Source organism: Grus americana, chromosome 8 (genome assembly GCF_028858705.1).
Source record: "Grus americana isolate bGruAme1 chromosome 8, bGruAme1.mat, whole genome shotgun sequence".
NCBI lineage: Eukaryota > Metazoa > Chordata > Aves > Gruiformes > Gruidae > Grus > Grus americana.
In genome coordinates, this window is record NC_072859.1 from 19,671,805 (window position 1) to 20,200,250 (window position 528,446).

The 528,446-nt window shown below is 41.7% G+C and overlaps 12 protein-coding genes and 1 long non-coding RNA gene across 33 annotated transcripts; 11 read left to right on the plus strand and 2 right to left on the minus strand.

Moving 5' to 3' along the window:
* The first annotated feature begins 11,284 nt into the window (after window positions 1–11,284).
* COL24A1 (collagen type XXIV alpha 1 chain) lies at window positions 11,285–159,499 on the plus strand. The gene is made up of 60 exons (XM_054833635.1): window positions 11,285–11,439; window positions 17,994–18,055; window positions 24,610–25,910; window positions 33,791–33,844; window positions 37,223–37,276; window positions 40,856–40,909; window positions 43,037–43,090; window positions 50,044–50,088; window positions 52,317–52,370; window positions 53,575–53,619; window positions 55,720–55,773; window positions 56,459–56,503; window positions 61,949–62,002; window positions 64,440–64,484; window positions 69,349–69,402; window positions 69,494–69,538; window positions 69,929–69,982; window positions 70,594–70,647; window positions 71,255–71,308; window positions 81,081–81,134; window positions 85,544–85,597; window positions 86,986–87,030; window positions 92,455–92,508; window positions 93,575–93,619; window positions 104,454–104,507; window positions 106,357–106,410; window positions 107,428–107,481; window positions 108,231–108,284; window positions 116,164–116,217; window positions 116,518–116,562; window positions 116,679–116,723; window positions 117,985–118,038; window positions 121,293–121,346; window positions 122,321–122,374; window positions 122,569–122,622; window positions 123,951–124,004; window positions 124,601–124,708; window positions 128,729–128,782; window positions 129,253–129,360; window positions 130,405–130,458; window positions 131,203–131,256; window positions 132,516–132,572; window positions 134,300–134,353; window positions 135,386–135,439; window positions 135,546–135,599; window positions 137,706–137,759; window positions 139,337–139,444; window positions 141,960–142,067; window positions 143,559–143,666; window positions 143,754–143,807; window positions 144,096–144,158; window positions 145,371–145,424; window positions 147,020–147,055; window positions 152,595–152,630; window positions 152,724–152,750; window positions 153,815–153,880; window positions 154,646–154,814; window positions 156,011–156,120; window positions 157,218–157,433; window positions 159,074–159,499. The coding sequence occupies exons 1-60, from the start codon at window positions 11,384–11,386 to the stop codon at window positions 159,218–159,220; spliced, it is 5,073 nt and encodes a 1,690-aa protein (XP_054689610.1). The 5' UTR covers window positions 11,285–11,383; the 3' UTR covers window positions 159,221–159,499.
* Window positions 159,500–161,725: 2,226 nt separating this feature from the next.
* Window positions 161,726–204,527, plus strand: ZNHIT6 (zinc finger HIT-type containing 6). Its single transcript, XM_054832919.1, has 10 exons — window positions 161,726–161,867; window positions 163,429–163,494; window positions 163,585–163,691; window positions 163,780–163,865; window positions 165,195–165,298; window positions 174,174–174,242; window positions 175,045–175,125; window positions 175,548–175,628; window positions 192,054–192,178; window positions 196,500–204,527. Exons 1-10 carry the CDS (start codon window positions 161,800–161,802, stop codon window positions 196,583–196,585), a joined length of 873 nt encoding a protein of 290 aa, XP_054688894.1. The 5' UTR covers window positions 161,726–161,799; the 3' UTR covers window positions 196,586–204,527.
* A 1,007-nt stretch (window positions 204,528–205,534) lies between these two features.
* On the minus strand, window positions 205,535–208,188 carry CCN1 (cellular communication network factor 1). Its single transcript, XM_054832918.1, is given in 6 exon segments — window positions 205,535–206,483; window positions 206,590–206,792; window positions 206,929–207,276; window positions 207,621–207,837; window positions 207,933–208,043; window positions 208,045–208,188. Coding segments are annotated over 6 exon segments (1,308 nt in total). The 5' UTR covers window positions 208,174–208,188; the 3' UTR covers window positions 205,535–206,183.
* A 447-nt stretch (window positions 208,189–208,635) lies between these two features.
* LOC129209102 (uncharacterized) lies at window positions 208,636–244,998 on the plus strand. Of its 4 annotated transcripts, none has more exons than XR_008577982.1 (4): window positions 208,636–208,969; window positions 209,594–209,784; window positions 212,012–212,189; window positions 236,611–236,807. It is a non-coding gene; the product is annotated as an uncharacterized LOC129209102 (long non-coding RNA). The 4 variants fall into 4 exon arrangements; XR_008577983.1 differs by lacking the exon at window positions 236,611–236,807 and adding exons at window positions 212,806–219,470; window positions 221,472–222,466 and having other exon boundaries at window positions 208,636–209,784; XR_008577981.1 differs by lacking the exon at window positions 236,611–236,807 and adding an exon at window positions 241,147–244,998 and having other exon boundaries at window positions 208,636–209,784.
* A 2,192-nt stretch (window positions 244,999–247,190) lies between these two features.
* Window positions 247,191–312,486, plus strand: DDAH1 (dimethylarginine dimethylaminohydrolase 1). Its single transcript, XM_054833148.1, has 6 exons — window positions 247,191–247,586; window positions 292,050–292,149; window positions 293,319–293,392; window positions 293,991–294,110; window positions 307,374–307,517; window positions 307,952–312,486. Exons 1-6 carry the CDS (start codon window positions 247,281–247,283, stop codon window positions 308,066–308,068), a joined length of 861 nt encoding a protein of 286 aa, XP_054689123.1. The 5' UTR covers window positions 247,191–247,280; the 3' UTR covers window positions 308,069–312,486.
* Window positions 312,487–313,629: 1,143 nt separating this feature from the next.
* Window positions 313,630–324,596, plus strand: BCL10 (BCL10 immune signaling adaptor). Of its 2 annotated transcripts, none has more exons than XM_054833149.1 (3): window positions 313,630–316,779; window positions 320,786–321,074; window positions 322,167–324,596. In XM_054833149.1, exons 1-3 carry the CDS (start codon window positions 316,690–316,692, stop codon window positions 322,535–322,537), a joined length of 750 nt encoding a protein of 249 aa, XP_054689124.1. In that variant the 5' UTR covers window positions 313,630–316,689; the 3' UTR covers window positions 322,538–324,596. The 2 variants fall into 2 exon arrangements, with proteins under 2 accessions (XP_054689124.1, XP_054689125.1); XM_054833150.1 differs by lacking the exon at window positions 313,630–316,779 and adding an exon at window positions 316,858–317,276.
* Window positions 324,597–325,484: 888 nt separating this feature from the next.
* On the plus strand, window positions 325,485–328,776 carry C8H1orf52 (chromosome 8 C1orf52 homolog). Its single transcript, XM_054833152.1, has 3 exons — window positions 325,485–326,147; window positions 326,270–326,477; window positions 327,718–328,776. The coding sequence occupies exons 1-3, from the start codon at window positions 325,887–325,889 to the stop codon at window positions 327,798–327,800; spliced, it is 552 nt and encodes a 183-aa protein (XP_054689127.1). The 5' UTR covers window positions 325,485–325,886; the 3' UTR covers window positions 327,801–328,776.
* Window positions 328,777–347,237: 18,461 nt separating this feature from the next.
* SYDE2 (synapse defective Rho GTPase homolog 2) lies at window positions 347,238–375,248 on the plus strand. 2 transcript variants are annotated; one of them, XM_054833628.1, is made up of 8 exons: window positions 347,238–347,515; window positions 351,323–352,054; window positions 360,051–361,150; window positions 363,075–363,201; window positions 367,263–367,444; window positions 368,340–368,571; window positions 372,091–372,149; window positions 372,750–372,882. In XM_054833628.1, exons 1-7 carry the CDS (start codon window positions 347,407–347,409, stop codon window positions 372,099–372,101), a joined length of 2,493 nt encoding a protein of 830 aa, XP_054689603.1. In that variant the 5' UTR covers window positions 347,238–347,406; the 3' UTR covers window positions 372,102–372,149; window positions 372,750–372,882. The 2 variants fall into 2 exon arrangements, with proteins under 2 accessions (XP_054689603.1, XP_054689602.1); XM_054833627.1 differs by lacking the exon at window positions 372,091–372,149 and having other exon boundaries at window positions 372,750–375,248.
* A 5,082-nt stretch (window positions 375,249–380,330) lies between these two features.
* DNAI3 (dynein axonemal intermediate chain 3) lies at window positions 380,331–408,587 on the minus strand. Its single transcript, XM_054833497.1, has 23 exons — window positions 408,547–408,587; window positions 402,716–402,847; window positions 401,340–401,378; window positions 397,956–398,137; window positions 397,484–397,588; window positions 396,444–396,602; window positions 394,747–394,946; window positions 394,506–394,622; window positions 393,652–393,842; window positions 392,603–392,727; window positions 392,410–392,499; window positions 391,889–391,978; window positions 391,018–391,146; window positions 388,967–389,040; window positions 387,438–387,585; window positions 386,580–386,667; window positions 385,474–385,604; window positions 384,661–384,724; window positions 384,073–384,203; window positions 383,193–383,397; window positions 382,713–382,804; window positions 381,179–381,312; window positions 380,331–380,595 (listed from the first exon to the last, which is right to left on the minus strand). Exons 2-23 carry the CDS (start codon window positions 402,831–402,833, stop codon window positions 380,589–380,591), a joined length of 2,619 nt encoding a protein of 872 aa, XP_054689472.1. The 5' UTR covers window positions 402,834–402,847; window positions 408,547–408,587; the 3' UTR covers window positions 380,331–380,588.
* On the plus strand, window positions 396,546–424,617 carry MCOLN3 (mucolipin TRP cation channel 3). Of its 4 annotated transcripts, none has more exons than XM_054833500.1 (16): window positions 396,546–396,656; window positions 403,248–403,622; window positions 403,865–403,931; window positions 411,564–411,793; window positions 413,646–413,813; window positions 414,346–414,499; window positions 414,984–415,068; window positions 415,149–415,245; window positions 415,833–415,932; window positions 417,677–417,789; window positions 417,870–418,019; window positions 419,974–420,075; window positions 420,187–420,309; window positions 421,033–421,239; window positions 421,609–421,738; window positions 423,413–424,617. In XM_054833500.1, exons 4-16 carry the CDS (start codon window positions 411,566–411,568, stop codon window positions 423,430–423,432), a joined length of 1,677 nt encoding a protein of 558 aa, XP_054689475.1. In that variant the 5' UTR covers window positions 396,546–396,656; window positions 403,248–403,622; window positions 403,865–403,931; window positions 411,564–411,565; the 3' UTR covers window positions 423,433–424,617. The 4 variants fall into 4 exon arrangements, with proteins under 4 accessions (XP_054689475.1, XP_054689476.1, XP_054689474.1 ...); XM_054833501.1 differs by having other exon boundaries at window positions 403,248–403,521; XM_054833499.1 differs by having other exon boundaries at window positions 403,248–403,931.
* Window positions 424,618–427,536: 2,919 nt separating this feature from the next.
* On the plus strand, window positions 427,537–461,375 carry MCOLN2 (mucolipin TRP cation channel 2). Of its 8 annotated transcripts, none has more exons than XM_054833413.1 (15): window positions 427,537–428,011; window positions 431,463–431,622; window positions 434,687–434,860; window positions 438,393–438,537; window positions 439,081–439,168; window positions 439,315–439,411; window positions 439,762–439,861; window positions 440,447–440,562; window positions 441,903–442,052; window positions 443,433–443,534; window positions 443,647–443,769; window positions 446,344–446,550; window positions 447,905–448,020; window positions 451,550–451,639; window positions 460,133–460,362. In XM_054833413.1, exons 1-15 carry the CDS (start codon window positions 427,962–427,964, stop codon window positions 460,245–460,247), a joined length of 1,833 nt encoding a protein of 610 aa, XP_054689388.1. In that variant the 5' UTR covers window positions 427,537–427,961; the 3' UTR covers window positions 460,248–460,362. The 8 variants fall into 8 exon arrangements, with proteins under 8 accessions (XP_054689388.1, XP_054689389.1, XP_054689390.1 ...); XM_054833414.1 differs by lacking the exon at window positions 460,133–460,362 and adding an exon at window positions 453,749–454,461; XM_054833415.1 differs by having other exon boundaries at window positions 427,538–428,011; window positions 456,624–460,362.
* Window positions 460,474–473,228, plus strand: LPAR3 (lysophosphatidic acid receptor 3). The gene is made up of 3 exons (XM_054833422.1): window positions 460,474–460,606; window positions 463,305–464,062; window positions 470,889–473,228. The coding sequence occupies exons 2-3, from the start codon at window positions 463,327–463,329 to the stop codon at window positions 471,236–471,238; spliced, it is 1,086 nt and encodes a 361-aa protein (XP_054689397.1). The 5' UTR covers window positions 460,474–460,606; window positions 463,305–463,326; the 3' UTR covers window positions 471,239–473,228.
* Window positions 473,229–501,585: 28,357 nt separating this feature from the next.
* Window positions 501,586–526,862, plus strand: SSX2IP (SSX family member 2 interacting protein). Of its 6 annotated transcripts, none has more exons than XM_054834400.1 (17): window positions 501,586–501,698; window positions 502,046–502,182; window positions 508,100–508,140; window positions 509,178–509,213; window positions 509,789–509,922; window positions 510,691–510,857; window positions 511,107–511,307; window positions 513,052–513,162; window positions 514,406–514,541; window positions 516,150–516,225; window positions 516,303–516,474; window positions 518,976–519,126; window positions 520,635–520,771; window positions 521,135–521,308; window positions 523,567–523,678; window positions 525,655–525,775; window positions 525,982–526,862. In XM_054834400.1, the coding sequence occupies exons 5-17, from the start codon at window positions 509,880–509,882 to the stop codon at window positions 526,061–526,063; spliced, it is 1,683 nt and encodes a 560-aa protein (XP_054690375.1). In that variant the 5' UTR covers window positions 501,586–501,698; window positions 502,046–502,182; window positions 508,100–508,140; window positions 509,178–509,213; window positions 509,789–509,879; the 3' UTR covers window positions 526,064–526,862. The 6 variants fall into 6 exon arrangements, with proteins under 6 accessions (XP_054690375.1, XP_054690380.1, XP_054690378.1 ...); XM_054834405.1 differs by having other exon boundaries at window positions 523,567–523,618; XM_054834403.1 differs by having other exon boundaries at window positions 502,046–502,166.
* The last annotated feature ends 1,584 nt before the right edge of the window (window positions 526,863–528,446 follow it).

The following is a 528,446-nucleotide window of genomic DNA, read 5'->3' on the forward strand; positions in this document are numbered from 1 at the left end:
CTTTTTGCATTTACAGCACTCGGAACCGCACGACAACAGACTGGGGAGGAAGCAAGCTCGCATTAAGAAACTCCATGCTGCAGCCCCGTGGTAATGAGAGAATAAAGGCAGATGCAAGGTTGCAAAGGGCCAGCCTCTGCTGCGGCCTGTTTATCTGATACTGTCACTGGGGAGAGCAGTTCCTGGGGGACAGGAGGAAGCCACTGAATGAGGTGAAACAAGACCGTGAGTCTTGCATCCCATGGAGAACCAGAGCCTTCCCGATGGTGCCTAACTGAAGTCGGCAATTTGGGGCAGAGACTGGCAGCGCAGCCAGCGTCTGTCTCCAGCTGCCAGATTTACCTCAAGCTCTGAACGTGCCTCTGCCGAAAGTGCTCTTCTGAGACCAAGCCCCAAAAGCCACTGAAATTCAGACATGATCGCCATGTATCAGTGGCAGATACCAGCATTTGTTATGTTTTGCGTGAATTTGATGCTCTGCTTAGAAATAACCGAGTGGTGCCGAGGGCTGGAGGGTAACGCACCCCCGGTGCTGCGTGCGCTTCCCTCTGCAGCCAGGCCCCGTGCCTGTGGCTAGAAAGCGCTGCAGGCTCCTCTTAGCCCTTCGTGTGTGTAAAGCCTTAGAAAAACACAATGGTTTGAATGATGGAATTATGAGGGGGTTTTCGGTATTGTATTCTTCTGGGAAATACAAGGTTGGGAGGATTATTTAATATTTTAGACTACAGGAGGTAAATCAACAGAGGCATGTATAGAGTGTGTAAGTTCAGAGTCGCTGCTGTTTAATGGACTGCAGCCGCGTATCGCAGCGTGTGTACATGTAACTGTCTCCCAAACTGGAGACTTGAAGCCTTAAAGGTTCCCTTGCTACACATTACTTCTCTAAACAAGAGACAGAAATATAATACAGTATTACCAAAGTAGATGATTCATTCTGATATGCTACTTAAAACACGCCAAGGACATTAGCTACAGCTCAGCCAAATACTCCCTGTCTGAAATAAACATTGATCTGATGGAGTTCTGCATTAATTTTTAAAACATAACAGCAGGGGGCAAGGAGGGCCAGGGTTTTTCACTGCAAACTAGCTGTTTACACAATAGGAATGAGGGATGTTTTCAGTGTTTACTGTTCTTTTTCTAAATAATTCTCCCCAGAAGCTATATTTGCAATGGCAAAGTTCTGAAGAATTCTAAGGTTCTTAAGGCTCTTCTTTCCGAGTAATTCAGTTTTCAGTAAATAGTCTGTAAAAACACGTCCTGCTTTGTGCACTGTGCATAAGATTGCAGAAATGTATTTTTAGGGTCATGAGCTAAATTAACATCTGGCTCAATTGATATTTCAGCAGTATTACATGCATTTGGTCTGAACGTAGCCTATTGCTTATTTTTTGCCCTCAGATTATGCAGTGGCATTTATCCTATGTGCATGTGACTTATGCCTAGCATTTGAATAAATCTTGGATTTCCAGTCATCTGGCGTACTTGTAAGTTCTCCACATTTTTTATCACTTTGCTTACAACTAATTACTCTGGATACGGCACAGTCTATTTATATGCTTTGTAAACACTCCCTCTTCCAAATGCTTTGTGGTATCATTTTCATCAGTGTCTTTATGGAAGATTGTCAAATGAGGGAAGCAGCTGAACTGGAGAGGCATAGAAAAGAATGGAAAATAAATCCCCTAATATCAACAAGGAAGCGATTGTCAGTGTTAGCAAATATTTCTCTGATAACTATTCTGTTAAATTATTTACAAATTAGGAGTAATAGGTTACCTGCTGCTATGCAAAATGAAGATTTTCTTTTTTTTTTTTTCCCCCTGCAGGTTGCCAAATGAAGTAACTTCCCATAGTGCAGAACAAGCAGCTTTGGTGCCATTGGGATTCTTCCCGCTACTTGATGATGACCTGACAGCAGTGATCAGTCTTCTAGAGCTCCTGCAGGCGCCAGCATTTCCTCAAAAGTATCATTAAGATAATAAAACGATCTTTTTCTTAAAATAGATGCATGTCTTCATCTCTATGGATTAATGAATTGTCTCCAGTTCTGCATGCAGGACGAGGGCACGCTTGCCTGGCTGTCGCTACTACGTGTCGCTTTCCCCGGCAGTCACTATGAAGCCCAGAAGGAAGTTTCCTAACCCCAAGTTTGCTAAACCAAAGGCCTTCAAAATCTCCTCCGTCCTCCGAAGTGCAGAAAAGGGCGTTGAGCGAAGGCGCTGAGGCGCTGCTGGCTGTCAGAGGCACGTGTGAAATGGTCACAGGGAAGTGGAACAAGTTCCTGAAATCTGGAATTCTTCCACAAAACCCACGGCCGTATTTGACAGTTACTGGGATTTTGCAAAGGCAAACTGGACCTGGTAGAGGTCACTGCCAAAAATGAAGGTTATGTTCGTATAAAGAAATGTCACTGAAATACGCAGAAGGATTTGAAGAGAGGCTTTTATGTCTTGGAAAATTTAACGCCTTTTGATTGCCACTGTTTCCTCGGGAGCCCGCTTTGACAAGCGTGGTGTTTCAGGATCTGCGAATACTTACTCCAAACGAACTGGCCAAGGTTTAACAAGAAGGCTCCGTTTTATAGTCAGCCTCACACTGCCCCAGCTACCCCAGTGAATGACAAAAAATGAAACCCAAAACAAAAAACCCCCCCCAACAACCCACAAAACCACACCCCCCTCAAAAAACCCCCCCACCTAAAAAACCTCCACTCAACTTGTAAAGAATACTAAGCTTAGGGAAATAATTTTCTATTCAATAATGTCACTCGAAGAATAATGCCAGTCTTCTGAAAACATATGGGGATATTTGTCCAACTCCTTAATGAGTATTTAAACTATAAAAATACTTTCTGACATAAGAAAAGTTATAGCTGCAATTTTTTGTAAAGGAATAAAATATTAATTTTGTTAATTTTTTTTATTAAAGTCCATTTTGCTCCAACAGGGAAATAAGAATGGTGTTATATTTACATATGCAACTTTGAAATCATTGCAAGTTAGCTATTAAGAGAGAATACTTTGCTTTGGAAAAGAGCAGCTAGCTTACATGTGTTGCCGACCAATTTAAAGCAATGCTAAACATCCCATAACCATAAATGCTATTTTTTGTTTAGATGTTCTAATGCACAAAATGCACAAAAACATGATCTCCAAACTATAAAATAAAAAAAGAACAAACTATAGAAATTTTATGTATTTTTTTTCCTCTTACTGGTTTCAGAGATGTCTATATTTTGGTCCGTGTGAACGTCTGTCTCGGCTGGATGGTTTCAGAAAACTTTGAACGGCCCCAGTAGTTTCTGCAGGGAGGTAAAAAGCATCTCGCTGTGCCTGTGTTTGAAAGTGGGCACTGAGGTAAGGTTTGGCATCTCCTGCTTCAAAGAAAATGGCTAAAATCTGGCGGCGCAGCCTGGGGTCCCTTCCCTCGCCCTTGCCATTCGCACAGGCTGTGCGCCTTTCAAAAAGCAGCAGTGCACTTGTGTCCGGGAGAGACGCTGCAGGTGTCACCCCTACGCGTCCTGGAGGTCCGGGGTGCAATGCCCGTCCCTCTCTGGAGGATCTGGAGCACCAGAAGAAGGTTGGAGCCCTGTCAAAAATAATCGATGAACCTGTAAGGGCTGTAGCGCACAATGCGAGGTTGCAGCCAACGGTGGATGCTGGTATTTTGACAAGTTCTGGGCTCCTCAACCTTGATGATGCTCACTCATTAAACTGTTGCATGTGGGTTTGGGTCAACATGGTGCAGTTACTCGTATCATCTGTTGTTCAGCTTCTGACTATGTCTAAGCCAACTCTGGATAACTAAACAACCATGAGGTTTTTATGCTGTTCTGTAGTAAGAATAATCTAGGTACATCTGGCTTAATGAAGTTGTTTGATCCAAGCAGGAAAAAAGTCTCATCTTTCAGATGTATTCATTTTTTTTCCTAGTTTTTTTTATTTTTATCAATGTTTATAGCAGGATTTTATTCAGTTTTACTTTCTTACATGACATGAGTGGGGAGGGCGGAAGGGTTGCTCTGAAATAATTCTGTGCCTGGTGAAAGACCTAGTCCTTTACTTTCCTGCAACAGTAGTTCTCACTCACATATCTAATCAATTTTAAATAACTTAAGAACAGGATCAAAATTTCATGTCTAAAAATAAGGTGATGAAAATAGCCTATTAAAAGTACTATGGTATATTGGTGGTACAGCTGTAAGGGATTTACAAAAATTAATTATATTACTGTTGTAAAAATATCAGCATTGAAGTTAGTGCCAATGTATTTTGGTCTTGGATTCCACATATTCATCTGTCTGGTATTTTCAGAAAAAGCAATCTACTTAAAGTCTCTTTCTCTATAGAATTTTTTGTCTGCCATTATACATGCCTGATCTAGAATTCTTAATTTGGAAATTAAATGTTCATCATACAAAAATACCACGTTGTACTTGACAATACTTTGGCTTTTTTCTTAAATCCAGAGATTCCAAGACAACGAACAATAATAAGCCCCATTTTTTTCCTTTATTGGGAGCTAAAGAGTACTGAAGAAGTTCAACGATGACTTACTCATGGGAAAAAAAAAAAAAGTGGGAAATAGTGCAATTTCCATTTTCATTGATATTTTTAATATCTACTGAGTCTGGAAACTCCTGTTTTGATGAACATCATCAACAAATGTTGTCAAGTTTAAATTACTCCATTGTTCTGCAAGATTTTGGTATGCTGTATGTTAGGAGACTCAGGATATTTAAAAACCACTAGGGAGAATTGGTGGGAAGTTGGAGGAAACTTTCTGACATATCAGAGCAATCATTTATTGTTAATGCTTGAGATAATTATGTGAAGTTGGTGAAATTATTTATGGTTTTGTGATTAAACTTCTCTCTTCCCAAAGATGGAGTTCAAAAGTATTCATAGTATTATGACATTATTTCTCTCTCTTTCAAAGTTTTGGGCAAGGAAAATGGAGTTCTTTTGGTTGCCTCAAACACCTGTATTATGCATCATTTTGAAGGTCATAAACTGGAGTCTCATGGAATTTTCTGCTTCTATAATTGAGGAGAAAATTCTGATAATATTTTTCACGTGAGAACAAGTCCTCTTACTTCAAGGCAGAGATTTAATGTGGTGTTAGCCACTGAGCATCAGTAGCTCACCTCTCACCAGGTGAGAAAGTGGAGGACTGAGGATTCTGCAAACTCCCCTTGCTGTTGCCAGAAGGTAATTTTGCAGAAGCAAGCCAACCCTTTATTTTAGTTACTGCAGAAGGAATACTGGGAACACCTTTTTTTGGCTGCAGGGCAGCACTGTGCAAACCTGTGCAGCCCCATTGCGGGAAGTGGAGGTGGTCAAGAAAGACTCCTCTAGGATGAATGAACTGTGGAACGAAGCATCTCCCACAGCTGCTGAGAAAAGAAAGGGAATGTCTTTAAAAAGGACTGGCCTAATGCGGAACTCTCTGCGGCTCAGGAATTAAATACTTCTCAGATGACTGCGCTGGTTCTTCCAGATGTGTGAGCAATTTTTAGTGCTGATGAGATTTTGCTAGCGCAATCCACCATACGAGTGTGGACAGTTTCACTCCAAATGGGCTCCATTTTTATTCTTTTAGAGAAAGTGGTTTTCAGGAAATATCTGCAGATTTTATCCTGCAGAAAGATGTCCTATAAGATGTCTCTAAGGGTTTTTTGACCCATCCTTCCAATGTGACAGGACACTACTGACTACTACCAAGGAGGTTACGTAAGTGTCCTTAAGTGCTATGAGTTAGTATTCTATCACGTAGGACAACCACAACCTTCTATTTACTGCAAAAATAGGCTTTTGTTTCCTTTTACTGATGGAGACAGGGCAAGTTTTATACAATGATAGAGAAGCAGGACCCTTTAGGGAGGGCTCCTGCCATGGGCAGGAGGCTTTGGGGAGACTCGCTGGGAAAGCCCGGGTGCAGGGAACCCCACCGAGGTTGGTGAATGCCCGTGGCAGGAGGTCACAGCCACCGCTCTGGTGGGGGAGCGCTCGTTGAACACACCCGCTGAGGCCTGTCTTGCTCTGTGTGTGTCAGCACATGTCGGCAGAGGTGGTAGTTTGGTCCTGGGAATACAGAGTCTTAGTCATATTTACGGACTTCACCTACAAGGGGATTTTCAGTTCAACGAGTATCCCAGAAAATACCTCATGTCAAATACATCTTCCTGCCCGTAAGAGTGGGTGTCTCCACTTCCTGCCTGGATGGCAAAACACTCCATCAATGATGGGATAAAGATTAACTGAAAATTAAAGTCATTGGGGTTTGCTCTAAACTCCTTCTCTGTTTTTTCTTTCACCAGTTGCTCTCAGGCTCCGGAGCCCCCCTTCGAGATGGAAATTTACTGTGCTTTTCTCTTGGCGCTTTGGCCTATTTGGTAATTGGAGTCTTCTCATTTGGTGAGCCGTTCCCATGGTTCCCACGTTGTACTCGTTCTTGCTCTTGTATTTTCCGTTCGCTTATTACTTTCCTAATAACTGCTTCTCAGGCTTCTCTCTTCCTTTAATATTTTCTTGTGTGTTTGGCTAGGCTTCTCCACATTCTTGGTATGGCATATGATGTGCCATCTCTGGAACAAGGCGTCACAGCTGCTGGGTGTGGGGTTGCTCCTCCAGAAAGCTTTGCTTCGGTCGCCTGTTTCAGCTCTCTCCACGAAAGTTTTTACTCTGCTTTATAGTGGGTCTCTGTTACAGCAGTGACTTCCTAAAATGGATGATACCTGATCTTGTAAACAATTGCAAGCATCTTGGCTTCAGTGACACCTTTCTCAGTTGGAGCCGCTGGAGTCTTGTGGTCTGGAACCTCTACTCTGTCTTGCGGTTCACTGAGGCTCTCTTCTGTTTCTTGCTCCTGGCTGGATGTATTCCCTTGTTTGCTTTAACTAAGCATCTTAAGGAACCTCACTAGTCTATACGGTCATTTGTGGCTTGGCGTTTTTGTCAGTCCTGACTCTATCGTGCCGGTTTTTTGCTCTGCATGCCAGGACCTCTTAACTTTGGTCCCCTGTAACCGCAGCATCTCTCCTTTCCTCTCTCAACCCCTTCCCTTCACAGGTTTTTGTGTGTTGGTCTTGTAAGGCAGAAAAATCCTCTCCACTCTGAATTCCTCAGAATGTAAATTTATGTCAGCTATCTCTTTAGTTTGCTAGTAGAAAATTAGAAGGATAGGATTAATCAAAAAAGTCATCAACTGTGCTCTTTAAAGGCATTTCCAGATTTTTGGCATATTCAAAACTGGAGACCGCTGCTTCTCACTAATTCCTTCTATCAGAAGGTAACGGGCATAACTAGAAAGAGCAGGCAGACGCTGGTCATTACAGTTTCTTTCACTTTCTCGAAAGAATAGACACCTCTAATGGTTTCAGACCTGGAGTTCCCTTTCTTCAATTTTAGCCAGTTGTTGTCAAAGACATGCTGTAATCCTTTCCATTTCTTGTATTTCTTAATCATATTTGATAGCTCGATAACTTTCTTTAACCGGAGCAATGTGTTAAACTTTTTTTGGCTGCCGCAGAGAGAATTCTAAATAATGTTGCTGAACTAGGTTCCAGCAGTTTTGGTACGTAGCCTAACACCATATATTGTGGTGTGCAGGGAAAATCAGTTCTCCAAAGGGAACTCAATAGCAGTGTGGCTCTTCTGCCAAAAATTCCTAATTCTGGGACTGTACCAGGAAACTTGTGTGGGTCCCATTCTGCTTCCACTCATGTCAAAGGTAAAGCTCCTACTGACTGCCGTGGGATAAGGCTCAGCCTCCAACACTCAGTCCTCACATTCCCATTTCACACATTTTCCTTCAAATTCTTATTAATTTTTTTCTTTATTTTTAGGCTCTGGCAATATACTAACCCTTGTACTCTCCTGTACATTTTCTGGAAGGAGAATCACAGATAGGAACCATTTTCGTCGCCTCTTACGGTTTAAGAGTAGCTCCTGTTCTGTGCCCCAAAGCAAGGCTGGAACTCAGCAGCTGCAATCTGGAGTGACAGACGAGCAAGTCAGATCATGAAAGGAGGAAAAAAAACTGCTGGAAAAGGAGAAAACAAACAGAAGAAGAGCTTGTAATCATGTCAGAAAGGCAAGAAGTGATGTCTTGAAAGAATTAATTTTGTATTTCAGTAATCCCTGGGTTTACTTGGAGAGATAAGAGAAATCAGGGATAGGCTGTGGTCAAGCAGGAGAGAACGGACATGGAAAACTGCAGTCTTGGGACATTTACCATAGGAAATCAAACTCCAGCATCACTGTGTTGTAATGAGTGTTAACATGTTTGAAGCTTGACCATGTATTCTGGTGTGTCTAAGTATACAGACTCCTATATATAGCTCTGGAAATAAACACATGTAATCTGATAGCTTTAAACATAGTACGTTTTGCTTATTAGGCTGTAAGAACACTTGGAAGAAGAAAGTGTCAGAATAAGACTGATACTGGTTTTTGGCATGAAGCTTAGAAGAGATGTGGAGCTGATCTAAAACACAAGGTGACAGGCAACAAGTTGGGACTGCTGGACTATTTCCAGGAGTGCCGCACACTCACTGTCTGATGTTGGGGAAGTCATTTCATGTCCTTGTGCTTTTTCATTTGCTTTCTTCATCTGCATTAGATGGTGCTAATTTCTTCTGTTAGGAGCTCCAGCAGCTCTGAAGGGTGTTAATATTGAAGGAAAGCAACAAAGCTGCAAAGTAACATTAGTCACTTCTCCAAAAAAAAAAAAAAAGTGCAAGAGCTGCCAGGCAGAGATACAGGGAAGGGAACAAAGAGCATCCTTTGCACATTCCCACCTCATTTGTGGACACGTGGCTCAGAGACATGTGAGCCGTGTGCGGTGGGGAAGTGGAAGGGCACAGGTAATCCTTCCCCTGGCCCGTGAATACCCACGGCCTGACCAGCCCCCTGCGTTCCTTACACAAGAACAGCCAAGGACCCTGCCCAAAGAGCCTGAAGGCTGCCTTCAGACCACAGCAGGGGCTGTAACAAGGACCTAAGGAGCAAAGTGCCAAACAGGAGTAAAGTGTCCTACTTTGTGAACTTAATTTTGTAGTTTTGAATACAGAAAACTGAACAAGCAATGCTAATTTTTAAATTTTACTGGTTTAAGTCACTGCATAATCAGGGTCAGCAAAGTTTTATTTACACCCTGTATGCACAGCTGGCAAGAATCTCCAGCTGTGCCTTCTTCAGTGCAAACACTGCTGGAAAGGGAGATAGCACGTAATGTTCCCAGCCCACCTCGCCACGTGCTGCAGGTTGGCTCCTGTACTTGTCGATGTGCGCTGAAACGAGGGCAGGATTTATCCAGGGTCACTCTTGAGGCAGAATTCTCTCTGTAATAGCCCTAATGCTGATGCTAAAGGATTAAGAAATCAACTGTATGTCTACTGCATACAAAGCATCTTATTTAAGGGATTGACAGATTTCATGGAATGGCACCAAACCATTCCAAACCCAATCTATAATGTAGACATTTTAGTTCATCTTAATGCTAATAAACAAAAACCTGAATGAAATATAACACTGCAGCTGTTGGAAGCCATTCAAGTGTGGTTGAAAACAGAAATGCTGACAAAGACTTTATTGCAGCAGTGTCCAATACCTCCCTAGGCAGGCACCACGTTCTCTTCAGTGAACAAACACGTTTTCATGTTTTGCTGTCACTTTGTTTAATGCAAGGTACATAGACAGGAAGGCAAAATGTTGTCAGCTTTTACCTCTGGCTTTCAAAAAGTGAAGTAAATAGAAAATCCCATGGTAGTCAGTGAGACTATACAGATTCTGAATGATTCAAGGTATTGAAAATGAATTTGAGTGTGAAATTAAACACTAAAACACTCTGGTGTTTTGCCTGAGAATAATTTTTTCCCCTATAACTTTGGCTTCTGTTATCTCCAAGAAAATTCACCCATGTAGGTTTGCTCTTGTTCCCTCACAATTTTTTCCCCCCATTTTTCTGCCTGTTCTCAGCTACCTGGGTCACCCAGAAAAGTCCTTTTCAGCTGAGTGGAGCATCCTCAATGATAACAATATAAAATCCTTGTCTTGTACAACCTTTCTTTGTGCCTTACACTTCTCCTGTTTTCTGCTGTTTCAGAATACGTTTGGTTTTATTTCCTGTCACCTTTCTCCATCTTACTGAGAACCTGAAGGTCTTTGCTGCAGATCTGATGTGAAATCTTTGTTCCTGTAACGCCAAGCAAGAGCCAAACACCACAATCCTAACTCACATCAAATTTCTGCTTAGGTCAATGGAAGTTTTGCCTAAGTAAGGCTGCAGGGTTTGACCACGGGTTTGCTGTACATCGCGTATTGCAACGTCTGGTATTGTTTAACGACCTTGCTTGTTTCGAGAGACAGTTTGCATAAAGATGTCTTTTGGGATAAAGTTACAATAGACCGTGTTACTGGGACAAGGTAAGAAAACTGGAAATTAAAACTAAAAAGACCTTTGTCTCTTTAGGAAGAAGACAACGAAGGGTATCGTATTTCTTTTGGTATTGTAATGCTACCAAATTACATCTGCTCCTCAAACATTTTCCAGAGGAAGGATTGCTGGACCCCACTCCAATTATACGCGAGATGCAAAACCTCCAGCATACTCAGCTTTTTCTCTTGATACCAATTCATCATCTCCCTTCCCCCCATCCTACGTCCCCACATTTTAATTTAACTTGCAGCTTCCTGCCAAGCCTTCCCAGCTGAAGCCCAGCGGGAACCGAAGGCGCTCCTCGCCCTTCGGATGCGCTAAACGGCATCACCTGTCCGCGTCTTGCCCGTCCCATCGCCGCCAGCCGGACCGGCCGCACCTGGGGCCGCCGCACCGCTTTCTCTCCCCAGTCCCCCGGTGCTGGGGCGGACGGACGGACGAACGAACGAACGGGACTCGGCTCGGCGCTGCGGGGCTCGGGACTGCCGGCGGGTCCGGCGTCAGGCTACCGTTCACGGATGCGCGCCCGGGGGGAACCTGCGCGGAGCAGCGCGTACCATGCGCGGCCGGGGTCCGGCCCGCCCCGGGGGCCGTGTTTGCTGATGTAATCGCCAGGCAGCCAGCGCTGAAATTTAACACCGAGGCAGGCGGGGAGGGCCGCCGGTGCCGGCGGCTGCAGCGCTGCTCCGCCGTCGGACTCCGTGGGCAGCCGCGGGGCTCCCCCGCTGCCCGGCCCCCGGCGCTCCCCCCCGCCCCCCCCCCCCCCCCGCCGCCGTGCACGCCCCCGCGGGCCGTACGCGGGCCGCCTTCGGGCTTGCGCGGAATTCGGCGGAGACCTCGGGGCCGGCGGGGTTTCATGGCCAGGACCTGACCCTGCGGCGGCGCGGCGCTCGGCTCCGGCTTTCCCTCGGATCTCCGCTGCTCGGGCAAATGCATACAAATGCATTTGGGAGCCGAGAGGACAAGGCGAGGACGCATCTCTCCCGCGGCACAAACGTAAGCGGGAGCCGGGGAGGCGTGAGGGCGGGCCCCGCTCCCCTGGCCGGCGGTGACGGGGCGCACCGCTACCCTGCCGCGGGGCTGGCGGCGGGGCCGGCAGGGGATGGGGATGGGGACTGCGGCTCAGGTCCCTTCCCGGGGGCAGGGCAGGGCGACGCCGGTGGGCTGTCCCCTCACCCCTACCCTCTGAGCTCCAACCGCAACCTCCGAGGTCCCGGGTGCCCCCGGAGGACCGGCGGGGGCTGCGGGGTGCCGGCTCCCCGGGCAGAGCCCGCCTGTGCCGGTGACTGTGCGTGTCTCCCCTCGGCACTCTCCCTCGCCTCTCCTCTCCCTTTCCTTGGATGTTCCTGGTCCCGTCCAACACCCTCGTGTCATCCTTCCTCCGTCCAAGCCCGCGCCTGATAGCCAGTGCACCCCTTCTCCCCGAGGGTGGGTAGGGATCCTGGGGGAGCGTGTGCCTCCGCACCCACAGGTAACCCGGCTGCTCGTCCTCCCTGGTGGTACCTTGCTATTAAAACACAGCAAATAAACCAAACCTGCAGATGTTATGTTTAAGAGCTGAGGTTATTCTTTTCATAACAGAGATGACCAGATGAGGTGTCCTGTATTTACATGCTTATGTTGCAGGCTGAGGTGTTTCTAGTGCATGATCATCTGTGATGCGAAGGCAGAGCTCTGCTCTCCTCTGTCATTTGCCTAAAAGCAGCCTGGGCAAGATGACGCTGAACTTCTGATAGTTGTAATGATATTATACAGGTTACTAGTATGTGTTTCTTTTTGTAAAGTGCTTATTTTATTTGGGCTGTGGCTTAAATATTTACCAGGAACTCCAAGCAGGACAGAGAAGGATTTGTTTTGTGTTGTAGTGAGGATTATGCTGCTGAAGTCTGCCTGGTGTATAATCTGGGTGCGCTTGAATGCTTATGAGCAGTTACGTGGCTGCCTGAAGGTGGCCTTCCTGGGACATCTGTGTGTTTAATGGCTGTGTCTGTGGGACTTCTTCAGGAATTGTCTGGGTGCAATCTAAAAAAGGGTTTGATTTGATATCTGTGAAGGGATATTGCTCATAGAGAAACATAAATTGCATTATAGTAAAGTAGTACAGTAGCACAGATGCAGTTACCTGAGTTCAAAATCTGAGATAAATTCTGTCCATTTAGAATCATGCAGATACATGTTCTGAAGCTATCTTGTTTACCTAATTTACTTTGACTAGAAATGAAGCAACTTGGATGCTTGCTTGTTTTAAGAAACCGGAGTTCCTCACAAATGTATCAGTTTTCCTTAGCATATATCAAACCAGTCAATGTCTTGTGACCTAGACCACCTTTTTGTGGAAATGCCATTAGGTCAGACCTGCTACCTGTATAGGGGGGGTCTCTGCAGGCTAAGTAAATAAAACTTCTACAGCTGCATGACTCCTAAATCTCTCACCAACTTTGTTGATGGAATACTTAATTTTAAATTGTGAACAGCCTTGTGTTACCCTTGTCTTTTGCGAGCATTGAGTTGTAGAACGTTTGAAGAGTGATCTACAAAATGTACAAAGAGAGCATTTCACAGGAGTGGGAATTTGAGCTGTATGCTTCTGCCTTGATACAGAGAAAAACACTTAGTGTATGCTATCTAGGCAACAGAACTAGTGTAAGAAATCAGGGATGTACTCATAAACCAGTTATAAAATCACATCTTTTCCATTAATTTTTCTCCTTTTAGAAATACTAACAGAGTTGACTGTTCTTCTGGATGTAGTAGTTTCTCATCTTAAGCCAAATGCTGCCCAGAGAGTATCTGGGCCACCTGGCCACCTTTCTCCCAACCTACAGCACTGTTGTAGGGCTCCTCTTAGGCCACTGTTCCTCAGAAGGAAAGAGCAATACATCTTTTGATCCTCTACCTTTTACCTTATTTTGTCTCTCCCTCTTTCCCTTCTTTCAAATTGTGACCTTGAGGCAATGGCTTCAGGAGCTTCCCCCTTGCTAGTTAGGTGCATAGTGGCATCTGTGCCCAAAGGCTGTGTGACTGTCACCCAGGAGAGGCTTTGGAGGCTGTTATATCCCCTCAAGCAATGTCAATAGGTCTCTTTAAACTTGGGAAGCAGCACTGGACCTGCTGGCTAATCTCATTATAGCAGCAAAGGAAGATATCTTTCTTTTCAGATCTTGAAAGATAAGGTTTTTAACACCTTGGGATCTTTGAGAGGTGGAGGGCACCTCTGTCTACAAGGTGAACAAGGTTTGGAACCTTTCCCAAACCCCTCCTCAGGCTTGATGAACACAAACCGGACCATTTTCCTTAGCAGTCCTCAGGGGAGATCCAGTGAAGCAATGCACGTGGGGCAGGTGCTGGTATTTCAACCATCTTCACTAATGAGCACAGGAGTGAATGAATCTGTGCCAGTTACACTGGGAACAGGTTTTCTGCCTTCTCTAGCAGCCAGCTAGTGATATTTTTTCCTTTAAACCTGAGGTTTAGGAAACTAGCCTGGAATGAAGAGGATACTGCTGTGCACTGAGTAAACCTGAGGTTTATACACTGCTGAACAGTCTTCAGAGGGTGGAATTTTTCATTGTTGCTTGCCACAACTTAGTTTGAAGCTTATTGGTTTCCTCTTCTGTCTGTCACCCCTAATGAAAAAAATAAACACAGATAGTCACTGTCCTCTCACAGGAAGAGACAAACAGCCACAAGATGTCAAAGATTATCAGAAAGATAAGTGGTAGAATTGCTCAACCACATTTGATAGTGCCTTCCTCCAAACAATTATATAGTCGCCCTCAGCTTGTGCTTGCATGTAAAATAGGAGAGAGGATGAAAGGTAGGAGAAAGGGAGGAAGCTCAAGAGATACCTAGACTCTAGGACAGGACACAGCCAAGGGGTATTGGAACAGCTTCATATGTGATGTTAAATGAGGAAAAATAGCCAGCATTTGAGTCACCTGGAGTCTTCCCTGCCACATGCTTTTGCATTTTTCTATTGTCCTGTCTCAACAGGACAAGTCTCCCTGAGATCTATGGGCTCAGATAAGGCACCCGATCCAGGGTTTCTGCATGCTGCTTGCTTTGTTCCTTGCAGCTATGGCAGATGATGGATCAAGCCACATATGCATTTACGCAGCAGGGAGCCTGGTGGCTTAGTGGCAGTGCTGGTGTGAGAATGGAGACCGAGAACTGGTTTGAAAGCTGTAAATGCAAAGAGTAGTGATCTTGACCAAGAAGGGGGAGTTTGCATGAACGGATTCTCTTAGTAAGACAGAATTTCATGTTTTCATCTTTGGCCATGGAGGGCTCCCTTATACAACTTCACTTTAGGTTGCACATGGTTTCATTTACAAAAAGCTTTACTTGTGAAAAAAGGTAGAAGGAAGACTAACTTTTCCCACGCATTAGAGGACCTCCAGCTGTATGGTTGTCTCCGGTCCCTGTTTTTTCTCTTAGCTGATCACTCATCTGTTCTTGACATTAGCTGGAGAGCACTGTGTAAGCCAGACATTTGTCTTTGCCTCTCACTAAATGTTTCTGTATATCCAGTTACATCTGTGTAATTTACAACCCTGGGAGCATTTTGGAATTTCTTGCCTTCCTACAACATTTGCTGTGAGGTGACGGAGGCAGATACCTGACAGACAGCTTGTCCCTGGCTGATGTTGTGGAAGAGGCTGTTGTATTGTTAAGAGGAGTCATCTTTGCATTTTGGGCTCTGGGGTTCTTTGAGCATCCTGACTTTGGAATTAACTAAAATCTCTTATGCTGTTTTTAATTATGAATCCAATTTGCGACCATGATGGTCAAATTCATAAATAAAGGGTTGTCCTGAGTTTTAGGTGAAAAAGTGCAGTGCATGGACTTTCTTCCTAACACAGCTATCTCCTGTCACTGAGCTTCTCATTAGATCACAAGATTGTGCATTGTGTGACGCAAAAACTATGAACTTGAATTCTGGTCTTCAGAGCTGAAAAAAACCAAAGTGAGTGTCCTGTAGCTGACCTGCTGTTTGGGCAACAGTCGATATTAAGTCTCTTGCAGAAGTGGCTGAACTGCTCCAGTAGATGTTTCATGGCTGTAAAGGAGAAAGCCTGAAGAGAGGAATAGCTAGGGACTGCAGTGGTTAATTAAAAAACATGCCCTTACAAGCACGTTGGGATTTGTAAGGTGTCGTTTCCACCCCACACCCCTTCTGATCAAAATTGGAGCAGTGATGCATATTTTTGAATATCCTGTACATTCTGTGCATTTTCTTCCAAAAACCATGATGTATCTACAATTTTACAATGGCAAAATATTACCATGCCTTACTGTTCCTTACATTATTGATTTATTCTGATTGCCAAAACTTAAGCTCTCACAATATACAAAACACATGTAGGTGTATAACGAATGGACCTCATTGTCCAAGATCCAGTCCACTTACTTGCTTTGAGAATTTTGAGCAGATGTTTTTAAGAATGTTGCAGGAGACTCTTTAAGATATATCAGAGCAGGAAATACATGTTTAGTCGAATTTTATAAAGCTTCTTTTCCCTGCCCCTGTAACTTGAAATCCTGCTTAAATAAGCGCTTTGCCCAAAAATCAGTGTGGCAATTTGTGAATACAGTCCAGACTGCTGCTCAGGTGGAAAAGGAAAGGACAGCGGAGAGGTTTGCCAGCTGGAGAGTGGGTGGTGGTGGGTTGTGCACTTTTTGAATTATCATTTGAACCAACACACCTGTAGGAATGGGAATTGGCTCTATAATGCTTCCTTTCTTCTCCCAGTGTTTGCCAGGGGTGTTTTTCCTCATAACAGGAGTTGAGGGAAGGCTCAGCCAGGGGGCTTTGGCTGGCAAGTGTCTACCAAGGGCTGGGATTGGGGAGGGGATGGTTGGGAACTACCTGCTGCTTGGGTTGGACTGGCGTGGGGAGGGGGGCCTGTGAGAAGCAGTGGCACCAGCTGTGAGTACCGCCTTTCATAAGGGGGACTTGGTTTGAAACTGGGCTGAAACCCCACAGTAAAATAACCTAAGCGGAAGGAGAAAAGTAATAAAACCCATCCTCTGCTAGATCAATGAATTTTGACTTTTTTTTTTTCTTTGTTTCACTGAGCAAATTGATAAAACCAGATTTTTGCTCTGTGATTTTTTCATGCACTTGGATGTTTCTGGAATGTTTGAACTGCAAATCCCTGAAAGGAATATTAAGATTTTTCACTAAATACTGCTCTGTGTGTGTGTATACGCACATATATATATTTAAATCATAGCATGATTTCTTGTCACTGTGGCATTAATAATACTTGGTTTATGCACGTTATCCTCTAAGCTGAAGGCAACCTGGCAGTGAACGCTCAGTAGAAGGAACTAGTCTGTCATTGCTGTTTGGACCATACATTTCCTGTGTAAAGTGGTAGGATTTTCCCCCTGCACTCCTTCTGCTGTGCAAACCTGACTAATTAGCTGGCAGAGTTACATCCCATGAAGTTACAGGTGTTTAGTTCCAATGGTGTTACTTTCAAATACTGTTTATTCCAGATACTCAAGTGCTCTCTGGTATGGTCCAGCAAACACTTTTAGTCAAAGTAGTGTTTAATATGAAAAATCAATGAGGTTATTTACATTAATGAGCAAGAGGGTTGAGCTGAGGCTTGAGCATGAGTTGATTAGTTAAAATATCAGAAATATATTTCTGATATTTTAGAAATATTTCTTTTTAGAACTAAAATGATATAGGTTACTGTTATTGTTACACACATCTGTTTCTGTGCCTGGATGTCCAACATTGACAGAAAATGTATTTCTCATTCGTTAAAAGATTCAGTCACAGGTAAGAGTGTGATTAGATGCTAATCTGGCTAATATGATAAGTGAGTAAAACGCAGCAGACAGTCTGGTTTTAGCCATGGTAAAAATGTATTTTGCCCAACATCTAATACTTTTCATTTAAAGCAAGTTTTGAGCACATAATCTGTATCAACCTTATATATGGTCAGTGCAGTTGGTGAGCCTATGATACCTATCACTATTGTACTCTTCTATCTGAGCATGAAGTTTTAAGTCAGTGTGGTAGGATTTTTAAGTTTGTGAAAAGCATGTCTTGTTTGTAACGTGACAAAATTATATAATACAGGAACAAAAGTGTGACACAACGTTGTCATTTATGGTGAAATGATGTGATATAGTGACAAGACTGATAGCAGGTCAAAAGGCATTAACTTGTAATTTCTTTTATAGTTTCTTTACAGTAATGTGCTTTTTTTTCTTTCCAGGAAGAAATTTACTACATAGCAGCATTTGTATTTGAAGGCTGCTACAAGAAAATACAAACCAGATGCAGTTACTTTATTAATATAAGGCAGTGAGAAATATATGTACTATATATGAGGGCATACATAATCCTTGATCTTTGTGTAAAATGCCTTCTCAGCACCAGTGGAAAGTTGTACGATGTGATGGCTTCGATCCATTGCTGAAGTCAATGGTATCCTGCCATTGACTTTGGATGTTGAATCAAGCTTCTAATTCCTTGGAGTTCTGAAGCTTTAGATGTTTTCTCATATGTTCTTTTCTTTCCCTTTTAGGAAAACTCTCCTTTTTATTGCAGTATGTGTAGCTGTGGGTATTGCGCAAGTACCCAAACAAGGTGAGAATGCTTTTTTTTTTTAAATAACAGGACATTTGTGTAATCTGTTACTAGATGAAAAGAGTAAATGGCTGTTGTTACTAGTGACCTTAGGTTCAGTTCTTTAATGGCAACTTAAAGAAAATACCAGCTACAGCATAATGAGAGCAAAAGTTTAAAGCAACCAGTTTGGAAAAGATGACCTTTTGAAAATTACTCAGATTTTCTGTCTATGAAATTGCTTACATATTTAAGCAGGCTCCTCATAAAAGAGAAGCCTTGTACAGTGAAAAGACTTTGATTGTGTCTTCACTGCAAGTGGGTGTCCTTGGGGGTGGCAAGCTATGACTGAGTAACCTTTGCACTTAGGGCTGTGCAAGCAAACCGCTGCGTATAATAAAGGCTTCATCTAGGCTGGCATCATTAAAGCAAAAAGTGAAATTGTGTATTCATTTGGTTTTCCATTCAGATGCAGATGTTAGCAAGGAAATAGAGTTGTCTTGTCTTTAGTTTCTTTTTTAATCTGCCAGCTGTTATAGCTGCACCAGATGTGCAGCGTGCACTAGAGACTGCTGTAGGAATATTAGTGTCCCAAAGTGGTGGAGGCTAACATGCTGCTCAGGCATTTCTTATCTGCCAGGAGTGTGGCAGCATTGATTCTCTGCCATCTTCCTTCACTGTACAGATGAAGCAAGACATACGTCATCCTTGGCTGGTAAGTATGTTAACTGCAAATACTCAGCTGAATGCAAACAGCTGGGATGCATGGTTAAGATAAGACTCATTCCTGATAACGTTTTGCTAGAGCCCTGTGGGATATCTCAGCAGCCTCCCACCATTATTCTCACCGATGCCTTTTTTCTTCTCATCATTCCCTGCAACTGGCAAAGTTTGGGTTTTTTCCTTCAGTTGTGGGGTTTTTTCCCTGTTCTCTTTGTAGTTTTGCCTTCTGTTCATTGCTTATTGTTTGCCTGGCAAGATTGGTTGTTGATTTTTCACTTTCAGCTCGATGGGGGACATTTGCTTTTCTGATGATGGGATTTTCCTGGACTTTTCTAGCAGCTGAGCCAAGTTCTCATTGGAGGAGGGGCAGCACCCATAGCTGTGTGTGGCCTGCCCTGCTCCAGGCTGGGAGAAGGAGCTGGGAAAGGGAAGAAGCTGTTTTAGGGAGGCAGTTTGCACTCTCCCATTGTAGCAGGAGCAGGCGAAGGATGCCAGAGACAGGTGTGCAGCGATGGTTTGAGTTGTCTTCATCCCTCCAGCCCACCCTCTTCCTCTGCAAAGAAATAAACAATTTCTCTCACTTCTCATGTGCCTCAGCCTGAGAATTGCTTTTCTACCAAAACCTCAGGCGAGGGCTGTGAAGGCCACGGGACTGGGGATGGCGGTGGCACGGCGGAGTGGGTGCAGTCTGAGGCTTATTTGCCTCTCGGCTGAGAGTACCTCTGTGCACATAGCGCTGCAGAAATGGGGTAAAGCCTCCAGTCTTGACATGCTTATATTTGATTAAATTTTATTTTGTGACCAGCAGATGAATGAACTTTCCTGCTATTTTTTTTATTACTCAACAGCATTTCTAGATAGCCATATGAGAAGCCTTACTGAATGGAAACTCCCCTCCACCCTTCATGCAGAGATGTCATCTATGACTTCATTTTCTTTGAGTGCTTGCTTGGGATCAAAATGATGCATTGAACCTTGATGCAACTTTCTGCCTGTGGGTGAATTTGGTCGCCCATGCACTTTATTTGCACAGAGCGTAAACAATATTGCAAAAAGCATTTCAGAGAATGGCAGACTGAGGAAACCTCCTCAAAAAAAAAAAAAAGAGCAGCTCAAGTGTATCCTTCAGTCTCAGTATATAACCTGCAGAGCTAGCACTATTCCATGTGCAGTGCTTAGAGTTTGTCCAGAAACAGGATTTTCTGCCCATTAGGAATATGTTAACACTAAAGTTGTTATTAAAACTTTCTTGGCAGTTGTATTTTGAAAAAATAGAATTCTGTCAAATACAAAGATTCTAGCTAGAGTAATTAATGTTCCTTCTCTCCTGAGCTGATGAGACAGCCTGTGCATGCTTTACCTGAAAAGATAGGCCTTGTTCATTTTGGTAGGCTGCTATAAATTGTGTTCAGTCACATACATGTAAAGATACAGCCTCAGCCTTTAGGAATAGTACTCTGAATGTGGCTCAAGGACATACAGAATCAATGTATCTAGCTTTCCTATGCCAGTCACTCGGCTTGGTTTCTGGAGGAGTGCTGGTTGCAGCCAGGTATCTTAATTTACTGAATTGCAGATGCAGCATCACCTAGGAAATGAGCGACCTGATGAGTAATTAGTGTCAGTTCTGGTGGAGCTGACTGATGAATGACCGTTGTCTTTCATTTACCTGTACTGCTAAAGGGAAAGCAAGTAACGTGTACATTAGGATTGCTGAAATGGAGAGAGTGCACCCCAAAAATCCTGCCTTCAGGGTAGTCATGAGCATGGAGGAATGTGGAAAATGAACAAGAGAGACTGAACAGAATAAGGGTGTGGAAAGATCAAATAGCCAAATCCACTATCCCTTCCCATTCCTTTTTGGGATTTTTTTTTTATGCCACAAGAGGGTCAGAAGATTTTTTTGCCAAAGCCTATGTTAGGTTTTCTCTCCTCTGATGATGCAGTAAGGTTGTGAATTTTTCAGGTCCTCCTAGAAGGTGGAAGGAAAGCACTCGACACCAAAAACCCAAAACAACTATTGCTTCAAGAAGATGAGCCGTTATAATTTGGGGAGTTAATGGGCTGAGGGAACAGTAAGTGAAGACAGATGCTGTGCAGACATGGGTAAACAAAGAAAACTGACTACTGATAGGTAAAGAAAATAGTGGTTGTCATGCTGGGACGAAGAGTTGAGAGGGTTGCCTGATCCCAAAGCCCTGTGTACTGCCAAGAGCTTCTGAAAGCCTTAAAATAAAATAAAAGTACATGCTGGAGCAGAAATGAAAAGACTGGCCAAAAGAGTTTGGAGCAGCCTTTTGGCTTGACAGTGAGTTAACAGGCAGCAAGTCAGCAAGGAGTAATTAGTTGATACTTCATCTTTTGCTGTCACTTTTCACACAGCATTTATTTGTGTTTAGCTTTCTCAGGACCTATCATTGTCTGCAGAAATCTGTTTGCAGGATGTGGAGAATGTGTCTTATTTCCATCATGCTCTCAGATGATTTTCCTTTTTTAATAACTTTCAAACAATGTGCTGTTTTCAAATCAGAACTGCCAAAATTTTGGCAATTTTGCTTAAAGTTTGAGATTTAGTAGCCATACTCCTGAATGCCATTTTAAAATTGACTGGTTTAAGCCAGTTTAAGCTTTTTGTTTTGCACTTCAATTTATACTACTTTGGACAGATTATGTGTGTTTTTATTTTTTAAATACAAATATATAATTACAAATATTTTGAAATACAAGTACTTGTCAAACATTTCAGGTTAGGATGTGACATATAGGCACAACCTTAGGTTAGATGATTAGCTACCCTCCTCTGCAGTCAGCTGGCCCAGCCACTGCACAGAAGTGCTGGAGTGGTGTCTCCAGCCTTGGGGTATTATGTGTGTAAGACCTTTGCATTGGGACCTGTGTTTCTTCTTAACTTTCACAAGGGCGATACGAGTACAGCTTTCTCCTCCATAACTACTTGCAGACCATGCAGGACCGGGGTCCTGGGAAAGTGTGGTGGTTCATTAGCAGATGCATTGTGCTTCAAAGCTCTCCTATAACCTGACCTCTGTTATCAGTTTGACAGATAAAAATACAGCCATAGTAAATTAATTGCTCTGAGGCAAAACATCTTGAGAAATTGGCGTACATATGACTTTCTGCAAAGATACGCTTTCTCCATACCTCTGTCTGCGCTGGCTACCTGCCAGGATAATCTTGGCATGTCTATGAATCTCAAACATGACTAGAAACACTACAAGGTGTGTAATTAATTTTCAGGATGTACAGTGCATTCAGGTTGATGCTTTTTGTTCCAATTTATAAACCACTCTCAAGGAAATCTCAGGCTCTTTTCATAATTTACTGCTGAAACTAAGCCAACATCTGTCTATTCTTAGTTTGCTATGAATACATTTAGTAAACAGAGAAAGGGAAGCCTGGAAAAGGAGACCTTTTTTCCACTAAAGAGTGAACATCCATTTGTTTCAATTGCTCTTTTCTGTTAATATAGCAGAGAATCCTTAACTTTTCTTGGTTATTCCACATTTTTGTTATGCCATTTAATAGCTTTATTTACTAAATATAAGCACAACGTGCACAGTAAAAGTATCTTCAGCTAAATGCTATGGAAAGTGTCAGTCTCTTCCCAGTCAGGCTTATTAGATCAGTGCAACTGTTAGTCATTTTTAATATAGGCAGTTCACTGAAGCTTAGGCCCAGCCAGTTGTTCCAGCTGGGGGAAAAAAGATGGTATTGTATGCTTCTGTGCAATGCGCTTTATGAAAACTACAATGTTCAGTCTCCCCTTGGGCAGAAAATTGGAAAATTTAGACCTTGACCTCATCTGGTCCTACCTCCTACTGAGATCAGGGTCAATGTTGAAGTTAGTTCAGGTTGTTGGGTCCTGTTGGGTTTTGAAAATCTCCAGGAATGGAGATTACATGATGTCTTTGGCCCCCTGGTCCAGCATTTAACCACTTTTGTGGTGAAAATGCTTTTTCTTTGTATGGAGCTGGAATTTCTTGTGTTGCAGTTTGTGCTTGTTACTCCTCAGCTTTTCTCTGTTTCCCTTATAAGTCTAATTTATATAATGGACAACTGTAATTAGCTTGCCCCAAACCTTCCCATCTCCAGGCCAAGCAAATGTAGCTCCTTCAGCCTTTTCTCGTGTCATGCGTTTTAGCCCCCAACCTTCTTATCTCTTATTTCGATGATTGTGTTTTGTCTCAGTCTCTGCAGTATTTCTGTGACGCCTTTCACAAACACCCAGACAAGTCAGTTTTACCGATCAATGCTGTAAGCGCTGTCTTTTTTTGCAATGCTACAGGAAGACTGCTGGTGACATGTGGTTTAGCTCCTATTCAAGCCTTTGTAGTGTTTCTGTTTCAACTGCATCATAAGGGATCAAGTCTTTAATATTAATCCTGAAGGAAGAAGGTGTTTATGCTCACCAATTCCAGCATGCCTAAATCTGATATAGGCAATACCAAATGAATTCAGTCATCTTTGACCATTGATTTACCCTTAAGGAAGAAAGTGGCTTTGCTTTCTTACCCCAGGTCAGATATGATTTCAGTTTATCAGCAGGCTAGATAATTGTGTTTCTACACATTAGGTGAAGATACGTAGCCAGGTAAAAGATGGAAATAGTGTAAGGTCCAGGTTCAGGAAAGGGCTAAAGCACAAAGCTCCCATTTATATAAGACACTAGAGAATCCAACAGTGAAAACACCACTGCCCATTCCACCCTATAGGAAGATCTCCTATCCAGACTTCTATATGCCAGAGCCAAATCTATAGGACATATATCAGTAGGACAGCTGGTTTCTCTGTCTCCTTAATGTCCACTGCTGTCGCATGGTATGCATTCTTAATTGAATATCTTGTCTGGGTAGCTGCAGCCTTGCATTCCCTGGGAGGACAGATGAGCTAGAAGATGGGACCACTGCCCATTGGGTCCGGACGTTTCTCCTCTTTCCTTTCTCCCCACCACTTCTGCTTCTGCAGGGTTCACCTCATCCCTGGCCCTTACAAGTGAACTCTGTGGTGAGAAAGGAGGCAGTGGCAGCGCACTCTGTTGCATCTGCCCTTGGAAAGATCTTTGTTTTCTTTTAGTCTGACTAACTTTGGCACAGATACGTACAATCAAGGGTGACCCTGTGGGGAAAACAATTCCCTTTGAAGCCAGCTCTGTAATGGCACAGGGCCTTGCTTCGCGGGAGGAAAGCTCCGTGGTGGAAGCCCAGCAATTCTTCCTGGGTACCGGCTGCATTCCCTCTGCAGCACATAGTAGCTACTTGGCAAGGTTTACCTTTGTATTTTGTTTTGAGCCAGGAACTGTCTTCTGGTGCTCCACTGAGGTGTTACTGTGTTATAAATAGTTCGTCCTTTCTTAATAAACAAAACAACCCTCCTTCCAAATACTTTCATTTAAACTTTTCTGATAAAGGGGAAAAGCATGATTTTTACTGCAGAAGGTTTTTGCAGAAGAAAAAGTTAAAAAAAAATTATCTGCTCAAAGAGTAGGCAGGATTAGCCAAATAAGGAACTAACAAAGTGTGTTCGTTAACTACTGTGAAAAAGTTGAGGACAGCAAATAGTGATTTTTCAGTTTCATAAATGAACTAGCCTACAATGGGCATTATGTGGACCTTTCTCTGTGGTGGTTTTTTTTAAGACGAAAATTTTGTTCTGGCTTTGATTTATGTGAAAGATTGGTGTGCCTTACACTAGAATTTGGTGGCCTTGCTGTGAGCAGTATATATGCTATGGGACGTACAGATTTGATAAGATGTTATGCGTACTTTTGTTTATATGGATCTGAATTTATGAGCTTGTAAACAAATTCAACAGTATGCCTTTATTTCTTTTTACAGCAATAGATGTTCTTCATCAACTAGGCCTTGTGAAAGATGTTCAACAGCCCTTGGAGACGACAGTGCCCTCAAGATCTCTGTTACCTCAGGGTGTTCGTCTAACCGTATCAGGAGTTGTACTAACTAGTGATGCACATATTGAGTCCCCCATCACTGAAGTCATACCATCAAATCTAGGGCATCAGTTCACTATATTAGTTGGGCTGTACTCTTACAGAGTAAATAATGCTTTCCTTTTCAGTATTAGGAACAAAAATAGACTGCAGTTTGGTGTCCAGTTGCTACCGAGAAAGATAGTGGTGTACACTGGAGGGAAGCAGTCTGTATACTTTGCTTATACTGTTCATAATGAACAGTGGCATTCATTTGCCATTGACATTCGAGACAAGACTGTCTCAATATTTGCTGAGTGCGGAAAGAAGTACTATAGCAGCGAAATACTTACTGAAGTGGAGACATTTGATTTGGATGGTTCATTTACCCTGGGAAGGATGAACTCTCATTCTGTCAGCTTTGAAGGAGTGATATGTCAGCTAGATATTATTCCTTCTGCAGAAGCCTCTGCAAACTATTGTAAATATGTGAAACAACAATGTCGCCAGGCTGAAACATATCGATCTCTACTAGGAGCTCCACGTGTGTCAGATGGGCTGGATCTTTTTTCAAAGATGATGACTGATGAGAAAAACCACTCAGAAGGCATATCAGCTTATAGAAGGGAAGAAACATCAAACATTCCTGTTACCAATGTTGCTCAGATTCATTTTCTATCAGAATACTTTGAGTCAAGAAATGTCTCTGTATCAGAGTTTCCAGAGGCCAAACCTCCATTGCTGGAAGCTTGGCCTGAAACAGAACTCCAGGAGAATGTCAATCTGCCTCTTCATCAGCAGGAGACGAACAAAAAAAGAAACAATACTAAAAACCCCACAGGATCATACCCAAATACTGTAGATAATACCACAGAAGATGCAGGCAGGCAAAGTGAACCTTCTCTGATCCCCCCCGTAAGACAGAATAAAACTAAAAGCAAGGGAATGGACAAAGTGAAACAGCATTTAGATGAACCAAGCAAAAAGCAGCAAATCTTCAACGCAACATTGTACAGTTTGCCTGCTGACCTCTCTCTGGATAATCACCTGAGTCCAGGGCAGGAAGGTGCATTTGATGCTGATGAGACTTATCATACGGAAAATAGTTATGACATTGGTATTGATCATTATGCTTATGAATATGAAGACCTTGACAAAATGTTTGAAATGGGAAGTGTCAGAGGTCCAAAGGGAGAAACCGGACCTCCTGTAAGTTATCTTTACTATTCTTTTTACTATAATGCAGCAACATACATTTAACAGAGGCTTTGAAAGAAACCTCACAGAGCATGCCAAAGCTATGGCTGCAACTTCTCCCTGCTGTACTGTACAAATGTTTGTCTGCCTTAAGTATGTTTCTTTCCCGCATGTAATTTTGGTGTAAGTGTTGTGTATTTTTTTTAATTTTTTTATACAAAAAACACTAGAGACATTCACATTCTGGTGAAGTGGTAGGCAGCCCAGACCTCTTTAAAATTTGAATTGCAGTCAGATGGTTGTAACTGCTAATTATGGAGACTGCTCACTTAATAAAATTACAGGATAAATTCATACTGTACACAAATGTAGACACTGATCAATGAAAAGAACCACCAGGCTGTTTGGAAGACTGACATAGTTTTCTTATTTGAGCAATGCTATCAAAATTCATAATTGTAGAAAAAGACCAGTTGCAGCATCTAGACTGGTAAAACCATTTGTAACCCAAGGTTACAGGGTCATGCAAACCTGCATGTAAAATGATTTTTAGAAGAGTCTCACAAGATTTTTGTGGCATTTTTTCAGTTTGTAGGATAAGTCATCCTTGAAATAATTGCAAATGTACAGTAGTGCTTGAAATGGAAACCTATTTGGCCTTATTGTGTACGCAAGGCTCAAACTTTTTAATACATGAAAATGGGAGCAATATATATGGAGCTACAGAGAAGAAAGAACAGCAGTTCCTGCTTAGCCTGGGAAATATGATAGTTAGTGCTTGTTTGAGTTTTTGGTTAAAAACCATAGCATGGAGTAGATAATTCCACTTGCTCTTTTTTGTGTGTGTGGATTTGTGTGGTTATTACTGGAAAGCAATTTGATATGTGTTAAGCAGTTCCTAATATATATTTGAATGTGCCCGTAAATTTATTGCGTGTATTCTTTCAGCACTAAAATAGTTTTTTCTTAAGGTAGTCAGCAACTGAAAACCTATTTAAAAGTTCCATTTTTACTCTAAACAGAACCCAGATGCAAAGGGATTGTTACACCCCAACTGAAAAATGTGTTAAGTAATTCACGTTAGTCCAGGGGTGCTCTTGCTTGATCTTTTCTGAATGTGAAGTCAGGGTTTTTTTTTCTCTTTTGTCCCAGTATTTATGGGGACATATCACTAAGTATGTAGCTGTCATCAACATGAGGTTAATTTTCATTTTTTGGAGCTGAGGACATTTTGTAACTGCTAATAGAAGCTTTTAATTTTAGTACATAGCTTGTACATTGTGATTTCAGTCAGTTACAGCCAGGAAAGTTAAATCTATTCTTTTTTCCTGTGGCATAGAATTGGCTGCTGATAATGCTATTGGTTGTTTGCATTACTAAGAAACTCCAAGCAAATGCTCTGGTTGGTTTTTTTCTTGACACAGACACTATACACACAGTGTCAAAGATGATGGCTGATCTGGAGAGTTCAAAGATGTCTATATTATCATTTTCTGTGCCTCTCTTACTGGGGATGCAGAAGTTTCTCCTGTCTAGGAAGGCAGTTAGAACAGACCTTGCGTTTGTTATAGTCTGTAGCAATGAATATGGTGCATTTGTGCTGAAGTGTCTTGCTGGGTCAGGATTTAAATAACATGTCCGAGGTCTTGGATGTCTGTGGCAGAGCTGGGAAGTTAACCTAGAGCTTTGTGGGCACTAGTTCGGCTGAAGGGGCCAGCAGCACCCACTGAAACAGAGGCAAAGCTAAAGCATTGTGTTGCCAGAGAGGTTGATGCCAAAGGGAGGAGAGGTGTCTGCATGGCCTTTTCCAAACAAGCTTTTGTAAAGAATTGTGCTCCACGGAGGTTTCATGGCACGGTACCTGCCGCTCGTGTTGGCCTCAGGCTTGAAGACGTGGTCTTGGTTAGCTTTATCAGTCTAATGCACCCATGTAGAGAAGACCAGAGATAATCCAGCTTTTATTTGTGTGGCTCTAACACTTTTTAATACATAAGTACCCACAGAGTCTTATCAGTGGGGAGCCTTAAAAAGCAACACTGAGGAACTTGCAAAGTTCCCTTACAGCAAAAAATCCTGATGAGGCATGACCCCCCCTCCCCCTTTTTTTGTCTTTCATTATCTTGTGGTTGGCTTGAACCTTCTTTCAAGATTTCAACACAGAAATAATGTTTTTTATATTGGAATTGACAGGCAAGAACTAGCTTTTGTGGTTCTTAAACTTCTCAACTTTGTTTTAGCTTTTAATTATGTACCAGAACTGATTTTTGCCTTGTATAATTAGGCCCCTTGTACTCCATGATACCACAGCTGTGGAATTCACCCACTGCTGCAAAGCAGAGCTCCAGAATTCAGGCTTTCATTTATGGGAAGCATATGGAAAAGGACACCTATTTCTTCAAAACTATTAAGATGCTGATTAAAATTCTAGCAGTTGCAATGACCAAAATCCCCTACAAAAATATAAGGTGAGTTTAAAGTGCAACTGTGGTCTCTACTAGTTTAGAGGGTAAAGCTGCTCCATTCATCTGATGAGCTTCTCCTTTTCATGTTGTAAAGGATGTGGGCACTGTGTAAAGATTAAAAAAAAAAAGATCTGGTGCATATGTTCAGCTGTTTAACTTTCAAACTGATATTCTTCATTGCACAGTACTAAAGCAGTTTGCAGTAACGTGATACATGGTCCCACACTGGTAGAAAGAGGGGTTGATGTGAGCTGGAGAGCTGACTTAGGTTAGTTCCTGGTAGGTAACTGCATCTGCACAGGATTTGGTTTTCTCTGAGAAATGAGCTAGGAATTAGTTTTCTCTATTGGAAAAGCTTTATGAATTATGAAGACAGCCAGGAGGAGAAACAGTAGAAGACCAAAGGGTGGTGTTCCTTAGTCTGTCTAGTTGGTAAGGAGAATCAGTCTGGAGATGTCGCCAAGAGGAATTGGAAATGTGAGTCCTGCGTTAGGCAGAATGGAGTCCTGGATGAGATGCTCATATTCCAACCAAGAAGCATTAGAGTGAGAACCCTGAGAGAGGGCAGTTCAGAGATCCTACCTGTGGTCCTAAATAAACAGCAGTAAGGGTAGCGTCAGCAGAGATTTCACTCCGCTTATTTCTCAGTTGAACAGAATTGCTTGCTGAGGCCCTCCCTAGCCTAGGGGATATATTAGGCAGTTAATCACTTTCATGAATTTTAGCTCTGCAGGTAACCTTCACATTTCCCTGCCCAGGCTGAGAAATCTGTCTCAGTATCTGCTGACTCAGATAAAAAGCTTAAGATTCTTGCTGTTTTATTTTTAGTAGCAAAAAGATAATGTTAGTCTTAAATATTTAAATATTTAAACATTTAATTCACCTGAAACTGATGAAGTTTCCCTATCTTCTGCACAACAGTATTGAAAAGCTTTAATCCATAACCCAAAGCCATATATATGTAATCCTCTGATACTGATGACGTTGCTTTGGCTGTTGTAGGAATTCTTGACAGAGAAAGGTAAAGACTTCCATAGCTGTAAAGAGAGGAGGTTAATGATACACAAGTGACTGCCTGCTTTAGGGCATTTGGAAAGAAAAGTGTGCATTGTTTTATCATTTCCAGTGACATGCAAATGAAACAAGAAGAAAATATAGGTGGACATTCATGTTTGGTAGGATCCTTGTTGCTCAATAAATAAGATCTGTATGAAATAATATGCTTTAAAAAGGTAGACAAAGCATGCTAGGAATAGGTAGAAGAATTCTGGGTGACAGAACCAGAATTCGAGTTGGTCTAAAACTGATGGGATGAAACTTAGTGCAATAGTACAGAAATTAAAAGTACAAATAGAGGATGGGGGAAGTGATGGGTTAGGCCCTCAGATGAGGGTGATAATGATGTTATAGTGCACTAGAGAATAAATGTGTCTTATCACTGTGGTGCTTGATATGTTACCAGAGTGGTGAGTATCAGAGACAGACTATTTTTCTACTAGCTTGGGTATGCTGAGGCTGCAGTTTGGAGAAGTGTCCTCAGTTTCGGATGATGAGCTTTAAAAAGGATGTAGACAGACTGGAAGGTTGCAGTAATGGTGGCATGCTTATAGAAAATATGATTCTGAGCAAAGGTTAAAACAAAAATATGTTTAGTAATGAAAGTCAGGGACAAATGTTATAGTTCTGCAAAGGGTGGGTTAATAGAGACGCTTTTTTGCCTGTTCACAGCAAGTATGGCAAGACAGAATAGGAAATTGTAGGTGGGACATAAGGAAAACATGGCTAGTCAGAGCGATAGCTGCACAATAGAACAAGTGATATGAACAGTGTTAGAAGTGGAATTTCCTTTTGTGGAGAGTTTTTTCGGAAGAGGTTTGGAGCCTGATGTTTCTGTTTACTTCCCTGCTGTATTTCAGGTATTTTAGTGCTGATGTGCAGAAGGGTTCATGTCTTTTTTGTTTTGCTGAAGGACTGCCTGCCTTAGGTCTTTGATGGATCAAGCATTAACCTCATGTTTCTTTCATTTAGTCTTTTTAAAAAGTGTTTGAGTGAGCTGAAGTTGAGTGGTTAAGGTGTAGTCAATTGCCTCTTAAAGAGAAACTTCATAGTGGTTTTGCAGGAGAAACTTCAGTGAATATGATTTTGGTCTTGAATAGCAACAGGATCAGCATATGCCCAGGCAGAAGTTTTAACTACTTAGTGCAGAATTTAGTGCTGTGCATCTGAAATCTTAGGGGCTTTTTATATGCAAACAAAATGCTTCCTGTTACCTCTGGCATAGAGCAAGTTTAAAACACATGCATCTGTAGAAGGGCTTCAGTGTCCTAGAAAATGGCTGTGAAAGTTCACCATTACATTCATCCCAATGACCACTTGAAAGGTAGTGAAATTTTGGAAGAGTGGCATCTACTTTTATTATGTCACGATTAAGCCATGATTATTTGGAACTTGAGCTTTTCCCCTCAATAGCTTAATGAAATTTTTACAATTCCTAAGTGTACAGTAAGTTGTAGTACCTTGCTTAAGGTACATATGATCTGTTTTGAGCAAACTGATTTTATTAAATAAATTGATTTAAAATTTTACATCAGTAATACTTACGCAAAGTCACTTTTTTGTTGGTGCTTAAAATGTCAAATGTGAAGAAACACATTAACACTTTTAATTGCTTCAGGTTTGTTTAATTACTGTTTCCAGTAGCTAGAGGAAAAGCTATTCAAACAAATGACTAATTCCATGGTTTTGAGAGATTGGCTCACTCCCAGAAGTTGACTTCTGTGACTTACATGGGTGCTTAAGAGGCATAAATAGCCTCCTAGCTTGCATGAAAAGTCATGCTGATTTGAAGTTGTAGTTGCTTTCACAGGTGGAAGAAGTAAATAGGGTGTAATAACTTCTTAAACTAGTTGGAAAAGCATTTCCAGGAAGACTTACGTGTGCTCTACTAAGTCTGCTGTCAGCAGAGATGTTGCTTGAGTTGCAGGGAGGAGTCTGACCTGGAGGTTAAGGAATAATGCACTCTGGTTAAGGGAAAGTCCTTGCTAATACTTTAATCAAATACCTGGATTGCTGGTGCTAATTGCTAATTATTGTTAACCAGAGACTTCCTCTACAGTGGTTGACTGAGAAAGCATTATTCATTTCTGGCTGCATAGTTCAAAACATATTTTACTGCTGCTTTTAGTGGTTGCTGAGGGCTTGATTGTGATTAGATTTTTTTTTTGTGCTATTTAGATGGAGAGATAATTACTTATGAATTAGTGTTATCAAAGTGAGGTGGGGGGTTTCGTTTGTTTCAAAGGAAGCAGGTACTACTTTAAAAAAATTTTAAAAGTCCCATAGGAAAAATGTTCTCACTACCCTCTTTGATACATTCACAGCAAAGATCAGGAATGTTAATAGATACTCATTAAAATTTCTATTAGGAAAATTTCTATTAGGTGGGATTTGGCTATTAATGTATTTTTAAGGAAATGTAGAGAGTGTCTGAAACAGGGATAGGGAAAACCTTTGTACCGCAAATTGCAAAAGAATGCATGGTAGTTATAACTATTTTAAAATATATAATTTGTTTCTCTTTATAGTCCCAGGATAATTTTCTAAGCAAAGTGCATTTCTTTATAATTTGAGAGGAGAGATTAGAAAGCATGCTACTTCAGCAGTGGCAGGGTAGGAGCTCTCTGTGCTGTTTCAGGTATGCTTTTGGACCTGGACAAGAATGCCAGGTCAGGAGATTTCCATGTGTCTGCTACTTTTTTTTGTGTGTGTAATTAAACACAGCTATGGTCTTTTTACTCTAGAAGAATATGAGGATGCTAGTGACCATTTATGCAATTGGGGTAAATAGTGAACATCCTATGCTAAAACTATGACATATCAGACCTAAAGACCAGGAGTGTTACACAGATTTGTGTCTTCTAAATTACACAGAAAGGGAAATGCAGGGTATGGATTTCAACATGACTTAATGCAGTGTGTATGGAGAGGAAAATCTTTTTTTTTTTTGGTTCCTCAGAACAATAGTGTTTTTCCCAGAGTTGTGCAAAGTGGTCTGTATTTTGGCTAAATGAATGCGATTGGCTTGACAATGCCTAAGTCCATAATCAGCACTGTCTTCTGTGCCAGTGACATTATCTTTCCAAGGAAAAAGAAATACCACTTCCACAAAACTTTAGATTTTTTTAAAAAAGCAGCTTTTGTCTTAATAAAATGATTTGTTGGTTGTTAATAAAACCCCAAAGGGTGTTTGTCTTTTTTTCTCTTCTCTTTTTTTAGCCTTTTTTTTTTTTTGCAAAGCCTGGGGTTTGGCAATTTCAGCCCCCATAGTTGTCCTTCTGATTTCCCTGGTATCCCTGCCAGCTTTCAGCAGTGGTGTTTGGTGATGGGCAGTATGACATCCAGCATTTGCCTAGTGCCTCAGCTGAGAGGCTGTAGTATATATGCAACACATGAGTATGAGGAAGCCTGGGTGAGAGTGCAAGTTGAATCCCTTCCTGCTATCATCAACTGACCTCCTTCGTGAGGTTTGACTTTTTGGATGCCCATCTTCCCTTGTGGTGGTTGTACTTGGTTTCTCTTAAAGCTGAGACTTGCTGTGCTGGCATTTGGATGGGAGCTGAATTTACTCTTAAGAATACCCCATGTCGTCTTAGGACTTGACTGTGGTAGATGAAGTATAATATAAACTAGTGCAGATTTTAGGCTAGAGCTGTCATTTGTATTTGAGTACAATGAAGTAGATCCTGGGGCTTTGAATGTGAACAGCAATTGCATACAGAAAAGGATAGATTTCTATGGTCAAATCAACTAGATGTGTAGAGGGTGGTACACTGTCTAATATTCTTATAGTGGTGAATAATCTAATTTATTTGCAAAAGATACATCTGGTTATATACTAGCATTTTAAAAAAATCTGTTTTTTTTTCTTTAAAAAGAATTATATTCAATATATACAAGGGCTGACCAATCAGTTGTCCATGATTATTTTTCTTCTATTTCATGTCTATCTTTTCTGTCATGTGGTATCTCATTTTTCAGTTACCCCTGACTTTTCTAAAATGTGTTTGGCATGCCAGCATACTTATTAAAAAGGCTTAATTATTCTGTATTCTTTGTTTTGAAATACACTGTACTTCCTTGTTTCTAATCCTTGAACTGATCTCTTCTTCCTTTAATGCAAATGCACTTAAGTAAAAGTTACTATCTAGATTGTTAGCTCAAATTCCTCTGACATAAGATACTTTTTAAACAGAAATCTGATTTAGAGCCAGGTTAAAACCACACATGCTTGTAGTCTGGGAATTGGTTTTCAAGTTGAGAAGGTCTGCACAAGCAGAAAGTCATCAATTGGAACAACTGGTCTGATTCAGACTTGTGATACTGTCCTTGTGTTGGCTTTTAGCCTCAATTGTTTTGATTTTCTATCATCAGGGTCCTCCAGGTCCTCCAGGTTTACCTGGTCCATCAGGAAAGAGGGGTCCTCGGGTGAGTAAAACAGCTATGTTCTTCTGTAGCTCTAGGCAGGTCACAGATAATCTTTTCCTCAACTTTATGCTTAGTGATTATGGAAGTGTATGATTCTTACTTTAGTTTATGCGCCAAATATTAAGGCAAAGGAAACAGGGTTTTTTTCCTGCTGTGAGACTCCAACATAGTTAGTTCTGTGTACGGGTGCATACACAGAGCATTGTTACATTTGTACCTAGCTTTTGCTGCTTGCAATATTAACTTTCAGTTTTTTCCATGCTGCTCCCATCTGCTGCAATCTAAGGTCATGTTCATTTGTTTTTGGAATGAGGGGGAGTGCGCAATGCATGCCATGGCCACAGAGTAACAGGCAGTGGATACAAAATTAACTACTGCAAGACGGGGGGGGGAGGGGGGGGAGGGAGGAACCACTCCCAAAAATCTGGTTTAGTCTCTTGTGTTACGGCATCTTAATAAAAGGAGTGGTACATAGCTGGGTAATTTGCCCAAGAAATGAGCTACAGTAGCAAACGTTGATTTATTTTCTGTGACTGAGTGTACCCCAACCTGAGCAGGGACAGCAGCCTTGCCCTGTGCCAGGGGACAGAGCACAGGCTTTGCTGCAGTGAGCAGAAACCTGTGCCCAGCTGCCAAGAGCATGGCGGAAGGCTGTGCCACTGTAGCAACTAGTTGGCTGGGCAAAGGAGGGTAAATCCTCTATGGTAAATCTGTGCTTGCACAATTGTGTACACACAAAAAAAAGCTTGAGGAGTCCCTGGGGTCATAGCTGATTTGAGGAGTTTTAGGAGAAGAGCAACTGTAGGAAACAGGTTAGTATTTTTTGCATAGAAGACTTTGGGCCATGGTGTTTGGGGATATAAGTGGTTACGGCTGGACTGTGCTCACCTTGGCAAATCACAAGTGGGAGATAAGGGAGCAGTTTATATGAAGGCTCAGCAGATATGTGGGAGGAGCTTTGACTCAGCCTTTGAGGAACGTTTAAACAAGCTGCTGCTCAATAGTGTGTTGAACATCCTGTGCTTTGCTGGTTTTCAAATCTTGCTCTGACTGGGTAGGAAAGCACGCTGGTCAAGAGGGCTGAAAACTGGTGCTTTAGAGCAGCTGGAGATAAGGGAGTGGACAGGACACATTTAAAAGCATTAAATGAAAAGCATTCCTTTGAATCCATATATTCCTGACTTCTTGGGTTCTTTTTTCAAATTACCTTTCTACATAAGAGCTGACAGTTTCTACAACTCTTCTTTTTATGTTGCAAAGTGCCTTTGTTGAGGACGCTTCTGCATTGCAGGCAGGGTTCCACATACCCAAGTAGATACTCACAAGTGGGAAGTTGTCTTTAGTTTAGAGGAGGCTGCTTATGTTGAAAGCCATGCCGGTTGCTGAAATATCAGCATCTTGCTCAGTGTGGGGTTTTTGGGGGGTTTTTTTGGGGGGGGGGCTTTTTTGTTTGGTGTTTTTTTTCCCCCTGCAGGTTTTTTTTACACATGTAGAGTACTTAAGAGCACAGTGCTTTACTGTGAGTTTTCCAGATGAATTAATGAGTAGCGCATGTTTTCCAGTTTGAGGAGACAGCTTACATTAGGGTGCCTGAAAAAGCATGGAAGTGTCCAAGGTGAATATTTACCAGTAGTTCTGAGTTTAAAATACATATTTACATGGACCAAGAAATCCTATAAAACTATTTGACCTAAGAAATGATTTTTTTAAATGTCAGTGCTCTTTAGTTTGCACAATACTGATAAATTTGAGCAAGTACAGCTAGTGAAGATACGTTGTACGATAGAGGAGTTTTTTGAGCCAAAAGGCAAATAAAGTCCTGTTGATGCAAAGTTCATCACATATACCCATCTGCGCTACAACTTCTGTTTTCCATTTGCGATCCTGAAATGTGACTTGAGGTGTCGAAGGGAAGCAGCAGAGTGCAGAGCTGTGTTGTGCAGGCCTTCTTCAGGGTCTCTTGGCTGTGCGTCCAAACCTGATCCTGACAGAGATTCACATGGGTTGGACACCTTGGGCATGGTATCAATGCCTGATTAATGGTTAGAGATTTACATTAAAAACTGATGTTGATCTCTAATTCTATGTGGCAGAGAAGTCCATCTGACAGTTAAGGCTTTCTAAGTGTCTTGGCTTGTTCTGAGTGTCTCAGGAATGAAATTTCAGTAATTTCAGAATTAGTGATGAGATTAAACTCCCCCAGTTTATTTCACAAGGATACTTTTGTACCTCTGTGTTGCAGTACTGTGCCCCAAGATGATCATACTGCAAGCAGCAAAAGCTAAGAGCTACTTCAGCACTGCAGCTACATTGGCGCTTTCTATTTGTTTTCCTTCTCCTAAATCCCTGAGGGTGCCTCCAAAGTTACCAGTATACAAAGTACTCTCTCAAACAGCACTTGATTAGTGTTTCTGTGGAGTTATGTCAATGTTCTCATTAGTGAGAGGGAGCACTTAACAGGTACAGCTTTCAGTGTTACTGCAAGGTATCACCGGTAAACTCAGTCTCATGTGAGGGAAAGATAAATACTGAGTTTATCTATTGTATGACCACTGAATATATGAGAAAGCTGAAAAGGATTCTTATTTTTGGTATTTGGATTAATGGTTTGGGTGGAATTTTGGTCTTACTGAATTCAACAAAAGCTTTGTTGCCAACTTACCAGGGATAGGTTTTCACCAGTTTAGTCCTTCAGTGTTTGGAAGATGAATAGCTGCTGACAGCTATTGCAACAAATATTTTCCCTAATGCGCAGTTTGTCAAGGAGTGAGGATTGCTGAGTGTATGGCAGGAACAGAAACTTATCCTGGAAGACGTAGATAGTTCTGATAGCCTGTTCTGTTCCTGGAATGGTTTAAATCCAAATCCTTTAGTAAGAAGCCCATTTTCCATGCTGGCTGTGGGCGAATTGAGTTGTTGAATGGTTTTTATCTGTGATTTGTTTAGAGAAGGTGGAGTACGTTGCTTTGAGTCATCTTTTAAGTCAGTGAGAACTGATGCACTTCCTTCTCTTTGCAGTGTATAGCTGGGTACCTCAGAATGTGATTTTTCTAATTTTTATCCCATGCCTCCAAGTTTTGTAGCTGGAGAGCAGCATTGCTGTAACTGTGTGCCAAATACCTGTTAAGAATTACTCAAAGACAATAGAAACTGAGATTTTTTTTTTTTAAAGAAAGGGAAGTATTCAACTTCAATTTTAATTTTTTTAGGAAGATGTGCATGTTTTATTTCTTGAGAATCCTTCGAAAATACCAACCAGGGATTGCTTTTAAAAGCAATAATGATGCAGTAAAATGATTCTCTGAACAGTTCACACGTGTTCAGTGGAGTACTGAATAATCCCACTCTTTTTAAAATATTTTTGTGGTTTTTTTATAGGGTATTCCAGGACCACATGGTAATCCAGGTTTGCCAGGATTGCCAGGTCCAAAGGTGAGTTAATTTATCCATGTTGCCATGTAAGTACATGAATTTCTTAATGACTTTTTAGAAGCCCCGGAACTGTTTCCTATAATAGAAGCAATTGGCCTTCTTTGGTTTACAGATGGAGACTATTACTATAAACATATTTTAATTAAATGTAATCCATCAAATTGAACTTCAAAACAAAATAGCAGTTTATTCAGAGGAAAAAAAACAAACCTTGTGTGTGCAGAATGATGTCCTGGAAACTGTTAGCCATGCAAGTAGTCTGTACTTCCCAAAAGAGTTCCTGTAAATCAGCTCAGCCTCTTTGATAGACTGGAATGTAAGTGAGAATAAACATTTAATTGCTGTAACCTTTTGCCTTGTTGGTTTTTTTTTTTTAACAAAAAGGAATAAAAAATAGACTTTTTCTCTATAAATTCTTCTTGTTTATCAGTGCCCAATCTTTGATATTTAAATATTCTACTATTTCAGACATTATTACTTGATTAATATGCTAGAATAATTTTATGAAGATTTATGGATGTTGTATTTGAAACCGAAGCAAAAATACTAGACTGGAAGCTCAAATAAAATCCTTCAACTTTGTGTAACATAGGCCCTTAAATAGATTTGACAGATTTGTGCAGTTGTAGAATGCCTTCAACTCATATTTAGTTTGAACAATTTGATAGATACGTTAGGAAAAAACCAGCAGCAACCATGATTTGCTTTAGTACGATTCCTAATGGCAGGAATCTGACCTGTCATGACAGGTGTTAAAAACTGCTTGAGGACATAAAAAGAAATTTAATAAAGCTCTGTGTAAAACACTGTAAAACCAAGTGACTCTATTTTGTGTGTGTGCTTTTGTTGTTATCTAGTTCTGTATGAACTATAGAGATTCATAATTAATTTTTACAATATTTATGCTGGCTGTGTAATAAATACATCACTAGGAAAATCATTGTAACCAGTTACTCCTAGGATCTGTTTTATAATGTATTTTTTCCCCTCTCTGGATCATAATTCTGATCAGTTCTGTAGTAGTCTCCATGATTTTAAGAATAGAAGGAATTGTATGTGTTGGTATGTACTGATATATATTTTATATAAAAAAATATGTGTACATTACTAGGTGCTTAGCAATCTCTTTCATTTCTGTTAGACTATAAATTATTCTTTCAATACAAGTATTGAAACACTTCTGAAACACTTTTCTTTTTAAATAAAAAGTAGCCGAGTTTTGACCATGAAGATCAGGTCAACCCACACTGACTATGTAAACTGAAACAAAACACGCTTCTGTTTGATCTTAAAACATTGCAGACAAGTTAGAACAATTTTCTGACAGTAAATTAATGCAGCATTTTATTCTGCCTTTGAGATGCATGTGTGTTTTCCCTCCTGTGCTGAAGCATTGTTTATTGCACTTGCTTTTGAAGCATGGAACAACACTAGCTAGTGCCCTTACAGTATAGTACCTGGCCCTGAGGGTGTGCTAGCTGTTCCAACCCACAGCTGGTGTCCTCAGTGTTTAATTTCTGATAAGCAGTTGATGGGTGTTTTTCAAAATCATTCAGAAGTATTCACGAGGTTTGGCTGTGTTCCTGCCTCTGAAAAATGGATTAGTTAAGAAAATCTAGTTTGTGGATTCTGGCACTGTTCTAACTACACTGTAATGTTACATAGATTAAATAATGAAGAGCTTTATTTTAGCCTCACATCTTGACCTGTGGTGACGTGTTGTTAATCCACAACTGAAGGCCATGCATAACTAGGCTGTTTGTTTTTTAGATTAAAAACAATGAGGAATTAATTATGCTTGTAAGGCAAAGGAAAGGCAGTGGGCAAGTTATCAGAAGGCCTGTGTTTTAACTAACCAGAGCTTATCACAATTTTATTACAACTCTTAATTTAACATGCCTGCGTTGGAAATGGAAGCAGAAGACAGATGGGAGTTGTTCAAGGAATATAACTATTTACCCTCCAAAAGGTAAATCAGCTGGAAAATACTTGGATAACTCCTGCCATGCTGAAGAACAGTGTTTTCTGTGACCTGACACATCAATTTAACATGAGATTTTTTGCCGTATTTCCAGGCAAATATTTCTTTAGTATTCACCAGGGTTAGTTTCTCAAGTGGCCTCAGACATCCAAATTTAACTGTGGAGGGAAGGCTAACCTCTGAACTGCAGCACCAAACGCAGGAGGAGGGTCAGGCCCCATGGCATTTCGAGGAAGAGCCAGGACACTTAGAGGTGTGAAATGGCTGACCCTCAGGAAGTCTCTTGTATGTCCCTCTGAGCAGCCAGCATTGCCCCTGAGTGGGATCGTGCTAGCAATGTCTAACCAGCTGTTTTTCCCAGCTTTAGTGCCCTTTCAATGAAGGGGACATACCATCTTTAATCTAGTGCTGCTGTGGGATAACTTTAATTGTAGCGTGTTCCATAAAATGTATTTTTGAGTGAGAAGAGTAGATCTTGATGCTTGCGAGTAACACCCAGCATTACTCTACAGCTTTGAAATCAAGAGAACTGTTGTAGCCTGTGCCATTCATATAAACAGGTCAATGAAATGTTACAGTGCCTTTTGATGTAACTTTTAGTATGAATTAGACCAAGGGGTTCCCCATTTCCTCTTCACTTACTGTATTTTCAGTTATTGGTCCATGACTGTGGTTTCAGCCTATGGCTCTGGGAACTCCCCAGGTGACTGCTCAGTCAGCATGAAGCAGTCCACAGTTCACCCAGGGCTGTCTGTGGAGGTGCCATTTTGACTGAGGAGTGCGGGTTTGTGGTGGCAGAGCTGTCTGTGGCTGATGGCTCTGCAGGGCTGGCTACCAGGCTCTGCTGGTCCTGACCAGCCCTGGCTCCCTGACTGCGGCAGACCCCAGGCCTCCATGGTGTGTCAACCTGCAGTGCCTGGCGCTTCATGTGGTGGTTCACTCTGGCAGCAGGGATTAGAAATAGGGGAGATCAGTGTGGCAGTATCCTTCCCATCTCTGCGGCCTAGTCTTGAGTGCAGACCTCAATTCCTGGCCAAGAATGATGAACTGTATCATCTGATAGGAAGTAACTCGTAATTCAACAGGGGCCTTTGCTGTGTGTTTATAGCTCTGTCCTTCCTAGCCGCAATGTCTGCGCTGTGTGGGGCAGCTTGAGGAACCCTGGACAAGGTTGTAACTGATGCAGTGATGAAGCCTGGATAAGGTTATAATCAATGCAGTGATGCAGTCTGATAACCTGGCACAGGATTCAGGGAATAGGTGGTGCCCTGAAGAGGTGGAGACATGGGGAGGGCATTTCAGCTGGGGTATTTGCTGTAATCCTGCTCTGATTTAGCAATAAAATATTCTTATCAAATATCATTGTGCCATATTGAAATTTGGAAAACATAAATCTCATTTTGATGTGAACTCACATTGTTATATTTTGTTGTAGTTCTTGACTGAAAAAATTGAGAAAGCAAATCTGTAATAACAAGTACGTTTTACATGAGCATTCCTCCTTGTCTTGCTATAACAGTGAAAATATTTGTTTCCACAGACGTTATTAAAAAGTCTCTTCCCTGGAGATATTAATGACCTTAATTTCCTTGCAACAGGGCCCTAAAGGAGACCCAGGATTCTCTCCAGGACGGGCAAAACATGGCGAAAAGGTAATATTTTCTTAATTATAGAAAAATGTTTTGTGCATCCCATTCTTTTGTTGAAGTCTTGTTTGATAGTCAGAGAAGTTATAACAGCACGATGTTTTGTATTTACTTTGCTGCTGGTGTATTTTGACACTTAATCATGTGAGACTGACCAGTGCAGACAGAAGTGATGTAATTAACCAAAGACAAATAAAAAATTATAAGCAAAGCTGAAACTTAAATTGTATATTTTATTTCATTTATAAAAATAAAATTTAAAGAATCTAAAAGGGAAATACTTGAAGAACAATAAAATTGAGTTCTGTTCACGATGATATAACAAAGTACAGATTTCAGTTTTCTTTAGTCCCTTGCATTAGTACAGAAAGTTGTATAAGACAAAATGCGGTGATAAGTGCACACATCATTGTGTGTCATATTGTATTTAGCAACATTTTTTAAGAGATTCCCAATGCTAGGATTTGTCCTTTCACTTCAGAAGCTTTTTCTCCTAATTCCTCCTAAGCTGCATTAGCCAAACTAGTATTTGCTCTCTCTGCCCAAAATATTTGAGTATAAATATTTAAAATGGTTCTTCATAGAAATTGTGGGCTTGAAAGCTTGTGATATTTCATTTTTATAATGCAAATCTACTGACTATGTATGAAACTTTGAAATCAATGTGATAACGCTAAAAATGTAATTGCATGCTTGCATTCTAATGTGTTAGCCTACACCATATCTTTCAGAATATCTTGTATTTATGCTAAGTTTTATTAAGAGCATTTGCTAGTAGTTCAATTGTGGAACATTTGTACTAAGTGGAAAACACTGTAGGGGTCCAGGACTGCTCTCCTTAATGAAGCAAGCATTAGCAGATAACTACTGTTTACTTGCTGCTCATATGTACATAAAATAACATTATTTTTCTAATGCATATTTTGTCAAACCCTAAAATTCACAAATATATATTTTCAATGCTAAAGGGTTGCTGAGTAAAATTCAGAAATCTGTCTGTTGATGCACTGATAAGAAATTGAAGTGCAGCTTTTGTACAAATAGCAACATTATTTTAAGCTAACCAGCTTTTGCTTTTGGCAATCTAGTCATAGTGTTGTGAGCTATACATGTCCACCTGAAACTCAAGGTATATTCTTTGTCATGAGCCCAAGCTGCCACAGAACATTCTAAAGCCCGCCCATATATATGTACGACCTACACCTAAATACACGTAGAATGCATCTATAATCCAAAAAATATGGGATTGATAGGCATTTTCACAGTTCTCAATTTTTCACCCAAGTCAAATTTGCTCACCCTAAGTAATTGACTTGAATTTACTTTGATGCTAACTGACTTCCAGGATCCAATCCTTGACTCATTGCATTTGAATTTGTGCCCAAATCCTGAAAGAGGGCATCTCTCCACTGTCAGTCCTGAGCAAGGAAAAAAGGACTGGAACAAACTTCCCTTGTCCTCCACTGTAACAACATTAAGAAAATGCATCTTTTTCTAGCTCCCTAGTATTTGAGATGATCTAATTCTCATTCATGTATGCCATCATGTAGTTGCAAGGTTTGAAGAACTTGAATGAGAATAGCCATATGCCACTGTAACACCTTCATCTACACGCATCTTTCATCTTGTCTTTTACACAGATTAGATTTACACCATGTTTTATGCAGCACATACCATAATAGTATTCTGATTCCTGGTTGGGGATTGTTGGCATAACAGTAACACAAACAATAAACAGTAATAGTTAAATATATATATTAACTTGAGGTGAAACCACTTGCTTCCGAGGGAAGGGTCACCTCAAAAAATGTATAGCTTCTTCACTCCCATTTATGTTGGCTAAAAGTAAGTGTTGTGAGGTTGTGAACGAAGTCTGTTCCAGCCATGATTTGGCCATGTTGTATGACACAGGAGCATGCATATTGCACCAGGTGGTTGCAATTGAGGAACTGTTGCCTTTTCAATTTTCTTCCTCTAAAAAAAAAATAAAAATAATCTATACCTGATAAAACAACATTAGTTACTTCATACCGGATGTCCATGATTGCAGAGAAGATATGAAGTTCCATGTGTTTATAGCCCTGCATCAAGTTCCAGTGAAATATAGTGATTCTGGATGTTTTTATTGTACAGGGTGATCCAGGCCCCATAGGCTTTCCAGGGCCACCTGGGATCAAAGGCCAGAAGGTAAGATTCTGTTGCCATTTTCATGTAACCCTTCCTGGCTCAAATCTATGGCTATCAGGTGGATGTCTGGTGGTCAAGAGGCGACTGTCTACTGTGTCAGGCTCCAGGCACAACAGTGCAAAACATTCCTTTGCAACTAAATCAAGTGAGATCATGGCAAAAGAACGTAAATCACAGCTGCTTAGGATGGTGTCCTTAAAGGCACGGTGTGCCTCTGCTCAAACAGAATAGGTACTAGGGGCTTGCCTGCAAGATACAGCCATTTTTGTATTCAATTTTCAGTAATAGTTTTTAATTTCTTTAATTTCTTTTTCTATATTGTGTATTTTGTAGTATAGAAAAACCTCCATGGGATCATGTGCTCAGTATTTCTGCACTGAATTATTTGCTTTTTTCCAAATGCGTGCCAGAATTGCTGAAATAGAACTCAGGTGGAATAAGTTCCAATTTTGTCTGCTATGTAACATGATATTTTTAATATGAGAAATGTCAGGTGCAACACACTGCGTTTAAGAAATATATCCAAATTATGGCAGGAAAGCATAAGGCAGACTGGTGGTTTTGGGAAGGGGACATGAAGAATGTCAAAACAGAGACATGACAACTTTAAGAAGATGAGCCCAGAAGACTGAAGGAGTGAATGTAGTTTATGTGGAAGGAGAGGTCACCTGACACAAGTCCAGTAGGCTGCTCTGGTTAGTTATATGGTGACAAACTGGTGAGGTGGCAAAAATCAGCAAGAAAGCTGGGGGAAAATTACTATTAAACGCTGTCTTTGAAGAAGCTAGTTTGGTGTTGCAAGTGTAATACAAAAACATGGAGAACAGATATCACAGCAGAATTTTGTAGTAGTATGTAACACTAAAGGCAGCTGTAAAGTGTCCATCAAAAGGATGGAATGAATTGTTACAAAGGTAGGCCCTGGTATTTTTGGCCTTAATTTTTGATGTATAGAGAAGGAATATGAATTAAACGCTTACCTGCTATTGAAATTAAAGAAACATTGCATTGCAACGAAATTTATATTCAATGTTATGTTTTAAGATGGCTTCATTCAACATTGTCATAAACTTTAAGATCAAGACAATTTTTTTAAAGTTTAGTCCTTCATTTCTAGAATTGGCCAAAACCTAATAAAAATGTGACCAGAAAAGGAAGCTATCACTGAATTAGCACCAGGAGGAGTGTGGAAATTTAATTTGCCAAACATGTGGCCCACAGTTCTATGAACTGAGAAAATGTAGAGCTGTGACACGAATTTGCATCCCGTCTTTGAGACTTAACCTACGAGCCTGGACACTGGTAGCTTTTGTGTGATCTTGTGTGATAGCTTTTGATGATCTTGGGCCACCTTGAGATTCCCCAAGTATTCTGCTTTCTTATGTCATCAGGTTTATAGTTTTGCTCAGAAAACAAAGTAGTTTTTATTTTAAAGCTTTTTAGATGGGAAGCAGCTGTCACTTGTTCTGGATTATGAGATCGACATTTGGGGGCAAGGCAATTAAAATCTTGTGGCCATCATGCTCTCTTTCTGCCACAAGAATTTACTCCTAATCTGAGGGTTAGACACTCTGGAAAGAATCGTGCTCACTTGGTCGCTGGAAATTTTGTTCTGTGTTTCCATGTTGTATGCAACAGACACTAACTAGAACCATGTTTAAGATAACTTCTGCCTGACCCAGATTGTAAGAATACCAGCTTTTGAACAGCACTACACCTGTAAACAGTTAAAAATATTTCACGCTTAATTTTTTAATGACAAGCCCACAATTTATTGTGTTTTAAGTAATTGATCTTTAGTTATTGCTTTTCAATATATGCAAACAGGTAAATGTGCTGTTAGCTCATTGTGATCTTGGAAATTACTTTTAAAGGAATGTGAGCACAAGTAGCTGTGAAGTAAACTAGCTACAAGAAAAACCTGCAGAAAAATCAAGTACTTCCTTTTTTTTTTTCCCCCCGAACAGTACTCCAGTACTACTGGGGTAATGATATAGTATTGACTAAATAACATATTTCCAATATTATTTCTCATCTAGGCAAAAAGGAAGATGAAAAAATCCTACATATGAATGAATGATGTCCCAAATTCTATTTGATTTTGAAAGTTGGCTTGTGTTAACTGGGTAGTTTCTAAACAGTGAGATACTTGATAGTGAATAAAAACTCTAATGTTCTTCCAGATATTTTTAATAGTGTAATACAAATCTATGTATGTTTCATGGCAATTACTTTTTGTCATACTGACTTTTGTCAGTGTTTTCCTGAAAGACCTAGAAATGTGAGGTTTTTATTTATGGAATTCATTATCCATTTCCCATTAACTGGAGTGATGGCTTTGGAGAGCTGGAGGTTGCACTGCAATGCCTGCTGCCCTCCACTGGGCATGATCACCCCACTCCAGGGCAGCTGTGGAGGAAACTGCGTTTAACAAGTTTTCTAATCAGAATTTGCCTGATTCTGAACTTCCTGTGCAACGTTATTTGGTGCTTGTACAAAAACATGTGTTGTGGAAGTTTGAGACAAGTGTGCATATTATTTTCATTTTTTTTTACAAGAATTACTTTGAGAAGCCATATTCCAAGTGCTTTTATTTCTATTTTTCTGAATATCTGAGATCATGTTAGAAGAGTTTCTTGGAAAGATTAATTTTACACACACACCCCCCCCCAAAAAAAAAAAAAAAAGTAAAGAGATTTTGAAGCCTTCAATGCAATGGAACAGTGCTAGTAAACTACTGTTTTGGATTAGAACTATAAAATGATGTGTTTCTTTTATAAAGCTGAGAATCTACAGGGTGTTGGTTTTTTTTAGTGAGACAGTAAAACAAACGTATGTTAATAATCAGGATTCTGGGAACAGATTACTTTGACTTTATTTTTCATTATGCGCCATGTGTTGGAGTATGCGTCCTTGTGGTTGCGTATAAAATATGACATATTTCTCATGCCTGCAGCACATGCTCTAAAAAGTCAAGTTTTGCTCCGGATAGGGCTCCAAATTTGTTCTAGCGTAAGAACAGAAAATTGCATGTTTATGAAGTGTTTAGAGGGCTGTTTCCTTCAGGCATCTTTTGAAGCAGAGAAGCAGTGGCAGGACATGAGGGTTAGTTTGAGTACTTTTTCCAGAGCAGTTGCACGATTTGGAGCTGTCTTGTCAGGGCCATCTTTAAATCAGCACTCAAAACTTTCTTTATATCAGTCCGGAGACCTCACAGAGCAGAAGTCCCCTCCTTTCCCTGAAAGGGACCTACTTCACTGTACAGACAGGTGGGTACTTGGCTCTGCTAGCCCCAGAGTACTGGGGGTAGACTGTCAGCCAAAGGACAGTACTCCTGGGCATTAACTTGCCTGGGTTCATGCCAATACACTGGAATGACTGCAGTGGCTGTGTGGTTGCAGATACTTTACAATGACGTTGGAAAAGATTTTTAAAAAAATTGGCTACAATTTTTGAGCTAGCTTTATTCCCTAATATGTGTGTAACAGTAAATCACAGGAATCTGGATCTATAAAATCCCGATAAAAATCACATACTAAAGTATAATATGGTAAGACATGTTAAAGGAAAAAACTTGATCGCAACCTAAGAAGGGCTCTGTATTTCCTTTTGTCTTTACTTTTGTATCCTGTAAAAGGTAAGGCAGATAAATAAATTTCAAAGCAGTACTTGTGGTGATGTCAACATTATGCTACCAAGTGTCTCCCATGGCTTCATCTAGAGAGTGCAATTTTCCTTGAGCAGGAGGAAACTTTAACTCTGTGAGAGAAACTTGTGTACTGAATTAGATGGAGAAAAAGTCCATCTTTTTCTAAGTTTTTTTCTAAGTGATATTTCCATTCCTTAGGATATTTGGGCTACGAGATGCCAGGCTGAAATCTTAGTTGTGATAATAAACATCAGCAAACAAGATAGAATGGGGCTGTGAAGGAAAAAACCCAACCAAACCATTTGCCAATGAAGTTTTTCAGAACTGGATGCCATGTGGTCACAATGTGGAGCCGATAAGTAAGCATTGAAAAAGCTCATGCGTCAGTGCATGGAAATCTGTTTATGTGCTAGACTTACCCCATGCCCAGAAAAATTTTCTTCTGACACTTTTCAGAGACTAATATCTCTCTAGCTGATGGTTGTAGTATTAGTTATAACACTTCAGCTACTGATTTTTAGAGGTTACAGAAACTTCTCGGCTTTCTAGCAAAGTTCCCAGTGTTGTGCCAGATGTATTTTAATAACAAATGCATAGAAATTCTAGTAAAACACAAAGGGCACCAGTAAGATGAAAAGACTTGAACAGTCCTTGCTGTCATGATTTAACATCTACATTTTTCTATATACAGACTTCACTCAGTCTGGGTCCCACTGTGCTAGGCATATGGTAGAAGTCAGACACTTAAACTTGCTATTAAGTCTTTTCTGAGTTGTATTTGTTGGCGGTAAATATTTTTCAATCACACAGACCAAAGTATTCTTGCAACTTGCTATGTTTTTGTAATGTGCTTGAAGTCTGTATTGATGTAATTGGAATCTTCAAACCTTTCTCTTCCACAGCGAGCTTTTAAATTGGAGCATTAATCTTCATTAGAAATTGGGAAGTATTTCATTTTGCAAACCAGCGCATATGAACTTGTATTCTTGTTTACTTTCATCTTAGCTCAGAGCAAACTGGGTCTTATTTATATGGATACGCTCAAGAATATAAACCCAAACTAATAAAAAAACCTAAGAATTTTAAGAGGATTAGCTAAGTCACAGGAAAGGAAGCCCCTATGTGAAAACTCTCTCTTTGGAATTATATTCATTTTAGCATGGTTTAGCTTCATTCCCTACCAGCATTAAGTGAGTTAGAATGAATTACGACCATGTTGACTCTGAATAAGAATATGGGAATACTACTCTGAGTTCACAGCAGTTTTCCTCTGGCAGAAGTAAGATGCTGTTGTGTAGAAACATGCGCACCAGAAATTAGTCATCCTTCTTCATCTCGCAGTTCCTTGTGTGCCTTCTTTTGAGACTGTCCATGCAGGTGTTAATCAGCTAAAGTGACCCACTTTGAAACTAAATTGTGATAAACTTCTCTTTGAGTGTTTCTGTGTATAGCAGCATTTCCTTTCCTTTTCTCCTTGTACGGAAATTATAAACTGCTGAGAGGTCTCTTCTAGCAATACCTACTTTAGTTGATCATTTAAGCATAGAGAGAGGATAAAATTCTGAAATGGATAAAACTCCTGAAATACAGAGTGGGCTGGGACTGTAAAAAAGCTGTATGGCTTTCTGAGACAAATTTTGAAAGCTAAAGATGAGTGCCTTGCTTGCGCTGGCATCTTTAGTTCTGCTTTCGCAATTCAATAAAAAATTTGGGTTTAGACATGCATTAATATAGTAAATCGGGATATTTCATGTTAACTGGCTTATCCAAGATCAGCTCCTCACTGTCTGTGGTGTTTTTTTCTTTTTTTCCCCCCAAAAGCAATGCAGACCTGCTTTCTTAGATACAGCATAACATACATAAATAATTTAGACTTAAGCTACAGGAGAGGATTGAAGCCAGAATACATCATAATTTTGCAAACTGGCAATGCCCTCTGTGTGATTAGCAAAATGAAAGGACACACCTGCTCTGTTGGGTTTTGAGAAAATGAAGCCTTTGGGTTTCTTAATGAGTACATCTCTTTTGGATCGAGATTCCTCAAGCAAGCCTATAATAGCAAAATTGCAAATTTTGCAGCCTGACAGATGTCGTTCTCTTCTATTATCTAAAATTATCACAAAGCAAAAATCATTTCATCATTTAATTTTGTATATGATAATAAAATTAATTTCATGCAGAAATACTCTTGTGGTCACGCAGAAGCTTATCCAAAACTTTGGGACAGCAGATCTGCTGAAATCAGTTGCAGAATTCCTTCTTATTACAGTGGGTCTCAAATCTCTACTGACTAATAAGTATCATCATGCCACAAGGCAGCCAGATGTTTGACATCAGCCAAAACACTCCTGCTACTCAGTCAATGTCTTTGAGGCCAATTTTGTGATAGATTTCTATCCAGAAGAAGGATTGCTTTGGTCTTTTTTGTTTCAAGCTGCAGCTTTTGGAACTTGCGTATTCACGGTACCTCTTGCAAGGGATGTGGAGACCAGACACTTGGCTTCTGCATCAATCATGCAACTATTAGAGCCTCCCTTGTTAGACCAGCTTGTTTGGGTATGTTTAGTACAGTGTAAAGACATCCAAGAAGAAAGTTGCCCTTTCAAATACACTGGTGCAGATGGCAGGTTCCAGCTCTATTTTTTTCTTTAAGCACTAAAATATGCATGAAATGGTCAATGTGCAAGGAGTAAAGTTTGACAGCTTCATGATTCTAACACCACAGGGAAGATCTCTGTGATGAGGAACAGGCTCTTCTCCCTACTGATGTAAATCCCATAATGTAAGGGCTGAAATTTGTTCTATGTTAATTTTAAAAAGAGGTATCATGTTCTGGAAAGTCTGTCTGTCTTGAAAGTGTCCTAAAATAGTGTGAGTCGACCCTTTACCTATACCCTTCCTCTGAACTGCCTTGTTCAGAAAGGGCATAGTGATAAGGATTTGGAACGGGGAAATGCACTGTACCGAATCCAATTCTGCAGTTTCAGCAATGTAAGTATTTCTGTAGTAATTTCTCCACTACGTGGGACAGCATCCCGTGTACTCATTTGTTTAAGAGAGTACAGGTCTGGAACTGTCCTTAAGCATGCTGATATCTTGAAATTGTCTAAAAGTCCATGAAGATTTCTTACTCCCTTTCTCTAACTCAGCTTTCGTATGAGCTGCTAAATGTAAACCACACTAATGCTGCAGGCAAACAAGTTTGGATAACTTTTTTCTTGATAAAGGGAGATTGGAGTAGGCCAAAAAGGTCCATTTTGTGTATTTAACTATATTTTTCAAATATCTGTTTCTCTGCCTGCAGGGTCTTAAGGGTTATCTGGGACTGCGAGGGCCACGGGGTGAGCAGGTGAGTGATGAAAGTGCAGTATGCTGTATTCTACAGATGAACAATTGAGGATAGAAGAGTGCATAACCCAACATAAGTGTTCAATGTAAGCAGTCAGTGTAAATTTCTGACTGCTTAAGGAAATAATGGATTGTTCTTGACCAATAATTCAGATTTTTTAGAGATCAGCGTGGTAAAAAATGGTCTAAATGAAATGGAAAAGACCAGCTTCTTTCTCTTCAACTACCACACTGGCTTGGCAGAGGTTGGTGTAAAATTCTTGTTAGAGGCACAGTTCAGATTCTCTCAAAACCTCTACCGATTTAATGCATTTTAAATCTCCAAACATGTAGAAAAGGAAATGGTTTAGTGCTTTTTCTCACTTCCATGTCAGTTCAAGAAGCAATCTGAATGTAAATTTCAAAGACATCCAATTGCTGATGTGTCTTACTAGCATTAACAAGGCTCCTAATGACAGAGTAGATGGAAGCACGAGCCTTCATTTGGATGACGTTGAAAGGGGAAGGGTGATGATAACAGATGACAGACACTCGAAGGGAGATGAAAACTCATGAACGTCATCCATGGGTTTTATACACAAATCTTAGCTGAATGAGTGGTGACTCTTATTGTAGGCCCACAGGCATTTTTTGTGATGACTGTAACTTAGCAGTGAGATAGAGATAGCCAGTGGAAGAAAAAAAAAGTCATTCTTAACGTCAGGAGAAGTGTCTCAATCTTTGAATGAGTTGCAGGTGAAAAGTAATCAGTTACTATGGAGGGGAGAAAGTAAAGCTTGTATTGAAAAGTATTTCTGCTCATTCATGCAATCAAGCATATAAGATCTTCAAGGGCAATTCGCATTCAAGAATGCGAAAGCTGGCGAAGTGCAACTGGTATCTCAGTGTTCTCATACTGCTGCTGTAAATATTTTCCTTCATTATTATCACTGAGAAAATACTCTGACATAACTTTTAAGAGAGCACTTTGGATGAAAGAGTTTTATTTTGCACGTAGTTCTTACTGCTGGTATTTTCAGGCCTGGCCAGTGAAGGTGATGAGTTAGACCAGTTATTGTCATCTGTAGCACCTACCTGTGTTTGTAGTTTTTAGAAGCTTGCATAGCAAGGACAGACATTCCTCCAAATTTGTGAATTGTGGAACTCCTTGAACAGCTGGTAACAAATGAAGAGTTTTAAAAGAGAAGTTGTAAATGCAATGATTCTATTGCTTTTTTAGTTTTTTCATATACACGTATTTTGAGGTACAGCTGAGCCGAAATAGATTATGGATCCCAGTTCCATGACAGAACATCTGTCAGAAGATGAATCACTACCAGTTGAAAGCAGGTGACAGAATCATCTCAATGGCAGCTCACTTAAAGAAAAAATACTGCAACTGCATTTTGCATCTGCACTGAAGTTCTGCTTCCTAAGACTGCTGTTTCACCATAAATCAGCTGTGAACAGCTCAGAGAGGAAGTCCTGATCCATTGCCATAGTAACACTGACAGACGACAGTGGGCAGAAGGGTCAGGCTGGGAGAGTGTCCAGTTTATGGACTTGGCTTGTTTAAAATAAAATTAATTGAACAGAGGTAGGTGGAGCTCCTATGTCTTGGTGATAGGGCCATGGCATTTCAGAAAGCACACTTTTCTGAAAATAAACAGTCAGATATACAGATGTTAAGTAGTAAAACAACAAAAATGGCTTTTGGATTTGATTTGGAGGAAGAAGATGGAGAGAAGTTCTATACGTTTATGACTAATGCAGTGCTATATTGACCTGATTCTGGAAGCAACAAAGAAATTTGTAAGGACACAAGGATTCTCCTTCAATTAAACTTTTAATGCATTTGTTCAAATACAGCTAAGACCAGTGCAGTTACCTCATTATAAGGACCTGTCTCCTATAGTCCTCCTCAATTACTTTTTTAGAAATAGCATCTATGGGGTTTTTATTATGGAAATAAGGGGTGCACTGTTATGTTTCACAAAATCTTAGACTACTCTTCTTGTAATGCTTTTTAAAGGATATGTGACTGCAATTGATGGAGTTACTTATGTATGATGAGTAAAGTTTAGGGCGTTGCAGTGTAGCTTGCTTAAAAAGCAATTTTTCTATAAGCTTAAGCTGTGTCATATGACTAAGCGTTAAAAGAGAAATGATCAAACTCAAAACATGACATTGAATCTGGTTTATTGTTTCTTTCCTTTTTTTCTGTCTTCCCCCACCCCTTTTTCTGCTTAGGGAGTTCCAGGAATGGCTGGCAACGCTGGGGCAGTCGGTTACCCTGGCAGGCAGGTGCAGTAACTATATTAATGTCTTTGCCGTTTTGGGGTTTTTCTTGTTCTTTTCAAAAGTACCACACCTAACTCTTTTGGAAATAGTAATAGTATAAATGTATTTGTTTATATGCTATCATTTATCCTTGAAACAAAGCCCCCTCACAGGTAGTGCCCTTTAGGTAATGTTGAGTCTTGTGGCTTTCAAACTTGGATGGGTTAGATGCAGTAATGCTGTGTCTTTCTGGAATACATAAATGACATTACCAAAGTTCTGAATGTCTAAACACTACGCTCCTTCATAAACCTCTTGTGGTTCTATGTGTTTTATCTTCTTTATGTTTCAAGTCCAGAAGCAATAGGAAACCGCCTGTTGTAGTATAGTTCCTCCTGATTTTCACCAATGTATTTACTTCACTGCTGAAACTATTTCTTCAGCCCTTTAGGGAAACACAATATTAAAAGATTCCCACCCACCCCCCCCCCCCCCCCGATATTTGAGGAGAACCAATAAGGCCAGAAAGCAGCTTTCTATAAACAAAAGCATTTATATAAATATTTATTTTAATTTTTAATTTACATATAAGCGAACAGATACCTCAGTCCAGTAATACAAATAAGACACAAAGTAGAAACGTTCATTATTTTCCCTGTATAAAGGTATATGAATGAAAAGCAACAATTGACTTTGTGATGATGTGCCTGTTTAAAGGGTGAATTTGACCAATACTTCAGCATTTTGTTGGATTAGGTTTGTAATGGCTATATATTTTAAAGTTCCATTACAATATTTTACATAGTAATGGATGATAACATGTTTGTGTTGAATCACAGAAAGTGTTTAGAGCATTTGGCCTGCATATTATATTCTGCCATTGGCTTGAAAATAATTGGAAATGTATCCAAATATAAAAGCTTCTGAAAAATCCTGTGAAATTATGTCACTGTAATGCCACGTTACTGGGTCTGGAAAGAAATTTTGTCCCAGAAGAAATAATTTTAATGTAAAGGAAGCTTCAGTCATTGTCTAAGTTTCAGCCATGAATTAATGGGAGACCTTTCTGAACATGGTCCCAGGGGACTGCTTGATGTCACTCTCTTCAATCCTAATCAGTTTAAGAATATATTGCCAATTTATGGTTAACAAATACTGTTACAGTCCTTTTAAATAGAGCATATCTGGTTGTTTAAAATTAAGTACAACCCTTGTCTCTTTGTAATAGGGCTTAGCTGGACCAGAAGGTAACCCAGGTCCTAAAGGTGTAAGAGTAAGTAAGCGTTTTGGCATGCGTGTTTATTTTTACCTATACATAAGAAAAGTGATGAGGAGTTTCATTGTATGCTTGCTTGAACCACTCTCTCTTTACAGAACCTGCAAAAGAAAAAACATAGTATTTCTTTCAAAATACATTTAAGGATTTAATTCTTTTTTTCCCCATGGTGAGCAGAATAGAGCAGTCTTACATTGTTGCCCTTCCTCTCACTGGGAATGCATGCAGGCAAGAGAAGGAAAGCAATACCGAATGTGGGGGTGTGAGAGCTGGGAGTGAAGAGGAGTGGACGTTTCCTGCCTGAAGCATTATTTCCATAATAGAAGCTGTCAAGAAGGCAGACGTATCTGGCATTTGCAGTCTGTAACAGCTACAGAAGTTGATAAAGGGAAACAGTCTTGTCACATAAAAGTGATCTTGAGATTTTAGAACCATTCAGTTGTAGTCATGTATATGCCAGGGACTGAAGGCTCTTAATACTCTGCTGATTCAAGGTTTGCTTTTGATTGGTTTTTTTGTTTTGTATTTTGGGTTTTTTAATGGGTGCATGTGCATGCCTACATGTGCTTGTATAAGTATTTTTTCAGACTGACTCTCACCATCAGGCAGTAGGCATGGGTTTCCAGAAACTTGTGTGTTGCTGGTTACACCTAGGATTTGAAGGAGCCTTTTGCTAGGTGTTTTCAGGCCCTCAGCTCATGCTGTACAGGTTGCTGAGCAGTGTGCTGTGTTCACAAGTATCTATTAAAATAATTTTATTGCATTGCTAGATTTTCTATTGTCCTGTTTTTTTAATGATGTTACTAAAAGTCTTTACCTGTGGCAGCAGCTTAAACATATGTCTGTTTTTTGGGGGTGGGGTTTTTTGATGTTAGTTTTCATTACAGTGATGGAAAAAAATTAGTTTGTCAGGATCAAGTGCCAACAAATATTGCACCCTCAGGGACTGTATCTTTTACAATTCTTTGGTTTATTTTTGCTCAGGTTCTCAGTGCATTTTGTCTCATTCTGCTCTCAACCAACAAGACATTGAGTGATCCCAGTCATTTCCTGAAAAGTTACTACTTTTCTGTTTACACAAAGCTAAAAATGGCCAACATATGAGTAATTTTAGACAAAAATACCTGTCAGGTGTTAAGGTTAAGTCCTGTATATGAATTCTACAAGTAACTTCCAATAAAAATGATGATGCAGCCCTGTTTAGACATACTACTGTGCCATGGAGGTGTATAGCAACATGACTCAACGTATCTTTAGAGCTGTAAGTTTAGAACATTGTTGCAATTAAACTACACTCTGTTTCTCAGCTGGTTTAAGAAACTAAGGAAGTGCCTTTGTTTTCCTTACTCTCATTAGGGCTGGATGACAACATGGGCAGTCTTTCATGATTTAAAAAACAAAAAAACCCCACAAAGGCAACCCAAAAAACCAAATCATTACAATTGGAGGACTGGAGAGAGAGAGATGAAAGCAAGGGATTCTTTTTTAGTAATATTTTTGTTCCAACCTCAGTTTGAATCTAGTAGAGCAGAATCCATCTATACTACAATTTTTGTCATTTCTGCTGAGTCAACAGCATGTTTCTGTGTTCATACAAATGATTATATCAGAGGATATATTTCTGACTTTCTGAGGGGAAGGTGGGAGAGATGCATTGTGGCTGAAATTTAAGAAAAAACATTCTGCTTATGACAAGGTAAACTTTCTAGGACTCTTGTATATAGCAGTGATCACACAGTGTTATTAGAGATGAGAACATCTTTTCTGATGTATTTCATACATAAGGTCAACTTCAGTAGCTTTTTCATGTTTCATTTATTCTAATAAATAAGGTCTCTGATGCAACTCTTTCTTACTGGAACACTTCCTTAGTACTTCTTTATTAATTGATTCTGTACCCTTATAATAGGAAATTGCTCTTGCTGTTGGTTGGAGAGTAAATCCTAGTCACATTTAAATTGATTGAGCTTCACTAGTAATTTTAAATGAGCCTAAATTCAGTCCCTGGATCTTGAACCCACAGATGGCCAATACTGAGGGACAAGCAGCATTGGTGGGAAGCAGCCTTGTAATCAAGAATTGTTCTTATGTTTTTAGGGTTTCATTGGACCTCCAGGTGTGGCAGGACAACCAGGACCTGAAGGAGAAAGGGTAGGTTTAATGGAACATTAATGAAATATTGATGTTTGGGTAGTAATGCAGTATATGTTAGAATGGGGAAAAATGTACAAGGTATAACCATTCATTTGAGTCTTTGTCTAAAAGCAAAACTGATGTGGAGGAAATTAAATAGGTCATATCTAATTAGTCTAATCAATGGAATGCATTGATGCTCTAGTTAAATGAGGAGCAGCTGTAAATTATTATTTGAATGTAATCAAGAGCTGCTAGGATTAGTGATATTTTTCTTACCGCCAAGGTCCATAATGAGTATTTTTCATTGAACCAATTTTGTTCAGTCAATAATTAATATTTTCCAGTTGTCAAATGATGTTTGCAACAAAGCCAATCATGGAAGTCTTAACCTCTCACTCTGTGCTTGAGCTTTTTCTTGCTTCTCTTGAGCACAAAGGATGTCTGGCCATGTGCTTTGATGGAAGCAGGATATGGCCCTTCATAGTTGTTCTGGTGTGGCTACAGTAAAGACAAGCAAAGTTTGTTTCTCCCCCCTGCCCCCTGTTATAGGACATTGTCTTCCATGATTCTTTGCTCAATTTTTTTTTTTAATGGTGCTTCTTCTCACACTGTCTTTTCCAATCAAATGCAGGTTTAGTTACTTGAATTTAAGCTATTGAAGAAAAGAAAACCTACTTATGATGGGTTATTTCTTTCTCAGGGCACCCCAGGCTTCCGTGGAAAAAGAGGCCCTAAAGGGAGACAGGTAAAGCTTCTACCACTTGTTGCAATTTCTGCTGCCAATATAAATGCATCTGTAATTCACTCTGTAACTTTAATCAGCTGAAAAATGTTAGTTTTATTTTTTCTATGGATGGCTTTTTATTGTTTCCAGTTAGTACTTTGCAGTACTGCAAATGCTGTGCAGGTTATAACTACTAGATGTTCTGAAGTGAGGAACACTTAACATGATGAGCCTGCTGGTTACTGATATCAGCTACCTGGGGGTTGAAAGATGACAGAAGCACATAAATATATTCTGTAAAATTAGTGTTAGCATAAGGTACAGATGTGATGCAAGCTTTGTAAGTCTGATTTTGGTGTTGCTTTGAATGCAAATCAGCTGCTTCTAATGTCTGATATTTCTGGACTATGGTAAATTAAAGCTGTCCTCAACATATATTTCTACAACTGCCAAGTGTACATTATCAAGGTTTACATATTTCCTGTGGTATATCTTCAATGCCAAGTGTTTTGTTTTCTGCTGCAACGTTATTATTTTAGGTCTTTGAAGCTATTCAGGAGTTTCCAATTTTAACTTGCTTGTGGTTTGAGATTGGTAACTGCGATAGCATTCTGCAGTCGTGCGCTCAGTTGCGCTCAGCAATTCAGATGACTTTCAGCTAGCATGTTGAACAAGCTTGTTTGCCATCATTTGGGCCTTGGTGTATGGTAAGAAAGTTGTGAAGGGTTCTGTTTAATTATATTTTGTTTTGTGTGTGACCTAACACCAGCCAAAAAAGGAGAACCTGGACAGAAAGCAAAGCTTTGGTTGTGCTCAGTGCATAAAAGAAAGGACATTGCAGCAGGGTACTCTGAAAACATGTTTTGCGTTATAATCTCATTCTCAGTGGCAAGTTTCACCAAGGCTTCTGATTGCCAGTATAGTAGTTTGTTTCAATCCTTAATAGTTGGTGCTGTGCATGCTGTGGTAAGCAGTTATTTTTCATTTACAATAACAACACATCTTCTATCAATGCCGAGTTATGCTCTGATAAGGACTTTTATTTATATAAATCATAGAAAGGTTTGGGTTGGAAGGGACCTCAAAGATCATCTAGTTCCAACCCCCCTGCTGCGGGCAGGGACACCCTCCACTAGACCACATTGCCCAAAGCCTCATCCAACCTGGCCTGAAACACTTCCAGGGATGGGGCATTCACAACCTCTCTGGGCAACCTGTTCCAGTGCCTCACCACTCTCACAGTAAAGAATTTCTTTCTAACATCTAATCTAAATTGACCCTCCTTCAGCTTAAACCCATTACCCCTTGTCCTGTCACTACACTCCCTGATAAACAGTCCCTCACCATCTTTCCTGTAGGCCCCCTTCAGAAACTCGTAAGCTGCAATTAGATCTCTCTGGAGCCGCCTTTTCTCCAGGCTGAACAACCCCAACTCTCTCAGCCTGTCCTCACAGGAGAGGTGCTCCATCCCTCTGATCAGCTTCGTGGCCCTCCTCTGGACTCGCTCCAACAGCTCCATGTCTCTCCTGTACTGGGGCCCCCAGAGCTGGACGCAGTACTCCAGGTGGGGTCTCACAAGAGCCAAGTAGAGGGGCAGGATCACCTCCCTTGACCTGCCGGTCACGCCTCTCCTGATGCAGCCCAGGACACGGTTGGCTTTCTGGGCTGCAAGCGCACACTGCTGGCTCATGTTGAGCTTCTCATCAATCAATACCCCCAAGTCCTTCTCCTCGGGGCTGCTCTCAATCCATTCCTCGCCCAGCCTATAATCATGCTTGGGATTGCGGCGACCCACATGCAGGACCTTGCACTTGGCCTTGTTGAAGTTCATGCGGTTCGCACAGGCTCACCTCTCCAGCCTGTCAAGGTCCCTCTGGATGGCATCCCTTCCCTCCAGCGTGTCAGCCACACCACACAGCTTGGTGTCATTGGCAAACTCGATCCCACTGTCCATGTCGCCAACAAAGATGTTGAACAAATCAATTCAGAGAGATTTCACAAAGGTGACAGCACCAAAACCACCTCTGCACATTGTCCGTTATTGCCTTCATTCAGACTCTGTAATGTCATTTCCTCAATCCCAAAGTTCATTCCACATTCTTTCTGTGATCTATAAAGTTCTTATTTAACTAAAGGCTGCTAATATAGGGACCAAACCAGGAGAGCAATCGCATGGGAACCTGTCTTGTAGTACTTTGCTGGATCACAAGTTTAGAGAATGCGTGTTATTTTAACCCCAGACAATGATAGCTGTGATCACAACATCTTTCAACACACTGTCCCAGAACTAACAACTCTGGTGCTTTGGTGCAGGGCACTGTCAATAAAGGAAATTTGTCATAGGAATTACATTGTGCCTTACGTTGGCTCCTCCCCTTGTGTTCTAGGATGCAACTTATTTCTTTGGATAAAACTTCTGTCAATAATAATTCTTGGGGGGAAAAACCCCTGTCTGACTGGCAGAGATCCTTCTGAAAGAAAACAGATCCCAAATATGATCTCGTTCTTGGAAAGCAATATTAAAGTGTAAGAAAAGTGGATCGTACAAGGGATTGTACACTTATAATTCAAAATGCTACTACTTAGCAGGTTTATTGAATAGTTATTCATATTTGTAATATCTCTGGCATATTCGAAATGGCACAAACTGTTCTTTATTATAAAGATTATAGAGTGAGATTTTGAATTTTAGATTAGTTTTGCGTACAATATACTTTAAAGAAAATATTTCATAGTAAAAGCATATGTATTCAATTTCTTTCTCTTGTATGCTTGTAATATGAAACTTGGCTAGTTCTGCAGTTTAATGCATTGTCTGTCCTGTTAGTATGATGCATAGTCATATTACATCCATGATATATACATGATATACTTTGACCTCAATTGGGGGAATGTTTTTATATAGTTTTATTCTATATGGGATTAGTTGCAACCAGTGGTCATTGTGACAGAACAGACCTTGTAAATTACATCAAGAATTTTAGTTGAGTCCATTGTAACTGTAAAAAAAGTTCAGGTTCTGTTTTATATTATAATTATGACTAGTCATCCTTTGTATGCTTTATAGTAATGTTAAATGATAATATTGATGTAATAAAACACTTGTACAGTAGTATTATTATTACTTCCAATTTTAGACTTTTCCAACTGTTCTTCTATGTTGCATTTTCCTTTCATTTTTCTACTTACTAAGATAGTTTTATCAGGATCAGTTAAAAGACACATGCTGTTGAGAATGGGATTATGATGACTGTGGGTAATCTGTCCCTTTCATAACTCATGATATGCTGGGTTCCTGCTGTATATAAACTGTCATCTGTGGCTTGCATCTATGATCTGGTGGCTGGTAAAACTGTCCCATTGGATCCTCCATTTCACTTTTGATGTCTCATTTGTGTGTGGTTTGGTTTTTTTAAATTCATGTGTGTTATGGCAATTCTGCCTCTTCCAACATCTACCAATGGTAGGCAGTACAAACAAAATATTATGCTATTAAGGAAAGGGTAGTGAATTAGTCTTTGCCTACATCCTATCAACTGGTAGCTTTTAACATCATAGGCACTGTCAAATACCCATTTTGCATGTGTGAGATTTTACGGTACGTTTTCAGAGTTGTGCAAAAATTTTGCCAATGTACAGATTGAGAATCAATGAAGTTTGCGTTACTAACCATTAACGTCTACTGTTTAAATGATAAAAGAGTAACCCTATAAAGACCTGTACTGTCAGATCTTACAATTATGGCTATAGATTCTTGTTTGTGAATTCCATGATCAGATCCTGAATAAAAATTTGGTTGTTGAGAGGCATTTCTATCTTTTTGCTTTCCTGAAGTTGCAGGAAAATGCAGAAAAAAAACTCCAACAAAAATCAACCCAAAAGATGGTACAGGGAGTGTTAAGCATGTCTCAGATTAATTCACGTGCATGCGTCTTGCATGATGATGGGAATTAAAAGCCTATTAGGTTGTTTCAACATATTGTTTTATCAGTGTGTGTGCATGTATATACACACACACAAAGTTGCATTAACTCTTATAGAATTTTGGTTTAAGTTATTACTAAAGCCAAATATGGTTTAAGCAGTGCTTAAACTAGTTTGGTTTATGATATGATTTTTCCACCTCCTTGCTGCAGTTCTATATTGTCTTCCTGACTGCTCTTCATACAATATTGTATGATGATGCATATCCCCTATTCCATTGAGGAAAGACACTGCTATACTAAATCCTGAGCTGGACAGCTATGTGAATGTCCTCCAAACAAAGTAGATTAAAAAGGCCAAATTGATTGTACCTTTGACCTGCAGCAGGTTTGAACACAGTCTTAGAGGTGAAAGGTTAATGCCTCAAAGTACTGTTCCTAATACACAAGGAGGGGTAAAAAGACATTCAACCATTGAAAAGACAAAGAAGAGTATTTAATGTAAAAAATTATTTTAAGAATGGAATTTGCTTCTTTTCCCTATGGAAAGGGACTAGTAATGCTGTGGTGCTTTGCGGCTGATTTCTTGAGGTCAGTGCATCTCTTGTTTATCTCAGTACTCTAATACTGTGCAAGATTTTTCAGTGCCAGGAGAAGTCTCTTTCCTGTGAGAAATAGCAAGATCAGCCTGGCAATAGTACACTGATAAAAATTAATTTAACAAAAACCCCAAACCAAACCACTTTTCCACACCAACTCATGTGCTTCTACAGTAGGCAACATCAGAAAGTGGTAAAACAATCTGTGAAACCCTGAGAGGAAGCAAGACAGATTACAGCCAGTAAAGTGGTGGATTTCCATTTTGGTTCACTTCTCATGTGAGAAGTGGAAATTCTGTTTCAAACTTCGATGATTGAGGTGGCCAGTCAGATTTCTTCCCTGTGCTGATAATGTAGTCTCTGAAGTTAAAACTCTAATAAAATGAATGAGGCTTTTCCATGTCTTGTTTGAGTTACTCTTTTCTCTAGATGGAGACTAAGGCAAGCGTTCGCATTGGTAAGGACAGTGTTGTGCCGGAAAGGTGGAAAAATTTGATTTCTAATCAACGTGTGTCACACCTGAGACTGCAACCATTAATATTTGGGGAAAAGTAAGGAAAGAACAAAAGACAGATGTTTCAGTAAATGCTGTAGGTAACAGGAGAAAAATTTTGAAGTAAAAATACTGAATGTGAAAAGAGACTCCAAGCAAACAATTCAAGTATTACCTGTTTAATATTACTCTTAAAGCATTCAGTGATCTGATTTTGCCCTGTGCTCACACTGTGTATAGTTACATCTTTTTTGGTTATGATTTTAGGAGACAAATACCACTATGCTGTTTGAACTGTGCAGCTGAAACCTTCTGCTTCTCCCATTCCTCCATCTCTCTCCCTGAATCCACTTGCAAATGTCCTAATTTCTAATAGCTATAGGAATTCAGTGTTCACACCAGCCTTCATGTCTTGGATAATAAAGAATAAGCATTCTCTCTTCTGCTTTAGGGTTTTCCAGGTGACTTGGGAAATAGAGGCCCCCCTGGCCCAGATGGGAATCCTGTAAGTATTGAATTGTGTGTTCATTAACATGGTGAAATTTGTAACACTCAGTATTGACTCTGCTCCCAAATGGAAAGGAGAATTTTGCCTCAAAAGCAATGTCTTGAATTCCACAGAAAAATTTTGGACTGTTACTTTTCCATGGAAATTTCTAGGATAGTACTGTAATAAGCAGTGGTATTAAAAAAAAAAAAAAAAAAAAAAAGGAAAGAACAGGAAAGCTGCTGAGAGAACAGAGTTTCCACTGCTGCATGTGCTGACTGCCTTGAGAATCAGATGTCTTGCTGTCCTCATTGCATTACTGATGAATGTTTTGTCTTCAAAAATTCTTGCATTGGATATGACTTTGCATGGTTTATTTTAAACCGTTATTCTAAGATCACCTTAACAAAATGGGATTCTGCATGCGTGCCAAAGCCTTAACTTTCATATGCTTATGCATTTGATAGTTGATTTCATCCTTTGAACTGCTACTGAATACAATTATGCTAGCATGTCATTTAGTGCATTATAATCAGTATGATAACAGCTTTGTCCTTGGCAGCATATGCAGGCTAAAGTGCTCTCGTGGTATGGTATTCAAACTGTGGCGCAGTCATGTCACTTCACTGGCTGCCCTCAAAGGAGCTTTACTGTCTTGCGGTATTTGTAGGGGAACTCTGGCTGCAGACCCCAAACTCAGATTTCCTTTGATATGAGAAACCAGTGAAAGGGCTTTGGGCCAGACAAGTGAACAGCAATAAGTGAAGAGCAGCTGATTTGAATCTGCTTTTATTGTTGGATGCTTCTTTGGAAACTGCTATCAGTTTGTCTCAAAAGGTTTGTCTGATATGGACCAGAGTCAGCAACTGGGCAGAGATGGTCTCCTTTTTGAAGGCCTGCCCTTTCCTAACACCCATCTTAAAAGTATTTTAGAAAAGCTTACATGAATTGTTCTGGGGGGTTATTGATGTCTGGTGACAAGATTTTGGAACGTGGGGAAAAAATTATTTTGCATTTCTGGTCCCTGAGGCAAAGTTCCTCTTGTGGGAATGTCAGGTGATGTCAGTATGGTGCTTTTCATCTTGAAAGCCCTCTGAGGGGTTGTGAGTGTCACCAGCTGCTTTGCAAATGATATAAAAAGGTGAGTTCTTCCTTCCCCTCCTGGTACTCTCAAGTCTCCCTCCTTTCTTGATAAAGCAGATACACTCTTTCCACAAGATCGGCAGAACAACAGTACTTCAGTAGAAACAAGCTCAGAAGGCCTGGATCTGAAATTACAGACTTGCACTTTACAAAGAAGCCTGTTTTAACACAAGCATTTGCAAACAAGTTCCTTCTAATCTGCCAAGACAGCTGCTGATCTTACTGCCTTCTCAGACAGGCAGCAACCTCTCTCCCCTCCTCCCCAAAAACAGCCCTGCAGGGCTTGTTCAGGCAAGGGGCCAGGGCTGCAGCTGCAGGGGGCTGCAATGCTAATGGGATACTTAGAGTCTGTGAGCTGGCAGTTAGGAGCAGGGGCTGCCTGGGAGGCCTGTGGTGGCAGGAACTTGAAGGGAAGACATTTCTTCCCATGTGCTGACTTGACACTAATGACATTTGTCTCCATGCCTAATTTCTTCTGCTTAACAGAGTAATGCCATCCTTCATTTCCACAACACCCTCTCAATTCTCTGAGGATGTCATGCCTTGGAGGACGTTGCTAGAACATTCAGCTTCCCCTGTGGTTAGTTTGGAGCAGGTTGGAGAAGGTGCCAAGGCATCTGAGGAGGTGGGAGAGCACAAAGGTGTCCTCTGCCATGCCCAGCAGCAATGCACTGTTGGGCAACTTCAGAATGGGCTCAGATTTGCTTGCATAAAAGTTCCCCTTTGCAGGCTGATGGGCTGTAGTGAACCCTATGTATGATTTCCGTTGAGTAGCAGGTCTTAGGTGTTGAGACAGCCTGCGTGAAACGTGCTGGCCTGAGGACTACGATACCCCTTTCACACAGGGCAAAGAGACTTGGCATCTGTTTTCCGTTGTCAGAATTTTAGTCTCTACTTAGTTAAACTTGAGTGCAACAGAGGCAGTAGTAGAGTGCCATTGAATTTTTCATAAAGAGAGTGTATTGTAGCCTTTCATTTGCAAAGGTCTTTCTATGAACTGAGCTGGTGTTCTATTTATCTTTCAAAGGAATCTTCATAAATTCTCATGGTGGGTTTTTCCCCCTCAAAAAATATTTTTTTTTCTTCTTCCCACTTTAAATATTGTGGTAACAAATCTCATATCTTTGATAATGCAGGAATGATTTCATGATGATTTTAAGCAGCGTGTTCCCTATACAGTGATAAGCTGTCATTCTGCAGGATCTCTCTATAAAAATCTCAATTGACTTGCTTTGCAGATCACTTTTGTTTATCACTAGGTATATTTTAAAATGGTAAAATTCAGATATTCTAAAACTCATTTTCTTTGAAGGGAATTGTTGGTGGTGTTGGTCCTCCTGGATTTCCAGGACTAAGAGTGAGTATGTTTTTACTACTTACTTTGATATGGCTTCATTAGAATATTTGTCTTGTATGTTTGTGAAATAATAAAAACAAATACAAGAATCCAGATTTTGTTTTTGTTACCCATGATTAATTAAAATCACTCTACAAATCAGCTGTCATATTGCTAGTATGGAGTACGTTTATGCTTGGTTTGGATTTGTATGCTTATTTCTGATCTGCTATGTCTGTAGTTTTTATTTGAAATAACCAAGTTTGCTACCTTATACCCATAAAGCCAATGTTACTTTTTGAAAAAGTGCAATACTTTCAAACATTTTAACATCCACAGCTCTCATTCATTCTTGTATATGGCTACCAAATTCTAAGCAGAATTAATTCCTAAGCAAAATTACTTTATCTTGTATAAAGTAACATATTAAAAAATGTTTTATGTTTTTAGAATAAGGTTGATTCTCATTTATGGAGTTGTAAGCTGTAGTTGTATAAATACAGTTGCGCCACAGAAACTCTGTGACATGAATGAGTCCCACAACAGGTGGACTCACAGTAAGGCTACACTTTCATACCATGTAGTGTTCTTCCCTTATTTAAAATAATTCATGTGTTTACTGGTAGAGGACCTGGATTTGATTCTTGATGTTGACTCAATCAAGGCTGGCTTCTCAGCCATGTTCATAGTTCCTAACGTGGGAGAAAATAGCATATTTACACTTGAATTAAGCCATGATTGTCTCCAGTGTGAGGGGTTTTTTTGATATCTGGGGATCCGAATCATTCTTGATAAGTTTGTTAGTTTACACTGATGGTCATATAACTTTTCCTTTGAAGTATGACAGTTGAGTTCCATTATTATTATCTTTTTAATATGTTCATAACAAAAAATATTCATGTAAGAAGTCCCTTGCTGCTTGATTGAGATTGTTATGGCATTGCTATAGTGAAGACACAGAAGTTTGGTCAAGGAACCCCTGTGGCTTCCAGCCTTCGTCGTGCAAACATGACTCATTGTGTTCTTGTCAGTTGACATATTTGACCCAATTGAACCACTCATGAGACTAGAGGTTGCACTCTGGAGAATTTGGTTTGAATTACAGTTTGCTTTTCTTTCTTACATGACCATATTTGGAATTTTATCTCAAGAACTTTCATAATTTTACAAGTCTCTGAGGTTTTTAAAAACTGCTATATATCACTTCCAAAGATAACTGTTACTGATTATTTTGACTAAAACTTAGCAGTTTAGCCCTTCCTAGAATTCATAAGCATAAAGGTTTATATGGTCAAAGCTCTGTTTGCCATGTTCCTGAGTTGCAGTCACTTATACAGAGAGATTGAGTGTCAATAATATTTTGTGAAATATAGAAATTATTTTCAATCACCAGTCTAAAGCATTTGCCACTTGTACATAGTCAAAATATAACCATAATGAGAACTAATTCAAAAAACAAACAAAAAAAAGATGGTACGTTTAGATTTTGGCCAGCACAAAATCAGTAGTTCAGTAGTTGTTTTGCCTGTGAGCTCCATTTGAGTGGCCTGCCATCTCTTGTTTATGTGTGGGATGCTCTTGCACAGTTCCAGCTGTGTGAAAGTATTGATTATGTGCCCATGTGCTCTACTTAATTTATATTCAAAGTAAAGACAAGAAAGCAAAGCATAGAAACTGACATTTCTTCATTAAGTACAATTACTAAGCTAATTCTTCCTGTGTATGGTTTTTATTTTTGCAATGTGGCAATTTGGAACAGGACTTTTACAGGGAGTCTGGTGATATTAACATCTTTTGTTGGAATTAGAGTTTGACCCCCAGAACTGCTGGGGGGGGGTGCTGCACCTCCATTTGACTGCAAAGAATTAGAGGTCTTCTGTGGAGCAGAGAAGTCCTTTGATCCCCACACTTCTGTGTTTGTAGCTGAGGTGTGTGTATTTATGCCAAAACCCCAACATTTTTGGAGGCAGAAATAATTTTGCAAATGAGTTTCTGGTCTTAATAGAGCTTAGTGCTTGGCATGACAAATGTGTGAACAAAAATATGTATGGACAAGTGCTTATGATGTGGAAATGTGGGTCCATAAAGGTAGGGTCATTGTGCATCCTTCTGACAGCTTAATAAATCTTATGGATGTATTAGGGTGTTTTTAGAGATGTTGTCTTTTCTTTAGCCAAGACACATTTAAAATGCAGCTCGGGGCAGTTAACTCTCCGTGATTGGTAAGACCTTACTGGTACAGTAAGATTCTGCAGTTGAGGAAAATGGCCCAGCAGCATTTCCTCCAGATTTCTGAACAGACTTTTGAAGCTTCCAAAGCATCAGCAAATCTAGTTGGGATTTTGAAATAAGGTCAGAACAAGGCTAAAGAGGACTTCAGTATCTAATGGCATGAGTCTTTTGTGGATACTAACACAGTGGATAGGCATCATCAGTAAAACTTACTATTATGCACTCTTCTGTGTTTCTGCATTACATCATATTAGTTACTCTGGTTCCCACTTTCCCAGCCAGTAAGACAATTGGAAGAGCTGTGCTTTGTTCCAGAGTTTCTTTACAAGGGACCATTGCGCTCTTTAAACTGTAGCAGAACTTCACCAAGACCCCGGGGAAATTTCCGGCGGCCCCACCATCCCCAAGTACAGCTTGTGTGGTGCAGCCCTGTTCCTCGACCACACATGCTCTCCAAATGGGTTTGCGCACCCTGGCCTATGTTTTCACATGGCCCTTATTCAGGCAGATGCTAGTGGTCATCCAAAACTGAGTAAAGAACTAGCGACCTCAATGTTTGTTCTAAAAGACTTAGTCAATTATAACACATTCTACTATTACTATTATTGGAATATTGAACATGAGATTAAATTTATTATTCTGGCAGAAACCAACAGAATTAATTCAAGTAGCTTGTCCAGCCCAGCTGTATGCAGTGTCAAGAGCTAATTATATTTTTGTGTTCGGTCATGAGAACAATGGCAAAGTGAACAGCATCAGCAAGCTGAGTCCAAGAATTCCTTCCTTCCGTGATTTTTTTCAATATACAAAGCTGTTGCCAAGTTCAGAGTTTTGCCTGGCTGAGCAGTCAGTCTCCCAAGATTTGCAAGGCCATGAATTTTAATAAGATGAAGACTTCCAGAAAATTTACGACTACAGTTATCAGAGCTAGCTTTTCTTTTTAATTTTTATTATTAAAAAAACCCCCAACCTAATACTAGGTTTAGTTTTCCTTTTCTGGTATCTTATTTTTTTGACAGGTAAAAGCAATTTGGTTTTAGTTTCACTCGTCACATAGAAATGGTGGAAAAGGTACACTTTATGTAGCTGAAGTAATTTTTGTCTTCTATCAGCAAGTTTTAACCAAACTGATAAGCAGGTGGTAACATATAGCAAGACTGTTGTAGGTGGAGGACAATTTAAAAAACTGACTTCCTAATTCAACCTTTTTCTTATCAGTGAGATAATTTTTCAGTTTTATATTTGTGTAGTTCCATTTCTTTGCTGTTAATTAGGTCAGCCACTATCTCTGGAGACTATGACAGGAGTTTCATCAACCTGAATTTTGTAAAGCTGTTTTGGAACTTCTTCCCATTGCTTTTGTAAGCCAGAGTTCCCAGCTCAGTATCCCTCTGATTTTTCAATCAATTCTATTGTTATCATAAGTATGCATTTTGATGTACAGTATGATTAATACAGAAATGCCTTGCTGAAGTAGAATATATAGCCCAACTAAGAGACAGCAGTATAAACAATTTATCTTGGCATCAGCTAACATGACAGAATATATCATTTAAGCAGTCATAAAAGCTAAAGCAATATAGAATCGCTATTTTCCTGGGAGCTTTACCAAGCACCATTGAGATGCTAAGTCATCAATCTTCCTTTTTCTTCAGTGAGCCATGAGTTTGATGATGGCTGCAGAAGAATGTTTCTGCTAACATTGCTGAAAGAGTGTCCAGACAATAATGAATGTGTGCTGAACTGGAAATCAATAGGTGTCCATCTCATCTTTTCCACTCTCAGCAAGTGGCAAAAGATTTCTATATTTGTACTTGTTGCTCAATTTTTGCATAGCCACAGAGGTATAACACTGCCTTCTTTTTTTTTTCCAGAGGTAGAATATGCAGAAAGTAGATAGACTTTTCCTCTATTTTACCTATTGCTAAATAATTTCTTATGTTTAGCTCACTATCTTTCATTAATATTATTGCTGTTGATGTGTTGATCTTTTAAGATTCTTAATTTTTTAAATTTCTGGTTCACTTTTCTTTTTCAAGTCAGAAAACTGTCCATATAAATCCCAGAAAGGAGAGATGTAGTAAGGGCTTCGAAGGTACATGGGAACAGAAAAAGTTAGCGTGCCCATCAGAGCTTAGGTTAAGTTTGCACACTTGGTATTTTGAAAGAATCTCCTCTCTTTTTTTTTTTTATTTTAATTTATAGTAATCACTGAGAGATGAGAAATCCTAGAAAAACTCACTTTTTATGACACTACTCACAGTAGAATAATTCCTTTAAGTTAAATTTGATGCTTAGAGTAGTGATGTCATGTAACCCTAAGGACAGAGGGAATAACCACTGAATGCACAGCTGTGGTACAGAGGAAAGCTCCCTTATTCTGCATTGCCTAATGCACTGCTATCTTCTCTTGAATACATAATCTACAGGAAAAGAGGGAAGTTTGGTTTCCTATGTTTCTGCTGATGTGGGAACTGTAAAGGTGGATGATTTATAATATGGATACTCTTTTTCCCCAAGAAATTAGCCTGGAAAAGATTTTGGTTTCTCTCTGTGGTGCAGAAAATGCCACATTCTGCATTCTGTTACCAGTCTTTAAGTTACTCCATTTCATCAAATGTTTAATGCAGTCACCTTTTTTGCTGTCTCATAGGGAGGCATTGGGCCAGCAGGACCAAACGGACCATCAGGGATCCCAGGGCCCATGGTATGGTGCTAAACAATCCCACAGCCCCATACCTATGCTGTTTTCCAAATTATAGACAAACATTGGATTTTTGTTTTCTTCATTTTTATAGGGTCTCCCAGGGAGTGTGGGACAGCCTGGAATGAAAGGTGATAAGGTGATTTAAATATTTCCATTATCTTAGATAGATATATTTCTTTCAGGCTCCATCTTGAGCAAAATAATGTACTTGACAAAACCTTCCCTTGTTCCTTTTGATTTCTTTTCTCTTCTGGCTTTTATTTTTGAAAAATACTTCAGTCTTACAGTCGGGTACTTTAGACAAACTTAGTTCTGGACAGAGCACTTATTACTGGGCATAACATATCCAGTGCTGTGTCTGTAGGGTTTCCTGGAGGGGGTGCTTCAGTGCAATGTCATGCACTGTCATTCAAAGATCTGTGTTAATTTTAAATACTAAATATTGATCTTTCTCATTCTCTAATTCTGATAACTACCCCATTTTAAGCCACATACATATGTCTGTGTAAAATAATATGTTGTTTAGGGTGAACATGGCCTTGCAGGAGAGCCAGGAGACCAGGGGTACCCAGGAGACAAGGTAATTTATAATTGCGTTGTAACATTGTCCAATTTCAGCAACTTCAGCAGGCTTCCAACAACAGTCAGTTGCATAAAAGTAGAATGTAGTAGTAAAAGTTACTGGATACCACTGAATTAACGTATTTTTAAGAAATGCTATGCTAATTAAAACTTAGTTATGGAAAGTAGTGAAAAAAGACAAATAAAGGGCATGGGCAGAATTCTGGCTGCCATGTGTTGTTCAGGGATGCATCAAACAAGAAAAGAATTAAGGATATGATATGAAACCTGCTAAGAAACTCTCGTAAAAGATATTTTCCCCTTGAACTTTGAGGTTCATCTGCAGCTCACCTGCTAACTGTGGTTAGCAGCAGCACATGGTCTGGCATGCTCCTTCATGTTGTGAAACTGAGATAAATAAGTATCTTCTTTCCTATTTGGCTAGTACATCAGAAGTCACTGAAATAGCATGTCCTGTGAGAACTCTTTTTATGGGATTTGCATGTTAGAAGACATTTCTCATCCCACAGAATTATTTCGAAGCCTGTTTCAGGTGACAAAGTGTAGCAATCTATTGCTTCCAACATAACAATACATTTTCATGTATATTTAATAGCTTTCTTTTTCCAGGGTGCTCTTGGTTTACCAGGACCCCCAGGGATCAGAGGAAAGCCAGGACCGCCAGTGAGTTTACACATTGATTTTTTGCTCTCAGTATATGACTATATGTTGTTATATTTGATACTACTTTGTATCTTATGTTCACACTGCATGGAATCTTCTAGAAGCTACCTAATTAAAAATGCAGAAAGAATAGGGTCTAAGCTGCTTTTATTTCTAGTGACTGTAAGTCAGATCCGAACTTGTGAGATTTTATTACAGACATCAGTATGTGTGTCAGATTTTAACGCAGGAGTGCTTAGGATATTAGGTATTCTGTGACAGTCACTTTGTGGGGGAATAGACATGTTGGTAATGTTGGAAACATCCTCTGAGAGCTTTGGGAGCTGCATTTTCATTTAAAGATAAGCATGTGAATTGGCCCATTCCTGAACAGTTGTGGAATTTAAGCACAACCTGAATGTGACCGACTTCTTGATTTATGTTAGATTAAGATATGAGACCTCAGTCCTGCAAGTAATATAATGTTTAATTTTGTAGAATACTTTTATAATAAAATAATTTACATTAATTTTTTTTTTAAAGATTTTCCAGGTCAGGCTTTAATTTTCTTCAAATAAGACCTAGTTATGACATAAAAATGCTAACTGTTTGGATTTTTTTTTTTAAGGGGAAAATTGGAGATCCTGGATCCCATGGACCATTGGGTCCTCCAGGACCTGAGGTAAGAAATTGCTTGATAGAGGTAAATTGAATGTCATATAGTTCTAAGTTACAAAAATCAGAGGTAAATGGGTTTGCTTCACAAAAGATTGTTGTCTTAGTTGAATTAGAAAATACTTTTTATTCAGTCATATGCAATGAATTAATTCTCCTCGATAAAGTACAAAAGATTCTAGCTCATAATTTTTTAATGCAAAATATTAATTTACTGGATCTTTGAATACGAAGTAGTTCCTCATTTGCCTATGTGACTAGGGTTTGCTCTCTTAAATCCAGGTGTTATGGATTACACCTTGTATGAGACTCATGTGATTTCTCAGGCACGCTTCCATTCATTAACTCTGTAGCATGTTTACCAATGGGATTTTCCAAGCCTCGTTGCATATTTATTTCTCTCTTACAAAATAACTTTATTTGCAAGGAACGCAAAGAATAAACACAAGTTAGGTAGGAAGCATTGCCAGGCACTTGAATCCAGCAGTGCATTTGCCCAAGAACTGTATAGTACTATGGAATTCTACACAGAAACTAAGAGTCTGAATTGTTCCATTTTGGTGCTTCTTGGCATTTATACCATGGGCTATAGGAAAAAATGCTGTGGACTGTACAGGAAAGACATGTGTGTACACAGACACATACATATTTGCTGGGGAGATGAAAGCAAAAAATACAGATTTTTCTTTTTGATCAGTCTCCTCCAATGGATGCATTTTTAAAATTTTATTTTTTTAAAATATGTCTGGAAGATATATATTAGCAATGCTGGTTGTTCTGGCCTTAAAAGATACAATAACTCTCGGGCATATCTCCTCAAACCAAGGCTCTATATTCCTACCTTTTATAAGAGGGAGCCCAAGGCCTCTGATCCTCAAAGAACAAATTATAGGGGTTTATTACTTTGTTGTTGTAGCTCCTCTAAATCCTAAAGAACATACTTTCTTCTTGGAGATGAGCCCTCATTGAGAGAAAACTCACTGGAAAATGTGTTGTGTCAACACAAAATGGTCTTTTCAGAAAAAGTCAATATGTCTTAGTCAATGGGGAGAGTATTTTCTTACCCTTCAGTTAGAATGAAAATGGCACAAAGCCCGTGCATGCTGCCCATAGCTGCAGCCTGCTGTGGCTCAGGATTTCAGATTTTGTGAGTCTCTTCACTGTTAGTGAAAGAGATCATTGCATCATCTCTTCTCTTTGTATAACTGCCAGCAAGGGAGACCTGCGGCAGGTTAATATCAAATTATTGGTCTGAAAGCCTGCGTTCTGGTGACCCTGACACCTATCCATGTAGTCCTTCATAGTTTCTTATTCGAACCCAGGCACGCTATCCCTTTGTGCCTGGGGATAAATTCATCATCTGGGGCTGGTACCCTCAAGGCAGATATGGATGGGAAAACTTCCTGTCTGAAAAGCTTAGTATTTCCTTTTGCTCAGGAGTGCAGAATTACTTCAGCCACTAGAAGGCAAACAGTGCTTTATGTTAGATAATGAAAGCTTGAGTGTCCAGGTATTTATTTTTTTAATAATTGCAAAATGTCAGGTTTAAAACTACAAAGCAATGTTTCTCTTAACTTTAGTCATGCAAGACAGATCCAAATAAAGCAAAAGAAGTTTTGCCGCTTTTTACTTCATAAAAACATGGTCACCATATGGCAAAATAGCAGAAATAGAAAGGAGTTAGGACCAGGATCTTGAACAAATTGGAAATTGAAGAAGTTCTATAATAAAAGAATTATTTTTTTTTTTAAAAAAAAACCCAGCTTAAAACTGAAAATTGTATCTTACTCTCCCTGTTACTTTGTCTTATCAAAATAAGCTAGTTGTTGTTGCCAGAAGCTATTTAGACACAACTGGATATATGACATATGAGCAAATAGTGCAGATTTTCCTACAAGAAAAGCCTACTGTCATATATCTAATCATGTCTCTTCTTCGACAAACAGACAGCTAGCAGGTCAGGGCTGCTTTCCTTGTTCTTATTTCATTATCTGAATGGTCAAACTTGCCATGACCCCATGCAGAAAACAGACTTTACATCCTATACTACATGTTTCCCTTGATGTTTCTGGAAACAGCAGAATGTGATGAATTCATGTCTTACAAGGGGAGTACTGTGAATTTTGTATGGACACGACAATCCATACCATATGCCTTTTAGCAAATATTCTGCTAAAAAAAAAAGCTATGTTGGAATTTGTTAGGCATTGCTGTGAGCGGGAGGAACTGCCCAGTGGCAGAACCTGTCAGATCCTACTTCAAACTATGTCTCTCCCGTTTTGTCCAGAGCTAAGACAGTGGAGTTCATAAATGTGCCCCGTCCCCATGGTCAAGCTTGTTTTGGGTAGATGTGAAATAAGAAATGGGATCCTTTGGTCTCTCCAATTGGACGTTTGAGTATTTATTTCATTTCCAGCATAAAGAACAGTCACATCCCTAATTTTCTTCATGTGTAAACTGCTCTAAATCAGGCACAACAGCAGCTGAAGTCTCTAGTTGTGTCTGTACACAACAGTGGGAACAAGCCTGGCAGGCTTCATTCATCCTCCTGGGGTTTTGGCTTTTTATATGCAGGTCAGCAGTAAATTGCTTCCTAAATCTTTCCTCTGCAGCTGCACAGCCTAGGTACACCAGACCAGAGTTGAAATAAGCCACCCACTTGTAGCCCAGGTCCATTTGAGAACTGCAGTGCTGATGGGCAGAAGCGACTAGAGGGAGGGACAGAGGTCCCATGCTCACTGTCTGGGTGGCCGTACGAGGGTTGGCTGCCAAGTGTATTTGTTTTGGTGCAGAAGTCCTGCAGTGTCAAACCAAATTCTCTTCTGGGTATGTTGCTCTAGAGCCAGGGTCTGTTGTGTGCCTGAATGTGTGCTGCTCACAAAGGACTGGATATCTTTTAGTGAGCGCTTTATGAAGCATATTCTTCAACAGTTTACGCATTTTCCTGATTTCTAATGCATCTAAAAATGAACAGCCAAAATTTCAACTTTCTAGAGAGCTTTATTCTATTGGTATGACAACTGGAAAGTGCTGGTCTGACTGTTTTAACCCACAATGCCTATGTTTACAGTGTACGATGAAGTATGTAATGCTTATTGTTAACGTGAATGAAATTAGACAAGGTTTTAACAGGCTTCCATATGTATTCAGAATATTTTATAGTTAAATTTTGCTCTGTGAATCACATTTAATTATCCCCCAAGAATGAGGGTGATTAGTTTTCTTCAGATGTGCCTTCAGATGTGCTCTGAGTATTATAAATAGGTTTCATCTGGAGCAGAGGGAGCATTAGTCATTATCTTCAATAGAACTTTTTTCATCTGTGCAGTATTTTGATCTGAAGTTGTTAGCTTATTTTTTCAGGAAGGTGCTCATATGGGATTCAGCTGCTATGTTTCATGCTCAAGGCAATAGCATTACAAAGGAAAAGGATACATTCAAATAATAGTAAACAGCCAAAAAGGCACGTATTTTGTAAGTGAATCACTGGCTGCTATGAGTTGTTAATTTAAAAAAAAAAGGTTTATTTTTAATGCATGTTTTGTCTTATCACATTATGTTTTGAGGTTGTGCAAACAGTGCCATGAGCGCAGTGACAACATAGTCTTTTGTTTCAACATTGCATCAAATAACTTGCATGGAAATGACTTGAAGGAAATATGGAAATAAAGACAATTTTATTACTGAACTAATTGCAAGTTTTGGAATACATTTGAAGAACTGTTCTTGTTGTAGAATTGCTTATACTTTCTGCTTGCCTTTGCACAGAATGTTTACCTGATCCTTTCATAAATTTCTTTGACACAAGTACATCTTTCTGATCCTTTTTCAAGAAATATGTATTAATTTTGCAGAAATATTCAATTTACCTTGACTTTTTAATAATGTTGAACAATGCTTGTTCATGTGACCCTCCTGTGTGTTATATTTTCCTCAGAGTAATTATGATAGTTCAGTCTGTGCCTGTTGGGTCCCAGTCTTGTTTGCACAGACCTTTGTAGGTACTTTGCATAGAACTTGTCTCGGAGATTTGCCTTTTTCAGGCAGAGCTGTGGTGAGACTTCGCTAGAAAAGAAGGGACATGCAGACAAACAGAACTTGATTTGTGTTGCTTTACCAGGGTATTATTTAACTCTCAACATTCTGAATCTGCCTAGAGTAAGGTTAGCTGATATTTAAATGTGTTTTTATTTGATTTTAAACACCTGCACTGCTTTGGGTTTTGGTGTTGATCTTAGAAGAAACAGTAGTCTTGCAAATAAACTTGAAATTTCTGCCTTTTTCGGTCTGGCTGAAGTCTATATGTGGTCTGATCTGCATAGGCACACAGTTGTTAGCAACATAGAAGCAATGTACAGGGAAATAATCCTCCTATAAGAGAACAGAGTTCCTCTTGCACCAGGATTATTTCATTGACTATAGTTACTATTCTCTTTTCTAAGGTTTAAAGTTAAGAATACTTGATTTTCAAAATGCACAGAGTTGTTCCTGATGACTTTCCTCTGTACTCAGGCTTTGCCTAAACCCACTGTCACTTATATAATTAGAAGCATGCCTGAAAGAAGATGCGTTCCTCAAACTTTAGTCATTTAACTGTTATTGGAGGATTTGTAACACAAAAAAGAGCTTGAATATTTTAAAATATGAATATTTTAAAATAAATACATAATCTGGTATTTCTGTCCCTTATGAAATGCCCACATTTGATGCTTGTTTTCACCATAAGTCAGAACAAAATTTTAAAATATACATCTCTGCTTAGCATTGTTATATGTCTTGGAAAGTTCCACAAAAATAGCTGTTGATATTGAATGACTGGGTTGACTTTTGGGTCTTATGAAAGTGATTTATCAGGTGGCTAAGATCTCCCTGAGCCATGATTGCCCAAGAGACCACCTCTTCCGTGGCGTACCTTGTGGGTTGACTACTGGAAGTCTTCAGGGCAGACAGGGAGACTGTTAAACTGACTTCAACAGCAAATGTAGTTCTAATCAAGCTCTGCCAAGCTCCCTCTGGAAATCCTGTCCGATCCTCAGAGTGGGTCTGCACTGAAGTTCTTACCAAAGCTCTTAATTTTTCACACCGTAGATTTACAGAATGCTTCAAGACTTGGTCCTTAATATGTTGATTGGTGGCCGGTCAGTCAGGTGAATCACCAGCCACCTTCTTGGCCATCAAGCAGCCAAGCAGGTCTGTTAAGGACGTGTTTTGAAGGGTTGGTGTAGGGCCTTGCTCATGCTATAAAGTAGACTACACTAGATACTTGTAAATACAATGATTCTAATGTGTGTTGCATATAATGTGCAGGTGTACAAGATGGCCTTAAAGGATGATGCAGCATGTTTGGAAAACTGGTGACTTTAAGTCTCTCACAAGGAAATCAATCACTAGTGTTTCAGTGAGCATGGCTGAACAGATCTGCCATGTGCAATTAGACAAAAGTACAAAGCAACATCAGCATCATTTTACTGACATCTTAGCAACAGTAAATTGCAAAGCTTTCCTGTATCGTATGTTGTAATCCATGATTGCCCTTTTTTCTATTCTCTGACAAATTGCAATTGTACAGTTGTAATTTGTGCTGTTAGATTCCTTCCTCCACCCTTTCCAAAATCAGAATTGAAGGTTTGTAGGAAGAAATTGAAGTTTTGTCTCTGCCCTTTAAAAATGCTGGCATTGTACTTTGGCTAGATTGGCACACACAGAAGAAAGCTCATTGCAAATCTTTTTTTTTTTTCTTACTATTTTCCTCTTTGTACTTGGCATGTTACTGACACTGTCATGCAATTGTACAAATGGCAAAGAGCAAAGTCCTGTAGCTGTGTGAATACTGACATTTCCAAAAATGTGTAGAGAAAAAATAGGGATTTTTAAATTGAATTGTATCTCTGCATAGTGTGTCCTTTCAGAAGAATAATAAACACTTATTTGAGAATGCAAAATCGCAGCTCATTTTCTCTGTTTAGAGAGATTGTTTTATGCAGAAATCTTCTTTGTAATTTGATAATAATTAGTAATAAAGCTCTAATAAGGTATCTTGTTGAAGTTCAGTGGCTGCATCCAGTCACTGTTGCTTCTCAAAATTCCGACTTCTCATTCAAATGAAACACAGCATGTGATTGAATGAAATAATATTGGAGCAGGGAAACTTGGCAACTGAAAGGACTATCACAGTCCCCGGAGAGGTTTTTGCTCTGTGGTGCTCTTCCACCAGCACTCGTGTCCCAGTCCCATTGAAGGCTGCTGAGGAGCTAGAAGGCATGAGGGTCGGTGACTAATACCAATGCTGGCAAATGTCATGAGGAAACAGCTTGGAGTGAGTGGGATTCTGCAAATGTAAAAGAATTCCTGGTGGAAATGGAGTGTGATTTCCAAACATTTCTGATATTCTGCTTCCATGTTAGCAGCCATACAGGAAAACAAACAAAAGAAAAGTAACAGCTTTTGCAGATCCCTCATCCCTGAGGCACTGACTTCAATACAGAAGGACATGCCCTGCCATAGTTAGAGTCTGATCATCTCTACATTTTTTGTTAAAGATTATATAGATAAATGAGAGCAATAAATATGTTAATTTTATATTTAAATGTATTCAGTACAAAACCCAACATTTTCATAGCAAGCTTAAAGTGCATTTGTGTTGGGATAGCTGGTACTTCAGGTTTTTCTGACGCCACCTCTAGGTTGATTAAACTGAGTGAACTCTAAAGTGCTTTGCTGGCAAAAGGCCACATCTGCAGCAAAATTTGAAAATAATTTGTAACCTACCAGCTGCCAGGCTTCTGGCTGATCGGAAGATAAGAATCTACACTTTGCATTTCCTTAGTAGAAGTAATAATATTGAGTGATGTTTTGGTCCAAATAGTCTCTGCTGAAAAATATGTAGCAGGTAGAAACTATACAGGGATCTCCTGGCCTTTCAATTATGGAAGAATAATGAATTTTTAGTCTGGAGTAGCTTCACAGAGAGCTGACTGCTGAATAACTCTTGGCAAATTCAGATATAGGTAGAAATGTATACCACTTCACTACTCAGAATCTGAATGGCAAACACCATTGCTGAGGTGTTTTAAAAACTCCTTTCTGGTTCGTTCATTTTCTGGATTAAGTGGCTGTCTGCGTCCTGGACTATTACAGTTACCTCATGGATCATCCATGTGAGAACATCTTGGAAACGGTGTTTTAATACTGCAATACTGCCACAGCATCTGCATTTTCTCTGTGGTAGCACTTGAAGAAAAGACTAAATGGAGCTTTACAGCAGAGACAAAAATGATGAAGATTTTAAACTTTTAAATGCATTGCTACTGTTGATACTCTCAGGCCAGTAGCCCTCTTGCATCCTAAGACGTTGTCTGACATGGAGAGGTTTCCAAATGTCATGATTGTTCTATGATAGTGCTTGTCAATGCTTACATCTCATAGTTCTTACTGAATTCCTTCTAGAAGTATTTATGCAAATAAATAAAGTAGACATATTCCCTTATAAAAGTATAAGAATCTTTCTAAAGAAACATTTTTCTTGACAGATTGTTTTCTGGAATGTTTATTGCCATGAGGAAAATTGTCTCTGTGTCAGCATTTAGCACTTGTTCACACATTAGAAAGTTGAAGATTTACAGATGTACAAAACACCTTATCCCTTGGTAACTACTTAATGTCTGTAAATAAGCAAATCTAAAACTAAGAAAGGATGAGTTAGCAACTTCCAAAGAATTGACCTAACTCTTCAGTATGTTTCAGTACATAAGTGTGGTCAGGATTTTGAAAAAATCCTCTTATGAACTGGGTAGCAATCTAGGCTAATGTAAGCGAGCCCTTTAGATATCAGTCAGGGTGCTTTGGTCACATGTGACTAATATGCTATGTGCCACCTAGAGGCATATTGGAGTTGTTGCACAGCTCTACTGGTAGTTACTGCTTTGTGGCAAAAAATTACCACTGTGATGTTAGGTGAAAGGCTGCGCATTAGGGTTGTTCCGTTTATTCTCAAAACTCAGGTCAGTTCTTTTTTACTCTTTGGAGTTTTGCTTTACTACTCATTAGCATTCAAGTGCTAAAACTGATTTTTTTTTTTAGAAATCATAATTCAGTTTCATATTTTGTTTTATATATTTTTTCTATTTGATATATAAACACACCTAAAAATATTTGCATCCCATCTGAATCTCTACATATAAGTGTCTCTGCATCCTGTTAAGAACAGGTTATAGAAAGCAAACAGAAAAAAAAACCCCTGCAATTAAGAGCAGTGATGCCCTAAATACTTTTTAAATTTTATTACAATGTAGTAGTTGAGTATGAAATCATATTTTCTTTTAAACTTCTTGCTTAAGTAAGATTTCTCTTTACCTTTCTGGTAAGGTTTTTTGTGATTAATGTCAGCTAATTTATGAATAATGGTTATTACCTGTATTTGAAGCTCATCTGTTCTGGAAGAACAGAGTATGGTTAACTATTATCCACCTAGTAAGCAATTTTTTTTTAATACCTCTTTCCTGCTCAGAGAACCTAAAAAGTGACTCTTGAAGCTTTAATGATGGCATGTATTAGCCTGCGTTAGTATGGAAAGGTGCCAGAGAGAATTTCATGCTGGAAACTTGTTATGAGATGTTCTTTAAATTGTTCTGAATGTATACGGTGCTTTCATTTCCATTATTGGAAAAGTATGCATGCAAAGGTTTTTAATCTGCAATGATTTTCTGTTAAGGAAGAAGGAAACTTGTTTTTATTAGTGTTAGGTGATGTATGTGCACAGATGTAGTAATAAATATTTTACTTGGAGGAAGAACTTTTCAGCGGCAGTCTTTCTATTTTCAGATAGGCAAGATTTAATGAAATTTAAAAGTTTATAAAGTTAACAAAATCAAATACTGTCTTGGCAGGTGACTGAATGAGCCCTGTGCTAACTAAAGACTTAATTACCAATGCTTTATTTTATCCTACAAATACAAAGATTATGTTTCTTCACTGGATGTTTATGAAATTTAACTCAGTACTGTATTGCATAAGAGTTAGCCGCATCATTTTTCTTTCCTTAAAATACACTCATTCCTTATGAAGCAATCTAGCTGTAGCACTGGATTCCACTGGCGTAGAGGTGTCCTCCTGGTGTCCCACTCAGTGCCTACGGGCCAGATGGTTTGGGCTGATAATTTTAGTTGATTTGTTTCCTTTGCGTATTCATTTCTTCTTTACCAGCAGCTGGACCTGTACCACACACTGTTTCGCAAAGGCTTTTTCTAAATAATGCTACATGCTGGTGACCTTCAGTTACTGCCAGCCAGACCTGGATTAGCACCTGCTGATTTGGAGGCGAAAGGCTTTCTACCCTTTTCTTAATCTTGTAGTGATCTCGTCCTTCAAGTGCGGCCAAGGATTCAAGGGCTTTAGCTGGTCTCTAAGCTTTTTTTTAAAAAATAGTTGAATTCATGAGTACAGGACCTTGTGCTGGCTGCTTTGTGGGGTTTTTCTGTACATCAAGACCAATCCAATGGTTTAATCTCAAATGATGCTTAGTGGATAAAAAGTCATATGCTAAGAGAAATGAAACCCATACTGACATCTGCTAAATTGAGTTAAATGAAAGCTGCCTAAAATCTGTCAGTTATCCAAGTCTTTTCAAGGAAACTTAATGGATTTTGACACTTTGGGGATGGTAGAACAAATTTATTTTTTGTTTCTGTGATTCAGGTTTGTTAAATGAATGAACAGAATCAAAACAAGTACATTGGAAACATTCCTACTCTGTAAATCATTTGTTTGTATGATTTCTTTAGGGTTTTCCAGGAGATATTGGTGTACCTGGATTAAATGGCCCTGAAGGTCCTAAGGTAAGACTATATGAAAACTTATTCATAATAACAATAAACCATATAAATCTCTGAGGAGGAGCTGTAGAGATGGATACCAACATTATAAGACGATAATCTTACTGTCAAAATGCAGGTACTTTCCCTCAGGTATTTATAGGAGGAAATTAATCTAATGTTTAATGCTGTCCATGCAGTTATGAGGGTAATTACTGTGTTAGATGCAAGCATGTAATGGCAAGTTAAGTGCAAGGAAATTTGGAGAAAATGCTGTGTAGCTAGGAAGTAGCATATATTTCACCTATATTTAAATAAAATGCATGCCAAAAGCATGCAGATCTCTCTAGTCTCACCTGAGTGATACAGATTTTTTTAACAAATTTTGAAAGAAATAGTAGCTAAAGATATGGAAAAATGGGTAAAATTCACATGCCAGATTAGATCATGGATAAAATAATATATATATAAAAATAATGGATAAAATTTATCTACCAAAAAATGACTGTGCCAGATTAATTTAGCCTCTGTTCTTTAGTAGACTAATATTTTAGACCAAGCTTAGGCAATAATTCACACGTATAGAGTTTTCAGTGAAGCTTTGGATAAAAGCACATATGGGAAAATTTGTTTAAAATTGAAAAGGTAGAGACAAGTAGAAAAAGTGCAGGTGGGTCAGAAATTGACTGAGAGGATGATGAGTATCTAAAGATTGACTACTTGTTGTTGAAAGGCAAGTACTAATTAAGTTCCTGACTCAACTGCCTTGGGAGTATTTTTGCTGATAAATAGGTACAAGTACTGTGGAATGAAATTTGTGTATGAACCAGTTGAGCATCTTTAGATGATCTTAAAAACTGCACTTTGTACTAGTTCATTCCACTTCTGATACTTCAGACTGATGCATGCAAGGACTAAAACAATAAATCCTACTGTAAACTTAGAGCTTTGCACCTGGCAAGAAGGAAGGACACTGCCAGATCTCTCTGAAATAAAAACACAATAAGGCAGTTAGAAATTAAGTGAAATTCTAGAACACATGAGGCAAGGTGTCTTGTTAATGCCACTGCACAAAGCACGAGAAGAGTTTATCTAAGTAGCGCACACAGTTCTGGGCATTTGCATGCCAGAAGGACTCAATCAAGTGGGACTACATGCAGAAAAGGATACTTGAATGACTGTATTCTGAGAGGCAGTTTATTTATCCTACCAAAATGAAGAGCCTTTTTGAGCTATGTAAACCAGAAAGCAGAAATTGGTGAGGCAAAAGAACTGTGCATGACCAGCAATATCATTGGTCCTAGGACAAAATATGCAAGTTGTCCATGAATAAACAAAGGTGGAAATTACAAGATTTCTCATCAACAGAGTTGTGAAATTCTGTGGCAGACTACTCAAGAAAACCAGGAGCAGTGAATAGTTTAAAGAGATAGTCTTATTTGTAGCTGGAAGATTGTAACAATCCCTCCATGCCAAAGTTAATAATTCTTGAGAATATCTCAAATAATCCAGTTGCCAAAGCCATAGCCATTTTTTTCTGCATCTCATATCTTTCAACTGTGTCAAGAGCCTTGTCCCAAAATAGCTCAGACATGAATTTGAGGTACGCTGAGAACTCATTATCTGATGTGGCAAATTGGGGCGAAGTTAAAATAAATTTCTAGAGATAGGTGTGGACTTTTTCTTTAGTTCCGACTTATTGCTTTGCTGACTTGTTTATGTGTATGTATAATGTGAGCAGCCTTATATTGAATGAGTTTTATCTGACCATTGTGGGGCAGTTGCTCCTGTGTTTCTGAATTACAAGGGCACTTAAGAAAACCTTTTGATGCAAGACTGTGTCTTGGGTCTAAGGTAAATAAGAGAAAGACAACAGTTCTTGAACTGCAGATCAGATTTAATCCTCCAATCTGATCCATGAATGACGTGACTGAGATCTAATCCCTGCTGCTCAGTTTCCTCACTAAGTGAGATCATGCTATTCCATGCTATATCCCAAGTGTTAAATTATATGTTTTTATTAGACCTGGGTTGATGTTTAAGACATACATTACTGATCTATTGCCTTTTCACAGATTCCTGCAAAAAAATACTAAAAGGTAGCCTACAAAGTTTTAAGACTCTGTATTCCTTTGATACAGAAATTGCATAACTGAACAAGATTCCGTGGTGTTTGGCACATTTGGTCTTAGAGACAAAAAAACTTAGCCTGCTCTAATCAGGGAGAATTGATGGCTTGCATTTGAGAAGGAAGATTACCAAACTGGAAAAATTCTTACGCTGCTCAGTACCAAGGGAGAAAGGCTACATAACACTGGAAATGTTTGGCTTTCAGGATTCCCAGCTGTCTTGTGTTGACTGCAGTTTTAAAAAATTTCCTCCAGCTTTTATTTTTAGAAAACTGTTCTCACTGTGGTGCTCTTTTCCTCATGTTTTTGTTTATGCTTCCTCAGAAGCAGTACCTATTTTAAAAGCCAAGAAAACAGGGTAAGCTTTATTTTTTAGCAGTTGGCATGGAGAAATTCGGCCTCTTTGTGGAAGGTTTAAGCTCTGTGTGATCAGCCATCTCTAAATACCAGTAGAAGTTTGGGATTGTCAATTTTCCCTAAATTAGTGCAGTAATCAGCAAATCTGACCTCTCTAAAATAATGTTCAATTGATTCATCGCGTAATTTGGTCTACAGCACGTTACTCAGCTTAGAAACAATATTTTAGAAGGTGTTTGATCTTGATCCACCACTTTTTTTTTAAAGCACACATTTAAAAAAAGGAATAAGAATTATTCAAGAAGTTCTGAAATAATTTAGTTTTTTTCCTATGTTATTCTTGCAAGTATTTATGTTCTGTAACCAAGAAAAGTGAGAGGACAAGATGGTCGGAATATGCTGACTACAACTGTAGTTTTTCCAGCAGTGTGCGTTGTACCATGGAAGTAGTTGAGAACTTCCTTCCTCTGCTCATTTATGTTTGTTTGGATAACACATTTAATAGAAGTGGCTATTAGGAGTTTCACCACTTCTGGAAGGGATGTTCAACTGGGAAGTTAAATACGTGAAATACAGAACACCCCCATTTGTTGACTCCTCCAGTTTTTTTCCAGACACTTTGGCACATGTCTAATGACTACCTCCATTTTCTGTTTGTTGCCTGAAACATCAAAGGGGAGATGGAAATTTCATTTAGTCTTAATATTCATTTTACAGTCTGGGACTTTTTTCCGGATCCAATTGAGTGCAGTGGAAGGGTGTGCACAGTAGTGGTGTTGCTAACATTTCCACTGTGCAATTACATTGTACTGAAAACCATGTCTCCTAATGTCCTTTGCTATTAGAATAAAATAACAGTTCTGCTAATGAAAAAAGAGCAAGAATATTACTTAAGTAGTGCTACTAAAAGCCCTCCTATCACTTTTGTGGTGGTATGTCACAGAGCAGTCCACCCCAGTCTTTCTCAGACTGATGGGCTCTTTGATGAAACTCAGTATCTTGATGTGGCCTATTCTGTTTTCTGTTCCATTTTACTTCGCGTGCTAGGTAAACTGTTATTGGACCAATGCCTGCACCTTCTGTCTAGACTTCAGCTTCATTAGTAAGCCATTAATAAGGTTTACACTTGGAACTTTCCCACCCTTGCTTTCTTCAGAGGCTAATCATATCTCTCCTAAAGAACAATTTCTTTGTTCTTGTTGCTTTATCTGATATTATTAAGCTTAGCTTTCCCAGAACATTAATAATATGTTTACACAGATTTATTTTTTTGTCCTACACCAGGTCAAGTGCTTTTCCCAATTACTACCGTTGTAATTGGGATGACCGAGATTTTTGACACACTGCTAGCTGTGAAGTCATTTTAACAAAGTTTTGAAAATGTTGGTGTGAGCAGTCATGAAAACTCGGATTTGGCAGAGGATAAGGTGCTTTATCTCTGGGAAGCTGATTATAATCCTGACAGAAAAGTAAGGGCTGAAAATCACAAGTAGTTTTGGACAAGCTAGTAGTTTAAATTCACTTTATAGTTCATTTCCATTGCAATGTTGTTATTGCATGTTATGCTAAAGGCTACCTAAATCAAAGATCTAAGAGTTACACTGGTTCTGCTTTAATCTTAATATGATGGTGTGCTTTACACGTTCAAAAAAGAGGAATTGTTCTTTTATGAGCTCAAATATTTATTCCCTTTTCAAAAAGACAGAAGAGCTTGAGAAAAAAAGATCTATGTAGTAGAAGTTCGTAACATGCTCAGTTTTCCAGCAGATATTACAATTCTGCTGCATCTTCTCCTGGCTTCCTAAGGGAAATCCTAAGAGAAATGGTAAGAAGTGAGGTCTGCTTCCTCAGTTTTGCATTTCTGTCCAGGTTTGTAAGAGGAGAGAAAGTAGACCAACCTGATTGTTAATTGATACAAGCTCTAACTATGTGTGTTTGGATGTTTAGGGACTTCTGGGTGACCGAGGGCCTCCAGGGCCACAAGGCCCCAAAGGAGTTGAGGTAAGATGGAATATTATCCCATCAAGATATTATGTTTAAAAGAAAAAGTTATGAGGGGTAAGAGGGTTAGACAACAATGGTTAGGTGTTTATGGTGGTATCATGTGAAACCAAGTTTCTTCTGCATTTTAGCAGGTGTTGCAAAGAGGTTTCAGCAGCCTTACAGGGCTGTGCATCCATTATATGGCTTATTTTAGTTATTTCAGCAGAATCTCAGATAATGTGTCCAGAGTCGGATGTGGTTCTTTTAGCTCACCTAGGGAGATGGGGGTACAGGGGGGAGGTGGTGGTAGTGGTATGGAGATAGAAACCATATATCAACTTAATTACAGTATCCTGGATACACTTAAATAAACAGTTAGACCCCTGTTAACTGAAGGGGGAGGAAGGCGGCTCTTCATCTTATAAACGTATTGAGTATTCTTAATTCATCATCAAAATAAATCAATAAAAACTCATGTCTCTTAGGCTAAAAGTAATTAACATTTTAAAATAATCAGTGATTCTGGGAATAGACCTCTAGGCTTCTAAGTAGCTTAATTATGGGCTTCCATGACAGATATTGAGTGAGTAAAAGCTAACAGTGGCAAAATGATCTGTTTAGTTAAAAGCCAGGAAGCTGCAGATAGGATTTCTTAAGGCCTCTGTTTCCTATTGCTTATAACTGAAAAGGTTGTGTTCCACTTCCTCCAAAACCTGGAGAAAATCCTCCATATTGAGGAGGATCAATGAACCATAAAATGGTCACAGCATGACATCCTGGCACAGCATTGATACAAAACCATGCTTTAATATAACTGTAATGAGTGAACCCTGAAGAGTTAACACTGCAGTTCCCCATCATGCATAATTATATCCATGCACTGTGCAGCACAGGCACAGTGTCTCATTTCTTCTCTTAAATGCCTCGTAACCCTGACCCCCAGCCTCCCTCCACCCCTGAGAAAAGACAAGGATAAAACCTGGCAAAATGGCTTGGCTAACTTGGTGGCTGTGCCATAGCAACATGGAAGAGAAAAGCAGGAATGTTCCTACTGCTTTTATAGTCATGAAGTGTCAAATCTTGCTAGAAGAGTAACTGCAGGGCAGACAGAGAAGTTGACCTGTCATTGCTGAGTCTCTCCCCGCTCAAAATTGTGAAAATATTGCTATAATGGTAGGTATACCAACAGTTTCATAGTCTGTCTGGCTGCATCTAGTGGCTACATAGGGCATGGCTTTCTGGCTAATGAATTTGTCTGAAATCAGATTAGTGTCTCTCATAGTGTTTCTCTCAGATTTGGACTCATACAAACACATATGAAGCAGATTTAAGATGATACAGTAAATACAGTTATCTGCAGACTTTCTTTTTTAAAGCTAGATTATTGAAGTCCTGATTTCTTTTAGGGAGAAGTAGGACCAGCTGGACCTCCTGGAGGAGTTGGCCCAAGAGTAAGTATAAGTAATTTTGTTAGAGCAGACTATTTTTCAGCAGAAGTATTGCTTAAAAGGTAAATTTACAGTGCGAAGTGACTGTGTTAAAGTGGCATCTCCTGAATAAATGTCCCTTTCCTCAGCACGTGCTCAAAGCCAAGCTGGGAGGAGAAACGGTTTTCCATACAAAGGATTTGAAAGGAAATCACAGCCATGGTACATAAAACAAAATTTTTGAAAAGGAAAGAGTCAAGACTACTTATGGTACTCCTCTGAGACAGATGAAACCACCATGCACTTCCTAGGGACTGAACCAGCTGATATATCAAAATATTTAAATTGGGGAAGAACCCACCATGAGACTTGGCTTACAGGGAGAAATATGAAGGAAGTGATGCTTTAAGAAATCATTTTCACACTGATCTGGTAGACAGTTGCTGAAAACAGTAAAGCTGGAATGTCACAATGCAGTTTGTGCTGACATGTTTTAAAAGATAAAAGTTTAAAACTAACAACCAGTTTTGCTAGCTGTAAAAATGCACTAGTGTCTAAGATTATTTTAATGGACTTGAAGCTTATTTTTAGAAAAATTCTAACTAGTCTGCACTAGAGACTATGGGAGTGTTGCTAAGTTTATTGAAAGCAATATGATCTTCTGCCTTTACTTGATTTGCTTATGTGTGGTAATAACTGGCTCGGTCTTCGTTTTGGATGACTTCTCATTTCTTGCATGAACTTGTGAAAGTCTTTCCCATTGCTATTCCTATGTCATTTTTCCTGTTCATTAGCTAGTCAAAGCTGGGAATTTGCTTTCTGTTAGAAATAATAGTAAAATGCTTATTTGCCCCATGGATTAGGTGTTTTTTAAAAAAATAACTATTTTTTTAACTGAGGAAAACATGCAAAAAATTGAACAGAATTTCAAAACACTTTGTGACTCAGTTCAATATTCTGTTTAATCTGCCTGAGCTTCAGCCAAGAGCCTCATGGAAATTTTTATTTTGGCTGCATCATACATTGAGTCTCCTCCTTGGGCAGGGTTTCATGGCTGGACAGCATCTCCCATGTTGTGCTGTGGCAATTGGAAAAGAAGATGCTGCAGTGGTGACTCATGAGCAATGAGACACCTACCTTCACATTCTTTGTGTCACCAGGCACAGCCACCATTGGCTGGTGTCAGAATGACCCAAGAGGAAAAATTTCTGTGTAACCTAGCAAACTGAAATATTTTTAATCTATTTTGGGTCAGTTTGACCTAAATTATTTTGGGTTTGATTTCTCTCAATGGGAAATGTGCACACCATTGGCATGTCTTATGGCTCCCTGGTTTCTCTCTCTCACAACAAGCTATTGAGAGAAGAATGTGTGGATCTAAGGTGGGCCCCAGGGTTGCTGTCTCCAGACATTTTTTAGTAGCTTGCTGGCTAACATCCCCTACTGCAATGAGAGGTAAGGGAAATGGGAATTTTGCTTGATGGGGAGCCCTGCCTGTTTTTCCCCCTCATCCCGGGGCCCATCTGCTGTTGCCTGGATTCTATGGCTTCTGTTGGCTCCAGCTGTTTCACAGTTCCAGGCCAATTTGTTTGCACTGCTGACCTTATTTGTAGGCATGATTAATAGGTTAGTCCTCTTTTCAGCCACTGTTCTCCTGATTTTCATAGGGTTTGTCTAGACTAGGTAAAGTATCCTTGCAGGTGATAGTTTGTAAACCTTTGATTATTCTTATGAAACTGTTCCAGTTTTCTCTTGGACAGTAATTGTTGTGGTTTTACCCCAGCTGGCAGCTAAGCTCCACCCAGCCGTTTGCTCGCTCTCCCCCCAGCAGGATGAGGGAGAGTGTTGGAAGAGTGAAAGTGAGAAAACTAGTGGGTTGAGACAAAGGCAGTTTAATAGGTAAAGCAAAAGCTGCATGCGCAAGTAAAGCAAAACAAGGAGTTCATTCACTGCTTCCCATAGACAGGCAGGCGTTCAGCCATCTCCAGGACGGCAGGGGTCCATCATGCAAGACAGTTACTTGGGAAGACAAATGCCATCACTCCAAACGTCCTCCCCCTTCCTCCTTCTTGCCCTAGCTTTACATGCTGAGCATGACATCATATGGTACGGACTATCCCTTTGGTCAGCTGGGGTCAGCTGTCCCGGCTGTGTCCCCTCCCAGCTCCTTGTGCACCCCCAGTCTACTCACTGGTGGGGTGGGGTGAGAAGCAGAAAAGGCCTTGACTCTGTGTAAGCACTGCTTAGCAACATCTCTATATTATCAATGCTGTTTTCAGCACAAATCCAAAACATAGCCCCATACTAGCTACTGTGAAGAGAATTAACTCTATCCCAGCCAAAACCAGCACAGTAATGGAGCAAGTTTCTAGTGTTTCTGGAATTCCTCATCTCTTCTCCTGTGTAGTTTTAAGGTCAAAGCATTCAGCCCCCAGTTCAGGTTTAGGCATGCACCAAGCAGGCAACCATAAATTTTCCCCTCATTTTTCTTCTCCCCCTCCCTCCTTGTTTCTAACATTGCTTTAAAAAATGTGCATGAGACCAAAAACCCCTGAGACCCACCTGGTCAATGCTGCCAGGGAAATAGATCATCCTCTACTGGAACAGAAGGTGAATATGAACCTGCACTTTTGTTCTTGGGTCCCACCTTGGAAAAGAATTCCCCTATGTCTAAAACAACTGGAGCCAAAATTGAGGATGCTTCCCTGCTTACTCAGGATATATGTCAGGTTCCACAGAGCTCAGCCTGCTTGAACGTAGGAAAAGGTTTTTCAGCTGAATCTGATCACATGATTTGATTTGTCATTCATTCCTTTCTAAACCGTCCTACCCATTCTATTCCAAAGTCAAATACTTAGTTTCTTAAATTAATCCTTCTAAATCAAAAAATGCTGATTTTTTTTTTTTTTTAGTATTTCTTTATTTTTCCTGTGAAATACGGTAGATGCCACATTAAAGAAGTGACTCTGTTTATTCAGTTTCCTCCCAATTTACTCTCTTTCTGAAAGGCTATCCGAATACTAACACTGTAACTGTCAGTGTAGCTCAGTGCAAACACTGGTGCATTTTATTATTTTTTTGTATCTTCATTGCTGGAGCAGAAAATGCCTTTAAAAGGGATGAGATTGTTTTAAACCAGAACTTAAAAAGGAATTGCTGTGAATTGATTCCTTTCTGAGATACATGTGTAAAACAAAAGCTAGTATATTTATACAGTCATAAGGTGAGCAATTCTTCCTGAAGAGAGAGGAAACTGCTCTCAAAGCTGCCCCACTCCCCCAGTGCAATATTTTCTGAAGGTGGCGTATGTCTTCCTGTGGGCTGAAGGCATGTGAGGAGCTTGTGGAGGGATGGGAATAGAATGATAGAGAGAGATATGTGTATTAAAATATACACACCTGTATCAACCCATCCCAAGGTGAAAGGAAGCACGGATGGTTGCTGTTTCCTGAAAGGAAAGGGTAGAACTTTCAGCTAATATTTTAAGAAACAGATGTTTTGTTTGGGATTACCCTGCACTGGAAGAGTGACTTTCTCAGGGTTTGCAAGCAGAAAAGCAGCCATCCTTAGTTTAACCTTCTGTCAGTGACGTTTCCTCCACGTGTAATTTACAGTTGTATTGCATTTCTGTTTAAAGTCAAATCTGTCTGTTGCAAAGTGCTTTACCAGTTAAATCTGCTTGTTCCATTTTCTGATCAACTTGCATCTATTGTTCTTTGCAGCTACTACGTAGCTGGGATACTACAGCCAAGAAACCTTTACAAGTTGTAACTCCAGTTCAGTTCTGATAGGACTAAAATTATCAAGGTAGTTAATCATGGTCACTAGTTTTCTTTCAATGGATTTTGTTTAAAATGTTTTCTCTCTTAGAAACACCTTAAGGTTCTTTGCTGAAAAGCAGTTAAACAGCATGTAGTAACCTGCAGATGCCCATCACTTGTTCTTTGCTAAGCCTTGTGGAAAGACATGACTTGCTTTATCCGGGTCTTTCAGAACTTCTCTTCACAGTCTTTTCTCCCTGCATTCCTGGCTATGCCATGTTTTAACCATTGGCAAAAACAAAAGTCTGTTCCTAAACCAGTGATATTTGTTGGAACTTGTAGGGCAAAATGAAATCACTCAGGCAGAGAGAGATAAAAAGGATTAATATGAAGTCATGGAACCTACTAAGACTAATTTTAAGCCTTACAGTTTCTGGGCATCTGAGAAATTCTCTCACACATACATACTGTGCTCTGGAAGATAGGTACAGAGCAGCCAGAGCAAAAGTGCCAAATGGAAACATCCCATCTTTTTTTTTTAAGAAACCTGTTTGTTATCTGTTGCTTTAGTTGCTCTTGTCTCAGGACAATTGATGTGGAAATGAAAGCTCTCATTACAGAGTCCTGTGACTTGCAATTATTCAGCCTGCTGGAATAACAGCTGATCACTTCCTTTTAGCAGAAATCTACATCTTTTTTTATACAGAATCATTAAAATGTTGAATTAATTTTCTTTCTCCAGTTGTCAGGCTTCAGCAATCTCATTAGCAACTTGCTCAAGAGCTAGATCCACTCCATCAGACCTTTACTCTTGGGCTAGGGTCTGCTCCTCCTCCGAGCAGATGGGGAATGTTTGTCTAGGCAGGGCTATGCTGTTCAGATAACCAAATGGTTTGGCCATGTTCTATGTTGTAGGGGAAGTATAGTATAACTGGAAAGAAAAAAAACACCTAAAAGTGAGACAATTAAGTTCTAAATGTCTAATTAACAATTCAGGAGAAAAAGCATTCTGATTTTTATGCCTTTGTGGGCCTGTGTGAGTGACAACAGTGGGAGGGATGTATTCTGTAAAATGCTTCAAAAATCTTGTCACTTCATGGCCTCCTGCTCCAGTTGATGTTGTTGTATTTCTTCCATGTAACAATGTTATTAACAAAGTATTATAGCAGCAAGATCTATTAGCAACAAAATGCTAGTGGAGAGAGATGAGGCTTAAAATAATTGATTCGATGAACAAAGAAGAGAGAATATTTGAGCTGATTTTGTCTGGTTGAGGAAGGACAGTTATCACGCCAGTCCCTGAAGTCTAGACATCAAATTCTGTTAGCGTGAGTCCCTGTTCTGCTGGACTTAGCCAGGACAGATGACCTTGCCTTTTCTTTGTCTCCTTAATAGATTTTTTTTTAAAGTGAAATTGAAATGTGTTTGATTCTTGGATTGTGACTGTTTTTCCTCAGTGTTAACCGCTGTAACTACAAATTCTGCTTCCTGTGCTAGTATTTGCTGTAATAATCAACAGTGTAATTTCAGATGTAGATTTATAAATACACTTGTTTCCAATGTTGACATTAAATATTACTAAACAGTGTGCTTTTGAGTGCACATATTTGATAAATGCAGAAATTGGGATGAAATTGTCTTTTTAAAATAAAATATTTAAAATAGTTTATTCTAATAATTATTTTAGGGAAAGCCGGGACAGAAAGGTTACGTAGGTGATCCTGGACCAGAAGGCTTAAAGGTAAGTGGTGATTTTGTGTATGAAATAAAATGTGTTTGGAGTATCAACTGTGCATAATTACACACTGCTATATACAGTGGTGTGCCAGTGAAAGGATATGAGTGCACATGCTTCCTTATAACATAAACGTATATCATACCGGTGATTCTGCTCTCCTGCAAGATCCCAATTTGGAAAAGAACAAAACTACACAGCTTGAGGAGACAGGGATGCGTGAGCAAAGACAGCACCTGCTAAAATGAGATCTAGCTGCCTGGGGATGTGAAGGTGGCTGGGCCTGAGAGCAACAAGGGACCTGGGGCAATTCCTGTCCTGGCAGCACTGCAGCGTGTGAGGAGGGATGAGATTAAGTACTGCAGTTTGAAAGAGGAGCTTGTGGCAGCAGAATTTCTCAGCGCTAAGTTGCAGTCTGAGTAAACAGTAGCCAAATCCCTGTTTGTCAGGGCACTGAGATTACAGTCGTAGCTAGATAATTAATAGTGTGTATCCAGCTAGCTTCCACTTGTAAAATACTTAGCAAAATGTTCTGGAGTTATGTAATGTGACTTGCAGAGTTAAGGGGAACAGAATTAATTAATCTAATACTTAATGCCAGTTCCAAGCTTTTGGGGAGAGGGCAACAAGCTGAAGTCATTCAAATGTCAGTTTTCCGAACATTTCATAACAAATTCAGGTTATCAGTAATGTGCATGGGTAACACTTTTTAAGCAGTTGTGAAATAATGAAGGTAATTTACTGAAAGGAAGATTTAAATAAACCCAAAATAATTCATTTATAGTATTTGCTGACTTAATGTATTTAGTGTGCCCTTAATACATAGTTTCATTTTTGTGGGCAAGTCCTAAATACATTAGGACAGTGTTTACATCTTTTTTACAAAATCAAAATTAGCCACTGACAAAATTAAATTTTTGCTGGTTGGTTAATTTTAGCTATTAAAGTTTTAATTGGCAGATGTCATTTAGAAAATAAAGAGGCTCCTAGGAAAATAGAGGACTTCAATATACACATATGAAAGAAATTACTTTTCTAATGAACTACATCATCTGGTTTCTACATTTAACAGGGAGAACAAGGAGACCAAGGAAACCTTGGAAAAACTGGTGAAGCAGTAAGCTTGAATTCTCTTTCTGGCTTTATTTTTAATTCTATGTTTATTTGAGACTGAATGAGTAATTTGTTGCAGTAATGTTCTGATGAAGTTTGCCTTTCTTTGAAGCTTTATTATGTTATCTATAGTTTTGTGGTCTTTCAGAATCATACTATTTAAAGAAATTCTTCATTTTAAGTATTTTCCAGAGTTAATTCTGCTTTTTTCCTAATAGGTTGAGTGAACATTACAGGTGGTTGTAGGGATCTTCCAAAGCACGTTCGAGTAAATGAACAAGTGATCCTTTTCCATTGAAATCGTTTGAGAGGCTACATTTAGCCTGAGATGTATTTTACAGACTCGTTCTGTCTGCCCTCCATAAAATCACAGAGCTCAAGGTGACCTTGAGGTGACACGTAGTCCATCCTCTACTGCCTAGGCAGGATCAGTTATCTTTATATCACTCCTGACAAATATTTGGCTGACCAGTTACTAAAAAGCTCCAAGAACAAAGGCTCTATGACCTGCAGGCAGCCCAGGGCTTCTCTGTATTTTTAAAAAGTTCTTCCAATTGTATAGCCTGACTCCCTTCTGCTGGAAACAGCATTTTACAAGTGGTGGTTATTGTGTGCCCCCTTCACTCTTACTTTTCAGGCTCAACAGTCACGATTCACTTAGCCTTTCGTGTTTTCTAGATAATTAAAGTCACGTTCTTACTCTCCTGTAGCCTGTTTCCAATTCATCTAAACATCCATGACTCCAGCTTACTGCCCAAACTGTTCAGACTGCTGAGAGAAAGGAAAAATTCCTACTTACAAGCTGTGTTCTCATAAGAATACATTTTTGCAATAGCATGTTGTTGTTCAATTTGTGATCCACAGTCTCCAATACTTCTTTTTTTAGTCATTATTTTTCCTAGTTCTTTCGTTGTAGGTTTTGGGGTTTTTTTAGTTTATCACTTAAACATACTGCCTTGCAATTCTCTCTGCTTAATTTCATCCCAGGCCCCTTTGTATTTTTAACTTCTGTTTGGGAATTATGAGCAGGTGTGAGCTTGTTGACCAATGCCTGAGTTACCCATATGTTGCATAGAACCTGATTATATTGGTTTTGTTTCTTGAGTTAATGTGTGCTGAGGAGAGATACCATGCACTGGTTTGGGCTCAGTGCTGTACTATTCACTATCCTCATTGTCTGCAAAATACCAAGCAGATGTACCCCAGGCAGCTCATCGAATGTTTGGTTACTGCTGGAATTTTCAGAACTGCTTCTAAGTCAAGTCCAGCTACTCCATGCACTCTGAAGACACTGTGCACCAGGGAGGGGACTGAGAAGTTGGACTTTCATCAGTTAAAAATATTAGGAACTAGTAATTCCGTATAATGGCATAAGTTCCACTTAAAAGTCAGCCAGCGTATCTCTAAATGTAGCGAGTATACTTAACAGCAGCTTGATCCATAGCTTTGTTCAGCAGTTTACACATAGCAAAACCTTCATTTTGTTAGGCTGGGATCAGAGCTGTAAAGCAATAGTTTCCTTTCCTTACGATACTATTTGGAAAATATGGGAGGTTTTTTTATATTGCTGAATGATTAGGGCAAACGTGGGTGTACGGGCACTGGAGAATGGATGTCACGGTAGAGGAGAATCATAACACTATGTTGCTTTTATGGAGAGATGCAGAAATTACTCTGTACAGGGACACAGTAATATAATCTGTCCATACACCCAGTGTTTTTCTGATAACATTACACTTGTGTGGTTTGGGGGTTTTTTTCCAACAGTGTGCAAAATGAAGCTTTTATTACATATAAATTCTGTTTTTCAGCCTGTAACATGTCAGAGAAAATAGATAGCATTTACTCTGTTTTACAGTGCCACGTGCCCCAAAATCCTCAGCAAAAGACAGCTAAGCTCAATCTTAAGTTACTACATTAATAATAGTACCTAAAACAATCACAGAAGCTAGTTAGTTAACCTTAAGTTTCTGGATATGTCATGGGCTTTCTTTTGCTCCTCAGTGAACTTGAATTCAGTGTGCGCATTTTTCCACAAATCAGATATTTTGTATGAACATAATATCATTCACCACTAAATGAGCTCCATTCTAATACAAATGTGATATTCACTAGCTCAAATATGTAGTCAATGACTATATATTGCAGTGATGATTAATAAAATAATCATACTAACTGCTTAACTGTAGTCAGGGACAAGCTGCAAGAATAAAATAACAAATATTCTTTGTGCCAAAAGAGGGGATGTTGCAGCCCCATTACAGTGTTATAAAGAAAGATAATTATGGCCCATCATTAATTACCACTTCCTACACTTGCTGTTTGAGAATTTGCATATGATACAGGATGACATGAGATACGAAGTGGTTTATACGCTATTGATTATTTTTACTTGTGGATTGTAGAATGTCTTCTGCTTTATGTAAATGCATTTTAATCAAATGAGCTTCAAAGGCCCTTGAACCCATTTTATTGCCTTTGTACTACCTGGCAGCAGAGGAATAACACCCACTGCAGGGTCTTTAGGGGGATAATATTTATTGTGGTTAAGGCCAATGGTAAAATACCAAGAGCAGGAGACTGCCTTTCAAACACAGCAGAACTCACAGGAAGACTTTCAACATCTCTTCCCTTACTATATTCACCACTGTAATCTGTAACAGTTAAAGCTTTTCCTAAGTAAATTGAAAAGTACTAGCAGGAAGAGGATGTTTTGTTCTCATATGCAGAAAATGGTTTTATAGATGTGAGCCCTGATGCAAAATATTCACTTCTGTACACTTCAGACACGTTTTTTTTACTACCAGGTTCTGTTTGTAACAAGTAGTTTTTCTTTTCCTTGGTGTGCAGAGAGAATCCAGACTTCCTAATTCACAGATAAATCCACCACTCCCTGCTATTCAGTATTGGCTCTGGTGGCATATATGGTGACTCGAGGGCATCTCTGGAATCAAACATGGCACACACACACACACCAAAAAAGTTTGAAAAACTAAAGACAAACTACAAGAGCAAAGTACACATGCTACTAGCTGCTGTGACAGATTTTGAGATGGAGCCCAAAAGACAATATGGAGTACGGCATCTGTCTTTGTTGATGCCTTGTGAAGTTTGTCGTACCAGATGCTTGGCAATACCAAATACAAAGAGGATTTGTACAAATAGCACTAAACAGTGTGCAATCACTGTACAATTTAATTAAATAGTAAAGGCAAAGAGAAAAAGAAATTACTAAAAAGTTGATAGGAGTTCCAATGTCTTATAAAATTCTGTGTTTATGGTTTCTTCCATCTGCACCACCCCACTCCCCCTTTGGCTTATCTATTGTTTGTTGTTCATTCATGGTCTTTATTGACCGAGTTCTTCAAATTACAGAATATGATCTATGTTTTTAAGCCCGTGGTTGAAATATACAATACTGGGTTTTTTTAGCAATGGGGAATCCATCGCAGTATTCCAGTTCTCCAAAACAAAATCAGTGCATTTCCTGAATAAGCTGTCAAAAGAAGCAATTTCGCAATAATAAATCCTGTAACTGTTGATTTCATAGCAAATTATAACATGAAGCGTATGTATGTGTCTGCTATTGATACCAAAGAGTTGCACTGATATTTTTCTTCTGTTTCTTTCCATTTTCTTACTTTTCCTGGTATCATCCATCTTCTGTCTTTGACTAATACATCTGTCACTGCTGCTTGAGGTTCCAAAATAGTTATTGCTTTTCTGTAGCAGCTTTTCCAAGTCAAGTACTGCTTAATATTTGCTTAGAAAAATACAGATGGCAACTGTGCACAAGCAGGGAAGTTTCAACAGCAGGAGATTGGACCATAATGCTTGGTTATTCAGTCTAGTAAGATGGGATATGTGCTGAAATACAGCTTTGTCAATAGGCTAGAAGCCATATTGTCCAACATTTCTTGGGTCACGTGAAGCTGCTGACTCTTCAGAGCGCATTTTTGCCAAAGTATTTCTGGATGTTTGTTCACTGTGGAAACAGAGTAGTTTAAATTTATAAAATATTCACTGGATAGTATCTGATCTAAGCATACAAAATCCAGTTGCACATGTCAGCAAAGCGAGATTTTCCTCCCCTAAACTAAGGCAATTTTCTCAGTAGCTGAAGTGGTTGTTTCCTTTGGCATGACTTTCAAAAGATTTTGTCTCATCAGCAGTGTAAATTTGCTCTGCCCGCTGTCCCTTACTTCTCACTATCTTAACCAATCCCTCTTCAAGCATCTCAAGCAAATGACATGTCTGTGTTAGTGTCAGAGATGATTTAAGAAAATGATTCATTGCTCAACTTTTATGGCACAAAATTGAACTCATCTGAACTTAAAACAGTTGCTTGTCAGAATTGTGTTACTGTTGGGTAATGCTAGTGTTTACCCAGACAAGGCCATACTGAATAACTAAGTGCAAGTTAATTCCAATTTCTCCTTGCCAGCTCCATTACAGAAATTCAGCCCTTGGCCCATACACTTCTGAATTAGAAATCACTGATGTTTATACACATATTGAGACAGAGGGGTAGAACTGTCAGCTGCAGCATGTACAACTGGTGTCAAAAGGACAAACTAAAATAAGCAAAGTTCTTGAACACAAATCCTAGAAAAATAATCTTCAAAGACCCGGAAAAGTTACATGTCAGCAAGTTTGCCCAGTTGCAAATAGTTTTTCAAACAGCAAAAGAGAAACCAAGCTGAAATGAGAAGTGCTTCCTCCTGAAAAAAAAAAAAAGCTACAAAGAATAGAAAGTTACAATACAGCAAAGAAAAAAAAAAAAGCTGGCAATGGCAGAAAATGGTCATCCTGTGAGAGTCGGTGGGAAGGCAAGAAAACACTGCAGTCAGGCTATGTGCATAGGAGTTGAGTTGCTTTTTAGAAGAATTCCCATAAAGCAATTACCACATCTCCTGCAGAGGTAAAATTTAGCTGGATTAGGCACCAGGGATGCTTAATTCATGGAGAAGGGAAACTGCAATTCCTCTTGCTTGAAGAAAAGATTAAATGGGCTTTAACTGATGTTTTCAGGATGTTCAGTAGAAGGAGTTCTTTGGACTATGATGAAAAGTCTGGGCTCTGGGGATATGCAAACGAGAACTGTAAGCCATAGGCCAAAAGAAAAGTAAATTGAGGAAAACCTTTTTTTTCAAAGCCTGGTGAATGTACGGGGCATTGCCAAGGGCTTCAGAAGAAGGAACTAGTTCAGCTGCTTTCAGAAACCTATTGGATACAGATTAATGTAAGTTCTGTGAAGATCTTACGATGAATGGTAATAATGATACTTCTACATCTATGTTGTACTTCTTGGTTTTACTCTAGATGAACTGATATACTATCATTGCTGCTAGGCCTTTCTCTCAAGAGGAGTGGGGAAACAGGTTACAATATCTGAGGTTAGCTTTTTCAAGCTGTTGCTTATTTTTCTTGAAGGACTTTTTGCTAGTAGTGCTCTTCATCAGCTAGTTTCAGCTGCCATGTTGTCCCACAGAATACACACAGCCCCACACCCTTTATGGTTTTGCAAGTTAGGAGTAACACCCTAAGTCAGTCAACACTCTCTGTATCATTAAGAACAGTCAAAGATAAGGATAATTGTTCAGTGTGAGATTTGTTACCCAAGGGGAAAAAATATAGAGGAATAGTATCTGCAGTTTGACTTCCAAGGTTTTGCCATCCTGCTGCCACTTTGTAAGCTAGCTTCCTTTAAATGCGTTTCTCTGCATAACTCTGTCAAACAGAATTACCCTACCTTACACTGGTGTTACTGGAAGCAAAATTTAACCCATTTATTTCTTTCCTAAAACTGCTGTAGATTAAGCAATGATTCCAGTACATTTTGGCTTTCAAATGTTCGGGTTGTTGCAGGTTTGAGTCCTTTAAAAAACCTGAGTGAAACATCAGCTGTGAGGTATACATATGGTGGGTCTCTGCTTTCACTCACACTCCTCCCCTGGCGGTAACAAAGCATAGATTTTCACTCAGATTATCACCTCTGGTTGACTACCAAGTAACTTTCTCAACAGACAGAAAATGCCAATGAAACAGATGGCCAGATCTTAGTGTTAAAAAGAAGAATATAGCATCTGCCTTTAAAATATTACACTTCCCAACATAATCGTGGGTAAAGCAGCTACAGATCTTATGGTCACTTCAGAACATTTTTTGTACCGTGGTTATGAGGTAGGAAATAGTTTCTAAAGTTTAGCGGTAGAACCACCAGCTTGAATAATGAAAAAAGGACCACACAACCAAAAGCCAGGATCGCTATGTGGCATGCATACAGCAGTTTGCACAGCTGTCAGCCAAGAGCTCCTCGGATGCCCAGGTCTGACATGGGGCCATTTTCTAGTCTACTCTTGCATTTTGATACCTCAAACTAAAGTGCCATTAGAGGATAAATGTGGTATTAGTCACTAAGCAATTCAAAAGTAACTAATTCAGTAATTAAACTGACAGTATACTGTAAGTAAACACATCACTTTATATTCTTCATTTAGCCTTTCAAATAATCCAAATTACTGGAGTTTCTCCTTTCTGTGAGAAAATACATCCTCCACAATTGATCGTGTTTCCCAGTGGTCTAGCGACAGGGCTTTCTTTAAAACTTCAGATTACTCTGACCTCTAAGTGCAGGATACTAACAGTTGCTCCATTCAGTTCATACCTGATACTGGTACAGTAGTAAGCAAATATTCTACACAAAGGCTCTATTGAAAGTCTGTAGTTTCAAAAGCCTACCTGTGGTTCTGCAATATACTGGTTTTGGTCAGATCAAAAATAGTCACACAAAAGCACCGATCTGATACAAATTCACCCAGAAATCTATGACTGGCAGGACTTTTTATTCCAGAGCAGGTATCAACTGTTCATAACACGTCCTGTCTCACAGATCAGCTACCTTCTGTTCTACTGCAGATGATATGAAGTCCAAATAGCAGCCAGTGTAAACCCTGCATCATTCTTTCTTCCTAATTTTTGTCCAGGCCTGATATAGGTCACATCTGTTAGAAGCATGCATGCGCAGATCCACTATTAGTGCCTGTGATACCAGAGTCCAGATGGGTTGGTTTAAAAAATATTTCTAAGTACCATTATGTCCAGCTAGCAAAACTGAGCTTAGAGTAATATTTATTTCTTAGAACTTTATTTTTATAATATTATGAGTTGTAGAGGTATTTTTCTTTCTGTCAGCTAAGTATAAAATACAAGCTGATTGTTAGAGCATCTACTTTTCTTCCTCCTACTGTCCCTCACACTTGGTTATCTTTTTAACATAAGTAGTTGGCTTGAATCTTCAAGGATCCTCAAGGAAATTTTGATCTGTTAAAATCAAACCTAAATGTTAGCTCATTTGGGGTTTTTTGAGTACCGTGCCAAAATATATAAAGTCCTTCCCAAACTATGAAGCTGATGGGGTCTTAAAGAAATGTTTAAATGGGAATCTTAATGAGCAGGCAGAGATTATGATATTGCTGAATGCTGCATCTGAAGTGTTTCAGCACAGATTCAGGAGAAATTTCAAAGAAAATTAATTGGAAATACCAAAAAAAGTTCATAGAGAAATGCTAGTGTGGCAAGATAATATTATAAACTTACTTGTATCATCTCATTAAATGATGTTGAGTAAAAATGTTAGAAAATGTTGAATTCTAAATAACATTGGACTGGAACGTTTTCAGTTAACACAGCAGAACTTGTGAGTGTACAACCTGACAGGTAACTGCTTCCACAGGAATGTTTGGAACCAGCTGAATATTCATTTCTCACTACCAAGCTTTTCAATGGATTACTCCATACTAGGGTTTGCGTTAAGTATACAATGTGTTTTCAATTACTCAGCCACGGTCCAGTTTATAACACAGAGCATATGCTCTGGCAAGATGTTTTTGTCTTTCTCAGGCATGTGTTAGTTCTGAGATCTGGTCTCTGATTAATTTTCCACAAAAATGCTCCTGTCAGGAAGGTTTCTAAAATGCTGTTATTGTCACTGGAGAGTTTTACACAAATCCTTGTAAATGAAAGCTTATGATTATTTTTTTAATAAGGTTTAAAAGCATGATGATTTTTTTTTTTAAAAAGATTTGAGGGGTTTTTTGCTTTACTTTTCTGTTGCCTAATACATTCAGTTTGATTTTTGGAATCCACCACTGCTTCCCAAAAGATTGAAAGGATGCTGGAAGACACTGCCTCAACAAACCTGCTTTGGACTGTATTCATCCTCTTACATAAGAATGAGGAAGAGTTGAATCCTCAGTCCAGTCTTAGTGACTGGTGTCTATAATAAACTAATCCAAATCTGGGATTTAAGGGGCCATGTGATCTTCAAGAAAGTCCATAGGGAAAACAGTACCTTCTAGCTAATGTATTGATGGAACAAGATGTTTTGCTCTCTGATTGCACTTTTTCTTCACTGTATGCTACTAATTGTTTTAAGGACCAAAATTATATTCCTAAGTAAGCTTTTTTCCCCACTCTTGCCTCTGCACATACCTACCCTATCTTTATCCCAGTCTCAGACACTTGCTCTCTGTTTTGGCTGGAGGAGTGGAAGAGGATTTAGTTAACCTGTCATGAACTTCTTTCCCTTCCATTCCTCTTGAAGTCTCTATTGCCTTTACCATTTCACTGACTTCAATTCTTACTGCCATCTTGACTATTTTTGCTTTCCATATATATTCCATTCATGCAGAGGTTTTTTCCCATCTTTTGTATGAACAAAAATCTGCTTTCTTCTTTCAGCATTTTTACTGTAAATTTTCTTTACTTTCTTCTGAGGAACAGTCAATGTCTAGGAAGCTTGCTACTTGATAGCCATCTTTTGTCCTCGCTCTGGAAGATGGTGTAGGCTAGACCTACTGTGCTGGGTAATACAACAGCACATTCACAATCACTATTTCCCAGTCATTCCTTCTCTTTCAGACCAGAGCAACTAAGTAAAAAGACAATACTTTTGAACTGAAAAGGGGACTTGATTAGGGGCTGTATCGTAAACGCTTCACTGCTATCCATCTTTCTAATCAGTGTCTTCAGTCCTGTAAACAGTGTGGCATTGGCTGGGAGATCAGGAGTGTCTCTGTGGATGGAGAATAGGTCTGAGTTACATCTTGGCTCTGATTGTGTTTTCTCTTATTCCAGAAAGGACAGAATCAAAGTGATTAGTCTTTAGCCTTTTGAAACCATACCTCCACATCCCTTATCTTGATGAGGGTAGTTCTTTGTCTCTCAGATTTCTGCCTGGTGCTGAGGCCCACTGTTGGCCATGACTGGTAGCAGTGGTAGCTTTCGTTCTCAGAGTTCGTCATGGAAGTCCCTCATTCCTGCCAGTGACGTCTGCGCATCACCTTAGTGCCAGTATCACCAGGACAAATCTTTGGCTGCTGCCAAGAGACATCTCAGTTCTGACATATAATACACAAGTTCTCACGCATAACAGACTAGTCCAGCAGCCAAAGAGATTCCTGTCTATCTCTTTAGCCCCTTCCAGAAAGTAGTTTATGCCAGTATTGTCAGCCTCAAAGGCAGCTCTGTCAATGGCTTATTGCAATATATTTCAACTATGAGATTTCTAGAGGAGCTAGCAGTCCAAGAAAATAAGAAGCCATCATAAAGCCTTAGTTACTTTGCACCTGTTATGTTAAAGTACTTGAGGCTGAACTCTATTGAAATTATACAGGTAAAAGCTAAAAAAAGGTGGATTTTTTTGGTTTGGGGTTTTTTCCCTGAAAGCAGAGATCTCAGACTGGAATGTTGTCTTTCTGCTATGACACTATTTCTATGGAATAAACTACTAATAAGCTCTTGAAAGGAATACAAGCTGTCTAATGAGCTCAGAAGTAATGCTTTTTTAAAAAAAAATCTCACTTAAGTGCCAGTGTAGTGCTGCTTAAGTTAGTACATTCCTACTTGTGTAGAGATAGTAATGCCAATGTATGAATTTCCATTTTATTTGCACCTTTTAAAGGGCAAATAATTTTTGCTTTTTAAAGTGTTACAGACACAGTACAGTTGTGTATTATGTCACTACTAGGAGCTTCCATGTTTCTGCCATCTTTCATGAGCAGTCATGCGATGTACTCTGGTCACCTATTATTTTTTCTTCAAGCTCACCATTTCATACTTTTCTCAACTGGGGCCTTGCACTATAATTATTTTTTCTTTTTCGTTTGATAATAAAGAGTGTATTGCAAGCACTTGGGAATAAGCTTTCTTAAAGTATTTCCTCTCATGTTTCCTATTCCGTATGGTGGTACTTGTTCTATCCAGTGGAAATTTGTGGGAGAGCCTCGGGAGAGAGTTATTTCATTTTTAAAAGGACTGAAAAGCTCTGATCTCCTGACTTCAAAGGCATTTGGGGCTACAACACTTAAAGAGAAAATTCTGACACCATCTGATCCAATATAATTTTTGTTTTGACTGGCATTTACTTTGTTCCACTGAACTTACTCCCCTTGAAATTTGTGGTCAGACTGAAGCACTAGCAGAGTGCAATTATCACCTTTAATTGTGTGTTTGTAAAGCTTCTAGCACTGCAAGATGGAGCTCAGTGGCAGACCTTAGGTGGTGGCACAGTACGATGATTAAATTAACGTAATTTCTTTTCCCGCAGTTGCCATTTACTGTTGGTGTATCTAGATGCAGTGATCCTCCTGCACAGATTGTAAGCCAGGTTATCTTGTGCAGCCTGCACTTCCCCAAACGAGCACTTACACGAATAGACCAGTGGTTCTCCGGGATGAAGAAATGTGCCATGCTCTGCTGCTGGGTCGCTGGGGAGCTGCCAACTGTGGACTAGTATGGACATTGTACTAACAAAAGTCTGCTTGCTTTTTCTACAGGGATCAGCTGGCTTACCTGGAGAAACTGGGCCATCTGGAAGCCTTGGTGAAAAGGTATAATAATGTATTTGACTACTCAGCAGCAAAAATCAGCTTTGAAAACCATTGGGGTGATAAAATATTGGTGAGAGATTGTTTACAGACTACTGACAATGCTAATATTCATGTAGCTATTTCAGAGCACAGGGATGTAATAAATGGTAACCCAAATGCTGTTATTTGAGGTATGCATCTGGCATCCTTGATTTCACTTGGCAATGAATTTAGAGCTGATAGATTTGATATCTTGCTTATATTATGGCACTTCCTTTACTATCCACTGCTATCGATTCACAGAAAGTGGGATAAATTGTGCTTGGTTTATACAGTAGTCACTGGTTATACACTGCTACATACTGAAGAGACAAAAGTAGAAAGGTAGAATTTGGCTGTGTGCGTTTACTGAGTAAAGACGACAACGTTGTTAGTTTTGTCTGCTGTGCAGTAACAGTTGTGTTTATGAAAGCAAAGCTTGGCAAACTTAATGTGACTAGAACGGTATAAATAGCTTAAACATATTTGACATGGTTTTATTTAGGTGAAGTATTTTAAAACTGAAAAACAGGAAACCATTACTGGACTGCATGTCAGCTTCAATTATAATAAATACATAATTGTTTGTCAGAATGATCCAGCACCATTTATATTTCTTCCCTGCAGGGCTGAATTATTTCACCTAGACTGGTGGCTGCTATTTAGATATTTTATTGAGAAAGTCTTAATAATGTATTAGAACTTCCATGCAAATCTGATTATAATTTATATAATCTATGAAAGGAAATACGTCCATGGAAAGTACTGCTTGTTAAAACTATAATTTAGACAAGTCTCATATGATTTTAATAATAATATCATCTTAGAATTCAGTGTCAAAGGATTCTTATTCTTTATAATTAAAATTGGCCCAACAAAGATTACCTTGGGATACTGCTGCTAGTTTAGCTTGGAAGGAAAAGGCAGTGAAAGACTAATTTATCAGCAAATGAAAGCAAGCTTCTTCATGGTGCAATAATTGTTGTTATTGCTATGCTATTTATGTAGAATTTATTATCTTCCTCCTTTATGGGTTAAACAGTACAATGTAAACATGCTATGCGGATTTAAATGACAAACATGCTTCCAGTGTAATTATTTCAAAGAAATGAGTCTTTAACAGTGTGCAACAAAAAATACAGCATTATCACTATGTTGTATGTACTATCTGCAATAAAAAGGTAATATTTATATGGGGATAATCTACAACAAAGCCTGATGTTTGGACTGGATGTTTTATATGAATAAAACATGCGAAAGTATGCTGAAGGACTGGTCTTGCTTTTAGATCTTTGCTTTCCTAAAACATACTGAAGAAATGAGGGAGAGGGGAGCAAAATTTTCTTTTCAGCTTGTTTGTTGTGGTGAATTTTATAGATTAAAGAACAACATAACCATAAATGTGCTGCCCCTAACAGAGAGAAAGGGCATTTGCTAGCTGCAGTTCACAAAGACTGATGTACCAAATCTCTTCTTCAGCCTTCTAGGAAAAGGGAAGACAGAAATTCAGTTTTATCATCTTTTCAAAATGTGGGTGAGTTTGTAGGAGGAAGGAGTGCAGAAATTCAACAAAAGTGAAAAACGGCCTCCGCACTGTTGCTGAAGGACAGTGCCTGAACCAATGGTGTTATGCACTGCAAAAAGTTATTCCCTTTAGCAACCAAGTCTCTTGCAGACTATGGGCTACAACCCTCATGAAAGACCTCTTGGGTTGCTGTGGTATTGTTTTTGCAGGTTAGCCTCGTTGGCCAGATATGCCTGGCTCGAGGGAGATGGAACAAATCAGGGAAAGAGCGCTCACTGTTATTTTATTTTTAATTTTTTGTTAAAGGGAGACCGAGGGAGCCCAGGACCAGTAGGTCCTCCGGGAGAGAAAGGTGTCATGGTAAGTCACAAATAATGTAGAATCCATAATTATGTTACTTACAAAGGTGCTTTACTTTCCAAAACAGTAATAAATTCTCATTCTTTTGAATGTGCAACCTTTGTGGAAAATAATAGTATTTATGATGTGTCATTCCTAGGAAGTTTCATTTAGCAGCTTTATCCCTTCTACGGAAGTGACATTACAAAGTGATCCACTGAATGAAGCAGCAAAGCAACTGCGTTTTTTAAAAAATGGCTCTAAGCAGACTTACATTAAAAAAATTAAACACAATGAATTGAAAGGAAGAAAAGTAAATGAATGATCTCCTATGTAGACTGGTTTAACACAGGTTACTCTAATAGACAAACTGGTAACCAGCATCACTTCTAATTCTACTGCACAGCAGTATCCAGGCAGCCCCTGCATGCCACTCTGGTGGAAGGACTGGCTTCCTGACAACCCCACTTGTCCTAAATCAGGATGCAACATTTCACGCAGCATTAGACAGTCTAGAGGCCACTGTCATGTTAAGTACATTGTTGGAGCACAGAAATAAAAAGCTATACACATGCACCCATTGTCACGTTCATGTTGCAGTTCTCAAGGAGAAGTGGTTAGGGTTTGGTTGTGTGTTTGCTAGCGAGCACTGTGATGGCTCCAGAAAGCATAGAGAATGCATTTTGTCTTGGTCAGTCCTGCCCACACCAGGATGTGACCACTTTCTGTTCCCACTGTCACAGCCTTGACATGAGGATTTTGAAATTAATTTGGAACTTAGCAGCTTTTGTTTCAGTAAATCCATGTCATCAGCTAGTGCTGTGTGGAAAAACATCTTAGGTTGCTTTAATGATTACTGTGATATATCCAAACAAATACCTGTGCTCTAAACAAAATTTTGGGAGTAAATCTTACAAGATTAAACATTTTATTAACTTATCTCCAATTTTTCAGGTAAATAACTGGATTTATTATTGGTTTTATAATAACAATTTTGATAAAACTGTTCTATCTTTTCCGTATTTATTTCAATTCTAGGGCTACCCAGGACCTCCAGGAGGCCCTGGACCTGTGGGGCCAGAAGGATTACCTGTAGGTATAAAGTGTGCTTTGGTTTGACATAAAGTGTAGCATTTCCAAATTGTCTTTGTGCTCTGCTGAAGCTAAGAATGGTTTCTAATTTGTACTGCAGTCTATAAAGCTGTCATGAAAATTTACCCATCCGGACACAAAGTCTGTTCACCTGCTCTTTACCAGGATGATCCATGAGGGACAGGAAAACTAATTATATAATTTACTCATCCATTTAAAAATCACTCTGAGACAAGTAGGGGAACAGAATTTTTTAAGATGGTTTATAATTGCACAGCAATTTTATTTTTAATTCACTGATGCCTAATATAATTTAAATATATTAATGATGTGTTTAGTTTCATTGTTAATAAAAAAGAAATTCTAATTTGCTGTGTATAATTGCATTATGACTTGGCTACTATGTCTTCATTACAGACAAAACCTGAGTCTTTTATCAGAACTTATTAGGTTTTTTAACATAACGTTGCTGAAATGCAAGTATCCTTTAGCAATTTGGGGATATTGGACAGAAGTAATTCATCCAACAGTCACATCATGATTTCTTATTCAGAATAAAGTTACTTAGTGTCTCTTATTTAGATTTTTCTAGATTAATTGTACTAACACAATTATTTGAATTTGAACCATGAGTGAAAGTGATTGGTTTGTATTGGTTGCATTGACTATTACTCAATGAGCATGAGCCTTGTGATTTTCAGTAATCTGTGTATAGAAGACAATGAATAATAAGTTTATTTGACATGTAGGGACCTTCAGGGGCAAGAGGACCACCAGGGCCACAGGGACCTAAGGGAAGAAGAGTAAGTAATATTGCTGTTTCATGTAACTTAGAGCAGAGAGCAGTGCGTTGCCAATATGAATCTGACGTGTAACCCATGTCCAGTTGCTTCCTTTGAACTCTATCCTCCAAATTTAAGCCATTTGTACTGAAATCAGACAGATGATACTTGTATTTCCATGTAGGAAACTGTATGAATCTTGGGTTTTCCTCACATTACAGTTAAATGGGGTTTTGTCATTGATTTCAGCTGAGACCAGGACCAGAACCACAATGACCACTGGACTTATTTTCTGTGTACATAAATACACAAATGGTGGCATTTATAACTACCATTGGACTGTTTCAATATTTTAAGGACTATTTTCTTTATCTGCATGTCATGTATGTCTTTGGAAAGACAATCAAAATCACCCAAATGTAGCTCTGAGACAGGAAGAAGCAAAGTCAGAAGATAGTGTATGCTAGAATCTCAGACCTCTGATTAGACTGTCATTTCCATTTCATGCATTTTTATCAGGGAAATGGGAACCATTTTTTCACTGTATACAAAACTCTAATCCAAAGCCCACACAAGCAAAGGAGGAGTCTGTCCATATCAATTTGTATGAGTATTTGATCACAGTGCATATAATCAGTATCAATGAAAGTATTACAGTTTGTTACCTAGGGATAGTTTGCTGTGTGGTTTTCCTAAACACCTTCCTTCACAAACCCCACCAGTTGCTTGCACTTCCTGGATTTGGAGGGTTTTTTGGTCATGTTTTTGCAGTCCGAGCTCATGGTGCCTGCAGGAAGCAATTCCAGTTCATAGTATAGATGGGTTCGGTTGCAGCATGAGCAAGTGTAGGTACTTGATAAGCACGCATTGCATTTTCCATAAGATTTTAGACTAGAAAATGTTGTGATTAGCAAACTTTGTAATAAAAAATCTATTAACTATATATTCTACATTACTTTTTCATGATTGCTAAACTATTAAATAAGAGATTGGGTAAAGAGTTATATTTTCAGTATATTCAAAATAGTCTATCTGAATGTTATATATTTTAATATTAATATAGGATATTTGAAACCATATTTTGTATGTTCATTACTTTCAAAATAGGAAATATTTTGAAATATACAATATTTCAAATCTTCTCTATATTCAAAATATACAATGCTTAGCAACGTCATGGTTCACTACAGGATTATTCATGAGAGAAACTTCATGTTTCAAATGAATCTTCCTTCTTTAGTATGGTTTCCTCCTCCTTCAGAAGAAATCTGTTTTAATTTACCTCTTTGTTCATGGTGCAGTTTGTAGGAACAATTTGTGAAATGTAGCATATGAAATGTATCATTTCTGTTAAAAGTCTGCAGTAGTGGTTCTGGGTTACCCTGTATTAGAGAGGTTTCCAGCTGGCAATGCCAAGTGTTTGGGGTTTTTTTTTTGTTTTGTTTAGTTTCAGACATTGGAGTATAATTTATCCCAGACTTCAGTTTCCTTAAACAGGTGAAGCAGATTTGAGCATATATCTACATACACTTAGAACTTCTTGTGCTTGTCTGAAGTACCTATCAGTAGGAGATTTGTCTGAGTTTGCGTTTCAGGATTAAGGAAGTTATCTCAGCAGCTCATGGAAAAGAGCATACCTACCATCATCAGAAAGAATCGGTGTGGTCATCTGAAAATAGTCTTCAATTTTCCCTTACAATAGATGTGGGGTTTTTAAAGCCTATTTAAAAAGATATATTAGTAAAAATTTCTTTCTGAGGAATTAATTTGCTAATTTAATAATGGACATTTTAATTTAATAATGAATTATCTGTTAAAAAACAAACCACAAAATCGTATACAATAAGAAATATTCAGTATTAATTTGATAATTTTACATGCAGAAATAGCAAATGCTTCCCACACCTTACAGGTTACCTGCTTATTTTCTCAACCAAATGTGTCACACGTACGTAATCTATCAGTGCCCAGAAAAAGGAATTTATTGAGATCTGTTTGTCAGGCAAAATTGAAATGCAGATATATTTGTTTATGCAACATATCTAACAAAATTCGAAGAGAAACCTTAATTAGCTGCAGAGGGCAAGAATCCACCCCCACTGATAAGCACCAGGAATTGGTGTAAGCAGGAGTGCCCAACCCCAGGCATCAACTAGTGGAGCAGTAGCTCCTGAAGTGTTCCAAAGGTGCTTGTGCAAGTGCGTTCAGTGGAGAGAGGCTCCAGGGGCTCCTGGGAGCCCTGTGTCTGTAACTGAGGCAGCTTTCTGGCAGGAATGCGAATCTCTGCTTTGGTTTAGTGGAATGGAAGGAAAAAACAGCCTTTTTGCTTCACAGGCAGGTTTGAAAATGTAAATCAAAACAGAAATGCAAAGCAATTGTGAGGCTGAAAAGAAGTAGTAGCTTGGCACCACTTCTTCAGTGACCTGACTCAATAAAACAAACAGGTGCCTTACCTCTCTGGTTTCAGTAGGAGCGTGTCTGAAAGTGAAACAAATGCTGAAGTGTTATGCTGGATTTGGACACACAAACCAGTGGCAACAGATGAGTACGCATATGCACTCGTTTTCACTGTAAAATGCTGATGTTTGAGTTTCATCTAAAAAGGAAAATCCCTTGGGTCCTATCGGTCCACTGGAGTTTGTTTGACTGATGGCCTATAGGATGCAGTGAGTTAGAAGGCTAGCTGAAAAGTAATTTTGTGTAAATAGTCGTCTCTGAGATTCGTACTGAACTGCTGCAGGTTGTACATTTTAATTCCTCTGGACATAGTATTGCCCTCTCAACTCCTCCTCTGATCCTTCCCCCCCAGCAAGCCCGTCTGCCAGCATCACCATGGCTGGAGTCAGATCCAAGCTACTGACATGAGCCTGAGTTCCTCCCCTGCAGGCTCTCCTCCTTCCCAGCAGCATCTGCTACCTGGTGATTGTTTTTATGGGGGAACGACTTAGTTTACTTTAGATTCTATTTTGAAGGTAGAAGATAGTTTTTATTTAAGGAGCGTCACATCTTCTGCCAACTGAGACAGGAATCTTTGAGGGAGTCTGTCTCTATGATTTTGGCAGCACATCATGGAATACGCTGCTTATAATTAAAGATCACTCAAAATAAATCCCAAACATCCCAAGCCCTGTGGAAGTCCCAGTTTGGAGCTGTGGTTTATGTCTTTGCCTCCATCCAGCATGACTGGGAATGCTTCAGGGAAGGGGATCTCAGAACAGACCCAGATCTTCAGGCTCTGTGAACAAACTCCCACTGAAGCCCCTGAGAATTTTGTCTGCTCTCAAGATCAAAATATCAGACCCAAAGCAGAATCTCAAATAAGGAAAATATCTGGGGGGGGGGGGGGGCCTGAAACCTGGGGTTTGTCATCACCACCAGATGAATTTGAATTTGATTCAGAAAGAGAAGTGTCAGAATCTCAACTCTGTTTGCAGCCCTCAGAAAAATGCATACCACAGTCACATACAGAAGTTAAAGAGCAGCATATGGAAATTCCCCTTTGTTGTGTACTGAAACAAGAACGTATCCCGTCTTCACAGCTGGAATCTGCAGGAAGTCTTAGGAGCACTGACCCTCTACTTCTGCACTGTCACAGAGTGGAATTCCTTCATCTCATAAATTCTGGACCTTTCAGCAACCAGTTTGCATCCAAGATTACCCAGCAGCCTACTTCTGCCTGAGAGTATCCAGCTGCTCAGGCTGTGGTACAGGCAGGAGTTCTGGCCAGCTGAAGGCAGGATGTCTAGGAGTCAATGGAGTATCTCGCTGTCAGGGGATTTGGAGGGATATGCCACTGAGCATAGTGCTAGCACAGAGCTTCCTCAGCTCATGCTCCAGACTTGATGTGCTTCAGCTGGAATCGTGTGGGAGGTTTTATTTTTTTAGTGTTAATCTCATTCTATTTTTTAGTGTTAATCTCAGGAAAACACAGAGGGAGAACACCGCTTTGTAGATACTTCAATGGCAGAATGACACTCTGGGGAGTGGGAATATCTGTATCCAAGAGAAGGAATTTCTCTCCATGACCAGAAGGAAGAAATACATTAGTCTGGAAGACATGCTGGTAGCAGCGTAGGCAGCCATGAAGCCGTTGTAGCATTTTTGTTGTTGTTCTGGATTGCTAATGTATGGAGAAGAAAACTACAATGTCAGAGACTGGTTCTGCTTTAGTTCATACCATAATCTTCAACTAATACAACTGTTGCATTTAATTTGAGAGGAAGAGTTCCTGTATTGTTAGATTCATTTTGTGAGACGTAAGCAAAATTCTCAGTAGCTGCTAAGATTATTAGCAGTTAGTATTCTTCAGGCTGATGTTTGGTATTTTAAAGCTCAAAAGCAATATTTTTTTTCCCCTCTTACTTTCCTGGAATGCAGCTCATGAAATTCAATTTTGAAAATGCAGATAAATGACTTAAGTGCTGTAAACTTGGGGTCAGGCAACAGGAGCTCATGTCTGTAGCAACCGGTAGAGTTTTAATGAGTGATATCTTTCATACTTCTCACAGCAAGAAATATGGAACCTAGAAAAATGTGTGTGCTTCAGGGTTATGTGAAACAAGTGGCCAGTGTGCTTTGTGGTGTATCAATAGCTGAGTGTGTTTGTCTGTCTTAATTCTTCAAAGGAAGTGAGACTAAAATTGATGTCACTTTCTAGTATTCTTCCGTATCAACCACCAAAAAAGAGCAACCACCAAAAAAGTAGCTACATAGTGTGCTTATGGTATTTTCACTCTTATATTTAGGAGGCAGGATGAGAAAGAACAAAAAGAGTTAAGTGGTGCTTCTTGCCTTCTTAATGAACTTTTTCTCAGCTTATCATCCTGGAGTTTTCAATGTAATGTGTTCCATTTTAGAAACAAAGCTGAATCCACGCCAAAGAAAATAGTAGCAGCAATCATTTGGCAGCTTTACTCCTCAGCTCTGTTGCAACCTAAATTAAATAACAGCAGGCAAATCATGTGTGTATCTCATTCTGTACTAGCTATAGTAGGAAATTATACAGATCCAATTAATCTGTGCCAATAATGAGTCACACCATACTATTTATAGGAATGTTATGGTGTGCTTTTGTTAGAATATTAAATTGCCTTTCCCTTGGATTCCTGCATACTGTTCTGTGGCTGGCTAAAGGCAGGCATGGCCCAGAGCCAGAAGCTGAGCATCATATTGGTTTCTGTTTTGTTTTTTTTCTATTCAAAATTACATAGTAGAAGGTTGGTGTTTTGAATGGTAGGCCTTTTTGCTTGATTATTAGTGATCAAATCAGTTGTCATTCTCTTCCTAGTGATTAGGCTGTTGATGTGAACTCCGTTGAAGTGGAGATCTGTGTGACTAGCAGGAGGGTTTTGGTGTGTTGTGCACTTAACACAGACTGAGAATCCTGTGCAGTCTCCTGACAGGACCGTTTCTCAAACTACGAGCTATGACCCCCGTTATGATTAAAAGGAAGTCACAAGTGTTCAAAGAATTTATCTGTTAATGTTATTAATGATAGGAGATAAAACCTAGAAAGAAGTTTCTTTATTACACAAATCTGTACAATAAAGTGTGTCCTTTTTTCTCCTTGAATATTTCATCTTGAGATTCTATCCCCTGATCAGCCCTGTGGAGGGTGCACAGAGACAAATGACAGTTTATGTATCTAAAAAGTCTGAGAAACACTAAAACTATTCTGCAATTGCTCAGCTTAACACTCTCAATTTTCCCCTTCCTATGTTGCCCTAGGTGATTCCTCTGCAGCTCTTCTGTGAGCTTCTCTCCCCTTTTACCCCCCAGCTTAATGACCTGTCCTCACTCCATCTCAAAGTTTCCTCCTGTCCCTTCTCCTCCCATTCTTTGAGACATTTCACCTGAAAGGAATATCTGATCATGGGACTCGAAATCTGCTTAGTCTGCCTTGAATTTTTGTCACAACCCATTGTGTGTGCATTATAGATGTCAGTAACCTGACATTAGTTTGATGAAGATGTTTAGCTTTCTTTTAAATTATGCTATATAATAATTCAATAATTGGCCTTATACAGTTACATAATCTTAACTTGTTGTTCTTATAAAGGCCTCCATCACCCTTGAAAACACCATTACTGTTTTGGTTCTGGTGTCTGAGTGCATTGAAGTCACTAGGAATTTTTTCCACAGACTTCAGTATCCTTTGGTTTGGGACCTTTCTCACTGAGAGCAACGCAGCAACCCAGAGTGTTGTCTTCTGTAGTCTCTTTCCTCCTCTAGCATAAAAAAATGCCTGTAAATACTCAGTCCTGGCTTAGGCCAAAACAAGAAAGGTGGCTAGGCTAACCCAAGGATTGCCTCACAAAAGCTGTGTCCTAAACTACCAAGGTATCAAAAGTATTCAGACCTGCCTGTTCGTTTTCCTTTTCCTGTGGTTTCTGTGTGTTCCCCTGTGCTGGCCAGAAGCAGCAGTACTGAAATGCTGACAGGTAAGCTTCTCATGGGATATTTCTGGCTCTGCCAGGGGCTGTAATTATATATTGGCTCACAGGAAAGGCCTTTCCTTGAGAGCTTTCCGTTTTGGGAGGAAAGCCTAAGTGATCCTGGATACACACTGTTCCTGAGTTACCAGTCAGACGTTTTCACTGTAGCTTCAGAGAGAAGCGAGTAGGTGCTTACCCTCTGTTCTGACAGAGGTTTTGGTGTGCATCAGTAAATCCAGGTCAGAGAGAACAGAATTCTGCTGTGTTTTGTCTCAAAACATTCAAGAGGGACATGGAAATCACAGACATTTTTGAGGGAAAGTAATCTAAATAAAATCAGATGTGCTTCCATCAAAGTAATTTTCTAATAAGTAACAAAAGAGCTTATAACAGTATTACAACTTTCTGGAAGTCAGTCATGATTGCATGCCAGGCACTATACACCATGACCCACCATGTAAGGTTCTCTACAACTCAGGAATGCACTCTGAAAATGCAGATCATTTTCCTCTAGGCACTGCCATAGCAGTGTGCCAGTCCTTCTGGTGCCAGCCCAGCCAAGATGCCATCAGGAAAGCTGTTGTGTCTCATCTTCCCACTGCACGCTGCTGTAAAGAGCCTGGCTCTGTCCTGATACTTATCTAGCTCTTGCTTTGAAGTGATCATTGGCTTTAGGTTGTTAACAACTGGTTTTAATTTTATTTCTATACCCAAACAGTCAAGGTGTTTAGAATTATGAAATAACCTCCTACCTCAGCATGGATAAAATAGTATTTTCCATTTTGCTCATGATCTATTTTAAGGATTTTTCATTTGCTTGTAAACTAATGGATTTAGATTTCCAATCTTAAATAATAATTTCTGAATATTTTGGCAATAAATATCTGCTGTGTCGTAATACAATAATATAACAGGTTGTCTTTGTTCATCTATTGGTTATAAAAAGTCAATTTGCAAGAGACATTTTAGTCTAACAATAGAGCAGTTCACTATGCAAGATTATAAATTGCTTTTCATCTCGCCTCAAATTGATTGACTGGTGGAAGAACTTTGTGCCTGTTTTAGAGTCTTACTAGCAAGATGGATTTTTGCATATGCAACTTATGCTCAAAAGAAAGCACTCTATATAGCCAGTGCTCATCTAAATGCTTCTAAATGTGTCTGTTGCATGCATACAAAGTGGATGGAAAAGAGAGCAGAAAATATCAGCAAGCTGAGTCCAAGAGAGACCCTGAACATTTTGTTTACAAATTTTTCAAAAAATCTTTCTTCTTAAATTCATATTTCAGCAAACCAGAAATGTATTTTATTCTTTGAAGCTTTATTTCATACTTAACATACAATGAAAATTGGTTTTCATGCTAATGAAACATGTTTCCCCTCTCCTAAAGCATATGTTGCATCTCCCTGATGGTAATCAAAAATAATGCATAATTAATATTCCAAATCACTTGTTCAATATTCAGGGGCCAAGAGGTCTAGACGGTCCTCTAGGAGAACCAGGAACACAAGGCATTAAGGTGAGTGCTTGCATTGCTCAGTACAATGCAAAACATTTAGATAGACCGTAACAGATAAGAAAAAACAACAAACAAACAAAAGAACAACCCAGCATGTCAGAAGTCCTAAATTTCCATTTAATCCAGGAGGAGATTTGCAAATTTCTGCCTTCTTCAGGTACTTCCTTATAATGGTATAAGCCCATCTAAGCCTTAATCTGCACTTTCCATGGAGTTGCCCAGCATTTAAACTGACAGCAACTGTATGCAGCTTATCTAGCAAATGCACATAGAATTCACACGTTGTTGGTTATTTATCAGGGAGAAAGAGGAGATCCGGGAAAGAAAGGAGTTCCTGGGCTCATTGTAAGTATTGGAGCCAAGGTTTGTAGTAACCCTTAATAGAGTTACTGCTATTTTCTTAGCTGGGTTTGGAAATTATCTGAAACCAGCATTGTCTTTCAATACTTCTCTTTGACCAGGGTAAAGCTGGAAATCCAGGAGAAAAAGGAGATCAGGGTGCACTTGTGAGTATGAAATTCTCTAGTACTTTACAAAAAAAACCCCACAAAATCTCATACTTTGTTTCACACTCGGATATGAGGGAATTTATCTGCTTCAGAGCAGATGGAAAACTTGGACTGTACAGTTTGCGTTTATTCGTACAAAGAATCAGGAGCAGAAGTGAGAGTAAATGTGAATGTGGTCTAGTCTGCTACAAGACCAGTGTTTTCATGGATGATATTCTACAGAATACAATATGATAGCAAATTGCAGCAGAAATAGCAATTGTAGTTAGTAGGGGGGTCCTAGAAATTGCTTTGGTTTTTTTTAGTTTTATTGTGGTTTTAAGGAAGAAAAGTCATTGTGACAGAAAAATAATTTTGATATATTTTTAGAATAGTCGTGTACTATCAATGTTGGGGTAACTATAGAACAATGTGTAAAATGTATATCACGTGCATAGGAGGAAATTCTTGCTCTTACGGCTTCTTTCAATGGAAATCTAGCATATTGTATTTGAGACTTTTCTTTTTAAGTCCAAATTGTATTGGATTTTCAGTAAGGAAGCAAGCAGAAAAGCAGAAACAAAGCAGTAGTGGTGGTGATTTTGTGCTAAAATTGAGACTCAAACTGTTGGTTGTCACTGTACCTCTCTTGCCTCTTCTCAGATTTAGGAGCTTGTTGCCTCTTACCTATGACGTGATGGGTTTTCATTTCTTCTTCATTCATTAGGCCTTTGAGATGTATTTATATATGTAGAAATGAATGAAGCAAAACCTCATTCGGTTGAAATGATGGGAATTAGTACATTGCAAAGTACAAGATACTGCTCTACTACTCCTACAGCTACGATTTCTAGAAGAAAGTATATACTGAGACAGATATGCTATGAGCCATGTTGAACAGAAAGAAAAGTGGGCTGTGAACCTTACTGATCATCTCAAATACAGTTTGTAGGGCTGGACACTCATTGTGGTTAGGCCCAGTTTGTGCATACAAGCAGCACATGAGTCTAAGGAGAATGATGAGGAACCAGTAAGTGGTGGGTCAGCTAGGATCCATCCTTATGTAAAAGAAACCAAGGAAGGATTTATTCAGGGGTCCCTTACCTGCCACGGAAGCTAGTGACACGGCAATGCACGTCAACCAGAAGGAAGGGCTGCACATATTTGTTGGGTATTTCTGAGCAAGCTGAGTGAGCAGAAGTAAGAGAGGAAGTGGCTTTTCACAGAATATGAAACAGCTTGTTTCCAGTGATTTTTTTATTTTATTTTAATCTTCCAGGGTTTGCTTGGGCCTCCCGGAACCACAGGAGACAGGGGACCAATGGGAGAGCCAGTAAGTTGATCCTTATGCTTGCTTAAAAAAATTTCCACATATTATACTGAATTCCCTGGTAACTCAAGCTCTGTTTTACCATGATTCAGTATTGCCAGCTGGAATTGTGGGGTAATTGTGCCAAAGCTGCAGGGCTAGAGTCTGCCTCCCTTGCTTAGTGTAACTTGTTTGTAGAGAGACCTGTTAATCATGTTGGGAAGCGCTGTAGTAAGGGGTGCACAACATAAGACAGCATGGCAGAATCTGGACCACAATTTTATGTGGCTTTACACTGCATTGAGGTAGACATCTACATTATGGATTATGTAAATGTATGTGCTAATACAGATATTAGTGGTGGATTTTTTCAGGCAAATTTTAGGGTAGTTATTCAGGAACTCAGGGACCACATCTTTTTTGGCAGGTTAAATTTTCAACAAAAGAGAGACTGTTATAATAAACCTCAAACATTCCTCTGCTGGATGGATTCTTGTTCTGATGGTTATTTCAAAGCCACAGTGACTTTTATGTGGCTAATATTGTAAGGGAAGATCATGCAGGAGCTGCAGCAAATATATGCAAAGTGCTGCAAGGTGTAGCCGTGACAGGAATAGTATTGCATCACCATCTATGGGGATAAATCACGTTATATAAATACAGTGAAAGAGTGTGTAAGGTCCTAGGGGGACTTGGGAGAAGGCTGCCATTTTGTAGTGCAGAAATCTAATAGAGCTGTCAAAAATTGTGTGTTTTCATTTCTTCTGCAGTTATTTGGCACATCAAATGATATGTAGTTAATTTAATATTTGGCACATCAAATGATATATAGTTAAATCTTGAAAGTGAACTGTTGATATAAAGTATATTATCTCTACTAATTATTATTATTTCTAATATTACTAAATATTATTTCTACTAATCCATAGGCTGACATGCTTACAGAAAGCCACCGCACTTTTTTTGAGGGCTAGAAAAATTCCAACAGCCAACAACAGGTTTTATTTTGATAAATTTTCTTTCGGATATAATTGCCTCCTTAACTTCAGCTGCCAACTTGTAGGAGTGGCACAATGTGTCAACAGAAAAAGTATTTTCTAACAGTTATTATTGGATTCCTGTCACTTTGTCTCTTTCACTTATTTAATCTTCATGTTGTGACATCTGAGAGCCTTACAATACAAGGCTTATACATAAAATTCCTGCCATTTTCTGGTCAAGTCTGAATTTCATATAATAGAATGACTGTCAGCCTTATCTAATCTAAATGGTCTACTTTTGAGCAGCCTACTTTTCTGTTGTGTTCGTCATTATAGAATCTATACATGCAGTGTCAGAAATAAGAAAAGCTTGTCCCGTGAACAGAGTACCTTTTCTTTCAAGTGCTGGAAGAGTAAAATATCTTTGGAAAATGGCCTGTGAAGCGAGAAAGAAGCGATGAAAATGGCACAAGATGTTACAAAATGAAACGTGTGGCTCCTTTTTTTAACTGCCCATCCAAGCAGCTTGATTTCATCTTCTGTCAGCTGGTCACTTCATGAAAGCCAGCTGCTGAAACAGTTTCTCTGGCCCTGTCACTAGTTCTGCACAGAGCAGGTAAACCCTAATTGTTGGTGGAGGAGCAGAGAAATGTAAGCAATTAGAACTATTTGTAGTAACAGGCTTGATCTAAATTATGCTGTAACTTTACCTACTTGTCAGACGTTTCAGTAAAATCCTTCTTTGCATATTACCTGTTGTTAATGGTTAAAAGGAGTCCCTATATTGCTGTAAATTTTTGGCTTCCGAATTTCCCTGAAAGTCTCAGGGGAAGGATACGTTACCAATCCAGCAGACCTAGCTCCATGCAATACTATGAAGAATTACTTGACTTGGGAATCAAACTTAAGCTTTGTGACGCTTGCCTAGTGGAATGCCGTGGAGTTGCTGCAAATAAAAACTGATGGATTTAGTTTAGAACCAAGTGAATTCTCAATGGGAAATTAACTGCAGTTTCTGTTGTTCACACTTAAATGAAGCTATAGGGTAAAATCTATGCATCTGGTGAAATCCTCTTAGTAATATGCAGTTTACATTGTTGCTGCAAGGGAAGAATATACTTGCATTATCACTGTAAGGATCAGGAGGAGCAAAACCATATGCATAGTCTGTAAGAGGAAGTGAAACAAAAAAGAGCAAAATATTCAAAATATTTGCTTAAAAAACTTCTCTCATAAATATAGGTAGTAGCATCTTTCTTTTACATGAGAATAATAGATCAGCAAAATGTTTTTAATTTAGAGTGTACTTAAACACAGATGATTCCCAAAGGGGTAAATGGATATGAACTTTCTGAAAGTTCAAAGACTGGGTACATCCAGAGGGTTGATTTGTCTTGACATACATTCATAGCGGCTATGGAATCAGCTGTAAGCTGTTACAGGCAACCTCTACACCCCCCAGCACACAAATCCCACTCTGTGAGCAGAAATGGACAATCTAACATGTGGAGAGAATTTGAGCATGCTGCTTTAGGAAATGATGTTAGGAAAAATTTCTTCACCAAAAGGGTTGTCAAGCATTGGAACAGACTGTCCAGGGAAGTGGTGGAGTCACCACCTTGGAGGTATTTAAAAGATGTGTAGATGTGGCGCTTAGGGACATGGTTTAGTGGTGGACTTGGCAGTGTTAACGGTTGGACTTGATGATCTTAAAGGTCTTTTCCAACCTAAACAATTCTATGATCCTTACATGTTACTGCAATAAATTTATTACTTATGGTAGGGCTTATAAGAAAATGCTTATAGCATAGGTACTAAGATTACCAAAAAGGCTCCAGCCTTTAGTCCGTTACACCTCAGTGATTGTCCTGTGTAAACATTGCTAAATCCATAGTGAAGCACACAGTAGTTGTTGTCAGTTAATTCCATACCAGACTGTGGGCTTTTCCACAAAGCAAACCAGACAGTCTAACAAGTCTTAATTAAACAAAGTCTCAGTTAATCAAGAGGAGAGCTTAGTTTAGATAATAATTTACTTTTGGTCTAAAAGAAGAGACATCTGTTCTATTATTTGAAATCTATTATTTCAGTATGTCAAGATTAGCAGTGAGGTCCTCAGTCTCAGTACTGTATGCTATCCTGGTACTTGTTGGATTCAGGAGGAAAGACAATGAAATACTCTTCTTTATGCCAATTAGAAGAGTTCTGAAGAGACAAAGACTATACTACGTACTTCAATGTTTACAACGTACTTTAATGTTAATTGAATGATGCATCCAAAATTTTGTTTAATACCAGGGTCCAAGAGGACAACCAGGGGATGCTGGCCCTGTTGGAGAAATGGGTTTTGAGGTGAGCTTTTAATCATTTATATAGTAATTACAAACACTCAAGCAACTGAATAAGCCTGGACAATGTGTTTAGAAACTTTATTACCTGCAACTGACTTAAATACCACGAGCTGCCGAGAGACTTTCTTACTTAAAGCTGTTACCAAAACAAAAAGTCTAAAATAAGTAGCTTTTTCTGTTGTGAGCACTGTCTTCAGGCATACATTCATGATATCTATACCTAGAAGGTGAATGTTTTGGGTTGTGTTTTTTGGAAGCACAATTCTTCTTGCGTTACACAGTGGAACAGCATTAATCTTATGTCCTTGCAAATGGTAGATGAAGAACAGCAGCTGCAGGCGGTCTTCTTGCTAACTTTTGCTTCTATTTTTTACTTTTTTTTTAGTATCTCTTTGAAAGAAATATGACAGAATGTATTAGCTACATTTGCAATGAAGTAACTGAGGGATGAGCTCACTTAGAACAGACGGGATTTGGCTTATTCAAAGAAATGCGCTTCCTCAGTCACCCAAAAGCCAGTCTTCTAACTGACTATTAAAGTTTAAATGTAAACTTTACAAGAAGCAATCTAATACCATTAACTCTTTAAGGGCTGAAGACTCCAAAAAGGGCTTTGTTCTCCAAAGACTCTACTTGGCTTCAAGCCTAAACAGTGATGAAGCTGTCCATCAGATTCACAAAAGATAGCTGATTGCTCAGCCTGCTCATAATTTATGATGAAAGGTACAGGCTTAGTGGTACTGCTGAGTCTTCAATACATTCCTGATCCAGAGTGCAATTCCTGAACTCCTACTATACCATCCTTTCTTTTCTTCTGTTGGGCTCTAGTGAGAAAAAGAACGGTGTTATTTTAATTTGATTTTGCAGATGTGCATCTTTCCCAGTGTCTTATTCTGGTTTTCTGCTTCAATTTTGGCTGTATTATTTGGTGGTTGCAAAATTATTATTGGTAACAGTAGCTCTTGTACCATGCAGGGACCTCCTGGCCCTGAAGGAGAACCTGGCCTGCAGGGAGAACCAGGCGCAAAGGTAAATGTTGAAATTTTCAAATTTCCATAAAGGTAAATCAGTGTGATCTGATTTGCCAAGTAGGTAGCGTCCAGGAAATGAGCCATTAAGAAATACTGTTATTGTCATGATGACTGCATTATATGTAAAACCTGTCATTGTTAGGAACATTGTCCCTTAAAATCCAATGATTTATTTTTCTTGTGGTATTCCAGGGAGACATTGGACCTGCTGGGAAGGCTGGAGTACCAGGCGACCAGGGTTTAAGGGTAAGCTATGGATGCAAATCTTCTTCCAAAAGGGAAAGTATGTTACAAATGTGTGAGAAATGCAGGCTGAGAAACCTTGATTTATCAGAAGAATTCAATAAGAAGCTATTGTCTGATACTTTTTTTAAAAAAAAGTAATATTGTAGCAAGTTAAGAAGAGTACTGATTATAAAGTTGAAATATTTCTAGTTTCTCGTGTCATTGAGACACATGAGTGAGTAGTTTGAGCCTGAAGGGTGTGTGCTCAAGTGGTTTGAGCATCCAAGGGTGTCCAGCCCAGCTGTTAAGATGACAGAATATAATAATGCTGTGTACAGATACCCAGTCTAGGTGAAATAATGGGAACATTATGATCTCAGGGGAGAAGGGTATCTCTCTCTACCACCATCTAAAGCAGCTGATTTGCTTCTGGTGCTGTGGATGGCTCATTCGGCACTTGATTTTACCAAGCACTTGTGCCCTTGCTTATTCTTCCTGTGCGTCTTACCCCCCTCATCTGACCCAAACAGTTGCCTACCTTTGAAAGCTGAAAAAAACTTTTAAAGTGCTAGAAACAGATTTTATCCAGAATGCTTTTAAAAGAGCATAAACTATATCCTTTCAGACTTAAGTCTTGAACTCTCTTGTTCCGTTAGCTCTTTGCTGTCATTTTTTCCTCCTGCCCAAAATCTCCAGCGAGGTGCATTCCACAATTTTGTCTGTCCTTGGAGAAGAGTAATTCCTGGTACTGGTCCTTAGTGGGTGCTCTGGACTTAACCATACCACTATGTCTACAATACTATGTTATTAGAGTAGGGCAGCTTGTATTTGCTTTTTTACTGTCTGCATCAAAAGTTGCAAGTTGCCAGTGTCTTTACCTGGGAAAGGCAAAAATTCTAAAATGCCATGGTGCCAGTGCTATTGGTAAATGATGAGCTGCTCATGGCCCTAAACTGAGCCATTAAACATACCAATATAGTAGTAATCTACATAAATACGGAAGTTTCAGGACAGAATAGGTATATTTTTGAGGTTAGTGTAATTACATGTTGTATACTCTGAAACCAAACAATCTCAGTGCCACTGTCCAAATTTCCCGTGTCATATGGACATAGTATTGCCTCATTTTTCTAATGTTGATCATCTTTTATGTTTCCCTGTGTTCAAGATTCACAGGGCTGTGACTGTCACTGTAAATCAGTGAAGTATGAAGACAAACTATAATAGCAACATAAAAGTTGTCCAAAAGATAAGAAGTATATGTGAAAGTAGTCTGAGTTCTTCCAAGGCAAAACTTGTGTGTCGAGAAGTTTAGGCAATAACTGTTTTCAATTGTTCCTTTCTACAAGGGTGAACCAGGACCTCCAGGAGAAGATGGTGTTCAAGGAAAAGATGGCCCAAAGGTACATTCAGTTTTTATAGCAGATATAAACCAGCCATGTTAGCTTAAGGACTCAAATATCTTTTTTTTTTTTTCCCCTCCTATTTCACCAGGTCAGCAGAGCCCAGTCGATTGCACTTAGTTTTAATATAGGAGACCCTGTATATTATAGGCTTTCTTGTGCCTTTTATGCACATACCCACTCTGCAAGGGCTGCAAAGTTGAATGGCTTGACAGAGAAATGCAAACTGGAGAACTGAGTACAGCTTATTTCTGTGGTGACTATCATGCTGGAGAGAGCAAGCCTAAGGCTGCCCCACTCCCTCCATTGGATCAATGCTATGCCAGGGACTGTGGCAGGTGCTGGGACAGGGGATGTCACAGAGGTAGTTAGAGATGGATGAGGTAAAATCTGGCTGTAGGAGAGCAGGAATGAGATGAAGGGCTTTACCCTAACTTGGAGCCTGATCTGAATTTGACTGGTAAGATTCCCATCAGTTTTAGTGTGCGTTTTGTCAAAATTGAAGATTCAGAATTCACTTTTCTCAAGAATAAATAAATCTGCAGCAGCAGATGGACTAAGCTCTTTTTTTTTGCTTTATTTTTTCTTTGTTTTAGGGAGACCCTGGAGATCAGGGACTTCCTGGAGAAGGTGGTGAAAAAGGAGAGATGGGGTTACCAGGAATTGCTGGACCCCCTGGTGAACCTGGCATAATGGGCATTCCTGTAAGTGTTTTCAGGTTTAAGTGGACTTTTTGTTCATTTCTTTTTGTCATTATTTTCTTTTTAATTTTGCTTGCTGCTTTTCTTTTTTATTTTCTGATTTTCTACTGCAATTAAAGATGACCATCTTTAAATTTAGCTTGCCTCCCTTTTCTGTGTGGCTTAGTGTGGTGGGTTGACCCTGGCTGGAGGCCAGGTGCCCACCAGAGCCAGTCTATCACTCCCCTCATTCACTAGACAGGGGAGAAAAGGTATAACGAAGCGCTTGTGGGTCGAGATAAGGACAGGGAGAGATCACTCACTAATTATCGTCACGAGCAAAACAGACCGAACTTAGAGAGGGAATTCATCTAAGCAAAACAGAGTAGAGGAATGAGAAAATAAAATCAACTCTTAAAACACCTCCCCCCACCCCTCCCATCTTCCCGGGCTCAACTTCACTCCCGGCTTCAACCTTCCCCCCCTCAGCGGTACAGGGGGACGGGGAATGGGGGTTACGGTCAGTTCATCTCACGGTGTTTCTGCTGCTCCTTCATCCTCAGGGGGAGGACTCCTCTCATCGTTCCCCTGCTCCAGCATGGAGTCCCTCTCACGGGGTGCAGACCTTCAGGAGCAAACTGCTCCAGCGTGGGATCCCCCATGGGGTCACAAGTCCTGCCAGCAAACCTGCCCTGGCGTGGGCTCCTCTCTCCACGGGTCCATCGGTCCGGCCAGGAACTTGCTCCAGTGTGGGCTTCCCACAGGCCGCAGCCTCCTTCAGGTGCCTCCACCTGCTCCGGCGCAGGGTCCTCCACGGGCTGCAGGTGGAATCTCTACACCCCCTCATCCTTCCTCCATGGGCTGCAGGGGGACAGCCTGCTTCACCATGGTCTTCACCATGGGCTGCAGGGGGATCTCTGCTCCGGCGCCTGGAGCACCTCCTCCCCCTCCTTCTGCACTGACCTTGGTGTCTGCAGAGCTTCTTACATCTTGTCACTCCTCTCTCTGGCTGCAAAAGCTCTCTCTAACTTGGTTTTTTTTCCTTCTTAAATATGTTATCACAGAGGCGCTGATTGGCTTGGCCTTGGCCAGCGGCAGGCCTGTCTTAGAGCCGTCTGGCATTGGCTCTATCAGACACAGGGGGAGCTTCTAGCAGCTTCTCACAGAAGCCACCCCTGTAGCCCCCCCGCTACCAAAACCTTGCCACGCAAACCCAACACATTCAACTTTTCAGGGTTGGTAGAGAGAAGAGACAAGTGTTTTTCCTATCTTAAATCTGTGATTCCTCATCTCTTGTCAGCCAGACGCAGACATTACATGATGTGAGCCTCTCACTTCAGATCTCTCCTCTCCAGACAACCTTCTATCATTAGTCTCTATTCTCACCTTCATTTGGAGACTATGAGCAATCTCAAGGTATTAGATCATTCTTTAAATTTCAAAAACACCCAAAGAAATCAGCAAGATGCATATAGTACCATAAATTGTGTGGTAAGATCTTTCGTTGTTTTGTATCGCTTTCCCTACTCGTGGCTTTGTTTACTATCCCAGAGCTATCTAGTTTTTAGTTTAGATTAAAAGTTCCTTGGGGCAAAGAACTGCCATTCTGAGCAGCTTGTAAATGATGAAGTGTTAGACCTTAGAGCACACAAGATTTGGCTCCAATTTAAGATTTTGTGCTCTTGTTCTTACCACCTAGATGTTTAGCTGTCATTGCTTTTAATAAACCTTAGCAACAAAAGGAAGGTCTAAAAATAATATTTCTAGAAAAAGTGAAATCCTGAACATTGAGGTTTCTTTAGTTACAAAACTATTGTAACACAGACACCAACAGCAGAGGATTTCATAAAGTGTTGGAGTGGATTATAGCGTCTTCTCTGGTAAGGAATACAAGGCAGGTCAAAAGTGACTTAAAACCATAATCATGTGACAGATGTTGGATAATCCAAATTATTTCTGCTGTTGATACCCGATCAGTTGCCATCAGAGGATGGCCTGCCTTTCCTGCATCTTTCTACACTGCTGCCAAGGTGTTGTAAAGACAACGTTATGGATGCTGTCCATCCTGTGCAGGCACTGACTTCCAGAAATGAGGGTCTATCATGCTGGGCAGTGCTACTTCAGATGATAATTCTGTGCTGTGGTGTGATGTTATGTCTTTGGTGGACCTTCTCTTCTTACCTTGCAATCACCCTGTAATGAGGCATATACTATAAAAAGTAAGGAAAGGAAAGAATGAATTTAATTTTTCCATTGTGTTCTTAAGACATTTATTCTTTAACTAACTTCATTTTGGTGCCTCTGTGAAAGGAATTAAATAAACATATGAGAGCACCAGTTGCCATAGACAAGTGAAACAGAGATTGCAGATGGAGAGAAATGGCAGCAAGCTTACACAGGTCAAAGAGTAAATGAGCATTGGGATCCGTAGTCAACATTGTTAGATCAGTTTGCATATTTGTTCTGGCATCACTCCTAGCCACTAAAATCCATCTATAAAATCTATTTTGCTGATGTTTTATGCAACTTCTTAATGCGAACTAATATTTTGGAGCACAGTTTCCAAAGCAAGCATGTAGCTTGAAGTCAGACATCAGATTCCCTTACCAAAAATCATCATGTTCTCATTCATAGTCTTTGGCTGCCTTCTCTGTAGCTCTTATGTGATGATGGAGTCTGAGTAAACATCAGTTGGAAGCCAGCTGTCAACGGCTGTGAGCACTGTCCCCTCTATCCTCTAGGCATCAGTGTTACAATCAGCACTCTTTAGTCCTGGAATCTTCACAGTGAACTACTCTCCTAGTGAAGGAAAAAAATGTTCTCTTAGTTGTCAGCATACTTAGTGTGCTACAGAATAATTTTTGTTTCTGATACAATGATATCACCCTGACTTTTTTTCTGTTTTGGGTTGGCAATTCTGGAGAAGCTCAGAATTTTCATACATTGAAATTATCATAAAGCAGCTCAGCCCTGACATATCTACATTGTAGGTAATTATACTTGTGTACAGTAAACAACATCAGCAGTGCTTCTGTGCCTCAGTGAGACAGGCGGGTCCGGCAATTCGATGTTTGGGAGGATGTGGTTAGTGGGGGATTTTTCATGTTTCTGTTCCACACATTCCAAAGGCGGCTGCAGAGCTGCCTCCCTCCCCACTCTTCCTCCCTGGCGTCTGGGAGTGTTCACATCACAGTTTTAGTTTAACCTCCTTCTAGGCATGTGGACAGATCACAACATCCTGGTCTAAACATGGAGATCAGCTTCCTATAATCAGTCGTCTCAGGGTTTTATTGGGAGTGAGAGTAATATTACATTTTCCTTATACAAAAGTTTACAAAGCAACAAATGAGCTTCACAAATCAGTTTATATTTACCCTGGCTTATCACTACAATGACTCAAACCCAAATATATCTCCCTTTATCCAAAACCGAAGCTAAATTACCTCCTCTACCTCACCGAGCTTTTCCGTAAATTGAAACTGGTGAGCGGTGGACACATCTAGCCCCCTTTGGGAGGATCATTTTTTGAAGGAAGCTAGAGGACAGTGGGGCTGTAGCTCCATAGCACCCTTCATCTGCAGGCAGTGCACCCAATTACACAGTCACCAAGAGGGAGGGCAGTGGTAGGCACCAGCACTTGCTGAGACATTGTGTCAGGGCCCTGCTCTTCACACTTGACAGCCCCAAGGTTTTCTTAGTTTTCCTCTGGCTGTGTATTGTTTTTCTCTAAATCCAGTGTTTGTCTTGAAGCAATTTGATTCCTAAAGTAATATTTTCTGTGTGGATAAGATTTATTGAGGTTTTCCCTCTATTTTCAGTGTGTTTTCAATAGGTTGGTAAGTGATCCCCGATGCTTGTCCACTTACTTCTGCTGTAACTTGAAACAGTCCTACTAACTTGCTCACAGCCACAGTTAATGAGATTTTTCCTCCCACCTCTTTGCATTACAAAAGCCTGCTCAGTTATCCAATTTGGAGCACAGTTTAAACATGTTTCCAGGGCCTTTTTCAATAATTCCTTTTTCTCTCCCTAATAAATGTACAGGGTCCCGAAGGAACACCAGGAAATCCAGGTCAGAGGGGCCGTTTAGGAAAGAAGGTAGCATTTTTCATCTTCCCCAATTTGTTTCCTTTATTTGAAAGTCAAATTTACATTACAAGATTATTCCATTGCACCAAGTCTATCCCTGGTTTATGTCACGCTTCAAGCCAATTTTTTTTCTTGCTAGCCATAGCAATTAGAATTGTCATCACTGTGCAGTCAATAACATTCAGGACCTTAGGAAATTTAAATTTGTATCAGGATGTGATTTTGCAACTCAGAACAGTCCCTCCTGCTATCAAAAAATGTTAAGCTTTGGCTAAAACACAAAAAAAAATAGAAAGGCTTTAGCAGAGTCTTTTTTTTCCACTGAGTTCTGGGTTCAGACATTCGAAGAACTACAGTAAATGACATACGTAAATGTAACACTCCTATTAAATAAAGCTGTTATATGCTTTGGTTAATCATAAACTGCATTTTGAAACTTAGTATCAATCTTATTATTTTTAATACAATAACACCAACAGGGGGAAAAGGGGCAGCCTGGCCCTCCTGGAGAAATTGGACCTGCTGGTGAGACTGGCCAACCTGGAGAAATTGGTCCCAAAGGTGCAAGAGGAACTCGAGGTCCCTTGGTTCGTACAAAACACGCTTATTTAAGAGCGCACGTATTTCTGGTTTAGCAGAATTGTATCTCTCCACGGGAAGAGGCATGTCACAGCTGTAGCATGTATAAATATTTTTTTGTGGGAGCTGGAGGTGCAGGTAGTGTTCTTCCCAGTCTGTGCATCCTGATGCATGCCCTGGTCTTTCAGCATCAGAATAAGACCTGTGCATCTCCCCTGGAGGGAGTCATCTCATGCTCTGATCAGGTTCCTGATCTGACAATCAGAGGAGCAGGATGGCAGGGCATGCCGTGGACTACTCATGCCTCACAATCCACATGCAACCTCACAGCTGTGGCTGTTTCTTAAACCTCCCCAGTTTCCAAGAACAGAAATCATGGGGTTTTCTATTACAGAAAATAAGCCTTAGCCATGGCATTTCTAGTGAGGACTGCTGGTACTATTGAATGGGAACCTGATCCAAAGTTATCTGAATTAAGGGTATTTACATTAATTTTATGAGCTCCTCTCAACACACGCTCCCCAAGCTTGCTCCACACTATATGATAGATGCACAGGCACATGCAGCCTCCACAGTAGTGAGGCAGCACACCCATCTCACTGCTCCAGGGCCCAGTCCTGTGGCACTGAATGCAGCATCGTGACCCTGAACGCACGAAGTACAAAAGTAAAGTAACTATCTAATGGCCAATATTTTCAGGAGAAGGACTTGAACTCAGCTTCCTAAGGTGAGGACCACCCTCAGCTTCTCTTGGCATACTTAGCATTTATAAACAGAGTTTCTGTGCACCTCTGAAAGCTCAGATCCTTTTTATCTTAATTATGTGCAGGGATTACAAGGTTAGGACTGAAAATGTTCCCCATTGTTTCCACAGAACAGGGGAAAGCCCAGTGTTCTTTACCAAATGAAGCTGGACCTAACAAGGAAATTGTCTGTGGTTCTCAAATCTCAATATGTGAAGATTTTTCCAAGTGATAACTTCATAAAGATGTGGTGTTGTAACATTTTACAAGGGAGCTCATTTTTCTGTCACTGATGGTTGCATTTAACAGGGACATCTAGGAGGAATGGGACCTGAAGGAGAGCCAGGAATTCCAGGTTATGGGGTGAGTTTTTTTACTGAATTCATGTACACGCACATCCCTAAGGTAAGTCTGTGGTACTCTAAATAATTTCAAGTATCTAGAATACACAAATATCTTTAGGACTGTCAGATACTCACATATATTTGTGATTGCTTACTCAGAAATTTTAGTCTTAAGCAACGACGACTGGGTTTTTGTGAATTGGCTAGCAGGTTTTTTTACCACAGATTTGAAACCCTTGTTTGTCCAATGCATCCCACTCTTTGTGAATAAAGTTCCTACAAAACTACTACAACTATTCATTATAAAGACAGTTCAACAAACACCACCACTTGTCTGGCAAGGCAGATTCCCTTTCAGTAACGAAACGCTGATTGAATGTTGAAGGACATAAAGATATTGTGACTTTCACTGAAAAATAATTATGATCATCATTATAGATGGATTGAGTCCTGCTGTTACGGACCAGACTGCTATGTCTCTTTTCCAAATAGAAGCTTTCACCAGTGGCCCTAACCCTGAAGCGAGAACCAGCCTGGCTTCCCTCACCTGCATCAAACCCTGCCAGAACCTTTGGTTTCCCAGTCTGCACAGGGTTTTTCATACACATAATACATTTTCTGCCTGGGCCCATTAATTTTGTGCCACATCATTATTTAGCATTATTAGCAAACAGCAAAAAAACAATAGTAACAAGCATCTAAAAGTTTGGAATTATTTCTTTATTTGTTTTGGAACTAATTTTTGTTTTGTTTGTTTCTTTAGGGTCACCAGGGTCCTCCAGGGTCCCCAGGGTCCCCAGGACCCAAAGGAGAAAAGGTATGAAGATGGATTATTCTGTCTTACAGTTTGAGTGATTATAATGGGAGGAAATGTTACTGCATGTTCACTGTTTTCCACAGCATGCAGCAAAAGCCACCGTTTGCAATATTTATTAGTATTGTGAGAGAATATGAAAAGAAATGCAAAACTAGGGAAATGGATCATTCAGATGCAGAGTCCAAATTCTACAGTTGAAACGTTTCCAGTTTTAAAACACAAGGTATCCATTGTAAGAAACGCATTCTATTGTATCAGATAGCACTGGTGATAGAAATAATCAGTGTGAAACCAGCTAAGTATTTACTTAGCTTTAAACCTGTGAGTACACTCACAGATTTTGCTGAAAGGCCAACTAAGATGGACAAAGGTCTATGCTTAATATAAAATGTTAGAGGTAGGATGCTGCCCCTGTGCTGAATTTTAGTGTCAAGTTCACTGTTGTTCTTTTAAGCTTCAAATCCTGCAAACAGATTTGTTCGCTGGCTGAAGTCTGTGGCCCCAGCAGGTACAGGGATTCCCTTCATGAAGATTAGTTTGGAGTTGCACCTGACAGAGAAATACATCCTTACATTAAGGCTAGTTTTGCAATGAATACTGCTAATAGGCAATTAGTGGTGATGTTATAAATAGGTTCTGATATAATTTTCAGAAACAATAACCGAAAACTAAATTGTTGGGAGCTAGGTGTCTAGCTTGCTTGGTCATTTCTGAAAAAGCACTTTGATGCAATTTGGAAACCTTTAATCATATTTAAAATGTAAGCCTCTGCATTAAATATTGGTAAATATCATCTGGAATTGATAATTTTTTGTCTATTAGTTTTGATGGCAGTTGTTTCATATTTAAAATTTAATAGAGTTCAGGCTGATTGTTGGAGTCTTCTGTACACTCATTTGTCTATTTTACATACATTTCTCAAAACAGTGGAAGAAACTTTCTTTTTTTCTCTTGTCAAATATCCTGTTTATCCTTTTTTCATTAAATAAAGATTACATGGACATTCTTCAAACACTTTTTTTTTTTATAGTTGCCTTTAGGAATGTAGCAAATACATAGGGTTTTTTAATCCTAAATTAGGATGTTTAGGTGCATGTTAAAATGGAGTTACCATTTCCACTGTATTAAAATCGTGTCACATTCACTTCTAGCATGTATACAGTATGATTTCTGGGTGTTTATTAACATTCAAACATGTGTGCATTGTAGACAAGGTTGAATTTCCAAGTTAATATTTGTAATACTTATCTTTGTTTTAGGGTTACCCAGGTGAAGACAATACAGTTCTTGGACCACCTGGGCCCATAGGTGAACCAGTAGGTCTTTCTTTCTCAAAAAAATTATATTAGTGCCTCTCAAGACAAGAGACAATGCAGGCTCTTTCTGAAGCTGTGTATCACTGTCTCGGGAGTCAGTACCCCCTTGTACAAAAATGTAGAATGACGGTCCTTTAATTGGTAATCCCTCTCTGAAAAATGCAGTCACGTGCTCTTTCCTGCTTAAGAGTGTGTGCCCTGTGTTTAATTGCACTAATGCCATTAGTCTGTGTTTAGACCAGCACATTTTGGAACAGAATTTTACATTGTACCTAATTGCTGTACTAACCAGAAATATGTTTTGACTTATTTCATTATCACTGCAAAGCTAATTTAGCTGATTCAGAGTGTGCTGTGTTTTATAACCTTTTTTTTACTAAATTTGTATGTGGGGTATCTCTCTGCAGCAATTACAAACAGGTAAAAAAAAAAAAAAAGCCGTCTCAAAATCTTATTTAAAGTGTTTCACATTCAGGCTTTGATTGTGCCAGAAGTAATTTTTGTACAGCCTATTTCTCTTCAGCTTAACCTTAATATTTATACCTCACCACCTCAAAAGGCAGGACTATAAGACCCTGATGTAACTGAAGACAGAGTCTGGACTAGGTTCTTAATTACGGAAATGCATCAGAGGAGAGACTTCAGCCAATTCTGTTGCAGTCAAACTGGCTCTGTAATGCTGACTGCTGAAATGTTGCAAGCAGGGCCTTTCCACCTTGTGGATTCCCTCTAGGAAACAGGCTGTGAGGCTGCTGAAACCTTGGAGAGTATACAAGCAGTTGCATAATAGTATCTATTGTTGGGTATGCACTAGAAGTGACTCATTTAATAATCTGTGAACTGTAAAGAGACATTGCAGCTAGCGATGCCTGGCCAGTTTTTCATTGGGTGCCTTTACTTAAGGCAGGTGGGGAAAAGGCAGTCCCTTATTATTTCACCTAATGATAGGCTGGGTATCTTTTGGAAAGTCTTAGCCATTCTTGTTTTCTATGGGCATGATTCCCTATCCCATCATTTTTCCTTTGACTGAGATTTGGTCCATTTGCTGCAATGAGAGTTAAAATTCTAGGGAAAAATCCCATTTCTTGTGGGATTGGATTAAGGGCCTTTCCTTAAAGTAGAACCAGTGAGGTGTCCAAATGCAGCCAGAAGAACCACATGACTCTCAAAAATCATGCCATTCTCTCTGCTCCTGTGCAGCTCTCATATGTGTGAGGCATGCTGAGGGATTGAAATTGCCTTTTTATTAGCACGGACTTAAAAATTAAAACAGATTCTGAGTACAAGTAATTTCAGAAAAGAACTCCATTTTTCATGTGTTGTCTTACAAAAACCGTAAGAGAGTTTTCCACGTATGTCTTGAAAACAAAGTCTCTTCATTTATTCATGGAGGTTTTTAATTCAGATATCATGTATATATATATGGGTATAAACCTGGAGAAGCTCTACTGAGGTCAATACTCCTGTTTTGTTTATGCCCGTGTGAGATCTATCTTTTAGCTTCTAGTCTTCAGTTACTAAATATTTTAGACAGTGGCTGCTGTCTGACTGCAATGCATTTTGTTTAGGAAAAAATGTTTATTCCTTTAGACAAGCTAACTTTAATATTTGTAATCCTCAGTTCCATCTCATTGGTTAGTCTGTTTTGAGAGAAATCCCAGCTTTCTTTTTGAACTTCACAGCATTACTTCAGTTCAGCTGTTATATTTTGCTCTGGTTTTCTCTAGGGTCCTAATGGTGAACGTGGAGATAGAGGAGAACCTGGTGATGAGGGCTACAAGGTAATACCTCTTGCTTTTTATTCTTTGAACGTGACATGCTAAGTATATATGTAGAGTAATGTAGCAGAAGTATCATCTTATCTCACAAGTGTGCAGAGATGCACTTGCTGGTGCCTCACTGCACTGATGAGCTCTAAGAACAAATTAGAGTATCTTTCATATTAAGTGAACTTGAGAGAACTGGGACTCATGAGCTGGAGAAGAGCAGGCTTGAGTGATCTTACCGTGTATGAATACCCGGTGGGAGGGAACGAAGATGAAGGAACCAGACTTGTATCAGTAGTGTCCAGTGACAGGACAAGAGGCAAAGGCCACAAACACATGAAATTCCTTTTGAACACAAGAAAACCCTTTTTTACTGTGAAGACAACTGAGGACCAGAACAGGCTGCCCAGAGATGTGGTAGAGTCTCCATCCTTGGAAATACTCAAAACCTGACTGGACATGGTTCTGAACAACCTTTTCTACCTGGCCCAGATTGAGAAGTGGGGGTTGCACTAGATGATCTCTAGAGATCCCTTTCAACCTAACCAATTCTGTGATTCTGTAATACTGAATGAATGAAGCACTATTTCTCTGTAAATCTAATCCTAATAATTATTCATGAGTTGTATTCAGTCCTTCAGCATATACAAATTGGATGGTAACTCATGCTAATCATTGATGCAGTTTGTTTCCTGAAATACAAAAGAGATGGTCCTTGTCACAGAATATCCTGTTTAAGTTACGCAGATAATACAGATAGACATCGTAATAAATCAATGAACTGAACATGATCTGTGCTCACGGAACTGCAGAAATGTTTAAACAATATATAATTCCTACTTGCAGTTTGGGGTAGAGAATTTAAAGAAGAAAAGCTCCCTAAGGTCTGATCTCAGGAGAGCTGAGCATACTTTATTTAGGTTACGTCAGTGAATCTGGGGCCACCCAGCACCTCCCACGATGGGGTTTACAAGATAATCTATAGCTCACTGAGCATGACATCCTGACTGACCTGTATTGCAATATCTTGTATTTTCTGCTTCCCAGGGTCATATAGGTCTTCCAGGGCTTAGAGGACCTATTGGACAACAGGGGCCTCCAGTAAGTGTTTCAAACAAGTGAGATTTCTCTACTGGCTGTTGAAAATGCGTTTTCATCTGCATTCAAATGATTCTTTTTATTTATTTAATATATGTTCTTTCCAAAGGGAGAGCCAGGTGAATTGGGAGAGCAAGGACCAAGAGGAGAAAGAGGTTCAGAAGTAAGTAGAAAAAAGTAAAGCAAAACTGCACTTAATTGGAATTTGTATGATTTTACTGTTCACTGACTATCCATGGAAAACTGTTACATAGGGCTAAAAGTCAGTGTTTGGGTTTCCTTTTCATACCTGCAGGGACAATAAAAATACAGAATGGAAAATTGCATAATGATCTGGGATAGTAAACATGTATTAGTTGATAGCTAAGTGGTTTTACTTTGGAGTGATATAAAGCATTATGAGAGGCTCTTTTGGAAACATTTGAGTGATATTCAATTATATCCTTTGATGGAATTCCTTGTGGCAAACTAGCTCTGGAAGACACCCAGAATTTCACTGCTCCGATCTGTAAATGAAGCCTCCTGGTAGTGCACTGCACTGAATTTTCAAAGACCTGGAAATAAGGACTTTGCTACAGAATAATACAGGAATAATGGCAGAGCAAGTCATGAAAAAGATCAAAGACTGTATCTTTTCCTTTAGAAATAATAGTTCGTCTTGGTGGTGCATTGAATATTGCCAAAAGTATTTTATATTCTCCCATGGGGTGAATTTCATTGGCTTTGAGATTTAAAAAGACTTAGGCTAAAAGATTTCTTTAAGTACCTTAAATGAGATATTTTGTGTGAGAAGTTTAATAGCACAACTCTGTTAGTTTCAAAATTTTTTAGGTAAATACAAGAATCTGTAGTAGATTAGGAATAGGGAGCAACAGAAAGGAAACACGATGTGAAGACATTGTCAGCATGTAGTCTAGCCATGTGCTTAGATATATTGCCTTTGACAAACTATTCACAGCACAGGATAAAATCAGTCATTCCTCTGCTTTCCCTTGGAGAATGTTTTCTTTGTGTTGCAAATGTCCCTCAGCTTAAAACTGCCATTTGCAAATATGGAACCAATATCCAGCCTGGAGCAACTCATAAGAGGCTAAAGGTTTACAAACGTTAATAGTGAAAACATTCATACAGTCTTAACTCCAGTGGCATGACTGGTGCTGCTATAGCAAGCCTTACAAAGCCAATTCCATAAACTGCAATGCTGAATCATCTGGGTTTACTTTATATGCATTCAGAAATGTTAATGGAAAGAGTATAAAGTTCTTTGACTATGTATGTTCTAGTTCTGATTGCTGGACCTTTTTTATGCCTTTCTTAATAAAAAGATATTAAATTAAGGAATAGAATAAACTTTTGCTGATTTTATCATATTTACATCAATTATAAAACATTTACACTTACAATGACCGTAGCTTTTTCACTTTATTGCATGTTATATAACATTGCAGCATTGTAGTTTAGCATCACTTTTGCTTTACGAACAGTATTTAAAATAATTAATCCAGAAAATCTTGGAAGTTTTTTTCTACTTGATCTATGCTGATAAGTGTTATTCTTGTCCTTGCTGAGTGGTTTTATCCTTTAGAGGTAGTATAAAATTCATTACATAGATCTTTATATTCTGTCAAGAATATCCTATAAGCAAAATTCTCTGAGATGCTTTTGACCCATTCTGAGATTTTCTTCCTTGGTGCTTGGCCTCCTGTGTCACTGAACCACTTATGAGAATGTTCTCTGGTATCACTCAGCTTTCTAAGACTACACATTCCTAGATCAGTCAAGACAAAAAAAGTCTGGTTTTACATAGATTTTATCTTTTGTGTACATCTTAGATAAAAATAATGTTCCTATATGTGACGCTATTGTTTTCAAGTATTCTCGTCCACATACAATCAGTGTATCTACATTGCCTACTTTTCAGGACTTCCATTTTTAACAGGTACAGGAAGCGCTGTAAAAGCATACTTCCTCACAGAGACATGGCTGATAGAGGAGAAATTGCCAGATTCATAGCAAAAAACTTTTTATGCCTATTGTTGAACAAGTTCTGAAAACTACACTATACCGATTCAGGAAAGGGAAAAGTATATACAATTCTACCAAAAATGTATTCACTTTTACTTGAAAAACTTTCTGCTGTCTCCTGAAATGGAAATAATCTGGTCCAAAGCCAGGCAGTATGAACATGTGTGGTAGAGGGGAACAATTCTCAGCTCTTGGGTCTTGAGTATAAGACATTTGTCAGTTCACAACTATTTGTAACTTTTAGGGACCCACAGGGAAGAAAGGAGCAACGGGTCAGGCAGGCAAACCTGGAATTCCTGTAAGTAACAAAATTCTACAGTCTGTCTTCAGGTTATAAACCAAAGCAAATAACTAATAGAACCCAAAATTGAGTCATGCCAGTGGTACCAGAAAGTCTTATGCTCTACTCTAGAGAACCTTCTTATTATCCAGGAAGTATAAAGGAACCCCCATGAAAATAAGATTAATTTTTGAAACTATGTTAAATTGTACTGAATTATGCTCAGTTACTCAGCACATGGAAGTGAAATGCAGCTAATATAACAACAAGGTCCTTCCCACTTCTAAAGTTACTTAATTAGATCATTTTTGCATGTCACTTATAGTCCATGTGCAAGTTATCACATTATATTGCACAGAGCTGTACTACTGTTCACTCCTGGCTCCCATCAGTTCTTTGAACAGCTACAGCCTACAGAAGCCTGGAGTTTTTAATGTTCTTTCTTGAGTTACTGTAGAGAAGTTAACTTGCATCTCTTTCTTCCTGAGGGAGAAGAAAGAGCAGGAAGCAGTAGGTGTTCTGTAAACATATCCAAGAACAAAATGCATCAAGACTATTTTGATCCCCTAATAAATAGTACCACACAAGCACATATTGTAAATAACTTTTACTACCTCACATCAAAACATTGTCAGTAACCAGAGAAATGCAGCTGCTTCACAGAGCTTGTACCTGCTGGGCAGAGTGCAAGAGCAGCCTTGTGAAGGCAAGGAACTGCGTGTCTTTTGTAAATACTCAGCTCTTTCCTCTGGGAGGACTACAGAGAGTGTATCATTCAGCAGACAAAGAAAAAGAGGGAAAGGCAAGACATATGAAAAACTCAGGAGGAGAAGACAGTAAAACTAGAACCTGAGGAAGTTTCAAAGCACGTCCCAAGTGCAAGATACTTCAGCAACCAGAAGTTAGAAATAAGATTATGATGGCATGCTTCTTCTGTTGTTAACTATACTTTTTCAAGTGAGATGTGTTGTAGTTAGCATATTTTAAATTTCTGAGTAACTCATTCATACAAAGATAATTGCAGAACTCCAAGATAGTGTATGTTAGTGTAAAGGGAAAAATTGTAAAGGAAAAAAAAATTATTGTTCTTTGGGTGGATGTGACATGAGGCTTTTTCATGCAAGTATAGCAACAGTTAGCACAAACTTGCATTATTAGAAGTTTGTATGTATTTTTGATATGTTCAAATTTGAATAGCATAAATTTGCAAGTGTACCATACAGAGTATCTGGTAAAATGAAGGCTGAAAAGGTATATGATTGGGTTTTTTACAGGGATAAATAGATGACTTTATCAGGTTTTCTTGCTTCAGTTTAAGAATCAACACTCTCAGTCATTTTCCTGGCACACAGAGGGGTCATCCCCATGGTTTCAGCTGAAGTTGCTCAGATCCCACAACACAGCAAGTCTAAGGTTGAGCCAGTAGCATTTTAAACCAAACATCCTAACTCAGAGCTCCCTCTGAGCATATTCATTTGTGTCACTGGGTCTGATATTTTGTAGAGTTTAGGAAATAGTGTGACTGAAATCTAGTTCTGCGATGGTGAAGATGAAGAGAGCCAACAGTGCTATATTTGATTTGAATTTGTTTCAAGGGAAAACCAGGGCCAGCAGGGCAGAAAGGAGCAGTCGGGTACCCTGGACCAGAAGGCATACCTGGGAACCCTGGCAAGCCTGGGCTGGCGGGGAAGCCTGGCCCTAAAGTAAGTTGCTTTCCACATTGCCTCTCTTTGTGTCATTTTGCTTTACAAATTTTCTAAGGTTAGGGTATTTAAACAGAAGGAACCGTTCTCATTTCCTTGAGCATCTTGAAAATTAGACCAATTCTTTTGTTTGCTTTCTCTTTTGCTCCTGATATTCTGGCCAGGATGTAAAGTTAGCGTAAGGGAAGTGTGCTCTGAGAACTATTTTGTTAGCATACGTTAGTAGCAACTATAGCTAAGTGAAAATGCTTTCTTAATCAGAGAGGCTTCACAGTTCTGTTACTGAATATGAGCCATAGACCCCAACAGAGACTGTTTCCTCTCAGGCTCTGAGATAATCCCACATTTTCCTTATTGTCTTTGAATTTGTAACCTATGTCTCTCTACCTAAGTGATTCTGAAGCTTTGCCCAAAAACAGTGAAAAAGAGTGTTAGGTATCCGAGGTACCTGGAAGCATTCTTGGAAACAGGTTTTCTGTCTGTTCTTTGCTTGCGGCCAAGGGTGCTGACCTGCTCCTGGGAGCAGTGACACCGCTCTGGGCTTATTCACTCCAGAGAGGAGGGAGAAAATTCCTTTAGTTGTTCCTATTGTTGAAAGTCTGATCACTTTGATTTCAAGTATGGTATTTCTCAATAGTTCTAGTTAGATGGACCAGTAATTGTTATAAAAGGATGCAAAGTTAGATGTGGTGTTAGGAATTAATCAAGGTGCCAACTGAGGCACTGTTACGAGTATAAATTTCCAATCTGATTGAACAAAGAGAAAATTAAACAAATTACCCGTAGGGGGCAGATGTACCCTATTCAAGCCTCTCCAGTTTCAGATAATATCCTACTGAACCTCTTCCAAGTACTCAAAATTGTTTGGAGTTGGATTCAGGACTATCACCCCAAAGAATTCTTACATTTTTGCCTTTCCACTCAAAATGTCATCTTTGATATTAAAGAAGACACCATTACTCCATATTAACAATATATAGTAGCATTACAGTTTGTAATAGAGAGAGGCTGGTAACTGATTTTTTCCTCAATGAATAAAAAGAACAGAGCTTTTGCTATGTGAGTCTATCAGTCCATCAGGCTATAAGCCACAGTACCATATTCAAAAGTCCTGAAAATCACATTTAATATAAAAATCTTTTTTCGTATAACCCTTTTGTTTCTATGAATGCTTAACCAAATGTCATATGAAATAAGAAAGAAGATATATATATATATTTCTACTAAATGACATCACAGAAACATTCATTTGGATGGTAGAAAATTTCCATTTTGTAGTTTTTAACATGTCAAAATTGACTTATCACCATGTACTCAGTAACATACTTTTTCATTTAAAATAGTTGCTTTTGTTTATAGTCTGATGTTCTCATACATTTTTCATAACAAGTGTGCTGATCTTTCTTCATGTGGTAAAGTCATTGTGTATGAATCCCTACAGAGTGTGCACTCTCATACTAACACTATCAGTATGATAAGCATGTTGAATTTTGAATGTTTCTGTGAGCAGGTTGTCTCATTTTGTTTCTTGATGTGGAGTTCCTTCTTGAAAAAATGAATACTGTGAATCTCAACCATATTTTCAGCCCACTTGTAGTGAAATAAATTCAGCATCTTGTTTTCATCAGAAGGAGCTCCTTATCGTAAGCTTGGAATCCTCAGACATCACACATCACTCATCCAAGAACCATCTCAAGGAGTCATCTTCTATAATTACCAAAGATTAGTGCTCTCTTCCTGCATATTTCAAAATACAGTTAGAAAAGAATTAAATAGGGATCAACGCTAAAGGCTATTCATCTGAACACGCAAAATTTCAGGTCCGGGAAAAATTTTAGGTCTCATAAACTATTTTGTATGATTCCTTGTGGGAGGTAAAACCAGTCACTGGTATGCCCATGAGTGCTTCCATATATACTTGAATGCACAGTTGCTGTGGACAGAAGATTGCTTACTATTTCTAGATCACTGATACCTAAGCTGGTTAGCTAGGAGGGTGCTAATAGGGAACATGTCTTTCATAAGCCTGAAGAGGCAATTGATTCTCTTGAATGTTCTCAGAAGTCTTTCAAGGTCTAGGCAGGTGATCCCACACAAATGACATCAGGATATATTTAGGGTAAGACAGAACAAGGTTTAAGATGAGCACTGAACTGAACAACTGCAATGGGCTATGGCATGGTTAGCATTTGCTTTGCTGACAGTCAGTGACTTGTTAAACTATAACTTGACTCCTCAGAAACCTCAATCCACCCCACATTTAAAGCACATGTAGTTTGGCTGCTAAGTGTGATGGGGTTTTCCTTTTGGAATATTAGCAGAAATCCAGATGATACTGCTGATCATATATTTTCATATATATCTTTCCATATATTTTGGTGTGCTATCAATGTGTGTCCATATATACAGACAGCATTAAGTGGCTTTGATTTTATGTTATATGCCTGGTTGAGCATACACTGGAAAAACACGTTTGGTTGTTCTGCTTGTAATCAATTATTTTCAATTTGTTAAGGGTAATAAAGGAAACTCAGGCTTACCAGGTCTGGCAGGTTATCCCGGAGCTCGAGGTCCCAAGGGTTTGCCAGGCATGCCAGGGCCCATGGGAGCACCTGGACTAAAGGTACGCACAAGTGATCTTGTTTTTTAATGACAGTTTTAATGATACTGTTTAGTCTTCATACTGCATCCAGGGATTGTGGAACCACTGTGCAACTGTTAATCATATGAGTAATTGACATCGAAACTTATTTGAAGGGTGAGACTGCAAATTGTGCTGACCTTGTTTCTATAAACGTGATTTGAAAACAGAGGTCCCATCCATCTAGATACTATTCCCAACTCCAGAAGCCATTCAACACACTTTATATTTATTCACTCAAAGCTTTAAGGCCAAATGTTTCCTGACATTTCTTTTTAAACTTCTGTAACTCCTGGAACAGTTTGGATGATTTGAACATCTAAGCAATCTATTAGCAGAGAAGTACTGTAATTTCAAGTCTAGGTCCAAAGTTTGGGGGCTAACAAACATGTCTGGGATGTCCATTTATCATAGGACTTAAATTGTTCTTGTTCAGCCCCGTCAGAAATAAATCCGGGAGTGCTCCATTTTCCAGGCAGTTCCAGGTACCTGACATTGGCATATCCTCATATTAGACTCATTTCAGTGGTAAAAGCAGCAAAGAATGGAAACATTGTAGATAATTTTCTCCATTTAGAATAGGATTTTTCATCTAAAACCACAATTTGCAGCGCTCTGTGAGATTTTATTGGTAAGCAGTTTTTTAAAACCTTAAGTTACTTGAAAACTGGATGAGGGAAATACTGTTTTTGTTATCTTTTCATGAAAATATTTTAGTATAAACTGTATTCACTATTTGTAGTGTTTATTGCCAGTGCTCCCAGTCTGGATTTTACCTCTTTGTCTAGACAATGAGCTGTAGGAGGTAGTTCCTGCTCAGAAGTGCTTGCAATCTGAAAAAGACAGGGAATAGATGAGGTGAGGGAAAACTGTTACCACATAGTGCGAAATAAGCATTAAGAGTGGGCATGCTGAGTCAGGCCAAGTCTGTCTTTGTTAGAGAAGAAAGGTAACACCTAGGAAGGAGCATGAGTGCAAAGCAAGTATCAAAGGTGTATATCCACACCCTTAATTGCAGCTCAGTAACATAGTTTCTATGAATTGATAGTCCTTAGAGGATTTCTCTTGCATGAGCTTGTCGAGTTTCCATTTGAATTGACACAAACTTCTAGTCTTACAGCAAGGAGTTTCATAACTATACTATGCCTTGCCCAGAGGATTACTTTTTAAATTTACTTCTAACATGCCTGTTCTGTATTTCATTTTGTGAATTTTAGTGCTTGCACTGGGAGATACCATACTGGAAATGATCCAACATGTATGGTTTTTGTATGCTTCCAAGTCAAGGAACAGTCAAGTCACACTTGCATTTTAGTGAATGTATAATTATTGAAGTATTTCTGATGGAAATAAAATGAATGGAGTAGGTCTATTTCTTAGAGTGAAAGCATGTTCCACACTTCCGCCAGGAAACCTATCTTTACCTTTATAACTGTCATAATTGTAATAAAAGATATATCTTCCTATTGACAGGGTGAGAAAGGGCTTCTGGGTCATCCAGGAAAGCGAGGCAAAAGAGGCCTTCCAGGATCACAAGGTGACCAAGGACCAGCAGGAGACACTGGACTGAAAGGACAGACTGTACGTAATCACAGCTTTTGATGCAAAACAAATAGTCCAAGTGTTACCAATGTGAAATAACAGTAAGGATGCCTGCTCTTATTACAGGGAGAAGATGGAGATCAAGGTTTAATGGGGTTTCAAGGATTCCCAGGTCCAAAAGTATGTGCTCATTCTTTTCTGTTTGACTTTGAACAAATTATTGTTAAAGTTGATTAATTCTATGCTTTTCTAATGTTCTCAATCTGTAAATGGCTTAAGATCTATCTGAACTGTTGGAACACTGTAGACAGAACTGTGCACTCCATGTCCAAGGATGAACTGGGTCAGCATGCTTGGTATTTTCACTGTTACTGCTCTTAGCAATTATCTTACTTTCACTGATTACAAGAGATTGAAGCAAGTGGATAGCTAATGTCGTTTGATTAAACTGTTCCTTTGCATTTTCAGGGTCCTGCAGGGGACGTTGGCATAGTTGGAATTCTGGGCCCAAAAGGTCCAACGGGCCAAGTTGTAAGTGTTTCACTCCTTGAAAGAGATTGTCAGGATGGCTTGCAAGTGGCACATACTTTTAGTTAGGGAATCATCTTTTTTCTTACTAACAAGGCTGTAATCCACTAACCAAACCTTTCTCTCTGAGACTATGACTCTCCTACAAGCCCTTTGTTGTACGGCAACACTGCTCTGGTTGCAACATGGGTACAGATAGACAAGCAGAGCCGGGTTCTTAATCCTGAAGGAAAAAAGCAAGCTCTGCTGACAAAGCGTGGCTCTCCTAGTATAATTTCATCTACACAAGTGTCCTTATCACTGTCATGTGATATAGCCTATTGGGGTTGAACATTCTTCTTACTGGCAACAATGCCGATTGTATAACTGCCCTACAGCAAAAGAAAAAAGGGTCAAAATTTGCCTGCAGTGAGTGAGTGGTGCTCAGGCATTATTGATTAATACGTAGTCTTTTTTAATAAATATTTTCTTTTTATCTATAAGGTTGCTAACCTGCATTAGGTCATTCTTCATGACACCTTCTTCATGACTTTCTACTTTGCTACTCACCAAAAATGTGGAAGCATCTTTAGCATTTTTTAATATTGGGTAGTGTGCATCCAGCTTACAGCATCAAGTGAAAAAGGAGGAAAGGTTGCAGCAAGGAAGGCCTTACTACAAAATGTTCTTCTCTCATTGCTGCCATTGCCATCACAGAACTGAATTAGTTCAGTTAACCAGATGCAGAGAAGCAGCTTTAGGGGCCTGTTCTAACAGCTACTTTCTTTTTCTAAACATTCCTGTACCAGATGAACACTGGAAGTGAGCAGTTTGTTCGAAGTCAAATGGAATGGAAAAATAACATTTTAGTAGCACTTACTGGCAGTCTTACAAGACTACTTGTGGGCAGTAATATAGTTCAAGATATAGTTGATTGTAACTCAATAAATATGTGGTCTTTGGTAATCAGAGTACTGTTTCCACTGGTTTAGTGCATCAACTTTCACATAAAAGAACATGTGTGGTCTTTCCAAGCATAACTATCAGTAATTATTAAAATAATTACCTTGCTGATTTTATAGCAATGTGCAGTCAATATTCAGAAAGAGAGTATCACCATTTCTTTTGGATATTTGCCAGGGCTGTGTGCTGAGGACATTTAAACCAGGACGCATCAAGAGGATTTTCTTCATTTTGAAAACATGGTGGACTAATAAATTATTTGTTTGTTTACAGGGATATATTGGCCCTGTTGGTCAAGAAGGAATAACAGGCCCAACTGGCAGGCCTGTAAGTTTCCTTTCTCTTTTGCATGATTTGGTTATTTTGCCTACCCTTATTTTTAATAATCTGTTTTGCAACTAGCAACCTTCTCATTTTTCTGTTTGCAAATAGTAACTAGCAAGACCATCTTCATGTTATACCACGTTAATAAGCTAGCATATGTGACTCCAGCATCTGTAGCCCAAACAAAAAAAGGACAAAAACCAATGACAAAAAAGTCATTGCAGTGGCCTTCTGCCAAAATACAGTACATACAGAGGGCATGCCTACAGGGGCAACGGGTGAGTCAAGGTGTAAACCAGCACATAGTAACTACCACCTGGATGTTCTTTCTCAGCCTTAGGTCTGAGACATATCTAGAGAGTATCTACACTCTGTTTCAATGTAGGGGGTTTTTGTGTGTGTGTTGATTGGGCTGAACTGTCCAGATTGCCCCTCTAGACATGCTGGGAGTGCCCACAAGCCCTTCCTCTTTGGGGTGTTGCAGGTGCTGGTGGGGTCCCTGTTACAACTCAAACATCATCTTGGTCTTTCTGACAACTTTCAACGCACCCCAGGTTCCCTGCAGTGGGGGAGCTCTGCCCTCATCACTCTTTCCATCTCTTGTCACACTCCCTGTGCCAGAGAGCAAGCAGTGTTCTGCAAGGGCATGCTCTGACTCATGTCTGCAGACCACCCAGCCAAGTAAGGTAGTTTTAGAAGCTCTTTGAACCACCCAAGTTCCTCTGTCTGATCAACAAGACTTCGAGTGAATGAGAATGTCTTAAAATTGAAATAATAATCATAAAAATAGCAGGAATATACAATAAAAGTAATAAATACAAATATTTACAAGTGAGAAAGGAGAAGGGAAATGTTCCTTCTATAATTCTTTCCACTTGTTGGGAAAAAGACAGTACTTTAAGTCTTGCTGCACTCTTTTCAATCCCACTCAGGAGGAAAACTTTACAGTTGTGTATATTTGTATGAAGGCTTTTAATAGACTTTATATTGAATGTAATAGTTTGCCATTTTCATTAAGAAAGCGTTACAGTTGAAGATTACTTCTATGTGTTGTGAAATGCTGCCATCAAGATGCAAAATTCTCCCAGAGAAGAATTGTAAGATTGTTACTGTCTTCGGAAACACAGTTTAAGTGCAAAACTAGCCAAAAATGCCATGGAGACAGAAAAACAGTGTCTAATCTGACTGTGAGAGAAGAACTAATGGGGTGATAAAACCAGATATGTAACCAATGGATTTCTTCAGTGACAGAGAGTACTGAGTTTTGTTCTCTACTCTTAAGATGGTGAAACACTGATCAAATTGTAGAGAATTCAGCTGATTGACAGGGAGAACACTGGCAGTTTAAATTACTGAGAAAAACCATATTTACAATCCAAAGAAAACAACAGCTTTCCACCTTTAGAATTACAAGATGTTTTCAAGTAATTTAGTTTTCTAATAGTACAGAAAAATTAAAGCCCCAGAGTTGTAAATACTTCCACAGATGAGACTGGAGTTTTCATGTAAGTAGTATAACTCTCACAGCTATTAATCTGCTTATTTCAGTTCGAGGTGGCTAGAAAGCATACTGCATTAACAGCTTCTCTTTCTTACAGGGACCGAGAGGTGAAAAGGGCACAAGGGGTGAAATGGTAAGATGAAACAACTTTTGTGCTTCCATTTTTTTTGGCAGTGGAAAAACTATTCCTTTATTACGCTGAATGTACTCTTGCATGCCCTGAACACCAGACAGTTGTGTTGTGCTCCTGGATAGCACTGGCCAAGAGAGCTGGTAACATGAGTCAAAACTCTGACCTTTTCATGTTCAAGATGACTTATGCAGATATGCCCAGTTGGTGTATGCAGTCAGGTAGTATAGCCTGTGATCATATAGCAGTCACATACTCCAAATCTGTCCCGGTTCAGATCTAAAAGAAAAAACCTTTGTTGCATTTGTTTTTGATGCTCCAGTGCCTCACAGCACAGCATGCATACGTATCTTCATACATCTTTATCATCTTGTCTAGAAGAAGTTCAGGAGAGGCCTAGAGCTAAGGATGAGTGTCCATGCTGTGTATGCCAGCTGTAGGAGCAGTAGGCAGCATTGATAGGTTATGAAGTTCCTGTGTCTCATTTTTCAGTAAGAATATTACATTAGGTTTTGCACATTAATAAATGGTGGATTTGATTAAAAAATTGTTAGAGCTAATAAAGTCTCCAATTAATAATGGCTATATGAAAGGCCATTAAATTATCGTACTTACCGCAAATATGAATACAATGATAGTTGATGCCTATGACGTTACTTTATATGGCAGGTTCATAATTAGTTCCTTTTCCAGTAACTGGCCAATGTGATCTTGCTCTTACCCTGCCTCTTACCCCACCTCACTTAAAATCATTTAGTATCTCTTGTCTTACTGTATTTTGTTTTAGCAGCTACCTGTGTACAATTCCAACCTAGCTGCCTTATAAAAGATTTGAAAACTAAATCATAAGTATTCAAAATTCCTTAAAGAATTAAGGCTTGGAACTAAGCTTGCTGTATGTGTCTTGGGGAACTTTCCTCTTTGATTCTAATGCTCTTGAGGCCATTGCTATCTCAGAATAAGAGGAAAACTAGTTTCCTAATTCATGCTGCTTTTAACCGTCTTAACTGTCTTTTTCTACTGTTTGTTCATCAGAATTGCTATGACAGCATGGAGCTAAAAATGCTGGCACTTAATAATAAAAATAATCCAAAATGGTGAACAAGAAACACCTGTTTCCATTATTGGTGCTGGTGTTTAAGAAGTTATTTCCTAAATAAGGTCTTGAATTCATCAAGATGAATTAATCTCCTAAGACTGTCTTCAGCAGAAGAATGTTTAATTTTAAATCATACACAGTGGCATTAGTTTATATTATGTAGCCAAGAAAAGGATTTATTTCCAACTATTTTCGGATACAAAGGAGAGAAAATTATATTCATCCAACTGTGTATTCTGAGCTTGAATTTATACCTTTAAAACTGATATTGGCATTCTTCCTAGAATCACAAAGATTTTAACTTTTTTTTTGTAGCAGTCCAAGTTTTAGTTACAGGGTTTTTTGTCTGTCAGGGATACAGTATTCATTGCTAGAAAGAAATGTCCTTTTTTTTTCCCCCTGAAAAACATGGAATGTAAAATCATGTCTCCCTGTTGAAGTCAGTGGTGAACCAAAGTTAAAGTCCTGTAGGCTATTTCTGGAGAAAAATTGATAGAGTCAGAAACAGAGTTTGTTGAAAAATTTTAATCAAAATTATTTTTTCAATTCAAAATATTCATATAACTGTGATTGAAACATTTAGAAAAACATGGAATATATTTTGGAATATTGTTTCAGAATTCTGACATTTCTGAAAGTGTGTTTTCATTTTCTTAATTTTTTTAAATTATTTCATAGCATGTCACATAACGAATTATAATATAGAGTCATAGGATAATCCAGGTTGTAAGGGGTCTCAAGGCATTTCTAGACTGACCTCCTGTTTAAAAGACTCAGCTCTGAGATCAGTGTATGTTGCTCAGGGCTTTATTCAGCCAGGTCTTGAAAACTTCCAGGGATGGAAACTGAATAATCTCTTTGAGCAATGTGTTCCAGTGTGCGACTGTCCTCAAGGTGAAAAAAGATATGAGATAAGATGATAAGGCATAATCTGTAATTTTCTATTATCATCTTTTATGTTAGATTTACAATCATTAATGGCAGCTACTGCACTGAATTATATTGCAGGATGTTGGTTAGGCTTTATCCGTTATGGGATATGGTGACTAACATCAAAATGACAAAAGTGGTCAGGGAAAGCTTAATATTAATATTTTTTGTTAAAAAATGCTGTTTCGTCAAAAATGTCAAAAGTCATGGAAAATGTGGAAGTCCTTGGGATTGTTCATGTTTTCAAAGTTAAGCATATGTATTATTGCACGTAAAACCAGGACCTTACAGTATTAGGAAAAGATTGGGGTTCTGGCCTTTGAACTTCTGTTCTAGCAATCAGATTGGGTGATTAACAAAGAGCACACTAAACCTAAGTGTTCTATTCTCTGCTTTCGTTATTATGAACTGGAATTACACTTTTCTCACCTAAACTCTAATGTGATCAAAGGATAAATTAAGTAGATTTGTAAAGGTAATCCTGTACATTCCAGTAAAACATTTAGCAATTAACTTAATCCACGAAAAGTGTAATTTAACCTTAATTTGCTGCTCTGCAACAGAAAGAGCATTTATAACATCCTTACAGGATTTTCAACACACTCTGCACAGTTTCATTATATTTTAAAGGCTTGTAAAGGTAATTGATACAGCCCTCTGAAGTTTTAATGCATTTAAGAAATGTAATATCCCCAAGAGTAGTTCACTATAGTTAACAAATAGCATTCAATATTTACCTTTCTTTCCACATGGGTTTTATTGGCAAGGAGACAGTGAATCAAGACAAATCACATTCCTCTTTTGCAAAATACCATGAATTCATTGGAACAGTGCAGGTTTTGATTTTGAAAATATTCAGTTCTATCTCAGAAACCACTATAAATTTGAACTGTTCTTGTCCCAAGATTTTTGAGTCTTAAAATTGTGACACATGAAGCATTCAGTCATCTGAAAAATCCACTGGAATGTCTAAATCTCAGCACCCAGAACAAGGACATCTATTCATCAGAGAGCTGTGGTTACTTAGGGACAAACTGTTGAAGACTTTGTGCCTTGCCCTGACTTGGTATTTGCATAATCAAGTCCTGAACCAAGATAAACAAATATATCCTTACACTGTCAAATTAATTTCTCGAGTTTTTTTCACACTTTCTCTTTCATTTTATACTAAATGTACTTTACCAGGCGTGATCAGTCATTCGAGTAATATATCCACATGGGATTGAAGGTATCGTGCAGCAGTCTAACAGCACCCGAGTTGCTGATCTGATTAATAAAAGTGGAGGTCAGCCTTCTCAGATGGCTTACAACACTGTAGCTCTGGGAAACCCAGTTGATTTGCAACAGCTGAGGGACTACCCCAAAACAGTGAATGTCATCTCTGCAAACTCATCTCTCATCAGTTTTGTAATGATGAATAACAACAATAATATTTTATGCCTATTTAATAGTAATAGGATTTCAAAGAAAATTTCAAGATGGGAAATAATCAAACTCAGAGTACAAGTACTTGCCACAGAACCCACAGGGATTTCTATGCTACTATATATGGTAAAATGACTTATTCTTTGATTTTCATTTCCCAACATTAATCATAATGTCTTTATAAAATATCAGTGAATATTTACCTAAAAGATGTCTTAGAGTCCCTTCTATAAGTGTAAGTGGATGTAACAAATAGGGTCAGGATGTAGCAACTGAAAAGCTGATAACATTTACAGTCCCTAGAGTTTATGCCATTAAGGTCATCTTAGTTAAGTATCAGAAGACCATCTCTCTAAACACCCAGAAATCACTTCAGTTTTGATTCTCCCCTATTTTCCAAAGAACACGTGTAAACCATGGGTCTTGGCCTCAAAGCCATCTGCAGTCCCTCAACATAGCCTTGTTGGTATAGATCAGGTGCTAGGAATTACATGATGGCCCCCACTTTTGACACCCTGGCATGGCCAGAGCAGGTGAGGTGCAGGCACACTTAACTTGTGCAGCTGTGGAGGTCATTGTAACCCCTGACAGATGCATTCCCCAGGAGCTGCCACATGCTCTGCCTTATGAATATGTCTAGAGACAGAAATGCAGCTGGCATTCTCCTAAGAACTGATACATTCGAACCCTTAGTGATGTAAGTAAATCACTTCTATCTGCTTTGAGATCCTTTTTTTAAATATACGTGAATTAATGTTAGATTGAATCTGGCCTTTCTCTAACCATTTCCAGCTGCCCTTGCTGGTGGCAGCTTGAAGCACAGCCCAAGTTCCGCAATTACGGCATGCAGTGACGCTCACACAGATCTTGCTGTGAAATCTCACAGCAGGAATACTTCTTATTACTGTATTAAGTGATTTACAACTTAATACTTCTTTGACTAGATCAGTTTCGCAATATCTGTCAGCATGAGCATGTCAGATAAGATTATTTCTCTTTTGGCAGAGACTTAGTACTAGTGTGACCAGACTGCTGTAAAGAGGGCTTTTGCTGGAACAGCTTACTGTGCTCGAGTAATTGGTACAAGCAGCACTGGCTAAAGAATGTTTTGCTTAAATTAACTTCGTTATGTTAAAAGGTTTTACTAATACATAGTGCGGGTCTGGCCTATGCCTTTCATTCCTCCTCCTTCTCTTTTGCTTGTATGAAAGCACTGCCACCTATTCTTTTCCTTGTCATTGTTCTTGCTATTGTTTATGTTACAGCAGCTCCTAGAGGCTTTGAGTATATAGAGATTGAAGAAGAGAATCTAGCAGACACACAAGTATCACTGTATATTAATATTCATAATCATCGCATCTTAATGTCAATAGTTGCTCAATAAAAGGATAGTTAAGAGGGGTTATTGTTTTTGGGAGGGTCCATCTCCAACCCTAAGGCAAGCCTAAAACTGAAATTTAAGACTATGTGCATTGTAGGCATTATAAGCTAGGGAAAAGGAGCTGTTCCTTCTCCTCCTCTGCTCCTCACTTCATCATCCCACACACTAAAATGATGTCACGTAATTACGATGAGGAAATAAGGGCATAACTTCTTGAATATGAAGGAAGCGTGCAATATCACTGTTCAACAATTAACATAACATATTCAGGCTGAAAATTGACACTGCTAATAAATAGAGCTAATAAATGCCTAGCAGATACTCATGGAGTAAAGTGGATCAGTTAGTTTTTTACAACTATCCGTAACATTATTTACAATGCTTTTATGATCATTCATCTCTTGCAGTACTTGTATTGGCAACATGCATATAATGATGGCACAATGTATAGCACGTTATATATTAATAGTTTGTATGGCTTCTAAAGTTCCCTTAATTTAATATCAAAAGTAATTGGATAAACAAGTAACCAGACAACCCAGCAATTCTATCAGGAATATTTGCATGTTAACAGAGTATGGTACTTTAACAATACTAACTATTAATCTACAGCTTTGCCAAAACTGATTGTGATTTAAAATATACATAAATGTAAAAGCAGAGATGTTCATCTATAACCGTTGCATTTTTATCTCCGTTTCTTCTAGGGGCCTCAGGGACCTCAGGGCCAGCCAGGACCACCTGTAAGTGCATAAAAAAAAGCCTGTATTTTTCAGTTGTGATTGCATTATATAAACATGTGAAGCACCTAATATCTGGTTTCTCCCATTTTCCAGGGACCACCTGGACCACCAGGACCAAGAGTAAGTTCTGTAACAACCCTAACGTACACTACAGTTCTTCTTTGAAAGTGAAAATAGCAGGATCCTTTTCAAATGCATTGCTTGTTCCATCACTGCACATTGCAAATGCATTTTTCTACAACTTCTGTCACTACAGTAATACATTTTTTTTGAATCTTCCATCTTACACTGTCAGTTCTGTTCTGCCACACTGTTGAGCCTTCAACAGGCAGCACTCATGGACATGCTTGTATTTTTGACATGACTTAACTCTGTCACACTCTGAAAGGTTTTTCTCCTGTTCTGTATTTGAACACTCTGACAGATAGCAACAGAAAATTTTGTGCTGTTTCTGGCCCAGATGTTCTCCATATATACACACACAGAGAGATTTAGTTTAAGGGTTTGTGCCAGTTAGGACAGACTCAATATCTGACGTGTCCTAACGCTGTAATGATATATGTAATCTGAGAACAAATTGCAAGAACTAGATGCTTGTGTGGATGACTTAATTCTTTAAAAATAAACAAACCTGTTGTCTGGGTCTGGTATATACATCACACAAAGTGCAGAGAGTGAAGATAGACAAGAAACAGTCTTCCTCCTTCAGAGGCTAGTTTGTCAGTCTTGGTATTTGTTCTTGCATCATGGAGACTACTTTGATCTGTCAGCTGCTGATGACTGACTGAGGTATTCTTTGTCTGCTTCTCTGTAACGGAATAACACCTGTTCACACTTACCTGGATTGGTTTTTTAAGTATCTAAATTAAATGGCTGGGAGGAATAAGTTGGGGCATTAGCCTGTAACAACTATTATAGTATCTTTTTCCCATGTTCCAGGAGTATGATCATTAAATTGAGTATGGGGGTACTAATAAAAATCAAATATGCTTTTTCTGTATGCATGCTTGCATTCTTTGGAAATGGGAGGATCCTATTTTAAAAGTAAGGGTTTAAAATGAATTATTTTCTAAAAAAAATAACAAAGCTATCACATATGTTGCTACAGTGCTCAGAGAATTTACCACCTGCATTTTAGAATAGTCCTGTTCATCTTTTTATATTCTGAAATATCTCTTTTTCAGAAACAAGTGGACATCAATGCTGCTGTTCAAGCTTTGATTGCATCAAATGCTGCACTGCAGATGGAGGTAATATATATAAATGTATTTACATTGTCATACAGTAATTGTCATGCAATTAGAATTATATTTTTTTGAGGACAGAACAAGGCTTCTTTACAAGGACTTAATTTAGAATGAATCACGGATAGCAAGTAATTACTGTAGAATATAATTAAACAATTAAACATGCTAGGAAATGAAATTAAGAAAAACAGCAGCATTTCTACTTTTTGTCATGATGGGCAGTAATGGAAATTTACAGACTGTCACACATAGCTGACTGTATCTGTTCAACCACAGATAATGATAGTTGGATTCAGGCCTTGATCCAAAAAAATACTGACACATATGGAAGTGTGTGGTCCCATTGATTGCAAGAAAATTCCTTACACTGGTTGTAGTCAAATAGATTTGCATATATTTTCTAGGTTAAGCCTAAGAGTAGATTTCACTATTCAAAATCTGAAACTAAATATACTTTAAAAATGCACTAATTCTTTTCTTTTTTTTCCTTTTTTTTTCCCCTGTATCCACATTTTTATGTCAACATGTCATAATGATGTATTTGCATGATCTTAACCTGCCTGTAACTTCACTGCTCTGATAATTCCAATAAAATCTACTAATTTATTTATCGGAAATGTTATTCTTACCCTGTTTTATATGGCTGATTGCATGTGTTATAAATACTTTGCTTCTGTCTGGCTATTCAATGGCCATTTGACTTTTACTGCATCTGCTGTTGTTGTGATACTTCTTTGTGGTAACACATTTGCTAATGGCCCCTGGCAGAAATACCAGAATACTGAAGTAACTTTACTAGATCATAGTACAGAGATATTCAAAACGCTGCATTACCTTAGCAATTTACTGCACAGCATCAAGAACCCTCTTGGCACACGGGATAATCCAGCACGCATCTGCAGGGATTTGCTTAACTGTGAACGTAAAGTGTCAGATGGTAAGTGTCTGCTTTCATTAAAGCTTGAATACAACTAGGCTTCCAAATGTTACTTTCTACATCAAAATTCTAATGTGTAGATTTTTTATTATATTCTGTTGCAGTGTCCCTGTCACAGCTATCTTTATCTTTATTTAAGATAAAATTTCTGAATTTTAAAGATGAAAGTGTGTAGCTATCTAATATTATATATGTATTAGAGATTATATATATATATAAAAGTAAACAAAAGTGTCCCGAAAATTTGAAACTGAACCTAATTTTGTGATTAAAATTTTCCCAAGTATTTATAGCTAATCTTGCAATGAATTTTGTGTGGATCAGATTCCAGATTTGTAAAGAGAAAATGGTATATAATACACTACCATCATCAGATACACTGACAGTTGTCGTATCCCAGAAGATCCTGAATCAATATTTCAAATCAAAAATGATTATTTAAACCTGTAATGCCAATACTGTGACATAATTCAGTCTCCGAGTGGGTAATAAAATTTTAAAAATACCTGTAAAAATCCCTATTATCAAGTATTAGCACTAACAAGCTAAGGAGGAAATTGGAAGTGAAGTTAGGGGTTACAGGGAAATCGCTCTTCTATGGCATATATAAGGATGGATCAATTCGTTAAGACTTTAGTAGAGATGAGCCTAACCCTTCTTAGAACTGTGCTCTCCTAAATACATCTCAGTCCTTTACGGCCACAGAGGTCACTGATACAGTCCTCCACTTCAGAGGATTACACTCCCCCATATAAATTGCAGGCCACAGGCTCACCCATATTTAACTATAAATTAAGAGACATAATTTGCATGTGTCCTATTTCTTTTATTGGACCAAATCCCATGGATTCACAATGGCAAATTCTCCTTATTACCATCACCAGGATATGTCATGTAGAAATGTCTGATGGGAGAAGGATAGTGGAGAAAGAAAGGATCTTCAAGATGTTGTGAGAGCAAGAGAATTTAGATTGATATTTTACATTCCTGAGTATATACTCTGTATAAAGCCAAGCCCAAGAAAAAAATTAGTATAATTATAATAGTGAAAGACTGTCATGTTCCTTTTCTTTCATTTGCTAGTGAAGCTATGCTGATATGTCTAATATTTGCCAAAAGGTATTAATATTTTAGGAAATTGTTTAGTAACAATTATATTTTTGTTTTATTTTCCATCTGGGATTCTATACTTATAGGAAAATACTGGATTGACCCAAATATTGGATGTCCTTCTGATGCCATTGAAGTTTTCTGCAACTTCACTGCGGGTGGTCAGACATGTTTAACGCCGCTGTCTGTGACAAAGGTATGCATTGCTTTCAGAGAGACTGTATCCGTGCTGGAACTCTGAACAAATGAATGTTTATTTACTTGACTCATGAAAGGTATTAGATTTCGGGGGGTTTTAATATGCATCTTTGTGGAAGGCCATGTTAAATATTCTGTTACAGAAGTTACAGGCTTTCTGGAGACAATATATGTTAGTGTAACTCACTTTGTTCATTTACTCACCTTCCACGCTGATAGAATTATTTTGGCTTGCTTTATACTTTTCTATACAGAGCATAAAAATAAGCCTGAAATGCTTCGAAGCTACATTAGTAACTCATCACTCAGGGCAGCTAATTGTAGAGATGCTGAGGTCATTGCAATGGGAAGGAAGAAAATTATGACTACTTTTTAACTTTTAAATGCCATTTGGCAGAGACTGGTTTCCTCTGTATCGTTAGTCCATGCTCCTCTTTACATGTAGTTCTTAAACTCTTAGGAGTAGAAATTTTGTATTTGTGGCGTTTTGCATATACACTGTAGTCACTGAAGAGCATCAGAAACACCATAAAGTTCCCATACTCATTCCTACATTTGGAAGATTCCTGAATATGATCTAGTCTTGGAGAAATTCCTGTTGAGTAATGAGTAAATATATTTTCTGTCTAAAATCAAAGTATGCTTACAAATTTTTGGATTTTTAATGGGATGTAGGTATTGCCAGAACCTGTGGTCAAAGACGACTAAACAGCAGAATGATGTGGCTGCAGTTAAAACACTGCTGCTTGTAATATCTTTGTTTGAATCACAATATAATTTGTTTGTTTCCTTATTTAAAAATAGTGTTTTCTGCCCAGCTGTGTTTCAACAATGTTGTAAGCATTAGCGAATGTTTATATTTCAGCTTTGAAAATGTCCTAGAAAAGCTTCTGTTTATAGTAATCACTATAATAGAACGTAACAACCCTCCTGAGAAATACAAATCATGCTCTTTGGCATTGATCCCAATGTATGAACGTGTATAGAAGTTCCCATGCCTGGACACCACACATGTATGTGCATGTCACTGTGTTGCTGTGGCCATTCAGCATAGTCCGGCTGTAAGTCTAATGATGCATTTTTCTTGGAACTTAGCTGGAGTTCGGCGTTGGAAAAGTGCAGATGAACTTCCTTCATTTACTGAGCTCAGAAGCAACCCATAGCATCACAGTTCATTGTCTGAACACACCGATGTGGGGATTAAATAAAGCAGGTGGCCAGAAAACATCTGTTAGCTTCAAAGGATGGAACGGTCAAATATTTAAAGCAAATACACTACTTGAACCGAAGGTTCTTATGGATGAATGCATGGTAAATACTTTTTAGCACTAGCATTACTCAAACCATAATGAGTTACTGTTTAGACGTTATTAACTTTCAGCAAATAAATAACAATCATTTAGATTCACATCTCTTGAAGCTTACCTCTTACATTGTTCTGCATACGTGTCTACATGCCAGCCTTTTAATATTGAATTCAACATCTACCCAAACACAAAAGCAATTGCTGTAATACAGGATATCTATGCTTGCTGTTTGCGCTGAGTGTCATGCATTTCAAGACTCTAGTAAGACACTGGAGAGAGCTCAGAACTGAAATAGCAGTCCTCCAGGAAACTGTAGGAATGGTTACTCTCAAAATGAAAATCGAGGCTTCAGTAAGAGTTCTGTTGAGGTTATCTAATGCAAAATCTCAGGTTCAAACAGGCTGGAAATTATTTTTTGAACAACTAAATATCTTTAATTTCATTGACCATGAGTCAATTGTTTGGTTATTTATAAAAATAATGATGGTTGGAAATGGACTCCATGGCTAACTAAAATATTAAATCATATTTTTATTTAGGAAGAATTGGAAGAGCTTATTAATTTTCTAATGCTTATTAGATTACTCCACTCATGAAGATGTGAGCCATTTGGTAAATCTCTTGGTAGAACTATGAACTATAGCAGCCAAGCACCTTACACTTTCAGTATTTTATAGCTCTACTTTCATCTACAATAACAAAAGGTGTGAGACTGGCTCCATAGCGATACAGCTGGTGTCAAGTGAGATTTTTAGTCTCAAGCTGGAAAGTGGTTTTAATGAGGCACTTTGAAGCTGTTATGCTTCCAATCTTTATTAGCACGTGCTAATGAGGTGCTGTAGCCTGTGTCATGCAGCTAAGGTATAGCTGTTGAAGCCCCTTCTCCCAACCTCCCAGTCTGGGACTGGTTTAATCCCTGAGAAACATTAAGGCATACAGTGATGGCTATTGAGAAGTGCCATTTTTCTGTGAGATTCTACAAGGTCTGTTGCTCTTTCTGTGAGAAACTATGTATCGTACAGATCTCCTGCAGAATCTCACAGATTTCCCTCTCTGCGAGGATTTCACCTTTCAGTGGTGTCCGCTGTACTTGATTGTTCTTAAGAATGGAGCCATTACAAACATCAAGGGACTCCCAGCCTTAGACAATGTTATAATGTTATTTTATAATTTTTGAGATACCAAATTTTTACTGAGATTTTTAAAGGATGAGAATAATCAATACATAGTTAATGGGAAAAATGCAGCTCTAATTCCCCATGACTGTTCTTCAAGGGCCTACAAAGTCATTCAAGTGCCTGTGGAGTTCATAACCTGAGACCTACTGTTGAGATTTGGCAACAGTAAGAGTTGCAAGAGATCTGAGTCTGTGTGAGCTCAGGAGTGCTCGTGAAGTGACAGATGCTGTGAGCTCTGAGCTGTGTTACGCTCCTGGCTGGGCTTTTTTAGTTACAGTTTGCCAGGAGTGCCAGTGGTATCGCATGGGAGAAATGGCACTTGTTAAATTACGCAGTTTCTTTAGGAACTGCTGGGAGAAGAAATGTTTCTGTACACTTCTCCTTTCACTCTTTAAGCACAATTTCCATTTGTGTTTTGAAGCTCATCTTTGATGTGAATCTAATACTCTCCTTCTGTGTGTTGCAGATTGAAGATGGCAGCTGGCATAAGACACAGTTCTTTTTTCACACTCAGGATACTAATCAGCTTCCAGTTGTTCAAGTTAACGCACTTCCTCATCTCAAACCAGGACAGCAGCACTTCATAGAAAGTGGTGCAGTGTGCTTCCTTTAAGGGTTCTGTCCTGGGGTTTTTTGCATCAACATGGAGTTGCTGCGTAGATTGAATGGAACAGGAATGATCCATTTCAGGCAAAATTACTAGGAAACTGAAAAATTATTTTGAACAGTCTTGGTTAAAGGTTCTTTAAAGGTTGGTTTTGAGGAAGAAAAAGACTTCCAAGGAGAAATGGCATTGGAAAAGAAAGAAAGAAAAGACTACAACAATTTTCGTAAAGTATTTTAAAAAAAAAAAATTGGTTGGTGCTTTCTTGCATAATTTCCTGGAACTGAGTGTCTGAATATGTTTTTTTTTTTTTTTCCAGGACCTCTAGTGTTCTTAGCAATCTCTTTAACAGCACTGCAAAAAAAACATCCCGAGGAAAGCTGGAGACAATACTAAGGAGCAATACTGGCTAATGCTCCTAAATGTGCAATAGCTTATATATGAAAAGTGAATTATGCCACAGTACAATACGTCTTCTTTTCTTAAACATTGTTTTGTTATAGTCCTTTGTGGACACCTACATCTTAACAGATGGCACACTACCTCTTTTGTGTTTCCTGTCCATGCTGCCTTGGTGCTCTTCATAACATTGAGGTGCTTGTGGCCTTAGCAGAGATTATTTGAGTCCCTTTTTATCTTTCAGACTGTATGTGCTGGTTACATCAGGATATGTTTCTGTTGTAAAGGTACTTATTTTAAATCGTTGGTCATATACTTCACTACAATGAAAACATTATTTATGTGGGTTTCTTGTTTAAAATATTTTTGTGTACTGTTGTGGAAATGGTATATGAGACAGCACATTGTATATGATGCATATAGTCAGAACAGGAGCTTTACAGCCATTGTAAAAATTGTTGTAGAAGAGCTACCTGCAGTAGTTGTGAGTTTTAGATTCTGTATTTCAGTTAGCATTTCTCATGCCAAAGGCATCTTAAGATGATATATTGTGTATATATTTTGTAACTTGTGAAAAAAATCTACTACAGCATGTCTTCTGTATGGCTGCTGTTAAATTATAATCACCATTTCATCAGCCTAGAAATTCCATTTTTGCAATGTTATTAGATCATTTTGTGGTTTTTTTTTTAAATTAAGCCTAAAATGTTGAACCATCTTTTTTTTTTTTTTAATTAAAAAAAAAATTACCATTAGGAAAGCACTCTGTATAGCGATATGTCTCTATTATCAATCCAAAGTCTGCTCAGTAGCACATGGCAAGGTGATACCAGACTATCCTGGGGAGCAGGGGAGTGTTCAAACAACTTGACTGTCTCGATCCACAGGAAACCACAGTTACCAAAGTATAATAAAATAAGCTTCCAAGCTATCTGTTTGTCTTTTACTGTTCTGTTTCGTATTGTACAGTTAATTCTTGGTAATGATGTAAATCTTCTAGAAGGGTACTTGTTAGGTGGCAATGCTTCTTTTACCAAGGGACAGTGTTTATTTTTATGAGGTCACGTACATGTACATCCCATTTTACGTTTTTATATCGAAGCATCAGTTCTTGTTCCCTTTGAAAAAATCTGATAAAACTAAAGACAAAGCAAGATTACAAAGTGATGATAAAGGTTAGAGAAAATGTCTCACTTTTTGCATTTTCAACATCAATACACTCTTAACACCATCACTTGACGTTTGCTTTTAGTTTGGCTGTGGAGCTGATGATGTGACAAATGGATTATAGTTTTTTTTGTAAGAATGTCATCTTTTATAAAATGTTGTGCTTCATGTATATTTCTATTAGTCTTATTGCCCTATTTTTAGAAATTCTTTATAGCCTATATTTATGTTTTATATTAGCATGTTTCAGAAATTATTTTAAAAACAAATAGCTTGACGTATGATAAGGCTGCTCAGACGTAAATATGTGCATTTCTGTAATTGAGGCAAAAATGCCCATCCCATGCCGACAGCAGAATGGACTTGCGCAGCAGAACACTGACAGGTAGTAACGCACCGCATCGCTCGAGTTGGAGGTTGCCATAAACATTGGGCTGAAAGGATCCCGTTTGACAGTTACTTGTATACAGTGCATATGTGATTTGGAGTGTCTCTTGTATTCATCTTTACCAGAGCTCCTGCAGCCCTTCGTGGTAGATCTCGTACAATTTTGTTCCACAATGTTAACAAGTGCCTGTAGTCTGCCCTTCTTTTTTTCTTTCTTTTTATGGTTTCTGAGGTGGTCACCTGCTTTCTTACCCTTAATTTTAGAGCAAGCTCTGATCTAGATGACAAGAGTCTTTGTCAGAATCGTTTTATCCCTTTTCCGTTTAGTGTTATTTTTCATGGTTAAAAATCCACAAAAAAGCACCTAGGAAGCGGGGCTTTCAAACAGCCCCGAGCAGGAGGGATAAAGCCCGAAGGCTAGAGGCTGCTCTCGGCGCTGCAGCCGCAGGCGGGTGGCAGTGAGGCCCTTCTCTCCTCCCCGGGGCAAGGCCCGGCTCTGGCTGCGCCGGCCCGCGGCGCGGCAGGGTGCGGACACCGCCCTCCGAGGGCCGCCAGGCGGCGCCGCCGCCCAGGAAAGGTTTGCGGCCGGGCCCGGCCCCGTCGGGCACCGCGTGGGGAGGCGGCGCCGCGCAGCCATGGCGGAGCAGGAAGGCCCTGAGAGCCCGCGGCGGTCGTCGGCCGGCAGGAAGATGTCCCTGCAGAGGTAGGGGCAGGGTGCGGGAGCGCCCTCGGGTCCTCTGCAGAGGTCCGTGGCCGCCGAGTCTGGCGGCCGGCTGGGCTTCGGGAGCGCATCTCTCGGGCTCTGCGAAAACTCGGGGCCGCCGAAGGGAAAGGCTGCGCCGGCCGCTCCTCATGCAGCGCCGCGGGCCTGCCGTGGGGGCTCCGCAGGGCCTGCTGCGGGCCGGGCCTGTTCCCTCGCCGCCCGGGGGGCGCCGGGGCCCAGGGAACGCGGGTGCCCGGCATCGCCGTGTTCTGCCCTGCAGCCCCCGCGCCTTCTCGTTTCTCCTCTGTACGTTTGGAGAGGAGTCGCCTTCTCTGCGATGGGCCTTACCCCTTCGGTACGGGGCAGTTTCGTTTTCGTATGAGTAGGGGGGCGCGGGGTGAGTTTTGTCCGAGGTGGCAGCCTCTGCTTTTGCCTGTTGTTGGGGTCTGCACGCAGGTGGTGGGTGGCAGTTTTCTCTCTAGCATTGCAGCAGAACTGCTAACGTGTATTGGGCACTGTGGAGATATTTAAAAAAAAAAAAAAAAAAGGAATCCTTGTCAGAGTAATTACTGTTTCTGTTTTGCAGTGTATGAAACACTGTTTTTCTGGTTTTATAATACTTCATGCTGCCAGTGTACAGATCCACCTTCTCGTCAGGAGATGGTACTGCTGAGCTGGTCCTCGCACCTCTGCTGCCAGCTAGCAACGAGCGCATGGTGGGGAGAGCAAGAAAAATATTCTGAGGCTTAGGTTTTTCCTCTAGTAGTGGAAAGTGGTGGGTTTGTGCCATTCTTGAAAACTTTTACTGATGTGGGGGGAGGGTGGTTTCCCTTCCCTGTTTTTCTGAGTCAAAATAAATGAAAAGTGATGATCGTTTCAGTTAATAGATCAAGAACTTTTTCCTAAGAATAGGAAAAACATCTGTTCTCATAGCCTAGTTAAAAAGCAGAAGGGTGGGGTTTTTTTAATCAGATAACATTTGTTAGCTATATTTATAAAGCTTACATATAAAGCTGACTATGATTTGCACTGCTAACAGCCAGAAGAAGTTTTGCTGATGATATTGCCATGTTTTTGTGTTTCATTGAAAAAATGGGACGCAGTGTTCAGGTTTTAGTGTGAATCCTCGATGTTTATTTCCCATCTGCCTAAAACTGGGAGCATTATAAGCCAGCATGGCACAATGCAGGTTATAGTTGATGTAAATGCAGAAAAGCACCGATACAACCAGGCCACAAAGCATAAACTTGTAGAGCCTTACTATTCTTCCAACTCTGCATGGAGTTTTTTCTTTCTTTCAAGCATCTGCGCTGTGTTTCAATATAGGTAAGAGCCCTGCATGTGTTTGGAGATGTTCCCTGTAGCTTGCATTATATGTTTTGTCTGCCACCTTATCTAATCCAGGGTATTCGTATTTTCTCTTTCTTCTTTCAAGGTTCAGATAACTTTTCCTAAAAATGCTGATTGATTCCACAGTGCCTGGTTGTTGAGCAGGCATTTTCCTAGGCCAGTCAGGCACAGAAATGCCAGTTTATTGAGAGATACTTTTTACCTATTTCAGGTGTGAAACATGTAGCCAAGAGGAAGCTAAGTACAGATGTCCACGATGCATGAAATATTCGTGCAGGTATCTATCTGAATTAAAATGTTTTGGTTTTTTTTTCCCCGCTTATGTGCTGAATGTGACATGTTAATGTTTTTCTTTTTGTCATTTCAGTCTGTTGTGTGTAAAGAAGCATAAGCTTGCACTGAGCTGTAATGGAGTCAGGGATAAAACAGCATTTATCTCTGTAAATGATTTTACTGACTTGAACCTTTTGAGTGGTAAGAGTATTCCCTGTGCTTCTTAAAATTTGTTGGTTTTACTAGGTTAGCACTACATTTTCCCTTGTTCTCTTTTTTTTACCTTCAGATTATCGTTTCCTGGAAGATGTAGGAAGGACAGCTGATGCTGCTGCTCGACATCCTACTATGCATAGTCCAACAACAAAAAAACTTGTAAGTTTTAAATTAGCAGCTTGGTCTGGTGGAGATAGGGTCGACTACCTTTGAATTCTCGCTGAGGCAGTCCCAATGCAGATTTCAGAGCTGATACCTCTCTTACAAACGTATGAATGACCCTGAATTTTAGAGCCAGAAATCAAAAGAAAGCTTTAGGTTTATGTAATAGTAGTATTGATAGCTACGTCCAATTGCTTAAAAGAACAGATTGCTAAGAGTGTACATTGTTAAGATTGATGCATGACCACTCTTGCTGTTTGATGATAGATGTATGTTAAGAAAACCTGAATGTCTCCTTCCACCTCCACAACTTTTTTAAATTTTTAAGTACACCATTCCCAGGTAAACAGTGGATTTATTAATTGCCTAAAAATTATTACGTGCTTCCCCACATACCAAATAAAGGCAACTAGACTTCTGCAAAGAATAAATCTAAGCAACAATGAAGTAAAAGCCAGCCTTCAAAGGATGAGAGGGAATTTTTGTTGAAACTCCTCTAATTCCAGTAAAACATTAATGAGATCACAGAAATGTATGGCATTTCCTGAAAGTCCTATGATGATCAACTGCGAAGACCAAGAAGGAAAGAGAAAAAAGAAACCAGAAAAACAAAATCTACTCCAAAATACTTTTACTCATTGATATGTCACAGAAGGGTATCAGGGCCATGTTGTTTTCCTCTCTTGTGAAGGTATCTTTAAACATAGCACTAAACTCAGTTGGGGAGAACTCATGTTGATGACAAAGTAAATGTAGAAGACTCCAGCTTTCTCTCAGGCTGAAGTCATACTCTGTGTGTGTGCATACTTATCACCATCATGTCTTGAAAATGTGCTGAAGCAGTGAGATGCTACATAGGTAGCAGTTTTTAGGGTGTGGTACTAGGCACGTTTATGGGATGACATCCTCAGTGCTACCTTCAAATCGGAATTTGTCAGAGTGGCTGAGATGGCGCTCCTGCGTCCCTTTTGCTAGCGGGGTTGCAGCCCAAAAACCAGCTCCCTGGGTAGCTTTGCACCCACAGTGGCTAGCTGTGCTTTCACAGTATGTTAAAGAACTTTTACCATGAAGAGGTCATTGGCTTGTTGGTTTTTAACTGTGGACAAATTTTACCTGAAAATATTTCAGATAGTTTCTAGGCTTCCTGTATTAACCTTTTCATTCATGAAGTGTTTTTAAAAAGTCAAAGAAAGTGCTTCGTTAAATGTGGCCTTTTCTACAATTTTCCTACAATTCCTGTCGGCATTACTCTTTTATTGCTTAACTTTCAGGTTTTGAATATATTCTTGAGATTTTGAAAAAAAAAATGTTTTTATTTGTTGCTAGTTATACTGCTTGAGAAACAAAGCTCGAAAGTGTAATATTGACTTGAGAACGCTGCCCGTTGGATTTACAAAAAGAAGAGAAAATACAACCACCTTCAATTGCATGTGAGTCTTCACTTGGTTACAGTCACCAATATTTTGTTTTCACTGAATGCGTAATGATGAGAATCTAAATTCATACTGATATGTTTTCTTTTAAAATGTTAGATGCATGATTTTTTTTTTTTACCAAAACTATCTAGATTTCGTGCTGCAGGTTTTCAATTTTTAGGCTTTTCGAGCTCACTTTAACAGCTTATGCAATTCATGCTTTATTTTGAAAAATACCAACATTGAGTAACAGGAGGAAGATTCAGCGCTGTTGTGTTTTCCATCTTCTAATTAATATTGAGTTTTGTTGCTGGAACAAGAAAACACTTCTTTTAAGGCTTATGATTCTATGATTGATATAGAATGATTGCAAAAATCCATCTCTCTGTAAAGGTTGACTTTCAGTCTGAAGAGGAGCTTCCCGTACAGTTCTCACTGTTGCATGCCATGTTAGGGGTTGCTATGCTGGAAGATGTGGATGCTTGATATGGCACGCCTTAGAGAGACAAGTGCAGACAGATAGGAATTTAGGAAAAAGGCTAAGACAACTTTAAATATTCTTCCCTTTATGCACTCTCTGGGTTTTCCCTGATATCTAGAGTCTGTATTTTAAAGTATTTTCACAGTAAAAATAAAAAAGTATTTCATTATGGCAGGAAACAAGTCTAGAGTTTGGCTTGATGATCTACTGGGAGCAAATATAAATGCCTTCTGAGCTTCTCACAGGAATCGGCTGTGCCATCTACCCCTATGGCTCCTGCTTGTTTTCTTCATGGTGTTAGGTCTGGTGGGGAGTTCAGCTTTCAGGATGCATTTTTCCCGGGATGCTGGGATTGCAGAAGCGATGATGTGAGGCGTGCATGCGGCTGGGCCCTGACCACCCGCCAGGTGTCTCTCTCTGGCAGAGGAATACCCAGCCTGAAAAGCTGCCCAGCCTGTCGCCTGGGTCTCGTCTCTTCTGGGCAAAAGCGTAGCTGGCTCGTTTTGCAGGTATCTTAATTTAGCAGAACATAAGGCATAAAAAGTTTTAAAGTTACATATTAGTTCTGCTAGAGACAACCCAGGGTGGACCAATGGAAAGACAGGAAATTTGAGGCATTTTCTCCTCTTTCTACCCCAAATTATACATGACTGAGGCTCTCCCCTCGGAACAGACCAGGTAGTAGCCCCGAAGCTTGCAGATGTTAGTCATGTGAGCAGAGGCTGTCTGCCTCTGCACCGACTTTCTCTTCCTTGGCACCATGCTCTACCTTTTACACATATCTTGTGCTAGTCTCGTGCTGTTGAAGTATCTCAGGCTTAGAGCTGAGTTTAACTTTCCCAGGGAATTTCCTTAGTGTCATGGATAAAGCAACATAGACACTCTTAAGGAGCCCAGGGTAAGGAGCAGTCTTTAAGAGCCAGAGCAAGTGCAAAAAGCCCAGGGATGCTAGGATCAGTAGCTAAGAGGACAGCAGAACAGGAAAGGCACAGGTACAGGGAGGTTTGACACTATTGGGAAGATCCCAGGTGTGGTACAATGCTGTGCTGACAGAAATTTGCCTTCAGGTACTGTGTCTTTCAGTTCTTTTTCTCTAGAAAGCCTTTTTGGGTACATACAGAAGTGTAGCTTGCTGCGTTGGGAACAAATTAGGCTTTGAGCAGATTACACTTTCACACATACCATGTGCTTTATGTTATTTGACAGAAGCAGATACAAAAACTAAGAGGGTGGGGTAAGGAAGGTGACTTATTGGCAAATAGGCATGGAAATATTTCACAGGCTGTCTGGGAGACTGCCTTACTGGGTTTTGTCAGTCATGAAGTCCTAGGGTATATTTTTGTTGTTTCGGAACACTAGCTTTTCTGGGACTTTCACGTCCCATCAGAAAGAACATAACATTCTCTGTTCTTAAGAGGATAGGAAGTAACTACCTCTTTCCTGTAAATGCTGTTCAAGGGTGTATAGTATCATGCAGCAATGAGCTGTTTGAATTCAGTGATGCAGATTAAAAATTAATCTTTGTTTTGGGGTTTTTTTGTTTGGTTTGGTATTAATTGGTATATTTTGCTTACTCTCCTTACGCGGGTTCCTGAGCAATCACACTTCAGGTTCGATCAAACCAGTATCAGCCATTTAACACCTATCCCTTGTGACTTCATGACACCTGTAACACTTTGTTGAATATTAGCTTCAAATGGGGTAAAGGTGTGCCAATAGTTGCGTTATATGAGCTTAACACCTGACAGTGGTCAGGGTCTGGTGTACTCTTCTGTAGGTCCGAACCTCTTCTCATGCTGTTTGTCAGTTGAGATTTGTAGAGGGGTTGCTCCAGAGGGCGGAGTTTGGAAGCTGCTCAACATATGTGTGGGGAAAGCTGAGAATAGTCTTCTCTGATGTCCTCTCTGCTCTCCCCATGCAAGCCAAGGTGTTAAGCTGTACAAGGCAGGAGAGTAATCCAAAACTAGGAAGTACAAGATGTATTCTTGTGTCATTCCCTGCCCCTGCCAGCTCTGGAGGACAGATCAGTGGTTGTTTGAATGTGTTAACCAGACTCTTCGTTTCCTGGTTTCCATTAGTTTGTTTGCTAAATTTGGTGTTGTGAAAGCATGCGTGCCAGTGCTGGGCAACGCATGGGTTAGACTTAACTTGTAATACCGAATATCGAGATAATGGAGGGTGGTTAGAAAGTAGAGTCCGAGTCCAGTTTGTGAGCTCATGGGACATCTGACTTTGAGATGGTTTAGGACGCCTTATTTGCAAATTATTTTTAATGTACTGCTTCACCCTACCTTTCCTGTGGTGCCCTTATTTTGCAATAGAAGTGATAGTTCCCCTTCTGGATGCACACTGTGTAGAGTTGGGGTGGCCTGCTGGGATAGGGAGCCTTTGGGAAAGAGGTGGAGAATGGGACCAGGGCTGGGGCAGCAACTGGGCAGCTCCAGCCAGCAGGGCAAGCTGGAAGAGGGGAGGGAGCTTGTAACTCCATGGCTCCTGGTTCCCTGGTGGGAGATGATGACAGTGGTAAGACACTGAAATGGGGCAGTGCAGCTCTCTCAGCTCTGCACTCTGTGCTGCCTTGCTCCGACCCTCCCTGCTGTATATGCTGTCATCTCCACCCAGCTTCCTCGCCGCTCCGTGCACAGCACCTCCCAGACAAAATCCTTCTTACCCCTCCTCCCCACCAAGATGGGCCAGAGGGCTGCAAGTCTCCTCCCTGGTGGAAGACATGCCTGCCGCTTGGGAGCATTTGATCAGATTATATACATGGGAAGAGGAGGCATCTTTTACATTATCTCTCTTCTTTGCAGAGAAATATAGTGTGGAGATTTGGGATTAGCATAAGTTAAGAGATCATTAGTGTTACAGAATGTGCTTTGAGGTACACCTGAAAATCCTAAAATGTCAACTCTAACCTTAGCTAGGTAGGGATAATTAAAATTAATTGTTTGAAGTGTTGCTGATCTTGAGAATTTACCAAGGAGTTATCTGGGTTTTGGGCTAGTATTATACTGTTGGAGCTCTTAAACTTGAATTTAGTTGTTACTTAGTACATAGTTTTGCTTGCTTTCTGGGACCTGCCAAAGAATGCTACTCGGAGTGATCAGAGCAGGATGTTCATGCATTTCAGTAAATCAGTAGCTTTTCAGAACATCCCCGTGTGAAGACGAGTACTGAGTTCTGTACCTGAGATTTTTTTTTTCTTTTTTTAGCAACTGAAATGTTTCATTCTCATAGTGAATCTGATGGAAATTTTATTTGCAGAAGTTAAAGAAGACAGTAGTTTTATTCTTTAAAGATTATTACAGTTTGGGTTACTCAGCCTTGACAGCGTCTCTGATTTACACAGAACTCTCAGTTCAAGCCCAGCATGTTTGATTATTGCAACACATTTGGTTAGTACCATCTCCTGCTGTTGGGAGGCCCCTTGATAGAAGACCATATGTGTTATAAAGGAGGCGTGCTTCAGTTTCTTCATAGATTGTCATGCTGTTTACTGTAGCTAGGAAACATAGGAACTTTCAGTAGAAATGTTTCAGTTTTACAGTTTATACATCTAATCCAGGAATTAGGTTGAATTAGTTTCAAGAAAATGTTGTGTGCTGTTGTTAGAAGTGCAACAAAGTCAATTTGGCGCTAGGAACACAGAGTTTGGGGGGAGCAGGGAGGATGAAATCATCACATCTCTGTGTGTTGTTGTCTTTTAAATTTTTATGTCTTTAATCCACAAGAGAATCTAGTCACTTACTTGGGCTGACTCTTCATTGCTTAAGAAAGTCGAGAAAGGCAGCATTATCCAAAGGCGTAGATACTGAACATCCAGTATTTCCATTAAACTTCAGTGCTTTAGGTGACAATACTGGGTATTGTCAAATTGAAGGATAACTGGTCCTTTATTAAACTTCTTTATGTCCTTTTCATCTCTTTTATCAATTCAAAATAACATAGACAGGAAATACTACAGTATTTGCGCTTTGATGTAAAATGTCTTGTATACTACTTTTAAAACATTTAAAAAAATATTAGTTGCTAAATAGAAACAAAGTTATCAGTGAATCACTATCTTTGACAGGCTGGCAGTGAAGTAATTCTGCAGAGCCAGAACCGCAATTGATGTCTTAAAATGTGATTAATTTGGAATTTTTTTTATATATATATAATATCTATATAAAAAGATATTTTATTTTACATATATACATACACACATGCATTTTAAAAGGTTTTATGTACATAAAACCTTCTACTGCAATCTAGGCAAAATTAATTGTTCAGAGGAAACCTAGGTAAGAAAATTAAGCTTTATTAGATATTTCTTAAATGTTTTAAGAATTACGTAAACATTGGACACTTCTAAAAGTCTGCCAGGGTACTTAACTGGTATGTCCAAGTCCCAGAATCCTTTGTAGATCTGTCCTTTAATTCCCAGCAGCTGTACTGCCTACACACACGGTACTTGGAGCATCTTCCTAGGTACTGCATTAACTATAAAAGATGGTGAGAATTTTTGCAGTCGTCCCGAGCTAGCTGGAGGTAAGAGCCATTTTGTATTTACTGCTGCTGTCTTTGTAACATCAGAAATAAAAATCTTCCAGTTGTTTCTGTGAAAAATTAAAAAATCATTTACATGTAGTTCTGTGAAATCTAGAGTTGATTATAGAAAATAATTTTTGGAAGTTTTAGCAGAAATGAGAGCGAGATAGTTTACTTTAGAAGAACAGTAATTGCAAAACAGCCTGTGCAGTTCTGAACATCATTTGCAGCTACATCTCACACAGGGGAAGAGGTGCTTGGCTTCTTTTTTTCCCTCTGATCAGTTTCCATGCTTCTGAAGTAGCCAAAATAGGATGTGAAGCCAAGCAATGCAGGGATGGGCTATGATGCTGCTTTTGCTGACATCAAGGATGTGCTTGTGCCTCATCCAGATCTCTGCTGTTTGGTAGTTTTATAGTCAGTGCCTTGGCATTCAAAGAAACCGTGGAGTGGCGTTCCAGGGTGGCCGAGCGGCGTGGAACGCTTCACGCAGTGAGCTGTTACTCAACTGCAGATGACTTACTCAATTAAGCATTTTCATTTAGAAAATGAACATAGTACATATCAGTTGTATTTGAAGGAAATACTACTCCAGTGAGCCATAATGGAAAATGAAGTCAGTCAGATCTGGAGCCAGGATATCTAATTTTAATCAGAACTTGTTGTGAAGCAGCTTTGATAACATCTACAGTTGACATCAGCTTCTCTAACTGGGCAGAGATCAGTGATGGTGAGGGATGCTTCAGTTCAGTAACAGGCATCCAGCAGGTTGTTTTTCAAGACTTCGTTGTACAGCAAAGAGTATGAGGCTATTCCAGTTCTAAACTTCTTTTTTCCTTGCCTCCTCCTACCCTGTTCTTACTCTCTCTTACCTCTTTCTGCTTGCCATTTACTTTCAGGCAAGAGTATTTTGAAGAGAGATGAAGTAATTAACTGCAGTTTTGGTATTAGCATGCTGAAAAAAATAATCAACATTTCTGTTTTTCCAAAGGGAAACTTTTTGATCAGGAATGATCTTTTTAACTTCAGTGTTCAGAATCCCTGATTCATAGCTCTTTCTGCGCACTATTCCATAGACTAGATTGTGCCTGGAAGGGGGAGGGAGGGTGAAAGTCTGAAAAGAGCACTCTTAAGCTGATTATACAGCTGCAGTGATGAGGTGAGTCTGCCTCAGTGAGCCCACAGGGAACTGGTCTTGCATGTGAAATCAGAATGCGCTGTGGTGACCGTTTCTGCAGACACATAAAGAGTATTCCTAACAGCAGGTAGCAGCTAGCTAGAAGCTGAAATGCACTTTGAAAGCTGCAGTGCTCCCAGATCCTGCTGAATTTCTAGCTAGCTAGAAGTACTTCAGGAACATTTCCTCTTCAAATGCCTGTGTTAGAGACAACCCTCTAGGCCACATACGTGTTTCTGTGACCTGTGTCACAGTCTGTCTGTTTCCACTTTGGAGAGGACTATCTGCAGTACTCCCATTGCTTTGGCTGTCTTGATTTAAAAATTTGACAGAAAGAAAGTCCATATCACAATTAGGGTTGGTCACTTAGAGTAGATGAACATGACCTGTTTGAAAAAATTGTGGAAGATGATGAGTTAAATGAAAAAAGAAGGCTAGAAAGCCTCGCTTTAGTTGCTAACATGTAACAAAAACTTCATCTCAACATCCTTATAAGTATTTTAATAAATGTGCCCATCGTTGGTGTTTCCTGCGGCTAATGATGGTGACCCTATTTCTATGTCTAAAGATTATCATCTTTTACTGAAGTCTTCCTGGGAAAGTGCTTTGAATTAATACCATGCCATGTTAAATGCCAGATATTAACATATGTCTGAGAGAGGAATTACAAGCTTGTTAATTGCAACTCAGTTAAACTAGTGCCATAACCGTCTTGGTATTCCATTTTACTCTATGTGTACGGTAGCGTTGATGCTTCCTTCAGCTGTCAAGATGAAAAATTGCAAAACCTTGTTTCACTCATTTCGCGAAAAACTTCAGAAATTCCACCTGCTGATTTTGAGTTCTTTCAAAACCTTTTTCAGTTTGACAGTTTAAGACAGCGTCATACCAATACACAAAATAGCCTAAAATTCATGAGACAAGATGCTATGTCAGCTTCTGGCTATAATATATGCTATGTAATTAATAATGTTTTCTGTGTTACCCTCCAGCTTTGGTCATACAATCTTCTTACGTCTTTCAGACCTGATGTGCTCTAACTTCACCTTCTCATTTAAGGAAGACCTTCTCATTCTCAGCTTTAACAAATGTGAGCAGATAGAGGGGAGGAATCACAAGGTGTGCTGTACAACTCTGCTGAGTCACACGTTGCTTTGGGGACCTTGGCCTTCATTAGTTCTTTTTATTCTAATTATTAGCTCCTCAGAGCTGGGGTTCTTGCTTGCTTTTTTTGGTAAACCCTAACACTTCTGATTTGACTTATACTACAGGAAGTATAGTTCAGCTGTAAAGCTCATTTTCTCCTAGGAATAACTAGGTAAGGGAATGATTATCTATTTGATAAGAGCATTTTTTGTAAAGTGCTTGCATTTAAAAATTGGTATCATAGTTAATTGAACTTAGCAGCTAAGTTTACTGTTTTGCTACTGGTTGCACGTATACTTGTCTCTGCAGCCAGCTAGAACCTGCTGGATAATGTTTCATCTGCCTGATAAAGAAATTAAACAACATGTTGGAACAACACTGTGTTTACTCTTAGCTGTAGTACCAGAATCTTTGCATAACTGATGGTGATTATCTTGGATATAATGATTCATAGGTCTCAATAAGTGGTTTCAATAAAAAGAGCAGGGGGTGTACCATCAGATGTTCCTATGCCAAACACAGATGTCTGGCCTCTGATTTCTAAATGGTAGTAGTTCCCTCCTTCCTCTTCCAAAACTTTGCTGTTTGTCATGAGTGTAAAATTCTGAATCAGAGCACAGGGCCATGCACCTACCTTTTACACTGGGCTTTTTCTTGGGGGATTCTTTTGGAAAAAGATTGTTACACTCACAATACCGAATGGGAGACTTTGGAGCCATGAGAGGAAAAATGCTTTGTCTTAAGTCGATATTGACTTCAGTAGCATTTCCTCACGTGAGTAAAAAGGCAAAAAGAGGATTCCTAATCTAGTGAAGTATCCTCTAGGTAATACTGCCCTTCTTAAGATGATACTGCACTGGAACTATGCTTCAGTAGCTTTTCTTCTGAGGTACTAATTATTCTAGTTGGAAAGGGAAGATGAGTCTTAAAACTAACAAACTGGAGAAAGGAACATGATGTCAATTTTGGTCTCTACCAAAAGCTTCCTGATCTTTCTGTAAAACATTTATTCTTTCTAATTTCTGTTATCCATGTTATGCCAAAATGCAGCTTCCCTCCCTGCCCATGGCACATTTTCTTTTTAGGCAGTCACTGCTGTGAAAAGTCGAGTCCCTTATTTTATGTAGAACCTGGGACCTCTGGCTCTTACTGTTGCTCAGGTTTGGCAATCTGTCCAGGGTGATATCTGAAATAGCAGTTTCCTATTCTGAATTTAGGGGGCAGCTATACATATAGAAAGTCAGCTGGAAGATACTCCCTTTTAAAATGTGAAAAGCTGTTGATCGGTTAATTGGTCATATCTTACCTGTATTTGTAAGGAACAGATTTTTCATCCCTTGAGGACTCGAAATTCAGCAGGATCTGGGAGCGTTGCAGCTTTCAAAGTGCATTTCAGCTTCTCTGCATGCCCCTTCTACTCTTTGAAAATGCCATTCAAAATCTCGACTGCATATTTTCTTCTGCACCCATACCGTAGACTACTGAGCTTTATCATAGGAAAAACAAGTAGTAATTATCAGCTAACATTAAGAACATGCATTTCTTTTTCTTTTCAGGGAGAAAAAGTTCTACTGGCATTTGAAGCTCATATTTCCTCACTGTCATGCTGAATACACTTTAAAAGGGTATGGAGCTTGAAAAACAGATTTTTTTAAAGTTTAAATTAGTCTGCTGAAATTGAACTGCAAATTATTTTGATCAATTCTTATCTATTTCTGTTATACCAGGTAAACTCAAATATTATTTTTAGTCTTAATTAAAAGGTCATTTAAATTGAAAAAAAAATACTTAAAATTGTGTAGTCCTTTCCTTTTTGAAAGCTAGCAGGCTTTTCAACTCAGGCAAATGTTTGATTGGTAGTCCTTTTCTTTATGTAAACAGAGCAGCTCGTTTATTTGTGAGAGCAATATCCCATACACCTAACATATTCTGTTCTCGTGGAGCAGACGTTCAGCAAGATTTGCCATCCCTCCTTGCCTGCACACTGCAGCTGATCTTCGTATAGGATGAAAACGTTGCATTGCTTGCTTTGTGGGGAAGTCCACAAGCACATTTTGCAAAGGCCAAAAACTAAGCTTTTGTTGACAAATCTTTCTCCTTTTTTCCTAGCCTGAAGGGGGATGAGAAGTATGCCCTTGTCTACTTCTAGGGCTGTAGGAACAGCATGTTTCTGCTGCAGGGTTAGAAACTAGAGATATGCATCTGTTTACTCCTTGTAGATGCCAGTGAAGTCCCAGTGTTGAAATTGAGATAAAGCTGTCAGTTATCTATGCTGTATTGATACATATTTATAATCCTCCCATAAACTACTCAGTTGTGCCACTGTAGCGTGCAAATATACAGCTTTCTCCAAATGACTTGAATAATAGATTTTTGTGTACATGATGAACCATGTCTTACGTATTTGATTTTTATCTTTGGTGAAAGGGTGCCTGACGATAAAACACTCGCTGATATCCTTAAGCCGTACATTGATCCAGTGGAGTCAGATCCTGTAGTTTGTCAAAGGTGTGTATTGAATAACTTTTCTGCCTAGTTCAACTAATGCACTAATAAAAGACGGGAACGGTTCTGAATAAATGGCTTAAACTGGCTGCGCTTTCAGCATGCAGAGCTGAGTTCCCAGTCAGCAGTACATCTTTTAATTCCTCTGATGAAAACCATCCTAGCATTCACCAACCAACTAACCTTGGAGTATAGCCACCAAATTTAAACCAGGAAAAGATTAAGAAATTGACTCGTGGCATAAAGATCAAATAAAGCAACTGTAATTCTAAAAATGTAACCATAATTAACCTCAGTGGGGATGACAGTGAACCTCTTCTTTAGAGTAATTAGAAAAATATACTAGTAATTATAGCCCTCATTTATAGGAAGTACTTAGTATGTGGCAAATTGTTTCTTCATCTCTGCATATTCTCTTTTTTCAGATTAAAAATCTATACAGTGTCTCCTCAGTCAGATGTACAAATTTTAATGAAAATAGAAAACAGGAAACAAAACTCTATCAGGTAAGGTGGTTCTTCAGTTTGTGTGCTTATTAATTAAAAATAGAAAAAAACATGTTTCTTAGTCTTTAATATTACAAATTGAGATTACATAATCTCATGGATTAAACTTCAGTGAGTAATTACCACCCATCTTAAAAATGATTCAGTTAAAATGTTATTTCTTGGTCTAATATGTCAACACTGAAATTTCTGTGCAATTACTGAGTAGTAAATTCAGCTGACATGTACTCGGACAATTTAAGGGCACTCACAGCAACGTTGGTGGAATAGTGAGTGTGCCTTTACCTGAGCTGCTTCAGCAGCAGTCCATGCAAATGTAACAATGTCTGCAACAAAGATAGGTTTGTGTTAAAATGCTAAATTACTGTATTGACCAGCAGAAATGTAGACATCCATTTCCTTCCGCAAGGACCTCTGTGAATATGTTAACATCCCCAAGAGAGTTGAAGTGATAGTTGAGGAGAGCTGTCTTTTTTTAATCACTGCAGCAAAAATTACGTGCTTATCAGCATCCGGTCACTGCATTTGAAATAACAGATTTTTCTCAAAGTTACTGTCTCATCACTCTTCATGTTACCATATTTCTGGGTGTAGACTTCTAAGTCTCCAGAATTCAGACTTGTGCAAAATTATTTTCTTTGTTTCCAGAACAGACAATAATCTTGAACTTCAAAATTAAACTTTAAGGAATTTTTTTTTGTTGGTATAAATACCATCTTGAACACTCCACCCTGTTGTCATTGTTACTGAAAAGGATATGTATCAACTTAATCTCATAGTTTATTGTGGTTGACCAGTGATTCCTAGTTAGGGTTCTTAAAGTACATTCTTTTCTTCAAATGTAACAAATGTAAATAATATGTTTCCCTAAAGCATGGTATATTATTTCTAAGGAGGAAAAAAAGGTATATTAAAATAATTTTAGTTGTAACTGAGCTTCCTGTTTACGCTGTATTTTTTTCCCAGTTCTATTCAAAAATGTGTAACGTACTTCCAAATTCAAGCCCAAACTCTTCATGGTTTTGATTGATTTCCCCCCCCACATTGCAATTGTTATTTGAAATATGGTTGAAACATTTGCCCTCAGAGTTGTCAGCTAGAAATCTGTTGGTTTTAAGTGAAATTGAAGATTACAGAACTGTGGTTCATATATGCAGGGAGAAGACATGAAACGCCAAAGCTGAATTAGGTCTTGGGAGTCTGGGGAAGTCCCTGCTGACTGGAAGCTAGCCAATGTTATTCCAGCTTACAAGAAAAATAATGCAATCATCAGGCACAATCAACATGGGTTCACAGAGGGAAAGTCCTGTTTAACTAATTTGATATCCTTCTGGGACAAGGTCACCTGCCTAGCAGAGGAAGGGAAGATAGTGGATGTAGTTTTCCTGGATTTAGTAAGGCTTTTGATACTGTCCCTCACAGCATCCTTCTGGACAAGTTGTCCAACTGTGGGATGAGCAGCTTCACGGTGTGCTGGGTGAAGACCTGGCTGAAGGGCAGAGCTCAAAGGGTTGTAGTGAATGGGGCTGTATCTGGCTGGCGACCAATCACCGGTGGTGTTCCTCAGGGATCAATTCTAGGGCTAGTTTTGTTCAATGTATTTATCAACGATCTGGATGCAGGAGTTAAATGCACCATTAGCAAGTTTGCTGATGGTACCAAACTGGGAGGTGCTGTTGACTCTTGAGGGACAAGAGGCCTTGCAGAGGGATCTAGATAGCTTGGAGCATTGGGTTATGATTTATGGAATGAAATTTAACAAGTCCAAGTGCTGGATTCTGCACCTAGGACAGAGTAACACCACGCACAAGTATAACTTGGGAGAGGAGTGGCTGCAGAGCAGCCCTGCAGAAAGGGATCTGGGGGTGCTGGCTGACAGCAGGCTCAGTATGAGCCAGCAGCGTGCCCTGGAGCCAAGAGGGCAAACTGCATCCTGGGGGGGCATCAAGCAGAGTATAACCAGCTGGCCAGAAGAGGTGATTTCCCACTGTATTCAGCGTTGGTGCGGCCTCACCTGGCGTACTGTGTGCAGGTCTGAGCCCCACAGTTTAAGAAGGACGTGAAGGAGCTTGAATGTGTCCAGAGGAGGGCAACAAAGCTGGTAACAGGGCTGGAAGGAATGTCCTGTGAGGAGCGGCTGAGGACTTTGGGCTTGTCTAGTTTGGAGAAAAGGAGGCTGAGGGGCAACCTCATTGCTCTCTACAGCTTCCTGAGGGAGGTCCTGAGCTCTTCTCCCTGGGATGCAGTGACAGGATGGTTCAGAGCTGCATGAGGGGAGGTTTAGGCTGGACTTCAGGAAGCATTTCTTTACTAAGAGGGTGGTCAACCACTGGAACAGGCTTCTTAGAGACGTGGCTAATGCCCCAAGCCTGTCGGTGTTTCAGAGACATTTTGCCAATGCGCTTAATAATATGCTTTAACTTGGTCAGGCAGTTGGACTAGGTGATCGTTGTAGGTCCCTTCCAACTGAAATAGTCTATTCTGTTCCTGGACCCCTTGGCAGGGAGCGTGGGTGGAAGTCCCAGGTGAGGCTGGTCCAGGTAATTAAGACCTACTGGTGCTCTCTGACTCCAGCAGTAGGGACCACACAGATTTCTGAAAGAGAAATATCTGGACTGATTTCCATTTAGTTCAAGAATAGCCAAATTCTGGTGTTTAGGGGGAAAATTTAGAAATGTTGGTATTATGAGCAGCCCTGGAAAGCTCATTGCAGAAGCACCTGGGCAGATAAAGTTTTCTCAGTTCTTGGTCTGCCTTTCTACTGTGCTCCGTGAAGGGCTGTTCAGCACAGGCACATTAACCATACAGGTTGTATGTGCTGTTGCACCTGAGTAAAGAAGCCTTCCTAGAGCTTAGCTCTGGGAAATGAGATCGGAAAAAATATCCCATTTTTAAAATATTCTTAGCAGACTCTTCTGCTCATCTGTTAATAGTGGTATTTAGGACAGGTTCCCAGGGCATGAACAACCTCTGTCCCCTTCTCAAGTAATTAACACAGCAAAAACTGAAAATGCCTTCAGTATGTTACTGCTGAACATTATCTTGCAGTACGTGGTTGGAAAGACAATATTCAAGCAATGATCTTGAATAGTCATTTGTATTTTAAAAATACAGTAATTTATAGACAGGTGGTTTTTTCCCTGATACTTTAGTGCTTGGTTTTTCACATTTCCTTTTTTAGAAAAGAAGGAAAAATTGCTTTTGTAATAGCAGGTAAAGTTCGCCTTTTAATCTTTTGAAGAAGACTATGTAAGTTGCGTAGAAGGCTTGGGAAAGAAACCAATTTGATATCAAAGTGGACTATCTCTTGTGCTCATCAGTTTCTTTTGTTACTTAACCATGTTTCTTTTCTGAAATCTGTATAGTGCTTCCTTAGCTCACAGATTTGTTGAGAGATAATTCTTTTTCATGAAGTTAAATTAAATTAACTTAAATATCCTTAAGTTTGAGCCTCATCTGTATTCCCAGAATCAGCTATGTTGGTTGATATCAAAGCCACTGTAATTTGTATTTATCCCACTTAGTGAATGTAAAGTTTACAGAGTTTACAGTTTAAAAAGAACCGCAGAAAGTTAAAATAGAGAAGTGTTTTGACTTGAGAAATGCAATTCCTCACTTGGAAATTACGTGAATCTGTTCGTACAAGTTGGTGGAGCAGGCCCAGACAGGTCAAGGAAGCAGCATATTGAAAGAAAATTCCTCCTCTGAACGGAAATAACAAAGTTTGTTTGAAATGATGGGACCGCTATGTCAGCAGAAAAGCATCTTCTGTCGACATAAGCTGTGTCTCTGCCAGCAGGCGCCCTCAGCACGGTTGTACCAGCGTAGTTGTGACAGATGCTCTATGAGGGAATTTAAATTGTTACTGTAGTTGCATTACAGTTAAGTAAGAGAGAATTTATTTTGATTTCTTCTTTTTTTGGCTGCCCTCCAGTTACATTAATTTGAGGTTTATGGCTCTCATTCTATAAATCAGTACCTGGAATTGCACTGGAAGAACTTGCAATTGAAACGGGACAGGCTTGCTGCTTAGTGGTGTTCAGTGTGGAACAAAAGCTGATTGCAGGCAGAGCTCTCTGACATTTCTTTATCCACGTTACCTTAATAGCCGGGAGCTGTTAACTGCTGGTTTGTGTAGCTTTGAATGCCACTGTCAGCTCAGAGTAATTTCTCATCCCGTGCCACCTCATTCTGCGTGATTTTAGACTCTGTGTTCCTGTATGGCAAAATCCTCTTCTGTCATTCTGTGGGCAGACTGGAGGAGTGGGATTGGTGTATTCTACTAATACATGCAAGTGTACATGAATGTTGTGTTATCCAAAATTTCCCCTGTGCCCACCAGAAAAATTCCTTCTCCGCAAGCACTAGATAGTGGAAAGGCTGTAAATATACATTGTTGAATAGGATGTTGTTTTTAGGCTTAGCAGAACCTTTTGAAAAAAATACTTTTCATAGTTACAATTAAGTATTATTGAGGAAGTGCAATAGTGTTTCAGAGAACATCTAAGCAGGATTATTGTGGGCTATAAAATGTTAGTCTTCTAGTTTCAAGATAAGTATGCTACAGAAGGATTTTAGTATTTCCTGCAATTGTTTATGAAACAGGAGTTTGTGGTTTAGTTTTGGCTGTTTGCTGTGCTTCACAGCAAATAGCCCTTTTTAGTTTGAAGGTCCTTTGCAGAATGCTTTAAGTTATTTGGTTTTCCTTTTTTTCTTTCACCAGAAATATAAATTAGCCATGAGTACAGATTTCTGCTTCCTCACAGGAGTTCTGCAGAACTTGAGAAAGCAACTGGATAAATCTACTGGTGTGCAGATATCATGGATAGGTGCCAAACAACATGGTGCTTGCTTTCTTCTTGATAGGTGCCTTTTATCATCAGTGGTGACCATTCTTACAGAACTTTGTGATAAGCTCTTATTTCGGTCTTCTCTAAAACCAGCTAGTAAGAATTGCTTTCAGTATGAATTAATAGCAGTCCACAATTACTTGGAGTAAACTAAAGCATAATCTCCACTCATGTCCTCTCCTCCCTACCTGTCACCTAACGCTCTGTAACACTCTGTTACACCACTTGATAGTCTTCTCATTAACTGCACTTACTTTATAAGGAATCTTATGAAGGAGGGTTTGAAAAAATGAGTGTTATGCAACTCTATTCTTCCTTTAAAACCTTGGTTTGGAAAAAATCTGCGTTTGAATGGGTTATAAGAGTTTTCCGTTTGGTGGTGCTTGCCTCTATCACCTGTTATGCAACATTTAGTTGGTGGTTGGTGTCCATTCTCCTCAGCTGTGACTATTCCAAGAAAGGTTTAACTGCTGCCTCTTGGATGATTTTTACAGTCTACATTCTTTTATAAAGTAGTCTTTTCTTTCTTCAGGATAAATTAGTGTCCTGACTGTCTTCAGTCCTTTATTTGGGATGCCTTCAAAGTGACTTCATATGGTAAGAGTATTGCTTTTTCCACTAAGGAGAGGAAAGATGCAACTGCCAAATTATACAATCTGGTTTGGGAAACACACCTCCTTATTTTCCTGAGAATTACCTTATTAAACTTTGTGTAACAGGAAAGAAAAAAAAAAAGAAAAAAAAAACAGAAAAACAATTCCTAAATCCAACTGACCTTTGATATTTGTTCTAAGTAAGTTAATGGTCAGAGTTGTTGGGGTTTTTTGTAACTACAAATATTTAATGAAAAAGTTATTTACTCATCCTTATCGTATAAGATGATCCCATTTCTAGAAGAGAAATAACTGCAACAGACTTGGCTTACAGTAGACATTTTAATCTAAGAGATAATTAATTAAATAAATCTTAATGAAGTTAAACCACACAAACAATATATCTTCTACTGGGTTCAGTAACATCTTGCATGAATCTAGGTTAGATAGTGGCTTGTCTTTAATCATGTGCATTTATAATGCTTCCTTGAACATTAGTGTTAGGTCTTTTATATAATAATTTTCTTTTTTGCCTGCTAATTTATTCAGAATGGCATGTGAACATTGTTCCAGGATAAGTTGTTGTTGAAGACTTCTTGGGATTTGAATATACCAGTAGGCACTGACAGAATATTTAGGTGCTTGGAAAATACAGTCTGGTTGGCCTTAAAAGCTTTGCAAAGCCCACTGCTTTCAGTGGACCGTATCCTTCAGGGAGCTGGAGTACAGAGCAATACCAGACTGCATCCTGTAGCTTCCCTTTGTAAAACCGCCAAGCCATACAGGCATGTGTATAAAATCAGCTGTAGCATTGGTTTTTGTATGAGGAGTACTGGTGCAGCTCATGCTTCAATTACTCAGAAAGCAAAAAATATCTGAAGCATTTTTGTACCAACATCAAGGGGCTTCTTACTCTCTGTGGTGACATTGGCTGGTGCGCATGAAAATGTGGCATGTTCGGCACTTAATTCTTGAGGACCACAGGGAAGAAAATCTGCTAAACAAGTATCAGAGGTTCTTCTCTACTAAATGCCATTGCTTTATGGTGGTGAACACTTAGTTTGCTTTAACTGATCCAATGCAGTTGCTTCCCAGAAGGCTGGATGATGTTAGTAATTTTGGAGCACTTCCCTGTCTCAAGATCAGCTGGCAGAAATGAGAGTTATTTCCTTGGATGACTGAGTTCTGTGCTCAAAGAGAATTTTCTTTTGTAGTCTATTGTTTTTAAATAACTAAGGGTTAGATCACATTAGTAGGTCGCAGTAGTCACAGTAATAGATTTAGGAACATGAAGAAAGTTTTTGCTTTAGTCTGTGCAAATATGCCAACAGACTTTTAGAAAATAGTCTTGGAATTCAGAGAGTAATACAAATGTAATGGAACCAAATATTTTTTTAATGTAGTATTTATATTGGATTATTTATTTTCCTGTCATTAAAAATGTCCATTAGATATACGCTTTGTCAGGGATTTTAAAATTATCAAAACCTGTTATATTTAAATATGTTGCAGATAGCCTCAAATATTGATAGTGTTTTCCTTAAATTTTCAAACCATCTTCCTAGGGTATTTCCTTCTGCTTTATCATTTGTGAATAACCTTGTGTAAAACCAACAGAGCTTATAGCCTTTGCTTTCTGCTTTTCGTACATAACTCAGTTGCTTTAAAAGTCACTGCTATTAGTGTGGTGCGTGGATCAGTTCTTTTTATCATCATACTATGACCTCATTTCAAAAATACTACTTCATCTAGCAAAACAAATGTGCTAGAATTGGCACATTTCAAGCATTATTTCCTCCTCTGTATTTTCTGCAAATGTTGAAAAGTGCAGGGTGGTTTATTTAAGATTCTTTAGTCTTACTTGGGAAGCAATTTCTTTTCACGTTTGTGTAGTACGTGGTATACATGAGACAGGAATTAAGGATACAAATCCCTGGCTGAACTGCTGGCCTTGGCATGAGTTGGAACAGACCCCAAGCTGGCTTTAACCTACGCCAGCAGAAGATTGACAGTAGAATTCGTTACTCCTCTCTAGCTCGCAGCAGCTGGCACAAAAGCAGCTCTGCCAGCTTTACAAAAGCAGGGAGCTAGCTTACAATAGTTATTCTTCACTGCACAACTGTAGTCAGGCTCTGGCGACTTTCTACTGTTCAAGGGGAAATAGAATTTGGTCTGTAGTCTGTTTCTTAAACACAGTGCTCCTGTGTATTAATACTTGCTGCTGTTTTTTTTCCCAGAGTGTTGGGTTTTGTTTTGTTGGGCTTTTTTTATTAAAACTTCAGCTTTTCTTACTGAATACTTCATTATGTTTTCTTGTAGGTCATTTCAGGCTTTCTAGTTTTGTTACTGCAGCCATTTCAGTGTCATTTTTCACATGCTCCTTCTTTATCTGAACATCACTGTCTCCGCTAACAAAAGTGATACAGAGCAACAGATGCTGGGATATGCAGCTTTTACTGTAAAAAAATAGTCACTTTTCCTTCCTGTCAACTTACGTTTTTCATTGAAATCCTGTATTGCACAACATACATGGAAGGCAGAAAACTAGTCATTGCTGAGTGTAAGTAGTATGTACGGTCTGAATCTGTAGCATGCAGAGCTGAATGTTTATGATGTCTGACTAAAATTACTTGACCTTTGAGAAGATTTTTGGGATGATTCCCAAAAAAACCAGAATTTGTCCATCTTACTATCTTGAGCAATCATTTTTTTTTTTTTTTTTCTTGAAAGGGATTCCTTTATGAACCAGTAGGCGCCTGTTTTTTAAAGTAACAATCCAGTGTTTTGTAACCCATGCTGAATTCTTTTGGATGAACTGTTTTATAATTAATGGTATTGCATTAGGGTTTCTCGAGTGTCCCAGCTAGAGAGTTGCTGACAGACATCTATTGCACAAAGATTTATTTGAAATTCTAGCCTCTGCTCCAAAATTCTGCTGTCTATATTGCAGAAAGTTAGATCCAGACCACTTACGGAGGAGAAATATGTGAGTAAGTAAAGAGGTGGAGAGTGAGAGCAATAAAAATGTTAGTGTTGGCTTCAGCCAGTGATTTGTCCTGACTAGTCATCTAGTGGTGTTCTGTAAGCCCCACAGGCAGACCTGAAGACCTTGAGACTCTTCATACTTGCAAAGCAGGTAGGCAGACCCCAAATTTTAAAACATAAAGAAAACTCTACACAGTAGCCTCTTTTCTACATCATAACTGGGCTTGAAGCATGGGAGCCGCATAGCCAGCATATGCACAGGCAGGTTGTGTCTCCTCTCTCTGAGGAAATGTGCATCTAGGAAAGGCTGTTTTAAGAACAAATCTTGCAGTTTGCTCCAGCCTGCCATCTCTACTAGGGAGCAGAGAGGAACTTGCCTGTATGTACTATGTAATGTATGCATAGTATGGAAAATACCTTCATGGAAGTCCATGTACTGTGTAGCATGCACATGTGAGGCAGGCCTGAAGACAAGACAGGCCATGAAGTCCAATAAAAGATTGGAGTTGGAAAAACCCTGTTAAATAATGTTTTACCCCTTGGCTGGGACAAGGAGCTGGTAAAAATGGGCTGTAGAGCAGAAATAACATTCAAACCATTTGTCTTATTCCGGTCTATCACAAGCGTTGTGCGATGTATCACAGGGTTTAATTCAACTGTATCTGTCTGGATTACTCTTAAAATATTTTTTCTGAAGGAAAAAGAGGATTTGTTGCTTGTTTCTGGAAGAAAAAGACACAGTGAGATGCTGAGTTAAAGTTAGCCAAGTTTCTCAACTTTGGGGACCAGGCAGAATGGGGAGGCTGGAGTAAGAGGCTTCTAGGAGCAAAGATACAAACTCGTTCACGGGTATTTGAAGTGATAGGCTGAACTTGGAAGCTGCAGCGCTGTGAAACATGGCAGCGTAGCCATCAGCATTTTCAGAGGCGGAGTAGAGGAGAACCTCTTCATGTTCCAGTCAGGAAGGAGAAAACCTGTTATTTCCTCCTGATGCTGCCAAGGGGAATCCCTCTGGTTTTTTCTCTTTCTTGACGGAAATGAGCTAGGGCTGATTGTTTCAACCTTGCCAAGGAAGAAATCGACCTTCCTGCTTGTTTGCCAAGAAAATAATTTGTTTTCTTTATTTCATAGCTTTTCATTGTAAAGCATTAGTAACCCCTTAATGGAAGGTTTATGGCACTGTGATTTCCATGCAAAAAAGTGTAAGTTTGTGGATGTGTTTCCACCATTTAGTACAGAGTGTTAGAGATATTTAGGCTATCTCCATGTGAGCTAAATTTGGAGGTTAGAATTTGCTATCTAGGTCTCTGAAATTACAGAAGTATCAATTCTTCCTGTTCCTGAAGTGGAGGTTCATTAGATTAACCCAAGTGTAATAACAAAAGTATTGCCAATTTACAAGTCTGATTTCTCATCAGTTTTATATTTGTGTTCAGTTTATCAGTGCACTGTTTGTTTGTGTTAATTTGTCAAATAAGATTTGACCTATTAGTTTTCTGAACTTGATGTAGTAAGAGTTTTTCATTGGTATCCTTTCGTATTCCTCGGTACACTCCCACCTCTAAAATTATTTACAGTAATGTTTCACGAGGCTGTGTAACAGAGTACTGTAATTAAAGGAGATCTATGACATTCACTTTTGCTCTATGATCATGCCAGTATTTTATTAATGGTACAAGTTAATGGTGCAAGGTTGATTTCCCTGCATTTCTGGGGAACCACCCACAGCTTTCATTTGTACTAAAGATGCCACCAATATCTTTTCAGTTTTTGAAACTGCAGACATTTGTCTTCAGTGGGCAACCCACTCTCTTATTAATAACTGTTCCCTTGTGAAATTTCATATTCCCTTTAGGCCTTCTGGCTATCATTAACCCGTTAAGGCTGTTTTGTTTCTTTATCTCAGTCTCATAGTAGCCTTACATGATTGTGGTATACCCTTTTTCAGTATGTCTACTCAAACCTTACAGATTTGTAAATCTTGAGCTTTTGAGCAGTTTGTAAAGCTGCCTGGCTTCGCAAAGTGAGTAAATTCCTGTATGTGTGAAGGACTAATGCTGTGATGCGCTTGAATTATAGCATCTTTACTAGCTGCTGGATTTTGTTACTTCTTTTCATTATGTCTTAGGAGATGGGGAGAGTATTTGCTTTCTTGAAATTCAGTATCACTTCTGTATTCTTTGAACCAAATTCCCACCGAATCCAAGAAACTGACATTTGCTAGTTTCACATTTTCCTTCTCTTTTGTCGTACTTTCTCCCATAACCAAAAGATGCAGAATGGTTTGTACTTCAGTTAATCTTTAGATCATTATTGTGCATCCTGAATCCTTTTACCACATCACTCTTAATGCTCAGTCCACTAAATTGTTGCAGCAGATACCTTATCAGCTTTATGGGTTTTGCCATCAATTGATGTATTTTTCCATGATTTTCATTAAACAACTTTTACTGTGTTTTTCTTTTTGTGCGGTTGCCTCATTCTCAAGAGGTTTACACAAGGACAGCCTTTGTGCTTCTATGGTGACATACTTGTAGTCTTATTTTGCTTATCTCTTCTTTCCATTAACTGTTTTGTGTATTTTCTAGGGTAAAAGTGAACAAACCATTAAATCTTTTTGGACATCAACTATTGCGCCAGATAATTTAGGTGACAGCTGGTGTTCCTGCTGTCTTCGCCTGGGTATTACTTTTTTAACTCCCTGAAATACATTTGTAAGAGGAGGGGGTTTTGTGGGGTTTTGTTTTGGTTGGGTTTTTTTCCCATTTTACGCTTTAGTTTTCAGCAGTTCTTAGATTTCCCTAGTGGAGGGGCCTCTTACAGCTCATAAAAGGATAGAAATCACGGATTATTACAGCTTGTCTTAATACTTCTTTGTTTGAGGCTGATCTATGGCTGAAATATGGCAAGGAAAAGGAACAGCTTCATGGTTTTCTTGTTATTTGGAAGTGCCTTTGTGTTCTATGTATGTAGGTATAGTTAGGAGATGGCGACAATGTCTGAGGTGCTTTCCTGGTAGGCTGACAACTTTACTTCCTGTGCTTTTTTAGTTGGTTCCTAGCAGGACTTGTGGGCCAAATGGTTGATGAGAGAAGGTTTGTCCTAATTTTTCTTTTTTCCTGAAAAAGGACATCTGTGATCGAAGTATTACTTAAGATGGGGATCTGACTTGAAAAGGGATTGGCTGGGCATCTGGTCTGTATTGGTATAGGTTGAGCTATGCAGGTATCAACAGTATGGAGGAGAGATTAGGGAACATTTGTTGAAGCAAATTATGGAGGTTATAGACCAGGAGGAAAACCATAGACCAAGAGTGGAAGGAGGAGCTAGCAGGTTTTGAAATATTTGTGTAAACTGTAGTATAATTTTTTTTCATATTAAAATACTAATTTGAACTTGGTTCCTGTCCCCCTTCTTTAAAAGAGTGTTCAAGCAGGGTAATCTTTCATATTGTTCAGCTGTTGATAGGAATTAGTTACAAAGGCAGTGTTATGGCAAGTCACTTCCCTTTTTTTGTTTCTAACATCTCTACTTTTTTGCTTATTGAATTTTCTAATTCTTTTTCACACACATGGACTAATAAAATTCACTGGGTTCCAGATTTTTAGAATGTCAGAATTCTACTGACAAGGTTAAATATAAATATTGCACTTTATTTCAATACATTGTGTTTACTTTCTGCCATATTACTTTCCTTTCATACCTAATTCCAGAGTGCATTTCACTACTTCCATGTTCACCAAATCATAACCACACGAAGAGGTTATTCACCACTTAGGAATGAAAGTCCATCTGTTAGTTATTATCTTTGCTGTGCTGCAGCACTTCAGAATGAGTGCTTGGGAGAGACTTCAAATGCTGTACCCAGTCTCTGCTCTCTTCCAGGCAAATGCAGATACCTAGGAAATGCAACCCTCTTTGGGGGGGGTGGGGGGGGGGTGAATCTTGGTTTTCCCCATAAGTTAGCAGAAGTTTGAGTGTGGATTCTTAGGACTAGGCCCAAAATAGATAGCATGATTTATTGTATCTGAGTTATGCCAAGTAAATACCTCGATGTTTCCACTCAGTTCTAGAAAGAAAAAATTGTCTTTGTTTAAAAAATGTGCAAAGGTTTTGGTTGATCTCTCTCACAGGAAAATTATGAACGTCATTATGCAAATATGCATTTTAGTAATATTTACAATTATTTAGACGGTTAAAATTTGTTTGTTCTCTTTTTCAGTGTCTAGAAGACTAAACTAGAGAAATAACATGGTTACAATTTATCTTTAATTCCAGATTGCAGATTTCTCTTTATTATTATTAAAATCAAAGTTCCTGTAGATGACATTCAGGAAAACCTGATCAGCAGGGAATTTCCTGCTGTCTGAATTCGTGGAGACAAGTTACGCCACTGCGATGATAGCCACAGGCTCCATTTGAGGGGAGCGTGTTGTGATGCAGTGATCTAATGCGGCATTCCTGCCTGTGGGAGACAGATTAGGAGACTGAATTGTTGAATTCCTGGAAGGTGGTGGAATAACTAAAGATAGTGAAAATATCCTTTGCAGAAACTCAGAGATGCTATCAGAAGCGCAGAGCCACATTAATTTCAGCATTTTGTGAAAGGTAACAAAGCCATTCATAGAGTGAATGTAACAGATTCTATGGGAACTGATGTGGGATTGCTGAATTTTGTTAAATTTTCCTCAGTTGTCACAATTTTTGTAGGTTTTTTAACTGCCTGCTGGCAGACAATTTTTTTTTTTGTCCTTTTAAAAGCAGTTGTTATTAATTTCATTCCAGCACAAATCTGAAGCTGTTGTCTGCCAAGATTATCTCTTTGTGGTCCTTATAAATTGAGTCATCTTACTAAGAAGAAAACCAGGCCTATTTCTTTCTTCGTAACATGGGCATAAAGCCTTGCTTGGGGCAAGAAAATAATCAAAAAAGTGTAGTATTAGATGGTGGGTGTTGGACAAGGAGGCTGAGGGAATGTATGGAAGGGGACAGAGAAAATGTGTCAGAAGTAAATACTAGGATGGAAGGAAGACTGAGAGGGAAGGGTGCAAAGAGAAGTCCCACCAAATACAGGGATTGGGAAGCCGTAGCGCAGACACCTTGTATGAACTGGGCAGCAGGAGAAACGAGAAAGCAGGGGAAGGTTTAAAAGAAAGATGTGAAGATGGGGTATTAAGGCAATGGTTTCTGTCAGGGTGGTCAGTTCATTTGGAGCCAGGCTTATCTTCAAATCCATCCTGTCACAAAGGGCTGAAGGAGCTTGTTTAGGATGACAGCCTCGATTAAGTTTGGCCCCGGAGCGTGGAAGAGTCCGAGTGAGAGGACAGACTTACACTGGTTGTCATTCATTTTACTGGGTTGTCACTTGAAATGCCCAGTGAAGGAAGGGCCTGAAGAGGATTTCAGCTCATTTTAAGTTCCTACCGAGCAGGCTACGCAGTCCCAGTGATACAGGACAAGTAGGTAAAAATGGTGATAAAAGAATATCTGGTAATATCTGATTACCAGGTTCTCCCTGCTCCATCTCCTACCTGTTGAGACCACTTCCCTGCAAATACATGGGACCACCTGCATTCCAGTGTTACCCTACATCCTCAGCTCATCCCGGTGAATAATCAGTACAGGAAGTTACATTTGTAAAAATGCTATTTCGTTTTGTTTTTCTCCAAACAGGTCTAGCCTTTTCATAAGTAAAAATTGAAATTGTGTGTGTGTGTATATAGGCTTCTGGAAAAGCCTTACAGGGCTGTTTTCTTTTGCCCATAGGTCTGTGTTGTTCACCCTCTGATGGATGATTTTATTCTAGTTCTGGGATAAAATTGGGAAGGTTTTTATCGTGACAGAGTCTTTCAGAGAGAACCTGAAAAATCAGTGTTGCTCACGAGCCATCCTGTATTAGACTTTGGAATTGAGTGACAAGTATTAGTTTTCTTTTGAGATCTTTTAAGCATACATAGTCAAGGAAGAGGTTGGCAAGTGGATTAGCAGAAAACCTCAACTTGCACTTGTGTATAAAGCAGGGAATGTGGTAGACTGAAGTATTTTGGATAGCATAGATAATAACAGAAAAGTTAAAAAAAAAAAAAGAAGCATTGAGCTCCTTTGTTATATTCTCCCTGAAGTTTACAGCCCACATTATGCACTAAAAATTTGGATGTTTTCTCTGTCACTGTCAACCAATAAAATTTACTTTAAAACCAAAAAAGATAAAGCTCTGGCTCAGTGATCTAACACTTCAGTAATTTACTATCGTAAAATAGTTTTAAGTACAAATGTTTTATCTTATGCCAAGCTGGACGCTAAAGATGTTTTGTCTAAACCATGAGATAATGGAAAGTGTATTGTGGCATGTGAATTACTTTAGCCTCTTGGTGGTAAATGTTTGCTTAACCAGAAAAGAATGTGTTGAGATCCTTGCCAAAGGAAAGGTATTGCCATACTTTGCATTTAGAGTACTGTAAATAAAGCAGTAAATATGTTTCTGTTCATGTGTGTTAATCCACAAGTTATGAATGCATTCATTCAATAAGAAATGTAATATACTGTTATCCCTTTTAAAGGGTTTCAGTAAGAAGAGGTCATAATTACTTTGGGTTGAGAGTAACATGAAACCAAATATTTTCATGATGATTGAAGTTGAATATGAGAGAGAAATAGTTTTTGCTCAAACTAAGTTTCCCTTAAATCCCAAGAACTCAAATCCTGTTTTACCTTCAATATTCTTTTTGTGTGCTGGGTCCTCTGGTGTACTGTTCTTAATCACACATTACTGTAAATCATAAGGTATATAATTCCCTTCACCCGTCCACTGTTTTTTTTTTGGCAAAAGAAAACCCAACTGCCTAATATGTTAATGATCAGAGAAGGTAGAGCAGCTATGGGAAATACTCCACTTATTGCCCACAGTGTATTTTGGTTTTGAACTTCATTTGCCTTTAACTGATACAATAGCTTAGTAGTAATCTAATAATGCTGATTACAGAAAGAATTGCATAACTCAGATTGCAGTGTAATAATATCAGAGCATCTGTTGGATGCCACAGTTAAAGCAAGTGAAAGCGACAGGGTTTCTCCTGTAGAGGGCTTTGAAATATCCCTTCCTTACCCCAAAATCCCATGTCCAGGTTTCCAGTTAGAGAGCTGGGAGAGAATAGTACAGTTCTAGGAAATAATTGTGGAGAAGATGCTCAGTTTACTTTTTGTGACTGTGGCATCATTTGTTATGTACCTGCCTTCACTCTCCAGGGTAAAGAGGAGCTCTTTTCTGGGAAGGGACCATGCATCCAAGCCATGCGCTTCTTGTAGCACGCATGTATGTGGGAATTCCCACAGGGAGTTGCTTGCAGATGGTGCTGTAGGCAGAGATTTGCGTAGGCATAAACAGGGATATTGTACCATCTTTTAAAAATTATTGCCCTGGTGTTATGGGTATCAGAGCCCTTACAGAGCTCCAAGTGCTCCCAATATAGCTCTGCTTTAGTAGTTGTTCAGGTACACTTTTATTTCATCTTCCCAGTACTTCACTGATAATTCATAAGAAAACCTGATAAATGAGGTACACCTCTATCCATGTAAATAAAACCTTTAGTGTTAAGCCCATAAGTAGAACATTAAGTGTTATTTTTAATTTAGAATCTGATTTTTGGTATATTTATCCATTTTGATAACCCTGTGTCCATATCCTATTTTAGTAAAGATATTCATTAAGAACTCATAAAACACTTCAGCCCTTAGAGAAATTTGACTTTGATTCTCCTCTTATTCTTCTACTTAGATGTTAGGAGGGTTTAAAAAAAAATTGTAGTTGGATAATAAGACTGGATATGTAATTTGAATCATAAGATAGTTCTTCTGAACATGGTATCATCTGAAAATGCTGTGAATTGCCAGAAAGCCTTTCCCCGCCCCACCTCCCTGCTCCCCACTTTTTCCAGAAAGTGTACATTTTGTCCTTGGTACTATTAAAATCCAAAATAAACTTCCCTTTTATTTTTAAGGTACAATGAACTGGATGCCAGTAGAAGCCTCCTAGACAATTTGAAAGGCAAAATAATAATAGAGTATCCAACGTTATTTGTGGTCTTGAAAACATTGAAGAATGACATGGTGATTCTTGGCCAAGGTAATCATATATTTATTTCCTGTTATGCTATACTTAGATATTTTAGTTAAATAAACAATAATTAAGGATACGCCTATTAATAATGTCAGGATTGTGCAGTATGTCTTATATTTCCCTCTGAATCTAAAAGATTGCTATAAAAAAGCTGTTATGAGTGCTGTGTCTTAAAACTGCTGGTTGATGGCTTACATCCATAAGCTGTATTGTATGTGTTTTTCCTAACTTTGTTTACTGGTGCTTGATTTTTTTTTTTGGTGCTTGATTCTTTTTTTTGTATATTTTAGCCACTAAGGTAAAACAACTCTTTAGACTTCTGCTAAATTTTGTATGCAGCAAAGCTTGACAGAGTTGGTTATTTCTAAAAAGTCAAGCTGTCTGGGGAAGATGAGTTTTAAGTAAGCCTGTTAATCATACAAAGGAATCATTCTCCAGTATTACCTAGCATAACTCCTAACATTGGACAAATAATTCTGAACTACAGGATAGTTATTAGAAGTCATAATGGCAAAGTAGCTTTTCAGGTGGGTTAAAAGCACGTTATCTTTCAAAAAGTACTTAGTTGAGGGAAAACTTTCATCTTGGAGTTAACACTTAGAGCAGAGTCCAGGTCTGGCAGGAATTTGTATTTTAGTTTTGAAGTTACTTTCCATCTTTCTCCCCAGTATAAAGGCTTCATGTCTCAGCTTCGCTTTCTGCAGCTGCTGACACAGGGAATCAGTTCCTCTGTCTCTTAGTCCCCCAGCTAGTCACCTTAGTTATCAAATTCCATACTTTGCAGTGATGAGACAGTCCGTAATTTTTCCAGATTTCTGAGGAAAAGCTTTGAAATATGTTCGCAATGGCTCTTTCCCTGCAGCAACTCAGTCATGGCTCTATATTTATATAATTTGACTGAGTAAATTTGAGACTGAGAATATTGTACCAGTGATACCAAACTTCCATGGATCGTGGCTGTTCTGACTAGATGACACTAAGTGATCCATTAGAGCAATCACTCTCAAAGAAACAGCATGCAGACATTTCTTGCGCTGTGCACTACAAGAGCTTCTGAGAGTGAGACACCATGCCAGGGGATAGGGTAGGAGTCTTCTCGGAGCAGCTAGGTCCACTGATACTCACCCTAGGAATGCACGTATGTGTACTAGAGTACAAGGAAACTAGGAACATTCAGTTCATCCATTACTTCTTGATTTCAGGCCCTTGCTTTTCAGTAGTCAGCTCTACCCCTGTGATTTAGATGTCAGGAGGGAGTTACAATTGATTGACTCATGAACTTAATCTGAATACGGTGGTTGTCATTGTCTCCTGAGCTAGTAGGGAGGTTGTCCTTTTAAGGGTATAGATTCAAATAAGCATCAGTTGAACAACTGTATTTTGAGGTCCTGCTGCTGCAGCAACTAGCTGATTCTGTAAAAGGCAGAGTAGAAGGGAAAAGGGAAAAGAAAGGCAGAGTAGAAGGGAAAAGGGAAAAGAGAGCCAGTAATAGCAGGGAAGTGCCGACAGCTCTGTCGCAGGGCAGTACAAGTGTGTATCTTCAAGACGGCAGCCTTCCTCTGCTGCAGGGATCATTCAGTTAGCAGTCATCCCTTAAGCTGATGTTCAGGGAACGCTGGCAGCTATTTCAGATTTGGGGAACTATTAATTTTTGTAATCCTTTTTTTTTTAAACTGTTTCTATAGATTCCATAAAAATCAAGTGCATAGCTCCCTGTTGAGGTGTCTTGGGTATAACGTAGCAAAAGATTATAGCTAATGGCAAAAATAGCATGATTTTCACAACTGCTATCATTGTTTTTGTACATCATCTTAGATAAGAAGTTAACACTTCAGCCTTGAGTTTGGTTTGGACTCTGTGTTCTTGGAGCTTTTTCTGTTAAGAGTGCAAGCCTGCCACAGTAACTCCAGATTCTTTCAGGAAAAGCATGTTCAGAACATGAGTATGAAAACAGGAGGGCTTTTTTGTTGCTCTTTTTCCACTTGAAGACAAAAATAACACTTTTGTTGAAGTGTGGCACAATCATTGTACTCTTCTGTTGTGTGTCATCTTTACAGAATAAAGGAGAAAAAACAGTATGTAGTTTGTTTTACTCATTGCATTCACAGATAATTGCTAAGAGTGGAAATCTTGGGTTCACCTCCAGACTCTCCAGGGAGAAGTCTGTTGTAATCAGAGGTACTTTAGCCCACTCCCATCTCCCAAGAAGTGACCTTTCTGCTGCAGCATCTAGCGTGTTTCTTGCAGTCCAGTTTCTTCGCCACATACGAGTTTTTCTATCAGTTGCACGCTCCTCCTAAGCCATCCATCCTGCTCTGGCTTACCCTATGTCTACCAATACTGCCTTTCCTTTCTGCTCTCTCCACGTGTACCCGGAGAGACACGTGTCTCAGAGTGCCGGTCCGGCTGACCTCCCTTTTGCATTCCAGCAAACAGCTGCTGCCTTGATCAGTGGGCGTCTGGCAGGGTGTCTGCTGGAGCGTGGGGGCTCCAACTACCATAGCCCCCTCTCTGTTTGCAAAGGACCCAGGCTAGAACAAGAAACAAAGTCTTGTGGGAATTTAACTGCTAAAATGATGTTTCTTTATTGAGCAATCTCAGATCTACCCCCTTCCCCAGGAAGAACAGAGGCAGGTTTTCATAGCCACAGCAACAGGAGCGTGCCAGGGGAAGATCACCATTCCCCCTGCGATTCAAGTTACTACCCCCGAAGCCTGGGGGAGAACTAGAGCTAGGCACCTTCGAAGAGAAACTGCTAGAATTTAATGAGAACAAAGCCTATTTTTCCTATCTTTGCTCTCAGAAATGGCTGTTTTGGCTGAAGCTTTCAAAAAAAATAAAGAAAATAAGGATTGAGGAAGGAAACTGGCACTGAAAAATTTAAACCTAGAGTTTAATTTTTTCATTATAAGTAAACTGCAGACAGTTTTATGGTGGGAAAGACTGGGCAATCTTAATTTGTAGGCAGTGCTATCAAGACCATAAAAATATGTTCTTTTTGAGTGAAGACAGTCTAATTCCTGTTAAATAAAACTTACTGTAACAGACTAAACTTAAAGCTAAAATTTGTCTGCTGAGCTTTGCTGTAAGAAGATTGCCACATTCTTTTGTGTGCTGTTTTGATGCTTGACTTGCTTATAGCAAAAACTACAGGTGCTCTGATTTCAGCATACAAGGTCAGTCATGGCTGAAGATAGTAGGGGATTATAGAAGCTTTCACAGGACTTAGGGGCAAAAACAATCCTAACTTTGTGCATTACTCGGTACATATCTGGCATATAAATGTTAATTGATTATACACTAGATTTAATGTAGACAAAATGTGACCTCCGATGTTTCTGGGTGAAATGCTTCTATTTTCTTGAACAAATTCCATTGAAACTGTACAGGTGCACAATGTTCTATGTATTATCCGTGTTTGTCAGCTGTAGAACTTATCTTGACAAGATAGTAACTGTATTTCATCAGCTCCCTTCTGGTAGCATTTCCTTAATGAAGCATCTGATTCTAAATGCTCAAAAACTTCTTTAAGTTCATAGATCAAATACTGAAAATAACAATGAGAGCAGAGTGTGAATCACGGGCCTGCTTTGCTGTAGTTTATTTTTGTGCTGCTTGAGTGCCACCGACCAGCAGCATTTGGTGACCTCACCACAAGGTGACTGGGGTCAGTGCTTGTTAAAGAAAGAGTCTCGGGGTGTGAGGCTGAAGACCAGTTTGGGAAATGAGTGTTTCACAACGGGATCTCAGTAAAGCACAAGTTATTGTGCAGCTTTAACCTCATCAGCCTTAGCTCATGGATTCGCACAGTTTAACACCATCTTTGGGATGCTGGAACATGGAGAAGGAGCACATAGGTTCATCATCTTAATTTTTCATTTCCTTTTAGAATTTCTTAGTAGATCCCCATCTTAACTGAAGTGCTAATAAAAGTGTAAATTATTTATCATTCATTACAGTTGTGATATATGTATGTAGCAGCCCAGAAAACAAGTTTTAAACCAAATAAGCCAAGAGAACAATTTGAAGTTCTCAGTGGATAAACAGTTCTGTGTGGTATAAATACTTTGCTTACCTGCTTGACTGAAAGACCAAGATTTAAAAACTAGAATAAATTCTCAACATTGTCTTGCTTTCTCCTTCAACAACAAGGTCCTACCCAGGGCTTCATCCCATGTTATGAGCCTGGTTATGCCTTATAAAATAGCTATCCTCAAGGAAAGTGTGATGAAAAGGAAAAGAAACTAAACTGCTTCTGTTTGATGAGCAAACAACATTGCTGGAGCTAATTGCTTGTTTGTTCTTTCTTTGTGTCCTACACCCTCAGATGCCAGTGAACGTGCAGAGAACTCGGACAATGAAAGTTCATCCCTTTCATCTGTGGAAGAAGGGGAAATACGGGACAGTTCATGACGGTTCTTTGAGGGAAGAGAGTGGAAAGAGCATTTTATTTTTGTTTTCATTTTTATTTAATCTTTTTTAATACAACTGAGTTCTCAGAGGTTTAGTTTGGCTTCCTTCACTAAAAGCAGCACTTCCTAACTGCCTATTTTTGGATTTAGTAATGCATATTTAGGGATGTAAATAAAGAGATGGGGAATTGCTGGTTCCAGAAAAAACTTACATTCTTATTTTATTGCGTCCTTTTGTCCATGTATCTTTAATAAATTAGAGTAACCCAAATTTAAAGTTTCCAAGTTAATTTCAACAATGTGTTTTTCCTTTTACCCTTGTTAGGGGGTAAATTGGTGTCTGATTTCTGAGTTTAAATATCTGGTCATATATTTATATTTATATGTGGCTTTCAGTCTTAATGCTTAAATTTCCTGAAACCACTGGCGTTTCATTAGATTAATTTTCTTTTAGGGTATTTCTTCATCATGCTGAGCTGCTACAAATTATCTTACTTTACTTTTGACTTCAGTCTTCTGTTGGTGACATTTTGGGTGCCTGGTGCAATACATAATTTTTTTTTCTTACTTGGTTGCATCTCGTTTAATGTGTTCAGGACAGGTCAAACCATGTTTTCAGGGTGGCATGTTGCTGTATGTTTAATCTTCTACCCTGATCTTTTAAATTAGCATGGGTTTTACAATCAATAGAAATGGATACATAGAGTGTCACTAGTGCTGATATATTGGACTTCTAAACAATGCTTATGTTGTGTATCTCATATTACTAGTTTACCTACTGAAGCCAGGTATTGGAAATATTTACTGGAATATCAATGAAATTTACCTACTTAAAAACAAATATACCTTAAAAACCAAAAAAAGTCTTGTACTGTATCATCTGCTGACAACAGAAATCTGTTGTTAACTTGTGAGAAGCTGTCTAGATCCCAGATCACTTACCAGTGTATCCAAGTCCCCCGTGGCTGTGGGGTCTCTTGGAGGAGGAGAGCAGCACGTGCTGGGAGCGCTGTGAGATGGGTCGGCCCCTCTGCACACTTGCACCGGGGAGCCCTCAGGAATCACACAGGCGTTTGGGGTTGGTTTGCAAGGGTCTAGCTAAGTCAGCACTTGTAAAGTCTTAAGGACACGATCACTTTGTAAACAGCTCTGTGAGGTTGCTGCTGCCATCGTTGTTACCCCAGTCTGTCTCCTGCTGGAGACTAGCACCTTTGGGACAAAAGTTGGTGGCACGGGATGCACACTAAGCTGCCGTGAAGGTGTTTTTTTCGGTCATAAGTGTTCTTCCTGCCAGTGCTGACCTTATCTGTAGAAAGACAGCAGAAAGCAGTGAAGGAACGTGCTGAGGTAGCAGGAAGCTGTGGCAGCAATACGGGAGAGGATTTGGGCTTCCAGCCCCTCAGTCTAGGCTTCGGGGCACCAGGCTGTCAGTTCTTTACCAGTCCTGCTGTGTGGAGAAGATTTTTGAGATGTTCAGAGTTTTAGAAGGTTTTTTTTTTCTCACTTTTGCAAACATATTGTCATTAAAAATTGTTCACTGTGACATCTAGCTCCTGAAGTTTGGAAGGAGTGTCAGACCTTTGTAGGCATGTACTACTTTTTCTCACAGAGGTATCACATGTCCTTTCCCTTGTGTGTTTTGCAACCCCTGGTAAAGCAGGGACGTTTTTCTTCTTGCCTGGCGGTAGCCACTTGTGCTCTATTTTCTTTTTTAGTCATTGTTGGTCCTCTGCCCACCTCTTGTTTCAATATTTGTTTTATTAACCCTTTTTAAAGGACCAGGATTCCTAGCTATAGGTGCTGCTTTCATATTTTTTCAGTTCAGTGAAAGTGAATAAGCTTTTCCTAATCAGTGATTACTGCACGCTGACTTGGTAGCCACAAATTACTTTAAACCAGTCTTGAACTCATTCATAACGCCACCAATAAAAGAGCAGAACAGCAAAACTGCCACAGTTCATTTGCCAGAAAATGTTTCATCTGGAGTAAAAGCGTGGCCTTTCTGTTAAGATTCATAGCACACAGTGGAAATGAGTGCTGCAAATATTAGTGTGGCTCTGCATGTGCGTGTGATTAGTCTTTGGCTGAGGAACGCAGATTTGTAATTTGCGTTACTTCCCTACTCTCTTGGAGGTTTTCATTAATTGCATGAAAGGGTTTGCCTGCCTTTTTTTTCTTACATAAATCTCGTTTAAGCTTCCTTGTGAATCAAACACAACCGTAATTTGTTTTTAAATGAAGATGCTGTTAAATCTGTCCTTCAGATTTAAACCTCTTCCTACCTTAAAGAAGGTTTTAAAAAAAACTAGAACTGAAATTTCCCAAACAAAGCTGGGAATCGTCTTCCGGAGTTCAACCAAGTTGAGAGTAAAAGGCCTTGGTAACATTTACCAGTCATTCCCAGGTTACATTTACCTATTTTTATTTAGTTTTGATAATGGCTACACTAGTTTGAACAGTGGTGGTTCATCAAACGCAAGCCAAGATGAAATGTAAATATTTTTATTCAGTTTTGCTAAACTTTTTCAATTTTTGTTTATAAAAACAAATCAAAATGACAAAAGCATAGCCTTACTGGTGACAGGTGGCCGGTGCAGATCCTGCAACAGTGGTAATTCTTGAGAAGGTTACTGATTTAATCAAAGTTTACGCACTCTTTGGCTGGGTGGATGGTTTTTAACACTTTCTTAGGCAGTTAGGTGAAGTTTTTAATTCCCTTCTGAGTGACTTAACCCAGATCGAGCATCTTGTAATAAACTGAAGAGAGAAAAAGCATCTTTAAAAGCTGTATTTTTAAATTTCTGGTCAAGCACTTGACATTTAAGACATAGAGCTGAGGCTGCTTGGAAGACTTCAGTTCTGTCCATTTTGAAAACATACTAATGTAATCCTATTACAGAGGGATCCCTACAGGACTCTGCCTTGGTTCAGCACAGACAGCGTCTGTGAATGAAAGCTCTGTGATATTGTTTTAATCTTCATCATTCAACACCAGCTTGCGTCGAGTGCTTGATTTTATGCCTACTACACGTACTCATTTATTTTCTTCTCTAAACTACTTGTCACAGAAGGAACGAGCTATTTGTGTGTAGCGTTGTGATGGCATTTCTTTTAATGTTTAAACTTTCCAGGTTTCAAACCCTGAACCCTCACAGCATGCTTGAGCTGAAGGACCATCAGCTTACAAAGCAAAGAGTAAAGGCTCTTGTCCTGAATGAATGCGCTACTTCAAAAAATTAAAAGCTTAATGAAGTCATCCCTTTCACAAGCCATGAAGGACAAAAATAGAGCATAGCTAAGCGCATAGCAATAGCTGAGAGGTAGGGTTGAGTCAGCCGTATGTATGAGAGAACTTGGTTCTTTTCCTTTTTTGTATAACTTCTTGGGGGTATGAGGCGTAAGTTACTGACTTGACATGGGTAAACAACGTTATACCCCCTGTCAGTGTAACAGCTAAGTTTTGAATGAACACAGCTGAATTCTAGGTTTTCCTGTATTTGTCTCCGCCTTATGAATTGTTGATCCGTAGAGGAAAAGAGTGTCATGCCACAAAATGTGTGGCTGGTGCTAGGTCTTGGAGGCATGCCGGACCAATTCTTGTTACTCCAGTTGAGCAGTGCAGTCTGACTTTGCATTAGGAATAAAACAGTTCACTGTGCAAAACATGCTCTCTAGTCTAAAAAAGTACATAAATTTCTAAGTTCACTGTAGTGCTGATGGAAGTCTGACCTACGTGTTGTGTATAAGCGTAGCTGTGATTCAGACCTTGCCCTGCCAGATACGGCTGTTCTCTGTTGACATCTGTAGGAACTGAGAATGTATAACACCTTGCAAGACCAGGCTTTCAAAGAGTAAATATACAGCTGTGATGATGTAACTTCAGGCCGGATTCGGTCACAAACATTTCATTCTGCTTTCTTAAGTCCCACGCTCTTTTCCTGAAAACATTTATTCTTCCTCCCTCTAAAGGAAAAAATATCTTGAATTTGTGTTTATGTTGTTGCTATGACATTCAGTTAAACTGTATGCAGATGCAGGTTCTGTTAATAAGAGGAAAAAAAAATGAACTGTGTATTTCAGTGAACAAAGATTACCCTGTGTTTGTGTTAAAATGTTGCTATGGCAGTGCATATGGTTTTATTTGGTGGAAATTTGTGGTGAAATGGAAGGAAGTCACGTGTGTGCAAGACAAACAAGAAATGGCAGCAAAACCAACTTGAAATAAATACTGAAACCGAAAGGGAAGTTGCAGATGACACGTAAAACCAGGAAAAAACAAGGGTAGTTGTTTTGCTGTCTGTGGTTTGATAACAGAAATGTGTTCCCGCTGTGTCCTGCCGGGTCTCAGTGACCTGCCGGACAGTGACTTAGCTCTAGTGATGCTTTTGTTGTGAGAGCCTTTCCCTCGTTGGCTCTCTGCATTGTAACGTTGTGTTGGAAGCAAAGTTCTACTGGCTTGGCCTGATTTCACCACTGCTAACTTTTCCTGCCGAAAAGCATTTCCAGGCTATCTTATTGTAGTAGGCTTTTTGGCAGGAAAAATCAATAGAATGATAAAATATGGAAAGCCACCTTTGGGTCAAGGGGAAGTCTTTGTTGACTTACTGGCTCCTACTAGTGATAGAAACAGTGGATTTTTATTTTATTTAGCTGGCACAGTAGTCCTCCTATTTACGCTACCTTTTGCATTAGGCTGGTTTTTGCATCACTTGCATCAGTACAGCTGTTTGCGGGGTTGCGTGACAAATCAGAGCGGGTTAAAAATAATCTGCCAAAGGAGGAGGGATAGAAAAGAGAGGGGAGAGGGAGTCTTGATTTAGAGAATAAATTGCTACGCTGGGAGCTGGCTAGTTCCTGCATGATCCCAGCTTGGTGGACAAAGCAAAAGTGTTTTTAAAATCACATTGCCACTTTCTTCCTGTCATCCCAGTTCTGCCTCAAGAAGGAGGAAGAAGTGACTGTGAACTGAATGAAGTGCCTATTGCCTTTCCACTCCTTGCTTCCAGGTTTTCTACTGCATCGCACTGTGGCCCCAGAACGTGTCCATTTTGCCAAGAGTGCCAAGAGGGAGTAGAGCTATGTCCAAGTGAAGTAAAAATTCAGTTGGTGGATGACGTACAGGCATTCAGGCAAAAGAGCAGACGGGGCTGGCGTTAAAAGCTTGCCTGAGAAGCCCCCAGCACTTTCATATCTAAACTCTCAGTGGTATCTCTTTGTTGACCTTTTTTCGCAACCTCTGCTTTCAGCTGTGCTTGGGCATCCGTATTGGTTTTAATGGGATTGTTCCACTACGGCACGAGTATCTGCTTCTGTAGAGTATATTTTCCTGGTTTAAGTTCTCATTAATAGACTCGCTGGTTTTACAGCTGTGATGTCTTGATTTTGTCAAATTCCTGAGCTAATTAGGATCTAACCTGGTTGGTTTGAGTTGCCCAAGGAAATCTGCAGCTTCTGAGAAACTGGTGTCTTTGACTCAGCCGATCTGCTGGGCTCCTTTGATCTGGTGTTTAACCAGTGTTCTCAAAATATTGTGGGACTACAGTGCTGACGGTTCAACTGGTATCTATAATGGAGTCCCTTCATTCTTACTGATACTGCCTTCATCATGAGGTTAAGTTGTTCCTGTGTCCTAGCTAGATTCCCATCTGGGCAAATCTATGCACCCTACCTTTAAATTTCTTCTGTCTAGTAAACAAAAACCTTACAAAATCTTGTGTAATGTTTTCCTCCTGGACGGTTGCTGCATTCCATCCTGTAACTGTACTTCAAGACAGATGAAGTTGCTTACGTGAATGGTGCCTTGGGGTCTTTCAGGATCTTCTCCAATATAAACTGTGTATATAGAAGTCATAGCTCAGTAGTTTTTCTGGGGAAAAAAAAATCATAGCATACTGAATACCATCTATTCAGTTGCTTGGTCTGCAAACTTTCTTGTTTCAGTCCCCAAGACCTGTGCCGCTGTTGCTCAGAAAGTCTCCTGCGTACCCGAAGCTGTTGCAGAGCTCCTTGTCTGGCACGCGGGGGGTTCATGCAGCTTCGGTGGACTGTGAGCGCAGGAAATCCCCCCGCAGCAGTCCCACGGATACACAGCTACTCTGCCTGTTCCCACGCAGCTACACAGCTTGTTCCCGCACAGCCTGCATGCTGCCTTGGCTTCCCACCAGTAGCGGGGAGGTGGGCCTGATTCCCAGGTGTCTGCTGGAAGGTCAGGCAACCCAGCGAGGACTGGTTTGCTGTGGGCTCCACAGCAACTTATATATGGAGTTGAGAGGTTCTTGTGGCTCAGCTCAGTGAGGGTTAATTAATGCTTGGCTGTCCCCCTGCCAGTAAGATGTTAGCTTTTCCTCCATCTGCTGCTTGTTCGGGGGAAGGAGCTAGCAGCATCCCAGGAGAGAGGATTTAATGTAATCATGGAAGTCTGCTTTCTGCATCCTGCTGCTTTTGTTTTGTTTCTTGTGATGCAGCACTTAAGGAAGCAGAAACTTTTTCTTCACTGCGTTGCCTTCATTAGTAGGGAAGATGTTATCCGTAACCCTGATATTACAGTGGTTACCACCATCAAACCCTTGTAAGTAAGTGCATTGAATACAAGACTACACATTCCTTCGGTCCTGAAACTGTAGTTTGACAAATGCTCCTTTTGGCGGCAGCACCGGATTCAGCAAACTGCCCGGTGCCACCACTCTCCATCCTCGGGTGACCCCAGCGCTTGCACGGGTGCCGCTGGTCGGGGCCTTGTGTGACAAACCCCAGCAGCTTACCAGTGAAGAGCAAAGGGCTGGGGCAGACACGAGTGGGAGAGGTGGGACGGCTGAAGCAGGGGCTTGAAGAAGGATATTTCTAGGTTTTGACCAAGAAATAAAATTACAGGTGTGCTCATTAACCTTACCTGTAAGCCCTGCTGATTGCGCTTTATCATTTATATTTTCATGCTTTGTATTTAGGGGTTTTTCTGCTGGAACAACAGAGGATATAAAGATTTCAAAGCAAGTGCGAAGATGATACACAAAAAATGACACCGATTCCTTTTACAGTACTGGGACTTGTGGGCTTTAGTAGTTTTGCCATGTAATTGTGAAATGTGAAAAGTGAAGAGAGGACTATATGGATGACAATCGGCTGGCGTGAGATCCCAGCTCTGGAACACTTGTAGTTCATTTTGGTGGAGTTTGGTTGGTTAAAGTCCTCTTTATAGCAGGATAATTTCATTAGTATATTTTACTTTTACATTTGCATGATCTGCTTCTGCAGCCCTTATTGCCCCAACAGTACGTTTTCCTAGGGAGCAGATTACAACCACCCCTCTACTTGGTGAAACGCAGAAAGCCCAAAGTGCAGGGTGTAAAATCCAGGGCCTGGCTAGAGCCACGCTTTAGGCAGGAATTGGAAGGGCCACTTTGTGTATGCTATGCGTGTTACAGACATATAGACTACGCTTATAGTATAGCTGCATGTATATGTAATTTTTCAAGGAGCTGTTAGGTTGGTTTGAAGACGGGTGTCATTCAAGTGTAAGGGACAGTGGGGATGGTGAGGAGCGTGCATGCAGCTGCTGTGTGTGTGAGCAGCGTGCTCGTCTTCCTCCCTCACGCAATAACCCAACATGTACACCCGATGATTTCTCAGTCAGCGCCTGATGTAGCGAAGCATTCAGTGCTCGATCTAAGTAGAAGCCAAACAAAAGCACTTGACGGCATTTTACACTTTTACTGTCAACAAATACTGTACAGACAAGTTTAGGTACAGCTGAGACCGGTGGCCAGGTGGTGAATTCCAAAACAGCTCACGTTTTGAATGCCTTTGGGGAGAGAACTTGACTGAGCAGAAGAGAGATGGCTGTAATTTCTCAGGCAAAGCATTAGCTGCCAGAGATGAGCTTCTGAGATATTTGGCTGTTTATTTTATTGAAGTATTTATGTCTAATCTAATAAAAAGTTGACTCTTAACCACTTCTGCATCTAACTATACAACACTGGATGACACCCCTTCACAATTCTAAAACCTCACAATCAGTCTCCATTTTTTATGAGAAGGAGCTTTCTTACTAAAGACTATGGGAGGATATTTTGCCAGAGAACTACCCAGTCACAAGGAAAAAAAAAAAAAATTATCCTGTTGCAGGTTTCCTTTCAGGCTTATCTGTAGCACAGCCTTATGCTAACCAGAATAGTACAAATGTTTGATGCTGCTCTCTCAGCTCCTACTCTAGTTCATTTTTTCAAAGTCATTTTCTTACTGCGTGCCAGCTAGCCATCTTACACCTCCCTTGATTAGCCAAATGTCATCTGTGTCCCACAGTATAAAATGTAATTACATCTTTAAAAAGTGGGAAGGGGAGGTGAGGAAGAGAAAAGTAGCTGCTTTGCCTTTTGCTCTATTGGAGAAGTACTTGAAATTCCTCACATTCTTTTCCTGTTAACAGTATGTTTACTTTTCATCACTGGGTTATTAGGATTAACAAAAGTCATTGCTTCAAGCTCATTTAATTTGAATTTAGTGAAAGCAAACTACCTCCTGCAGACTGTAGGAAACATTCTTCTGCACAGAAATGTATTAATTTGCAAAAAGCAGCCACCAAAAAAAGTGTGACCTACCGACTGCTTCCACCCCAATGTTCAACATCATGTGCATGCACTGCATTCTAATGAAGTACCTTGGGTTGCAAATTCCAGGACAGTTTGAATAATCTGACAGTCTAATTAACATTTCAGTCTCTCCATCAAACATTTGCTTTCACTGTCAAGAAGCTTTTTCTGTAGCTACTTTTTAGAGTGTGGGGTTGCAGACTGCATACACTTCAAAAAACATTTACCCCAAGAATGCTAGTTCATTGCTGCAGCAGAGCTTGTAATTTTCAGAGAATCTAAGCTTTTCAGGATTCAAGGTTTTCACAGAAAGCTCTTGCAGTGTTTAAGTCTGCTGCCTCTCAGAATGCTCTACTAAGTAGTTAGGTAAATATTTCTTTATTAAATGATTAATTCCATAAATAAATTCTTTGAATTCATTGAATATAAAATTAAAATCATTTACAACTTATTCCAGTATTACAGGGTCTGGAAGGGGTAAAAAAAAAAACCAACAAAAACAACAACTCAAAGAAAAACACAAAAGCTACAGTTTGATAAATAAAATACTCAGCTTTAAAACAACTGATTTCTGTTTGCCATTAAACTACAGTTGGTACATAATAGCTGCCACTGAACACCCCACAAGTGCCCATCTCAGGAAGGAATGTAACTTCCAAGTTGGTTGGGAAAGGGTGGGAAGAGATGGAGGGAGAGGGAGAAGCAAAGTGTTAAATTGAACAGGATAGAAAAGATGTTTTCATAACCAAAACAAAACATTTATCTGATCACTTACAAACAGAAAACAGTATATAATTAGATAAGGTGCTCCAAAAAGAAGCAGTAAAGTTGCTCCAGTACTATGAAGCTTTAAGTATGCTTAAATCTCTGTTGCATTAGTGTCCAGTTGCACAGTGCACTCTTGTAACATCTCAATGCTGACCTCAAATGGGCAAGGCACCATTTCCATCAAAGGTCCTTTCTCCATGGATGGTTACTTCAACATTCTGTTTAGCATCCCACCCCCAACACAACTCAGTCCCTAAATTTGTGAATGTCATTGACTAGTCTGTAGTAGGGATAAGCTTCATTCGCATGCGGACAGTTGTAGTTGCATCGGCAGGACTGGATCATCATGACGCTCTTGGTGAAGGTTTCCCCATCATCGCAGCGGAACCTGATCTTGACAGTCCTGGTCTGCTGGGGCGTGCAGCACCTGCCATCCACACAGGAGCCACAGTACTTGGGGCGGTACTTCTTCACGCTGGAACATCCGGCATAAGTAAACTTCACTGGGGATGGGGACTTCTTAGTCTTGGTACATTTTTTTCCCTTCTGTAAAAGAGAAGCAATAGTATTAGCAGGAGGTCCTTCTCCAGCCTTCACCCTCTACCCAAAGCAGTTTGGAAAGAAGAGGAGCACCGGAAGAGTCTGTATTTACCTTTAGGGAGGCATAGCTAGGCTGGCCACATGGCCTCACTTCACATATCCTGGTCTCTTTGATGAGCTTGCAGTCAGGATTGTCGTTGGTAACCCTTGTGGAGATGCCAGTTCCACATGTCTTTGAGCACTGGGACCAGGAGGTTGTTTGCACAATGCATTTGGGATTCTCAAAAGCTCGGCTTTGTGGCTCAGATCCAAAAACTGGAAACGAAAAGGAGGGCTTAGCCTAAGTATATCCCCTCACTGGGTTTCTCTCTTCCCATCGGAGTCTAAGGAGTCGCATAGCCATCCTCCCACCTCCTCCCCTTAAGCGTCAGACAGGGTAGCCCATACTCACCAGGTAGCATTTTCAGGCCTCCTTTCACAATAGCAATTAGCTCGTTGTTCCTGGTTAGTTCGCCTTCGGAATCATCTGGACCAAACTCTTTGCTGAAGAAGCCTTCCAGCTCATCCAGCGCATCCTTGCTTTCATCACAGACCCACTCTTCGCAGCACTGCCCGGGGACTTTGACCAGCCTGGGGCTGGGACAGCCCAGGTTCGGAAGAGAGAGCTCTTGCGGGCAGAGCGGGATGCAGCCCACAGCTCCATCTATGCACGTACACTGGTGTTTACAGTTCGGCTGGAAGCTTTCGCCATTCTGGTAGATTTTGGAGTTATATTCACACGGTCTCCCCTCAGACTGTGCTGCAGAGATCAAGAGAGAGGGGAAGGAGGGAGTCAGCGGCGGGAAGCACTCGTTTAAGCACAGGTATTTGCTGGTCTGTTAAATTCAATTTACAGTGGAGCTCCCTACAATCCCCCGGAGACGCGGGGCCAGAACAATAAGTTAGTCAGGAATCACTTTTCCTTATGTGCGTTTAGCGGAGCCCAGACATACTGAATCGCATTCCAGACTGCTGAAGTCATGTGCCTTTCTGCCAAGCTACCAACAACAAAGCATAACCATACATGGACTCGAAATTACTAAACTTCGGCACTACGGGGACCAGGGCTTTTCTCCCGGGGGAGGCGGAGGGCGAGCGGCTTACCTCTGCAGATGCCCTTCAGCGCGGCGGGGCTGGCGCCGAAGTTGCACTCCAGCCCCTTGGTGTGGTCGCAGGGCTGCGCCCGGCTGCAGTCCTCGTTCAGCTGCTTGGCGCAGACCTTGCAGCAGCCGCAGCCGTCCGGCACCAGCCCCACGCCCGGGGCGCACTGCGGCACGGCCGCCGGGCACTGGCAGACGGCGGGGCAGGGCGAGCCCAGAGCCTGCGGAGCGGAGCAGAGCGGCGGCCGGTGAGTGCCGGGAGCGGAGCGGAGCGACCCGCCGCCTCCCCCCCTCCGGGCAGAGCCGCGGCACTTACCAGGCGGGCCAAACAGAGGAGAGCGGCCGCCAGAGCGGGGCGGGTGCCCGCGGAGCCCATGTCTAGCGCCGGCGGTGCGGGAAGCGAGGGACGGCGGGAGGCTGCGAGCGCGGAGCGGGGCCGGCGCGGTCTGAGGCAGCGGCGGGCGCGACCGCCTTATATGGGGCGCGGGGCCGCCGCGTGCGCCGCGGCGCTGACGTCGCGCGTTCCGGGCCGCGGCCGTGTCCAGCGCTCGCGGCATCCCAGGAATGCGGCTGGCGCGCGGCGCGGCCGCCCCGCCCCGCCCCGTCTCCCGGCACCGCGGCCGCTGGCGGCGGCCCTGCCGCGGGGGGTCCCCCCCGCCTCCCGCCCGCCCCCGCCGCTTCCCACCGCCCGATGGGCCCCGCCGCGGGGGGAGCGGGGTGGGGGTAGGAGGTTTCGGCGTGGGACGGGCTGCTCCCGCGGGGCGCGCGCCCGGGGCCGCCCCGAGGCCACGGAGGCTTTTCCCCGTTATGCGCGGGGTTGGGGTGGGGGTTCCCCCCCCCCCCCCGTTGTCCTTACTGAGGCATCTCGCCGCGAGGATGTTACAATAAGGAGCTGTTCGCATTTGGGGCCGTGCCGGTGGGCGCCAGCTGCGCTGCGAGCATCGCCGGAGATGCACATCTGTGCAACCCCCGGCTGCTGTGAGACCGACGGCGGCACGGCTTTACAGGGCTGCGTCACGTTCATTACACTGTACACAAAGTGACCCGGCGGTACCCGGGATCTTGCCGTTACCGCGGCTGTGCGAGGGAGAACCGAAACGTTTCACGCCGCCGCGGAGCCCGGGAGCCCGGCGAAGCGCAGCGAGGGGCCCAGTTTTCGGGCCAGGAGCAAACCCGCAGGAAATCCTGGGCCCCGCAGCAAACGGCCCTCTGTGTCAGCCTGGTTATCAGCGGGTTTAGCGTCCCTCACTCAAGCTGGGCGTCCTCGAATAGTATTTCCTTGTTGAAGTTTAAGATTTGGGGTTGGGGAGGAGAGCCTAAGCTTCTGTTGTGGCATCTTTTCTTTTCATGGCCGTAAGTATTTCCAGATGGGGATTTAGAGACCAGACGTAACAATATTTCCATATTTGGTATAGCAGTAGCCTGCATTTTTCACATTTTTCTGCTCTGTTATCCAACCACAAAGCATTCTTGACAGCTTCAGATGTTGTTAAATATAGCCTTAACTTCTGTTCCCAGGGCAGGAAATTCTTTGGAATTCCTGTTTTTCACGCAATCTGTCTATCATGATTTAGGAGAATTGCGCTGGAGGAGCCAACTGGCGTTATACTGCAGTTTGCTCCTTTATTGAAAAAAGCCCAGCAGTTGAGTCTGCTACCCAACGGCGTTACATTAAGTCTCCATTCCAGGGATTTTTCTTTGCAAATGAGATTATTGTTCCTAACACAAGTTTGGGTGGTTTGGGGGTTTTTTTCGGTTGCCTTCAAGGCTGGAAGGTGGAGGAGCAGATTCAGAGGAGAGGCGAAACTTTGGGAAAAAAAAAAACAAAAAACAAAACAAAACAAAAACCCCAAAACCAAAAAAAAAAACCCCAACCCTCCAAAGCCCCCGAAAAGCGGAGGGGGGGAGGGGGCGAGGGAGACAGTGGAGAGGGAGGGGATGCGAAGAGGAGGGGATGTGATTAACCTGTCTGCGTAGCATTTCCATACAGTAAGTGTCTGTGTGCGCCGCTCGTAAAGGATGGGCATTTAGGGAGGGGAGGCAGCAGCAGCCCCGCTGCTCGGAGGAGCGAAGCCCAGACGTCTCGTCGCCTGCCCGGTGCCGCAGCCGAAAGGGTCACAGCAAGGACCGTTTCAGGGGACCGAGCGGGGACTGTGCACATGGCTCCGGTAAGTGCCGCTCCCGGTGCCGCTCCCGGTGCTGCTCGCTCTGCGCGGGGGCCGGGGGGGCGCGTGTGCGTGCGCGCGCCTCTGCGTGTGTGGTGGCGCGTTTTGCGTGTCGGTACCGGCAGCAGCAGTAATAAGGCGGCCTTGTCGGACCTTGCCGGAGCCGCAGAAAAGGGGGTTTGTTGTTGTCTTGGGAGCGCTGCTCCTGGACGCGGCCTTGGCCGGAGGAGTGCGGCGGGGGGACGCTGGCTGCCCGGGAGCGCAGGCGGCACAAGGGGGGTTGCGCACAATAGGGCCCCTGTCTTCGGCCGAGCCGGGCGGCAGCCCGAAGCCTTACGGCGGACTTTCCAAAAACGTACGCCGTTTCGTTTCACTTCCCCAACGCGCATCTTTCTCCCAGCGGCTCCAGCCCCGGGGGACGGAGCGGGGCTGACGGACGCGGCCCACCTTTGTCGGTCACCCGCAGAAACCGCCGCGGCTCCGCGCAGCAGCAGCACGGGGTGGGGGGGGGAGCAGCACCGGCACCCCGGGGCGGGACGGGACGGGACGGCCTCTCCCCGCAGGGGATGCCCGTGACCCCGGGGACGGAGGCGGGGGCAGGGCCGTGGGTGTCCCCGCCGGAGGGACACCAGCGCCGCTCCCGGCGCGGCCTGCGGAGCCCGGCCCCGGCCTCCTCCCCCTCCTGCAGGGATGTCCCCGCGGCGGTGGCCGTGCGGGGCAGAAGGGCCCGTGTCCCCGGCTCCGCCACCCCTCCTCCCGGCGGTGGCCAGGCCTGATGGAGGGTTCCCCTTGTTGGGCTTTTGCCCCCCACGGTTTGTTCTCTCAGTGTTTTTCATGTCATCCAAGCGAATTAGATTGACGTTTTACTTTGTGGTGGTTTTGGGGTTTCGGAAAGGTGATGGGATGAAAGCTCTGGGCCCTCTTTGCCCAGAACTTGCTCTTCAGGAGGCAGCAGTGGCTTTCTCCATCACTTGTATGCCTCAACATTGGGTCAGAAAGGACAACAACTGAAAGGGAAATTCGGTCTTTAGTTACGCGCCGTTATCTCCTGAGACTGCCAATATATACTATTTAGTGCCATTTCTGATGACAGGAGGTATTTTACGTGTCCATTAAGAACTGGACAGAGACCACCGGCAAACTTAGGTGGTTGCCAGTAATGGTAGTAATGACTTTTGATCCCTACTGATTTGGCTGAGCCCCAGCTGGTGACGAGGAGGAGCAGGGCTCGGTCCCGTTTCCAGACTCCAAGCTGTCCAGTACAGCGGGCTTCCCTTGGTTTTGTAGGTCTATGGGGTTTTGTCTGTGGTACTTCAGTTTTAAAACTCCTAACAGTGGTTTTTAGATGGAGAATGACTGCTACTTTTTTCCCAGGATGACTCTTTACGCAGCAGCATTGTGATCAGGAGGAACTAGTTTGTGATTCAACACACCTTGATTAATGAAAATTTTAAAAAATTTCAAAACTTTTTAAAAACCAGAAGAAGCTAGCACACCAATGCGTGGCTAAATTGGCTGGTTTTTGCTTTTCAGGGATTTATGCAAACACTTGTTTATTTAATTACATCTAATTTAAGGACATGCACCAAGCATTTTGCTTTGATGTATGACTCTCACAACATTCAGCAAATGCCACAGGAAAAGTCAATGAATAGCGCCTTTTCTCGCTGGGTTTTGTGTCTTACCACACATTCACACAACTTTGATGGGAAACTGTAACTGAACCTACGTTTGCTCAAAAAAAAGATCACTTTGAAAGCTTTGAAGCACCTTTTAACAAACCTGTCCTGAATTTCAAGTAGTTGACAACACTTGAGATGGGTTGAGTTTCTTTGGAGTTCAGGCTAGACTGTGACCCTTCTTAGGCTTTTCCTGCACACATTTCCCTGTCACAAACCGTGACCCAGCATTTACCTTCCAGGCTGCGCCTGCGTCTCCTGGATGTACGTCAAGAAACAGGAAAAAGTTTGGAATATCTTCCTTTTTTAGATCTTTGTTCAGTGTAACGTACTGTTCCAGACCTTTGTTCTCCCAAGTGAACTGGGAAATACTCCCCACTTCATGTCATGAAGAGTATTTTACTGGCTCCTCGCTTTTTGTGCCATAGGCAATCACTGTTTGTCAGGTAGAGTCTGCTGGGAGCTTGGCTAATGCAAAGCAGGAATTTGAAACAGTTGGCTTACGCAGCAAGTATTACAGATTTACTGAGTGTATCCTGTCATTTTCACAGGCCTGTGTCTCTCCAGGGAAAGGACTTTCCAGTGAAACAAATCAAGAAAAAAATAACGGAATGGTTTATCTTCCCTCTGCCCAGCGTCAGTTTTTCGTGGCCGTGCGTGGGGCCGCCGAGCAGCGTACAGCGCTGTGTAGGACGGAGGCTCCTCCGGGTGCCGGTGCTCCCGCTGACAGTAAGTATCCAGCACCAAACCGGAGCACACCAGAGGTTTATGGCCATGTGAATTTTGGGGAAAGATCTTACTAAACCCAGCGTCCAGCCCTTTTTTGTACCATGTTTAATTTCCTCTTTCTCATTCTCTTTTTCCTCAGCCCATTCTTCCATCTCTCCTCCTCTTTCTTCTCCTTTTCCCTGTTCCAGTCTTCTTCCCTGTGGCCTTTCCTCTTCCAGTGTTTACCTACCTTCGGCTGGGCCTCTCCCGCAGCCCCTGCCAGGCCGCTGGTTCCTGCCGCACTAAATCAGTCCTCCCGGAGTCAATGGCTCCTCTCAGTCACTCACAGGAGGTGCAAATCCAGTGGGGCAAATTAAGCATAGCGACGCGCAGGCAGAGCGGCCGAGTAGCCAGAAGGCTTCAGCAGCTAAAATTTGAGTGGGTTCAGATTTTTTTCGTGCTTTGATTTGCTCTGAGTTTATGCTGAATTCTTTTGAGCATGGCATTTCCTATTTGTTTTCTTCCTCTTCCCTACTACTCTCCCTTCAGCTATGCTCTTGCCTGTCAGCTTTTATATAGTCTGTGCCCTGCCTGTGCTTTCTAATATTTGTGCACTGAGAGGCACTTTGCTTTGTAGGTGCGCTGTGTTTTCCTCTGGCTGCTGTCAAGGTGTCGCAGAGGTTCCCGTTGTGTGGAAGTGGAAGGGGGACCTGTGAGCCTTCTGACTCTGCAGGGAAACAGAGAAGGAAAATTTGATGTAGTATTCGGTTTTGCTCATCGCTGCTTCAGCGTGTGAACTGCGCTGCTATACGAATATACCTCACGCGGATATAAGGGACGTCACAGCATGAGAGAGGCAAGAAGCATCCCTGCTGATGGTCGGTGTATTCCTGTTGAACCGCTGACCAGCAGGACGTACCGCACGGCTTCCCCACCCCAAGCGGGATGCAGAAATGTAAAGCAGTTACAGCCAGCTCCGGCTTAGCTCCTCCTGCCCAGGCAGAGACTCAAAATACCTTTGCCACTGTCATTCAAGCATCTGGCACCAACTTTATTTCAGTACCAGCCACTGCTGTTTCCTAAGTGAGACAGGTGGATTACTTAATATATATTCACCTACTCCCATGTGTGTGTACTTCAACAGTAGGCTACGTTCAGAAGATGCAATTTGCATTGGGTGCACCCCTATAGCTGAAGTTTGCAATGAAAAGACTATTATGGGCTTTGGCTCTCCATGCCACAAAAAAAAAATAATCTGGTGGTCCTAGCTAGCACCTGGCAGCACATGGATTTCTTAGTCATGTCTATTGTTTTCATCCCATGCAGTGATTCCACTTGCAAATGATAGCAATATAGCCTGACATCTCTTTATGTATTCTAGAAAAAAAAAAAATCACAGCTGTATCTCCTGAGTTTTGTGAAGGAGGCTGAGGCACAGGTGCTTTCCCAGCATCAGCTGAGATGAAGGTCCCGGACAGGGGTCCCACCCCAGAGAGTTAATCATCCTAAATGACCTCAGTAGAAACAACTTCTTAACTTTAAACTTTGGTCCTTAGAGTGCAGTTTCCCAGTGGAGCAATGCAAGCGAACTAACATCTGTTAAGACAAAATGAGCAAGCTCAAAAGAAGATTACTCATGATCGCAAGGAGTTACTGGCACTAGCTGAACCTGATTGCAATCAATCGGGTTGTGCCCCAGAAATCCTTAATCAAAGCACGCTTCCAGGCTGTGGTCTGTAATGACTGTCAGCTGCTGTCTGCCTCAGTCCACAGCTTAACTGCACCTTGGAGACAACTGCCTCCTGCTTTTACCTGTGTTGTGGGACTGCGTGCCCCAGCATATGCTGTCTTCGGGATGTTCAGGTTTGCTTACTTGCTTACTTGCTTGTTTTCCTTTTCTACATTTGAAATACATGGCAAACTCTTCTTTCCCCAAAGGTGTTTTGTTTCATTAGAGTTAGTAATTGCAGCTAGATTTCCTGAAGGCTAGTGTGTGTCAAAGCTAGGGGAACCCTCTGTGTTCCTTCTGATGCTTTCCCTCCTTCCCTGCTGTTCCTGACCTGATAGAACAGTTTCTTGTCCCTGATACATGGACATTCAAAGGACTTGCCTAGCCTTTGATTTAAGAACATGTTTTTGTAGCTATTTTCTTGGAAAAAAAAAAAAAGAGTATTGATTAATTTTTTTTTTCTTTGCATGCAAATAGAAGGGGAAGCCTGATCCGGCAGGATGCTGAGCATGCTCTGCCACACAGTGAATTCTGTCACTTACTGTGCTTTCCAGGCCAGCTGCTGGAAATGTCACAGGATTAATTTCAGAATCCCCTGAGGTGCCTGCTGGCTTTGTCCAGAATCATTACTCATTCTCTGCTATGCACAGAAGCTTATTAAAACACAGTGAGACCTTAGTTGTATTTGCTGCATTACTGTTTATTTCCATTCTGTTCGATCTGGGCTCTTGCCCTTTGCCTACCAATACGTTACGTGAGCACCTTGCAGTGGCAGCTGGCTGCGTTCTGTTCTTCCATCATGCATGCTTAGTTTATGACACACATGAGCTAACTGGTGCGAGGAAGCCAGCCACAACCTGCTCCAGGACTACCCTCCTGCTGGAGATCAGTTACGTGCACTGTTCTCTGGCTTGTGCCCCTCACTTCTAGTCCGTGATAGCACAGTGAAAAAATCAATAGCAGACAAATAAGTAGACACGATGTCATCCTTGCAGATAGGGAGGACTTGCAGGCAGCCAAGAGATCATGTATGTGCTTTAAGAATGTTTGTGGAGACAGAGTTACGGTCCAAGAATGTGCAAATAGCTGCCCATCCCAGTGTTACATGCCTGCGATTAGGGAGAAGTGCTAAACCATCTCTAGACTTGATTAGCATCCAAATCTGAAAGATGTGTCTTGCGCTGTGGAGCTGGTTGGGATGATCTTTCTAGGGGAGTGGAGAAGAAACTATGTGAATGGAATCTCTTCCTCACCTTATCTCTGCTGGAGGCTAAAATAAAACTGGAGGGAACTGGCTGGCGAAAGCTGGTGGGCTGCTCTGCGAAAGGGTCCTCGCGTGGTCTCCATCCAGGAGCGAGGAGCCTGGTGGGTTGCGTGGATCCACGGAGAGAAGGACATCTCTGAGTCAGCCAGGAAGCCTGTCTGCTGCCCGCTGTTTTCCCAGGGACCGATGTCCTCAGGAAGTAAGAGGTCACAGGGGCTATCAGCAGACTACTCTGGCGCGGAGACTTTTTTACGATTGCATTAACGTATCTTTTCCTGTTGTTGTACAGAAATTATGACTCCTAGTGTCAGTGTTGAGATGAAAGCAGAAGCTCTTTTGCATGGAGCAAACATTAAAAGCTAGCTGTTATGTTAATCGGAAAAGAAAATTAGTGCTGGCTGGTGGCTATTTACTTTCAGATAAGTTTGCATTTGCGGTGGTGTTCTTCTCACTCTCTGCACTCGTCTGTATCGTTTTGTACACAACCAGCTACGTATCCGTCGCTGTCCTCTCTCACTGCCTGACCTGGGGTCTGCTTCTGAAACTCCCCATGAGCTCAACTTTTAGACTTACGGGATAATTTGGGATCAGAGCAGAAAAACGGGAGATAGGAGGGGTCTTTCAGGTGAGCGGTGTGTGATAACACGATAATGTTTGTAGCCGGTTGTGAGGGGAGAGCCTCTGGTTTCCAGGAGTGGGCTTTTTCAGGAGGTATCCATGCAGTGTTTAACAGCGCCATGTCAAAATAAAAATCATTGATTAAAAGTGCGCCTTACTTGTGCTGCTAAAAACACTTCTAGATTATACACACTGAAAACAGTAAATATTTAATGTACAGGTTTACTTTTCCTGGTTTATAGAGAGCTCAGCGGGCCTGACAGAGCAGCTAGACAGATGTGTTTATAGCGAGCTCCCCGGGCGGGCACAATGCTGCAGTGTTTGGCCTGCGAGCACCACAGGGGCATGCGTAAAAAAATAAAACTGTTCCATTTACATTGGGGGAAAAAAATCTTGAGAATGTTTCTATTAATACTAGCTGGTGTAAAACCCCAAATTCTACATTTCAGGCCTTAACATATTTCAAAAATAGAGGGCTAGATGGTGGTTGGTGACGATGTGGGGTAAGAAGCGTTTCCTCGCTTACATGGCCCGTGAAAGGGACGGTCAAGGTGGCAGCTCTTCTTGCAGAAGAAGAGGGTTGTTGCTGAAACGCCCCTGATGAAGGTCAGGTGTGAAATGAAGAGTTCAGGAGTGGGCAGAGCGGGGCAGCAAAGCCGGTGCACGGGGAAGCGTGGGTGGGCGCGCAGGCCAGCGTGCAGTGCACGTGGTTTTCCGTGGACTGGGAGCTGGGGCTCAGGACCGTGGCTGAGAGCCTGGACGCTATCGGCAGGCGTGTTCCTAAAAGGTGAGAGGGACGAGATGCTGTGGGGAAAGCAAAGTGTGCAGAGCCCTCCCCGCGTGATGGGATGGACACATCTCCCACACCTGCGAGATGCTGACTGGGATGGTGGGAAATCCACTTCCACATTCGGGGGATTTTTTTTACACATTAGCTTTGATCTTGGCTGAGGTCTTATCTGAGTGCTAGCTTCTGATCTGGATTATACTGATGTTAAAGCTGACTTATCTGGTCAAAATTAATGGCATTAATTGATTAACACACATCAATTAACTGAAACTACTGACATTTGAGTTTCTGGAGAGCTCCCAAGGAATGAGTGGCTGCATCTGCCTCTCTCTGATTTCCTCAGAAGTTATCCTCAGCTCGGAAGTGAGTTTATTTAGCTAATCTGATTAAACACCTGGCAGCTTTTTAACTCTTGAAGAAAAAAGCTTAACTTCTAAAAAGGGATTCTTCGGCTGACTAACTTCTCAGGAAAGTATTTTGTTGAAGAAAAGTAGAGTTAGGAAGTAGCAGTCAGTATTAGGGCTAGCTAAGCACTCTATGATTAAATACAGCCTTATCTATAATTTAATAGTCATCTCTGTGTCTGAATAGACCTAGGAGTCCTGGTGCAGTTGTTTTGCTTTCCCACCAGTTACACCTGCAGAGGGACATCTTTCCCCAGCTGCAGGAGACCTGCCGTCCTGGTGACACAAGGGGATGGGGCCATGCCATGGGTACCTGCTCAGTGCTGGGCAGCAGCATCCTGGTAAAAGCAGCTCAGCACCTCCTTACTGGGGCTTTCCAGCACAGGGGTGCTGGGCTGCCTTTGCCTTCGAGCCCTGGCTGCAGCTTCCTTGTCTGCAAGCTCCTTTTCTGACAAGTACTGTGCGTGGACCACCCCATTGCACCTGGGAGCATCACGAGAGAAGGGAGCTCCTGTGCCGAGCGCGGGTATCACTGCAGCAGCATTAGGGGCCATTGCACACCCGGGAGAAGTGGCAGAATAATGCAATTCTTTCTTTGAACTACAGGCCGTGTTTCAACATGGCCCGCTCACACCTCTTTACTGGGCATTCGTTGTGAGCACCGATCCAAGCGAACCCAGCCATCTTAGACCCAGACTGAGATTCATTGATTCCAGCAGCAGCGCTGGCCCGAAGCACCCCGCTCTGCCGTGGCTGCTCCCTGGCGCCCCGTTCCCCTGCATTTATGGCCTCCTTTTTGCTGTTAGTGGCATACGGGTCGGCAGTAAAACAAAGACTCCAGCCCAGGTCTCCCAGGGGTAGCAAGCCAGCACATTAACCCACTGCGAGACCTGGCAAGGACTTGTGACTCTCTCTCTGGATTTTATGGCAGGATAGCATTGCCCGAGTATCGCGCGTTCAGGAGGCTACACAGTTGATGCACAGTCAGCTCCTGAAGGGCAGCTGGCGCGATGACAGTAGGCTGAAAAAATGAATGAATGGTCGGCTTCAGTCTGGATGTCACCATCATTTTAATGCTAATGGACTTTTTCCTCAGCCAGCCTCCCGTCTGAATGGGGAGCACAGAAACATCCCAATATTTATGGGATTTTAACTAGATTAGTTACAAACCTATAAAGCAAAGAAAGAGACAGTTCATCCAGTACTGGGGAGGGGAGTGTTAAAAATGCCACCTCAGATAAAATATTATGGGAGTTGAGTAACTGTAAATAAGAACCTTGCCTATGAAATAGCTTCTTATGTGAGCTTGGGATGAGGGCCAAGAGAACGTCTAGGTCTTGGGGAAATTTATTAGCCCAGATCAACAGGATTTCTGGGACTCAGGAGATGGGGTGGCAAAGAATTTGCCTGTTGGAGTCTGCACTTCCTCCATTCATGCCTGCAGCAGGAGTTTCACTTATAAAACTTTCAAGATGGTTCATTTGAATTTTTTGAATTTTCTTGGTTCTCGTTAGCAGCTGCAGTTCTGTCCTGGGACTTGGGAGAGCTGGGTTCAAGCTCTGGGTTTCCACAGCCTGCCAGTGTGGTCTTGGACAAATCGTTCATCTCCCTGTGCTTCAATGCCCCTCTGTAGAGAGGAGATAAACGTTATTTCCTGACTCGCGGGGGTGTCAGGAGGGTGCGCTAAGGACTAGGAGGCATTCAGGTACCTGAAGCATGAGTGAGGTGCTTACAAATGACAGGAGCATGGGCAGAGCAGCTACAATGCACAAGTGGACCCCTCGCAGGGGGAGGGATGGCATTCTGGTGGGCAGTGATGGGTCTTCCCTTTGATCCCAGTCATTTTAGTCACCACCATCATTCTTCTTCCTCATCTTCTTCATACAGCTTTATTTTATAGCCTCTGCCAGTGCAAGCTGGCCGGCCTGATAGGGTCGTTGGTGTCCTGATATTAGGGTCTCTTGGCTATACATTCACTTTAAAAAAGGGTACTTGCACAACTTGGGACCCCCCTGCCTTTTGTCCCCCCCCATTTTTCATCTCTCTCATTCCCATTCGCACCCTTCTGGTATTCCTTCTGCTACTCCTTACCTGTATTCAGCTTTCTGTCTGGGGAGTTCTAGCACGTGTCTCCCCTTCTGCCTTCACTTCGGTATTCCTTCCTCCACCTCCCACATTTTGTCCATGTTTTATTTTTCTTATCTTGTTTTTGGAACCCATCCTTAGCCTCTCCTATGTATTTCCCTTTCCCTCCCTCTAGTTCCAAGAGCTTTTCAGTAAACAGCATCCCTCTCCTATTCTGACTCATTGCCCACTGACAGTGGAAAGATTTCATCATGAAAGCGATGCAAAGATCACCCAGTTTAGAGCGCGGGGTAGGTTAGGATGACCTCGCTCTGCCTGTCAAGTGAAGAGCCACAAGGTCTGATTCCTCAGCCGACGTTTATTTGCCAATTTATCTCACGTTCAGTTGTTCTTCATTCCAGTATACATCAGTGTAAGTACCTGTGTGCGTCGGGGGGATGCTGTATCATGCCCTGTATCATCCCGCTCCCGTACGATGGCCGAGAGCACCTCGGCGGCTCTTGGTAATGTACTTAGCCAAACTGTGGGAAAACTCTCAGACTTGAACTTCGCTTTGTATTTCCATGCCATATGAAACTCGCTGAATGTTTGTCCTTCCCTTCACGTGGCTGCTGCCTGCTCTTGTATTGCATCGACATATGTGAAATCTATTTGGTCCTCTTTTTAATATGCTACTTACAGTATAAATACAAAAGCAGACAGTGCTTCTGAAGAGAAATAAATGTAATTGTGGTGGTGGTTGTTGTTATAAATAGTGCAAAGGATTTAGAAGCTATTTAGTCTTTTGGGCAGGAATCGCAAGTGTTCTGCGTAATATAACCTTAAGGCTCTCGTATTTAGCTATCGAAGTCTTCCCAGTTGTGATTGGCCCTGTTCACTCATTACCGTTTGGCTTCGGTGCAGGATGAGGATGCTCTGTTCTTCATGGGAGTGAGGCTTAGCCTCCAAAAATGTGGTGCGCTAGATCATATGCCTGACCCGTACATGCATATAGCACCGTTATTCATGCAAATCAGGTATTTGCATGTGCAACTGGCCCGTTTGCATAAAGAACCGTGGTATTTCCACACGTGGATTTTTGAGGTTGGTTCCTAAAATCAGTGCTGCATTTTTCCTCTGCTGGAGTGAAATGCAAATATTTATTTATTGACAGAGCTGGAGCTGATCGTTTTCCCTGTCAAGGTCTGAGCTGACTGTTCCGTCAGATGAAAACAAGTAGTATTCTGATTTCTTTTTAAAATGCATTTGTTCATAACTGTGTTAAAAACAAGTAGTGCCTGCTCTCTGCCAGCCCCGGTAGAGTGCTATATATATTTGTGTGTGTGTATGTATATGTGTATCAAAAGGGGCTGTACGCCCAGAAATTCTCTTGGCAGCCCTGCTGTCTGGTTAGAAAAGGAAGTGAGCTACAAAATTTGAACATTCAGTTCTGAGACTTGAAAGCTTTCTGGATTTTATTACTGACTCAACAGGGTTTTCATTATGTATGTGGCCAAGAGGAGAGGTTTACGCAAGAGGAACATATTGTAGTTGAATATGTTTGTAATTTTACACATTGTTAAATAATTGAGATAACTAGATGTCTCCTAAATGGACAAAATAAATTAAGTGTTAGCAGCAGTGTCACCGTGGCACAGACAAGTCAATACAGAAGTGGCCACCCCCCATCCAAAAGCTGATTTCCAGTGCAGAGGGGTCCTGATCCAGATGCTGAGTGACATTTTGCTGTTGATGTGAACGGGAGCCATCTTTCCCTCAGCGTATCTGGAAGCCTCTTGCTGCCTGTCAGTCTCTTCTCTTCTAGCCCAGATGACAGCATCCTCAGCTTTTGTGTTGTTTTGGGTTTTTTTCTGTTTAGTAACTCACTGCTATTTGAGCAGCAGTTTGCGGGTACATTTCTTCTGCTCTTGTTTTCGTGTTAGTTTTAGGAAGGAAAATATTTTGAGAAGCAGATTATCATGCAAAGAGAGAAGGTGTGGGATGCACGGACCAGGCTGTAAATACAGACCAAGGCTGTGTCCCACTGTCCTGGTCGCCTCCTGCAGCGGGGATGTGCTGTCAGGTCACACCCTGCGGCCGGTCAGCTCCGCTGCAAACCAGCTTGACAGCAGAGTGAATTCCTGTCCCACAGACAGCACGCTCCCAGCTAATTTTGCACTTGTTCATGTGATGGGTATTTATTCTTCATTGTCTTAAAAAGATATTTATTTTTAAACCTCTGTGGTCTCTGGTGCTGTGCAGTTTTAGTGCACGTATTCTCATGAAACTACTGTCAGTGGGAAATGCTCTCTGCGCGTGCCTTTGCATTTTATACGTGGGAAGCCAAGGCACAGGGAAAATTTAAGATCACCGGATAATTCCAGCTGGAATCCGGAACCCAGTCTGAACCTCTCCTGGTCCTGTTTATGCCCAGCGTCTCTCCTGTGTGCACCACTGAGCGGCCTGGCTCTGCCTTCTGGATAACCACCCCGGAGGTGCCGGGGCTGCTCTTGCCCCCCGCCGGATCCTTCCCTTCTCCAGGGCGACCAAGCAGGTCGATGGCTGTCTTCGCTGCCGGCTCGTGCCCGGTGCGCGCGCAGGAAGCCTGTGACTTCATCGCTTTTCACCCCTATTGCAGCCACCGAACGCGGAGGGAGGATCATTGGTTTCCTTTAACGGGCACCATGATGGTGCGCTCAAAGCTGCGCCGTGCTCCTGCCGCTGCCTGCGACAGCAAACTCTGTGGTCACTAGAATGTGATTGCCTTTCGGTCTTTTTTAAAAATCGTATAGCTTTTGGGCATGTGATGCCTCCAACATTACAACTAGAGCTGGGTAGCCTCTCATATTTGCCTTTGATTTGTTCCATTTGCTCTGTCGTGTGTCTTCCCAGAGAAACATCCACCTTTACTGCTCTCGCATAAGATACGTGTGAAGTGGGGTTTATCGCGGCAGCAGCCGATCTGTGGCACTGAACCCATGCAGGTCAGCAAAGCTCAGAGGTATTCCTTGCTGGTGCTACATACGTGGTCTCACTGAGGGTAAACACACATGAAAATAGACCCACTTTTAATGTGGGAAATGCAACCGGAGGGGTTTACCTGCGTTTTTCCATTTAGCCCTGTGTCGCTGTGCTGGGTGACCTGCGTGGTGGTCGGGATGCTCGCTGATCCCGTGCCCGCAGCGGGACGTGGGAGAGCAGGGGCTGTGCTGCTGGGCTTGCCGGGGACACGGCGGGGGAGCCCGAGAGGGCAACTGGGAGCCCGTGTCCTGGCTTCCTCCCTCGCTGCCCTCGGCTCCCAGAGGTGTGCGGCACATGCCCAGTGCCTCTTGGCCTCGAGAAAGTTTTGGATTGTGGCCGGAAGACTCAAGACTCCGTGCTGACCCGGCTTTGTAGTATAATGTTTTTGTAACACTGTTATGCTGGTTTTCTTATTAAATGCATTTTTTTAGTCACTTTTGCCTGCTAGTTCTCCCTCTATTTTTGAGTCCATCGGATCAATTTCAACCAAGCACAAAAAGCAGGTATTTGTTTCTGAGAGATTAAGCCGAGGCAGAGCCCAGGAAGGCGAGCAGCCCGGGGGAGGAGGGAGACCCTGCCGATGCCTGGGAGAGCCGGTGCCCTGAGCGTGGCTCTGGCTAGAGGCTGGAGGAAGAATCCGTGGTAGGGAGTCAGAGGGAGAGGCCATGAACACCCTGACCACAGAAAGTGCCTCCTTGGCGCTTGTATGTTCTTCAGACACCGGAAAGTCCAACCGCAAGACACAAATCCATAGGAAATGAGGTCTCATTAGTTCCAGTGGCCACAACTTGCTCATGGCTCCACCAGCACTTCCAAACGTTCGGTTTGGTTGAAGGGCTACTGGAAACTGGGCAGATGTCTCCCCTGAGTCACCTCTGCCTTTCCACTTGCCCAAGGTCGAGGTGCTTCACAGGGCAGGGCACTGCTAGAGGAGGTGATGTCCAGCTGTCCATCGTCATACCTGCGTCTGGTGTGCTGGCGTGTTGAAATCCATCTGGATCTTCTTTATGTTTTTGCCAGAGATTTTACTAACCAGAAGAATGTGACATTATAAGAAGACTGTACCAGCTTGTTATTCATATCCCCACCCCGGTGAGAAAGAGCCAGAGAGCATGTTTTAAATGTAGCCCATGGTCAGATGGTGTGGGGAGTGCTGGAAGCCTGGGATGGTCTGGCAGAAAAATAATTTCCCCTTTTAAAACCACTGAACAGTCCTTGTTTCTCCACACTCCAGCTGGTTAGCTTGGCCGTGCAGCCCTGGCATGGAGACGTGGACGGATCCGTTCCCGATGCCTCCCACCATCCCTGGGCGAGCTCTTGCTGCAGCCTTTGCCACCGTGGGCCAGGGACGGGCTCTGCCCTGCCTTTGGCTGCCAGAGAGGACGGGCTGGGGACCCGAAGGCCCATCCTTTCCTTGTCCCTTGCTGGCAGTCGCGCAGCTTATTTGTGGTGCACAGAACCTGGGAGGGGGGATGTTAACGTTTCGGAGTGAGGGTGTGCGTTCTTACCAGCAGCAGGGCTGGGCAGGGGAGAGGGTTGGTGGCGCTGCCCAGTGTGGGTGCTGCCTCTTGAGGTTGGGTTCCCATCGGGGGGTTTGCTGCTGCTCCATCAGGCTGTCCCGAGGGGAGCGACGGGAGGTGGTTAACGCAGTGTCTGGGAGAGGCTGTGTGGCACAGCATGTGGTTTGGAAAAAAAAAAAAAATAGCCCTTCAAGAGCATCACTAGGGAAAAATTACCTGAATGCTTGGGCAGCCACTGTTCAGTACAGGCTAACGGCAGCTCGGATTCCGTGGAGCCGAAAGCACTGCCAAGCCTTTTCCTCCTGCCTGTGTAACGCTGCACCTTTGCCTCCCATCTCCCAGAAATGCAGCAGCCCTGTGACACAGAGTTTTCCAAATGTGATACATTTCTCTAAAATTGCTTTCAAATGTTCCTAGCAAGAAACTGCCCTATTCATGTTGCCCGTGGTCCTGCACAATTGGCGGCAGCGTGGGTGAGCGCGGTGAGGCTGCAGGTACAGCCCTGGCTCAGCCACCATAAACGCAGTGTCCCCAAAAGGTGGGTTATTGCTGGGGAGGTGCCATCGACGCCCTCCCCGGCACTGCCTGAGCCATCCTCTCTGGCCGGCCATCTCACTGCTGGCTTGAGCCCTGTGCCCAGCTGAAACGGGCCGCCGGCAGGTCAGGGGCCAGCTGCAGCCCAGAAACGTCACATCTGGAAAGGGCGTTTGAGCTGCTCCTGGGGATGAAGCCGTGCACATCCCAGGGCTGAGCCAGCTCACCCCTGCTTGCAGGAGGGGTCCCCGCGCTCTCCGGGGACGGGAGGGTTTGGGAGGTAGGCGAGCAAAGATGACTGGAGTGAATGTGCAGAGCTCGGAGGAATTCAAGTGAAATGCCAGCACCATCCTTCAACGCTCCCGCCCTGTGTCCTTTCCTCCTGCCTCTGTAAATAGGCTCCTTCTTAAACAGGAGGGCACGGCAGCGCTTTGATATCAAACCCGGTCTGTTAAAAACAAAATGATAGAGAGATTTACCTCCTCTGAGCCCACCTGTCAGTGTTTGCAGTTTTACTATCATATTTTCCAACATCTTCCCAGTGTTTTTCTCTCCTCTGTTGCTGTACACAGAGGCAGAGGAAACTTGCCTGTGCAGAGGAAAAAGTGAACCAAGCCTTCTCAGATGTTCTAATAAACATCCTGAAAAAGCTCTACACATTGATCCTGCGCCATTTTAGTCATCAGAGGTCTTATTTACAACTGTAGCTTGCTTTAAAAAAAAACAAAAACACACAAAGCAAAAACACTGTAGACCTTGTGTAAGTACAGATCACCTGGCTGCCTGAAGAAAAAAAGTCTCCAAAGAAAATTGTAAGTTCAAAAGAATAGAAGATAGTACCATTTAAAAATACTAAATGAGTGTAACAGCACTAGCACCCTCTGCATGTCTCCTGGCCTCATTCCACAATGCTCATAAATATTTGAACGCTTTGGTGCGTTAATCCTTTACAGCAAAGCTGTTAGCCTGGAAGGGCTGCAGCCAACTGAAACCGCACGGGATAAGTAGGGATTTTAGGGGTTGATTGTTTTGTTTTGTTTTTGCAAATGGGGGCGAGCGGAGGGGGACGAGCAGGATGCGCAAGAAGGCGGTGGTGCGGAGGTGCCGGCAGGGCGTTGTGTGGCTGCCCTCACAGGGCACTGCTGCTGCCCTCGCAAACCGCACGTGGAATTTCTTGTTTACTTCCCCTGGTTGAAGGCAAAAATTAAAACACCTTCACTGGAGAGGACTGAGGAGATGGGTTCTGATAGCCACAACAACGGCGCAGCGGGGAGGGTTTAGCAGCCCTGCAGTGATTTGGAGCAGTGCTAAGGCTGCTTTAAATTATTCAAGCTATTAACAAATTGTAGGAGTTGCCATCCTGGAGCGTGCTGGGGTCCAGCCAAGTCCTCTTGTGTCCAGTGAGTTGCTGGCAGGTTCCTTGCTCGGGGATGGCGCAGGAACACGTGCGGTAGAGCATCACCCCGGTGTGGGCCAGGGACACCAGTCGTCTGCCTCAGCCGTGTCGGCTTGCCCCAGAACTCCCTGGTGGGGAGGGTGACGTGGGTATTTTTTGGAACAGTTTTGTTCCAGTTGGAGGAAACAAAAAGGGTCAGAAGCCATATGGAAACAGAAATGTAGTATCTCTAAAAAAAAAAAAAAAAAAAAGGTAAGGAGGTGAGGTGATTACAACATGTTTGTAATCAGCTGTCACACTGAAAAGATCCAGCGTGAGGCTGAGTTCATCTGGAGTACAGAGCAGCAGAATTATATGCAAATGGTTTATTTCATTAGGAAAATCAGCATCTAATCTGTGTGAGAAATGGTAAACTTTGTTTCCACAGAAGTCCTGCTTTTTTAAATTTATTTGTTTGTTTGCCATCATACACATTGTGTTAGTTAAAGAGAAGTATTTAAGTCAAAGAAAATATGACGCAGAAGAATCAGGGTGCCATTTGATAAACAATGGGCTGCAAGTTGTCAAAAAAAAAAAAAGAGGCAAGTCTGGCACATGCTAAATCCATTCCTTTCTGTGCAGGAAGAAAAATAACAATTTATTTCTCATAGAGCTGAACTCTTTCACAATCTGCATTGCTCAAAGCTCGAATAATGGCCAGCAGCAAGGATGTTGGTCTGTTGGGACACTCTTTGCAAGCAAAGGTAAGTCAAGTGGTACGCCACCGAGCTCTCGATGAGCCTGTGGCTGACACAGCGCAATATTGTCTGCATCGTGATACAGGGTTAATTAGTTTCCCCTGGCAAATAGCAGCATCTGAAACACACTGAATGGTTTTCTGTTTGGGCCAGGTCTACTCATGGTGCTGGTTTGGCCGAAGGTTGCTTATGTGCCTCAGATGCCTAAAATGAGTGGTTTTACAGCGTTACTGATTACTGACTCAAGATGGTGATACAAACAGTGCAAAGTTTGGATCTCGTCTTTCTGGCTCGTGTTGGCTGACAAGTTAATCTTAAAATAGCAATTATCTAATGGGGAAAATCCCACAAATCTAGACAAGCGGATTATAAAAATAGCCACCCTCACTGGTAAGAGTCCCAAAGTGATTTCTGAACCATGCTGGGGCTAAGGGCCACGGACATGTACCTGTTATCAAAAAAAGGAGCAAAAGGATGGCAAGAATTCCCCTTTAGTCTGCCTGGCATCAGTAAATACTTGCGGGTCAGCAGAAGATGTATTTATAGTTGTAACCACATGAAGCGAGAAAGCCTACCCTTGCCCTGTATTTTTCCATGAAAGAGGTGAAGTAATTCAGGGTTTGTGAATAGATCACTGTTCCTGGACCTTCTTTTTTGACCCTGATTCCCTTTATATAACAGTCTTCTGTTCCTCCTGTGGATATGTTTTTTTGCAGGGAAAGTTATTTTTGGAATGATGGTTTATAATTGATGTTAAATCATGCAATAAGGCTTTTATATATATTCTGTGTGCTCACACTTGTTTTATGTAATTGCCACCAAAATTCAGTCCACTTGCTTTCAATTTTTTTTCTATGTTAACATCTGCTTTTGTTTCCTTCCCATTATTAAGTTTTCCAAACACATTGTTGGACATCAAGGATTCAACTCAAAGTCCAGAGCTGCAATAATAATCTATTCTGTTTGTGCAAAAGTACTGATGTCTTAGTAAGTTAATTGTCACATTATGTCATCTACTTAGGCTTATTTTTCTGAGGGGAAGGCTAGTGAGCTATTTTAACATATTTATATGCACTCAGAAAGACAAGGTAATGAATGAATGTATATTTAGGACCTACTCTGCTTCCCCTTAAACCCAGGACGGGAGGGGTAGAGCGGGGAAAGAGAATTCTTTCTACTCAGTTTGTGGAAACCTAAATCTGGCCTTCCTACAAATAAAGACCAGCAATCCCAGTCTTAAAATACTTATGTACTGAAACAGCTGAAATTTTACCAGATAGTGACTTCATAGCGTGAGGCCACATCATTATTACGTAAGAGTGCTCTGGCTATCTGTGTTTTGAGATACTTTTAAAATGCAGGAATGAAAATACATTCTGGCAGAAGACTGGAAATTTTTGCTGGGAGGGTGCTGTTGAATAGAGACATGTTTTCTTTGCATCATTTCTCTATTGCTTGAAAAAATATATAATAAATTAAATTTTGCCGAGGGAACAGATACAAGGTCGTCTTGGAAAGGTTCTTCTTTTTTTACTGTAAACCATACTCAGACTGGGATGCTTGCCAGTATTATTACGCTCCTCAAATCTTGTTTAGGCATACAATCAGGTTGGCCTTGCCTTTTGGAAGTACTGAGCATGTAGGTTTTCCAAATTCAATATGGGCTTCAGAAGCCTTAAAAAATCTTTACAATTCTTAACTTCTGATTAAATGCATTAAGGCCTGAGCCTGGAAATGAAATGCATGGAAGGCTCCACCTTGCACCTAGTCAGAGGAATGCTTCTTTTGAACAAAATAAGTTCGGTAACCCACGTTTGAAAAAGCCCAGGAAGTTTACTGTGTTGGTGATTTGTCCTGGGGGTGAATAGTGCCGCAACTCATATTGGTTTTCTTTAAGGGGTATTTTTACCCTTGTTTTGTTTCCCAATTCAAGAGCTTTTTTGTGAATGAGATAATCTGTTATTTTCAAAACTACAACTAGCTACTTTTTAGCCTGTGGATTTCATGCCATTTTTGGTACCCATTATGTCTTTCCGGTAACTCATTCCCAGATCTGAACAGATACTCTCCCACATGTGGTAAAGTAATTTTGTCTCTGAAGTGTATATAGATCATTACAGACTGCATCCCAGAGCAGGTGTCCATGGATGGGGATGACCATTTTCCATCTGTTTGTTTTATTCCCTGGCTTATTTGTCACTATTAAATGATTACTGCAGTGACAGAACTCCCCAAGTATGCATTACTGAATTTCTATTTCAGCCAGGAAGCAAGATGATAGCCCTTTGGCATGCACACAGCCAAGGGAAGACAAATATGAACAAAGTGGAGCTTTCAGTTCCCATATCTTTGCAAGATCATTTTTTTTAAAAATAACCTTGTAAGGCAGAGTAATGAGCCTCTGCCAACGCAGCTCAGCTGTGAGGCCATCGAGGTCAGGGCCGAAGCTAAGCGGAAAGCAGGGAGGAAGAGAGGTGGCCAGGAGAGCTCTGTGGGTGATGGTGTGCCCAGGGACCGGGCAGGGGGATGGATGTGGCTGCGTGCGGGCGGAGGAGCTGCCTCCCGTGCTGCCGAGGTCCTCTCCGGCCAGCGTGCCAGCTGCGAGGAGCAGCCAGCTCCGTGCCTGTGCTGGGGAGAGCGGCGATTGTGAACCGCATTCAAAGTTGAAGGCAGTGAGCCCAAGCTCAGAAGACCAGTTAAGTTCAGCTCAGCATGTTTATTAAGCTAGACTGATCAGGCAAAAAACCAAGCACTATTTCTTTCTTGGTTACCGGTACTGAGTCAGTTAATAGCGTAACCTTAACTTATAAAGTCTATTTTTATTCCATTGCTCAGTTTCATTTAACTGTAAATATTTCGCAGTCTTAAATAAATCCCACCAGAAACTGAAGTGCTGCTACAAAAACAAGGCGTTATTAGGGCCCATCCTGATCCCTTGTCCCTAAAAGCATCTGGTGCTCCCAGAGTGTAGGTAAGAAAGAAGCAAGTTACCAAGACATGTATCAGATTTAAAGAGCAAGCTTTCAATTAATGGCTTGACACATCACTGAAATGACAGGGCTGCAGGTCACAACAAGCCTGGGCAGGCCCCGGCCCAGCTGGCAAAGCACGCCAGGGGCCGTGGGTCAGCGCAGCTTAGGGCCAGGAGATCAAAGAGCACAGGGGGCTGGAACCGGGCTGCTCATATTTTTAGGGTCCTGACTCGGTGCAGCCTGGAACGATAAGGGCTGGGAGGTTTCCTGCTGACAGCTGCTGGCTCCCGGTGGAAGAGCTGGCTGCTCCCCGCAGGCAGGAGCTGCCCTCCCGGGGACTCGGCTGCAGCTTGTTCTGAGCCAGGAGCAAAGCAGCGAAGAGGAGCGGGAACTCTCCTGCGTCCCGGTGCACCTCTGGTGCCCAAGGTGACGGTGCCGCAGCCTGGTGGGAACTGTTGGCCTCTGACACCCATCTACAGCTCCCTCATGGAGTTCTGCTTCCAGTGGTGTATTTTTTATAAATCTTAGATTTTAAGAAATTGCAGTGTCAAAGTTGATCTCTGTGCAGCCACCTTCTTTGTGACCCTCTTCAGTGTTCCGATGAGTGTGAAAGCCGATGGAGCATCCCCCGAGGTGGGTGCGTGGGGTGGCAGGAGGGCTCTGGACCTGGGGGCAGGCATTGAGAGCAGCCATCTCACGTTGGTGGCCTGTGTGCCTCTGCCAGGAGAGCCGGGAAATGAAGGAGCTCTGTGCCCTGGCATGCCACGCGTTAGAAATGAACAGCACCGGGGGAAAATTCACTGGGAAAGGTGTTTGCACAAAACACCTAGAAGTCTTTCAGGCATTTTGTGAGGTGGGGACAGGAAGGTATTGGGGAAAAAACTGTGGGTTGGAAATGTATTTCCAACTATTTTTAAAGTAAACAAATTCCTTTTGAAGTTGTGGGCTTGTTGCATAAATTGTGCATTTGACAGAGTAAGTAGTGGGATGTTATGGTAATTACTAATGTCCCTTGAATATTTGGTTAACCACTATATATAATCCCACATGCAGTAGCCTTTCCAGGGAGAATTTAGATCTACCCTTTGGGCAGGATTAACTGTTACTCTCTTGTTTCAGCAACTTTTCAATTATTTGATTCTAGCACAAGGAGTTTTCCATTTTGGGGGGGGGGGGGAAGATGTCCTTTTGACATCTGACTTTTAAAACCAAATTCCATCCTGTACCTGCATGTGCTGAGCTGTGAGGTGACTGCTGGGCACCAGGCAGGAGGGGTGAGAAGGCTGCCCCAGCTAAAGACCCCAGCTCTGTTGCAGAAATGGATTTGACTTCTTTCCTCCCTAGACCCAGCCACAGAAAATGCATTAGTGCAAAGCTGAACTCTGTTTCAGGTCAGATTCTTATAGGGATATTAATGCTTGAGAAGGTACCCATCCCTAACCCGCTTCTCCTGGCATCCAAAACATACCCACCCTGTCCCCACAGTTTTTCTTCTGCCTGTTACTTCATCCTCATCTTCCTTCTCAGTTCTCCCTAGGAAAGTCTCCCTTGGCTCACACCCTGGACCCTGCACACTCCGGGCTGCATAGGCTTGAGGCAGAAAGGTGATCCGCTCTCCCTAAGCTCAGTTTTCCTCCGTGGGGACTGATGTGTCCTTGGACTGTCACCCTTGCTTTGCAAGTGAAAAAAATTACTTGAAGATACAAGCATATGCGCTTAGGTGATCCCCTAAATCAGTTTTTCTTTGGTGTGTTGAAGTACAGACACACCTATGCTTTCAGAGGAGTTTCTAGTCTGGGTCAGATTGCCTAGATTGGGTCTCTGAATGGTATCAGTACCTCGCTGCTCGGCTTTACAGCATGGTTTTATAAATGTTCTTTGTATCCAGTTGTTGTTAGCCATTTTCAGTTCTGTTTGGGGGCTTGGTTTTTTGTTTTGTTTTGGTTTTTTTTCTGTTTGGGGTGCCTGCCTTGTTCCTCATTACTGACTGAGGCAATACAAATCTTACCGTACTTCAGCCAGAGCTACCCGATGGTGTGGCTCGCATGGATGCTGAGCACTCTTCCCGCACTGCCTTGCTTGCTTTCCTACCGCTGGTACTTCTTCCCCCGTTTTCCATCTTCATGACAGTTTGCTCATAAATGCACTTGGGCATCACTGGCACAGCTCCTCACTGCTGCTCTGATATCAGAGGAAAAAGCAGGCTCTGTGATTGCTATCTTTGATACCTTCTGTTTTTCAAGACACTAACTTTAAATAAAATAACACATTACAGCCACTTACCAACAGAAATCCTTATAAGTAAGTTAAAATAGATCTTAGCTCATTGGAGTACAATTTGAAGCTTAGGCAAATGTCAGCCATAAGCCTTTGTATTCTTCTGTATAAAACAAGTCTGGGTCTAGTTTCCAAAAATTACTTTAAATACAAATTAAATATGATAGGGCTTTTTATAACCTGCAGAGGTTACAAGACCAAACTTTAACAAGCTCTCAAATGTAGAAACCTTAACAATAGCTCTTTGGATATAGAAACAGGGTAGCATACAGTGTGAGGCATTTCAGTATTTAGCTGCAATAGAAATCCAGTAGTACAAATATTTTTAAATATGTATAATTTCTTGTTTCATGTTCCATCTTCATGTGCTCGCTTGAAGGCTTCCAGCTTTGGCTTTTTAAGTTGGTCCAAGAGTCACTCAGCTGAAATGATACATCCTGCTAATCATGCTTTGTAGAATTAACTGGGCATAGGAACAGTGTCATTCCTTATCAGCACAAGTAAACATTTATCAATTACTAGAAACAAATGTTGACAAATCCATTCCTTTTCATACTATTTGGAAACAGAAATGGCCTTCCCTTTGGTAAATTGGCAGTGCCCAGGCATCTGCTAGGTGCTTCAAGGGAAATTCTCTGATTGGAGACAGCACAAGTTTCCTGGCCAGGGAGCTTAATAATACAAATTTGAGCAAGAGCTGAGTGTTTGTGACAGAAGTGGGGATGGAGAGCAGGGCCAGAGCCACGGGGAGCAGTTTTGGGGTCAGGTCACCGGCTCTGGGTGGGGATTATGGAGGCCACTACCTGAGCAGGGCAGCTGGGGGAAGTGCTGTGTTCCTCCTCAGCCTTCCCACGCGTGCGGGGACCTGTCCCGTCCCCCCAGCCGGCTCCTTCGGCAGCGCTGGCTGCAAGCACCAGGGAGAAGGGTTAAGTCGTATCGCAATGTGACATAACTTCTCGAGAAGCTAATGCAAATAATGGGGCATTACTTTGTTTGCATTGTGAGCAGGCTGGTGAGAGTGCGTTTGAGGAGGGATTTAAAAGAAAAGATGTGATAAACTGAGCATAATTAGCAAAACATTTCCTTATGGAGAGGTGGTGCAGAAGAAAGAGAAGAAAACATCAGTCTGTGTGAGCCTGAAAGGAACACCAGGGATGTGTACATGAGAGGTGGTATTAGTCTGATGACCAGGGCTGGATTTTCAAAGGAGGAGCAAAGAGCAGATCTGCAGATGGTAAAAGCATTTATACTGAAGCCAGAGGGACCTGGGGCAGCTCCCACCGGCTTTGGGCTTGCTCTGAGAAGCCCCAACCTGATGAAGGAGTATGAGGAGCTCTGGTTTTGAGGGATCCCAGAGTTGGGTGACTTCGAAAGCAACATTGTAAGGCACTGGGGTGGGGTGGATGAGTGCCGGGGTAGCAGAAGGGACGCTGCGCTGCAGTCATGACCAGGTCAGCCTGGATCTCGCAGTAGAGTTGTAGAAAAAGAAATACCAGAGCCTAGACACATTTTGGGGGGACAGAAGGGGTAAGGAAATGGAAGAGTCAAAAGTTATCTGACTCCGAGTGCTTGAGTGGAAGGAGAGGTGGTGGGCCTGCTGACACGAATGGGGTGGGAGGAAGGGAGTTAGGAGGAACGTGAGGATTTGGTCCGTCGTACATGAGCGCGCTGTGCTGTGCAGCATTGCCTGCCTGCTCGCACTCCTGCCATCTCATTGGGAACCCCTCCAGGACACAGACATCTCCGTGACAATTGGCGCTGAGCCACGTCCTTGCTGGCGCTGGCCAGGAGGGACGAGGCCGTTAGGGACGTGGCAGCTGGCTGCCCCGGGGTGGCTGCGGCCGGAGCACGTGCGAGGGGCTGGGGACAGCCGCTTCCTGCTACTGCTTGCATGAGCTTTCTGCACTGGACTTTGGTTTCTGTCAACCTACAGCCTTTCATCAACCTCAAAACTGGTCATAAATTTTAAAATATAGTATGGCTCTCATACAGACGTAACCCCATGCCACTCCTTCTACATATTTCTGACTTATTTTCATAAAAATAACAAGCTTACAGTGAGTTCTGGGGTTCAGGCACACGTGTAAGGGAACTGGTCTCGTCTGAACCGATGCGCACGGCTGTGAAGGTGCTACACCATTTGGAACAGACATCCTCTCTGTTGAACAGGAGACAATCCCGTATGCACCCAGACACCGTGCTCACAGCTCTTTGTCAGAGTATGCTGCATGCTCAAAAGTTATGATTACTCAACAGAAAATAATGCAACAATTTCTAAGCAGCTCTTGATTCTGGGTTGGGTGAAGTAAGCTCATTTACATTTAAATACCCTTAAGCCCCTGAAAGAGTTTGAATTTTTCATTATGTTTGGAAAATAGCTTTTGCTTTTTTTCCTGTCTCAAATGTTATTCTCTTATTTACAACCAGCCCTTGTTGTTCCACTGCAAAGCTTCTCATTCACGAGCTGATCCTTTCCATGTCGCCACTTCTTTCCTAAGCTAGCATCCTTTTTCAGAAGTCTATGTATTCTCCTATTCAGCTGTGTCAGGCATTTCTGTAAACTCCTTCGCCGAGCTATGGTATGTGAAAAACATCACAGATTTTCCTAGACCTTTCCAAGACCTTCTTATCTCCATCACTTTTTCCTGTTTTGGTACTGCTTGTCGTAGCCTGGAGAGCAGCAGTGTATGGGTGGAGTGTTTATTGTGGCGGGTCATTTGTGATACCATTACTTAAAACTGATGTTTGGGTTTGCCAGGATGATTCTGTGTTAACAGGTTTTTATTATGAAAAGCATAGCTGACCTTTAAAGTCCAAAGGCCATATTTATGAATGACTCAGCTTGCTCTCAGCGTGGCTGAAGGTTACAGTACGCAAACAAAAGCCGAAGCATACTTCTCCCATCTAACTTTTTGAGAAAGCAGTATTTGCCTCTGGCATTCACCAAGGGAGCGTTCCCTTTGTGTGCAGGAGGAAAATGGGGCAGGCTACAATAAAAGGCATTGTTGGTCCCAGCATGCAAAGAATGATGATCCAAGAACCGAAATAATAGAAAAGTGTCGGGAGGGAATTTAGTTCACAAACATGTCAGGATAGCTTCAGGCTTACTCAAGTTTTGATTCAAGCTTCTCATTCTTCTTAAATTCTTTCCAGGCCAAAATGGATTAAATAGTTGCTAATCTTCAATCATCCAGCATTTCCCTGGGATCAGTGTTCGAGGATGTCCTCGCCGTGCCGCCGTTTCAGCCTCCAGTTCCTTAATGACAGTAAACCCCGGGGAATCAGAGAGTATGTGCTCTTGTGCTGTGGTTAGGATCTGTCTCCTCCAATTCCATCATTAAGGTCTCTGCAGGAGGGGCCTTCTTGCTTTGTGTCCTGGACAGTCTCTGTCACGATAGTCAGCAAGTATGACCAAGTATTGCACCCAACATGTACATAACTGGTTATAAGCTATTGGTTTTATGGAGCTGGTTTCCAGACCAGAATATTCCCCGACAGCTGTGTTTACAAATCACTGCAAATAAGAGAAGAAAACTGGTCTTGCTGTGACATACCTAGGCAGATACTGCCAGCCCTGGACTTTAAAAAAAAAAATCTAAAAATGTGTCTTTTTTCTTATCTTGCTAGTCCTATTGGAATATTGTCCAATTGAACTGACAACAAACCAGAAATAATAATAATAAAACATTCCCATAATAGATGTTATTTCTGTCAAGTCTCTTAGAAAGTTCAGAACATGTCTTTTTCCCCTCTTCTTCCTCATCCCTACTGAAAGTCCCTAGGAGCTAATGCCAGGCAAGAATTTGCGGTAGCAGCTAAATGTAAAAACTATGTAATTTACATCCTGTGGCCCTATCAAATATAATTACAAACCATGTTCACAGTGCTGCAAATTACACAGCACTTCACCAGTGTGGGGGATGGCATGTTGCCTATTGTGATAGATGATCCCACACCTAGAACTGACTGGCAGCTTTTATAAAATAGCAAGGCATTCCTCTTGTGTCTGGCTGATGAAGGACAGATGGTCTTTTTCTCCTTCAAGGAGAATTCCCATCAGGCTTTATTTGCAATAGTTTATGTGCATGTGAATTATTTGTAGTAAAAGAGAAGGAATATGGCATTTATTGGTGAACTATAATGCACTGAGATGAAGCGAAATTTTTAACTATTTCTTGCATCAACAATAGTACCGGCTGTTCAATATTTTTTCTTTCTTTGACAATGGAGATCATTTTCATTAGCTCTAAGGCACCCTTGTGCGTCTCTGGCAGTGTAAATACATTTATACCTGCCTTTAAGGCCTCTCTGCCCTTCCAGAGCAGTGCAGCAGAGGCTGAGGATAAATGAGAATCAAAATGCTATTAAAGGAAAAAAAAAACAACCCCAAACCATAACACAAGTTAATGCTCTTTAATGTTCATAATACTCTTTTTAACCTTCCTCCTCCTTAGAAGTTCACATGTGAATTGGAAGGTTATGGATGGCTCAAGGGGAATGACAGATTCCCTCTTACCCTTTCTTTTCTCCCTTAATGTACCCCATAGCTTATTTCTTCTTTGGTGAATATAGTTGAATCCTGTTCATCTAATCTTGCGGCTTAATTAAGATAATCTAACCACTTTGTGCAAACACAAGATGATTTATACAGCAGAATGACTTGGACATTGTGGTCCTGAGCTGTTGGTATAAATGGGATGCTATTTTACCTTTGTCTTTTTAGAGCTTTTCAGAGCCCTTGCTCTTGGATCCACAGGTGCTTAATGGATGTTCCCACTTTAATTCATAATAAAGTGATAATCATGATGATAAAATAAGAGGCCTGAGCTTTTAGTGGCTTTTTTCTTCAGTATGCTTTGCACAGCTTCACTAATTGCATTAGATGCAGGCCTGAATTATTGAAGGCTTCTGAAAAAACACATATTTTGGTCAAGGACAATTAGGAGGAGTTCCTGGAAACTGTTTGCACTGCTCAAGCTTAGCGATCCATTAGTTACTTTTATTTATACAGCACCAAATACATGCCAGGAAAATTAAAGAGATTATCAAGTTCTATGAGAATTTTTTTGCTATATTGTTTCTTACAAGGGAAGTAAAATCTGCTTTTTCCTCTTAGAATCCAGACCTGCCTCAGTTCACAAAGGATGGATGCACACTGTAATCACAAAATGCATAAAACGTAGGGCTTCATTTCCAAGAGAATCAGACAAGCCCATGGATGTCAAAATGAAACCTCTCTCCGCTCGGTTTTCAACGCTGACGGCGGTGTGCGCAGCTGACGACGTGCCTGCCTAGAAAGCTGGTTACCTGCTCGTGCAGGCGAGCATTCAAAGGCGGCACCAGCGGGTGGTCTGCGTGCGTGATCCTACACGCAGTTAATTAGCGCTGCAGCTCGGCCACGGCCCGTGCTGCTTCTCCCCATCTATAAACGCTGCTCCGAACGTGGCCAGCAATGCAGAGCCTGAGCGGCCAGGGTGAGGGCTAGAGAGGATGTGGGGAAATTCGGTGCGAGTAAAAGAAACAAGGGGCTGATGAATGAGTGGGCAGGAGGGCAATAATTAATGGGAAATGCCCCGGGTGGGGGAGGGTGGGCTGCAAAACTAAATGGGGGGTGAAAAACATTGAAAATGGAGTGGAAGAGAGAGGATGCTGCTTGGAAGGGTCTTGTGAAAATCCCTGCGCAGCGCAGGGGCTGGTGGCCATCGCAGAGCATCCGTGGGGCTTTGGGAGGATCGCTCGCTGGGGGAGCCAGGTGTGAGCAAGGATTTGGGGGTTTTTTGTTAAAAAAATATATCAGTGCTAGCAACAGCAGGCTGCCTGACTGTAATGAGCTTAATGAGTGTGGCACAAGGGATGTTTCAGGTAGAAGGAGAAATGTGGGATTTCTTGTGTGTGTAATTAGGACACTTGGCAGCTGGGTAAGCTTTAATTGCCATCCAAAGCTCCCGATCTTGCCAAAGAATGAAGAGAGTGAAGAGAGCTATTGATTTCCATCTGGGCAAACAATTTACTTCTTAGCGCTCATCAGCCTGATGTGTATCTTCATTCCCTGTCACTGCTGCGTGCAGGCTAAAGCTGCTTTCATCGGCAGATTTCAGGTGGGGGTTCAGTTGACTATGTGGCTAGAATTGCAAGGCGTTAATGGTAAAAACCGCCTCACCGCGCTGTCAGTGCACAATGTGCTGTTAGTTTTGGAAAATCTCCACATCTCTAGGTCCTTATATAAAGCGTCTCTTTGCTGTAGTGTCCAGTTGCCTCCCAAAAATAAAATGGGCACAGAGGGAGCCTTCTTCTCTCTGCTCAACAGGAGCAAGGCAATGTTTATTTTATATGATGCATGTTTGTTTATAAATGTGGTGTTACTGAGCAGAGAACTAGATCAAAGAAGTGGATTTTGCATTTCACTTTGAAGACACAGATGTCCGTAGTCAACATGATCTCTTTTGGGGATGGCTTCCAAATTTCGTGGGCTAAATGCCACGTTTTTGCCCTGTTGTTGACAGTTTCATTGTTCCAGGGGCACATGGCTGGTGCAGGTCATGATCTTGAAACAGAGACACAATGAGAAAACTCACATGTAGACGCAAAGTGCAGCAATTTCATTAGAAAAAAAAATTAAGGGGTATTTTAGGGGGGAAATGTTGAGAAGAGAGAAAAAGGAGGTAGAATTATCTTTGCAAAGCTATCTAAAGAACAGACTTGCTGCAATTTCCAATATGCAAATAGCTTCATTAGGCACAAACAGCTTTTTAGACAACTAATCAATCTAACGTTGTGCATGTAATGGAGATTGGTGTGCCTGTGCAGGGTAGACATGTGTGTACGGTTTTCTGAAATTAAAAAAGTAAAGGTTAGAATAATGAATTCCCTTCTGTGGAGGAATGGATAATTAGTAAATGGAAATATTCAGCAGATGCAACTTCTGTACAAAATTCCATCATATAGTGCCCCAGGGGCATTGGACACTCTACAGTAAAAATAATCAATAGTCAATGGTCAATAGTAAAAATTATTAGATGTGCCCAATTCTAGCAAAATTATTCATACACCAAACAGGAAGACAAATGCATACAGGGCTGTTTTCCTTTTGCTCATGTTTTGATCTGGAGTGACTTTACTAGAATGACTCTACACTGACAGCAATGATAGGGCGGGATCAGCCTCCTGATATCTAAATATTGGGTAGGTGTGGTAAAGTTAAGTGATGGCTTATAAATTAAAATGAAAGCAGTACTTGACTAATGTCTAAAAGTAACATTGTCTAATAAGTGTTATATTTTAAAAGTGGCTTTTTCTGACTTACCAGGAAAGACATGCCTAACATGGATTAATATGATCATTGACTAGTCATATCTCAATTTTTTTTGTTTGTCTTTGTGTAAGAAAGATTTAACTTCATGCAGTAGGAAAAAAAATAATCCCAAATTCAAACAGACCCTCTTGGAAACAGTGATTTATTTCCCGTTGATTTTAATAACTAATCCCACTAAAATAGCCTGTAGTGGAAAGCAAACCTTATATATGGACAAGATAGTAGAGATAAAAAAGGCAAGTTTTAGATTCATACTTGCCAAATTTAAAATAAGAAAATGATGCATTTTCTGTTGGTTGGTTAGATCTTGAATTCCATCTTGTGCTATTAGAGTATTTTTAAATCATGATGTCACTGCTCCATTACTTTTGTATGTGTGTATATATATCTCCCTTTCTAATCAGGAGATGACAATATATGCAGCAAAAGTCATCTGGTACCTCAGACAGCTGTTAAAATACAACAGTTATTGATATATCCCCTTTGTTATTCAGTGTTGGATTATAGTCTCATTTTATATGCAGAGCAGTTCTACTGTTTGTAACAAAATACTTCCCACATGACACTGTCTTGTCATCCTCACTGTTTCTGGAGAGATTTTGAGAAATGACTCATGGTGTGGTGTGCCCTACTTAGGATACTTCAGATGTTGCTTTTTCCGAGGTGCTTCCCCAAGCCTTTGACTTTCGGGTCCTGGATGACAGATACCCATAAGTGGAAGTGCCTGAAACCATTAGTTATATTTAAATATATGTCTTTCTCTTGTGAAAAATAAATAAAAGAATGCCTTTCCCTCTGTTATTAAAAAAGTTGTTTTAAATTACTTGTAAGTGAAAAGAATAAATAAATGTATAGTTCCATTCCTGCCATTAACACATCTGTTAAAGTGAGAAGATAATTTTACTTTAGATCTATCCTGTAAAACTACAACCATAGTCATTAAATAATTATATTTAATCTAGACGCACAATAAAATTTCTTCCATCCCCACTTACTGTGTCCATTACTATATGGTATTTCTTCTCTGATCCTGAATGGAATAAGAATATGAGCATTTTGAGGCACTAGTCTATATGTATTTATAGCAGTAAGGAGTAGAACTGCCAAAATGCATGAAATACACTTTTCTGTTACTGCTTTCAGAGAAATCAATATGAGAGCAATCTGCTTTCAGTGCTGATTTTGTCTTTGCAGTTATATTGTGAAAGGCATAACTCGTCCTCTTCACTTGATTTCACAAACACATTTCAAACAGAACTGAATTTATGTGGTCAGCAAAGCTATCGGCAAACATACTCGCTATGTGAACTGCCTTCTCCTAGCAGTTTATTAAGACAGTATTCATTCCTTTCCAATAATGTGGCCGGCAATGTTTGTACGCCTACCTAAAATTAAAGCAGTTGAATTTCCAGAAAATATTAAGTTACAATCAACTGTAGAAGGATAAATATTTTGAAATATCAAGAGATCAGACAGAAGTATGAGCATTGGTGCAGAATATCTGCAGCACACAGCAAATAGTAATTTACAGGTCATCACAAGTCCTCGGGATTTTTGGGGTAGAAAAGAAGAGTTGTAACCATCGGTTTCAAGACAACACAAGAAAAGGTGAATGAGATTTTTTACTGGTGTAACTAGGCGTAGTTCCTTGCAGCTGAATACAGGATTGTGATTTCTATAGAACCGAATGGGAGGAGCTGATTTTTGGTAGAATTCCTGCTAATCAAGTGAAAGGACAGGAGGGTTTCTATTATATATAAAACGTTGCTGTTGTTTTTAACAGCAGAATTCAGTTTGATCTACCTTTTTGCTCTTTGTGTTCTGAATATGCTGAGGTGCAAATCTTCATTTTGGTTGTGTCGATCTGTGAGACAATTCAGATGGACTCTGCGAAACCTGAGTGCCAGGCTAACAGCAACTTCATGAAAGTCAACGAGGAGAACTGCAGAGATTCGCAAATGGGTGGATCTGTGCAAAATAAAGAAGTTGTACCTTGACACATTTGAACTGGACATTAGGAAAAGGTTTTGCACTACAAGTGTACATGATTCTAACACCAAATACACAGAGATGGGCTCTGATCTTCTTACTGACATTCAGAAAACAGACCTTGAAGTCCCATAGATGCGTCAGCTCAGCATTCCCTCAGAGTCAAATGTTAGGTGGTATCAAGGGTACCTCAGCTCCTGCTGGTTTATCTGCTGAAGCCCATGAGCTCTGTGCTGCCTCTGGTCCCCACCGTGTGCAGTGGCACTACATGTCAGGGAAATTGTGGGGCGCAGGAGTTCTGTCCCTTTCTGAACTGCACCTTAACCACTCCATTTCTCCATTCTTTTTCAGCTGGTGAGTTAGAGGCATCAAGAAACCTCCTGGTTAAGTGATACAGAACAGCACAAGTTCAAATGGAACAAACTGATCACCCGCTGCCTCCCCAAGCCTTCCAACCAGTGTCACTGCCTCCGTGCTACCTGCTTCCTATGGAAGCACCTACCTGTGGTTCCCCTATGGAGGGGCAAACAGCTATTGAACATTTCCCTTTGAAGAAGAAAACATCATTTCATATCTATTCTGTGATGAATTACAGCAAGAATTATTGCCACCAGCCTGGATACATTAATACTGAAGCTAATCTGTGTATCTTTTCATGTTTTATAGCTTCTTAACTCTGACACTTAGGACAGCATATTAATAAACTCAGTAAAAAAGCCTATTGGAAATCTTTCACTTTCTTAGCTTGCTTCGTGATGTATTAATCTGTCTGTCTCTAACACTAATCTTAGTGCCAGGGAAGCTGGCAAAAGAACTGCTTGCCCTTTGCAGGCACACAAGGGAAACTGCAAAGTTGTTGACTTGTGTGCATATGTATACATGTATAGATATGTGTGTGTGTGTATATATATATATCCATATTCTCTTTCTTGTGGGTACAAAAGCTGATTCCACTTCAACAAGTTTCAGGTAAATATACAGTTTCATAGTTGCATTTGCAAGTTATTGATCAAGTCAACACCAAAAGTGCACCAAGCATTTACAAATCAAGGCAGAAGATGCCTAAGCGATAAGAAAGGCTGGGAATTCATTCTCAGGCAGCTGGCTCCTGGAAGGAATGGGAAATGCAAACTACGAAAAGCAAGAAATGCTGCAGCCAAATGTCATTGCATCTTACTGCTGAGCTTGCAAGGGCTTTTCAGGCAACAAGAGGGAAGGACAGCCTGCCACACCTGCGGGGTGCTGCCAGCTGGTCAGCTGGCTCCACAGAAAAGGGAAATGGAGACTTGGGATAAACATTAAAAAGCAACTCAAGTTACATTGCAAAGGGCTTGAGTCCTTTAGAAAATATTAACCTGCATCAATCAGCATTTTTAAGCTTTTACTTTTTTAGGGAATAAAGGTATAGTTTTGGTGGAAGACTTGAAAGGGAGAAAAAAACCAGCATGTGCATTATTCCTCTTGAATCAGTGCAGCCTAGTTTAGCAGCCATGATTTACCAAGGATTTTATCCCCCACTTCCCTCAGGCAGCCTTTTAGTGCTGCCCACGGGGGCACCTGCAGCACCTCACAGCAGCTGGGGCTGGATTCATGAGACCCATTGAACAATAGCTGCGTAAATAGCTGCGTATGGCATGAGCCACCCCTCTGCTATTGCTGCAGCCGGTGCTTTCTCGCCAAGCTGATAAAATAGCATACTTTATTAAAAATGGTGTCTGATAGCGGGAAAAGTCTTATTGTCTAATTTTCCCAGGGCAGCCACAACAAGAACAATTTACAAAGCACTTATCCTAGCCCTGTCTCCTTTCTCTCCTGGCTGACGTAGTATTTCTGGCGTATTTCTGGGAAGTATGTTCATCAGGGAAACAACTGGTGTCTTTCAATTCTTTTTTTTATAAGAGAGATGTCAACTATTGTAATTCAGCATAAATTTCCACAGAGTACTAATCTCATTTTTAGTCATGGACATCTGAACCTTAGGTACCTAACTGATGCTTTTTTTTCAAATTCAACAAGTGACTTTTCCCTGCCAAGAAGTGGACGTAAGGCACGGTGAAGGTGAGGAGATAGAAGCACAGGATGTAAATGGCCAGAGTCCTGCAGTTCTCTCCCCAGTGATCTGTTTGCTCAGCCAAGTGCATCCAAAAGTTGCTCCTGGTAGGACTAGTGCAACCTATTGTAACAAAACACATGGGAAGACTACAAATGTGAGGAATGCCCAGCGCCTCTGCGTGTTGTCCAGGCTCCTTGGTGCCATGTGTCATGGCAACAATGCTGCCAAAGCTGACTTTTAAAAAAAACTCACCCTTTGACAGCTTTGTCTCCCAACAACTGCCTAGCTGTCAGCTCGTGGGAATTCCTCCTTCTCCAGAGGATGCAAAATGCCAGCTGAGAAAACACCCAGTTCATTATCCCATAGCAGACAAAACAAATATTGTGTGTCCCCTGAACCAGCTATATATAGAATTAATCTGACCCTGGTAAGACTCTGTGAGATAGCTTGGGTTCAACTCAGGCAAAAAAGCATGATTAAAGTAACATTTTTCTCTTCTATGGCTGTAAGACCTGATCTTGTACCTTTACTAAAAGAATGGCCCATTGATTGTAATGGGAGCTTTTCCTGCAGAGCAGGGTTTGCTTCTATTAATAATGACATTTGGCTGGGCAGTAGTTGCACAGTTTTCTATTGAGCTGAAGGAATCACTTACACCTGTATTCCTTTTAAAAAGTGAAATTCAGTGTCTCCCCATCTTTCTGGAACAGATTCCCATCGCCATAGTGGGACGTGCTGGTGACTGAATGGCTCAGCTGCCATCTTGTCCTGGCTTTTCACCATCTCGAGTTTCAAGTAGCATTTCATTAATAGTGTGAGAGATGGCCATTAAGGCTTTTGAGCCAGCAGTTCTGTTCCAGCATCTGCAAGTGATGGGAAGTGTGTTCAAACTTTGCAATCAGCCCGCGTGGTATGTGTTTGTATTCAGCAGTGATCCAAATTCTCCTTTGTCACGGTCACACAAACTGTCCAACAGCAGCGACCCGCTGTGACCTTCAGTCACCTAGTGGTGCACATAAAGGTTGCGCATTTCCTACTGGGGACATTAGGCTCATCATTACGTAGCTGTTTTCACAAAAACAATAATTTTCAGTGTAAAAATGATAATAGAATCATAGGACTGGAAGGGACCTCTCCTCATCCATCCTTCTTCCCCAGCTCTGGCTTTCTGCTCCTGGCAGATATTTCTTTAACTTCTTCTTAAAAACACCTGGTATAGAGGTTGCACATTCTTCCCAGGCAATCTTTTTCTCTGCTCCTTATCATTAGAAAGTTTTCCGTATTTTTCCTTGCAATATATTAAGTCCATTGCTTGCCTTCTACCTCATGGAAATTCCTCCCTTCATCTTTGTGGCAGCTTTTTACATAGCTGCAGACTGTCTCAAGGCACAGCTTTAAAAAAAAAAAAATCTTATCAATATGCTGCTAGTGATTTTGTCAAATGGATGAAATTTCACTCTGTGTATCAATGACTTTTCTGTCATAACTTTTAAGCCATATCTCCTGTTTCAATATCTATGCCTTTCTCCTGAAAGTGAATGCTCTATTCACATTTGCATCCTCAAGTACATTTTGCAAACCAATTTTCTTCTCACTGTCACTGCCAGCAGATGACTCTTTGTAGTGTCAATCACAAAACACCTGGATTTGCATCCTTTTCTGTATGAAACATTTTCTCCTTCCTAAATACAGCTTTCTGTGATACTGCTTAAGCGGTCTGCAGTCCATCTTCTGTTGCAAGCATAGTTTTCATCATTCTGCATGAAATCCGTAGTGTGACACAGCTTTTTTCTTTACTGGGGGGCAGCTTTGCTCTGTTACATTAGTCTCTCCAGCAGGACAAAATTACAGGAAAATACTGGATATAGAGCAAGGTAGACAGTAAATACTATGTCAACGACTGTAGCTGACCCATTTTGTATTACTGCATATGATGAATTTTAACTTCACTCCTGCAAGACTGTGTGAACACATTCTATTATGTAATGTTAATTTGTGAGTAAACTGATATTTTGTTAATCTTATTATAAACATACACAATTTTGTTCTGGTTGCATCTGTTCCTAGATTGTTAATGTTGCCTTTCTGTTCAACATAAATAATAGAACAATCACAATCAGCAAACAGATCTTTGTTTGTATTTAAACTGCACTGGTTTATACATTTATGGAAATACAGATGACTTTTTTTTTACTGTACTCATTACTTCTGTAACCTTGTCTAAATAGCTAATGATTTGTCTTCCCAAAACACATTGTATTGGTAGCATACCACTATCTCATAACACTGCATCTCATAAAACATCCTCCTTCCTCCAGCCTTGTCTCCCATAATGTGGAGAGGTATTGAGAAGCTGTCAGAAGTGATACCTGGCCAGCTCCCAGGTGCAGCCGGGGCTGCCTGAGGTCAGCCTGGGCCGGTGACAATGCCTCCAGGGCAAACCTCGCTGTCCTCACGTAGCATGTGCATACGAGATGACTGTGTGGCATCACCTCATATCTCATATTCCTGTAATCTCAGTGAGATCTAAAAATTGCCATCGCTTGTAGATTCATAAGGTATTTATGGATGTCAGAAAAATCAACTAGAACTTTCCAATCCGTTGGCTGCAAGAACAACTGTTTTCAATACCTTTTCAGATAGGAACCCTGGCAATTTTTTTAAATTACAGAAGGATAGTAGCACATTTTCTTCTGGCTAAAAGTCACAATAACAAAAAGCAAACCAAAGAGTGCCAATGGCCACATCCCAGATCTGTAATAAGCAAAAATAAGCTTTAACAACTGTGGAAGGATCACACGTTATACCAGAGATGGTATAATACCATTTGTAGTGTTTTCTCAAGAATTTGAAATGTCCTACATGATAGCAACTCAATTACCTGTCCATTTGGTTAAGGAGAATAATATTTGCACATTATTCAAATACTTATTCAAATAACTGTGCCTATGCACGTTAAGTAAAGGCAGCCTTTACAGGATATTTGGGGAACGTGGAAAAAGCAGATGAAAATCTAGTCAGCTGCCATTTTGGAAACACATTTTAATATTTCCATCGTGCTATTCATTAACTGTATTCCCAAATGCTGAACACGTGCCTATATCCATGACAGTATGGCCAAGGCGGCTGCCTGGGTTTTGCCTGAGCACCAAAGGGGGAATGCGGAGCTGTGTGCTGGTAGGGTCCCCGCAATGACCAGAGGGACACTTGAAAGAGCCTTGCCAGTAAAAGCTGGAAGGAAAATTCATATTCCTCCTCTCTTCCCATCTGCTCCGGTGAGGAGAGACCTTGGAGGGACCTGGGAGGGCGGCAGCAGGAGCAGCGTAACCGGGGGCTGGTACCGTGGATGTCGCCCATGGGGTGAGGTCTGGTCCAAAGCCTCATTCACCTCCTGCCTGGAAGCCAGCGGTGTGTGCTGGGAGGGCTGGCCCTTGGCCGGGATAACCTCACCTCGGGACAAAACCTGGGGAACAAGAAACAGGGGGAAGTAAGGGTTTCTTTTAGGGGAAAGGGTGGAAAATGCTCATTGTTTCAGTCCCTGAGGCAAAGGTGGAACAAAACGCTGGCGTCCCTTCTACACTGCAGAGGTGGCAACTTTGACAGCGTACAGCAGCAGAGCAAGGTGGACGCAGCCAGTGAGTGGCCCTGTAGAAAGCCATGATGAGGGATTACGAAGTGGCTGGGTTTATTTCCTTTGGATTTGTATTTGGAACTGCCTCCGTCACGGGATATTCTTCCTTTGGCCACAGGGACAATCTGCCCAGCCTCTCGCTCCGCTGCCTGGGGAGCAGCAGGCAGCCACAAAGGGCACACAGGCAGCCAGCCCCATACGGCCTCAAGCAGGAGGGGTAAGCAGCCTTCTGCCCTGCCCACCCCCAGCTTGAACGAGCGTAGAAATGTGGGGAGATGCAGGTGTTTGAATTCTGTTAGCGTGGCTATGTTTATACATAGTTACGTGAAATTACTATGTGAAACCACGCTGCCCCTCAAGCCACATTGTGGTAGCGGAGCCCCACGGCAGGCACGGGCAGCTCCAACGCCCTGCCCAGGCGAAAGCCTGGGGCAAGCGCCGGGGCCGCCCCACGGAGGGTCCAGGCCCCACCGCCTCTCCCCGGTCGGGCCGCTCTACCCCTGAGGGGATCGCCCCGGTCCCGGGGCTCAGCCTGGCCCCTCAGGGCTGAGCTGGGGGTGCCTCCGCTCCCGCCCGCCGCACAGGTAAGCGGCGCCCTGCGGGGGGCGGCCAATGGCACAGCCCGGCCGCCGCCGTCAGCCAATGGGAGCGTGCTTGGCGGCGGCCCCATGGAAATGTGCCTGGTGGGGAGCCAATGGGGCGCGGCCGGGCCGCGGGCGGCGCTTTATCAGCTGCCAGGGCCGGCGGCGGCGGTCGCGGCCGCCCGTCCCTCCCTCCCTCCTCAGCGCCCCGCCGCGCAGCATGGCCGGGCTGGGCGGCGGCCCCGCCGCCTTCGGGCGCTGTACGCACGCCGTGGTGCGGGCGCTGCCCGAGTCGCTGTGCCGGCAGGCGCTGCGCAGCGCGCCGGGCCCCGAGGTAGACTTCGCCCGCGCGGAGCGGGAGCACCAGCTGTATGTGGGCGTGCTGCGGGGCAAGCTGGGGCTGCAGGTGCTGGAGCTGCCGGCCGACGAGAGCCTCCCCGACTGCGTATTCGTGGAGGATGCGGCCGTGGTCTGTGAGGAGACGGCGCTCCTCACCCGCCCGGGCGCGCCCAGCCGCAGGAAGGAGGTACGGTAGGGGCCGGGCCAGGACCGGGGGGAGCGGTGTCCCCGCTGTGCAGGTGGGCTCGGGGCGGCCGCGCCTTCGGGCGTGTCCCCGGGCCCGCCCCGGCGAGAGTGGTGTGAGGGGCGGCGGCGCAGCGCGGCAGCGGGGATCGCTCACGGAGCAGCATCCTTCCTCGGTGGGACCGGCACGGCGGGCCCCGGGCAGCGGCTCTTGCGCGGCCACCGGCTGGCAGCGCCCGGTGCTGCGGAGCCTGGCTGCGCTGGGGGTTTATCGGAGAGCGGTGTTCTGCTCCTGAAAACAAGTGGCCGGTGTGAACTGTGACTCATCCTTTCTGGGGCGTGCGGGCTCCTGCCCCGTGCCAACTTGCCTAGCTCGGTCCTGCGGGATGGATCAGTAGTCGGTTGTGCAGGTTTGTGTCCGTGCTGCAGCACTGCGCAGTTTAAACCCTGTTTTCATAACATGTTCAACTTGAGCTATGTTCCAGGCAGTGCGTTACCAATCCTATGGTAAGTGTACCTGCTGGCCCGCGCACAAGGGATGGGGTTTGTTTTGGCGTACTTGGTGTTAGCCCAAACGTCCTTGAACCTGATGTTGCCTTCCTTGTGCAGCCACTACACACCCATGGATGTATGGGGGACACAGGCCATCTTGTTGGAGAGGGATGCGCAGCCACAGGAGCCTTACTTTAGGTGTTCTTAGGACTTTTTTTTAACGTGCTCAGCCCATTCATAAAGTAGTTTATTAGGCAGTGCATGCGTTGAAATGCCATCCAGTTATCTCCTTCTCAACAAGTTGCGAGTAGCAAATTAAACAAACATTACCTTGTTTGAAGCTGCAAAACTCCACACTGGCAACCTGCCTTCCTGTAAGCATGTCTTAATGTAACCCTCTTCACATCTCTTCTATCTCCCATCATCTCTGTGGTACCATAGCTCAGCTTGTGATCCACAAGCATGTACTGCTGTGGGATAGGGCTGGGCCACTAGCTGTACTGTACCAGTAGCTGCTCTTGGCCACTGATTGCAATGGATGAGTATCTCCATTTGCTATTTTTGATGTAGTGCCCTTTTAGCAATAATAAAGTTTATTTTAATTTTGTCCAACAGTGTAACAGTCTGAGATACTGCACAAATTTTGTATACAGGCACTTCCTTGTGTGTACCCATGCGTACTTATTGTTTGAAGCACATCTGAATGCTCTTAAAGGTCACAGCATCAGACTAAAGTGTGTTTGCCACATGCTGCTCTCGGAAGCAGCTGTTTCTCAGCCAGAGTCCAAGTGAGTTTTCACTGGTCCTTCCCATGACTCACTGGTATGTAGCTATGTGAATCCTATTGCCATTTGTAAAATTTCCCCTTTAAGAAAAATATCTCGGTTACTGAATTTGCACAAAGTGCAGTTCCCCAAAGGGGAATTGTGCAAATTCACAAGTGTGTGTAGGGAATTGACTCTGGCTCAAAAGGGTTTTTCCCATTTGGAGGTCTCAAATTGTGCCCATGTGCAGTCAATTACAAGAGACAAGATACGGGAGCAGAGCTGAATGTGAAAGTGGCTGTAACTATTTGCTGTGCCATTTGAGGTGCTGTAAGGAAATTAAAAAGCACAAAATGAGGAAGCAAAGGATGTGGGGTATTCTTTACTGTCTACAAAGAAGCAGGTTACTTTCTCCTTCTCCCTTCACCACCTCTAGTTGTTCCGGCTCAGCAAAAGTAGTGGACAAAGACACATAACCCAAGGTTGCAGGAGTAATAGAGGAGAGTTAGCGATGTGTGAGGCAGAGAGGAGGGGTTTGCTGGACCCTTGAGCAAAGCAGTGTTGGATGCGAGTACCTGACAGCATTAGCCCTCTCCTGCGGTTAAAAACAGCAAATTAAGCACCAAATTAGTAGTATCTTGCCTGTTATAAGTACTAGTCAGGTAAAGCAAAGCTTCTTTTCTTTTAACAAAAATGCACAAGGTGTCACATTTACTTTTGTAATCCTAAATATGTTAAATTGTTTTAAACCATAATTAGATGTTATTTCCCAGCATTCATGAAAATTAAAAAGAGTTGTGCTGTGGGGGATGCATATGTTAACAATTTATCATTGAATTAAACAGTTTATTGTCAGTTTGAGAATAATACAAAACATTCTGTTCTGGTGGGTTTTTTTGCTTGACCCATGCCTGTTGGCCCTGAGACCAGGTTTCTTACTGATCAGCACTCCCTATTTTGCATGAAGTCATAGTTCAGAAGTGATTAGACATAAAGCCTGAACATGGTGAACTTTTACTAGAAACAGCACAACAGATTTACTTCTTTCCATGGGTGACTTGTCCAGGCAGAGTCATGAATCAAGAGGAGAGAAAAAGCTTTGAAGCATAATTTGAACCTTATTAGTTTTCTTGAATGATGGAGCAATCACTCCCATGAGTTTTCTGTGAAGTAAAAATGGAAAAATAATTGAACAAACATCCTCTTAAAATTATAACAATGCATGACACTGCAGTGTAGTGCTTGTCTGAACATGTAACTCTTAATTATTAACAACAATTCTTCCTCCTGGGAACATCATTACAGCAGTGCTTTGGAGAGAGGGGGAGAAGATGCTTGTTTCTGTGGGATAATGCCTGGCTGTTCCTGGTCCCTCTCCCCTCTGAGGCATCCCCTGGGGCAGCGTCCTCTCCCTGGCAGTTGTGTTTAGCTAGTGAGTCTGCTTTGTTTGAGTAGTTAGTGACTGGGATGTAGTCTTGAAAACCGTAAGATGGTCAAGGCTTTAGAAAGCAGAAATGTGTACATGACTACTTTGCCCAGAGTTCTGTGTGCCCTGATGGAGGGCTTGGCATGTGTCTTGGGCATCTTGGCAAATGTCTATGAACCTCACTTTCATAAAGAGCCCCCCAAGAAGCAGCAATGTTTCTTGTAGCTTCCTGAGAGGGTGTTTCCTATTATGGCCAGAGCTTCTCTGCTCTTGCTGCCTTCAGCCCTTGTTCTGGAGGTACCAGTTGCAGGTGCTCAGGCAGCTGAACCTCCTGTTCATCCTGGTGGTGGCTGTCAGCGACCTCCCAAGGTCTTTTGAGGTTTATATTCAGTTTCTGATTTCCTCATTGAGGTAGTTCCTGGAAGCTGGTGGCAAGTGAAGTTGCTGTGGGGTCTGTCCTAGCATCTACCCTGTTAAATGTCTCTACTGGTGACCTCAAGGAGATGGGGGCATCTGTATTGAGCTGTGAAGGTCCCCAAACTGGAGTGAGGGTGGCAAGAGTGAGAGGCAATACCCATGAGGTCCAGGCTGCTGTTTAGAGGGACCTTGTCAGGCTGAAGGAAGGGTCTGACCCAAGGGGACCTTATGGAGTTGAACATGGACAAATACAAAGTCCTGCTCCAGGGAAGGAAGGATCCCTTGGTGGGAGTGAGTGAGTGGGTGGGGAACAACTCTGCAGAAAAACCCCTGGGGGGTCTGGTGTGCAGCACAGTGGCCATCAGCCAGCAGTGTGTCCCTGTGGTAAAGGCCAATAGGATCCTAGGCTGTGTTAACAAGAGCAGAACCAGTAGACTGAGGGAAATGATTACCTTTTCTACTTGGCACTTGTAGACTGTGTCTTACCAGGAACATGGAGCCAGGCTGTTCAGTTGTGTGGCAGGAGGGCAAGGGACAACAGACCTAGATTGAAACATGAGGTTTTAATGGGGTGTAAGGAGAAGACTTTTTCATAGGGACAGCCAAGCAGTGGAACAAGGGCCTGGAGAAGCTGTGCAGTTGTCATCCTTGGAGGTTTTCAGGACCAAGCTGGATAAAGTCTTGAGTAACCTGGTCTATTCTCATAGCCTGCCTTGTCTTGAGTGGGAGGTTGGCCTAGAAATCTCCTGAGGTCCCTTCCCACCTGGATTATTCTGTGAGTGTGAAACCAGTTATGTTAGATACATGGAGTCAGGCATTTGTTGGTTGAACTGCTGTGAAATCTTCACTGTTGAGACAGCAGACAGTCATTAAATCTAGATTGCTCCTGGTCTGATGGATCCACTGCTGGAAAATCAGAAGGATGAAGCCCCATGAAACCAGTTTCTTCATGCTGCTTCTGAAAGACTGTACTCCTACCTCAGCTGGCTTGGTCAACCTGGTACAAAAGTGAACCCAGGGTGTTGTAGTGCATTGTCACTCATACAGTCAGCTGAGGGAAAGAAGGTGGTTGCATTCTATGTCAAGCACCAGTTTCTCAAAGTGCAATCTCTATTCTTTTTACATAATGTAAGTGCAAACCCATAAATATTTTAGCAGTACAGTTGGTGTACGCTTGGCTTAACCCAGTTAATGTAAAGCCCAATTCTTGAGCATGGACTCCTGACCTGAGCCTCCTTGTAAGGCAGGACTCAGCCAGGCTTGTCTTGCTGATCTGTTAACTGTTTAACAGGCTTCTGTACAGAGCAGGCAGGAGCAGTGGAGGAAGGGATGAGGAGAAACAGGGTTGTAGGGTACCATTTCTGCAAAGAATTAGAGAGAGGGCTTGTGTCCAGGAAACCTGCCAAGAGGCATGTGGTAGGTCAGGCTCTGACCTGATCAGACCGGTGAAAGTTGAAGAGCAGAGGGGGCTGCCAAGGTGTATTCCAAAGACAACAGCCTGGTTGAATACACAGCTGGAGCAGTGCTGTTTCAGGTGCATTGTGCCTCCTGCTGAACTGTCTGCCAGATGCATGAACTGAGCAGCACTGTCTCCTTCTCCCCTGTTTCATGCTACTGAAAATCCGTAATGCAATATTTAAGAACTGATGCAGCATGTTCTTTCACTGACTAGACTCCTTATTAAGAAGGCTTGTCATCAATTACTGTAGCACTGTATGCAGCAGGCAAATTTCTGCAGTAGTTTGTAATAGCATTGATTGAGCTTTCAGGCTTTATAGATACTATTGCTTACACCTCCAGCACCACTGGATTCTTTGCTGATTGTCTGTCTGAAACAAAATAAAATCTGGGGTTATGTCTGTTCTTGCTCCAAGTTATTGTAGGGAGAAAGAGTTGAATTAAATTTGGTCATGTTCAGCCAGTACTGGGGAAGAGCCTGGTATTTTTGTAGTAAAGTAGAAAAATTAGTCATGCATTTAATGGTTTGTTTGCAAGAGTTGGACTTATTTCAAGGCATTATGTTTCTGTGTTATCAACTTCTGAACTTATTTAAAATTCATAGTTTCTGGGGAATTTTCGATTTGGCAGAAAGGTAAAGGCTTTTGAAGTAAGCCAGAGGTAGATTGCTAATGTGGATAAGCTGGTGTTTTGTTTAGCTGTGTGCAGTCACCAGTGCGCTTGACGTTCAAGTTGAGTAACTCCAATGGAAATGCTGTGATCGCTGATCAGATTGCCAGTTCCAGCATCTTTTGTTCCAGCAGTATGTTCTCAATTGCTTATGCCTCTAGTATAAACTCTTCACGTCACCTTCTGAACACAACAGGGTTATTGCTGAGAAAAGCCCTCATCAGCACATTGCTCTTGCTGCCTAAGTTGTCTTAATGTGCTTGGGATAGCACAAAACAGCATTTCCACCATTTCTATGCTTATGCAGACAGATGGAAACCCAAAATTTCACCCATGGTGACCTGGCCTCTTCTCAGCTGGTGTGCTGGGAAAGCTTCAGGAGCTGCTGCAGAAGAGATCACTGTGGCTCCTTCCTTTGTTAAGAGGAAACTTCCACCCAAGAGTTCTGTTATTCCCCACTCCCTCAAGACCCACTGGGGACAACTTCTGGGGCTGTATTCCTGTGTTGTGGGAGGATAGCAGCCTGTTCCAGGGCTTGCTAAAAGGGGAGCTGTGGGAGCAATCCCCTCTCTAAGGGGCGAGATGTCATTTTTTTTTTTTAGATTTCAGTAAAGCTTTCGATACTGTCTCTCACAGTATCCTTCTGGACAAAATGTCCAGCATACAGTTTGACAAAAACATAGTGCGATGGGTGAGCAACTGGCTGACGGGTTGGGCCCAAAGAGTTATGGTAAATGGTGTTACATCAGGCTGGCGGCCAGTCACTAGTGGGGTTCCCTAGGGCTCAATTTTAGGGCCAGTTCTTTTTAATGTTTTCACAAATGACTTGGATGTAGGATTAGAAGGTGTTGTGAGCAAGTTTGCAGATGACACCAAATTGGGAGGAGCTGTTGATTCCGTCGAGGGTGGAGAGGCCTTGCAGAGAAATCTGGATAGATTGGAGAACTGGGCAATCACCAGCTGCATGAGGTTTAACAAGGGCAAGTGCCGGATTCTGCACCTGGGAAGGGGCAACCCTGGCTATACATACAGACTGGGCGATGAGACACTGGAGACCAGCCATGCTGAAAGGGGCTTGGGGGTCTTGGTTGACAGCAGGTTGAACATGAGTCAGCAGTGTGGCCAGGCTGCCAGGAAGGCCAACTGTATCCTGGGGTGCATCAAGTAGGGCATTGCTAGCTGGTCTAGGGAAGCGATTGTCCCACCCTACACCGCACACTGGTGCGGCCTCACCTCAAGTACTGTGTGCGGTTTTGGGCACCACAGTACAAAAAGGACATAACTACTGGAGAGTGTCCGAAGGAGGGCAACAAAGATGGTGAACGGAATGAAGCTACAACAGGGGAGGTTTAGGTTGGATATCAGGAAAAGGTTCTTCACTGAGAGGGTGGTTGGGCACTGAAACAGGCTCCCTAGGGAAGTGGTCACAGCACTGAGCTTGACAGAGTTCAAGAAGTGCCTGCATAATGCTCTCAGTCATCTCCTCTGATTTGGCTGGTCCTGTATGGGGCCAGGAGTTGGACTTGATCCTGGTGGGTCCCTTCCAACTCAGGATATTCCATGATTCTATGACAAGCAATCCTTCAGCAGTGAGGACAAGGGATGAGCAGCAAAGGAGTATGTCAAAGCCCATCCTCTCAACAAGCATTGAAGAAGCCTCCTAACTGCCGTTTGAGCATCTCTGGGTACCTCTTCCCAAAACTGCTTCCTGGGTGGCAGGGCTTTGTCCACAGCAGTGCTTCTGCAGAGCTTCCAGCTCTGCTGGGCCAGGTAACCTACTCTTCAGTGCTGAGCACCCTCAGCTGCCACCCTCCTCCCACCCTGTACAGCTTCTGCAGGGATGCACAGCCATATGTGAACTAGAGCATGCATCCTGTGCTGGGCTGTAGTCCCAGCTGCAGCTTACTGCTTGCAGGAATGATTCTCAGACCAGTTGTAGGCTTCTGAGAAAATAGAAGGCAAAAAGTTTAGTAACTTATGTCTCTATTGCATAGACTCAGGTAGTACTACATAGCTACTGCTAAATGCTAGATATTTCCTCCACTGCCTCTGTAGACCTGGACAGCTCTGTAGGATACTGGTGTGTATTGCAAAGTAAGAGAAGCTAGGCTCAGGAGACACAGATTCAAGGCTCTGCTAGCTCCTGAGCTTAATTAGGTTATGGGGACTTTATTTTATTTTACAGCATATGCTAGTACAAAAGAACTTGTATTTGCTGACTAATCACTTAAACCAGCATTTCTCTGCACAACTGGCAAAGATCTGTCTCATTTCCATGGAGGATTAGCACTTGCTGATCACTAGAGAGGCAAGAGATAAAACATTTTATTACCAATTTAAATAGTTCATAGTTCTTTAAACTGTTATAACAAACCATGGAGGTCTTGTACATTTGCACTGACCCCTTTGCATGTCCTTGTTGTGCTTTACCCTTGAAGGCTAACTTTGGTGTTCTGCCTAGAAAGCACAGAGGTTACCACTGTGTCATTGCTTAGTGCTTAAAATGGCAGGTGAGTAAACATGGGAAAAAGCTTTACATGAAGATTGACAAGTTAGGAATGGCACTAGGTACCTTTCCACCCTCTTGTGAGATTGTTTTCTTGAATACCTTTCCCATTCTACACTGAGCCATATATGTGCTCCTTTAGCCTATCCTTTTCACCATCTTTTTAGTCTAACCTCAAAATTAGAGTGAAAATGTGCAAGATATTGTCAGTGTGTTTTCAGTATAGCTGAAAGTAAGTTGAAAAGTACCAACTGACTTCAGAGAGGATGTATACCTGAGTTTTAATGTGGGTTTTGGCTGTCTTTTTACAGAGCATATAATTTGCAGAACCAAATGTAATGATCTTCCACAAAGTATGTGTCATTTGGAAGCTTTCTCCAGGAGCAAATGGGTGATGCCCATCATGGGGTACAGGAGGCAACTCTTGACAGAATCTGCATCAATGCTTTCTTTAATATATTTCATTAGCTTTCATTTTCAGTGTTTTGGTATTAGCATATAAATTAACTGAAAAGCACCCAGTAGAGGAGAAAAGCTTCTTAAACAGTGCTTAAGTTTGCTCTTAAACAGTATTGAGAAGTTTAAAAAACAATCCTTTGGACAGTATTGGGTAGACCTGTATCAGGAGCCTATGTAATGGTAGTGTAAGTAGACATGAGAAGGGATGCTTTAGCCTCCTAAAGCAGACTATTTCAAAACCAGTTTGATTTGTTTCTGACTCTGCCCTTACATCTGCTTTGCTGTTTGAGTGTTATCTCATGGTTTGGGTTGGTGGTTCTTTTGGTCTTAAAGTTCATTGCTGGTATAGCTCTGACCCCACATTAATAGGGCTGGCACTCTGGGTGAATTTGCTATGCCAAGAACTGTATTTTCTCATTTTCAATTTTGCTTCTGTGATCACAGATTTAATGAAAATGTTAGGAAGTAGCTTCTAGTCAGATCAATATAAGTGGACTGTATTCATTGTAATTGGTTTCTATCTATAGAACTGTAAAACAATCTTTAAGGACAGTCTAGGAGCAACTTGGGTTTCATGCTTTTCTAGCAGAAGCAATATTTAGACCTTGTTGTTAAATTGTGATGTCAAGTTTCTCAGGAATATCCAAGTTCTTGACCAGAAGATTAAAAAAAGGCAGAACCCAAATTAAATGCCTGGGTTTTTTAATCTCCTGTGGACACTGATTATTATTGTGCAAGCCAGATGTCAGCTTTTGTACCTTGTTAATTGCTATTCCTTTAGCTGTGATAAATAGCCCTTGGTGAGCTGATGGTTCAGTGCAAATGCCAAGTGGTTAAAGATTCCAAATAACTGTAAGAGTTTCCTCAAAAAAGTGAAAAGAGCCTTTTCTGCTCCTCTGACTTATACATATGCTTTGGAGCTACCCTGTTCCTTCCCCAAGAGATTTCTGCCCAGACTTTCAGATAGAACCTAAATCTCTAACTGCCTTGCTTAAAAGGAGTGTAAAAACTAGTTTACCACAGTCACTGCTGGAACTTTGATTTTTGAGATTCAAAGGTGGATTCATAACATACCCACTGTAGTTTGCCTGATAGTTGTTTGGGTTTTTAATCCTATGTTCCCTACAAGCCTGCAGCACCCCACTCTCCCTGCAGAAGAGAGGGTTGGTATGCAGACTGCAGTGCTGTCTTGCTCGTTGTGGGATCTGACAGCATCTCATGAGTGGCAGAGCAAAGTGTGTGATGTGGGAGAGCTATGTGCTCTGCTTCTGCCTGTTGGCTTCTGAGATGCTCCAAAATGGAGAGCAAAGACCCCAACTGAGATTTCCTGTGCTGTACCAATGGCACAAGAGCAGCTGCTCCCAGCACTGTGCCAGGACACACACGCAGAAGAAGCATATATCTTCATTTTCCCTCTGCTGCCTCCTACATGCTTTCACTTGCAAACTTACTTCCAGTCCCATGTCTCTCCACCTGGGCCCCTCTTGCCCTCTGTGTCTCCAAACTGGCCTCCCATAGCCCCTGTGTACTGGTCCCTGAGCCAGGATCCTGATGTGTGCTCCTCTGCAGAGCATGGGCTGTAGCACTCTGGGGCTGTACTGTACTTCCCATGGGAAGAGCAGGAGCTGGATGGCATCTCCACTGGCAGGGCACACCTCTGCAGGGCTGTGCTTGAGGGTAAGTGCAGCTGTTTGCTGGTAATAGTGTGTGGAGGTCCTACTGATCACTTCATTAAAGTTCTCAAAACTTGATTAATTTCCCTTTCCACTAAACCCTTAGTAACTGATGCATTATAGGTTTATATAGTGATCTAGCATTTCCTCTGAGCAACATGATGCCAGGTCTTTTGGCCCATATGGTGCTTTTGTTGTAAAGCACTCTGTCTTGAGATAAGATGTATGATGCTTGTTTCAAGGTCCTTTACTCCACTTTCTAGGAAGAGCTAGGTATCATGTTTTTTACACAATGTTATTTGTCTAGCTATGTATATAACACAGTGGAACAGATTCCTTAATCTTTTATTCCCATTATCTTTTAAATGTCTGTTTCTTTGCAGGCCCTTCTGGCAGTTGGCTGTATAAGAACAGTACTTGCCACATTCTGGTCCCAAGTTCATTGTGCTCACTTGTTGCTCCAATGCTGCATCTTGCCAAACTTGTTCCAGGGTTCTGATTATTTTATGCAAAACTCCTAATGCTGCATACAAACCAGTGTGATTCCCTTGATGCTAATTCAAGAACATGTGTCTTGGCTCAGGCAGTGGACAGACTGGCTTGTTGTAAAACATACTTCTGATGTAGAAATGTAAATGTGGCAAAGGCAAGAACCTCTGGCTTGTTACAATTTCTCCCACGTTTGATCAACAGGTCCAGCTGTGTCCTTAAACTCCCTCCAATTGTCCCTCTTGGTGAAGTGACCAGGACATGCAGCTCTTCAGCAACCATGGCTGTCTAAATACACTGACTTTTTCTTGTTAAAATAAACATATACTGACTTTAATTTCTACTGATATTACTGGTTATTATTCCCTTGCTGCTTTCTCCAGAGTGATTCTGGAACAGGTACTTGGCCTCTGCTGCAGACACAGCATGACTCCACCAAGGATGCTATGGGAAGTGACCATATAGAAAGCTTTAACTTGCAATACTCCACTTGGTATGAGTATTTTGTGAGCTTAGTATCTCAGATTAGCCCATGAAAACAGTGTCTGTGCTTCTGTGTTGTTCAGTTTTCAGAGAATTTCTTGTCTTTGTCAAAAGTCTCCTGGATCAAAAATGTAGACCTGGTTATTAAATGTCTGACCTGAAACACAAATCACCAATACAAAGCAGAGTCTTCATTGTACATACTGGGATAACTTATGGGCAGACTTCTGTGTAGAAGTCATTGCTTATGGCAGCCTTGCAGAGGTAGGTGGCTGCAGAGAAGGTGTTCTTGCCAAGAAAGAAATTACTGTCAGTACTTAGTGATAATTAATTGCTTTTAAAAAAAATAGGGTTTTTTTACAGGAGTACGTGTCCAATCAAGTTTATGGTGTAAGAGCTTCATTCTTGGTATCAGATCAGGGCAATCACAGTTCTAGGGTGAAGATAAATGATGCACCCACAGCATCGGGTGACAATATCTTTTCTTGCTGCCTTTTGTAGCAGTATTTTCTTCCAGAAAAGACCTGAATCTGGTCTTGCATTCATCCAAGGCCACTGATCACATACAAGTCAGCTGACCACACTGTAATGTGCCATTTTTCTGTCACTTTGATTCCATAGCAAAACAAGTATTTCAAAACAAGCTTGTTCAAGACCTGCAGATCTCATTTTTATTTCAGAGTCAGTATTTGGCACTATCTTTAAAAAATAATTGTGATAATTTGTTTCTGGAAGGTTTATGTATGTTAATACTAAAGGAACTGGCTATCCACATCTGTTTCTGGATGCCAACTGAAGTTCTTTGGCAAGATGAAATAGTCTGTCTCAGCTCAGTCCCAGCTGGCCACTGAAGCAAACTGAAACAAGACTGCCACATAATTGGACATTATTGGCAATGTTGTGATTTGATTTTGGATTTCTCTTTTTCTGAGGCTTAATGTGAGAGCTGTCAGGGAAGCTCAATCCATACCTCACAGAAAAAGTGATTGTACAGGACAAGAATCCTGCTTGTGCATATGTCTCTGCACTTCGGTATGGTCAATGTCCTTTGAGTCACAGACCAGCAGTCAAACCCAAGCTAGAAAGGCAAGTGTTCTAGGGATAGAGCTAGTTTTTGGCCTGCTGTCCAGAAATAGCAAGCTGTGTTTCTAAAGATACTTTAAATGTTTAGCAGTAAACTCCAGACCATGCCTCTCTGTAAAGGTGACACGACTATAGTCTGGGTGAGGAATGGATTGAAAGCAGCCCTGAGGAGAAGGACTTGGGGGTATTGATCGATGAGAAGCTCAATGTGAGCCAGCAGTGTGCGCTTGCAGCCCAGAAAGCCAGCCGTGTCCTGGGCTGCATCAGGAGAGGCGTGACCGGCAGATCAAGGGAGGTGATCCTGCCCCTCTGCTCCGCTCTTGTGAGACCCCACCTGGAGTACTGCCTCCAGCTCTGGGGGCCCCAGTACAGGAGAGACATGGAGCTGTTGGAGCGAGTCCAGAGGAGGGCCACGAAGCTGACTGGAGGGCTGGAGCACCTCTCCTGTGAGGACAGGCTGAGAGAGTTGGGGTTGTTCAGCCTGGAGAAAAGGCAGCTCTGGGGAGATCTAATTGCGGCTTTCCAGTACCTGAAGGGGGCCTACAGGAGAGATGGTGAGGGACTGTTTATCAGGGAGTGTAGTGACAGGACAAGGGGTAATGGGCTCAAGCTGAAGGAGGGTCGATTTAGGTTAGATGTTAGAAAGAAATTCTTTACTGTGAGAGTGGTGAGGCACTGGAACAGGTTGTCCAGAGAGGTTGTGGATGCGCCATCCCTGGAAGTGTTTCAGGCCAGGTTGGATGAGGCTTTGGGCAATGTGGTCTAGTGGAGGGTGTCCCTGCCCGCAGCAGGGGGGTTGGAACTAGATGATCTTTGAGGTCCCTTCCAACCCAAACCATTCTGATTTACCAGTCCCACAGGAGGTAATTTTGCAAACAGTAGAAGTGCTTTGGAGAGTTTCACCTACCCAGAGAGCTGAGTGTGCCTGTCATCACTGTGCTCAAAACAGTACAAGTGATGTATCTCATGTTCTTCCAACAGTGTACAGAGGAGAGGTGGTGTGGCTATTGCTAGTCACTAGGTAGTCACTGAAGTTCAATGCATGAGTTCATGCCTTGGTATCTGTTACAAGCCTCTGATGGGAATGCTAATGCCTATGGTAGCAAGAGCTGAAGCTAGCAGTGCTGTTGAGGCAAATAAGAAACTGATAGATACAGATGGAGGATGATATGAATTGGCTACCTGTATTTTTCCAGCAAACACTGAAGTCCTTGGCAAGTTTGCCTACTTTTTGCAAGGTGATACAGGGTGACTTATGCAGCCATGTGTATTCAGAAACTTCCAAATGTGGTGCTTTCCTGGAGTAGAGGGTGTTGGAGGAGATGGAGGCACAGGGTTGTGAGAGACCCTTTTCCACATTCCTCCTGACTGTAGCAGCTCAAAATGTGTGCAAAAAGCAACTGGTTTTAGTGTAGTTTCTAGAAAAAATTGGGCAGATACTGCTCTGCTGTTGGACAAAGATCAGTAAGGCCAATAATTCTTGATCCTTTTGACTGATCTCAACTGGTTTTAAGGAAGTTAAAACCCCACCAATGCAGGAAAAGTAGTCAGGGCAGAAGTTGAGGTAGAAGAGACATGTTGTCAAAGCTGGTATGGAGAAAAGGGGAGTGTGGGGGGGGTGTGTGACCTGACAGTCTGTATAGGGGAGAGCCTTTGTCAGCACTCTAAGCATTGTGCTGGATGCCACATCTTCATTGATGCTGGCGAGTCCAACTGTGAAACTCCAATCCATATGAAATAGAGCTTCAGTAGTGCCATACAGCAATCTCTTATTTTTATGACCCTTAAAGCAGATGTTTCTGTTAATCTTCCTTTTGTTCAGGGATATGACCTTATTGTCATGCAGTAAAACAACCAGCTTGCCTTGACCACAGGGCTCTGGGTTAGGACAGTCCCTTTTATATGAGCATTTCCAAAACTCTTAAATGCTGTATACCTCCAGTATTGCTGAAAGGCCTTTTTTTTGACTGGGCTTAAATTGATTATTCATCTGGACCTGAAATGCTGGGTGAGGTTCTAGTTACCCATCCTGGAAACGCAGTGTAAGCGGAAAAGGTAGGGATGGATGAGAAGACCTTGCTGCAGTGTAGGATTGCTTCTGTATGAAGTGACACTAATTAGATTAATGCCTTCAGCTCAAAGTTATTTTAGGCAGGGGAGGAGAGAAATAGGAGAGCTCTACAATATCTCAAATGGTACAGAGAAAATGAACTGGGAATGATAGTATGAAACTTGATGACATCCAGAGAAATACCCAGGCAGCAAATTCAAGCAGAAGGAAGTACTTTGTCATGTAATGCACAACTGAACTGTCAGATTCATTGCCAGGATGTTGCAGGGCCAAAAGTACAGCTGGGCATCAACTAATGAAAGAGAGATCCATCAATAGCTGTTTAACGCTTTGATCCAGATGCAGTATCTGCCTTTGGAAATATGTACACTGCCTCTTACAATAAGCTGGGGAAAATACAGTGGAGACAGCAGTACTCTATACTTGTCCTCTTCCTGTTATTCTTTCCTTAAGCTGCCAGAACTGACCGCTGTTGGAGTCAGGCTATGTGGATATACAGGTCTCTGTGACCCACTTAAGCTGTTCATCTATTATGAATAAGCTGTAATGCTGATAGCTGTTTAGCAGACTCATTATGAGTCACTTGCGGTGATACTGAAGGTCACAAGTCATCCAAGGACTGCTGTTTGGGAGGCAGCTGCCCTGCCTTAACCCTGCGGAGATCTTGCTGGTGTTTCCGTCCCACAGGCAAGGGGAACCTGTGTTCAGGCTTAATCAGGGTCTCCAATGGCATAAGATGGTCAATCACTAGCACCAGGAATGGGTGCTCTGAGGTCAGATGTTGATTTATTTTTTCTTCTCTGCCTCAGTATATTCATCTTAGCACAGATAGTAGAAAATGGAATGATTCCACCATTAAGACAGTCAGAGGTATTTTATGTCAACAGTATAAAAGGATTTTTCCCCCTCTTAGCAAGTCAGATTAACCCTAAGAAACAGTGCACACTTTGTAAAGCAGAGGTTTCTCATTGGGAAATGTTGTTTCTAGCTTTTCCACATCAGCTGTGAAAACATGTTGCTGTCCAAGCTTTGCAAAATGATTCTTAGAAAGGTCTAGCAATGAATACTTGGCATACAGAAGTTTGATATATTGAGAGCCAGGGTTAACATTATGGAAGCAGGCTTGGCAGAGAATGGATTGAGAGCAGGCCTGAGGAGGACTTGGGGGTGTTTGTTGATGAGAAGCTCAACATGACCCAGCAATGTGCACTTGCAGCCCAGAAAGCCAACCATATCCTGGGCCACATCAAAAGAAGCGTGACTAACAGGTCAAGGCAGGTGATTCTGCCCCTCTACTCTGCTCTTATGAGACCCCACCTGCAGTACTGTGTCTAGTTTTGGGGCCCCCAACATGAGAAGGACATGGAGCTGTTGAAGCAAGTCCAGAGGAGGGCCACAAAGATGATCGGGGGATGGAGCACCTCTCCTGTGAAGACAGGCTGAGAGAGTTGGGCTTCAGTCTGGAGAAGAGAAGGCTCCAGGGGGACTGTTGTGGTTTAGCCCCAGCTGGCAGCTGGGCACCATGCAGCTGCTTGCTCACCCCCTACCACCCTCCTTCCCTGGTGGGATGGGAAGGAGAATGGGAGAGACAAAGGTAAAGCCTTGTGAGTTGGGATAAGTACAGTTTAACAAAACTGGTGACACAATGCAGTTTCTCACCCAACAACCGTACAACTTGGACTGCATGCTCAGACCCATCCTGAAGCTGGACTGTCCCTGAGCCACGTGGCCTGGAGCCACTGCCCTGACTAGCCCCCCTTTTATACTGAGCATGATGTCACATGATATGGAATACCCCCTTTGGTTAGTTTGGGTCACCTGTCCTGGCTGTGTCCCATCCCAGCTTGTGGTGAAAATTAACTCTATCCTAGCTGAACTCAGGACAGAAACCTTAGAGCAGCCTTCCATTACCTAAAAGGGGCCTACAAGAAAGGTGGAGAGGGACTGATTACAAGAGCATGGAGTGATAGGACAAGGGGTAATAACTTTAAATGAGAAGAGGGTAGATTTAGATTAGATATCAGGAAGAAATTCTTCTCTATGAGGATGGTGAGGCACTGGAACAGGTTGCCCAGAGAAGTTGTGGGTGCCCCATCATTGGAAGTGTTCAAGGCAAGGTTGGACAGGACTTTGAGCAACCTGGTCTAGTGGAGGGTGTCCCTACCCATGGCATGGGGTTTGGAACTAGATGATCTTTGAGGTCTCTTCTGACCCAAACCATTCTATGAAGACAGTGTCCTAGGAGAGCCTTTGCAGAAAGGTGCCATGAGGAGAATGGTCTCCCATGGGCCCTGGGATCCATGTTGTCATGGGGCAGTTGATAGCAGCTGATAACTTGCCAGTTTGTGCTGTGGAGGTAATGGACAGGCTTTTTCTGAATAGCCTGATATTGATCAAGTGAGCCTGAAAATACCAGCATTGGTGGTACGAAATAGTTGTTCATTTCCAGAGCAGAAACAACCTTTTTGAAAAGGCACCACTCTTTTCTGCCCTGATGCCCCTGCTTCACAGCTAATTGAATCACTAAAAATTTGCAAAGCAGAACTGCTGATCACTTTATGCCTGCAAATGGCAGATGTGGGAGATTTTTCTAGGTGGGTTTGATGAATGGCAGGCTGCCAGGAGTGGCATCCATCTTGTTATCTGAGATAATGCCATGAGCAGCCTGAAAGCCATTTCTAATGTAAGAGTATCAAGCCAGCCATGCATTGCATAGGGCTGACCGGAGAGCTTTTACAGGAGCGGGACTAGAACTGGCGTGGCCAGCATTGGATGGTAAGAGCTCTTCTGTGGCCATGTTTCCAAAAGTCCTCCCGGCCATCAGCCTGTTGTGCGTGGAAGCCTGATGTGGACCCGTGGCATCAGTGATGCCCTGACCAAACAGGGGCTGAGAGAGCCTGGGACCTGTAGGTGTTACAGCCTGCTGGGCAGGGAGAAAGGGCTCTTGTGCTGCATCTCTGTTTGCTTTGGTGCTGGTAGCTTGACTGCAGTGATGCTCCCAATGGGTCTGCCTGACCCAGTAGCTGGAGCTGTGGCTCCCCTGCAGCCTGGATTGCTGTGGCATTGTGTCCTGGACATGCAAGATGGCTGAAGAGTAGCAAAAGTGAATGCCAGGGAAGGTGAAACTAATACAAAGGGTGACTGCTATCAGGCTCTGACAAAGGCAGCTGGGTTTGTGGTATCAGTGGGAAAATACTCCTCTGACTGTCCCTGCCACTAGCTGTGAGCATGTCCTGTCCCTCCAAAGCTTGCTGTTTCATGTCCTGGCTTTAATATTTCCCAAGCATGGCTTTATCTTTCTCATTTCCCCATCCTTAGGGGAACCTTGGCACAGATGTCAGCAGCCACCAGAAACCGCCAAAAGCTTTTGTGTGGTTGAAATGTGCTCTGTCTGTGCTTCTTCAGGACTAAAGGCACTGCTTGTAATTCTGCACCAGGCTTCTCAGATTTTAACCTAGTTTTCACTTTGCTCAGTTTCCTTACCCTCTTTAAAAGATTCCTGCACACAACCAGAAGCCTAATGGGAGCTCCTAAAGGTCTGCCAGCCCTCCAACATGCAGCAGTATTCCCAAAACTTTTTAAGAAATGGGTTTGTATTTCTCCAGGGTGGAATGTAAACCAAGGACTGCTAATGCAGCTGTGTGTAAGGTCTTATTCATATTTATATAAATCCTGAGACCATGTCTAAAAATAGTGCCTTGTTTTGCATTCCTGAAAGCAGATTCACTGCATACCTATATCTGCCATGAAGTGCTATGCTGGTAACAAACTGGACTTCTTGAGTGGTGTGAAAAGTATTGAAAACCCATTTTAATTTTATTAGCCATACACATTGACAATCATGTCAATATTTAAGTGCATGGAATGGACTGCAGCCTTGGTACTAGCAGGAGGCATCCAGTATGGGAAACTGCCAAGAAGTGTCCATTGGAGAGGTGCAAGTGTTGGCTGCCTGCTCTGAAGCTGGTGGGACTGGAGGAGTGTGGGGAAGCTGGATGTAGATCTAGCTGATGGTTTCACTCCAGGAACGAGTGAAAAGATAAAGACAGGTAATTGCTGTGTGTGTGTTACATTAGGATTCAAGGACAGGGACTTTTTTTAACTTTAAGGCTTGTGCCTGTGATGCAAGTATATAAGTAGCTGGGGCTCAATCCTGTAAGGTGCCAGTGCTTAATGCAGAGCCTGTAATCGGGCTTCTTAGTTTAAAGCACTTAAACTCTTTCCTGTGTCTGCTTACTTACCATCTCTCTGAGCTGATCTCATGGTCATGTTTTTCAATAGTGGAAAGTCTGAGGTAATGTAACATTTGTCAAGATGATAGGGCTTTAGCTTTAAAGTGTTTCTTATCCTTAAATATTGGCTATGAGATTTTAGACTGTAATGTGGTGGCTGCAAAAGTGTGTGGTTAATAGAACGACAGAACTTGCATGCATAGTAATATTAAATACAGTATGTAGCAATATCAAATATATCCTGCAATGAGTTTTAAGAACAAGCTAAATCTTTGTGCCCTGCTTTCTGCATGCTTCTCCAGGGATGGGAAAGCTGTCTCTTTGTTGTTGATGCATAAAGCATCTGACATGCCTCCCATATGTGTTGACTGCTCTAGTAGTGAGATTTTCTGTAGATTTGCCCCTATATACATAATAGAAAATAGATGCACTCATTTAGCTTCTTGGGAAGGTACTCCAGAGGAGCTGAGGATGAGGAGGTGGCAGCTGTTGATGCCAGCTTTCCTTATCACGTGTACCCTGTCTGGTGCAAGGCATTACCCCCAGCCCTGCACAGACACCAGTGTAGGTGATAACTCCTGTAGATGAGATCAGCAGCAGAATCTTTTTAAAGTATTTTAACATGCCTGAATGACTGCTCACATCGTGGTATGTGTCCTCTGACCCCTGGCCAAAGCCCTGAATGGAAAGTACAGGCGCAGTCTCTGAAAGGCAGGCTCTTTCTTCCTGAGCCTACACGTGATTTGGGAGCCCAACCTGGCTATAGGCACTCGTGCTGGGAAGTTTTTGGGCTTCTGTTTCTAAACTCATCCTTAAAACTTGAGTTGCCTGTATGCTGGGAGTGGGGTTTCTGTCTTTCACAAAAGGTGTTCTTGCCCCCACTTCCCCTGCTTTTGCTGCTGTAAGAAAGTTAAGCATGAGGCAGAGGAGCGTGCCATTGCATGCAGGAGGTAGGAAAGGTGTGTTTGAAAGTATCTTAAGCTATGCCTGCTGCTTGTATCAGCACAGGCTGTAGGAACCTGCATTTCCAGTGAACAACTAGACGAATGTCTGAGAGTCACCCCCCTTCAAAGGAGCCAGGACCCTCAATGGCATCCGGTGTGGTCCTTACTTCATGCTAGCAGCATGGGCATGCGTTCAGGTTTTCCTACAAGGTGAGACCTGGCATGAGGAGAGGGGATTTATCTGAGTATGTGGCCCAAATTTTGAATTTTCAGCAAGGCTTTTTCCCAAGCTGATCTGTCACTGGGAATTGTATTGATTCAGCAGTGATGCCTAGAAAGATGCTCTTTGAAGTAGAGGTGTGAGCTGTAGCAGCCTAGAAGCATTGGGAGTATTTACTGTGGACATTAGTCATGCTGAAAATGGCATTGTCCAGCTGTAGAGCAGGCTTGCATGGCAGTTCAGTCAGAGAACAGAAAACGTGGAAACTCTGGCTTCCTCAGTCCATCATGAGTTGCACTTTCAGGAACATGCATGAAAGATCTGTAGGTCTTGCCTGAGGCTTCTACTCAGAGTTTTCACCAGCTAGGTCATATTAACAGAAATGCTTGCTGGAAGTACCCCAGGACTTGTGGAAAACCCAATTCAGTGTACTTGGAGGGTCAGTCGTTTGTTCTTTCCATAACACTTGCTTCTCTGGGGTAAACTGCTCCGATGCCCTACTGTGGTGGTGTCTTACCAAGCTGTTTGCTGGGGACCAAATTTCTTGGTGATACTTTTAGCACCGTCATTTCCAAATTCAGTTAATCTCAGTGGAAGCAGTCTTTTAGCATGGAAGCTAACCAGACACCCATGGCAGAAGAGCTGAGTTATTTTAAAATTCTAAAAATTAAAAAGTGTTTTTCACTTGCATTCCTGGGTCTTGGCCTGAACAAGGAGTGGAGGTGCCAAAATACCGCGAGAGCGTCTGTTGTTGTAGTATGTCTGGCCGAACCAGAAGCAGGAAATTCTTGTGAGAGCCTGTCTCATGAGATTGCCAGCCAGCTCTGAGCCTTGCCGGTTGTGAGTGTGAGCTGGTGAGGTGGGAATGTGGCCGAGAGAAATATTTGAAGGTGGGTAAAATGGTTCATTAGAAGTGATAGCAGAGTATGTGTGCAAAGCGTGGTGGTGGTTTTCTGGTCTGATCATATGAGCAAGAAGTGAATGCATGAAGCAAACTTGCATCACCCTCCTTTTTCCAGTGGAGGAGGAAATAGGGAAAACTCACTGTATGAGTTGAGTGCTCCTCTGCCAGAGCTGGTCTGCCTCTCTGCTCTGCCTTTGGGTCTCCCTCTGGTTTGAAGGGGGCCAAATCCAGCCCCCTGGTTCATAACATCCTTTTTAAAACTTGTAGGTCAGGAATTTTTTTCTTACCCTAGGCTAGACTCTGCTCTAAAACTTTCCATGTTGTTGTGCTCAGAGCTGCCTTGGCAGGAGCAGGGACGCAGGCGCTGCAGTGAGAGCCCCAGCGCTTTAACCCCCCTGTCCAGTAGACTTACTCCACCTTGGCTGCATTTCAAGACTATTTAAAAAGCCATAGCCAGTCTATGCTGCTGTTTTCAGAGTTATTGCTCCTGGTGGAGCTGTAACAGTGGGAAACTTTAAAGAAAAAGGACATAATGGAAACTGATTAGAAAAGTGGAGAAAGTCTTGGGGTATAATAAAGCATTGCCTAAAGAAAGAGGGGGGCGATAAGGTGAGGCCTTAAAAGGCATGTATTTGGTCACAGCAGGGCAGGAAATAGCTTTAGCAGAATTTTTTTCTTTGGTCCATTCATAACCTGGTCTGTACCTCATTAACTTTCTGTTAGTGCTTTTTTCCTTCTGAAATCCAGGGTAGCTTATTCCCACTGAAGTTGATGTGAAGAGTCATTCAGCACCAAGTGCATGAATCCTCTTGTGCGGATTAAATGAGAAGCTCCCAGCTTGGTCTCATCCTAAAGGTATGAGAAGCATGTTGAGGATGTGCTGACAATGTGTGCTTTATTTACTCCATTTCCCTGGAGCTATAATAAACTTCCCAGAGGTGCCTTTTCCAGGGTGCTTGCACCATTTTTCTGTAATACATTTGACATGCAAATGATAACCCCTGTGAAACCCATTCCAACCTTACTACTGGTTGCATTAAGCCTGTTAGGTTGTTAGAAGTTCCTCATTTATGAAGGAATTGCTGTAAAAGCTGTGTGGCTTAAAATGTGCCTGATTGTTTAAGATCTTGGAGATTTTTCTCTTTCAGATGTTCCCTGCTTACCTAACAAATTCTGGTTTTGCTAACTGTTGTTCTGCAGTGCTAAAATTGGATTCCAGGTATTTTAAACTGTGCTTCATTATATCCTTTAGGAAAGACAGCTGGGGTTTTGTCTTGCTGATGAAGCCTAATTTGAATGACTTTCCTCATTAAGCCCATTTAATTAAAGATTCATTGCATTCTGTATAGTGTAAGAGTGAAAATGCAGGAGTGTCCCCCGGGTAGCCAGCTGATGAAAGGGAGGGATTAGCTATGGCAGATAAGGTAAGAAACTGTGGGATTAAAATGCAGCAATCAAGATACAGGTTTGATACTGGGGGAAAACAGGAGGGATAGTGAAGTGTTAGAATAGGTTGTGTGTGTGTTTGAGGGCTTTCCAGCCCTGGAGAGAGGTAGGTGTGCATCTATGGGATGCAGTTATCTTGCCTGTGGGTAGGAGGGTAGACCTCTCCCTGTCCTCTGCTGCCCTCTAAGAAGGTTTATTGTAGACAGCACAAAAGATAGAGGATGGACTCCTGTAGCCTTTTGCAAAGCCTGTATGGCTTGCAGTTACATGAGTCTTGCTAGGGAATGAGGAAACAGCAACCCAGAAGATGAAGAATGGAAATCCATGAAATAATGCACTGAGTTTGAGACAGGACTACTGGTCATACCCCAGCTGCTTGTTTAGCTTTTGTCCCTGTATCACGACTGTGCATGTATGGGGAGAGGAATGGTTTCTCAAGTAGCTGTTCAGCAACAAACACTTCCAAAGACACACTGAAAGCCTTTTGTGCCAGAGTCCTTGGTGGCAGTCGGCTCTGCACCGGGGAAATGCTTTGTATGATTACCCCAAGTGGTGCAGGGGTGCTGCTGGAGCATTCGCATGTGCTGTTGAGTTGTAGATCCAACTTCTGCTTCAAGACAGGGATGAAGAGTTGTGTATTGGCGTTTGGGGGGTTTAAGGTTGGTTTTTGCTTGAAATGAGAGAAGATTTGATGGATCTTATTTGTATTTGAAAAGAGGAGTAACTTACATGGAGTGGGGCATTTTGATATAAATCTCATGAGCCTGGAAAAAAAATCCAGGCTACATCTAAAAACCTTGTTTGTACTCTTTCTGGAGTGCCTGTTGATCTTGGTTGCTTCAATTGAGAGGGAAAATATTAAATGAACAAATAAACCATCAGAAAGCCTAGTATCACTGGTCAGACCTGCTGTTCTGCAAGGAGCCTACTGAAAACCAGCACTTATTTCTTCTGGTCCCAGTTCTGCCTGTCTGCTCAGGTTTGTTTTTTTGCTTAATTGGGTAGGGTTTTCCATATTCAGAGCAACAAAATGGTGGGTGCAGATTCTTCTCTAGCATGAATTTTGTGACTCTCACTTGGTTCCTTAGCTGTGTGCTGGGATCCCAGGCAGTGGCAAAGCACCAGTGTGGAGCTGGGAACTCCCCTGCTCCCAAAGGGGCTCCCAGGAGCACATGTAGCTTCCCTCAGCTGAGCCAGCTGGGCAGACACACCATTTTCTGTCTATCCACAGCAGATAATGAACCCCCTGAGCTGCAGAGGTGTGGGAAGGAGTAATTAATTTCTGTAAGAGCACTTGAAAGCTGTTGTTTTGTGATAAGTGTTTGTTGATGTGACTCTGGATTTCAGCTGTAAGTGGGAATGGAGACATCTGATTACATCTGGTTCTGTAATTTGAGCCTTCCACAGGTGGCTCTCAGAGCTCCTCCCTTCTCAGTATTTCCACATTTTTCAGAGGTGTACCTGCACATGAGATTTATTAGGTTGATTTGTCTGTTTCTGCAGTTAATCCAGTGGGGTCCCAAGGCACTGTAGTCTGCATGGCTTCCTGCACAACAGGGCTTTGCATGGCATCGTCCCCCTCTGCTGAGCCAGACTGCATCCAAACACATTCACAAACCTGAATACTACAGGGCCCATTTCTGCTGTCCTGTTATATTAGTGAAATTCCTTAGAAATAATCATGTGGAGGGGTGATACGAGTGCTGAGCTCCTGTGCTCTGCTAGGTCCAAGTCCCCTTTGCAGGAAAGCTTCACGCACCAGGATTAAAGTGTGTAAATCTTCTGTGCAATACATAGAAATAAAAATGCATTCTGGGTTTGTGTTTTCTTCCTGTTGGATCCAAGGTCTAGAGCAGCTCTGTTGTACCCAGTTTCTCTGGCTGAGCTGAGGGTGTGCACAGGTTCTTCACAGGGGCCTTAGGATCTTTTGGAGACTGATGGGTGACAGTGTGCAGGGGGCTCCAGGTTGTTATTTTTAATGCTACAGTAGTTATGTGGGGTCTGATTTGCTGTAGTACGAGCTCCAGTAACTCTGCTAGAGGGCAGAGCATGAGCTTGTCCAAGCACAGCATCTCTCTTTTTTTCAAGGAAAAACCATGTAGCATTTTGTTGTGGTTTAACCCAGTAGGCAGCTAAAATAACTGCACAGCTGTTGGCTCACTTCCCACCACCACAGTGGGATGGAGGTGAGAATTGAAAAGACAAAAAAGGTAGATCTTCTGGGTTGAGATAAAGACAGTTTAATAGGCTAGAAAAGGAAGAGAATAATAATGATGATAAAAGAATATACAAAAGTGATGCATAGCACAATTGCTCATCACCCAGAACTGGTGCTCAGCTAGTTCCTGAGCTGTACTGCCTCCCAGCCAACCCCCACTTATATACTGAGCATGACATCATATGGTATGGAATATCCCCTTGGTCAGTTTGGGTCAGCTGCCCTGGCTGTGTCCCCTCCCAGCTTCTTGGGTGTCCCCACCACCTTGTTGATGGGGGCAGTGTGAGAAGCTAAGTCCTTGACTGCTTGGCAACAACCAAAATATCAGTGTTATCAATATTATTCTCATCCTAAATTCAAAGCATAGCACCATACCAGCAGCTAGAAAGAAAATTAACTCTATCTCAGCTGAAACTAGGACACATTTCATAGCCTACACTGAAAATACTGTGTTGGAAAGCTTAACCCTTCATACATTTTAATTGACATTTTCTTCATTTTATCTTTAACCAGATGCATGGAGACCACTGGTGTCCCAGCCACAAGCACTGCTCCAGGTACCACTCTCTGACAGAGCGAGCAGGTGGAAAATTAGGAAAATCTGAGACTTTTCAGGGCATGATCTGAACTTACAGGTTTTAGTAAGAGACAAAGGAAACAAATACTGATTTTTTTTTTCTGTTGGAGGGTGTGGTGTGGTACAATGAGCCAGGTAGTGTCCTGTGGAGCATCTCTGCTGGCATGGGGTTATATCAGTTCTGGTCTGTGCTGGGCAGTTTTAGACCTGTCTGCATGTGATGGGAAATTGCTATTCCAGGAAATACTAAAAATGATGGGAGATCTCCCTTAGCTTGCAAAAGTTCACTAAGCATTCCCATCCCTAGCTGAAAAGATCTCATATGTGTAGGTGTGCATATATATACATAGCATATGTAATTATCTATATGGTTACTTGTTCATTGTGAATGGTATTGCAGTTTATTACTGCAGGGAACTGCTCTTACGTGGTGATGTTTTCTGAGTGTTAAGTCCATTGTTGAGAAGTATTTTCAGTCTTGATCTTAGGCAGGTCTTAAACCTGGGACGCAGACGTAGGAAGAAGAGTGTCCTAAACAATGACCCTAGCTAACTCTGAAATAGCATAGTGTTCTTGCCGCCACCTTTCTTTCATCCTTCTCCCTGACTCTATTCCAGGATATCTTGTGGAAAAAGGAAAAGCCGTTTCCTTCAGAACTTGCTGTTTTTCTTCTTCCCATAGATGTTTCCCCCCACCACCACTCTCAAGTGAAATGGGAAAACAAAGTATGCAGTATTTCTGCTGCAGAGTTATATATTGATGAAGATTAAGATGCATTAAAAGACTGAGGAAATTCATGGGACAGGAATAAAAATAAACAAAACCTGAAAATTAAAAAAATGTTCAAGGGTATGAATAGCCCTTTATCTTTCCACCTTCCCACATGACTTCCAATAAAATGTTTCAGCATCTTGATGCAAACATTCCAGTTCTATGAAGCTGGGGACAAGGAAGTGCTGTACAGTAACAGTTACGGGGGGGGGGGGGGGGGGGGGAATGTTCTGTGCTGGTCTTGGACTTCCTCAGAGTATTTTTGTTCCAGATGTTAAATTGTTATTTTTTTCAGAAGCCTTGTTAAGTTGCCAGAACATTAGATTTTTTGAAGGATTTTCTGAACCCCAGCTGATTATCACAACACGCAAGAATCCAAACTTGGGCTTGGCTTTGCTGCGCTGCAGCAGCTGCAGAAAATCTGTGTGAAGGTGCAGGTTTGCAGTGCCATCATCAAATGTCCTTATAGGGTAAAACAGGGAGTGAGGGAATTCTGCTCTGCTGCCTCATACAATGTGGGGATTCATGTCAGCTGTTGAGTAACATCGAGTTCCCCAAAGCAGAAAAACCACCACACATGCTCTGTGGCCGAAGTGGTAGCAGAGCTCCTGAAAGAGCTGCAGCAGGGCAACTTGGGATGGAAAAAATGACATCCTATCTGCCTCCATCCAGGCAAAGGGTGGCCTGCTCAGAGCAGAGGCAAAATCAGTCCCCACTGTATTTTGTTTCTAGATATAATGGCACTTTTTTACTGGCAGTATGTGATGATGCTGGTGGTACATGGCATAGATCACATGTTGCTGCTTAATTGAAGTCAAATGCTGCATCCCCCTCCCACCCGTGGCTCCCTGCCTGACCAAGATGCCTGTGCCCCAGCTCCCTGCGGCCCTGCTGCTCATGTTCTTTTCAGCCCTTTGATCTAATCCTTCTGGAAATAGACAGAAAAATCTCCTAGGTGCTGGTTTGTCTATTGAGTACTGTCAATAGGAAGCTTCTCTTTACAAAAGCAATAAATGTATAAGCACCTTCTACTTTGTACCTGCTCCTCTCTTTACCTGCCTAATTTTTGTCTTTGTGCATTTACAGAAACTCTCAGCTATGGTGTTTTTACACTTAATGCATCTTCCTGACACTCACTGTACCTCCCCTGCTGCCTTTGTTTTGCTTTGAAGGATTGTCAGCCCACATGAGCGGAAACCTGTGACTATCCTAGTATTAAAGACAGCGTGGAGCTCAATGTGTTCAAATTCCTTTCCCTGACCACAACCCTCTTTCAGAGGTGAAGTCTGCCAACTGACTCGGGCGCCCTGCTCTTCCATGCCAAAGAAAGCTACTTATTTAGCCAAGTGTATCTCCTTTACCTGGAAAAGGGCTGCTGGAGCAAGCTTCCTGCCTGCAACAGGAGAGATCCTCAGGCTGCTGGTGGCTGGGGCAGTGTGGGGCTGCCAGGGTGTGTTGCTGAAATGGTAAACAGATTCAGCGTGCTACAGCTTTTCATCATCTTGGGTCTGTGCCTCGTCTGTAAAGACTGTGGCATTCTTTCCTGGGAGCGATGCAGGGTCAGAGCACTTGTGTGGTACCTGGATGGAGCTAAGGGTGGGTCTCCCACTGAACCATCCCCTGCCTCAAGAGAGAGCTGGAGGACAAGACCTGCTGAAAAGATGGCAAAGAAAGGTGGCTAAGATGTCTGTATTTTTAAATGGGGTTTTGTTCAGTTAGGTACCAAGTAAGCAGTAACTTGAGGCAGTTAAAGTAGAAAAGACAACAGTGTCAGCTCTCTTCTGCTGTGAATGTTGATGTCTCAGGGAAGGGATGATGAAAAAAGTCCAAAATGTGAGATGAGCAGATGCAATGGATAAATCATCATAAAATAGAGTGGAAAGCTTTTCAGACCTCTGGAGCTGAAGTTTGTACCAGAGGTCCAAAGGGACTCTTTGCTGTAATGCCATTAAGATGAGGCTGGGATGCTGAGGAAGGGCTGTCCCCATCTCCTGTTATTCATGAGGAGTTTCTGGTGTCCAGTGTGCCACAGGAAAAGCTCTGGTCGTGATTCTTGGCTGTAGCTGACAGAGAAGGATCTGTGACTTACCCGCTGTCACTCGTTGCCCTCTCTGCATGGGACTAATCCCAGCAGTGCTTTTCTAGTTTTGTTTATTTTTTCAATAGTATTTTGTAAAGGATTTGCTTGAGTTTGTTTTTGTGTATGAAGATATCAACATGGAGAGCATAGAGGAAACTCTTTCAAAGCAAAATCTGAAGCTTGGAGTGAAACTGGTCAATGAAGGCAGAGATTTGGCTGTAGAAATATGAACAAGCTCATCTGCTGTGGCAGCCTGGTCCTCAACTGGGTTTTGGAGGGCGATAAAGAGAGTATAGCAATGTGTCAGGATGGATATTTGCATACTCTCGTACTGCCTCCTGCTATTCCCCTCTGACTCATGGTTTGCACAGAGATCTCTGAATATTTTAAATGCCAGTGGGCCCTGCAGCAGTAGGCGTGAGATTAAGTCCATCTTTTAATTGATGTGACTCCATAGACTACCCCTGTTAATGTCCTCTGGACTCTCTTCCTTCTCCCATTTCAGAGCAATGGAAACGGAAGTTGCCCTTTATTTACACAAACTGATAGATTTCAGCAGTTTCCCTTGAAAGGTACCATTATCCTAATTAAGTGAAAATAACTACCGAAAAGTCTCGGTTATCGTAAAATCGAGATGTTGCAGTTCAATTATATTTCCAGACTCAGGCGAGCTGCTGGAATGCATGCAGTTTAACTTTCCTCTATGATATAATAGTTTAAAAGAGATCAGGGTACATTTTACCATAGTGTCTAGCAATGTGAGTTTATTCAGACTTTTGGCAGGCAGTTCTGCACACTCTTGCTAAAACTGTGAATCATCCATTGTTGGCTGATTGCACTCTAGTTGCTAAGAGATCTGTCAAGTGCATACTGAGGCTTAATTCTACATTTGCTCTAAGAAGGGCTAAATGTATTAAATTGGAACATGTCACATCCTTCCTAAACAAGTAATTAAGGCGCTGCTATGAGCCTGTCTGATGGAGAGAAGAGAAGGAGCCGGGAACAGCTGTAAGATTTAACTTGGGTCGAGGTTGGTCTCCTCTGTCTGGGAACACTAGACTTATTGCATGTTGGATTTTCACGACCTGATGCATAGTGGAAATAGAAAGGGGAGGGAGACATTAAAAAAATAGAATTTGCAAAAGGACTTGTTTTTCAGTGTCCTTATATAAACCTCTTAAAATGATCTAATGCTATTTCACAAAGTGTAGTTTTTAGTAATGGAAAGACAATACGTCAGTGTTTCCCAAGCTGCCTTGCCCCCCACCCCCTCCCAAGTGAACTCCACCATTCACACTGCTCCTCCCCAGTTACCCCATAGCTTGGGCGTGCTGCAATACGTATTGCAGATGCTGTGTGCTCTCATTCAACATCGTACCATTTAATGTTCCTGTTTGCGAAGTACACCAGCAGAAGTGGCGAGTAAGTGGTACTGTAAGATATCTTTAACCACCTTCTCTGTCCTAAATAGCCACAAGCTTTTCCAGGGAGGCCTTTTACTACCCGCAAAGAGAAAATTGATCCATTTGTCGGTAGTAAACCAAGTACGTCATCTGTTTCTGGGAGCATACTCCTGCCTGTGCGGGGGTGTGTGGCAGCAATTTTAAAAAAGAAAAAAGTTCTTTATTCAAGATTTTCAGACTCATCTGTTCCTAAAATTACATCATTTGCACTGGCATTAGCCACTGTCTGAAAACTGCCTTAGTTTCTTACCAGGCTCTGTATCTTCTTCCCCTTCACTGAACAAGGAGGAAAAGTTGTGAAGTTGTGGTTTGTCCATCAGTGTTTTCTGGTGCCCAGACTAGCACTAGGCTCCTGGGTTCAGCCTTTTGCCCATTGTCTTCTCCTAGACCCACACTGTCCACATTGGGGGTCAGTTGCTCGCTGCCAAGCCACGGGTGCCTTCTGCTCAGGCTGCAAAGAGGGGAAAAAGTTTAACACAATCCTTGTTAAGTTATCTAAATGATAAATTATCTTCCTTTTAAAAAATGAAAACACTACCCCTGCTTCAATCATTGCTTCTCATTTGGATTCAGCTTCTATGCGCTGTGTTTTGTCAGAGCTTGTTACTGAATTACTATTCCTTGTGTAGGTCTTTGCAGATGTGATTGAAGGCCTTTATAATCCTCTCTTTGGTGAAACAGATTGAGCTTTGTGAATGCTGCTTTGATGTTTTGGAAATGATGCTTTGTTCCTGGCGGCTCCTCTGAGCCCTTCATGACTGTTGGATGTTCTGTGTGGTGGATGTGGTACCAGAGAGCAGCTGTGGTAACGGCACATGCTGGGATGGTGGATCTCTCTGCCCCATAGGGAGTTCCCCTGCTTGTCCGTCCAAAGGTGTCTCTTTGGTCGCAGGATTGCGGTTAGAGTCTGTGTGCAGACAATGATCCTTTGGTGGTGGCTGGGTTTACAAAACTAAACAGATGGCCCATCCTCTGGCTGTGGCCTGAGGTCCTCGTGCCAGCCACACAGCCTTCGCGGTGGCCATATGGCAGCATGGGTTTGTCACTTGTACCTCTTGTGCCGTCCTCCCTGCCTGTGACCTGGTTTGCTCACGGTTTAACATTCTAGTTGCTGACAGTGATAATTGTGTACTCTCAAGCTATTTGTGTGATACTTGAACAACCTCACACCTGTGGGTTTCTGTTTGAAACACACCTATTCAGCAATGATTTCCATTCTCATCAGCTCTTGAGATGTGTGTGTTTTATTTGCATACCAGCAGCAGTATCCACTTGTACACATCTTAACATGGTGCATCAGTGCTATCCCTGCTATTGTCTGGAGTTATCCTTTCATCCAAAGCTGTATCAAACTAGACAAGATTGACTTTCTGTAAACATGTGCTGATTGGTATTAATTATTTTATCCTTCAATTCCTTATTACTCCCCTGTCAGTCATTTTGCAAATTTTTCTGGCATCCCCATTAGGCTGTAAAAGATTACAAACACTACAAAACTTCTCCTTAGGTGGAAATCATCCTGGCCTGCTGTTTTAAAAGTGCTTTTTAATAACTGCTGTTTAACATCCTCCTGTGTTATGGTTGGGATGAAAATTACTCTCTGTAATACAATATGAATATTTAACTGGCTTTTTCCCTGTGCACAGCAGAAATATCTATTCAATACTTTTATCTTTTTGGTGTGAATATTGAAAATTTCACCCTTTCCAGGTAGTGATGAATCAGCACCACAGCTGCTATTCTTGTTGTTTCTAAGGTAGGGAAGTGAAGGAGAAAAAGGCCCTTGTGAATCTTGATTCTGCTCTCCAGAGATTTTCACTAGGTCCTTTTGCTTTTATAAGTTCTCTTAATTTCTGATATATTGCACTAAAACTTAGTTGTTATAAGTGTTTTGGCTTTCATATCTGATTTAATTTCCTCTCTACACCAATTAACTTATCCATTATCTTTGATTCTTAATCTAGTGCAGTGTTCTTTCTCACATGTGAAAGCAGGCTTTCTGGACATTTAATGACATTTTCTTAAAACTGCTCCTGGGCATCACTTATTTTTAGCATGCAAATTACCTGCTTAATGATTTGGTTCAACTATTTCAGCTTTGTGAAAATAAGGCTTTTGAAAATTAAGTCTGTGTTTGTTATGTAACTGCTTTTACTTATTAGGGACATCCATTTTGTCTATGAAATCTGTCACTGATTTGGTGCATTTTCACCACTTCATCTGTAACTGAAATAGCAGGGCATGTTATCTGTATTCTGAACAAATTATTGTGCCTTTATAGATTACTATCCGCTGTGTGTTAGGTTTTTCAGGAGCATCATCTTTCTGGTCATTGTAACGAGTGGTCTCTGTATTTCTTCCTTTAGAGCAAAGTGAGTATTGAGGAGACTTAGCGTATTCCAGTGCGTTGGAGACTTCCTACTTTCGCCCTCTTTTCAACCTGTTACTCTGCTGAAGTGAAAGATGAATATGGAACAGGCCAAACAAAATATCTCATTCCTTCTGCTCTGACCTTGACAACTGTATTAATTTCTGCAGCTTCTCTGCACTGTTGTGTAACCTTTCCCCTTGAGCACTTAGTACTTGTAGGACATCGAAAGCATTCAGCAGTAGGTAAAGACAAGTTTTAAAAACATCGCTAGCATCTATAATGAATATAGCAGTCATTATTTTCCAGGTTTCCACTTTATTGCTTGACCCACAGATCTGTAAATGTGTGCAGTGTGGAGTTAACACCAGTCAGCAGAAGACACTTCCTACTGAAGAAGCTAAAAATTTGCTGTACAATATATACTTGTCTCTGGTCTTCCTGACCGTAATCCAGTGATCGTGAGGAGTGAATGAGGAGCTCTTGAGCTGTCTGCCTTACATGGGGGCATGTAACTAGGAAGTTCTAGTGCGTTTCCTGCAAGCATCCTGGAGAAAATGAAGATGCCCTAAGGGCTCATGCTGCAGTCAAGGGCAAGTTGTTCTTAAGTCTGGTGCTCCTGGCAGTTCCCTCCCTGCTTGCCACATGGCGCAGCCATTGTTGCCTTCCTCCCAGCCTGGATGACATGGCATGTCCACAGCTGAGCCCTCGTGGTAGGGCTGGGGCTTGCCTGGCTGGGACTGTGGTCCTTGGGGAGGCTTGGCCACCTTACGCAGCAGATATGCTCCCCAGCGGGGCAGGAGCACCCAGCAGTCGAAACCAAAAACAGCTGTCAAGGAAATGCACAGTTCAGCTCCTCAGTGGCAAGAGTGCATTAAGTTGTTCTCCCTTCACTTTTCCACGACTGATCCCTGCTGCAGCCCTGAGCTTGCCTTTTGTTTGCAGCAGGTCCTGCAGGTACCCATGGGCTCTGTCATCGCCTTTGTCTGGGAGTGCTGTAGTTACAAGCTGTCAGGTTACTTCTACACCTCTGATGGCGTTGATAGCATCTGGTGAGGTAATAGTTTCCATTTAGTTATAATTTCATAAATTTCAGTATTTCCCTTTATTTCTGTATGGCAGTGAAGTTATGTAGTACTGTGCGGAGAAAGGAAAAGCCATTAGGCTGACTATAAAGTAATACTGGAGTCTGCTGTATCACTGACTCTTGGCTGTTATTCCAGCAGACATGCTCCCTATTCCCACGCGAGTCTGGAAAAGGGCTGCTGTTGCCTTATGTCTGTCAGTTGTGCCGCTGCCGTTTGCTCTGTGCGGCAGTGGGTTTGGGCCAGGCTCCTGCGAGGCAGGGATCGCTCTGAACCTGTTGGGAGGGTTGTGGCATCACCGCATCTCCCAATGTGGTGTGTTGCGCATGCAGAGCTGGCAGCGCGTGGGAGCGCAGAGCTCGGATGCTGCAGTACAGAACCCCTTGAGAGCATTGCTGCTGCTCTGCAAAGGGTGCTCACTTGGATGTGGTGAAAGATGGGCATGTGCTGCCTCAGATACAGCAGGTGTAATTAGGAAATGTAGGTCATTAAATTCAATTAGCCCAGTGCAGCTGGGAAGAGTTCTTACTGGATTCACTCCTCCTTCAGAGTAGCTCTTATTCAATAATACCTTAAGTGAAACCTGAATTTCGAAGGTGCATTTAGAAGCCTGCAGAGAGATATTTCCCTTCCTAAAGTAACTGCAAGACAAAGTAGTAAGATACCGAAGAGGCTGCATCTCTGGCAAAGTGCCCCATGAGTGGGATAGGTGAGTGAGCGGAGGTGGCTCAGTCTGCAAAAGCACATCTTGCTAACGATTGGGTTAGGAGTCTCACATCTAATGTGTCTTTCTACTAGAAGGGCTTTAATTAATTGGACTCTTTGAACAGTTACTTTTTACTTAGCTGTTATTTTGCTTTTCTTCATTTTCCCCCTGTCCCTGTGCATTACAAGTTTCCCTTTGGTTTCCCTTTGTTTACATCTGCTGGTATTTTATGCATGTATGAGTGGAAGAAGTAGCAAAATGCAGTAGTAACAGAGTTGAGGGCATGTGAAGGGAATTTATTTCTTTTGAAAATGTAACGCCACCACCCCCAATCTCACTGTGCTTTTTAGTTGAACACATTTAGCTCTATTAAAAGAATATGGTCTTGAGATATGTAAAAGTGTGTAGCAGCTTGTTTGGCAGGGAAAGGAGTAAAACAATGAACCACATTGCACCTGTTGGTGCTCTTAAAGTGCTTTCCTTACAGGCATCCTGCCATTTGCATTTCTGCAATTATTGTATAAAATAAATGTGTAAAGAAAATAAAAATAAATTGTGTAAAGGGACATCTTGGGCCAGGGTTTCATCCTCTGCCACCTGCCTAGAGCCCAGGTCCTGTGTTCAGGTTTCATCCTCCTCTAATTCCCACCTACAACTAAATGCTCTCCTGGCAAATCTGTGTGGAGTTGTGTTGATGATGCTTGCAGGTGGTCAAAGCAACAGTGCAAGGAAAGGCAGGGCACTGCATATACAAAAGTTTCTACTTCTTAAAAGTATGTGGTAATAGAGACAGCACCAACTGCTATGTCTTTCACGTGCTTTTCATGTTTCAGTGCTTGCTGCTTTATTCTTCTTTCCTCCTTATGACCATAAGCCTCAAATGGGCAGTTGGTGCAGAAGCAGGACTTACAAAGCTGGCTCTGTCTTTGCCTTTGTCAGTTTGAGTTCAAGGAACAGTGGCCAGAGATGGATAATTGCTTATGCTTACTGCATATTTTTCTTTAAAGCTTAAGAATTTATTAAAACTTATAGTATTAAACTGCTAAAGGTTATTTTCAGGTTGAAATGTCCCACCTAGCACTGTGATGGCCAATTTTTTCAATAGATGACTCCCAGATTGCTTATTTTTATTGAGATGTATTTTTGACTACTTAAAACTGTTGGTGTCTCTTCAAGGATTTAATCACATCTCATGTATACCAGCAAACTTGTGTAATCCCACTGGGATGACACTTTTCTTACCTGGTAGTGGAAACCGTGCTAGAACTAGTTGGGAGATGGAAAATGGTCAGTCAAACTTTACATTTTCTGCCATTATTGTTGTTATATATGTCTAGACACTTCAGGGTATTCTTGCAGGATGTGTTAGCATAGCTAAAATAAGACAGACAAGTCAACTTCTCTGAAAGCATGACTGAAACCTATTATTAGAGGGGAAAAAAATGCTGGGTTAATATAACCTCTGCCCGTGGGGCCTTGTTATAAACTAACACAGGAGCAACCGGATGTTCTCAGGCCTGTTATTGAGTGAATTCAATTTGAAGACAAATATTCTCTTTGCCTGTGACGATGGTGACTGTTCCTTGAGCTTGGCTGGCTCTGTGGGACCAATGGCTTCTCTTCCCTGCCTATCCTCAGCATGGGGCAATGGGGACCTGGTGGTCTTGTCTGTGGCTCCTCACCAGACAGCCTAGATGGGACTACATCTTCCAGATGATAATCTCAGCCACTTGTGCAGCTGAAACCTGCAGGTTGGTTCCCATGTGCCTCGGAGAGGCGATGGGAAGAGTTCAGAGCTGGGTGGTGATGCTGGTTCCCTGCTGGGATGGAGCTGCTTTTCAACAGCATCAAGTTAGTTAATATAAAAGTAAAGCTTCTAAATCCACTTCTGAGAAGGAGACTGATATGCTCTTCAGTGTTAGAAACTACAAAATTTGGAGTCCTCCTGGCACAATGGCATGTGCATACAGCAAGATCAGAAGGCAACAGCAGGTGTGCCAGCAGCTTGACAATTCACTGTGAGGAATCTAACAAAATCCACTTCAATGTAAAACACTTGCAGTGTTTTTCAGAAGTTTTTTATATTTATTTTGATTGATAAAACTAAGATTTGGTGGAGGGAGGAAGAAATGAGTTGCTGAACTGCAAACAAATGGAAATTCAGACCAGACCAAGCTTCATTAGGTGCTGGAGAAGCTGGGAGGTGCTTGTACTGTTTAGCACTACGTTGAAATTGAGCACCCTGTTCAAGAAGTTACAAAATCCCAAATACCCCAGTTGAGGTATAACTATTTTTCATTTCCTTAGCATAGATCTTCCTTTGAAAAGAGAGCTCCCTACCTTAAAATAAGTGGAGTGTTATCCTTGCCAAAGATCTTTCAGCCTCTTTAGAATAGGGCATTTAGATTACTGGAGACAAAGTGAGTATCTTGAATGCTCAGTGTCAAGGCACGAACAAATGGCACAGAAACAGTAGTACAGTACAGAGTGAAACCTGACAACTTGGTGTTAAAGGAAAGGAATGCTACTGTATGGTTTGATTGTGATCAACTTATCTTCAAGTGGGTTTATTAGCAATTAAATGGAATATTGGTTATTCAAGAGCCATAATAGCCCTGGTTGAAATGTCCCTTCTGCGAGGTTTTCCCATACCCTGTGGAATGAGCAGAATGTGACAGTCAAGCTTTCAACAGGCTTCATGAATTTTAAATACTTTTCAGCTGTGAAATGGGGCACATGGCGTGTGGTCAAGGGTGGACGAGGAGCTGGCAGCCGCTGGGGGTATTATGGGATATTGAGTGTCTGGGAGATAATGAATGCTTGGCTTATCCAGGTGCATTCTTGGCCTGCTGTGCATGTCCAGGCAGAATGGAATATATTTCTCTGTCCAACACTTAACAATTGATCATTTTGTAATTGTAAGCAGAAAGTATTTAGAATGTTACTTTCTCAGCATGCCTGCCTACGACTTAAATTTCATGTCATCGTCTTTATCCAGCAAAATCTGCACTGTTTTTCTGTAACAATGCATTCATGCTGCTTAAACTTTTCCACTAACCTGATTTTATGCTTAGTGGATCTTAGAGAGCCTTTTCTTCTAGCAACTTTAAATTGCCATTTTTTTTAAGCATCCTTTTTTCTTTATTTTCTGTGAATTTTTTATACCTGATCAAAATTATTTTGACTTGCTGTGGGTTGAAATTTCAGCTCAGCTTTTTGTAGCAAATGAGCAGGTTGCTGGTTCCTGTTTTGTGGGAAATTGCCTTTAAAATGCAGGGACACTAAGTGGTGGAAGAGAGGAAGGGGAAACTCAGGTGTGGCTTACTGCTGGTGAGCTGCGCAGAGTTCTTGTGCACTTCAGTTCTGCTTAGTTATTAAAACACAATATGGTCTAAGGACATACAGATTAATTGTGGTTTTAACTGCATGTATCTGGAAGAGGAGGTTGCTGCTTCACCTCCCAAGACCTGCCTAGCTGGAGCTCCCCTCCTGCATGGACAAGAACCGCCTGTCACTTTCTGCTGCTCCTCTGCGTGCCAGTCCCTCTCTGTGCTGCTGCTGGTCCAGCTCTTCCCATGTTTCTCCTTCCCCATCAATCCCCAGTAGCACCATACTCACCCCGAGCCCAGGTCGCTGTCTAGGGGCAATGGACAGTTGGCACTGGGTACATCAGCTCTAGGCACGCAGTTTGTGACTGTTTCAGCAGTAGGGGACTAGGTGGGTTTGGATACATAATTAGCAGTGTATGGGCAGTAACAAATGGAGTAATTATCTGCGTGGGCCTTTCTGAACTCCATTGTTCATAAACTACCCAAACTATTCCAAAAGCTGCACCTGCTTGGTGCAAGTCTTGGGTAAGGGTGAAACTGTCTCAGAGCTGCAACTTGAAAGCATTGATGTGGGATCTGTGTATTGGGACCAACTAACAAGTTATCTTCTGCTTGAGGACATGGCTTGGGAGTGCCTCAGTGTTCTTTCTTGGCCCTCCCGGGATCTTGTTTGATTAAAAATGGCTGAGGATGATCTGCGCTGTGGGCACACCGGACAGCATGTCGGGCCTAAGTGGGGTGGAAGGACCATTGTGTCTGTCAGCAGAGTGTGGTGCCGACTGTGTCCTGGTGGGTGCTCTGGCACAGGTGCCGAGGCATTACAAGTCTGACTGATGCTATGGTGCAACTGCTCCACCATTTGGGTGAGGACCTGGCCCTGGTGCTCTGTGGTGGCAGAGAGCATCAGGGTAGGATCAACTGAAACTCCCAAAAAGGGGCTTTTGGGTGTTGTAATATAACAGTGTCTGCCATGTGTCATGATGCACAGCCTAGTCTGAAGTCATGCTCAGCTCACTCTGAACTGAGCGGTCTGGATGCAATTTGTCCGGGTGCCTTGGGAGCAGCGTGTCCACCCACGCCATCCAGGAGCGTGCTGCCGAGCAGCTGGTGGTTTACTTCAGTGCCAGGCTGCTGCCAGTCTTCACCTTCTCCCAAAAGAGGCAGTGAGATGGACACAAAGGCCCTGTGTGGGTGGAAAGGGGGATCAATTGCCAAAGCAAAATGTGGTCTGTCAACTGGTGGGGGTGGGAATGGCAGGTACAGGGCATCTTTACCAGGCTGTGCTAGTGGCTGTTTGTGGAACAGAGCTGACCTTACTTGTCTTGCACTTAATATACTCTTACAGCGTGATGTGCATCAAATAGCAGTTCTGGAACATCTTGTTCTTCTACTGCTTCCCCGTTCACCTCTCAAGAGCTAGGGCCCTTTCTGGTATCAACACCGGGAGCAGAAGTTGGAAACTCTGCCATAGCTCACATCCCACGAATTTCTGAGATCAATATACATGAGGGTGTGTATCTGACCTACTTAAAGCAAGAAAACAGCCAGTAGTGGGTTTTTCTTCTCAAAAACCTCAGAACTATTACAGTGTTGCTTTATTTTCTTTGAAGCCTCTGCAAGACCAGAAGGGCAATGCTTATTGTCGAGAGAGACTTTCTTCATCTCCAAACAGAGTCGATTCAGACAGGCAGAAACCTGGATCATGACTAACACTGGTATCTGGTTTTGTAAAACTGAAGTCTACCCTTTCCTGGCCCTGGATTTGTCCATCTCTATTTATAGCCTTCACTCAGATCCTTGCTGAAAAATGCATTATATATTGACAGTGGCACTTTGTGAATTCAGAGTTAATGGCTCCAGAAATAGTCACCTCGGAGATATAGTCTAACTTCTGCATATATTAAGTCTGACACTTGCTTTGCACAGCTATGAATGACAGTTTAAAACACAATGAAGTGGAGACTGAAACCCAATAATTGTGATTTACCATGCCGGAGAAATTGGTGGTGGATGTAAAATTTCAGGAGACAGTGCGGTAGTGTGTCTTGGGCTGAGAGCCCTTTTTGTTAGGGCTGCGGCTGCTTTCTGGAGAACCGAGCTGTTAGCACTTAGAGCTGAGCTCTGCTAGTTTAGAAACCTCATTTAATCTCTGGCTTATTGGATGGTCTTCTACTCTCCGAGTCTCTCTGCCTCCTTTCATTTGAAACAGGTCTGCAGACATCTTCCCCCTTTCTCCAAGAGGCGAAGGCGGATGGGTAATTGCATTGTTAGGGGATGCCTGATTTGGTACCCTCCACAACTTCTGCCAAGGCCCAGCTGTGCCCCTGCGGCATTTGGGAGCCTCGGTGGCGCTTTGCCCGTGGCCCTGCTGCCCAGCCCTGGCACCTCAGGGGAAAAGCTGCCCTGCCCTTGGTGGGGGTGAGCCTGTGGCTCGCAAAATCATTTCCCTGTTTCCATTCTCTTTTGAAAAGATAATTTCCTTCTTACTGTCAATAATGCAAATCCCTTAACATGGTTAGTGCACAGAAGACTAGTAAATAATTTAGGAAGCGGCCTCTGTTTAGAGTGCATTAAATACTAATATAGAGAAGGAAAAATCCCCGCACATCAGTTACAGTAATTGGTGGAAGGCACCAGTCCGGAGGGTAATGAGCTCCATTTTTAAAGCACGAGGAAATTAGATTCTTATAAATGTCAAATGCAGTTATTGTCCTCTTTCCTTGAAACAGAGCTGAGCTGGCTGGAGCCCATTGTCTCTCAATCAGCTTTGCTGTGGATTAGACACATCCCGTCTCACACCAGGAATGTGCTTATTAGAAAAAATATCACTACAGAAAGCATACAAGCTTTAACACTCAACTGATGTACTAATGGGTATATGTACAATAAAACCCAATATTGTGTTACAAACCTTAAGCTGACCTGAGATAATATGATACAGAAATCTTAAAGGATACAGATGAGTGTTTTCTTTGTCTGCTACAATTCTGACTACCTGGGATTTTAGTTTTCAAATAAAGGAGACAAAGTGAGGGAAGGTGACTTTTCATCTTGCCTCTTATGAAAAAAGCAAAGCAGTAAGTCTTCATAGTGAATGTGCTTGGAATCAGGTCATGTCCAAATACTTTGTGTGTTTTACTGGTGTCTCCTGGGTAACTGTGGCTTCACACAGGACTTTCTCCATCCACTTTTATTCAATTCTCCCCTGGAAAAAAAAAGTGAGGTGGTTATTTGTTCGTACATCAAAGCTAGCTCTGTGAATTAGTCTTTCATTCATTATAAAATCTCACCAGTATGTGTTAAGACTCCACACTTTAGAAAAGCAGATATCAGGTGTTTGGGGAGGATAAAATGTGAAGAGGATAGAGGGCTTTGTAAAATCAAGCCTCTCTGCTGCATCCCTATTTTTAACTTTTCACTTGAGGATAACAATCACTTGTCCCTCCTTAGCTGGAGATAGTATCTTGTTTTCTCTGTGGGGTAGGAGCTCTTGCTGGAAAGTGGCACAATCCTTCTTGATGCAGGAAGGTTTAAGGATGGAGCAAAGCTCTCGATGCCCTTTTTGCAATGATGAGAACCAGACTCAAGCTACTTGTACAGACTCTACCACATACTAACCCAAACGCTGACTGATGCAGCATGCTGTTTCCAAGATGGTCGTGTGTCAAACACGTGCTGTGGACATGCTACGTTGGAGACCCTGCTCAGGACTGCTGCAGGATGGCTTGAAAGATGATGTGGTGGGGATAATGTGAGTCTGCACTATCCCCTATGCAGGAAACTCAGCTATATGCAAAAGCAGATGGGCTATTCATTTTTGGTTGTTTTTCTGGAATCCTGTATTTATAAGTTCTTTATTTCCAGTTGCCTTTTTAATAATGTCAAGTCTTCCTCTGATCTTCTCCATCTCAGTTTGTGCTCCTTTTTTCATTTCTGCTTCTACTAGATGGAGTTCCTGGTGTAGCCCATAGAAAACAAACAGTAACTTGAGACTTCTATTTTACACAAGCAAGGGATATTGAAAGATATTCTAGCATATGTCACCAGACATATGAACAGCACTTTCCAATTAAAATTCTAGGAATTTCTGCTCGTTGCTTAAAAACCCTGCAAAACATTGAACTGTAAACTTGAATCCATTAACACCTATCATTGAAAAAAGATCCAGCTATTTATATGGCAGTCATTTATTTAAATTTGGTTTCATAAGCTAAAATGAGCTCAACTGTTGGGGAAGAACATCTTGAGCATCTTATAAATATCCTCAAAGCCTGGAACAATCACTAAAGCAAATTAAACTAGTTTTCTATGATTTTGGACAACTTTTAGTTCTGATAACTTTCCTTAATGTCTATGCTATAGCTGCATCAACCCCTGTAAATTAAATAAACAATTCAAGGCATCTCTGACATAGCTTGGTGGTTAAATGGTAATCAGCAGCTGGTGATTAAAACATATACACATGGCTCAAATCACAAATCCAAAGTCAGCATTTACCTTCCACTATTCTCATTAGCTAGGCACTTCACTTAATTGGTACTCTAGTGCAAGTGTTATTAATTGGCTGTTCTGGCCCAGGGGTGTGAAGTGCTGCTGCCTGCCTGCCTCTCCCCGGGGAGCTTTGTGGCACCTTTGCTGTGTTGGAGTCGCTTCTCAGGATGGTGCAAGCATTTTGCGTGGTTGCAATGCTCAGGTTGAAAGGAGGTTTCTCACCTGCTAGAGGGAGCCTACACCTGCCTCGGTGACTGGTGCTTGTTTGCTCTGGTCACAAGCACATCTTCTCACAGGTAGATCTACCTTTGGCCTTTTGTACCCCTCCTGCTGATAGAGCTGAGAGGTATGTTGCTTTTCTTCTCCCCTCAATAATCTGCCTCCTTCTGACCAGTCAGTTTAAGTCACAACAGACTTTAACAGATGCAAATTTTCTAGCCAGCGTGCCTAGCTTGCTCATGATGCTTGTTGCACAGTTCATGGCCCCATTAGGTCTGCAGGCAGCCTTGCAACATGTGAGGCACTTTCATGCCCAGGTTTTGTACCTCTTTATTCAGATGTTCTTCTGTGGTCCAGAGAAGCTTTTGCCTCTACCTGCAGAAAGCAGGTAGGGTGGTCCTCAGCCACAGTAACACCTGCAGCTCTGTTGATGCTCCAGACTGGTGGGTACATGGTATCAGGGATGAGGACAGGAGCAGCACGGGGAGCAGGTGCTTGGCGAGGTCAGCTGCTGGCCTGGCTTCCTCTGCAAGCCCAGACAGCTTCTGCAGGGAGGACAGCTTCTGCAGGGAGAACCTCAGCAGCAGCATGTCTCCTGAAAGGGCTTTCTCTTCTTGGTGCTTTGGTTTTTGGAAGCTGCTGGAGGTGGTGGATTAACTGGAGATAGGTGACCACACAACAGGCTGGGTGATCCTGTTTTTTTCCTGTGGTTTGGCCTTCTGCCTTAAATAACCCCATCTGATGGGTGTATTTATTTATTCCAATAGCCTGTGGCTGGTGTACTCATGTGTCAGGGTGTCCCAGTCATGAGTTGGCTTGTCTGCTTCATGTCGGCACAAAACAGTCTATGTGTTCTTCGTTTGGGAACCTTTTTATATAAAGCTGCAACTCTATTACTCCATATTAAGCAATTGTTTTCTTCTTTGGGGCCTTATGGCTCTTATGCACGTAGCACCGGCACAGTAAAAACCACTGGGCCTCACAGGCAAAAGAAACCATTCTGCTATCAGCACACGGATGTTACGAAATGTTGCTGTGGTTATACAAGTCAGCTTTCCAATATTAACTCAGCTGTTTCCCATTTATTTTTAAAATACCACATGGGTCTAGTCCTCCTTATAAACCTAATTTTAAAGATCACTAGAGATAGAGCAACAAGACTAAGAAAGATGAATCCTTACTACTAAGCCTGGAGACTCTGGAGTGCCAAGTTTTAGCCTGAAGTCATTTTAGCATCAAGTGAAAGACAGAGGAGCAAAAAGAAGTGTTAATAATTGTAAAGGGCATGCTGCAGGCTCACTCCAGTCTGCATGCCAAAGCCTTAGATGGGATTTTGTGTGGGGAGGACGAGTCCCTTGGTCTCGGGAAGCTCCCAGGTACAGTTCTGCATTGCAGTGTAACCCATTGGTGTTCTCCAGGTGGCACAAAGACCTCCCTTTGGCCTGTTTAACTTTAAACTGAGGCACCTACTTTAACAGTTTGCTTGTCCAAGGCTTTTTCTGCAAAGTGGCTGGAGAGTGAGAGTGTACTAGAGAGAAAGAGGAACCCACAGAGAGCAGGTCAATCTTGGATAAGGTGATGCCCCCAGTGTACCCCTTATAGACCTACATCACCTGTCCTGGCAGCCCGTGGAGACCTGCTCCTGCCTTTTGGGCTTGGGCTTTGGGGTTAATGGGATCACTCGCAAATGCCACATAGCTGAGTCACAGAAAATGAGCCAGGAAACAGGGCTTAGGTGGATCACGTCTGCCCTCTCCCTTATTCCCTGAAGCCAGCACCGTTCTTGGGAAGGAACGACAGCCAAAGCATGTGCTGCTGTTGCTCTGAGGCTGCTGCAGCAAGGGTGAAGGACTAATCGCCATCACATCTCCTTTCTCTACCGTGACAGGTATAGTTTGGCAGAGACCAAAAGTAGGGCTGCTAGAGTTGCTTCTGTTGGTATATGGTGCCGGAAGACAAGTACCGTGTCACCTGCTTTGGCTTCCTGTGTTTCTTCTAGAAATGCTGAATTTATTATATTAAATAGTTCCTGAGCCGTGGTCTAAACCCCCAGCCAGCTTCCCTCAAGTTATATACTGAGCATGGCATCATATGATATGGAGTATCCCTTTGGCCAGTTTGGGTCAGCTGTCCTGGCTGTGTCCCCTCCGGCTTCTTGTGCACCCCCAGCCTCCTTGCTGGATATGAGGGCGGTATGAGAAGGTGAAAAGTCCTTGACTTGATGTAAACATTGCCTAGCAAGAACCAAAATATCAGTGTGTTATCAACAGTATTCTCATCCTAAATCCAAAGCACAGCACCATACCAGCTGCTAGGAAGAAAACTCTTTCCCAGCCAAAACCAGGACAGACATGCAGAAATCAGAGCTAACAGGTCTTCACTGCATCTTCCACGTTTCTTAATGTTTGCTGGGCACCTATGGTTAGCCATGGTGAGGAGGTTTCACCAAAGATGAAGATGCTGCTGCGTGGCATCAGGTTCACAGGTTTCTGTGGATGTGCTCATATTTATATTGACATTCTGCAAGCTGTAGTCATAAGTTTTTGGTGAGCAGTTGGTTGCACGTAGGTGCTTCTTTTGGCTCACAAGGTGCCAAGATGATGGTGCTTCAACATGGTGAGCATTAGCCCCTCTTATGGATGGCCGATGACGTGAGCCTCTGTAGAAATGGGTTCTACTCTAGGCATCCTCAGCAGCCCTCACTGGGAAAGAGGAAACCTACTGAAGCTGCTCTCCCTGCTCTTGTTAGGAGCTCCTTTCAGCAGGAAATGGGCTCAGCAGCCCCGGGCTCTCAGCCACGTACGTGGCGCTCTGCAGAGAGCAGCCAGGCACACAATGTATAGACATGAAAGGTCTTGTCATTCTGTAGCAAATTAGCTCAAAAATGCAAGAACTCGTGCTCAGTAAAGTTGCAAAACTATAAAGAAAACAAACATTTACTGAATGGGGATATTTTTTTAACTCCTGACTGAAGGAGGGGCCTGGGGTAGAGCTGCCATCTCCATGGCTGGCAGAGCCATGTCTTGTGTTTGAGCAGTGTGGAAGGAGAGAATGTCATGCCTGCTGGTCCTATTTCCTGCTCAAATCCAAGGGACAGAATTTGCAAGAGAGGATAGTACCATGCAGAGGATCAGACTTAACATGCATTTTGGACCCCTCATCTGTCTCCTCTGCATGCCGCATGGTTCCTGTGCAAAGGCAAGAGCCTGATCGCTGCCACTGGACACCCCATCCCCTTCAGATCACCAAGGCCCCTGGAGAGAGTTGGGGAACTGCAATGGGCAGGGAGACAAAGCACCCTGCTATCTGTGTTGCTAAAGGTGTGTTAAAGGACTTTAATTCTTATTAACGATATGTATTTCTAGTAGGTTTTTTAAAGTTTTTCAATGATACAATATATTCTAAACAACTTTCTTTTAAACAGGTTGAAGCCATGAAGAAAGTACTGGAAAGTCTCAACCTCAATATAGTAGAGATGGTAGATGAAAACGCAACCTTGGATGGAGGAGACGTCTTATTTACAGGTATAGTGGTAGTGAATTTGCTGTTTACGTATTCTGACTGCCTCAAAGACCGCATGTTATCTGTCGTCTGTGTAATAAAATGCTATTCGTGCAGTTTGTTAAATCAGTTGTTTACTAAATGTCACAGAGATAGCCGAGATGAATTTTCAATGCAACCCTCAATGTCCTGCCTAATGCCTGAATAAATGAAGTAGCAGTACACACAGTACAAAGAGCAGCACTGTGCATACAAATTTTATTTTAGCTTGTAAAGTGCCATTAAGAAAAATGCTTTCAGTAGTCAACTGCCTGCAGTTGTTTCGTATTTTTTATTACCAGCAGCTATGTTCACCAGACTCATTTTCAGGACTTGTAAAAGCTTGATGCAGACAATTGTCACTAGTTCAGTGAATCAAATGCAAAAAAAAAATGCATTTTTTAGTTTATTAAGAAAGTGGTGGAGTTGCCTGCCAGATGTCATGTGCTAGACAACTTATACGCATGGTTGACTTCAAAGATGAAGATACCGACTGTGGTTTTTATGTCATTAAACCCATTAGGCATTTTCTCACATCGGCTGCGCACACGCTTGCTCCCCTGCTTGTGCTGAATGAGCCTGTTTATTTTGATCAGCATCACAGCAGACCGGCTGCTTGCCTTAGTTCACCAAGGGGAAAGAAAGGTCTCAGAGGCAGACCAGGAATGGAGGCCTTTCTAATGCAGTGCAGATCCAGTGCTGATTTCCTCTGGAGGATGCCAGTTGCTGCAGAGCAGCCTTCCAGACCAGAGGAAATCTCAGAGGGAGGGGGAAATGGTCAATCAATGCTGTACTAATCCAGCCCAGCTGTTCTCTTTCCTGACTCAATGACCAATGCAGAGCTTTAGAAGAGGAAGCTATTTATGCTTCTGGTGAAATGTGTCTTCTGAAAAAAAGATAATTGCTTTAAATTATCAGCTCACAATTGCAGGTTGCATTCTTCTAAGCTGAATTTTCAGTTTTACTATTCAACTTGAGAAGAGAGAGATAGAAAATGATACCCATGAAAGATTGCTTCAGAATGTCTCTAAAGCTGGCCTGTTTTTAAAATGTGTATGTCCTGACGAAGGAGCTGATGTGGTGATTTTTTTGGATGGCTTAAAACAAACAAAAAAAAGCTGTAATTGTTTTGCCCTTCATTTTTTCATTCCAGGCAGAGAATTTTTTGTGGGTCTTTCCAGGAGGACAAATCAACGCGGTGCAGAAATTTTGGCTGACACATTTAAGGTTTGTAGATTCATTCATGCTACAGGAAATACAAGCTGTCATCCACTGAACAAATTTAAAAATTATACTGGCCAAGACATTTGTCATACTCAAGTGCTTTATTTAGGACTTATTTAAAAAAAAAAAGTACAAGTTACTGAAAAGGTTTGAGCATCCTGTAAAGCAAGAGATGCTGAAGTTGGATCTGAAACGTGAGATCGCTGCATAAAAGCAGCTTGGATGGCGGGAGGCTGTTGTTATTTGCGAGCATATCAACATTCATGTTCTCCATGTTCTCATGTATCGGCAGCGTGTTCTTATTGCTGGTCCCTGGAGAGGTTTTACATACGTACTGTTTAATTACGTGTTTTAATGTATTTCTTTACAGTTGCAACAATAATAATATTTGAAATACATTCTGGATTTTACTTTAGTACACCAGGCAAGACAAGCTGGTCCATAGGTGTATGTCATACTTAAACAGTTGACACTGTGCCCTGGGATATGTTGCTATTGTTAATTTGCAGAGAGTAAAATTAATTATGGAATGTCTCAATTTAATTATGGAACTAGGACAATTTAAAAATATTTATAGCAACCGTTCTTTGCTTCCATACAGGATTATGCTGTCTCCACTGTCCCTGTTCATGATTCTTTGCATCTGAAGAGCTTTTGCAGCATGGCTGGACCAAACTTGATTGCTATTGGATCAAGTGAAGCTGCACAGAAAGCCCTCAAGGTAAAGCACGTGAGAAAATTTTCTAAACATCAAAATTGCGTGTGTGTTTTTTGTTTTGTTTTTAATCTCTGCTCAAGGATGCTGGAATTTTAAAATGGATATAGAACAATGAAAGAGGAAGTCAGTACATCTCCTGTATGTGCACTCCATAAAGAATGTTTATATCAGGCAAGAGAACAGCGATGTTAATTTACCTTTAGTGATCTTCAGGAAATAAATGGATTATGCAGGTTATTACTTACAGCTTTGTTGACTAAAAAGGTGATAATTTGATGATAGGAGGGAGGAAAGAGATGTCAGAGCAGTAGGAGATGTTTACTTCAAATGTTGCCATGAGGAAATGTGGCTTTTAAAATTGCCAGAGGGAAAGTAAAAGTTTTGGCATGAAGGAGGAGGAAGAGGGCTCTGATCCCTATTGCGAAGATGACCTGTGTACTCATGCAGTGTAGACACATGTAGTGTCTACACAGTGTAGACCTGTGTCTACATGCAGTGTAGACTTTCTGGATATGATTGGTAAGTAACTCCAGCCACAGGGACCAGACTCCAGGACTCCCCATCCCTCCTTCATCACCTGGCTGCAAAGTCAGGTTCCTTCCTGGTCACACTTTTTCCTCTCTGGTCCCATGCGAGTCTCATAACAGTGTGGCTTCAGCAGAAAGGAGGGAGCCTTACCTATAATTTGAATCTCTGAACATTTTCCTTTAAAGCAGGAGGTGTGGGTGTGAACCCTCAGGCTAAGAAGGCTCTTGAATCTGGGTCTCTCTTCACTGGCAGACTTGCGAACCAGTAATCTGTTGCGTAGCAGATCAGCACTGTACCACCACCATCATCTTCAATGGGAAATGTTTATTGCTCCTGTGGTTTGCAGTGGGCTCAGTGGCTTTCCTGCCTGCTGGGTGTGTTCAGAGCAAATCTACCAAATTAAGCTTTTTTTGGAGATGTGGGCACAGAGACACCTGAGGCCATGAATCTCATTATGCACATAGGCAAGGAGACAGCTCACCCAAGAGATCAGCATCTCTGTTTCTGCACGGTAGCACAGTTTCAGGCACCAATGCTTTGCAGCAGAAACTTCAGCTGGGGCACCAAAACAGCAAAGTGCAACTGAGACTTTAACTGAAGTGAAGCTTGAGGGAGTTTGTCCCTCTTGACAAATTAGGACCTACCATCCTGCCTGGTTTGGTTTGAGACACAGGTAAGCCAGAGCATGTCTGAAAGCATTACAGCTGAGTGTCTTATGTGTTTTTATCAGGACTTGCCTTCAAAAGTTAGACCAAAATCTACTTTTCAGTGATGGCAGCAGGTTCCAAATTTTCAGTTTATGATTATACTGATTCTTTTGCCAATAAATAAGAATCTAAGTTGCAGGCTTTGCTCTTTGGCTTTGCAGAAGCCTCCTTGATGCAACATGATCACTAATGCATGGAGGAAGCCGGCTGTATGTCTCTTGTAGTAAATGAGGAGGGGTGGAGATAGCTCTGCTTAACTAGTAAGAAAGGTCTCTGAAATCCTCTCAATTTAAATGCGATTTATGCAACCTGACTTGTATCTCTTACCCTGGTTCTATAGCATGAATTATTTTAAAGAACAGCACTGCTAGTGATGCCCAAGGCTACTGATCTGAATCTGTGCCAGGCAGAACATTTACAACAGAAATAGTATGTAACTCTGAAATCAATATCCCTGGCCCCTGAAGGAGATTAGGAACCCATCCTGTGTGTCTTGTACACCTTCTCGGTTTCAGTACGCTAGTGATATTTATTATGTTAAAACATCCTTAAGTATTTGCAAGATGGAGGTCTGAGAGACTTCTTGTCCTTACTGCCATGCTGTGATATTTCATTGCATACTTGCTTTTCAGATCTTACACGTTTTCCTCATGGGCATAATCCTAGGACTTTTCATTTCCCAGCAGCATCATTTTTGCTACCAGAGCTCAGCAGAGATTTGATGGGGTTTTTTTTCTTTTCTATCTTGTGACAGTTCAAGATTTAAAGTGTCTTAGTCTCTAGCTAAGATAAAACCAATATTTCAAATCTCCCCTGCTGGACTTGGGTTGAATTATGGAGGCCAGGAAAGTGCAGTCTTGGCTGGCTTCAACTTGCAGCCTGGCTGTAATTAAGGGAATAAGATAGCAGCCTAATTACTCTGCGTGAGCTTAGGGGAGCTCTTAAACAAGAGGACTGTCTCTTGGCTTCCCACATAGGTTGGAGTGGCTTTAAGTTTGCTCTTCATTTGAAAACATTGTCGAAGTTACTCTCTTAATAGAAATCACTATGTGAAGCTCTGGGAGTGCATTCCCAGCTTATCACCCAGGTCTTCTCCCCTGAGAAACTCATGACAAATGGTTTTGGTTGTAAAGGTCTGATGTTCCTGATGCTGTGAGGTTGATTTAGTCTGGGGTGGAAAGTGCCCTGCATCTTTCCCTGTGAAATATGCACTGTCCCAAATATTCAGGCTCAAACTTGAAATGCATCGTGAGCAGCAGCCTGATGAAGTTTGCAGATATCCAGACAGCCCTACACTTGTATAGAGTGTTTATAAACATGAGCAAAATTCAAGTACAATACTGGTTGCTCAGAGCTGCAATTTGAACTTGAGCCAGGACTAATCTGAGAACTTGTCAGTTTGATTAAAGCCTTTTGCACAGCTCGGCTAATCGTGTTGCAGTGCATCAATTTAGCTATTGTAGCCAAAAATATTTTTTGGATAAGCTGATTAAATGTTGCTGGTAACTAGCTGTCAGGTAAATACCAGCATTAATCAAGGTACAGTAAAAAGTAGATACATTTTTAAAAGAAAATTATAATTAGCAAGGTAATCTAGGAGTCTTTGATTGTTGGTGGATATCTTTTAAAAAATAAATCAACTATGTCAGTTTTCAATGTGTTTCTCTGCACTGGAGATTTAGCAGCATGTTTACATGTGTGTGACAGTTGTGTTTGCTTGCCCCCTGCCAGCTGAGGTTAGGGACACCGGCCTGGGGCAGTGGTTCTGTGCCATAGCATGTGTCCTTCTCACCCTCCCAGCGAGCTGACAGGTGATGTCAGGCAACCACGTCGCAGTCAGAGCTACGTACGAGGTTACCCAGACTGTGTTTCTTGCTCAGTGTTTGGGATCCAACTCTACTCTCATCCTGGGGAACCTCCAGCTGTTCCTCCAGGGGTCTAAATCTCTTCAGAGAGTTCAGAGAAAACAAATGGGTGAAGTGTCTGTGTCAGAAATGGCGGAGTTGGCAGTGCTGCTTCTACCTAGCGTCCTCTAACGTTTGAATTCTTGCTTTTTGACCTTAGTGATTTCTTTGTATTTGTTCACTTGCCTCTGAAGAAAAATATTTCCGTTGGTAATCAGGTTCTCGCAGTCTTGTGGAAATGCAATTGCAGCAGGATCTCTGAGGCACTGATGTTCAGAATTAAAAGCTGCTCCCTGGATTTCACCAGATCAACTGAGCTGTAGCAGTGCTGTCAGCTGCTTCTCTCGTTACCCATTGCAATCTGTGTGGCAGTATGGTCCCCTGAGCTTCTACTGAGTCATTTGCCTGGCACAGCCCAGCATGCCACTCCTGTATTGTGATAGCTTGTTATTTTAAACCTCTCCTTTGTTGTTGCCATTTTTCATGTCTGCTCTGGAATTGCAATCATACAAGCAAGATGATTAAGCAGTCTTTAACCATCTCTGGTAGTTGAGTTGTTTTCGTTCTGTAGTGTGTCTTGTTAGGCAACAAGTGAATTGCTATGTCATGCTATGCTAACATTTTATATTTAAAATAGGATTTATCTTCCTACTAACAATCTTGTTTGAAAAAGAAATTTTTTCTTGATTGTTGTTACTGATGCAACTCATGTATCCTTACAGTACTTCAAGAGTAGAAAAAGAAATTGCATCTGGTGCTGACATATGGCAGAGTGCAATTGATCATGAGTTTAGTGCTGTGTGTGTAATGTAAAGCACTGCAAGTAGAGCTAGGAAATGAGTGCACAGAATTTAGGATTATAGAGCACATGCTAGAAGCAGATAATAAATCAGAAGTGACATTTTAACTATGAAATCCTCTTCAGGCTCTGGCAAGTATAGAATATTTGAGCTGCAGCTGAAAAGTGGCACTCGAGGAAACTGGGTGAAAGAGAGAGACAAATTAACTGCAGAAACTGCCAGGTCCTGTAGTGGCTATCACATCTGAAACTTTAACTTCCCTCTGCCGTTTTCAGCATGCATTTAATTCCTTCTTTATGGTTAAACCCATTCATGATTCCGTACACTCCGTTCAACTCCATAGTTGAACATTGGCCATGGCTGTTGAGCCAGTAAAGCCTGGGATTATTTTTCTGTTCCTCAGTGAAGCCAGGATTTCCTCCAAACATGTCACCTTTGGGTTCTGATCCTACACTGTTGGAGTCGCTGACCTTCACTGTGAGTGTGGACGAAGATGAATTCAGGTTGTGACAGTGCAGGCCCCTGCATAGGGAGGTGATGGGGCAGCACTGCGGGCAAACACTCTGCACTGCTTTTTCCACAACAAGGGACACAGCCCTGGGGTCTTGCTGGGACGGCAAATGAGCAGGAACTGGCCCAGGACACAATGCAGTTCAGGTTCCAGTAGCAAAGGTGAACACCAGACAAGATGACAATGGGAACTGTGACACAGCATCTGTTGCACACTCCTTTCTGTACTTTCTCGCTCTATACTAAATCCTGAAAAGCCACGTTTCTGTCCTTTGACTGTTCTTGTTGGTTGGTACAGAGCACAAATTCCCTCTGCTTTCTGTGATGAGTGAAGACTTGGACAGTGGCAGATGATGGTGGACAGTCCTTGGTTTAAGCAGCTTTGTCTATGGTCAAACCATTCTCTGTCACCCTTTGGATAACTCTGTAGCAATCCCAAAGGATCCGAGGGTTACACGTGTTGTTCCCAGCTTTGGCAATCTCAACTATTCCCTTGCAAGCAGTATGGGCTGTATTTCTAGCAAGTGCCTGCTAATGAAGTTGTTCTCTCACCCGTTGGGAGGTGAGGGTTGTCCTTTCAGTAGGCTCTGATGTTGGGCACTCTCCAAAGGACTAACCCCAGGGTCTCCCCATGGGACTAGTAGAGAAAGCCTCCAGCTGACCTCGCTGCTCCAGGGTAATGTCAGGTGCCTGGTGGTTGCTGATGGATCTCAGAGGGGAGCAGAGGACTTGGAAGGTGGGAAACCTGTCATGGTGCCTAGGGCTGAGGGCTCCAGCATGGAGAGCACTCATCCCACAATATAGAATCATAGAATAATTTGGGTTGGAAGGGACCTTTAAGGGTCATCTAGTCCAACCACTGCTGCAATAAGAAGGGACATCTTCATCTAGATCAGATTGCTCAGAGCCCCGTCCAACCTGACCTTGAATGTTTCCAGGGATGGGGCATCTACCTCCTTTCTGGGCAACCTGTTCCAGTGTTTCACCACCCTTATCATAACAATTTTCTTCTTCATATCTAGTCTAAATCTACCCTCTTTTAGTTTAAAGCCATTATCCCTTGTCCTATCACAACAGGCCCTACTAAAAAGTTTGTCCCTATCTTTCTTATAAGCCCCCCTTTAAGTATTTAAAGGCCACAATAAGGTCACCCTAGAGCCTTCTCTTCTCCAGGCTGAACACCCTCAGCTCTCTCAGCCTTTCCTGTGGCCTGAGCTTAATCCCTGTGGCCGCTGTATCTGGGGTATTCCCTCCAAGATCTGGGATAATGGGGTACTTCCTGGTTTCATGTGAAACATCTGGGGTTTCACCTGGTCATTTCAGAGGAATGGATGCTAATTACAGAGGCGGCGTTGTGGTGGCAGATGTCAGGGCTGAGTGGCATTGCCAGGAGGGGTGCAAGGCAGAGCAGGTAATGCAGCTGAGCTTGTAAGCCCTTGTGTCCCTGGGACAGACCTGCCCCAGCAGGAACCAGAGCGGTGGTGACATCTGCACTTCTGAGCTCATCCTTGGTATCTTGGGCTCTGACCTCATTAGTCGATGGGATTTCATTATGGTCAGGAGCATATCAGAATATGTACAGTAGTGCAATACCATGACTTCAGCAAATACCTTTTTTCCCCCTGCTTTTGATAAAAGGTTGGACATGATTGCTCTGCCTTGTTCTTGACTCTCCCATTCAATATCTTCTATTGGGAGTGGAGCTGCTCATTCATCCCCTAAATTATTCCCTGAAGGATACTCTTGCAAATGCTGTTTTGCCGTACGCTGTTTTGACAGAGGTCAAGGGAGGCTTATCAAAACCACATCTTAAAGGTAAAATAGGAAGGAGTCTCTTTTGGGTAGCTAGGCCCTTGGTCTGTATCCAAAGCTATGATCAGAACAGTGCTTTTAAAGACTTGGGTGCAAGGAGTTGTTCTAGCATTGGCAGTTGCCCCCATTCCTGTGATTAAATGCCTTTTGTTCTTGTTCTGTTGTATAACTGAAGTCTCTGCAGTGTGCCAGCTTTAAAAAGCCAAGTACAGTTTCCCTGCATGAGAGAACCCCTTGCCTGCATAAAAGCTGGGGAGTTCCCAGCTCTGCCACAGAAGCGCCTCCAGAACAGGCACCTAAGGGAAAACTTCATCTGTCTGGTGTTCTTAGAAAGCAGCCTGTACCCTGGGCAGTGTGAAACAGCTCATCTACATCCACTCTTCCTATTGTCTGTACAGTGTCTGTCTTTTCTGGTAATGCACAAGTTTGCATGAAGACGTTATCTCTTCTTCCTTAAGAATTCATCATTTGTGCCTCTGCCTATTCCCCGCATGAAGTCATAATCCTCTATTTACGATATCACAATGGGTTGCTGTGGAAATGATTACTAATATTAATAACCCAAAGAGGATGACATCAGGTAAGGAATTAGCAGGAAGTGCAGATGAATGCTGACTTTTCTGTAATGCAGCAACAAAGAAAGGTTAGTGAAATCCAGAGAACAATTGACAACTTACCCCTAAAAACAAAAATTAAAAAAATGAGACTTTGCTGCTCTCAACCTTATAGATAGGAAGATTAATCAATTTATAAAATTCTGGGCACTTTCCTTTAGCTCATATTTGCTTGCTCCAGGTCAGATCCTATGAGATATTGCATACTTTCAGCTCCTGATTTTCCATTACTTTATGCGTTATGGGTGTACAGCATCTCAGAGGACAGAGGTCTTAACTGAGTACCAGATGACCTGCTACTTTAAAAAGGCAACTACTTTTGTTTTTCTTTGAATTAAAAGTTAGATGTTGTAATAAAGACACTGTGCTTAACTGTCAGTGCTGTTCAGTTTGTATATATGCAGGAGAATCTAGTCTTTTGGAAGATACAGACTCAAAAGTATATATTTATAGAACAGAGACTGTTAGATTAGTCAATTTATATTTATTTTTTTTAAAGGGTGAAGAAAGTGTCCCTTTCAATACCGATTTGTCACCACCAATGAGGCTGTCAGCCACAGGAGTTGTGTCAGAGGCTGGCTGAGACGATGTCATTTGGCTTGCGTAAATGGGGACTCATGTTTCTATTCTGTCCCTGGGTTCCTGTTCCAAAAGACAGGATGTTTGTCCTCTCGCCTTCTTGATAACAACAAACATAAGCTGCTTCCTTTTCCCCTCCTCAGGTCATGGTTTCCCTTTGCAGTGGTCCTTGGGCAGAGCTGGCAGGCAGGTGATGACATGGCTGTGACACAGGGTGGTTCAGAGGGGGAGAGCAGCACAGGTGTGCCTGTGAATGGCACCTCATACCCGTCACATCTGCTGTGATGCAAAAGGGGTCCTGGGCCAGGAAAAGCCGAGGAGTGGGGTGGGAGAGGTTGCTTAAAGAACTCTGCCTCCTGGAAAACATGACTGAGAGGGTGCAGCAGGGAGGAGAAGTCCAAAGCCCAGCCGCTGAGAGCATGGGTGGTAGGTAGAAATTAAAGTAATCCTCTGGCTGTGTATGGGTGAAGAAATTTGGCATATTGGCCGTGGCAGACTGGGGCATTGCTGGTTTAGAATAGACCCAGAGTGCAGTTGTTCTGTTGTACTTGTGGGATCTTGCGTTTGCATCCATAGGGTCTGGTCTATCCTATCCTGTATCTCTAGCAGACTTTTTGATACCTGACAGTAAACCTTAGATCATTCTACTGTGCTTTATGCTACTTAAAGCAGCTGCCTTGTCCACTTCCTACTGAGTCTACTCTGCCGTTACCTCTCCTGCCTGGCGGGTTGACGCTCCTGATTAATGTTGACATTCAAGCAAGATCACTGGCTTTTCCAGCTCTGCTCTTCTGTCCCCTCTGGTCAGTCTGGCCAACTGGTTACAGTCACTGTTGGCACTGCAGCATTTCAAGGAAACTCTGAGAAGCTGTTGAGTAGCATGGTTTGCATGGCAGGCTGAGTCCCGGCTCCCTGGCACGTAGCACTGTGGCATAGCTCTCCAGCCCCACTCTGCCCTGCATTTTCTTGTGTTGAACCCTAAGGCTGTTGCTTTTTCTCTCTAGTGCCGATTGTTTCTCCAAATACGAAGAAGCAAGGAAGGAACTTTATAGACAGAGACAGGGGAATGAAATTCAGTGTAGATAAGTGTAAATTGATGTGCAGCTGGGACAGGGAGAATGACAATGTGAACGTCACGTACGAAATAATGTGCTCTGACTGATCATTACCACAGAAATAAGATCCTGGGCTTGTTGAAATTGCCAGCTCAGCTGAAAACCGAATGGAGAACATCATTATGCTACTGATTAAAACTGTGGTGCCTCTGCATGTTGGCTGTTGTGTGCACTTTGCATGCATGATCCCTTAATTCCAAAAAAAGATAGAGTAGAACTGGAAGGATTCAGAAAAGTGCAGTAAGGATGGACAGATACCTGGAACAGCTTGCCTAAGGAGACAGACTACGCAAGCTATGACTATTAAAAAACTGAAAAAGAGACATCTAAGATGGGATGATAGATGCCTATAAAATCAGGAATGATGTGGAAAAGGCGACTGGGGATTTGTTTACTGTCTCTTCCAGTTCAAGAATGAGGGGAGCTCTAAAGGCAAGGCACAAGTTCAAAAAACAAAATAAATGCTTCCTCACACAGTATGTGTCTGAACTCTGAAGCTAACTTGCTACGGGTTGAAAAGCCAACGGGACAGACTCCTGGGGCATTGCTGTAGGTGGTACCACTCTGTATGACAGCTGATGAGTTGAGGTTCCTAGGAACCACACATCAAATCTCAGTTGCCTCCAATCCCTGTCTTAGGATCCAGAAGTGAGATATTGGCACTTCTGACATGGGGCTGGGGACTCACATCATGCAGCACTAAAAAAGCAGCTCTTCCAGGTTCTGCAAGCATTAAAAAAAGGCAGGTTTGGTAATCGATGGTATTTTCAGGTAGCAAGCAATAATTGACCTTTCTCTCTGTCCTCCCTCCAGATGGCAAGGTACTGGCCAGGTGCCTGTCCTCTTCTTTTGCCTGAAGCGTGTAAGGACGTAAGCCTGCCGGTGTTCCCAGACAAGTAGTCCTTCCTCCAAGCAGAAGAGAAACACGTTGTCCTCCAAACTCCCAGCCAACCTGGGAAGATGTGACTGCATATTCCTGAGTTACTCTTCTCATCAATGTTAGCTGCCCTGCACAACAAAAGACTTAATTTTCATTGTTGCAGGCAAAGTCTTGATGTAGCTTAATCTTTTCTCACAACTGTCAATCTCTTGGATTAAAATCTTCCAATTTGCTCTGTAGTCCAGGGCAAATGTTAATCATCATTGTAAAACAGGCCAAACTTTAATAGGCTTGGAAAGAAGGAAAGAGATGTGATGGAAAAAATATCTTAAATAGTTTTAAGTAAATAGTTTTCTTTTCATCATACTGAGACTTGAAGGATTTAGGACAAAGTAGCTGAGATCCGGTGAGGGAATGATCCTGTGGGTGAAGGGTTATTTACATTTGACTTGGGCTTATGTTTGGTTTTTCTTCTAAATATTGGGGGCTAGAGGAGCAAAACTGAGACCTGAAAATCTGAGCTTCTGCTTCTCAGTCAACATGATACGGGCATTTTTAGTGCAGCGTTCATTGCCCTCTTAGCAAGAGGGACATTCAGCATGTGTTTAGTTTTGCTTGTGGGGTGTTGGAGATACAAAAGCGCATTGCAGGTGTGGTGGGTTTGCTTGCCGTCTGTCCCATAGCAATCTGGATGTGAGCAGGTCCCAGATGCCAGCAGGGCTCAGGCTGGGGGCCTTCCTCATGGAGGGGGGAAAATCTGTAACTAGGCTTGCCCTGTTTTAGAAGTGCATGCAGTCATCTTAACTCTGTCAGTGATAATAGACCCTAAACACATAAGCATTTTTCCTTCATGCATAATGCTGCTTCATATTTAGGATTATTTAGCTTATCCATTACCTCAGTTGTCTGAGGACACACTGTAAAAAACTATAGAAAAGGCATTTTAGGCTATGCGAATGACTTCAACATAAGGAAAGCATGACTAAGGGCTGAGAGAATGCGCGATGAAAATTACCCTCTTCAGGCTGAAGAAAATTCCCAGAAAAACTAGGCATGCGGGAAATGCCTGGCTCTTAACGTAGCTGGTCGTACAACGTTTGTGGGCAGAAAGCCAGCCCTCCGCAAATGCATTGTACAAGCACTATAGTCTTTGTAAACTTGTCATTTCCCAAAAATTTCCCCCAAAATACATATTTTTGCGGTGTTTCTGATAGACAATACAATCAAAGGACCTTGCTTTTATCTCTTTCTCTGCCCTGGAGTCCTATCTGGCCAGGCACATGTGCTCAGTGACTTTACATTATAGAAATATGGAAAACCCCATGTGTCTTTAAAATAACCAGATTGTGTTGTATTGGTGTGTTTCTGCTGTATCCAGAGCCTCCCTGTGGGGCAGGTTTGGGGTGTTATTGCCTAGATGCTCTCAAGAAAGTGGGTTTTGAAATTTTATTTCAAAATGCAGGCATAGTTGTAACAGTGATGAAAGCTTGCAAATATGATTTCCTTCTTATCTTAAGAACCAAGAGAGTCATCTTGTATTGTCAAACCTCCAATTACTAGTAAATGCTTTCTTGCAGTGTTCAAGCTAGCTGAGATCCCATTCCCTCTGTGGCAGCTGTGTACTCAAACTCCCATGCTGCTTCATCTCACTTTCCCCCTCATTTTTTCTCATTTGTTTCTGAATTATTTCAGCCACCACTTCTGTGCTTTTTAATCTTGAAAACGATCCTCCTAACATGCCCTTGCCATCATCTCCCAGGCTTCCCAAAGCTGGTTTGTGCAGCTAGAGCCCTGCCACTTGTTCTTCATTTCTTCTTGCTGCTGTTCTCTCTTCAGCATTTTGCAGAAGCAAATGAATGGGGGATGTGTCCGTACCCTTCTGCTTAAGAATTCATTCGTATTTTCATATGGAAATGTTTCACAGTGATTCACAATGTATTTCTGATGAATGAGCTGTTCCTACAGAAAACCTGCAATATCAGGATTCTGTTTCCAACAAGGACTGGAGAAAGCACAACTGTTTAGGAGCTGAGCAAAATCCAGGCATGGTGACTTTTCCTCTACTGATACGTGTATTTCAGTGCAGATTTAATAAATATATTTCCTTAGTCCAGACTTACAAAGATTACGTAGGGAAGAAAAGAGAAGCTGCAGGTAGAGGAAGAGTCTGCTGACTCTGCTTATCAGGCAGAAGAGTTGCACTGAGTGCAAGTATGTCACCTGCTGCTAGATGTCTGCAAGATCAAGGAAAGCGTAATAAAATCTTGGCAATGTAACAGAAGCAAAATTATAAATAGGAAAGTAAACCATGGTAAGCACAGTAATAAAAACATATCCGGTGAAGTAAAGGTGCAAGGATTTTTCCCTAGAAAAACACATTAACCTTTTATGGAGGTAGATGTGACCTTGGGAACTCAGGAGAGTTTCATAACTTCAGAAGAAACAAGAAATGACAATCTGATAATGCTTCCTCAAGAATGCATGGCATTCTTCGTTGTGAGTTTCATGTTCTCCACGGGATGTGGATGACTCAGGCTACAACACGGAAAATATATCCAGACCTATAAAGGAATTATGTACTGTAGGTGTGTGCAAGCGTGAGTTGGTTTGTTGCTTCCCAATATGTTGTAGATCCTCGTCATAATTCAGTTCTATATAGTATTTTTTTATGAATGAGAAGTGGTACAAATGAATGACCTTGCAAATAATTTAACAATAAACTGTGCCTAAGATCAAAGTCTGCTCTCTGCTATGCAATGTAAATCTGTGGGGTTTCCCTGAGAAGGAAATTTAGTTGAAAAATTTTGTTAAGAGAATATCATTTTATTAAGATAATATTAGTGTGAGTATTTTTAAGCTGGAAAAAAAAAGCCTTTTCTTTCTGTTTGCAATCCATGTGAGAACAGGGAGCTAGGAGAGAAACTGAAACACTTGCATTTGCTTAGGCTTTCAGCAGGACCAAAGTTTTTGACTTTGAGCTTTGTTCACTTCTGCATTATTCTTGGTCTCTGTCAGGGTGAAGCCAATGTAAAGCTGGAACAGTACAATGAGGAGTCAGGGGTGTTGTCTCCAGGCTTTTCCCATCTTTATTAAAAGGCTGAGCCTGATCCAAAATGTGGGATCTCAGGCTTCTCATGTGCTGAGGGTCTCTGTCTTCTCTGAAATTCCAGTCAGGATCCAAATTTGTGTATGAGCCCTATATTTATAACCCAAACCTCTGAAACCCATCAGCTCTACTGTTGTGAGGAGGTTATTGTGCTGTCCCCTTGGGAACGAGGATTAGCGCAGACGTGCCTTCTCGCTCCCCGGCACAGGTGCTTAGTGAAAGAGTAACTGCTTGGAAAGCAGAAAGGAGGTCCTTGAAAAGAATTAAGATTGGGCTGATATCCAAGCTGGGCACTGTTCCTGTCCTGTTTGTGTTAATTCACGCTTATTTTATAAATATTGAATGACGGCTGCTTTTTTTGAAGGTGCTGAACACCTATAGTTTCCATCAATGCAAGCTGGAGTTTTGCATACTCAATGCATGTTCCTCAAGGAAAAGACCCCATGGATGATGCGTACTGAGTGCCCTGCTTAATCCTGCCGCTTGCGGGAACCATTTTACAAAGGTTTTCTACTGCTCGTTTCAGTTAGGGTTGGTAGATTCTTCCCTGAAGGGCAGAGATTAAGAGACCTGCTTACTTGCTGCGTAGGAAAATGGCTCTTGGCTGACCTGGCGATCACTGTTAGCTATTTTTGAAGGCTCTGTTCTCCCATTTGTTTGGGGCTGCTAATGTGTTTAGTCTAAATAGCTGTGCTTTGTGTCTCCCGGCAGACCATGCAACAGATGAGTGACCACCGCTATGACAAGCTGACGGTGCCTGATGATGCCGCAGCAAACTGCATCTACTTAAACATTCCCAGCAAAGGCCATGTCCTGCTGCACCGAGCCCCTGAGGAGTACCCGGAGAGTGCGAAGGTGAGAGCCATGCTGAGGGTCCCTGGGAGACCCCCCAGCATTCCAGGGGGGCCTTGCTGGGAGGTCGGTGGGAATTGAAATTGGGTGCTTTCCAGAATGGGCTGGTGTATCCCAGCATGAAATACCAGATGGCGAAAGGTGGGAGGCCTGGGCTCTCTCCTTATCTTCGCTACTGATTTAATTACTTTGTCTCTTCTGCCCCTGGTGCTGCTTCTGTGTAATTGGAAGTAGCAACAGTTCCCCTCACTGCCGCATTGATGTGAACGAATCCCATAGGCAGAAGGCCACATATACTGTAAATGTTAGTGTTGATCACAAATGACGAGATGGCTTAGCACCTGCTGGTAAATCCATGCCTGTTCACTCTGTAAATACTGAGAGAAAAAACCGGTGTAAAATGTAACGATTTCTGTTCCGTTTTCTTTCCTAAACAGGTTTTTGAAAAACTGAAGGACCACATGCTGATCCCAATAGCCAACACAGAACTGGAGAAAGTAGATGGGGCACTCACCTGTTGCTCTGTGCTTATTAACAAAACTTCAGAATTATGAGTTTACAGAGTTCCTCCCTTGTAACTGGCAATAATGTTACACACAAGGTAGACGAATCTGTATCCACACTTTTATTGTTTTTATTGACAATCTACTGTACCACTGTGCTACTAACCCTTGTTTACAAATTTTTTGCTTTGTGTATTTTTATTATGTCCTTGTAGATGGTATTTAAGGTGGATGTACGGTTTGTTGGGGGGGCACATAACTCTGAAGTATGTTAGTCTCATGGGCTAGCAGAAGACAATTATAATGGCTAACCCCTAGCTTTAGTGATTTAACATATCTGTGTGAAAATTTTATGAAAAACAACTAATTCTCAACATTTCAAGCACTTCTGTTGTCTTTATACTCTTCCCTTCTCCTGTCTTTTTCCTCTTTCTTGCTCTGCATCTTTTTTTCCTTCCTTGGTCCTCTCTACTTTCAGTGATGCAAGGTATCGGGGGGACTGAAGAAAACTCAATGGGCTCATGAACTTGGTATCTTGTGTGGTAGAGAAGCTTTCCGTACACTAGCTGGAACAGTGGGCAATGGACTGTGCACACTGTCTTGGCCGTATCACGTTGCTGCCGCTGGGTAGAGTTGTGGCTGGAATCAGTTTCAGGCGCCAGGTAGCAACTTCAGAAAAAGCTTCCTCCGCTGGGAGTGTTCAAGGGCAACGCCTGCCTGGGAAACTCAAATGACAGAAAAAGAGATAGTAGTGCAGCCACACAAGATATGTCCCACAAGTTCAGGTCCCAGTTTGCTGCTTAATGCCGTGACTTTCAATTTGGTGAGAATGGAGGAGGAGTTTTTAAAAAGGCCAGATCCCAGGGAGTGCCCGGACCACAAAAATGAAAGGTTGAGATGCTTTTGGAAAGGTTAAACCAACAAAAGTAATCTAAAATATGGGGGGGTTAATTCTCTTTTTTAACTTTTTTTATTAATTTCTGTCTCTCCTTTCTGTTTTCTCCTTTTTTGGAGGCCACTTATTAGCAAAATTCAAAAGAAAAGGGTAATAGAAGGAGTTGAAGGACAGCTATTCCTGGATTATGCTCGTGAATAAGGGAAGCTATTTTTTCCTGAAAGATTGGCATTTGTACTTTATCTGCCCTTGGGGCAGTGTTTCTTGGAACAATAACCATCTTTTTATTTTTTCAATTGCATGAATATTTACTGTGGTATTCAGTTAAAACAAATACAATTTTTGTAGCAAATTCCACAACATGTTTACCCACTGAGTCACACTTTTTTTCACCACTGTAAAGTGAAGCATACCCCATTGTATTCACATGCTTCTTGTTAAATCATTTGTAAACTAAGGATGGAGAAATTCCCAAACAGAGGCAGTAGTGGGAAATCTCCAGAGACTGACAAATAGTCTGAACATGTTATCAACTTCCTAGACATCTCCTCCACCTTTCCTGAACCACTTGTGGTGTGTTGCTAAGGTACAGTAGGAAGCGAGCAGGGGGAACTCAGGCAATGTGGTCTGCAGGAAAGCAAACAGTATTAACCGAGTGTACACTTGGATATCCTTTGGAAACCTATGCGCTTTTTTTGTGCAGTCATAAGGGAGGAAACATGAGTACTCATATCCGTAGGTACTCCTAAGCATATCTCTCACTTCATCTCAGTGGCTAATGAGGAGGAAACCTCCTGGCAGCTACCAGAATATATCTGATGCTTTGTGGGCATGCTGCACGTTGTGATGACACGAGGTATCACGAGGGAGAGAGCAGAGAGCGCAATGAGGAGCAATGTAATGTATGTGAAAAGAGAGCATGTCCCAAAGGAAGTCTTTAGCCAGCCAAACAGCAAGTGCTGGTTTTATGGCTGTGTGCTGTCCCAAAGGGTTCTCCTAATGTCTCCTCCATTCCCATGCGCCATCATTTAAGCCTGACCCAGGTGATCAGGCTCTAAGGATGTAAACATTGCAGTGGGGAACTTCTTTTCCTGCCTTCCCTTGGTGCTTTTAAAATACCTGATAAAGCATCTTACATTTTAAAATGACTTGACATTAAACAAAGATTTTTGTGCCAAAAAGTGACCCTGTAATATTTAACTGTGACATTGTAGAGGCAAGCTGTACTCTGTTAAAAACCTATAGAGCCATGGGAGCTGTCATACAAAGCCACAACAGAATCCCCCTGACCTGCCCATGTACCTCCTGGGGCCTGTCCCCCATCCATGTCCTTCAGCCCCAGTTCCCTTGTCTTGCTGGGGAGCCAGAGCATCCAGCTACACTGGGACAGCATTAGGCTGTGGGATTTCTATTCAATTTACCTCTCTAACTTTCTGTTGTGGGTTGTTTTTTTCCTTCCACACTCTCTCACCTTTCACCTGTCTGTCTCTTCCTCATACTCTCATTTCTAGTTTATGGCACGATGAGCACTTTTCTGTTTTAACCCCAGGTGATTTTGCCTTCTGTTGCCTCAGTTTTCCTACTTCAGTCTTCTTTTTCTGCTCCAGAGTATCCCAACCCATGGTGGACTATCCTAAACTCACTCCCTCCTTGAGCAGGTGCCAGGAGGGATGAGAAACTGAAGGGTCTACTTTGGCTCTGAGCAACTTCTTTTGAGCTGGAAGGATGACTGTCAACAGGAGCTATAGATCCAGAGAGTCGTGAGGGTGACTCCTCTTCTTTAGGATTACTCCAGAAAGAGAAACGTTTGTGGTGGTCATTGTTCATATCTTGTGTCCCTGAAAGCAATAGAATAGGTGACAATGAATGCCCCTGGCTCCCCAGGGGAGGGAGAGGGGGAGTCACATCTCCATTGACAGAGAGGTTGGGTTTTCACCTATTGCCATTTAGATTTCCTTGCCTTCAGGGCTGCGTTTTGGTGTACAGAAAGAGCAAGGGAGTGGCTGAGGGACCTGCATTCCCTTGGGTCACAATTTCAAGTTGTAAACTAACTTTAGGCACAGAATTCAGGTGCTCTAAATCACACCTGCTTTCTCTCTGTTGTCTCAGTAGATGTCATAGTCTCCTAACATAGATGCTCTAAATTACATCTTAGCCTGATGCCAAAAGTTACCTAAGCTGGTTAGTGGGATTGCCCTCATCTCTGTGCTTTTAGCATTATTCTTTATTATGGCATTATACAGCAAAAACGTTAAGAGCACTTCGGTTCGTGCATTTGCAGTATGGTACTAGGAACTAAAATCATGCCAAATGCTTCTTGTTCTTGCTGTTTGCTAATTTTTCTGTTGCCCAAATGAAGAATTCAGTTGTGAGGACATTTCTGCTGTGATACATATGCATCTAATGGGCATCCTGTACATCTTGTCACCAGAACATTTCTCAGATGCCTGATACAAATCATCATCCTTGATTAATATAAATAATAAAATCCCAAACCAAAAAAGGAGATGAGACACTGAAGACTAATAGCTGCCCACATAACACACTTGATACCAACTGTCAGGCTGTATGACATAGCAGGCCAGTGCTGAAGTGCTTGTGGTTAATAGCTCAGCAATGGGGCTTGAATTACTCATCAAGGGTTGTTGTTTTTTTTTCCTTTGAGCAATTGGTTTAGCTGAGTTCATATGAAAGAGCTACAACGTGCATTATAGATCTTTCTTGTGTGAGTATAGGAAGAGCTGTGATATGTGGGTTTCTCTCTTCACCAGAATGTGAATACAGTGTCTCTCTCTGCAATGAAAATGTGAATGCATACTGTACCTTCTAAGATAAACTTGAATTCTTCCATTTCTGCATTTTTGTCTTTTCCATGCTAATATACTCCTTTTTGGTCTTGAATTGATGCCACTGTATGAAGCTATGCTCTGATTATTTTTTTTGTGATTTCCATGTGATAGGTACAGAGCTCATAAGCAACACTATGTCCAGTTTTAAAAACAAAAAGTCAGTGCACAGAATGATGTTTGTTCACAGCAAATTGGGGATGAAATATGGAAAAAAAATGAGCTTTAGATTTTATTCAGCTTCTTATACATTATATCAGTGATGTCAGAGCCAAATTACTTTGATAGAAAACATCAAATTCATATGGAACCATTTTGGGAAAATACTGTTTAAGATTCTCTATTTTTGCTTTTATCAATAAGGAAGCTGAAAAGACTGCTTAAAGAATGGTATTTGTGAAGTGATTGTGAACATGTATTTTCAGAAAAGTTTTAACTGGACGTATGATGTAACTTGTATAGAGTTGCATGTGAATCGTGTTAGTCACTGTTTTACATTGTATTGTTCTGCAGTGCACCAATATGACTACTACACACAGAAGTGTGACATTTCATTAAACTTAAAATCTCGATGCAGTATATAGTTCCCCACTTTTTGTGCCAAAAACATCAATACATTCCATAATCTGTTCTAATAGAGGTTTGCACTTTGATTTTTTTTTGTGACTCTTGCAATTTCAATACTACATATCCCCATCATGAAGGAATAAAGTGTCAGTTGTACTGTGCACTGTGTAGTTTTTGCCTCTTGTTTTGCAACTGAAAGCATATGCATTTAATTTAATACTGTTTCATGCTGTCTTTTTATTTGGAAGCTTGTTACATGCCTAGAAATAAAGCTAATTATAGACACTAGTGCTAAAACCTTTAAGCCTGTCAGAAGAAATCTTGACTCTTCAGAAACAAATCATGAATTTGGAGTCTACGTTTAAGAATAATGTATAGGAAGGGTGTATTGCCTGAGTGTTCTAGATACAAGAGTTGTAACTAAATTTTATAATTATCTGAGGCAACTAAACAGATATTACTGTAGTATAGTGTTTTCTCTGTAGTTCCTGTATTTACTGTAAGTTACAAAAGGTGAAACTACAAAGGTTTAGTGGCATGAGCATTATGGTTAAATTATTCACGTAGCTCTTGTGTCTTTTCTCCCCCAGATGTCAAGAGAGGTGACTCCATTTCAGACATTGCTTTGTGGTAACGTGACAGATGGTCGCATGTTTTATATCTAAATGCTACTTGTTGTGTGCTACAAATAGTGCATGTGGGGCTAATCTCTGCTTGTGCCCTTGTGCTCTAATATCATTAGGTTATGATATTAGGATTAACGATCTCGGGAGACAATGCCAGTTACTCCAGGCTTCATGGACCTGTGTGTAAGTGCTAGTGGGCCTTCAGTGCCACCTGGTGGCAACTGAAGTTTCAGTTGGTCAAGGCCTCAGTAGTGTTGCTTCAACTTTTTCAGAAACCCAACATAAATTAACAGTACTGTAGCAAAAGTATTACATCACTTCCAAACTGTACAGCTTTGCTAGTAATAGGACTTTAAATAAATCGTATTCTAATATGCCTCTTGCTGGAGAAACAGGGGCAAGGAAAGATTTCATTAGGGTGATCTAAATACAGCTGTAGTACTAATTTAACTACACTAGTTAAAAGAATTATTTTTATACTAATATATTTAAATCAATGCTACATTTAATGTCGATACATTTAGCTTGGTGCAATTAATATGGTAAACTGCTGCATTTCCATGCATCTTTGTGCACCCATACCTACAGGAGAGAGAGTTGGCACTAATTTACTTGGATTTGTTTCTAAGTGGCAATAATTAAAAATAACAAAAGCTACACAAGCCACTCCCACTTGCCACATTAAGAAGATCCTCATAGAATAGCAAAAGCTTCAAAAGCATAATAGTAATTTAAAAAGGAGTGCCCTTTGCAAAACTTAGCTGTAGAATATCAGCAAGTAGAGACTTCTGCACTTGGGTGTACGAGTTCACTCTCCACTGTAAATACATCCTATCAAAAAAGCATCAGTCATGGTCTCCTGCATCATAAAGTCCAGACATCCTGATGCTCTCAACAGTCTCACCCCCAAAAAGTCTCAAGCTGCAGGTTGATTGCTGTGGGTTTGTAGTTGAAAACTTGCCATCGGTAGCTCCAGATATCCATTCAGTTTGGGCAAGGCCCTCAATCTCGATCTGTAACTGAACCAAACTCTCCCTTGTCTCCGCCTGGCAGCTTGTCTCCTCCTCCCCAGGGAAGTGTGAGTGTAGAGCCCAGCTGGTGTCATGGGGTGGGGAAGGGGGTGTGTGTGTTGTCCTGCCAGCTCCAAAAAGGGGTTGTCCTGGGGCAGGACCCAAACCCTTAAATAAGGACTAGGGGGCAGAATGGGATGGGAGCATGTGAAGCCCCAGGTAGAGGCCCCTGCTCTGCAGTAAGGCCAGGCTGCCTGGAGGCCAGATGAGGAAGACAACCTGGAGCCAGTCACAGCTCTGAAAAGCTGACTGACCTTTTCTGACAAACTGCAACAGCGTTACATTTTCTAGGACCAATACTGTGAAAGATTTTAACAGTGCTGGGTTGTAAGCAGTTTCCAAAACTACTTTGGCTCAGAAATCTATTCTAGATGGACATTATATATGTACATACTCATAAAACCAATGCAGTGTCCAAAATCTTCCCAGCTCCCTTGAAAGAAATTCTGACTCACTCCTCATTGAGGCTCACTTCTTAATATTGAACTGGTGCTAATCTCCTGAAATGAATTTCACACTGAGAGTAGTCTTCCAGCTGCCTGGACCATTAAATCCTGTTAGGGTTTATCGGCATTAAGTCTGCTAAAATATATTCTATTCTTGTATTCTCTAACCACATGTTCTTTTCCTGACTGCTGAAGTTAATTCATTTCAGTTTGTCTCATACATGGGTCAAGAATCCAGCAGCCTAACCCTCCGGACATCGTGTGGCTTTAAATTGCACCTCTCACTGAGCAAGATTATTAACAAATACTCTAAATCCAGAATGCACAATAGCTGTTTTCATCAGCAGTATTGTACAGACCCAGCAAAGTCTACAATATAATTCACCTTGAAGAGGAAGAGCTGGAAGGTGTTTGGTTTAACGAGCAAGGATGGGAGTCAGGAGCTGGGAAGATGCCCAGCTCTACCTCAGAAGTGCCACAGTCAGGTCACTGGAAGCACCAGAGAATCTGAAACCTTTCCATGTGTTTGGGTACCTAGCACAGATTAGGGAGGATCAACATAGGCACTTGGACTTGAAAAAAATGGCCTGACCTGCAGCCCTCTGAGCAGGAAAATGGGATGTAAATACTCATTTACCTTGTATTTCAGATCTTTAATCCAGAGATACACAGTCTCGAGAAATTCAAATACAGTGCAGCAAACAAAGGCTTCTTGTGGTGGGAGTAACACCACAGAAGGATTTAGGTTGTGAGCAAAAGTGTGCTGCCAAATCACCAGCAATCAGGTCTGCAAGACTGGAAGGTCAGGGTGAGTCTCAAGTAGTTTTCACTGAGTAGAAGTGTCCTTCCCAGCACTGGCAGGGAGCAGAGCTGGTCGGGTGTTTTCTGGCAACCAGTTTGGGGGCTGGCTGTGATTTTAACACCCAGCTCTACAGAAATCAACACAGGTAAGGACAGTGACTGGTCCTTTATTTTTTTAAATGTTCTGAGCAGGACCTTTGCTATCCAATGTGTTTATTGAGAAGCTGGGGATGCTAGCACTGTAAAATAGATATTGTTGCGGTTAATATTTGAAGTACGACTGCAATAACAAGGCACATCAAGCAAAAGGACTTCACGAATGTTCATAAAACTGGTAGGTTTTCCTTACTGAAAGCAAAACCCAGTATTGATTGCTTCTACTTCTATACGCTTTTGTGTTTAACTGCTGGAAACAAAGTTTTCATTACTGTAGCAATAACCTGAGGTTTACCTTTGACAACTGAAAAAAATGCCGATTAAATTTCGTCTTCAGTCCTTTAAGAGCGTGCTCCTGCAGCAGCGGCGTCTCCCGGCGGGGCAGCGGCACCCCCTGCTGCCGAGCCTGAGAGCCTGGGGCTGGCCGGGGTAAAACGGGAGCTACGGGCCGCTCCGCTGCCGGCAGCTGGGCTCGTTCTCTGACCTGCAGCAGCTTTGGAAGGCAGCCCCGTACAGCAGTGGGGCTTGACCGCTGTCAGTCCCTAAAACCTGGTGTAAATCCCCACGTCCTCCAGTCATCAATCATTTGTCTTAAAAACGCCGTATAGAGCACGACCCAGATAAGCCGCAGCCCTTCGGTACAGCGTGGCTGAATGCTGGTAACGCCGAGGTGCCCGCACCCCCTCAGTTCCGAACACCCGGCTCAGCGGAGGGGCTGTTAAAATGACCTCGGGAAGCAGTTGCGAGCTGCAGGCACGGATGCCTGCCGCAGTCTGGTGGCAGTTCCGGAGAAGGGCAGGGTTTAACCCGCCAAGGGAGCCGCTCCCCGCGCCTCTGCAGGGGAGGCGGGAGTCCCACCGCCAGGCCCGGCGGTTCGTCGGTCTCTGCACCGCCGCGGGAAAGGGAAGGCAGCCCTTGCCCAGGGCGGCTCCCGGCCCGGCCCGCCTCAGGCACGGGAAGGCCGGCGCGGGCCCTCTCAGCTCCGGCTGCCGGCGGAGCGAGGCGCCGGGACACGGGGACAGCGACATTAACGGTCGCCTCGCGAGGGAAGGGGGGGGTAACGCCCCTCCGCGCACGCGCCACTGGGCGGGGCCACGCGCCGGCAGCCGGAGCCGCCGTGGGGGCGGGGTGCCTTTCCTGAGGACCCATTGGTGGGTGAGTGGGCGCGGGGCAGGGCCGGGCCTGCGTGGGCGGGACCCGGGCCGGAAGCGCTGCGCTGAGCGGTTTTCCCCAGCGGCAGCAGCGCCGGCGGAGGGCTTTCCGCTATGGAAGGCCCGGGCCCGGGCTCGGGTTCGGGCTCGGGGTTTGTGGGGCGGCTGCTAACGGAGGACGAGATGGCCGAGGTGAAGAAGGATGTAAGTGGTGGGCCGGGCCGAGAGGACGGAGTGCCCGGGGCGCGGAGCGGCAGGGTGGGGCCAGGGCCCGGGTGGGGGAAGCGGAAGTCCTGCCAGAGCGGCCGTCCGAGGGGGGGAACCGGCGCGGAGGCGGGAGGGCCGCCAGCGGCCGCCGGGCCGGGTCCCTGCCGCGCCGCCCGGAATTCCCCGCCGCCTTTCCGGAGGGCGCCCGCGGGGGCGGGCAGGTCACGTGCGGCAGGGCGGGGGCGGCGGGCCCGGCCCTGGGGCCCCCGGGACGTCCTGTCCCAGCTCGCCGGCAGCGGCGGCCCGCGGCTCTGGCCTCCGGAGGGCTTCCCGGTGTGAGGCGGGTCGTGACTTGCGAAAGCTCAGCCCTGGGGCCGGGCAGTCACCTGCGAGTTCCGTTTTCTTCTGTTTTCCTCCAAGCGGTCTACTCCTCGGCCGCGTTTTAAGGCCAGAATAGCCGGGGTTTGGTTTTCGTCGTGTCCGTATGTACCGCAGTAAGTGATGGAAGTGATGAGTAATGAATATGGTATCCATAGGTTAGCTGCAAGTGTATGCGCTTCTTTTGGTGTCAATAAGGCTCTGTCTTCTAGAGCATGAATACTTTCATTCAATATTGATTTTTTGAGACTTTTTGTTCTGTAATTTCCTGATTATTCTCCCCACACACACACTCACTGATGCCTAGAATCTGAGGGAAGACTTCATCCTGATCCAGTCTGGATTTACTTATCTCTCTGATAGACTAGGAAGCAGGCAATGTGTTAACCAACCTCAACAAGTGATTGGTTAATTTAAAAACGATTTAGAAAAAATAAACCACAGCTTATCAATTATTTATTGACCATGCATGCTCCTGTTTATAATTTACAGTGTCTTATGTTTGATTTATTTGGGCTTTTATGTTCCTTTAAAGTACAATAAAGAACGTTTGGAGTTCATTTTTTATTTCTTACTAGCTTTATGTGTACGTAATTTTCTTTAAATGCTTTGTCATAGCATAGTTTTGTGAGGCATGTTTTTCGAGTTACTACTTGCTTCTGTGGAATCACAGGGTATACCGCAATAGTTAGCGTCCGGTAGTTACACCAAAAAAAGATAAGAACCGCTTATATCAGACTATATATGTAACATGATGTGTATGTTAATCTGTGTCAGTGACTGAATTCACGGCTGCACCTCACAGAAGTGCATGTATGTAGCTTCAGCCCTTAATCTTATAGGATCTCCCGTAGTAATTGGAGGACTTGCTGGAAACCTAATATGTAGAAAGAAATAACATTAGTTTTATCATCAAAATACAATCCAATAAATCTGACTTTAGAAATTCTTCTCTCAGATTTTAAATGTTGCAGCTTCATGATGCAAAGTGCTGGTTCAGTGTAAATTCACTTAGCTGTTTCAAAGCTGTTCTGTTTGAAATGATCCTATCAAAGTTACTTGAAGTGCTGCCTTCCCAGAAGTTCTATGTATGTTATGTGACAGCATACCTCGGAAAGCTAACTGGCAAGGATGATTTGGTCTGGGTAAACTTGTCCTGAGGAGGAGTTATAAAGGTTGAAGTCTTACATTTGAGAGCTGGGAAGGAGGCAATGAGCCATACAAAGTCATCAATATAGAGCAAAGTATATTTAAAGCTCCTGTTTAATGTGTTTACTCTTTCTGTCCCTCAAACTGTTAACCTGTGAGGACAGCACAGAGGGGAATTCAGGACTGATACACTTCATACAGTGAAAGACTCATTGTGGGAAGATGTTGGTCAAAAGACTATGGTCTTTCTATTCAATAACAACTTGTTCTCTTCTTCTAATGTTAAAACATTGACTGACACTTATGTTTCAGAGTTTGTTGATTGATCCTTCTGGTGGTAGGATTAGAATTCCATGAGAACTGAAGAAATCTGTATTGCCCACTACATTCATACTATTCAGGCATGGGCTTGTTGCAGTTCGGCTCTTGAGGTGTATTCAGAGCCACCTAAACTGATACAAGCTGTGCTGTTGCACTTTTCTGCTCTTGTCATAGTTGTTATGCTGCCACTAGTGACAACATCACTGCACATGAAACTGGATCGAGTAATTAATCTGGCTGTGGGAGGGGAAGTTTTTTCTTTAAGAGTTATTTGTGCTTTCCCTAGCACCAGTATGCCAGACAGTATTTTGCTGTTTGAAATAATCTGTCCTAAAGTGCATCTTTATATCTAGCTTTTCCTCCGCTTCTATTTACTAAGCTAGTAAATGGCTATAAGGCGAACAGTCAGTTTTCAATTTTAATTTGAGTGCTACTGTTATGGAACCTAATCTCAAAAAGCAGGAGGATATTGAAAACTTTCTTCAGGAAGGAAGTTTTGTTTCTTTCCATCACTTCAGATGCCTTTTATGTAAAGGTGTTTTTCCTTCTGGCTCTCAAATCTTTTTTTTTTTTTCTTTTCTTTTTTTGAATCAAATGAGACTTTGGGGGAGGTGGTTTTTCACATCAGTAATATTCAGCTAGTGGGTGTCTGGCTTCTTGTGTAATTTTGCACAGTGAAAAATGTTGATGGGAGAAACTGCCAATTTTGTAGTGTTAGATAAAATGAGAACTTGTTTTTCAAGCACAGAGATGTCATTTGTGACTCTCGTATTCATAGAGTAGTAGATACTGAAACCAGAGAGTTATGAACACATGCATTAATTCTGTTTCAATGTTGACGTCAGGCAGGCTTGTTAATGTACAGACTGAAATAAGATTAATATCATTTACATTTTGGCAATGTTTGTGCTTCTATGTACCCTCTGAACAAGGTGGAGGAAGATTGTTTTTTGTTTTGATAAACGTAAAAATAGGGACCCTTGATCTTCCAAGGAGGAGATCAAAGTGGTGACATGGCAGTCTTTAGTTCTGACATTGCTCCTATAAATTGCCTCCAAAATAAATTGGTAGTTAGGTTAGAATTGAATATGGTTACAAAAGATAGTATGTTTCCCCAGAAAGAAGATCTGTAATGGAATGTGATCTGATACTAGGTGTTACAGTTCCCGAAGATGCAAAGTGGCACTGCTGCTGAAGTGCTCAAGACAGACATCTCTGCTTTGTCGTAGCAGATGTTAATTGGCTGTATGTTGGGGTCTTTAGAGGATGGATGGAATCCCCTCCCATGAGCAGATTGTTCCACCTCTTTCTTTTTGCTGGTTTTAGAGAGGACTTAACTTCAGCTTACAAGTGTAAACTGGTTGCTTATGCTGCAGAGGGTAGAGTCATTTTGCTTTGCCAGAGTCATTAGAGTTCCACTAACTCTCAGTGGTCTGTGCAGCATGTCAGAGGGGTGCAAGTTGCTTCAAGTGTTTGAAATCTTAAACCAAAAGAAGGCAATTTGATGAAGACACAAAGCAGCCAGTAAAGTTGTTGAGAGTAGGTACGTCTGTGGATGAAAGTGCATGTATTTTGGGTGTCAGTAGTCTGTTGAACTTGTAAATAGTGGTGTTTATTTAACAAACCTTTTAAACAGTGAGTATATTCATGCTGTTGCTCTGAGACTGCTTTTACTCAATGTACAGAAAACATCAATATTTGCAATATTTTGGAGTTGTGCCTCGTGGATACAAATAGTATGGAAATGCGGCAGTCGGGTAGTCAGTGGGAATGAGTGTGTCTGTAGACAAAGTGAGTAGGTACTGTTGTGTTTTGTTGGTATAATTCCTTTTCATCTTTACTTGGTGACTGTTCTGAAATGTGATAATTGCAGACTTGATGTAATTAACATTTTGAGTAAGCATTCACCTTATTACTTAACATGCATTAAAACTCCAGAGTTCGCATAAAGAAAACTAATGAAAGGGATAAGTAAATTAGATTATGCTCTTAAAAAATATGGTTGGGGTTTTTTTATGCTGAGAAAAATCTCTGCTAGGTAACACAGTGGCAACTTTAAAAATTGCTTCATTAGCCTGTATCAAAAACATATAGGTTTCAGATACAGAGTTCTAAATAAATTGTAAGATTGGCTAATATTTGGTTTGTTTTTCAGGCTTTAGAAAGGATGCGTCCTTACCTGTGTGATAAAATCATAGCTGAGAGACACTTTGATTACCTGCGTTCAAAGAAAATACTCACTAGAGAGGACACAGAAGAAATATCTTCTCGATCTTCCAGTAGGAAAAAAACTGGGAAGTTACTGGACTACTTAGCAGAAAACCCAAAGGGACTAGATGCTTTGATTGAATCTATCAGACGAGAAAGAACACAAAACTTCCTGTTACAAAAGATAACTGACGTAGTGTTGAAAGTCAAAAATGAAAAACTTGAAGCTCTCAAAGGTGAGAAGTTTTTGTAAGACATAAGTTTTATTTTGAGAGTCTGCAAAATTAAACTCCCAACAATTCTTTAAATGGTGTTTCTTAGTACAGAGGGTTTAGTTTGGATATTTGGGGGGTTTTTTGCTTCCTCTAGTGTTTGGGACACCATTCCTGGAAATATCACCAGTTTGGGTTTAAGATCCTAGTGCATGTATCCTAGCTTTGCCTTTTTACTGCCCGAACACATCATAAATAACAAATCGCAAAAAACCCTATCATGTGTTGTTATGATGGGTAAGTCTGTCTTTACATCTCAGTTTTGCTTCTGTGAGGTTCTAATTCAAAATAGGTGGTTATCTTCCATCTTGCATTTGTCTTGCAGCAATTTACTGCAGTGGCAGGATGCTCTGGTTTTGTTAAACTTTGCACCTCAGCAGAACATAAGCTAGCAAATGCAACCTGAGGGGAATTCTTCTGTATGCCTTCAATGCCAAAACTTAAAATTAGACACTGTAAATGTATGCGTGTGTTACATCACACAGGTAGAGAGGTTTTGTTGACATACAAAGCTTGAAGTGACTATATGTACTCATATTTTAAGGCAGATAAAGAAAGTATAAGCCTTCTAAACCAAAACCCTTACTTCCCCTTCCACCCCCATCAAAAGAGAAATAAAGAAGGAAGAAGTACATTTTAACCCTAGAGATGGAAGGCCTCAAGTTTTCTCTGGCTTCAGGTAAAACAGCTGTCAAACACAGTCCACTTTGGAGTAGAACCATGTAGCTGAAGCTTTTAAAAGTTTGAAGAACACAGTAAGAAAAATCTATCAAAAGATAGGTCAAAGGGCTAAAGTGACTTCCACAAATGAAGCTTAAATTATGGTGCATCTTTGTCAAATAGCTGATAGAGAGAAATCATTCACGTCAGCCTTGATAACCTGCATGTATTTTGTAATTTGTCATGAATATTGGGATGTCACAGGTGAGATGAAGAGGTTAGTCTGTTAAAAATATAGACTATTGATCTTTGACTATCTTACTGATATTAAGTCAGAGCACAGTTTTAAGAGTGCATCATATTGTAATTAAATCCAGTCTCTGTTTTTTTTCTTAGGTCTAAGCTGCAGCACCTGTATGACCTCACTGTATGGAGGAACAAATAATCTTTCTAGATCATATTCTGATGAATCTAATTTTTTTGATAAAACAAAAGACAAAGAATCTACCCAGATACATCATCCAGAAGAAGATTATAGCACCGCCGCATTTGTGTCTGCTGTCTCTCTTCACTCAATGAATTTACCGATTGCCGAGATGGGAAATGCAGAGTGTGTGGTTTTCTCAGCCACCCTACCAGGGCCTGGCGACCCCGGTGCGCCCCCCCTCCCTGCAGAGCTCCAGTCAGAGCAGCAAGAACCATGTACTAGTTCAACAAGTGACAATTGCTTTTTGCCTTTGAGGTCGCGTTCTCTTCAACCACAGTGAATGCAGTGACTTTTGGCTGTTCATCCAAATGGTACTGAAACTTTGTGTGATGTCTTATAAAGGTTAAAAAATGTTTTCAAACTGCTAACTAGCAAAGTCAGAGGAAACAATCTATGCTATTCACAGTTTTTAGGGAGTAATTTTTTTGTGATTGGGTGACTCCAGAGCTGCTTGGGTTTATGTTCTTTAGGGAGCTTTTTTCAGAAGATCATGGTGTTACACCAGCGAAGGTTTGGTTTTCAACCATTTATTTAATATTTCACACTTAGTTGCAGATATTTAAGTTACAGAACAAATAGGTTTTTTTCTTCCTACAGATACTAACAAATCTGTTTTTCTTAAAGTTTCTGGGATGGGCGAATTGGGAAAGATGATTAGGAAAAGTATTGACTACTGAAAAATAACTTTCTGAACTAAAAGTTTAAGCTGACTTACCAAAAATCTTAAACTCATTTATCAAATTAAATGTTTTTCTGTAGGATAAATTCTGCCCTCTGTGTATGTGTGTGCAGCTCCATTTGTGGGGTGGGGGAAACCTGGCCAGATCTGTAGCTATGCTTATTTGCAAGAAGTCTCTTAGTTGTCTGAACTTCGTTCTCTGTCCTACCAGTAAATCAAAAGGCACTCGATATCGCAGTGATTCGCATTAGCAAATATAATTCCACAAGTCTTAGCATATTATTCCTGTATATTTGCTAGAGAGTTCTGATTTGAGATGCACTTTAAATATATATTCTCACTAGTATTGTAAAAGGAATGTAAACTGCTGTAACGGCATCATGGGCTTTAAGAAAATGTATTAAGTAGTTTGTGTGTTTTGTCCCAGTAGGTAAGTAGAGGAGGAGTCCTGTGGCAAGAAAGTAACGGTAACTGCAGGACTCCTGGAAATGTTGCACTTCAGATACCTACTCTTCAAAGCAGATAGACAGGTTTACATTTCAAGTTGTTTAGAGTCAAATACTTTTAAAAGTATTTCAACATGGGAAGGTTCTCATTTCTTGACACAATGTAACATGCTGTGTTCCTCTCTACTCTGGAGTTGTAATTACTTTTTAAGAAGTTGGCTTATAATCACTTAAAATTACTAGGCAAAGACAAACTCTTACTTGGAAATGCATACAGTTGTGTTCTGCAGTACTACACTTTAAAGTGATGGGATGTTTTCAGTATATCAAAGGGTAGGTTTGTATTTAAGGCTTTAAATTATTTTAGCTCTCATACAATGCTATGGCTGTGTAATTCCATTCAAATTCAAACGTAGGTGATTGATAGTCAAAACTATCAAAACTGTGTTCTCCTTCTGTGGAGACAGGCCATCTGCAGGACTTCAATATGGTCTCTAATTATTTTTTTTTTCCATGTTTACTCTGGTTTGGGAAGTAGGTTAAAATAAACTGCAATGCTCAACGACACTCCATACTTACTGTATGAATAGCTTACGTTCGATGAAGATGTGGACTTCTGTTTAGTATTTGTAAAAAATCCTTGGCTTTCTCATATACATCTAAGGTTGTAGACTGCCAGGACAGTGAAAAAGCTTTTCAACAAAACCACTTGGTTCAGAAGGCACTCTGGAAATTTAGTGCCTAAATATAGAAGCAAAATTTTTCTCTCTGACATGAAATTAAGAGTAGGCCTCAATCCCTCTCTTACATTAACTTGAACTGTAGTTGCACATACTCGAGATGTCTCAAAATTGATTGTCTGAATGCCCACTGTAACCGCCTAAAGAGCTGTGCTTAGGTCTGGGTCCTTTCATGGATCCTGGTAAATGGAGGAGAGTGAGCAAGCTTGGCCTTAACTGAAAAAGAGCACCAGCTCAGGGCGAAGACAGCCTTGCAGGTCCAAGCCCGAACACACGAGGTGTGCTGCCTGCCCCTCAGCGTGCCGCAGAGCCTGCGGGGAGCCTGCCTGTGCAGGGATCGCTCTGCGGTGGAGCCTATTAACCTGAGACTTTACTGAATGTATTCTCTTACCAAATGTTTATAACATGCATTTTTAAAAACATTTTGAAATATTTTTATCACAACTTTTGAAATAAATTCTTTTGTATAATTGCCTCTTTTCCTACCTGCTTCTCTCATTACTAAAACGTACAGGGTGTAAGAGCAGTTCATGGCAGTATCTGGATGCATGGTTTTGGTTTTGTGTGTGTGGGAGGCTTTTGTTCTCGTTGTCTTGTTAGAGAGGTTTGTCTTTGGTGGAAAGACTGACTTAATGTGAAACACCTGTGCCTGCAGGACCGTGTTCAAGAGCAGTGTATAGGGAGAACATGCATGTCAAATTAAGACCTCGTCTGCCTAGCTACACTTTCTGTGGTTCATGACTAGTATTGCTAACCTGATTCCTAGTTGGGGGGGGTGGGGGGGGTGGGTGTTATATGGCTTGATTGCTCAACTCCTTAAAGATGTGAGAAGTGCTGCTTCCAGCCATGCGTATATTGACTTCATTCTTAAATTAAGATTTTTATTTTTATTAATAGCAAGGGAGAAACAAAACCTTTGAGTGCTGAGGAACATGACTCAAAAAAGGATTTGCAAATGTTGCAGGGGCCGTGGAGGCTCACTTCAGCAGTTGTTTTCATTATACTTTGTAGATAAGATTTATTTAAAAATAACCATTATAGTATTGATTATGAGAGATCAGCTGGACACAGGTTAGTGTCTTTACAGTAAAGGAATTGAACATATTATAACTAAAGCCCCTTCCTTAGACCATATCCTGCTTCTGTGGTAGTATATCTAACCTAAATGGTACTAGGACGTATTGTAGCTGATGCAAATACAGGTACATGGGCCTTTTTGACAAGAGAAGTCTAGTAAAAATTTTTCCAACAGCTTTGAAAAATCTATTTTGGTAAATAGCCGATGTGACTGCTTAAGCTGGAACTGGACAGGTGATGCTCAAAGCTTTATCTGCCCAGGGTTAGCTAATGCTCGAACATTAAGGAAAATGTGTTTTCTCTCAACTTAGGCCTGCAGGTGTGCAAAAGGAGAAATGGAGGTCGTCTCGGTTTCACGTCTGATTTTCTGTATCTGTCTATGGTCACCTAGAGGGGAAAAAGCCCCGGGTTCCTGGGGGCGAGCCCCGGGGCGGGCGTGGGAAGGTCAGCTTTTTCACCTCCTCCTTCAGCGGATCCCCTTCGCCACCTACAAACTGGGACCCCCTCTCACACGAAATAATCGTGGGCTTCGCCTCCCGGGGGCCAGCGCGGAGCCCGGCCCGGGCAGGCGGCAGCAGGGGCCGCCGCGGCGCGGCTCCGGGGGCTCTGGCTCCCGCGGCGGCAGGCCGGAACCCTCGGCGCAGGCCCGGTTTCCGTGCGGGCGGTGTCGCGGCGGCAGGCCCCGCCATGGCGGCGGAGGGAGAGGACCCGCTGGGCTATTTCGCGGCCTACGGCAGCTCCAGCTCCGACTCGGAGACCGACGAACCCCAGCCCGACGAGCGCCAGGCGGGGGGCGGCGCGGCGGCGGGGGGCAGCCCGGGGCGGAGGCCGCGGCTGCCGCCGCCCGACGAGCTCTTCCGTAGGGTGTCGCAGCCGCCCGCCTTCCTCTACAACCCGCTCAACAAGCAGATCGACTGGGAGAGCCGCGTCCTGCGGGCGCCCGAGGAGGTGTGGGGGGGTGGCGGGGCGCGGGGGGGCAGCCCGGGGCGGTGTGGTGGGGCCGAGCCGCGCCGCGCCGCCTTGCCGCCGCCCCGGGGCCCGGTGTGACGGTGCGCTGCTCTCTCCTGCAGCCCCCCAAGGAGTTCAAGGTGTGGAAGACCAACGCCGTGCCCCCGCCGGAGAGCTACAGCCCGCCCGAGAAGAAGCCTCCGCCGCCCCCTGCGCTCGACATGGCCATAAAGTGGTCCAACATCTACGAGGACAACGGCGACGACGCACCCCGGCAGGCCGGCAAAGCCAGGTTTCTGCCGGATGAGGAGCAGGAACCCCTGGAATCGGGTGAGGTCCCGGCGTACGGCAGCGGTGCTTCGCACAGGCGTGTGTTTCAAATTCCTGTGCGTGGGGAGGAGAAGGGGGCGCGTTCCGTGAGTGGGCTGTGACTGGAGCCCGTCCTGCCCGGGGCTGGGGGGATTCGGGGGGGCTCTCGGGCATCCGCTGCTGCTCAGCTTGGCTGCAGGGATGGCTGGACTCCCGTGCGTCTGTCCTGGTTTTCCTGGAATTGAGACTCGCCAGCAATCTCTCTGCTCCCCTTCCCTTGCCCTTAGTGGCAGCAGGGAATGATTAAGGAGTCTGTACAGCTGTGGTTACGTGAAGCCAACAGGTTCAGGTGTTGTACCGCTAAACCAGAAAGTGCTATGAGAGCATCTTTAAGTGCTGCTGACTTGACCTTAGGTGTAGATGTAGGTCAGATTATTTTTATAATGTTTGGAATACTTGGGGGCTGAGAGGGGAATTAAATAAAATGTCCATGTGACAGATTACTGAAGAAAATATTTACTATCCTCTTCACTTTTAATCATGGCAGAAGCTGTAATGGTAGTCTCGAAAGTAAAGAATTATTTGGCAGGAGGGAGGAATTTTTTATTACCTTTTTAAAGTGCTGGAGAAAGAGAATAACCAGTAACAACCAAGAGAACAAAACCAGAAGAAGACATTCTGGGCTTTTAGAACACACAATAATGTTTTGGTTTGCCAGTAAAGCTGTCAGCAAACCTTCTCCAAAGGAAGGGTTTTTTTGCTGTCTTGCTCTTTTTTTTTTTTTTTTTCCTCTGGGTGTTCCTTCCACAGTGGCAGTTTTTCTGTCTCTGTCTTGCTCTGTTTGTTCTGTATGCTTTTTTTTTTTAACCCCTACACATTTCTCTTAGTCAGCCTTCATCCAAAGACTAAGATAAACTGTTAATTGACTTTGACATTACTTCCTGCTTCTAAAACGTCATTTTCTAGCTTCTTGTCTTATCTATTCAAGTAATTATTTTTTTTTAGAACAGGTACTGTACAGTAGCATAAAACAACCTCTTAGTTATCTTCAGTGGTCTGTGGTAGTTGTAACAAGTAATCATTCCTATTCTGTCCACATATTGTCCACATTCCAAAATTGAGGATGTTGTCAGTTAATACTACTGTCTTTTTTTCCAGGCATCTCAGATATGGTTAAGTCAGTGGTGCTGAGATGAGGGTGGTGTTTAAGACAAAGATACTGGCTTTGCTGACTTTGATTAACTCTGTCTTTTATTTAAAGATGGTGAAAAAGATGATGAACCAGCTTCTGCTAAGAAACGTAAACTAGACTCCGGGGAGCAGACAAAGAAGAAGAAGTTATAAGCAGGGCATGCTGGATTTAGCCATAATGAGAATTTCAATGAACTTGGATTCTGCTGGAATGGGAAACAAATACATGTTTACTGAATTTCTCTCTCCTGTCGGGTAGGGAATTTTATTTCTGTAGTATGCTTGCCTTTTGGAAAGCACAAAATTAAGTGGACAGTGTCGTGATAGAAACTCGTCTACTGAACAAAATTGAAACCTGTTTATTTAAAAGAGAGTTTTAGAAGAGGGATCCATTGTGATGGATACTGGTGCTCATGCAGGTTACAGGGCTTCATGGTATTTTGTTTATCAAGAAGCCTGGTAACGTGAGCTTTTCTGGACTGACTTTTCCATTGTGTCAAAACCTTTTATAAAGGAGTATATACTAAAGTTTCTTTAAATACTGTCCTGTGATATGTTTGCTAATGTTGTTTTGAAATGTATGTAAAGACTGCAAATAGGTCACTGGAATAAAACTACATTTGAAAACATCTGCGGTATAAATATTGCATTGCATGCTTGGTGAATAGAAGGGATGAATTCTCTACTGTATGCATTTCAGTGATATGTTTCTTATGACACAACAGATTCCTCAGGGTTTTGTTTGTAATAAACATACAACTGCAAACTTGGACCTAATAATGGAGTTTAGTATTTGATAATTAGTTTTGATGTTATGTGACCTGCATCAGTGAAACATGAGACTAACTGATGCAGGAAGATCTGAAGCATTTAACGTATTCTTCCTAAAACTGAGAAAAGAATATGTGGAAAAAATTTACGACAAAGCTATGATTGAGTCTTTACTGCCAAATAGTATATGTTTCCGTACAAACAGCTGATAATCTTCTCGAAGTCCTAGTCAGTATATGTTGCATTTGTGATATGCTGCTACATGGATTTTGGGGTCTGTATATGAAAAAATACCAGCAAAACTGGGTTGGAGGGAGGGTTGCTCTAGGTTTGTTTTCAAATAAAGTTTCTGTGCCATAGGAAATCTGCAGTGAGATTAGGCCTACTAATAGAAGTTTATGTAATTAAACAATTAATGTAAACATTCATAATTTTTATCTTCCTTCTGTCTTGGACTAGCTCTAATTTGGCAGAACAGGTTCTGTATGCATATGTGCTAATATGTTAGTATTTTTAAAAGTGGGTTTTTTTAAAAATTCTTTTGAACCTCAATATATAGAAAAATGTATTCATTGTGAATGAGCATATGAAGTTAGCTACAAGTTAAGCAGTTCCAGCCTTGGCAGCGTGGTAATGCTGTCTCTGGATCTTTCTCTACCTGCAGACTCCGCAACTGCTCCTTGCCAATTTCACAGGCTGTAGGGCCAAATCCACGATATATTCCACCCCTTCCATGCTGCCAGTCTGGAAACGATTCAAAAAATGGTACTTGTATGCAGCTGAGGGTTCTCCGTGCCCCAGCTCTCCTAGCACAAACCCAAATAAGTATGTGATACTGTCGTAGCAAGCTCCTAGATGAGGGACGGTGTCATAGACAAAGCTTATGAAGTGCCAGATCTGTGTGCAGTTTCTCAAAATGCTCCATCTCGGGTTGCGATGGCTGGGCTAGCGCAGGAGCGGAGCAGAGCTGGCCTCCAGGCTGCCGGGGGAACCTCCCACGCCCTTGATGAGGACCTTGCTGAGTTCCAGCTGGGATGAAGACCCCTGCGCAGCAGTCAAATATGACTGCTTGCTGAAGTGGAGCTCTTGCTAGGTGGAGAGCCAGTGGAGCATGAAAATCTGCAGTTTGTTGAGCTGAGAGACTATAAATGCCCGTACTTTGCTTTGTCTAGAATGCTAATGTAAATTCTCCCTCATTCTAGGAACAGTGTGTGAAGCTTCCACTAAAAATTATCATCTAATGCTGAAGAGTTCTCTTGCAGGAATACGCAGGTAATGCAGCCTTGCATCATCCACTTCAGGAGGTGGATTGGTACTGCTTCTCAGGGAGCAGGTCTCTAGGTCCTGGGTGTCTGAGATCAACTGGTTTCCATCAGCTTTGCTTACAAAGAAATGAAGGATGTTTTTCTTGCAGTGCTGAACGTGAAGTCTCTGAATGAAAAGGCTCACTCTAATCTGGTTTGGTTTTTTCTGTATCTGCTGTCCTAATATAGCTAGGTTGAAGGTGCTAATCTTCAGAGAATGTGGTAGAAAGAAAGACTGCTTATGCTCTTTTTTAAACAGGAATGTGTTTATACTGTAGCTGGCATTGAGAGCTGAGGGTAGGGAATAGTAGCAAGTTCCTGTTCAGATATGAAAAGCAGATGTTAGATCAGCTTCCCAAAGGTTCAGTTTGTGTCCAGGCAACACGTTGCAGATTATAGTATGTCTAGCAAGATGCTTTTTGAGAAATCTGCCTCTGCTATCCTCTCTGTACAGAATTTATTCCAGGGTTATGTGGGATGAATGGTACCATTTCTTGAAATCTGAAGGATTTGACGTGAAGTACGCGGTTCAATGGACTGCCTAATTCTCAAGTCTTAGAATAGTTCTGTTTGCTACTGGAGGGCTCCTCGAAGAGCAAGAGCGTTACAGCTGAAGGTTAATGCCACCAGCTCTGGAACTGGGATGCATTCCCACAACTGCTGTGCCCAAGGAGGCTTTTGTCCTTGTATTGTTTGCTCTGCTATTCGAGGGGGCAGCTCAGGAAGTAACCATGCTAATCACTCCTTTTGTTTTCGGATCATATGATATACGGGGTGCCCAGTTGTCTTGAAGTTAACGCCATCTGATACTCAGTTTCCAAGGAGAAAAACCAGCGTGGCTAATCTGGGAGAAGAATGATTAGTTGTATTATTTACAAGTTGAAGAAATCTCCATTGTAAGCAGTGACCATGGCAGCTTCCCTATTCAGGAGAAATGGCAAAAGCAACTATGCTGCTTTTTCTTAAAAGAAAAACATCTCAAACAAGGCTGTGAGAGCCTGTCTGAAGCTGAGTTATCTGGGTGGACTGGTTCTGCTGCTGGAAGTTTTTTTGGTAGAGATGCTTCATCTTCAGGAGAAGATGATGAGAGAAATGCTAGTGCTGCAGCTTCTGAAGCAACTCAAGATTTCTTGATAGGACTTGCAATTACAGGAGTGTATCCAGCAGTCCCCAAAAGGGGATTCAAGTCTCCGTCCCCTTTTTGCATGATTAGAAGTGACACAGATGTACAAACCAAGAAAAATTGATAATGATGAGGTGCTTAAAGGAAGCAGATCAGGTAAGTGTGAAGAAATTAGCAATAAGATTTTCTCATTTGTTTTGAAAGTAGAAGAGGGAAAGACTGAAGACGCTGAAGGACAAAGCTTGATGGAACAAGAAGCAGACTGGTACATTTTCTTCAGGTTTGGGCAGCTAATAATGAAAAACTAGCTACTGTGTGCATCGGGATGTGTGAAATGCGTGAGTGAACGCTTACCAAACTTAAACTGACAGCTCAAATGTTCAAAAAATCTCTAACTAGAGAACAGTTTATCCTGGATTGTCTTTCAAGAGGAGATAGCGACAGCGAACATACACCCCCGCTGACAAATGGGGAAGATTGGCTCTGAAAATTAGCCCTCTATTAACTCATCATTGCACTGTTTTTATGATGAATCAAATGTGATGATGATCATTATGTGTAACGGGAAAAAAGGCAGTAAAAAATGCATACAAGTTTGATTTGAGAAAATTCTCTTAAAAATTTGTCAAGATTAGAAAAGCGGCGGCTGGAAGGCAGTTACTTTGCAATGAACACATTGTGTTGCCTCCAGATGCTGGCACAATAGCAGCTACGTTCCTCGGATTTCCGAGAAAGGCAGGATGATCTGGACAGGAAGAATTCACATCAGTATAGATGTACAGCTGTTGAGGACAATGGCCTTCATGGCAGCCTTCCTCCCAGAAATGCTAACGGAGAGGTTGTTGCAAGGCATCCCCCCCGTTAGTTTCTATTCCGATGCGACAGCTCGATGCGTGCTGACGCTATTGAAGATCTGATTCATTTACAAATGGGTCATGATAAGCTGAAGGCTGCCAATCTGAAAGTGAATCCAGGGAAATGCAGCGTGTTCCACAAAGAGTAATTTATCGTAAACCTGTAATCAGCGCAGGAGGAAGATTATTTTTTTTTAGCAATGGAGAGGAACAGAAGCTGTGCGGTGCTGGCTGACTCTCTGGTGACAGGAAGCTCATTTGCCAGTTTGCTAATCTTGCAAAATCATGGCAGAATTTGGGTGAAAAGATGTAATGCTTTCAGTCACCAGCAGGATGCAATTTGGGTTTTCTTTCCAGGCTTGAAAGGCTCTTGTGCCTGTTTCTGTCTTAGCTTGCCGATTTTTTCCAAACCCCTTTTACTACTGGTCACAGATGTTTGTGCTTTTTCTTTGGGTGTGAGTCTGATGTGAGAACAACGCAGGACTGGCTTAAAAGCGTGGAAGCTGATTACAGCTGAAGCGTGCGTTCTTCAAGGATCAACGGCTGTACCAGTTGAAAGGGACCCCGGCAATGGCTACAGCTGTGCAGCATTTCCATTTTGCGAGAAAATGTTTAAAGGACACCCACAATTACTCGTTAGACTGGAAAAATCGGAAAGGTTCACTTCCAAATAGCTGGAGAAATCCCAGCAGCGTCAGGCCTGGGCACAAGCAGGGTTGTACCGGTGCCGTAGGGAGGGGAGCTTGCTGACAGGCTGGCTGCTCCAGCAGGAGCAGGGTGGGAATGGCTGCCCAGGCGCGCTCGGGAGGAGACGCCAACTCCTCTCTCCCTACTTCACAGGAGGGCAAACGTTACAGAGGAAAAAACTGCCCAGAAAGAATACTAACATGGGATGTGTTTAGAAAACGCTGGAGCAAATGGAGGCACCTTGCTAAGAAATCCGATCGCATTACCGCCAAAGGCGTTTTCTGGCTTCGCTGCCTAACGTGAAGTTTAAAGAAGGGTGCAGCAAGAGGTGACAGTCAGCTAGGCAGTCTGCAGCTCTCTCGAAATGTTAAGACTGAAACAAAAGCAGGATTTCTGTAGAGTAAAATGTTGGCAAAATACAGAACACTGCTGGAAGAAATACAGTGTTTTCACTGAGCAGAGGCTTCCTGTGGGACATGGGAATCTCAGGGAATGGCTCTGCTCCTGAGACAAACGCGTTGGTAGCAGTGGACTGCTTTCTAAAAGCTTCTAAGTCATATAATTAGGAACCAAGAAATAGTGGGAATAACAGAGGGATGGAGATTCCAGCAAGCTAGTTCTTCATGTGTAGAGCATCGCAGACCGAAGGGAGCAATGTCGTCTTCAGAGGAATCCACAGAATTTGTGTCCCTGATAGAAGTGTGCAAGGAGCAGTTGGACCTGGGGGCGGAGTCGCACCAGAGATTGGAATGGGTTTGTGCTGCTGGTTTCTTTGAACTATTTTCTTCAGGGCACTTCTGAAAAAAGCAGGAATTTTCAGGGAAGCCAGGACCTGTGGAGCTGGATTGACAGAAGAATGCAATGAATTCAATGAATGGAGATACGCATTTTTGGTCCTTATCAAATAATTTTATCAGCGTTCTTCATTTAGAAGATGAAGTGCTCTTCATCTTTAGAATGCTTTCGTCTTGGTAGCTTCAAAAAATAAATCACATCTCTGCTGTAGCTGTAGCTGTGAGCAGCAACACAGGGACTCTGAGTTTAAGGTCAACTTATTCTTTGGAGCAAACGTTGATTTCTCATCCCTTTGCTTAACTTCTCCACCGTCTGTTTCTTGCTGCAGATGGACTGATACGAAAACAAATACAGGATTAATATGAGGTACCCCCAGGAAAGTGTAATGGAGAGTTAAACCTAAACCACAGGACTTATCAGGAGAGGATTAACATACTCTCCTCAAACCAACCCATCCAACCAAACACCACCACCACCCCAACAGCAGGCTCCCAGCAAAAGTAATTGGGGAGCCTTTCTGTTGGGAAGCAGACACGGTCCAGTTGTGTCAAATGAGAAACTCCTCTGACACCGGGTGGTTAAGGGGGCCTCCAGGAACCAGACCAGGTAGTACGAGAGACTCATTTCACTTCTTTTGTAGGAAGGATCACAACTACTTAATAAAGCCCTAAAATAAGGGCTTTACAAAAAATGTTTCACTGTTAGGCTTCTGGTCTAGAAAAAGTGTCACTTTCTGGTCTAATTAGAATATGCTTAAGAGAAATGCACAAATCCCTTCCTTAGGACTGATAAAATTGTATTTTGTGAGACTAAGAGCTTATATATTGTCTTAAATGTTTCAGAGAGTTGTATTATTTAATGTAGTTATAAGGTTGGCAATGGCAAAGGCTTATTTGAAAACATACTGGTTTAATAGTTAGGAATACTGCTTTTTATACAAGATCTAAGGTTTTGCTTACGATTAGTGACTTGTTCTCGCAGAAACCTTTGTGCAAGCCTCTTGGATAGTTGTAAATAAGCTGTATCTCTCTGACAGTTTAAATATGCCGTGTTGCCATGATTTTTGACATAGTAATGATATACTGCTTACGTCTTACAAACTTAAGGTTTTCAAGGTATCTCTATAAAGCAACACAGAGACTTACAGAAGACAACACAGAGTTATATGCTATAGAATTATTACATTATTATAACATTAATAGATTCACTGCATTATGTCCCTACAGAAGCATAACTGACGCCTCAAGCCGGCAATATGAAAATAAGTAGAATCCATGTCATTAGGTGATTCCAATGCTGATGAAACAGGGAGACTTACCTGATTCAGACCGTATATATCTAAACCCAGGGCTCCTTGAATGCTCGAGAGCCAGCGGCAGATAAATTCTGGTCTGCCCTTGTGAGGATCGCAGGCGTGTATCATCCCCACCGTCCTGCTGGGGATCCCCTGTTTCTCTGCCTTTTCTCAGCCTTCTGCTGAGTCGGTAAGGTATCACGTAGCCGGCAGAAAGACACACTGCTCCATCGGCAAAATCATCCGACAGACCCCTGGGCAAATGAAGCCCTGAAATGTTTTAGCGCTCATATTCCACATTTTCTGGCTTTACAGCTGTGCTACTCCGGCTGAGGGTGCTTTTGGTAACCGCTGGCATAATGCCTCTTTGGATTTGCAGTGCTACTTTAAACTATAGACCCTGATTTTCTTCGAATTTTCTTTCTAATACTTGATTAAGTGTCTCTTGAAACAGTACACATCTATTTTGGTTGCTTTCTTGATATCTTACTCTAGATTTTCTTAAGTGCTGCAAAGCTTTATAAACAGCTTTTGCACTGTAAATTTCACATAATTTTTGAATGCTGTCTGGGGAGGGTTACTGTAATCTTTTCTCTTTCAAAAATAATTCTCACATTGATGGGTGACAATGAAAAAATTATTTGGCAAACACAATTTTAGTCAAGTGTGTTTGTCTGCAACAAATCAGTGAAAACCAGTGTGAAATTAATGAATGGTTAAATGTCACGCTAAACTTCTATTTCAGACAAACTAATTTTTGAGTTTCAAAGTTTCTAACTTAGTAGAGAAAAGCCCAAGAACAAGGTTTTGATCATCTTGTGATTGAAGGAGTAATGGTTGGTTTAAATTTAAGAACACTCAAACCCCACATTTATTTCTGCAAAATAAGAAAGTGAGGAATAATTGGCTTTGAAAAGTTGCATTTACCTAACTTCCCACGGACTCATAAGCTTCTTTCTATGAAAGTTACAAAAATAAGGCTGGAATGCACCTTCCCCAAGGTGACCCAGCCCGTTGGCAGCCCCACGCCACTCCTGGCAGACCTCTCAGCTTTAAAACAACGCTTGAAGGGAAGACGGCAACGCAAGGAGCACCACCAGCCCTTCTTCCAGTGCTGGCAACTTCGTGCGTTAATGAATCAGTAGATATCAGTAAAAACGTGCAGTTGAACAAGAGAGTTTATAACTTTCTTCTTCATTTTGGGGAAGCATTTAACCCTCTCGAGCAGCTCTATGGTTCATAGGTTCGTGTTCGTATGGAGCAAGGACTCGTGTGTAAGCACGGGTGTAAATGGCTCAGGATGACATATTCGGAGTTACAAAATGTGATTTATCTCAGGTTTTGCCTTGGTTCTTTGGTTGTCACATAGCCAAGGGAAAAAAAAAAAGTCTTTTTAAAAAAAAAACCTAATTCTAAGCTAAATGACAGAATTATAGGAAAAGACATCATTTCTGAGGGCAGTTTGGTCATAGAACCTGCCCCAGTGCACTGTGTCCAAGTTTCCTTGGAGCAGACTTCTGCTGAGGACTGTGTTGCTGCTGTACTGGGGTAACTCCAGACAGGATTTAACAGTTCACTCAGAAGTCAAATTAGCCCTTAAACCAAACTTTTTCCTGCAGACTCATCAGAAGGAATGAAAAGAAACTACTATTGTACTTGAGAGAAGAAATGGGGGTCCTAGTGATGGAACTGACCGCTGTATGTGTTTAGGCTTTTAATTAAAAGAACTCATTTAATTTTTCATGGGATTTTGGCGATATAGGAAGCTGAAAGTTAACGATCTTGTTCGCTGTGGAAATATCCAATGTCATTTGCTTAAAGAGTGAATGTTGCCAGGGGCTGAATATGCCCCATGGTAGGTGGAAACTTCACTTGATGCCCACTTTGTCTACAGCGAAACAGTAAAGCTGGGGGCTACACAGTTGTCTTCATTGAGTGCTCCGAAATTCAGAGTTTAGTAAGTAATGTGAAAGGGCTTAAATGAAGCAGTCATTTTATGTTGGGAATATTTTGCAGACCCTGATTTTTGGTTTTTCTTCTCATTCTGCAAAAGTCCCGTAGGTTTTAATAGCATTTTGCAGAAATTAACCTGAAAAACTATCACATTTAGGAACAGCAGTAATTCCTGGGAAACTCTGCTGGATTTTTCCGTCAGAGCTGTGTTTATATCCCAGATTGTGCATACACACTTGAGCGTTAAGAACCAGAAATAAAAGCGTTTGGGAAATTGACTCTCCTGGTACTTGGGAAATAATCCACTTCAGAAGGTCAGTTCCATCTTGAATGTTTGTTTATTTTTCTCAATTATATTGTATGTGGCTTTTGTTTATTAAATAAGTAGCTCTTCTGTTTTTATAAGAATAAGCGGGTTTACTGACTCTCCTAGTTAATGCTATAGCGTTGTTGGGAAGCTTTATGTGGTATAACCACTTCAATTCTATCTCTGGTATCATGCTAAAGGATGCTCTTTAATCTGTGGCAACATTTACATTAATAAGTCTAATGTGACCGAGTCCGTGCTGTGGGCTAGCTCTGCTTTGCTCCCATGGGCTCAACGCCCAGCAGCAGTCCAAGTGCATTAAATGCACGCCTGGAGTGCACCTTCTGGTTTGAGTTTCATCTGAAAGGAATCCAGCTGGTGTGCTCTGAAAACCAAAGCAGAGTCTGCCGGGCTGATAGGGAGAGTCACTTCAAAAGCAGCGTCCTGATCCAAACCGAAATACTTCTGCAGTCACACCCTGCCTGGGCGAGGAGCGCTGCACGCGCAGAACCGGAGTGTCTCCGGGACATGCCTTGCTGGGGAAAACACAACTGCATGCAACCTGGATTCAAGGTCTGGGCTCTTGCTAGCACGCCAATATTGCCTTCTAAACTTAGCTTCCTCCTTGTCTTAGATTTTTTTTTTTTTTATTAATTGATTCACTGTTTCTTGTATTAAGTACAGCGGGTGGTGGAGAATGAGAGTGGGAGTAAATCGCAGCACTGTTCCCAGACCGGCAACATTTCTCCTTGGAGATGCTGCATTCATTCCTGCAAGAATCTATATGTGTGTATGAAGCTCAGCTATGTCTGAATCCCACATGGCAATGGAAAGTCTGTTGTGTATGAAGCTAATTGTACACGTAAATTTACACTGCCAGAGGCCATAGCATTGAGCCTCTGATTCTTCAAGGCTGAAGCCTTGTTGTGTACCTAGCAGTAGAATAAGGAAAGTGATTTGTGTTTTTTTTACTCCTAGGAAGAATGGATCCTTCTCCCCTCCCTATGCTTTCTTCTCAGGAAAACTTACTAGCATCTGAATTTTGCAAGCTTACAAAAACTTTTTTTTTTTTTTTTCATTTCAATGTAGTTCTCTTAAAAGATGAATTTCTCCCTGAGGACATTTGGGCAAGATGGAGAGAGAGAGAGAGATTGATCATTTCCAGATGCTCTTTGCTGACAGGCAAAGAAAAATTCTGCTTCAGGTTGACATTTGTGAATGTATTTTAAATATATATATTTCATATGCAAATCCGACAGGAAGAGCGCAAGCCAGTATGATAGTCATCTTAAAAGTGCCTGAGATGCATGGATTTACATTGTCATAGCTGCATGAATAAGATGGGGCTCACCCCTGCTGACCGGGCTAAAAGCCTTTGGCGCTTCCCTCTCTGGATGGCCTATGGACAAGCGGAGGAGATGGATGTATTTTTCAGACAGAAACACAGAGGCCACGTTCAGCATGCTTTGCAGCAGACAAGTAACTCGGCAGTGCTTGCTTTGAAGTGGAATTGGGGAGATTAAAAATAAATCATTCACCTTTTATTTGATGCTTTGGGTACATTTCCTGATGGGATTCCTAAACATTGCACACAGTGCTGGCAAGACTTGGAACAGTGGACAACAAGTAGTTTGACTTTGGGTTTCTGGGGAGCACCCCAAATCAGGGAATCGGGGAGAGTCTTACATGTCATCTGAGAACAGGGCCAGTTGGAGAGAGCAGTTGTGCATCGCGTCCTGCTCGCCATGCGCTGTGGCTTGCTTCCCCGCAGAATGCGCGCAGGACTCCAGTGTCGGCAGCCACTGCCACTTTTGCCTCCGCACAAGAAATCGATGAGTACTTTGATTTGGGCTCTTGCCTGGCGGTAGTCTCTAATGACTACAACATGAGGACTTCTTAATGGTGAAAGCTGAGCATCAACCAGTTCTGCAGGAGAGCCTGATACCTGGAAAGAGCAGATTCTTCTTCAGTTGGTGCTGATCTCTAAGGTAACAGCAGCCATGGTGCTGAGCACGGGAAGTAACGGGGCTCACGCCTGCCAGCGGCAAAGGAAATGCCTCCTTGGGAAGCGTCCTTCCTAACGGCCATCCATCACTACTGTTGTCCTTCGCCAGTGGAACCAGAAATGCCACTGGAGACCAGGACGCTTTTGTGAGACACAAGATGGTTTTCACTGGTGGGCAGAGGGGGTGGGGGCAGTCAGTTGGACAGACCGTGCGTGTTGCCAGCTTGTGCACACTGCCCTTTAGGAAGGAAAAAAAATGCTGGTTTAGATCATTAATTAATTAACTGTGTTTCAGAAGCAGACAAAGTAGAGAGGGAAGATGACTCCGAGTCAATTTTTCTGAGAGTTTTCTGCGAGAGCAGGGTGCTGGTAGGAGGAAGGGGCAGGACTGAGGAAGAAAATGAACATTACAGTTTTTGTCCTTAGAAAGAAAAGACGAGGGCGTTGAATCCTAAGACAAGGTGCTAACGATTTCTCGGCGTGAGAGCTCTGAGCCTTGACAGTGCAGTTAACACAGCACCAGCTTCGCTGGAGCGAACTGCCAGGGCTGGGGCTGCTCACGGAGCAATGCGGGAGGCAGTCTTTGGGGTTTGCCCCCAAAAGACTTAGTAGTGAACGTGCACGAAGATGTGAAGAAACGCGTTCTGTGTGTGTGTGTCCCCCAAGGTCTCCCCTTCCCAGCGGGCAGGCTTTGACCTGCCGGTATTTGCCCGGGCAGGGTCCTGCCGGTCCCATCAGCGTGCAACGCGTCAGCTCGCAAAGCCTGCGGGCTCCTAACGGGCTCTTAGCGCATAATTAAGCCTGCGGTACCTGATGAACCGTATGCCTAATGTGCTGTTTGGGGATGCCTCTTCCAAAGGCATGGGAAAATGGGCAGCTTTACAATTCGACCTGATTTTTCTTTGTTGTTGGTCTTAAAGATAGAAGCCGCTACGTGGTTAAAATCTGTTCAGTTGTGTTTGGTCGGTTGAGTTTTATTTTGAGGAGGAGGGGGATAATTTTAGCTCTTCAGACCTAAATAGATCAAAATCCTGGCAACTGTTCAAGATAAATGAGCAACCTTGCAATAAAGGGGTTTCTGTCACCTTGAAAACACGGTTTCAAAAAGCCAGTTGGAGTAATTTTAGTTTCAGACTTCCCTCTGCCCTTGTCCCTCCCATGCAAACTCTGTTTTTACACTCAGTGTATCCTGTGTAGCTGTGTTTCTTCCCTGTGTAGACAACAGGGGAATTCGCCAGACGAAAGTGGAAGAACACGGCAAATGACCTTGTGCATGATGTTTCAGAGCACGAAAACGGTATTTGGAAACACAGAAAGTTAAACCCACCCAAAATTAGATTTTAAAAAATTAGTCATTTTAGATCTTACAGCGAAAAGTAAAAAACCCAGGAGTTTAATTTTCAATACTTGGGTTTTACATACTGTTGAGTCTTTTTATTCTGAAGAAGAATATGGCATTTAGCAAACAAATTTTATCAATGAGAAGGAAGGTTTGGGGGGTTAAACGAGGAATAATCTATTTTGAGAGATGGATGTAATCTAGTAAACATACCTGGGCTTTCTGAATCCCCACCATTGCAATATCTGTCTGAAATGTTTGTATTAAAGTGCTGTGGGTCTTTGTCGTGGTCCTTACACAGATTATGCTGTGGCATAGCTGGAAACTCAAGTAATTAGAGAAGAGATTAGGATAAAGTAGTGCTGCTATCCAGTAAAGAATGTAAATATTTTGAATATTTTCAATAGCTCACGCTTCTCAATAACAGATCTCAGCTGAAGAGTGCCCTTACTGCGAGGGCCCGCTGGAAAAAGCCAGAAGCCTTTGTAGCCTTTCCCGTCTACCTGAAATCAGCTGAGATACATGGGCTTCCCACTCAGAAAACATTTCAAAGAGAAAAGTAAATTGCTTTTCAATTATTTGAAAAATTAAATTGCATTTAAATATCTATTTTACTGTCCAGGTAATATTACTGGAAACTCGGAGGAACCCGCGCGGGACTGGCTGACAGTCCCTGTGCCGGCACCTGGTGTCACCTCTGCCCGTCGGGCTGCTCCCAGCCTTGCGGTGGGTACCAGGCGGGTAGGAAGAGATGCCGCCTGGCACCACGTGCCATCCCCTGAGCAGCCACAGAAGACTAGCAGGACATTACACTAATACATCACATGAAGCATGACTAAATAGAATAGCTGACTAACATTTGGCTTAAATATTTGGGAACGCTTCCTAACCACATGAGTGGCTAGACAGTTGGGATAATAGTAGGACCATGTAACTTGAGACATTTAAAATGAATATGAGCCAATGAGAGATGTTATTAAGGGAGCACAAATGAGATTATAAATCTATTTTTTCACCTCCATTTTCTTGGATTCTGCTGTGTCTCCCAGGGCTGACTGAACGTTATGATGGACATTAATAATTAAAAGAAGTTTGACCATGCTACCTTCTTATCAGCTGCTGTGCTTCTGTCATTTCTTGTTATCACAGGAGTGAGTGAGTCTTGGGAGCAAACTGTCAGCAGAGGTAGGCAGCAACCCTGGCAAGTTTGCAAATGAGGGACTTTCCCCGAGGGGCCAGCAGGATCAAGTACTTGTCTTCTCCTTGCTGCATTGTTCCTTACAAGTCAAGCAAGCTCATCCGGTCAAAACATGTGCTCCACAATGCCTGGCCTAACAGGAAAACTTTTTTTCTCCTGTGAAACAGTTTTATTCTGTTCTACTTGATAGGTGCACTCCAGGAGATGCAAAAGAAACTCCCAGGTTCACCTATGCAGCTCTACAAGAATGCTTTTCTAGTTTTCACTCTACTGAAGCCATGTTCCCCACACTGCAAACAAGCTAAGTATGAGCACGCTAATGCATGCACAGACTTCATTGTCATCATTTCTTACTATTAACTTCTCTGATTGCTCCCTTTGACACACACAGGATGGAGAGAAAGAGAAGAATATTTCATATATGAAATACCACAGATCTCTCAGCAGCCTGAGGTGACATGCTGGGCTTCTCTGGCTTTTTTCCCCATTCTTTTGGCTTTGTAACATACAGGATGACTGTCATGAAATGATCATGTATGCACGCATATAAAGTTGTCTGAGTAATAAAATTATTTAGCTTGCATAAAAGAGAAAAATAGACTAGATCCTTTCAACATGTGAAAGTCATTGGCAGATTTGCCTACAGAAACAATATCTGTTGCTTAAAATTCAAGATTATAAGAACGCATCTTTAAGGCATCCTTGTGATTATCCTCAGTACTTTGAGCACAGCACACTATATACAATTCTTAAAAAGGATCAGTCTTCCAATTTAAGGACCTTTCCACTTCCCTTTTTAAATACTGCCTTTCCTTTTACAGCATTTAGAAGTCCTCTATACTTTGCTCTGACTTGAAACTCAGAGTTTTGAGGCTGACGATTAAAAAAGAAACCCTATTTCTAACGATAGAAGCAGAAAGAAAGGAACTTTATAGAAAGTGGCTTCCCCTAGAACACGTTCATTAAATGTGTTCCCCCATTCTGGCATTTTGTTGACTGTTAATAGGCAATCAGGAGCCATTCAAGATATTCTTCTTGTAGCGTTCACGTTTTGCAGGATTTTTAATAACTGATTTTTGCATATGCAGCAGGTTTTAGGGCCCTGTGCATGATGGGCTTTATGGTGGATGTACCCTGCAGCATCTCCCGGACTCTGTTGTGTGGACTGGCAGACCCCCGGCTCAGCTCAGGCTCTGTCAGTCGGTTCAGCGCTCCCGTACAATTTTAACGGGGACTGCTACAGGACGCAGCTCAAAAACCTTACGGCTCCAGCGAGTTAGGGGCTAAGATTTACAAATGTTTAATCTAAGTTTGGATTATATAGCCAAATACCCTGAGAGCCTGAATGATGGCAGACACTTTGTGAAGGCAGGAGGCCAAGGAGAACGACAGACGTGGGTGGAAGCTCTGCTTCTTCCCTGCCGTCCTGGGGCAGAAACGGCAGGACCACAAATGTGGTTCTGGACTACAGAGATGGGACAAGATAGACAGAGAAATGCTTATTTGGTGATTTCAGTTCTGTCGTAGAGGATCTCCTAATATTTTGAGCATAAACTTGAATCCGTTTTTCTTTGGCTTGAACTTATTACACTCTTCATTTCACTTCAACCAAGGTGGAGTGTCACCGATCTGCCGGTTTTGTCTCCATGTTAGAAGAAGGTAATGGTGACGATGGTCATGCTACTGACTATTTTTACTGTATGGGTAATGTTTTGGCTTCTTTGTATCCAAAATACTTTGGTATTTTTAGCATATCTTCAGTGTGACTGGCATCCTACTATAGCACTGGCACGCTGTAAGATTGCAGTCAGAGGTAGTAATGACAGCCCTGAAGTTCAATGACATGTTTTGAAAAGCTCATAGGGATGTTAGCTTGCATTCTCTAAAAAGTCAAATACCAACTTAAAAAACATAAGTGCAAGATTCTAAAAGGAGCATGAATTACTGTCTCATTTCTGTTTAAACAAAGCACAGAACGCTCCGGCTGCTTAATTTAGGTGATAGCTACGAACAGAAGCATTTCCATCTCACTGCTCATTTGAATCTAGGTTAACCTTACACGGTTCTTAGAATCCTCTCCTGTGTAATTTTAATTACAGCTTAACAGGACAAGTAGACCATGCTACTGGGAGCAATGGGCTCGGCGCTTCCCACACAGCCAGGGCAGCCACTGTCCTGATGCTGCGCGTCGCATCGCCAGAGCCCAGGAGGCCCATGCCACGGGAGTCAGAGAGGAACTGATGATGGCAGTGGCTTCTCAGAGCTCCGTTACCTCCTTGTGAGAAGGTACCAAGTTTGGTTGGACATGGCCAAACAACAGCGATGTATGGGTGGTGCACTGGCTATAAGATCTCCACAGCAGTGCCTCCTAAGGCAGTTTTGGATTAAGGAGGTCTGTGGGAAGGATGCGCTCTAGAAGGAAGTCAGTGGTCTGAGCCAAACACTTGACTGCTCTTGGAGTCTCTAAATTTTGCTTTTAAAAAGTGCAACCCCAGCTCCAAATGGGGCCAGAGACCTGGGAGCAGATGGTGGAGCCATTTTGGTAATGAACACCTTCAGCTTTGTCCAGCCTGTTGTCTAGCAATCTCCTCAGGTTTAGAATGTAAATGTTTTATTCTCCCATTGGTTTGTCTTCCTAAGAAGATAACCAGCTGTATCCTGGACCCTCTGGGCCTCTGGGGTGCCTTGGCTGGCCAGTTCAAAATAGGGTCTGAGGGTAACAAAGGTATGGATGACTGTAGTGGTGTCTGCGTCTGAGAGAGATCGGTCGTTTGGCAGGCTGGAGATAATGCACGCGGCTGTTAGCCGCCCGATAGGGTTTCATGGGACTCTTATTTCAGTCCATTTCGATGTCAGGAAGGCAGACGCTTTCAATAAAAAGAGCGCTCATAGATTTTATTGGGGCATTCAAATGCTTCCAGTTCCCAGCTGTCATCAGCTCCACTTTAGTCATAGAGTTGTCACTTTATCCCCCTGTCTGCGACAGGTCTTGAGAGAAGAAAGATACTGGTTTGCTGAGCTTTAATGAAAAGGGGACTCACTCACATTTCCAGACACTTCCAGTTTTACTTGCAGGAATGAATCTCACTGAAATAGAGTATGTCTTACACAGTTACATCCTAAATTAATATGGAACTTTTATTTCCGATACATCTGAGGAGGTGGTATGTGCTACGAGGGATGGAATTTTCCAAAGCCAGACCAGAGCAATTCAAAACCAGTCCCTGAGTCCGCACAGAAATGAAAGCCTGTGTACTTCGGAAAGCTCAGCTTCTTCAGCTACCTGCTGAGGCAGAGCTATCTCTGACCCTGTCAGCAAGGCTGTAAGGGTTATTCGTCAGTCTTTTATTAGGAACTATTTATTTGTGTAATTTCATCATTCAGCTATATCAGCGCCCAAACGTTGCCATCTAGGCATCAGCTTCTTCACCAGGGATATCCTTCTCATCAATGCAGTTTTCTTCCAACTTAAATTTGACTTTTTTTTGCTTGTGTAGCCATTTATAGTTCTCATGTCATTGACTTGGAAAAGATTAGGTAATTGGCAAAATCTCAGTCTGTTAATGAAGAAAACTTTTTAAAACATTTCTCTTTGTACCTCCAGAAGAATACTGCTATTTGCTTAAAGTCACGCTGTTTAAAGGGTCCTAAATAAGAAGCCTCTTCAAGTCGATGCAAGCTCTAGTCCCATCCTCTTGAAGCAGCTTTTACTTTTTGTAGAAGGCCAAGTAAAAGAACTCACATTCAGCACTGTGTGCTTTGCAGCTCCTGAACAAAACGGGCTGCGCTGAAAACAAAAGCTCAGCTTTGACTTATACTCCACTGGCTCAAGTTAGTTCCAGCCAGATCCTTAATGTTATTTTATCTGCAGGGTTTTTGTGTGTGTGATCAATGCCAACTCTGTTGGGCAAATACAGGATGCATAGGGATTTTAAAAAAATCTAGCTGCCAACAAGAAAAAGTGCTTTGTAACCACAGTTTGGAATGGAAACAATTTTCTAAGATATAGATCAAACCGTGTTTATAGACTCAACAATTGGCAGCTTTTCACCGAGCTATTTCCTGTGTACCTATTGCATAGAGGAATAATCTAAATGCTTAAATCAACATTTAAAACCATACAGAACATGAAGAAAATACTGTGTGAAGCAGCACAGAAAACACAATGATGATGAATTTTCTTTTGTTTCTGTAGCTAATACTCATGGGAGAAGGCAGTTCTGCACACTGAACATCAGCACCCCAGTTCTTTGCAGGATTTGGTCCTTATGCTGGCTAGTATGTACTTTCTACTAATAATGTTGTAATTGCTAAAAGGAAATAGCCAAGTAACAAAAATTTCCAAAAATGCCACCTAAATAAGAGGAACTTGCTAAAAATTACATAGTTACTTTAAGTGCATAAGTTGTTGTTCATTAAGGAACTAATGCAGACATGGGTAGACAGGAGGAATCTGATTTCCCATTAGAACAGGTGAGAAACCTGCAGGTAGGACAATTACAGTCAAGGTAGGTGTAGACTTCTTTTGTTTGCTCAGTTTGAAATGCTCGCAACAACTTTTTCATGCAGAAAAAGCCTAGAGATCATCTCCTAGCTGTTTTGAATCTTTTCAGTGTTTTTTAATGGGGCAGTTCCCCTCTTCCAGATTTCAAGTGCGTGCCCTTTGCTTTAGGTGCACATTTGCTGGTGGCACAGCTGACCTCCTGATAGCATCAGTAAGGTCAGTGCAGTTGAGCTGTGGTGCTCGTGCAGAATTTTACTGCTGGTAAACTGCTGGTAAATTTATCGCTCATGTTCTGCTCAGCTGGAGTTCGTTCCTTCTGTCCAAGCCACGTCGCAGCTAGAGAGGACGGCAGCTTCGCTACGAGGAAAGGTTTAGAGTCAGGAAAGTGATTTAGGCTGGACGGGACCCTGGAGGTCCTCTGCTCAGCCCCGACGCAGCGCAGGAGCCATGTAGGTGAGCTTGCCCAGGGTCAGCCAAGTTTTCAGTGTCTCCAGATGTCGTTTCCACAGCTTCTCCGGGCAACCTGTTTCAACATGCGACTATGAGATGAACAAAAAAATGCCCTCAGATACAGTTATATCTTTCTCCTTTGACTATATCCTTACAGGTCAGGATCACAACTCTGGAAGATGTAGTAAAAGGCTTAGCTTTACACACTGATTCCAGCCTGAAAATCAAAGTTTTTGCTGAGGACCAGAACTTAACCACTCAAACAGGTAAGATCCGTTTAGAGGAGGTGGCACTGGGCTTTTCCGTTACTTCGGCCCATAGGTAATGCAGATAATGTAATGCTGAACTTATCTGCTGGAGACAGACGCATTAACTGTGCACAGTGAGCGCACTGTCAGAGGAGCACCGAGAGTTCTGGTTTTACGCGTCTCTTGCATGCTACTTTGCCTGCGATGCTGTTCCTAACCCAGCCCGCGGGCACTGCGGCTGTCACAGGGGGCAGGGTCTGACCCCCGCAGGGACAGAGCCCAGCAGATGTGTTTCTTTGGAAAAAAAAAACCCAAAACCAAACGAAATTAAAAACATCAGGGGAAAAGAAGTGTCTAAAATACGCTATCTCAGTCTTTGGCAAGAAATGCTATGCACATGGCTGACGGAGAAGATGATGCTCGGAGCTGTGGCGAGGAAGACTCAGAGCACAATCGGGCTGTCGATGGGGAGTCCGTGCCCGAGCAGGACGGTCCCCGGGACCGCGGGCTGCCCACCCACCTGCGACAGCCGCGGGGGTCCGGGCCAGCTCCGGCAGGCGCAGGCGGTCCCCCTCGCCCTGCACCGTAGGGACCGGCTTTCCCCCGGCGGGACGGGGTACACGCGCGCCCCCCAATCCCCTCCGCGGGGCGTCCCCGTCCCCCGTGGGGAGCGGCGGGCGCGGCCCCCCGGGCGGGGCGGGGCGGAGGCGGGCATGCGCACTGCGGGGCGCCCTCTCACCCCGCTCAGCTATGCCAAGTATGTGCGCGGCGGAGCCGGGGCCGGGCGCGCGGAGCCACGCCGCCATGGGGCAGCGCGGCCCAGGGCTGCTGCTGCCGCTGCCGCTGCCGCCGCGCAGGGGGGCCGCCGGCTCCCGCGGGCCGGGGGGCAGCGCCCGCTGAAGGCAGGCGGGGAGGCAGCACCCAGGCATGGCCGACCCGCTCCGCAGGACGCTCTCCAAGCTGCGGGGCAGGAGGTCCCAGCGAGGGGCAGCGGCGGGCGCCGGGCACCGGCACGGCGGGGTCTGCGCCCCGCAGGGTAAGCGTCCGCGGCTGGGGCGGAACGCGGTTCGGCCGCGGGGCTCCGGGTGCGCGCCCGCGGCTGCCCTTCCACCTGCCGGGCGGCGGGCAGGTCGGGTCCCGGCAGGGCGAGGAGTCCGGTGGGTGCCGGACCCCGGCGGGGCTTTGCCTCTTCCACCTCTCTGTCGGAGCGGCTTTCCCGTGGTAAAACGGGCGGTAACTTTTTAATTCCTCTCAGAGGTGGGGGGGAGAAAGCTCCGCGAGGCGGTGGAGCGGCGCTTTGAGGACAATTCGTTTTTCACGTCGCTGAAAGATCTGAATTCTTTCTGCAAGTTCGTGAGGTGGTTTATGGCAGCTTGTACTTTGTGGTTGAACGTACCGGCGTGGAACGGGCTCGGTCAGAACGCAAGAGGCGGCTGCTGGGTGACTCCCGCGGCTTTGCTAGGCTCAGCCTTTGCTAAGCTCAGCCTTTGCGGCAAGCCTGCGGTCGCGGGGAGAAGGGCTCGGTGCTGGTTTATTCCTTAGGCAGTATTTTAAACCCATCGTCCATGTTTAAGAGCTAACTTTTATTTTCTATTGGTCAGCGCCAGCTTATATAAACTGTAAGTAAACAAAACCAGAGCCCTAAAACCGATAGGGTTTTCGATGGAGCTGCCAGTATGCAGCGAAATTAAATAAGCTATTTACTCGTGTTTGGAAAAGTTTTTGTCTCCCCCCCCCCCCCCCCCCCCCCCGCCCCGATCTCGTGTAACCTTCAAATTTGTTGTGAACAGAGATCAGGCACTTCATCAGATCTAAATTTAGGTCTCAACTCAATCGTCAACGGTAACATCCTCACGTCTGTAATTACTCTTCTTCTCGGCAATAAAAATTCCTCATTAAAATAAGAGGTTCTTGAATTTAGACCACTACTTTGTGTGAATCTCCGCACACTTTGTTATCATATGACCGTTCGTCGTTCTGTGGCTTTTGTTTGCTGCTTGCTTTTTCTAAATGATGCACTTGAAAGCTTACAAATCAATTTTTAGTCTCGCTGTTGTTCCATTTAAATACAGAATTATTATATTTCTAAGTTTTACTAGGAAACTTAATGAAAAAAAATGTGTTTAAATGGCTGCTATTACGACCAGAAGTACCATGAATTGTTTTGAACCATATATGGAGAGACTGGCAAAAGCTGTTCCCCTCTTCCTTACTCTTTGAAGAGCAGCGCACAGTATCATATTGAAATATTTTATACACCTACGTAATAGGCAGAATGTCAATTTTGACCTCAGTTGAGCTGAAACGTTGAGGCTCTGGCTTCTGACCATATATGTGTTGTTACAATAAGATTTTAAATTTAAATAGTGGTTTACTTACCTTCTGCTATCTAAAAAAAAGAAAAAGTTAAAGGGAATACCTGACTTTCTTCTTTTTTTACATTTATTTTTATTTATTTTATTCAACACTATATTGACAATAGTTCCTTCCCAAAAGACTTCTTTGTGTGGAGGCCTAGTATGTGGAGGTTTAACATATATTTTTAGAATATATTAAATGTATTAAGAGTACTAACTGAGAGTAGATGGCATACTTCTGAATGAACCTTTGCTCTAGAACCAAAAGTATGTGCCTGACCTGTATATCTCTGAAAGCTTTGTATTTGTTTAAAATTGGCTTGTTACTATAACAGCTAACGATGTTGAAAACTTGCTCTGTGATATTGAACCGCTGGTTGTGCAGATACTTGCATGTGAAATGGTTTGTTACTAAAATAAACACAGGCAAAAGGGTTTTCAGGATCAGGGCCAAGTTCGAATAAAGGGGAAGCAATGCTTGCAAATACTGCTATCAGTTGCAAAAACTGCATTTGGAAGATTTACGTGTAAGTGTATAACTTAGATGAGACTCAGTGAACGCTCACAATCAGTGACCTCTGGCAGCATGTTGGCTAATTCGGAGATGGGGTAGTTTTGGATACGTGTGATAGACAGCGTGTCTCTGCAAGCAGTGGGGTTATTGGAGTACGCTGGAGCTACTTGATTATTAATGCTTCTGCGGTAAGCTTTTGCAGATGGCTTGTTGTGGAGATGCCCGGATGGATGTCGAAAACAAAGTTGAGTTTGCTCTGCGCGTTTGCTGCCGCTGGGACCGAGGGGCCACCTGAGGGTGACGCCAGATGTGTCACTGGGTGCATGTTTGGGCACACTGTACTTCTTAGGAACCCACTGTTTTGGGAAGTGTAGGCTCGCTTAACCAGCATGGAAGGGCCTGTGTTTCTGTGGTGAAGCAGGAAGGAACAGATATTTTTTTGTGGAGCTCTGGGATGCTCCATCTATTTGTGTCACTGGAGCAGGGACCACTCCTTGGGCTGTCCATGTAGGAGTGGAGGGCTTTGAGGTAGTCATGCCCACCCAAAAAGTCATAGCCCTATGCCCACTGCAGATCAGTTCCCCGTCCTTTTGGTTAGTTATTACTTGAAATAGTAGTGAAATTATGTAAAGGGGAGCCTTTACAATGGCACGCTTACATTTCCAGGCTACGGGTGGGGGAAGGAATACGGTTGTTGCCAAATCACCGAAACTTTGCCAGAGATCTACATCCTCAGCCCTGCTTTCGCATTTTCCTCAGGCTCTGTTAACTGACCGACTGAGGCCCCAGTGTAGCAAAGCACTTCAGTGGAGGTATGCACAGGCTTCAAAATGAGCACGGTTAATTTTGTTAATTCTTTGAACCAAGTTAATTCTCCAAATCACAAACAGTGTTCATATTGCTGTTTAGCTAAACAAGCAAACCTCATTTAAAAAAAAAAATCACCAAATGATGAATCTTTCATCAAATGAAATGGTGGTTTTCCAGATCTTATCAAGGATCTCCTCTGTCATTAATGTACAAACCTAAAAGGAAAGTTGAAGGGAAGGTGTTCAAGTGAGAGTCTTTTTCCCGTCTCCCTGTCTGCAGTGAACTTAGCCGAATTTACAGAGCTGTTCCTTGAGTCCTCCAGAGAGGTGTACATATTTTAACATCCGTTATTGGTGTGTAAATAATTTTTTTTCTGAGAATAATGTTTAAACAGTATCAAATAGCTGCTCCCATCTGGATTTTCCGATTGCAGAGGGCTTTGCATGGAAACAAGCTGTCTGTTTTACCAGGACGCGGTTACCCCATTCAGTCCTAGTAGCTGAGCTGAGTAGCTGTTGTGTAATGAGATATTTAAAAACTCTCCTACATTTCTTCTTCCTCCTTCCTTCCTTTCATGATGGTGTGTTTTGTTGTATTCCCCACAAATCAGGGGATGCTTCTGCCTTGATTATAGGATGGAGCTAGTAAGGACAGTCCTTTCTGGAGTTTTTTTGTGCAAGACATCTCCTCACCTTTATTTTGTATCTAAATCTAGAAGTGAATCTGTGTGGGGTTTTTGTAGCCGTTTAAGCTATACGTTATACTAAAACCAGGGGCTATTTCTTCATTGGCGTAAGTAAAATGTGGAAATACTACATAGCAACTTTCCAGACCACTTGTACCTGAACTTAGCTGAACAAAAAGCAGCCATTTCTGTCTAAGTATGTGTGACCTTTCAGCAAGGCTATCTCACTGCCATTTATCTAAATTACATGGTGTTAAAAATACAGCCAAGCAAGCCTGACTCTTTATTAATTATGTGCACATTCTGCTTTGACAGGCTGAAATCTAATTTTATGATCACATCAACTTATCTTTTGTCCTTTCAGATAAGGTCGAATGTAAATGTCATATGACAGCATATGTGTTCATCTGTCAAAAGCAAAATGATATTCTAAACATTTGTCTTTCCTTCTCTTTTTGCCTTTCTTTCTGGGAACAGATTTAATAGAAAATGTTTACATAGCTTCGAGAAGCAGGAAGGAGCCCCAGCCCCCCCAGGCCAGCGAGGTCCCCGAGCGCAGGCCGCAGATGAACAGCATTACTGTTTCTAAGAAACGCAGCTGGCTGCAGCAGAGCACACACCGATCTCCTCCTCCTCTGGAAGAAGAAAGCACCTGTAAGGAAACGCATGGGGCTGTCATCCCGGTACCTAAATCTCCCGTCCCGCAGCCTGAACCCGCAGTGCTGTGGGCTCCTTCCACGTCACCGGTGGGGCGGGAGTGCCCTGCACGAAGCTGTGCTCCTGTTGGTGCCCTGCCAAGCACCGCAAGCCCTGCTGTGCCCAGAAGCGCCGCTTTGGACTTCGGTGAGGATAATGACGCAGATGATGAAGGAGAAATATGGTACAACCCGATCCCCGAAGACGATGAGCCCGACTTGCCGAGGGTCCCCCCTTCTGCTGTGAATAGCCTTGTTGCTGCGGGCTCCCTGGCAGTTCGGTACGACCCCCCTGCTGGGGGTGACTCGGGGACGGCTGTGGGTCCCCGTGAGAGTCCGCCATGCTCCATGGAGAGCGCAGGGGACAGTCAGACGGCTCAGCCCAGCGAAGTGAGTCAGGCCGATGCCGTGCATCCTGGGGGGCACGTGCAGCAGCACTGGCAGAGGTTTGCCTGCAAGGTTCCCGCTGTGCCAGCAGTAGAGGATAATCCTGCCTTTAAGTGCCCTTCAGCAGGTAAGAGGGTTCAGGAACGTAAGAGTGACATCCTCTATTTTCTTTTAGAGGAGTAATAAACTCTTCTTATGTCTCTCTTCTCTTTCCCCTACTTTTGTCTTTATCAAGCAAATTTCTGGTGGAAATGCATGTCAAGTTTATAAAAAATGACTTAAATTGTGAGACTGCCCAATAAATGTAGCGCTGCGCAGTGGTTTCTCAGTCAGTTTGTTCACGGCACATCCAGCTCTGTGCTCTTTGGCCCCCACCTCGCCGAAGACAAAGGTTTTACAAAGCCAGCTTGCTAAAGCCTGGTAACGTGAGGACATACTGGGTTTCCTTTCTGTTAGCTAGTGTCTAACCCTGGCCTTGGATTCCAGCCTTGAACCTACTTAATGTCTGCGGAAGTTTCTTAAACTTGCTGTCTGGGACTTCTTATTAAAGACTTTTTGGAAGACCATGTAAATGCTATTCATTATGTCACTTTCTGTAATTGCTGTCTTGTTGACCGTCTCAGTGATAGTCTGGAGAGGAGTGGTTTTCACATTCAGAAGCCAGCCTCTTTTTCCTTGTTATCTTTGGCTGAGTGGCTGATGGTCACGTTTTCATAATTCCATTAGTGTCTGAATTCAGCATTCTTATTAAAGATTTTTCCCAGTCTATTAAAAAAAGCCCAAACAAAAATAAAACCACACTAAACAAAAGGAAGCAGGAAAAAACCCAACCCTTTCCAAAAAGGTATGATTTTTAATTACCGATGTGTCTTACATTATCTTGACCTTAACTCTAGTATCCTGTTGAGGGTTAGAAACTTCACATGAAGTTCAGGCGACAGGGAATTCCAAGTTCCACTCTTCAGAGAAAGTTTGTGCTTTCTTTGCACTGCCACTTAAGAGCCTGTATTTCTGCCCAGCTCAGCAGAGAGGACCTGAAACACCGGCGTCGGAGCCCAGGTGTGCATTGCCCTCAGAGGAGCCCCCCATCCTGGTTGCCCCCATTCAGCCTTGCCGTCCTGGTGGGCTTCTGGCCCAGTGTCCCTGCGTGCCGGGAGCTGCTGTGCCCGGAGTCCCAGGGCGGAGATTGTTTCTGGGAACGGGGTTGTTTTCAAAGGCACCAAAGCAACTGCTGTAAACAACAGAAGAAAAAACAGTCAGTCTTCTGGGAACTCACATTTAGTTTTTTGTGGAAATGCAGATACAAGCGTATTTTTAGTTGCAAAGTGTGTTTATAGCTGCATTAAATACTTAGGACAATTATATTTGCTTACAAGATAGGTGAAATATCATATTCTTAGGTAGATTTTTTTTTTAATTGTTGGAGATCTAGGCACTCTGGAGAGGTTGGTAAGCACAATTATTTAGGAAAGCTGTGTGTCCCCTGTAAACTGTTTCACCCCCAATTAGGTGGTTAATCTCTCAATATATAGGTGATTGTTTCTTTTTTAAAAAAATAAATCCCTTTATGTAAGAAGAAGAAAGTAAAAAATTGGTTTTGTACTGAAGAAACATTTATTTCTGAAAGCAAAATTGCCCATTTAAAGTGTCTCATGCCACCAGTAGAAAAGTGTTATGGATTTCCTCTGATTAGTTTGTTATGCCTGGAGTTAATTAAGCTACTTTAAATGCAGCTCTCCTTTTGCATGTATTGAGTAGTGATCACATTGAATAGATTAATTGATGATGAAGTGGATCCCTGCTGCTCAGTAATTGGCTTTATTATGGAGAAGTGGCTTAGTTCTTCTTTTTAATCCAGTTAAGGTGTCTACAGTTATTTTCAGTCAAATTTAAAATGACAGCTTATGCATACAAGATTACTGCATGAAGGGCAATGTGGCCAATTTAACTTTATTTGTGTTAGGACCTTGTTGGAATTACACAACTGCAATGAAGTTCATATCAATATTCTTGGAGAGCTGCGTACATCGAGCAGTAACTTCTGACAAATACCCAATTACTGCTTTGAGGAAAAGTCTGCTTATCTTATTGACAGGATTTTATATATGTCAATATTGGTTAGCGTAGAGTCTAAAGTATTAAATTTTGAGAAGCATAGACAACAGTGGGGCATTATAAAAGCCAACAAAACAGTAGTTAATTTTGTCATTTTCTGTTTTCTTGTTTGGATAATGCAATCAATTTTATCTTTAAAACAGTGAACATTGCTACCTTATTTGGATTTCCAACTTTGTACAGAGAAAATGGTCATGAATTTTTTCTTTTTCTTTTTGTTTTGGGGGTTGTTATTTTTTGAGAGAGTCTTTATTAGGCAGAAGATTAAGAAAAAATATAAATGACAGAATTCAGTTATTGGGAGTCTTTCCAAACACAGCAGCAAATACATATTTCCTGGAAATGTTATCAATAAAATGGATCATAGTTGTAAAGGTGCTAATTTGCCCCATAGTCTTAATTTACGCTGCTAGTTCCTGGTGTTAATCTGGTTACTTTCTACAGTAAATGCCATTTATGTTAATAGGATTTGTCAGGTAATTCCTTAGCGAATAATTCTAGCCACGCTGGCTTTTAAAAATGGACTGATTAAAAAGTAAGGTGTCCCTGTAGCAGAGCTTGGAAAAATAATTCATGTATTTTGTTCATGACAAGTACACAGAAGGTAAGAGTAAGCAGATAATTTGGTTCTGAGTTAGTAATGTAGTAACATAGTGCCAACTTGTGCTCTTAGGTCTGTGGGAGAAGAATTTAAGAGGAAAGGACCCTGGAGGCTGTTTTTAATTTGATGTCTCCTTGCACAGGCAAAATGGTTATGATTGGAAAATAGGAATATTTTTGTTATGTATAGAAATTTTCATATTGCATTTATAGATTTTTTGCATATAAAAATGTTAAAGTAAATTTTTAAGATTGTTTAGAATTGAACTCTAACTGTCTGTTTTTATAGATGTTATCACCTGCAAAATGTTGCAGAAAAATATCCCTTTATAATGTCGGCCTCTGTGATACATTTACATCGCGGAGCTCTGAATAGTACCTTCTGAAGAATCTGTAATATTTTTGCTTTTGGGGAGGATTACTGTTGGGATTAGTGTCCACCTAATCAGTGGAATCATCTCATGTGTGTCTGTGTCTGAGACATCCTGGTAGGACTTGTGTGTTGTAGCTTGCCAGGATCTGGGCTGTGCTTTTGCAGAATCATTAATGTTTAAATATCTGCAACAAACTCATGTTTGTACACGCTGAACTCTTTAAGTCTGGTCAGAGATCTAAAGTGCTGTTAGACATGCTTGCTCCTCTCTCTGACGAGGTGCCGCTGTCGAGGATGCTCTGAGGACCACAGCTGTGATGAAGGGCGGGCAGTGGTCAGCCCCTTCAGCTCGGGAGGTTACTCTGTAATCACTTCCCGTTTTAATTAGTGGGCTATGTAAAGCAATCCATTTCAGATCTTTTGCTCCGGGAGAAGTGATCCCTGGGTTGATTGGTTTGTCATAGCTTAATTAATGTCAGTGTGCATAGTGTTTGAAGAAAACAAGCTACCATTACAGGGTTCTTAGAGATTTTCTTACCCTTTTAATAATTTCTCCATTCCTTGACTCTGAAGCATTACGTGGGATGGAATTCAGAGGCTGCAGTGATCAAAATAGTATTTTCTATAGGGGTGGTTTTTACAGATTAAAAGGGGAGAGTCTTCCATTTATTTAGATAATTAAGATGTTACATAGAAATAATTCCATTCTATCCCAATTTTAAAAGCTCTTTTTAGGTTTTTTTTAAGGATTTTTTCCCCATTTGCTGATGTGAGTAGAGGCGATGCCTTCCTTTAGATCTTAATTGAAGTTGCTTGAATTTGATATAGCACGAATTCTTCCCTTAATGGCATTTACAGTTCTACTCTGAAGATTTCTATCAGAACAGGTCTGGAACTATCTGAGGGTGAGAAGGTGTCACGGGCCTGCGCCTGATTGAGTTCACAGCCTCTGACGCCGGTAGAGCTGTGCCGGTTCTGTCGGTTGAGAATCCAGATCAGTGTTTCTTGTGGCATCTAGAAAAACAGTAGCCCTTTTTTAACTCGTCTGTTGTTTGCTACAAGAACAATTTTGAGATATTTGGGCTTTTCTGTTTTGATTTGCTGCTTTCTCATTTTTAATACATTTTCCCAATAAGTCATTGGGTTGATTTAAAAATAATAAAAGAAAAAGAATGAAAAATCTAGGCAGGAGGGACACTTTGGTTTTGAAAGTTATAAAACCTCAGTGTAAGCTGTATTTTTTTTTTTTTTTAATGAAATGGCTTAGACCTTCAACACTAATGCCGTTATTTTAGAGAGATGCTTTCAGTGTTAGATGTACTGTACTTATTAAGTATGTCTGGAGGATAGTAGGAAAAATTAAATTACATACCACTTTAGTTTGGTCAGATCTCAGCATTTCCATTAGCCATGAGAGTGGCCATTTGATGCTTCAAGGAACCGGTAGTTTTCTGACTTACTCGTTCACCTCAACTCATCATCCCAAAAATAAGTTACAGGTTTTCTGAGGAACTTTAAAATCACTCAGAAACCCTACCTTAAGCAATGAGGAATGTTACATGTAGAATAATCGAATATGCCTGTAAAATAGCATGCGTTGCTGGCAGTCGGTCTGACAGGGATGTATGTGCCCAAGCAGACGTAAATCGTGTTAAGCAGGGTCAGACAAGTGTTTTTACTGTGCTAAGTCATTGCACGTGTCTGGCAGGGGCTGTGCTGTAAGTGCTTAAGGTAGCTGGAGTCCTCTCTTGCCTTGGGGCGGCGCCGGGTAGGGGTGTAGGGTCTGTCAGCGCTGCCCGGCTCAGCCGAGGGGACAGTAGCCATTGCCTGTGGACAGCTGGCCAGGTGGGGTGGGACGGGGGGGGTCTGGGTTCATGAGGGGCTGTGTTCCCGTGGGCTGCTCACGTCTCCCTAGTTGTGTCTCTTTGGCCGTGAAAAGGCTTTATCCTTTCACGCAGCCGCGTTGCTGAGCAAAGTAAAAGGTGGCTTTATTAGTCAAGCTGAACAAATAGCTGATGGAAGGAGTCACTTATGATGTCAAGTCACTTTGACTTGGATTGTGTTGTCCTTCAAAAGCTATTTTTTTTTGTCTGTCTTGCTCATACTGATAAAGCTTCCAGAAAGCATAGGTGTATCATAGAACAGCCCAGGTTGGAAAGGACCTCAGAAGATCATCTGGTCCACCCTTTGGTGGGAAGAGGAGCCAGGATGAGATTACCTGGCACCTTGTCCAGTCGCATCTTGTAAACCTCCATTGATGAAGGACTCTGTGTCCCTGGGGATGTTGTTCCAGTGATTGATTGCTCTCACTGTACATATAAATAAATTATATATATATACATATAGTCAGCTACATCATGTAAAACTCGTCATCCCTCTGCCACCTTGGTAGGACAGGTGCCCCTTATGTTTCATCTCCTACCATCCTTCCATAAGGGTATTTTTGACGTTTAACTGCTGAGATGGGATGTGCGGTGGCAGAGCGAGCAGGGACAGGGACAGTGAGGAGCCTGTTTGCAGCACAGCCTTGTAACTTAGTCAAAGGAACGATGCGCAGCTCAGTTCCTCTGTCATCCTTGTGAGAAACCTGTATCAGATGAGTAGGCTGGGAAGTGAAGCGTTACCGGGCTGCGCTACAGCTCCTTTTGCAGCTTGTTCAGAGCTGTGTCCTGTAGGCTCTTTGCATTGCGTGCATACCTCAGCACATTGCTGGCTGTAGTGGAACAACATGTGGCCCAATGCTGATGGGAATACCATCCTGCATAATACTCGACTGTTAAGTTTCTTCCAGCCACATATTTTATTTTAACTGTTCGGTGCTGAATGCAGCAGAAGTTGGACACGTAAAAGTCAGAGTGTTAGATTGACTCTTCAGTTTTAATGAGCTGGGGGGAAATTTAATTTGCTGGCCCTGCTTTTCCAAGCCTGTGCCAGAGACTTTTGACAGAAAGGGAAGATTAATGTTAGCGGGCTGAAGTATGGCACTGATTGCTACAGAGCGCTCCAGGCCAGCCCACCAGTGGGACCACGCTGTGATTTGCAGTACAAGGGAAGGCTTTGTCTGCTTTTATCAAACACCACATTTCTAACTAGCTGCTTGCCAGAAAAGCACAGCAGGCGTGCTAGAAATAGCCCTTCCCCTGCAAGGGAACTACATCCATGAAATGCAGGGCTAAATGAATTTTCCTCTGTTGCTCCAGAAAACAGATTCTATGCATTATTCTTCATAACTGAAACTTTCTTTTATAAAGGTACTCTTTTAAGCAACTATCTGCAAAAGTTATTAGAGCCAAACTTCTGCTGGAGCTAGAACTAGTCTTTGTAGGGTTTTCTTTTGGGGGGGGGGGGATCCAAACAACACAATAAATCTCTTTAGTCACAGATCAGATCACCTGATTTAACTGTTTAAGCTAAATGAAATATAAAAAGTAAGTTATAGTTAAATGGTGAAAATTAATTTGGATGAACAGGGGACTTGTAAAAATCACTAGCTGTATGGTGATTTGGACTCGAAGTGGTTAGTTTTGAATTAAAGCAGTAAGAACTTGAGAAATCTGTAAGGGAAACCTCTGTAAAGTATGATTTGCTGAGTATCTCATGAAAACAACACTTTTTTCTTTCTTTTTACGTGCTGTAAATGGACTCCCTTTCCCTGGCTAGCAAGGGGGGATGACAGGTAGATATAGGTGTTTGAGTCTCCGTGAGCTGCTCGGGCTCATTGCAGCACAGGGTTAGTGTGCTGAGGGGCTCCGTGGTACCCTGCGCAGGCAAGGCTACACCAGTCCTGTTGGGAGCTGCTAAAATTTGCCAAGTGATGAGTGAATGGGGTGGTTATTGCTAGCAAGAACCACTGTTGGTTTCTCAAGGGACAGAAAAGTGACTCTAAGTGAAAGTACTCATGTAATTTTATTAATATCTGTCATATTGGCCTCAGTTCCCCTCTTGCATGCTTCATTAACTCATGTAAATTCATTGCGTTTCCCACAGTCATTACTGCCTCATGCTGGTGAAAGTAAGAAAAGCTTGAGCTATAACTTTGTATTTCCTTGACTATTGGAGCATGAGGTGAACCACAGGTTCCTGACTGTGCAGTACTGGCTTATATCTGATTGCATTCCTTAATTAGTTGTCTTTTACTGCTAAATTGAGGGAGGGGGTTTTTTTTATTTTTCCCTCTTTAGCATCAGTGCCTGCTGTTATGATTTTTTTTTTTTTTTAATACCTTGAAAGGTAGTTGGTTTCCCAGGAGGACATCACTTGGGAACCATACAACTTTAAGCCCTGCCATGGGATGGTTGTACAGGAAAGATGGCAAGTTGCTGGCAGGAATGAGGCACTGCAGGATGCAGCTTTTGGAAGGGGTAAATCTTTGTTGTGTTTGTCCTCCTCCGTCCTGTGGTGGAAAGGAGGAGCTGAGAGAAATGGAAGAAAAGGTGTGAGAGACTGCCTGTGTCTGCACAGGAGGGACTTAGGGCTCTTTGGGGTAAGAGAGGGACATGCATGAGAGTACAGCCATATTCTTCACTGGACATGAGTGTATTTCCTCCAGACCCAAGAGGAGTGGGCAATGCTGATGTGTTGGCTATGTAGCTAACTGCTTTGTAGAGAAAGGTGCATTTGCTATGTTCCAGTGTTTTCCCATTTAAGACTTGTTTTGTTGCACCTGTGCCCCAGGAACGCAGCCATGTCTGCTTGTACGGGGGGCATGGCACAGATAGATTGAGCTGAATGCAGTGGGTGAGGCAGCTTGTTCATTTATATGTAGTTTCTGCCCCTTTCATCTCCATGAGGCAGAACAAATCTGGCTTTTGACTATGAACTGCCAAATTTGGCTGAACGAGCCAGCAGAGCATAGCTTTCTGAATGCTCGTGAGCATGACTGGTGAATGAATGATGGTTGTCTGAATGAATTGCTTTTATCAAGTTATGACAAATCAACATGTTTTCCCCTAGTCCAAGATTTATTTTTTCATTACTGTGACCTGCAGTTCCTGAGCAGTTTGAAAATTATTATTCTTTCTCTTCTCTTCTAAAGGGTCTGGAGCTGTACTTGCACACAAGGCTGATATACCCTCAACAGAGGTTTCTCCTCCAAGTCCCAGTCCTCTGAAAAAAAGTGGATCAATCAACTGGCCTTTCCCTGATAGAATTAAATCTCCCAGGACTGTGAGAAAGCTTTCCATGAAAATGAAAAAGCTGCCAGAGCTGAGCAGGAAACTGAGTGTCAAGGGAACTGCAAGCCATACAGGTTCAGATAACCCTCCTCCCCTGCTGAAAGGTAGCTGCCGGAATACAAGCCATACGGTGGCTTTGCCATCTTCTGGGAACTCAAGCACCACTGCCAGCAGGAATGTGATAAGTCGTTACCATCTTGATAGCAGTGTGTCATCACAGCACACCTACAAAAAGAAAAGCTCAAGGAGCTCCAAATCCTTCAACAAAGGCGGTTACCTCAGTGATGGTGACTCTCCCGAACTTATAACAAAATCAGGTAAACATGGGCATGAAACCAAGTGTGGGAAAGGAAAGGAGAGCCTCCCAAGTAACAGTGGTAAAACTGAAATAGATATCGATGCTTTCAGACACTATAACTTTTCTGATCAACCCAAGTGCTCTCAGTATATCTCTGGACTTATGAGCATTCACTTTTATGGTGCTGAAGACTTAAAACCACCAAGAATAGACTCAAAAGATGTCTTTTGTGCAATACAGGTTGACTCAGTAAATAAAGCAAGAACAGCCCTGCTTACATGTAGGACAACGTTTCTAGATATGGACCACACGTTCAACATAGAAATTGAAAATGCTCAGCACTTAAAGCTGGTGGTGTTCAGCTGGGAACCCACCCCACGGAAAAATCGGGTGTGTTGTCATGGAACTGTGGCTCTTCCCACTCTCTTCCGAGTGACAAAGACACATCAGCTGGCTGTCAAACTGGAACCGAGGGGGCTTATTTACGTCAAGCTGTCGCTCATGGAGCAGTGGGAGAACTCTCTTGATGGTCTCGATGCAGATCGGGAGCCCGTCATGTTTGGGGTAGACGCTCGAAAAGTTGTAGAGAAGGAGAATGCAGGCTTGATGGTGCCACTTTTGATGCAGAAATGCATTCTGGAGATTGAAAAGAGAGGCTGTCAGGTACTGTGTGTATTTTAATCTGTTTTGTTAATATTTCTGTGTTGGGATAGCTGTTGTTGCAGAGCATGAGCAGTGAGGGGGAAAAGGGTAAATAAAAACCACCTTTATGTGTCACTTTTTTTGCTTTGCTGCTGTGTCTTCTCTTCATCCTAATGCAGTTTATTGGTTGGTGTAACCTAATGGACAAAAATATGTATGAGCAATGAGGTATGGAAACGAATCCCCAGTTACGGATGCTAGACAAGACAAAGATGCACAGTCCTAAGGTCGGATGTTCTCCTTGGCAGTTAATTTGAAGCTGGTGGGAGGACTCTTGCAGGCTGTTCCACAACATGTCTGAGCCCTCGGTTTCTTTTACACCTGTTCTTGCTCAGGTAAAACCGAGAAGTAATCACACCTACTGCTGTTACTATTTTAAATTGCCGACAGGTTGGGTGTAGTTCCAGGTGCTGTGAGATTAACTCTGCTATTTATAACCTAGGTCATAAAATAGAGACAGAAGTGGTACTTCTGTGTAATTACTTTGCTGGAAGTCACTACTGATAACAACTGTGTGATTCTTATTGTGAATGCTTCTCCTAACATCATGCAAATCAGTGGAAAAGAGAAGTTTTATTCTTTCCAATGTATGTGTCCCATGGTTTCAGCATTTTATTTTGGGCTTGTTAGCACCTAGTCATGCAAATGATATTGGGTAATCAAGGCAACACTGGTAATGAAGCGATTGGGATCTGAATTGTCTGAATGTATCTGGTGCTTTTGAGCATGAAATCTAATTTGTGTATTTGCACAGGGAGAACGAAAAATGCAAAATATACTGTTAACTTTTTGTTTTAACTGTGTGCTTGTCTGACACTTCTGACTTTCCTGTAGACTGCAGACTACTGGCATGGTATGGCCACATCTGAAACGCCAGTGGAGGTGCATTAGGCAACTTTACAGTGAAAAGAAATTCTTAGGCAAATACTGCATCATATTTGGTCTTGGGAAAGAGAGAGTACAAATTTCATTGGGTAACTTTCCATTTATTTCAACAGGAATTAATATATGGCCAGTCAAATACTCTCATTTGCAAACTGAGATTCGCATGGTCTAAGTCAGTACAGTCTAAGTCAGGGTGTTTGGGTTTTTTTTGTCTTTTTGTGTCTTTTGAGTCCATGGTAGTTTTGGACAAGCTATTTACTGCTCAGTACACCTGCCTATAAAGCTCATTAAAATAAAGTAAAATGAATATATTTAAGATTTACTTCCTTAGTATCATAGGAGTGCTTTGTATAAATGGTGTTGATGAAAATGAAAAGTAAACAATAATAAAATGCAACATTCGAGTGCATGAAAGCGCATGATTGAATTAGTAATTCAGTCCGGGAGTGCTGTGGGTTTCATTCCTGTCACCTTGAACATGATAAATAACCCCTGCTTTGCATAAAACTTTTCATACAGTTTGGAACACCTTCAAGTCAGCATCTTGTCATCTTTAAACCAGCATCTTATGGCTGTAATAATGGAGTATTCACAATTCTCTTGAAACCCTGGTTACTGGTATCAAATATAGCTTAAATTTTGTTTACTGTCTAGCTTATTCTGTATTTCTTTTTTTTCCTAAGTTTGCATAAAAACAAAGCACTAAATGGTTCTGATTTAGAGCTCATGTTCTGTCAATAAAATACTGCTCACCATGTTCACTGTCATGGAAAACACAAGCGTTACTCACTCCCTGCTTAACAGCCCCAACCGTGTCTCTTGTGTGATGTTTGATAACACACATTATCATTTGCTGTTGACGGTTTGCACTGCTTGAGTTCCCTTAGCATTTCCAAACAGTTCTTTTGGTTGCACTTCTGAGATGAGACAAAACATGCTGTCAGTTATTAGTTCTTTGCGCAAGCAAATAGCTGATGTGTGGCCATTGTTTTGCTTCTAGGTGGTGGGCCTGTATCGCCTGTGTGGCTCGGCAGCGGTTAAGAAAGAGCTTCGAGAGGCGTTTGAGAGGGACAGCAAGGCCGTTACTCTCTGTGAAAGCCAGTACCCAGATATTAATGTCATAACAGGTAATAATACATTGACTTGCTTTTCTTTTAATATAGAATTGGGCCTTGTTCGTAAGGTGCCTTTTAAAAAGTGAAATTGTGCTTAGAACTAGTTTTCTGTTGCTGTTTAACAAGCTGTAAACTGCTGCCTGGTATTGCTAAAGGTGAGGTGAGAACGAGTGCAGTAGCCCTGGGGTGTGTAAATATGAAGCAGCAGCGATTTGGAGGGAGGAGGGTATGGAAGGAACTGCTTTCAGCAGCCGCTTCACCAGTTATGGGGCAGTGGAAGTGTGAAAGGAGCAGGTTAAACCTCTGCTGTTGGTTTGTATTGGAGCAGATCCTGAAAAACTTGTTGTGATCAGACACGTCTGCTGTCCTGGTTGCTCTACAACATGGGATCCAAGGGGCGTCTCGATCAACCCGTTGTCCTCCCTTTATGTTGGAGACTGCAGAATTTGTTGAAACAGATTTCCTGTCATCTTGTGCAGGCTGCTAGTTAGAGCTGCAGGAAAGTTCCTTCATTGATCATCTGCCTCTTTTAAAACAATAAAATAGCAGCTTTCTCCTGCTCACTGGAGGGGCCCTTTACGTGCTGTTACGCAGCGAGCTTGTGGCAAAGGCCAGCAGGACTGGGAGCACGGGAACGGGAGGTCCTAGGGAGCCCGTCTGCATCTGCTCAGGAGTTACACTGCACAACTGAAGCAAGTAGTTCAGGGGTTTTTTGTTTTGTTTTTTTCTTAAAAGTGGAACAGTTTTATAACTATTGATACTTGTTATGTAAGCCAAAGTTGATCTAATTTCAGGCATCGCCGAGTAAACCAATTGCTCCAGGAAATTGGGCAGGAATGTTAATTTCCTACATAGCCAGGGATGGAAAATGCAACAGCAGTAGTCTGGGTATAAATTTTCTGTGCCAAAGCCGTCTCTGTAACATCCAGCATCCAGCCGTACAGAACAATTCTACCCTGTTTGGTGGTTTATTTCATTTCAGTGTATTGGGAATTAATTCTGTTCATTACACGTTATAATTATACAAAGTGGTATCAGAACATATTACTTGGTGACATTTACTGGGATAAATAAACCTCTTGGTCCAGAACGTCCAGCTATTTGGTTTGCCTTACTTGCTGTGGCTGGCTTCACTTTTGGGGTCAGTGTTGCTCAGGAGCACCAGCATTCCCAGCAGCAGGAACCTGTGTTTATGTGTCACTCTGATGGGATACACCCTTTGTAAAGAGGAGGTGTACAGTAAAGCTAAATAGTATAAAAGATCTTTTTAACAAGATAATTTTCTTCTCTTTACAAATAAATTAATGAGGAAAAAGTGGTGATAATTTCTAAGATCAGATTGTTCCATGAAATTACTGAAGTCCTGTTTTCCTCCTCATTTTGTAAATCAACTCAGAAGGGGGGGAAAACCCCTCTGCTGCTTTCTGCCAAGCAGCAGAAACTGTCTGATATTGACTTGTAAGGAGACAAATGGCAAACTGCTATTTGGTTAATGTAAACATTTGGCTCATGGAAAACTTTGGGTTTTTTTTTAAATTCTGAAATAATAAAAATGACATTGCACTCCCATGCTACAAGTAATCATTACAAGGAAACAGTATTTGCAGAAATGGTTCAGGAGTCTCATTGGAAAGGCTGTAGGAACTTGATTCTCATCCGTATACAAAAGAACCTGTAACATTTCATAAGCATTTTGATTTTCCTGAGTAAATTGTACGCTCAGAACCAACCAGAACTGGCTGAAACCAAAGTCTGAACTGAAGGACAGCTCTGATGCAAAGCCCTGGAAGGGCAGTGGCGCAGTCTGACCGATCTTTCCATCAGGAGTTTATGACGCAGTGGTTAAATAGAAGAGTGTACTTCAGTTTTTCAATATACATTGCTGCAAGCCTCATTGGCGACGGTGAACTTTTGGTGATCATGTAGGTCCTGCTGGACTCCTGGTCCTTTTTTGGGTTGTACTACTGAAGGATAATTTTTTGCTTCCAGAATTTGTATTGTAAGCATGAAAAGACTATATACAGCCTTTGTGTCTGTCTTACGGAAAGACTACTGGGTATGCTTTTGTGTATGTTATATTGCAGGAGTTTACTTACATGCTGCTTTCCTTACAAGGACAAAATACTTTTAAGATATTACATTAAAAAATAAAGTTTCCCTGCAGCTGTGCTGTGTGATTGCCCGTAGTGCCCCTGTTGGGGTTGTGTCGAAAGGACAGAGTGCAGGGGTCCTGCATGACTTGGGGGAGCGCGGAGGGAAGGGCCGCAAACCCTCTCTCGCATGTGCTTACGGAGTTATGTTGAGAGGGAATGTTTCCCCTGATGTGTTACTGCTGTATTTGCAATGCTGAGGCTGATGCACGTGATTCATACTTTTGTAAGCCAAAATGTGTTCCATAAAATATGAATCCTCAGCATAAATCTTGGCTGATTTGATGAGAATTGCTGCCTTCTGTCCTTTTTGAAATTTGGGTAGCACTGCTTTTCCAAAAGATTAAAAAGGGTTGGGTGGTTGGGGGTTTGTTGTTGTTGTTTTTTGACAGCTCTCCAAACTAAAGAATGAATATTTAATGATTAAATCTTGACTGAGAGATGCTCTTGGGATTGGCACAGGCTTACACACAACTAAGTGTGCTCATGGCACACTGGTGTGCAGCCAGTTTTCGGAACTGACCGGTAGTCATGTTGTTGCCTTACGTCTGTTCACGTCCACGTGAATTCATATCTCCGCATAAAGCATGCAATACTGTTAACAGTTCAGTGGGTCAGAAAAATGAGGAATTAATGAAGTGGATGGCGATTTCTGCTCGCTGTCTAAATTTGTTGTGTGTGGTAGTGTCGAGGGGAATGTGCTAGTGGGCTGGCAGCAGCGGGAAGCATAGATTCGCGGAAAAAAATGACAGCAGCCTCTTACAGGGCTAATTTAGCTGAGTGAACAGCAAAAGGATTTAGAAAGGTCAAGGGGCATTCATGGCTCCCAAACTATCCTGTTATTGAGGGCTAAACAGGAGAAAGTCCTTTGGCAGGTGGTGGTCCTGTCACTGGATGCTATTACAGGAATTCCTACTAAGTGATTATTAATAGATGGTTGTGAGTGTTTCAACAGTATAAGCTGATTTGATTATGACACACCATTTCCCGCTGTAAGCGGATTCTGATTTCAGCCTCCCCCTCCAAAAAAAAAGCACAGCTGAAACAAAGATCCTGATAAAAGTTAGCATCTCTTGCTAGTGTTTTGCTTATGGAAAAAGGAAAATATCCCAAACTGTGTTGTACAGCACCGGCTTCTGCCACATTTGTCTTATAAATATTTTAACAAGCTAATCCATGCATGGAACATGGCCCTCTAAAATGAGGGCAAGAAATAAAATTTGGTGGGGAGGGGGGAATATGAGTAAGTTACTAAACAAAAACTAGCCACTTAAGTGGAGCAGTAACAAAAGTGGCATACTCTTTTTAAAACAAACAAGAAAACTCAAACCACCAGAGGGAATATGTTTTCAGGAAAATACGGGGATGGTCGTTCATGTTTTTTATATTCCTGATGGGGGGGGTCCCATTTTAAGCGCAGGGCAGGCCGTTATGTGCTGTGTGGTGCTCTGCAGAGACAGAAGCTCTGCCTGGCTGCCCTGTGCCTTATGCAGGGGAGGGAGATTGTCTGGCAGCTCCAGGGGTGATGCTCCTTCAGCTGGTGCTGCTGTACAACATGGCTTGAATAGCTGACTTACTGCTAGGTGCAGTATTTATTTTAAATAAATTTATTTATACAGCTATAAGCCAACTTTTACTTGCCTTTGCATGTGAACGTGACTGATGGGGAAAATGTTAACTTTCATTCCCTGTATTTTTTTTTTTTTTTAGAAATGACCTCATAGCAAAGCCCACTGATGTACAGTTCAGTTTACAGTTAGGTTATAAAGACTGAGTTTGTAAAACTTGTTGCTTCGTTAAATAGCACACTGTGACGGTATTTACTGTGATGGGTGAAGCTGATGTGCTGTAGTGCTCCCAAAAATTGCTGGAAAGTTAATCTGCAGCTTGTTAAAGGCAACTGTCCTTGTGTCTCTTGTGAAGGCGTCCTAAAGGACTATCTGCGAGAGCTACCCTCTCCCCTGATAACCAAGCAGCTCTATGAAGCAGTGTTGGATGCCATGGTGAAAAATCCCTTGAAAATGACTGCAAGCGGTTGCGAGAATGACCCGAGTAACTCTGAGCACACAGCAGCCCTTCTGGATTGCCTGCCAGATGTTGAGAAGGTGAGTGGTGTTGGCAGGTTCAAGTAAATCACATGCTTCAGAAAATAAAGGAGCATTTTCACACTGGATATAAAATGTGTCAAAATGTGTACGCCTCTTTCCTGACTTAGTGGTCCACTTGGATTTTTGATGTTCCACATCTTTGAAAATACTTCCATGCTGTGATTAATTGGAGGGTTTACATTGCTGGATTTACTTTAGTTTGCATTTTATATTGTCTCTATAAAACTGAATGAGAGTCTGTGATCATTACTTTTACACAGTTAGAGCGAAGATTATTCCCGTGTGGTGTCCTGCTCCATTTCTGTGGGGCGCTCTGATCTCTACGTTGTAATTACATGGGCAAACACATTCCTTTTGCCTCAGTATGCGTAACGAAGCCTTCGGTTCCCACCCTGTGCAGCGCAGTAGTGCTGTGCGCCGTTACCTGCCAAGTTCACCTCTGCAGAAAACCACAGTTAGCCCATTTCTGGGGCGGGGGGGAGAGTGAGCGAGTGGCCTGCACAGTACCTGGAAGTTACCAGAAGCTTGTTCCAATGCTGAGGTCATAGTGCGGGTTTCTTTATTTTCTGATGTATGTGGATCATCCGTACTGCTTCTGCAGCTTCTTTCTCCTCCCTGATGTCCCCTTCCCACTGTGAGAAGGCTCATCCATGTAAAACTGAGATCAGGTAAGAAACAAGCTGAATTTACCAGAAAGTCTGTATTAATTAATCTGCTCTGTGATAGTCTAATACAGCTTTTCTAATTCAGCACTTAGATGTTCCATTGCTGGGTGTTGGTAGAAAACCCATAGCTATCAGCCTTGGTCTTATCCCTCTAGAGCAGTGATGTTAGGGTATCAACACCACCTTCATCTAGTGTTTCTTTCCTGAGCAGTATTTTGTTCTTTTAGGCTACCCTGAAGATGCTGTTGGATCACCTGAAACTGGTGGCTTCTTACCATGAAGTAAATAAGATGACGTGCCAGAATTTAGCTGTATGTTTTGGGCCTGTGTTGCTGAGCCAGAGGCAGGAGACCACCAACCATAACAACAGAGTCTTCACAGACTCAGAAGAGCTTGCTAGTGCCCTGGACTTCAAAAAACACATAGAGGTTCTTCACTATTTACTCCAGCTGTGGCCAGGTACTGTTTCATCAATCTGATCAAGGGAAAATGTTCAAACCATTACTGTATGTTTTTACTGTATGACAGTGTGTGTTAATTCACAGGATAACTGAGCAGCATCAGAATTTTTAAAACACGAGGTACTATGGCATCACGTATTCATCTAAAGAAATCACGTCTATTTTATAATCTACTCTTTGTATTTGGTCACTTTGTTTAATGGAAAGTTTGTCATTCTATTTGCTTTCTTACCAGATGGCAGAGTTTGTGTATAATGTAAGAAGTGGTAAAGAGTGCTTTATGTGAGTAAAGACACTAGAAAAAACAAACCCAGTGACAGTAACGTTTCTACATCTGAATTAGGGGATTTGGGGGATGGGTTTTCTGGTGGTTTTTTCCTCCCCCCCCTCCCCCCCCCCCCGCCCCATCTTCTGCTCTCCTGCTTTGACCATTCATTAGTTTGGTCTCTTAGATACCCAAAGGGTTACTTTATTTCTACCCTTGTAATTTGGCAGAGTTGGGAACATCCTTACTGTAAAAGCTGTGCAACTTCTAGTTGTTTTTGCAGAGCTTTGCATAAGGATAAATGTTTTCAAGACAAAACACAACAAAAACCCCAAACCAACCAAACAACAAAACCCAAACCAAAACACCCTAAGTACCTTTTAGCTTCCACTTCCAAACTCAAGAGGTCATGTGCTTTTGCACAATTTGGGGTCAGTTCTCATTAAGAAGGGAGGTGAAATTCTTGTCTTCCTAATAAATTATCAAAGTAAAAGTGGATGTAGTTATTTCTGCTAAGATCTGCCTTTCAAATGGGAAATGATTGCACAGCATTCACGTTTCCCCTGGAATTCAGAGAGGCCTAAGCTGGTAGCAATAGGCAGGATGGCATCCGGAGCCCTGGATTTCAGCCCGTGGTGAATTCCTGTGCATTGCTGCTGAACCGCAGCCTTCTCTTGCGCAAGCAGTGCCCGAAGTTGGGAGCAGACGAAGGTGTTGCAGCTTTTTGGTTAAACAGGGAGAGTTTAAGGGTAATACTGTGAAACACCTTAACATTGGATATGATGGATTTAGTGTTGTTTTCAGATAGTCTTTGGCCAAGCAGTTGTTGAAAGCTGCCTAACCATGCAGAAGATGAGTGTGTTGTGCTGTTGTATCTTCTTTTTTCACAGTGGTCTGGCTAACAGTGTGGAGAATAACCTGAATAATTCAGTTCTCAAATTTGAGCAGTGAAAACCCTTTAATTCTCAAGGCTGAGAGAAGATACAGCTTATTAAATGGCTTCTTATAGACAGATTCTATACAATAATTAAAAGAAAAAAGTGTTTGGATTTGTTGTCTATTCCTAGACATGAGGTACAAATGAATGTGCACTAGCAGACAAAGTGCAGCATAGGCACATGAACGTGTAGTCTTTGTAGTTCATAATCAAACTATGTAAGATGTATGAGCTTGCTGTTAATTAAAGGGGGTTTTATGATTACAAAAAAGTATAGGAATATATATTGTTATTACGCAGGTCATCTTAAACAGTCTCTGCTTTACTTAGCCAGTAAAACTTAAGTTTTTATCTAGAGATTTATTTTAAATTTGTAAGGTGGCATTTTCTTCGGGATCTTTTTTGTTTTGTTTTTTATTTTAATTATCAGAGAAAGAATTTTTGTGGAAGGTTTATTCCTTTCTTGGGTAAAACTATGAAGTATCAGGACAAGTGAAACAAATTAAAAAAGAAGAGAGTTGACTGTAAGCTTGCTTGACCAGCGCAGCGTAATCGTCAGGTTTGAATTTTGACACTGAGGTCTTTCAAGTGCTTGAACACTTCTTGTGGTATATTGGATTCTGATTAGTATAAAGACTATTCTGGGCAAGACAGTGATTTTGTCCATCATGGGCTGCTACTTCATTCCTCTTACAACAGTTTCCACCTGGGGCATATCGCTAGGCTCCTTCCTACTGCCACAAACCTTGTTGGCGAGAGCCGCTGTGAATAGGGGCACGTTGCCGCTGTGCGGGCTGCAGCAGTCAGCGAGCGCTTGCGCCGTCACTTAGCAATGGGAAACGTGAGTTTGGGAAAAAAGTCGGTGTAAATGGCTAACACACGTTATCTGATTCCTACCCCCATGTAAGTCTGACTTATAGTAGTTTGCTTGCATTAAGCATTGCTAGCTACTCTGCTCTGATTTTCAGCTGAGCGGGTGAGTCGCTTTCCAGCAGTTCCAGCGCAGGTGCTGAAAGGATGTCACTGGCTGGGCAGCTTGAAGAGCTGCTTGTGGACAATGTAAATGGCAGTGCTTTTTACATTTTTTTTTTTTCCACGCTCTACTGACCTGATAGTGGCCGTGGCTTGGAGTCACCTCCTGTGACAGTGGACCCTGCGGCTGTAACAACTACATGCTGACCACGCTCTGGGTTGGCACTGCTGGCTCTGCTCACTGCAGCCTCGTCGAAACCTCTGCCTGAAAATAATATCAAGAGGAGAGTTAGTTTGACATATGGTGCAGCTTCACGATGGGTTTGAGGCGATTGAGGAAAACTTCTGCTGCCTTGTCAGCTGCAGCTGGGCAGCCCCAAAGCTGCTGACCACCAAAAATGAAAAGAAGCTTTCAGTCAGGTCGGCGAGCCAGCACAGGAGAGATGAGAAACACGGGTGGAAAAAGAGGGAGACCAAGAGCTGTTTGGGTAGCAAATGCTGCGCAGGACCTAATCATGAAACCCTGGGGATAGCTTATGGTATGGCTGCTGTGGGAAACAAAAGCTGGTGGGTGTAGCTCTGCCGTAGGAGCATGCGTTGCTGTAAAGGGGCAGGAGTAGGGTAAATGGTGGAGTTTTCCTTCACCTTGAAGAGAAAGCCAAATGCTACCCTTCGACTTGCAAGAACTGTGCAGGACATTGTGCTAAAAGGGAGGTAAAACACCAATGCGGAAACGCGAGCAGGCGAACACCATGCAGTGTAAACAGAACAGTTGGACCCAACGGAAGGATCACAGTCTGGTCCCTTACATTTAATCTCCTGTAGATTGAGGCAGCTTGATAATCAACGTGTTGTGCAATACTTCAATTTCCGTATTTTTCCAACCGAAAACAAATAGTCCTTGTTTGGTTAGACTGTGTAATACTGGCAAGTTATTGTTAACCCATGGCCCTTCGTCTTAATGGAGCATAGTCTAAACAGAAGGGCCTCTGTTATAGTAGGTGTGGGGGGGAAAAGCAGCGATAATTATTGTGTGTTACTGTGCAAGATGTAAAGTAAAACTAAAATCCCCTGGAGGGAGACCTGTAATGCGGACCCAGAAAGAGAAGCATTGGGCGCATCTCAGGACCGAGCCCTTGTGCTTCTGTGTGAGGGGTCTAACGAGGAGTGGGTGAGACTGAACTGCACGGGTCTGTGTGCACCGTGTTTTCAATGGTGAATGGGAATAGAAAGTCTCTGCTTCCAATTACAAGAGGTAATGGTCTGTTTAAAACAAAAAAGTTTTGCAGCTCAGCCATTTAATAGGCACCAGTCAGTAAAAATATTTGTGCTGTTTACCATAGGAAGCCGGTAACAGTGGAGGAGACTGTTAGTATCTAATGCTGTGTAATCGTGAGCTCAGGTAACATGACCATCAAACCTGTTTGAGTGTACGTCTGACATGGGGTTGTGGCTGCTTAGAAAAATAATGCATAATGCAAATGAGCTGCTTGTAATAGCACAGAACACTAGGGCAAAAGAGAAACACAAGAGTTCAACTCTTGGTGCGTCTTGAGCTTCTCTAGGTGTTTCTCCGTGGTGGTATTTTTGTTGTTTTAACCTCTTTTGCTGTGCCTGCTTTCTGTTACTCTTTTAGCCTGGACGAAGCGCGTGAGCTGAGCTGTTTGCTTTTCTTTGACCCAGAGCTGGATGGTGATTAACTCACGCAGTGAATTTAATCGGTGCTCTGGGAGTTTCTATTTTTAGATAGGCTTCTCTCCATTGCAGTTTGAATCTGGCATGAATCTTCAAAACTGAGCTTTTACAGTAGTTTTTCTAATTATTTTATATCAAACAGAAGCAGAAAATGTAGTAGTGGAATGTGTTGGCTGTAAGCTTGCATGTATTCATGCATGCTGTTAGCCTGTGAAGTCAAGGGAGGAGAGTGGGCATCTGTCGTGGACTTTTCTTGTTGCAGTATGGATTCAGCCCTGACTCTGGCTTAACTTCTCTTCTCTTGTAGTACATCGCTCGCCTGCCAAAGAACCAGCACATCCGAATGCATTTCCCGAGCACCCATCCTCCCTGAATTGCCTGAGGCCCAAGAGGCAGAGACCTCACATGCTGAATCTGAGTGGTACTGAGCTGTCTGGGGTACTCAGACCAAGGCCAGCAGGTCTAGACAGCCCGTCGAGCAACCGCTACGCTGGAGACTGGAGCAGTTGTGGGGAGAACTACTTCTTAAACCCAAAAGACTGCCTGAGTGAAGCAGACTATGATGATGTCCCTTCGGAAGACACAGAGAGTGGGGATGACAGCAGCAAGGCTGAGGAGTCGGACGCCCCGGTAAGATGCACGCAGCCCGTCCCCAGAGAGCGTGCCTTTCAGAGCTATTTGACGATGCAGGCAATAGACTCCGCGGCGGATCACAGAGCAAACCTCAAAGACCTGCAGGAAAGTATTGATACTCTGATAGGAAACCTGGAAAGGGAACTCAACAAAAACAAGCTAAATATGAGTTATTAAATCCTATCCCGCATGATGCCGCTTCCTCATGCCTCCGTGCCCCTCAGCGGGCTTCCCAGAGTGGCGTGAGGAGTGATGGTGCCCTTCAACGCCTTGTGGTAAGCCCTTGGCTCACCTTTCGTTAACAAATTTAAAGCCATTCTGTTACATTGCTGCCTTTTTGGTTTAAAAAAAAAAAAAAAAAAAAAAAAAAAAGCCTTGGCCTGATGCTGGTGTTGGAGACAACCTTAGAGACTGTGAGGTGATTCCACGTAGTGACATTTCTCCTGAAAAATACTCTGCACTTAGGTGGTCTGGGCAATACCTGGCAGAAGATAAAGCAATGTCTCTGCTGTCGGCGGCAGCAGAATTCCTCATTCCTGAAACCCTAGCTCTGGTACGGATGTTCCTCTCGGAAGAGGATGGATGAATGCTGCTTGGCCTGAGTTCTGCAGCATGGACTTCAGATAGACTTGTTTTACTATATATGCAATGGCTGCTATGAAAAATGCTTTATATATATAAAATATTTATATATAAAGTTTTAATTGTACAAATATTAATGTATTCCTGTATTAACACTTTCCAATAATTATTTAAACAAGCAAAAATTAAATATTTTTCTAACCTTGTTTGTATATATCTACGTCTAAATGTGCATGTGTCTGTAGCCACCTTTGGAAAGGAGGTCTCAGAATTACAAAATGTCCCCATTTCTAGGAAGACGTGTTCAGTGATGCCAGGATGAAGTTACCCCTCGGGTAACACAGTGCTTGACTTGTGCACAGAAACATGGCCAGAGAGAAGGCAAGGTGAATGATTAATGTAAATGACCTTGTGTGTTGTAGGAGCATCCATCGGTTGGCAGGTGTTGACTATTAACTCTCACACACACTCACCACCCTTTCACTATTTTTTCCTCTTTTTTTTTTTTTCCCTCCATGGGTTTTTTTCATATATAAAGAAAGTATCTACTTTTCAAAAAATACTTCTGGTTTGTCCTTGTAACCTGTTACTTTATTTTTGACATTTCAATACTTTTTTCTCTCCAGAGTTTCATGGGTGTTTTGTGGGGTTTTTTTTTGTCTGGCTGCCGGTAGGTAGATGTGTGTGTTAGCTGTGGCTCTGGGGATGCAAGGCTCAACTTCTGCACAAAGGCAGTTACTTTTTTTTTCTCTGAGTCTTTTTTTTTTGTTTAAATTATTCTCCCAAAAATGGAAACCTGAGTTGTTTCATGAGGTTGAATGGGTTGAGTGATGATACACCTGGGGGAGTTTGGGTGGGATTGCAGTTCACTGTGACCTTAATTAGGTTCAGCTATCACCATCTTCTCAGATCATCTTTTTATCTTCAGTCATTTATGGTGAGCAATTAGACATTTCATGTTAGGAAACACATTCTTGGTTTAATTAAAAATAATTCCCAAATTGCATGCAGATGTTTTGATAGTCTCTCTAAGTAAAAGCAGGTACCGAGTCATTCCTTGTCCTTCACAGGTCCCCCCCTCAGGAAGGGGGATTTGGGCAGGTGGGTGAGAGGGTTGTGTGCCTTGAGAGGTTGAACACCGAGTTGCTGTCAGCTGGAAGGGTAGAACTTAATTCTCTTCATTTTTTTGGTACGATGTTGGCATCCCGCCATGGCTTTCCATTCACCCTGTGGGTAAGTGTTTTTCTGCTAACTTGTACTTCCTTGTGTTGCTTAATTGAAGAGTTATTTATTTACAGTACCAAGGAATTAAGAATTGCTATGGCAAACTTCACCCCTCTTTTCTAAGGAATAATTTTAGCATGGTTTCAAATGGTTTATTCAATCTCATTAATTTATTTTTTTATGTGTTAAAAGATGCAAAACAATTATTGCAATATAATGATAATGTATGAAAATGTAAATTTAACCTGAAGCATTTATCAATAAATCGATGTATTTTTTTAAACTTTTATACCTACAGAATGTGCATACTTTTTAAACTATAAATTTAAATTCCAAATAAAATTTGAATTAAGAACAAAATTTGACTAAGCCTAGTTAGTGATTATTTAAACCTAGGCTGGTGCCATACCTTTGTACTGGCTGCACATGTGAATTAATTCTATAAAGACATTTAGCTTCTCAGGAGATGTTTTGTTCTGTTGTCTTTTCTAGAGTGACCCAGCATTTCAGTTACATAATTTAAAAAAACCCAACAAAACAAACCCAAAAACACTACTCAGTTTAAATCCCAAAGGAATAATGTGCTAATGAAGTCAAACCAGTGTTGTAGCACCATTTCTTCTCTTGCAGGACGCTGGTGCTTTTGAACATAGCTTGGCTTCTGCGCTGGCTGCGTAGATGTATTCGCTCTAGTTGAAAGGTGTTTGCGTTTAAAGTTACTTGAAAAATGGTATATTAAGTTTTCATTGTTTATAATACAACAGATGATGTAAATGAGCACCTTTTGAATACGTGTAGGGTTTTTGTACAGGACGGTTCTGTAACTTGGTGCAGCAGTGCGCTGTTCTGTCAGCTCTATTTTAACCTTACAACGGGAAATTAATGATTTGATAAACTGTATTAATCTAGTTAAGTCAAATATAGTAAAGTATTACTGTTATTAAAAGGAAATGTTTGTTGTTACTCTGGTTAAACTTGTAGAACATGTTTTGAATCTTAGTCTTTTAATGAGACATTTCCTTAGTGGTCATTTTGTTATATGTTGTTCCTTATATATTCTTATAGATATTATTATTTCATATAATTATATAATCTGGTCAGGTTGCATCCTTCTTAGGATTGGTACTGATTCTTAAGGAAGAGGATTAGTGTGGGAATTACCCTAATCTAGAAACACTAAATTGGGAGATTTAAAACAACCGGCTTCTTCCGAAATAGTCACAAACATTTTTTGTACAGAAGAGCAGCCTGGGGCTGTGCAGGCTTTGCAGGGCAGCGCTGCTGTCGAGCCCTGTGGGCAGAGCCAGGAGCTTCTCTCGCTGTGCCAGCCCCTGGTGTCAGCTGCGTGGTGCCGCTCGGCTCAAGGTCAAGGGCAGCTCCTGTTCCGCAGGGGCTCCTACCGCTGCTGAACGAGGCTGAAGGCAGAGGGCAGAGCCTGCCCTTGAGTTCTGAGAGCTGGTGTCCTTGGAGTGTGTGGACTTCCTTCCGGTGTGACCGCCGCTTCCCGGGTAAAGAAAATGGATGGTATTTTGGGGCCAGTGATGGCCACGTGCTGGGCTCGTTTGCAACCAAGAGTTGTAGTTTGTAGTCCCCAGGGAAAAGCAGAAACACATCCATAAGTCTGTGCAACTCTTTGCAGCCCAATGTTAAGGATGTAATACACTCCAGGTGAGTTCAGGAATGGACCAGGCCCATCTGTAGTTTTATCCTATTGCTGTTCGTTTAAATGGGATTGTCCAAACGCTGCTGGGGCTGTGTGGCTGATCCAGCTGACACTGAATCACTTCTCACCCCTTTCCAGCTTCCCAAACTGGCTTATTAGAGGAGCATGCAAGAGGTGGGTGGGGATTGTGTGGGATGTGGAGTGGGGGGTGGCAGCATGACCTTGGGCTGGCTTGAGCCGCTGGGGACCTGCATCCTCAGAAACTTCAGATCTGTCTTTCCCAAATGTATAATGTACGTGGATGTTTACTAACGCACCAGGCAAGAAATGTGGCTGCAGCTATTCAGATGTGCTCTAAAAATAGAGGGAAACGTCCGCCACAGAAGTAGATATCCAGGGGTTTTAAAGAATAAATCTGATAAGCCAGACACTCATCTGGTATTTCTGCTGCCAGATCTTAACCCCTTCACCTTCCCCCCCATCCCAAGGTGTAGGGTTTTCTTAACAGTAAAAATGTCTTTTGTAGTTAGTCTTTATCTCGAATGACAGAGCTAGCAACAGCTGAAAGATGGCTTTTTGGGGTGGAGGGAGGACTGGTGTTACGCTTCAGTGTGACTATGATGCATTCATTTTAAAATGCCATCCTACACAATGAGTTAACTTTTCATTCTGTTTGACTTTTTCAGAGCCATTCAGGAAGGCTTGCTAGGCAAAACTAACCTGTGGAACAGTCTGCCATGAGATGACACAAAGCTGACCCTACAGGTACTGGAACATCCAGGGTTGCATTCGAGAGGGTAAAAGACCACGATGGGGTGTGAGATCTCATGTCTCTGCTGTTACTTGGGAACAGAGATGAGGAGGAAAATGGGTCTCTGGCAAGCTCCTCTATTTCCATGGGGGGATTCCTGCAGCTCCCCAGATGGCGTTGCTCTGGGGAATGATGGGACTGATCAGCAGAGCCCTGATCCGCTGCCTCCTTGTCCTCACTGTTACAAAAAACCCAGCTGAAATCTGGCTGTCTTCTGGAATATTTTCTTAAAACTCTCAAGAGTGCCTCTGTGGTGGGGAACAAGGCTCACGCTGGGGCTGCTGCTGCCTCCGGGCTGTAGTTAGAGCTGCAGTGGAGGGGAGACGGTTGGGCTTTCCAGGTAAGTCATGACCATATGGTTGACTTTAATGTATATGTCGTTTGCAGCCCTGAATCAAAGATCTGTGGAAGATGATCTGAGGTGGTGTTCTAACGAAGTCCAGGCCTGATAAGAGAGCTGAGCTCTTTAATTAGTCGGTTGTGGGATATTTGCACATCTGCATGGAGCAGGTTGTCAGCTCAATATTGATTTAGCAGAGGAGCCGTGTTCTCTTCCTGTTTGAGCTCTGACTGCAAACACCATGCTGCAGGTGGTAGGGACGTGTTGTTGAGTTTTCCTTGGGTTTAATTTGGAGGTAATGTGAGTGACAAGGAATATCACTATAATATTTAAACTTCAAACTAACAAAAGACTATTTTTCAAACCACATGCTATCTAGTGGCACCAAACCTCTCTTAAATCTGACCAAAGTTCAAAGCGGTAAAAGTATGTGATGGGGAGATCCTGGCTGTAGAAATTGAAGTGGCACGTTTTTAACACTGCCTACACCCAATTTGCAGTGTTTATTTTGGGAGGCTCACGCTGCTCCTCTTTCGTATTTGGCTACACTTTACTCTGACAAAGCAGAGCACCGGGGCTGGCTATTGCTTGTCAGCTGAAGATCCTCTCTGCAAATCCCCCGTGTGTCAGTCGTCTTCTGTGCTTTAGTGTCTACTGTGACCATATGGACATTTGTTTGACAGGAGTCTGTGACCCTCAAACAGTTTGGTGAGTCATGGAAAGAGCAAACTCAACCGTATAAAGTTTAATCTGTCCTCGTCTGATAGATTTGATTTCCGCTTGACGGGCTCTGCTCGGTTACATGGTGTCTGACCTGGCTATTGAAACTGAGCAACCAGCAGAACACCGCTTACCAGAGCCATCTCTGTGGATGGAGGATGGACATGAATATTCATGAGCTGTTAACTCATTTATGCTGGTAAATATTAAAACTTTCGTAGAACACCGTTTGATCTCTCTCAAGAATAATTGTCTTTTGACAGAAATGCGCACACTCAGCCGCAGTGTGCTTGCTAAAAGCTGTTTGTTCTAAATAATACTGATTTCTTTGAGGGAACAGTATGTTTTAACAGCTTTGGTTTTCTGTTTGTAAGCATTTGCCAGGCTTAAGTAACAATTGTTTTCTAATCTGATGATGGCAAGTAGAAGTGCTTCAGCCTGCGAAGTCTGAAGGGTTTATGAATGGTGTGGTCAGATCTATGCTTTTGGTTCAGCAGCCCCTGAAATTTGTTCAGTAATTTATATGGTCCTCCCTTAGCGTATCAAGGTATAGATTCAGCAGAGGTGCAAGGGGCTCCCCTGTCCTTTAAGCGTAGTAAGTAATAAATAGAAGACTTTATAGCATGGTGAATATTTCTTGTGGCTGCATTTAAGGGAACAGAACCAGGTTGCTGTTGTTGAGGGAGCATTGATGTTGGCTGTTCCCTGTGTAAGCAGTAGCGTTACGTGATGCCTTTGGAGCGTTGTGGCAATCTCCTTGGGATAGACCCTCTTGCAGCAGTGATGGCCAGCTCTCTTCCCTGCTGTAATCCAGGTGACTGCACATGCTACTTGGGGAAACAATTGCTTGTGGAATGTGTAGTGGGTAAAGCTAGCTAAGGATGAAATCATCTTTAGTATAAAAAAAAAAAAAAATCTTCGTTCCTATGCTTCATGAGCTGCAATGGCTCATTGATTTATAAGACCAGTACAGGGGCTGGGTTTGATCTTGAAATCCCTTAGGTGCCTGCACGCCTCCTCTTCTGCCTTCAACGGCAGCTTAGGGACACGGGGCTGCACAAGTCTCAGGTGAGCGTTCTTTGCTCTGGAGAGCTTCCTGTCACCTTACCTCCAGAGCAGGAAAAGTCCTGGACACCTCAAAAAAACCCTACTGCTTGTCCGTAAATTTTCAAGAGGAGTGAATACTTTGGGGACGGGATGCTTGCTGGAGCCGAGTAGCAGAATTTGGATGACCTATGTAAATGTAACTACTGGAGTAGAATAGCTTCCGCTCTGGTAGGAGCAGGTGGGTGTAGATTGGAGGGGTCAATACTGGCACATTGGTTTGACTGGCTAAGATGTGTTTAAGATTTTTACAGCTTATAGAGTCCTGTCAGACACAAAGCTTTGAAAACTATTATTTAAACAGATAGAATATTCATTATAACTGTATTAATGAAAGATAGCAGGGGAAACATGCTCAGAACAGTTGTTCTCTGTCATGGCGTAGCTCCAGCCGGCAGCAAAGCACCACATGGCCACTCACTCGCTCCTCTCCCTGCCCTGATGGGATGGGGAGGAGAATTGGAAGACAAAGGTACAACTCATGGGCTGGAATAAGGACAGCTTAATAGGACAGCAAAGGAAGAAGAAAATAACCATACTAATAAAAGAATATACAAAGCAGGTGATACACAATGCAATTTGCTCACCAGCCAGAACCCGATGCCCCGCAGCCTGTCCCTGAGCAGTGATCCTTCCTCCCCAGCCAGCTCCCCCCCTTATATACTGAGCATGACGTATGGAATACATACCCCTTTGGCCAGTTTGGGTCACCTGCCCTGGCCGTGTTCCCTCCAGCTTCTTGTGAAAATTAACTCTATCCCAGCCAAAAACCAGGACGTTCCCTAGCCACATATGAGTAAACAAGTGGATAAAGTTAATAAAACAGTAACCTCTAACTGCAAGATGCTTTATTTCTGAAGCTAAACGTGTTCTATTGAAATAGAGGTCCTGAAATAAAAAGCTTGCTGGTTCTAAAGGTGATAATGGGCTCTAAGTATCTGATGAGGAAAGTATTTCTTGCCCTTTTACTACTCCAAATCTGTTAGTATCTGCTTCTCCAGGTCCAGAAACGCAGTATAGTCTTCATTTTCTTGCTCCTCCATCTCTTCTTTTGTTTTCTGTAAAGCAGTCATACTCTGAAGGGAAAACACATACCAGGCAATAATGTACTGTTAAGCTTTGAAACCTGTATGCCACCCCATTGCTTTCCAGTAGATAGTATCAGTGCTATCACAAATTAATGAAAATAGGCATCACCTCAGGCTACATCAACTGAATTGTCATTTCCTTGGTTGATTAGTTGGTATTGTTAAACTATTTGCCAAAGAATGGATAGGCAAAATCCTTATGTGAATAAAGGATAGAAGGCTGGAGTCTCCTGGCTAGAAGGAGCAATGGTTATAGGGAAGCTCAACAAAATATCACTCTTTGACAGAGCAACTGATGTAAAAAGAAAAGCAAGTTCATAGTTGTTAAATGTCCATAGGCTCTAATGCTCTTGCAGGAGTTTAACTTGATCAAGAGCTGAACTCACATGAACTAGGACCATCTATTCCACTCCTAAGAATCGTAAATATGAAATAATCAGAATAGCTTAGCAGCTCCTTAATGTCTATCCTGATTTTTTTAAATACAATGGGAAATCCTGCCTAGCAAACAGGTGCATTTTAAAGACCCAAAGAAGCAAAGAAAGTTTGCTTAACTCCAAGTATAACATACTGTTTTCTCCCTCTGTGCCTCCAGCTCCATTTCAATTCTGTTTTGGCTTGAAGTTCTTGATATTCTTGAAACTCTTGTTCACAGTGCTTCAGATACTTGACTTCTCTTTCAAAATAATCAAGTATGTTGGCATGCTGTTAACACAAAGACAAACAAGGGTTATTACATGCCCGAAGACAGAATTATTGCTGATGGTCTGAACGGTATTGTTATCTATATTGGGAATATAAATATCTCTATCCAAACAGTTTGCAGCAAAATGACATAAAGATGTGCATTGAAACCAACTGATTTTGGATACAAATATGCATGAGGTTAACTAATTTTTATTACACTGACTCTGAGTAGATCATACTTCAGGAACCTGCACTGAAATAACTAAACCAGTTTTAGGTTAGTGATTTGACTAAATCAGTCCAAATCCTCACTGACCCAACTTCAGGCACAAAGAAACCATAAAACACCACACTTCAGTATTACACTATGCATTTATCTGAGAGTCTGTGTTTTAGTTTTCATTAGTCTCTTCAACAACCTAGTATTTTTCAGTGAGTACTTCAGTTAGAATGAACGTAATCTAAATATTAGTGACTGTTTCTGGGTTAATAATTCTGTGCCCTAAATAGTGTTGTTCCAAAACACACGTAATTTGGGCAGAAACAATGTGTTTCCTCATGTTATAGCGCTTAGTTAGCTCCTACCTTGCTTTGGAAAAGTTACTTTTACTAAAATGAGGCTGCTGACCTGGTGTTATATTGCTACATACTGTAGCTCTGCACACAGCAAACCTTTATGGGATGTTTATAAATTATTTAAGTGCATACATAAACTTAAAACTGGGATAGGACGGGAAGAAGATTTTGTGATGTAAAAATAACAGACTAGGTAGCAGGCAAGACTGCTAGACTGGATGAGGTGAAAACCCTAGCTTGATCTTTGGCTGGGAAGAAAAGAACAACTGAAAACAATGTGGGAAAAAAAGAGAAATTAAAACTGTTTCCATTCTTCCCGTGGCCCTTTGGTACAGATAGTCCTTATTTCAAAAGAGAATGAATGAGTTGTAACATTAGTAATAGTTTACAAAATGTGCTTTAACTAAGCTAGAACCAGATAGATACTGAGATGTATAAATTGAAGTACCAAATTTACAGGAAAAAAATGACACAGAAGGTGTAAAGAAAGACAAATTCGGTATATTTACATTTCCGCGCACTATATAGCATTGTTTTAATGCATGAAACCAGGTGTCATTTTATGCATGTGGCAAAAAATGCTGAACTCGTTACTGTGTTTTGATGTAGCCAGGTTGGAGCAGTGGAATTCTGCCAGCTGTCACCCAGGTTTCCTTTAGGTGCCTCCTATCTCAGTTCTGTGCAAAGCCAGCTTTGCTCCAGGTGATCTTCGGACAATATAGCCATGCAGATCTCAAATTAATTGCTGTCCATTTGAAGGCAAGTTTTTCCAGGCAGGCCTGTTTCCGTGTTGGAGTTTTCAGGATAAAGGGTCACAGAGATCAATAGAAATTCTTACCAACCTCATTCCCTGAAGGGTGACTTAGTGTCTCACAGATTTCCAAAACATGCAGTACTCCAAGATCATCAGAAACGGCTAAAAAATGCTGCTTTGCTGGAAGACATTTGACAAAAACCATATAAACAGTCTAATTCCAACAGTAACACATACCTCCACCCAAGCGTGAGCTACAGAGGGTTCATTTTTGGTGTGGTCTTTTTGGCTTATTGCTCTCATTTTCTTAACAAATGAAATTCCCTTGAAAGTTTATACTTTTTCAAACTGTATTTTCTTAAATTAACTGTTTTCAGTTGCTTTATGCCGTGGTAGCACGCTTGGAACCGATGCATGCATTATTGTATATACAATGCAGTGTTAAATTAGTGGAAGTATGTACTTATCTATTATATAAGATGGTGTATAAGAAGCTTGGTGTGCCTTGGAGTCACAGGCCATTTTGCAAACAGGGTAGCCCAGTAAAGCACAATCACCATCAACATACATGAGCTAATCCAGGGGCTGATGAAGGTAATCACTGATTTCGAGATGTTCTGGAGATGAGATGGCTCATAAGTTTTCTTCAGTAAGTCCCAAATAGCTATATTTCCATCATCTCTGCCAATGAAGAAAACTCCTGGTCTTGTTAAGGACCAGCATCCCGCAGTGTTTCTTCCTGCAGAGCAGCTTGACTGAAGGATAGGTCCATTCTTAATTTGTTTGAAAACAAATAAAAGATACACCCAACAATCAAACAGTATTATCCATTCACTGCTTCAAATCTCCTATCCTTAAAAATCATTCACAATTTAAATGATCCTATTACAAAAAATATCAGTGGCAAAATTGGTGTCACCTTCTGCAAATAAAGAGACTTGTGGGGAAGTAAAAACCCTGATATCTCACTTCCAGTCTATTAAGGTAATCTGTCCATCTGCTGTTAAAATCTGTGGTCTTGAGATTTTGCCAGGTGCAGCTAATCTGGATTCCTACATGAGAGGAACTGTAAAAACCCATGTTTCTTTGTCTTCAGGTGGTGAAAAGACTGCACCCTGAATGTGAGTTCTTCAGACCTGTTTAGCACCTGTTGCCTTTATTCTTCCTTTTCCCTGGCAGCAGAAATGATTTGTTGAGAAGGTACAGTTTTTGTAAGGTTGGAATTGAAGAGGTCACTTAATTTTTTTTCTGTAAAGGGCAAGTTTACAAAGCTATTTCTAAAATAGTTTTCTGATGTGAAGAAAAAGGAAAAGGTCATCTTACACCCAGTTTATTTCTAAACTATGAAGCTTTGTGACTTACATTTCTGAAAATACAGATTCTGAGGCTGTTATAGTTCTGTCTTGTATATCTGTCAATTATGTTACAGCTGTGTTAAAGTAACTTACTGTAACTCCTTCTTTCCAAATGGCAAAATTCCGGCCTCCAACGCTTAGAATGATGTCTTTAAAAAACGGAGATCTCTGGAGAGTGTTGATAGTTTCAGTGTGGATGGTGTATTTCTGAGTGTGCTTCTGACCTAATGGAATGAAAAAGGTAGTGGCTTGTAACTAGTGCTTTAGTGATCGTCTTCGCAGTGGGAGTTACGCAGGAGGGGAAACAGGAGTTGCAGGATCCAGCTCAGGCTTCAAAGATACTAGCGTCAAGGCTAGAGCCTTGAGATACTTTGCTCTCAAGGTATAGGAAAAATACAGATTTGCCACAAATCTAGTTAGTGTGAAGTGTGACTTCCGTGATTTGTGCCAATAGATACATAACGATACACCTGTGAATACCGGAGAAGGCTTTTGCTATTCTGTCATGATAGCTAAACTGGATACACTTTTGAGGCTGTACTACTGAACCCTGGTGTCAGCAGTGAGATGGACTACTGTAGCAGATGAGCAAGAACCTTAAAAAGACAGAGTATAGGTGCAAATATTTTAAAATTAGCAATATATTAAGGTGTAAACAGGTATTGAGAAACTGCTACTTACTAACTGGTTTTGCCGAGTCACTATCAATTTCCACTATCCAGTCGGAATAAACAATTTCTCCATCCTGTGATGCCAGAAAAATCAAGTAAATGCATTCAATATTAAATATGTTCTGAGTAAATTAAAATGCAAGTTTGTAGCCAATGACTGAAAAAACACTAAAATTTTGGATCACCATTTTTCAGTTACGTATTGCCAAAACAGCTTTACTTACCATGATGTATGTAGGCAGTCCTGCAGAATTAGGTGCTCGATTTTTACAGTTCATGCTTTGCTTCAGTATTTAGGGAAGAGGTGACTGGAAGCAAAAAGGTAGCTAGAAGCCAAATATTCATTTCCACATGAACTCAAAACTGGGAAAGATTTTGGAATTTTAGATATGTAGGGTAGGTAGAGGGCTATGAATAGCCAGGAATTCCTGAAGTAGAAATAAGTTGTGGAGGAGATTGTAGTATGAACATTTTCACCTGACATTTGGAGAAACACTAAAAAAATATTACTAATCTTATGGGTTCTGGAATAAGTTTAGTTCCTGATGGCAGGTAGTTAAGTTCAACATATTTTGGAAATGTCTTCTAATTCTGCCCTTCGAGTAAGGGTTCATAGTCTACCAAATATTAGGATATTATTATTATTTTAAGCATGCAGCCAAATGCATTAAAATGGGAATAAAATGTGGCATGTCCAGTAAGATCTTTTTAGTTAACACCTGAAGAAAACATGCAAGTCCATTTGTGAAAACTTATTTAATTGTTCTGTCTTTCAGATATCTTAGATAAACATTTTCATTAGTAATCTGTTATTTTCACTTACTTCAGTTCCAACAAAAAAGTCAGTGAAGATATTCTGTAGCGCTTTTAGATTTTTGCTTGAAGGAGTACTCATCTCTGTATATGGACTCTCTTTGGCGGATACTTCTAGTGTGTTCAGAGATTGCAACTTCTCTGGGAAACAGTACAGATACATCTATGTATTCTACACCGGAATTTATCAGACCAAGCAAATCCTTTGTCTTATAAAGGTAGTTCATGGATAAGGGGAATTTCAAGAGGAGAGATGAAGACAGACTGCCAAGTAAAGCAGCAGTTTGGCAGGTTAACTGTTTCCTGGTAGAATCTCCGTGGTGCTGCAGCTGCTCTGAAGTCAGTGCTTCCTGTACCCAACTACTTAGGGAAGGACCATTCTGTTCTTCAGTTTTACACAGCATCAGTGTCTCTGTGGAAACTGCCCTTACGCATCCCCCCTAGCTGCTGCAACCAGGAGCTAGTGGTTCTGCTCCAGAGAAGCGCACAACCTGCCTCCCGCAGCCTGTGGTGTGACAGCTGTGCCACAGCAGCTCTCCTGCCAGAAAGGCATTTTCTGATGTGCTTTGCAGCCACTCTCGCGGGTAGTCCAGCTCTTGGGCTACCTGTGTGTCAGCTTGCCAACTTTACAGAGGGATTAGTAGTGTGTCCCTACCACAAAGTACCATAGTAAGAACTGATCTGCTACAGACTGTGAAGTGCTAACTTCATGTTCTGTAGTGAAGAGTGACACCTCTATCCAAAGCACTACAGAGATACCTACAATATATACTGTTACTCCAGGATTATCTTTCTAAAAATGGTATTTTATAAGGGCTGAAAAGGACATACAGTTTCAGGGATAAAGAGGCTGGATGGGGCACTTGCATGGGCTATTGAGCGAAACCTGGCAGAGTTACCGTGGATACAGAACTGCTTTTCTGTATTCAGTACATGTCCGTATTTTTTTAGTCAATACCTTTATGTCAGACTTTGAGTACCAGTATATTTAAGATACCTTTTTCCCCAGATGCATTTAGCTATACAACATTTTGTTGCTCAGCTTTCATTATGTATATACTGAAATATAAGCTTGCTAGAAACATTTTCCCCAATAAGGTGTAATAAAAATATTACCTGAGGTTTTGTAATGATAATGCAGTTCCTTTAAACTAATTCTGACAGGACTGTACTCTGTGTTGGTATCACTTTCACACAGGTTTATCTGTTCAGGAAAAAATGCATTTGTTAACTCATTTTGTCAGATCTTTGAGGTACAAGACTTACTGACTTTCTGCTGTGATGGAACAGGTCTTTTCAGTTTGCAGTGTGTTTGTAATACTCCACAAAGAGTGTTTGCTGCCCCAGGTGCAAGCACAGAGAAAATGCAAACCTGTGGTTTCTCTTGTGTTATCATTTCCCTGTAAGGATTTTGTCATGTTTCAAGGAAAAAAAAAAAAAACCAAAACAGCTCCAGTGGTCAACAACTGTACCAGCTGCAGCTATTCTGAGCAGCGCAGATCAGCAGGTCCAAAATCATTATTATTTTTTTTACCTAACATTATTTTCAGTCCCACTTTTTTCACAAACTGCTGTGACCATTTTCATTAGACTGACCGTTGGCTTGCCAGCAAGTATGGTTCTGTTGACCATAACCATGTTTCACAGTTTGGGACTCCCTGAGATAAACAGCACAGAGGTTGAAAAGGCTGACAGGATCTTACACTATTAACACAACTACTTTTGGACCTACTGAAGTTTTTAAGAGGCAGTCATGCTGTTTCTTGTGAGTTAGGTTTTTTGAAATGTGCTCTTTTGAAGTTTCAGAGGAATGTTGAAGTCTTTCATTTCATAATCAGAAGGAAATTCACAAGGAAGTCAGAATTAGCTGGAAAAATTAAAGTGTTAGGAAGCAAAAAAAAAAAACAAACCACTTTCCTATGGAGTTCTGGCCATATTTACTTGATCCTTCTGTTCTATATTTGTGTACAGTACCTTTATGAGAGGTTTCCAGCAGAGATCTACATGCTTAAAAGTATCTGGAACATCAGGGGGCATATAAAAAATTTCATCCTTTTTTACTTTCTCAGATGAAGATTGTTCAGGAAGTTTGGTGGCTGGAGCATCCCAAAATAATATCGAGCTGAAAAATAATTGCATAATATTATTCCCTGTTTTTGTTTCAAAGTCAGATGCATTTTTACACAGCTTTTAAAGTTGGTTTTTTAGCCTTTCATCTTCAAACTTTGCATAGCAATAGAGATTCTGAAAAACAGACAAATGCTAGACACTTGCTTCTTTTGTAAATGATGGCGTATATTCCTTTATTAACCATTTCACCAGTTGTTAACTATACCAAAGCAGCCAGATAACCTTCACACAGTTTGCTTGTGGGAAGTTACTTGGTGAAGTTACTGGCACTACCTCGGTAAAATTCCTGGAGGTTCAGAAAACTGGACAGAAGTTTGTAGCAGGTAATCTAGTAATCCGAATGGAACCTCATTCCCAGTTCTTGTGTGTACTAGTTTATCTGCTGATATTCAAGGCACTTGAATCTGTCATCTCATGGGAGTTTTCAGCCCTCTGATTGTTTCTGTTGCTCTACTCTGGACATTCATTCACAGATTTGATATAGACAATGATAATTTTCCTCATTGCTGACATCTCTCTCCCTTTTCTAACAGGAGTTGCTCAGGGCCTGTGCTCTTCGTGGATGACATTACAGAGATTCCCCTGCTCTTATTTTAGGTGAATGCTTTTAATGTGGAGCCCTGGTGTGTGAGTATTTTAAATTATTTCTTCCATGTGCATTACTTGCATTACACTGCAAACTAATTAGCAATTGTATTTGCAATCATTCTTCTACCTTAATTCTTTGAAGTATTATCTGTTTTTTTTATTAGGAAAAATAGCTTTGTATCATTACCAAATTTTGCTGCCTCCAACCCTCCTTTTGATGTAAGTAGCAAACATATGATGGAGCCTTGAAGCCTTAAGCCTTTTCACATCACAAAACCTAAATATTTATATCCACTTTTTGCATTCTGCCCCCTTGCCAGTCTCTCACATAGGATAATATTTACTTGTAACCATCACGATTATTTAGTGCACAAAAGAGGAGGTTCATATAGAAGTATTTTGCCAGCTAAGTCAAGTTTAAATACAGTTTACAGTATTTTTTTGGCCTCAAAATCATTAATAGCTTTTTGTGCAAGACTCACATAATCAAAGTGTGGTGATATGGCTCTTCAGGCCAATGCATGTGTGACCAACACACTTAAGGTATACACAGAATACAAACATATACATGTGAGGTTTTTCGGTTAATGAACCCTTAATGCCGTTACTGTAAACAGCTTAACTGGCCAAGAACTTGATGTGCTTGTCTTCTGCATACAGAATTTCAGCTATTCAGGATAGGCTGATAAGAATCCAGAAGTGTGCTAGTTAAATCATGGAGTGCGCTCCATAAAGCTTTCCAAAGGAAACCGGAAGATGTCTTGTAGAATATGTATTGTATATACCAATCAGGGGAGCAGGTTACAAGCTGCATGCGAATTTCAGCTCTGTTTTCAAAAGTAGCACCCATTCGGTTGTCCTAAAAATAACAGTAATAATAATTACAGGGAGAGAAGACGATGAGAGACAACAATTATATTTTTCCTAAGTAAGTACTTCAACACATAAAATGGGCTTTTAGAAATTAAGTCACTGTTTCTGCTTGGGTAAGGTTGGAGAATCAGGACGTATTAGTTATAAAGTCAAGACGTTTTACAAATGTACTGCAAGTGAACTGATACCAGCCTTGCGTGCTAGACACCTAAAATTCTAAATTAAGTCAGCAGGATAAATACTTGCTGGTACCACTGCAAGTCAGGCTTTCCTTAGGTTGCCATGTTTGTAACTTTTTAAATCCAGCTTAACCAAAGAGCAAATCACTGAGAAATTTATCTCAAACAGTTAAGTGCAGTGGGAATGATATATCTTTGCCAAGTTTACACCGTCTTGGTCATGGGTCACCTCTCTTAAAATATCACTCAACTAGACCACACGGCGGGATGGTAGTGGTACCTTCAAATGTTAATTATTAATAGTTTAGTTTGTGTATGTGCAGTTCTGAAGGTTTTATAGTACTTATAATTTACCAAGTAGTAATTGTTTTATACCAAATTTATTGCAACTTATTCAGAAAAATAAAGGAAAGGGGTCGGGGGGAACAAGTCATTATAGGCTGTGCCCTGATCAAATATAATTTCCAGTATATGCAAAACATATTTTTGGCTAAAACTATCAACCACATGGCAAAGTTTCAGCTACGCTTTTTTTTTTTTTTTAGGCCAAATTCTACTGTTATTTTCATTCATAAGTTGCTTACCTGGAGTCAAGTGGTAGTCTCACAACCGTGCAAACCTGGATTAGGTTCTGGATATAACTTTGAATACTTTTTCATTGATATGTAATAATACTCTTCTGATTTTAGGAACTGTGCCATAAAAACTGCAATGCTGCGCAAAGGCTGACACACATCCCATGTTTATATAACAATATGTCCCAGTACATGTTGCTAAATGTTGATAGATTCCTTCCTCAGTGTTATTTATCAAGCACAGCTTTCCTGTATCCGTTATCCCAGATGAATATGAAAACAACTTTGTGAGCCTAAACCTTGGCAACACCCCCACCCCCAAACAACAAAAACCACAACAGCATTCTGCTATCCAATCCCTTTCTTCATGTTTTACATCTGGTACCAATTAGTATCCATGGGTACCACTGTAGCATAGTTTAATCATGAACAGTTGTAGCAGCTTTCTTTCTATGCTATACGTGCACCCTCTTCCTCACTCCTCTGGTAATGTTGCTAAGGACTGCAGTATCTGGGAAGTCTTAAAAATTTGTTTTCAAAAATTATAGATGTATTAATTTGCATAAATCTTTTAAAGATCTCTCCCTTCTTCCCTTTCACCTGCTTTTCCATTGTCATTATTTTACATGACTACATTTGCATTTCAAATTAATTTGGGCAACAATTTGCAGTACTTTGATAGTAAATGAGCATCCAATACTCCTGTAATAGTGTTGGACCCTTTAGATACATAGACCCTTCACACTATGGAGCTTTAAAACCATCACAGAAAACATACGGTTTGAGTACAGAGGCAGCACCTAGAAGAACTAAGCTAACTACAGTAACACCATTCTTGGGTGCCTAGATATTTAGGTAATTGAAATTATTTCTCTGAATTCTTGGTGGCAGGCTGGATTGCTCATAGTAAAAATTCAACGTATTTTAGATACAGAAAGCTTATTATAATTGTGAATTGTAATTTTCAGTAAAGCTACAGAAATTTTTTCTAGTATGAGCAGATTCATATCAGGTTGAGAACACAGCACAGTTGTAAAGCACAATGAACAGAACGAGTGGCACTAGGTTATTTAATATTTAGAAAATGCAGTGAGAAATAATGAAGGCTATTACAGATAATTGGATCTTTAATATTTTATCTTGCATATACACTGATTTCTGAGATAGTAGATTAGGAAAACAATAAAAAAAATTAATTTTTAAACTCACCTCAAAATAATCTGGCAGCCAATGTATATCTGTTACTGGTTTTTTATGACAATGCTGTATGGAAGAGACTGCGCAGTATCTCACTAGAGGTGGCTCTGTGCTGCTCTGCTGGACTTGCGTAAGTAATGGCTAGAAATGTTTTAAAAAGAGATATCTTAGTGTATTTCCAAAATACAACAGTAAACCTGTCAAAGAAAAAAGGTTACTTTACATACTGTTAATGCTGCTTCACATATTTCAGATCAGTTTATATAACTTTCTAGGGGTTTAATACCTTCCCTTTGGAGGGGAAAAAAAAAAAAAGAAAGCATCAAAACAGGCCTTTGGATACGAAGGTCTCAAAAGAATTCGAACATGCCTCCACAGGTACACACACATTCACTTATGTTATTAGTCCCTCCTCTGCTCTTAGTCTCTCTTCTGCTTATTCCCTTTATAGTCTCCTTCCACTGAAATCTGCTTCTCATCTTCCAAGCTACCTTTTTTCTGTCCATAAACTTCCAGAATAATTTTCAGCATCAAATTCAGCAACAAATGCTATATGTTTTTGACAGGGTGATAAGGCAAGCATTGAGTATATGCTGGTGCCCACTAAAGAACAGTCTTACTGAAGCCCGAGTCTGTATAAAATGCAGTAAAGCTATTAAGTTGGACTAATCAGGTAGATGTTATATTGTGATAATGGGTTTATTTCATGAACTCATTATGTTTCTTATCCTTTCCAGTTTCTCACTGTAAAGATTATCTACTCCTCTGTTTTGAGTCAGGATACCTTCACCCATTTTTCCCCACTAACTTGTATTCTAACTTTGCCTCTCTTCACCGCAGACATATAGTTGTACTACATTATATTTAGGATGGAAGCATTCACCATATTAACAGCTGTCATCACGACTTCATCAGCAACAGGTTTTGCATTTTGTAGCTTTTCTTCATGTTGAGAAATATCCCACAGTACAACCTACAATAAAATGAGTATATTACGAATTATTTCATCCTTTATATTAATACGCATTTTTTCAAATACAATTCATGGGGGCTTAGGGAAAAAGAAGTTCACTCTCTGCACTAGAATTTATGAAGTCTTTAGAGTATTTCTTCTTCAGTCTGATGCAATCAGTTGAAAGACTACGCTTGTCTCGGTAACAACACACAAGAGTCTTTACAGCTTGACCTATTTATCAGTACTGCAAAGAAGCATCATGCAGTAACAGCTCAGCTGTGGAATAACCAGGCATAACTTTTGTACAGGATCAGAGAATTTCTGAGACTGTGATATCTGTCTTGTGACACTATGTATTATTATGGATGTTGAGTACATCTCTTCAGCCTTATTTTTATACTGTAAGAAAATACAGAAATATCCAATTTTATTCTTAAGATAATTAACACCTGTCCATTGATGCAGCCACCAGCAATGATATTGGGATCACTTGGATGGAACTGAAAGCAGTAAACATCTTCAGGACACTCCAATATTAACTAAAAAGAAGGAAAACAAAATAGTTGAGAAATATAGTCACACTGATTGTTTGTTCTCTTGTTATTTAAACACTCACCTTATTTAAAAGTCCTGATTAAATACCTGAGGGTGGAGAGGGTCAAAAAAACTCCAGAAAAGAATTACTGATTGCTGCAGCAATGATTTATCTGAAAGGTTAACTTGCTCTTCATGAGAAAGCCGCTTTCTTGCTGACACTGCTATAATCCCTGATTGAGAGAGAAAACAAATTTTCTCAGAAGAGACAATTCAAGTTTCAACATGCTGTTAATTATTCTAAGTTGACTTATACCTTCTGAATACACTGTAAAAAAAGCAACACCCCTCCCACCCCCCCCAAAAAACCCCAAACCCACAAACCCAACCATGTATTTATATTTTTCTTTTTACAGATCAACTTTGAGGAAATTATTTTTGTTACTTAAGATTAAGTTATTTAACAATGAGTCATAGAACCTAAGGATCAGGATAAAACTCAACTTTTTGCTACTATTCCTTAATGGTGTAGTACTGCACCTGAAATGATGTGACAGGCCTGTAGTCCTGGCCACCCATCATGAAATCAAATCTTTTGTAGCTGAATTAATTTCCTACACAGGCTGTAGTGTTGCCTATTAGTATGCTGTGCAGCTAGGACATTTATATAGACCTTAATTGTGCCTCGAAGCCTGGCTGTGTAGAGAATAATCCATGGCAGGGAGCAAGAGGAGACATTTAGCATGCCTTGTAACGCTCCCTGGCACTCAGCAGAGCCACGTCCCACTGTGACTCTAACATTCCTCACAAGTCTTTGGCATGCTACAAGAACCAGCTGTGGGGAGGACAGCAACGGTATGCAGAGCCACCAGAAGGACCTGGCACAGTTGCAGCCCCACTTAAATGAGCCTCATAAGGGAGAAATGTTCTCTCTCCTATCATCTCCGCTTATATGTTAGTGTGAGGGACTTTGCATGGCCTGTCTGAACTCTACAAAGAATCTGTCTGTGTCATTTTTCACTTCATCTCAAATCAGCAATTCAGACATTCTAAATCAGTTTTGATTTTTTTTTTAATTTAAAGGCTGATAATTTTATGAAAGATGCATATTTTATAGCTGTCATTCAAGTCTTAAATCAGTATTTTAACCACATTACCATAAATGGTGGGATGCCAGCAAATGCAGCTAATAGTTCTGTCCTTGAGATAACGCAGATCTGTAAATGATTGGTATGCTTTAAGATAAACATCTGGCTTGCCACCAGAACTGCTTTCATCTTCTGCTAAGGCCTTCCAGTCATCAAAAAAAGCATTCATAATTTCATTTTGCTGCAATGCAATTTCCATTCTGTTTTGTGAAAAGAACAGTTAACACTTTCAAGAATCCAGATGTGACTATTCAGTAGTAGAATTACAAATATTTCTGTAAAGAGACAGCTTTTGTTTTACACAAAAGTAGGACCACAGTAGTATAAAAGAAAGTATTAATTCCTCAGTGATGCATCACTGTAAGGAAGCCGTCTTCCATTTAAATATAAAAAAGTAATTGTATCAAGAATCTAACTCTAGTTCTGTGTGGATCAAGTACAGCGTAATTGTCCAATTCTTGTACACACAAAAAGTGTCAGTAAGTGGGCCCTGCCCTATGACTAAGGGCTGTAGGACAGCACCTTTGCTATTCTGCATAAGCCTCTGCTTGAGTGAGCAGTGTTTGAAAGATCAGTTTAGCAGCTTGTTTGAAAAGATGTATCTAACATCTGTTTAAACCAACAATCATATTTATATAGCATGGACTTCATGTTAATTTTCAGAAACAAATATTAATATTTGCTAATGTTAAAATAACAAGCAAGAGGGGAGAAAAAAAAACCCCACAAAAAAGTATATAGAAACAACAACAACAACAACAAATCAGTATTTGACCAGACCACTGGTCCACTCAGACGAGAGTTCTCACTTGTATTCTGTATTCTTTCAGGTAGCCTTTAATGTGTTGCTGCAGTAATTTTACCTTAAACGTACTGAAGTAAGAAAGTCTTTCAGCTTCTCGGATGACAGATTCTCCTCTTTCTCTTCATTTGACAACTGTCTAGGAAAATACTGCGTGGCTGTATTTTTTGGATAGGTCCTAACCAATTGGAATAAATTTGAACATAAGTACAGAAACAATTTCAAATTTACCTAGCTTTAGTTGAGATCAGAAACAGTGTATAGCTTAATAAATAAGCCAATAAATATTTTCTCACACTTACCATTTTGTTTGCGTACTAGCTTCTCTTACTTTTGGAACCATTTGTACACCCACATCTTTTTCAAGCATTTTAATACTGAACTTTTTGTCTTGATAGGATATGCATTCAACATAGCTGTCTTTTACATATGAAGCATTCTTATCAGTAAATGTAATTGGTGCACCAAATTTCCTGCGTACTCGAGAAATCATATACTTAATCTGGAAAACAGATATTTCTGTAGTTAGCAGAGGAGAAAGTTTTTGGAAAGTTCGTCCTGTAAAATGGCAGCATTCATGTAATTGTAGAACTAGTTCTATTGATGATTTCTGTGCTGAGTTTACTTACGTTTCTGCATTTTGAAATTCTGAAGTGCTTATATAAATAACCTATATACATAATAGAAGACAGGTTTGTATTTCCAAAACAAGAAGTTGCCTTTAGGTAATGTTTTGGATTACTGCTAGTAGGATAACAGAATTACATTTTCTAATTCATGTAATATCAAAGCTGCACCTTTAATTAAAGAATTGATTTGCAGGAGGTCTTATCTAATACTGCGTTGGGCTTCCAAGACCTAACTTTTCATCCCTTCCCTCTTAGTGCAGTTCTCAACTTTGGGTGATGTATTTCAGCCTCCCTTGCAGTGCCCAGGGAGAGAAAAGTACCCCAAAGAGGATCCACAAACATTTTAGTGAGCAGTTTCCTTATGGTGAGAACTGGGAAGGAAGAAGGAATCTGCCTTGGCTTCTACCCACAAAGAGAGGTAGGTACTTGACTATGGGCAGTAGAGAGGTATTGCTTTGTCTTGGGATTCCTAGCCAGGTACTTTTTCTCCCAGCGACTCCCACAGAACTGGAACGTAGGCTGAGAATACTTCTGAGTGGACCTTGCCAGCGAGGTAGAATACAGAATACTTAGACTGTGAATGTGGGTTAAATTTAGTGACTGTGAATTAGCTTTAGAACAATCAGACATCTTTTTAAGTATAAGCAAGATGTCCAGTTGCTGAGAGCTACCAAAACTTAGCCAGTCATCCCTGAACAGTGATTTAGGTATTGACTAAAAATCGCTGATGGACAGTTAAATGCTTGGAGATGCCCCACACGTCACAAGTTAGGTGACGGTTGTGAGTGGATTTGCTTTTTGGATGTATAATTTTCTCAGTATAATCTGTAAGTGTAGTTAATCAAGTAGGTCCTTCTGTAAAGTCAGCTTGTAATAACCTGTAGTTGGTAACATTTATTCTGAGGTAGAGAGCCCTTCCAAGTCTTGCATGCTATTTAAATGCCATCCATATAATGAAACAGAGTTCATTGGGCTCCATGAAAACAGAACTACGTCCTTAGAATATAATTACAATGACTCAATTTGTAATCTGGCCAGATAGTAAATTGAGCAAAAAGTGGCAGAGATGCTACTAATGACCAGATGATCAGGACTTTTGAACTTACAACTTAAGAAGTAGATATATCCAATACAGTCTCACATGCCTTATTTGCAGGACTTAAAGAGAACAGTTGTTAAAAAAAAATTAAAAAAATTCTGCAGCACATTCAGTTTTTGTTAAAAGTTGAGTGAGTTCTCTCTCTTTTTGTTTTCTTGAAAGACCCCAAGAAAAACTAGAATTGCAGCTTTCAATTTTCTGATGCTTTTTAAGGGCACTTAAAATAAATTTGTTTGCGATATTTATTTGATTAACATCTGTTGATTCTGACCTTCGTAACAGTGTCTTTAACAGATTCTTCTTCAACTTCCTTTTCGCTGCCAAGAGAAACCCAAGGTTTGTGGACAGGAGGCGTATAAGGATGGACTTCCAGAGTTTCCTCTCTATTTTCTTCTTTTTCTTCTTCTTTTTCTTCTGCAGTTTCTGGAGGCTGTAACATCAAACAGTGCGAAACAGTGCTTTTTCAAAAATTTGTTACTGAAATGTAAGTATGAACTAGAAACCCAGTTTTCAGTCTTTATTCACACATTCTTTACTTTTGTCTCAATGCAGTAAGTCTGGCTATGCAGTGCCCTGGGTATGATTTGGTTTGGGTTAGGTCCCATTTGTTCATTTGTGCATTAGAATTTTCCAGTAAACATTACATAGTTAATAGTTAACTCCTAAAGAGAGACTGCTGTCTTGAAAGCAAATCACTGTTGAGTAAAAAGAATTTATAGTGATTTTCTACATTAGGCCCTCCTGCCTGGAACTGCAATTTGCTTTTCTATTAATTACTACTTCTCCTGATGCTGGGTGACAAACTCATGTTGAAAAATTATGTAATCTACCCATAAAACTTCTCCTATGATGCAATGCACCAGGGGAAATCCTCTATATATCTAGAGTTATTTAGGACTCAAGAACATTTTAACGTATGATTTGAAGAATATATACATATATATTGTGAAAAATAACTATAATGTTTCTTGGAAGATGCCCAATATATTATAATCTTTTATTTTTACATCTTAGAAACTTGGGTCTTGGCAGGGACATTAACACTTATGATAAAAATGCAGCAATGGGGGTTATGTTGGTCCTCTGAAGTAGAATACAAAAATTTAATTCAATCTTTCTTGGTATAAAAAATATTTTTACAGTGATACACATATTTTTCCATTATCGGATTAAACTTTAGAGAAATATTCTGGCCTGCCAAGCACATCAGATGGTTAGGAATACAATACCATTCCTGAGGTATATGTATGAGACAAGATTCTGAAATATTCATAGATAGAAGAATGCTGTGGCATACTTGGATTTTCTTACCTTCAGAAGGTTTTCCTTGGCTTCCTCAGAAGCAACAAGGTAAAAGTTCTGTCCGTACTGGAACTTTGCATCAAAAACTACCAAAAGTTCTTCCCCTGGATATTCCTATTTTAATTAAAACAATTAGTGGAAAACTGAAAGCAAATAACATCCAAAACAGACACACTCTTGTGACTGGCAAAGCTACTGCTCGTGTAAATTCAGTATCTTTGGTTAATCTTGTGGTGTTAACAGAGAATTCCATATGCTACTTGAAAAGAACAGATGGATTTTATTTTGTAATAAAAATAAGTCTGGGATAAAACTAATCTCTTCATACAGAAAATTAAACAGAAAAGAAACTGTTTTAATGATTCTCAATAAGTAGGCCATGAATTAGGGGAAGCCAAAATAAAGGACAGACCTTATCATTAGACAAATATATATTCTGAGAGTGCGAAGTCTTAAAGTGAGAATGAAATAAACTACATACTAGGACAACTTTTTTGACAGGGTGGAAATCAGAAATTGCAGCTCTTGTTTTCAGGTCCTGAATGATGTCCTCTTTTTTAATAAGTTTGAAACAATTTTCTTCTGTGACATCTTCATTGACTCGGCAATTAAAAATTTCTTGGGTCTTTGTAGTGAAAACTAAAGGAAAGATTTCTGGGTGGCCTATGAAAGAAACAAAATTGCATGATAAACAAATTCAGAGTGTTGTTTAAACATAAACATATACCTCAATAACTGGGTTTTTACTGTTTCCTAACAGAATGCCTTTGAATCTCTCAGCTTAGTTTTTGATATTTTGGAAGGCATGGAATACAAATTATATTACATTTTGTTAATCTTGGAGAAGACTCTACCTAGCATTTCCTACTGAATGAATATGTTATTCCTAGAATGAGAGGGTTTTTTCCTCTTGATCAACAAGTGATCAAGAGCCTTAGTGAAGAGTCATTAATGGACTGTTTTTAATACACAAAGGACAGAACTGCATGGCTCTGATTTAAGAGAGCCCTTCAATAAATATACTCTAGTCCTTCCCTGGAGAGCAATGGTGTGGTAAGCCAATGTTTAATCTAAACAAGGCTTCAATACCATCCCAAATAAGCATGATTTTCTGATTTTGGACTTTTATCTTCCTCTCATCCAGTTCAGAGTGCAGTTGAGGCTATTTCTCAACTAACAGGTGAGACTAAAGCAAGGTCATTAAGATTCAAGCCAGATACAAGCTTTTATTTTCAGCTTTGCTGGAGAATATATAGCTGCTGTTTTCTATGCACGTGACCTCTATTAGGTTTGTTCATGGTAATTCAGAACAAGACAACTATTTCTTATCCTAGCTGTGAGACTGTTACCTTCATTGTTTTTAGTGAGGCTGGGGGCAGTTAGGTGACCTGGTGACTGTGCTTTGCAAACACTCAATCTGAAGATAATATATAGTGCTGCTTCTTAAATGTATGTCAATGTAGGTATGTAACATTGGTCCTTCGCAAATTACATCTTCTGCCTTCTGGTTTACATAACGGATATCAGTGAGTAAGATCACTGTAGACCCAGCTAGGTGAGTCCTGCAGCCTAAGAGACTCTCTTCTCCTTTGCAATACTGCCATGTTAGCAGACTCGTGCCGTAGGTCTCAGCTGCCATAGTAAGAGCGTTCTTCGTGAAGGCCTCTATGCTTTTGTCTGAGAAGGCCAGTAGGTGTTCACTTTGAATGTTCATCTTTTTGATAAACCGGGAAGTGGAAAAGATTTAAGGACATGTATATGGGGGATTTTTGTGTACTGAAATGGACTGGCTTTTGTGATAATAGCTGATACTTTCTATATTCTTTGTTTCATTCTATTTTCTTAGTTTGAGTTAATTAATATTTTATCTTAATTCCCAGAACCTGTGGTACTTTTCTCCTTGTGTGTGCCTTAAATTGAAGTTGATATATCTAAAATTATGATATTGACCAGCTGGCTCAGCATGTTTTGCAAAACCATCTCTAACCTAAGCCAACAAGGACTGACCAAACAATAAATCCTTCTTAATCTCGATCATCTGGGAAGCTAAATCTGCATAAGCCTATCACATAATACATAATGTTTGATGAATTTGACATTTATCCTTTAAAATCTTTCAGTGCTGCTCCTCCACTGCTATGGTCATCGCTAAAATTAATGACATGTATGATGCTTCTGGCATACGCTGCGCTAAACCAAGTATAATTTACTTGGCATTCACCAGTTATTTTGTAGCGTACACAATCCATTTGTAGCATGCACTGTCCATTAATTTACTTTCTTCACAAGTTATAGTTGATATTGCATGGCTTTCCTTTTTAATATCTCAGAGATTTCTGGGACTTCTGTGTGGATGCTTCAAAAAAAAATGCAAAATTATAGGGATGTTGATGGGGAAAGGCCTCTGAAAGTCATCTGGTCCAAACTCACTGTTGGTAACCCCAGACCAAACAAGGACTTGTTTATCTTCCGGAGTCCCTGTTTGCCTTTTTGACATCTACTGTCTGTAGCTAATCTATGTAGAATCTAATAAGAGACTTCACATTGTGTTCTAATAATAAATTGTACCATATGATTTGTAACTGTCTACAGCTCCTAGTGTTATAAGAACTTCACAAAGGACCAAAAAGCTCTAAGAGAAGTAAAGAACACTTGCAGGTCTTATGCTAAGAACATACCATGCATACAGTTAAAATCCTGCACAGACAGTGTCTGAATATAGTAGCGTTTTTTTCCTGCTTTTAGCAATGCAACAGGTTTCTAGCAATCATTTAGATATTATGGCTTCAAACCTTATTTGCCAGTAGGTGGAGGTAAAACTCTCTCTTATTGTCAAAACTAAGCAGCTCCAGGAACACTGTAAATACCATTTTAAAAGGAACACTTTTCATCATCTGAGGGATCCCTTATTGTCCATTTTCATTAATTGCAGCTTACCCATTTCGGTGAAGCCGATCAGAGTGCAATTTTCACTTCCACCCATGTGCTCACAGGATTATGTAGGAAGACAAGTGATTTATGATTTCTTTAAAAATTACCTGGTTTGTATATTTGCCACATTATGTTTTAGCTTTTAGCAATAAAAGCTGTACTGTTAAAAGCTAATTAAGAAGATAACCTTTTGGGCTGTTCCTGTAAACTGTAGATAAATTTTACATTGATATCAATTTAAATTATATCCAAATATATAACCTGCACAAATCAGGTCAGAAGAAAAGTCTAACTAGAGTTGTGAAAAAAACATTTTAAAATTAGTTGGTGTTTAAGATAAAGGACTATATTTCAATTCAAATAATGACATGGTTTAGCTCATAACTATGGCCACATGTAAAACTGCATAAACCGGCATTTTTCTTGCTCATAAGCCAAGAGAAGTGCTTGATATCTTGTGACACTTAATGGCAGATTTTTTTTTTCTACACAGCAAAAGACATCAATCAGTGTCTATTGATATCTATGATTAAAAAACAAGTGATCTGCTAAAATCATCTTCTCACCAGATTCAGTGATTTGACAAAGATCAAATATTTAAAAAAGGATAAAAAGATTTTCTTTCAATTGCTTAACTAAGTGCAAACATTTTGCACCCTATAATTCTGTTGTAATGCTCTTTCTCTCCCCTGATCCCAACTCCTCTCAATCCAAGATAAAAACATCTTCTACAAACCCATACCTGTTTCAGCATTCCTTGCTGAGCTGCCTACAATAACTACTGTAACAGCTGCATTTCTTCATTGTTCCTAATTTTTCCCATTCATAAAAAAATCTTTCCTTTTCATTCCCTGGCATTAGTAACATTAAAGCTTCAAAATGTTTAAAGCATTCCAAAACTATTACTTTAAAGCCCAGTCATCATAGCACTTACCTATACCAGCCATAGAAAGATCAACATCATCTTTTTTACCTGAAATAAAACAACATGATGTTATCAGTAATTTTCCTTCCCAACAAAGTAACTATACATATACAGTCCTTTCCTTGTTAGGGCAATATTTAAAATCTCTATATACTTATAAAACTAAACTGTGAAGAGGAAACAAAAAATAGTTTCTCCTCAGTTCAAGTTTAACACAAGAAATGAGTGATGCCTTTTAAAATAGGTCTATATCTGAAGGAGACGTTAGCATATTTGGAAACTGTGGAGATTTAAAACTCGTTTTTATTTTGAGCAGGTGGTTTACATAAGAGAGAAGCCATAAGAAATCTTGTGGTGCAAACTGCAGTTTCCATGGTTGAAAACTGCACTGTTACCTGAATAGTACCTGCCTGGGGCAATGACCATATAAACCGTGTCATGTGAAGAGGAGATAAATGGGCAAGGCTGGCTAACAGCAGGCAGTAGCCGAACTGGCAGATGTGCAGGGTTAGTCCCCTCTGACAGTGGGGAGGTGGGCAGGCTTGCCCTGGGTGGCAGGGTGCTGCAGGAGCTGGGCTTTCTTCAGCTCCTGAAAGAGGGTCTGCAAACCTCAAGTGAGGTAGGACAGGAAGATTAGCACCAATGTACTGAATATTCTCTGGAGCACAACAGCTGTTAATCAGCTGGGAGGGAAAAGGTGTTTAAAAGGGGAAAACAACTTCAGGAAGGTGGCTGTCATGGCAGAAGAAAAATCCATGAAACAAAACAAACCAAGCAAGAGTACATTCCCACCTTTTCTGAGAATGTGCATGAATCACTGGGAAAAATATTTGTATATAGCAAAGGCTTATTAGCCTTACAGTTCATTAACTATACACTTTATAAATGACACAGGTGAGATAGTATCTCAGTACATCTCATAACAAAAGCAATACAGTGCACTGCAAAATTAAATTGTGAGACTTTGGTATATTTTTCAAGCTCTATTATTGTACCTTTACAGTGTGATCCAGAGCACCTGAACTCCTGCTTCTGGGGGCATCTCTCTCTGCCTGATGCTCTGTCCCTGGACTGTTAGCTTTTGTGAATCTCCCCACTTAGTGTATATTAAGCCTCCCAATTTCACATTCAATACTGTTATTATGATACCACAAACTATTAAGTCTAAACTACCAAAGCAAAGTGTCAATATAGTAATGTAGCTTTGTTATGTTCCATATATTGGTTACAAAATCATAATCAGTAATTGTAGATCTCATTTATATAAAATAGCTTATTCTAATTTATCTCATGTTTTTATTAAATGCATGGGACCAAAATAATTAAGGTAGCTGTCATGTGAGACCAGATTAGTGCTTATTTCATTGCTGCTGTACCTTACGTACCAAGCTGTGTTCGTTTTCCTTTTGAGGATTCCTTAGCTTTGTTTTTACCTTTCTGTTTCTTTGCTGAGTTTTTTGGACCTTTTGAGGAGGTCTTGCCGGATGTGAGATTTTCTGACATTTTTTCAGATTTCTCTAGAGAAAGATACATATCATCAATAAACTTTAAACACACAATGGAATGCACCATGTATGAGTGAAAATTTGGTCCATGACTTTGTGCAGTTTATCATTATAGTAATATTTTCATACTCAGCCAAAGATACGTTCCATAATTTAAGACCATAAACTGTGTTTTGATATAATATGTAATAGAAATACTTCTGTCCAGGGTGATTAAGTATGGAAACTGATTATCCAAAACAGTGAAAGGTTAAGTTAGGATAGGGGTTTCCCTTATAGAAAGCTAAGGACCTGAGCTACAGTGGAAAGAGCACAGGTGAAAATTCTCTAGTTGTAAATATTTGTCCCGCTGTCCTTAAGTGTAAATCATTACTCAGATGCACAAAGCATTTCTGTGCTTTTCTATTTCCAGTTCATTTTGCAGTGTAGCTCTGTGGAGGACCAACTTGGAAAGAAGTTGTATGCATAACTGCGCGTAGCAACCACACAGCTGGAGACGATACTGTATAGAAGTCTGCTCCTGTTTCGTTTACTGTCCTTCCTCCCAGCACCTAGAACCATGGTGAGAACAGCAGTGTCGCAGAGGCTCAGTTCCATTGCAGAGGCGGCAACGCAGTACAGCCTGTCCGCTGTACAGACCGCAGCGCACCGCCACAAAACGCACTGCCAGCACCATCCTGTGGAAGGTACACATACAGCAGCCGATGGAACAACTAAATCGGGATGGTCCGAATTCTGTTAGGAGAAGCATTGGAACTCGGTTGATGTTGTTATTGAACAGCTAGAGGTATTTTACGGGGATAAGGACAGTTTGTGTCCTTCCTCTTCCACGTTCCCACTTTTTCTTAAGACTGTAAACTGACTGGGAGAAGAACTATTTTTTAAATGTCTACAAAGCACCCACAGTATTTGGATGCTATTATTATCTTAACACTAATAAGAGGAAAGTAGATGGACTTATAAGACAGTAAGAGATGGCACCTTCAAGAACTGTGTCATGACACAACTATTTCTGATGAACTCTTACAGGAGCTACAGCCTGTCTGCCTGCACGTGTGAACAGCCCATTTACTGTCAAGATGCTTAAGGTGAAAAGGTGAGTTTATGAAATAAATGTTCTATCTCGAGACTTTCCCAATGAAAGGCCTAAAATAGCGTGAGCATTAAAACGAACACACCGTGGCCTGTGCGTTTGCAATTTCAGTGGTCATCCTGGCTTTGGGATGGTCTTTCATTCCCAGACGGAGAAACAATGTTTTTCGGCTTTGTAACACAGATCTCAAATACTCCAGAAGCAAGCAATATAATTTTAGCTTGCAATCTGCATTTTAGTTTGGAGATGGCCACTGCTGGCAAGATATAGGTCATGGATTATAGCCTGGGTTTGGGATCTATGTTAACTTTCCATGTATTCAGGGTAAATTTTGCTATTGACTTTACTGGGAACAGAGTCTGACACTCTTACTACAGTTATGCATTTTTCTTTTTCACTACAATCAAACCAGAAAAAAATACTCTATAAATCCTCAGGCTCTTTTCTCTATCATACTGGATCTTGCAGATCACAGGTGACAAGCTGCATCCATGGGATGTTAGTGCATTTCTCTGTTGTTTGATCATCATGGCAAATACAGCCCCCTTCATTAATCCATCTGAAGAACTGTAGCAATTTAATCTTCTGCTTTTTCCAAAAAGCAGTAGTAATACCACTGCAAAACAGATGAATGTTTCAGAATTCTGAAACTTTTTGCCTTGCAAGAGATGATGTTTTTGGAAGATTAAAAAAGCCCGCAAGTCATGTATAATGAACATAAGGAGAAAGTTACGAGGTTTTTCTGCCCTCATTCTCACAGTCTTTTTGTCAAATACAGGACTATAAACATTGACAATATATTTACGTCTAACATGCAATATATTTTCCCAGTCATAATCTTTCCAAGGAGCCTCTACACTGAACGATATGCTTACAGTTCTGAAACACTTAGGGCTACCTAACTTAGAGTGCATATCAATTCAGATGGTTAGAAGAGGCTAATTTTCCCTTATTTTAAAAAAATAAGCACAAAGCTATTTATTATCCATCTTCCTGTATATTTTACATTTAAAAAAAAATCATAAATTGTGACCCATTTTATAAATGGATTCTGTGACTACTCTAATTTGAAACCAACCTTGATGCCTCTGGATAAGAGAGACAGCCCTCCAGGACAGGAGGAGAGGCCAGCTGTTTCAGAAGTTAGTTGAAGGACAATACGAACCATCTCATATATATTACAGTCACGTTGTCTCACTTCACCATTTCCTAAGTATACACTGAAACAAAGCCAGTTTGGAAATGTCAAGTTCTTTCTTCTGAGTAACCTAAACCCTAAGTCACATGAATAGAGGAAACACTGAGAGGGCTGTGATAAGTCACATGCCTATGTTTAGTACAGTAACTTACAAGTAAAAACATCCCTTTTCTTTCCACTGACTTCAAGTATATTATACCTATAAAAACAGTTAGAACTTTTGAAAATTGTCTCCCAGTAATGCAGTTGCTCCTCCTTTATCAGGACAGACAGCATGATACAGATAAGGGCAGTGCTGGTGACTGAGTGTACGTATCTGTGTATGTAATACAAGAAGTATCCCTGTTTAAGGTTGCAAATGAATACAGCAGTCAATAGGACTGTTCCCGGTTCCATCTGTGATGCACAGAACCTCACCAACTGGAAAGCAGATAGAAAAGCACAAAGTAATTATCTCCTTTTACAATATCCTTAATGCCATATCGCCTCTACCCACTTGTCATCCTGTGGGCATATGATTGTCATGGTTAGGAAACATATAAGGCCTCCAAAGAAAGCAAAGGCAGAACTTCTAAAAACTTCTCTGGAAGCATAATCAAGCCCATAGCCATTTGCAAAGTATGCATACAAAGTTGGTTTTTTTACACAGGTGCTCCCTGCAGGAAACCAACATGCACTGAAAACTTTAAAATAGCTACTGAAGTGCAGTCTTTTGCACCCCTCCTCTTCAAAAAGAAAAAAAAATCCTAATAGTTCTTAATGTGTGAGATAAAAGCTACTATTTTCAGAAGTTGCCTCTTACTTCAGGGGTTTGGGTTTTTTCACTGCCTGAGTTTTTACACAAAGTACCAAATCCTATCAAGAAAATTATGAAAAAAATTGGTGTCTGTATTATGGAACTGTCTGAAAATATGACAAAAAAGATAATTTAATCTGCGATTAGTTCCTATCCTCCTAGGGATATTTCTGTGTTGCTTATTTAGAAAGCATTTTTGTCCAGAAATATACAAATGTATTATGCCTTTCCATTAATCCTTACATAAATTCATGATTCTATGATTGAGAAGTTGGAAGCAACATCTAAATTAACATAATTTAAGAAATTTAAGAGTGCAAAACCTACAAAAAACCCACAGTTGCTATAAACATTGCCATATTTTTTATTTTTAAAAAGTAGGTAACGTATTATATTCAAACTTCATTAAATATGTTCAGTCTAATTTTTCAGTAGTTTTTCAGTGGAGCACAGTTTTACATTATTTAATTGGTAAAGCCCAAGTAAATATTTGACAACTTTGTTTGACGTTTTGTGGCCTAGTTTATTTATAGATGGCTGTAATATTTTGAACATTAGGCTCAAGAGAAGAAGTAAGATCAGAGTGTTCCCCTAATCATTTAATGTACTGAAACATCTACAGTTATAAAACAGATCCGTGAAGTTGCTAGGTATGGCAAAAGAGGAAAGTTAATTAGCTATCAGTACTACAAAAGATGCTGTCTGAATTGAGGACACAGAATGATTCATTAGTTGCCTAATTGAATGATTTAAAGTAAAGACTACGTGCATTACTAATCTAGCAGTGTAATTTACTACATTTTGGAATGACAGAAGAATCGAGTGCGCTTCCATTTAACAAAAGCACTACAAGGAAATTATCAAAAACATGTGCTACTTGCTTTTTTGTTTTTGTGTCACTATCAAGCTAAAAATCACATTTCTGTCTGTAAACGTTTAGGAACTTGTTAAAAATATCATCTTGAGCATGACCTGATCTCTCCAGAAATTTGAATACAATGTTTCCTTTAATTAAATTTATTCTACTTTGCTCTACACAAAAAGCAAATAATACAAACACCTAACGTTTCTATTATTGATAATGCTTGTGCATATTTGGACACAACTTCATTGTATAAGTTGTAGGGAGTAAAGCTAAGTTTGGGCAACTGCCAAATCATTTCACCATATGGATAGTTCTATTGGAAGGTACCTGGTTTCACACGTACAACTTTTCATTAAATTAGGCCTGCTTGAACCCGGTGTAGATTTTGTTATTTGATAGAAACTAATAGAGGTAGTTACGGGCTCTGGGATGATAAGTATAACACGTGTAAAATTAGGTTAAGAATTAATAAGGAAGGCATAGAGAACAAAATGGAAAACTTCATTAAAACATTGGCTAATACTGTGTTCTGTTTCTTTCCTTTCTTCCATTCAAAGAGAAATAGAATAGAATTGGAAAAGGTATAGCATAAATGATTAAAGATATGGAATGTGTTTTGTACTAGGAATAAACTAGAATTCCTTTTAGCCTGGATTGCAGAGGATATGACAGCAGTCAATAAAATCATGAGAGGCATGGAGAAAGTGACCAGAGAATGATTATTCATGGTCTTTCGTAACACAAGATCCAGCTGGCATCACATGGGCTTACCGAGGGACAGACTGACAACAAACAAAAGGGGGACAGAAGTATTTCATTGCACAATAGCTAGTTGAATTATGGAGCATAGTGCCTGTGGACAGGATAGCTGCCCAAAGTGCACAATTTCAAAAATTAACATGGCAAATTGACAGACAAAAAATTGAGGACTACTAAAAATAATGATAATACCTCTGGCTATAGAAATGAAGCCATAAATAAAAAAGGGTGTGAAGAGTGGGAATATGGCTTTATTATAATCTTGCCCAGGCCCTTACTGGCCCAGACAGAACGTCTGGTGTGAGCCAGTACAGCTGGTCTACGTTATTAAAATTTATTAACAATTTGGTCGGTGCTCCAATAGTTAATAAGTATGATATTGAAGTTGTCAGGGCATGATCCTGTCAGGAAGCACACAGTAGCATATATTGCCTTGTTATGACTCTTGAACCAGAACTGTTATATTGTAAAGATTTACACTAGGTAAGACTTTATCCTTTTTTTTTTTTTTAGTAGTATTTTAGTAGCGTGCCAGGACAAAGTTAATAATAATAATAATCATCTCATCTTTTAAACGTGACAGCTAGGTTGCTGGAACAAAGGAACGTACTGAGGCGGGAGGACTGTGCACGGCGCTGCCGGCTTCGCTCCACGTTGAGGGGAGGGTGGCAGCCGCCCGGGTCTGCTCACCAGCACCCCTCCGGCCTTCGGCACGGCCACCCACCGGGGCCCGCCGGGCCCTTCCCCCCCCCCGCAGGCCCGGGGGCAGAGGAAGACGCTGAGCCCGCTGGCGGGTTACACGGTGAAAGAGGCGGCTGAGGTGGTCTCGGTCGCTCGGAGCAGGCCGCGGCCCAACGGGTATTCCCTGTCGGCTGCTGCCCGTGCTCTCAAGCCTGTCATTTTTCACCCGCTTCCACTAGCGCGGCGGGCCCGCTTCCTCGCCTTGCCGGGTCCCCTTCGCCCCGGCCGCTTCCCGCCGCTCCCGCCCGACCAGCCCTACCTGCGTGGCCCCGGCCCCGCCGCGTCCCTGGCGCCGCGCGGTTGTCAGGGCAACGGGGAGCGCCAGGATTGACGCTTCCAACAGGCAATCAGCGCTTTGCTTTTCAAACCCGCCCCCGCGAGGGGAAGCTGCTATTGGAGGTTCCTTGCGGGAACGCAGCGGTTCAGATAAAAACTATACGTCCCAGCATGCCTTGTGCGGAGAGGCGTGTGGCCGGCGGGGTAAGTGGGGAGCAGAGCTTGATGTAGGCGGCCGCTGTGGCCCATAGCTCTGCACAGCCACCCACGGTCCCCCCGCCCCAGCATCTCCTCGCCATTAGCTGCCAGGCGGTGGCTGGGGGCTTCTCCAGCTGGGAAGGAGGTTGAGATGATTCGATGCGATTTGGTAATATGAAGATTTGTATTCCACATCTTTCATATGTTTGATGCATAAAAAATAACTTAGTTTGCTTTGCTGCAATATAAAACACAGGAGTCCCGCAGTATTTTTCCCTCTGTGTTTGTGGAGCACCCAGTGCTGGTCTTTGGTGCCGCTCCGAGGGCCACCTCCCACCCCTCCTTCATGGTAGGCAGGAGGGATCCTTGCTGTCTTACATTTCCTTCTCCACTGCCAGGAAGTTCTCTTATTTCTCTCTTAAAATGCCTGCTACTCTCCCTGGTTTTGCCTTACCCTTATTTTACCCTCTCTTTTTATCCCAATGCTCACATCGGTGCTTGCTGCACGAATTAGGCAGCTGGGTGCAGTTACCATAACCCGGGCTTTCTCCCGGGCACTACCTCCCGTCAGGCAGCAACGCCAAAGCGGTCACTTCTGCGGTGCAACTGGCCAAGGCCCGGGTCAGGAGACCGTTTCTCTGAAGTACGGTTAATAACTTTAGTAGTTTAATTGCATGTAAGTGGAATGACTTAACCATATCAGTCGTTCCATTTAGTTCACTGGGCTGGCTGCCCTCCATAACTACAATTCAGTGTCCAGAACGAGTTTTTTTATTACAGATGGGACACAACTAATTATAACATAAGCGTTACCTTTTTTTTTTTTTCTCCTCCTGATGCAGAAGCCTAAGGTAATAAATCTGGAGACGGCGTTACCATCCTATAGAAAGTATATATAGCCTCCAGTCCCGTGCGGCAGGAGGGCGATGTGAAGCAGACGGTGACGGACGCCGCGTGTGTCTGTGTGCACAGCCCGGCACGGCACCAGCCCAGCGCAGCCCCCGAGGCCGGGGCGGGCTGGCGGAGGCCGGCGGAGCCCCCCCGCTCCCAGCCCTGCCCCCTGCGGAGCCGCGACACGCGGGAGGGCGCGGCAGCGGCGGGGTGGCCCCGGCGGCAGGCTCCGGGCGCCGCGCTCCCACGGCTGCTCCCACGGCTGCTCCCACGGGCGCCCCCGCGGCGCCAGCAGCCCCGGGCCCCGCTGCCTGCCTGGGCGGGAGGCCAGGGAGCAGCAGGACCTTACCGGCAGTGGCATGACCCGGCTGGCAGGTATGATGAAGCCTTTTCTTTAAAAGCACGAAGCGGTGCCTGGGAGGGGCGGGGGGACGTATCCCCGGCCTCCAACTTTTGGTTTTGGGGTGCCGCGGTAAATCAGCGCCAAGCCCGGGAGGGGCAGGGGGCTGCCCCCGCTGCGCCGGGGGTGCGGGCGAGGCGGCCGGCGGCTGCTCCCGGGGAGTCGCCGGTGCCCTGCGGCGGGGAGGAGAGGCCGGCGTCCCGTCCCCTGTGCGACCTGAAAGGCCGTGCAAGCCCAGCCGGCCGCGGGTGTGTTTGTTAGCCGCGGGCAGCGGCTGGGAAGAGCGGCCGAAGCGGGCCGGGCGGTGCGGTGCGGTGCGGTGGGAAGGGGCTGCCTGGTGCGGGCGCTGCCGGCTGTCGCACCCTCAGCTGTGGAGCCCCTACGGGGTCTGGGGTGGTACCTGCAAAGAGACTTGTGTTCTGGGGTGTGCCGTGGCTGCTCGAGGAGAGCGGTTGTGATCGACACGTTTTTGAAAATTAATCTTGGTGGTGATTCTTGTGTTATATAAGTTATATAAGAAACCTTTCTTACACAAATTAAACCCCATTTGCTTAGTATGGCACATCTTTAAATTTATTCACCACCTAGGCTGTCTCCTCTGTTCTTGAAGTCAACAATCTTTTATATGAAATCAATGTTCCTGGCTACCGATTAAGTACTTTACAAAGCATTTATAAAATGTTTGGGAGTCAGTAAAGTTAGTAACAGAATAACAGCTAAACATGTTGAATATTATAGAGAGTAATGTTTCAAACTGTGTTTATAAGGTTCTCTCCTAATCTTTCCCCTCATGCCCGTGTACAATGTGAGTCTCTTCTGTTAATCATGATGCTCGAATACAATTACCTCCTGGTCTTTTTGTCTGCTTCGTGATCACCATTGGTTTGCATTCCGTCTTTTACAGCTGTAGAATTAGATATAATCTTGCTAAATGACAGGTAACATGCTCAGGTAGTTCATCTGAATTGCAGTTTGGCATGCTGGGTCTCCACTTCCAAGAATGAACGATGCTAATACTGATGTCTAAGAAAAATGCTGTCTTAAAAACTCCATTTCTTTCAAGGACCGGGCAGCAGGCTGACAGCAGGGGAAAATACCCGCTACAGCAGTAGATAAGTTTTCCAGAAGAGTGAATGCAGATGAGAGGCTTTTGGCACTCCTATGGACACAGAAGGAAATGAGTCAGGATGTCTTGCATACGTGATGTTGATGTTGGGAAGTGAGAGAGGAAGAGGTTTTCAGCAAGTGACTCCATAATTCCAAAGGGACCAAAATTCCGCTATTAAATAAATGTCCTCTCTGCAAATTTGAGAGCTTGTCCAAACTTTTCTTTGGTTTCTGCAGAACATGTGCAATATTATGAGGCAAGTCTTAAATTCAGTGTCACGTGCGAGTGCCTTTCACGGAAGATAAACACCTTTGGAGCCCAGGTTGTCAGTGCAGACTGCTCCGATGCTACTGTATTCATGCTTGCATGTTTTCCAACTGACATGGACTTCTTTTCATTTCAGAAATGGAAAATCCTGAAGTGGCTGTGAGCAGCTGCAGTGCTCACAATGATGAAAATCTTTGCAGCTACAAACAACACCTGTCAGTATCACAGGAGCGGCTTTTGGAGGACCAGCTTAGAAGGAAGTTAAAATTCTTCTTCATGAACCCATGTGAGAAATTCTGGGCCCGGGGCAGGAAACCTTGGAAACTTGGGATTCAGCTACTCAAAATAGCGATGGTTACTATTCAGGTGAGTAACTATGTAAGCAGGGACTCTTCTTAGCCTGTGGGAACTCAAATAAGGAGTACAGGTGACAAATGCTGTTCTTGGTGTGGTGCAGAGACAGGGAGACAATAGACTGCAAAACTATCTTAGTTGCATATATGTAGCTTAGATCTCAGAGGGTATAATTTTCTCCTAAAACTATTGACTGAAAGAGCTTTCCTAAGACTGGAAATGAAAGGAACCATGTTTAAGGACTTTTACTTTTAAATTTATTTTTTTACTTGTATTTAATTTTACTTTTTAATTTATTTTTTTCTTTTCCCCTCTTTTTTTCCACCGAGGATGGCATCCTTACACATCTATTCCCCCCCAATACCTTCACTCTGAGCATGTTTGTGACCGAGGGAAGGAACAGTCAGTCTCTTGTGTTTCAATATCGCAGTGATATGAACTGAAACTGGTGGCTTTTTCATGATGTTTGCTTGTGCCTCTAATATGGTATACAAACTCTTGAATTGAAAAAAAACCAGAAATTCTGCCCCACTCTTCCTCTCACCCAGCCTTGCACCACAGATTTCATATGACACATTTATCTGCTGCCCAAGACACAATTGTTTGTCTCAAACAAAGTTCTGTGGTTAAGGAGGAAGAAGGTCTTTCATAAAACCTTTCAAACCTTTCTAAAGCCTCAGATGATGATCCTTCAGAGTTGCCTGCATGTGTTTTACCTTTATGGTGGTGTCGCTGCCATGACAAGTATAGAGAAGAATGTTTTCCGTGGTTGCATGAATGATGGGACAAAGTGCAGAAATAAAAGTTCTGCTATACATCTGGCAGTGTGTTTGTAGCCCTTGCTGCTTCAGTTTTAAATATATCATTATCCTCTGATTGTCATCTGTCCCATTTTGCCACTAGAAATAAAATCTGTTGGTGGAAGAACATAAGTAAGGAAGAAACTAATACTGATTTAGACTTTTCAGAGAAAATCTGCCAGTAGGTAATTCAATCTTAGCACTGTTGATTTGCTGGTGTATTTCTGTGTGCCTAGCACTCTGAGCTTGCCCACAGAGCATTTTAGTATCTCTGTAACTGAGTTATCCTTATCAAAACCTACATATCCAGTTTGCATCGTGGCCATAAAACTAATCTGTAGACTACTGATTCAGACTTATCTCTGATGAGTGGCTTCATGATACTCCTAACGCAGGATTTGAAACAATAGTCGCTGAAGAGAATTGCAAGCTCCCACGAACAATGCATCACATTCTTTTAGGCACTTTTTCCAGCCTGGACGGTAGCTAGCAGGGGTTTATGCTAACTTTTCATGAACAGTTGCAGTATATTTTTTTAACAGCTTCAGAGGTTATCCTGTTACAAGCACAGTTTTGATCGGTTATTCTCAAAGCACCTTTCACTGAAACCTGAGGGAGAGATGTTTGTTTTTCTGAGCTGGCCTCAATTTGCCTTTTATGCACTGGAGTAAGGACTTCAAAGTGGGGTCTGGTTAAGTCCTGTCCTGCCTTTTTGGCTGAGGAACACTGATATTCCCCAAGGCAAGTCATATTAATGTCTGGCTGAACTAACAAAGCGTGTGTAACAGTATATGGGTAGCTTGAATTTGAGATGGTATCCTTTTCTTTGTAAAAACGTGAGTCCTTGGCCAAGATGCTGGTAAATGTGTTAAAAGAACATTCTTGAAGCCCATTGTTTCTCTAAAGTCAAACTTTCTTTTGACCAGCTGTGAAATGGAGCAGCCTGCACGTAAGTGCCGTGTCTACCAGCGTGATGGAAGTGTGGCTGTTTGCAGGACAGGATTTGTAGGTTAATCCAGAAGCCACCTTTGTCTTTGAACAGGAAATATAAATGTCTTTTTCAGCTGGTGGTGTTTGGATTGAGCAATCAAATGGTGGTCGCCTTCAAAGAAGAGAACACTGTTGCATTCAAACATCTCTTCTTGAAAGGATACATGGACAGAATGGATGATACCTATGCTGTATACACACAGACAGATGTCTATGACCAAATATTCTTTGCAATAAACCAGGTAAGGATCGTCACTGCAATATATACAATACATATGCTTTTTACCTGGGTGCCTTTTCTTCTTCCTTGTTCCCTGATGGTGCCTGGAATTGAACTTCTGTGCCAGTTGCTGAATGTTGACTCATTCAGGTTTTCCGTCATTGCCAGAGCATTGTACTTGTGGTGACATCCTTAAAACTAATCAGTATACTAATTCTGCGCTAAATGCAGTCCTTGAGCCAGAACACTTTGCAAATAATGAATTACGCTTTCTAGTAAGGATTGTAAAGAGAAAAAAAATAATAAGCAAAAAGGTATTCGGAACCAAATCCTGCACTTACTGTTTTTGTCAAATACCTTAAAGTATTTGAGGTCTCAGCTGTAGCGTGGTGTAGGTTTCCAAGTTCTTTAGGTGACCTTTTAAATGAAAAAGATGGGTTATGGCATAGATCCAAACACTTCTGTGCTTCTTTTCCCCCCCCTTTCTTTTTTTTCACAAGACTAACAGTTTTGGTGCCATCTAAGCTGGTTTGTCTGTTTGTTCTGAACTTTAGTACTTACAGCTGCCCAACATCTCTGTTGGAAACCATGCTTATGAGAAGAGGGGAGCAGAAGAGACAGCTCTGGCTGTATGTCAGCATTTCTACAAGCGAGGAATCATCTGTCCCGGAAATGACACCTTTGATATAGATCCAGAGATTGTGACTGGTGATGAGCCTAATCTATTGTGTCAGTTCTTTGGGAGGAGGGACCCTACATTTATGCTTAATTCTTAAAAAACCCCACAGTCCTCTAATGTCCTAACACATGATCTGTATTGAACTTATTTCCAACCAAAACTGGTCAGAAAACTATCGTGTAACCAACCTTTAGCCCTCACCTCCAAGGTGACAGTCCTTTATGTCTACTGCTACAAAACAAATGATGAGCCGTTAGCACCGATGGCCATCTAATGCAAGTATTTCAGGCTAATTTCAGGAGCCTTCCCTATGAATTCATGATGAATAACTTGGCGGGTTCAGGGAAGCCAATATATTTGTCAACTAGCTTCCCAAACGACTCCTCACTTAAGCGTGTTATCTTGTCTGGTATAGTCAACAGCTTTTTACGGCCTCGTGAGTGGGAAAGGCAGATTACAGTTAAAGACCGTGATAACCCATGAGATATTGTTGTGAGTACTTATCCATTGCAGACTGCTTGTACATTGAGCCAATGACGCCGTTAGACAACACAACAGTGGGAAAGCACAACTTGAATTTCACTCTGGATTTCCACAGGTGAGGAGGAATCCGCACCTCCTGTATTGGGGTATTTGTGCATTTTCCCTGTGACAACCTAATACAAAGCTCTTTTGCAGACTGGTGATGGTGCAGCTCACGTTCAATCTGAAGGCAATCAACCTCCAGACCGTTCGTCACCACGAGCTCCCTGACTGTTACGATTTCACTCTGACGGTACGTGGAAGCCTGCCACGCGTCTTTCTGTTCAAAACGAGAAATCGTTCCTGCTGGTTTACCATACGCAGTCAGTGCAGATGTTTTCTGAAGAGTGTTTGAGCACCATTGACTGGTCCCCAATGGTGTCTGGATTACTCTGTCATGGCTTAGTGTACCCTGTAAATAACCACCATTTGTGGCTGTGGGACGTTAAGCTTTGAGTGCTCGTGATGTGGTCCGGAAGCACTTGCGTGGCCTACAGCCTTTTGTACTCTAATCCATCTGAAGTATAAGGAAAGCGTAAACCTCTTCTCTTTAGAGAGACGCTTCTAGGAAAGGCTGGCTTCAGATCATGGAGGAATGAGGTTGCAGTTTAAAAGAATTTCACCTAGAATCTAGTTGATCAAGCAATTTGTGGCAAATATGTAGTTCACTAGATTTGTCTTTTACTTTGACAGCATTTATTTGAATAAACTGAAATTACCATAAGCTTAAACAAGTTTTGTTATGTCTCCCCTACAAGAATTACTCTGAATCATTATGCAAGCTTAGCAGTACAGGTGCTACATATGTAATAGTTTTGGTTTTGTTTTTTTTTAATACAGATAGTGTTTGATAATAAAGCACATAGTGGAAGAATTAAAATAAGTCTAGACAACGACATAGCGATCAGGGAATGTAAAGACTGGCACGTTTCTGGATCAAGTAAGTAACATAAATGTGTTCAAATTTTCATGCTAAACTTTTCCCACACAAGTACAATGTTTGTTAACCTTTTTCTTTATTAAAAGGTGAGGCACTATTGACATGCATTCTCTAGTGGGTGTGCTCTAAATCCTGATTTTCTAAGGAATTAATTGTTCTTACACCTCTGATCTGAAATCCTGGGAACCCAGCCACACCATTACTTTCCTTAGCAGTTCTCAAACCTTGCACCATTGATACTGTCAAACCCAAATTTTTCCACAACTCATTGTTCATCCTTCTAGCTTTGGCTACTGAACTTACACTGCTCATTGCTTAAGGTAGGGCTGTGAACCCTTGTTCTAGCACCAGGCAACAGAAGGACATGTGATAGTGGTGGAAAGTTGAAACTGGTTCACTCTTATTTCAGGACTTAGCACCAGGACAGATAAGGAAGCGCTGTTGCTAAGGCTTGCTAGAGTGGAATGGCTAGAAACAATTCTTACTGCTGCTTAAATGTTGTTTGGCCTGTATTTGGGTATAACTGAGATGCACAATATGGTTAAATATCTGTCTTAAAGAGTTACTAACAAGAGTACCCTTTGTTGGCTGGTAGTGAAAAAGCAGAAGGTTTTTTGTTTTGGTTTTTTTTTAAAGATCAAGATTGGAATTAATTTGGGGGAATTTAATGAAATGCATCACAGAATACAAAACACACCACTTATGCAAATGCAGATTCCACTAAATACTCTTTATCAACTAGCTTTGCTAGCTGCTGTGTTATAAACACACACCAGATGGCATGCGACCTCTAACAGATTGCTTGTGCAGCAGTACAAGAAGGTTTTGATACCAGGCTTCTGTAATAATCCATATTTGATATCTGTGTAGATTGCCTCTATAACAGTTTTCAAAATCATCTCCTGGAACACCCTGAATTATTTTCTGAAAGCCAAGGAAAAATACAAAGGCAATGATTGCAATTGGACAACAACAAGTTGTTGCTGTTCTGGACTATGCTGCAAACCCAACTTGAATGGCAGCAGTACCTGCGTTAGTGACTTTGGTATAAGCAAGAAGTGGGTGGGGGTTTTCTGGGTAGTGCTGTAGGTATCTTTGTGAAGTCAGCTAAAACTTCAGTATCCCATTTTGGAGAACTGTCTCTTGCAACTTTAGCACAAATTTGTTTCATTCCCCCCCCTCCCCCAACATAATCAGTCTTTTAGAATCAAAAATCTAATCCTTATACTGTATCATCTGGTTTCAGCCGTATGATAGGTATGAAAAAGAAAAAGGTGACTAATGGTAGATTTGGTGCAAAATTTGACCTTAGTTGATCGAGAATATGATTTTTAGCAACATAAGAGATGGAGAACTCCTGTCCAGGTCAATGTTGGTCTTGGCTGAGCAGCACTGTAAATTATCTGCACTGCTCTAGCACAGAAAACCTGTCTGGTAGCCAAATACTGGTTTGGAAGAGAAATTACATACAATAAAGTTCTTGGGATTTTTTAGGCAAGTTCTGTATATTTTTGATGTGATGTTAACCTTCCTAAATTAACTGAAGTAGTATGTGCAAGGCAGGTGCACTTGTGTCTTATGAAAATATGTCAGACAAGCTTTTGTGGGAAAAGTGCAAAGAGTTTCCTTAATTCAGTTGTACAAACATACTTAACATCAAAACTTGATTCTTACTTCAATACTCAAGGTGGTCAACAAGATGAAATGCATCTGATTGTCAACATGTACATTTTTGTTCTTGCAGTACAGAAGAATACTCATTACATGATGATCTTCGATGCTTTTGTTATATTGACTTGTCTAGCCTCATTGATCCTTTGCACACGATCAGTGGTTAAAGGAATTCAGCTCCAAAGGGTGAGTATAACTCTTTCTTTGGAAAGTCTTCATGTCTTGTGTAAGTCTGATTAACATTTTCCTTTCCTCCTTTCCCCTAGGAACTTGTAAGCTTTTTCCTATATTACTATAAGAAAGAAGTAGCTTTCAGTGATCAAATGGAATTTGTCAATGGATGGTACATCCTGATTATGGTTAGCGATGTCCTAACTATTGTTGGATCAACTCTAAAGATGGAGATACAAGCCAAGGTAAGATACGACACTGTTAAGTGGAAGCAAAACTGATTGTCTCTGTCCCAGCTAGGTTGCTTCTGAGTGGCATGAAATTTTAAAATTGTCATCTCTTCTGGAAGTATAATTGAGAAGTGTAATTTCCAGTTGTGAGATTTAAAACCTCTCAATATAACTAAATATTATAGTTCTAATTATCTTTGCTCCTTTGTGACTTTAAGGAATAAAATCAACTTCATCTCTGAAAGTTTAAGACTGTTTACTTCCTCTTTTCCCCATTTAGGACCACCTATATTTGCTTATTTGTTTTTTTTTTTTTTTTTAATTTAGCATTTAACTTTCTGTTCCCCATTTAATAAGTGTTTAACTAGCATAGAGACTCTCTCCTTAAACATCACTTTGCTGCTTTCCTAGCTTCTGGTTTCCAGCATGTACATAACAGTCAGCCACAGCCTGGTTCTAGACTTTCAATTTTTAAAATAAACTTGATATAGAGAAAAAAAAAATCTTTTTGAAACATGTTATCTGCAGTCAGAATTAGGGAACAAAAATTATTACAGTATGGTATCCTGAAGCACTCTAATATTCAGATAAAGCTGTTCTTCACTGAATATGTAGCAGACTTTGAGGTGTGACACTGCAACACAGCAGACTTTGGACAGTAGTGATGAAAGGATGGGTCTGAAATTGTCTGGTGACAGCTTGACTGTCATAAATGCCCTGTACAAATCGCCCTATCTTACTTTAGGAATTGTAAACTTGGCTTTTAGGAGTAGAGAGAAGCTATGAGGAAGTTGGCTAAGAGAAGAGAGAACTCTATCCTGCTTTGGGAGAAGCAAAGATGAGAACAAGATTGAAGTAAGATCTCGCCTTTGGGATTCCAGTATCTTACCTATATAAACACATCTATTTATACATATTTCTTTTCTAAGAGAGTATTTTACTAAAACTCATCTCTACAGATACACTTCATTTTGCAAGTCTTGTGGACAATAATTACAAGATCTTGTTCCATGTTACTGTGTGAAAGTTAATGGCTGAATATCTGTAATAAGTTCACGTTAAAGTAGCCTAAATTTGTTTTTTGTCAACCTGCAAGCTAATTACACTAAGATACAAGATTAGCCAGCTTTTAGAGGAATAAAACCAGAAAATAGTGAAAACTTCTTATTCAAGTAAGCTGTCCTGATCTGTTTCAGAGTAGAGCTGCAGTTCAGGGAACAGGGTATATGCTAACTTGGATGAAAATAGGCCAGTATGTATAGATGGAAAAAAACCCAGTGAAGTGCCAATAAAATATAAATGACGTTCCGGTTAGAATTAATTAAATGCTAATTACAGTTCTCCTTGATAACTGTCTACACCTCACAGTTTCCTGCTACCTAATAAGATCCTCCTTAGTATCAGCTGACAAGTCATGCTATTTTTTAAAACCTGCTTTGCTGATGTACTGGAAGAACCCGCTTTGCCCCGCGGTTCTAAAGTCACCGCTACGCTGTCCGTCGGGATGTGGTGGAGAGATTCCCAAGCTGCTCTGGGGAATCCATCGATGCAGCTGCTACGGATTCCAGAAGCAGTTGCTGCAGATCTGGAAGCAGCATAAAAATGTTTGCGGTGCTGCTCTGGAGGTCTTAGCGAGCCAGGTCCAGAGAGGATGTCCCTGCACCTGCAGTGCAGCTGTGCTCTTGGCCTTGCAAATGAAGCTTAGCCCGTTGTCAGAATCTGTTTTACAAACAGCCATATGTAAAGGCATGGGAACTCAGTTACACTTCAAAGTGCCCTTGTTCTGTGGTGGGACTTCTGCTCTCTAACACGTATTGCCCCAAACTAATTTTTAATGGGAGAGATTGCCAAGGAAAACAATGTTTCTTAACAGATCTTTGTAGTAATGAGAGTTGCAATTTAGAACCCGTCAGTTGTTATAATACTTGATTTTTTTTCTTTCTTTTTTTTTTCTTCTTTATTTTTTCAGAGTCTGACAAGTTACGATGTCTGTAGCATACTCCTAGGAACATCCACCATGCTTGTGTGGCTTGGAGTCATTCGCTACCTAGGTTTCTTTCGGAAGTATAATGTAAGGATCTCCTGAGATCTTCGTGCTGTTGGTATTTATTCTGTTTGTTGCTATAAGAGGACTGGAAGAAATGCCTGGTTGAATTCTAACTGTTTGCATTGCTTTGTGCAGCTTCTCATCCTAACGCTGCGAGCAGCATTACCCAACGTAATGAGGTTCTGCTGTTGCGCTGCTATGATCTACCTGGGCTATTGTTTCTGTGGCTGGATTGTACTGGGACCATACCATGTGAAGGTAATATACTTAACAGGAAAAAAGACAACTTGAATAACAGAATGGATTCCAAACGAATGAGAGATTACTACTGGTGTCTTCTAAGTCTCCATGTCAAGGCTTCCCTTAATATAAAAATAGTGTATCTTCAACGTGATGCTGCTCTGTCGGAGGAGTCTGACTTCCATGACTCAGTCAGACTTTCCTCGAGTTATGAAAGCTGTGAGTCAGAAGTAGAAGCTGCCGTGACTCCCAATCATATGCTAGTATTTTGAGAAATAATTTTCATCTTGCAGAACACTGGTGTCAGATTAAAGCTTTGGAGACTTTATCCTTATCCCTTTTAAAAGTTAAATTGGCTTATTTGCACCAGCAGGAGTTTGCAGGTGAATGAATCGAATGTGTACGTGTACAGGAGGTGACAGACTTTGCTCATTCCTCAAATGTTTTACTGTTTGCACCTTGTCATACCCTGAGCATACAAAGAGATCCAAGGCAGCCAGTGACCAGCTGTGTATCATCTTCATGTTATGTACAGTCTCTGGATCCAAATAAAGTGTTCGTCCCTGGAGGTGTTCAAAAAGCGTGTAGACATGGCACTTTGGGACATGGTCTAGTAGACATGGTGGTGCTGGGTTGACGGTTGGACTTGATGATCCTAGAGGTCTTTCCCAACCTTAAAGATTCTATGATTCTATGAATGGATGTTCATGGATGGATGTTCTTTTCTTCCCTCCTCTCTAGTTTCGCTCTCTGAACGTGGTTTCTGAATGTCTTTTTTCACTGATCAATGGAGATGACATGTTTGCCACTTTTGCAAAAATGCAGCAGAAAAGTTACTTGGTTTGGTTATTCAGTAGGATCTACCTCTACTCCTTCATCAGTCTGTTCATCTATATGGTGCTGAGTCTCTTCATTGCACTCATTACAGATACGTATGAAACTGTCAAGGTAAGCATGAGCTTTTACTCTTCATTTGGAATAAGAACGCACGATTGGCACTATCAAAACTCTCATCTCCCTCAATATTTTGACTTGCAGCGCATGCCAATTTAAAGAATAAATATAACGGCTACTTTTGAGGCTGCAGAGTGATGACAAGAGGTTTTTAGTCCTTCCCTACTTCAGTTTTCGTACAAGCCTATCTGATTTCCTGCCCCAATGGTAGCTAAATATCTACTAAAAAGCAGTAATTGCATATTCAGTTTTCTGAATCTTCTAAATTCAGGCTTAAGCAATGTCTGAAAAGTGGTCTGGGGAGGATTTGGGTTACTATGTGGTTTTGCTCTGCTAAAGGTTTAACTAAATACCAATTTTTAGCACTACCAGCAAGATGGCTTTCCGGAGACAGAACTTCAGAGATTTATATCACAGTGCAAAGACTTACCGAACTCGGGCAGGTACAGGTTAGACGAGGAGAGTTCTGTATCTGTCTTCTGCTGTTGTAATGGTACGTACCTATGTTAAAATTATACATTAATACGTATGCAAAAGCAGCACACCACAAATTGTCCCTGGTGTAATGTTCATGAAGAGTACTTCAATTTGGGGGAGTGGAGGGGGAAAAAAACCCACAAAAATCCCAAACTATTTCTAATGCTCTAGAATGGAGCACTTCAGTGAAATGTCTGCAGCCAACAAACTCCTTAGGAGAGGTGAGGGAACTTTTAAATTAAGAATTACTTAACATAGGAAAAATAGTACAGCAAGTTAGATAATATATATACAGTAACTGAGGAACCCCGTATGTGTAATGCACAAGCATTAACACTTCCTGTACTTATTGCAATAGTCAGGACTTACTGAACTCGTTCAGTGTCATCTTTTTAATACTACCTTGTGCAGTAAGGTGTCCTAACTTAAATGGCAGCAGGCCTGAAACCTAGGGAGAAAATCAACTTGCCACGTTTGTAAGATAGCGTGCAGTTTACAATATTATCAAAGCACTCGGAAGAGGATTGCCTAACTTCCACTATGGAGAGCTTAATGCTTCAGTTATTTGAAGTTCTGTTTCTTCAGGAATACTGATTGCAGGTTACGTGGTTTATATTTAACCTGGCTGGCAGCAGCTCTGAGTCTTCCTTGCTGAAGGGTCCCTTGGTGAAGGAGCCTTAAAATATTTGCAGCTTGATTAAAAAGGTCAAAGGCATTTGCAGCTCCTTGGTATTGGGCTTTTCTGGTGTGCTACATTGTTACACGCCAGATAGAAATATATTTCTGAGGGGGAGGAGAAGGGGACATATTTTGGAGCAGGGAGAGAACAGAGCCTGCAGTCAGACAGCCCAGAGCAGAGAGACGCTGTTCCGACCGAGCGCCTTTCTTGAAATGAAAGTGTGGGATGAAGCATCTTACCCCTGGGTAAAGGGCACTGAAATGTTAATATTTCCTTTTCTGCACACACCTCTCAGTTTAAGCAGGCAAGAAACCCAGCGCGAGGCGGGACAGGGTAGGGATGTAATACTTCTCCCACTGACGTGGAAACGGGGATCAGGACCCTAGAAGAGCATTCGAAAAGGGAAATTTGATTACTCTCAAGCAACGTACTCTTCAGGAGCATTGGGCAGCCAGCAGTGTCCTGGACTCTGAGCTGTAGGCATTTAAGCGCCTGGTTTCAGAGCCTTGTTTCCTGAACTTATTACCTACTCTTTAATGATTTTATCCTGGTCCAAAATATCTTGCTCCACGTGCGTGCCTCATACTATGCATGTTAGTGCTGCATACTGGAAATAGTGGGGTTTTTCCTCTAGAAGCTAGACCAGGGGCTGACTTTGCAGTTGCCTGCAAATGCTGGACATTGCTCCTTTAGGTCAGTACTGCAGCCTTCTGGTTTTACTTTGAAGCGAATGGTCTGTCGGAATAGGTAAGTATCTCGAGTGGGATGCTGAGTTATCGGTTCTATGGCTTCTGCTCTTCAAACAGTCATATGGGCCTGCAGGACACACGTGGCTTCTCTGAATTCTTTCACATGGTCAAAATGTTTCATGGTGGTTCATTGCAGTTTCTTATCAGTGTATGTCAAATCAGTTATTAAATAATCCAGATGCATTTTTAAGGCTCCTTATACAATGAAACTATTATTTTGATGCATACAGCTGACAACTTTTTTCCCCCTTCTCCTGTGCAGGTCCTAGTGAACGTATCTAATGGATTGTGGGAGTGTATCATGGAGGCTTTAAAGCAGCACACGTTGCAGGAACTGGACAGTAGAGCTGGTGGAAAACCTTTACCTAAAGCCTGAGTTTGCTTTTCTGAAAAAACAGTGTAAGCCTGTGGCAGAAGCTTGTGATGAACTTACAGTCTTTCTGATTAGGCACTCTTACTGCTAGTTCAGGGGGTTTGGGGGTTTGTTTTTTTATTAATTAAATTGTGCTAGAATGGAAAGGGCATTAAAATGCTGTGTTCAGAGACTTGGCTAGATTACGTGGGTAGACTAGAAATGCAGTACCTTTCAACTATAAGTAGAAATAGTGCTGGACAACTGCAACTTTGAAGACCAACCCAGCCCTCAGTACCACAGGCATTATTTAGCTATGGCTGACCCGGCACCCAATGAATGAAAGCTCACTCTAGAGCCCTCAGCATTTTTTTGTTTGTCTACACTCATAATAAAAATAAACTAAAACTCTGAAATTTGATGTAACTTGTTTCTGGAGACATTACAGTGAACTGATGCACAAGCCATTCAGATACGGCTGAGAGCATAAACTAAATGTTTCTACAAACCTAAGTACCACTTAATGTAAGTGGCAGTCTCTTCTGGGAGAGGCCAGGGATATGCCAGGCCACAGCTGAAGTTCGAGGGGTCAGTTGAGTGGAGAAATGTAGATGTTCTCCTATATCCAGCGCTGGGTGGGATCAGTTACAGTCCTCAGCTTCACAGTGTGCTGACCTTAGGTTTTTAAAGGAAAAGTCAGACAAAAGCACTTTCAAAATATCTATTTTTTTATTTGAAATCTTCCTCTGGTACACAAGTCTGTTGAAGTCTAAACTAAGTTAAATACTTATGTATTTAACACATATGTCTCTGAGAGTCCTATCTGGGTATTTCCTACCAACCTAATAACCCGGTACTGTCAGCGGCTGTCTGAAACATTAGATCTTATCAAAGTTCAGTTCTGACAACTTAGTTTAGATACTTTGTTGATTGTGATACCATTTAATAGATGCCTTATTTTCTGTAGCATATTTTAGATAACTTGTATTTGTGAGCAACAATCCTGTTGGTACGTGTGACAATGTATAATGCTGTGCACAAAGGTGGACGACACTAAACATGTTCTGTCTGGATGTTTACACGTTGTAAATGTGCTACAATAAACATTTCCAGCTGCAGTAAGTATTGGGTGTGTCAGTATTCATCTGAAGCGTAAATATGTTGCCAGGTTAACATAGGAGCTTTTTAAATAGCAATATGCAATTTCTGGCATGAAGTGGTGTGTGGAGTGTGTGAACTTGCATTTCCTGTAGTCAGGATCGTTCCTGTGGACTCTGGTGAGGTCCTGTTCCCAGTTTGATCCTGTCTAACAGCTTTGCAGAGTTTGCCATAGAAACAAACAAGCAAGTATTAACCCTTACACTAAAAACGCTCTTGTACATTACACAACGTTCAAATTCAGCAAAGGCAAACCAAATGTAAGGTGTAGGCAGAACAGATTATTCGCAGTATCTGAAAGTTTCATGTACTGGGGTCCTTGTCTTCCAAGTTACCTAGGATGGAAGATTTTTGAAGCTTTTCAAGGAGATTCAAGGCAATCTTGCCTTGAAAAGCAAATATTAAGTGACCATGTTCTTTGTTGACACATTAAACTCCTTATGGATTTTCGACAACACACCATATATAATGTGCATATCGCTATTGTATAACATAGTTTGTGCAAGGAATTCTGACAAGGACGGCAAGCGCTGAAATGCAGAAGGCTGACTTCTTAGCAAGGCTTTTTCATACAGAGTTTAGAGAAAGCTAAGATGGATAACTTGCTGAAAATGCAGGTCCATTTTGTAAACAGCTATGGCATAGTTTGTCAATACAGTTATAAGGCAAGTAGTAGTCTGATTTCGTTTAGAAACAGGGCAGAACATATGCTTCATCACTGTTAACATGAAATTGGCAACAAATTTCAGCACAATTGGACAGAGCTCTAAAATACCAAATTTTTACAAAGTTTTATAGAAGCAGGGAGAAAACATGTTAATAGAATCCTGCAGTATGAGCTTAAGGCGTGGAAAGCTACAATGGGTGACCCCAGAGCAGGAAAAGATATCATATAGAGATTCTTTCAATTCCTAATAGGAGAAATCTTCCACTGAACACTGGTTTCTGTTGCCTGAAGAGCAAACTTCACTGTGAAGCTTCTTTTGCAGTGAGATCCCTGTTAGAGTCTTTAAGTAATGACCTGTGCTTGTGCTACAGGTAAAAAGTAAATCAACTGAGACACAGAAATTCACTGGAAAACTTTCCTCTGTTACTGTTGCTAGACTACACAGCTTTTAATTTAGCATTGCTGGCAGTTGTGTGGGTTTGGGGAGAAAAGACTTGATGAAAGGCAACTTGCCTTCAAACAGTAATAGGCGGTATCACAGTGTGAAGCCAGAGGGGAAGGGCTACCTTAAATTAGGAGAAGGATGAGTAAAGCAAAGGATAGGATGGGGTGGGAGGAAAAGAAGGGACAATTGCTTATAAAGTCAGCAGAGCAGCAATTGTGTATTTCTGGCCATAGATGCGGGCTGTTACACGGAGGAAAGAGGAACAGTACCCTGACAAGTTACTGGCTTACACCAGCTCAAAATGTCCAGTTCTGACTGGAAAAATAAATGCTGCTTGTATTACATATCTGGTATCTATCTAGATTTTGTTTTTTAAGAAAACCATGTATTGTTCTCCTTGGTAGCGCTGCTGGCAATCTAAGCGCCTGCTGTCCAGATTTCTGACCTGCTTGGTCCTTGGTGTTCAGGATCTTCATCTGCCGGAGTATTTGGCTCACCTGAGCAGCAGCCAGTCAATGCTGTGTTTTCTAACCTACTGGCTGCATTTGAGATGCAGTGCAGCTCTGCCAAGAGACCTGTGGCTGCTGCTGTTGTGTATGTGGTGGGGCTTTTTAATCTTATTTTGTGTCACTATACGATGTACTGGTTACAGCCTTGCAGAGCCAAGTAGTGTAACAATGATCTTATTCTAAAAAAAATCCTCATGACTTCAACAGTATCAGTGATCTCAACATTAGCAATGCTAGTAACGCGTGTAAAGCTGCATCCTGCAGACATCAGTATCTTTATGCTGATACAATCAGTCAGGCACAGATAGAACTGTAAAATGCAGGTGGGGAGAGCAAAGAAGCGGATAAAGCATCAGATAAACTCATGCTTAAAAATGCCATCCTAAGGCAAACAGGGGCTTCAGTGCTGTCCAAGAAGGTGTGGAGGAGTAAGAGAGTTCCTTTGTTCTGATTCTCACCGGGCTCTGGAAAGAGTTGCCTGAAAAATAGCGATAGTATTTCCTTGTGAGAGTAAGTTGCAAGGTGCTAAACTTGGGTAACAGCTGATTTCATACCAAGGCTCATTTCAATGCCAATGTTTTGCATATGCCCAGGTAGTGAGAATCTCTTGTTTTCGGCAGAGCTCGGATCTCTTAACAGAATGAAGTGACGCTGAAGGGAAGAGTGAGGTGGGGGCCATACTTGTTTCAAAGTACCAGTTTCCGTGTTGGATAGAAGCACGTTCTCCGGTAAACAGTGCATGCAAAAGAGAAAGAAATCAATTCCAGATATGCTCATACCCTTCCAATTAAAAAAAATGTGTAAAGGCATAATTTATCTCTGGCAGATGGGGGGTGGAAACAGATGCTGCTGTAAAGACCAAACCTGTGATTGCATGTGTCAGGGGCATCTTCCTGCCTTGAGGCAGCAGCTAATAGCAGATGCTTCAGAGAACACCTTAAGAAAACTTTCATGCATGAGCTGACATAACGCTCTTGCAGCTAATTTTGAGTAACTGCACATAAATGTTTATCTGGGCCTTTGTTCCTTCTTCTCCCTTAAACGGCGTGACTGTAACCAAACACAGCATCATCTGAGAGCATTATGTAAGAGTCCTACGCCGCCCATCCCCACCGCGTGGGCAGGTAGAGAGCTCACAGTTGCTGCAAAGAAGCCTCTTGTAAGTCTGCATTCTGTTTTGAACACCCTAATATGGAGTAACCACATTAAACCGCATCCTCTGAGGAACTAAGTACCTTCTCAGCTGCAAACCGACCGGCTCTGTAGCAGCTAATCTGACAGTCTTCCTGCATGTCGTCTCCTCGCTACAACAGCCACTACCGACCCCTACTTCGCTTAGCAAGAGCCCGAGCACCGCTGACTGCTAAGCACAGGCGCAGAGGTGGCGCAGGGCACGCAGCTCCAGCCGCCGCCGGCCGGGCGCGGGGCACGTGGGCAGCGGGGCGCCCTCCTCCGCGCGGGCCCCCATAAAGGCGGCGCGGCCGGCGGGGCAGGGCAGGGCGCGGGGCTCGCTGGCGGGACGGGGCTGAGCGGCCCAGGCCGCTCGGGTCGCGGCGCCGGCTCCTCCCGTCCACTGCCGAGGGCTGCCGGAGCCCCGCGCCGTCCTGCCCGGGCAGCAGCAGCAGCAGCAGCAGCAGCAGCAGCAGCAGCAGCCGCCGCCGCCGCCGCCGCCGCGGCCCCATGGAGATCTCCCTCAAGTACCTGCCCGGCGGACGGGCCGCCGCCAGCGGGTGAGCGGGACGGGGCCGGGCGCGGCGCTGCCCGCTTGGGTCACGCCGCCCGGCGCGGCGGGGAGGGGGGGTCAGGGCGCTCCTTCGCCAACGGCTGCGGGAGGGAGCGAAGCGCCCCGGGGCGCGGGTCGGGGCACGGCGGCCGTGTGGGGCCGCGATAACGGGCGTGTCCCGCCGCGCCAGCAACGGGCGGGGGGCGGGCTCCGCAGGGCAGCGCGCCTGCTGTCGGGCACCAGGTTAGCGAACAGCCGGAGGCGTTGCTCCAAACTCGTGTTTCGACTTTGGTGCGCAAGGTAGGTCCTGTCTGCCTGAGCTGTCGGGGCTGGCTTTGTCCTGCTGTTCAGGAGCCAGAGACCTTCCCTGCCCGTCGTGTCGCCGGTGTGCCGCGGTCACGGAGAGGAGTCGCAGCGTGCTCGGTGCGTGCCGCTCGCTCTCGCCGCTTTTGGCAGCGCTGCTGCTCCTCCCGCAGCAGCGTAGCGATTGGTAACGTTGGCGGCTCTGGGGAGCGAGGGGTTTTTTTCTCAGTTTCTTAGAACTCGCTTTTCTGAGAAGTGCTAGGCGATGCTCTCCTCTGGGCGAGCGTGAAGGTGAAGCTGGGGTTGTCCAGTCTGGTATGTAGAACCCAATTCAGTGATTGTTTTATTGATTTGTTTGTTTTCTTCATAACCACCACATCAATCTCGTTAATGCCTCTTCAAGATCTAGAGCTCAAGTAGATAAATGTTCCCGATACGGATCTCTGGACGCTGTTAGTGTTGCTCCTGTAGTGAATTACTAAATTATTTTTTCGAAAGTGAATCTCCAGTCTGTAGCTTTTTAGCTACTTAATTCAATGGTGCTTTTTCAGCTAGGTGAAGAGCTACGTGTTAAAAGCTTATTTCATCAGTAGGCAGCTGTAAACGGCAGTCGTTAGAGTGGAAACCTCTTTCTGCAATAGAATACTGAGCTTTCAAGTGCCTCGCTAAAACGTTGTCCGAACAACAGATTGTCCTACAGGTACAGCATTGCAATGGTGGCTATACTAATGCAGCTTTTAGAATTGAATTAGTAACAACTATTATTTGTGATGCACAGCACTTAAATATGCATTTAAACGTGCATTGTAGAGGTAGTCTTAATTCACAAAACGTGCTTCTATCAGTGCTTTGCAAAACATACTGGGGAAACCTATTGAGTGGTGTTAATGACACTCCTGTGTCTCAATTGAATTGTTCCATTACTTTGTCTTGAGCTAGGTGCTTTGTTTGGATTATTTTTGGATTTTAGATTATTAGGCTAATAAACACTTGGTAGAGCTAGATGGTCTGTTTTAAATGCAGTAAATTAATCACTTGGAGCTTTTAAACTTTTTTTTAAAGCTTCGGTTGAAGGTTCTAGTTCTGTAGATTTAATGCAGTTTATTTGGATGTAATGTTGAATCTATTCTAGAAATGGATGAATTAAAACCAATTGCTGTATTTCATCTATTGCCAAATGAATTATTTCTTGAATATTACACTGGAGAACGCCTCTTCTTTATTGGAAGACAAAGCCTAACCATGATGTAGGCTTGAATCCCACTGCTTCCTCTTAAGCTGAAAAAGTATGTTGCTTTCCTTGACTGAATTTCCTGCTCACGGTTTCTACAGCTAATTAATAAAGGAAGCTAAAGGCATCAGTGAGAATAAACTGTAGCCAGTGGAGTTAAGTGGGGGATGTGTAAAAGTGAAAATACTGCTATTAGTCAACATCAAGTTTCTAGAATAGCTGTAGGGGCTTGAAAGACAACTTTGGAAAAAAACACCATGTCTTCCATGGTATGCATTTGAATATCAAAGGAAATAGTGTTTCTTACAAGGTTTGCTGTTTGATTATTTTTTAATTGTTATTTTTAAGATCTGTTACTTCAGATATGCTTTTACTGGAAGCTTAGGGGAGGATTTTGCTGAGGTCTTGGAGTGGTTCATTCCTTCATGCTTTGAATCTTGACCAGATCCAGCTTAAATCTGTTCCATTTCCTCTTTCTTTCCCACCTACTCCTATGACTTTTACTCTGGGTTAGGTCTTGTTTGTTGTGTACCCACACAAATGCTGCTGCCCGTTCAAGAGAAGCTGGTACAGGAGCAGCGATGTCTTTGGGTGTCAGTGCAGGATTGAAGTATGTAGGTACCTGTTTCCTTAGACAATTCTCACAGCTGTAACTATATGCTTTTTTGTCAGATGTGTTTAAATTTTTCAACGTTCTTGTATCTTAAACAGTATTAAAACTAGTCTAGTATGTTTCTATTATAAATGTAATTAGGGATGTATTCCATAGTTTCTTGTTCTTAAAAACCTGCTTGTGTTTTTCCTGTTTCAAAACCAAAATCAGCCTACCTCCCATCATCTTCATGAATGATTGATTTAAGGCTGTGTAATAAAGATAACCTTTGAGCTTCTAATGTTAAAATAGATTCCCCCCCCCCCCCCCACTTCCTCTTATGAGGAAACACCATAGTGTCGAATTTACTGTGTTTTTAAACTCTCATTTATCTTCTTGAGAGATGGCTGGTTCTATAGCAAACCAAATGTGCTTTGTGGTCTACAGTTTGGGCTTAAATACTTGTAAACTTCAGGCAGGTGAGGACAGAAGAAGTAGGAATGCATCTGAAAACTTGGTCAAAGCCAAAAGTATTGATTCCTTGAGAAAATGTCCTTTATAAAATTCAGAATATGGGGAGTAATTCTTTGGATGGTAAATGGGACTGATAATTGGCTTATGTAGCCAGTTTCAGATATGATGGCTCTACCTTAACACATGGAGGGAGGGGGAAAAAAAATTACAAGTTAGGTTCTGACCTTTGTGTGAAGTAGGAAATTTCTGACAATTATGGTACTGGAAAATAGGGTTAAAAAGATTAGGAGAAGGGGAAAGTTTTCAATGTCCTGTTCAGCTGAGAGGGGAAAAAAATTAGAGTGATTTAAGACACCTACAACAACAGTCTTCTGTGCTTGTTCCCCTGATTTTTTTTTTTTCATGCCCAGATATTTAAATAAATAAATGCCTGTGAGTTTAGCCCTTAAAGCTGCGTGTTCATAACAGAAGTGTGCTGTGAAGCCTGCTCTGGTTGTTTAGTCTTTAAGACACCTTTTTCTGGTGGTAGAATGTGGGTTATTCAGAGAAATGTGTTAACAGTGGCCTCTCAATTTCAAATATTTAGTTTTAAGAGAGATAAATGTAGACTTACTATTACAGAGCTTCTTATTTAATACCTATTTCCTGAGAAATAGTTGTGTAAATGTTGTGTTTTGATGATCTAATGTGATTGAATGATTTTTAATTATGTGATCATAGGGAAATATTTCTTGCATTTTGCTATAAACCAAACAAAATTGTCACAGACCTTTTATGTCATGTGGTGAAACTGCAGTGTGAGGAAACTGTCTGCCAAAGCGTTCTGTTGGTTTCTAATTAACGTATTATTTATGGCAGAAATATGATGGCTCAGTCAGATTTAGATCTAAAAGAGACGGCTCTGAAAGAGGATTTGAAGTTTTACTTCATGAACCCCTGTGAAAAATACAGAGCAAGACATCAAATACCATGGAAACTGGCTTTGCAGATTTTGAAGATACTTATGGTTACTACACAGGTAATCTTTCCTCTGTTTTTACTTTTAGAAAGTGTAGCAGTGATGTGCAGGAGAAGTAGCTCTGTGGTCCTGGGCCTTTGCCATCCCTGGATATTTGTTACTGACTTGAACTTCCCATTTTAGTCCAGAGAGAAAAAATTCTATGAAAGGCGTGTGGAGGGGGAGGAATAACATAAACCAAATTACAAGAGCTTCCTGGAGATTTTGGGGCAGTATTTGACCAGGTATTTTGCTGTCTTTAAGACAACACTATATAGAAACTACTTTTCTTTCCCACTGAATCAGCGCGGTCTTCAGGCTTGCTGTCACAGTACTGCTCCGTGTTCCGCTTCCTGCGATGTTCATGTGTAGTATAGTTTCACTGGACCATGTTGAAAGTGAAATCTGGTCAGTAACTCAATGTACGTGTTCAGTGTGAAAATGCTGCAGTCTCTGGGGATGGTGGGGATGACTGGGCTGCAGGAATCAGATGTGCCCCTTGCTTCTGTCATCACATGATGCATTTCAAACAGTCTGGTACCTAGATAGGTAGAGGCAAAGAAGAGGGTGTTTTTAAACTGCGCTGGTATCACAGTGTCATTGGTTATGTTACAGTCCACTAAGAAACGGTGACTGGAGGTTGAGGGAAGCAAAATGGGACACGTGTAAGTAGAAAAGACTTTTCTGGACCTTTGAAATCTAGGACTCTGACATCCGACACTTTGCAAGTACGGCTAAATATGCAACTCCTAAAAACATGCTGAGTTGCAGAATTCCAGGTTTGTGTTTGACTTGCCTGCTAGAATAAAGCATAACCCCAGCTTATGTGCCCTTGTGTTTTATTGACTGCTCTTGCTCTTCGTCTCCCTGCTGGAACAACGCGGCTGGCCCCGCTGGCACAGGATCCGGCCTCTGCTGCTGCCGTGCCGGAGTCCTGCCGGAGCTCTGGCTGCAGACAGGAGTGGGATGCAGTGGCCGGTCTGTCTAGGCAAGACTAGCTAAAATCACCTATTTAAACTAGTGCTGGCACAATTGCTACCCGCGGTGTCAGAGCTGCTGAGAACAGGGAGCATATTGGGGGGTGGGCAGTGCAAGCAGAGAGTAAGCTGAGAGGACAGGGTGCCCCACTGGCAGCTGTACCTCAGATGTGGATTATTGCCCTCCCTTCAAAGACAAGGCACTAGCCTTTGTGTGAGAGTAATGAGACAAAAAAGTAACTTCATGTGGCTCTGGAAAGGAGCAGTATTTTCAGCCTGTCCTAACCTACTGACTCACGTTCTTGGGGAAGTCGCTGAACATACCATTTTTCAGGCTGCTGTCCCAGTGTCCCGCTGTCCTTTACAAGCTGAAGGGGTGCTCTGCTGCTTGGCTTTCAAAGGCTGCAAGAGTTCCTGCATTGTCGCTTAAGAATTTTCTTGTCAGCCCTGGGTCATGCTCAGATGCCATGCAGGTGGTCAGCAAGAAGAGGAAAATAAGGTTTCTGAAGGAAAATTTGTTGCTGCTCTGCAAGGAGGTCTCAAATGTGAGCTAATAGTAAATGGAGAGGCTCAACAAGCATCTCTATTTCAGAGTGAGGGCAAGGCCATTGAAGGATGATCTGGGAATATGTTAAGCCTCTTTCTAGCTGCTTCTGCCTGATGCCAGCCTGTTAGTCATGACACTTGTGGCATCTTCGCTGAGGTGCAGCAGCTGGGCTATCTGTGCCTGACTGAAATGCAAGAGGCTTCTGTCCCAGCGTGGGGAATAAGTTTTACTCCAATGCTGTGCTGAAATCCCCTAGGGAGTCCCCTGAGGAAACCCTGCTGAGTATGTTTTATTTCTCTGTATTGCAGCCGGAAGCTCCCTGGTTTTTTTTGAGATACTAACTAGAGCACTGCAGATGTATTTGTAGCAGTGATTTTTTTTTTTTTTGCAGTCAACTGAAGATATAAATGGTTGATTTAAAACTTGGCTAAAAGTATGAAGGTTGAGTTCTTAATCTGAAGACTGTATATACCCAGCAGAGCTGACACCCCCATTTCTCTGCCCTGGCTGTGACTTTGCTGTACAACCAAACAGCCTTGCACTAAACAGTCCTGCTGCATGTATTCTTTTAGCCTGGCCCAGATCTAAGCAATTATCGTCTAGGACAAAAGATGACATATTTCAATGAAGGGGGGGAAAACAGGTGTGCTTTCCAGTTTCCGGGGTTTTGAATGAAGGAATTTGAATGTTAGTGGAGCCCGCCTGCTTTGGGGGATTTCTAAGTTCACAGTTGTCTTGCTTTCAGTTTCTCATTCTTACTACTTCCCTACTTCTACCAGTTTCTTGTGGGGCTTGGAAACTCCATGCAGTAATGACGGTCTCACATTTGCAGTTAGTGAGCAGTTTAAAACTAGGATGAAGAGTTAGCTATTTGGGGCCTAGGGCATCCTCCTGCTGCTGTATTTGTGAAGAAACTCTTGTTGCTTGATTTTGACTTCTAGGCCCCATTTATACATTTTTTTCCTTGGTGGTGGTGAGACTGGGAGGAGCATCCATATGGTAGGGCAACACAAATTCTGAGCACTAACTGCTGGCAGCTGCTGTTGCTTATTACAGCCTCCTTAACCAGCACCTGGGTCAGGCAGGTGATGCTTTTTGTTGCTGTGGGGTCCCACATAGGTTTGCTCTAATTCGGTGCCATGCCAGAGATAGGAAGAAGCTGCTGGAATTTGTCCCGTAGCAAAGCAGGGCATTTCTGGGGTAGCATGCTGTGCTGGTAGGTTAGCTCTTATGCTATTTGCATCCTTAACAAAACTTTTGGCAAATTCCGGTTAGAGTTGTTGGTCCAGGATGTGTGAAAGGTGGCAGTGATCTGGCTGCCTGTTTAGTTGCTGCACTAGGTTTTAGAATCAGTGGGAGACTTCTCTGTTGTTCTTACCCTGCATGTGGTAACCTTGATTTTAGTAGTCTTATGGCATTAATTAACAGATTCTTTGCTCCTGTTGTCACAGGGTTACAGGAACAGGCACCTTTCTGTTTTGAATTTATTATAATTCAAAGCTGTTTCCAAAATGTTGCTGCTTGATCAATGTTCAAAATCTGAATTTCTTTTTCTTGACAGCTTATTTTTTTTGGTTTGAGTAACCAGTTGGTGGTCTCTTTCAAAGAAGAAAACGCTATTGCTTTTAAACACCTATTCCTGAAAGGCTATTCTGGAGTTGATGAAGATGACTACAGCTGCAGTATATATACACAACAGGATGCTTATGATAGCATTTTTTATGTTGTTAACCAGGTAAGTGTGTGTGTTTATAATGAACAGTCTTAAAGCTGAAGCTATAGCTATAAACTTCTGCTAAGGTTCTGGTTTTCTGTCACTATTGTTGGATTTCAGTTCTGATATTTCAGTGAATCAGCATAGGTGGGGTATCCTGAATTTTGTGTGTAGATATCTGCATCTCTTTGAGAGAAATCTAAACCAAAATTTTACTCCGTTAGTGCGTAGTACCGAAATCTAGGAAGTTTGAAAATTAGTCATCTTGCATGAACTGGAACCTTTGTTTAGGTCTTACTTTGAAGAGCTATGGGCCTGAATATATCTATGCGTGGTATTCAAAAAATTTGTGCTTACAGCTATGCTGAATTGCAGCTTTGTAGTGAGTGCTAGAGGCCTCAAAATGGGGAATACGGTACTTCCAAGAATGTAGGGGCACTCACCCTGGTTAGGGATGGTATTTTAAAGAACAGTCCCTTTACAATCGTGGGAGGAAAGTGAATAAATCTAGGATGAAAATTCAGTAAACATTTTTCTATTTAATATTATATACATATAGAAATGACATGAAAGAGTGTGTGTGGAAAATGAAATGTCTCTTGTGTTTGGGGATGACGATAAGCTCAGAAATGGGTCACATGGGATGAACGGAAAGTGGCTTTAAACCGCCTCTCATTTTCCCTGACCTTGGGACATCAGCTCTGACGCTTGGTTTAAAGCAGTTTTCCCCGTCGGTTATGCCCAGCAGTCGCAGTGGTGCGAAGGCTATACCTCCTTCTTAAACATGCACTCGCTTGGGGCTTGCTGCTCCTCGGCCACCTCCTCTAGGCAGCAGCAGCAGAGCCATCAACAGGTCAAGCGTGCTGTCTGTGCTGTGCTGGACAAGGCCGAGACTCTCACTCCTGGTATGTTAAATGAGTGTTGAAGTAGTTTTCTCAGTCTTCCTTTGAACTCTCAATATTGCCACTATTTCTGCTATAAACTGTGCTTTTTTTCCTTCCTTGCTTGCTTTATCTCACTCTCCTTCTTTTGTAGGCACTAAGGCTGAGGTGAAGTCCAGATAGAAGACAATAGAGGAATAATAGCTTTATATCCTCAAGCATGAGCCAATGTGTGATACAGGCATCAGAAAAAGGTCACTTCATAAAATGTCTATGTTGTATAAATGTAGACATATCCTCCAAGGAGGTGTAAACTTCTGTAATCTGAGTTCTTTAGTGTTCTGTGGTGTTCCTGAGGCTTTTTTTAATCACATGTAAGACTTAAAAAAGTGTGCCTCCAGGTGAACATTATGACTGGTGTTGCTTTTTTTGTTTGTTTCTTTTTGTTTTGTTTTTTAAAGGGTGCCTTCTAGGAAGAGACAAGCCAGCTGGCTCCTAAGCTAAAAGCAATGCTTTTCTTATTTTGAGATGGGCAGCTAGAAGCCATAGGGTTTGGTGTTTTGTTTTGAGTTTTATTTTGAAATGCATGGTTGGGGGGGGTGGGGGTGTGTGTTAGGGGGGGCAGGCAGAAGATATGATATTACAGAAGATGGTAATAGCAAAACTGGAGTTGTAAAAATGGAATTTTAGGCTTTGTATAACGTGCCACTGTTATACTTTCACACTCTTGGAAAAAAACCCCCAACATACTTTCCATTTGGAAGAGTACACAGCTTTTCCTTACTCCTCTCCTGGGTCCAGTTTGGAACCTTCTATTACAAAGAAGCCGTGCGGAGTTGTTGTGCCTGTACCCTGCCAGCGGCAGAGTCTGGAGGACCAGGATGTTCTGCTGGCTGCTCTGGCTCAGGCTGCTAGAAATGTGTAAACAAGAATTCTGCTCTTAGCGTTTTGTAGCGTTCGAAAGTGTCACGTGAGTAACCCAGAGCCACGTGTTATGCTGTCAGGAGCCTGAAAGCACTCGTGGACAGAGCAGCGGCTGTTAGATGCAGTGATCTGGAGATGTCCTCAGAGGGATGTGGAGTTGTGACTAACTACTGTTTCCACTCACTTGACCTGCATTAGTCAGACTTGGCTTCCTTAGTTTGCCTTAAGATAACGTTCTGACAGGGTGTGGAGGCCATGCTTTTCTCCCAGGCTGTCTAAACCTGTTGCAAGCTCAGCTGTGAGGAGTTGAAGCAGTGCTGTGAGGCAGAGCTTTGGATGGAAATGTGGTTGTTCCTGTTACAGTTCTTTTGGACATGGAGTGTGTGGCTGTTAATGACCAGTGGGACTTTGTACCCCAGATGATGGGCTAGTGGCCATCGTGCCCATAGGAAGGACGAAATGGGGTGATACTGAACGATGCATAATAACAAAATTTGTGTTTAAGGGGAAAAGGGTTTAATCTCTATCAAAACCAGCTGAACAATTTAATTTTTTTTAAGGAATGGGAAGCCATGTCTGACTTCCCTGGGAGGTAAATGCTTCCTTCAGAGCAGACCAGTGCTGTATGCTGCCCCAAGCTCTTTCACTAGGTGAGGTGATGATTAAAAACTAATGAATTAGTAGATGTTTATGCCTTTTTCCTCAAAGGGCCAGGGGGTCTGTCTGGCTTCTCGTGGACGACGTTAGCTGGTGCTAAGCTGAGCAGACAGCTGTGTTCATGGTTAGTTATTGGTCTCCTCAGCTATTGAGGAGTCAAGAACCACAGGGAGAGCTGTGCCTCAGGGGTTCGCCTTGCTTGTGCAGGGCTGGAAGGTGTGACTCCAAGGACCAGAGGATATATCTTGCTTCCAGCAGACACCTAGGACATGTGGAAGGCAAGTCCAGAGGTTACTGGCCTTGAAGGGAGTTCGTTGGTGGTGCTCAGGGCTGATCTGTGTGTGGACAATGCTTGGATTGGCATAGTTTTATTTGCTTCCACTTCTAGTCCTTGTTTTTGAGCATATCTTAGCATATGCAGGTGACTTGTGCTGTATTTAGAGTAAGTGAAAAACAAAGTGCCTTCCTCACAAGCATGTTTTTGGTTGCTTCTGTGCTTGGGTAATGCAGACAGGTTGAATTACTTCTGGAGGCTGCCCAAGCTCGATGCATGTTCCTTGGTTGCTGGTTATACAGCAAATGCATGGCTTCCCTCTTCTATGGTCACACAGGGAGCAGCTTTGGTTTTACTCCTGGGGTGGACTTGATAAGAACTGTTACTTGGATTGTACGTAAAGCAATCAAGTTTCAAGTGGTGTGAAAAGTAACACCTTCATGAGATAAATACATAAGATATCCCTGGAGTGTGTGTGTTAGTAGCAATACTGCATTGAAATCACTGCCAGGCATCCAATTAAAAGCTGTCTGCTGGCTTGCTGTCCGACACGCGGGTAGTCGTTTGCTGGCAGCCCAGTAGGTGCGGGGCTCCCAGTCACTGTGTCACCAGGATGCCAATCACTACTAGTTAGTGGCTAGCAGCCCTCTTAACTTCGCACGACATATCCACTCTCCACTTACAGACTTTATGTGAAAGTAAAGATTTTGGCGTGTGGGTTTTTTATGATACACATAACTTTGAGATTGCAAGTTACTATCTAATGCAAAAAAGACAACAATCTCTAACTTCTGCTTTTGTTTTGTTTTTAAACTAGTACAGGCAATTAAAGAACATATCCCTGGGGACACTTGGTTATGAACGTGACGGATCAGGTTTAAAAATCTGCAAACAACAGTACAAGAAAGGCACAATGCTTCCTTCCAATGATACGCTGAACATAGATGTTTCTACTGAAACAGGTATAGTGTTGTTATACTAAAAATGCCTTGCTGTGGAGTGCTTCTGATGCTAAATCAGTGAAGTTTAAAGCCAATAACTTTTTGCGTGGCAGTCATGGGAACTTTAACAAGCCTTTTGCCTATTTCCCTCTTGGTTTTTAGTACCTGTCTAGAAATGGCAGCCATGTAGACTATAGGAAGCTCTTTTCAACTGCTGTCACTAGTGGGTTGTGGATGGGGTTTGTGTGGGTTTTTTATTGTTGTTGGGGTGGGTTTTTTGCAAGTGTGTGTGTCCCTGCAGAAAGTTCAAATACAGAACTCTGGATGCTGGTCAGTCTGTGCCTTCACTGGGTGGGTGTCTCAGAGCTGAGTCCTTGCTGTTAGCCTCTCAAGGTTTACTACATAAACCTGCTTCTGATCCCGCTAGATGTGGCTCTCTATGGATGGGTTTGCTCAAAATTAACGTTTTGCCTGATTAGGAGTTCGCTTCAACCCGATTATCTCAGTTTTATGCCACTCTCTGCAAAGTTTTTAAGATTACAGCTTTTCCTTTTCTTCTCCCAGAATGTATCTTTTTTAAGCCACAGGAGCTAGCTGGTAACAAGGCTGAACTGAAGCTCAACTCTTCTTTTTTCAATCTTGAATTTTACAGGTAAAGTAGTGTGTGTGTATTTTTATTTTTAACTTGTCCTTTCTTATGAATATGGTGGATTCTGAGTTGTGCAGTTTCCTTGCTTTGTGTATCTTTGTGTGTATTTATACATATATTTATACTTTTTTTTTTTAAAAAACATTCAGGCTCATACAGGTTGAAATCTCCTTCAAGCTGAAAGGCATTGCTCTACAGACAATCCATGCCCGTGAATTGCCTGACTGCTATGCATTTCAAAATACTGTAAGTGAATGTGGGGTATGGCACTTCCAACACTGTATATATAACAAGAGCTTAAGCAAAGGGGTAGTCGTCATCCTTACGTTTAGACTGCAAGGGGAAAGCAGCTGAGCATGTCCTGGCCCTTACCCCTCCTTCCCAAAGTTTGCTGAAATGGTGTTGCCATGGGACAATACTATTTTGTATCCTATTCCAGCTGGTAACTTCATAACCTGAGAAGGAGATAAATATTTGTTGAGCGAATATGTTTAACCTTTAGAAGAGTAACAATTACTTATGTGAAAGCACTTGCCAAGCTTTTTTTATGGAATGAGATTGTTAGTCTTGTTTCTGATACACTCTTGTGTTTCCAGATAACTTTCAATAATAGAGCCCACAGTGGAAAAATCAAAATCTATTTTGATAGTGACACCGATATTCGAGAATGTAAGGACTGGCACATACTTGGCTCTGGTAAGTATGGTGCACGTGTGTCTGCCTGATAGCAGTGTTACACATCTCCCGTCACTTCCCCTGCACTTTAACAGTCTGTCTAGCAAGACATTCCCCATCCTGCTCATCAATTGATATGAGTAAGCCAAGGAAAACACCTGATTTGGGTTCACATGATGGCTTATAAACCTGTGGATGGAAAGAATACAGTACAGAAAGTCAAACAAGTTTCTGACTGCAGGTCATGGAATGAGAAATGAGGTGGGATTTTTTTGTTTGGTTTTAGTTTAATAATGTTGGTATGGGCCAAAGTCTGCATTTCTCTTACCCCACGTAGCTGTAATGCTGTTGGAGTACAGATGGGCAGGTGAACTTAGCGCAAAAAGGGGACACTTGTATTAATATGCCCATTTTTGGTTTTATTTTGAAGAACTTGAACATGCTTTTCACTCTTGTGGCCCATATTTGCAGAAAGAATTTTTCTTATAACCCATCTGTTTATGGGGTGAGAGTATTTAAAAGCAAAACATGTGACATTTTGTAACAGTTTTTGCTCAGAAAGATGTGAAAAGACTAACTCTGCTTCCTTTCTTTGACTCTTTACAGTTCTCCAGAAAAACACTCAGTATATTCTAGTCTTTGATGGATTTGTCATTTTAAGTTGCTTTGCTTCTCTCATCCTCTGCACACGATCCATTGTTCTTGCCTTGAGGCTACAGAAAGTAAGTACAGTGCTCATAATCTCAGTGTTTTATTTGGTCTTGTTTGCTGCTACTCTTGTCAAGTGATGTTTTGAAATATTGGTTGGTATATCTATTGCAGGATGTTGCTCTCTTACTGCACCTCTCTCTCTAGAAAGGATGTGTAGATGTCTGTGACGAACAGTTGCTAGCTTGAATGGATTTTTACTTTTGTTTGTGTAGTATGAAGTATTTTGTATCTCCTGAGAGCAAAAGAAGGAAAGGAAACTTTTTTGGTCCAGGATTTTAGGCAAAATAACTTGAGTCTCTGTGCTGCTAACAGGCAACACATCCTGCACCTTCAAAACATTAATTCTTCCTTCCCTGCCTTCAGAGTAAAATTCCCATAGAGGTCTTGTTATAAACTAATCCTTTAATGAGCATCCCTCAAAGTCAGCTCTAACTGGAGGAAATGTAAAGCACAGCATGTAGTCTAACTCTGGGGTTTTTGGTCTTTCTGGAACTGCCCTTTTTCAGTTCTTCTTTTCTCCTCCCTACACAATCCTTGATCACCATCTACTGTCACCTTCCTCGTTCACCCTCCTTTGCAGACTGAGACTAGCCCTGTTTGACTTCATCTCAAGCTGCTTGCAGAGCTTCGTGTAGGCACTTCTGGTACAAATACTGATGCAGAACTACAAGCTGTGCCCTGCGATGTGCCCCTTTATTAACCATTAATTGACACAAACTTTGCAAGCATGTGGCTTATGGGAGTTGGAAAAAGAGTTCAGGATAAGTAGAAAATCAAAGCACAGATACTTTTTTATCTTGTTCAATATATTTTTTGTAGCTTGTAAACAAGAGGAGGGTGAAGAAGACACAATTCAGCAAAGGCATTGTCAAACTGCTGTCAGGAATAGGGACATTGGCATTTATTCGTGAGCAAAAAGAGCAAGTGAAAGCAATAGGCAGCGTTGGGTGTGGGAAGTGATATTGTTGGCTCTATTGGAAATGAGAGCTCTTGCCTTATAGTTGTATTTATTAACTCTTTCACTCTTTTAGTTGGAGTGCTCTGTTGGAGCTGGACAGAAACTTCTGTGAAGGGGCTAAAAAGGGGATAACAAGCCATGCTTAGGCTAGTGGGGATTGGTTATGAAGTCAGCTGTTCTGTGGAAAGCCAGTTTTCACCGACCTAAACCAATCTTAATTTTTTCCCTATTTATTTCTATTGCTATTGAAAATGAGTTTTAAGCTATTATTCCAGAAAATACTATAGGAAAAGAGGGTGTGTAAAACTTGAGCATGGCTATACTACTGGGGCAACCATACATCCCTTTCATCTAAGGTGACCTGTAACTAAACATCTAAATGCTTGTCAATAGAGATTTGTGAACTTCTTCTTGGAGAAATATAACCGTCATGTCTGTCATGCTGATCGCCTGGAGTTCATAAATGGATGGTATGTCCTGGTAATTATCAGTGATGTGATGACAATCATTGGATCAATCCTAAAAATGGAAATAAAAGCCAAGGTGAGACTTTAATACTTCAGATAAAAATACTAGTCTTGTTACGACCACATGTAATGTATTTTCACTTGGGGACAAATGAAAGTGAGCTATCATAGTCACTAGTCATCCTGTTTACTTTTGCTAGTTTTTTTTTATTCATTGTGCTAATTTCACTGAAAACTGGTTTCAGTCCCTTTTCCCCAAAGTCCTTCAGTAAGACCACATAAGCTATTTAAACATCTCTTTTCTAGTGCTAAGTCCACTAATCCCTGGAACAGGACCTGTGGGTAGGCAGTTCCTAACAAAAAAAACCAAACCCCAAACCAACAACTTGGGTTGTGTTATTTCTGTAAGTAGTAGTAGTACATATCGTACTGGGAAACCAAGAGTCATCCCCTTGGATAAAACAGGGGTCTCAACGGCTGGTGGGACTGGAAACATGGCTGGTTTAGCTTGCTTTGCTGGCCTGTCCAAACTGCAGGCACAGACAGTGTCACCTGCTAGTCCCCAACCTCCTAGTCTGGGTTTGCTGAAATCAGTATGTTTTGTCCAGCTGGCAGCTCTCCAGGGTTTTTTTGTTTGGTTGGTTTTTGATTGGTGTGTGGTTGGTGTGTGGTGGTTTTTTTTCCTTCAATAGAGTGGTATGTCAACAATTCATGTGTTCACAAAACTTTGTATTCTGGGAAAAACAGGGTAGGTAGTGTCCTGCTTCATGTGCACTAAGGCTCAAAGGGCAGGTGCCAGTGTGGCCTTCAGAGGAAGCACTTGAGAGCCTCTAGCTTTATGGCTGGTGGGGGAATGAGGGTAGGAAATCTTAAGCTAGATGAGTATCTTGTGCTTATTGCAACCAGTTCTAGCCTTCTAAAGTAAAAATGCAAGTAGAATTGGTTATAAACTTTACTGGTAGTAAAAATGATGTTCAGGTTCCAAACAGCTGGCAACCTGTTCAGAGCTGTAAATGCATGTAGCATGGAAAGGGTTTCCATGCATGTAGTCTCGAGGCTCACTTTTCATTTAAATGATGGCTCATGTTTTACTAAATAGTGAATGAGAGCTTGTTTGCCTAACAATAGCATGTATTAACCTTTTTAAAACAAAAATTTGGAGATATTCAATCTGATATCAAAACTGTATCATATTCAAGGTAAAGGCTTTAGTTCTTCATGCAAAACTACAAGAATATCAGTGTAGATATGCTTTTGTTTGCAACAGTATTGCATTTGGGTGATCTCACTAAATAACCGCAGTTTGCTTTGGTCTGATTTTTGTGATGTAGCAACATCCTTTCAGTATTAGACTGTCCTGCTTTGTTTGTTTGAACTGCTGGAACTTTGAATAGCTGTCAGGCTGACATACCTACTGCTTTGTAACTTGACCACCTGCTCTGTTTGGATCCCTCAGAACCTCACAAGTTATGACATCTGCAGCATTTTACTTGGAACTTCAACTTTGCTTGTCTGGGTCGGCGTCATCAGATACCTGGGATATTTTCAAACCTACAATGTAAGGCATGAATCAAATATTCAACAATTAAAGCATATATTGGTCACTCTTACTCAGGTCTCTCTAACTTGTGGCTTTTTCCCCTTCTCCTTTCTTCCACCCTGATGTGTAGGTGCTCATTTTAACTATGCAGGCATCACTGCCCAAAGTGCTAAGGTTTTGTTGTTGTGCTGGGATGATTTATCTTGGCTATACTTTCTGTGGTTGGATTGTCCTGGGACCTTATCATGAAAAGGTATGTACTGCTTTTCTGGTCTAACGATGTGTGGATATCTGTGTGTACAGTTCTTAGCTATAACAACAGAAATAGGTCTTTGTGGTTTTGTTTAAAAGCTGTAACGTGAAGAACATGAGTGTTTCTCCTTCCATGTGTATGTCCTGCTGCTGCGTTGTTTAACAAAATAACTGTATTCTTGCTTTCCCTGAGTGCTTGAACTCAATGTAATCTCAAACACAAGGCTCTGTTTGTGATGAGTGGATGGTTTATCCAGGCAATGTCTGGCTGGGGACTCGAGTTAAATAGGTTTATCTCTCTCGCCCTCTTCTGGCAATCCCAGTTCAGTTGGGTTCAAAAGGTACTACTTCACCGTTACCACTTTTGGGAATCTCCTTGACTCTTTTTCCAAATCTTTCCTGTGCCATGTAACTTCAGCTCCCAAATCTTGACTTGTGAAGCAGTGGATGAAATCGTGTCTTCCTGTGTGTTGTGGGGTTTTTTGTTGATTGGTTTGTTTTCATGTTGATATGGAAGTGTGTGCCTGGTATGTTGTCTTGTCTGAAACCTAGGTACAGCAGTAAGGCTTTGTATGTTCCAAAACACAAGCAAAAATACCTGCAAAGCTTGTTTGTTTTCTATGGTGGTGTTTGTTTTTTCTTTTCTTGGCAGATGCTCTATGTGACAGTTTGGAAGGGGGGGAAAAAAACCCCCAGATTCCTGTTGTGATAAATTCTAGATGTGCATTAATCAGTAACAAATGTATGACTTCTCATTCTTGATTTCTGGTTGCACGCAGTATATATTGTAACATGCTGCAGTGCTTACTTCAGGTTCTTGCACCCCCAGAGCTCGGATTCCTCTAACATAATGTAATTCTCTCCTTTGAGAAATGTAGGTATTCGGTTTGCACATATTTCAAGTTGATGACAATACATTTCTCCATGGGATGCTGTGGGATCCTCAGTCATACCAGAGGCTCCGTTGTTTATAACGAGCACAGAATACATACTGCTGTAGCTCCCCTGCAGCAAGTACATTAATTATCTGAGCAAAAGGAAGCGTAGTCAGTGATATGCTTATCTATGATAAGCGTTACCTCTTGCTAAATATTGCAGCTCAGTGTCAGGCAGCTGTGGTGCGCAGGGTTCCCGGTCCCTGACAGTTCCCCAGGACCCCGCTGGCAGGCAGTGTGGCACCGCGCAGGGCAGGCAGAGCCCAGGCTGGCTGCGCAGGGCTCTCCAGCTGCGAGAGCTCTCCCTGCTCAGAAACGGGGAGAGCCTTCCCTGCTGCGCAGGTATGTGGCAGAGAGGTCCTTGTGCTCAAAAATTCTGAAGGCTTTAGCTCAAAACCACAGCAATAACTATGTTTTTTAAATCCTCCTGCTACAGCCAGAGAGAGAGAATCCTGCATTTTGTGTTATGTCCAGCCAGGGGCTTATAGGCAAGCAATCCTTAGCAGGTTTCTCTCTGTACCCGTGCATGAAAACTTGTGGGTTACTCATGCCATGCACCCCTTCCTCTAAGAAGATGTGCTGCTGGATCTCATAATAGCTTTAAAAATAAATAAAAATAATAATAAAAAATAAGCAAGCCATAGGTAAGACCAGACCTGCTCTTTCTGTGCAACTGTATGTTCTCTCCTCACAAACTTATGCCTCTTGACATCTTTGTTTTCAGTACAGGACCGCAATTCAAGTGAGTGTAGTCGTGTTCCTTCATTGATAATAGCTACATTAAGGCATTGACAATTAATTCATATTGTCCAATAAAGTATAGTTAACAAATCCAATTATTTGGAGGGACAGAGCAATGATGGGAAGTGTGCTTACCTAGTTCCTGAATGGAATTTAGCCTCAGGGCGTGTTCAGCTTGGGGAAATGGAGTTAGGAATTTAGGAGGATGTCCTTGAAACAAAACCGTGATTTCGTCCAGGGTGTGCTTAGTAGCTTCACAGTACAGCTATAGCTTTTTACCTACAGCTCGGGGTTTTCTGAATGACAGGTAGATGATGTTATCACAAGACAAATCCAGTTTAGACTATTCAAGCTCTTAAGACTATATGCTATCTTTAACTTCTTAATACAATATTGATTAATTATCCCGTAATGCTGCAGAGCTGGGTAGCCAGAGGATGTGGATTCTGTTCCCAGCATAGTGCCACTGATTTACTGTATAGATTCTGTGAAATCACTTTATGTGCTTTGGCAAACAGAATGATATTTTCCTGCAGGTCTAAAAGAGCTTAAAATTCAGTAACTTAAACTTTCTGTGGTGGTCAGTTACTAGCTGTTTTGCCTGTTGAGCATCACAAGTTTATTTCTTGATAATAAATCTTACTTTTCATGTCAATGTGTAATGCTTAGCCAAGATTATGTTTCTACATGGTTCTATCACTGACATGTATGTTTTGGTCTGAATGTACAGGAAAGAAAGTGTGGGAGCATTTGATTTGACTGGGTTGGCTTTTTTCTTCTGCTATGACTAAAACTCTAAAAAAAAATAATTTTTGTTTTTATAATGCTTTTCACTTTCCCTTTAATCTGGATGATTGATTTTCACATTCTATTAATAATTGGTACTTGTTATTTTCTAGTTTGAAGATCTGAACACAGTGGCCGAGTGTCTGTTTTCTTTGGTCAATGGTGATGATATGTTTGCAACGTTTGCTCAAATCCAGCAGAAGAGCACGCTGGTGTGGGTGTTCAGTCGGTTATATCTGTACTCCTTCATTAGTCTGTTTATATACATGATCCTCAGCCTTTTTATTGCACTCATTACCGACTCCTATGACACCATAAAGGTAAAACTTTTTTTTTCCCATTACACTTCTAATCAGTTTTGTGTTCATTCTTGTTAATCACTCAACACCATACTATCTAGTATTAGTGATGATGATGGGTGTGACTATTAAAATCTTTTAGCTTAGTCTGTGGTGAAATTGGGAGGATGACTGGGTAGTCATCCAAATGACTAAGCAATAATTGGCTTGGAAAATCATCCTTAGTGTGTGTTCCTGTCCTGTATTTTCTGCTGCTTCACCTGGCTTCAAAAAGGTGACAGCTAACGGAAACATAAGTGGAAGGATGAGTGGAAAGAGTCAATTTTTAGGTACAGTTACACAGAGCCAGGTAAGTCTTGTTTGGAGTGAACGTTTCTTCTCGCAGCACCAGAAGCCGAGGTCAGGAAGGGGATTGCTGGCATCTCAGAGGATGTCCGCTTGGCGGGAGTGTGGTAAGGGCCAAGCAGATAATCCTAAACTCATCTAGGTGTCCGGGCTTGCTTAATGTGTGGTTAAAAGGAAATGTCTTCCAAAAGACCCACTATTTCTCGTTCAAGTTAAAATTGCGCCATCCATTTCCAGTATAAACTGGCTGAAAGTAAAATGAAGTTTCTGGTAATTACTTTTTGTTCTCATCCTCTAGTGCTGTCTCTGCTTTGTGCTCCCGGTAGCTGCAGTAACCAGTGGGAAGGCAATGTGGATCGTGCTCTTTAGCTCCCGTCCCTTTCTTGTCTTTCTGTCAGATAAATAGACCAGCAGAATAAGCCTAGTCTGACATGAACCACAGCTTCCAGACCGAGCAAGAGCTCTGCTTTCTAAGCATCTTAAAATACAACTTAACTGCCTGAGCTTCTGAGTTTTATTGGAAGGTCTGACCCGCAAAACAGTGTTTTACTGTTACTTTTCCCGAGCGCTTCACGTGGATCAATGGGGAGCCATTTCAGTGTGCCGAACCGCTGTTTTGCAGAGCATTTCTTCAGCATGGCAACGCTGAATATCCATGTTGAGGCCCCTCAAATCCAGCATTGGTGCTCCTAGGGAAAACGAGCCCAGAGCACTTGCAGTGAGCACAGCAGGTCAAGGGAGAATCAGTGCCAGTATGGCTTGAGATCACTTGCTTGGTCTTATGGACAGCAAACAAAATGCACAAGAATCTGTGAATAATATAAACTTTATGTCACTTAGGTTGCTTTGTTCCACCAACTACATGTGTGGTGTTTCTAGGATGGGATTGTATTTTCTTTTTCTTCCTACAGCAATACTGAACAAACGAACCAAATAGTCTGGTTTTGATATCACACTCTAGAGGAAACTTTAGAACGCTTCATGCCCAGTAGCTTCTCATGTGTTGTAAATAAAATGCTTTCTCTTTCAGAAATACCAACAAAGCGGGTTTCCAGTAACAGATCTACACGAATTTCTAAAAGACCATAGCACTGTTGGTTACAGAAAAGAGCAGACTTCCATGCCATTCATCTGCTGCTGTAGGAGGTCAGTAGGGTGTTTTTAACAAGTGTTTTTCTCAGAAGTACACCAGTGAACTTCTTAATGCAAATTGCTGTTTCACAAATGCTGGAGCATCCAGAATTCAACCTGTGGAATACTTGGACTCTGTGGTTCCTCTTGTGCTTTACTTGGTGTTAGATCTTTAGTCCGCTGATGGTGCAGGGGCGGAAAATTCTGAGGTTAAATGCATGTTTTAAGTGCGTTGTTCATATGAAAACTACCATGCAGAAAGTTGATGGGAGGACTGCAGAGCATAATGTGGAACTGCCAAGGAGTCAAGGGCAAACTAAGTCTCTGCTTCTTGGGATTTTGCAAATCTTCCGTTTCTAAAAGCTTTTCCACTAGGCTGGGAGCAAGTAGCAGAAAGCAAGAGAATGTGATTCAGCCAGGGACCAGTACTTAATCCCAAAGCTATGCTGTGTCTGTGAGGCAAACTGGTTCGATACTATCTGTCAGACTATTGGAAACACACTTGTAAATGTCTGGTTGCCACTAAACTCAAGCTTTTGGAGGTCTTAGCAGTGGTCCTCTTTAAGCTGATGTTTGTGAGAGATGAACATCCCACCTGGTGCTTGCTGGTCTGGAAGTCTATTCTTTGAATTCTCTTTCTAAGTAAACCTAACATGCCTCTGAATCCCTGTTTCATAGTGGTGGGGTCTTGTCTCTGTTCCTAGGCAGTCCGGGAGAATTCCTGCTTGTGCACAGAATGGTCATGGGCACTGCGCAAGGAAGCCAGGCTATGGGAGAAGGAATAGAGCTGAATGTGAACACTTGTTCAGTCCCGACTGATGTAACAAATCCCATTTTTGGAATAGGATACTTGTCTGCTTATATACTGAGGCGTTTGTGAAATGCAACTTAATACTTTTGATGCCCTCTGACAGAGGGAGACCTCATAGCTGAAAAACACCATGTGAAATGGTGATGGGCAGGTATCCCAGCCGTTGCTGTGGACACTTGAAAGCCAACTAGTTAATAAGAACTCCAGCCAGGTACAGCGTCAGGTTTCACATCCAAGTCACTGTGCAGGATAAGAGATTTTTGTCTGCTTGAGCATAATAAATATGCTTTACTGTAATACCCTGCAGAGTATTGAGGGCACAATCCTGGTAGCTGGAGTGCAAATCTAGAGCTTTTGCCACTACAGCAGTTGCAGTTTGATATAGCAGTAGCAGTGCAGGTGTCGATCTGTATGCTGAAATAGGAGAGCACAGAACAGAAGGATCAAAACTCAGCTTGGTCTTGCATGGGTAAGTGCTTCCTATTGCATTTCTTGCTGAATGAAAAATTGTGCGTTTCTTCTTTTGCAGACAACAGAGCGATGACAACTTGATACTTATTAATTGATGATTACACATTGAAATTTACCACTAATATATGTAAAGAAAGCATAGTTGTATGGAGGAGAATAATTCTCCAAATTGCAATGAAACGCACTGTCTGGACCTGCCTCGTTGTGAACAGACTAAGCTTAGCTAATTAAGGAGTTGGGGGAAGAAAAGCTGCTAATGTGACATCAGCTGGCTGACCAGGAGGAGAGCCTGGAAGCTGCATCTGGAGGAGAGCGATGAAGAACTCTAATCTTGCCCCAAGTTCTGTCATGTTATAGAAGGCTGATTCTTGAGCAGTGTCCGTGGGAGCTCTGTTTGGTAATCACCTCTAGGAGGAAGGAAAGTGACCCTGAACCATCTGGTGGTGCTAATAAGAGAAAGAAATACATGAAAATAACTTTTTAAAATAATTCCATGTTTAAAAAAAAAAATAGTCAAGGAGAAGGGAGGACTTTTGCACTTGAAGTGATGTATTCGGCATTGAGACTGTAATTTTCTACTTGGCACAATTCATTTCCTTGAAATAAATTTATGTAAAACTACAGAGCTGCACAAAAGTGCAAATTAATTGCTGTTCTCCCTCTTGTATATCGTTTTAACACAAACCATGTATAGATCACAACTTTTACCAGTGTTACTAAAAAGAAAAGCAGTTTGTTTTGGGTTTTTTGGCTTTTGAGTCTTTTCTATTATATCCACAATATTTGATGTGTACTGTGTCCAAATTAAACTTAACTACTTTAGCTGTAGGTAAAGTTGCATGGTTGGAAACTTCCATATCACATATCATCATGTGAAAGATGACAAAAAGATTTTTGCTTTATTGCTGGGTTTTGGGGGTTTTTTGGTTGTGTGTGGGTTGTTTTGGGTGTGGGTTTTTTGTTTTTTGTTTTTTTTTTTTTTTTAGTAAAGCACTGCTGCATTGCCATAACCTGGAGGACAAATTCAGGCAAAAACAGTGCCGGGGAGTTGACTTGCCTAATTACTTCTGTTTCAAGCGCATCTTAAGTGGAAGAAAATACATAACAACTGAGCCTGGCAGTTGGTTTGTTCAGTTGAGTGTCTAGGTGTCTTTACAGATGACCATCCTAAGGTACTGGAGGTTTTCCCTTTCACCTTTATAACTTATTTTTTTTAATGAACAGAGCATTTTTGGTAGCTTTAAAGCAGTTCCAGTATAGTACTGCACAGGAGTTTACAGGTGCTTCTGAAGACTTCCAGTGGTACTGACTGCCCCTGGGGGTGGGTGGACTATTATATTAGATGCTCTGCTTTGTCTGTATGGGGGTATCTGCTCCCTGAAAGCAAATCGTCTGTGGCAGATGATGTCCACTTTAGTGTGTTGGCTAGGATTTGGTCTTGATATGTATCCTAAACTGTTAACGATGGACTCTGTGCAAGTTCTGGGTTGCTGGTGTTTCAAATCGCAAAGGCAATTTGAAATGCTGCTGTTGTATGAGTAAGATGGGTGGCAGCTTTGTTTGGGGTGAGAAGGAAGTGATGCTGGTAAAACTTAACAAGATCCTGACTTATTAAAAGCTCTTCTTAGAGAAGATGCCTCAAAATACTGTATTACATCCCCTTGAAATCTGGTGTGAAGAAGAGTATCAGAGGGGACCTTTGATTGCAAAGAACCGCAATTTAGGAAAGTGATGGGCAGAAACTAACTAGAACTTGGAAAAATCATGCTCTGATGCTGCCAGGCAATCAGGAGAACAAAACCTCAACTGTTAAAGGAAGGGCTTGCTAACAGCGTTGTCCAAAGTGTGTGTTCTTGTTAATGGAACTACGTATTTACCTGCAGCCTGATCTGCTGTCCTTGGGCAAAGATACTAGGAGTTCACAGTTCCATCTTGCTGAGACCTTCAGTAGCACTCCCATGAAGCCTGCCGTGGGCAGATGTTAGAAGAATCGAAGGCAGCTGTAGTGTTCTCAGCAGTAATCGCCTCCGAGCTGTAAAGATGCACAGGTTGGTTGCAGTGTGGACTGACCTGAACCTGAGATGAAGGGCAAGGGAGAAAATAATTGATTCTTGAAATAAATGTGAATAAATACTTTCCCAAAGGAAGAATAGACCAGATTTTCTACCACCCTTCTGGGAAACTGGAGAGTTGGATATATGGGCAAACCAGTGCTGGGTTCACACCTTTTTTGGTAGGTTGAAAACCATTTTTTTTTAATAGGTCTGTCTTGATTCTTTGCCTCTCCTTTGGGATGTTTAAAGAAGAGAGGTTAATAACTGCAGCTTTCCCAGCAGCGCTTCTGGCCATCAGGTAAGAGCAGTGGTGACTCAGATCTGGAAAGGTGTGCTGTCGTTCAAATCTTTCCCCCGCTAGTATTTGCCTTCCCGACAATGAATGCTTTTTTTTTTTTGGTTGGAAATGAATGTCATTTTGTCTTCCTTAGGCTGCAGCTAGATGTCTAGAAGAAATAGTTTTCATGTTGGTATTTCCATGTATCCATGGTCTGCAAATTCTAATGCTTCTCTTGCTGAAATGTCTTTGGGACAGAGAATCTTCTCCCCATCCCAGTCTGAGCAATGCCTTGCCGTGGCCTCAGTTGTCACAGCAGCTTGTGGATAAAAATTAAATTGCTACCAATAACCAAGACTTTACACTGTTAGCAAAGATTTTCTGTAATTGTCTTTTCATCAAACAGATGCTAATTGTGTTTTCTAGAACAGAGGATTACTGTATTCCAGTCAGGACAAGAAGAGTCAATTTTTCTTGTATAGAACTTGTTGGGGTCAATGTTAGTCTTCTAGGGTCTGCTTTGGGGCCCTGGACAATCCAAGTGCTGTTCTGCAAACTGCAGAAGTGATCAGCATTAACTGATTGCTAGCAGTTTCTTGGCAATCTTGACTTTGTAATGTGTAAGATGCTGGTGTTTCCTGTATTTGCTGCTATTTTACTGGTAGCTTTCTGGAATGTCTCTTTATAAAACAAGCAGTTCCCTAGTAAACAGGACCAAAATTCAGCACGTCTGAAAACAAATTTTATTTTCCTTACTGACCTACTTTCTGCCAATACTTATGGGAATCTTGGGTCAGACACTCGAAGCTAGGAAAAGCAGATAATTAATGCTATGTCCATGGATGATTAGTCATATAAACATGTTCCAGCAGGTATTGCACTGATGAGGTATACAAATATATTGGGCAGTACATGCTTCCAAAGGCTCTTGCTTGAGCGTGTGAGTTCCACATCTCTTGTGATATGAGATGTTATGGCTGATGGCTCTGAGCTGCCAACACCTGACTGAAGCAGGGCAAGTCCTTAGGCTTGGATTTTTTTTTCTTTAAGCTCTTTAATTTTTTGCAGTGCTATCTGAGGTAGGATAGCACTTTGTGGAAGTACTTTCTGTTTTATGAACGGTGTGATGGGCTCATCAGCTTCTGAGGTCGAGTGCCTCTCTTACCTAAAGCAGGTGAGCTACATCCTATACCCTTGGCACCATGTGCCATGGGGCAGGAGCCCCTAAGCTCTGACTCAAGCTGCTGCTTTCCAGTTTAGTAGGACATGGAGTGTGGCCTGCCCAAGCCATTGATAGGTAAGTACTTTTTTGTGGAAGAATCCTTGGGGAACAAGGGAAAGTATTATCAACCAAAGAAATGTAGAAAATACTTATCCTTACTGATTTTGAGACTTAATTTCTATAATGGAATCATAAAGCTTTCTTGTCCAGTATTGATTTTTTTTTTCTTTTTTAAATTGTATGAGCTGCTTGCTAGCTAGGCTACTGCTTCAGCCCTACCATATTAGAGCAGGTCACTAATGTATTGTAGAAACCAATTTGTGTCTTCACCATCTCTTTGGTGATTTATCTTCTCTTGGAAAAAAAGGTAAGAGCCAGTTACTGGAGCTTCTCATTGGCTCTCTGTTCCATGGAGGTTAAACTTCACAGGAAATCTGGCATATGTTGACTCTTAATTTTGTTCATTAATACAGATTTGAATCCAGTTGCTGACTGATAGGCAGTCTCACTCCAGCTCCTAAGGAGATGATGCACAGTAATGGAAGCAGAACCAGCGCATAAGCTTTTGCAAAATCTTCTGAAAATAAGCTGTTACTTTTGTCTTGTTCCCTGGGAATAAGAAGCTTTTGCTAACTGCTTATAGGATTTAACAAAAGCAGACAAATGGATGGAAAGGCAGTGAGAAGGTGGCATTAGAAAGAAACAGGCAGAAGGGAGGAAAAGAGCTTTCTGAGCCATCTTCAAGGTGAGCATTCAAGTGCGGGGCACAGGGTGGATAAGAGTTTGGGGCTCTTATTTTGGGGTTTTCCATTGATGGATAAAACAGGAAAAAGCTGCTGGAGTGGAGACTGACATTTCTTATATAATGTTCTTGTGCAAGGCTCCACCTCGTCTTTAACGCTGTCTAGGTTTCATGCTGCAATCTTTACCAGGACTTCTGAGAAGTGGAGCAGAGACATTCTGCTGAGATTCTTTTGTCAGTTCTCCAGCTCTAAGCAGATCTGTGAGTAGCTCTGTACACCTTGGGTATGTGCCTGGTCTCAGGAAAGGATTCAGGTAGGTAGCAATGGGACAGACGCATCTGATCATGATCCTAAGATAAACTTGAACTTGTACCACCTTCTACACTTGTTTGGCTTGTCCTGCATGGCAAAGCTGTGCGTGCTAGGTTCTGCCCTCTGGAACTGACACAAGCCTCAAGGATTCTGTGTTGCTGTGTTGGGTGTGAGGGGGATCTTGTTTGCCTTTTATACCATGATTCAAAGAACAGCTGCAAGGAAGTGGTGCATATACCTGTCTGTACTGTCCTGAGCTGCTCATGGAAGTTATTGCTGGTTTTATTTGGGTTTTGCTTTTGTTTCCTAAAATGTGAGTGACGATGGACCTTCTAATGGGCTCTTCGGGCACCATGACCCTTTAGACTTCTGCCGCTCAGGCTTGCTTGAAGGTCTCGCTTGCTGCCTCGCCTCTGCCCGCACCTTGGAGCAGCACAACCTTCGCACCTGGGAGAAAACTGCGTCAAAATCCGCTTTTTTTGTGTGCTCCGGCGCGGGCCGCGGGGCAGGTGCGAAGCGGCCGAGCGTTGCCGGGGCCGGGCGGCGCCGGACGGGTTAACGCGGGGCGGGGAGCGGAGCGGAGCGGGCGGGTCTGCTCGGCGCGGCGGCGGCGCGGCGCTCCGGAGGCTGCCGGTGAGTGGGGCCGCGGGGGACGGGGCAGAGACCCCCGGCACCGACAGCGGGGCCGGGACGGTGGGGCGGGCGCGTCCCGGGGCCGGCTTGGCTAAGGGGCCGGTGGTGGAACACCTTTGTGGCGGACTTCAGTGAGCTTCGTGATGCCTTAACGGCTTTCCTCGCTGTCGGGCGGAACCAAACTTTCTGCGGTTTTGTTAAACTTGGTGTCACTTAGGCTGGAGTGCCCGTCGTGAGCTCCTGCCCCTTGCCAGCCGGCAGAAGGGCGAGTCGCTGCCCTCGGGCAGCCGGGATGCTTGCCGTGGTCCGACCGAGGCATAGCCCTGCTTTTAACGGAGGAGCTGCAGCTCTACCTCCTGCACACACGCCTCTGTATATAAATATATAATGCTTATATAGAAATGTTGATACTTCCTTCATGTATGCATGTGAATTTCTATATATTTGAAACTTCGCTTGCACATCTGTGGATTCGCGCGTGTATCGCGTCCTGCTGAGGCACTGGTAGTAAGTATATACCGCGGGCAGGGTTGGCACAGATTCTTTTATGACTTTTTTTATAAGGTATCATCTTAATCTATGCAATACTCTGAAAAATACAATGAAATTATCTTGCATTATATCTTTTGATTAGGTTTTTTTCCTTAAGGAAAAAAAGGAAACAAAATGCACTTTTGTACCTCTGTGTCTCCAGAGACCACGTAGGTAGGCCTGTTCTCCCCTCTGTAATATGAATCTAGAAAAAGATATTTTTTTGATACAGACGGGTAAGGTGCATTGCTGTAGCCTTGTTCTTTAAGCTGGTTTTTTGCATGCTCGTATGGCCTTCTAAGAGGCGTAGTTAAGAAGTACAACTCAAATACAGTTATGTGGTGAAAAATCTGATTTCACTTCTATCTGTGCACTGAAAATGAAGTGAAATTAAAACAAAAACCTCAAAACCAATTTGCACAATCAGTAAAGAAGCAGCAGCTCTTATCAGCACCTAAAGCTGAAAGATGTGTGGCGTTTTGCAGAATGCCAGACTATAGTTTCAGACAAGTTGGATTGACTGTATCCTTATCCTCCCGTGCTGTTATGACCGTTAACCATTTTGAAACATCCTCCAGCATAGTCTTTATGCTATCAGATAACAAAATAAAATCTCTGAAATCTAAGGTTTGACATTGTAGAAAATATCTTCCTCTTGGGTATTGAAGATTCACATACCTGGATTCTACTTTTAAGCCATTAGGTTCACTTCCATGTCTCTAGCAAGTATTTCTTGGAGCCCACCACTTCTACCAGTTCCACTGAAATGTTTGCTTGCAAACCAGGGCTCTGCATCTGTTAACGGATCAGATAAACTCAGTTGGCTTGTTTTAATCAGCAGTGGTGTGATTCAAGTCCTCATCAGCTATGTGCTGAAAAGGAACAATAAAAATTCACTTGGTTGTGACTGTGCTGAAATAGCCTATAATCACATTCTGTAGGTTTTGTGAAAGAAAGCTGTTTTGTAGAACTGTAAAATGGAGCTGATAGTGATCGATGAGCGGACCTGGAAGTTCTGCAGCAATGGAAAACTTAGTTTAGAAGCAGAACAGGTATTTTCTCCTAGGTATGTTTCACAATGTACAGGCTGTTTGAATGGCTTTTAAATACTTTAAATGCTCTGTTTCCGCGTTATAGGATGACCTGCCAGCTCCTTCCAGAACCACACTTAAAGGAGACTAAATGAAAGCTTTGCAGTGAAGTTTTTAGTTTGAACTCCATATATAGATTTAGTAAACCATAATTTCAGAAAGTCTTAAATTACTAAAGTCTGAAGTCTAAACTTGTGGTAACTAGCGAGTTACTTAGTATCTGTCCCTAACAACTTTCTGCAGTGGATCAGAGCTTTAAAAAGCAATTTAGTGCAGTAGAGCAGCTTTGTACTAAAGGGATTTCAGGAGCTGGAGCCTGAGCTTTGTAATGCCTTGGTGTAGGTGTCCCTGTATCTCTGCGCTTCACAGCTCAACTCCCCGTGCCAGCCTGCAGCAAATGGCAGAGGAACAGCACTGTTGCATACGTGCACAGGATGACACTTCACTGTCAGGGCACAGATTTTTTTTTTAAGCCTCTTATCAGTCTGTGTGTACAGAGCACTGTGGTCCGTGGCTGGCGGTACTACTTCCTCTCTCTGCAACTTAAATATTTAGTCTTGAGGTTCTACGGTTTTGGTAGGTTTAATGCTTTTCTTAAGACCCTTTGTTTGTACCATATAGCCTTGGTGTTTTATGCGGGATATATGATAAAAAATAAAACCTTAGATGTTTCCACCACTGATACGTCAAGAGTTGCCAAAGGATCATCTTGATTCCCTTCACCCCACTCCCTTCCCTTTTCAGTCCAAAAGATGATGCCATCAAAACGGACTATTACTGGAAATGACCAGAACCATGGTAGAAGTATGAGCACTGCTGTACTTTCCATCAAGTTAACTTTATGTAGATGAAGCAGGCTTGGAGTGGAAATGGATGTGGCACTCTGCTCTCCTTATTCTAAAAGACGTCGAAGACCAAGATAATGGGATGATGCTGGTTGTGCGTGCTTGATTTTTCAGCCAATTATCTGAAATTGGGGGTACTTAAGCTACAAAGAAAAAAATACAGCCAAACACAACCAGAAGTAGATTCTCTTGCTAATAAATAAGTTCTCTGGATTAAAAACTTATTCATTGAGCCTTATAGTTTTTTAATAGTAACTTTTTTCAAATTTGTAAAGCTGAATTTAAAAAATGGCTTTAAGGAACTGAGAATATACTTTTTCAAAGTGGACCATGTAGCATGCTGTTCAAAGTACAGGCTGTACCCACAGAATTTCATTAATAAACAAAATGTAAAACAGTTACTTCTGAGATAATTTGTCTCTGAAACCTGTTAAATGAATGTTGGCTTCCTTTGCATCCTCTAATAGTACCAGATAAAAAAGCTTTAGTTTAGATTGAGATATTTTGGCATAACTTTGTGTTCTTTCTGTGCTTCCTTTCAGTTTGTTTCTCTAAATTGGTTCACTTTTAATTAACTTTAATACTTAATTGATATTATAACAAAAATCAGAGTACTTACCTCACAAAACTCCTTACAGTTACATATTAACGTTTTTGGCCTCTGCTGTGTTACACACCCTTTTCTGCGCTGGTATTTCTTTCTAAGCTGAGGTAACCTGAATGGGTTTCTTGGGTTACCGTGCAATCATTTGGCTGTGTTTTCCTCCGTGGCCATACGTGTATGCAGGGTGTGGAGGGGAACAAGGAACCGATTCCTTCTGAACTGGTATGTATAGCTTGGCTGCCCAGCGCCCCGGCTTGCTTCTGCTGCCTGCGCCTTGCTCTTGGGAATGAGGCGAGAGCACGCTTTTCATAACAAGAAAAAGAAAAGCGGCACCGGTGGCTTATCCGGAAGCGGAGGAAGGGACAGAGGGTGCTCGTGTCTGGCTGCGGCACGGGGTGCGGGTGAGCAAGAGTGCTGCCGCGTAGTCTGCAAGCCTCCAGACACCCCTTTCGTGGAACTGCATCAAGGGCTGCTCGTTGGTTAAGTTTAAAAAGCCTAAGCAGTACGAGCAGATAGGTAATTGCTGCTGCTTAATACTTCTCTGCAGTAACAGTTTGAATGCAGAGAGTATTTCAAGTGACTTGCCTCCTTGCTCTGCCACCAATGCCTGTGATCAGTCAGCATGGTAAGCTCCGCTTTCTGAAGAGCGACTTTTGTAATAAGTTTTGAAATATAGAGATCTGTATTTAGTACCTTGTCTTTGCTAGTGGTCAAGGGGAGGCAGGGAGATGAAGTGCTCTGGCACAGGCTGGTGGCCTGCCCGCTTTGCAGGCTGAGCCTGGGCACAGCTCGCTCCTCTGTGCTGTCCCACGGACCTGCCCGGACTGTACCGGCTTCGCTGTCTCTCCTGTTCCAGGCCGTATCACTTTAGATGCTGAACCGCCCTGAATTCCTGCGTGGAAATCCCTGGGCCAGCTCAGGAAAAGCAGCAGTAACCCAGGCTGGGGTTCTGCCTGGGCAACCCTCCCTCGCCTCTGCCCCAGGGCTGGCTCTCAGTCCTGCTACAGCACCTCACCGCTACAGCTCTCCTCTAGGTTCAGCCCCGCTCTACGGACTTTGCAGTCTGGCTGCAGACTCGACTTGAATCCTCTCACAGTAGCTCCCTGTGCCAACCCCGTGCTTGTCCGCTCCCTCCCTGTTGCATTAAAACACAGGAGCAGGGCAGAAGCCATCAAAGTCCCCCAAACTGATGCCAACCCTTCAGTAAGGTCATGGCCGATGCGTTGAAACAGCTTGGTTTTTAATGGACAGGAAAGAGGCAGAAAACCAGCGGCGTGTGCCATGAATCCCATTATGGCTTGCAGGCTAAATTTTATAATGACCTTCTCATTAAAATACTGTTTGAGTTTTCCTTCAGAAATGTCTGCGTTAATAACAAGTAACTCAGAGCTGATTTACAGGCCAAATGTAACTTCGAATCAAAGTGACTTAAAAGGTGGTTTTAATCACAGTTTGAATGTGCAAAATCCTTGATTTAAATAACTGATATTAAATCTCTTTATAAATATACAGATTTTTAGTAACTTGCTTGAAGTAAACTAGATTGTAATTGAATAACAACTGTTAAAGCATGTTAGCTTGCAGTCAGCTGAAGCTTTTGCCCAAAACATTATCTATTTCACTAACTCTTTATTTAGGTAGCTAGTGTGATCCTAAATATTCATGCAAATTTTTTACTTTTAAGAATGTTGAAGAACACATTCTAACTGGATACAAGTTGTACTTAGAATAATTTAAAATTTATTCAAATATACTATCTGTAAGACAAACAGAGCTCAAGATGTGCTGGATTGGGAAGAATTTTTGATGTGTGCTTTTGCATTTGAAAGCAGTTTAACTCAACCAAATCCTTTGAGATTTTTGGAACAGATGATTTCTCCCACTCAAAGCTTATGTTTACTCAGAGCAGTAGAGGAAAACACACTTCACAGTCCATCAGTTTCTGATCTTTGTAGCCACTATTGACTGAACTGAAGTAATTAAATAGATTGAAATAAGGAAAAGAACCTTTTTGACAGGGGTATCCTTTTGGCGCTTGCAAAGTTTTGATGTATTTGCTTGCATGTGACTTGTGGCGGGCTAATAGCTCAACCCATCTGTGGAATATGCAATACGTGGTTTGTGCTGTCAAGCTTTTGGAGGTCTATATGGAGGGCTCTAAAATACCGAGTGGCATACAAGAGGTAAATGGAAATTCTTTGCTGTCCTTTCCCATAAAACCCAAGAAGTATTAAGCTCATGAGAGCCACTTTCAAAGCAAAAGACAATTCTTCATGAAGTGAGTAGCAGGACTCAGGACTCTCTGCAGACTCTGGAAGACTGTTGCCTTTATAAGGCTGGGCTGACTGGTTGAGCTGTTTATCTATTATTTCAGTTTCTATTATTTTTAAAATTTTGAACAATATTTTGCCTGAGTCTTCAAATTTGTGTGTACTTAAATACATCTAAAATATGTAATAGTTAAGGGTGTGGGGGGGATTTTTTCTTTTTAAGTTTAAACCTGCCCTGATATTCACCTCTGATTTGGCTGCAGAAGAGAAGACCTGGAGAATAAAGTCCTGCAATGTGTTAAACTGACATGCCAGGAAATATGGGATATCCGATCACACATCTCTCGTGTCTGGTGTGGACTGGGGCAGGACCACTGAGGATACAGCTGCATCGCCCTGTGACAGCTGCACAGCTCCCCTGAGGTGACACTAGTTCTGCTGGGAGGACTTAAAATAAAATGAAGGTGTGAAATAAACCACTGCCTGGAAGGACCCTGGTGTGACAAGTGCTTTTTGTACATGGGCTGGTACAGCCAAGTGCTACATCTCTGCTCTGAAGGACTGGGCTACAAACTTGCTCCTGTTCAGCTACTGCTTTGATGCAGCTTCCATTTGGACAACTCCAGAGCCTGCCCTGAGACCTCAGCTGGATGATTTTCTACTCCCTCCTACCTTATCTCAACACTTCAAGACACTTCTTCCAAAATCATTTGTCATTTGAGCTCTGCTGTGTGACAGTGAGTGTTTGTAGTGTGATTATTCTGGTGGAGAATTACGGATGTATGGCTTATATTTTTTTTTTGGGTACTACTTCAAATGAGGATGGGCTCTCAATAAGCTGAAGTACTGAGAATAAGTTCATAATTGATATTTCAGATTTCTTTAAGCTTGCTCTCCAGATGAGATGCAAAAAGTATCTGCAGATCTCTTTACTCTCCTGTCACTGCAAGTAAGAGATTCATTTCTTGCGATGATTACACAGTGAGATACAACATGTTCAGAAAACCTTCCCTGTAATTTTCACAGATTTTTTTTTTTTCTTCCTACCATTCTTGCCCAAAATGCTGCTTCTATTTGCAGGCGTTTGGGCTGTTCTGTAAAAGCTTCATGTCAAGCTCAGCAAAGTCCTTTACTGCCTTGGTGGGTAAGAGCAGAGCCACCTTGTCTGGGCAGCGTTGCCAGCACTCAGCTGCTTGAGTCACTGTTGTCTGCAGCTCCTCGGGGATTTCTGGGCACTTACAGACTTGATTTGACTTTTGACTACTTCCTAGGTGAGGATGGGGAATGTACTGACTGCCCAACCCTACCATATTGCCCTGGACGGGGAGCGGCAGGCATCGAATTCTGGTTGACTCCTTAGGGTGGGTCTGAGTGGCTGAGGCTTTCTTATTTTTAGGTGAAGGGATGCTCGGTAATATTTCAGCACAAAGTATGATTTACTTGTTTCCTTCCTCTTCTTGTCCTTAAGTAATTGTTCTTAGTCCTGACTGTGTACTTGAATTTGATGCTTTAAGTAACACATTCTTTTATAAAAGAAGTGGCTGCCTAGGTTCTTGAGGGTAATAAAATGGACAACAATGTCAAGTGGCCTGCTTTCACGTGGACTACCAGTTGTAGGGTGGGAACCAAAAGGAAAAAGCTAAGGAGCTAGTTCAGAAAAATGATACATTAAAAAGAACCCATAAAATCACTTTGAAAATATTAATCATGGAATAGTGCAAGTTGATTTAAAATTAGGTCATACAAATATTGCATGAGAGAAATAAGTAGCATAATTTAAATGACAGAAAATGAACCTTTTTATCTTAAAACTTAGAAGGAACCTTTAATATAAATGTGGCTTGTTAGCCACCCTGCTGGGGATTGCTTAAATTGCTTCTCAGTCCCTGGAGAGATGAGATGTAGCTGTTAAGTAACCACAGGGTAATAATAGACTGAGTGAACCTGATCTTTATCTGTGATCAGTTTTTAGCTGCAGAGGTGAAAAGCATATGCTTTTTTTGTATCTTTCTGCCTGTAACCACTTCTAGGTTTTTTTTCTTCCTTTTCAGCCCCCCTCAGTCTATCACCCTGCCACTCGTGACAGCCTGAGGCTCGCAGGGAGGTTTACAAAAGCTGTTAGTGCTGCTGCCTCTCCTGCAGCTTTGTGTGCTGATACTTCCTCCTCTCTGTAGAGCCAGGCACAGGTTTGCTATTCTGTATAAATCTAACGTGATTAGGATCTTGTGCAATGGCTGGGTTCCTAGGTTTTGCTAAAACTGTACAATATTGGTTAATGAAGTCATTGTTAAAACCCTTATTCAGACAGTGACAGCGAACATGAGGGCTAGTGACCATCAGACGCAAACTTGCCCTACTAGGCAGTGAGACCCTGCGCAGGGTCTGGTCCCCACCAGTAATTGCTGTCGGATCTGCAGTCTGTGTAAATTATTTCAAGTTTGGTTTGGTTCGTAATAAAGGCAGTAAAATTGCCAAGGCAGCTGACGTGGACCTCACTGGAGTGTGATGTCATCTGGAACACAGACTCCCCCTTCCATCATGTTTAATAGCCCTGTGTCCAAAATAGTGCTGAGTGGGTACAGGAAAAAACCCCAGCCCCACGGCTGTTGCTGGGGCTTGCTTTATCCTGTGGTTGGGTGGGGAACAGTGTTTTGGTTTTGAAGATAATTGGGCTGTGTGGCGCTCACAGGGCTCCGGGTTGACAGCCCAATAAAATAATCTCTGGCTTTAGAGTAGCCAAATATGTAGAATATATTTTAACCTTTTCAGCATATTTACTTAGATTCTGTAGCAGTAAATAACAGGCATGTGCTCAGAATATATATGCCTGTAGCATCTTATATACATACATTTTTACATTTATTAATATATAATTGAAAAACCAAAAAATATTTTTCCAGTAATAGGCTGCTTATTGCTTAGTCAGTAAAATGGAAGAGTTATGATTTATGCTTGCCTGTCCTGACTGGATACACTGAGAAATGGAAATAATGATGGGGCTGTGGCTCAAACATGGGATTTCACAGCAAGAATGGCTTGGCTGTTGCTCAGATTTTCTTTGTGACCTCTAGAAAGTCACTTTTAACCTGTTAACTTCCACTTTGTTGCCTGTACAGTGTGATTGCTAGTGCAAAGGGACTGTGCTGGGGTTTTGTAAGCAGGTAAGTCTTTTAAAAATTGCTGATTCATCCAGGCATCAGGCACTGCAGTCCTCTAGTGGATAGAATGTCATCTTCTGCATTAACTCTGTAAAATATGAATTTGTTTTACTTAAGGCCTCCAAACGTATACCTTCTCATGTGCCTGTCCCATCCTCCTCCCCCCCTTCCCCCCCCCCCCCCCCCAAAAAAAAAAGCTGTTAGGTACGGTGATTGAAGCAAGGACCAATAGTTAATTTTTAATCCTTCTTTCTTTTTTCCCTTCCACCCTTCCTAGGATGCAGGGGCTTTAATCCAGGATGAACGAATGCTACTATGATAAGCGCATGGACTTTTTCTATAACAAGACAAACACTGACACAGTCGATGAGTGGACAGGGCCAAAGCTTATTGTTGTTCTGTGTTTTGGGACTTTTTTCTGCCTCTTCATTTTCATTTCAAATTCATTGGTCATAGCAGCTGTGGTCAAGAACAAAAGGTTTCATTTTCCCTTTTACTATCTCCTGGCCAACTTAGCTGCTGCAGACTTTTTTGCTGGAATTGCCTATGTCTTCTTGATGTTCAACACTGGCCCAGTGTCTAAGACATTAACTGTTAACCGCTGGTTTTTGCGTCAGGGTCTTCTGGACACCAGCCTGACAGCCTCCCTGGTGAATCTCCTCGTCATAGCTGTTGAGCGGCACATGTCGATAATGCGGATGAAGATCCACAGCAATCTCACGAAGAAGAGAGTCACCTTTTTAATTATATCAATTTGGGCCATTGCTATTTTCATGGGCGCTGTTCCCACCCTGGGTTGGAACTGCCTCTGTGACATTACTGCCTGCTCATCCCTGGCACCTATTTACAGCAGAAGTTACCTGGTGTTCTGGAGTGTCTTAAACCTAGTTGTCTTCTTCATTATGGTGGTAGTTTACATAAGAATCTACATGTACGTCCAGAGGAAAACTAATGTCTTGTCGTCACACACTAGTGGATCCATTAGCCGTAGGAGAACCCCTGTGAAGCTTATGAAGACTGTCATGACTCTCTTAGGTAAGAGAATATAAACCATGGTGTGCAAGGCTGGCAGTGCCAATCAGTGGGGTTGTGTTGTTTGTTGTGGTTTGGTTTTTTTTTAAACAAAACAAAAAACCCCAACCCTCTAAACCAAACCAAAAAACCTTCACCGAACTTTTAAGTGCTGGAGGCATTTAGATTTCTGTCTGCTTTAGATAGTGAAGTAAGTGTTGCACCACGCCGAAATGCAAAATAGGGGACTGGTCAACACACAGAAGAAAAGCGTCTCTATTGTGTAGGCAGCTTGTTACAAAGCACAAATTCTATACTGGGTTTTTTTGGGGGTGGGGAGGGGATACAAAATCACTGTGGAGGAAGGCTTGAAGATTCACAACTACCTAGCAGAACATTTTCAAAATAATGTTCTTTAATATCTGCACAAGGCCATGAATCCTATGACTGGATGTGGATAGTTTTCTTTGCACTTCTTCCTCTTGGTTGTTTATTAAACATACTAAATCCTTCCCCCTGGAAATACACTTTTTCTGGGTAAAGGAGAGGGTGCCTGGTGGGCCTGTGACTTTGACAGAAATTTGCTTTGCAAGGGGAGAATTCACCTTCATTCTATGAAGGCTTCATAGTGCAAAATACTTTCAGATGATGACACAATATGGCCTTGGAGCTCTAGATCATAACATGAGATTTGACCTGGATTCTGCCCTAGAGACACTGCGGATGTTTGGGCAGCTCAGATCACTTCATCAGCTAGTTGTGATGTAGCTGCTCGTTAAATTAGAGACACACAGAGCGGAGATGCACAGAGCGGATGATTAATCATTAGAACAAAATGCTGTCTGTAGCAGCCAGTTTTCCTCAGGAAGACCTGAAACTGAGCAAGATACTTTCTGGAAGCCAGGCATAACGTGAACGTGGCTTGTGCAGCTCACTGTGGGTGGAACTTAGGGGACACTGGGACACTTGGGAAGCTGAGCTTGGGTGGTGGGGGACTCTACATCCACAAATACGGCTTTACAACTCTGACAACTCTTCCGATGTATGAGCCAGCACAAGAAAGCTGGAGCCTTTGGGAAAGCTGGAGTCCGCGTATATGTGGGACGCAGTTGTGTAGTACTAGAGACCTCTGGGAAAAAAGTGTCACTCTTCATATGGAGGTAGGAGTTGCCAGGTAAGAAGTTCAGACTGAGGACACTTTCTTCCCCTTGCAGTCTATGGATGCTGTTTGCACAGTCTGGTATCTGGTTCTTGTGGTGTTTTAGGAGGTTTTTTTGTTTGTTTGGGTTTTTTCTTTTTTTTTCTTTTTTTCCTGAACTAATAGTGCAGTAGTACACAACACCTTTGTCTACCAAATGATGTTTTAAAATGCTTTAGAGCTGGGATCAGTTAAACTTTACAGTGCCTGGCCTTGGACTGGTGGTTCAAGCAAGTGCAAAGTTCTCGCTTATACTCCTGTGTCTTCTGAAATTGGCTTGTCCACTGCCAGAGCCCTTCCCTTCTAAATCCCTCCCTGGTTGTCCTTCCCTTTTTTCCCCTTGGTTTTATAGCACCTATAGAGAGACAATGTGGTGGTTGTTCCTGTCCCCTCCTTGACTCACAGGGGCAACATTTGATCTTCTGCCCCGCCTGCAGCTCTCGTGCAGTGGAACCTAAACCATCCACTTGGAAGGAGAAAATCCTGCAGAAAAACTCTGAATTGCTCCAGATATCATCCCACCCGAATGCATAAGCTTTGGGTAGACTGTTAGTTAATTGCTGCATTGGAAAGAGACAAAAAGCAAAGCACTTTAAAAGAGCAATTCTCTGAGCAGTTCTATTGAAGGCAGAACTGCAGGCTGCTTTCTGGGATGTCACATAAAAATAAATCATCATGCCTAGCCTTGTCTAATTGATATCTATATTCATATAGTTAATATTGCTTTGGGTTTGTATAAGCCAAAGTTGGAGGGTGCTGAGTGAGTTCGGAACAACGCCGTGAGCTCCCAGTGCCACCCGTGTGCGTTTGCAGGCCAGAGCAGAGGGGTGGCCTGCGCCCCGGGGAGGATGCCCGCCCGGCCGATGTGGGAGCTGGAAGGACGGCCGCGGTGGCTACCATCTGCCAATCCCTCCTGGCCCTTTAGCCTGGGGCAGGTCTGCCGTGCTCATCACAGCCGTGCTGCTGTGTGGAAGTATACCCCACTTTAAACATAACTTTCAACTTACTCTTTCTTTTACTAGGGAGAGGGGCCTTAGGACTATGGGTTGGTTTGAAGACCAGCGTGAGCTTTCTCTCACTCGCAGAATATGACTCTCCAGCCACCAGGTTAAACTATAATTCAGGCAAAGCGTTTAATCATATTGTATGCTGGGACAGGGAAACTTAGAAAGCCTGAGTGCTACTTTAGAGATCATAATTTTGTATATTTACTTCGTCAGTCAGAAACAAAACCCACACAGAGCCTGCTTCCAAAGAAGTCGAATTAGTGTGTCTGCTGCTGGATGCAAGATCTACCCCAAACTCCTTGTGTCAGAGGAAGTGTATCTTGGCATGTTCCTTCATATCAATTCTCCAAATTTTGACTTCGAGAGGCTTTTTATAAATGGTTATTTGTAAGAATGCGAATTTATTTTTTAAAACAGTTTGAAATGTGCATTTCTGGCCAAGTCATTCAAGCATACCATGCAAAATGTATTAGAAACTGAATAGCATATTTTCTGGGCTTTCCAATTACCAAAAAAGTCACCAAGTGACCAAAGTGATTCTTCCAAAATTCTGCTTACATCCGCTGATGCAACAACCTACAGCTATACACTGGACGTGGATTTTGCCTGAGGCAGTTATTTTTAATGGCTTGTTTCAAAACATCTGAAAATGCTTCCTTTGAAGCATGTCCTCTCTGGGCGTTGTCATCTTGTGGTCCTACAGCTAAGAGTTGGGGGAATCTGGGTTTCAATGTGACTTCATGGATTCATGGTGATCACAGCTGCAGATGGCTCTTTGGGCTTGGATGGCCCCTTCCAGAGGCCAGGACTCAGGTCCGTGTCACCTGCCTTTTTCTACCATAACCCCTAAAATGGTCCATCACAGGATAGGAGCAAGGCTTTCCCTTTGACGTGCTACGCTGTAGGAAGTTACCTGGTTGAATCTGGAAGATGTGAAACCTAGCAAAAGGGGCGAAAGTCCTCTTAGGCTGACCTTGTGGCATAGTCCTAGCTAAGCCTGTGACTGTAGCTTTGAAGAAGGGTGGCTGCAGGTGTGCGGGTACGTGATTTTCAGGTGGTGCGTATGTGGTAGCTCATCTGAACTTGGCAGTGAGATTCCTGCTGAAATAGCAGCTTTGGGGCAGATGATTTTCAGTTTCAGTGAATTTATAGTTTAATTGGTAACTTGCTGTTTTAACTTGGGCGCTCATGTGGCAAAGGCAACTGGAAGCTACTGCACTTTTTTTTTTTTCTTTTTCTCAGTGCTGGTATGCTCAGGGACAGCTTTGATGTGCAAAGTTTTGTGATGTGATGCTGCTGAAGCATCAGTAGTGCTTCCGGGTACACAGGAATTAATTTTCAAGCAGAGATGATGTAATCTACAAGAAAAGCCATTATTAAATCCAATGGAAAATCCTAAAACTAACCTTGAGGCATTGTGCCACCTGATCTCCCGTAACCCAGAGGGAAGAAAGACTCAGAGCTGTTCTTTTGATCCATGTTGCAGCCAGGCTATATTTCATGTCACTCCTGTGAACTTTAGAGAGTACCAGAAACTAAATTCTTTTTGGAGTGTGGCACTTTGTCAGGGAGAGGAGCTCCTATGGGATAAAAAGTCTGCCAACAGGAGAAATCACCAAAGGGCCAAGACAAAGGTCTATATTTATGCTTAACCATGGTTCCCTCTGAAAGCTCTGTGGTAAAAATAGCAAAATCCAAGCACGGCTGTGAGTCTGAGCCATGCCCCGCTTTCATCTCTGCGGTGCTAAGAGCAGGGTGTGAATCGCTTGTCTTGTCTCTATACACAGCAAAGTGTATTTTTGATGGAGTCAGAGGACCAGCCCCATGAAAGCATTAGCCAGTAAGTCCGACGCTGTCACTGTGTTGCCCCCCGTCCTTGTCTTCAGTCGCGGGGCATGGGAAACGTGCAGAGAGATGTCTGCAGATGTCTCTCATCTTCCCTTACTTTTGCCACTGATACTTTTTAGGGTTTTGCCTGTATAGTTAGATAGGGATGTACCCTAGGAGTTCATGGACTGATCCTGCCTGCAATCTTGGGGCTTTGAAGGAGAGATTTCTGTGTCTTCTGTTAAATAGGGCTTTGGGGTCTGGTTCCTCTCCTGCTGACTTCCATGAAAGCAGGGTTGGACCTTGCATGCTTTGTGGTACAAGTGGTCAAAATGCTTTTGGTGCTTGTTCTAAGGAGGGTTTGTTACCATCGGAATTTCCACATGGAGCTGATGTGCTGGCGACTTTGCCAGTGACCCTTGGTGGCTAGCAAATACTCTCTGTCCAAATACTTACCGAGACACTCAGCTAGACACAGTATTGTTGTCTGGGTGGTCTGGTTCCAGTGCTTGTTAAAACGGATGGGATTTGCTGGGGAACCCCAGAGCAGTGAATCAGTACAGTGTTTTCACCATTGTAGACTGTGAGAGTTGGTGTCACAACTGCTTACTCAGCACGCTGGAGCCGAACCAGTGCGTAGTATAGAGATTGACCAGAGAAAACAAGTGTTGTGGTAGCAGCTTGCAGCTCCTGATGCCAGTGGGCAATGGAGGAATGTTACTGATGTTAACCAGTATCTCAAAACTAACACCATGAAATTAGTACTTAGCATCACAATAATCTCGGTACAGCAGAGTAGAAAAGGCAGTTTCTGAAGGAGACGGTCTCTTGCCTTTGTTCTGCACAATACTGTCTGGAACATAGTAAATCAGTTGGTTGAGTTGTGTCTGAACTCCAGGAACGCAGATGTGCAGAAAGATGTGTGGTACCTTGTTCTGGATATGTTTTTCAGCAATCCTAACGCTCACTAAATGGTGTGAGTTCACTTTATAAGCCATTGTGGCCTGCCCATCAGATGGGCACAGTGTCCATTAAACTCCTTGATGGGGAGAAGTGTCCAGCGCTGCTGAAACCAGCCCGTGTGCACCGCGCAGCTGACGGGATGCCTGAGGTGCTGCAGAGTGCTGGGTCCTGCCACGGGCCAGGCTGCCCTCTCGCTGCTCCCTTCAGACATGGGAAAACCAGAGGCTTTAAAAAAAAAAAAAAAGAGCTGGACTTGCTTTCCCTACCAAAATTTGTTGAACACCTACCAACACCCCCAGGAGAGCTTTTTAGCATGTAGCTGCTATCATCCTTATTTGTTTGATTATTTTTTTCTAAGCTCAAAAAAGGGGAAACTCTGTTGTAATAAATGATTGGAATTTCCTCAGTACATTGTTCAAACTGTGACTGTTGTGCAGAGTTGTAATTTTCTATTTCTGTATGTCAGACAGCAATTGTGGCTTGTGCTAAGTTAGTATTATCATGCACATGGCTGCTCCTTCCTTGGGCTGAAGGCGAGGGACGACAGGCTGCGGTGCCGGGGGGGCAGGGGGGCAGCTGGAGCAGTTCAGGGCCCCTCCCAAGCTCATGGCCGAGGGCCGCGTTCGGTCATGATGTTTGCCCTGCCCGCACCCCGGCCTTTGTGGTGGGGGTGTGCAGTAACGTGGGAAGATGCAAACGCAATATTGAACTTCCTTCTAAGCTGTGGTTTTTATGCTTTCTTTGTGTTGTCTTCACTGTCTAAAATCTCTTCTCCCTTATTTCCTCCCCCCCTCTTTTATTTTTTTGAGGGGCTGGTAGGAGGGGAGCGTGTTGTCCTACTTTGCCTCTTTCACCTTTTATCATCACTTTGTGTCTCGCTTCTTCCTCACAGGGGCTGTTGTCACTCCTGCCTCCCCGCTGAAACGCGAGGAGAACCCCGCTGCTCCTGGGCTTGTCCTGCCCTTTCTTGCTACCTTTTAGGGAAATGCCTCTCTTGCGGAGTTTTCTTGTTCCCCCATCACTGCTCTCGTACTTCCTTGTCCTTTTTGTCGTCTTTTTGCTTTTATTCTGTTGATTGCTTCGATTCTTTGCCCTGACTGCTACATTTTTTGTTCATCTTTGCTATCTCATCTATTTTGTTTCTTTCTCTCTCTTCATTTACAACTGAATTTGTTTCCTGGACCCAAGTTGTTGGGTCTCCAGTACCTAGCGCATGCAGCCCAGGAGGGAGCAGAGGAGAGAGGTGGGCTGCTGCTCCAGCCGGGGAGCCGGCAGTGCTGGTGTGTCGCAGACAACGGTGTGCATCCTACAGTAGCTGCGGGGTTTCCAGCCAGGACGTGTTTAAATTATGTGACCCTTGTTCTATGAGTTGGGCAGCGTGCCCATAGCTTTGCAGAGTCAGCTGTAGTGTGATAGAAGACGCATCTTTTCTTTGGATCATCTCGCGGCAGTGGTGGAAGCGGACCACCTGGTATCTTCTCCTCCGGCATACGAGAGAGATGGAGAGAGGAAGTCTGCGCTCAAAGTGCCAATTCTCTGCTTGTTAATGGTCTAGAGCTCTTGTTTATTTACCAGCGTGGGCAAATCGCTGTTGTGATGACCTTTCCCCACTTGTGTTTGAGCTGATGCTGTCAGCAGCTGGATTCTTGCTCTCTGCAGACTTCTGAGAGCTGCCCTGCCTCATGCTCAGAGAAGCTGTAGTAGATACAATTTTGCTATTGTCATTAGAATTGTCCTCTCCTGCTTTTATCTTTTTTGTGTAGAATTTTGATGAACCCAATAATCTTGTAAGATGCAAAAAATCCCCAAGCCTTTAGCAGTTTGAAGTATCTTTGTTTGTCATCTTTATTTCTAGGTGCTTTTGTTGTCTGCTGGACCCCTGGCCTGGTTGTCTTACTGCTTGATGGTCTGAACTGCACCTACTGTGGGATTCAGAATGTTAAAAGGTGGTTTCTTCTCCTGGCCCTGTTGAACTCTGTCATGAATCCAATAATTTATTCATACAAAGATGATGAGATGTGGGGTACCATGAAAAGGATGATTTGCTGCTCCTCTGAGGATAAGAGCCAGGAGAGGCGCTCGTCGCGGATCCCCTCGACAGTTCTCTGCAGGAGCACAGATACCTCAGGGCACTACATTGAAGATGGCATTATTCAAGGGACAATTTGTGGAAAAGGAGATCTTGGTGACAAAGGAAACTCCTAAGCTATTCAAGGGACTGACTTGGCTGCAAAAGGAGAGGGGGAAGGGAGAGGTTTTGCAAGAGAAGATTGACTGGCAAAGCGAGTAAACAATATATCCACTTCGTTCCAGAGCCTAAACTCCAGTGTTAACAAAAGTTATTATAAATAATTGCCTGATGGAAAAACACTTTGTAATGAAGAAAACTTTCTGTGCTGCTGTCTTTCTTCTTTTTTTTTTTTTTTTTTCATTTAAGTACATGAAATTGTTTTTTTGTATGAATGGAATAAATACAACTCAGAGACTTTTTGTGCATGGAAACAAAAATGTGAGCAATATAGTGAGACCCTTCTTAAGCTCCGACAGAGAGAATAAACCTGCCTTACTGTGCAGGCTTGGCATTCATTGAGTATTTGTGCTTTGAACAGTTTCTGTGCATCTTGAGGAGAATCGTAGGCTTGGTTGGACAGAATTGTGACCTGTTTTCTTGGTTTATGAAGTTCATGAAATAGTTCATACTTACCTTCTCTCTTCCTCCTCCTTATCTTGCTTTCAAAATAGGTAGTTTGATACTCTTTTAAAGCCATGCCAGAAACCTGGCTGTGATGGGAAGCCCAGGCCAGAGACCAGTGTGCCAGTATGTCCCACTGTGGATTGTCAGGATCTGAGAGTACAAGAAGCACAAAAGCCATTATTACTTCCACAGGGGGGTAAATGCTGCAAGGAGATACATCGCACTCTCTGCTGCTCTTGTGTAGGTGGATGTTGAGGGTGGGTTAACAGAAGAACAGCGTGGCTGTGTTCATTATGCTCATTGCTTACTTCCCCAGATAATGTCACACAGGTGTGCTCACCCCTCCCTAACTGCTGTGCCACTGAGAGAAAGCAAATCCAAAATTCTGTTTTAAGACAGTGAACTCTTAAGGGAAGTTGAAAAATATATATATACAGGTTCAATGAAGCTATTTATAATAGAAATTAATTTACAGGAAAAAAGCCTGAAACTAACCTAAACCCCTGCAAGACTACAGTATGCATTGATTGTCTGACCTTGTCTGGACCACATCTAACCTCTGATTTGCAAGCAGATCTTACTGAAAGGTACTTGAGGAAGAGGCCATGAAACAGCAAGCAATGAAGGGCTCTCAGCATTGTGACTAATCAAGTCTAGTGTCGATGCTGCCACAGCCCAAAAAGCTCAAGTTTTGACTTATGGAGTATGCGCTAATGGAGGATCCAGCAATTTAAAGCTCTAGGGTGAAGTTTTTAAATTTCAACTTTTAAATTAAAAATTGGAACGTAGATTTGTCAGTACTCTAAAAACCTGGCTCCTGCTGTCTGGTTTCAACAGCAGTGAGCTCCCTGCTACCCATCTTAATTTCAAGAGGCATTACCTGTGTCATGTCCTACAGAACATCTGATCCCTGGTATTAAAGCAGGTGACCGTGACCAGAGGTCACTTTGGAAAGTTTTGGAAGTTTTGACCACTTGGGATTGTTGGAGAACAGCACCAAGAGCATATTGTACGAGCCTGAAAGATAAAGATCAGCTGCGGTTTGGGCAAGTTCTTCCCTTGGTGCCGCTTGCACGTGGATATCTGGACTGTGTTGGTCAAAGCAGAACCAGCACTTGGCTCAAAGGCCCAGCTGCAGTTTTGCAGAAGGCGCGGGGGGATTTCGCAGCAGGCCTTAGCCGATGAACGCAGCAGCCCTTGTTCAGAGAGCTCTCCCGAGCCACAAGTTACCTTGTAGGGATATGGCCTAACACTTTCAGGTAAATGCTGTATTTATAAGTGATGCTGGAAAGGTTTACACGTGTTTTTTGCCATTACTGTGCAATGTTCTTGTGCAAATACTACTTCGTTAGTTTGGTGTTTTGAAAAGTATGTAAAGTGGTGCTTTCTAGAGCCGGCGGCATTGCAAAGGCATAGCACGCAAGCGTTCCTGTCCCTACAGCTACCTGCAGTGCACGGTTTGTGTTAACTAGGCTGAAGCTCCGTATACAAAACAGAAAATAAAATGCTACTTCAAAATAAAATACTTGTTTTGTTTCCTGCTTGGATGGTGCCTGAGCATTACCTGGCACTGCAGTCCGTGGTAAATGGCTGCTGTTACTCGTTTCCACAGATCCATCCCAGCCAAAACTCATCAGACTGCAGATAAAAATGAAGATGGGGAAACTTTGTTTCATATTACCACAGGGAGCTGGGTGGGTGTTAATAAAATTTTCATGTTTACTAGCAGTACCAGGCAGTGCAATCCTTGGTTGAATCAGGCCCTGAAGAGAGCTTGTATGAGGAGCTGGAACATCTGCAGCAGTGGAGAAAACACTCGGTCTCTCTTACCGAGCTTGGGATTCGGGCTGCAAAATAACTGCATGGGGATGACTTTTGCAGGTAGGTAGGAAAAGATGACTCCTGTAAAGGTAAAGGGCTGCATTGTTTGTAGAGCACCTCAGACCGTGGACTCCTGGTCTGGGTTAAGATCTGAGAGGTATTATCAATCATTCTGCTCCAAGTAAGTGGGAGGATTTGAGGTCTGCACTCATATTCTTTCTGTTGTCTCATTTAACAGAAAATAAACCCCAAACAAACCACCACCATCCCCTCCCCAAAAGCTTGCAAACTGCTGCTCTGTGAATGGTATTATTTGCAGTGTCATGCCCTCTATTTTGCCATGATGCTTCCTGCAGAGCTGCTACCTCATTGTCTACTACTGTAAACTACAACGTGACATGACTGGAACAGGAAACTGATCTTGCATCAGACTTTCCTACAAACTGCTGCAGCAGAGACTGTATAATGTTTCCGATGTCAAACTGTCTAAACATCCAGCTACTCATGTAGTGAGGAATTTCTTTTTAACTCCATAAACATTTATCAGAATAGTTTGTCTCAAGGAAAACATTAAAGGACTATTTGTACTTGAGTAAAAAAGAAAAAAAGGCAGTCGGTGGAGGCAAGTTTCCCAGGGTTTCCCTGTTGCCTTTTTCACTAATATCCCAGAATAACAGATACCAATATCTGTTGACTTTGCACGTGCCTGCTCTTATTTATGTATGGCAGCGCACTGATGTGCGAGAGGAAATCCATTCTTATGGGGCAGGCTTTAGGGTGAACACCCACAGAAACCCGAACACGTTAATTCTCAGGAGGCAGAGGAAGGCAAGGGTAGAGCTGCCATTAGATCAGATAGTTGTAAGGTTTGGTGTGTTACTGGTGATGCTGGAGGCCTTCCTGGGTCTGAGAGCCTTGAGAGCTGCTGCATTGCAGTAAGTAGCAAGCAAATACTTCTAATACAATATCTTTATGGCAATTATGGTTTGAAAAGCTTTGTGATATTCTCTTTTTTCCCCTTTCCGGCTGCTTGTCTCCCAAACCAAAGCAGCTCTTCCAGTTGATCAGTAGGTCCAGGAAGAAACACTCCATGGCTTTTCCCAGGGCAAAGCTGTCTGGTCTGCCCGCCGTGGTTAGCTCTCCCGTACAGCCTGTGTGGTCACGATCATTAGAGATGCTTTTCAGAGAATTATTATTAAAAGCCAGGAACAATGGGGTTTTATTTTACATGATAGATCTTTTGAATCTTTCTGGATAAGCAGCCAGGCTGATCATTGTTTAATAACTGTGTGTGGGAGAGAAGTTTCTCTAATACCTGTGCTGTGGGTTTGAGCTAGGTGGTGTGGGAGATGAGTCCCTCGGGGAGAGCAGCCACGTTCCTACAGCTTGAGTGGCTCTGAACCGTGGCTTCTCCGCTGCTTTCGGGCTGCTTTACCATGTCTACTTTTCCCTCAGTGTAGGGTTTGGGGGGGGTTTTTTAGTAATTACTGCAGACTGGTGAAATTCATCTGTATTTGTGCATATGACGGCTTGTGCACGTATTTGTGAACTGCAATAATTACTGCGGGAACTGTGGCATGATGGTGTCTTTCTCTGATCAGATCTATATTTTACATATATTTATACGTGTTGTGGTTTGTTTTTTTTTAACTTAAAACTGTCTTCCAAGTAGCAATTAACTGTAGGAGCAATACTACTATGATTTTTTTCACAGTTTTAGTGAACTCTGCATGAAGATTTCTAAACTACTGGTTATCGGAAGCCGATAGAGGAAGGGTCACTTTAAACTCTCCATATTTCTTACGCTCTTTCCCTATAGTTCTGGCTATTTGCCAGTACCCTAGCAGATGCAGTTGCGGGGTCAACCTTTGGTCTGGCCCAAAGCAAATGCTGCTTGCAAGGTTAGAGCCAAAAAGTGAAAAAAATATGGAACTGTTAAAGAGGAGGAGGTGGGGAAATTCTGTTATTTATTTTAGCCTATAATTCTAATGAATGCTTTAAGTCACTTGAAAGAAGCGATCTTACTTTCCCCCTTGCACCCGCTCCCTCCTCCTGCTGGTGCAGCCATTCGTGAGACCATATGGTGAACTGTAGTGGGTCTGAAAAATAGACCCAGATGATGTATGGTGCTGGTAACTGGAGAAGATTTTCCACTTGTCGTGAGCTAGCAGCTGCGTTATTTCCTCAGTTTGTTATATGGAGTCACACAGATGATTTGTTTTCTAGAAATCTTTGTGAAAGACAGTCCTCCTTGAATGCTGCACTTTGCAGTGACTAGGCACACTTCCATTGGGGGGAAAAAGAAAAAATCCGTCTGGAAACAAGAAATTAGGTCATATAGTCTTCCCCCCCCCCCCCCAAGGTCTTTTGGAAGATAAGGAATTTAGACACTTCTATGCTTTGAGCTATTCTTCAAAACATCCTGCTTATCTTTCAAGTAGTAATTGGTCCCTGGGCTGCTTTTATACATCTTTTTATAATGTTGAGGATGTTTTTTCACTGCAGCAGGCAGAAGCATCTGTTTTCTTCCAACCTACTTAGAAGTGCTATTTTGCAGCCCACAGGTATGCTGTTTTGAATTGTCTTGTATATGGATGTATGCATCTTCTCATGTGTATGTTGAAATAAATTAATTTTTGAACTACCTCTGCTATGTTTACCACAGACAACTGTGCTAGGAACAGGGGTTTTTTTCTGAACTGGCCTTCACTAGTATCCCCATGGGTGCCCTTAAGGCTCTGATGTACAGCCCTGTAAGAAAATCAACATGCAGAATAAGAAAAGCACAAATGACTTACTAATCTGTTCTCACCAATAGCTGTATTTTAACTTAAATGTCAACTTCATTGAAACCATAGATATGATCTAACTTCTCTAAAAAAACCAACCAAACAAAACTTCCCATTAAAAAAACACAACAAAAGAAACAAAAAACCTGAAAAAACAATTCTGCATATCTGTGGGCTAGGACTAAGTAGGCATACTTATCTTCCCTGACCTTTAGGGACCTGACTTGCTTTGATATATATGAAAGTAAGGAAGTCACGTGTCTGAGCACAAGTAATTGCTTGGGGTTTCAGTAAGCAATCTCCTGGGGATATGCTTCTCATCTAGAGATGTTCTTTGGTTTTCCTCCTAAAGCTGCTGTGGAAGGAGATGGGATACTGGCCTGGGAGCATCATTGTTGATCTCACCCAGTATTGCATTTCACCTGTGTAACAGAATGTATATCTACCAGCTTGACTGTAAGCGTTACGATTCTCTTGAATGTACTAGACTCTCACAGTACTGTAGGGTTAATTTTATCTCCAGTTTATGTTTATGCAAATGCTTGGTGTGTTGGCTTTAATTAGGTTTCTATTAGGAATATGTTCAGTTACTAATGGCTGTGAAAAGGCTTGACGTCCAGAGATGGAAATGTTATTAATGCTTAAATGATTCTATTCAAATCCCGGTTAACGCATCACTTGTTACGAATGTCAGTGTATTTGTTTGTGCAGCGCACTCTCTGATACTGAGCTGGGATTTTCCCACAGGTATAAATGAGTTAATTTAATTAGAAACATAAGGGGTTTGCGCCTATAGGGATAAAGGTCCCGTAGACTGCTGTGAACTCGCAGTGCTTAGCTTTACCTTTCTGCACAGTTGCCTTCAGTAGACCCTTTTCTGAGAGTCCCGTGTGTTTTGGCATTTGTGAGATGAAGACATTTAATGCCACGGTTTAGCCTGTAAGTTTCTGCTGTATGGGAAACTGCCCCTTTCCCAAGAGGTGCAGCTGCAGCAGGCCGGCTTCCTTCACACCCCAGTCCTTCACAGACACAACTGTTGATTTTAAAGAGGAAACATTTGGGCCCATAAGCACAAATTTACGATGTTGGATTGTGTCCAAAATTTGACCTACGATGTTTTGTCCTATTTTCTCCTTTATAATTTCTTTGCACAGTCCATGTAATTTTTTTGTGTTCTGCTTTGTTCTTCAAAGCATAGATTAAACCACATTTTTCTCTAAAAAATAATTTCCAGCAGTATTGGGTCCTAGAGCAACCCTCCAATTTCACAGACCAGAGCACCACAAAAAGAAATAAATATGGTTGAGCAGAGATTTTTAGTCTTGGGTTTTTCCAAGGTCAGAATACCAACAATAACAAAAAAAAAGTTATGTCTGCATATATTAGTTAAAAATGTTGGAGAATAATTCTTTGGTAAAAGACAAGTAAACCCGAAGCTTAGGACTGATTTTTCTCAATTAAAACATGAGTTGGGGGTCTTAGGCTCTTAACAGGTGAGTGTTCTGAACAGCAGAACTGAGGAAATCTGTTTTCTGATCGATGACTTCTTTGAACTGGAGCGAAGCTGCCGTGTGCATTTAGCTCCTTCCCAGTGCGAGGGGATCCCGGCAGGAGGGTGATCTGAACGCCTTCCCCCAGCAATGCTCCAGCCCACGTTTCTGTCTCCATAGGCACCAGGAGCTTTGCTGGCTCACAGAAACAAAACCAAGCCTGAAGATGGAGGAACTTCTGCTGAACATGGCATGAGCTCTGGCTGGAGGCTTCCGGCAAGTGCTGTGCCCCCTTTTCCCAGAGACAGCTGAGGTTGCACCACGGTCCCTCCTTCAGTGGAGGCGAGAGCAGACTCCCCTCTACCCAACTGCCTATATTCCCCAAATTTGTTGGCGAGGCAATACCTTTAGAACTCTCAGTCAAGTTTTACTGAAAGTGATCGATGATTTCAGAAATTATGAGGGACTAGTTAGGCAAAAAGCAGTACAACTGCACGTGCCTTATTCCACTCAGAAATCAGGATAAATCTGTTTTCTGGTTCAAGCTATGTAAGTCAAGGATGCAATTTTATGCTTGCTTGTGCATAGGTGAGGGCTCCCTGGGGAGGATGAAGGCAATCCCTAAAGCTGCTTCACAAGCAAATCTGTTCACTTGGTGATGGCTGAGTTTCAGAGGTTTTGCCAAGTGGCTTAAGGATTTGCTTCTGTGTGTCAGTCCTTGAAACCTTCGTGTCTGGCGGGAGCGGTTCGAATGAGCCAGAGATCACAGCTCGATTGAAGCAGGGAGCCTCAGGGGCTGCAGTCCATTCCCAGTGCACAGGGCTACTCCTCTTTTTAACTAAACCTGACACTATTGACTTCTCGCTGGGCTGTTCAACTAACAGCTGCGGTTGTAGGCCCTTTCTCTCTGCATGGGAACAGGCCGTCCCAGTGGTGCTGTGGGTGCTCACAGCCTCAGCTGCCATGTTCAGGGGCAGCAGGACCAGGTGTCAGTGTTCAGTGCCCAGGCACGAGGGTAGGAAACTTAAAGGAGTAGTAAGAGGTGATGCCTCAATATCTCAAGGGATTTAAGCCCAAAGGACTTGCTGAGTGAGGGCAGCCGGACAGCAGTCTATGATAGATGACAATTCACTTCTCTTGCAGCAGTCCTGTGAGCTTCAGAGCTGAAGTGCAAAGAGCTTTCAGTGAGTAAAGCCAAATGTTGATTAGAAGAGGTGCCAGGGATGAGATAACACTTGGATTTGGCGTGAGCAGTTCATCCTCCCCTGCGACAGTCACACAGAGTATTTTGACTTGATACAATAACTTCCTGTGGGCTGATATCCACTGGTTTGATACAAATGGTAGCAACAGGCTCTATCAGGACCTGCCCTGAAGGGCTGTTGATTCATTTAGTCCTACAATGAAGATTGAGTGAGCTATTATTTCAAAAGGCAAGCTGGATCCAGCATGTATTTGTATCAACATGCCAAAGATGACACAACCAGTGCCTCACCCAGCCCAACAAAGTGGGTTTTTGCTAATGCTTTCTTTGGTCTCCATGTTTGGCTGGGAAACAAGCAATGCTCTTGTGATGTGTTATCCTTATGAAGAGTAAACTAAAAATATTCTCTGCGAGGGGGTGGCACTGCTGTGGTCTGCTCATTTGACCTCAGTGCACCTCATTTCTGCATAGGCTTAAGTGGGAGATGTTGCTGTGAGGATAAGGACCTCGGGCTTCCTGAGATGCCGTAAGGACTGGGACAGCTGGCCCACCAAATGCAGCTGCGAGCTCCTTACAGTTCCTGCCACGTTTTGGAAGCGATGAGGAGAGCTGGTGGGTGGCCTTGCTGATGGAGTCCTGGTCAGCCAGCACGCAGCAGCCGATTCCCACCTGCACGTGGGGTCTTGGCAGGTTCCGCACCACCCCCCTCCCTGGAGAGCCCGCAGGCGCTCACGCATCTTTCCAAGTATGGGGTTTAAATTTTTTTCCCTTTAGTTTTTAAGGAATATTTTTGACATTGTCAAAGCTGAAGCAACTGGAGCTTTCTTTGATCCAGGAGCAAAGTTGACTCAGCTCTGCTTTGCCCAGTTTTATTTAAAGACCATGACTACCACTTCTGAAATGTTACTTGCAAATGCTATATTATTACATTATCTGCTTTTCCATCTGTTAAATGCCATGGTTCCAGCAGCAAAAATACCACTGTCTGACAGTTGCAGCTGTCAAAGGTCTTATTTAGTCTTCTTCAAAAAGTAGTAAAACCTGATACCACTAAAGATAAGCCAAGCTTTGTTACAATAAAATTTTCTTTGGATGTGATTTTAGGAATGTTACTATTTATAGCACCTCTGGATTTTTACTGCTGCATAGGATGGAAGTTGTACACATCTAATTTTCAGCACAATTATTTGTTTATTCCTGGTTTCAAGAATGTTACGTTACTGTTTATAACCCATGTACAAATATACAACCCTCTGTGTAAATCTGGCCTCAGCATTGTGTGTGGTTGTTCCCCAGCCCTATGACCAGGGTGCTTCACGCAAGATAAAGTATCACTTGGGCCAAACCCATCTTCTGCGTGACCCCAATGACTTCATAACAAGTCAAAAGACGAATGATAAGCATAGCTCGTGAAGCAGGAGATGCCCTGAACCAAGTCCTGTGTAACACTTAGAAGTGAAAATTACAATTCCGTAGTGAATAGTGCACTTAAATATGAGTGGTAATTGGGACAACAAATTAAATGAAGCATTGCTTACATTAATTGAGTAGTTCTGAAGACTTCTTGAACTCAGGTGTCCTATTAATAAGCATTGCCTAACAGACTGTATTTCCCCAGGGAGCCTCGCCGCCTCGGCCCAGCACAAGGAAACAACCAAAGAGGATCCGCAAAGCTGCGGCTCCGTGGTGCTGCACACAGACAAGCTGTGTGTCTGCGGGAGGCTCAGGCACCCCATCCCTGGTCCTGGCTGCTCTTACACCTCTGTCCCCACAGGCTGAGCACCCGCCGGTCCTTCAGTCTGCCGGGAAAATTACTGAAGAGCACAGTTCTCCCAAGCACAGCCCAGCAGGGACGGGGTGATGCTGTGATGGCCCGGTCCCATGAGGGCTGGAAGACACGGCGGCAGCGCTGGTGGCTCTCCTGGCATCGCACGGGCATCTCCCTGCTCAAGGCTGGGGACAAGTAAATAATGCATTGGAGAAATGCATATTTTAGGGCTAAAACCAGAGGTGGGAGGGGGTTGCGCTGTGCCTGGGCTCTTTTCTAGTGGCAACAACTGCAATCTCTGTCAGGTAAGGAATATTTTTGGTGTTGGGTTTGTTTTTTTCTTCTCCCCCACAGCGCTCCAGGGGGTGGCACGGCACGTTCCCTGCATGGTACATGGTGCTCCTGTGCCCCTCCCTCGCCCGGGGCCTGCTGGGACGGGCCAGCACCTGGGCGGCATCATTGTTCCTTGCCCCCTGGCTGCGTGCCACCCCGAGGGCTCCCTCGCCACCCCGGGGCTTTCCTGTGCAGCGCTGACCCTGCCTGGCCCCTCGAAGCCCCTCACCAGGGGCTGGGCATGGGGGTGACAGGGTGGTTTAGGGGGAGGGCAGGCAGGAGTGGGAAGATGGGGCTGTTGATAAGGCTCCAACCACCAAACCGGTCTGAAACCGTGTGATTTGGCACAGTGTGGGGAGCTGTAGCTAACAACACAAAAGATGAATAATTGCAGGTCATGGCATTCGTTCTCCCAATTTAAAAAAGATTAAGCTCTTGGTGAGGGCAGGCAGCCGCAGGTTTGGGCTGCCTTCGTCCCCCCGGCAATGGTTAACGTGGCACTGACGTCGGGGAGCGGGTGCCTCTCCTCTCCAGCAGCACCCTTCACCCCAGAGCAGGGCTGCCTCCGCGGGCCCTGTCCCGCCGGCCGGTTTCAGAGGGGATCGATGTGTGACACAAATGCCAAGGGTCCTCCTTCTCCTGCTGCTCGTTTCTCCACCCGAACTAGCGGAGGGGATGTAAAGCTGGGATGCGGGTAAGTTAGTTACGTGTGCCTGCCTCGGGGAGGTGGTGACGAAGGGGCAGAAGGGCGAGCACTGGCTCTGCGGGGGCAGCGTGCCCAGCCCGGCTCTGCGCTGCCTTCAGTCACTTCCCAGGCTGTGGGGCAGAGCTTCAGAGGGGTTTATGGGCTAAGCTACCTGTCTAAATCAACTTTAGTTTTCAGTTTGAAAATACCAGATATGTTTAACAAAAATAAAATAGCTAATGGCTGGGAGTAGGGAATTTTTTATAATGCTAGTGAGTGAAGGAGCAAGTAAAAATAAAAAGGCTGGTGTCCAATTAGAAAAGCGTAACCTGTATAGAAATAACTCTTATCAGGACCACCTTACCTAATTTTACATTCTCCTTCAGCGCTTGTTAGGTACCACGTGCCTACAAGCGAAGGTGTCCTTGAAAGAGAAACAGTGGCTGCTGCGAGTCACTGCAGAGGGCTGGGGCTGAGCGGGAAATCCCGAGGCTGCTGCTACGTGCGGAAATGTTGACTTTGGGGCTGCTGCGTGTTTTCAGCTAAGGGGGGGGTGCGAGTCTTGCCATCAATCCACAGGGACAATGCTTTGGTGCAGTTAATGTGGCACCTCAAACGCTGAATCCTATAAGCAGTAGGCTGAAGCTAAAACGGGAGGGAATGAAAACACCTAGGGAAATTCATTATTTTCTTTTCTAATTTTTTTCCTATTTCACTGAGCAACCCTTTGCAAACTCCTTCACTGGCTGTGTGGCCGCTTTTAATGCGCTTTGCTGCAAAGCTTGCAGAGGTGTTTTCCCGGCTAATCCCTTACACCAACAAATTATGTTGCACGGACCTTCAGTACTGGTAATCTTGGGGCAGAGGTGAAGTCCAGCATGGAGAGCAAGGCAGAGGTTTGCTCAGCATGGGGGAGGAAATGCTGTCTAACGGAGTAGCAGTTGCAAATCAGGGGCGAGAGGAGTGCATTACAGCAGAGCTGGTGTTTATCTGTCACTTCCTTTGCACCTGGGAGAAGTGAGGGATACATCGAGCAGCAGCATCAGAGCAAGTCTACCCAGCCCTTACCCCCTCAAAGGCTGCATAAAGTACCCAGGCAGGCAAATTGCCCTCTGTGAAGAGCAACTCCAGATCATCCTTTAGTGGGAAAGTCCAAGTAGTGCATGGAGGGGCTGTCCCGAGCCACAGAACAGCTTCAAAATGGGGGGGGGAAGTGAAGCCACAAGGTGTTTATTGTGGGTCAGGTACAGCATTCACCTTTATTCTGCGTGCAGAGCCTCACAGAGCTGCTCCTTTAGGGTCACCCCCACCCTGTGTATCTGCACGGGAGGGGACAGCATCTGTACAGAGGCTATCAAAGTGCGTTTGATGTTGCACAAAACTTGTAAGAAAGCTTATTTAAGGTGTTCTGTGATGCACACAAGCCTCAAAGTAGCTATCCATCCCCCTTGGGGGTTCCTCCTGTTATATGCGATTATGGCCGCAGCTTCCAAGCACTGCTGCAGTTGCAGACCTCTTTGGATTTCCCTGGAGAAAGGTCAGTGCACTTGCCTCTCAGTTTACAGGGAAAATAAGGCCAAAAAAACCCACAGAAAGAATTTTGAGAAGTTCTTGGCCTCTCCAATGTTTTTACCAAATAACATCTTTCCAGCCCGTTAGCACCCCGTCTGCCGCCTTAGCTTTCAGCACCCAAATATCGCACTGCCTGGGAAATCCCCACTTCTGAGGCTATGGGTGCCTGCTGATCCCGAGCCCTGACCTGCACAGATATCTTTACATTTCACTGTATGTACATATTCACTTTGCTCTCAGTAATTTTGCCGTATTTTCTAGAGAATAATGGCCCCCAAAAGTTTGTTCTTTTAATAAAGAAAATATGAAAAGGCTGAAGGAATAGAGTTGAACACTAGACCTGTCTGATTAGGGAGGGTAAATACCATTACTGAGTGTTTTAAAATGAGACAACAGTGTCTATGTGGGAGCCTCCAGGTATGGTTAGGTATATGGATTTAGACAGAATAATTTCCGGGGCTTTCCTGTATTATTGCAGATACCTGGCTGGGGCTGTAAAACTTTCACCCTTCTTGTTTTGCAGGCTGAGGTGAGAGGAAGACAGGCTGGCAGCCACAGCACCAGCCCTCACAACCTCTGTTCCTAAACTCCGCTTCTGGTTCTGCTGCCAGTCCTGAGCAGCGTTATCTGCAGGTAGTAAGGTTACAATTCCTGTCCTTCTGGAAAGGGTTAACAGCCGTTAACGTTCCCTTTCCTGAAGCAGGCTGAGGTCTCAGTGTAAGTGGGGCTAAAGATCTGCAAGTAATGTTACCTTGCTGTTAAGAAGGCACCAGGGATAAACTATCCCGGGCCACACGTAAATATTTGCTGTTATAAACAGGAGCAAGAGTAACTGGAGAAAAATGTGAAAGACTCATGATTTTCTGTTGTCTTTTAAACTTTGCTTTAGAGGGATGAAATGCCTTTTAAATAATTCTATGGCAACCGCAGCACAACAAACCCCACGTCCCCTTCCACTCAGTTATTTTGACCAGCACCACAAGGGAGGCTGGTCACTGAGTCTCGATGGCTGCAGGCATTTTAGCCAAAGCACAAGTCTCTGGGAGCTGGGTCCTGCTTCTTTCTTTGCCTAATTGAAAAAAAAAAATGTTATGGAAATGAACACCAGGCAGTTACAACTGGGAAGATACAGAAATAACCTATTTTATTATTAAAAGATAGCTCTGAGCATCCAACAAGCGCTAGGCTACTCATCAATTAAAAATCACCTCAGGACCATAAAACAAGCTGTGCACTACAGACTCTCATTTCAGGCAGAGAAATCATTGTAGAAAACAGCTTAAAACAGATATTAAAAATAGCAGACATCCAGTTGATAACCATCCGGCCTGGGTACATTAGGAAAATTTGCAGTTTTTTGGCACAAGAAGCGACAGTTCCCAAGCCTGTCCTCTCTGGGGCTGACAGTGCTGCTAGCACAAGGCTGCACTGGGAAATCTGCAGAGATTCATGACTGCCGGTAGCAAATCCTGCAGAAAAAGTGAAGGCAGAGTTGTTAAGGGTTGTCTCCTCAGAACTGAGACTGGGAGTGGTGAGCCTCAGAGTGTCCCGCTTTTTCACCAGAGCCTCAAAAGTGGGGCGGGATGGGATGAAGCCACAAGGAACATCCTGGAAGGAGGGAGCGCCAGTGCAGGAAACCCTCCTGCACCCCAGGAGAGTGTGGGTGCTGTGGCTCCGGTGGTGCAGAGCTGTCTCCTTGCTGCTCTCCACAGCTCCAGGTGAGGTGGGTCTGGGTTTGCCCACCAAGAGGAACGCAAGTGCTCTTGGAGATCAAAAAGGGCAGAGGGTGAATAGGACCTATGGACCGCTGCTGCTTCTGAGGCAGAGCTGTTCCTGGCAGTATATTCCCAAGCACTTTGTGCGGTTTAATTTTAGATAAGTCTCTCGCTGTGGCTTTCCCTGCTTCCCCCGGGAGGCTTGCTTCCTTAGGTCCATTAGTGCAATTAGGGATTTGACATAGCAGGCCACTTGAAAAACATCAGTCCAAAGGGCATTTCACTGACAGCTGATGTGGCTTCGCTCCATGGGAAAAGCTGCATGAACAAAGTGTGAATGCCTGAGTGTGGCATTTCCTGGGGAAACTCACTTCTGCCATGAAAACCCATGGGTGTTCATGTGGCACTGCGGTCTGACGGTGAGCGGTAACTGCAAAGCAGAGCTGTGAGGCTCTGTGCTACAGCCGGGCTGTGCGGCAGAGCGTCCTGGGGCCCAAATGCTGTCGTGTCTCCGTGCCACCTCAGGCTCAGCCCTTGCACCGGGGGGAGAACATCCATGCTAGAGGAGCAAGCATGGTGCCTTATCTGGAGGCAGAACATGGATAACTGGAGGATCAGAGGCACAGCTGATTGCAGAAAGATGGTTGGCATGGCCCCCCATCCTCAAAATGTGTTTGTGGATCAGTGGCATCACGTGCAGTTGTGTGCTGGAGGTGGTGGATGTCTACCATGAGTAGAATCCTACCATGGCTGCTCTTGGAGAGCGGTAGTGCTTGGGAGTGACTTCCTTAGCAGGCACATTTCAGCCTCCCTTAAACATCTTCTCTCTCATTGGGAGGGGAGCTGGTGAGGATGCAAGGCAGCTCTGGCATCATTTGGACCAACCTGTAAGCCAGGATTGAGTTATTTCTTGCTGTGTGGATTTGGAAGAGGCATGTTCTCCATGTTCTCCTGCTAATAACCTTCTGCTGAATCAGAGGACAGTCACTGCAATGACAGGAAAATCACTTTTCAGGGAAGGATTGATGGCATTTGCTAGAGCTGTTATGGGAATGTTGTCTGGCTTTGGACAACTAGTTTTTGTTTGATAATGTGGGAGATGATCATGATCCACTTTTAGATTTCAGTATGGGATAATACAAGACAGCATCTCTTGATGTCAGTGGGAAATGAGCCTATTTATGCTAGACAGAATTTGGGCATGGAAAACCAGAACATCCATATGCTGCACAGTATTATGCCACCCTCCCCATATACTTTTCTAGTTAGTTCCTTATAATTCAATATGCTCAAAGTAGGGGCAAGCTGTGCTGCGATTCTGGCACTTGTGCAAGCAGAAAATCCTGTTGGGAGCATAAAGCTGCCGAACCCATCGATTGCTTGTTGCGTGCTCAGCGCCATCAATCACTGCCATGCCGCAGCAGCTGGGGAAGGTGCGAGTGTGCCAGAAGCATCTTGGCGAAGAGCAGTGCCGTCAGGGCTCGTGGCCACAGCTGAGGGGGGGTGGGGGTGTGTTACTGCAGTGGTGAAACCGCAGCCCCCGGCGCCTGCCTTGCCCATGCCATGGATGAGAGTCACCGCAGGAGACGTGACTGAAGGGGGATGTACAACTCCTCCCCGGCCGCCACATGTTAACCTAGACCTTGAAGGGTTCCCGCTTGGGTTGATATGCAGGACTGTGAGCTACAGCAGCTCTTCGGCTGCTGGGGAAGGGACAGGACATGCCTGTGCAGCAGCCATGGCTCCGGGGCCACGGCTACATGAGCTGCTGTTCAGCCCGTAACCGGTGTGTGTAGAGTGTGTACCATCAGAGGGCCGCGCTGACTCTTCGATTAGTTGAACACCTACGAATCTTCCAGAGGTTTGAGTATTTTTCTCATACAAACTTTATTAAATGGAACAAATTCTTCCTTCGACCATCTGACCCATCACATCCTCAGTCTACTCAAAGAACCATCAGTCAAACCACATCCCAGTGTATAAACATGGCCCGACAACTGCACCTCGCACTGTGTATGCACAGTGTAACGTGGGCTGTCTCACCCTGCCAGAGGCCAGGAGCAAGTCAGAGCTGAGGAGAAAGGGAGAAAGCAGTTCATTAAAAAAAAAAAATAAAAATCAGGTGAAGTTTCTGGCCGCAGAGGCTTGTAATAAAACTAGAATGCAGGTATTGGAATTTCCTAGTCAATAAACGTTCCTTAAAAAGACTTCTTTTATGAAATCTTTAAAAAGAGAAATTGTACAAAAAAGCCCCACAGACCAGTAGTAGGATATTTATTGCTCTGTTTCATTTAGCTAAAAGCACTGCAGTAGAGACTAGTTCCTAAAGCCGTGTGGATTGCTGCTGTTGGATTGCCATCAGCCACGCCTGGCACAGGAACCGAACGTCACAGCCTTCTGGCAACTTCGCGGACAGCTGCATCTCCCGTTGCCGTGGAAATGGACCTGAGCTCATTGAAAGCTGGGTAATGGGCTCTAAAATCATCACTCCTTGTATTGAAAAAATGCTGGGGTGACATTAGGTAGTAGTAGTCATAATAATAATAACGTCTCAGCTTGTGGAATATAGTCTTTATTGTTTTTATTTTATAGCTGTGTTGTTATGTTCATGTTTGCATTTGAATTATCTGGTCAAATGTAACCCTCTCATTTGTATTGCACCTACTGACCACAGCGTTGCAGGGGTTAGATACCACCCGGACCCAGCAACAGGGAGAACATCACTAAGACAATGGATTTCAGGAGGAGGATTGTTTGCTTTAACTAACCAGGCGCACGGACACAACTGACCATTTCTTTTACCGTGGCCGGCCTGCTGCACAACCACTTTCCATTAGCCCAGAAGTGTTTGCTTGATCCATTGCCATTACAATATACGATAAAGTTCAACATAATTATGCCTCGCGTTAATGGCCTTTCATTTTACTGTGTTCAGCAATCTCCAGCTTTGCCCTAGTTTCACAGGGTTCTTAGTTGTACCGAAAATGTTTGCCTCTAGCATCATAGTAACATCTTACTAATCAAACAATACTGGCAAGGAAAACTATGCTATGCAGATAAACTTAACCGTGAGAATTTAAAATGTAAAAAAAAAAAAAAAATTCAAGCTTTTAAGGAAAAACTGTGCCTGTAGTCACAGGGTGAAATGCAGGGCTGCAAACAATGGAAGTAAGAGTTAGAAGCCATCTTCTCAGCTTGTGGTTTTGTGCAAAAACCTTCTACACTTACTAAGAGTCCTGCAAAAACAAAGTGCTCCTACGCCAGTCTTAACCTTGGGATATTTTAATAGGTCACTCTTATTTACCTTTATCAAATTAGCAGAAGAGTAATTTTTTACGCTAATATCAGCTCTTAAGAAACAGTATTGTGCACCAGAAACTATTGTGGTTTTTTTTTATTGCTGCAGCATATTAAGATACGATCTTGAAATGCTTTTAAATCTGAGCGGGGAGCATATCAATACATTGTAGCAAAATGAGATGTATGCTTGTAATTCCTGGAAAAATCTGGCCCTCTTAAAGGATCTGCAAACATCTTACACTGAAATAATGCTGAACTTAACAGTGTGCAGGTACTCTCCACCTTAATTTGGATACTCATGGCATGCGTATTTTTATTTACTGATCAGCTGTTTTATGGGTAGGTAAATGGGTTTTGAGGCTATTTGCTTTCAACGCATCTTTTGTCAATCCTCTGTCAAGTTAAAGGGAAAATTCTGTAATCATTTTAATCCATTTCCCAAAATCTGACTTGCCTCCTTATGGTGCTTAACAGCATTACTCAGAATTATTTCCAAGCCTACGCAGAGAGTTTCTGCTATATTTGTTTAAAAAGATGCCTGACCTTTGGCCATTATAATTCGAAGGAGCTCTGTGGCAGAGATTGGGTTTGCACATTCAGAGGGGCTGCTGGTAATGAAGCGCTCCTGTAGTAAAAGTCATTAGGCATGCAGCCAAATTCAGGTCTTGGAGTCTTCCTCCAGGCCATGCTCGTGAGACTCAGGGTTATTTTAATTATATTGTTTCTTTCAAGTAGATTTTACAGGAAGAGGATTGCACTGTTTTCCTTCAGTGACTACTTTTTTCAATCTCAGAGGCCAGGGAAAGGATCTCTGACGGTTAATTAATTTCCGCAGAATCTTCTCACACCCGCTTTTGTATGGGGCTTGTATTTTAGAGTCGGGATTGCGATTCAGAGCGCTGAGCTGGTGCAGGCTGCCACTTGCAGAGCAGGGTTGAAGTTCTCCAAGTCACTGTCAAACCAGCACAATCACTTTAGGTACTATTCACAGGCACCACCAACACACGCGCGGTCTTCTGGTGCTCAGGAGATGTTGAGGACTGGAGCGGACAGGGTGAGGGTGATCTCCAGAGGAGAGAGTCAGCACAGAGCTGTAGGAAGAGTCTTTCGTGAGACTTGTGTGTGTCTCTGATCTGAAACCTGCATCCCCTTTTCCCTGCGTTGGCTCCCGGTTTCAATTTGAATGAAGTCAATGGCAGATCTCCCACTGACTTCAAAGCAGCAAAGTTTTGGCATTTAGAGGAAAAATCACTATGAAGAATAACGATGCAATATAAACACTTCTGTTATAAATGCAGAATGTAAATAACACTCTTTTATAGCATTTATTTAAATCCCCAGGCGCTGGTGGAAAATAGGTCTCCAAATAACCTAAATAGTTTGGCACATTAAACTCTCAGCCTTTACAAATATTGGTAGTGTTTCAAAGAATGCATTTTTAAGTGAGCAGTAAAAAGCAATTAGGCATGTAATTGTTGTTTTAGAGATTTAATCCAATTCCCGCTGCAGTCAGTGGGAGTCTTTACATTTACGTCAATGGGGAGTGAGTTGGGACCTTACACATTTGAAGGGAAGGAGGGAAAAAGAAGGGGGGGAGTTAAACCCATACTAAATCAGAATTGGGAATTCCATAAGCGTACATAAAATCCACACAACATTTGAGATAGCAGGCATCTTTTGTTAGGCAGAAAGCATCTGCTAACCACAACAGAACGAGATAATCCACCCCATATGATGCCCCTTCTGTCACTCGACAGCCATATACTTGAATTAAGGAGTAGTAAAGTTTTCTGAACTTCTCAAAGAAGTTCACTCAGTTTCTCTTGGTCAGATGTCATAACACGTGATTTTAATTAATTGTATTTCTGTATTTCACAAATAGCACAAATGTTGTTATTAAGGCCATGTATAAACCTGTAACAGGCTAAACCCTATGGAACTTCTATTCAACTTATATTTAGGCCAGACATGAATGCGATCAAAACAGGCAGATAGAAAGCTTTGATATATATTTTATGATGTTACTTTGATTGAAAGTAAAAACTGTGTATAATTTTTAAGGAGGAAATTGGAAAGATAAACTATTCAGAGCATTCACAATTACTTGTGAGAATCATGGATGGTGTGTTGGGGTATCAATATCTACACTGCAGGGATCTGAGTCCAGGATTATATTTAGTTTGGTTGACGTGCAAATATATAATGACTGTGAAGATGTAGAACTTAAAACCAAGTGCTTTGGATGAATCTTTAAACTTTGGTCGGGAGTGTATCCTAGAGAAAAAAAAATACTATGCTTGTTACAAGATTTTAGGGGAATTTTATTGCATTTTTTTTCCTGAGGTATTGCAGCAGTTCATTTACAGCATTTTGTTTCCTGCAGACAGAGCCTGCAGCAGACACTTTTGTCATTACCAAGTCAGGGTTAGGTTCATTGCTTCAGCTGCAATCTAAATGGAATAGCAGAAGATGGATGTAAATGAGCTACTCGGAGGCCTGGTGGAGTAAACACCCCCTTTCCTTTCAGTGCAGGAGGAGAGGTGATGGGCATTAAGATGATCAGCCTGGTGTGAATGGAAGCTCTACGTCCACAATTTAAGGGTAAGACTCTAAAACCAAATATGACAAATCATATTCTCCCCTTAAAACTTACTTTCAGTCTGGGAAGAAATGGTGTAAAGCTACATAACACAATGGTATTTTCATAATATAAATGATGGCTAGTAAGGAGACAGGATGCAACTCACTTCAGTGACATGGCAAAAATAAGTTTCCAAGGATTTATAGCAACCTCAGTATTACTTCGGGTGATTTATAAAGCCACACACAGCTCTTTCTCTAGACAATCAGAGGAACCAAACGGAACATAGCTGCAACGATGCATTACAGTTTGTTTGACCTCGTTCGTCACAAGAACAGGGCTCTTAGATCAAATGTGTCTGCACCAAGGCCGGCTCTGCCCTCCCAACTGTTACTTGTCAGCTGCAATAGGGCCTCAGAGAAATAAATTTTTAATTATTGGACTTTAGAAAGTGTATTTTACTCTTTCCACTGAGGTGCAAATACACCCCATTTTCAAGAAGTATTAATTCCCATCACCCACCCCACCCCCCAAAAAAAAAAAAAAAGAAAAAGAAAAAAAGGCAATCAAGGACAGAATATGAGGTGCCCGAGCAGAGCAAGGTATCCCAGTGAAACCCTGGGGAAGGAGTGCTTTGCATTTTGCTGGCTGACCACTGGATGCCACTATTGTTCCACTGAAATAAAGCGTAGCGTTGTCATCTGACTGGCTTACTACCCCTGCAGAGGGGAGCTTAAATAGCACCGGTACGCGCAATTTTCTGCAGAAAATAAGCAGTTAGATTTGAAATTATGAATGGCTTTTACTGTGGTTAGACATTTGACTTTCCTCCTTGCTCAGAGCCCCTTCTCAGCAGGAATCCCAGCACCAGTCTCTGCTTTCAAAGCCCCCGGCAGGCTACCCCCATCTTTCGACTCAAGAGAAGCATTTTCAAATCCACATTCTGGTCATGCAGAATATTTAGGCATTACTCAGGAAAAGAGGAAGAGATGAATGACCTAACATTGCCCCCCCCCAACAAGTCGGAGACCCGAACTGGGGAGCTGGTCGGTCAGGCTGCTAGTGAGGGGCTCATCTTCCCTCTGCCCCGCGCTGGTACCGTGGTCCCCAGCTGACAGAGGCTGCAGTGGAGCTCAGAGCCCCTTTCTGCAGTAGGCTCGGAGTTGAATGTCAGAGAGACCTTAAGACTGGAAGAAAACAATGTTAAAAAAAAAGTGCAAAATTTTCTCTAAATGAGTGGGTTTTGTGTTATCTTGCTTTTAAAAGCTTTTTATTGTTTTTAATATTTAAAAATGTATATATGTATTTGAAACCAGACCAATTCTGCCTCTGTCTGCAGAACCATGGGATGTGGATTGCCGTATTTCTCACCATCCTCGGGTCTGCGTGTGCAGCTCCTCGAGATCTATGATCTCTTGAAGCCCACAGGAAAACCCTGCGGCTCTCGGGACACGGTGCAGTGCTGAGGGTTCCCAGGATTGCACCGTGGCTCTGCAGCCTTCCCCCCAGAGGGAAGGGCTTTCCTTTCACCTCCGTGATAAGCCACAGGGCGTAGCGCTGCCCCAAAGCCTCCGCACACTCGCATCCCGTGACACCAGATGCGTATTATTTCACGCTGGTGCTTTCCATGATTAAATTCCCACTTGGAGCTGGCACTGAGCCCTGCTCCAGTAATAGAACGCGTGAGCAGCGATGCTGCTTCTGAGCTCCTCTGCTCCCAGCTGTTCTTCAGGCGTTCTCCTGTGGAAGCTCTCTGCTCACCACCACCGTTCATCCCTCGCTGTCTGTGCCGTGCAGCCATACTGTGGGTTTTTTCCTTTCCTTTCCAGCAGACAGCTCTGTCAGGAAGGAATAGATGTTCCCCTCTTAGCTGCTCTCGCTGATATTCCAGAGGCAGTCACCTCCAGTGAGAGGTGAAGGCGACAACCACAGGTAGTAATGTCTTAAAATCTCTGCTCTAAAACTTTGCACTAAATTAGGTAATTATCTTACAGCCTGGCACCTAACTGTACCCCTAAAAACAAGTTTTTACCTTTCCTATAGATAGTATAAAAGGGAAATAAAGGTGCTTTTTTCCTTATCTCTCTCACACACACACACACACATTCCTCCTTCTATTGGCAATTTCACACACACACAAAGTACTGGAGGTTTAAAATTAAAATCAAGATTGCTTTATTCTAGCTGAGGGATCCCTAACCTCATTTTGTAACTGCCTTGCTAAATCCAGCAAGTGTACTTTAGTCACCAGGGAAAGGTGACTGTCATCCATGTGGATATGGAGACAAAAATGGCAGTATAATTTATCATCAAATCTAAAACAAATCTTCTCCATGGCTCATATATTTTCTTTTGCAATTTTCAGCAGTTGAAGTGATTTCAATATGACAACAAACCTTTTCCACCATGCTTCCTGATACTATTTATATGAAAAAGGCACCTTTTTTTTTTTTTTATTGTGGATTTCTTTTATGCTCCACTCCAGCTGTTTAAAAAGATTTCTTTGGCTTAATTTCAAAAGGGCACGCTAACTTCTTGTAAATCAAGTTTACAATGTAGAATACCAGTTTTCATTTAAAAGGGCCCAGGTATAATAATAATCTAAGTGTCCTAGTAGCATGTTACAGCCTAGGCAGTGACTGAACAAGTGTGTAACGCAGTTGTTACCATGCCCACGGCATACACCATTAGATGTTGTTTCTACATATATTCAAAACCTAAGCTTATAGAGTGGGACATTCAGGTGTTTGCTGGAATGCAACCCCCGATAACAATTTTACAAAAATTATTTCACTTAAGGACATTTTTAAGGTCCATTTGTTGGCCTCAACCATTTTTTAAAGCAGCTCACTTTATTTCTTCAAATAACGGAAAACCTTTCTTAAACTATTACCCTAGAGACCAGTAAGAACAAGTTACTCGTCGTTATCTTTCCAGTTCTGGACAGAGAGCTACTATGCTAGCTGTACTTGCCATGTTTAAACTGGGTGCGCAAGCGAATGAGAAGTTTCTTTGTGCAGGTTTCAGATTAAGAACTAAAGAGAAAACAACTAGCATCACCAAGATTTTCTCATTATCTTTGACTATTTAGATTTTAAAATATTTTCTTCTTTTTTGGTTTTGTCTTTGCTTTTCTGCTGCAGGCGCAGTGTGCAGGAGGCACGCCAGCTATCTGCAGAGACAGCGTGTCTTGGCAGAGCTGAGAGATACTGCTCACTTCCATATTGTTGCCCTTAAAATTTATTTTAAACAGCAAGTAATTGATTTTATTTTTACGATATTAACTTGAATATTGCATTTCTGCAAAATAGTTTCCTTTCAGCCGGTAATCCATCTTGACATTTACTTTTATTTTTCCTAACAGGTAATGGTACTCGTGCACGTGAAGTTTAAGTTGTACGTAGGCACTCGTGCATCAGCACTTCCCAGATGGAGGGGTGATATAGAATCACGTACACAATTGTTTCCTTACGCTTTTGCGGAGCTCATCCTAAAACAAAAAAAGAAAGGATTTTTTGATTGAAGTGTCTCTAAGCAGTAACCTCACCCTAGCTCAGAGTACACTCCAGTGGCGTGACATGAAGCACCTCTCTCGGGAGAGGCATCATTTGGAAATAGTTGCAGCTGAGGATGTTTAAAAACCAGAGTGTCAGCTGTGTTCACCACGGATAACTGTAGTTTAATTGCTCTGCAAGCAAGTCGCAGACCAGCTGGAGACAGGATTGAAATCATGACGTTACGTTGCCTTTCTGACGCTTAGTGCTACTTTGTGGGCCTCAGACTGAAAGGACTGTATTGTGGTAAAGTACGATTCTAGAAATTTTATTTTCCTAAATATTTCACTGTAAGGTGCCACTGGGTGAAAGCTTTAATTCTTCTCTTCTGACACGTGTATAATTCTTTTTACAGTCAGTAAATGACGCTGCAGTAAATTTTCTCATGGAAGGAGAAGATTTGTACTTGCATGCAGCGTCACTCTTGGTAGCTCTGAGGCCCATGCTGCTCCATAGGAGTGCAAAATGAATGGCAAACTCATGTGAGAGTGTCAGGGGCGTACGTCTATTGAAATTTAATGTCCTAATGATCTGAAATTGGAGCTAAGAAAATAAACTACAGCCCTTGGTTGTGGAATGAACTTACCTGAAAACACGCTTCGTAGTTCGGTGCCTCAGTTCCCACGTTTAAAATTATAACGCCACTCCTGCTCCTTTTTATCTGATAACCCTTCAGAGTTTGGGGTTCTGTGTGTTATTTTGGGGTGCTGAACAATGGCGTAGACATATTTATTTGCTGACAATAAAAAAAGTCTTGTTTTCGTGACTGGGGAGAGGTCAGATAAACCAGAGACTGTTTCTGGAGACACCACACTAATGTTCTTCATTCACCACTTTCCCCTGAAATGGTATTTTGCTGCTTTTCACAAGCTGTGGGAGCTTCTCTTCATTTCCATCATACTACTTTTTGCTCTTCCTCCTTTGCAAACACATTACAACAATTTCAAACGCTGTTGAACACCTTAATGTTCAGTAATGACATTTGCCCAACTATCTCAGCAGCTGTCTGAATGAAGGAGAGCCATTAAATGCACGAGATTCAGTGACGTTTAGTCCTGCCTATAGTGATATTTCACGAGTGTGAAATATTGAACAAATTTTTGTGAAGCTTTTTCAGATGGAGATTGAAGCAGACATGCAAAATATTGCACATATTCTTTGAAGATAGTGTATATGTGTAGCACAGGACAGGGTGGGAAGAACAGCAACTGTTTCATGGCACGAGTTGCTATAAACTACTAGGATCAAATTTTTTCATGAAGCGTCTGCATCACCAAAACCCTTCAACACTGTTGAATTAAATGGCATTGTCTGTGCTGCTCCTTACTTTGTGGAAGTAATCCCTTGAACTAGTAATAGTCCAAAAGATTTCAGAAGTGAACCTGAGTTGCTGCAGGCACTGTAGCCATCTGATCTTTTATCCTCCTCCAAAGGTCTTTGGGGTAAATCGAAGAAGAGCTTACCTGGTGCCTGCCTCCTAGAATGGAAAGGAAAATTTGGGTGCCTATGGTGCCTGTATAATGCATGGAGATAGTTAAATAGGGTGAATATCTGCTCCCATCTCTAACCAGAAATAAAGTTGCAGAGACAGAAATGTGAGGGTGTAGCTTCATGAAAGGGATGAGTGATCTAATGCCTAACTGACACTGAAATTGGGAAGTCCCGTTCCTCTCCCCATTCTTTTTTCTCCCTCTCTCCTCTCCTGGATTGTCTTGTACTGGCTCTAGCATACGTGGAACCCTCTGTGAGCCAATTCACTTGCTAAGCTGTTGGAACACTAGCCCAAACCCAACAACAAAAAAATAGAATTAGTGAGCTGAACTGACTCACGAGTGCAATAAAAACCAGGGGCTGTGCAAAAGCATAACAGTGTAGATGGGTTTGGGGAGGAGCAGTGGAACAGTGATAGCTGTGGTTCAGTTGGCATCTTGTCACTCACCCTCAGGTGCTCTTGTTCAAATGTTTTGGCTGTAGTTTCTTTGCTGTGGAGTCAGCATCCTTTTTGTGTTGCGTCACCTTGGATCCCCGATGGTTAGTTTGCTTTCTGTGGCGCCGGTTCGGCACAAAGACTTGGGCAGGGGATGCTCTGACCAGGCAGCAACACCATCTCATCCCAGGGATATTTTTGTGACTGTTGGTGTGCTTGGTCAAACCCCAGGGGAAAGATAGGCATGTTTTTCTCTACTTTTTGTAACGGGGATTAGCCTGTAATCTCAGAGTCCAAGTGCAAAAGCAGAGGGAACTTTCAGACAAAAGTTGAATGTCTTTTAGATGCTGAGCCAAGTGACTCTCATGTAGTGGAGGAGGGACTAGATCACACAGGTGGGCTTAAGTATGTAAGGTCCCCCTAAATCCTGCTGTAGGTCTCCGCACCTCTGAAGGCTCCAGAGGTATCTGCTAAGATCACTGCATGACTGGAGCTTCTAACGTGTGAGCTGGAACTGAGAACAAACCTTAAAGCGCTTACCAATGCACAGCGCAACCCACAGACCGGCTTATGGGGTTATTTTTATGCATCTCCACAAAGAGACGTGAAAGCCCAAAGAGCTGGGCTTTGTCAAGATGCAGTTCTTACATCAAGAGACAATAAAGGAGTCACAGGCTGCCTCTGGCCTATTGCACAACAGGATCAGACATTTTAATGAGCTTCTGCTAGTCCATGGTTCGTCAGCCCTGCTGATTTGTAATGAAGCAGGACACTGCTATAGAAACCGCTCCAGCAAACAGCATTTGTGAGTGTAGTTAAGAAGATGAATTTGAATTGAAATGCAAACAAACTGTGGATCAGTCCATCTCTTTCTGAATTGTAGGAGCCTGTTCGCCTTCCTGTCCATGTTACAGTTTAATCCAGCTTGAATTTAAGTTTTTAGAGGTATTTTGTATATCTCATTTCCCAAAGCATCTAGTTTCCTCTGGTTGTTTACAATTTTTGCTATTATAATTCTTAATCCTGCTTTTTTAGCAAAGGATTATGAAGAAGAAATGATAAACGCATCTTCAAAATTTCTCTAATTATTTGTTATGGGACAGGCTGGATCGATGGGCCGAGGCCAGCTGTATGAGGTTTAACAAGGCTCAGTGCCGGGGCCTGCTCTTGGGTCAGAACAACCCCATGCAACGCTACAGGCTTGGGGCAGAGTGGCTGGAAAGCTGCGTGGCAGAAAAGGACCTGGGGGTGGTGGTCGACAGCCGGCTGAATATGAGCCGGCAGTGTGCCCAGGTGGCCAAGAAGGCCAACAGCATCCTGGCTTCTATCAGGAATAGTGTGGCCAGCAGGACTAGGGAAGTGGTCGTCCCCCTGTACTCAGCGCTGGTGAGGCTGCACCTTGAGTCCTGGGTTCAGTTTTGGGCCCCTCACTACAAGAAAGACATGAGGTGCTGGAGTGTGCCCAGAGAAGGGCAACAAAGCTGGTGAAGGGTCTAGAGCACAAGTCCTGTGAGGAGCGGCTGAGGGAACTGGGGTTGTTTAGTCTGGAGAAGAGGAGGCTGAGGGGAGACCTTATTGCTCTCTACAACTACCTGAAAGGAGTTTGTAGCCAGGTGGGTGTTGGTTTCTTCTCCCAAGTAACAAGTGACAGAACAAGCGGAAACTGCCTCAAGTTGCACCAGGGGAGGTTTAGAAGGGATATTAGGAAAAATTTCTTCACCAAAAGGGTTTTCAAGCACTGGAACAGGCTGCCCAGGGAAGTGGTGGAGTCACCACCCCTGGAAGTATTTAAAAGACGTGTAGGTGTGGTGCTTAGGGACATGGTTTAGTGGTGGATGTGACAGTGCTAGGTTAATGGTTGAACTTGATGATCTTAAAGGTCTTTTCCAACCTAAATGATTCTATAATTCTATTAATTATGTTTACAAAATAAATGGGACTAAAATTAATTTTAAGGATAATGGTCTATATCACGGAGGGGAATGTCTATGAAATAACCTTTTTTTTGTCCTAAACTGCTGAATTATAAAGCAAAATAAAGTGAGTCTCCAGATAATTCCATAAATTAGATTCAAGCAAACCCAAGTAAAGAAGGAAAAAACTGTTTAAGTAGCTGTAGTCTTAAAATTTGGGTTACTGTCAAAGACCTGACATCCATTACAGGTTATTTACGATGTTACTCAAGAGAGCACAAGAAATACTTGATGTTATCCTCTACTGTATCCCTTAGGAACCAAAACCTCCAATGACACCACCTTTTCCCTACACCAAAATCCTACCTATATGCCACCTTATTAATGAACCACTTTAGAAAGGCGTATTTTAATTCTCACTGTGGTTTATGAAGACTATGTTATACCAAATTAGCGCATTATCAATAAAGAACTGTGTTGGGCTACAGCTTTTCATAAGGAAAGATTTCCTCTGACACTCTTGCCTGAACGCATCTCACAAAGACTTCTCCCTTCCTGGCCAGCCCTTTGAAAAAAACATAAACCAAACCCAACTCCTGATGCACAGCAAAGCACTTGGGGAGTTCTCTTTTGAATAGCATCGACTTCAGGAACAGCTGCTAAGATCAAATGGACAAAGGGAATTCAGCACCACCCACCCCATGTATTATCTTATAAAGCTCCAGGACCTTAATCCTTCCCGTGAACTCACCCTGTTGTCTCACTTGCCATTACCACTAACAGATTCTATTCTGTGTAAGTCTGCTTCCTCCTAAGAGTGCACCTGCAGCAAAGCTACAGTTTAAAGGTCCAAAGTCTCTCCAGTTAACTGAGTCGTAAAATGAAACATTTCTTCCACACTGCAAGGAATGATTTCCTATAACATAAATAACTGTAAAAAGAATGTATTGCTATTAAAAAATATTTATTACTGTTATTGGAAAAGTACTAAAAACCAAAAAAATAATCAGTGTTTCTGCAAGCTGCCGGAGTGTGCTTGCTACACAGCAAGAACCGGTCCTTTTACTAGCCCTGTGTAAGTCTTTTTTATCTGCCTGGAGAAGTAATTATGGTCTGTCCATAAACAGAGAAATAGCTTTACTTCCAATCTTGATGACAGGAGTATATTTCATTCCTGGGAGTTAAATTTTGGTGAGAATTGTGAAAGGCCGATTTTGACCTCATTCAGCATTTTTCCATTCTCAAGCTGACCTTTGAAAACCAGAAATGTTGAATAAAAAAGCATCTGCAAGCAGCATGTAAGAGATGTAAGGAGGTTTATCACAGCTCTGTTTGTGGCAGGAAAACCTACAAGACTTTTTTTCTTTTGCAATGCCATCCCTTGTTGCATGCCACAGAGCACCGCTCTGTCCACTTGGTGACCCTAACAGTGAAAATGCTAATGTACAGCCTGTATCCTGCATTAACACCTTCTTACACTGAAAATACAGGAAAAAAATATCAAAATTTGCCAACTTGGGTGAATAACTGAATTTATAAAAGGGTATATAACTATATAATCTATTAAAAATAAATATTTTATATCCTGATTGCTGCTATTGCTCTGTGATGGTGGCTTTCCAGTCATAACAGCTGTCCTGTCTACTGCATTTTAAGCCTCTTTTTTTCTTATTTCTTGACCTGGGCTGTAACACCGTAGCTTTTGACAAATTGACAGAAATAATCCTCAATCCTTTCACTTTGCTTGTGTTTAGACATTTCTGATTATTTGCACTGAGACCTCCAACAGGATACTCTAAGCCAAATGTAAAGAGAATATTGGACCAATAAAGATACATGTACAGAGAATGGAGCTGTTTGTTCTTTAAAGACTCATTACTTACTAGAGATTAAAATGTTTACTGGATTAAAAATGTTATTTTACTCAGCAGAGCCTGGTGACCTCATCTTTAAAATCAAAAGCAGAATAAGGTTGATAATACTGAAAATTGTTTATTAACCTGGAAAGAAATTAGGATGAAAATTTCAAATTATGAAAGTCATCATAAAACCTGACCTCTTCTGTACCAAAATATGAGACATGTGAGATGTCAACAAACTTACAGCCACATGCAGGACTGAGAATTAGATATTGCTGGTATACCTATGCATGATTGCAGAATTTGATGTACTGGGGTATGAAAGTGGTAGATATCAAGAAAAATCAATGAGGATGTCACTTGAGTCAGTGAAGGCTGCAGTCTTGCAAACCCCAATAATGAATGCAATCAACTCCTATGGATCATGATTACTCAATTAATTTTGCTGAATTCTATTGGGTAATTTTATTAAAAGCCTCACATATTTAGTGAGGTAATGCTAGACAATTTAACTGATGATCTCTGGGCAACAAGGCATGTGCCAGACTGAGAATCTTGGTGCTTCTCCAGCACCACTCCCAGCCACAGAGAAGGCTGTGGGGTACGTGAGGTCTCCCACAGGGAGGCATTTTTGTGATGCCTGGGCAAAACTTGCTCTTGGTGAGCGCCAGGAATTCCTGGTGTAAGCTAACTGCTCAAATCAGCAATACCTTTGCTTCAGACAGCACCGAACAACTCCTGAGATCAACTACGGAGCTGTCTCCTTTAAAGTACATCTTGCAGAAATGTGATTTTAGACTAGCTGAATAACAACATGACACAGAGAAGGATTTCTTAGCTTTTGCGTACAGCCGCTGAAATCGCCTGCAGGGAGGAAAAAAGCAGCAACGTACAGCCAACTGTAAAAGCTAGTATTTAATGACGGATCTTTTTTCAAAACTTGTGACCACTCTGTCCTCTGTGAACGGCGATCACATTCTGGGCCGAGCATTAGGAAATGCAACAGCTCCATTCACTCGCAGTGCTCCGGTGCAGCAGAGGCCCCAGGCCCCAAAACTAACAGTCCTCGGTCTTCTCCTTCCCTCACGGGCGCCGCAGCAGCACAGTCTGCGCCGATGCCTACCTCTCCCCTCCTTCAGGATCGGACAACAGGTACCAAACGCCCAGCTGAACGGCCCAGGCCGTGCTCTACCTCACCGGCGGGCCGCGGCCGGCACCTGCTCCGCCACCGGCCGCGGCCCGCCGGAGCGGTGCAGGCCCTTGTTGAAAGTCTCCTAGCAACTGCTCGGCCAATGGGAGCGGCGCTGCGGCGGGGGTGTGCGGGCGGGAGGGGGGGTTAACCCCGCGGGGCCCGGCGAGGGGCCCAGCGAGTGGTGGAGTCGGCAGCTGCGGAGCGGAGCTGGTTCGGGAGTCGTCTTCCTCTTCTTTCTCCCCCGCTGTAGCAGGTGGTGCTACGCGGGTGGGTGTCTGGGGCTCCTCCTTCTCCTCACCGGGGGTTGCGTCCCGTCTGTGAGGCGCGGCGGGTAACGGGCGCTCTGCGGCCGTTGGCGAGGGAGGGGGCGGGCAGCGCGGCCGGGGCCGGTGAGGGAGCTGGAGCAGCGCTGAGGTACCGGGGCTGCGCTGGGCTCTGCCCGCTCGCCGGGCGTGCGGGAGCTCGGCTTGGGTGGCCGAGGGAAACGGCGTTTCCGCGGTCTGGGCTCGCCCTGGGGCGCTCCGTCGGCCGGGCCGGGGAAGGGCTGCGTGCGGGGGGGAGCCTGTGTGGCCGCGGCAGCGTTGTGGATGTTGACATGTGCTCCTTCTTGTCAGGCTCCGGGTGATCTGCGGGGACGAGGGAGAGCTAAGTTAGCGGCTTGGCTTTGCTGGCGGTCCCCCCCGCCGCCCTGCGGGAAGGCCCAGCGTTTTGTTGGTGTCTGTGAAGCTACAAGCGGTGGGTGCTCGGAGAGGTGAGAGCCGTAAAGCTTTCTACTGAGTCAGTGAATTTGTGGCTGCTCGGGTTTAGCTGGTGGTTTCACGTGATGGAAAAGTAGAGGTTCCATAAAGGATTTTGGCTTTTTTATTTTTAAAATTTAATTTAAATTTTTTCTTTATTTGCTGCAAAACCCATTTCAATTTGAAGATCAAATCATAATGCTAGATCAGTTTGTAGTATTACTGCATCCCTTATGTATGTAGAACACTCTGCTGCTTTCTGTGCTGTCAGTGAAATAGTTACACGGGGCTCCATATGCTACAAAGGTATGATAGGAATTTCAGGGCAATGACTTACAATAGGAAGCATGCGAAGTAAAATGTGAATGTGTTAGGTAAATTTTAGTAGTGAACTTAGAAAGCAGACCTAGAGAAATTATTTGATGGAGATTTCAGATTTAAAGTATTCAGGGGGGAAAGATGTCCTTTCTGTTTAGTGTGTATAAGCTGTGGTACTGATGTCACTTAGCATTTGGAATAGAGAGAGAGCACAGGACAGGGTAATACAAGGCTCATTGGGGTCAATATCTTGTCTCTGGAAGTGGCTAGCAGCAGATGCTAAGGAAATGATCATAAGCGTAGGTTGGTTGTACAGCAACGCTTTTATCCATGTATCTTCCCAGTATACTGCAATCTGGAGCCAAAGAATTTCTGAGCAGAGGTTGTATCTCTCTCTTTAAATTTAATAGCTGCTGATGGGGATGTTTTTCAATGAATTAGAGCCAGTTTATATATTTAGCATTCACAGCACCTCATAGTGATGCGAGTCTGCAATTTAACTGTGTTGTATGTGGAGGGGAAAAAAAAAAAGCTCTCACTTTCCAGCTTTTGCACTGAATGTTTCATTTGATTCTGCATAACTCGTGTTAAAAGAAGCAATGAATAATTATTTTCTGTATGTTTGTCCTATTTCTCTAGCTGTTTCCTCTTCTAGCTGAAAAGTCATAGCTTATTATTGTATGAAAGTGTTGGTTGACCTTCTTGCACCATTTTCAGGTCTGTTCTGTTTTTTACACAGGGAAGGTTGTACCCGCATGTGATATTTAAGCTGAGGAAGCTTAGCGTTCAGACAGAGACACTGTGATGATCTCTCTTCTGTCCTCTGCTCCAATGTTCTGTTAACTGCCTGTGAGCTGTTATTTCCAGAGGGCTAATCATAGTGACCTGGGATCTCTTCCTGTCTGATAATACCTAACTAGAGGCTGTTGGTTTAAGTATGTAGCAGAGTTGTCTCTTTCATTGTGTTGGTTTGTGTCTATGAAGGTGAAATTTCAGCTACTGATTTTTATCAGACGTTTGCTTAGTATGAGGACAACCTTCTGCAGTTCTTGTCATTCAACTTGGGTGTTTATTTTTCTGAGTAACTCTGTACATTACGTGACCTTTGTCGCTTACCTGTTCATCACCTTTTTAAATTTACTGAACATCAGAGAAGCCTGCACAGACCCCTTTGGGACTCTAATTTTTGTCTCTTTGGGACTTTCATACGATACACTTTCATACTCTGTCCTCACCCTTCTTTAACTTATTTCTACACTTTGCCCTTCCCCATCTATAAACGGTCATTAATAAATCCCCTGACATCTTAGTTTAAGAGCTTTTGGTAGGAAACATTGTGAAAAGCTTTTTGGAAATCCAATTATGCTCTCTTGCCCAGGTGTGTTGGCTCACTCCTTCCTCCAGAGCACTGTGGCAAACTTGTTAGTGTTCCTTCCCTCCACAGAAGTTATGCTGAGGTTTCACCAGTCCTATTTGTTTGCAATTACCAAGTCTGTTCTGTGACACTTTTGGTTTGCTCAATAGAAAACTAGAATTTACAGGAGAACATTCCTTGAATTCCCTGGCAGTCTTCAGAGAAATTAGTTACAGTTACTATCTTCCATTCCATGTCTGATTAAACTTACCGGTTATATGCTACTGAAACTTGTGAGTTTCATCACGTCTGAGATCTGGAATACTAGTTGTGGCTCTGCCCAGTAACTGCTACCAACTTTAGGAACCAGTAAGGTTGTGATTTTTTTTTTTTTTCCTATCCCCCCCCCCCCCCCCCCCCTTTCTTTTTAAAAGTCATCTGCTTGCAGAGACAGCCAACCTATAAATTTTGGCTAAAGCTGATCTCAGGAAAAGGAGGAGGAACTGCAGAAGACAGTTCCTGAGGTTTTCCTCTTGGGTATCTGTGATGTGTTCTGCTCCAGCTACATGTAGTAAGTGGTTTGTGAATGCAAACAGAGAAATAAAAATTTGAATCTTAACAAAAATAGTGCTATTTCTTAGTAATAGAAAAATACTAATGTGAAGATCCATAGTGTTAGTTCGAAATGGAGTGGGAATTTGGGAGCCAGGTGAAACATTTCCATGTGTTTCAATTTTTTCAGTGATTGCATTAACATAATTTCAGTCATCTGTGTTTATAAAAGGTAGAGTTGAACCTTGAGGTAGTAGATCAGATTATATTCCTTTTAACCTGAGTGTTTGAGGCAAAGACCATGACAGAATAGTCATTAAACATTGAATTTTAACAGATGTGAGGGTATATTCTTGTGTGTTTCTACATGTTGAGAAGATAAACACTTATTTGATTGTCTTAAAACTCTTGAATTTTTTTTTTATAAACGTGGGAGGAAAGATCTGGGGTCTGCTTTGATTGCAAGACCATCACTAAAATTACAATATTAAATAAAGGTCACTAAAACTGTAATAGAGTTTTAGAGGAAGGAATTCTTTCAACTATACAGTTACACTGGATATAATAAGCATATTTTAGTGCTAATTGTAAACTGTGTTATTAAAAGAGTTGTAAAGAGAGAATAAGTGTCAAAACTCTAGGGAGGAAATGCTTGGACTTTCCTGGTGATTACATGAATTGAAACAAGTATATGTCTTACGACATTATCAGGGATATACTTTTAAACCCACAATGTCATGACTGGAGGCTACCCTACATTTACAGGCTGGTGTGTCTTTGTGTCTATCCGGATAAAAGCCATCTGTGTGGCATCTGTGGATTACTAGACAAATGTAAAAGCTTTAACCAGATTCACAGCTCCTTTGGGTTATAATTTTAGTAGAAGGAATCATATTGCCCTTTAAGTAAATGCTAACTACATCCCCCTCCCTAATTGTACAAGTTGAAAGATATACATGCCACAACTTGTAGTAGCATTTGAAATATACAGAGAAGGAATGCTTGTTTGACAATTTCTGGTTGATCCTGACTCTTTAAACTTTTCTCCCAAGATATTGCGATATTGGGGGCAGAGAGAAATCACTTCTCCAAAAACTGCCTTTCCCTATCCTCTCTGCCTTGGGGGAAGAATATTTTCTGGGTTACCAGATACTGCATTTCCCATTTGTGTCACACCCTGTGTAGGTTAGAGATGACCAGATGGTGTAATTCGATCACAGCACAGTGCTGTGATAAGCAATTCTCTTCTGATTGTAAAACTCATTCAGACAAACCCAGTTACAACTACTCCTTTTCAAGTTTAAGCAGGATATTAAGAAATTCTAAGTATGCTGCATTGTGTAAAGTTTATAATCCTACTTCTTACTGCTGGTGGGTTTTTTGAGTTGTGATATGGTCTGAACTCAGGCGTACTTAATCAGTTTTCTATCATGAATCTTGGCATGTTCATTGTCAATCCCTCCCCTGTCCCCCAAAACACAGACCAGTACTATTAAGAACAGTTCCTTTCAGCTCTCTGGGTTTGAACTGTACTATTTTTGATGTTTAATCTGAACTTGTTCTTGAAAAGAAAGATGTATTTGTTAGTAACTCATGTGGGAGTTTGTGGAAGCATTCCTTTAGATTTCCGTTAAAAAAAAAAATAATATAAAATTCCCCAGGTGCTTTTCTAAGAATCAAGTTCTGGCATGTTATTACCATGACAGCTTTTTTTAAGTTCCTTGAGTTTTTTTGTATTTCACTTGTTCTGACAAGCACTTGAAGTTTGATTACTGGTTCCTTGATATTAATCAAGCTTTCTGTATGTTTTTAATGTAAGTATTTTGGGGAGGGGTGTGTGTTTGGGGTTTTTTGCTTGGTTTTTAGATTTCTATTTACAGTGAGATGGCTCTGCTGTTATGTTCACGCATTTGAAATTGGATCCCAGAGGCTCATTTTTTGACAAACCACTTAAGTCTTGTCCACTCCAGGAATTTCTTGCTTGGGACAGGAAGTGACACAGCCAATTGGCAGAGTTACAGGGTTTTGGGCAAGTCATCAAACCTGTTGGTGAAGTAACTGCAATTAATCCCTCTGTACAGAGAATGGGCACACAAGGAAAATCATTAAGTAGTTACAGCAGTTTTGGCTGTTCAGTGGTTCTTTTTTCTCCTACCCACAGTCAGCCAGATTTTTGGCATTAGTATGAGATGCTGGGGAGAATGCAAAATTTGTGGGGTTTTGTTGTTGTGGGTGTTTTTTGTTGTCTTGGTTTATACTGTGTGTTTTCCCAACCAGTATTTGGGGGGGGGAACAAAACAAAAAACCTTCCTATTACTTTTGTTTAGTTAAAGCCTTTCTGTGTTAACTAGGATAGCCTAGGGAGATCCCAAAAGTACTTTTCAATCTTGTGTGTTATTTTATTATTCTTCCATAATTACACAAAATACTGCTTCAGAGTTACACGTTTTCCTCCTCTTCATGAATATGTTCCCTGGTATGTCATAGTGAGAGCACTGTAGTGTACTAAAGGTGAAGAGTCAATTTTGAATACTGTGTATCTAAATTAATTTTGCATCCATACTTTCTTCACCAGGAATGTTCATCTTTAGCTCTTGCATACTTCAGTGAGGCTATTTTGAGCTGTGTTGCTCCAGAGGAACTGCCTAGACTGGGAAGGAAATGTATCCGATGGATCTTAATCACTAGATAGCTTTAGAAGTCATGGTTAAGGTCCTGAACTGGCAGGAGAAGCCACGTGGAAGTGATGAGATGATCTTAGCATGGGACTAAAGGCTTGTAGCATTCCCTTTTGCAGCTGACATGGGATTGATCTTTACATATGGTATTTAGAATTAAACACAGATGTGCAGAATAAGACATTCAAGTACAAAATGCTGACCACTCTCTAAAACGATTACTGCTTCAAAGCTACTGCACTTGTTTGATGCATAACAATTTAAGATACTTTGGGGTAGTGGTTTAACAGTTGAAGAAATTTTTTTGGGTTTGGCACTTTCCACGTCTTGAAATTGCTGAGGATGGCTTTTAATCTGATGTATTAAGCAGTGTGCAGTGTACTGCAGGTAGTCTCTTCAAGACAAAAGGCTCTAGAGCCTTCAAGGTTGATTAATGTGAGAAAAATAGTTGCATAATCTGGATTTATTGTACTGCCTCTATGTTCTTGCTTTCTCTGTCTTCACCAGACATCCTTATAAGCCTGACTTTTATGTGTTTAATTTTCCTTGTGTTCTCTTGTTGGTGTACCTAGAAACAGTGTGTCACTAGAGAGTAGTCTTGAAAAGCCTCTGCACTGAATTAATCTGTATGCAGCTTGCAGGGCTCAAACATAGAGAATCATTGCATTCCCACACCTGGATTAGTCCTGTTTCTGCTTCCAGTCAAGCATTGTTTGGGGTGATAAGATGCTGTGTCAAATAGTACTGTCAGTGTAGAGGGATCTGTGGGTTGGTAATGCTGTACTTTGAGGGAATTTGAGTGATAAGATCTCATAATGGGTATGCAGCCTCTTAAAGAATAAAAGCCAGTTTGAAAGTAATGGCATATCTGAAATCTAAGTAGTATTTTTGTGGACTTTCCAACAGTCCTTAATGGAATTTGAGTTTCTTAACAACCTTTTGAAATACGTTATTAGAATGCAGGATTGTGACCCAGTAATGAGAATATACTTGTAGTTTAATTTGCATCCTTTTCCCTTATATTTGCAGGTTACTCCATCTGATGGATCCAACAGAAACAAAACTAACATGTAAGAAGTGTGTCCTCTTAATCCTTAGTTTGACTTTGAATTCCGTTTTTGAAAGCACAGTTGTTTTGGATGGGTAGAACAAAAAAAAAGCAGAGATTGCCTTGCAGATTTCTGCTGTGAAGTTAATTATTGTCTTTAGAATCTGAATCCTCACTTAGTTCATTTCTGGACCTCTTGGTTTTACAGGAGGGAAAAATGTGCAAAAACAAATATGGGCAGAGAAAAAGCAGAAAAACCTATTTCTTAAGAACAGCTGCTAGATTGTCATATTGAATGTGTTTTCTTGCTGCCTTAGGTGTACTTTCTGATATGTAATTTAGTAGTTCCTGCAAACTTTCAGTTCATCTGAGGAATAATTGTTCACTGTTTTTGTCCAAGAAAACTTACGAACCTGGAGAAATATTCATCTAGCTGGATATTTTATTCCCTAGTGCTGATCATTCTGTAACATGGCTGTGCACCATGTATGATCTCTTAAAAACTTGGTGTTACTCTGGGCACTGTGTTCTGTGCTTTGAAATGTCGATACGGATTCCTACTGTCTCTGTGTCCTCAAGAGACCTTATGGATAATAGAGCGTACTTTCCACTCCTCCTTTTCCCCCAAAATGATAGCTTTTGTCCACAGTGATAAAAACACCAGGTTTTGGTGTCAGAAAGGTAGAAGTTGCTTATCTAGAGTGTGTTTATTGGAACATTAGCGGGGAGGAGGGGATTAGGGGGAAACATCTCTGTGCTCTAAAAGTCTACAGAGTTCATCTAAAATTAACTTGTGATTTTGTTCCAAAGTGTTAACTGAAAAAAGGGGGTGTTCTTTCCTGTCAGGTGGAAAGCTTGTCTCCCTGAACTATCATTGTTCACGTAACAGCTGATGGGTTCTGCTGTCTAAATCTTAAGCATCCAAGCTGGATTTTTAGTTTCCAGCAGTGTGGTAACCTTAATGCTGTTATGTGCCTTCCCACCGGGAGGTGGAGGCAGGGTGAGGGGATGATCGGTTTGCTCTTTCTTATGAGTTTCTGACTTTCCTTTGGTTTCCAGAGGGCCGGTGCTGTACTGAGTGGCTGTGCCAACAGGGTAAGGCTTCCTCTACTTGTTTACTACTTTGAAGAACACAACTTGCCAGGGAAAGGCAATATAACTGTATGTATAAGTTAAGTTACATTTAAATGGTTAAATATTTATTAAAAATTCCTTTCCCCCCTCTCTACCAATGTATCTTCTCTAGAGCCTTTATTATCCTGCTCTTTAAGTAATAATCCCACTCAGATTTATGTTAAAACTTCATATAAGTTTCTCTTAATAACATTACTTCCTGGTTATATGGCAGGAAAGTATTTAATATTTGGCTTGCTGTGTTTTCTCTGTACATCAACAGAAAAAACTGAGTTATCTAAAGTGTAAGTCTTTATTATTTTCATAGCACTTTAGCTTTAGTTTTACAAGACTATGTTTAAAGTTAACTAAATATAGATAGATGCATAATTTTTTTGTGGTCTAATAGTTGCTGTGCTTAATGTGTTCCAAATGGTGTGTAAAGAACCACAAAGAAATCATGTGGCTCCAGTCCAATAGTCATTCTCCTATGCCTGCTTTAATCTTCTAGCTGTATTAGCAGCTATTGTTAATCTAAAATGCTCTTGCTATTTTAGGAGATGCCTACGTAACACACGTTGCCAGCAATTGTACTAAATACTTCTCTGCTGAACTAGTTGCTCAGGTACCCTGCCTGTCTCTGTTGCTATGGGAGATTGGAAGACTATTACTGTGCCAGTGCTGTCATCAGGTAAACTGGTAATATTTTGAGTTTAGTGGATTTGTTAACTTTACCAGTAATCTTATAGCTGCTAAAGAGTTTTGTGCATGACATGTTTGACTGGTTAAGCAGGATGTTAAATAATATGTAGTACATACAGTGCTTTGTTTTGGATTGAGTCCTTACAGAAATGCTACTGTAAAACAGTGTCCTTTCACACATATATAAAGGTTCTAAGGCTTTTCAGTCACACCTTTTTTTTTAATCACACCTTTCAGGATATCTAGTACTTTCAGAAGTTTCTTTAGTTGTTCTATATACTTTTGCCTCATAAATTGATTACAAATTTATTAAAGGACTAAACATTTTCTTGCTTACTTTTACCTAGTAGAAGGGTAAATCACAGCATACACTTAACATGAATAAGGATATCATACGTTCTAAAGAATTCTCACTAAAAGCACAGCTTCTGCACCTGTGCAGAAAAATTTTTAAAAAACTGCATTGTAGCAAACCATTTAGGAAGAAAGTTTGGGCAGTTTTTTCTTGGCAGATGAGTAAAATTTGAAAGATATAATACCTTAAAATGTTATTGAGTCTTTAAATGTTCAGTGGAAGCATAGTAATTTTTTTAATTGTGAATTGTTTAATATATGTCATTCTAGATTAAATTCTAAGCTCTAGAGTTGTAAATTTCTGTGGCTAATAATTTGAGTAGTTAAAGATTTGATTTTTTTGTATGTGATGTATCCTAAACCATTAGCCTTGAATTGTTTCTTAATGTTTTTAACTTTTTAGATAGCAAAAATATCTTTCAATATACCTCAGACAAAAAGATATCTTCCCCAAGCATGAACTCACAAGTGCTACGCTTGCCACTGCCTTCATCCAAAAGCATGCACAGCTTTTTTAGTGCCTTCTGCACAGAAGAGAATATTGAACAGAGTATATCCTATCTCAACAGGGTAAGCCAGATATTCTTGTTTATTGGAGGTTGTGTGAAAGTGACATTAAATCAATTGTGGCAGTAAAGATTCACTTGATTAAGAAGGCTTCTTTCTCAATGCTTGGAAGCCAAAGTTGGTGGGGAATAGGATTTTTTCCCCCCTTTGTATCTGATTTCACCTGATATTGTTTCTCTGTTTTTTGGAGAATTGTGAGAGTTTGATCCAGTTATTTATTCCCCCCCTCCCCCCACCCTTGTCTTTTACCAGGAATTGACAACATTGGGTTTTCCTTCTATTTACGCGGAGTCCAAAGGAAAAGAATTAAATTTAATATCTATCATAAATTGCATGAATGAATTGCTTGTACTGCAGCACAAGAACCTTCGAGCTCAGGAAGAAGTAGAAATGCAGCATCTGAAACTGGGTAGTGATATGGATCACTTACAGAACTGCTATGCTAAATTAAAGGTAGAAAACAAGATAATACCACCAATATTATGCAGCACTTATGTTTAACAGATACTGTACATTCTTAACAGTGAGTGCTTTTTTGTTTTTCTCTCCAGTTCTAATCTGCAGTTGTATTTTCATGTGCATTTTGGTTTTTTGAAGTGTTTTTCCAGTTGAAAATTCTTTAAAGTTAATGAAATAGGAATTAATGAGAACTGAAAAAATATTTAGAATTGTGGTCTCTTTAATCAAGGAAGAGGGAAAACTGTTTGGATTGGAAGTGTTAATGCATGCTGTGGGTGAAAATGTTATGAACTTTGGTTCATATCATTCACTTAAAAGGATGTGCCTAGCTCTAAAAGCTAACTTCCCAATATATTAGTAACCAGTAAAAGTGTAGGTAGCATTTCTAGTGTGTGTCACAGGGTTATTATCAGTCTGTCTCCATATCTGTAGTCTTTTCCATGTATATTTTTGTTGTTGGATTCCTTGGATAGCCAACTACAAGGTCTCTTGTAAGAACTGCTCAGAATTTGTAGTCAAAACTGAAGTATCACAGGATAAACATGTGCACAAGGCCAGTCACTGCAGAGCAGCTGATTTATTGGAAGTTCATAGCCTATGCTACTTCATGGGTACTTGTATGTGCAGTCATATTAGAGATTTGTCTTTCCCTTGATTCTGTTGGGGGAGAAAAGAATAAATTCAATGCATGATTCGGGGCATTTTAGGCTTGCTTTTCACTAAGGCTGGCCAGCACTATCTCCTTGACAAATACTGCTGTAGATTCTCAAAATTGTAGTAGTCCTTCTGGTGAGACTGGTCATCCATGTAGAAGCATTTTCATGTGACATTAAAAATCATGTGTAACTGCACTCATTTTTATACAAACACTATGTAATGTTAGGTTCTAGAATACTCCAGTTACTTTACGTAGATGAATGGCTTTAAGGTGGAAGGGGTGGCGGAACTTGTCAATATTACTTCAAATTTAGCTGTCAGTTTAGGTTTCTCTAAATTCTTCCAGATACCACGCAATCCTCTTGGCTTCCACTATTGTTACCTCTATTCTGATGTGATTTGCCTAGAAATCCTTGTTGCTTAAATATCTCTACTCATTAGTAGCTCGCTATACATACAAAGAAAAAGAGTTTGTGTGTAGTATTTGGTTCTGCCATTTAAGTTGGCAATTTCAGGTTTGTTTGAGTCTCATATTTGTGGAAAACTATTTCTAAAACGCTAGTTTTTCATAATCTGTTCTGAGATCGTCTGTCTAGCCTTACTCTGTATATGTGAAGTGTCCCATTTGCTTTGCTATGGTCACAGTGTGCATATCTGTGTCAATTGTTCCCTTGATTAGTTAACAGAAACATACCAGTAAAACTGTAGTCCCAAATTCATACAGGTTGCTTAGTATCCACCTCACTCTCACAGTATCTATATGCTTACAGAATCCTGACTTAATGAAAAAGTAATAACCGTATAAGATAAGATCTGTTAAATACCAAGACAAATTTTTGTCCTTTGTGAGCAGGAGTGTTTGTTGTACCAGAAAATTGTAGTTCCTGCTCCAGAAAATAGAACTAACTTCTCACTGAGAATACAAGGTCATCCCCAAAGCATCAGAGATAAAATATATAGGCAAACTTACCTCAAGTGAGGTGGTTTGGTAGTTTGGTTTGCATGGTTTGTTGTTTGTTTGGGTTTTTTAATCCTTTGCTATTAATTCTTATTGATACTGAACTATCAACACTTTTTCTAGGAACAGTTGGAATTATCTAAAAGGGAAATAGTTGGACTTCAGGAAAGAGACAGACAACTGCAAAGCAAGAACAGAAATTTGCACCAGTTACTTAAAAATGAAAAGGATGAAGTGAGTTGTCTTGTACACTAACACAAGTCACTACATAGATATGCAATAATATGGTTTTTTGCAAGGAGTCTTGTAATCATTCACTTTGAATGCCTTTTTTTGTTGGTAAATGTTGTCTTTCACCAGTGAAAGTTGCATGTTTTGTATGGATAAATAGGTTCTGTAAGGGATAAGTCCAAGTTATAATAATAGTAGAGAGTACTGCAGAAATGCACATGCGTGGTTTTTCTGAGGCTTTCTGCACTTTTGAGCATAGCTTTATTTTAGAATGTTTAAAAATACCAAAAAGTAGGAGGGGGCAAGAGGATTCAGTCACTTCCTCAAACGCTTGTGTATAGGGGCTTTTCTTTTTTTGGTTATATTGTAGAGGAGAGCAAAAGACCAAAAAAAAGGGAGGTGAGGGAAACCCAGTCCAAAAGTACAGTCTTGTTAAACTCGGGAGTCTTGGAAGAGCCAAGATCAAAAATCACTTTGAAACTGAAGACACTGCTTAGTTTGGGATTTGTTGCTGTGTCCGTGTCTCCCCCCCCGCCCAGCCACTGTACTTTACATGGCTCCTAAGTTTCTGTGAGTGTTTTCTGTGTTCATAAATATATTAACACAGTTAGCAATCACAGCACTATATGTATATAGTGAACATCCTAAAGTTCCAGCTTACAAGCACACAGCATGTTCAATATTTTACGATTCAAACTGATGAGTCAAACCCCAAAAAACCCCAAACCTCAAGTATTGATAGTACAGGCTAAGAATGTGCTTTATGATATATTTTAACGTTCTTCTAGACCAAATGGAGTAGTCTGTCTTCCAGCATCCTGCTACCCAAATGAAGTAGTTTATTTTCAAGTGTAAGCCTAACAAGCATGTTTTCAAGTTAGAGTAAAACTAGATCCTGAACATTAATTACTGAAACCAAAAATAGTTCTTTCTCTGCTCTGTTCAATAAAGGTGTTAAAGCAGGCTATGTGAACGGCCAGACCATGAGTTCAGTTGTACTGCAGAGGAGCTATAGTATTCTAATATGTTACTTATGATGTTAGTTTCTGCAGAAAATAAACTAAATCCCCTAAGTCTGAGGTGAGAATGTGTGGGTTGGGACAGTTCCCTGATTCCTTTTGTCACTTCCTTTCACCAGAAATACAGTTTAATAGAAGCATCACTTTGCTTCATGTGTTTTCATTTTCTGAAGAAATTTGTGTTTATACATTAGTTGAAGAAACAGTTTTTGTGGGGTTGCTTTTAGGTACAGAAGTTACAGAACATAATTTCAAGTAGAGCTACACAGTACAATCACGATATGAAGAGGAAAGAGAGAGAATATAACAAGTTAAAGGAACGCTTACATCAATTAGTCATGAACAAAAAGGACAAAAAGATAGGTAAGTAGCTCTGAATTTTACTAGAGCAAAATAACCTAGTCTGTATGTTAAGAATGCTTAAATTTGGTTCTGGGTATCTTTAAAGTCAATATAGCTCTCCTGTTGTAGAGTTTTTTTTTTTTAATGTAGATGTAAGAATGTTACATAAAAGATGTAATATTTCATGTCAGCTGACTGTGTAAGGCTAATAAACTTTTATATTGTGTTCTGTAAGATTGTTTACCAAGCATAAACCAAATGGAGATCCCTACAAAATTAGGTTCTTCTACTAGGGAGAACTACTTGGAATCAATGCATAAGCTACAGCTGTTTCTCTTTCTTGCTACTGCTACAATCACAAGACTTTGGATAGTGTCATAAACGCTATTATGCCCACCAGTTGCCATCAGGAAGGAACACGGCATGAGCTTTTTTCCCCTTGAGATACTACAGTCTACTTGTGTTAATGAGAAGTGCTGAGAAACTTTAGAGAGGAAATAATGTAAGATAGACATAGCATCTAGCGCTGTGTGAAGTGAGGAGAAAAGTAATCTTCTTTATCATGTGAGTACTCATAAGTTGTGCTGCCCAAAAAAATGTGTTTGAGACATTCATCAGTGCTATTTAGCATGATTATAGTTTTTTGTGGTGTTGAAAAGAGTATCTGCATCTTTTGGTTCATATGTCTGGCCTTAGAGTATTTGTATCGCTTATGTCCAGTGGAAGGGAAGTCCTGTTCTTCCTCTGTTATCCCTCCTGCCACCCACAAAACACTCAACTGTTTGTCAACTGCAGTGTGTGTTGTATTTGAGTAAGGTGGTTTAGTTCACTAACCCAGAAGAAAACTATTCGTGTTGTTGCCAGGTTGTTTTTCTGCTGGTTTAATTTTCTGAGGGTTCTTGTGGGTAAGCCAAACCAGGTTAGAACACTGTAGCAGAAACACCTATTTTGGCTGCAGAAAGTCTTTAGATATCACTCAGTAATCTCTATGAAGCCTCACCCTGAGGTCAGCAAACCTTACTTGTGGCACATTCTTAAGTCCAGTTGGCTAGTACTAGTTCAAGTATCAGTGAGGCAAAAATAACAGGGCTTTAAATGTAGTTACTGTTTGCTTGATAGCTAACTAGAACTGAGCTTGGACCGCTAAGCTGTAGTGATGTATTAGTTTGGGGTTTTTGTCACTTGTGTGTGGTTTTGTTTTGATTTTTTTCTTCAAATGTGGACAGAAATGTTTCTTTGTTTTGAGGAACACCTTGTGAAACATCAGGAAGTTGCTTACTCTAAACTGGAGATAAAACTAGCATTATTGCCAGAAGAGAGGTTAGAGTTGATACAGCATTGATATAGAAGTTGAAATAGGGATGAAAGTGTCATTAAGAAATGCATTAAAAAAAAAAAAAAAGAGAATACATCCCTCTGAGGTTTCCAAACACAAAAATTATCTTCTTTTCTTGACTAGCTTATTCTTACTTTAAGCAGGGCTTAATGGTTTCATATGGGTCTGAAGATTGAGGGGGATATTTGGGTAATATGGTCTCTTTACAATAACTACATGTAAATGCAATGTCATCTGAATATTTATATATTTGCCTGTTGTTTCATGCTTTGAAATATTCTTTTAATTTGTAGCTATGGAAGTTCTAAATTATGTTGGTAGAGCTGATGGGAAGAGAGGTGCATGGAGGACTGATAAGACAGAAGCCAGGTAGTTGTCTTAGAACAACATTAATTGAAGCATATATTATGGCTATTTTGTTGTTACAGTAAGATTTCTTCTTCCAGAAATGAAGAAGAAATGTACAAAGTTCTGTTAAGTGATTATGAACAACGCCAAAAACAGCTTTTAGTGGAAAATGCTGAACTGAAAAAAGTTCTTCAGCAAATGAAGAAAGATATTATTTCACTTCTCCCACCACAGAAACAGAAACCTAAAGAAAGGTCTGAAGATGGACCAGTAAGTCTTCTTCAGTTAAAATTATCTGTGTGGTAGTTTTGGTATAGTGCTGGAGTAATTTGATCATTTAAAAAAAAAAAAAAGAAAAAAGTAAACTTGTGAGACTTGCAGTGGATTGCAAATCCTGTGCTGTACTTGAAATCCAGCCATGTTTTGAATGTTGTACTGCCTGTGAGCAATACCGAGTGTATTCTTCCCAGTCAGTCAATGGAAAGCTTGAAAGTATACTTTGAATTAATTTTAAATTCAGTAGCTACCTGTATGTAATGCTATATAATGATGCATTTTGGATTTTGTCTGCCTTCCATACTAAGATGTTGATGCTAGAAAGAAATCAGGCTTCCCATAAAATCTGTGGGGGTGGAGGGAATGTAATTAGGGTGTGCTCCTGTAGTACATGGATTAGAGTAGCTGTTAGTTCCTTTTACAGAGCTGCTGTTATGTTCAAGGAAAATGTTTGGTTTCCAAGTAAAATGGTTTGTGGGTTTTTGTTTGTTTGTTTCCAGATTTTAAGCAATTGTTTATTTACACAGGATATTTTATTTTTATGGAACAGTACACTGCTCATTCATTGTTTATTAGAGAGTTTGTTCATTCATTTTGCAGATTCCCCACTAGAAGTTGCAGTTCTGTTTTGATGTCAGAGTAAAGTGGGGAACAATCTAGAAGGTTAACTGAGCTTTCATTTAGCAATAGGAGAAAGTGTGTCCCTGGACATAAAAAGACTTGAAATACAGCAAATGTGCATAAAGGCTAGATTCTAGAAATCGTTCAAGACTGATAGTGTACTAGTAATAGGATATGAAGAGAATACGGGTACTCTACAGAACAAAGGATGAAGCATTTTTATTACAGTAAATAGTACGTGTTTGGTGTGTAAGAATCTGTAGATAAGCCTTCTAGAGTTTGCTGTTTCTGTGGAACCTAGTACTTGCCATTTCAGAAAGTCCACTGTCCTGCTAAAGTTGCTATACTGCTTCCTTTATTTCTGAGCTGCTTTGGGTGCATTTGTCTAGCCCCAAAATGTGCTTAGTAGAAAAGCACTGGACTCTCTGGCCACTTTGTAAGGTGTGAATAAACTCTTGTTAACGTCGCTGGATGACTTGCCCCTGTACCACACAGAATGACTCCCATGTGTAGTCAGTAGTGTGCAGTGTGTTAACCTTTACTTTAAAAGTTCATCATGTAAAAATTAGTAGATCTAATTATTACTACAGCTCAGCAACAAGAATTTGATCTTCAGTAATGGGTGTCGGATATAATTTGTAGTATAAAGCATAATCGGGTACCAGTTCTGTAAACAGGAATTCTCCTTTTAGGATTCCAGTGAGGCTGGGAAGGTTGGGCACAAACTTGAGTACACTGGTGAAAATCCAGCTGTGGGAATGGGGTCTTTGTGAACTTATGCACTGAAACAAACTTGAGGGAAAACTGGGACTTAGTGCTCTGAAACTGACTGTTCTTGGGTGATTAGACAAGTTAACTGTTGTAGCATTAATAGACTACTAAGAAAATATTAAAAGCCTGCACTGAAACTTCTGATTAGTCCTCTTTTAATGGTACTAATTAACCAAATTAAGCAGACAACTACTTACTAGACAATAGTAATTTCTAGTAGTAGAAAAATAATAGTAGTACTTACTAGATGCAAGTCTCAAGTGGAGTTATTTCAGCAGGGTTGTAGGGTGGTGTGGGGTTTTTGGTTTGCCCATCTAATCTAGTTCTCTAACTTCATACCACTCTAGAATTGGGGATAGTTTTTGTCATGATAGGGACGCTGCTTAGTTTTTTACATTTGTAGATAAAGGGATTGTATAGAATGATTTAGATGCTTGAGAAGTGGAGTATATTCATGCCAGATATTCAAAAAGCTATAGCTTTTCAATTTAAATCTGCTAAATTGTCGTGGGCTAGTCTCCTCTGACCATTTAGACTTTTATATCTTAGCTTTTCGAGACAGCATTCAGGTTTGATGTTTGAACCATAGTGTAAAATGGAAGTGGGAGAGGGAGGTGCTAGTTCCACTTTACCTTCAGTGTGTTGTGGGGGTGTTTTATCATGGAAGAAAATAAGGCAGGGACAAGTGACTTAATTCTCAACAGGAGAAAATATTTGTCTTAAATCCTAATCGTGCTGCATAGTGAATTTACAGGCAGCTACCACCTAAGTTTGACAGCAGAACTCAGCAGTCTGAACTTCTCTGGCTTGAAGACGTGTGAGAGTGAGCGAGTCTTTCACTCTTGCTGTGCTGGGGTTCTGGGGGCTGCCAGGTCACTTCTGTCCCTTCAGCATTAGGCCGTCAGGGAACTCAACACCTTGACAGACAAATTTCCCTGGATGGAAGAATCTTTCCTATATATAAAGGTTTTCCTTCTCTTCAGTAAATTAGTCATATATATATATATATATATATATATATATTATTTAAAGCAACAAAAACTGGTATTTGGAGTGGTGAGGTGGTGAGGTGGTTTGCAGCAGACTTGTTTATGCTTCTGCAGGTGCTGTCAGACCTGGAGGAAGATATTGGAGAGTTAAATAAAGAGAATATGTGGGAACTGTCTTGTGAAACTGTGCGAGAGCAGCTTACCAACAGCATTAGAAAACAATGGAGAATGTTGAAAAATCATGTTGAAAAGCTGGATAACCAAGGTGACGTTTAACTGCATTACATGTACATACAAAATGCTGCTGATAATTCCATTTGATATGCTCTGAAGATTTACTTTACTGATTGTCTAAACTAAAAGGAAGCTAAAATGGAAGGAATTTGACCTGAGAGAATTTCAGAAAGGGCTTGTGACTGGCATTTTTCTGTGTGACTTTTAATTGTAGGTAATCAGGGAAACAATTGCATACAAGGCCTCTTACCATGAGAAAGGACATGATTATAGTTTGACATGGTAAACACAACTTTCTGAAGAAATAATTATTTTACTTCTGAAAGTGTATGCCCTGTTGTAATGTTTGTTGCCTTTGCCCACCTTTTTACAATGTTCAAGTAATGCAGATGTAACAATTTGAAGTAATTAAATGCAAAATATGTAAATCCTTCTCCAGAGTCTAGGCTTGCCACATCCATATCTCTGAGGCTTCTTCTAGCATTCTAGAGCAAACTGGCTGTTAGTATAGTGCTGGACTCTTCTCATTTCCAGCTGTTAAACAGCATTAAAAGATGGCTAAAAATATATAAAATTCTTTCCTAGTATTATTTTCCCATGCAAGCAAATGCTGCTGCTACCGCAGGGATGTTTGCAGTCAAGAATAAGACTGAGAAGGTCATGCATGCAATTGCAAATAAAAGAGCAGATGGTCTATAAGAATATGCTTATACCACAGACAGGATTTTAAGAACGCTTGTTCTGACTAATACTTGATTTGGTGTAACTAACTGAAAAAATAGTTGTAAGCATCAGGAAAAATGTTTCAAGTATTTGCTGTTTTCCTGGAGTCATCTTTTTGGTTTTTTGGGTTTATAGAGATGACCATAGCCTAGTCCTTTAGGATTCAATTAGTGTTCAAACACTGGCATCAGGGGATCAAAACCTGGCTTGATACAATCACTGTGATAGCTATGCATGAAATTAAATAAAGCAATATGTAGTTATACAAAGTATGTTTTCTCTTTAATTCATTCCCTTACTGGGATGAAAATATGCACGCAATGTTCTGCTAGTTCCATTTCTCCTTCACAAGACTTGAAGGAAAAGGCTTTCTTTTTATATCTGTGATAAATATAGTTACTGTCATATTTTTATGAACACACAAGCCCTTCAAAAATGGGCTTGGAAGAATAGGCTAACAGCATGTCAGTGAAAAGAAGTCTTCACATGTCTCTTTTTCCTTTTAAATAACTGCTGAAACAAGTGGGGGTTTTTGTGTGACGCTTTCATTGCAGTGCAGACGCTTGGTTTACCTTGGGGAATGTGGCACAGCTATGTTTTCATTGCCTTTTTTCTGAACTAGATTTTGTGTGTAATTACACGTATAGCACCAATTCTGCATCTCTTGTCTCTAATAGAAGTGCTTTTGAATACACTGTGTGTCTGTCATTCAGAATGAAACAAATACAGTCTAAAACTTTTTGCTATTGCTATGAGTCCCTGATGTGAGGGATTTTTTTTGTTTTGTTTGTAAGTAGGTTTTTTTTCCCCCCTTAGTGTCACGTGTACATTCAGGAGCTTTGAATGACAAAGATGTCATTTCAAGAGAAGACCATGAGCTGGAAACTGAAAAGCTAGAATTAGAGATTCAGCAATGTAAAGAAATGATCAAAACTCAGCAACAGCTCTTACAGGTAGTAGGCTTTAATTTTTTTTGTGTTTTTCCAACTCAATCTAAGCTTTTTTGGTTTTTAATGTGCCACTTTTCTCACCTCTGAACCTTTCTCTGTTCTTTGATAATGCTTTTTAAATGACGCATCTTAATGGTTGTTCCAAGTATAGGTGTAGTAGTGGGTTGGTTAGTAATTTAATGAGTTTGTAATCCTGGTAGGAATAATTTGGGGGGATAAACAAAGGTGAGGAAGGCTGAGGTCAGCTGCCCAAATAGGGACTTCTTGCTTGCCATCTGAAACTCTGTCTCCACCAGTCACCAACTTGGCACTTACTACATTTGTTTCCAAATTAATATTTGTGTCTTTTGTTCCTTATATCTGCAGCAGCAGCTAATGTCTCCATGTGATGATGACACCACTCTGTTACTACAGGACTGCTATTTATTGGAAGAAAGAGAGCGTCTTCAGGAAGAATGGAGACTATTTCGAGAACAAAAAAAGAATTTTGAGAAGGAGCGAAGAAGTTTTACGGAAGCTGCTATTAGATTAGGACTTGAGGTATTAGAAAAGTGGAAAGGTATTAGAAAAGGGGACTCCTATGGAAGAAGAGTTACTGTTATAACAGTAGAACTACTTAACACACTAAAGTGCAGCCATCCAACAATACCTGGATATTTGCTAACATATCTATAAAGAAAGATCGTTCCCATACTGTATACAACACATCTCTGGTCAATTTGATCATTCTGTGGGCATTTAAAAGAAAAACAGGGGGTTTGTGTGTATTGGAAAATACAGTTGCTGCAACTGGCATGACCTGGTTTTGGTTTCAGCTTTTAAAATATCTAAGTACTTCCAAAAATCTGTCCACTTATTCATTAAATGTTTATTAGGTGCTGCTTAAGTTTGGTTTCCTAAGAAAGCAAGGCTTATGCAAATTTCAGTCAGATTTGGCCGCAGGGTTGACTTCTTTAAGGTACTCGATTCCTGTGAAATAAAGTGAAAAAACTTCACTTTTTTTGTGAAAATCAGTGACTATTGCAGAAACCCAAAGTAATTACTGCTTTCCCCTTAGTAGGGTCATTATCTGTTCTATTCTTGTAGTTAAGCTGGCCAGTAAGCACACATACTGGAAGGCAGCCAGGGTAGATGTGTCTCTAAAGGAGCTCTAGCATGTGTGTCCTTTGGTCTAGCCAACAGTTAGGGCCAAAAACATGAAGGGGCTTGCAAATTTAGCAGGGAAGGGAGGTCATGATGACAGGAAAAAAAGCCATTGAAGGAAAAAGAATTGGTCTTAGACTTACTGCTTACAGAACTGCTTCCTTTGACATGGAGAGCAGAAAGTTGGAGTGGGATGTGATTAAAATTTATAAAACAGTGGATTCAGTTGGTCAGATGAAAGCAGCACTGTTCACCAAATCTCTCAAGATTAGGACTAGAAGGAACTTGTAGAAACTGATCAAAATTAAATCTAAACCATATTTATTTAAAAAGTACATGTTTATATATTGGGTAGTTGACTTCTGGATTTTGCAGCCGCAGGAGATTGTGAAGGCAATCAGTACCAGCAGGCTCAAAAAGCAGTTGCCTAAGCTTGTGAACAACACATCTGCAGATGGATACTAAAAGGAGAGGACAAGGGGCTGCCCTCCAACATCTCTAATCAAATGACTTTTGGGGCTGGGAACCTCTGTGAGAATGCACTGCAGAAAGTGGCCAGGTTCAGGTGATCTCATAAATAGCATCTCTTGTGGCCATTGTTGGAGACAGAATATTGAGCTAGATGGACAACATGTCTGACTCAAGACAGCTTTTTTTTTTCTTCTTATGCTGTAAAATTTATTGTAAAGAACATAAAATACTCTAGATCTTTCCTTGAGATACTGGCACAACAGTAGTTCACACTCTGACCAATACTGACTCAGACCACTACATATAGATAGTATTCTTCAACTTTTTATTTTCATTTTAATGAGTTAATGAATTTCATGTTAGACCTTGAATTCAGCATTAAAAGTCGAATTCAGCATTAAAAGTCTTGAGTGATAATAAATAATTGTTTGTCCAGAGATGTCTAGGACTACATTGTAGCACTAGCGTAACTACCCATGTTTCTAATTGTTAAAAAGCTTAAGTATGAAAAGAAGCAATACTGTAAGCTTTGTAGGTGTTTGAAAAGATTTGTATTGCTCTATTTTCTACTGACATGGTAGAAATAACTCTATATAATGGGGACATCTGTTTCACTGATAGCTTTTGGAGACAGAATAGCTTGTTGCTTGATTCCAGAGCCACTGAATCTTCTGGAGATTCTTTTAGCCACATCCTCTTCTGTGTTCAGAGTGATCGGAAAATGAAATGACCCCTTTCTGCCCCAGCTTCAGATGGAAGTAATCAGTGCTATTTTCAATGTCATTTTAATCTGTTTGGGAAAAGGCTCAGGGTTGAGGTTTAAGCAATAATCCTTATTGGCAGCTGCCCAAAAATGAGGGCTACCTCCAAGAGGTAGTGCTACACTGAGGGGGAAGGAGAGTATAGGAGGCAGTGCCACTGGAGTGGAGAACAGTAAAATGAAAGGATTAGTCAGACCTCTGTGAAACCATGGGGTTTGGCTTGTAAATAAATACCTCCTCAGCTAATCCTTGTTGGATTCAAAGGTTTGTTCGCATGACTCTAATTCTCTGTTAAACTGCTGGCTCTCCTTAATTACATGGACATGTTGGAACTTTTGCTTCCTTAGGTGGAATAGTATCAATTTAATGTGGACTAAGCTTGTTTCTGTGGTCATGAGTGTAAACTGGCATTTCTTTTCCTAGAGAAAGGCATTTGAAGAAGATAGAGGCACGTGGCTGAAGCAACAGTTCTTAAGTATGTCTACTGATTACAAGCACTCTGAAAATGTGACAACTCCAAGTGCCTTCTTAGGAAGCAAGTATTTGGTTCAAATTGTTACTGTGATGTGTTTCTTTTTTCCCCTTTGAACTAGAAGATACAAATGTGAACAAAACTATTAAACCCCCTAAACTTCTCAAGACAAATTTTACCATGCCTCTACCTGTCAGGGTAACTGATGGTTCAAAATTCCCTTTTTAAAAGGGAATCGTGATAACTCCCTCCCTGACAATTACTTATGTAATGAATTTATATTTGAGAAGTAATCTGGTGAATGTCAAGTACCTGACAGCACAGATGTTAAGAACGGGGAACTCCTAGAATTATTAAATTAAATATGAACATCTTAATTGCCAAGCCAGTTGAAGAAATTGTGACCTATAGAAATTTGTATAGATTAGAAACAAGTTTTGGAAACAAGAGCGTCATAATGTGGAGATGGCAGCATTAATTATTTGAGATGAGGTAATATTAAATGTGTATGCATTCAGTAAAAAATCCTTTGGAAAAAGAAATAGTGAAAAGAGCGTAACAAAAATAAATTTGAGCCATAAACAATTGAATTTTAAGATTCAGATCTTCATAAAGGAATAATTTCTTCAGAAAACATAATGAAAATATGGCTATATGAGTATTCTATGGCATACAGTTTGTAATACTGTTTTTATTGAAAGTATTTTTTACTTTTCCTTAGCAATTTTTTTTTCAAGTTGGTAAGTTTATTTCCCATCCCTTCGTGCCTGAATATGCATGTGCAGTGTTTTGGTCTTCACTGCTGAGCCTTCAATACCTCCTAAGATGCAGGGGATGATGTGAGAGGAGGGGGAAACAAAAAACCCAAAACAAACAACACTACTCTCTCTTAAATAGATTCGTCTTGTGGCAGCCAACATGTAAAGATAAATGTGTGAAACACCTGGCAAGTAAAGATAGTTTGAATTTATGTTCTTTTTAGATAAAGTAGCCCTGCCTTGTGTTCTGGGTTCTGCTTGTTTCTCCTCTGTGCAATTCCCGTAGTGCTTCTGTAAGTGTGAAATGAAATGATCTTCCACTGTAGGAGAACTTTTATTTTTAGGAACAGAATTGAGATTAGTTGTTGCTCATGAAGAATGTCTTGCTTTAATGATCTGTGAGCAATTTGATCTGTTTAATGTTCATTGTACGCTAAAACTTTTGACTTGTATTTGCATTTTTCCAAATTCTAGTGTTTCTGGATGTATTTAATACCCTATTTTCTCTTCTAAACAGCATTCTTCTATCTTAAGTATCCCAATCTTAAGCTACTGGATAATAGTAATAAAAACATACTCCAATTTGGATATTACTCCACAGATTATCATTAGAACTTTTTTAATGTTAAATTTTCCTTTTTCAAAACATTTGTCCAAAACCTGTTAATTCTGTAGTGCTCTGAGGAATACTGTAGAATACAGAATCATTCTATCATTTTTCTACTTCTTATGAAAGCTTTCAAATCAAAATGCGAGGAAGAGTTAGCAGGGATTGATCTGACTGTCAAGTTTGGCCATGTCTTTCCATTGACTTTTCCATTGATGATTAAGTTCATATAAATGCTAAGGCATCTAACTTACTGATTTTAATTTTTTTTCTATACTCTGGCAAGTTTGCAAGTTCTCATGTTGGTGTTATTTACTGTACATGCATGCTGGAGAAGTTTTTACTTAAGGAGTAAAAAAAAGCTTAAAGCAAGAAACTAGATTTGAGTGACTTTAAACTTGACTTCAATATGATCACTTGCAGTGGTAGTTGTGTATGTAAATGCTTCATTTTCAAATTCAGAATCCTAATTTTAACATAACTTCATTCAGTAGCATTAAGTGTACTTATTTTTTTTATCACAGATCTATAACAATAAATTTTATTATTATTGATGTACCATTTATTATTATAGATGTTCGGGATTTTTTTTGAAGCAGAAGACGTAAAGAAACAAGTCCTTCGAATGTGTTTGGTTGCACTGTGGTTTAACTGTTTGTATGTACATCTCTTAGGTTCTGAGCAAGACAATCGGTTAGTGAAATCTACATCTCAGCAAAGAAAACCTCACTGTGCATTGAGTGGTTCTGTTTCAGCAGAACCTTGCCAGACATCTCAGTATACTACACCTAACAGGTATCTGAAATGATGTTGTAGATGGTTACTTTTGTAGTGCTAAACTCTATCTAGACCAAAGAGACTAGGTTGTCATAACTTGCAGAAAGCCTAATCTAAGGCTTATGATTGATATATAGCAAAATATACTAAACATCATAGCATAAAACCAGTATTGTGATTCTGGAGCATAACTTACTTGCATTGTAACATTCTCTTTTTCCTAGTTCCAGTGCTGCATCAAAAAAGCCTGCTGGAGATAGCAAGCCAAATCAGTGGGTTAAAAGTGACAAAGAAGAAACCGAGTAATGCACAAAGTCATGGGAAGACTCCGGGGTTGGCACTCTGCTATGTAGAAACTCGTATATAGAACAACTGCCTTAGACTTCCTAGGGTTGCCTGCTGGGTGTTTTGTGAGAGATTTGTTCATAAACTTGTCATTCTCAAGTGAAACAGAATGCTGTGAGTTTGGTCGTTCTTCTAGAGGGTTATGTGGTGATCTGAATTGTGGTGTGTGTATGTGTCTATGTGCGTGCACATGGCTTTTATTTTTTAGACCATTTTTTGCCTCTTTCTTGCAACTCTTAAAAGAAGATAATTTAAAAATATGTAAAAGCTTTGATATTTTTCTAGTAACAGAAGCTCTGATTCTGTGAATGAAGCAATGGTCTGAAACTGACTGTGACAAAATATTAGTTCCTAATGTTACCTTTCATCACAGACAGAGATAGCACTTTTAGAAATTGTTTAATTATTGGAAACATTCATTTATGTCTCAAGTATAATGGCATTAAAACTTCTTTTGCCTCAACTTGAATGTACAGTATACTGTAGATTTTTAACAAAACAGGTTCTATATTTATTGTGTGATTTGAAAATACCTCTTTGATATTTCAGATGACTTAAAGTGCAAAATCTTTATATATTTGTAAATAAGACAAAGTGATTATGCTAAGAAACCATTAAATGAAACACTTCCATACATAATATTATTTTACATGGCATTTTAAATTGTTTTATAGTGATAATCAGTTTACAGATGTATTAGGGCTTTCAGTGGTTCAAGTGGGAACCAAATTATTTCAAATATGGACAATAAATGTGTAAGTCTATTCTAAGAAAACCTGTTTCTGTGTCTTATGTATACCAAAGTTTACTTTTAAGATACTGTGGCTGTAGTGCCAAGGTTCAGTATGTCAGCAAATCTGATGCTGATTTTGGTGTGTGTGTGTTTGGTTTTGGGTTTTTTGTTTGTTTGTTTTTTGTTTTGTTTTGGTTTTTTTTTTAGTTTTTAATTGACTCCAGAATCTTTTTTGGTGTAGCCTTTGGGAAACCTTTTTTGTTTATAATGTAATAAAAATAGCCAAGTAGAGGTAAGATGTTTCAAAGTCTCCTTCACCTGTATTAAAACATGCACTTTTCCTTGCCTGTTACAAATCTTATCTCATCTCTTGTTGGGTTTTTGTGCATCTGTGAACGCACATGTATAGCACTAATCCTAGTGCAAGTGAGCTTTTGGAAGATGTCTAAGAAACTTCTGCCTTTCTCAGGGTTGTAGGAAGGGAATTAACTCTGAAGCTTAGATTCCTCCACTGCAAATGCATTGCTGTTCTGGCCGTTATTCTCAGAATTGGGTGTAATGGAGTGACTGGACCACCTGGAAAAATAGCAGTAGAGTAACATAGGAAGGAAAGGAAACTAGAGTTCTCCAAGAAGCTAAGACAGAAAGCTGCAGTTTCTGGTGATTAGCTCGGTACACTGAGTTACAGCTTGAGGTGAAGTAGTAGCCAATGTAAACTGAGGATACTTTATAGTATGGTGCTAGCATCGCACCCTAAGGAAGCAGAAGTGTATATAATCATCATCTTTGTCAGCTTTCTGCTCTATAGGTGGTCAGGTTGGAAAGACAATCCAAACATAATTTCTTTTTTTTTAAATTATTTCTCCCGTTCCCACTCAATAAATGGGTGATCATAGTCATGTCATCTGCTGACAGGGCTTAGCAGTATATAGTTCTGTAGGGTTTACACCTTCCCCACAACGTGTTGGACAGCTCTTGCCTGAATTTTAGTTATGGAAGAATAAAAATACATAATAACAATATTTAAAGATGTAAAGTGAAATAATTAATATATTGGTAATTAAGTGGGAGAACAGTGCTTCATGTGTAGGATTCTTATTTTCAAGCTAGTAGGTGACTGCCAGCCTGCAAGTCCGTAGCTGAGGCCGTGCCGGTGTGCCACTAGGGGCTGCTGCTCTTCTGAGGTAATTCAGGTGTCCTCGCTCGTGTGTTACTGGGTCACCTAAATGCATTTGGTTTAGTTGGACTCTTTTACTAGACAGTTTTTCTTCATGACAGTAACTTTTAGGATAAAAATGTCTTTGAAGAACAAAGTAATTTACCTATTTAATCTTTTGTTTGTGCCTATTGAATGAGACCAATTAATAAACATTTTGTACTAATTTTTTGTTTTAATATTGTAACCCATCTTGTAGAAGTGGAGATTCATTTGAATGCCTCCATGGAAGAGCCAGCTGTGCTAGAAGCGTGTATGCAGTTGAGTCCTGAGCTGACCTCTGGGACCTGCTCTGGAAGTCTGGGGTATGCATTCAGTCCTGTCACTGCAATGGAAGAAAACATGCCTAGAGCTTTTGGATTGCTCTATGTGCAGCGATGAGGAAGCTTTTTCAT

Bases quoted from the DNA above. Each gene is read 5' to 3' on its own strand.
- COL24A1 (XM_054833635.1), top strand. From the start codon at position 11,384: ATGCATTTGGGAGCCGAGAGGACAAGGCGAGGACGCATCTCTCCCGCG. The intron at 52,371-53,574 runs GTGCAGTAACTA...TCTTTGTAATAG, and splicing joins TCGGTTACCCTGGCAGGCAG to GGCTTAGCTGGACCAGAAGG. The intron at 156,121-157,217 runs GTATGCATTGCT...CTTGGAACTTAG, and splicing joins CGCCGCTGTCTGTGACAAAG to CTGGAGTTCGGCGTTGGAAA.
- ZNHIT6 (XM_054832919.1), top strand. From the start codon at position 161,800: ATGGCGGAGCAGGAAGGCCCTGAGAGCCCGCGGCGGTCGTCGGCCGGC. The intron at 165,299-174,173 runs GTGAGTCTTCAC...TTTTCTTTTCAG, and splicing joins ACAACCACCTTCAATTGCAT to GGAGAAAAAGTTCTACTGGC. The intron at 174,243-175,044 runs GTATGGAGCTTG...CTTTGGTGAAAG, and splicing joins GCTGAATACACTTTAAAAGG to GGTGCCTGACGATAAAACAC.
- DDAH1 (XM_054833148.1), top strand. From the start codon at position 247,281: ATGGCCGGGCTGGGCGGCGGCCCCGCCGCCTTCGGGCGCTGTACGCAC. The intron at 247,587-292,049 runs GTACGGTAGGGG...TCTTTTAAACAG, and splicing joins CGCCCAGCCGCAGGAAGGAG to GTTGAAGCCATGAAGAAAGT. The intron at 294,111-307,373 runs GTAAAGCACGTG...GTCTCCCGGCAG, and splicing joins CTGCACAGAAAGCCCTCAAG to ACCATGCAACAGATGAGTGA.
- BCL10 (XM_054833149.1), top strand. From the start codon at position 316,690: ATGGAAGGCCCGGGCCCGGGCTCGGGTTCGGGCTCGGGGTTTGTGGGG. The intron at 316,780-320,785 runs GTAAGTGGTGGG...TTTGTTTTTCAG, and splicing joins TGGCCGAGGTGAAGAAGGAT to GCTTTAGAAAGGATGCGTCC. The intron at 321,075-322,166 runs GTGAGAAGTTTT...TTTTTTTCTTAG, and splicing joins AAAACTTGAAGCTCTCAAAG to GTCTAAGCTGCAGCACCTGT.
- C8H1orf52 (XM_054833152.1), top strand. From the start codon at position 325,887: ATGGCGGCGGAGGGAGAGGACCCGCTGGGCTATTTCGCGGCCTACGGC. The intron at 326,148-326,269 runs GTGTGGGGGGGT...TCTCTCCTGCAG, and splicing joins TCCTGCGGGCGCCCGAGGAG to CCCCCCAAGGAGTTCAAGGT. The intron at 326,478-327,717 runs GTGAGGTCCCGG...TTTTATTTAAAG, and splicing joins GCAGGAACCCCTGGAATCGG to ATGGTGAAAAAGATGATGAA.
- SYDE2 (XM_054833627.1), top strand. From the start codon at position 347,407: ATGGCCGACCCGCTCCGCAGGACGCTCTCCAAGCTGCGGGGCAGGAGG. The intron at 352,055-360,050 runs GTAAGAGGGTTC...TCTCTTCTAAAG, and splicing joins CTTTAAGTGCCCTTCAGCAG to GGTCTGGAGCTGTACTTGCA. The intron at 361,151-363,074 runs GTACTGTGTGTA...TTTTGCTTCTAG, and splicing joins TTGAAAAGAGAGGCTGTCAG to GTGGTGGGCCTGTATCGCCT.
- DNAI3 (XM_054833497.1), bottom strand. From the start codon at position 402,833: ATGTCAGAAAATCTCACATCCGGCAAGACCTCCTCAAAAGGTCCAAAA. The intron at 384,725-385,473 runs GTAAGTGAAAAT...CTGGCATCACAG, and splicing joins ACTTTTTTGTTGGAACTGAA to GATGGAGAAATTGTTTATTC. The intron at 381,313-382,712 runs GTTGGTAAGAAT...TTGTGTTAACAG, and splicing joins GTCACCCTTCAGGGAATGAG to CATGCCAACATACTTGATTA.
- MCOLN3 (XM_054833498.1), top strand. The intron at 414,500-414,983 runs GTGATGAGCCTA...TATCCATTGCAG, and splicing joins AGATCCAGAGATTGTGACTG to ACTGCTTGTACATTGAGCCA. The intron at 421,739-423,412 runs GTACGTACCTAT...TCTCCTGTGCAG, and splicing joins TGTCTTCTGCTGTTGTAATG to GTCCTAGTGAACGTATCTAA.
- MCOLN2 (XM_054833413.1), top strand. From the start codon at position 427,962: ATGGAGATCTCCCTCAAGTACCTGCCCGGCGGACGGGCCGCCGCCAGC. The intron at 439,412-439,761 runs GTAAGTGAATGT...TTGTGTTTCCAG, and splicing joins GCTATGCATTTCAAAATACT to ATAACTTTCAATAATAGAGC. The intron at 448,021-451,549 runs GTCAGTAGGGTG...TTTTTTTAATAG, and splicing joins TTCATCTGCTGCTGTAGGAG to GTCTGTCTTGATTCTTTGCC.
- LPAR3 (XM_054833422.1), top strand. From the start codon at position 463,327: ATGAACGAATGCTACTATGATAAGCGCATGGACTTTTTCTATAACAAG. The intron at 464,063-470,888 runs GTAAGAGAATAT...CTTTATTTCTAG, and splicing joins GACTGTCATGACTCTCTTAG to GTGCTTTTGTTGTCTGCTGG.
- SSX2IP (XM_054834400.1), top strand. From the start codon at position 509,880: ATGGGAGATTGGAAGACTATTACTGTGCCAGTGCTGTCATCAG. The intron at 511,308-513,051 runs GTAGAAAACAAG...CACTTTTTCTAG, and splicing joins ACTGCTATGCTAAATTAAAG to GAACAGTTGGAATTATCTAA. The intron at 523,679-525,654 runs GCAAGTATTTGG...TACATCTCTTAG, and splicing joins TCCAAGTGCCTTCTTAGGAA to GTTCTGAGCAAGACAATCGG.